Here is a 559,830-nt window from a genome sequence, read left to right on the forward strand (position 1 = left end):
TCCTTATTTGGGTTGAAACTCAAAAAATAAATTTTTCTCAGGACTTTTTGTGGTCTTCCCTACTACAGGACACCATAAGGAACAAAAAACGTTTATATTGTGTTGGGCTATTCCCAACAGGGCAAGAGTTATGGGCTACTCTTCAAAAAAATTCACACTGGCATCTCCACCCATCTCCACCCATGTCCACCCATCCTTATTTGGGTTGAAACTCAAAAAATAAATCTTTCTCAGGACTTTTTGTGGTCTTCCCTACTACAGGACACCATAAGGAACAAAAAACGTTAATATTGTGTTGGGCTATTCTCAACAGGGCAAGAGTTATGGGCTACTCTTCAGAAAAATTCACACTGGCATCTCCACCCATGTCCACCCATCCTTATTTGGGTTGAAACTCAAAAAATAAATTTTTCTCAGGTCTTTTTGTGGTTTTTTCTACTACAGGACACCATAAGGAACAAAAAACGTTAATATTGTGTTGGGCTATTCCCAACAGGGCAAGAGTTATAGGCTACTCTTCAAAAAAATTCACACTGGCATCTCCACCTATCTCCACCCATCCTTATTTGGGTTGAAACTCAAAAAATAAATTTTTCTCAGGTCTTTTTGTGGTTTTTTCTACTACAGGACACCATAAGGAACAAAAAACGTTAATATTGTGTTGGGCTATTCCCAACAGGGCAAGAGTTATGGGCTACTCTTCAAAAAAATTCATACTGGCATCTCCACCCATCTCCACCCATGTCCACCCATCCTTATTTGGGTTGAAACTCAAAAAATAAATTTTTCTCAGGTCTTTTTGTGGTTTTTTCTACTACAGGACACCATATGAACAAAAAACGTTAATATTGTGTTGGGCTATTCCCAACAGGGCAAGAGTTATGGGCTACTCTTCAAAAAAATTCATACTGGCATCTCCACCCATCTCCACCCATGTCCACCCATCCTTATTTGGGTTGAAACTCAAAAAATAAATTTTTCTCAGGTCTTTTTGTGGTTTTTTCTACTACAGGACACCATAAGGAACAAAAAACGTTAATATTGTGTTGGGCTATTCCCAACAGGGCAAGAGTTATGGGCTACTCTTCAATAAAATTCACACTGGCATCTCCACCCATCTCCACCCATGTCCACCCATCCTTATTTGGGTTGAAACTCAAAAAATAAATTTTTCTCAGGACTTTTTGTGGTCTTCCCTACTACAGGACACCATAAGGAACAAAAAACGTTAATATTGTGTTGGGCTATTCCCAACAGGGCAAGAGTTATGGGCTACTCTTCAAAAAAATTCACACTGGCATCTCCACCCATCTCCACCCATGTCCACCCATCCTTATTTGGGTTGAAACTCAAAAAATAAATTTTTCTCAGGTCTTTTTGTGGTTTTTTCTACTACAGGACACCTTAAGGAACAAAAAACGTTAATATTGTGTTAGGCTATTCCCAACAGGGCAAGAGTTATGGGCTACTCTTCAAAAAAATTCACACTGGCATCTCCACCCATCTCCAGCCATGTCCACCCATCCTTATTTGGGTTGAAACTCAAAAAATAAATTTTTCTCAGGACTTTTTGTGGTCTTCCCTACTACAGGACACCATAAGGAACAAAAAACGTTAATATTGTGTTGGGCTATTCCCAACAGGGCAAGATTTATGGGCTACTCTTCAAAAAAATTCATACTGGCATCTCCACCCATCTCCACCCATGTCCACCCATCCTTATTTGGGTTGAAACTCAAAAAATAAATTTTTCTCAGGTCTTTTTGTGGTTTTTTCTACTACAGGACACCATAAGGAACAAAAAACGTTAATATTGTATTGGGCTATTCGCAACAGGGCAAGAGTTATGGGCTACTCTTCAAAAAAATTCATACTGGCATCTCCACCCATCTCCACCCATGTCCACCCATCCTTATTTGGGTTGAAACTCAAAAAATAAATTTTTCTCAGGTCTTTTTGTGGTTTTTTCTACTACAGGACACCATAAGGAACAAAAAACGTTAATATTGTGTTGGGCTATTCCCAACAGGGCAAGAGTTATGGGCTACTCTTCAAAAAAATTCACACTGTCATCTCCACCCATCTCCACCCATGTCCACCCATCCTTATTTGGGTTGAAACTCAAAAAATAAATTTTTCTCAGGTCTTTTTGTGGTTTTTTCTACTACAGGACACCATAAGGAACAAAAAACGTTAATATTGTGTTGGGCTATTTCCAACAGGGCAAGAGTTATGGGCTACTCTTCAAAAAAATTCACACTGTCATCTCCACCCATCTCCACCCATGTCCACCCATCCTTATTTGGGTTGAAACTCAAAAAATAAATTTTTCTCAGGTCTTTTTGTGGTTTTTTCTACTACAGGACACCATAAGGAACAAAAAACGTTAATATTGTGTTGGGCTATTCCCAACAGGGCAAGAGTTATGGGCTACTCTTCAAAAAAATTCACACTGGCATCTCCACCCATCTCCACCCATGTCCACCCATCCTTATTTGGGTTGAAACTCAAAAAATAAATTTTTCTCAGGTCTTTTTGTGGTTTTTTCTACTACAGGACACCATAAGGAACAAAAAACGTTAATATTGTGTTGGGCTATTCCCAACAGGGCAAGAGTTATGGGCTACTCTTCAAAAAAATTCACACTGTCATCTCCACCCATCTCCACCCATGTCCACCCATCCTTATTTGGGTTGAAACTCAAAAAATAAATTTTTCTCAGGTCTTTTTGTGGTTTTTTCTACTACAGGACACCATAAGGAACAAAAAACGTTAATATTGTGTTGGGCTATTCCCAACAGGGCAAGAGTTATGGGCTACTCTTCAAAAAAATTCACACTGGCATCTCCACCCATCTCCACCCATGTCCACCCATCCTTATTTGGGTTGAAACTCAAAAAATAAATTTTTCTTGGGCCTTTTCAGAGTCTTCTCTACTACAGGACACCATAAGGAACAAAAAACGTTAATATTGTGTTGGGCTATTCCCAACAGGGCAAGAGTTATAGGCCACTCTTCAAAAAAATTCACACTGGCATCTCCACCCATCTCCACCCATCCTTATTTGGGTTGAAACTCAAAAAATAAATTTTTCTCAGGTCTTTTTGTGGTTTTTTCTACTACAAGACACCATAAGGAACAAAAAACGTTAATATTGTGTTGGGCTATTCCCAACAGGGCAAGAGTTATGGGCCACTCTTCAAAAAAATTCACACTGGCATCTCCACCCATCTCCACCCATCCTTATTTGGGTTGAAACTCAAAAAATAAATTTTTCTCAGGACTTTTTGTGGTCTTCCCTACTACAGGACACCATAAGGAACAAAAAACGTTCATATTGTGTTGGGCTATTCCCAACAGGGCAAGAGTTATGGGCTACTCTTCAAAAAAATTCACACTGGCATCTCCACCCATCTCCACCCATGTCCACCCATCCTTATTTGGGTTGAAACTCAAAAAATAAATTTTTCTCAGGTCTTTTTGTGGTTTTTTCTACTACAGGACACCATAAGGAACAAAAAACGTTAATATTGTGTTGGGCTATTCCCAACAGGGCAAGAGTTATGGGCTACTCTTCAAAAAAAATCACACTGGCATCTCCACCCATCTCCACCCATGTCCACCCATCCTTATTTGGGTTGAAACTCAAAAAATAAATTTTTCTCAGGTCTTTTTGTGGTTTTTTCTACTACAGGACACCATAAGGAACAAAAAACGTTAATATTGTGTTGGGCTATTCCCAACAGGGCAAGAGTTATGGGCTACTCAAAAAAAATTCACACTGGCATCTCCACCCATCTCCACCCATGTCCACCCATCCTTATTTGGGTTGAAACTCAAAAAATAAATTTTTCTCAGGACTTTTTGTGGTCTTTCCTACTACAGGACACCATAAGGAACAAAAAACGTTAATATTGTGTTGGGCTATTTCCAACAGGGCAAGAGTTATGGGCTACTCTTCAAAAAAATTCACACTGGCATCTCCACCCATCTCCACCCATGTCCACCCATCCTTATTTGGGTTGAAACTCAAAAAATAAATTTTTCTCAGGACTTTTTGTGGTCTTCCCTACTACAGGACACCATAAGGAACAAAAAACGTTAATATTGTGTTGGGCTATTCCCAACAGGGCAAGAGTTATGGGCTACTCTTCAAAAAAATTCATACTGGCATCTCCACCCATCTCCACCCATGTCCACCCATCCTTATTTGGGTTGAAACTCAAAAAATAAATTTTTCTCAGGTCTTTTTGTGGTTTTTTCTACTACAGGACACCATAAGGAACAAAAAACGTTAATATTGTGTTGGGCTATTCCCAACAGGGCAAGAGTTATGGGCTACTCTTCAAAAAAATTCACACTGGCATCTCCACCCATCTCCACCCATGTCCACCCATCCTTATTTGGGTTGAAACTCAAAAAATAAATTTTTCTCAGGTCTTTTTGTGGTTTTTTCTACTACAGGACACCATAAGGAACAAAAAACGTTAATATTGTGTTGGGCTATTCCCAACAGGGCAAGAGTTATGGGCTACTCTTCAAAAAAATTCATACTGGCATCTCCACCTATCTCCACCCATCCTTATTTGGGTTGAAACTCAAAAAATAAATTTTTCTCAGGTCTTTTTGTGGTCTTCCCTACTACAGGACACCATAAGGAACAAAAAACGTTAATATTGTGTTGAGCTATTCCCAACAGGGCAAGAGTTATGGGCTACTCTTCAAAAAAATTCATACTGGCATCTCCACCCATCTCCACCCATGTCCACCCATCCTTATTTGGGTTGAAACTCAAAAAATAAATTTTTCTCAGGTCTTTTTGTGGTTTTTTCTACTACAGGACACCATAAGGAACAAAAAACGTTAATATTGTGTTGGGCTATTCCCAACAGGGCAAGAGTTATAGGCTACTCTTCAAAAAAATTCACACTGGCATCTCCACCTATCTCCACCCATCCTTATTTGGGTTGAAACTCAAAAAATAAATTTTTCTCAGGTCTTTTTGTGGTTTTTTCTACTACAGGACACCATAAGGAACAAAAAACGTTAATATTGTGTTGGGCTATTCCCAACAGGGCAAGAGTTATGGGCTACTCTTCAATAAAATTCACACTGGCATCTCCACCCATCTCCACCCATGTCCACCCATCCTTATTTGGGTTGAAACTCAAAAAATAAATTTTTCTCAGGACTTTTTGTGGTCTTCCCTACTACAGGACACCATAAGGAACAAAAAACGTTAATATTGTGTTGGGCTATTCCCAACAGGGCAAGAGTTATGGGCTACTCTTCAAAAAAATTCACACTGGCATCTCCACCCATCTCCACCCATGTCCACCCATCCTTATTTGGGTTGAAACTCAAAAAATAAATTTTTCTCAGGACTTTTTGTGGTCTTCCCTACTACAGGACACCATAAGGAACAAAAAACGTTAATATTGTGTTGGGCTATTCCCAACAGGGCAAGAGTTATGGGCTACTCTTCAAAAAAATTCACACTGGCATCTCCACCCATCTCCACCCATGTCCACCCATCCTTATTTGGGTTGAAACTCAAAAAATAAATCTTTCTCAGGACTTTTTGTGGTCTTCCCTACTACAGGACACCATAAGGAACAAAAAACGTTAATATTGTGTTGGGCTATTCTCAACAGGGCAAGAGTTATGGGCTACTCTTCAAAAAAATTCACACTGGCATCTCCACCCATGTCCACCCATCCTTATTTGGGTTGAAACTCAAAAAATAAATTTTTCTCAGGTCTTTTTGTGGTTTTTTCTACTACAGGACACCATAAGGAACAAAAAACGTTAATATTGTGTTGGGCTATTCCCAACAGGGCAAGAGTTATAGGCTACTCTTCAAAAAAATTCACACTGGCATCTCCACCTATCTCCACCCATCCTTATTTGGGTTGAAACTCAAAAAATAAATTTTTCTCAGGTCTTTTTGTGGTTTTTTCTACTACAGGACACCATAAGGAACAAAAAACGTTAATATTGTGTTGGGCTATTCCCAACAGGGCAAGAGTTATGGGCTACTCTTCAAAAAAATTCATACTGGCATCTCCACCCATCTCCACCCATGTCCACCCATCCTTATTTGGGTTGAAACTCAAAAAATAAATTTTTCTCAGGTCTTTTTGTGGTTTTTTCTACTACAGGACACCATATGAACAAAAAACGTTAATATTGTGTTGGGCTATTCCCAACAGGGCAAGAGTTATGGGCTACTCTTCAAAAAAATTCACACTGTCATCTCCACCCATCTCCACCCATGTCCACCCATCCTTATTTGGGTTGAAACTCAAAAAATAAATTTTTCTCAGGTCTTTTTGTGGTTTTTTCTACTACAGGACACCATAAGGAACAAAAAACGTTAATATTGTGTTGGGCTATTCCCAACAGGGCAAGAGTTATGGGCTACTCTTCAAAAAAATTCACACTGGCATCTCCACCCATCTCCACCCATGTCCACCCATCCTTATTTGGGTTGAAACTCAAAAAATAAATTTTTCTCAGGTCTTTTTGTGGTTTTTTCTACTACAGGACACCATAAGGAACAAAAAACGTTAATATTGTGTTGGGCTATTCCCAACAGGGCAAGAGTTATGGGCTACTCTTCAAAAAAATTCACACTGTCATCTCCACCCATCTCCACCCATGTCCACCCATCCTAATTTGGGTTGAAACTCAAAAAATAAATTTTTCTCAGGTCTTTTTGTGGTTTTTTCTACTACAGGACACCATAAGGAACAAAAAACGTTAATATTGTGTTGGGCTATTCCCAACAGGGCAAGAGTTATGGGCTACTCTTCAAAAAAATTCACACTGGCATCTCCACCCATCTCCACCCATGTCCACCCATCCTTATTTGGGTTGAAACTCAAAAAATAAATTTTTCTTGGGCCTTTTCAGAGTCTTCTCTACTACAGGACACCATAAGGAACAAAAAACGTTAATATTGTGTCGGGCTATTCCCAACAGGGCAAGAGTTATGGGCCACTCTTCAAAAAAATTCACACTGGCATCTCCACCCATCTCCACCCATCCTTATTTGGGTTGAAACTCAAAAAATAAATTTTTCTCAGGTCTTTTTGTGGTTTTTTCTACTACAAGACACCATAAGGAACAAAAAACGTTAATATTGTGTTGGGCTATTCCCAACAGGGCAAGAGTCATGGGCCACTCTTCAAAAAAATTCACACTGGCATCTCCACCCATCTCCACCCATCCTTATTTGGGTTGAAACTCAAAAAATAAATTTTTCTCAGGACTTTTTGTGGTCTTCCCTACTACAGGACACCATAAGGAACAAAAAACGTTCATATTGTGTTGGGCTATTCCCAACAGGGCAAGAGTTATGGGCTACTCTTCAAAAAAATTCACACTGGCATCTCCACCCATCTCCACCCATGTCCACCCATCCTTATTTGGGTTGAAACTCAAAAAATAAATTTTTCTCAGGTCTTTTTGTGGTTTTTTCTACTACAGGACACCATAAGGAACAAAAAACGTTAATATTGTGTTGGGCTATTCCCAACAGGGCAAGAGTTATGGGCTACTCTTCAAAAAAATTCACACTGGCATCTCCACCCATCTCCACCCATGTCCACCCATCCTTATTTGGGTTGAAACTCAAAAAATAAATTTTTCTCAGGTCTTTTTGTGGTTTTTTCTACTACAGGACACCATAAGGAACAAAAAACGTTAATATTGTGTTGGGCTATTCCCAACAGGGCAAGAGTTATGGGCTACTCAAAAAAAATTCACACTGGCATCTCCACCCATCTCCACCCATGTCCACCCATCCTTATTTGGGTTGAAACTCAAAAAATAAATTTTTCTCAGGACTTTTTGTGGTCTTTCCTACTACAGGACACCATAAGGAACAAAAAACGTTAATATTGTGTTGGGCTATTTCCAACAGGGCAAGAGTTATGGGCTACTCTTCAAAAAAATTCACACTGGCATCTCCACCCATCTCCACCCATGTCCACCCATCCTTATTTGGGTTGAAACTCAAAAAATAAATTTTTCTCAGGACTTTTTGTGGTCTTCCCTACTACAGGACACCATAAGGAACAAAAAACGTTAATATTGTGTTGGGCTATTCCCAACAGGGCAAGAGTTATGGGCTACTCTTCAAAAAAATTCATACTGGCATCTCCACCCATCTCCACCCATGTCCACCCATCCTTATTTGGGTTGAAACTCAAAAAATAAATTTTTCTCAGGTCTTTTTGTGGTTTTTTCTACTACAGGACACCATAAGGAACAAAAAACGTTAATATTGTGTTGGGCTATTCCCAACAGGGCAAGAGTTATGGGCTACTCTTCAAAAAAATTCACACTGGCATCTCCACCCATCTCCACCCATGTCCACCCATCCTTATTTGGGTTGAAACTCAAAAAATAAATTTTTCTCAGGTCTTTTTGTGGTTTTTTCTACTACTGGACACCATAAGGAACAAAAAACGTTAATATTGTGTTGGGCTATTCCCAACAGGGCAAGAGTTATGGGCTACTCTTCAAAAAAATTCATACTGGCATCTCCACCTATCTCCACCCATCCTTATTTGGGTTGAAACTCAAAAAATAAATTTTTCTCAGGTCTTTTTGTGGTCTTCCCTACTACAGGACACCATAAGGAACAAAAAACGTTAGTATTGTGTTGGGCTATTCCCAACAGGGCAAGAGTTATGGGCTACTCTTCAAAAAAATTCATACTGGCATCTCCACCCATCTCCACCCATGTCCACCCATCCTTATTTGGGTTGAAACTCAAAAAATAAATTTTTCTCAGGTCTTTTTGTGGTTTTTTCTACTACAGGACACCATAAGGACCAAAAAACGTTAATATTGTGTTGGGCTATTCCCAACAGGGCAAGAGTTATAGGCTACTCTTCAAAAAAATTCACACTGGCATCTCCACCTATCTCCACCCATCCTTATTTGGGTTGAAACTCAAAAAATAAATTTATCTCAGGTCTTTTTGTGGTTTTTTCTACTACAGGACACCATAAGGAACAAAAAACGTTAATATTGTGTTGGGCTATTCCCAACAGGGCAAGAGTTATGGGCTACTCTTCAATAAAATTCACACTGGCATCTCCACCCATCTCCACCCATGTCCACCCATCCTTATTTGGGTTGAAACTCAAAAAATAAATTTTTCTCAGGACTTTTTGTGGTCTTCCCTACTACAGGACACCATAAGGAACAAAAAACGTTAATATTGTGTTGGGCTATTCCCAACAGGGCAAGAGTTATGGGCTACTCTTCAAAAAAATTCACACTGGCATCTCCATCCATCTCCACCCATGTCCACCCATCCTTATTTGGGTTGAAACTCAAAAAATAAATTTTTCTCAGGTCTTTTTGTGGTTTTTTCTACTACAGGACACCTTAAGGAACAAAAAACGTTAATATTGTGTTGGGCTATTCCCAACAGGGCAAGAGTTATGGGCTACTCTTCAAAAAAATTCACACTGGCATCTCCACCCATCTCCAGCCATGTCCACCCATCCTTATTTGGGTTGAAACTCAAAAAATAAATTTTTCTCAGGACTTTTTGTGGTCTTCCCTACTACAGGACACCATAAGGAACAAAAAACGTTTATATTGTGTTGGGCTATTCCCAACAGGGCAAGAGTTATGGGCTACTCTTCAAAAAAATTCACACTGGCATCTCCACCCATCTCCACCCATGTCCACCCATCCTTATTTGGGTTGAAACTCAAAAAATAAATCTTTCTCAGGACTTTTTGTGGTCTTCCCTACTACAGGACACCATAAGGAACAAAAAACGTTAATATTGTGTTGGGCTATTCTCAACAGGGCAAGAGTTATGGGCTACTCTTCAGAAAAATTCACACTGGCATCTCCACCCATGTCCACCCATCCTTATTTGGGTTGAAACTCAAAAAATAAATTTTTCTCAGGTCTTTTTGTGGTTTTTTCTACTACAGGACACCATAAGGAACAAAAAACGTTAATATTGTGTTGGGCTATTCCCAACAGGGCAAGAGTTATAGGCTACTCTTCAAAAAAATTCACACTGGCATCTCCACCTATCTCCACCCATCCTTATTTGGGTTGAAACTCAAAAAATAAATTTTTCTCAGGTCTTTTTGTGGTTTTTTCTACTACAGGACACCATAAGGAACAAAAAACGTTAATATTGTGTTGGGCTATTCCCAACAGGGCAAGAGTTATGGGCTACTCTTCAAAAAAATTCATACTGGCATCTCCACCCATCTCCACCCATGTCCACCCATCCTTATTTGGGTTGAAACTCAAAAAATAAATTTTTCTCAGGTCTTTTTGTGGTTTTTTCTACTACAGGACACCATATGAACAAAAAACGTTAATATTGTGTTGGGCTATTCCCAACAGGGCAAGAGTTATGGGCTACTCTTCAAAAAAATTCATACTGGCATCTCCACCCATCTCCACCCATGTCCACCCATCCTTATTTGGGTTGAAACTCAAAAAATAAATTTTTCTCAGGTCTTTTTGTGGTTTTTTCTACTACAGGACACCATAAGGAACAAAAAACGTTAATATTGTGTTGGGCTATTCCCAACAGGGCAAGAGTTATGGGCTACTCTTCAATAAAATTCACACTGGCATCTCCACCCATCTCCACCCATGTCCACCCATCCTTATTTGGGTTGAAACTCAAAAAATAAATTTTTCTCAGGACTTTTTGTGGTCTTCCCTACTACAGGACACCATAAGGAACAAAAAACGTTAATATTGTGTTGGGCTATTCCCAACAGGGCAAGAGTTATGGGCTACTCTTCAAAAAAATTCACACTGGCATCTCCACCCATCTCCACCCATGTCCACCCATCCTTATTTGGGTTGAAACTCAAAAAATAAATTTTTCTCAGGTCTTTTTGTGGTTTTTTCTACTACAGGACACCTTAAGGAACAAAAAACGTTAATATTGTGTTGGGCTATTCCCAACAGGGCAAGAGTTATGGGCTACTCTTCAAAAAAATTCACACTGGCATCTCCACCCATCTCCAGCCATGTCCACCCATCCTTATTTGGGTTGAAACTCAAAAAATAAATTTTTCTCAGGACTTTTTGTGGTCTTCCCTACTACAGGACACCATAAGGAACAAAAAACGTTAATATTGTGTTGGGCTATTCCCAACAGGGCAAGAGTTATGGGCTACTCTTCAAAAAAATTCACACTGGCATCTCCACCCATCTCCACCCATGTCCACCCATCCTTATTCGGGTTGAAACTCAAAAAATAAATTTTTCTCAGGTCTTTTTGTGGTCTTCCCTAGTACAAGACACCATAAGGAACAAAAAACGTTAATATTGTGTTGGGCTATTCCCAACAGGGCAAGAGTTATGGGCCACTCTTCAAAAAAATTCACACTGGCATCTCCACCCATCTCCACCCATCCTTATTTGGGTTGAAACTCAAAAAATAAATTTTTCTCAGGACTTTTTGTGGTCTTCCCTACTACAGGACACCATAAGGAACAAAAAACGTTAATATTGTGTTGGGCTATTCCCAACAGGGCAAGAGTTATGGGCTACTCTTCAAAAAAATTCACACTGGCATCTCCACCCATCTCCACCCATGTCCACCCATCCTTATTTGGGTTGAAACTCAAAAAATAAATCTTTCTCAGGACTTTTTGTGGTCTTCCCTACTACAGGACACCATAAGGAACAAAAAACGTTAATATTGTGTTGGGCTATTCTCAACAGGGCAAGAGTTATGGGCTACTCTTCAGAAAAATTCACACTGGCATCTCCACCCATGTCCACCCATCCTTATTTGGGTTGAAACTCAAAAAATAAATTTTTCTCAGGTCTTTTTGTGGTTTTTTCTACTACAGGACACCATAAGGAACAAAAAACGTTAATATTGTGTTGGGCTATTCCCAACAGGGCAAGAGTTATAGGCTACTCTTCAAAAAAATTCACACTGGCATCTCCACCTATCTCCACCCATCCTTATTTGGGTTGAAACTCAAAAAATAAATTTTTCTCAGGTCTTTTTGTGGTTTTTTCTACTACAGGACACCATAAGGAACAAAAAACGTTAATATTGTGTTGGGCTATTCCCAACAGGGCAAGAGTTATGGGCTACTCTTCAAAAAAGTTCATACTGGCATCTCCACCCATCTCCACCCATGTCCACCCATCCTTATTTGGGTTGAAACTCAAAAAATAAATTTTTCTCAGGTCTTTTTGTGGTTTTTTCTACTACAGGACACCATATGAACAAAAAACGTTAATATTGTGTTGGGCTATTCCCAACAGGGCAAGAGTTATGGGCTACTCTTCAAAAAAATTCACACTGGCATCTCCACCCATCTCCACCCATGTCCACCCATCCTTATTTGGGTTGAAACTCAAAAAATAAATTTTTCTTGGGCCTTTTCAGAGTCTTCTCTACTACAGGACACCATAAGGAACAAAAAACGTTAATATTGTGTTGGGCTATTCCCAACAGGGCAAGAGTTATGGGCTACTCTTCAAAAAAATTCATACTGGCATCTCCACCCATCTCCACCCATGTCCACCCATCCTTATTTGGGTTGAAACTCAAAAAATAAATTTTTCTCAGGTCTTTTTGTGGTTTTTTCTACTACAGGACACCATATGAACAAAAAACGTTAATATTGTGTTGGGCTATTCCCAACAGGGCAAGAGTTATGGGCTACTCTTCAAAAAAATTCATACTGGCATCTCCACCCATCTCCACCCATGTCCACCCATCCTTATTTGGGTTGAAACTCAAAAAATAAATTTTTCTCAGGTCTTTTTGTGGTTTTTTCTACTACAGGACACCATAAGGAACAAAAAACGTTAATATTGTGTTGGGCTATTCCCAACAGGGCAAGAGTTATGGGCTACTCTTCAATAAAATTCACACTGGCATCTCCACCCATCTCCACCCATGTCCACCCATCCTTATTTGGGTTAAAACTCAAAAAATTAATTTTTCTCAGGACTTTTTGTGGTCTTCCCTACTACAGGACACCATAAGGAACAAAAAACGTTAATATTGTGTTGGGCTATTCCCAACAGGGCAAGAGTTATGGGCTACTCTTCAAACAAATTCACACTGGCATCTCCACCCATCTCCACCCATGTCCACCCATCCTTATTTGGGTTGAAACTCAAAAAATAAATTTTTCTCAGGACTTTTTGTGGTCTTCCCTACTACAGGACACCATAAGGAACAAAAAACGTTAATATTGTGTTGGGCTATTCCCAACAGGGCAAGAGTTATGGGCTACTCTTCAAAAAAATTCACACTGGCATCTCCACCCATCTCCACCCATGTCCACCCATCCTTATTTGGGTTGAAACTCAAAAAATAAATCTTTCTCAGGACTTTTTGTGGTCTTCCCTACTACAGGACACCATAAGGAACAAAAAACGTTAATATTGTGTTGGGCTATTCTCAACAGGGCAAGAGTTATGGGCTACTCTTCAGAAAAATTCACACTGGCATCTCCACCCATGTCCACCCATCCTTATTTGGGTTGAAACTCAAAAAATAAATTTTTCTCAGGTCTTTTTGTGGTTTTTTCTACTACAGGACACCATAAGGAACAAAAAACGTTAATATTGTGTTGGGCTATTCCCAACAGGGCAAGAGTTATAGGCTACTCTTCAAAAAAATTCACACTGGCATCTCCACCTATCTCCACCCATCCTTATTTGGGTTGAAACTCAAAAAATAAATTTTTCTCAGGTCTTTTTGTGGTTTTTTCTACTACAGGACACCATATGAACAAAAAACGTTAATATTGTGTTGGGCTATTCCCAACAGGGCAAGAGTTATGGGCTACTCTTCAAAAAAATTCACACTGGCATCTCCACCCATCTCCACCCATGTCCACCCATCCTTATTTGGGTTGAAACTCAAAAAATAAATTTTTCTTGGGCCTTTTCAGAGTCTTCTCTACTACAGGACACCATAAGGAACAAAAAACGTTAATATTGTGTTGGGCTATTCCCAACAGGGCAAGAGTTATGGGCCACTCTTCAAAAAAATTCACACTGGCATCTCCACCCATCTCCACCCATCCTTATTTGGGTTGAAACTCAAAAAATAAATTTTTCTCAGGTCTTTTTGTGGTTTTTTCTACTACAAGACACCATAAGGAACAAAAAACGTTAATATTGTGTTGGGCTATTCCCAACAGGGCAAGAGTTATGGGCCACTCTTCAAAAAAATTCACACTGGCATCTCCACTCATCTCCACCCATCCTTATTTGGGTTGAAACTCAAAAAATAAATTTTTCTCAGGACTTTTTGTGGTCTTCCCTACTACAGGACACCATAAGGAACAAAAAACGTTCATATTGTGTTGGGCTATTCCCAACAGGGCAAGAGTTATGGGCTACTCTTCAAAAAAATTCACACTGGCATCTCCACCCATCTCCACCCATGTCCACCCATCCTTATTTGGGTTGAAACTCAAAAAATAAATTTTTCTCAGGTCTTTTTGTGGTTTTTTCTACTACAGGACACCATAAGGAACAAAAAACGTTACTATTGTGTTGGGCTATTCCCAACAGGGCAAGAGTTATGGGCTACTCTTCAAAAAAATTCACACTGGCATCTCCACCCATCTCCACCCATGTTCACCCATCCTTATTTGGGTTGAAACTCAAAAAATAAATTTTTCTCAGGTCTTTTTGTGGTTTTTTCTACTACAGGACACCATAAGGAACAAAAAACGTTAATATTGTGTTGGGCTATTCCCAACAGGGCAAGAGTTATGGGCTACTCAAAAAAAATTCACACTGGCATCTCCACCCATCTCCACCCATGTCCACCCATCCTTATTTGGGTTGAAACTCAAAAAATAAATTTTTCTCAGGACTTTTTGTGGTCTTCCCTACTACAGGACACCATAAGGAACAAAAAACGTTAATATTGTGTTGGGCTATTTCCAACAGGGCAAGAGTTATGGGCTACTCTTCAAAAAAATTCACACTGGCATCTCCACCCATCTCCACCCATGTCCACCCATCCTTATTTGGGTTGAAACTCAAAAAATAAATTTTTCTCAGGACTTTTTGTGGTCTTCCCTACTACAGGACACCATAAGGAACAAAAAACGTTACTATTGTGTTGGGCTATTCCCAACAGGGCAAGAGTTATGGGCTACTCTTCAAAAAAATTCACACTGGCATCTCCACCCATTTCCACCCATGTCCACCCATCCTTATTTGGGTTGAAACTCAAAAAATAAATTTTTCTTGGGCCTTTTCAGAGTCTTCTCTACTACAGGACACCATAAGGAACAAAAAACGTTAATATTGTGTTGGGCTATTCCCAACAGGGCAAGAGTTATGGGCCACTCTTCAAAAAAATTCACACTGGCATCTCCACCCATCTCCACCCATGTCCACCCATCCTTATTTGGGTTGAAACTCAAAAAATAAATTTTTCTCAGGTCTTTTTGTGGTCTTCCCTAGTACAAGACACCATAAGGAACAAAAAACGTTAATATTGTGTTGGGCTATTCCCAACAGGGCAAGAGTTATGGGCCACTCTTCAAAAAAATTCACACTGGCATCTCCACCCATGTCCACCCATCCTTATTTGGGTTGAAACTCAAAAAATAAATTTTTCTCAGGTCTTTTTGTGGTTTTTTCTACTACAGGACACCATAAGGAACAAAAAACGTTAATATTGTGTTGGGCTATTCCCAACAGGGCAAGAGTTATGGGCTACTCAAAAAAAATTCACACTGGCATCTCCACCCATCTCCACCCATGTCCACCCATCCTTATTTGGGTTGAAACTCAAAAAATAAATTTTTCTCAGGACTTTTTGTGGTCTTCCCTACTACAGGACACCATAAGGAACAAAAAACGTTAATATTGTGTTGGGCTATTTCCAACAGGGCAAGAGTTATGGGCTACTCTTCAAAAAAATTCACACTGGCATCTCCACCCATCTCCACCCATGTCCACCCATCCTTATTTGGGTTGAAACTCAAAAAATAAATTTTTCTCAGGTCTTTTTGTGGTCTTCCCTAGTACAAGACACCATAAGGAACAAAAAACGTTAATATTGTGTTGGGCTATTACCAACAGGGCAAGAGTTATGGGCCACTCTTCAAAAAAATTCACACTGGCATCTCCACCCATCTCCACCCATCCTTATTTGGGTTGAAACTCAAAAAATAAATTTTTCTCAGGACTTTTTGTGGTCTTCCCTACTACAGGACACCATAAGGAACAAAAAACGTTCATATTGTGTTGGGCTATTCCCAACAGGGCAAGAGTTATGGGCTACTCTTCAAAAAAATTCACACTGGCATCTCCACCCATCTCCACCCATGTCCACCCATCCTTATTTGGGTTGAAACTCAAAAAATAAATTTTTCTCAGGTCTTTTTGTGGTTTTTTCTACTACAGGACACCATAAGGAACAAAAAACGTTAGTATTGTGTTGGGCTATTCCCAACAGGGCAAGAGTTATGGGCTACTCAAAAAAAATTCACACTGGCATCTCCACCCATCTCCACCCATGTCCACCCATCCTTATTTGGGTTGAAACTCAAAAAATAAATTTTTCTCAGGACTTTTTGTGGTCTTCCCTACTACAGGACACCATAAGGAACAAAAAACGTTAATATTGTGTTGGGCTATTTCCAACAGGGCAAGAGTTATGGGCTACTCTTCAAAAAAATTCACACTGGCATCTCCACCCATCTCCACCCATGTCCACCCATCCTTATTTGGGTTGAAACTCAAAAAATAAATTTTTCTCAGGACTTTTTGTGGTCTTCCCTACTACAGGACACCATAAGGAACAAAAAACGTTACTATTGTTTTGGGCTATTCCCAACAGGGCAAGAGTTATGGGCTACTCTTCAAAAAAATTCACACTGGCATCTCCACCCATCTCCACCCATGTCCACCCATCCTTATTTGGGTTGAAACTCAAAAAATAAATTTTTCTTGGGCCTTTTCAGAGTCTTCTCTACTACAGGACACCATAAGGAACAAAAAACGTTAATATTGTGTTGGGCTATTCCCAACAGGGCAAGAGTTATGGGCTACTCTTCAAAAAAATTCACACTGGCATCTCCACCCATCTCCACCCATGTCCGGCCATCCTTATTTGGGTTGAAACTCAAAAAATAAATTTTTCTCAGGTCTTTTTGTGGTCTTCCCTAGTACAGGACACCATAAGGAACAAAAAACGTTAATATTGTGTTGGGCTATTCCCAACAGGGCAAGAGTTATGGGCCACTCTTCAAAAAAATTCACACTGGCATCTCCACCCATCTCCACCCATCCTTATTTGGGTTGAAACTCAAAAAATAAATTTTTCTCAGGACTTTTTGTGGTCTTCCCTACTACAGGACACCATAAGGAACAAAAAACGTTAATATTGTGTTGGGCTATTCCCAACAGGGCAAGAGTTATGGGCCACTCTTCAAAAAAATTCACACTGGCATCTCCACCCATCTCCACCCATCCTTATTTGGGTTGAAACTCAAAAAATAAATTTTTCTCAGGTCTTTTTGTGGTTTTTTCTACTACAGGACACCATAAGGAACAAAAAACGTTAATATTGTGTTGGGCTATTCCTAACAGGGCAAGAGTTATAGGCTACTCTTCAAAAAAATTCACACTGGCATCTCCACCGATCTCCACCCATCCTTATTTGGGTTGAAACTCAAAAAATAAATTTTTCTCAGGTCTTTTTGTGGTTTTTTCTACTACAGGACACCATAAGGAACAAAAAACGTTAATATTGTGTTGGGCTATTCCCAACAGGGCAAGAGTTATGGGCTACTCTTCAAAAAAATTCACACTGGCATCTCCACCCATCTCCACCCATGTCCACCCATCCTTATTTGGGTTGAAACTCAAAAAATAAATTTTTCTCAGGTCTTTTTGTGGTTTTTTCTACTACAGGACACCTTAAGGAACAAAAAACGTTAATATTGTGTTGGGCTATTCCCAACAGGGCAAGAGTTATGGGCTACTCTTCAAAAAAATTCACACTGGCATCTCCACCCATCTCCACCCATGTCCACCCATCCTTATTTGGGTTGAAACTCAAAAAATAAATTTTTCTCAGGTCTTTTTGTGGTCTTCCCTACTACAGGACACCATAAGGAACAAAAAACGTTAATATTGTGTTGGGCTATTCCCAACAGGGCAAGAGTTATGGGCTACTCTTCAAAAAAATTCATACTGGCATCTCCACCCATCTCCACCCATGTCCACCCATCCTTATTTGGGTTGAAACTCAAAAAATAAATTTTTCTCAGGTCTTTTTGTGGTTTTTTCTACTACAGGACACCTTAAGGAACAAAAAACGTTAATATTGTGTTGGGCTATTCCCAACAGGGCAAGAGTTATGGGCTACTCTTCAAAAAAATTCACACTGGCATCTCCACCCATCTCCACCCATGTCCACCCATCCTTATTTGGGTTGAAACTCAAAAAATAAATTTTTCTCAGGTCTTTTTGTGGTCATCCCTACTACAGGACACCATAAGGAACAAAAAACGTTAATATTGTGTTGGGCTATTCCCAACAGGGCAAGAGTTATGGGCTACTCTTCAAAAAAATTCATACTGGCATCTCCACCCATCTCCACCCATGTCCACCCATCCTTATTTGGGTTGAAACTCAAAAAATAAATTTTTCTCAGGTCTTTTTGTGGTTTTTTCTACTACAGGACACCATAAGGAACAAAAAACGTTAATATTGTGTTGGGCTATTCTCAACAGGGCAAGAGTTATGGGCTACTCTTTAAAAAAATTCATACTGGCATCTTCACCCATCTCCACCCATGTCCACCCATCCTTATTTGGGTTGAAACTCAAAAAATAAATTTTTCTCAGGTCTTTTTGTGGTTTTTTCTACTACAGGACACCATAAGGAACAAAAAACGTTAATATTGTGTTGGGCTATTCCCAACAGGGCAAGAGTTATGGGCTACTCTTCAAAAAAATTCACACTGGCATCTCCACCCATCTCCACCCATGTCCACCCATCCTTATTTGGGTTGAAACTCAAAAAATAAATTTTTCTCAGGTCTTTTTGTGGTTTTTTCTACTACAGGACACCATAAGGAACAAAAAACGTTAATATTGTGTTGGGCTATTCCCAACAGGGCAAGAGTTATGGGCTACTCTTCAAAAAAATTCACACTGGCATCTCCACCCATCTCCACCCATGTCCACCCATCCTTATTTGGGTTGAAACTCAAGAATAAATTTTTCTCAGGTCTTTTTGTGGTTTTTTCTACTACAGGACACCATAAGGAACAAAAAACGTTAATATTGTGTTGGGCTATTCCCAACAGGGCAAGAGTTATGGGCTACTCTTCAAAAAAATTCACACTGTCATCTCCACCCATCTCCACCCATGTCCACCCATCCTTATTTGGGTTGAAACTCAAAAAATAAATTTTTCTCAGGTCTTTTTGTGGTTTTTTCTACTACAGGACACCATAAGGAACAAAAAACGTTAATATTGTGTTGGGCTATTCCCAACAGGGCAAGAGTTATGGGCTACTCTTCAAAAAAATTCACACTGGCATCTCCACCCATCTCCACCCATGTCCACCCATCCTTATTTGGGTTGAAACTCAAAAAATAAATTTTTCTTGGGCCTTTTCAGAGTCTTCTCTACTACAGGACACCATAAGGAACAAAAAACGTTAATATTGTGTTGGGCTATTCCCAACAGGGCAAGAGTTATGGGCCACTCTTCAAAAAAATTCACACTGGCATCTCCACCCATCTCCACCCATCCTTATTTGGGTTGAAACTCAAAAAATAAATTTTTCTCAGGTCTTTTTGTGGTTTTTTCTACTACAAGACACCATAAGGAACAAAAAACGTTAATATTGTGTTGGGCTATTCCCAACAGGGCAAGAGTTATGGGCCACTCTTCAAAAAAATTCACACTGGCATCTCCACTCATCTCCACCCATCCTTATTTGGGTTGAAACTCAAAAAATAAATTTTTCTCAGGACTTTTTGTGGTCTTCCCTACTACAGGACACCATAAGGAACAAAAAACGTTCATATTGTGTTGGGCTATTCCCAACAGGGCAAGAGTTATGGGCTACTCTTCAAAAAAATTCACACTGGCATCTCCACCCATCTCCACCCATGTCCACCCATCCTTATTTGGGTTGAAACTCAAAAAATAAATTTTTCTCAGGTCTTTTTGTGGTTTTTTCTACTACAGGACACCATAAGGAACAAAAAACGTTACTATTGTGTTGGGCTATTCCCAACAGGGCAAGAGTTATGGGCTACTCTTCAAAAAAATTCACACTGGCATCTCCACCCATCTCCACCCATGTTCACCCATCCTTATTTGGGTTGAAACTCAAAAAATAAATTTTTCTCAGGTCTTTTTGTGGTTTTTTCTACTACAGGACACCATAAGGAACAAAAAACGTTAATATTGTGTTGGGCTATTCCCAACAGGGCAAGAGTTATGGGCCACTCTTCAAAAAAATTCACACTGGCATCTCCACCCATCTCCACCCATCCTTATTTGGGTTGAAACTCAAAAAATAAATTTTTCTCAGGACTTTTTGTGGTCTTCCCTACTACAGGACACCATAAGGAACAAAAAACGTTAATATTGTGTTGGGCTATTCCCAACAGGGCAAGAGTTATGGGCCACTCTTCAAAAAAATTCACACTGGCATCTCCACCCATCTCCACCCATCCTTATTTGGGTTGAAACTCAAAAAATAAATTTTTCTCAGGTCTTTTTGTGGTTTTTTCTACTACAGGACACCATAAGGAACAAAAAACGTTAATATTGTGTTGGGCTATTCCTAACAGGGCAAGAGTTATAGGCTACTCTTCAAAAAAATTCACACTGGCATCTCCACCGATCTCCACCCATCCTTATTTGGGTTGAAACTCAAAAAATAAATTTTTCTCAGGTCTTTTTGTGGTTTTTTCTACTACAGGACACCATAAGGAACAAAAAACGTTAATATTGTGTTGGGCTATTCCCAACAGGGCAAGAGTTATGGGCTACTCTTCAAAAAAATTCACACTGGCATCTCCACCCATCTCCACCCATGTCCACCCATCCTTATTTGGGTTGAAACTCAAAAAATAAATTTTTCTCAGGTCTTTTTGTGGTTTTTTCTACTACAGGACACCTTAAGGAACAAAAAACGTTAATATTGTGTTGGGCTATTCCCAACAGGGCAAGAGTTATGGGCTACTCTTCAAAAAAATTCACACTGGCATCTCCACCCATCTCCACCCATGTCCACCCATCCTTATTTGGGTTGAAACTCAAAAAATAAATTTTTCTCAGGTCTTTTTGTGGTCTTCCCTACTACAGGACACCATAAGGAACAAAAAACGTTAATATTGTGTTGGGCTATTCCCAACAGGGCAAGAGTTATGGGCTACTCTTCAAAAAAATTCATACTGGCATCTCCACCCATCTCCACCCATGTCCACCCATCCTTATTTGGGTTGAAACTCAAAAAATAAATTTTTCTCAGGTCTTTTTGTGGTTTTTTCTACTACAGGACACCTTAAGGAACAAAAAACGTTAATATTGTGTTGGGCTATTCCCAACAGGGCAAGAGTTATGGGCTACTCTTCAAAAAAATTCACACTGGCATCTCCACCCATCTCCACCCATGTCCACCCATCCTTATTTGGGTTGAAACTCAAAAAATAAATTTTTCTCAGGTCTTTTTGTGGTCATCCCTACTACAGGACACCATAAGGAACAAAAAACGTTAATATTGTGTTGGGCTATTCCCAACAGGGCAAGAGTTATGGGCTACTCTTCAAAAAAATTCATACTGGCATCTCCACCCATCTCCACCCATGTCCACCCATCCTTATTTGGGTTGAAACTCAAAAAATAAATTTTTCTCAGGTCTTTTTGTGGTTTTTTCTACTACAGGACACCATAAGGAACAAAAAACGTTAATATTGTGTTGGGCTATTCTCAACAGGGCAAGAGTTATGGGCTACTCTGTAAAAAAATTCATACTGGCATCTTCACCCATCTCCACCCATGTCCACCCATCCTTATTTGGGTTGAAACTCAAAAAATAAATTTTTCTCAGGTCTTTTTGTGGTTTTTTCTACTACAGGACACCATAAGGAACAAAAAACGTTAATATTGTGTTGGGCTATTCCCAACAGGGCAAGAGTTATGGGCCACTCTTCAAAAAAATTCACACTGGCATCTCCACCCATCTCCACCCATCCTTATTTGGGTTGAAACTCAAAAAATAAATTTTTCTCAGGTCTTTTTGTGGTTTTTTCTACTACAGGACACCATAAGGAACAAAAAACGTTAATATTGTGTTGGGCTATTCCTAACAGGGCAAGAGTTATAGGCTACTCTTCAAAAAAATTCACACTGGCATCTCCACCGATCTCCACCCATCCTTATTTGGGTTGAAACTCAAAAAATAAATTTTTCTCAGGTCTTTTTGTGGTTTTTTCTACTACAGGACACCATAAGGAACAAAAAACGTTAATATTGTGTTGGGCTATTCCCAACAGGGCAAGAGTTATGGGCTACTCTTCAAAAAAATTCACACTGGCATCTCCACCCATCTCCACCCATGTCCACCCATCCTTATTTGGGTTGAAACTCAAAAAATAAATTTTTCTCAGGTCTTTTTGTGGTTTTTTCTACTACAGGACACCTTAAGGAACAAAAAACGTTAATATTGTGTTGGGCTATTCCCAACAGGGCAAGAGTTATGGGCTACTCTTCAAAAAAATTCACACTGGCATCTCCACCCATCTCCACCCATGTCCACCCATCCTTATTTGGGTTGAAACTCAAAAAATAAATTTTTCTCAGGTCTTTTTGTGGTCTTCCCTACTACAGGACACCATAAGGAACAAAAAACGTTAATATTGTGTTGGGCTATTCCCAACAGGGCAAGAGTTATGGGCTACTCTTCAAAAAAATTCATACTGGCATCTCCACCCATCTCCACCCATGTCCACCCATCCTTATTTGGGTTGAAACTCAAAAAATAAATTTTTCTCAGGTCTTTTTGTGGTTTTTTCTACTACAGGACACCTTAAGGAACAAAAAACGTTAATATTGTGTTGGGCTATTCCCAACAGGGCAAGAGTTATGGGCTACTCTTCAAAAAAATTCACACTGGCATCTCCACCCATCTCCACCCATGTCCACCCATCCTTATTTGGGTTGAAACTCAAAAAATAAATTTTTCTCAGGTCTTTTTGTGGTCATCCCTACTACAGGACACCATAAGGAACAAAAAACGTTAATATTGTGTTGGGCTATTCCCAACAGGGCAAGAGTTATGGGCTACTCTTCAAAAAAATTCATACTGGCATCTCCACCCATCTCCACCCATGTCCACCCATCCTTATTTGGGTTGAAACTCAAAAAATAAATTTTTCTCAGGTCTTTTTGTGGTTTTTTCTACTACAGGACACCATAAGGAACAAAAAACGTTAATATTGTGTTGGGCTATTCTCAACAGGGCAAGAGTTATGGGCTACTCTTTAAAAAAATTCATACTGGCATCTTCACCCATCTCCACCCATGTCCACCCATCCTTATTTGGGTTGAAACTCAAAAAATAAATTTTTCTCAGGTCTTTTTGTGGTTTTTTCTACTACAGGACACCATAAGGAACAAAAAACGTTAATATTGTGTTGGGCTATTCCCAACAGGGCAAGAGTTATGGGCTACTCTTCAAAAAAATTCACACTGGCATCTCCACCCATCTCCACCCATGTCCACCCATCCTTATTTGGGTTGAAACTCAAAAAATAAATTTTTCTCAGGTCTTTTTGTGGTTTTTTCTACTACAGGACACCATAAGGAACAAAAAACGTTAATATTGTGTTGGGCTATTCCCAACAGGGCAAGAGTTATGGGCTACTCTTCAAAAAAATTCACACTGGCATCTCCACCCATCTCCACCCATGTCCACCCATCCTTATTTGGGTTGAAACTCAAGAATAAATTTTTCTCAGGTCTTTTTGTGGTTTTTTCTACTACAGGACACCATAAGGAACAAAAAACGTTAATATTGTGTTGGGCTATTCCCAACAGGGCAAGAGTTATGGGCTACTCTTCAAAAAAATTCACACTGTCATCTCCACCCATCTCCACCCATGTCCACCCATCCTTATTTGGGTTGAAACTCAAAAAATAAATTTTTCTCAGGTCTTTTTGTGGTTTTTTCTACTACAGGACACCATAAGGAACAAAAAACGTTAATATTGTGTTGGGCTATTCCCAACAGGGCAAGAGTTATGGGCTACTCTTCAAAAAAATTCACACTGGCATCTCCACCCATCTCCACCCATGTCCACCCATCCTTATTTGGGTTGAAACTCAAAAAATAAATTTTTCTTGGGCCTTTTCAGAGTCTTCTCTACTACAGGACACCATAAGGAACAAAAAACGTTAATATTGTGTTGGGCTATTCCCAACAGGGCAAGAGTTATGGGCCACTCTTCAAAAAAATTCACACTGGCATCTCCACCCATCTCCACCCATCCTTATTTGGGTTGAAACTCAAAAAATAAATTTTTCTCAGGTCTTTTTGTGGTTTTTTCTACTACAAGACACCATAAGGAACAAAAAACGTTAATATTGTGTTGGGCTATTCCCAACAGGGCAAGAGTTATGGGCCACTCTTCAAAAAAATTCACACTGGCATCTCCACTCATCTCCACCCATCCTTATTTGGGTTGAAACTCAAAAAATAAATTTTTCTCAGGACTTTTTGTGGTCTTCCCTACTACAGGACACCATAAGGAACAAAAAACGTTCATATTGTGTTGGGCTATTCCCAACAGGGCAAGAGTTATGGGCTACTCTTCAAAAAAATTCACACTGGCATCTCCACCCATCTCCACCCATGTCCACCCATCCTTATTTGGGTTGAAACTCAAAAAATAAATTTTTCTCAGGTCTTTTTGTGGTTTTTTCTACTACAGGACACCATAAGGAACAAAAAACGTTACTATTGTGTTGGGCTATTCCCAACAGGGCAAGAGTTATGGGCTACTCTTCAAAAAAATTCACACTGGCATCTCCACCCATCTCCACCCATGTTCACCCATCCTTATTTGGGTTGAAACTCAAAAAATAAATTTTTCTCAGGTCTTTTTGTGGTTTTTTCTACTACAGGACACCATAAGGAACAAAAAACGTTAATATTGTGTTGGGCTATTCCCAACAGGGCAAGAGTTATGGGCTACTCAAAAAAAATTCACACTGGCATCTCCACCGATCTCCACCCATGTCCACCCATCCTTATTTGGGTTGAAACTCAAAAAATAAATTTTTCTCAGGACTTTTTGTGGTCTTCCCTACTACAGGACACCATAAGGAACAAAAAACGTTAATATTGTGTTGGGCTATTTACAACAGGGCAAGAGTTATGGGCTACTCTTCAAAAAAATTCACACTGGCATCTCCACCCATCTCCACCCATGTCCACCCATCCTTATTTGGGTTGAAACTCAAAAAATAAATTTTTCTCAGGACTTTTTGTGGTCTTCCCTACTACAGGACACCATAAGGAACAAAAAACGTTACTATTGTGTTGGGCTATTCCCAACAGGGCAAGAGTTATGGGCTACTCTTCAAAAAAATTCACACTGGCATCTCCACCCATCTCCACCCATGTCCACCCATCCTTATTTGGGTTGAAACTCAAAAAATAAATTTTTCTTGGGCCTTTTCAGAGTCTTCTCTACTACAGGACACCATAAGGAACAAAAAACGTTAATATTGTGTTGGGCTATTCCCAACAGGGCAAGAGTTATGGGCCACTCTTCAAAAAAATTCACACTGGCATCTCCACCCATCTCCACCCATGTCCACCCATCCTTATTTGGGTTGAAACTCAAAAAATAAATTTTTCTCAGGTCTTTTTGTGGTCTTCCCTAGTACAAGACACCATAAGGAACAAAAAACGTTAATATTGTGTTGGGCTATTCCCAACAGGGCAAGAGTTATGGGCCACTCTTCAAAAAAATTCACACTGGCATCTCCACCCATGTCCACCCATCCTTATTTGGGTTGAAACTCAAAAAATAAATTTTTCTCAGGTCTTTTTGTGGTTTTTTCTACTACAGGACACCATAAGGAACAAAAAACGTTAATATTGTGTTGGGCTATTCCCAACAGGGCAAGAGTTATGGGCTACTCAAAAAAAATTCACACTGGCATCTCCACCCATCTCCACCCATGTCCACCCATCCTTATTTGGGTTGAAACTCAAAAAATAAATTTTTCTCAGGACTTTTTGTGGTCTTCCCTACTACAGGACACCATAAGGAACAATAAACGTTAATATTGTGTTGGGCTATTTCCAACAGGGCAAGAGTTATGGGCTACTCTTCAAAAAAATTCACACTGGCATCTCCACCCATCTCCACCCATGTCCACCCATCCTTATTTGGGTTGAAACTCAAAAAATAAATTTTTCTCAGGTCTTTTTGTGGTCTTCCCTAGTACAAGACACCATAAGGAACAAAAAACGTTAATATTGTGTTGGGCTATTACCAACAGGGCAAGAGTTATGGGCCACTCTTCAAAAAAATTCACACTGGCATCTCCACCCATCTCCACCCATCCTTATTTGGGTTGAAACTCAAAAAATAAATTTTTCTCAGGACTTTTTGTGGTCTTCCCTACTACAGGACACCATAAGGAACAAAAAACGTTCATATTGTGTTGGGCTATTCCCAACAGGGCAAGAGTTATGGGCTACTCTTCAAAAAAATTCACACTGGCATCTCCACCCATCTCCACCCATGTCCACCCATCCTTATTTGGGTTGAAACTCAAAAAATAAATTTTTCTCAGGTCTTTTTGTGGTTTTTTCTACTACAGGACACCATAAGGAACAAAAAACGTTAATATTGTGTTGGGCTATTCCCAACAGGGCAAGAGTTATGGGCTACTCAAAAAAAATTCACACTGGCATCTCCACCCATCTCCACCCATGTCCACCCATCCTTATTTGGGTTGAAACTCAAAAAATAAATTTTTCTCAGGTCTTTTTGTGGTTTTTTCTACTACAGGACACCATAAGGAACAAAAAACGTTGATATTGTGTTGGGCTATTCCCAACAGGGCAAGAGTTATGGGCTACTCTTCAAAAAAATTCACACTGTCATCTCCACCCATCTCCACCCATGTCCACCCATCCTTATTTGGGTTGAAACTCAAAAAATAAATTTTTCTCAGGTCTTTTTGTGGTTTTTTCTACTACAGGACACCATAAGGGACAAAAAACGTTAATATTGTGTTGGGCTATTCCCAACAGGGCAAGAGTTATGGGCTACTCTTCAAAAAAATTCACACTGGCATCTCCACCCATCTCCACCCATGTCCACCCATCCTTATTTGGGTTGAAACTCAAAAAATGAATTTTTCTTGGGCCTTTTCAGAGTCTTCTCTACTACAGGACTCCATAAGGAACAAAAAACGTTAATATTGTGTTGGGCTATTCCCAACAGGGCAAGAGTTATGGGCCACTCTTCAAAAAAATTCACACTGGCATCTCCACCCATCTCCACCCATCCTTATTTGGGTTGAAACTCAAAAAATAAATTTTTCTCAGGTCTTTTCGTGGTTTTTTCTACTACAAGACACCATAAGGAACAAAAAACGTTAATATTGTGTTGGGCTATTCCCAACAGGGCAAGAGTTATGGGCCACTCTTCAAAAAAATTCACACTGGCATCTCCACCCATCTCCACCCATCCTTATTTGGGTTGAAACTCAAAAAATAAATTTTTCTCAGGACTTTTTGTGGTCTTCCCTACTACAGGACACCATAAGGAACAAAAAACGTTCATATTGTGTTGGGCTATTCCCAACAGGGCAAGAGTTATGGGCTACTCTTCAAAAAAATTCACACTGGCATCTCCACCCATCTCCACCCATGTCCACCCATCCTTATTTGGGTTGAAACTCAAAAAATAAATTTTTCTCAGGTCTTTTTGTGGTTTTTTCTACTACAGGACACCATAAGGAACAAAAAACGTTAATATTGTGTTGGGCTATTCCCAACAGGGCAAGAGTTATGGGCTACTCTTTAAAAAAATTCATACTGGCATCTCCACCCATCTCCACCCATGTCCACCCATCCTTATTTGGGTTGAAACTCAAAAAATAAATTTTTCTCAGGTCTTTTTGTGGTTTTTTCTACTACAGGACACCATAAGGAACAAAAAACGTTAATATTGTGTTGGGCTATTCCCAACAGGGCAAGAGTTATGGGCTACTCTTCAAAAAAATTCACACTGGCATCTCCACCCATCTCCACCCATGTCCACCCATCCTTATTTGGGTTGAAACTCAAAAAATAAATTTTTCTCAGGTCTTTTTGTGGTTTTTTCTACTACAGGACACCATAAGGAACAAAAAACGTCAATATTGTGTTGGGCTATTCCCAACAGGGCAAGAGTTATGGGCTACTCTTCAAAAAAATTCACACTGGCATCTCCACCCATCTCCACCCATGTCCACCCATCCTTATTTGGGTTGAAACTCAAAAAATAAATTTTTCTCAGGTCTTTTTGTGGTTTTTTCTACTACAGGACACCATAAGGAACAAAAAACGTTAATATTGTGTTGGGCTATTCCCAACAGGGCAAGAGTTATGGGCTACTCTTCAAAAAAATTCACACTGTCATCTCCACCCATCTCCACCCATGTCCACCCATCCTTATTTGGGTTGAAACTCAAAAAATAAATTTTTCTCAGGTCTTTTTGTGGTTTTTTTTACTACAGGACACCATAAGGAACAAAAAACGTTAATATTGTGTTGGGCTATTCCCAACAGGGCAAGAGTTATGGGCTACTCTTCAAAAAAATTCACACTGGCATCTCCACCCATCTCCACCCATGTCCACCCATCCTTATTTGGGTTGAAACTCAAAAAATAAATTTTTCTTGGGCCTTTTCAGAGTCTTCTCTACTACAGGACACCATAAGGAACAAAAAACGTTAATATTGTGTTGGGCTATTCCCAACAGGGCAAGAGTTATGGGCCACTCTTCAAAAAAATTCACACTGGCATCTCCACCCATCTCCACCCATCCTTATTTGGGTTGAAACTCAAAAAATAAATTTATCTCAGGTCTTTTTGTGGTTTTTTCTACTACAAGACACCATAAGGAACAAAAAACGTTAATATTGTGTTGGGCTATTCCCAACAGGGCAAGAGTTATGGGCCACTCTTCAAAAAAATTCACACTGGCATCTCCACCCATCTCCACCCATCCTTATTTGGGTTGAAACTCAAAAAATAAATTTTTCTCAGGACTTTTTGTGGTCTTCCCTACTACAGGACACCATAAGGAACAAAAAACGTTCATATTGTGTTGGGCTATTCCCAACAGGGCAAGAGTTATGGGCTACTCTTCAAAAAAATTCACACTGGCATCTCCACCCATCTCCACCCATGTCCACCCATCCTTATTTGGGTTGAAACTCAAAAAATAAATTTTTCTCAGGTCTTTTTGTGGTTTTTTCTACTACAGGACACCATAAGGAACAAAAAACGTTAATATTGTGTTGGGCTATTCCCAACAGGGCAAGAGTTATGGGCTACTCTTCAAAAAAATTCACACTGGCATCTCCACCCATCTCCACCCATGTCCACCCATCCTTATTTGGGTTGAAACTCAAAAAATAAATTTTTCTCAGGTCTTTTTGTGGTTTTTTCTACTACAGGACACCATAAGGAACGAAAAACGTTAATATTGTGTTGGGCTATTCCCAACAGGGCAAGAGTTATGAGCTACTCAAAAAAAATTCACACTGGCATCTCCACCCATCTCCACCCATGTCCACCCATCCTTATTTGGGTTGAAACTCAAAAAATAAATTTTTCTCAGGACTTTTTGTGGTCTTCCCTACTACAGGACACCATAAGGAACAAAAAACGTTAATATTGTGTTGGGCTATTTCCAACAGGGCAAGAGTTATGGGCTACTCTTCAAAAAAATTCACACTGGCATCTCCACCCATCTCCACCCATGTCCACCCATCCTTATTTGGGTTGAAACTCAAAAAATAAATTTTTTTCAGGACTTTTTGTGGTCTTCCCTACTACAGGACACCATAAGGAACAAAAAACGTTACTATTGTGTTGGGCTATTCCCAACAGGGCAAGAGTTATGGGCTACTCTTCAAAAAAATTCACACTGGCATCTCCACCCATCTCCAGCCATGTCCACCCATCCTTATTTGGGTTGAAACTCAAAAAATAAATTTTTCTTGGGCCTTTTCAGAGTCTTCTCTACTACAGGACACCATAAGGAACAAAAAACGTTAATATTGTGTTGGGCTATTCCCAACAGGGCAAGAGTTATGGGCTACTCTTCAAAAAAATTCACACTGGCATCTCCACCCATCTCCACCCATGTCCACCCATCCTTATTTGGGTTGAAACTCAAAAAATAAATTTTTCTCAGGTCTTTTTGTGGTCTTCCCTACTACAGGACACCATAAGGAACAAAAAACGTTAATATTGTGTTGGGCTATTCCCAACAGGGCAAGAGTTATGGGCTACTCTTCAAAAAAATTCATACTGGCATCTCCACCCATCTCCACCCATGTCCACCCATCCTTATTTGGGTTGAAACTCAAAAAATAAATTTTTCTCAGGTCTTTTTGTGGTTTTTTCTACTACAGGACACCATAAGGAACAAAAAACGTTAATATTGTGTTGGGCTATTCCCAACAGGGCAAGAGTTATGGGCTACTCTTTAAAAAAATTCATACTGGCATCTCCACCCATCTCCACCCATGTCCACCCATCCTTATTTGGGTTGAAACTCAAAAAATAAATTTTTCTCAGGTCTTTTTGTGGTTTTTTCTACTACAGGACACCATAAGGAACAAAAAACGTTAATATTGTGTTGGGCTATTCCCAACAGGGCAAGAGTTATGGGCTACTCTTCAAAAAAATTCACACTGGCATCTCCACCCATCTCCACCCATGTCCACCCATCCTTATTTGGGTTGAAACTCAAAAAATAAATTTTTCTCAGGTCTTTTTGTGGTTTTTTCTACTACAGGACACCATAAGGAACAAAAAACGTTAATATTGTGTTGGGCTATTCCCAACAGGGCAAGAGTTATGGGCTACTCTTCAAAAAAATTCACACTGGCATCTCCACCCATCTCCACCCATGTCCACCCATCCTTATTTGGGTTGAAACTCAAAAAATAAATTTTTCTCAGGTCTTTTTGTGGTTTTTTCTACTACAGGACACCATAAGGAACAAAAAACGTTAATATTGTGTTGGGCTATTCCCAACAGGGCAAGAGTTATGGGCTACTCTTCAAAAAAATTCACACTGTCATCTCCACCCATCTCCACCCATGTCCACCCATCCTTATTTGGGTTGAAACTCAAAAAATAAATTTTTCTCAGGTCTTTTTGTGGTTTTTTCTACTACAGGACACCATAAGGAACAAAAAACGTTAATATTGTGTTGGGCTATTTCCAACAGGGCAAGAGTTATGGGCTACTCTTCAAAAAAATTCACACTGGCATCTCCACCCATCTCCACCCATGTCCACCCATCCTTATTTGGGTTGAAACTCAAAAAATAAATTTTTCTCAGGACTTTTTGTGGTCTTCCCTACTACAGGACACCATAAGGAACAAAAAACGTTACTATTGTGTTGGGCTATTCCCAACAGGGCAAGAGTTATGGGCTACTCTTCAAAAAAATTCACACTGGCATCTCCACCCATCTCCACCCATGTCCACCCATCCTTATTTGGGTTGAAACTCAAAAAATAAATTTTTCTTGGGCCTTTTCAGAGTCTTCTCTACTACAGGACACCATAAGGAACAAAAAACGTTAATATTGTGTTGGGCTATTCCCAACAGGGCAAGAGTTATGGGCTACTCTTCAAAAAAATTCACACTGGCATCTCCACCCATCTCCACCCATGTCCACCCATCCTTATTTGGGTTGAAACTCAAAAAATAAATTTTTCTCAGGTCTTTTTGTGGTCTTCCCTACTACAGGACACCATAAGGAACAAAAAACGTTAATATTGTGTTGGGCTATTCCCAACAGGGCAAGAGTTATGGGCTACTCTTCAAAAAAATTCATACTGGCATCTCCACCCATCTCCACCCATGTCCACCCATCCTTATTTGGGTTGAAACTCAAAAAATAAATTTTTCTCAGGTCTTTTTGTGGTTTTTTCTACTACAGGACACCATAAGGAACAAAAAACGTTAATATTGTGTTGGGCTATTCCCAACAGGGCAAGAGTTATGAGCTACTCTTTAAAAAAATTCATACTGGCATCTCCACCCATCTCCACCCATGTCCACCCATCCTTATTTGGGTTGAAACTCAAAAAATAAATTTTTCTCAGGTCTTTTTGTGGTTTTTTCTACTACAGGACACCATAAGGAACAAAAAACGTTAATATTGTGTTGGGCTATTCCCAACAGGGCAAGAGTTATGGGCTACTCTTCAAAAAAATTCACACTGGCATCTCCACCCATCTCCACCCATGTCCACCCATCCTTATTTGGGTTGAAACTCAAAAAATAAATTTTTCTCAGGTCTTTTTGTGGTTTTTTCTACTACAGGACACCATAAGGAACAAAAAACGTTAATATTGTGTTGGGCTATTCCCAACAGGGCAAGAGTTATGGGCTACTCTTCAAAAAAATTCACACTGGCATCTCCACCCATCTCCACCCATGTCCACCCATCCTTATTTGGGTTGAAACTCAAAAAATAAATTTTTCTCAGGTCTTTTTGTGGTTTTTTCTACTACAGGACACCATAAGGAACAAAAAACGTTAATATTGTGTTGGGCTATTCCCAACAGGGCAAGAGTTATGGGCTACTCTTCAAAAAAATTCACACTGTCATCTCCACCCATCTCCACCCATGTCCACCCATCCTTATTTGGGTTGAAACTCAAAAAATAAATTTTTCTCAGGTCTTTTTGTGGTTTTTTCTACTACAGGACACCATAAGGAACAAAAAACGTTAATATTGTGTTGGGCTATTCCCAACAGGGCAAGAGTTATGGGCTACTCTTCAAAAAAATTCACACTGGCATCTCCACCCATCTCCACCCATGTCCACCCATCCTTATTTGGGTTGAAACTCAAAAAATAAATTTTTCTTGGGCCTTTTCAGAGTCTTCTCTACTACAGGACACCATAAGGAACAAAAAACGTTAATATTGTGTTGGGCTATTCCCAACAGGGCAAGAGTTATGGGCCACTCTTCAAAAAAATTCACACTGGCATCTCCACCCATCTCCACCCATCCTTATTTGGGTTGAAACTCAAAAAATAAATTTTTCTCAGGTCTTTTTGTGGTTTTTTCTACTACAAGACACCATAAGGAACAAAAAACGTTAATATTGTGTTGGGCTATTCCCAACAGGGCAAGAGTTATGGGCCACTCTTCAAAAAAATTCACACTGGCACCTCCACCCATCTCCACCCATCCTTATTTGGGTTGAAACTCAAAAAATAAATTTTTCTCAGGACTTTTTGTGGTCTTCCCTACTACAGGACACCATAAGGAACAAAAAACGTTCATATTGTGTTGGGCTATTCCCAACAGGGCAAGAGTTATGGGCTACTCTTCAAAAAAATTCACACTGGCATCTCCACCCATCTCCACCCATCCTTATTTGGGTTGAAACTCAAAAAATAAATTTTTCTCAGGTCTTTTTGTGGTTTTTTCTACTACAGGACACCATAAGGAACAAAAAACGTTAATATTGTGTTGGGCTATTCCCAACAGGGCAAGAGTTATGGGCTACTCTTCAAAAAAATTCACACTGGCATCTCCACCCATCTCCACCCATGTCCACCCATCCTTATTTGGGTTGAAACTCAAAAAATAAATTTTTCTCAGGTCTTTTTGTGGTTTTTTCTACTACAGGACACCATAAGGAACAAAAAACGTTAATATTGTGTTGGGCTATTCCCAACAGGGCAAGAGTTATGAGCTACTCAAAAAAAATTCACACTGGCATCTCCACCCATCTCCACCCATGTCCACCCATCCTTATTTGGGTTGAAACTCAAAAAATAAATTTTTCTCAGGACTTTTTGTGGTCTTCCCTACTACAGGACACCATAAGGAACAAAAAACGTTGATATTGTGTTGGGCTATTTCCAACAGGGCAAGAGTTATAGGCTACTCTTCAAAAAAATTCACACTGGCATCTCCACCCATCTCCACCCATGTCCACCCATCCTTATTTGGGTTGAAACTCAAAAAATAAATTTTTCTTGGGCCTTTTCAGAGTCTTCTCTACTACAGGACACCATAAGGAACAAAAAACGTTAATATTGTGTTGGGCTATTCCCAACAGGGCAAGAGTTATGGGCTACTCTTCAAAAAAATTCACACTGGCATCTCCACCCATCTCCACCCATGTCCACCCATCCTTATTTGGGTTGAAACTCAAAAAATAAATTTTTCTCAGGTCTTTTTGTGGTTTTTTCTACTACAGGACACCATAAGGAACAAAAAACGTTAATATTGTGTTGGGCTATTCCCAACAGGGCAAGAGTTATGGGCTACTCTTCAAAAAAATTCATACTGGCATCTCCACCCATCTCCACCCATGTCCACCCATCCTTATTTGGGTTGAAACTCAAAAAATAAATTTTTCTCAGGTCTTTTTGTGGTTTTTTCTACTACAGGACACCATAAGGAACAAAAAACGTTAATATTGTGTTGGGCTATTCCCAACAGGGCAAGAGTTGTGGGCTACTCTTTAAAAAAATTCATACTGGCATCTCCACCCATCTCCACCCATGTCCACCCATCCTTATTTGGGTTGAAACTCAAAAAATAAATTTTTCTCAGGTCTTTTTGTGGTTTTTTCTACTACAGGACACCATAAGGAACAAAAAACGTTAATATTGTGTTGGGCTATTCCCAACAGGGCAAGAGTTATGGGCTACTCTTCAAAAAAATTCACACTGGCATCTCCACCCATCTCCACCCATGTCCACCCATCCTTATTTGGGTTGAAACTCAAAAAATAAATTTTTCTCAGGTCTTTTTGTGGTTTTTTCTACTACAGGACACCATAAGGAACAAAAAACGTTAATATTGTGTTGGGCTATTCCCAACAGGGCAAGAGTTATGGGCTACTCTTCAAAAAAATTCACACTGGCATCTCCACCCATCTCCACCCATGTCCACCCATCCTTATTTGGGTTGAAACTCAAAAAATAAATTTTTCTCAGGTCTTTTTGTGGTTTTTTCTACTACAGGACACCATAAGGAACAAAAAACGTTAATATTGTGTTGGGCTATTCCCAACAGGGCAAGAGTTATGGGCTACTCTTCAAAAAAATTCACACGGTCATCTCCACCCATCTCCACCCATGTCCACCCATCCTTATTTGGGTTGAAACTCAAAAAATAAATTTTTCTCAGGTCTTTTTGTGGTTTTTTCTACTACAGGACACCATAAGGAACAAAAAACGTTAATATTGTGTTGGGCTATTTCCAACAGGGCAAGAGTTATGGGCTACTCTTCAAAAAAATTCACACTGGCATCTCCACCCATCTCCACCCATGTCCACCCATCCTTATTTGGGTTGAAACTCAAAAAATAAATTTTTCTCAGGACTTTTTGTGGTCTTCCCTACTACAGGACACCATAAGGAACAAAAAACGTTACTATTGTGTTGGGCTATTCCCAACAGGGCAAGAGTTATGGGCTACTCTTCAAAAAAATTCACACTGGCATCTCCACCCATCTCCACCCATGTCCACCCATCCTTATTTGGGTTGAAACTCAAAAAATAAATTTTTCTTGGGCCTTTTCAGAGTCTTCTCTACTACAGGACACCATAAGGAACAAAAAACGTTGATATTGTGTTGGGCTATTCCCAACAGGGCAAGAGTTATGGGCTACTCTTCAAAAAAATTCACACTGGCATCTCCACCCATCTCCACCCATGTCCACCCATCCTTATTTGGGTTGAAACTCAAAAAATAAATTTTTCTCAGGTCTTTTTGTGGTCTTCCCTACTACAGGACACCATAAGGAACAAAAAACGTTAATATTGTGTTGGGCTATTCCCAACAGGGCAAGAGTTATGGGCTACTCTTCAAAAAAATTCATACTGGCATCTCCACCCATCTCCACCCATGTCCACCCATCCTTATTTGGGTTGAAACTCAAAAAATAAATTTTTCTCAGGTCTTTTTGTGGTTTTTTCTACTACAGGACACCATAAGGAACAAAAAACGTTAATATTGTGTTGGGCTATTCCCAACAGGGCAAGAGTTATGGGCTACTCTTTAAAAAAATTCATACTGGCATCTCCACCCATCTCCACCCATGTCCACCCATCCTTATTTGGGTTGAAACTCAAAAAATCAATTTTTCTCAGGTCTTTTTGTGGTTTTTTCTACTACAGGACACCATAAGGAACAAAAAACGTTAATATTGTGTTGGGCTATTCCCAACAGGGCAAGAGTTATGGGCTACTCTTCAAAAAAATTCACACTGGCATCTCCACCCATCTCCACCCATGTCCACCCATCCTTATTTGGGTTGAAACTCAAAAAATAAATTTTTCTCAGGTCTTTTTGTGGTTTTTTCTACTACAGGACACCATAAGGAACAAAAAACGTTAATATTGTGTTGGGCTATTCCCAACAGGGCAAGAGTTATGGGCTACTCTTCAAAAAAATTCACACTGGCATCTCCACCCATCTCCACCCATGTCCACCCATCCTTATTTGGGTTGAAACTCAAAAAATAAATTTTTCTCAGGTCTTTTTGTGGTTTTTTCTACTACAGGACACCATAAGGAACAAAAAACGTTAATATTGTGTTGGGCTATTCCCAACAGGGCAAGAGTTATGGGCTACTCTTCAAAAAAATTCACACTGTCATCTCCACCCATCTCCACCCATGTCCACCCATCCTTATTTGGGTTGAAACTCAAAAAATAAATTTTTCTCAGGTCTTTTTGTGGTTTTTTCTACTACAGGACACCATAAGGAACAAAAAACGTTAATATTGTGTTGGGCTATTCCCAACAGGGCAAGAGTTATGGGCTACTCTTCAAAAAAATTCACACTGGCATCTCCACCCATCTCCACCCATGTCCACCCATCCTTATTTGGGTTGAAACTCAAAAAATAAATTTTTCTTGGGCCTTTTCAGAGTCTTCTCTACTACAGGACACCATAAGGAACAAAAAACGTTAGTATTGTGTTGGGCTATTCCCAACAGGGCAAGAGTTATGGGCCACTCTTCAAAAAAATTCACACTGGCATCTCCACCCATCTCCACCCATCCTTATTTGGGTTGAAACTCAAAAAATAAATTTGTCTCAGGTCTTTTTGTGGTTTTTTCTACTACAAGACACCATAAGGAACAAAAAACGTTAATATTGTGTTGGGCTATTCCCAACAGGGCAAGAGTTATGGGCCACTCTTCAAAAAAATTCACACTGGCATCTCCACCCATCTCCACCCATCCTTATTTGGGTTGAAACTCAAAAAATAAATTTTTCTCAGGACTTTTTGTGGTCTTCCCTACTACAGGACACCATAAGGAACAAAAAACGTTAATATTGTGTTGGGCTATTCCCAACAGAGCAAGAGTTATGGGCTACTCTTCAAAAAAATTCACACTGGCATCTCCACCCATCTCCACCCATGTCCACCCATCCTTATTTGGGTTGAAACTCAAAAAATAAATTTTTCTCAGGTCTTTTTGTGGTTTTTTCTACTACAGGACACCATAAGGAACAAAAAACGTTAATATTGTGTTGGGCTATTCCCAACAGGGCAAGAGTTATGGGCTACTCAAAAAAAATTCACACTGGCATCTCCACCCATCTCCACCCATGTCCACCCATCCTTATTTGGGTTGAAACTCAAAAAATAAATTTTTCTCAGGACTTTTTGTGGTCTTCCCTACTACAGGACACCATAAGGAACAAAAAACGTTAATATTGTGTTGGGCTATTTCCAACAGGGCAAGAGTTATGGGCTACTCTTCAAAAAAATTCACACTGGCATCTCCACCCATCTCCACCCATGTCCACCCATCCTTATTTGGGTTGAAACTCAAAAAATAAATTTTTCTCAGGACTTTTTGTGGTCTTCCCTACTACAGGACACCATAAGGAACAAAAAACGTTACTATTGTGTTGGGCTATTCCCAACAGGGCAAGAGTTATGGGCTACTCTTCAAAAAAATTCACACTGGCATCTCCACCCATCTCCACCCATGTCCACCCATCCTTATTTGGGTTGAAACTCAAAAAATAAATTTTTCTTGGGCCTTTTCAGAGTCTTCTCTACTACAGGACACCATAAGGAACAAAAAACGTTAATATTGTGTTGGGCTATTCCCAACAGGGCAAGAGTTATGGGCTACTCTTCAAAAAAATTCACACTGGCATCTCCACCCATCTCCACCCATGTCCACCCATCCTTATTTGGGTTGAAACTCAAAAAATAAATTTTTCTCAGGACTTTTTGTGGTCTTCCCTACTACAGGACACCATAAGGAACAAAAAACGTTACTATTGTGTTGGGCTATTCCCAACAGGGCAAGAGTTATGGGCTACTCTTCAAAAAAATTCACACTGGCATCTCCACCCATCTCCACCCATGTCCACCCATCCTTATTTGGGTTGAAACTCAAAAAATAAATTTTTCTCAGGTCTTTTTGTGGTTTTTTCTACTACAGGACACCATAAGGAACAAAAAACGTTAATATTGTGTTGGGCTATTCCCAACAGGGCAAGAGTTATGGGCTACTCTTCAAAAAAATTCACACTGGCATCTCCACCCATCTCCACCCATGTCCACCCATCCTTATTTGGGTTGAAACTCAAAAAATAAATTTTTCTTGGGCCTTTTCAGAGTCTTCTCTACTACAGGACACCATAAGGAACAAAAAACGTTAATATTGTGTTGGGCTATTCCCAACAGGGCAAGAGTTATGGGCCACTCTTCAAAAAAATTCACACTGGCATCTCCACCCATCTCCACCCATCCTTATTTGGGTTGAAACTCAAAAAATAAATTTTTCTCAGGTCTTTTTGTGGTTTTTTCTACTACAAGACACCATAAGGAACAAAAAACGTTAATGTTGTGTTGGGCTATTCCCAACAGGGCAAGAGTTATGGGCCACTCTTCAAAAAAATTCGCACTGGCATCTCCACCCATCTCCACCCATCCTTATTTGGGTTGAAACTCAAAAAATAAATTTTTCTCAGGACTTTTTGTGGTCTTCCCTACTACAGGACACCATAAGGAACAAAAAACGTTCATATTGTGTTGGGCTATTCCCAACAGGGCAAGAGTTATGGGCTACTCTTCAAAAAAATTCACACTGGCATCTCCACCCATCTCCACCCATGTCCACCCATCCTTATTTGGGTTGAAACTCAAAAAATAAATTTTTCTCAGGTCTTTTTGTGGTTTTTTCTACTACAGGACACCATAAGGAACAAAAAACGTTAATATTGTGTTGGGCTATTCCCAACAGGGCAAGAGTTATGGGCTACTCTTCAAAAAAATTCACACTGGCATCTCCACCCATCTCCACCCATGTCCACCCATCCTTATTTGGGTTGAAACTCAAAAAATAAATTTTTCTCAGGTCTTTTTGTGGTTTTTTCTACTACAGGACACCATAAGGAACAAAAAACGTTAATATTGTGTTGGGCTATTCCCAACAGGGCAAGAGTTATGGGCTACTCAAAAAAAATTCACACTGGCATCTCCACCCATCTCCACCCATGTCCACCCATCCTTATTTGGGTTGAAACTCAAAAAATAAATTTTTCTCAGGTCTTTTTGTGGTTTTTTCTACTACAGGACACCATAAGGAACAAAAAACGTTAATATTGTGTTGGGCTATTCCCAACAGGGCAAGAGTTATAGGCTACTCTTCAAAAAAATTCACACTGGCATCTCCACCTATCTCCACCCATCCTTATTTGGGTTGAAACTCAAAAAATAAATTTTTCTCAGGTCTTTTTGTGGTTTTTTCTACTACAGGACACCATAAGGAACAAAAAACGTTAATATTGTGTTGGGCTATTCCCAACAGGGCAAGAGTTATGGGCTACTCTTCAATAAAATTCACACTGGCATCTCCACCCATCTCCACCCATGTCCACCCATCCTTATTTGGGTTGAAACTCAAAAAATAAATTTTTCTCAGGACTTTTTGTGGTCTTCCCTACTACAGGACACCATAAGGAACAAAAAACGTTAATATTGTGTTGGGCTATTCCCAACAGGGCAAGAGTTATGGGCTACTCTTCAAAAAAATTCACACTGGCATCTCCACCCATCTCCACCCATGTCCACCCATCCTTATTTGGGTTGAAACTCAAAAAATAAATTTTTCTCAGGTCTTTTTGTGGTTTTTTCTACTACAGGACACCTTAAGGAACAAAAAACGTTAATATTGTGTTGGGCTATTCCCAACAGGGCAAGAGTTATGGGCTACTCTTCAAAAAAATTCACACTGGCATCTCCACCCATCTCCAGCCATGTCCACCCATCCTTATTTGGGTTGAAACTCAAAAAATAAATTTTTCTCAGGACTTTTTGTGGTCTTCCCTACTACAGGACACCATAAGGAACAAAAAACGTTAATATTGTGTTGGGCTATTCCCAACAGGGCAAGAGTTATGGGCTATTCTTCAAAAAAATTCACACTGGCATCTCCACCCATCTCCACCCATGTCCACCCATCCTTATTTGGGTTGAAACTCAAAAAATAAATCTTTCTCAGGACTTTTTGTGGTCTTCCCTACTACAGGACACCATAAGGAACAAAAAACGTTAATATTGTGTTGGGCTATTCTCAACAGGGCAAGAGTTATGGGCTACTCTTCAAAAAAATTCACACTGGCATCTCCACCCATGTCCACCCATCCTTATTTGGGTTGAAACTCAAAAAATAAATTTTTCTCAGGTCTTTTTGTGGTTTTTTCTACTACAGGACACCATAAGGAACAAAAAACGTTAATATTGTGTTGGGCTATTCCCAACAGGGCAAGAGTTATAGGCTACTCTTCAAAAAAATTCACACTGGCATCTCCACCTATCTCCACCCATCCTTATTTGGGTTGAAACTCAAAAAATAAATTTTTCTCAGGTCTTTTTGTGGTTTTTTCTACTACAGGACACCATAAGGAACAAAAAACGTTAATATTGTGTTGGGCTATTCCCAACAGGGCAAGAGTTATGGGCTACTCTTCAAAAAAATTCACACTGGCATCTCCACCCATCTCCACCCATGTCCACCCATCCTTATTTGGGTTGAAACTCAAAAAATAAATTTTTCTCAGGTCTTTTTGTGGTTTTTTCTACTACAGGACACCTTAAGGAACAAAAAACGTTAATATTGTGTTGGGCTATTCCCAACAGGGCAAGAGTTATGGGCTACTCTTCAAAAAAATTCACACTGGCATCTCCACCCATCTCCACCCATGTCCACCCATCCTTATTTGGGTTGAAACTCAAAAAATAAATTTTTCTCAGGACTTTTTGTGGTCTTCCCTACTACAGGACACCATAAGGAACAAAAAACGTTAATATTGTGTCGGGCTATTCCCAACAGGGCAAGAGTTATGGGCTACTCTTCAAAAAAATTCATACTGGCATCTCCACCCATCTCCACCCATGTCCACCCATCCTTATTTGGGTTGAAACTCAAAAAATAAATTTTTCTCAGGTCTTTTTGTGGTTTTTTCTACTACAGGACACCATATGAACAAAAAACGTTAATATTGTGTTGGGCTATTCCCAACAGGGCAAGAGTTATGGGCTACTCTTCAAAAAAATTCATACTGGCATCTCCACCCATCTCCACCCATGTCCACCCATCCTTATTTGGGTTGAAACTCAAAAAATAAATTTTTCTCAGGTCTTTTTGTGGTTTTTTCTACTACAGGACACCATAAGGAACAAAAAACGTTAATATTGTGTTGGGCTATTCCCAACAGGGCAAGAGTTATGGGCTACTCTTCAATAAAATTCACACTGGCATCTCCACCCATCTCCACCCATGTCCACCCATCCTTATTTGGGTTGAAACTCAAAAAATAAATTTTTCTCAGGACTTTTTGTGGTCTTCCCTACTACAGGACACCATAAGGAACAAAAAACGTTAATATTGTGTTGGGCTATTCCCAACAGGGCAAGAGTTATGGGCTACTCTTTAAAAAAATTCACACTGGCATCTCCACCCATCTCCACCCATGTCCACCCATCCTTATTTGGGTTGAAACTCAAAAAATAAATTTTTCTCAGGTCTTTTTGTGGTTTTTTCTACTACAGGACACCATAAGGAACAAAAAACGTTAATATTGTGTTGGGCTATTCCCAACAGGGCAAGAGTTATGGGCTACTCTTCAATAAAATTCACACTGGCATCTCCACCCATCTCCACCCATGTCCACCCATCCTTATTTGGGTTGAAACTCAAAAAATAAATTTTTCTCAGGACTTTTTGTGGTCTTCCCTACTACAGGACACCATAAGGAACAAAAAACGTTAATATTGTGTTGGGCTATTCCCAACAGGGCAAGAGTTATGGGCTACTCTTCAAAAAAATTCACACTGGCATCTCCACCTATCTCCACCCATCCTTATTTGGGTTGAAACTCAAAAAATAAATTTTTCTCAGGTCTTTTTGTGGTTTTTTCTACTACAGGACACCATAAGGAACAAAAAACGTTAATATTGTGTTGGGCTATTCCCAACAGGGCAAGAGTTATGGGCTACTCTTCAAAAAAATTCATACTGGCATCTCCACCCATCTCCACCCATGTCCACCCATCCTTATTTGGGTTGAAACTCAAAAAATAAATTTTTCTCAGGTCTTTTTGTGGTTTTTTCTACTACAGGACACCATATGAACAAAAAACGTTAATATTGTGTTGGGCTATTCCCAACAGGGCAAGAGTTATGGGCTACTCTTCAAAAAAATTCACACTGGCATCTCCACCCATCTCCACCCATGTCCACCCATCCTTATTTGGGTTGAAACTCAAAAAATAAATTTTTCTTGGGCCTTTTCAGAGTCTTCTCTACTACAGGACACCATAAGGAACAAAAAACGTTAATATTGTGTTGGGCTATTCCCAACAGGGCAAGAGTTATGGGCTACTCTTCAAAAAAATTCATACTGGCATCTCCACCCATCTCCACCCATGTCCACCCATCCTTATTTGGGTTGAAACTCAAAAAATAAATTTTTCTCAGGTCTTTTTGTGGTTTTTTCTACTACAGGACACCATATGAACAAAAAACGTTAATATTGTGTTGGGCTATTCCCAACAGGGCAAGAGTTATGGGCTACTCTTCAAAAAAATTCATACTGGCATCTCCACCCATCTCCACCCATGTCCACCCATCCTTATTTGGGTTGAAACTCAAAAAATAAATTTTTCTCAGGTCTTTTTGTGGTTTTTTCTACTACAGGACATCATAAGGAACAAAAAACGTTAATATTGTGTTGGGCTATTCCCAACAGGGCAAGAGTTATGGGCTACTCTTCAATAAAATTCACACTGGCATCTCCACCCATCTCCACCCATGTCCACCCATCCTTATTTGGGTTGAAACTCAAAAAATAAATTTTTCTCAGGACTTTTTGTGGTCTTCCCTACTACAGGACACCATAAGGAACAAAAAACGTTAATATTGTGTTGGGTTATTCCCAACAGGGCAAGAGTTATGGGCTACTCTTCAAAAAAATTCACACTGGCATCTCCACCCATCTCCACCCATGTCCACCCATCCTTATTTGGGTTGAAACTCAAAAAATAAATTTTTTTCAGGACTTTTTGTGGTCTTCCCTACTACAGGACACCATAAGGAACAAAAAACGTTAATATTGTGTTGGGCTATTCCCAACAGGGCAAGAGTTATGGGCTACTCTTCAAAAAAATTCACACTGGCATCTCCACCCATCTCCACCCATGTCCACCCATCCTTATTTGGGTTGAAACTCAAAAAATAAATTTTTCTCAGGTCTTTTTGTGGTCTTCCCTAGTACAAGACACCATAAGGAACAAAAAACGTTAATATTGTGTTGGGCTATTCCCAACAGGGCAAGAGTTATGGGCCACTCTTCAAAAAAATTCACACTGGCATCTCCACCCATCTCCACCCATCCTTATTTGGGTTGAAACTCAAAAAATAAATTTTTCTCAGGACTTTTTGTGGTCTTCCCTACTACAGGACACCATAAGGAACAAAAAACGTTAATATTGTGTTGGGCTATTCCCAACAGGGCAAGAGTTATGGGCCACTCTTCAAAAAAATTCACACTGGCATCTCCACCCATCTCCACCCATCCTTATTTGGGTTGAAACTCAAAAAATAAATTTTTCTCAGGTCTTTTTGTGGTTTTTTCTACTACAGGACACCATAAGGAACAAAAAACGTTAATATTGTGTTGGGCTATTCCCAACAGGGCAAGAGTTATAGGCTACTCTTCAAAAAAATTCACACTGGCATCTCCACCTATCTCCACCCATCCTTATTTGGGTTGAAACTCAAAAAATAAATTTTTCTCAGGTCTTTTTGTGGTTTTTTCTACTACAGGACACCATAAGGAACAAAAAACGTTAATATTGTGTTGGGCTATTCCCAACAGGGCAAGAGTTATGGGCTACTCTTCAAAAAAATTCACACTGGCATCTCCACCCATCTCCACCCATGTCCACCCATCCTTATTTGGGTTGAAACTCAAAAAATAAATTTTTCTCAGGTCTTTTTGTGGTTTTTTCTACTACAGGACACCTTAAGGAACAAAAAACGTTAATATTGTGTTGGGCTATTCCCAACAGGGCAAGATTTATGGGCTACTCTTCAAAAAAATTCACACTGGCATCTCCACCCATCTCCACCCATGTCCACCCATCCTTATTTGGGTTGAAACTCAAAAAATAAATTTTTCTCAGGTCTTTTTGTGGTCTTCCCTACTACAGGACACCATAAGGAACAAAAAACGTTAATATTGTGTTGGGCTATTCCCAACAGGGCAAGAGTTATGGGCTACTCTTCAAAAAAATTCATACTGGCATCTCCACCCATCTCCACCCATGTCCACCCATCCTTATTTGGGTTGAAACTCAAAAAATAAATTTTTCTCAGGTCTTTTTGTGGTTTTTTCTACTACAGGACACCTTAAGGAACAAAAAACGTTAATATTGTGTTGGGCTATTCCCAACAGGGCAAGAGTTATGGGCTACTCTTCAAAAAAATTCACACTGGCATCTCCACCCATCTCCACCCATGTCCACCCATCCTTATTTGGGTTGAAACTCAAAAAATAAATTTTTCTCAGGTCTTTTTGTGGTCTTCCCTACTACAGGACACCATAAGGAACAAAAAACGTTAATATTGTGTTGGGCTATTCCCAACAGGGCAAGAGTTATGGGCTACTCTTCAAAAAAATTCATACTGGCATCTCCACCCATCTCCACCCATGTCCACCCATCCTTATTTGGGTTGAAACTCAAAAAATAAATTTTTCTCAGGTCTTTTTGTGGTTTTTTCTACTACAGGACACCATAAGGAACAAAAAACGTTAATATTGTGTTGGGCTATTCTCAACAGGGCAAGAGTTATGGGCTACTCTTTAAAAAAATTCATACTGGCATCTTCACCCATCTCCACCCATGTCCACCCATCCTTATTTGGGTTGAAACTCAAAAAATAAATTTTTCTCAGGTCTTTTTGTGGTTTTTTCTACTACAGGACACCATAAGGAACAAAAAACGTTAATATTGTGTTGGGCTATTCCCAACAGGGCAAGAGTTATGGGCTACTCTTCAAAAAAATTCACACTGGCATCTCCACCCATCTCCACCCATGTCCACCCATCCTTATTTGGGTTGAAACTCAAAAAATAAATTTTTCTCAGGTCTTTTTGTGGTTTTTTCTACTACAGGACACCATAAGGAACAAAAAACGTTAATATTGTGTTGGGCTATTCCCAACAGGGCAAGAGTTATGGGCTACTCTTCAAAAAAATTCACACTGGCATCTCCACCCATCTCCACCCATGTCCACCCATCCTTATTTGGGTTGAAACTCAAAAAATAAATTTTTCTCAGGTCTTTTTGTGGTTTTTTCTACTACAGGACACCATAAGGAACAAAAAACGTTAATATTGTGTTGGGCTATTCCCAACAGGGCAAGAGTTATGGGCTACTCTTCAAAAAAATTCACACTGTCATCTCCACCCATCTCCACCCATGTCCACCCATCCTTATTTGGGTTGAAACTCAAAAAATAAATTTTTCTCAGGTCTTTTTGTGGTTTTTTCTACTACAGGACACCATAAGGAACAAAAAACGTTAATATTGTGTTGGGCTATTCCCAACAGGGCAAGAGTTATGGGCTACTCTTCAAAAAAATTCACACTGGCATCTCCACCCATCTCCACCCATGTCCACCCATCCTTATTTGGGTTGAAACTCAAAAAATAAATTTTTCTTGGGCCTTTCCAGAGTCTTCTCTACTACAGGACACCATAAGGAACAAAAAACGTTAATATTGTGTTGGGCTATTCCCAACAGGGCAAGAGTTATGGGCCACTCTTCAAAAAAATTCACACTGGCATCTCCACCCATCTCCACCCATCCTTATTTGGGTTGAAACTCAAAAAATAAATTTTTCTCAGGTCTTTTTGTGGTTTTTTCTACTACAAGACACCATAAGGAACAAAAAACGTTAATATTGTGTTGGGCTATTCCCAACAGGGCAAGAGTTATGGGCCACTCTTCAAAAAAATTCACACTGGCATCTCCACCCATCTCCACCCATGTCCACCCATCCTTATTTGGGTTGAAACTCAAAAAATAAATTTTTCTCAGGTCTTTTTGTGGTTTTTTTTACTACAGGACACCATAAGGAACAAAAAACGTTAATATTGTGTTGGGCTATTCCCAACAGGGCAAGAGTTATGGGCTACTCTTCAAAAAAATTCACACTGTCATCTCCACCCATCTCCACCCATGTCCACCCATCCTTATTTGGGTTGAAACTCAAAAAATAAATTTTTCTCAGGTCTTTTTGTGGTTTTTTTTACTACAGGACACCATAAGGAACAAAAAACGTTAATATTGTGTTGGGCTATTCCCAACAGGGCAAGAGTTATGGGCTACTCTTCAGAAAAATTCACACTGGCATCTCCACCCATCTCCACCCATGTCCACCCATCCTTATTTGGGTTGAAACTCAAAAAATAAATTTTTCTTGGGCCTTTTCAGAGTCTTCTCTACTACAGGACACCATAAGGAACAAAAAACGTTAATATTGTGTTGGGCTATTCCCAACAGGGCAAGAGTTATGGGCCACTCTTCAAAAAAATTCACACTGGCATCTCCACCCATCTCCACCCATCCTTATTTGGGTTGAAACTCAAAAAATAAATTTTTCTCAGGACTTTTTGTGGTCTTCCCTACTACAGGACACCATAAGGAACAAAAAACGTTCATATTGTGTTGGGCTATTCCCAACAGGGCAAGAGTTATGGGCTACTCTTCAAAAAAATTCACACTGGCATCTCCACCCATCTCCACCCATCCTTATTTGGGTTGAAACTCAAAAAATAAATTTTTCTCAGGACTTTTTGTGGTCTTCCCTACTACAGGACACCATAAGGAACAAAAAACGTTCATATTGTGTTGGGCTATTCCCAACAGGGCAAGAGTTATGGGCTACTCTTCAAAAAAATTCACACTGGCATCTCCACCCATCTCCACCCATGTCCACCCATCCTTATTTGGGTTGAAACTCAAAAAATAAATTTTTCTCAGGTCTTTTTGTGGTTTTTTCTACTACAGGACACCATAAGGAACAAAAAACGTTAATATTGTGTTGGGCTATTCTCAACAGGGCAAGAGTTATGGGCTACTCTTTAAAAAAATTCATACTGGCATCTTCACCCATCTCCACCCATGTCCACCCATCCTTATTTGGGTTGAAACTCAAAAAATAAATTTTTCTCAGGTCTTTTTGTGGTTTTTTCTACTACAGGACACCATAAGGAACAAAAAACGTTAATATTGTGTTGGGCTATTCCCAACAGGGCAAGAGTTATGGGCTACTCTTCAAAAAAATTCACACTGGCATCTCCACCCATCTCCACCCATGTCCACCCATCCTTATTTGGGTTGAAACTCAAAAAATAAATTTTTCTCAGGTCTTTTTGTGGTTTTTTCTACTACAGGACACCATAAGGAACAAAAAACGTTAATATTGTGTTGGGCTATTCCCAACAGGGCAAGAGTTATGGGCTACTCTTCAAAAAAATTCACACTGGCATCTCCACCTATCTCCACCCATGTCCACCCATCCTTATTTGGGTTGAAACTCAAAAAATAAATTTTTCTCAGGTCTTTTTGTGGTTTTTTCTACTACAGGACACCATAAGGAACAAAAAACGTTAATATTGTGTTGGGCTATTCCCAACAGGGCAAGAGTTATGGGCTACTCTTCAAAAAAATTCACACTGTCATCTCCACCCATCTCCACCCATGTCCACCCATCCTTATTTGGGTTGAAACTCAAAAAATAAATTTTTCTCAGGTCTTTTTGTGGTTTTTTCTACTACAGGACACCATAAGGAACAAAAAACGTTAATATTGTGTTGGGCTATTCCCAACAGGGCAAGAGTTATGGGCTACTCTTCAAAAAAATTCACACTGGCATCTCCACCCATCTCCACCCATGTCCACCCATCCTTATTTGGGTTGAAACTCAAAAAATAAATTTTTCTTGGGCCTTTTCAGAGTCTTCTCTACTACAGGACACCATAAGGAACAAAAAACGTTAATATTGTGTTGGGCTATTCCCAACAGGGCAAGAGTTATGGGCCACTCTTCAAAAAAATTCACACTGGCATCTCCACCCATCTCCACCCATCCTTATTTGGGTTGAAACTCAAAAAATAAATTTTTCTCAGGTCTTTTTGTGGTTTTTTCTACTACAAGACACCATAAGGAACAAAAAACGTTAATATTGTGTTGGGCTATTCCCAACAGGGCAAGAGTTATGGGCCACTCTTCAAAAAAATTCACACTGGCATCTCCACCCATCTCCACCCATGTCCACCCATCCTTATTTGGGTTGAAACTCAAAAAATAAATTTTTCTCAGGTCTTTTTGTGGTTTTTTTTACTACAGGACACCATAAGGAACAAAAAACGTTAATATTGTGTTGGGCTATTCCCAACAGGGCAAGAGTTATGGGCTACTCTTCAAAAAAATTCACACTGTCATCTCCACCCATCTCCACCCATGTCCACCCATCCTTATTTGGGTTGAAACTCAAAAAATAAATTTTTCTCAGGTCTTTTTGTGGTTTTTTTTACTACAGGACACCATAAGGAACAAAAAACGTTAATATTGTGTTGGGCTATTCCCAACAGGGCAAGAGTTATGGGCTACTCTTCAAAAAAATTCACACTGGCATCTCCACCCATCTCCACCCATGTCCACCCATCCTTATTTGGGTTGAAACTCAAAAAATAAATTTTTCTTGGGCCTTTTCAGAGTCTTCTCTACTACAGGACACCATAAGGAACAAAAAACGTTAATATTGTGTTGGGCTATTCCCAACAGGGCAAGAGTTATGGGCCACTCTTCAAAAAAATTCACACTGGCATCTCCACCCATCTCCACCCATCCTTATTTGGGTTGAAACTCAAAAAATAAATTTTTCTCAGGACTTTTTGTGGTCTTCCCTACTACAGGACACCATAAGGAACAAAAAACGTTCATATTGTGTTGGGCTATTCCCAACAGGGCAAGAGTTATGGGCTACTCTTCAAAAAAATTCACACTGGCATCTCCACCCATCTCCACCCATCCTTATTTGGGTTGAAACTCAAAAAATAAATTTTTCTCAGGACTTTTTGTGGTCTTCCCTACTACAGGACACCATAAGGAACAAAAAACGTTCATATTGTGTTGGGCTATTCCCAACAGGGCAAGAGTTATGGGCTACTCTTCAAAAAAATTCACACTGGCATCTCCACCCATCTCCACCCATGTCCACCCATCTTTATTTGGGTTGAAACTCAAAAAATAAATTTTTCTCAGGTCTTTTTGTGGTTTTTTCTACTACAGGACACCATAAGGAACAAAAAACGTTAATATTGTGTTGGGCTATTCCCAACAGGGCAAGAGTTATGGGCTACTCTTCAAAAAAATTCACACTGGCATCTCCACCCATCTCCACCCATGTCCACCCATCCTTATTTGGGTTGAAACTCAAAAAATAAATTTTTCTTGGGCCTTTTCAGAGTCTTCTCTACTACAGGACACCATAAGGAACAAAAAACGTTAATATTGTGTTGGGCTATTCCCAACAGGGCAAGAGTTATGGGCCACTCTTCAAAAAAATTCACACTGGCATCTCCACCCATCTCCACCCATGTCCACCCATCCTTATTTGGGTTGAAACTCAAAAAATAAATTTTTCTCAGGTCTTTTTGTGGTTTTTTCTACTACAAGACACCATAAGGAACAAAAAACGTTAATATTGTGTTGGGCTATTCCCAACAGGGCAAGAGTTATGGGCCACTCTTCAAAAAAATTCACACTGGCATCTCCACCCATCTCCACCCATGTCCACCCATCCTTATTTGGGTTGAAACTCAAAAAATAAATTTTTCTCAGGTCTTTTTGTGGTTTTTTCTACTACAAGACACCATAAGGAACAAAAAACGTTAATATTGTGTTGGGCTATTCCCAACAGGGCAAGAGTTATGGGCCACTCTTCAAAAAAATTCACACTGGCATCTCCACCCATCTCCACCCATCCTTATTTGGGTTGAAACTCAAAAAATAAATTTTTCTCAGGACTTTTTGTGGTCTTCCCTACTACAGGACACCATAAGGAACAAAAAACGTTAATATTGTGTTGGGCTATTCCCAACAGGGCAAGAGTTATGGGCTACTCTTCAAAAAAATTCACACTGGCATCTCCACCCATCTCCACCCATGTCCACCCATCCTTATTTGGGTTGAAACTCAAAAAATAAATTTTTCTCAGGTCTTTTTGTGGTTTTTTCTACTACAGGACACCATAAGGAACAAAAAACGTTAATATTGTGTTGGGCTATTCCCAACAGGGCAAGAGTTACGGGCTACTCAAAAAAAATTCACACTGGCATCTCCACCCATCTCCACCCATGTCCACCCATCCTTATTTGGGTTGAAACTCAAAAAATAAATTTTTCTCAGGACTTTTTGTGGTCTTCTCTACTACAGGACACCATAAGGAACAAAAAACGTTAATATTGTGTTGGGCTATTTCCAACAGGGCAAGAGTTATGGGCTACTCTTCAAAAAAATTCACACTGGCATCTCCACCCATCTCCACCCATGTCCACCCATCCTTATTTGGGTTGAAACTCAAAAAATAAATTTTTCTCAGGACTTTTTGTGGTCTTCCCTACTACAGGACACCATAAGGAACAAAAAACGTTACTATTGTGTTGGGCTATTCCCAACAGGGCAAGAGTTATGGGCTACTCTTCAAAAAAATTCACACTGGCATCTCCACCCATCTCCACCCATGTCCACCCATCCTTATTTGGGTTGAAACTCAAAAAATAAATTTTTCTTGGGCCTTTTCAGAGTCTTCTCTACTACAGGACACCATAAGGAACAAAAAACGTTAATATTGTGTTGGGCTATTCCCAACAGGGCAAGAGTTATGGGCTACTCTTCAAAAAAATTCACACTGGCATCTCCACCCATCTCCACCCATGTCCACCCATCCTTATTTGGGTTGAAACTCAAAAAATAAATTTTTCTCAGGACTTTTTGTGGTCTTCCCTACTACAGGACACCATAAGGAACAAAAAACGTTACTATTGTGTTGGGCTATTCCCAACAGGGCAAGAGTTATGGGCTACTCTTCAAAAAAATTCACACTGGCATCTCCACCCATCTCCACCCATGTCCACCCATCCTTATTTGGGTTGAAACTCAAAAAATAAATTTTTCTTGGGCCTTTTTAGAGTCTTCTCTACTACAGGACACCATAAGGAACAAAAAACGTTAATATTGTGTTGGGCTATTCCCAACAGGGCAAGAGTTATGGGCTACTCTTCAAAAAAATTCACACTGGCATCTCCACCCATCTCCACCCATGTCCACCCATCCTTATTTGGGTTGAAACTCAAAAAATAAATTTTTCTCAGGACTTTTTGTGGTCTTCCCTACTACAGGACACCATAAGGAACAAAAAACGTTACTATTGTGTTGGGCTATTCCCAACAGGGCAAGAGTTATGGGCTACTCTTCAAAAAAATTCACACTGGCATCTCCACCCATCTCCACCCATGTCCACCCATCCTTATTTGGGTTGAAACTCAAAAAATAAATTTTTCTTGGGCCTTTTCAGAGTCTTCTCTACTACAGGACACCATAAGGAACAAAAAACGTTAATATTGTGTTGGGCTATTCCCAACAGGGCAAGAGTTATGGGCTACTCTTCAAAAAAATTCACACTGGCATCTCCACCCATCTCCACCCATGTCCACCCATCCTTATTTGGGTTGAAACTCAAAAAATAAATTTTTCTCAGGACTTTTTGTGGTCTTCCCTACTACAGGACACCATAAGGAACAAAAAACGTTACTATTGTGTTGGGCTATTCCCAACAGGGCAAGAGTTATGGGCTACTCTTCAAAAAAATTCACACTGGCATCTCCACCCATCTCCACCCATGTCCACCCATCCTTATTTGGGTTGAAACTCAAAAAATAAATTTTTCTTGGGCCTTTTTAGAGTCTTCTCTACTACAGGACACCATAAGGAACAAAAAACGTTAATATTGTGTTGGGCTATTCCCAACAGGGCAAGAGTTATGGGCTACTCTTCAAAAAAATTCACACTGGCATCTCCACCCATCTCCACCCATGTCCACCCATCCTTATTTGGGTTGAAACTCAAAAAATAAATTTTTCTCAGGACTTTTTGTGGTCTTCCCTACTACAGGACACCATAAGGAACAAAAAACGTTACTATTGTGTTGGGCTATTCCCAACAGGGCAAGAGTTATGGGCTACTCTTCAAAAAAATTCACACTGGCATCTCCACCCATCTCCACCCATGTCCACCCATCCTTATTTGGGTTGAAACTCAAAAAATAAATTTTTCTTGGGCCTTTTCAGAGTCTTCTCTACTACAGGACACCATAAGGAACAAAAAACGTTAATATTGTGTTGGGCTATTCCCAACAGGGCAAGAGTTATGGGCTACTCTTCAAAAAAATTCACACTGGCATCTCCACCCATCTCCACCCATGTCCACCCATCCTTATTTGGGTTGAAACTCAAAAAATAAATTTTTCTCAGGACTTTTTGTGGTCTTCCCTACTACAGGACACCATAAGGAACAAAAAACGTTACTATTGTGTTGGGCTATTCCCAACAGGGCAAGAGTTATGGGCTACTCTTCAAAAAAATTCACACTGGCATCTCCACCCATCTCCACCCATGTCCACCCATCCTTATTTGGGTTGAAACTCAAAAAATAAATTTTTCTTGGGCCTTTTTAGAGTCTTCTCTACTACAGGACACCATAAGGAACAAAAAACGTTAATATTGTGTTGGGCTATTCCCAACAGGGCAAGAGTTATGGGCTACTCTTCAAAAAAATTCACACTGGCATCTCCACCCATCTCCACCCATGTCCACCCATCCTTATTTGGGTTGAAACTCAAAAAATAAATTTTTCTCAGGACTTTTTGTGGTCTTCCCTACTACAGGACACCATAAGGAACAAAAAACGTTACTATTGTGTTGGGCTATTCCCAACAGGGCAAGAGTTATGGGCTACTCTTCAAAAAAATTCACACTGGCATCTCCACCCATCTCCACCCATGTCCACCCATCCTTATTTGGGTTGAAACTCAAAAAATAAATTTATCTTGGGCCTTTTCAGAGTCTTCTCTACTACAGGACACCATAAGGAACAAAAAACGTTAATATTGTGTTGGGCTATTCCCAACAGGGCAAGAGTTATGGGCTACTCTTCAAAAAAATTCACACTGGCATCTCCACCCATCTCCACCCATGTCCACCCATCCTTATTTGGGTTGAAACTCAAAAAATAAATTTTTCTCAGGACTTTTTGTGGTCTTCCCTACTACAGGACACCATAAGGAACAAAAAACGTTACTATTGTGTTGGGCTATTCCCAACAGGGCAAGAGTTATGGGCTACTCTTCAAAAAAATTCACACTGGCATCTCCACCCATCTCCACCCATGTCCACCCATCCTTATTTGGGTTGAAACTCAAAAAATAAATTTTTCTTGGGCCTTTTTAGAGTCTTCTCTACTACAGGACACCATAAGGAACAAAAAACGTTAATATTGTGTTGGGCTATTCCCAACAGGGCAAGAGTTATGGGCTACTCTTCAAAAAAATTCACACTGGCATCTCCACCCATCTCCACCCATGTCCACCCATCCTTATTTGGGTTGAAACTCAAAAAATAAATTTTTCTCAGGACTTTTTGTGGTCTTCCCTACTACAGGACACCATAAGGAACAAAAAACGTTACTATTGTGTTGGGCTATTCCCAACAGGGCAAGAGTTATGGGCTACTCTTCAAAAAAATTCACACTGGCATCTCCACCCATCTCCACCCATGTCCACCCATCCTTATTTGGGTTGAAACTCAAAAAATAAATTTTTCTTGGGCCTTTTTAGAGTCTTCTCTACTACAGGACACCATAAGGAACAAAAAACGTTAATATTGTGTTGGGCTATTCCCAACAGGGCAAGAGTTATGGGCTACTCTTCAAAAAAATTCACACTGGCATCTCCACCCATCTCCACCCATGTCCACCCATCCTTATTTGGGTTGAAACTCAAAAAATAAATTTTTCTCAGGACTTTTTGTGGTCTTCCCTACTACAGGACACCATAAGGAACAAAAAACGTTACTATTGTGTTGGGCTATTCCCAACAGGGCAAGAGTTATGGGCTACTCTTCAAAAAAATTCACACTGGCATCTCCACCCATCTCCACCCATGTCCACCCATCCTTATTTGGGTTGAAACTTAAAAAATAAATTTTTCTTGGGCCTTTTCAGAGTCTTCTCTACTACAGGACACCATAAGGAACAAAAAACGTTAATATTGTGTTGGGCTATTCCCAACAGGGCAAGAGTTATGGGCTACTCTTCAAAAAAATTCACACTGGCATCTCCACCCATCTCCACCCATGTCCACCCATCCTTATTTGGGTTGAAACTCAAAAAATAAATTTTTCTCAGGACTTTTTGTGGTCTTCCCTACTACAGGACACCATAAGGAACAAAAAACGTTACTATTGTGTTGGGCTATTCCCAACAGGGCAAGAGTTATGGGCTACTCTTCAAAAAAATTCACACTGGCATCTCCACCCATCTCCACCCATGTCCACCCATCCTTATTTGGGTTGAAACTCAAAAAATAAATTTTTCTTGGGCCTTTTTAGAGTCTTCTCTACTACAGGACACCATAAGGAACAAAAAACGTTAATATTGTGTTGGGCTATTCCCAACAGGGCAAGAGTTATGGGCTACTCTTCAAAAAAATTCACACTGGCATCTCCACCCATCTCCACCCATGTCCACCCATCCTTATTTGGGTTGAAACTCAAAAAATAAATTTTTCTCAGGACTTTTTGTGGTCTTCCCTACTACAGGACACCATAAGGAACAAAAAACGTTACTATTGTGTTGGGCTATTCCCAACAGGGCAAGAGTTATGGGCTACTCTTCAAAAAAATTCACACTGGCATCTCCACCCATCTCCACCCATGTCCACCCATCCTTATTTGGGTTGAAACTCAAAAAATAAATTTTTCTTGGGCCTTTTCAGAGTCTTCTCTACTACAGGACACCATAAGGAACAAAAAACGTTAATATTGTGTTGGGCTATTCCCAACAGGGCAAGAGTTATGGGCTACTCTTCAAAAAAATTCACACTGGCATCTCCACCCATCTCCACCCATGTCCACCCATCCTTATTTGGGTTGAAACTCAAAAAATAAATTTTTCTCAGGACTTTTTGTGGTCTTCCCTACTACAGGACACCATAAGGAACAAAAAACGTTACTATTGTGTTGGGCTATTCCCAACAGGGCAAGAGTTATGGGCTACTCTTCAAAAAAATTCACACTGGCATCTCCACCCATCTCCACCCATGTCCACCCATCCTTATTTGGGTTGAAACTCAAAAAATAAATTTTTCTTGGGCCTTTTTAGAGTCTTCTCTACTACAGGACACCATAAGGAACAAAAAACGTTAATATTGTGTTGGGCTATTCCCAACAGGGCAAGAGTTATGGGCTACTCTTCAAAAAAATTCACACTGGCATCTCCACCCATCTCCACCCATGTCCACCCATCCTTATTTGGGTTGAAACTCAAAAAATAAATTTTTCTCAGGACTTTTTGTGGTCTTCCCTACTACAGGACACCATAAGGAACAAAAAACGTTACTATTGTGTTGGGCTATTCCCAACAGGGCAAGAGTTATGGGCTACTCTTCAAAAAAATTCACACTGGCATCTCCACCCATCTCCACCCATGTCCACCCATCCTTATTTGGGTTGAAACTCAAAAAATAAATTTTTCTTGGGCCTTTTCAGAGTCTTCTCTACTACAGGACACCATAAGGAACAAAAAACGTTAATATTGTGTTGGGCTATTCCCAACAGGGCAAGAGTTATGGGCTACTCTTCAAAAAAATTCACACTGGCATCTCCACCCATCTCCACCCATGTCCACCCATCCTTATTTGGGTTGAAACTCAAAAAATAAATTTTTCTCAGGACTTTTTGTGGTCTTCCCTACTACAGGACACCATAAGGAACAAAAAACGTTACTATTGTGTTGGGCTATTCCCAACAGGGCAAGAGTTATGGGCTACTCTTCAAAAAAATTCACACTGGCATCTCCACCCATCTCCACCCATGTCCACCCATCCTTATTTGGGTTGAAACTCAAAAAATAAATTTTTCTTGGGCCTTTTTAGAGTCTTCTCTACTACAGGACACCATAAGGAACAAAAAACGTTAATATTGTGTTGGGCTATTCCCAACAGGGCAAGAGTTATGGGCTACTCTTCAAAAAAATTCACACTGGCATCTCCACCCATCTCCACCCATGTCCACCCATCCTTATTTGGGTTGAAACTCAAAAAATAAATTTTTCTCAGGACTTTTTGTGGTCTTCCCTACTACAGGACACCATAAGGAACAAAAAACGTTACTATTGTGTTGGGCTATTCCCAACAGGGCAAGAGTTATGGGCTACTCTTCAAAAAAATTCACACTGGCATCTCCACCCATCTCCACCCATGTCCACCCATCCTTATTTGGGTTGAAACTCAAAAAATAAATTTTTCTTGGGCCTTTTTAGAGTCTTCTCTACTACAGGACACCATAAGGAACAAAAAACGTTAATATTGTGTTGGGCTATTCCCAACAGGGCAAGAGTTATGGGCTACTCTTCAAAAAAATTCACACTGGCATCTCCACCCATCTCCACCCATGTCCACCCATCCTTATTTGGGTTGAAACTCAAAAAATAAATTTTTCTCAGGACTTTTTGTGGTCTTCCCTACTACAGGACACCATAAGGAACAAAAAACGTTACTATTGTGTTGGGCTATTCCCAACAGGGCAAGAGTTATGGGCTACTCTTCAAAAAAATTCACACTGGCATCTCCACCCATCTCCACCCATGTCCACCCATCCTTATTTGGGTTGAAACTCAAAAAATAAATTTTTCTCAGGTCTTTTTGTGGTTTTTTCTACTACAGGACACCATAAGGAACAAAAAACGTTAATATTGTGTTGGGCTATTCCCAACAGGGCAAGAGTTATGGGCTACTCTTCAAAAAAATTCACACTGTCATCTCCACCCATCTCCACCCATGTCCACCCATCCTTATTTGGGTTGAAACTCAAAAAATAAATTTTTCTCAGGTCTTTTTGTGGTTTTTTTTACTACAGGACACCATAAGGAACAAAAAACGTTAATATTGTGTTGGGCTATTCCCAACAGGGCAAGAGTTATGGGCTACTCTTCAAAAAAATTCACACTGGCATCTCCACCCATCTCCACCCATGTCCACCCATCCTTATTTGGGTTGAAACTCAAAAAATAAATTTTTCTTGGGCCTTTTCAGAGTCTTCTCTACTACAGGACACCATAAGGAACAAAAAACGTTAATATTGTGTTGGGCTATTCCCAACAGGGCAAGAGTTATGGGCCACTCTTCAAAAAAATTCACACTGGCATCTCCACCCATCTCCACCCATCCTTATTTGGGTTGAAACTCAAAAAATAAATTTTTCTCAGGTCTTTTTGTGGTTTTTTCTACTACAAGACACCATAAGGAACAAAAAACGTTAATATTGTGTTGGGCTATTCCCAACAGGGCAAGAGTTATGGGCCACTCTTCAAAAAAATTCACACTGGCATCTCCACCCATCTCCACCCATCCTTATTTGGGTTGAAACTCAAAAAATAAATTTTTCTCAGGACTTTTTGTGGTCTTCCCTACTACAGGACACCATAAGGAACAAAAAACGTTCATATTGTGTTGGGCTATTCCCAACAGGGCAAGAGTTATGGGCTACTCTTCAAAAAAATTCACACTGGCATCTCCACCCATCTCCACCCATGTCCACCCATCCTTATTTGGGTTGAAACTCAAAAAATAAATTTTTCTCAGGTCTTTTTGTGGTTTTTTCTACTACAGGACACCATAAGGAACAAAAAACGTTAATATTGTGTTGGGCTATTCCCAACAGGGCAAGAGTTATGGGCTACTCTTCAAAAAAATTCACACTGGCATCTCCACCCATCTCCACCCATGTCCACCCATCCTTATTTGGGTTGAAACTCAAAAAATAAATTTTTCTCAGGACTTTTTGTGGTCTTCCCTACTACAGGACACCATAAGGAACAAAAAACGTTACTATTGTGTTGGGCTATTCCCAACAGGGCAAGAGTTATGGGCTACTCTTCAAAAAAATTCACACTGGCATCTCCACCCATCTCCACCCATGTCCACCCATCCTTATTTGGGTTGAAACTCAAAAAATAAATTTTTCTTGGGCCTTTTCAGAGTCTTCTCTACTACAGGACACCATAAGGAACAAAAAACGTTAATATTGTGTTGGGCTATTCCCAACAGGGCAAGAGTTATGGGCTACTCTTCAAAAAAATTCACACTGGCATCTCCACCCATCTCCACCCATGTCCACCCATCCTTATTTGGGTTGAAACTCAAAAAATAAATTTTTCTCAGGACTTTTTGTGGTCTTCCCTACTACAGGACACCATAAGGAACAAAAAACGTTACTATTGTGTTGGGCTATTCCCAACAGGGCAAGAGTTATGGGCTACTCTTCAAAAAAATTCACACTGGCATCTCCACCCATCTCCACCCATGTCCACCCATCCTTATTTGGGTTGAAACTCAAAAAATAAATTTTTCTTGGGCCTTTTTAGAGTCTTCTCTACTACAGGACACCATAAGGAACAAAAAACGTTAATATTGTGTTGGGCTATTCCCAACAGGGCAAGAGTTATGGGCTACTCTTCAAAAAAATTCACACTGGCATCTCCACCCATCTCCACCCATGTCCACCCATCCTTATTTGGGTTGAAACTCAAAAAATAAATTTTTCTCAGGACTTTTTGTGGTCTTCCCTACTACAGGACACCATAAGGAACAAAAAACGTTACTATTGTGTTGGGCTATTCCCAACAGGGCAAGAGTTATGGGCTACTCTTCAAAAAAATTCACACTGGCATCTCCACCCATCTCCACCCATGTCCACCCATCCTTATTTGGGTTGAAACTCAAAAAATAAATTTTTCTTGGGCCTTTTCAGAGTCTTCTCTACTACAGGACACCATAAGGAACAAAAAACGTTAATATTGTGTTGGGCTATTCCCAACAGGGCAAGAGTTATGGGCTACTCTTCAAAAAAATTCACACTGGCATCTCCACCCATCTCCACCCATGTCCACCCATCCTTATTTGGGTTGAAACTCAAAAAATAAATTTTTCTCAGGACTTTTTGTGGTCTTCCCTACTACAGGACACCATAAGGAACAAAAAACGTTACTATTGTGTTGGGCTATTCCCAACAGGGCAAGAGTTATGGGCTACTCTTCAAAAAAATTCACACTGGCATCTCCACCCATCTCCACCCATGTCCACCCATCCTTATTTGGGTTGAAACTCAAAAAATAAATTTTTCTTGGGCCTTTTTAGAGTCTTCTCTACTACAGGACACCATAAGGAACAAAAAACGTTAATATTGTGTTGGGCTATTCCCAACAGGGCAAGAGTTATGGGCTACTCTTCAAAAAAATTCACACTGGCATCTCCACCCATCTCCACCCATGTCCACCCATCCTTATTTGGGTTGAAACTCAAAAAATAAATTTTTCTCAGGACTTTTTGTGGTCTTCCCTACTACAGGACACCATAAGGAACAAAAAACGTTACTATTGTGTTGGGCTATTCCCAACAGGGCAAGAGTTATGGGCTACTCTTCAAAAAAATTCACACTGGCATCTCCACCCATCTCCACCCATGTCCACCCATCCTTATTTGGGTTGAAACTCAAAAAATAAATTTTTCTTGGGCCTTTTTAGAGTCTTCTCTACTACAGGACACCATAAGGAACAAAAAACGTTAATATTGTGTTGGGCTATTCCCAACAGGGCAAGAGTTATGGGCTACTCTTTAAAAAAATTCACACTGGCATCTCCACCCATCTCCACCCATGTCCACCCATCCTTATTTGGGTTGAAACTCAAAAAATAAATTTTTCTCAGGACTTTTTGTGGTCTTCCCTACTACAGGACACCATAAGGAACAAAAAACGTTACTATTGTGTTGGGCTATTCCCAACAGGGCAAGAGTTATGGGCTACTCTTCAAAAAAATTCACACTGGCATCTCCACCCATCTCCACCCATGTCCACCCATCCTTATTTGGGTTGAAACTCAAAAAATAAATTTTTCTCAGGTCTTTTTGTGGTTTTTTCTACTACAGGACACCATAAGGAACAAAAAACGTTAATATTGTGTTGGGCTATTCCCAACAGGGCAAGAGTTATGGGCTACTCTTCAAAAAAATTCACACTGTCATCTCCACCCATCTCCACCCATGTCCACCCATCCTTATTTGGGTTGAAACTCAAAAAATAAATTTTTCTCAGGTCTTTTTGTGGTTTTTTTTACTACAGGACACCATAAGGAACAAAAAACGTTAATATTGTGTTGGGCTATTCCCAACAGGGCAAGAGTTATGGGCTACTCTTCAAAAAAATTCACACTGGCATCTCCACCCATCTCCACCCATGTCCACCCATCCTTATTTGGGTTGAAACTCAAAAAATAAATTTTTCTTGGGCCTTTTCAGAGTCTTCTCTACTACAGGACACCATAAGGAACAAAAAACGTTAATATTGTGTTGGGCTATTCCCAACAGGGCAAGAGTTATGGGCCACTCTTCAAAAAAATTCACACTGGCATCTCCACCCATCTCCACCCATCCTTATTTGGGTTGAAACTCAAAAAATAAATTTTTCTCAGGTCTTTTTGTGGTTTTTTCTACTACAAGACACCATAAGGAACAAAAAACGTTAATATTGTGTTGGGCTATTCCCAACAGGGCAAGAGTTATGGGCCACTCTTCAAAAAAATTCACACTGGCATCTCCACCCATCTCCACCCATCCTTATTTGGGTTGAAACTCAAAAAATAAATTTTTCTCAGGACTTTTTGTGGTCTTCCCTACTACAGGACACCATAAGGAACAAAAAACGTTCATATTGTGTTGGGCTATTCCCAACAGGGCAAGAGTTATGGGCTACTCTTCAAAAAAATTCACACTGGCATCTCCACCCATCTCCACCCATGTCCACCCATCCTTATTTGGGTTGAAACTCAAAAAATAAATTTTTCTCAGGTCTTTTTGTGGTTTTTTCTACTACAGGACACCATAAGGAACAAAAAACGTTAATATTGTGTTGGGCTATTCCCAACAGGGCAAGAGTTATGGGCTACTCTTCGAAAAAATTCACACTGGCATCTCCACCCATCTCCACCCATGTCCACCCATCCTTATTTGGGTTGAAACTCAAAAAATAAATTTTTCTCAGGTCTTTTTGTGGTTTTTTCTACTACAGGACACCATAAGGAACGAAAAACGTTAATATTGTGTTGGGCGATTCCCAACAGGGCAAGAGTTATGAGCTACTCAAAAAAAATTCACACTGGCATCTCCACCCATCTCCACCCATGTCCACCCATCCTTATTTGGGTTGAAACTCAAAAAATAAATTTTTCTCAGGACTTTTTGTGGTCTTCCCTACTACAGGACACCATAAGGAACAAAAAACGTTAATATTGTGTTGGGCTATTTCCAACAGGGCAAGAGTTATGGGCTACTCTTCAAAAAAATTCACACTGGCATCTCCACCCATCTCCACCCATGTCCACCCATCCTTATTTGGGTTGAAACTCAAAAAATAAATTTTTCTCAGGACTTTTTGTGGTCTTCCCTACTACAGGACACCATAAGGAACAAAAAACGTTACTATTGTGTTGGGCTATTCCCAACAGGGCAAGAGTTATGGGCTACTCTTCAAAAAAATTCACACTGGCATCTCCACCCATCTCCACCCATGTCCACCCATCCTTATTTGGGTTGAAACTCAAAAAATAAATTTTTCTTGGGCCTTTTCAGAGTCTTCTCTACTACAGGACACCATAAGGAACAAAAAACGTTAATATTGTGTTGGGCTATTCCCAACAGGGCAAGAGTTATGGGCTACTCTTCAAAAAAATTCACACTGGCATCTCCACCCATCTCCACCCATGTCCACCCATCCTTATTTGGGTTGAAACTCAAAAAATAAATTTTTCTCAGGTCTTTTTGTGGTCTTCCCTACTACAGGACACCATAAGGAACAAAAAACGTTAATATTGTGTTGGGCTATTCCCAACAGGGCAAGAGTTATGGGCTACTCTTCAAAAAAATTCATACTGGCATCTCCACCCATCTCCACCCATGTCCACCCATCCTTATTTGGGTTGAAACTCAAAAAATAAATTTTTCTCAGGTCTTTTTGTGGTTTTTTCTACTACAGGACACCATAAGGAACAAAAAACGTTAATATTGTGTTGGGCTATTCCCAACAGGGCAAGAGTTATGGGCTACTCTTTAAAAAAATTCATACTGGCATCTCCACCCATCTCCACCCATGTCCACCCATCCTTATTTGGGTTGAAACTCAAAAAATAAATTTTTCTCAGGTCTTTTTGTGGTTTTTTCTACTACAGGACACCATAAGGAACAAAAAACGTTAATATTGTGTTGGGCTATTCCCAACAGGGCAAGAGTTATGGGCTACTCTTCAAAAAAATTCACACTGGCATCTCCACCCATCTCCACCCATGTCCACCCATCCTTATTTGGGTTGAAACTCAAAAAATAAATTTTTCTCAGGTCTTTTTGTGGTTTTTTCTACTACAGGACACCATAAGGAACAAAAAACGTTAATATTGTGTTGGGCTATTCCCAACAGGGCAAGAGTTATGGGCTACTCTTCAAAAAAATTCACACTGGCATCTCCACCCATCTCCACCCATGTCCACCCATCCTTATTTGGGTTGAAACTCAAAAAATAAATTTTTCTCAGGTCTTTTTGTGGTTTTTTCTACTACAGGACACCATAAGGAACAAAAAACGTTAATATTGTGTTGGGCTATTCCCAACAGGGCAAGAGTTATGGGCTACTCTTTAAAAAAATTCATACTGGCATCTCCACCCATCTCCACCCATGTCCACCCATCCTTATTTGGGTTGAAACTCAAAAAATAAATTTTTCTCAGGTCTTTTTGTGGTTTTTTCTACTACAGGACACCATAAGGAACAAAAAACGTTAATATTGTGTTGGGCTATTCCCAACAGGGCAAGAGTTATGGGCTACTCTTCAAAAAAATTCACACTGGCATCTCCACCCATCTCCACCCATGTCCACCCATCCTTATTTGGGTTGAAACTCAAAAAATAAATTTTTCTCAGGTCTTTTTGTGGTTTTTTCTACTACAGGACACCATAAGGAACAAAAAACGTTAATATTGTGTTGGGCTATTCCCAACAGGGCAAGAGTTATGGGCTACTCTTCAAAAAAATTCACACTGGCATCTCCACCCATCTCCACCCATGTCCACCCATCCTTATTTGGGTTGAAACTCAAAAAATAAATTTTTCTCAGGTCTTTTCGTGGTTTTTTCTACTACAGGACACCATAAGGAACAAAAAACGTTAATATTGTGTTGGGCTATTCCCAACAGGGCAAGAGTTATGGGCTACTCTTCAAAAAAATTCACACTGTCATCTCCACCCATCTCCACCCATGTCCACCCATCCTTATTTGGGTTGAAACTCAAAAAATAAATTTTTCTCAGGTCTTTTTGTGGTTTTTTCTACTACAGGACACCATAAGGAACAAAAAACGTTAATATTGTGTTGGGCTATTTCCAACAGGGCAAGAGTTATGGGCTACTCTTCAAAAAAATTCACACTGGCATCTCCACCCATCTCCACCCATGTCCACCCATCCTTATTTGGGTTGAAACTCAAAAAATAAATTTTTCTCAGGACTTTTTGTGGTCTTCCCTACTACAGGACACCATAAGGAACAAAAAACGTTACTATTGTGTTGGGCTATTCCCAACAGGGCGAGAGTTATGGGCTACTCTTCAAAAAAATTCACACTGGCATCTCCACCCATCTCCACCCATGTCCACCCATCCTTATTTGGGTTGAAACTCAAAAAATAAATTTTTCTTGGGCCTTTTCAGAGTCTTCTCTACTACAGGACACCATAAGGAACAAAAAACGTTAATATTGTGTTGGGCTATTCCCAACAGGGCAAGAGTTATGGGCTACTCTTCAAAAAAATTCACACTGGCATCTCCACCCATCTCCACCCATGTCCACCCATCCTTATTTGGGTTGAAACTCAAAAAATAAATTTTTCTCAGGTCTTTTTGTGGTCTTCCCTACTACAGGACACCATAAGGAACAAAAAACGTTAATATTGTGTTGGGCTATTCCCAACAGGGCAAGAGTTATGGGCTACTCTTCAAAAAAATTCATACTGGCATCTCCACCCATCTCCACCCATGTCCACCCATCCTTATTTGGGTTGAAACTCAAAAAATAAATTTTTCTCAGGTCTTTTTGTGGTTTTTTCTACTACAGGACACCATAAGGAACAAAAAACGTTAATATTGTGTTGGGCTATTCCCAACAGGGCAAGAGTTATGAGCTACTCTTTAAAAAAATTCATACTGGCATCTCCACCCATCTCCACCCATGTCCACCCATCCTTATTTGGGTTGAAACTCAAAAAATAAATTTTTCTCAGGTCTTTTTGTGGTTTTTTCTACTACAGGACACCATAAGGAACAAAAAACGTTAATATTGTGTTGGGCTATTCCCAACAGGGCAAGAGTTATGGGCTACTCTTCAAAAAAATTCACACTGGCATCTCCACCCATCTCCACCCATGTCCACCCATCCTTATTTGGGTTGAAACTCAAAAAATAAATTTTTCTCAGGTCTTTTTGTGGTTTTTTCTACTACAGGACACCATAAGGAACAAAAAACGTTAATATTGTGTTGGGCTATTCCCAACAGGGCAAGAGTTATGGGCTACTCTTCAAAAAAATTCACACTGGCATCTCCACCCATCTCCACCCATGTCCACCCATCCTTATTTGGGTTGAAACTCAAAAAATAAATTTTTCTCAGGTCTTTTTGTGGTTTTTTCTACTACAGGACACCATAAGGAACAAAAAACGTTAATATTGTGTTGGGCTATTCCCAACAGGGCAAGAGTTATGGGCTACTCTTCAAAAAAATTCACACTGTCATCTCCACCCATCTCCACCCATGTCCACCCATCCTTATTTGGGTTGAAACTCAAAAAAAAAATTTTCTCAGGTCTTTTTGTGGTTTTTTCTACTACAGGACACCATAAGGAACAAAAAACGTTAATATTGTGTTGGGCTATTCCCAACAGGGCAAGAGTTATGGGCTACTCTTCAAAAAAATTCACACTGGCATCTCCACCCATCTCCACCCATGTCCACCCATCCTTATTTGGGTTGAAACTCAAAAAATAAATTTTTCTTGGGCCTTTTCAGAGTCTTCTCTACTACAGGACACCATAAGGAACAAAAAACGTTAATATTGTGTTGGGCTATTCCCAACAGGGCAAGAGTTATGGGCCACTCTTCAAAAAAATTCACACTGGCATCTCCACCCATCTCCACCCATCCTTATTTGGGTTGAAACTCAAAAAATAAATTTTTCTCAGGTCTTTTTGTGGTTTTTTCTACTACAAGACACCATAAGGAACAAAAAACGTTAATATTGTGTTGGGCTATTCCCAACAGGGCAAGAGTTATGGGCCACTCTTCAAAAAAATTCACACTGGCACCTCCACCCATCTCCACCCATCCTTATTTGGGTTGAAACTCAAAAAATAAATTTTTCTCAGGACTTTTTGTGGTCTTCCCTACTACAGGACACCATAAGGAACAAAAAACGTTCATATTGTGTTGGGCTATTCCCAACAGGGCAAGAGTTATGGGCTACTCTTCAAAAAAATTCACACTGGCATCTCCACCCATCTCCACCCATCCTTATTTGGGTTGAAACTCAAAAAATAAATTTTTCTCAGGTCTTTTTGTGGTTTTTTCTACTACAGGACACCATAAGGAACAAAAAACGTTAATATTGTGTTGGGCTATTCCCAACAGGGCAAGAGTTATGGGCTACTCTTCAAAAAAATTCACACTGGCATCTCCACCCATCTCCACCCATGTCCACCCATCCTTATTTGGGTTGAAACTCAAAAAATAAATTTTTCTCAGGTCTTTTTGTGGTTTTTTCTACTACAGGACACCATAAGGAACAAAAAACGTTAATATTGTGTTGGGCTATTCCCAACAGGGCAAGAGTTATGAGCTACTCAAAAAAAATTCACACTGGCATCTCCACCCATCTCCACCCATGTCCACCCATCCTTATTTGGGTTGAAACTCAAAAAATAAATTTTTCTCAGGACTTTTTGTGGTCTTCCCTACTACAGGACACCATAAGGAACAAAAAACGTTGATATTGTGTTGGGCTATTTCCAACAGGGCAAGAGTTATAGGCTACTCTTCAAAAAAATTCACACTGGCATCTCCACCCATCTCCACCCATGTCCACCCATCCTTATTTGGGTTGAAACTCAAAAAATAAATTTTTCTCAGGACTTTTTGTGGTCTTCCCTACTACAGGACACCATAAGGAACAAAAAACGTTACTATTGTGTTGGGCTATTCCCAACAGGGCAAGAGTTATGGGCTACTCTTCAAAAAAATTCACACTGGCATCTCCACCCATCTCCACCCATGTCCACCCATCCTTATTTGGGTTGAAACTCAAAAAATAAATTTTTCTTGGGCCTTTTCAGAGTCTTCTCTACTACAGGACACCATAAGGAACAAAAAACGTTAATATTGTGTTGGGCTATTCCCAACAGGGCAAGAGTTATGGGCTACTCTTCAAAAAAATTCACACTGGCATCTCCACCCATCTCCACCCATGTCCACCCATCCTTATTTGGGTTGAAACTCAAAAAATAAATTTTTCTCAGGTCTTTTTGTGGTTTTTTCTACTACAGGACACCAAAGGAACAAAAAACGTTAATATTGTGTTGGGCTATTCCCAACAGGGCAAGAGTTATGGGCTACTCTTCAAAAAAATTCATACTGGCATCTCCACCCATCTCCACCCATGTCCACCCATCCTTATTTGGGTTGAAACTCAAAAAATAAATTTTTCTCAGGTCTTTTTGTGGTTTTTTCTACTACAGGACACCATAAGGAACAAAAAACGTTAATATTGTGTTGGGCTATTCCCAACAGGGCAAGAGTTATGGGCTACTCTTTAAAAAAATTCATACTGGCATCTCCACCCATCTCCACCCATGTCCACCCATCCTTATTTGGGTTGAAACTCAAAAAATAAATTTTTCTCAGGTCTTTTTGTGGTTTTTTCTACTACAGGACACCATAAGGAACAAAAAACGTTAATATTGTGTTGGGCTATTCCCAACAGGGCAAGAGTTATGGGCTACTCTTCAAAAAAATTCACACTGGCATCTCCACCCATCTCCACCCATGTCCACCCATCCTTATTTGGGTTGAAACTCAAAAAATAAATTTTTCTCAGGTCTTTTTGTGGTTTTTTCTACTACAGGACACCATAAGGAACAAAAAACGTTAATATTGTGTTGGGCTATTCCCAACAGGGCAAGAGTTATGGGCTACTCTTCAAAAAAATTCACACTGGCATCTCCACCCATCTCCACCCATGTCCACCCATCCTTATTTGGGTTGAAACTCAAAAAATAAATTTTTCTCAGGTCTTTTTGTGGTTTTTTCTACTACAGGACACCATAAGGAACAAAAAACGTTAATATTGTGTTGGGCTATTCCCAACAGGGCAAGAGTTATGGGCTACTCTTCAAAAAAATTCACACGGTCATCTCCACCCATCTCCACCCATGTCCACCCATCCTTATTTGGGTTGAAACTCAAAAAATAAATTTTTCTCAGGTCTTTTTGTGGTTTTTTCTACTACAGGACACCATAAGGAACAAAAAACGTTAATATTGTGTTGGGCTATTTCCAACAGGGCAAGAGTTATGGGCTACTCTTCAAAAAAATTCACACTGGCATCTCCACCCATCTCCACCCATGTCCACCCATCCTTATTTGGGTTGAAACTCAAAAAATAAATTTTTCTCAGGACTTTTTGTGGTCTTCCCTACTACAGGACACCATAAGGAACAAAAAACGTTACTATTGTGTTGGGCTATTCCCAACAGGGCAAGAGTTATGGGCTACTCTTCAAAAAAATTCACACTGGCATCTCCACCCATCTCCACCCATGTCCACCCATCCTTATTTGGGTTGAAACTCAAAAAATAAATTTTTCTTGGGCCTTTTCAGAGTCTTCTCTACTACAGGACACCATAAGGAACAAAAAACGTTAATATTGTGTTGGGCTATTCCCAACAGGGCAAGAGTTATGGGCTACTCTTCAAAAAAATTCACACTGGCATCTCCACCCATCTCCACCCATGTCCACCCATCCTTATTTGGGTTGAAACTCAAAAAATAAATTTTTCTCAGGTCTTTTTGTGGTCTTCCCTACTACAGGACACCATAAGGAACAAAAAACGTTAATATTGTGTTGGGCTATTCCCAACAGGGCAAGAGTTATGGGCTACTCTTCAAAAAAATTCATACTGGCATCTCCACCCATCTCCACCCATGTCCACCCATCCTTATTTGGGTTGAAACTCAAAAAATAAATTTTTCTCAGGTCTTTTTGTGGTTTTTTCTACTACAGGACACCATAAGGAACAAAAAACGTTAATATTGTGTTGGGCTATTCCCAACAGGGCAAGAGTTATGGGCTACTCTTTAAAAAAATTCATACTGGCATCTCCACCCATCTCCACCCATGTCCACCCATCCTTATTTGGGTTGAAACTCAAAAAATAAATTTTTCTCAGGTCTTTTTGTGGTTTTTTCTACTACAGGACACCATAAGGAACAAAAAACGTTAATATTGTGTTGGGCTATTCCCAACAGGGCAAGAGTTATGGGCTACTCTTCAAAAAAATTCACACTGGCATCTCCACCCATCTCCACCCATGTCCACCCATCCTTATTTGGGTTGAAACTCAAAAAATAAATTTTTCTTGGGCCTTTTCAGAGTCTTCTCTACTACAGGACACCATAAGGAACAAAAAACGTTAATATTGTGTTGGGCTATTCCCAACAGGGCAAGAGTTATGGGCCACTCTTCAAAAAAATTCACACTGGCATCTCCACCCATCTCCACCCATCCTTATTTGGGTTGAAACTCAAAAAATAAATTTTTCTCAGGTCTTTTTGTGGTTTTTTCTACTACAAGACACCATAAGGAACAAAAAACGTTAATATTGTGTTGGGCTATTCCCAACAGGGCAAGAGTTATGGGCCACTCTTCAAAAAAATTCACACTGGCATCTCCACCCATCTCCACCCATCCTTATTTGGGTTGAAACTCAAAAAATAAATTTTTCTCAGGACTTTTTGTGGTCTTCCCTACTACAGGACACCATAAGGAACAAAAAACGTTAATATTGTGTTGGGCTATTCCCAACAGGGCAAGAGTTATGGGCTACTCTTCAAAAAAATTCACACTGGCATCTCCACCCATCTCCACCCATGTCCACCCATCCTTATTTGGGTTGAAACTCAAAAAATAAATTTTTCTCAGGTCTTTTTGTGGTTTTTTCTACTACAGGACACCATAAGGAACAAAAAACGTTAATATTGTGTTGGGCTATTCCCAACAGGGCAAGAGTTATGGGCTACTCAAAAAAAATTCACACTGGCATCTCCACCCATCTCCACCCATGTCCACCCATCCTTATTTGGGTTGAAACTCAAAAAATAAATTTTTCTCAGGACTTTTTGTGGTCTTCCCTACTACAGGACACCATAAGGAACAAAAAACGTTAATATTGTGTTGGGCTATTTCCAACAGGGCAAGAGTTATGGGCTACTCTTCAAAAAAATTCACACTGGCATCTCCACCCATCTCCACCCATGTCCACCCATCCTTATTTGGGTTGAAACTCAAAAAATAAATTTTTCTCAGGACTTTTTGTGGTCTTCCCTACTACAGGACACCATAAGGAACAAAAAACGTTACTATTGTGTTGGGCTATTCCCAACAGGGCAAGAGTTATGGGCTACTCTTCAAAAAAATTCACACTGGCATCTCCACCCATCTCCACCCATGTCCACCCATCCTTATTTGGGTTGAAACTCAAAAAATAAATTTTTCTTGGGCCTTTTCAGAGTCTTCTCTACTACAGGACACCATAAGGAACAAAAAACGTTAATATTGTGTTGGGCTATTCCCAACAGGGCAAGAGTTATGGGCTACTCTTCAAAAAAATTCACACTGGCATCTCCACCCATCTCCACCCATGTCCACCCATCCTTATTTGGGTTGAAACTCAAAAAATAAATTTTTCTCAGGACTTTTTGTGGTCTTCCCTACTACAGGACACCATAAGGAACAAAAAACGTTACTATTGTGTTGGGCTATTCCCAACAGGGCAAGAGTTATGGGCTACTCTTCAAAAAAATTCACACTGGCATCTCCACCCATCTCCACCCATGTCCACCCATCCTTATTTGGGTTGAAACTCAAAAAATAAATTTTTCTCAGGTCTTTTTGTGGTTTTTTCTACTACAGGACACCATAAGGAACAAAAAACGTTAATATTGTGTTGGGCTATTCCCAACAGGGCAAGAGTTATGGGCTACTCTTCAAAAAAATTCACACTGGCATCTCCACCCATCTCCACCCATGTCCACCCATCCTTATTTGGGTTGAAACTCAAAAAATAAATTTTTCTTGGGCCTTTTCAGAGTCTTCTCTACTACAGGACACCATAAGGAACAAAAAACGTTAATATTGTGTTGGGCTATTCCCAACAGGGCAAGAGTTATGGGCCACTCTTCAAAAAAATTCACACTGGCATCTCCACCCATCTCCACCCATCCTTATTTGGGTTGAAACTCAAAAATAAATTTTTCTCAGGTCTTTTTGTGGTTTTTTCTACTACAAGACACCATAAGGAACAAAAAACGTTAATGTTGTGTTGGGCTATTCCCAACAGGGCAAGAGTTATGGGCCACTCTTCAAAAAAATTCGCACTGGCATCTCCACCCATCTCCACCCATCCTTATTTGGGTTGAAACTCAAAAAATAAATTTTTCTCAGGACTTTTTGTGGTCTTCCCTACTACAGGACACCATAAGGAACAAAAAACGTTAATATTGTGTTGGGCTATTCCCAACAGGGCAAGAGTTATGGGCTACTCTTCAAAAAAATTCACACTGGCATCTCCACCCATCTCCACCCATCCTTATTTGGGTTGAAACTCAAAAAATAAATTTTTCTCAGGACTTTTTGTGGTCTTCCCTACTATAGGACACCATAAGGAACAAAAAACGTTCATATTGTGTTGGGCTATTCCCAACAGGGCAAGAGTTATGGGCTACTCTTCAAAAAAATTCACACTGGCATCTCCACCCATCTCCACCCATGTCCACCCATCCTTATTTGGGTTGAAACTCAAAAAATAAATTTTTCTCAGGTCTTTTTGTGGTTTTTTCTACTACAGGACACCATAAGGAACAAAAAACGTTAATATTGTGTTGGGCTATTCTCAACAGGGCAAGAGTTATGGGCTACTCTTTAAAAAAATTCATACTGGCATCTTCACCCATCTCCACCCATGTCCACCCATCCTTATTTGGGTTGAAACTCAAAAAATAAATTTTTCTCAGGTCTTTTTGTGGTTTTTTCTACTACAGGACACCATAAGGAACAAAAAACGTTAATATTGTGTTGGGCTATTCCCAACAGGGCAAGAGTTATGGGCTACTCTTCAAAAAAATTCACACTGGCATCTCCACCCATCTCCACCCATGTCCACCCATCCTTATTTGGGTTGAAACTCAAAAAATAAATTTTTCTCAGGTCTTTTTGTGGTTTTTTCTACTACAGGACACCTTAAGGAACAAAAAACGTTAATATTGTGTTGGGCTATTCCCAACAGGGCAAGAGTTATGGGCTACTCTTCAAAAAAATTCACACTGGCATCTCCACCCATCTCCACCCATGTCCACCCATCCTTATTTGGGTTGAAACTCAAAAAATAAATTTTTCTCAGGACTTTTTGTGGTCTTCCCTACTACAGGACACCATAAGGAACAAAAAACGTTAATATTGTGTCGGGCTATTCCCAACAGGGCAAGAGTTATGGGCTACTCTTCAAAAAAATTCATACTGGCATCTCCACCCATCTCCACCCATGTCCACCCATCCTTATTTGGGTTGAAACTCAAAAAATAAATTTTTCTCAGGTCTTTTTGTGGTTTTTTCTACTACAGGACACCATATGAACAAAAAACGTTAATATTGTGTTGGGCTATTCCCAACAGGGCAAGAGTTATGGGCTACTCTTCAAAAAAATTCATACTGGCATCTCCACCCATCTCCACCCATGTCCACCCATCCTTATTTGGGTTGAAACTCAAAAAATAAATTTTTCTTAGGTCTTTTTGTGGTTTTTTCTACTACAGGACACCATAAGGAACAAAAAACGTTAATATTGTGTTGGGCTATTCCCAACAGGGCAAGAGTTATGGGCTACTCTTCAATAAAATTCACACTGGCATCTCCACCCATCTCCACCCATGTCCACCCATCCTTATTTGGGTTGAAACTCAAAAAATAAATTTTTCTCAGGACTTTTTGTGGTCTTCCCTACTACAGGACACCATAAGGAACAAAAAACGTTAATATTGTGTTGGGCTATTCCCAACAGGGCAAGAGTTATGGGCTACTCTTCAAAAAAATTCACACTGGCATCTCCACCCATCTCCACCCATGTCCACCCATCCTTATTTGGGTTGAAACTCAAAAAATAAATTTTTCTCAGGTCTTTTTGTGGTTTTTTCTACTACAGGACACCATAAGGAACAAAAAACGTTAATATTGTGTTGGGCTATTCCCAACAGGGCAAGAGTTATGGGCTACTCTTCAATAAAATTCACACTGGCATCTCCACCCATCTCCACCCATGTCCACCCATCCTTATTTGGGTTGAAACTCAAAAAATAAATTTTTCTCAGGACTTTTTGTGGTCTTCCCTACTACAGGACACCATAAGGAACAAAAAACGTTAATATTGTGTTGGGCTATTCCCAACAGGGCAAGAGTTATGGGCTACTCTTCAAAAAAATTCACACTGGCATCTCCACCTATCTCCACCCATCCTTATTTGGGTTGAAACTCAAAAAATAAATTTTTCTCAGGTCTTTTTGTGGTTTTTTTTACTACAGGACACCATAAGGAACAAAAAACGTTAATATTGTGTTGGGCTATTCCCAACAGGGCAAGAGTTATGGGCTACTCTTCAAAAAAATTCATACTGGCATCTCCACCCATCTCCACCCATGTCCACCCATCCTTATTTGGGTTGAAACTCAAAAAATAAATTTTTCTCAGGTCTTTTTGTGGTTTTTTCTACTACAGGACACCATATGAACAAAAAACGTTAATATTGTGTTGGGCTATTCCCAACAGGGCAAGAGTTATGGGCTACTCTTCAAAAAAATTCACACTGGCATCTCCACCCATCTCCACCCATGTCCACCCATCCTTATTTGGGTTGAAACTCAAAAAATAAATTTTTCTTGGGCCTTTTCAGAGTCTTCTCTACTACAGGACACCATAAGGAACAAAAAACGTTAATATTGTGTTGGGCTATTCCCAACAGGGCAAGAGTTATGGGCTACTCTTCAAAAAAATTCATACTGGCATCTCCACCCATCTCCACCCATGTCCACCCATCCTTATTTGGGTTGAAACTCAAAAAATAAATTTTTCTCAGGTCTTTTTGTGGTTTTTTCTACTACAGGACACCATATGAACAAAAAACGTTAATATTGTGTTGGGCTATTCCCAACAGGGCAAGAGTTATGGGCTACTCTTCAAAAAAATTCATACTGGCATCTCCACCCATCTCCACCCATGTCCACCCATCCTTATTTGGGTTGAAACTCAAAAAATAAATTTTTCTCAGGTCTTTTTGTGGTTTTTTCTACTACAGGACATCATAAGGAACAAAAAACGTTAATATTGTGTTGGGCTATTCCCAACAGGGCAAGAGTTATGGGCTACTCTTCAATAAAATTCACACTGGCATCTCCACCCATCTCCACCCATGTCCACCCATCCTTATTTGGGTTGAAACTCAAAAAATAAATTTTTCTCAGGACTTTTTGTGGTCTTCCCTACTACAGGACACCATAAGGAACAAAAAACGTTAATATTGTGTTGGGTTATTCCCAACAGGGCAAGAGTTATGGGCTACTCTTCAAAAAAATTCACACTGGCATCTCCACCCATCTCCACCCATGTCCACCCATCCTTATTTGGGTTGAAACTCAAAAAATAAATTTTTTTCAGGACTTTTTGTGGTCTTCCCTACTACAGGACACCATAAGGAACAAAAAACGTTAATATTGTGTTGGGCTATTCCCAACAGGGCAAGAGTTATGGGCTACTCTTCAAAAAAATTCACACTGGCATCTCCACCCATCTCCACCCATGTCCACCCATCCTTATTTGGGTTGAAACTCAAAAAATAAATTTTTCTCAGGTCTTTTTGTGGTCTTCCCTAGTACAAGACACCATAAGGAACAAAAAACGTTAATATTGTGTTGGGCTATTCCCAACAGGGCAAGAGTTATGGGCCACTCTTCAAAAAAATTCACACTGGCATCTCCACCCATCTCCACCCATCCTTATTTGGGTTGAAACTCAAAAAATAAATTTTTCTCAGGACTTTTTGTGGTCTTCCCTACTACAGGACACCATAAGGAACAAAAAACGTTAATATTGTGTTGGGCTATTCCCAACAGGGCAAGAGTTATGGGCCACTCTTCAAAAAAATTCACACTGGCATCTCCACCCATCTCCACCCATCCTTATTTGGGTTGAAACTCAAAAAATAAATTTTTCTCAGGTCTTTTTGTGGTTTTTTCTACTACAGGACACCATAAGGAACAAAAAACGTTAATATTGTGTTGGGCTATTCCCAACAGGGCAAGAGATATAGGCTACTCTTCAAAAAAATTCACACTGGCATCTCCACCTATCTCCACCCATCCTTATTTGGGTTGAAACTCAAAAAATAAATTTTTCTCAGGTCTTTTTGTGGTTTTTTCTACTACAGGACACCATAAGGAACAAAAAACGTTGATATTGTGTTGGGCTATTCCCAACAGGGCAAGAGTTATGGGCTACTCTTCAAAAAAATTCACACTGGCATCTCCACCCATCTCCACCCATGTCCACCCATCCTTATTTGGGTTGAAACTCAAAAAATAAATTTTTCTCAGGTCTTTTTGTGGTTTTTTCTACTACAGGACACCTTAAGGAACAAAAAACGTTAATATTGTGTTGGGCTATTCCCAACAGGGCAAGATTTATGGGCTACTCTTCAAAAAAATTCACACTGGCATCTCCACCCATCTCCACCCATGTCCACCCATCCTTATTTGGGTTGAAACTCAAAAAATAAATTTTTCTCAGGTCTTTTTGTGGTCTTCCCTACTACAGGACACCATAAGGAACAAAAAACGTTAATATTGTGTTGGGCTATTCCCAACAGGGCAAGAGTTATGGGCTACTCTTCAAAAAAATTCATACTGGCATCTCCACCCATCTCCACCCATGTCCACCCATCCTTATTTGGGTTGAAACTCAAAAAATAAATTTTTCTCAGGTCTTTTTGTGGTTTTTTCTACTACAGGACACCTTAAGGAACAAAAAACGTTAATATTGTGTTGGGCTATTCCCAACAGGGCAAGAGTTATGGGCTACTCTTCAAAAAAATTCACACTGGCATCTCCACCCATCTCCACCCATGTCCACCCATCCTTATTTGGGTTGAAACTCAAAAAATAAATTTTTCTCAGGTCTTTTTGTGGTCTTCCCTACTACAGGACACCATAAGGAACAAAAAACGTTAATATTGTGTTGGGCTATTCCCAACAGGGCAAGAGTTATGGGCTACTCTTCAAAAAAATTCATACTGGCATCTCCACCCATCTCCACCCATGTCCACCCATCCTTATTTGGGTTGAAACTCAAAAAATAAATTTTTCTCAGGTCTTTTTGTGGTTTTTTCTACTACAGGACACCATAAGGAACAAAAAACGTTAATATTGTGTTGGGCTATTCCCAACAGGGCAAGATTTATGGGCTACTCTTCAAAAAAATTCACACTGGCATCTCCACCCATCTCCACCCATGTCCACCCATCCTTATTTGGGTTGAAACTCAAAAAATAAATTTTTCTCAGGTCTTTTTGTGGTCTTCCCTACTACAGGACACCATAAGGAACAAAAAACGTTAATATTGTGTTGGGCTATTCCCAACAGGGCAAGAGTTATGGGCTACTCTTCAAAAAAATTCATACTGGCATCTCCACCCATCTCCACCCATGTCCACCCATCCTTATTTGGGTTGAAACTCAAAAAATAAATTTTTCTCAGGTCTTTTTGTGGTTTTTTCTACTACAGGACACCTTAAGGAACAAAAAACGTTAATATTGTGTTGGGCTATTCCCAACAGGGCAAGAGTTATGGGCTACTCTTCAAAAAAATTCACACTGGCATCTCCACCCATCTCCACCCATGTCCACCCATCCTTATTTGGGTTGAAACTCAAAAAATAAATTTTTCTCAGGTCTTTTTGTGGTCTTCCCTACTACAGGACACCATAAGGAACAAAAAACGTTAATATTGTGTTGGGCTATTCCCAACAGGGCAAGAGTTATGGGCTACTCTTCAAAAAAATTCATACTGGCATCTCCACCCATCTCCACCCATGTCCACCCATCCTTATTTGGGTTGAAACTCAAAAAATAAATTTTTCTCAGGTCTTTTTGTGGTTTTTTCTACTACAGGACACCATAAGGAACAAAAAACGTTAATATTGTGTTGGGCTATTCTCAACAGGGCAAGAGTTATGGGCTACTCTTTAAAAAAATTCATACTGGCATCTTCACCCATCTCCACCCATGTCCACCCATCCTTATTTGGGTTGAAACTCAAAAAATAAATTTTTCTCAGGTCTTTTTGTGGTTTTTTCTACTACAGGACACCATAAGGAACAAAAAACGTTAATATTGTGTTGGGCTATTCCCAACAGGGCAAGAGTTATGGGCTACTCTTCAAAAAAATTCACACTGGCATCTCCACCCATCTCCACCCATGTCCACCCATCCTTATTTGGGTTGAAACTCAAAAAATAAATTTTTCTCAGGTCTTTTTGTGGTTTTTTCTACTACAGGACACCATAAGGAACAAAAAACGTTAATATTGTGTTGGGCTATTCCCAACAGGGCAAGAGTTATGGGCTACTCTTCAAAAAAATTCACACTGGCATCTCCACCCATCTCCACCCATGTCCACCCATCCTTATTTGGGTTGAAACGCAAAAAATAAATTTTTCTCAGGTCTTTTTGTGGTTTTTTCTACTACAGGACACCATAAGGAACAAAAAACGTTAATATTGTGTTGGGCTATTCCCAACAGGGCAAGAGTTATGGGCTACTCTTCAAAAAAATTCACACTGTCATCTCCACCCATCTCCACCCATGTCCACCCATCCTTATTTGGGTTGAAACTCAAAAAATAAATTTTTCTCAGGTCTTTTTGTGGTTTTTTCTACTACAGGACACCATAAGGAACAAAAAACGTTAATATTGTGTTGGGCTATTCCCAACAGGGCAAGAGTTATGGGCTACTCTTCAAAAAAATTCACACTGGCATCTCCACCCATCTCCACCCATGTCCACCCATCCTTATTTGGGTTGAAACTCAAAAAATAAATTTTTCTTGGGCCTTTTCAGAGTCTTCTCTACTACAGGACACCATAAGGAACAAAAAACGTTAATATTGTGTTGGGCTATTCCCAACAGGGCAAGAGTTATGGGCCACTCTTCAAAAAAATTCACACTGGCATCTCCACCCATCTCCACCCATCCTTATTTGGGTTGAAACTCAAAAAATAAATTTTTCTCAGGTCTTTTTGTGGTTTTTTCTACTACAAGACACCATAAGGAACAAAAAACGTTAATATTGTGTTGGGCTATTCCCAACAGGGCAAGAGTTATGGGCCACTCTTCAAAAAAATTCACACTGGCATCTCCACCCATCTCCACCCATGTCCACCCATCCTTATTTGGGTTGAAACTCAAAAAATAAATTTTTCTCAGGTCTTTTTGTGGTTTTTTTTACTACAGGACACCATAAGGAACAAAAAACGTTAATATTGTGTTGGGCTATTCCCAACAGGGCAAGAGTTATGGGCTACTCTTCAAAAAAATTCACACTGTCATCTCCACCCATCTCCACCCATGTCCACCCATCCTTATTTGGGTTGAAACTCAAAAAATAAATTTTTCTCAGGTCTTTTTGTGGTTTTTTTTACTACAGGACACCATAAGGAACAAAAAACGTTAATATTGTGTTGGGCTATTCCCAACAGGGCAAGAGTTATGGGCTACTCTTCAAAAAAATTCACACTGGCATCTCCACCCATCTCCACCCATGTCCACCCATCCTTATTTGGGTTGAAACTCAAAAAATAAATTTTTCTTGGGCCTTTTCAGAGTCTTCTCTACTACAGGACACCATAAGGAACAAAAAACGTTAATATTGTGTTGGGCTATTCCCAACAGGGCAAGAGTTATGGGCCACTCTTCAAAAAAATTCACACTGGCATCTCCACCCATCTCCACCCATCCTTATTTGGGTTGAAACTCAAAAAATAAATTTTTCTCAGGACTTTTTGTGGTCTTCCCTACTACAGGACACCATAAGGAACAAAAAACGTTCATATTGTGTTGGGCTATTCCCAACAGGGCAAGAGTTATGGGCTACTCTTCAAAAAAATTCACACTGGCATCTCCACCCATCTCCACCCATCCTTATTTGGGTTGAAACTCAAAAAATAAATTTTTCTCAGGACTTTTTGTGGTCTTCCCTACTATAGGACACCATAAGGAACAAAAAACGTTCATATTGTGTTGGGCTATTCCCAACAGGGCAAGAGTTATGGGCTACTCTTCAAAAAAATTCACACTGGCATCTCCACCCATCTCCACCCATGTCCACCCATCCTTATTTGGGTTGAAACTCAAAAAATAAATTTTTCTCAGGTCTTTTTGTGGTTTTTTCTACTACAGGACACCATAAGGAACAAAAAACGTTAATATTGTGTTGGGCTATTCTCAACAGGGCAAGAGTTATGGGCTACTCTTTAAAAAAATTCATACTGGCATCTTCACCCATCTCCACCCATGTCCACCCATCCTTATTTGGGTTGAAACTCAAAAAATAAATTTTTCTCAGGTCTTTTTGTGGTTTTTTCTACTACAGGACACCATAAGGAACAAAAAACGTTAATATTGTGTTGGGCTATTCCCAACAGGGCAAGAGTTATGGGCTACTCTTCAAAAAAATTCACACTGGCATCTCCACCCATCTCCACCCATGTCCACCCATCCTTATTTGGGTTGAAACTCAAAAAATAAATTTTTCTCAGGTCTTTTTGTGGTTTTTTCTACTACAGGACACCATAAGGAACAAAAAACGTTAATATTGTGTTGGGCTATTCCCAACAGGGCAAGAGTTATGGGCTACTCTTCAAAAAAATTCACACTGGCATCTCCACCCATCTCCACCCATGTCCACCCATCCTTATTTGGGTTGAAACTCAAAAAATAAATTTTTCTCAGGTCTTTTTGTGGTTTTTTCTACTACAGGACACCATAAGGAACAAAAAACGTTAATATTGTGTTGGGCTATTCCCAACAGGGCAAGAGTTATGGGCTACTCTTCAAAAAAATTCACACTGTCATCTCCACCCATCTCCACCCATGTCCACCCATCCTTATTTGGGTTGAAACTCAAAAAATAAATTTTTCTCAGGTCTTTTTGTGGTTTTTTCTACTACAGGACACCATAAGGAACAAAAAACGTTAATATTGTGTTGGGCTATTCCCAACAGGGCAAGAGTTATGGGCTACTCTTCAAAAAAATTCACACTGGCATCTCCACCCATCTCCACCCATGTCCACCCATCCTTATTTGGGTTGAAACTCAAAAAATAAATTTTTCTTGGGCCTTTTCAGAGTCTTCTCTACTACAGGACACCATAAGGAACAAAAAACGTTAATATTGTGTTGGGCTATTCCCAACAGGGCAAGAGTTATGGGCCACTCTTCAAAAAAATTCACACTGGCATCTCCACCCATCTCCACCCATCCTTATTTGGGTTGAAACTCAAAAAATAAATTTTTCTCAGGTCTTTTTGTGGTTTTTTCTACTACAAGACACCATAAGGAACAAAAAACGTTAATATTGTGTTGGGCTTTTCCCAACAGGGCAAGAGTTATGGGCCACTCTTCAAAAAAATTCACACTGGCATCTCCACCCATCTCCACCCATGTCCACCCATCCTTATTTGGGTTGAAACTCAAAAAATAAATTTTTCTCAGGTCTTTTTGTGGTTTTTTTTACTACAGGACACCATAAGGAACAAAAAACGTTAATATTGTGTTGGGCTATTCCCAACAGGGCAAGAGTTATGGGCTACTCTTCAAAAAAATTCACACTGTCATCTCCACCCATCTCCACCCATGTCCACCCATCCTTATTTGGGTTGAAACTCAAAAAATAAATTTTTCTCAGGTCTTTTTGTGGTTTTTTTTACTACAGGACACCATAAGGAACAAAAAACGTTAATATTGTGTTGGGCTATTCCCAACAGGGCAAGAGTTATGGGCTACTCTTCAAAAAAATTCACACTGGCATCTCCACCCATCTCCACCCATGTCCACCCATCCTTATTTGGGTTGAAACTCAAAAAATAAATTTTTCTTGGGCCTTTTCAGAGTCTTCTCTACTACAGGACACCATAAGGAACAAAAAACGTTAATATTGTGTTGGGCTATTCCCAACAGGGCAAGAGTTATGGGCCACTCTTCAAAAAAATTCACACTGGCATCTCCACCCATCTCCACCCATCCTTATTTGGGTTGAAACTCAAAAAATAAATTTTTCTCAGGACTTTTTGTGGTCTTCCCTACTACAGGACACCATAAGGAACAAAAAACGTTCATATTGTGTTGGGCTATTCCCAACAGGGCAAGAGTTATGGGCTACTCTTCAAAAAAATTCACACTGGCATCTCCACCCATCTCCACCCATCCTTATTTGGGTTGAAACTCAAAAAATAAATTTTTCTCAGGACTTTTTGTGGTCTTCCCTACTACAGGACACCATAAGGAACAAAAAACGTTACTATTGTTTTGGGCTATTCCCAACAGGGCAAGAGTTATGGGCTACTCTTCAAAAAAATTCACACTGGCATCTCCACCCATCTCCACCCATGTCCACCCATCCTTATTTGGGTTGAAACTCAAAAAATAAATTTTTCTTGGGCCTTTTCAGAGTCTTCTCTACTACAGGACACCATAAGGAACAAAAAACGTTAATATTGTGTTGGGCTATTCCCAACAGGGCAAGAGTTATGGGCTACTCTTCAAAAAAATTCACACTGGCTTCTCCACCCATCTCCACCCATGTCCACCCATCCTTATTTGGGTTGAAACTCAAAAAATAAATTTTTCTTGGGCCTTTTCAGAGTCTTCTCTACTACAGGACACCATAAGGAACAAAAAACGTTAATATTGTGTTGGGCTATTCCCAACAGGGCAAGAGTTATGGGCCACTCTTCAAAAAAATTCACACTGGCATCTCCACCCATCTCCACCCATGTCCACCCATCCTTATTTGGGTTGAAACTCAAAAAATAAATTTTTCTCAGGTCTTTTTGTGGTTTTTTCTACTACAAGACACCATAAGGAACAAAAAACGTTAATATTGTGTTGGGCTATTCCCAACAGGGCAAGAGTTATGGGCCACTCTTCAAAAAAATTCACACTGGCATCTCCACCCATCTCCACCCATGTCCACCCATCCTTATTTGGGTTGAAACTCAAAAAATAAATTTTTCTCAGGTCTTTTTGTGGTTTTTTCTACTACAAGACACCATAAGGAACAAAAAACGTTAATATTGTGTTGGGCTATTCCCAACAGGGCAAGAGTTATGGGCCACTCTTCAAAAAAATTCACACTGGCATCTCCACCCATCTCCACCCATCCTTATTTGGGTTGAAACTCAAAAAATAAATTTTTCTCAGGACTTTTTGTGGTCTTCCCTACTACAGGACACCATAAGGAACAAAAAACGTTAATATTGTGTTGGGCTATTCCCAACAGGGCAAGAGTTATGGGCTACTCTTCAAAAAAATTCACACTGGCATCTCCACCCATCTCCACCCATGTCCACCCATCCTTATTTGGGTTGAAACTCAAAAAATAAATTTTTCTCAGGTCTTTTTGTGGTTTTTTCTACTACAGGACACCATAAGGAACAAAAAACGTTAATATTGTGTTGGGCTATTCCCAACAGGGCAAGAGTTACGGGCTACTCAAAAAAAATTCACACTGGCATCTCCACCCATCTCCACCCATGTCCACCCATCCTTATTTGGGTTGAAACTCAAAAAATAAATTCTTCTCAGGACTTTTTGTGGTCTTCTCTACTACAGGACACCATAAGGAACAAAAAACGTTAATATTGTGTTGGGCTATTTCCAACAGGGCAAGAGTTATGGGCTACTCTTCAAAAAAATTCACACTGGCATCTCCACCCATCTCCACCCATGTCCACCCATCCTTATTTGGGTTGAAACTCAAAAAATAAATTTTTCTCAGGACTTTTTGTGGTCTTCCCTACTACAGGACACCATAAGGAACAAAAAACGTTACTATTGTGTTGGGCTATTCCCAACAGGGCAAGAGTTATGGGCTACTCTTCAAAAAAATTCACACTGGCATCTCCACCCATCTCCACCCATGTCCACCCATCCTTATTTGGGTTGAAACTCAAAAAATAAATTTTTCTTGGGCCTTTTCAGAGTCTTCTCTACTACAGGACACCATAAGGAACAAAAAACGTTAATATTGTGTTGGGCTATTCCCAACAGGGCAAGAGTTATGGGCTACTCTTCAAAAAAATTCACACTGGCATCTCCACCCATCTCCACCCATGTCCACCCATCCTTATTTGGGTTGAAACTCAAAAAATAAATTTTTCTCAGGACTTTTTGTGGTCTTCCCTACTACAGGACACCATAAGGAACAAAAAACGTTACTATTGTGTTGGGCTATTCCCAACAGGGCAAGAGTTATGGGCTACTCATCAAAAAAATTCACACTGGCATCTCCACCCATCTCCACCCATGTCCACCCATCCTTATTTGGGTTGAAACTCAAAAAATAAATTTTTCTTGGGCCTTTTTAGAGTCTTCTCTACTACAGGACACCATAAGGAACAAAAAACGTTAATATTGTGTTGGGCTATTCCCAACAGGGCAAGAGTTATGGGCTACTCTTCAAAAAAATTCACACTGGCATCTCCACCCATCTCCACCCATGTCCACCCATCCTTATTTGGGTTGAAACTCAAAAAATAAATTTTTCTCAGGACTTTTTGTGGTCTTCCCTACTACAGGACACCATAAGGAACAAAAAACGTTACTATTGTGTTGGGCTATTCCCAACAGGGCAAGAGTTATGGGCTACTCTTCAAAAAAATTCACACTGGCATCTCCACCCATCTCCACCCATGTCCACCCATCCTTATTTGGGTTGAAACTCAAAAAATAAATTTTTCTTGGGCCTTTTCAGAGTCTTCTCTACTACAGGACACCATAAGGAACAAAAAACGTTAATATTGTGTTGGGCTATTCCCAACAGGGCAAGAGTTATGGGCTACTCTTCAAAAAAATTCACACTGGCATCTCCACCCATCTCCACCCATGTCCACCCATCCTTATTTGGGTTGAAACTCAAAAAATAAATTTTTCTCAGGACTTTTTGTGGTCTTCCCTACTACAGGACACCATAAGGAACAAAAAACGTTACTATTGTGTTGGGCTATTCCCAACAGGGCAAGAGTTATGGGCTACTCTTCAAAAAAATTCACACTGGCATCTCCACCCATCTCCACCCATGTCCACCCATCCTTATTTGGGTTGAAACTCAAAAAATAAATTTTTCTTGGGCCTTTTTAGAGTCTTCTCTACTACAGGACACCATAAGGAACAAAAAACGTTAATATTGTGTTGGGCTATTCCCAACAGGGCAAGAGTTATGGGCTACTCTTCAAAAAAATTCACACTGGCATCTCCACCCATCTCCACCCATGTCCACCCATCCTTATTTGGGTTGAAACTCAAAAAATAAATTTTTCTCAGGACTTTTTGTGGTCTTCCCTACTACAGGACACCATAAGGAACAAAAAACGTTACTATTGTGTTGGGCTATTCCCAACAGGGCAAGAGTTATGGGCTACTCTTCAAAAAAATTCACACTGGCATCTCCACCCATCTCCACCCATGTCCACCCATCCTTATTTGGGTTGAAACTCAAAAAATAAATTTTTCTTGGGCCTTTTCAGAGTCTTCTCTACTACAGGACACCATAAGGAACAAAAAACGTTAATATTGTGTTGGGCTATTCCCAACAGGGCAAGAGTTATGGGCTACTCTTCAAAAAAATTCACACTGGCATCTCCACCCATCTCCACCCATGTCCACCCATCCTTATTTGGGTTGAAACTCAAAAAATAAATTTTTCTCAGGACTTTTTGTGGTCTTCCCTACTACAGGACACCATAAGGAACAAAAAACGTTACTATTGTGTTGGGCTATTCCCAACAGGGCAAGAGTTATGGGCTACTCTTCAAAAAAATTCACACTGGCATCTCCACCCATCTCCACCCATGTCCACCCATCCTTATTTGGGTTGAAACTCAAAAAATAAATTTTTCTTGGGCCTTTTTAGAGTCTTCTCTACTACAGGACACCATAAGGAACAAAAAACGTTAATATTGTGTTGGGCTATTCCCAACAGGGCAAGAGTTATGGGCTACTCTTCAAAAAAATTCACACTGGCATCTCCACCCATCTCCACCCATGTCCACCCATCCTTATTTGGGTTGAAACTCAAAAAATAAATTTTTCTCAGGACTTTTTGTGGTCTTCCCTACTACAGGACACCATAAGGAACAAAAAACGTTACTATTGTGTTGGGCTATTCCCAACAGGGCAAGAGTTATGGGCTACTCTTCAAAAAAATTCACACTGGCATCTCCACCCATCTCCACCCATGTCCACCCATCCTTATTTGGGTTGAAACTCAAAAAATAAATTTTTCTTGGGCCTTTTCAGAGTCTTCTCTACTACAGGACACCATAAGGAACAAAAAACGTTAATATTGTGTTGGGCTATTCCCAACAGGGCAAGAGTTATGGGCTACTCTTCAAAAAAATTCACACTGGCATCTCCACCCATCTCCACCCATGTCCACCCATCCTTATTTGGGTTGAAACTCAAAAAATAAATTTTTCTCAGGACTTTTTGTGGTCTTCCCTACTACAGGACACCATAAGGAACAAAAAACGTTACTATTGTGTTGGGCTATTCCCAACAGGGCAAGAGTTATGGGCTACTCTTCAAAAAAATTCACACTGGCATCTCCACCCATCTCCACCCATGTCCACCCATCCTTATTTGGGTTGAAACTCAAAAAATAAATTTTTCTTGGGCCTTTTTAGAGTCTTCTCTACTACAGGACACCATAAGGAACAAAAAACGTTAATATTGTGTTGGGCTATTCCCAACAGGGCAAGAGTTATGGGCCACTCTTCAAAAAAATTCACACTGGCATCTCCACCCATCTCCACCCATGTCCACCCATCCTTATTTGGGTTGAAACTCAAAAAATAAATTTTTCTCAGGTCTTTTTGTGGTTTTTTTTACTACAGGACACCATAAGGAACAAAAAACGTTAATATTGTGTTGGGCTATTCCCAACAGGGCAAGAGTTATGGGCTACTCTTCAAAAAAATTCACACTGTCATCTCCACCCATCTCCACCCATGTCCACCCATCCTTATTTGGGTTGAAACTCAAAAAATAAATTTTTCTCAGGTCTTTTTGTGGTTTTTTTTACTACAGGACACCATAAGGAACAAAAAACGTTAATATTGTGTTGGGCTATTCCCAACAGGGCAAGAGTTATGGGCTACTCTTCAAAAAAATTCACACTGGCATCTCCACCCATCTCCACCCATGTCCACCCATCCTTATTTGGGTTGAAACTCAAAAAATAAATTTTTCTTGGGCCTTTTCAGAGTCTTCTCTACTACAGGACACCATAAGGAACAAAAAACGTTAATATTGTGTTGGGCTATTCCCAACAGGGCAAGAGTTATGGGCCACTCTTCAAAAAAATTCACACTGGCATCTCCACCCATCTCCACCCATCCTTATTTGGGTTGAAACTCAAAAAATAAATTTTTCTCAGGACTTTTTGTGGTCTTCCCTACTACAGGACACCATAAGGAACAAAAAACGTTCATATTGTGTTGGGCTATTCCCAACAGGGCAAGAGTTATGGGCTACTCTTCAAAAAAATTCACACTGGCATCTCCACCCATCTCCACCCATCCTTATTTGGGTTGAAACTCAAAAAATAAATTTTTCTCAGGACTTTTTGTGGTCTTCCCTACTACAGGACACCATAAGGAACAAAAAACGTTACTATTGTGTTGGGCTATTCCCAACAGGGCAAGAGTTATGGGCTACTCTTCAAAAAAATTCACACTGGCATCTCCACCCATCTCCACCCATGTCCACCCATCCTTATTTGGGTTGAAACTCAAAAAATAAATTTTTCTTGGGCCTTTTCAGAGTCTTCTCTACTACAGGACACCATAAGGAACAAAAAACGTTAATATTGTGTTGGGCTATTCCCAACAGGGCAAGAGTTATGGGCTACTCTTCAAAAAAATTCACACTGGCTTCTCCACCCATCTCCACCCATGTCCACCCATCCTTATTTGGGTTGAAACTCAAAAAATAAATTTTTCTTGGGCCTTTTCAGAGTCTTCTCTACTACAGGACACCATAAGGAACAAAAAACGTTAATATTGTGTTGGGCTATTCCCAACAGGGCAAGAGTTATGGGCCACTCTTCAAAAAAATTCACACTGGCATCTCCACCCATCTCCACCCATGTCCACCCATCCTTATTTGGGTTGAAACTCAAAAAATAAATTTTTCTCAGGTCTTTTTGTGGTTTTTTCTACTACAAGACACCATAAGGAACAAAAAACGTTAATATTGTGTTGGGCTATTCCCAACAGGGCAAGAGTTATGGGCCACTCTTCAAAAAAATTCACACTGGCATCTCCACCCATCTCCACCCATGTCCACCCATCCTTATTTGGGTTGAAACTCAAAAAATAAATTTTTCTCAGGTCTTTTTGTGGTTTTTTCTACTACAAGACACCATAAGGAACAAAAAACGTTAATATTGTGTTGGGCTATTCCCAACAGGGCAAGAGTTATGGGCCACTCTTCAAAAAAATTCACACTGGCATCTCCACCCATCTCCACCCATCCTTATTTGGGTTGAAACTCAAAAAATAAATTTTTCTCAGGACTTTTTGTGGTCTTCCCTACTACAGGACACCATAAGGAACAAAAAACGTTAATATTGTGTTGGGCTATTCCCAACAGGGCAAGAGTTATGGGCTACTCTTCAAAAAAATTCACACTGGCATCTCCACCCATCTCCACCCATGTCCACCCATCCTTATTTGGGTTGAAACTCAAAAAATAAATTTTTCTCAGGTCTTTTTGTGGTTTTTTCTACTACAGGACACCATAAGGAACAAAAAACGTTAATATTGTGTTGGGCTATTCCCAACAGGGCAAGAGTTACGGGCTACTCAAAAAAAATTCACACTGGCATCTCCACCCATCTCCACCCATGTCCACCCATCCTTATTTGGGTTGAAACTCAAAAAATAAATTCTTCTCAGGACTTTTTGTGGTCTTCTCTACTACAGGACACCATAAGGAACAAAAAACGTTAATATTGTGTTGGGCTATTTCCAACAGGGCAAGAGTTATGGGCTACTCTTCAAAAAAATTCACACTGGCATCTCCACCCATCTCCACCCATGTCCACCCATCCTTATTTGGGTTGAAACTCAAAAAATAAATTTTTCTTGGGCCTTTTCAGAGTCTTCTCTACTACAGGACACCATAAGGAACAAAAAACGTTAATATTGTGTTGGGCTATTCCCAACAGGGCAAGAGTTATGGGCCACTCTTCAAAAAAATTCACACTGGCATCTCCACCCATCTCCACCCATCCTTATTTGGGTTGAAACTCAAAAAATAAATTTTTCTCAGGACTTTTTGTGGTCTTCCCTACTACAGGACACCATAAGGAACAAAAAACGTTCATATTGTGTTGGGCTATTCCCAACAGGGCAAGAGTTATGGGCTACTCTTCAAAAAAATTCACACTGGCATCTCCACCCATCTCCACCCATCCTTATTTGGGTTGAAACTCAAAAAATAAATTTTTCTCAGGACTTTTTGTGGTCTTCCCTACTACAGGACACCATAAGGAACAAAAAACGTTACTATTGTGTTGGGCTATTCCCAACAGGGCAAGAGTTATGGGCTACTCTTCAAAAAAATTCACACTGGCATCTCCACCCATCTCCACCCATGTCCACCCATCCTTATTTGGGTTGAAACTCAAAAAATAAATTTTTCTTGGGCCTTTTCAGAGTCTTCTCTACTACAGGACACCATAAGGAACAAAAAACGTTAATATTGTGTTGGGCTATTCCCAACAGGGCAAGAGTTATGGGCTACTCTTCAAAAAAATTCACACTGGCTTCTCCACCCATCTCCACCCATGTCCACCCATCCTTATTTGGGTTGAAACTCAAAAAATAAATTTTTCTTGGGCCTTTTCAGAGTCTTCTCTACTACAGGACACCATAAGGAACAAAAAACGTTAATATTGTGTTGGGCTATTCCCAACAGGGCAAGAGTTATGGGCCACTCTTCAAAAAAATTCACACTGGCATCTCCACCCATCTCCACCCATGTCCACCCATCCTTATTTGGGTTGAAACTCAAAAAATAAATTTTTCTCAGGTCTTTTTGTGGTTTTTTCTACTACAAGACACCATAAGGAACAAAAAACGTTAATATTGTGTTGGGCTATTCCCAACAGGGCAAGAGTTATGGGCCACTCTTCAAAAAAATTCACACTGGCATCTCCACCCATCTCCACCCATGTCCACCCATCCTTATTTGGGTTGAAACTCAAAAAATAAATTTTTCTCAGGTCTTTTTGTGGTTTTTTCTACTACAAGACACCATAAGGAACAAAAAACGTTAATATTGTGTTGGGCTATTCCCAACAGGGCAAGAGTTATGGGCCACTCTTCAAAAAAATTCACACTGGCATCTCCACCCATCTCCACCCATCCTTATTTGGGTTGAAACTCAAAAAATAAATTTTTCTCAGGACTTTTTGTGGTCTTCCCTACTACAGGACACCATAAGGAACAAAAAACGTTAATATTGTGTTGGGCTATTCCCAACAGGGCAAGAGTTATGGGCTACTCTTCAAAAAAATTCACACTGGCATCTCCACCCATCTCCACCCATGTCCACCCATCCTTATTTGGGTTGAAACTCAAAAAATAAATTTTTCTCAGGTCTTTTTGTGGTTTTTTCTACTACAGGACACCATAAGGAACAAAAAACGTTAATATTGTGTTGGGCTATTCCCAACAGGGCAAGAGTTACGGGCTACTCAAAAAAAATTCACACTGGCATCTCCACCCATCTCCACCCATGTCCACCCATCCTTATTTGGGTTGAAACTCAAAAAATAAATTCTTCTCAGGACTTTTTGTGGTCTTCTCTACTACAGGACACCATAAGGAACAAAAAACGTTAATATTGTGTTGGGCTATTTCCAACAGGGCAAGAGTTATGGGCTACTCTTCAAAAAAATTCACACTGGCATCTCCACCCATCTCCACCCATGTCCACCCATCCTTATTTGGGTTGAAACTCAAAAAATAAATTTTTCTCAGGACTTTTTGTGGTCTTCCCTACTACAGGACACCATAAGGAACAAAAAACGTTACTATTGTGTTGGGCTATTCCCAACAGGGCAAGAGTTATGGGCTACTCTTCAAAAAAATTCACACTGGCATCTCCACCCATCTCCACCCATGTCCACCCATCCTTATTTGGGTTGAAACTCAAAAAATAAATTTTTCTTGGGCCTTTTCAGAGTCTTCTCTACTACAGGACACCATAAGGAACAAAAAACGTTAATATTGTGTTGGGCTATTCCCAACAGGGCAAGAGTTATGGGCTACTCTTCAAAAAAATTCACACTGGCATCTCCACCCATCTCCACCCATGTCCACCCATCCTTATTTGGGTTGAAACTCAAAAAATAAATTTTTCTCAGGACTTTTTGTGGTCTTCCCTACTACAGGACACCATAAGGAACAAAAAACGTTACTATTGTGTTGGGCTATTCCCAACAGGGCAAGAGTTATGGGCTACTCTTCAAAAAAATTCACACTGGCATCTCCACCCATCTCCACCCATGTCCACCCATCCTTATTTGGGTTGAAACTCAAAAAATAAATTTTTCTTGGGCCTTTTTAGAGTCTTCTCTACTACAGGACACCATAAGGAACAAAAAACGTTAATATTGTGTTGGGCTATTCCCAACAGGGCAAGAGTTATGGGCTACTCTTCAAAAAAATTCACACTGGCATCTCCACCCATCTCCACCCATGTCCACCCATCCTTATTTGGGTTGAAACTCAAAAAATAAATTTTTCTCAGGACTTTTTGTGGTCTTCCCTACTACAGGACACCATAAGGAACAAAAAACGTTACTATTGTGTTGGGCTATTCCCAACAGGGCAAGAGTTATGGGCTACTCTTCAAAAAAATTCACACTGGCATCTCCACCCATCTCCACCCATGTCCACCCATCCTTATTTGGGTTGAAACTCAAAAAATAAATTTTTCTTGGGCCTTTTCAGAGTCTTCTCTACTACAGGACACCATAAGGAACAAAAAACGTTAATATTGTGTTGGGCTATTCCCAACAGGGCAAGAGTTATGGGCTACTCTTCAAAAAAATTCACACTGGCATCTCCACCCATCTCCACCCATGTCCACCCATCCTTATTTGGGTTGAAACTCAAAAAATAAATTTTTCTCAGGACTTTTTGTGGTCTTCCCTACTACAGGACACCATAAGGAACAAAAAACGTTACTATTGTGTTGGGCTATTCCCAACAGGGCAAGAGTTATGGGCTACTCTTCAAAAAAATTCACACTGGCATCTCCACCCATCTCCACCCATGTCCACCCATCCTTATTTGGGTTGAAACTCAAAAAATAAATTTTTCTTGGGCCTTTTTAGAGTCTTCTCTACTACAGGACACCATAAGGAACAAAAAACGTTAATATTGTGTTGGGCTATTCCCAACAGGGCAAGAGTTATGGGCTACTCTTCAAAAAAATTCACACTGGCATCTCCACCCATCTCCACCCATGTCCACCCATCCTTATTTGGGTTGAAACTCAAAAAATAAATTTTTCTCAGGACTTTTTGTGGTCTTCCCTACTACAGGACACCATAAGGAACAAAAAACGTTACTATTGTGTTGGGCTATTCCCAACAGGGCAAGAGTTATGGGCTACTCTTCAAAAAAATTCACACTGGCATCTCCACCCATCTCCACCCATGTCCACCCATCCTTATTTGGGTTGAAACTCAAAAAATAAATTTTTCTTGGGCCTTTTCAGAGTCTTCTCTACTACAGGACACCATAAGGAACAAAAAACGTTAATATTGTGTTGGGCTATTCCCAACAGGGCAAGAGTTATGGGCTACTCTTCAAAAAAATTCACACTGGCATCTCCACCCATCTCCACCCATGTCCACCCATCCTTATTTGGGTTGAAACTCAAAAAATAAATTTTTCTCAGGACTTTTTGTGGTCTTCCCTACTACAGGACACCATAAGGAACAAAAAACGTTACTATTGTGTTGGGCTATTCCCAACAGGGCAAGAGTTATGGGCTACTCTTCAAAAAAATTCATACTGGCATCTCTACCCATCTCCACCCACGTTCACCGATCCTTATATCGTTCTGAACTTAAACAAATAAAAAATTTTCCAAAAAACGAAGAAAAAAAAATCCCTGAGTAAAACGTAAAGAAAAGAAGTAATAAAATTCTTCTTTTATCTCGTTTTTGAAAAATTTTTTTTTTTTTCCGCGCCTTGTAGACATTAAAAACAAAACCACAAAATTTATAAAAATTTTGTTTCGACCTTTTTCTTTTGATTTCGCAAAAACTGTGGCTCAAAAAAATATTTTGCTGGAAAATTTTTAAACTAGAGATTTCAAGCTTTAATTTTTTTTTTTTGTTTTCTGGATACGATTATTTTTTACGAAAATACAGCCTCCCAAAAATCACTAATCTATTTATGAAATTTTTTTGTTCCTTTAATTCTTTGGATAAGTGTATAATAAAAATACTATCATAATTAAAAAAAAACATTACAAATTTTAATAAAAGAAAATTGTATATATTCTAAATTTATTCGTGCTTCCCGCCATTATTCAATTATCATTCTATTATTTCCTAATAAATGAGCATTATGAGTCGCGCACTTTTGGATTTTTCAAATTTTTTTATATTCTGCCTACGCGGAGAGAAATTTACGGTAACCGTTTCTGGTATGTTTATTAAACATCATACCATACCGTTATGGTAATAATTCCTTGGTATTATAGGATTTAGGCTCATACTTTATGTTTAAGTTTCTTATCTCTATGTAATGTCGATGGGCATCATCATTCTACATTATTTTTCAAATTTTTTCTATGTAAAATAATGAAAAATGTTTAAAAAAAAATTTTTGGTCTCAGGAGCATTCACAAAGACATTTGTCTGGGCATTCCGCTGTTCTTCAGACCCATATGAGGATAAATTGAGATAAATTAGAATGGCGCTGTCCTGTCATTTTTATGAAGCGTGGCCCGTTACTTTGCTATTGTTATCGCAAAGCTTGGATTTGATTATTATGCACACGTACCTACTGCAAATAGTCAAAATAACATATAGAACGGGAAACCACAAGTGTTTTTTTTTTTCAAATCAGATTACTAAATGTATGGAATAATAAAATTTTTGCATGATGCATTTTCAGAGACATTTGCTGCCATCGGCGTTATTATGTCATGCCCAAATTTGCTTAGGAATAACAAAATCTGCGCGACCAATGGCAACTTTAACTCATAATGACGTTTTTATTCGATGTGAAGACTACGCTCAAGTCTGGGAATCAAGCAATTTATTATTATAGTTATCTGTCAAGATTTTTTTCATTAGTTTCCTATTGTAACTTATATGTATTAAATTTTTTTTCCTTTACATCAAAATTAAGTAAATATTTAAACAATGTTAGTAGATAATAATAAATAATAACAATTGAAATAATAGACAAGGCTATAATTTTATTAACCTCGATACACACACACTTTCACCAATTATATTCAAATTTTAAATGTGTATACAGTAATATTATATAATATTGGTAGAAAATGACAAAAAAAAGTGAGGTTGTTTAATTATTTATGGAATATTTGCAAGATAATCCTTGACATGAGACGGATCAAGTCGTCTAAATCCATTAGCATCACATATTCCTACTTCAATATTATCAGCAGTCATTTGTCCTTCAAATCCTTCTTTTAATGTTAAAATAGCAGTGTGAACAGCGTCATCTAACTCTAGATCCTCACTGTATCGTTTTTCCAAAAAAGTTTTACCATTTATAAAATTTTTACCCATGGCAGTAGCACGCCATGCAAAATAAGCGCCTGATGGATCACACTGAAATAAATAGGGTTTACCATTGTCCCATCCACAAATCAAAAGTGATACTCCAAATGGTCTAACACCTCTGTAAAAAAATATTAATATTTAATTTAATAATAATAATAATAATGATGATTATTATTACTATTGCAATAATTACCCTGATTGAGTGTATTCTTGCATAAGCATAGCAACTCTTTGTACCAATTGAGCAGTAGGAATTGGCTCACGATAAATCAAAAAATATTGCTGAGCCATTTTTCTAGCTTGTTTAACAAGTAGACGATAGTCTGGGCCCATTCCACTATAAACCATTCCAATGTGCTTGGTAATCATTTCAACTTTACAAAGACTATGTTCATCATATAAAATTGATTTATGTTTATTTTCAGTTGCAAGTACAACACCATTGCAGGCTTTTATCCCAACACTAGGCGCACCAGCAGCCACTGCAGCAAGAGCATATTCTATCTGAACCAATTTACCCGAAGGACTGAAAATATTATAATAATAATTATTTTTTTTTTTTTTTTACATCCTATTTCCATCATTACAATTAATTCTATATTTATTTTATTTCATTGATTATATTTAAAATTTTATTATCAAGTTGAGGTTAGTTTACCAAAACTATCAAGTTAAAATTATCTAATTAACGTTAAATAAAATATAAATAATACTGACAACAATAATGAAAATTAATTTATATAATTATAAATAATAATTACCTAAAAGTTGTTAAAGAAAAACTGTATCTCTCAGACGCCATGACAATCACTTTTTCGATTCAATCATAAATTTTTGTTGTTTGATGTTTGATGTGAAGCGGCTTGGCATGTGTGTGTTTGTCTGTATTAATATGGATAAACTATCAATAGAGAGCAGCACTACTGAATTAAAAGAGGTTGAAAAAGAGAGAGAGGGTAATATTAAACAATTACCAACCAACCAAACTAAATAAAATCATTTTGATGTGTATAGATTGTGTGTTGTGTATTTGGTAAGCCTGACTTTAAACCGGCGTCCATCTGTTCTGGCGTCTGGCTGGCTAAGTACATTACATATTTAACATTTTTACATATCTAACTTTATTCGTATATCGTGTAAAATCGTGTGCTTGGTGTGTAAGCTGAAAACTGTGAGGGTGAGGCGTATTTGGCTGTATCGTAAACCGTGTTGTAAGTATTAAATCTCATTCAATTGCAAGACATCAACTACACCAACTACACTATCAACTTAACCAACACAATTCTATTTTTTAAGTTTATTGACTTTTTTTTAATTTTTATATTTTATATTAAATAATAATCCAGAAGTAATTTTATAATTAAACTTATTATGGTATTTTTTTTTTTTTTTTTTTTTTAAGTACGGCTTTAACTAAATATATTATGTTGTAGTTGACACTATAGATACATATGTATATTGATTTTTATATTTACAGTATAGTATAGTTATGTTTATGGATAGATTTATTTTTTTATTATTATTATTATAAGAAATCGCAACATACTAATGTAGGTATTTCTATTTAATATATTTTAAATACTTTGTGTTTTTATATATTTTATAGATAAAATCAAAAAGAAATAAAATGGTTAGAGGAAGAGGTGGAATTATCCGAGGCCGAGGTGGAATTGGTCGTGGAATGGGATTTATAAGAAAACAATTTATATTACGGCATTTATTTGATTATACTCTTTGTGAAGCAGCATTTCCTCCAGTAAAACCTATGCCTGATGAATCCGATTTTACTATGGCATTATTGAAAAAAAATTCCGACATGTGCCCGACTCCTAAAGAGCAAACTGCTATTCTAGATCTTACTGTTAAATTACAAAGTGTATTGGATAATTTAATTGTTGCTCCGGGAACTTTTGAAGCTTGTGTGAGTATTTCTAACAATAATAATAATAATAATAATAATAATAATATTAATATTAATATTAATATTAATTACAGCAACTCGAAGAAGTAAGAAAAGTAGGAAGTTTTAAAAAAGGTACAATGATTAAGGGCCACAATATTGCTGATATTGTTGTTATTTTAAAAACTCTACCAACAAAAACAGCAGTTGAAGCTCTTGGCAATAAAGTTTATTTAGATTTAAAAACAGTTAATCCAAAAGATACATTTAAATTAACTCAAACTGAACGTGGTTTTGATATTTCTAATAATGAAGCAACAGTTAAAGTTTTAATAACAACACTACATCAAAATTTACGTAAACTTGAATCTGATCAGCATATTGATGTTAAAATTTGCCAAGGTCATTTAGCTGCTATAAGACATTCACGTTGGTTTGAAGAAAATGCTCATCATTCTAGTATTAAAATTTTAATTAGATTGCTTAGAGATTTGAGAAGCCGATTTGAAGGTTTTGAACCTCTTTCACCATGGATGCTTGATCTTTTGGCTCATAATGCTATTATGAATAATCCTGGTAGACAAGCATTACCAATAAATCAAGCTTATCGACGAGTTCTTCAACTTTTATCATCTGGACTTTTTTTACCAGGTTCAGCAGGTAAATTCAAATTATATTTTATATTATTATTATTATTATTATTAATAATATATTTTAATTTTTAATTTATCAAGGTATCTCAGATCCATGCGAAAGTGGAAATATTAGAGTACACACAGCAATGACTCTTGAGCAACAAGATTTAGTATGTTTGACAGCTCAAACTTTATTACGAGTATTAGCTCACGGTGGTTATCGTCCTCTATTAGAAGGTGCAAATAAATTAGCTGTTGAAATGAGTGTTTGGCCAGGGGGTGTTGTCGCTAGTCCATTGGACAAAGCATACGAGCCACCAACTGATCAAGAACAACAAGAAGACATGGATGAAAGCAATGAAGAAATGATGACTGACACTACATAAATTAATTTTTTTTTTGTTTTTTTTTTTTTTATTTTTTAAATACAATAATAATAACGATGCGTCAATAAATATGTCATTTCTATACTCTCTAAATTATACATATATATGCATTAAATCATTATAAATATTCAATCGATCAATTAATTTTTTTTTCAACCCATATGACTTTATTTATAAAGTTGCTTATTAAAATAATAATAATAATAAAATTATAAACAAGGATTATGGTCAGATGACATACTGACTCGAGCACAATTAACTCTTACGTTACCAGGTGGAACTTGAATCCTAAAAAGTTTACCTTCGGGCATACAAACACAAACTTTATATTGTGATAAACTAGATGCATCATTACTACTACTGGTTGACATAAAACCTTGTACGATAGGAATTTTTTTAGTGTCTAAATAAACACCTTTTGCTGCATTTAGTACAATAGTATCATTACTTTTAAGTCGTACTTGATTATCAGCCATCCATATTATTTTTTTACTATCCATAACAAGATTTTCAGCTCCATGCATTGTAACTTCTCGATTAGAATCAATATTTAAAGTTTCATTAATTGGTGCAATAATCCGGTGAGTTTGTGCTACTCTAACATTTATTCTTCCAACACCACTAGGTAATCCAAAATTTGGAAAATCAGTTGAAAAAAATGCATCTCCAGTTCTATAATCTTTTATCTCAAATGATTCAATTTGTGATACAGTTGTACCATTTTGTAGAATCCACAAATTACCTCGAGAATGATCATGACGTCGATTTTTCACACTTAAATGTATACCCGAATCATCACCAGACAATTCCATTGGCTCATCTCCATACCCTTGACATACACCTTCATCAATGCAAACCTTAATTATTAAATAAATAAATAATTATTAATATTACCAACAACAATAATAATAATAATAATAATAATATAGTTTTTACCCGATCAAGATCTGTTTTTCCATAAAATTTAACAAGATTTTCATTTGGAATTATTTCAAGAGATTCCATTCCCTGAGACACTCTTAGAACAGAAATAATTGTTATACTGAGAAGGAGATTACTAAAACCTATCATTGCAAGAATTAATGTTAATGCCCAAAGACAATAGCGTTTTTTATCATTATCAAATGACCTGGAAGATGAAGAAAGATCTTGAGATACAGAATGTGATGGAGATTTTGAACGTTTATTAAATGTTGTTATATCCGTACTAAAAAAATAAAAAGCAATAGTTTTTTTTTCTCCTTGTTAATCATTATTTTAATTAAAATTTTACCTGGAAGATGTATGATTACGTCCAATATTTTTTTTTAAAAGTGGGCCTTCACTATTTGACAGATTATCCTCAGTTTTTGACATTGATGGTGACCCAGCATCACAAGGCTCCAAAAAACTCGACATTATATTTAATTTAAATAATATTATAACTTTTTAATTTTTATAATTATAAAGTTAAAAAATTATTATTATCTGTAAAAGTGTGTGTCAGTATAATTTTATTTATAATTCAAATAGATAACAGTATACCTACCACCATCATCTATAGAAGAGAACAGAACCAAGAAAGCTTTAAAGCTTTGTTGTAATATTAGCGCTTGCGCTGTTAGTTCTAGTTATCGAGCTTTCATTTTATACATCCCACTCTTTTACTCTCTTTTTTTCAAAACTTTAGATAGAAATTTATTGAAATTCATATGGACAACGGTAGTCGAAATTATTCCCGCGTATATTAAAAAAAAAACTCATCTAAATTACCAACAATTGTTAAAACCACATTTAAAAAAAAAAAAAACTACATATGTTGTATACTTTTACTCCACTAGTGTGTTGTCGTTGTATAAAACATATTATTATTATTATTATTATTATTATTGACTTAAAAAATTTAATGCAAAATTCTGTTAATATCAATAAATTTAAATATTTTTAATAATAATGTATTTAAAATTTAAGAGATATAAGTACATATATTGTTGTAGGTTATAAGTTGTAAGTTTAGTTGTGTAGGCAAGCAAATGGCTGCTGATGAACATATATAGATATAGGCCATAGGGTATAAGGGGTATAAGGGAGTATAGTGAGTATAGGTACAGCTTTTTTATCTAAACCTTTAGCTCTTGAGTTAGTACAGTGCAAGTGTGGTGCGGTGAGTTGCGTTGAGTGCTGAATGCTGAATGTGTTGATAATGCAAATGGCGTTATTTTTCAGACTCTAAAAATTAATTTTAACGCTTAACGATTATATTATTTTTATTTATTTATTTATTTTTTTTTTATTAAAATAAAATTAATAGTTTAAATATTATTTTAATAAATTTAAATAATTGTATATAGTTACATAAAAACAAAGTTATATTTACATGGTGTTGTTGATTGACAAATGGACATGATAATAATTATTATTTGATATGAGGTTAGTATAATTGTATACATATTTTATTGTATCATTTCGAAATTTATATATTTTTTTAAAAATATTATTTACAATATTGATATGTCAAAAAGTAATATATAAGTTTAAATTTATAGATGAATAAAATTTAGACAAAGGATGTCATCGGAAAATAATAAAGCACAAAAACCTTGTGTTTTTTGCAATGATCCTGAAAATAATGAGATAAAATATGGTAAAATTTATCAACACAATGACATCATCACTCATTATTATTGTCTGGTAATTATTTTATAATAACAATAATAAATAATAAATAAAATAATATAATATTTATTATTATTTAGTTATTGTCATCAAATATGGAGCAAAACGGAAAAGATGAACAAGGTATACTTGGTTTTTTGCCAGATGATATTCATCGTGAATTAAATCGAGGAAGAAAGCTGTCATGTTCGTTTTGTAAAAAAAAAGGTGCAACATTGGGTTGCGTTGAAAAAAAATGTAAAAAAGTATTTCATTTACCGTGTGGACTTGAAAATAATACACTTCATCAATTTTTTGATCAATTCAAGTCTTTTTGTAAAACTCATCGACCCAAACAAAAAATTGATATAAATGTACGTAATTCAACACCTGAATGTACAATGTGTTATATTTGTTATGATGTTGTATCACGCGAAGATATATATAAAACATTATGGGCACCTTGTTGCAAAAAAAATGCATGGTTTCATCGTGATTGTGTTCAACAGTTGGCATTAAGTGCTGGTTATTTTTTTAAATGTCCATTATGTAATAACAAAAAAGAATTTCAAACTGCCATGCAAGAATCTGGTATATTTGTTCCAAGTCAAGATGCATCATGGGAATTAGTACCAAATGCATTTCATGAATTACTTTATCGACATAATAGATGTGATGCTATTGAATGTAAATGTCCTTTGGGTAGAGATCACATTAGTACCAATAACCCTGAATGGGAATTAATTCTTTGTCGTACTTGCGGTTCACAAGGTACCCATGTTACTTGTGGCAAACTCAAATGGGCTAAAATTTCATGGGATTGTAATGATTGTCTTTCAATACTTTCGAAAAATTTTAACGAAACAACAAGTAATAATGCCACTACTACTACTACTACTACTACTACTACCACTGTAACTACTATTGATTCTGATAACGACGTTGATATTGATGAGGATGATATCGATGACGATGACGATGACGATGATGATGATGATGATGAAGATGATGATGATGAAAATGGTGATTCAGAATCAGATATTTCACTTGGCCATAACTCAGCATGTAATTTAATTAATAAAATAAATATTTCATCGATAAATTTAAAACCAGGGCCTAGATCTGCAAAGCTCAAACAACTTCAACAATTAAATAATATCTTAGATGAACAACAAGCTAATAATTATTTTCAACCAAATGTTTCAATATCTAAAAATCAATCAAACAACACAATAAATAATTTAAAACATAGTCAAAATTATCAAAAAGAAATAAAAGAAACTGAAATAAATAATGAAAAAGAAAAAAAAAAGGTAGTGGAGGAAGAAGAAGAGGAAGAGGAAGTATCTATTTTAGAAGTTAAAAAAATAGAAAAACCTCTTTCAAGATTAACAACAATAACTAAAAAAACAACATCCGATGTTCTAAATTATACTGAAAATGCTAATATAGTTGATGAAATATCCTTTAACTCATCTGTTAATAAATATCCAGAGTTATCTATTGAACGAACTAAAAAATTAGGTTCAGAAACAACTTTAAGCCAACAACAATCGCGATCAGATAACGATAATGTTTCGTCAATTTTACCATCTACTACTACTGCTGTTTCTAATATCGATATTACTACCCATCAAATACCAACTTCACCAAGTGCACTTGAAAATAATAATAATAATAATAATAATAATAATAACAGAGTAGTTGAAGATGTTATAATAGTCGAAAGTGACGATGAAAATGATCAATTATTATTAACATCATCACCATCATTGCAGGTTCCAGTAGTTACTGTAGAAAATACTTTATCATCATTAGTAAATAAACAAGTTGATAATCAACTTGACCAATTTTCAATACAATCGAAATTAGTTACAGCAACACAATCACCTAAAATAAATAATCATGTTATTATAAACTCCGAAGATTCTTTAATGAATATTAAAATAACAGGTGTAACTTCACTGCCTCCAGAAGTATTCGCTCAAGTACCAGATATTTCAAACAACACAACAAATAAATTTAATTCTAATGATTCGACAACTTTAAATCTTACAGAAAATTTAATAAGTTGTTCTTCTTCTCCTCCTTCCACTTTTTCTTCATCTTCTTCTGCTTCTTCTTCTGCTTTATTCAATGTAAATAATCATTTTACTAGCACTGTCTTAACGGATGTACCAGTAGCATCTATATTTAACAAAAGAAAAGCTGATTCTCCATCAGTAGTATCAAGATTAGTAGATAAAGTTAATGATGTTATTGATAAAAACAATAAAGAATTAATGAATGTATCGTGTCCAAAAAAACTAAGACAAGATTTATCATCCCAAAGATATTATACTACTGCTATAACTACTACCATTATTACTACTACTCCTCTTACTACAAATACTTTTACAACTTGTAAATCTTCAAATTCATCAAATGTTGTACCAGATATTACTACTACCACCACAAAATCGCAACAAAATTATTTTAAAAATTATTCAAAATCAATGAATTCTGATATTTCTACGCCAAATCAATACAGAAATGGTATATCTTTAGCTAATTCAGCGGTAATTAAAGTCTATAATCAGCAATATATTATTCCACTTGGTGAAACAACAGATGATAGTACACCTACAATGTCAATAACACCTGAACAAACGATAATGAGTCTCAATGATATTTCATCACAATTATCTGGACAACAAATTAATGTAAGTATACAAATATTTTATTTATTTTTTAAATTATTATTAGATTTTTTTTCTTTTTTATATTCATGATTTTATCATTATAAACAAAAAAAATAATAATTAATAAAAAATAAAAAGTTAAAAATATAATTATAATTAATAAAATGATAAAGTTGTGAATTTATTATTATTATTGAGAATAATTTGCTAGGGAACATTGATTTATCATTGTTCCTCATGCATTTTCTCCTGTGTATAACTTGCAATTCTAACAGTCCGACGGGGATGCAGGCTCCAAACCTGCTGGTGAACTCATTGTATCTCCAACCACACCAACGACAACAACACCATCATCACTACCATCATCATCACCACCACCAACATCAACAAGAACAACAAGAACAACAACAACAACAGCAACGGATATCATCGTCAAATCCATACCAGAGTTACATTCATCAGCAACAGGGGCAATCAGTACCACTGAGACATCAACAGCAACGACAACAGCAACAACAACAACATCAACAACAACAGCAACAACAACAGCCACAGCAACAGAATCAGCTTTATTCTCCTCCATCGAGTTATTACAAAAATTACCAGGCCTGCCAAAGATATCAACAAAATCCCCAGACGATGATCCAGGTGCAGCCAGAACAAGAATTACGATTCCACGAACAAGAAAACATGATCACACAATCTCCGATCAAACGTAAGTACAATTGATACATAAATTATTATTGTAAATGATATAATATATCAATTAAAATCAATTAATTTATTTAATTAGCAATGACAACACCAGAAGTAATAGACTTGGATTAATAAAACAGAAAGTATCATTACGTGATTTAAAATTTCGTGTATGTTCTGGTAATTCCATTGAGGTAAGTTTTTTTTTTTTTTCTCTCAATTGTATTTGAAAACAAATTTATATTATGGCTAATTTTTTTTTCTTTGTTAATTTACAGATAACTATGTATGATAATTATAGAATGAATGTAAATTTAGATACAGCGATAAAATCTTCGATTAATGGTCAACGTTTACGTTCAGGGCGTAGTGGTGTGTGTCTTGTCAAGCCAAGGTCTTCGCGGGTTCGTGGACCTAAATCAAAACGTAAAAGTCATGAAGATTGTTTAAATTATAATTCAACAACTAATAAAGATGATACTCCCACTGCAGTTAATAATAGTTTAACATTAAGTAAAAATGATGGTAGTGCTTCCGATGAAGAAATAAGAGACAGTAATAATATTTTATTATCATTAAATTCAACAACAACATCAGTACCAGCAGCATCTTATTCTGCGAGTAACAATAATGAATGCAATTTAGTAAATAATATAAATTATAACAATCAAAGTCATCAGAGAGACACAGCTAAAGAGAATCTCGTACCTGATAAATTTTATCAACAATTCAATAATACTAGTGATTCTCTGGCAAAACACGATAATAATAATGTTAATATTAAAAAAAGTCACGTTGAATTCATTCGACGTAAATTACGATCATCAAAACATCTTAGTGACATTGATGAAAATTTTACAGACACATCTTATAATATTAATAATAATAATTCTAATAATAATAATAATAATAATAATAATAATAATAATAATAATAATAATAATAATAATAATGATAACGATGATGATGATGGTATACGTTGCCATGTTAGTATTGATTTAAATCGTATTAAATCGCTGATTGATTCAAAACCAAATCTTTTTATAAAAAAAACACGTAGTTGGGATAAACTAATAAATTTAAATGACAATGAATTAAATTCTAAATTTAATAATACATTCAGTGAAAGAAACAGAGGTTTAAAACGTAGTTATAGTTTTGATAATATTCCATCATCAAATCATTATAAATTGATAACTACTGCTAATAATACTGTTACAACACCAACACCAACAACAACAACAACAACAACGACAATGACAATGACTAATTTAAGTGATAATAATACGTTTTCATCAGAAATGATGTTTAATCCCCAACAAAGTATAAAAATAAAAAAACGACGACGAAGTTTTAAAAAAAGTAACCGAGTTAGGTAAATAAATAGATAGTACTATTATTATTATTATTATTATTATTATTATAATGTATATAATAAATATTTCATTTAAACGTAAAAAAACACAATGTATTCTAACGTTATTTATTCAAATTTCTACTTTTGACGCTTTTTTTTTTAATTTTAAAATTTTTTTATCATTATGGTGCCGTATCGGTAATATAGAAAACTACAACAATAACAATGATGATGATATAGTATAAGTATAATCGAACTGAAAACATTCGAGATGTGAAATGTTCGAGATTTTATGATCATAAGTATAAACAGTGTAAATATTAAAAATGGCCGACTATGTCAATAAATAAATTTCATCATTTATACGTATAATAATAATATAAATTGTTATTTTTATTTATTTATTGGATATAGAAATATATATATAATAATTATGAGTAAAAAGAGACATGGATTATCGGTAAGTATATTTATAATAAAATAAAATAAAATAAATGTATATTTTTATTTAAATATTTATTGTTGTTTAGAAAGAAGAAATTGCTAAGCAATTTATGCTACCAGAAAGAAAAAGTAAAATAGCAACGTTATTAAAACAAGATGGACAAGCTTATTGTATTTGCCGCAGCTCAGATAGTTCACGATTTATGATGTAAATAATAATAATAATAATAATAGTAACAATAATTATCAATTAATTAATTAATTAATTTTTAGTGGTTGTGATGCTTGTGAAGAGTGGTATCATGGAGATTGTATTAATATAACAGAGAAAGATGCCAAATATATAAAACAATTTTTTTGTGTTGTACGTACTTGATTTTAAACAAAATAATAACTTATACATATATATAATAATAATATTTATTGTTTTAATAATAAAATAGCGATGCAGAGAAGAGGATTCAACATTAATAACAAGATACAAACCTCGTAAAACAGATCAAGAAGATCGTAGATTTAAAAAATATCGTGATAAAGATGGTCGAAGTGGTGGAAATAGTAGTAGTGCTGCTGCTACTGGTAGTAGTACTGGTCCTGGTGCTGCTGGTGGTCGTCGTTATGAGTATGATGAACCGTGGGTTGGAGATTCATTGATAGTTAAAAAATCATCACAATCATCAAAACGTTGTGGTGAATGTAATGGTTGTTTGAGAAATGAAAATTGTGGTAAATGTGATCCTTGCAGGCATCTTAAAAAATTTGGACCATCAGTAAGACTTAAATTACGTTGTATACAGCGTACATGCCGTTCTATTGGAGCAATACCATTAAAACCTTCAAAAAGTTTAGATAAAAATAGATTTGATAAACCAATTAAAAAACGTAAACGTGATTCAAGTAATGAAAGAACAGAACAGTTGTTGTATAATTTATTAGATACTCCAAGACAATGTTATGGTCCAACATGTATAAGACAATCACGAGTTGGTAGTAAATATTGTTCAGATGAGTGTGGATTAAAACTTGCAACTAATAGAATATATCAGGTATTACCACAAAGAATTCAAGAATGGTCATTGACATCTTGTGTTGCTGAACAAAATAATCAACATGCATTAGAGTCTGTAAGAAAACAACAGCAAGATGTTAAAATTATTTTACAAGAATTAGATAAACGTCATGCTGAATTAGATCGTATTGTTGAGAGAGCTAAAAATGCAACTATTGATCCTAATTATGAAATAGATGATAATGATGATACTGAAATGAGTATGTATTGTATAACTTGTGGACATGAAATACATTCACGTACTGCCATTAAACATATGGAAAAATGTTTCAATAAGGTAATATTTAACAAAATAAATAATATATTAATAACTTAAATCATTTTAATTATTATTATTGTTACAGTATGAATCTCAAGCGTCTTTTGGTTCTATTTTTAAAACTCGTATTGAGGGTCAAGTTATGTTTTGTGATTTTTTTAATCCGATAAATCGTACCTACTGTAAACGTTTACGTGTTCTTTGTCCTGAGCATTGTAAAGATCCAAAAATAAATGATACTCAAGTATGTGGTTGTCCATTGGTAACAAATGTATTTGATATGACGGGTGAATTTTGTCGAGCACCGAAAAAAAGTTGTGTTAAACATTATGTATGGGAAAAATTACGTAGAGCTGAAATAGATATGGAACGTGTTAGACAATGGTTAAAAATTGATGAATTAGTTGAACAAGAACGTCAAATTCGTTCAAATATGGCAACACGTGCTGGTGTCTTGGCATTGATGCTACACTCAACTTATAATCATGAATTAATGGAACAAATGACTCAAGAGCAAAATCGCGAGCAATTAAAAGCAATGGAAGAAGAACTCGAAAGAAGATACAGTCAATTTCATCAACGCAAACTTAAAAATACTGACTAATTATTTATTTTTTATTTTTTTTTTCTTTAACATCATTTTTATAAGGTAACTTACTTCTTTACTTGCATTTATAATAATAATATAAAAATTACAACAAATCAATTTTTTTTTTCTTTAATAAAAATTAAAATTTTTTAAATCATTTTATTGTTTATTATATTATAGATATAGAAAAATTACATAGGACGGAAAAATTTCAAGTACTTGTGAAACTTAAATAAAAAATTAATTTTACATAATCTTTCATAAGTATTATTATTATTATTTTTTAATATTAACGTGTGAAACGATTTGATATTTTGTTGCTGCTGTTGGTGTTTTTTTTGAAATCCAATGTTTTTATAAAACCTAAAAACATTATTATATTGTTGTGATAGTTTTTTAAATATTTAATTTTAAATTAATTAACAAAAAATATTATATAAAAAAATATATATGTACGTATATATGTACATCTTACGAATTATTGAGTTCGTTAAATTTATCAGAAAAAATATTTTTTAACAATTCAACAGGTTTATTTCTCATCCAACCAATTGGATTATCATCGACTTGTTGTTGAGTCAATGTATTTCCTTCATAAATATATTCTGCAAAATCTGAGACAATTGGATCACTTCCTACACTACTCATAGCAATAACTTTACCATCTTTTATATAATAAGCAAAGAATTTAAAATTATCCAGTGATCCATAAATTTTAATGCTTGTTGCACGTCCATGACCTGTGGAAAAAAAAAAACAATTTTATTATTATTATTATTATTATTTTTTTTTTTTTTTTAAATTTTAGTTTACCTGCATAACGGTAACTTTTGCCAAACAAGGTAGTCCAAAAAAAAGGCACAACTCTCAAAGGTTTTTCTTTATTACAAATATTTAAAGCTGCAATTTTACCATGATATTGTGCTAGTGAATAATGACCTATAGATGCTGGATTATTATCAGACACAAATACTGGAGCATAAGCAATATCACCACCAGCATATACATTATTAATATTAGTTTTTAAATAATTATCAACAATAATAGTACCATCATCACGTAAATTAACGTTTGAATTTTTTAACCAATCTGTATAAGGAGTAGATCCTATTCCAATAATAACAATATCAGCTTTTAACGTACTTCCATCAGTTAATTCAACAGAACTAACATCTTTTTTATTATTTTCATTATCAATTGATTGATGATTATTAAATTTAACAATGTTTGTATTAAATATAAATTTAACACCTTTTGATTGATATTCATTGAGAATTATTTTTCCAATATCATCACCAAAAACATTTGAAAGAGGAATATTATTTTTTCCAACAACAGTTACAGATGCACATTTACCAAGACAGTAAGCAGCAGCTTCCATTCCAATAAAACTTTGACCAAGAATAACAACATGTTTATCTAATGATAATTTATTATTTATTCCAACAGAATCTGAATAATTTCTCATAAAGTAAATATTATTTAATTCAATTCCTGGTATATTCGGTGAACGAGGTTTACTTCCAGTAGCTATAAACACATAATTATAATTAATAATATCATTATTATTTAATTTAACACAATTATTATTTGTATCCAATTCAATGGCTTGAGTATTTAATTTTGTTATAATATTATTTTCATCATAATAATTTTGTGAACGTAATAAAACTTTGTTAATATCAAAATCCATTATTTTCGAAACTTTAACTCTATCATATGGTAATACTGATTCTTTACAAATCATTATTATATTTCCATTAAAACCTTGTTGACGAAGAGTATCAGCACACGTTGCTCCAGCTGGTCCACCACCAATTATAACAACTGTTGAACAATTATTATCATTTAATTCTCGTGGTAATGATGAAAAAGATTTTAAAATACGTCTATTATTTTCTAAATCTTTCATACGTGCTTTAACAATAACTTGTCCATTATTATTAACAGTAACATTATAACATGGCAATGAATCTAAACCAGGATAATCTTCAATATCACCTGTTTTAATATTAAAACAAGCTCCATGCCAAGGACAACGAATTCTACCATCTCCAAGTGCACCAGTATGTAATAAAGCACCATAATGAGTGCATTTAGTACCAATAGCATTTAGCTGACCTTTTTGTTTAATTAATAATATTTTTCCTCCTTTACTACTATCATTTTCTGATTTTAATTCCAACAGTTTCATTTCGTTATCTTCAATATCATTTTCGTTACACACAATACCCTCTACATAATCATTATCGTTATCTCCAGATGCTGCTGCTGCTGCTGGTGATGATGATGACAATGATGATGGTGATGTAATAGTTAAAGTTGATTTATTATTATCACTATTTTTATTCTTCATGGAATATGATTTACAATTTTTACCACCCATATTTTTATTTTTTAATAATTATATTAACTATTAATGACACTGCTGAGCGTTAATAATATATATAATAATAATAATAAAATATATATAAAACAATAAAAAATATTGATATATACTTACATATAAAATAAAATAATATAAGTAATGATGAATTCTTTATAAACTATAGAACGCCAGTGAAATTATTAATTTGATTATAAATGAACGTAACAAGTGATGTTGATCATTTATTTATTTACTCAAAAGTGAAAGTAGATCAAGTATTTAACCTTGTAATTGTGAAATACATAATATGACAACTCCCATAAGTTTCTACAGTTTCTAATCCAGATTCCGGAGAGACGATAACGATTGACGATATAGTATATTCTATAGTAGTTATCTTCTCGCGCCAAACTCCAAAGTAAGTACATACATACACACACGTTCAAACATATGTGTATGTTTAGTATTGCGCGCTGCTCATGTCATAAACGAGTGAACGAGCAAACGACGGCCCCTAGCTCCTTCAATTTGACGGCAAATATACGTCAACTTCTGTTGTTCAGTTTTCTTACTAAATTGACTGAAAATTTACCGCAACGCTTGCTATTCAACACTTGTTGGCATTTTATTGCCGTCTGTTACTGCCCACAGATTTCAATCAAAGTTGAGTTTATAAATTGACAACAATTTATAAAAATGATATTATCGATTGATATTACGATCGTATCAATACAATCATACTATTTAAATGTAAATATGTCTGATTGCTGTGAACAAAAGAAATAAAATCCGTCGAATTGGATAGTAGAGAAATAAAGGAAAAGATCGAGGAAATCGCAGACGAAGCTTTCCGAGGTTTCCGAGCTTTCAGAGCTGCATAGTTTGCAATTTTAATACCAGAATTACGAAAGTCCTCACTGGCCTCTCATATCATCTTTCCTCTTCATTGTTTTTTTTTTTTTTTTTTTTCTCTCATTTTCAATAATACTTTTTCACTTCCTCATCATGTTTATGTCTCGTCTTTATACCAGTAAATTCACTGAATTTCCATCCCCATTCCCTTTAAATTTTTTTTTATTTTTTTTTTTTTTCTACTGTAGCAGTGGTGATGGTGATGGTGGTTATAGCGGTTATAGTGAATGCTCAGATGTCGCTTATTAAAAATTCTGAAAAGCTATCGAGTCAATCCTTGCATACCCTCATACTACTTTATGTACTGTACTCTTTATTCTATATATATTCTCGTCTCGTTCACTCTCGTTACCACTCGGAATTGTTGTAGTTTTTGTAATCTATCTTGATGTTTGTTTCGATTATCGTCGAAACAATATTTTTTTTTAACATGAGAATATATATGTATATATATAAATCACAGAGAAAATAAAAAAAAAAAGTTACGCATCTCGCATAAAATATTAGAATATTTTTTTATGTACTGATAAACGATAATTGGTAAAATATACATACATATATACATGTACGTGAAAATTTTAATATTTTTCGAGTATTGTTAGAGGTAGTGAAAAAAAAAAAAAATCGGTCTGTCAGTTGACCCTGCGGGCCAGCCCCAAAACTTCCCGCTGTTTCCGAGCTCGCTGAGCTCGAAAACATTATTGTGAATATATTTTCGAGCTCTTCGAGCTCGCAATTACTTTTGTATGCCATTGTTTTGTAAAAAACCATTTTTTAGCATTTCTTTCTTCCACGATATCTCGCGAACGAATTAACCGATTTTGATGGTTGAGGTGGCAATCGACGCGTTTTATCAAGTTCTAAAGCTGGTCGAATTTTGAAATTGATTTATTCAGCCGTTTTTGAGAAATTTCAAAAAAACCAAGGAAAAAATTTTTTTTGAATTCTTTCGTCAACGGTTTCTCTTGAACGAATGAACCGATTTTGATGGTTGAGGTGGCATTCGACGCGGCTTATAGAGTTTTAGAGCTGATTAGATTTTGGAATAAATCCATCGAGCAAATTAAAAGTTATCCAAATAAAACCTTTTCGAAAAAATTTTATTTTTGAAATATCTCTGAACGCACCCTACCGATTAAGTTCAAATTTATACGGCCTCAAGACATTAACAAGCCGCGTCGAATGACACCTCAACGATCAAAATCGGTTCATCCGTTCAAGAGTTATGAATATTTACATACATACATACGTACGTACGTACGTACACACATACATACACTCGGACATCATCGTGAAATTAGTCAGGATAGCTTCCTAGGACCTCGAAACGTCGACATCTGATGGAAATTCGATTTTCGTAAATCGGACCGAAACCAATAACTTCCCGAATTTTTGAAAATTTACAATTTTCTTAGCGGGAAGTTAAAAAAGGAAGGTAATATTTATTTATAGAAAATAACTGATACACTAAACTATGTTATATGTACATAGTAAAATTGTTTAAGAATTAAAAAATTTGATAAGCATATACATGCATGTAAATCTATATTAGGTAAACTGTAATTACGGCGGATTAATAATGTTAATAAAATGTAAAAATTTAAATACTAAAGGAGACTGAGTGCAAGAATTAGGGGATCAGAAAGAGAAAAATAAAGTAAATGTGGTTAATTGTATAATAATATAAGTATATGCGGTATCACATCACATGAGTTAAAGGATTAAATTGGATTACATAAAACGAGTAGGAAAATTCATAGCCAAGTAGATCGTAAAATTGTTTAAATTACCAGGTTCCCGTCAAAAGGAGAGATAGTTAGCAACGGTAGCAACTATAGACACTGACGCTGTAGATCTTGTAGACTACATAGTCTGAAGTGATCTGAAGTAGTCTGAAATGGTCTGAAAGACGAATGACGCGAATGACCAAGTAGAGAAACGAGCAAGTCTTCCGAAGAGATTTAACACTGTCGTGTTCATTTCACAGAAAACTCCTAATGCTTTTACTGTCTGTCGTGAATAAAAAAAAAAAAAAAAAAAAAAATTAAATTAAATTAAATTAAATAAAGTTGAATCAAGTTTAACTTTCGTCATTTAGTTGAAATTATTTAGAACCTCCTTTATGAGGTACCTTTTTATCTCATGAAATAAATCACTGCGTCAGTATTCTGTTGTATATACAACCATCTCGAAGACATGTAGTAAAATTAATTGAAAGAAAAAAAAATTTACAATGTAGTAAAAAAAAATGAAAAAGTCGATTAGGATATTTAGGGTAGACAAAGTCATTGTATTTCCCGACAAAGTTTTTTTTATTTTTTTTTTTAACATTTTTTTATCGCGGTGGCTTCACTTAAGGGGTTATATCCACTTGCGAGGCAGAAAAAACGCGTTTTTTTGTGAATTTTTTTCCAAGAGGCATTTTATTTTATACATTAATGGAAAAAATGTACTTAAACAGAATTTAATGTACTTTAACAATCAGCGGTTTATTTAAAAAAATATTGGATCCCCTAGCTCCTGTAGATGATCTGCGGAGAGACCTCCAAAAAAAGGTGCTTGGCGGTGAGCAAGATATCTCTGGTCCAAATTATCTGAAAACCAAAAACCAAAAATATTTAGTTTTGTAATAAATAAATACAGGTAATGATCGAAGGTCTAGTCAAAATTTTGATTTTTGACAAAATGGCGGCTGTTCAAAAAAAAAATTCAATTTTTCATGAAAATTTTTCACTTCGAAGTGGCTTAAAAAATCGAAATTATTGTCCAAAACCTTATTCCTTCGATCATTACCTGAAAAATATATCTGAGTAAGTCGTGTAAAAATTTCAAACCGATCGGTTTAGCGGTTTCGGAGAAATTTTGCTCACCGACTCTGAAAACACGGTTTTGAGATAAACGCGTTTAAAGTTTCGGGAACGATTTACACTAAATTAAAATTTTTTTTTTTCAACTTACATCGTGTCATCTATTCCAGCATCATAAGAGGAACCCTCTGCTTTGTCGTTTGCCTCCAAAATGTTTAATTGTTGTTGTCTACGAGCCATTCTCCCCTCGCGCGTCGACCCTTGCGCTATTGCGTCCGAAATTGAGATGCGCTCTGCGTCGTCTTTACTCGCGTAGGAATGAGCATTGGGTCCAAGTGATAATCCCATAGCACTCAAATAACATTTACTTGAATTAATTGAACTTTACACACTGAGAAATACACAAACTGAGCACAAACACAACTTGTCTACGTGGAAATCACTTTTAACTGATGAATTCACATATTTTTAACTTAAAATTCCTCAACATAGGTTTCAAGTATAAACTAGACCTTTTGTATTATTATTTTAGGGTCCCAAACACAATATAAGTCGAGAACAAAAGTATAGCGGCTACGAGAAATAGCTGCTACTCCGGCTCGCGCTCTGCCTACTTTCGAACGCTCGGAGACGTCCTTACTAATACGCTCATATCTCCGAAACTAATTGTCGGATCGATTTGAAATTTTCAGAGAATATTCTTGAATATATGTACATTCAAAAAATGACAAAAAAAAAAATTCGATTTTTTGAAAATCACAAGTGGATATAACCCCTTAATTTACTCTATTTCTTGAGTACTTATAAAATCAACTCCTCTCGTTAAGATCATTATTTCCTTTGCCTTTGTCGCCAGACATCAGCCTTTGGGAATCACCACTTTCTTAAATTATTATGTTTTTTTGTTTTTATCATCATAAATATATAATTACAATGTTTAGCAGTAAAAAATTAAAAAATTACGAGAAAAGATAAATTTGAAATCCGGTCCAATAGTTTGTTATTACTTATTATTATGGTATAGTAACATAAAATAATATTATTGAAAAGGAGTAAAGTCGATATGCACAAGCGCTTGAACAATCAAAGCCTCTGGTACCTACATATACTACATATACTACATATACTATATCTCATATGAAAAGGTTTAACGCTTGACGCGTTAGGGCATCCCAACGTGTCACAAGCTCCGATGAACATACTCCTTTCTCCTTTACTAGTGATGCTGCCGATACTGCCGATACTGCCGATGCTGCTATTACTGCTGCTGTTGTTGTTGCTGATACTGGTACTGGTGCTGATGCTGATGCTTCTCACTTTATCGAGACAACTACACTTGTACCCATACCAGCCTACAGCCCACACGTTATGTTGACAAGCGGCAGTGTAAATTATTAGTTTTACCTTTTTATTATAACTAATACACATACATCACACAATCACTATACCCGTTATATATTCTTACCTGTATAAATTCAATGTGTGTGTTTATTATATATATATATATATATTCGTGTACATTGAGTATTAACTGTTATTGGTGCTACAAAAATAGATCTTTGATGTATTATACGTATAAGTACACTTGACCGATTTTGTTTTATTATCATTATTATTATTACTGTTTTAATAATAAACAATAAAAATTATTAATAGTGGCCTAAAATTTTGAAAAATAATGTGTTGAAAATAAAAAATCTAATAACAACAAAATATTATTATTAATATTGTTGTTGATAATGTATATGCAGTTGACAAATATGTATAGCAATCTAAATCACAGTTGAATGAATATCAAGTAAAAATTTTTTTTTTTTGCAAAAGCATTGAGAGAGAGGCTTTGCCCAAGCGTGACGATAAACGTTTCATATTGTTCCAACTTGTGTATGCGAGACGAGTGAAATAATAGGAAAAAATAAAAAAGTGAAACGGGGTAATATACTCCGTGGTAGGAATTCTGATTGCGCAAACTGAAAACATTCTAGATGACTTAAAATTCCATTAAAAAATAAATAACGACATACACATATATATATATATATATATATATATATTCACGTGCACGAAAAACAATAAAAAATAAATGTTTCCACCAAAAGCAGATTCTCTGTAAAAAATTCGCGCCAAATACACGTTCAATATTTATTTTCTTGTAAATGATACTCAATTCTTTTTCCAAAAAAATTTTTTCTTAATTTTCAAAAATTTCCGTTACTTGGTGTGTCTTGTGATTTCAGTATTATTTTGTAAAAAAAATTGAGTATCATTTACAAGAAAATAAATATTGAATGTGTACGTGGCGCGAATTTTTTGCAGAGAATCTGTTTTTGGTGGATTTCTCTTTTTTTTTTAAAGAAATGAATTTCTCGCGAAATCGAATTGAAATCGCTCTCAAAGTAATAGGAAGACCACGGGGACGTTTTACCGTGTTTCCCGTGACCTTGGTGAACCCTAACTCCACCGTCCTTCTTACGGTATGAAATAAATTAATCTTTTTCAAAATATGTATGCATATGTGTTTGAACGTGTACTTGGCGCGAGACACGACCGTGTCTCTGGATTTAATGCAGCAAAAAATAAAAAAAGGAGATAAAAACGGATGAAAAACGATTAGAATATACGTGAAAGAAGAAGAATATTCAATTTAATTCACGAAAAAGTCCTCAGAGACATTTTAATGTTCTGAGATTAAATAACGAGAGCCTTCTCTTCCTCGTTGGATAAATTATCGAGGCTCTAATGGACCGGAAATTATTGGATTTTCCTCGTTAGAATTTACACAAATGGCTTTGTCATTTTATTCGTTTTAATCTTTTTTTTTTTTTTTCTTTTAATCCCAGTGTAGTTCATGAATTAAATATTTTACAAAGTAGTTATATATATATAGCCTTTAATAGAGTAATTAAATTAATTACATAAAATTAACTTATTATTATTATTATATATCTCAATTGTTAATAAATTTATATTATACATCTGTAATTCTTATGTCTTTTACTTTTATATACTTGTGTGAGAATGTGTGTTGATTGGACATAAATAAATCAGTATGACGAATGACTCTAGACTCTAGACTCCTTGGCAGTATAGCCGTTTAATTTGACAGACCCCAGCGTTAGCTTAATTACATTCCATACTATTCTCATTGTTATACATATCTTCAGTCCAAAGTTATAAATGCTGCTTCTGTCTGTGGTAATTTTATTCTCAATTATTGAATTAAGTGTGATTAAATATTATGTACAAATTGTTAAATTTGAAAAAATAAAAAAAAGCAAAAAAGCACAAAAGGAATAAAAACAAAAAGCCCATATTTATATTTTTAAAATATTATCTAATAATATTAAGAGCAGACATATTTCTTGACATTAATGGTGAATGAGTTTACTGAAATATATTGTTAAATATGGAATAATAATATTTATAAGTGAATTTGAATAATTGTAGTTGTTGGTCAAAGTCTAAACTCAAGGGAGATTGCACGTATACATAAGGGAATATCAGTTTCGAACGCGTATACGCGAGGGCTTTTCTGTTGGCGTTGGTTTGAGTTTGTTGGTGCCATATATATACATAATATACCATAATAAGAGAAAAGTATATAGTGTGTGAGTGAGAAAGTTAAATCGCGAACCCAGGACTATTGCCAAAGTTTTGAGATATACGAATACTTGTTTTTGTAAAATTGTGCGCAGTGCAGAGTACAGTAGTATCCTACACTCGTTCACTTTACAAACTACATAAAACGTTAAATTCAATGTTACGTAGGTTTTATAATATGTACGCCGAGCATTGATAAACGTTTGTTCATCGTAAGGTACAAAGGATTTAGATCACCTGAGCCTTATATATTATTTATACAGATATATATTTTATTTTCCCTTTTAAGTTTTATTTTTTTTTTTCAGTAATTGTTTTTGTTGTTACTATTATTTATATGTTTTGAATTTATAAATTGTTGGATTTACGATAAATGTGAAAATTGTTATCTTGAATTAGCTGTAATCTATATATAGGATATTATATGATGACAACTAAACACATTATATAATACATTGAGCAGAGAGTGTATACTCTGTATAGGATTGTGAATATTTAAGGATATTTCTTGGTGGAAATGAAGCAGCAGGCGAGTACTTTAGTATACAAGTAGCTAAATGTATACATGAAGCAGCATGAAGTAGCATGAAGCAGCAATAGCAGGCAAATTTAAACGTGAGTAGAGCCGATTAGTTCCAGAGCTTTATCGTTTAACGCGAGTTTACTGCCACCCATGATGACGTGCCGGTTAAGGGTAACTATTCCCTCGAGTTACTCTGATAGTAAAACCCACCTGTCGCCGTACACTCGAGAGTAGAGCTGCTAGCCTTCTAGCCTTTAAACCCCAAAATCACCTCATTTTTATACCACTATTCATTATATATAATATTTATCTATTTATATCAACACTAGAATTTTTATACCTGATAAACTTAATATTTTATTAACTGTTAAGTCATTGATTTTTAAGCTTTGATTATATATCAACAACAATAATAATAATAATTATGATAATTTTAGTAATTCAGTATTATACTATTTTCCGATATAAACACACGCTTGATTCTTAGACAATGGTTAAATCCCAAAATAATAAGACAATGAATAGCCTTACTTGGAAAAGTTCGGTGATGCATATATTACTGCTAGATCTTAGTCTTTCGTTTATAATTATTCGTGCATAAATTATTTATCTAAATAAATGTTGTATTTGGAATGATAAGTTGCTAAGACAAAATGATTAAGAGAATTATTCCATAATAAAATATACAACACAATAGCTTGCTTTTATAATAAAAATTAAATTATTATTATTATTATTTTAATTAATGAAATAAAAAAACATTTTGTACTATTTATATGTATACAAAGAGAGAAAGAGATAAAAAATAAATTGAGTGTACAGAAATTGGTTAAAGCACGGATAGTGTCACGGAAAAACAGCAGGTCGATAAGATTAATCCGAAAAACGTCAACATTTTTTTTTTGGACATCTCGACGAATTGGACGATACTGAAGCTACAATTCAGAAGATTGACGACCTAATGGAGGATGAGAAGTTAAGTGAAGCTCTTCAAGATTACCTATTTGTCTTTTTCTATTTTACCATTTGACTGATGAAAATATATATCATGATTTTTCGTTATAGACCAGAAAGCAATTCCGTTCCAGATTAGCAAAAGAAAATAATAATAATAATAACAACTTGCAATATTTTTCACAGGAAAAAATAATTTTTTTAACGATTAACATCGTCAATGGTAATAACGAATTTATTTGAGATTTATAGGATTAGTTTTTTGAAATATTTCATAATGATTTTGCAAGGATTAGGATCGTCAATAATGACCAGTAAGCTTAGAGATAATTACCCAAGAGTTTAGTATGTTTTGGCTTTGAAGAAGAAAGTACCAGGGTACCGAAGGTCTTGTCGTCGTCATTGTAGTTGAATAGAATGCGTGTAAAAGAGAAGGAAAGATAAAATTCATGGTAAAAATTTCATCGAGTTTGTGCTAGCTGGCTTTTCCATTCTCTATCTCTTTAATTCTCATATAGCATTTGGTTTATATATCCCTTTGTATGACGAATGGACGGTAGTCCCCTTGTGACCTCTGTTTGTGAAGTTTATCGCCGCCCTTTTCATGTTCAAAGTCGCTTAAAATGGTGCAAAAAATTATATATTATATTACTTTTATTAGAAAAGCTAGAAAAATTAATAAATCAACTTACTCAAGTTTGAGCCGGTTGTTATATAATAGTACAGATTGTATCTGAGCTGTGATAATATATGTTGCTACGATCAATATGATTTTTATTTATTAAAATTTAAAAAAAATCTCAAGCAATTGGTTTTATTTCTCTTTGTTTACTTATATTCGATGATATAATTTATTTTGGTAGTTATTGGCGTGGATAGAGAACGGAAATTTAATATATACTGATAGTGAGATTCACCGAGAAACGCATATTATATCACAGAGAAATATAGGTGGGTGCATGAGTAACTTTGTTGGCAAGTTTTCAGCAAGCTTCAGAATTTTAGTAATACAGAGAATAATAGCAAGTCTCAGATGGCGGGTGACAGGTACACATCAACTTTTTAAAACAATGACGGCTATTGTCTGTTCTGGATTAAAGACGTCCAAATTTTAACGTCGTAGTACAACATATTAGTATATGTATATATACTTATAAAAAATTGAGATAATATGTATTGAAGGTTAGGTAAATAAATTTCTAGAATTACGTTAAGGCCTCACATAAAAAAAAATAAATAAATAAATAAAAATATATAAACTATATATAATATATTTTTTTGTAAATAAAATTTGCTTGTAATGCGATTTATCGTAATATTTAAGTGACAAGAGACAAGTCCTTGTATTAGCATAGTCCTGACTAAGCATAAATACTCCCCAGTCCCCATTGCAGATACTTCAATATAATACAACATACTTGTATATTCTTTGTACTGGAAATAATATATTAAATATGTATTAAAATGTGTTATAGTAATAGATGAAATAAATAGTAGATTTAATTTATACTGATATAATATTTATACTTAGTATTATAATGAATAAACATTGTGATGATATACACACTTACAATACAATATAACTGCTTATTAGAACACGAAATCGTGTTGTATCGGGCTGCGTTGGGCACATCGAGATACTGTTAAACTGACATCTGATTGGTTTAAGATTTAAAAAGTACCCAATAAAATAATTTTTTTATTAAACCAGCTGACGTTTTATAAGCCAATGAAAATTAATCATTTTGAACGGTCTCTAGTGTCTTCTGGGTAAATTAAAAAAAAATTATTAAGGGCAAGTTAGTTTTTATCACAACTCAGACTCGGTATCATTGTTCATTTTTTTATTAAATTTATTACAATAAAAGACATAATTAATTTAATTATTGAGTGAATCGTGTTAATGTAATAATAGTTAAATGAGTGAATAAGTAAAGTTGATAAAAGTGGAAAGTTAGAAAAAAAAAAAAAAAAAAAAAAAAGTTTGAAAGTGTTATGTGTATTATTTTAAACAAGTGAATAGTTGAAGTAATTAAATCCTCATTGTATAGATTACAATGTAAAATCTACTATATATATGAGGTAAGTCACTATTATTTAATCGTCAAGTAAATAAAAAATAATAATCATTGGGTCAATTAGTTGGGTTTCTCATAAGTTATTATTGTATTTATATATAAACATTTGCAGATTCTAATATCATTGATATAATATATAAAAAATCAATATTAGGTTAAATACATATTATTTATCTGAAATAACCTGACTAACTAATAAAAATATTGAAATATCAGTGGAATTGTTAAGTTTTAATAATTAAAATAATTTTTGGCAAACATCTTGATAGTCTTTGTAACTGTTACATAGACCACTATATATGTTATTTAATATTCCAAGCTTATTATAAAAATGTTTATGCAGTCGTTATGAGAATTTCCTTGTTAAATTTATTTAACTTATAAAATGTGTCCAACTGACAAAATTAAAATACTTGTTTCAATTAAAACGTACGTGTCCTACTCCTACTGGAGTTTATTGCTAAAATGCTAAAGCTGGACGGGACGTGGCAGTGGTGCCAGCGACACAGTAGTGGATGACTAAACTCTATATACTTTTCTGTTACTACTACTACTACTACTCCGCCTTATGTTGCTACTTATTTCTTCTCTTTCTCTTTTACTGAAACTTTAATGGAATTGCATTTACTTAAAATTTAAAGCTCCGGCAACCCGCGTTCCCGCGTGCGTCTACTTGATCATCATATATATAATATATACCTTATCGCCGTTGCTATTGCCGGCGCCGTTCTATGATGATGCCAAAAAAACATGCCAAAGACATGCAAACTTAACAAAAGTTAATGAAAAAGACGATTTTCAAAATTTTTTTTCATTTCAAATTTAAATAACTTTATTGTCCAAGTTTATATACATCTATATATATAAATTTAAATACTAACATTATTGAGTTAAAACTTTTAAATAATTTTAATTCGACGATAAAAGCAGATTTATGTGAGCTAATCTTGTATGCATGTCCCGAATATCTCATTTATTCTCATTGACCCGGTATACGAATGTCATATCTTATACGTGTGTCTTATGCTCAATATAATGTTATGTATATCATTAGTTATATAATTTTACATGAAATTTTAAACTTTTAGTATATACATAATATTTTATGAATTATTATAATTATCACTATTTATTTTTAATTATTATTAATTTAATGGATAAATTATTTTCGAACGATCAGTCAGCAGCAGCAACAGCAGTATAGCAATTTAAATAAAACGATGATAGTTAATAATCTGTGGTATAGTAGTATCTTTCTAGTTGAATAAACTAAGAGGTTTTTAGGCAGCAAGAACACTATAGTCTATTAAAACAAATGAGTTATTAAATAGATGATTTAACGCTTAAATTCAATCATGCGTAGAGATATGATGCGGTTATTATATATATCCTTTAAAAGACTCCGTCATCTGGTCACCCTTGTCGTTTTTATATATCCAACACCAGTATATACACACACATATATATATATATATAATGATACATCCCTCCTCCTTTTGCTCTTTTACAACCAGTTATTTACCGACTCCTTCTCATTATCCTCCCTCGAGAGATATACTCCTTCAATCTGTATACTAATGAGGGTTTTCACTCAAGTTTCTAACATAAAGAAAGAAAAACATACTTTTATCATAATATACAAAATTTTTTTTAACTCATTTTCTATCACGATAAGAAATATAACTATTCTACCAGTAATAAACTTTAAATATATATATATAAAATGAATCCTTCAACAAATTTTTCAGAAACAGCTGCGAAAAACATTCAAATATCGAAAAATTTCAATCAATTCGCTAATGCAGCTCCAATATCAAACTATATACACTTATTTACATTTGCCATATATATCTTATTTTTGAGTGGTTTGTTGTTAAAAAAAAAAAAAAAAATAAAACCAAGATAGTAAACAGAAAAATAAAATGATGAATGTTTAGAACATAAATTTAAAAAATGCATATAAGGAGACACTTTTACAACCAACTTTTATATTAGAGTTATATCAAAGACATTTTGCCGTGAATGATATTGTCTTTATTCGTTTCTTTTTGTATAGTGTATGTATTTTTTTTCTTCTTCTCTGAGAGGGTAGTGTTTATTGAAAAGTCAATAAGACAATAACCTTGATTATATTTTTTATTTTCGTTTTTTACCGTTCTCATGATTTTTTTATATACATTTGTTATTTATTTATTTTTTTTTTTTTCTAAATAAAAGTGTTTTTTATTTTATTACAAGAAAAATAATTCTCACTTACTCTATGATATGAGTGAATAATAATAAACAAGTATTTTTACAATCTGTTATTGTATAAAGCAAAATAGGGGTAGCAGGTATTTCTAAGTAAAATAGCACTATCTTGGTAACACATCTGTCCAAGGGTTATACATACTTTGACTGCGTCACAATAGGTCACAGGAAGAGTTATCTCTTTGTTTAAAGTTGTCTAGACTACATATATATATATATATATATATATATAGATAGAAAAAGAGAGAATACGGACCATATAGATGTACATAAGAATGATGAGGTATAGTATGAGGAAGAATAATGATGATGATGATGAGGGAGCTAAAGTGAAAACTACTGCAGACGTCTTAGCATAGTTCGAAACCTAGTCCTCCGTTCGTTCTATTACATCTAATAAGTTCCTTCGACCAAGTTTCTAACAACATACTCACTTGCACCACAATCTCTAAATCTTTATCTCTTTCTCACTTTAATGTTGTGTAAATACATTTTGATTGCTGTTGGGTGTCATCATTGTTGTGGTAGTTGTCATCAAGTATTTTCGAGTGATAAAATTGTAAATTTTACCAATTTTCTCAAACACTTTATCAATGAATTATATAAAATGCTGATTTAAATACTACTGGATATGCACACATACCGAGATCAGTATACAGGTTGGCATACACGGGAGATTAAGTCTTATATAATATACACAACATAACTAAAAATGTAGTTTGTCGATGAGACTTAATATCTTAAGATAATTAGCTCTATAAATTAAAATAATAGGAAAACTAGCACATATATACGATATGTACGATTGTATTTTATATGAATAGAATCTAAGCCGATAGTATACATAAAAAATACATTGTAATTATAAACTTTATAACCTCAAGTTTTTAGAATTGTAGTTGCTACTTTTGATTCATATAATTTAGCTGCTACTCCTATTATATAAGTCTAATGTATAATTGAGTAATTGCAATAACTCATGAGTTATCTATCCAGCGACTATTAATAAACTCTTTGTTTTAAAATGCTAATTAGCATAATTATTTAACTATCAATTTTATTCATCTATTATTAAAAAAAATATCATTGTGTTATAGAGATTATGATTATATTCACTGTTTTTGAATAAATTTAAAAAAAAAAATATACACTAACCTCTGAACTTTAGACTATGATTATTGAATATTTGCTAATGGATATTATATCAATTTTGTGGATGTGCACGGAGCGAAAGTGCTATGTGCGGTTCAGTGATTATGGATTACCTCTACCAACCTGGTAGACGAAAATCAGCGCAAGAGATAACACGTTTCAGTGTTTATATACCAACGGTATAGTGTACAGTAACATATTAGAAGTAAATTCGAATAACAATAATATTTTTTGTTCATTATGATGTCCTCCAGCAGGAGAAACTCCAAAATGTATGAGAATAAATGAGGATGACACTATCTTTGCATTTTTATGAAAAATGCCCCGTAACTTTTGTTCTCAAAAGTTTCCCTGGCTAAATTTTAAGTTCATTTCATTCTCCATTTTGATAATTTCTATAATATCCTGTCCAAAAACATTAAATTTATCAAGCACACTCGTGAGGAAAACTTTAAAAGACGATCTTTATCGACTATTTTCCATTTCTCTATTCTCGAAGAGAAATACGAGATTCAAAAAATTATAACATATATCGACAATAAAGTTTTCGAGCTTCTTGAGCTTGAAAACAGCGGCAAGTTCAGGGCTGGCGCGCAGGGTCACCGGTTTCCAGATTTTTTTTCTTCATTCTATTTCCTTTATTATCATTGAAAGTATATATTTTATTATTTTTAATTTTCGCACGGTTATTTAATTATTAAATTACAATATATATTTATAAAAAAAAATAAAATTTTTAGTAACACACGATAAAAAAATTTTGTTAAAATTTTTACAACTAAACTACTTACGTTTATCATATACGTGACTAATATAAAAACCATACGTTGCGGAAATTCCGTCGTCGTCGTTGTTGAACTCATCGTGGTGACATATACCATAATATATAATATATCGACTCGTCCCGTCATCTCCAGTCTACTGACAACTTTTTTCTTTCTCGTTTTTATTAATTTTTTTTTTTTTTTTCGCATTCTCGGTGGTTTCTTGTGAATCAAGTCCACTGAGAAAAATATCTCGGTTGCGAATTAATCGGCCGTACAATACGTCAACGCCAGAAAATAAGTGGTTCGTACACGAAAAATCCGACAAAATTTTTCGAGCAGTAGTTGGAAGAGATGGACGAAAGACGCGCTTAGAATAACTTAACTTTATGTATTATGTGTATATTCAATATTCAATAGATGTTGAATGACAGTTATTTAATTTTTTAAAAAAATTCCAAATTTTAAAATGATTTTCAACAGGATGTAACTCGTAGAAAAATAGTCGTACATGAAAATAATGCATGCATATATGAACTTGAAAATTTTTTTTACGCACGACTCCGTAGTATTCTTAAGAAAACCACAGAAATAAATTTTCTGAATTTTTGCTTGTCTTAAGAACGGTCTACGGGCTTCAATACATTTTTTTTTTGAGAATTTTAGTTATACTTCATTCAGTTATACTATAGTTTATAAATATATGTGTAGATGAATTTTATTTTTTTTTTTTTATTAAAAAAAAAAATATTTTTTTCATTGTACAAACGTTTTAAACTTCAGGTATATATAAATATTTTAAATTTTACATATGTAGGTATATACACGTATATAATACGTATATGTATCATCGATATTAGTTGATTGGTCGAAATTGATAGGAATTGACAGGAAAATTTTACCATCGTCATTATCAAAATGTTTAGTTCAAGTAGAGTCGTTTTGGTGTATTTTCGCGGCTCCGTAACTGGAAATGATTAAATACCATCTGCATCTGCTCATCTTTACCATTTTTCGTTATTACTCATTTTCTAACCACTGGCTATTATATGTCTATACTATACTGGTATACTCCTACTGGATGGTTCCATATAAACTTAACCCACGTACACATGGATGGATTCTCGACTAGTGATGCAAGTGATACTTCCGGTTTTGACGGATTGCAAAATCTCACTTATTCAACAGTGTGGCTATCCAGGTGACTATAAATACTAGACCGAGCGACCGCCTACCCGCCCAAATGCATCATGGGTGAAATTTGAAATATTGCCGATGCAAACTGGGGTGGCAGGTGTTACCGGAGTTACCCTAATTGCGCGTACGATGTCTTCTGGAAATTGATGAGCTACGACACTTATTTTTGGGATCATGGAAATGCGCCTCAGAACAAGTATGCTTTCCCGGTCGTCAACCAATATACACACTTATATATATATATATGTCATATACATGCCGTTGGCTAACATACAAAATTTATAAGTATTGCCGTCAAGATAATTTTTACCAAAGGTTTTTATTTCTTTTTACGTTAATCCAAAACAATTTTATACGGTTGTCAGGTACATACTTTTAACTTGGCTGTAAGTAACGTCACTTTTTGTATTAAAAAAAAAAAAACTACTCAACGAAGAAATAATACCATCGTCGTTTGCTCGTTTAGCGCAGTAGTTTAAGAAATCGAGGATGGAGACGTGGTCAGTGATGGAAATAATAGACCGTGTGCTGCGACTGCTGTGCGACTATATTATAATACCATCAATAACGAAATCATTGAAGGCTAATGAAATATATATATATAGTTGAAATTGTCGTTGAATATCCCCGATAAAATGAGATTATTTGCAGAAATTTATTTCTCAAACTGTGCTGTATGAAAAAGAAAAAACAACCCGTAGCAGAAGTTAGTGCAAGCAGTAGACGTGAAATCGGATTACTCGGTTTGTGGTTTGTTCCAGTAGTAGGCTTCCAGGCTTCTACTTTACTTTTACAAACTCCATACAGATCTATGTATAATACCTATTAGTATACTTGCTGTGGACTTTATTTTCGAAATCTTTCTAAAACTTTTAGAAAATATAATATATACATACCATTACACTGTACTAAATTTTTCACTATATATTGTCAATAAATGTAAATAACAAAAATACAAATTATTATAATACTTGATTAACATTCTTCTTGACATTTTAATTATTTTATTTAAAAATTGAGAAAATATAGGATTCACATCTGTTGTTGGTCGTGAGATGCATTACGAAATTAAAGATAGGTATATAATATATATATACATATACATGGGCGACCTTTTCTAAATACATACAAAGAATAAAAGAAAGAGATGTAAAGTAAAAAAATAATAAATAAATAAAGCAGACATGGTAGTTGTAGCTTAATTCGTGGAAACCGCGTCCTCTCACCGTAAACCAAAGAAATGAGAGTTTTAAATGAAAGCAACAAAACTCTTTTTGCCCAGCGTTCCGCTTCCGCAATTTCTTCTTATTCTTTTCGTGATATAAAAATATATATATAACTTTTTAAAGAAAAGACAACATTTGATATTATATAGATATATATATAAATGATAAAAGTTTTGGATAATATAATTACTTTTTTCATAATATAAATATTATATTTTTTTTTTCTGTGTATAATATAATCAAGAATTATGAATATAATTAGGGTAAACCCTTTCCCTAATAGCTCATCAGGATCATATACGAGCGACTTTTATGTTTTGGTCATTACTGCCATTACCACCCGCATGGAAATATATATATGCGGAAAATATATGCAAAAATATATGTGACATATATTTAACATATATAAAAATATATTTCAAATATATGGTACATATATGTAGACATATTTTTTTTTTGCGCGAAAATATTTATCGATTATATTTACACATGTATGTTACAACTAATGTCAACTATATGTGTGCATATAAGTATAATTATATTAATACGTATAATCTCGCATATATGCACGCATTTATGTACAAATATAAGTTTGCCTATATGCACACATATGATCTCGCATATATGCACGCATTTATGTACAAATATAAGTTTGCCTATATGCACGCATTTAAATAGACATATCGGTGTACGTATATGTTCACATTTAAGTACGCATATAAGTTCGCATATATGCACGCATTCAAATGGACATATATGCGAACTTATATGTTCACATTTAAGTACGCATATAATCTTGCCTATTGGCTAGCATATAAGTGCACCTTTAATTTTGCATAAAAGCACGCATTGAAATACATACATAAACTTACATATAGTGTAGATATAAATAGGTATGTCTATATATATAAATTAATGACTGTTAGCATTTTAACTTATATTATTAGTTAAATAATTTTTAATTTATATTTAAACTTTAATAATAGTAATTTTATTTATTTTGTTATTTTTTACTTAAAATACAAAGAAAAGTAACATATTATTAATAAGATATAGTATTATATAAGTAAAGTATCTGTTTATCAAAAGTGTTAAAATTGCAGCAATTAAAATTATAAAATATTCTGAATTTAAAATAATAAGTTTCGAGCTTCAAAATCATCAATATCATTTGTTTATGATATTTTGAATATCTTTCATCCAAAAAGTTTTAATTTTGAGCATTCTCGTTTCTTGGCTTCATTTTTCGTCTTAATGAGCTCATTTTAACATTCAAAGCCGTATTGATTTTTGTGTCGTCATAGTTTTTTTTAAATTTTTTTCTCACAGTATCTGTAAAAATAATTTTTTATACTACATTACATTTTTCTTATGTTAAATTGAAAAATTAATTAATATTACATTTGATGGCTTCGAGAATTGCAGGATCTAAACCTTGATGTTGAGTCGGATTATTAGGATCCTTGCTGATTCTTGCTTTTCCTCCTTTTAGATTACTTCGCAACAGTGTATCCATTGGCACGATCGCAGTAAGCAAAACAACTGCCATTGCAGTGCAGCGACCTTGAGATTGGGCACATTCCCATTGCTCTTCAGTAATTTTGATACCACTACCACGTCTTCCAACTTCAACCTACAAATTCCGTAGAAATAATATATATTTCAAATTTGAATGCTTTTTTAATAATTAATATAAACTTTTTGTTTCAATTAGTAAGACGAACCATTTTTGGGTTGTTTTCATCATCAGTATCAGACTGATTTTGACGTTGACTTTGAATGATATCATTTCTCATATTTTTAAGCTCCGCTAATATTTGTAAAGCGACATCATTTTGATCTACAATTGAAATAGAATATATTACAATATTTTGTAATCAGATTATCAACTTTTAATTTGACTATAATTTTAAATAACTCTTTCAAGATAACACAGAAAATGTTCAATTATTAATTTGTTGAGTCAAAAGAAGTTTATTTATTTGAAATTTTTCTGATAATTTTAGATTTATATATTATTTTTTGTTTTGTCAATTAATATATTTAAATATATAATTGCAAATTTTTTAAATAGAAAACGAAAAATAATTAATAATACTTAAAAACTTTTAATTGAGTATCCCAGTACCCAATGACAAAACAAGGGAACCAATATTAGATTAATAATATCAATACATAGCCCCGTTACATGGTTACTAAAAACTGTATTTATGAAAAGATAAACAATTTTTCCATATTTTTTTATTTACATTTATAAGTATTAATTCCACTGAAAATAAATATTACTAAAACATTTTTGAACCCAATAATTAATGTAATTAAATTATTAAATTTAATTCTTTTATACGAAAAATCAAATACAATTATTATTGATATAATTTACCTTCTAATATTATGTACATTTCAACAAAAATTGACTAATTATCAACTATTACCAATAAATAAAAACTTTTTTGCCATATTTAAATTTCCATCATAACTGAAGCAGTTATTAACATATGAAAACAAAATTTGAATGAAAAAAAATAAAATGTGTATAAAAATTATAGTCAATCCAGAAATAATCCATATAAAAATACACTTTAATTCAATGTTTATCTTGCTTGGAAATATACTGAAAAAATTTTATTTTACCATTACGTGAACCGAATAAAGTTCTAGGCCGTGATACATCCGCATTATCCATTCCATGTACCGGTGTCTTTTCAGATCTTTGATCGCTATCGTCTGAACTTGGATATTCGTCACCCGAAGACCTTACATTTCCTTTTTTAGACTGATAAATAAAAATATATTTTACGTTTCATTGAAATATTTTTTTTTTAAATAATATAAATTTGTTGTTTTTAAACGGTTATTCTTAATAATTAAATTTATGGGAAAATTTAAGAGTCGAGACGCAAATACCAGTATATTACACACTAAGGGAGGACAGAACAACATTCCGACCCGCGTGGATGACTGCCTACCCGAGCCGAGGGCGATTGGGATTGGGATGCCATACTGTCCTCCCTAGGTATGTATACGATTTTTCACCAAATCTGCACCTGGAAGTTTAAATTTTCGCCTCAGTTTGTTAGAAGAATGACACATGCGCTAATTTTTATCATTTATTTGCTCATAAAAGAAAGAAAAGACTTTCTTTCCTCTAAACAGGGCAGGAATTTAAACTTTCGGTGCAGGTATGGTGAAAATAAATATTTCGATGTTCTACTTTTATATTAATATATAATACAAATTATATTGTTGAAGTGATAATTATTATAATTGATACATACTTTGCTGTTACTTGGAACATTTTCATTACTTTGTTGAAAAGTTAAGTTTGATGCACGAGCAGTACTGTCATCGGGGAGGATTAAATCATCATTTTCTTTATTTGAAAATTGTTTTTCATTTGATCCATTTATATTTTTTGGCGATTGGATGCCATTATAATAGGTAGAAAATTTTTTTTCTAGCACAGCGATACTACCTATTTGAATAAATTAATGTAAATTTAAATTAGATCAAAAATTAAGGGTTTGAATTTTTAACTGTTGTTCTGAAAGTTAATAATTCCAGAAATTTAATTTCTCATCAATGAATAATACTTACTAGATACTTCTGTAACCAGACCGTCATAGCATTCCCAACCACCAGCTGGCATTTTTTTACCTTTTCGCCATTCAATGACATAGCTTTCTGCAGGATTACACTTTTCATTTTTAAAATCTTCATAATTGAAGTTAATAATCCATTCAGTCGGTATTCCGACAGTGTATTTGTCTTTATCTTCACCACTTACCCATTTTACTAATGCAAACAATTGCGTCATCCTACGGAAAAAAACCATATTATGAGGGTTAGTACAAATCACATAAAAATTATTAATGCGATTTCTTTAGTTTAATAATAAATTAATGTACTTCAATCATACACAATGAAATAAAAAATTAAAAATACCAGCATACAAAAAGTCATATATTTATTTATATAAAGAAAACAAGATATTTAAATTTTTAATACTTACTTTCGTTGCTGCTTATATTTATGTTATATTATCATTGATAAATTTAAACGAATAAAATATAAATGAAAATAAATAATAAAACACAACGCAATACCAGACTTTATAAAAATATTTAATCGTCGAGAAATTCCTGTAATGTCTTTTCCTGCCAAGTACTTAGGCTTGATACTCAACCGACGCTACAGCATTTAGTCAGTTTAGAGGTTAATAATCATATCTATATATAAGTAACACTATTATTCAAATTGTTTTTTTTTATAAAAAAAGATAAATAAAATTTTTCTCTATAATGATTAAAATTAATACTGTAAATTATCAGCTCGATTATTATAATTTTCAAAATTATTGTGACAATAATTTTGACTTCATGAGTACTTCCATTGGTTGACATTCGAGATTTAAAGTTGATCGTGGATATATATAACCTTTCGTTAGTTAAAAACAACGTGGATTTTGATACACTGTATAAGTAACGTGATAAATATAAAGTGATTAGAATGGATCTCAATAAGAATTCCGAAGAGGAAAAATTGACAAAAAAAAGAGGAATGTATAAAAAATATTGTTATATGGATAATGTTTCACATATACCATCAAGGACAAAACAGTATTGGGCAGCGAAAAAAAAAAAAGAAAAGAGGTAATTTAAAAAACTATTAGTATTTATTTGTGAATAAATATATAAATTTATTTATAAAAATTAAACTTGAAGTTTTATATTATATATATTTTTTTAGCATCGATGACAATAACCTCCAATATGAAACTCCAAATTCTAGTGGATCTCAAAATATTGAGTCGCAAAGTGTAAGATCTATTTTAATTGTTATTTTAATATATTAATTATAATAAAAATAGATCATGACTGTATATCAATCGTATTTTTCCAGCTTTTTCAAAAAAGTTTGATTGAAGAAACAAAACAAAATGATAGTTTGTGTTTCAACGATGCGAACAAATCGATTTCTTGCGTAAGCGACAGCAAAAATCCTGAGAAATCGACTGAAATAAATTCTTTACAAATTTGTAATTTGGTTGAAGTGCAGAATTCATCTGATAATTTAAATTCACCGCTTTGTTCTTCTACCGAACCAAGAGATAATACTAAAACACTTCAAAAAAATGTATTTTCTATTGACGATTCGATAGCGGCATTAATTTTTTTAACTATTAAATTACGTCATAACTTAACATATGTTGCTACTCAAGACTTTGTTCGTGGTATGTCAGTTTTGAATGATTCAACAGTAGTTAAAGCAACTAAATATCATTGGAAAAAAATCGTGGATAGTTTTTCTGACCCCATAACTATTCATCACCTTTGTCCAACCTGTGGGTCTTACTTAGGAGAGCAAAAATATGTAAATTATGGTCAATTAAATTTAACCAAAGAAGTCTCAAGCCGAATCGATAATAACAGCACGGAAGAGAACATTGAAACATTCCATTGCAATAATTGTAATAAAGACATTAACATCGAATCTAATTATCAATCTGGGAATATATTCTCCTATTTTTCATTGGGTTACCAGCTCAAAGAATTATTTGAAAATTCAACTTTTCACAAAGATTTAAAACATCCTCTAGAAAAAAAAAATAAGTACGCATTTGAAGACATTATTGATGGTAATTTGTATAAAAAAATTGTAGACTGCGATATGATAAGTATTACATTTAACACAGACGGTGTCCCTGTGTTTGATAGTTCTAACTGTACTGCATATCCAATACTATGTTCAATTAATGAGTTACATCCGTTAAAACGCAAAAAAAAAGTCCTTCTTGTAGCTCTTTGGGTTGGAACTGGAAAACCTCAATCTCTTCAAGAATTTTTTAAACCTTTTGTTTCTGAAGCAGAAATTTTATATCAGAAAGGATTTAATTATAATTATGAAGGACAAACATATACAAAAAAATGTTGTGTCGTGTTAAGTATTAACGATGCATTAGTTCGCCCAAAACTTCGTAATTCAATGCAGTTTAATGGTCAGTATGGATGTGGGCTGTGTCTAAATGCTGGAAAACGAATAGATAAAGGCCGAGGCAATGTAAATATTTATCCAATTGAAGCAAATAACGCTTATGGTGAAGGTTTGAGAACATATGCCGAGACTATCAGACATGCTGCACAAAGAAAGAAAGGTATCAAAGGTGATTCAGTGTTATCATACATCCCGAGATTCGATATCATATTAGGCATTGATGTTGATTGGATGCACTGCGTTGGGCTAGGGGTGTGCCGTCAGTTTGCAAAACTATGGTTCGACTCTGCAAACAGTGATGAAGATTTTTATTTGGGCTTAGCTATTGAAATAGTCGACGATCTTCTATTATCGTATAAACCAACTTCAGATATGTCCAGAACAACTCGTAAGATGTCTGAACGTAGTTACTGGAAAGCTCACGAGTGGATCGCTTTTTTACTGTTTTACAGTCTTCCTGTGCTGCAAGTTGTTGCTGAAAAAAAATATTTGAATCATTGGGCACTCCTCATAGATGGCATATCTCTTTTAATACAAACATCTGTTATGCCTTCAGATATCCATTATGCTCATAACAGTTTAATTGGATTTATAAATGGTGTGAATGACTTATACGGAGAAAAAGAACTATCTTTCAATGTTCATTCATTATCTCATTTAGCTCAAAGTGTCAAAAATTGGGGTCCACTTTGGGCACATGATTGTTTTACGTTTGAAAATTTCAATCAAGAAATTTTAGAATCCATACAAAGTTCCAATGGAGTAGCTCACCAAATTTATGATCGATTCCGCACTAAATGTGTTGTTACGAAATTAAATAATATTCTCTCAGAAGATTTATCACATCAACAAAAACAATTTATTGACGAACTATTAGGAAATGAAAAAAAATTGAATTACACACAAATAATCGATAATGTTAAATTATTAGGCCAACCTCGTGTTCTTCAGCTAACTCGAGAGCAGTTTCTTGCTTTCCAACGACGCCGAATATGTATTGAAGAAAAAAGTATTGTTCAACATTACGATCGTGCAGTAATAGATCATCAAGTAATTCATAGTAATTTATATGAAAGATGCAAGAAGAGAAATAACCGTTGTGTCAAACTTTCAAATGATGAAATATTTGAGATTGAATCATTTGTGTTGACAACATTAGAAAATAAAACAAGTTGCTATGCTGTTGGTTGGTATTTTGAAAAAATAAATGAACCTTTTATTGTGGACAGAAAATTGCAACATATGCACAAATTAAGAGACAGGCTTAATTGCTTGGGCATTGCTTATCCATCCGAGATTGTTGAAAGAGTAACATTACTTCCAATTCACAATACATCGGACTATGTAGCATGTGTGCATCCCAATCGCTTTCATTTAATCAATTGACTTATTTCCATAGTTACTATAAATAATTTAATAAGTATAAAATAAAAGTATCAATAGCTTCGATGATTATTCTGAATACTTAGTACCTATCACAAGTATTTACTTATTCGTATTTCAATTTATTTTTTAGAAATAATTTTGTTTTTTACTTAATTGTTAATCTATGTTTGTAAATAATAATAAAACAATAAAACAAATTTTATTTCATTAATTACCATATTTTTCAAAATTCGTGTATTTTTTAAAATTCATATATTTTTTAAAATTAGTATATTTTTTAAAATTCGTATATTTTTTAAAATTCGTATATTTATTAAAATTCGTATATTTTTTAAAATTAGTATATTTTTTAAAATGAATGCCATTATATTGTTTTTACAACCATTGAATCTTTTTTACAGTAGTTAATTAAATTTCAACAGCAAATGATATAAATAACTTAAACCAATATTTTTGAAAAAAAAAATTCACGGTCTATATTTATATTCAACTATTTTTATTTTTTTATTAAAAATCATAATTATTTGTAATCGAAAATTTTATTATTTTAACGCGTATAAAATTATATAAGAAATCAAAGTTTTTAAAAATTCGTGAATAATTTAGGATCAGATTTCATAATATATTTAACACTTTATTTGGTGGACAATTTTCTATATATGTGTCTATAAGTGTAAATCTATGCCGACATACAGGCTCAAATATATGTTAATATATATGCTCACACATATGTAAACATATATAGTAATATAGATGTAGACATATATGTGAGATATATGTTAACAAAAATGTGTACATATGTGTAAGCATATATGTTGACATATATGTTTAAATATATGTAGACATATATGTTTAAATATATGTAGACATATATGTTTAAATATATGTAGACATATATGTTTGAATATATGTAGACATATATGTCAACATATATGTCAACACATATATCAACATATATATCAACATATATGCTTGCATATATGCAAGCATATATGTCTACGTGTATGCTTACATATATGTTGACATTTATTTCCGAATTTATAATAAAATATATTTGAAATATAGATTTGATATTTTTACAATATATGTTAGCGACTATGTGATCTTTTATGTTTACTTTTATTTAAACATATATATAAAAATATTTTTTTTTTGCGCACATATATGTCATATATGTGACATATATGTCACATATAATTTTGACATATATATTTTTCCATGCGGGCACTACAGTCTTCTATACTTATATATTATATGAGTAGGTTGAGATACTTGTATAATTACCCAACACGCTGCTACTGCTGTTGCTACTGCTGCTGCTACTGCTACTGTTATCAGGGTTCTTACGTGTTTAGTTTTCAACACACTATATGTATATACAGTAACTATGTACTGGTAGAGGTGGTAAAGTTTTAGCTGATGATATTACCATTTACTACTACATATCTAAGGATATCGTTGCTGATAGTTGTAGTAATGGTGGTGGTATAGTAATAGTCTATTTTGTTGTTTTTGTTCCTTTTTTATTTGTATATATCTATCCCTATTACATGTTTTATTGTATAGTCTGACAAAAGACAGAAGTAGGAGCCATTACTGGCATAAGAGAAACTAGGAGTAAATGATGAGAATGTTAAATAATAAATATACTGATAGACTATCATATGTAAGATTATAATTTTGAAATACATGTAATTAAAACACTCACATACAGTACTACACCCAACATTACCTGAAAACTAGAACATAAGTTATGTATATATAATGTATATTTTGATAAATTTATTTGTTGTAATACAAGTATCAGTTAAATATAAACCTGTGGCTTTTGCCGAATCAATTGCCAGTTCTATCATATAATACATGATAAATAATAACATATATCATATCAATTTTGTCACAGGAGTTATATTAAACTTGTCTTTGATGATTACTTATTAAGTATATAGATATTCCAGAACATAATATCCATCATAAAATTATTATGTAATATATAAAAGCATAATTAATTGAATTTAAATGATTTTCTGATTCTATATTATATAAATAATAATAATAAATAGTAATTTACGTTTTTATTTTATTACTATTAAAAGTTGTTATTTTTAGTGAAATCTCGTCTGGTTTTTACGTGGTGTATTGTATATGTATGTGTATAAGATAGTCTAGTCGAGTTTTAGGTCTTTTTGTTTTGTTTTCTATACTATACTATACTAGATATAGAGCCATGTTTCACGTAGATGCATGTTTATTGCTGCATTAGTCGAAGCGCTACCCGGGGGATAAGCCGTCGGCTTGGATTTTCCTGGTTTACAGCTGGATTTCTACGATGCTGAAATATCCAACGAGCCACGCGACCATTGGGAACTATCAACATGTTGCTATGGCGACAATAATACTTTTTTCTTTTTCGATTTTATTTTTTTTAAATAAAAATAACATTGGATGCTGAAATATTTTTAAAAATAAATAATTTTTTATTATTGAAGCTGTGCATTAATCCGTAATGGCAAAACGATTAGTCAAATCTTTGGTAAAGTTGACATTTTAATATGTGTGTGTGTGTGTGTGTGTGTGTGTGCATCATCAAGCCTGGCTGCTGTGAAAATGTATAAACGCAAGTGTGTGACGGAGCTTGTGTACTGACAGTCACACGCGGGACCTGCTAGTGATTAATAATCATCGTTGTTACCACACCGGTATCAGTCGTCTTCCGGTTACCGGTTTAGTGTCCTACTCTATAATAATAATAATCATAATCATTATTAGCATTGTATTCAAAAATTAAATATATATTTTTTTGTTTATTTATTCATTTATAACGAAATAAAGTAAATAATGCTAAAAATTATAATCATAATAGATAATTATTTATCGACACTTTGGATATAGTATGGAATTTTAAAGTTATATAAAGCCATCGCGGTGATATGCTCAAAAAGCAGTATAGTATTTTTAGCTCACACTCTGATGATTGTCGACAAGAAAGAAAGAGAGAGCGTGAAGAATAGATGGGCGTATATATATATATATATATATAGAGTATGAGCTACAGAGTAGAGGTGCAGCAGTCGGGGGCGAGGTTGGATCACAGGGATGAATTATTCGGTGTCTCCTGCACTCTGCACCCCGAACGGTACTGACGCTGACGGTGGTGTTGGTACTGGTACTGCTACAGCTAGAACTACGCGTCGTTGTCTGCTGACTCCTCTTCGACCCTCTGTCGTTGACAATGTCATCCATAATGTTCGTCCGGTTCGTGTCACCACACCACCACTACTCACAACCCTCACAACCAACATATTTTTTTACTACCTGCTCGAGACATCCGCCAGTTTTCTCCTACTATTTTATATCATTTATATTTTCCGTATAAATACATTTAATTATTAATATATAAAACTAAATATATGACACGGGAAAACAAAAAATATAAAAAGTATATTGATTATTATTTAATATTTTAATAATAATAATAATAATGTTAAATTCCAACAAACTTGGTCAATGGTCTGGACCGTATATAGCAAGTAGGGAAACCATGATGGTGGTTCGCACGCGAATTAATTGGCTCGTAAATTAGCTGATGGTATCCACGAATGAATTCCTGAGCTTCTGCTGCTGGAATATCATCGCGCGGCAGCAGAGTTTGAGGATGCCCTTTAGCGACATAAGAATATTTATTTGATCTACGAGGTATTTCGGGACTATTGAGTTCGAGACCTTCTTTTATAATATATATGTACATAACGTGGAGATGATCTATCACACCGAAGATACATCATTTTTTTAGCATTTTTAATTATATTATAAAAAGTATATTTTATTATAGAGATTGTAATAATATATGATCTATATTCGAGGCGACAAACTATCATCATATAATGAGATCGTTATAGAGTATATGTACTAATACAGTACTACTTATTCTGATTCTGACGGACCAAATACGCCCGTGGCTTCGTTTTCGTTTCTCAATCTTTCTCCTTTTCTACTCTTCTTTAACTACTAGTAGTACGACTCAAGACAGAAAAATCTTAAGTTTAAATTTTCTTTACACCTGTTGCTGTCCCAGAGAGTACATGTCTAAAAGACTTTTTTATTTTCTTCTTCAAATTTATATACATATATAATATTTGCTTAAACTAATTAACGAAATATAATATAATACTTTTATTATACAATTAATTGTAGATATTAATTTTTAATCATTATGTATTATTTAAATTTTAATATATATGTTTACGTATAAGATTATAAAAAAGTTTACGGCTACAACTGGTGGTGTAGTTTGTCATGGACAATGACATATATAAGTATAGAGGGCATATCACACGTAGTAGATGATGTTGTTTTGTTATCAGGTTTCCACGCAATAACACTCACATACAATACAGTACAAGTGTGATATGTTCTAAACGCTAAACGGCTTATCTGTCAGCCAATGATTCTATTTACTACATACCACTATCATAATCATCCACCATCCACTATCCACTATATTTACTATCCCTGTTCGTAGAGCATCCTTCATTCATCATCCTTAGCTTCTCTTATAAGTAAATAAATAAATATTTATTTATTTATTTGTTAATTAATAGTAATAATTGACAATAGCCGCAATCTAGCTCGCTTATTATTATACAAGGCTTACATTGCTTAAAATATTTTGGAATATCATCCTTGTGTTTTTGCAAGCGTATACGTATATATACTTTCTTATTATATGAATATATGTAGGCGCCAATCTAACTTTAACTGCAACGACGTATTTTTTCCAGCTGATGCTGACATTATTTTTATTTTAAAACAGTAATCTCTGGATGTATATATATATATATAATCATTTCTTTTAATATTTAATAGTAGTACGAACGAGTTGAGAGTTATAGGAATAACATAGCCAGAGCATAGCAAAAACGCACTCAAGTGGCGTTGTAGTTGTAGTAGTAGGCGGTAAAGAAAAAAGGCTAGAAAAGATATTGAACGGGAGAACAATGCCGCGTGGCCTGAATTTTGAATTGAAAAAAATAAAATAATAATAATAATAATAATAATAATATAGGAGACGAAATGCAAAGTTTTGAAGTAAAAAATAAAATGAGAGAGCGAGAAAGAGAAAAATACGAAGAAGAAGAAGAAGAAGAAGTTAGTATATCATTGAAAAAAATATTCCGCAACAATGGATACGGGTATTTGGAGTAAGAGGACAAGTACAGGATTTTCTCGCGATTATAGTGAAAAAAAATATAAAGGAACACAATAAATCAGTACATATACATAGCCGGAAAAAATATACATATAATAGCACCAGAATAAAAAGACTTATGAAAAATTCATTTTTTTTTTTTCAACATTATAATTCTATTATTCATTTGGTAAAGTATTGATTTGAATAATTATTGAAACACTCATTAAATAAATATTTAATGAGAAAAAATAATATCTGTGTGCTGCATCTAGTTTTGAAGTGTATATATATATATATTTTTTTTTTCTTATTTTTTCTTTTAAACTGAGATGCTCGAGGCTTTTTCTAGAGGGATCTTCATTCAAGTTTTGAACGAAAACGCATCGTTAAAGCTGGTAGGGCCGGAAAAGCTTGCAACGCCGGTCATTGTCTGGCCATTAGCGTGTTCCTCTGCGTCTCTCACCCTCATCATCAGCATCACCACCACCCTGTATATATATATATATATATATATATACATACTGCTTCTGATGTTGCTGTTCTTTTTCATCCCCTCTTATTCCCCTATCGCAAAAGTTTTTTGCTCGTTTCCCAGTATCCCAGTGTGCAATACGCGAGGAAATAACGATTCCGAGAATATCCGTATCGTTGAGATAAGGGTCGCTCAATCGCTGCTGGAATATACCAGTAGCATATACCTATTATTATCATCATCTATCTCTCTCTCTTTATTTTCTTTTATACTTTTTCATTACTCCTCTTCACTCATTCATTCACTTGTTTTTTTTTCTCTCTCTTTCATCAGATGAACAAAATCATTGCTCAAGTATATCGGTCTTTTATATCTATATACTGCATGTGTAAATATTCCGTTCGATACATTCATTGTAACTGAATGCAATTATATTAAATCACTTACAAAAAAAAAAAAAAAAAAAAAAAAAAAATTGTGTGTTTTTAATTGCATTAAAAATAGATATACAAAAATCAAAGGAAAAAAAATGAATTTTGGTTTTACGAATAAAAAAATATAAAAAATTGAATATAATGCCGTAAAATAAATCTAAATACGAATATGAAAATGAAATATATAGTCCACCACCGGTTGCTGGGACACAATTGCATATCCTATGGATGTGCGCATGCGTACATAACAGAAAGGAGAGAAAATATCGTAATATCAGAACGTCCCTGTTACACCCCCGCACAATTCACGTGCTGCCCTCTTGGCACCCTCTCTGAACGTACTTGATATTTTGTCTCTGTTACTCGTATGGTTATTGCTATCGTACTTTCGTAGTTGCTCTCAACGCCTAGCCTAGTCGTGTTTAGTTGTATTCGGGCTTCGGGCTTCGGGCTTCCCCGCGAGTTATATCAACCAACTCGTTCTGTCTTCTGTCGTTCAGTGGTTCAGTTACTCTGCTCGAGCGCGACGTGAAACACACACGCGTTATTATACTATATACATCCATACATACATACATTAATACATATATATACATATATAGATATATATTACTCAATCATCGTGAGTTGTAATACTTATTATAAAAACAACAATACTTAAAATTAATATTCTTTTTTTATTACAACTAATAAGTCTTTAAAGTATACAGAGACATTATTTAAATTAAACCTTAATTTGAATTTGTGTTGATAATAATAAAAGTTTAAATTTAAGTGACATTCACCCACGTGGAAACAGTAAATAAATAAATAATAAATTTATCGTTCATTAAATTTTTTTTTTTGCAATAACAACTAAAATTAAATTTTATTAATTAAAAAGTGCGCGTGTGTGTACGTGTGTGTGCTTGTGCGTTTGCGTCTGCGTATGTCTGTGTCTTACACAATTGTTGATATTTTTTTTAATTATGAAAACTTTATTGTGACCACATGTGAAATAACATTTTAAATAAAAGTTATTATTTTAATATTTAGATACATATCAATAATACCAGCAAATATCATCATTTTTTAAAATTAAAACTGTATAAATATTTTTTTTTTTAAATTAAAAAATAAAAAAAAATACCGAGTATTGTGAATTGGAATTTCCGCATTGTAATACTTGGCCCTCAGTTTTTTTTTTTTTTTTTTTCTCTCCAACGTTCGTATTACATTATGATGCCAACCGTTAACGTCACGCAATCATACAAAAGTGATAACTCAGTGTTGTGAAAGAACAAAAACAACAGTATTCAAAATTATTATTGATTTTGAATTTCAGGTATGATTAAAACTACTTGATTTTTATAACCACTTAACTTAATTTTAATTATTATTATTTTTATGATAAGAGTGAGAGCATGAATAATATAAAAATGAGAAACATAGGTATATATAATATACAAGGAAAAAAATAAATTAAAAGTACGTGTATAATTTTCTAAGAGCGTCAAGGTAAATGGAGGTTTTCAGCGAAGTTGACGTTAAAGACGAGCAAACAGCACGTAAACCACCACTTAAATCATTCACAAGAGTATACTCATCTTTCACATCTTTCACATCAGCCACCTCATCGAAGCTCCTTTTACCTACTCACTACTTTTACTCTCTTAATATGCATCATACAATTTCCAATTGTTATAATATATATATATACTCTATCTAACCCAACCTTTTAAAACTTAGGGTAGTCTCATCATATATATACATAATCTTTTTTTAAATGTATTTAATTTGATATATATATATCTTAAATGTTGATTATCACGGAAATGTTTAGTAGCTTCGAGTCATGTATGGTTAAAGGTAAAAAAAGTAAAATAAGAATAAATTTAGCTGGTGGAGATAGACGTTGAGACAGAGAATGATTAGGGTGCTTTCTCGCGACGACGACACTCGTTCCCGAGAGATCAACTCGTATCTCTTAACTTGTGGAAAGACGAATCGGTGGATTGGACGCAATGAGTATATATATATTAAATTTGTATTGGTCTGATGGTTGTGCGTATATAGACGTACGGTACAGATTTAGCCGACATCTGGTTCAGTCCATTCGTCCGTCGAGCTGCACTACAATCATCTCATCAAGTATACATTTATAAATATTATATATATATATATATATATATATATATATATATATATATATATACTAATTTAGAAAAATTTTCTGTTACTATCTATAACAAGAATTTAAAATTATTTTAAAGTGATATGATGGAGAATGGAGAATACAAAATGATATGTCAGTTTAGTTTTACCGAGCAGATAAAGAGTATTAGGGTAAAAAAGCCACCAAGAGGCAATTGCATTGAGTAATTTTTTCAATAAAATTCTTTATTTACCTACACTACGAAGGTTAAGCCACTTTAGCTTTACATTCAATGTTGATCTGTTACAGGAGAGGATTTTAATTTAAATTCTTTCACTCTTATCCCATCTAAACTCTTGTTTATTTATTTATTTTTTATATACCATCATTTTATTTTCATTATTTTTATATTTATGTCTTTTGGTTTATTATTGTTCTGTATGTATTTTTTCAAAGAAATTCAAAATGCTGCCAAAAGAATTTCTCCGATTTTAAAAGAGAGAAAGAAGTTTAATATACTGAGAAAACAATAAAAGAGAGAGAGAGAGAGACCAAAGAGAAAGAAATTAAATATATATAGTAGAAAACAAGAGCGCGTGCGTCGACTAATCGAACTAATCGAATATAAAGACGCATAGAGTATAGAATACATATATCGGGTAAAAGTTGGTCCTCAAGGGGAAAATTTAAGTCCTGATATAGTAAGGGTACGCATAGTTTCGATGAGCGAAAACTATAGACCTGTCGAGATGTGAATTAATTACTGGGCGAAAACTTTTTCACGGCTGAGAAATTTTTTCCCAGTTATTAACTGCTCTTGACTAGCCTGCAATTTTTTTTTATGTATTTTTTTTAGCTCGATAATTAACGAAAAAAAAAAAAAAAAAAAAAAAGCTAATTTTTATTTATTTTTTTATCAAATTACCTATGTATTGCGAGAAATATAATAATATTGTTTCCTAGAGGGTTTTCCATCTCGTGAGAACATATATAATATATATGTAGAATGCGAGGGAGGTAGTATTGTAATGAATTTTAAAATGGGAAAAAAATTTTCATAGACAAATGCTGGATTTATTATTTACTTAAACTTTATCATATAAAAATAAAATAGTAAATCATTTAAAACTAATATGTACATTGTACAGTATATCTGATAATATATGGTCTAATATAATGATATATAAATAACTGTATAGTATATTTATTAAAAATATTTTTTAAACATTATTCTATTTGCATCTTTGGATATGCGGTGAGCGGACGTTTATCGAAATTCGATAGTCAGTAGAGTTGATAATAATCGAGTACCGAGTGTTCACGGGGTAAGGCTGACGATTTCATTCCTCTGGCTGCGGGTCGTTAATCGCGACACGTCCCACATCATCAAATTGTCATTTTATATCGATAGCTATATATATAGATAATATACACACAATAAATACATATATTTCTCTTTCACCCCCAGATATCTTAAATTTTTTTTTTACTTATATAAAATAAAATAAATTTATATCAGTGGATGTATAGATCAATTTAGAGAAAAAAAATCTGTCTATCGGTTGACCCTGCGGGCCAGCCCTAAAACTTGCCGCTGTTTTCGAGCTAATTGTTGTGAATAAATTTCCGAGTTCTTCGAGCTCGAAAAAACTTTTGTATGCCATTGTTTTAGAAAAAAACCGTATTTTAGCATTTCTTTCTCCCACGATATCTCACGAACGAATATTAACCGATTTTTATGGTTGAGGCGGCAATCGACGTGTTTTATTGAGTTATAGAGCTGATTAGATTTTGGAGTCGATCGTTTAAGTCGTTTCTGAGAAATCAATAAAAAACTAAAAAAAAAAAAAAAAATTTTTTTTTTCGGAATTCGCCAATATTTTCGAGTCTACTTGATCAAATGATCTGAAATATCAGAAAAGTTTATGGCCAACAAGCTCTTTCGATTGCCGCCTAAACCATCCAAATCAGTTCATTATTAGTTAAAAAGTTACAAAGAGTTTACACACACACATACTGACACTCGGACATTAATCTGAAAATAGTCAGAATAGCTTCCTAGGATCTCAAAACGTCTACATCTGATGAAAACTTGATTTTCGAAAATCGGGGTGAAAACAATAACTTACCGAATTTTTTTTAAATCATCGATTTTCTTAGCGAGAAGTTAAAAATTGTTTAGCAATATATTGATAATAATAATAATAATAATAACTACTTCTCTACCAGTATAAATGAGTATATGCTAACATTGTTATTTTGACATGAGCATTCTTTTCAGCCGTTGTCACATTATTATTGTGGTTAGACGACTAATATAAATAAAAATACGTAATAATAAATATTATATATATCTGCAGAAAAGCTAAATTTTGATTGGTACATTCATTATTATTAGGACATATATTATTATATCTATTTGTATATATGTATACAGTGAGGGTAGTTTACAAAACGATATCGTTGTCGGTACTAGAGGGATTCTTATGCCGACAATACATTTCTATGTGGTGGTTAATATGGTGTAGTGGTGGTAGTATTACTATATACGCTATGTACTACTATATTACTAGTATACTGCTAGTAGTAACTATAGTATATATAGTATAGGTACGATATTGCTGTAGGATAATAATAGTTAAATAGGAAATGTAGTAGGGACAAAAAAGGCTATCAGTGTGTTATGTGTATTACTATATACTAATTCTGTAACATGCTAGTAAACTTGTAGATTAAATCAATCGTACAACTCAATGGAAAAATCTGCGTTACTCTATTTCACATATCAACTAATAAATTTATCATATTTTAATTGTATTTCATCAATATTTATATTAAGATGACCCTTTTATTGTTAATATCGTTTTTATTTGCATTTATAAACTTATAAGTATAAAATAAACAAAATAGTTATTTTTTATATAGTATATATGCAGGACAGTATAGTATAAAAAATTAAGGTATCTATGTATATTATGCGTATAGTCGGCTATACTCATTATCATGATTGCTGTTTTCTCTCCAATGTTCTATGACAATGGACGACACATTTTTCGTTCACCAGGTTTCTTTTTTAAAACTTTTATATTTTGTTTGTGTTTGTTGTTGTAAAAACTTTTTGCTGTATAAAAATATTTAAAAAAATATATATTTTTAAAAAATGTTTTTATGACCTTCTATTTCTATAAAAACGGAAAGCGGGCAGGGAGAGAGGGGATTTTTTTATTAATGAGTATAATAGTAATGATGGTGATTGAGTGTGACCATGGTGGTTGAATGAGAATCTTAGAGTGTAAAAGTGAGAATAAAATAAAGAGGTAAAGTAAATTGCGTTAAACCTCTGGCATTATGTACACCGGGAAGTTGTTGAGACCAAAGGCTGCTACTGGTACGAACTGATGGTGTTAGTAGTGCTAGGAGTGCTAGGAGTGCTAGGAGTGCTAGGAGTGCTAGTATAGTGCTGTCGGTGCTGTCTCATCCCCTTGAGATTTTTTTTCGTCGTATATACTCTTCTTCATAGTCCTCTTGTTTTATCTCCACAGTAGCACGACCCTTGTTCTTTTTTCAAGAGTACCGATATTTCCCTCTTGTATTTTGTTGACAATTCGTCTTTTATATATTCCTTTTATTTTTACTTTAGCTTTGGTTTATATACCACTCCCATCAATACACATATGTATCTATATATGTGTGCAGATATAACTAAATACGATTAAAAATATTCCCTGATGATCAACTATTTTTTACGGGAATATTATATATAGACCTCCTTCATCCTTGGAATCTTCTGCTTTAGTGCCTTTTAATTTTTTCATTCTTCTTCGTGTCCATCTTTTACCTGACCTCATCATTTTCATAACATCTCTTTTACTTTTCTCACACTTTTTGTACCCTATATACTAATGCTTTTATTTATGAAACGACGTCGATTTTCATCGCTATTTAATTTTGGTCTTTGAGTCAAAGTTTACTTGTGGCGTACCCTAACCATCAGGTAAATTATATATATATATATATATATATATATATATATATATATATATATATATATATATATTCAGAAGAGAGGGTGCTACAATTTCAGAGAAAATTTAACGTCATTGGTGATGCCAACGGCTATAAGAAAGTGCACGCGAATCACTCTACCATCTTGTCATTTTTTTTTTTATACTTGTCAAGTCAAATTACATTCTGGGGTTTATCTCGGAAATGAAAGAAAAAAAAAATATCTATAACACAAGGAAGAAGGGTGTAGTAGTTTTATGGATAACGTCGACGTCTCAAGAGTCTTTTATGTATGTTACCATTAAAATGCTCTCAATTATATAATATATACATCATCATTCAAAGTTTTTATTTTAATTCGTGTAAAAAAAAACATCTTTAAAAACTACGAAAGAAAAAAATTGATTTTTTTATAATTTTTTTTTTTTGTTTTATTCCAACTCTCAATTAAATTTTTTTTTCTTCTTCGGATTTTCCATCGAGCTGTTAATCCAATTAGCATCAACAACCGTAAGATACTTGATGGGAAAACCCATTAAGCTTTCCGACTTAATCGTTCCCGCGGGCCGTTTGTCTATTCAAGTCCATATCCTGAGTGAGAGTATATATATATATATATATATATATATATATATAGTATAGAGTATATTGGGTATAGAGTAAAAAGGATCAGGAAGCCGTGTGGTTGTGGTCGACAATCTCATAGTTACTAGTTACTAATAGTTACTAGTCAGTAGTGGTGGTAGTTGTATATAGTTGAGGTGCTCACCCATTGGATGATGATAAAATCTATTAATTCTATATATATATATAGTGCTATTACGAGCAGACTCAATTGTCAACAGTAGAAACACACGTACGTATGCTGATTTGAAGACTATGTATGTAATAAAGATATATATATATTAATCTACATCACAGTACGCATATAGATAATTTAATTCAATTTGGATGATCAAATAAGCCGTCGAAACAGTGTATACATAGTAAAGCTACACAACAATACCAGCATCGGCTAAACTCATCATATGCTACTGCTGTTAATCATCAATCACTGTTTCTGGTTAAAGAAAAAAAAAGTAAATACATAATTCTTATCCAGGAAATAATAAGTTTGTTGTTATACTTACAATAAGATTTATGTGACTACATATACTTGTTTTTGTATAAGTCATTGATTCTATCATTTAAATAAAATTTATCTGATTTATTGGTTTATATTTACGTTTAAATGTTATATACTACTATCATTAAACATTAAACGTAAATTCAAATGAATAAAAAGTATAATGTGATAGAGTAAAAATAAAAATAAAATAATAGTGAAAAGAAAAGACGACTTTTATATTCTCTCATCTCTGGGAATTTGTCTTCTCGCTTTTGCTGTAGTTTATTCATTCTCGTCTACTACCACTTATTAAAGTTACGACTCGACGACTAAACGTCACAGGGTTAATTCTCGTGTGCTTCTTGAGGGATAGACTTGATCCTTTCGAATATTTATTTCAAAATAGTCGTCTCAAGAATTTTAATCGTCATAAATTTTAGTATTAAAATTATAATTGTAATTATAATCGTGTATTAATTTTTATAGTTTCCTAATTAGATTGTTTTTTGATTAATTATAATTTCTCTTTCGATTTGAATTATATTATATATATAATGGTGAAAAATTAATAAGAACGTAATCGTCAAGAAGGAAGAAAAATGTGCGATTGAATAAGTATATAAATTGGTGAAACAAGCAACAAGCAAGAAGGAACGATACGTACTTCTCCTTTTCTTTAAACTTAAACTTTATTCAGAGCTCCTCCACTTGTCGTCCGCGTCTATGTACGGTTTATTCTCAGTTATAGTCGGGAGAAGTGTTGAACCAAAGTTCAAAGTTGGAATAATGCTTTGAATAACAGTATGTGACGCAACACTAATACGTTTTCACATCCATATATATATATATTGAGTATTTGAACTATCACCCATTGTTCTGAATACAATGTCGGCAAACTTAACAGTGAAATATTTCCATTCATTAAATTTCAATTGTTTATCCAGGTTTTATATATAAAAATTATAACATTTTTATTATGATCATCATTATTAACAATATTTTTATACATCCGATGTAATTAAAATATTTTATTATAAAATTTCTAGATTTTATTATACATGCCCCCCCCCCCAAATTAATAATTGATACTTATATCATTATCGACGTTTCGTAGTAGAAAAAAAACGGACTTAAACCAATAAATTTCCTTTTTTGAAAATTTTTAATTTTCATAGCGGGAAATTGAAAAAAAGAAAAAAAAATCATAAAAAATTGAATTGGCAAATTGGCCAACTGCAAAAGTCTCTTGAGCTTTCATTTATTCTCTGATATATATTTTAATTTTTGAGTTTGACCGCCATGAAATGGATACAATAGTGATCGCCAATGTATATTATGTATTATATATGGATTTCAACGTTACTGCAGCCCCTTATCCTTTTAAAGTTATATATGCTAGCAGAGTATTAGTAATAGGAGCGACATATATATTGCTTAACATGTCCGTATCTTTGTCTAGCATGTAGGTATTGCATGAATTACGTCGCTGCATCGAGTTTGTTGCCAAATGGACCGCGAATAAATTCATCGATCCTTGTCGTCTCATTCGGCCTCGTCGAGAGATACCGCCAGGAAAAATCCCTACACTAGTCGTATCAGAGTGTGCCAGTATTGCGACGACGAGGGGATGAATATCTAATAAAGAAAAAAGTTATAAAAAATCAGTGTGAAAAAAAGAACAACCAGAACCGAGATTGTATCGTACGTAAATTGAAGTTTTGCTGAAGCTTTAAAAAATATGACTATTTCCATAATGGCGTTTCTTGTTGAAAAGGGGTACCGATGATGCAAATTTCCCTCCAGACTTGTTCGTATAGTCACAGTCATTACCGAATAGAAATGGTAAGGCGCCTTGCTGATGGCAGATCTTTTTCTTCTTCTTCTTCTTCTTTTTCTTCTTCGTAGTTGCAGTCATCGTTGTCATCTCTATAGACTTATTCTTGTTCGTTTTATTATTCTACTTTTTACTTGACATATCACCCCACCAACATCTTTCGGTTGGTAACCTTCCAAACGAACTTTTGGTTCTTCTTGGAAACGTTTCAAACTGCTGTCAGGGCCATCGATTCTCTTTCTGGTATACTTATTACCTTCAACTTAATTGTCACTTAACATTTCAAACTTTTTAACTTCCCGCTAAGAAAATTGTAAATTTTCAAAAATTCGGGAAGTTATTGGTTTCGGTCCGATTTACGAAAATCGAATTTCCATCAGATGTCGACGTTTCGAGGTCCTAGGAAGCTATCCTGACTAATTTCACGATGATGTCCGAGTGTATGTATGTGTGTACGTACGTACGTACGTACGTTCGTACGTACGTACGTATGTATGTATGTAAATATTCATAACTCTTGAACGGATGAACCGATTTTGATCGTTGAGGTGTCATTCGACGCGGCTTATTAATGTCTTGAAGCCGTAAAAATTTGAACTTAATCGGTAGGGTGCGTTCAGAGATATTTCAAAAATAAAATTTTTCCGAAAATGTTTTATTTGGATAACTTTTAATTTGCTCGATGGATTTATTCCAAAATCTAATCAGCTCTAAAACTCTATAAGCCGCGTCGAATGCCACCTCAACCATCAAAATCGGTTCATTCGTTCAAGAGAAACCGTTGACGAAAGAATTCAAAAAAAAATTTTTTTTTGGTTTTTTCGAAATTTCTCAAAAACGACTCGATAAATCGATTTCAAAATTTGATCAGCTTTAGAACTTGATAAAACACGTCGATTGCCGCCTCAACCATCAAAATCGGTTAATTCGTTCGCGAGATATCGTGGGAGAAAGAAATGCTAAAAAATGGTTTTTTACAAAACAATGGCATACAAAAGTATTTGCGAGCTCGAAGAGCTCGAAAATGTATTCACAATAATGTTTTCGAGCTCAACGAGCTCGAAAACAGCGGGAAGTTTTGGGGCTGGCCCGCAGGGTCATCTGACAGACCGATTTTTTTACCTGCTTCTTACTGTTAAGTATTAATATAATTACAATTATTAACTTGCCACTAAGGAAATTATTTATAAAAAAAAAAAAAAGAAAATGATTATAATTTTAATACATATATGTATGTATAGGAAAACAATGATAACAATAGCATATATGAGTAAAGTTTAGATGTAATTTTAAGTTTGAATTTGAATGAATCGATAATAATGAAGTTGTCGGTTTGTTCTAGCGGTGAAAACTGGCGAAAACCGGAAGTGAGGGCGCTAACAAAATTGCGCCGCGACCACCGATGGCGGCGGCGAGCTTTCCACCCAACTTTTCCAACGTCGGCGTAATCGAGAACTGGTGAGTCCTCTCTTTTTGTTGTATATATATATCCAAGTTTTTTTTTTTTTTTTCTTTTTTAAATACAATTTGTATATTTAACGATAAATTATTTTTACATACCTATTATTATATATTATTAAGCCTTTGATATTTATTAATGTTCCATTTTTGTTTTTACTATGTCTGAGTCTATTTTAATGCTTCGAAAGTAATATATTTAAATAATAATTAACTAAGTAGCATAGCGTGTCTCGAATCAATAAATAACAGGTGGCACTTTAACTTTTTTTTTTTTTTATTTAAAATTGTGTTTACATGGTAGTATTATTTTATATACATATATATTCAATAAGTATTATATAAAATGAAAAGGCATGCGATTTCTAATAAAAATTCGAACAATAATGATGACAGTGAGAACGATACACGAGAGAGAATATTAATTGTCTCATTTAAAAAATTTATTTACAAGTCATATCGAGATTCTAAAATAGTAGATATTTATGTCTTTTATTTTTACATTAATAAGAGCAAACAAACGTGAGTGCACTTGAGTTTAATCGACATTTATAACGTACACACATATAGTTTATATAGTTATGTACAGATATAAGCGCCGGCGCACTTTATTTTATAAATTTTCATCGAGTATATATCTTTGGATAAAGTATATAGATTTATAAAATGAATGGTTGTATTTATAACAGAATTATAGACATCGTTATAGCTAAATGATTTTATTTAAATAAAATAACAATATTAACGATATAAAAAAGATTATTATAATTGAAATTTAAAAAAAATTATTTGAATAGTTTAAAGCAAATCTGTAGTGCACACAAAAAATATTTAGGGTTATTATCGCAACGGTAATATTCTAAATTCCATACACGCTTAAAGCTTTTCCACAGTACGAGCAGTGTGCACCAAGAGATAAGCTTCTCTTATTTTCATCTGAATTCTCGGGGAATTCCCGAGCTCATGAGCAATTTCAAATTTTCATTCACAACTTACACCATAACTCCTAATCTTTTTTGTTTTTATTCATATTTTTGTGATTATTATTATTATTATTCCGTTAAAAAAATTTATGAGAAAGTAGGACAACATGAAAGAGATATGGAGCTTTAACAATTTTTAAATTAATAATTTTTTTTTCCTTTTACATAAATTTTATGATTAAATTGACCTGATAAAAAAAATTACGTGTTATGCATATACAACTTTTTTGTATAATAAAAAAAAAAAGAAAGCCTGCGATGTAGTTTCTTTTTTGATAGAGCTTACTCCTCACAAATGAAAAATAGGTCCTTTTTAGTTTTTCTGATTAAAGCTTTCGCTTTTATGGAATTTTTTTGCACTGCTTGCGATGTGATTCTCCTATACTTCATCCTCTTACTAAGAGGGTATGAACGGTTTCTTTTCTTCTTTCAGACTAATTCTAGAAACTCTCGCCCTTTGTAACTCTTTTTTTTTTTTTTTCTTTCTTTCTTTTTAATACTATACGTTATTATTATAAACTCATCCTTTCTACTATCGTGACCACGAGAAATATTACAACAGCAGCGAGAGTTATTAAAAATAAAAATTATTATAGTATATATAATATAAATAGTGAGCTTGGCAGTGACAGTGACGGTGACAGTGACAGTAATGTTGAGATAATTTAGGCGCATCATCACTGAGAGTAGAGAAGCGATAAACTGCCCGCTAGTGTATATATGATGGAAGTATTTTAGTATTAACAAGAAATGATGATGACTTAGTTAGTATATTATTTAGAGATGGAGTGTCGTAGAAATATTAATGTAATTTGTCAGTTTTTTTAGATTTATTTTTATAAATAATACAGTATATATGTATAATAGCTAATGCCTAATTAAAAATATTTTTTAGTTTATTTATATCGTTATAATTAAACAACGTTAAATTAAAAACTAATGCATAATCTACTGTGATATGATTTTAACTGAATGAAATATAAATATGTTAGAATAAAGGTAATTAAAATTCACTGTCGCAACTTATTCAAACGTATTTGTTTATTTATTATTTATTTATTGTTATTGTATAATATAGGAATTGTATGATATGTGTGATGGTGATGGTAATAGCAATAGTAATAGTTCTCTGATAATGGTAGTTGGCATTCACTAATATAATGCCGAAGATTACCCGAGTTAAATTCTCTGCGATCCAAAATTCCAGATTTCCAACAATATTCCTACCCCTTCTATAAATCTAATTATAATCTTATTATATTGTTTCTATCTATAATAACTTTTTACTTTCATTATTTATTAATTTATTATTGTTATTATTTTTTTACATTCTCTTTTTTTCTTTCTTTTTCCTTGTTGTACTTATATTTTTTTAACCCCTAAAATTACTCTTTCTCTGTGGTCTACATTATCCGGCGTGAATTAAATTCTATCATCCGGTCGCACGAATCTCGAAACTAGCCAAGTATCCAGCAGTTTGCACGTGTTGTTGATTTTTCCAGCATGGTTGCATGGGATATTACTCTTACCATCACCAGAGCTCTTCATTGCCATCTGAAATCTCTATTAATATTTATTGCATATATTAAGTTTTTATATATTGATGTTAATTATAAATACTACTGGGATCAGTCTTTAAGGCATAATAATAATAATAATCTAAATTAACTTAGTGGTATTATTTTACCGTTAAAAAACATGAGTTATTTATAACGAAAAATCGTTATAAATAGTTTATAGGTACTTAAAAGATAGGGTTTAAATGTATATACAAGAAATAAATGATCTAAAGCCAGACGCCGTGGCCTATCATTGTTATCAACACCTTAAATCTTCAGCAACAGATTTCGACACGCACCAGTCCCTGTATATACTTAAACTATTATAAAACTAGTGTACCAGAACCATCAGAGTTGTGTACAACACTCTCTGAAGTATTCCGATCTAAATACCTATTACTTATCCTCTTTATATATTGATATTTAATATTTATAGTAACAGTTTAAATATAAAACTATATGATTAGGTAGCATATATAGTTATAATGATTGTTATTGTTGTTGTAATATTAGCCATCGCACTTGCCGAGTACATGCGTTGTATTTGTATGTTTGGTTACAAATATTACTAATAGTGACGCGATACATAGTCCATCGGTCGTTATTACATAAACTCCAGGAGGTAGAGAATTAAGAGAAAAAAAACAAAAATGAGAAAACTAATGTTAATAGTACACTACTTCATTGGATGATTACGACGAATACGGTGGTAGTGGACTTTACTCACGACCAGAGAGCACAATCAAGTTGTTACTTGCTACTAGTAGAACACTAAAGGGTAGAAATGTCATCATCTTCGTCATCGTCGTTGTCGTCGTTGTCGTCGTCGACGTTGTATGTATCTTTTTCTGGTTTCTGGTAGTAATAGTAGTAGTATATATATCCTATACTTGTATATGTCTGAAGCAATTGGTCGCCATTGCTGAGCTGTAACAACATCCGTTCGTGGTTTTAGCGATACTATAACGGACCCTATTCCCTTGTCCTTTCCTCTTTATGCATGCTAACCTCGAAAATCGATACTAATTAACAATAATGATTAATTGTCACTATCCGCATCTGTTTATCTATTAATATAAAATAATAGTAAAATCACTTGTATATATGTATATATTTTTTGTTTTTCAACGATATTAAAATAAAATATCCATTAATGTACATTATTTAAGAAAAACAAGGGAAAAAAAGCTAGTACGTTATTCTTGAGAGAGTTTATGGATAATCTGTGATTAAACCTGGCTGATAACGTCCTGTTTCCAAGACTCCAGTGACTTGTCAGTCGACCTCTCTAGCCGATTACATTCCTTGCTCTAACTCTATCTCCTGAAACGTAAAAAGCAAAAAGAAAATAAAGAAGAAAAAAAAAAATTTATAATAAAAAAATAAACTCAACATTTTTCCAATAATCCGACAAATTTTCAACGCTGGCATTATAGAAAAAAATTTTAAAAATAAATTCTCTCAGTCAGTTTTATATTTTAATAATTAAAAAATTATACGTATTAAAATTTAGTGCAAGTATATATTGTATTACTGTTGACGTAAAAACCAATAAATTACTGTAGTGAAATAAAATAAGGAGGTGAAGGAAGTGAAGGAAGTGAAGGAGTAAAAAAGAATGAGATAAAGGAATATTATAGATAAAAGAGAATAAGGGGAGTATGCAAAACATGCATTAAGTGGTAAACAGCAAATCGTAAACGTCGTTCAATAAGATTTAAATCTCTTTTGGACACGCATTCCGTCATCACGCAGGGCGCACTGCTTGGTACCAATGTCTGACGTGAATCAGTATTTACTACTACACTACGTTAGACTATACAATACAATACAATACAATACAATACAGTACAATACTATACTCAATTTATTATTATATTTTTTCCATTACTTATATTACACATATTATAATTTATTATGTACTTGTTACATTTAGTAGTATTCCATCTCTTTTTCATTGTCGCTGACAAAAAAGCCTCCAATTGAGATTATCATGAGCTTTAAAAAATAAAAGCTCAAAATACTTTTTTTTTAATACAGTAAAAATAGAATTGAATATAAAAAATAAAGCGGTTTTAACGACCGTCAGTTAGTTCCACATTCATCTGAAATTCTCTCTAGTCCACTTGATTCACCCCATTCTCATATAGAATCTTTATTCTTTTTACTCTATTAAAAACCGAAAAATATAAAAAATAAAAAATGGTAGTAAAAGGATTTAGTTTACACTCGCAGCGACGATTTATGTTGGTCGAAATTTATAGATTCAATTTCCGTAATATTAAAAACATCATCAATAGGTATATATACATTATTATCGTTATTGTTCTATATTCTCTATGAATAATTAAATACCTAAAAAATAGCCTCGTGATGATGAATGCATTAAAAGGATATAATGAAAAAAATAACGTAGAAATTAAAAGAATGATTAGAAGAATACAGCAAGTGTAAGGTTGTGGGCTTATGGCGTGTGTTTCTATTGTTTTCTATCGTTACTACATATAAAGGGTGCATCATGCAGTGTAACATCGAGTTACGAAACATACTTTTAATTTAATGTAGTTCAACCTGAGAAAAACGCTATACATTATTTAATACACATAATATGTATTAATTTATAATTATTGAGTAAATCAAAGTTTAAGTTTATGATCATCCGAGTAAAAAAACAAATTCTAGTTTAGCCCTCAAAAGCCTCGATTCCTTTGATGTTTTATTTGCCGCCCAAAAAGTAACTCTATTTTAGTACTAAAAATCCTCAATGAGAACTATGAGGTCTAAATGCAAATAATTTATCGACTTTAAATTATAACTAAGGCCTCAAAATCCTCAACGAATGAAAAGTTATAGTTCGGACATTTAAAAATTTTAGATAGAAAAGGGAGGGGAGAGAAAACATCGAATGAGACTTTTGAGGTTCCTATGCGGATAAAATTATTCCTGTATGTTTTGAGTATTTTGAGGCTCTAATTCAGATTATGTTATTCCAGTTTAATCCTCAAAGTGGTAAAATGGGTCGTATATAACTACTTCTCTGAGGACTAAACTATTAGGATATCTTTCTAAACCGTTGTCAATCTTACAATTCTAAATTGATCCTCAAAAACCTCATTGAGAACTTTGAGACTTGAATCCGAATTTGTTTTTTGACTTGGGGCAACAGTATGTTAAAAATTTTTTTTTTTTAATTATTAGTTGTGTATATGTTTCATTTTTATCATTTTTTGTTGGCTTTGTTTAAATTATAATTTAAAATATTTACGTTAAAACAGGTTTCATCGTAACTCGAAGCACCACAAATGTCGGGCATTAAAAATAAAAAAAGTAATCATAAGAATCCTATTCGCACACTCGTCTCTTTTTTCTCAAGGGTGGTTTAAGTTACATACAATTTTTTTTTGCTTTTGTCAATCAACGTGGAAAATTTTATGTTTAAAAAAAAATAAATAATAAAACGGTATCTAATATATGTTGTAAAAATCGTTTGTCTCTTCGATATTAAAAATCTAAAATAAAAATAATAGATTTTATATTACATTCTATACCTAATAATATATGTTATAGACTAGTGGTAAAAAAATATGAAAAAAAAAATTAAATGCACTCGACAAACCGGCTTTCTGCATTCAGACAACTTTTCTGTCTCTTTTTCTTCTCTTATTCTTGTTATTTCTCTGTTTCTTTACTCATTCGCGAAACCGGACGATAAACGTGTGCGGACACAAAAGGACGTGGGCTAGACAAGACAGACACGATGACTGTAAATAAAACCAAAGTACCAAGTAAAGAGAGTTTTTCAAGGATATATATAAATATATATATATATATACACAGAGATGTATAGATTAATAGTACATAATAAATATAATATGCACTAATAAACTTGTATATACATATAGACATTTGCTGTTATCTTTTGTTGACCCAATTGTTTTATTGAATGCTTATTTTTTTTTTTTCTAAACCCGGAAGTTTATTTACAATTTGTCAGTTCTTGGATTAAATTTACCATTATGTACTTTTCAATAAATTAAAGTAATAATAATAATAATAATAATATTTATTTTTCTTCTCGTACAAAACAATGATTAATAAAATGAATCAAAGGTATACCATATTTTTATATAAAAAGTAATAAAATGAGAATCCCTGTAAGGACGAATGGTAGCACCAAAGGGTACAGATTAGTACAGTTAAATATCGTTAGTGTCGCTGGAGTCACATGCTCCTCTTTCTCCTCCACTTCCTTATCATCGTCTGCCCTCATCCTTGTTTTTCACGTTCTCTGTTCGTCCTTCTAAATAGTATATTCTATATTGTAGTCAGTTTGTTGGCTGCTGCCATCGTACTACTACTACTACTACTACTACCACCTATACTAGCAGCATTTGATCGTTTGACGTTGTCGTATCGGTCCATCTCCTTCTTAAACGTCGCGCTCTCAATTTCCCCTCTACCTCACACTCTTTCCATTCTACTCATTTGTTTTACATCCCATCCATATACATATACATAATATTCTCTACCTAGCTCTTTTTTAACCATTGTATTATATCTTTTCTCTTCTTTTTTTCTCTTTCTTGATCCCGACCCCGTTACACCAGGTTGAGTACTATACACGTACTTTGTATATAGGTATATATATTGGATTGGTATGGAGTTTGAGGGCTGAATAGTCACAGCTGCCATACACACATACAATTGATCGAGCACACCGACAGTTAGACACTACATAGAGATATACTAGACAGATATACTAGTATAACCACGAGTAGAGACCTAAGACCTAAGACCACTAAACGCACTATACTAACTAAATCGAGACAAGACGAGACCGACGAGACGGACGAGACCAAAGACACTTATATTATCATACTCTCTGATACACTCTGATACACTCTGACACACTCTGACACACTCTGACACACTCTGACACTCTCGACATCAGCAATGACAGTATATAAGTAAAGCATATATATAGATAATATCAGAACTGGACAGTGTACATGTCCGCGCTATGCCATATGCAACATTATTCCATATTATACTTACTGTTTAGTTGGAATTTTCATTATTAAACAACAGCAATAAATTAATTAAATTAATAAACTATTTAGAGTTATTTTATGATATATTAATAATAACATTAGTCCTTTGTTTTAACTAGTTGCGCGAAAAAGAAGAAGGAAAAGGAAGCCCAAGGATCGCATGCGCGTTGTCACTCAGTTTAGTTTGTTGGTTGCTCACCCCTCCTTCTCCTCCTTCTCTTTCTCCTCCTGCTATCGTTGCTGCTGCTGTTGGTGGTGGTGGTGGTGGTGGTGGTGGTGGTATGGTGGTGGTGCTGAAACTGAAAGAATATAATAATCAGTGTGCATCAGCAGTAGTGTGTTGGCCCACCGGCCACAGAAAGCATCAATTTATTACGCTAGTTACATTGTTGTTATTGTTGTTGTTGTTGTTTTTCTAGTTGTTGCTGTTAATAAGATCGTGTTGTAAATTGTTGTTGCTCTTAAAAACGATTTCGTGTGTATACTTACTATATACATGTATATGTATATGTATATGTTTATAGAAGTGGAGCTGAGTGAGTAACCTTGAACCTGCGTGCATGACCCGGAATACAAGGATACTTAAATATTTATTATACATTGGATTATTACTATCATTGTTGTAAATATATAAATATACTTATATCTAATTGTTTAATGTGCGTGTCATATGTGTTTTACTTTTCATTTCATTAATATTCATTTAACATAAGTGTTATTATTTTTTTTTTCTAATTTTTTTTTTTTGTGTGCGTTGTGCGTGCGATCATCTGATTTTGATCTGACTTTTTAGGGAAACATGTTTCCCTATACAACATTTCCGGCTGTTGGGTAAGCTATTCAATTTTCGTTTTATTTATTTTTTTCGCACGATTATTAACTATTTTTCCGAATACAATAATGCATGCCTAATTTTATTTCTAACAACAACAACAAAACTATACATTATAATTATTAGAGAAGGATTAAAAAAGGACGAGTTGTATAGTCCCCAGTACAGTCCGTGTCCATGGCAACGAAACAACCGTACATACATATATATACATATATACATATACTCTCTCGTCTCGTTCTCATATTATATGATATCGGTTAAGTCTTCTTATTTTATAATTATACAAATTAATATTAATATGCAGTATTTATAATCGGGTCTGTATCAGTAACAGTAACAACAACCAAAAAATTGAGATTATGAGGTTCTGAGAATAACAAAAATTATTTAAATTAATTAAAAGATGACTTAATTACTTATACGCGGTTTGTTGGTTGCTTAGTAACAACTTTAGCGTCTCTCTCTTTTTCATTCTTTATAATACTTAAAACTTGTTTAATTTATATCCGTTCTTGATCGTTCTGACATTCTAACATGTGTGTGTGCATGCGTGTGTGAAAGAGAGATAGAACGTAAGAGTCTTTTTCATATAAAAGAATAAAAAAGATTGGTTGGAGAAGGAGAGTGGTTTTGCTTTGCGAAAAAGAAAGAGAATGGAAGGGCGGACTCTCAGCAAGACTCGTTAGGTTAAGTTAGGTTAGGATGGGATAGGTTTTGTTTTGTTTTGTTTTGTTTTACTCCGTATTTTAAGTAAAGAAAGCAATGTACGCACTATGCTACTATTGTCTTTTATATTTGGTTAAATTAACTTACTCCATTTGCACTAGTTGCTAGTGTTGTTACTTTGCTCAACACAAGTTGTTTTATTTACCAATACCAGTACTTTTATTACAATTTACACATACATTAATTAATAAATAAATCCATTAATATTGTTAATACATATATCGTCATTACGTATGTGAATAAAAAACACGTTATTTCTTAGCTCTACTTATTGTCTTTAAAATAAAATGCTGACTTTCAATGACACGTACTGTTCATTGTTCGAATAAGCAAATTTTATTATTATTATTTTTTGTTTAGTCAGAATAAATTGCTTAGAATATTATATGTGATTGGGGAAATTAAATACTATAAATAACAATGAGTTTTTGGATTTATTATATCGATTCATGTACGTAACAAATTTGACATTTGCGTGAGATTTAAAAATTTTCGTGTTACGTTTTATTTTGTTGTTTACATGTATACAGAAAGTAACAAAATTTATTTAAAGTTATTTTAAATTTAATTTCTGTTTGCTGTTGGTACATATTAGTATTATTATTTTCATTAGATTTCATGTAAAATCAATAATTATTTAAGTATATAAAATAATGTAAGAGAGAAATATAATGATATGATTAATATACTCTTAAAATTTTCCTCTTGTTCTTGTTTATGTGTAGTATTTATACTAATAGTATATATTTGCTGTTTGACTACATTACGAGTCATTCACCTCGTCTCTGAGTAATTAGTTTCAATACCTAAACTTACTGTTATGTGTAGTATTCTTAATAATAATATTAAGAATTGATTTGTTGAGAAATAAAATCCCATGACTCGGCTGTATTATTTTTCTTATACTATTCTCATCATCAATTATTTATACTTAAAATAAATTTCCAGAGTGAAAGTAATAGGAAAAAAAAAAAAAAATTAAAACAATATAATAAAGTACTACAATATTCATTGCTTACTTGTTGGAGATATAATTTAAAAGACAAAGTGGAGCAATGTGAAACCTCTTGGAAAAATTTTCTCGCGGTTCACAACCAATTGTATTATTTATCTTTTGCGACTTCCGCGTCTTTTTAGTTTTCAACACAAGAAAAAGAGTAAAAAGAGAAAAAAATAAAAAAAAATAAATTCTGAAAGAGAGAAAGATCGTCGTCACGCTTGGTCGATGCACGTGGTATGGTGGTTGGTCGGTCGGTCGGTCGGTCTGACAGTTATCCCACTCGCTCTTTTTAACGATCACCGATCTCTCATGTTGGGCGCGGTAAGACTTTTATTTTTTTTATTTTTTTTTTCCTTTGTCTCTCCCACCTACCTTCGTTTTCTCTGATTCAGTTCCACGTTATAATTTTTTTTATTTTCGCTAACTAACGTAAATGTTTATTACAAAACTATTGAAATACGATATTGACAGAGTATATAGGATATTATTACTTTAGATCATTTACAATACAACTGTTTTATTTTTATGGTATTCTGTATACATACGCATATTATAAAATTCATCCGTTTTTGTTCTTTGGACCCTGAAGCGTCAAAAGAGAGCAAATTAAAGATCAGAGGCCGCTGAAGAAATATATATCGGTGGCCGTGGATTTCAGAAAGTTGAGCCAAGGCCGCTTTACCATTCGTTTACCTTCGCTTTATTTTTTTTCTTTTCTTCTCCCCCGCCGCCAGATCACATACTTATTATCTTATTTTTTTCTTCATCTTTCTTCCTTGTTAATACTGTTTAAATTAAAGTCAGTTATATTAATAAATTTAAAAACTCAAGATGAAAATAAAAAATAATTCTGTTGCAAAGATTTTAAATTTCCCCATCAATTGGTATGGTAGTTAACAAACAAAAAATGCTGCCAGGTGGGTCGAACAGCTGCAAATGATTGCAAATGGTCGTTCTGCTCATACTAGTTTTATATCTCTCTCTCTCTCTCTCTTTTTTTTTTTTTTTTTTTTTTTTTCGTTATTGTCGAACCCCAAAAATTAGGGTTTTACAGATCGTTAGGTTAATTTTTTGGCACGAGCACACATCGATCTTGATTGCCACGTGCGATACTTTTTTTTTTCACCGTTAGTAAAGGAGTTGAATAGCCAAAGATACTTATACTCTGGATAGTCTAGTACTCCAGAAATAGATGAGAACATAGCAAGATGTATGTAATGACTTCTCGTTGCTTTCACTTGAATCACGTACTGAGAATTATTTGTGTACATATATTTTGTTGTTATTTGATTGTTTTTAATTAATAATAATACATATACTTAAAGATTATCATAATACTTTATATAGCAGAGATATTTATGACCTTATATATTGACCGCAATAAAATTGAAGAAAAAATAAATAAAAAAAAAAACGGTAGACGTATTAGTTGTAGTTAATTTAGAATTGTGGGAACTATTGGATCTCATATCATGAATTTCCTGTATTGCTATTATATATCACGTTGTCTCTTGGGCGCAGCAGCTCTGGCGAGTACAGACTTTTACAACAACTTAAGTATGTACTGTACTTTCGTATTGCATAACGGTATACTATGAGAGCAATATGTATATTATGTACAATCCAAACCAACATGCTTGTCCACATTTTTAAATCTTTTAATTATATTTTCAAATAAATATCATATAAAATCGTTAAATATTCAAGTACTTGAAGCTAGTCATTGGTACGTCTATGTAAGAAATATATTATACAGAATATTATTATGAGTGAATAGAGCAAATTTCTTATACTTTTAGTGATATTACTTTTTTCGTCTCGTTAGGATTGGTTTGTTGTTAATATAAAGCCAATGGGTAAAGTGATCAAGGAGTTATAATCACGTCCTCTTTTATCTTTTTTTATATTCAAATAATTTTTCACTCTCTCTCTCTCTTTCTTCTTTATCTACAAGGATATATATTACATACATAAGTTTGTGTGTGTGTGTTTGTATTGTACTGTCCCTTTTACAAACTACTTTTTACTGATACACACGTATGTTGTTTTTCTTCTTTTTTTCTTTCTCTCTCTGTATATGTACCAAACGAGTATGTACTTAGACCATTCGGCCAGCTGTTAGGATCATTTTCACTACGTCTAACACCTGGTATATCCACCCGAATATAATCTTCATCATGTTTTTTTTTTCTTTTTTTTTTTTTTAAACTTTGTATTAATAATGGCAGATATATAGATTAAATACATTTTGGTATGGAATTAAATAAAAGTAAAAAAATTTGAGAACCACTAAAATAGAGGATGAAAATAAGAGGTAGGAATTGAATTGCACCGGAGATAAGAATATTCGATTACCCGAGACGTTCTTAACAGGTGTCTGAGTCTGTATCTGTGTCTGTGTTGTAGAATAGCGTTGTTCTCGTTGACTGCTTATGCTACTACTACTGTTGTAGTGACAGCAGCTTATACAGACTTACTTTGGTTAATATAATGCTTCTGTTCGGTTGAGTGGTAGAGTGGTATTGGTACTGGTACTGGTAGTGGTAGTGATATACGTTTGACTTGTCATTATTTAAAAGGAAATAGGCCATATCAATCGAAATATTTAAATACCAATGTAAAAAATTTCTTTTTTCTTTCTTCCAAAGTTATTACTTTTAAATTTTACTAAACTTTTATATTATACATATATATATTATAATTTATCAACTTTAAAGAATAGAGCATGATGTTTACGAAACAGATTGATAGACTTACGCATGCTTAAATCATTTCTCAAACAAGAAGCTCTTTGTTTAACAAGAAGAAATAATAATCTTGCTAGTAGAAGCATCGTAAGCAGTAGTATACGACTTGATTAAATATCATGTCTCTCATTCTTTATTTTCATCTTCATATACTTTTATTTTATCTTAATAAAAAATTTTTAATACAGTTTGTTGCTTTTATCAATTTTATGTTTTTCAATAAATTTATCGAGAGATTCTATTTGAGAATCATTTTTTTATTTACTTATTTATTGGGTTTTCTTGTGCATCCAGCAACTGTTCGTAACGCATTTAACAGTTACGATTATCAAGATCAATCACCGGTTCTGGTTTATTACAGCATATAAGCTTTACAACTTAAATACATAAGTAAAAAATTAATCTAATTTATTTAATTATTTTTAAATTTATGATGTAAATAGAAAAAATAGTTAAAATTAGTATGCTCTTTATAATTATTAGATATGTTTATATATTTCATTAGATTATTATTCTGTAGTTTGTTCTTTTTACCACCATGAGACGTTATGACGTGAGAAAAATAGTAACAAGTACAATATGTATGTGCAAATGCAGACTAAACTATATATATACTGAGATGAGAACATATATGAGGTATGGCGCTTATGCGTAAGTGCCGGATTTTATCGATTCATTTTCTGTCCTACAGCAATCTTATTTTTTTTTTCTTTTCTTTTTTCGTTATTTCATTCTTTACTTATACTAGTACATTTAAAGCCCCAGAGCTTTTTCAAGTTTTGTCCGTATAGTAGAATAAAATCAATTCTCGGATCAATATTAATGTGGGGTAATGGCGTAGTTAAAAAAGCTTTTTGAGTTTTATTATTATTATTATTATTATTATTATTATTATTATTATTATTATACATGCATATATAACGTTGTACATAGTGTATACTTATACATATATGATGTATAGAAAATAATAAAAGCTTCAAAGAGACTTGTTGATAGGTAAAAAAATTTTTTTTTTTTTTTTTTTTTTTATTTTTAATTTTATAAAAATAGGATATTTTTCTCTCGACGAGTTTGACGTCAACGTATAGTTAAAATTGACGCTCCTGACGTTAGGCAACATGCAACCCTCTGTAAGCCGCTTACTAGAATTCCCAAGTCCCTGCTTTTCACCCCCTCTATTATATATACATATATAGATTTGAGATACTCTACTCTTGTACTACTACTACTACTACTACTATACTGGTGCTATTGCTACAATCTACTAGTACTCAGAGTGGAAAATACTTTTATTTTTTTATTTGTTTCCATAGTTATATATTGATGCATCAAATCGATTCCAGTCCTTGTCATATAATCTCAGTAAATTTTAAACTGATTATTAACTGAAACCGAAATACCTACATGTATATTATTATCAGTATGTAAAAAAAAATTGAAATATTTCTAAGATCTACTAGCCTATCAAGCTTTAAATAAACTAGTATAGTGATTTTTTAATTATATATATATATATATATTTTCTCTCTTGACGTTTTTTCTACTCGAGTCCACTTTTATATAGGTATTTTTTATGTATGTTATTATTGGGAGAAAAATTAAAATTACCACGATGAATAAAAATTTTTTTATTCGCTCGAAATTTATCAATTTGACTATAAATATAAAAATTAATAAAAAAAAAAATAATGTCAAGTTGTATACAAAGAGTTTATAAGTTTCGCAGTATGCATAGCAAGATAATACAATAAACTCAGTACAGGGAGTCGAGAAACACGAAACACTCAAAATTGAATTATATCATTAGAAGCCGCAGGACAAGAAAGACGACACGAGGAAAGCCCACAAGTGAAAGCTGAGGCTTGAAAAAAAAAAAAAAATAATAAATAAAAAAAAATCTTATACACACATATTCTAGTAGGGATTGTGTCTTTGTGCAAATTAAGCTTAAAAAACTATGACCTCCATATTAATCCCTGTAGGTCTTCTCATTTTTTTTTTTTATAAAAACTTAAATAGGTTTCTTTGAAAATAATAATAATTCTTTAACAGAATTATATTTTAACAAGTTAGGTTGGATTATTTAGAGTTTATTAATTAATTTAAAGTTATCGGGAAATAATTTATAGATTCTTTAATGTCTACTGTCAAAGTTAGTTAATGAGTCAAACATTACGGAGAACTAGTATAGTCGTCGGCTTGAGGGCGAATATCCTATCGATTTTTCTAGTATACAAGGGCGAGAGTTTCCTGTTAACTTTGAAGGAGCTTTGGTTATACGCAGACGGAAAATAGGAGATAGCAAAAAAGATGGGAAAAAAAAAAAAGAAACTATAAAGAAAGAAAAAAGAAAAAAAAAAATAACAAGAAAAGAAAGGGTGGAAGCGAGAAAAAAAATGCCTCTGGATATGTTCTCGCACTCCCTGCAGGCTCCATCGTCTGCTCGTGGTGAGTATTGATCCGGGGGGATCATTTTTAAGACAAAGTTCCCGTGAACTAGTACAGATGGCTCCACATAACAACAGTAAACCCACCCCCCTGAATTGCAACCCCCTGTTTTCAGGGCCGTAATTCATAAATATCGTTGTTATAATTTTTAACTTTTATGTTAAAAATAACCATTTTTTATTTTTACTTTTTTCATTATTAATTAATTAAAATTTTTCAATCAGTATTTTAATATATTTTTTTTCTTTTCTTTTTTTTTTTTAATTAAAAAAAATAAGTTTTGTTTACTGGGATTGAAATGAATAGATAAATAATAATTATTATTATAATAATAATAATAGAATATAAAGATATATTGTAAAGGTATATTGAATTTGGGTAAATATCCTTGGGCTCGAGTACTTTGTATGACACGCCTGGTGGATAGAAGAATGCCTCGAACGACTCGAAGCCCAGATCGCAATTCGCTACGTCGCTACGTGCCAAAGCTTTTTAGACCCGATGCTAGAATTATTATATGGTAGTATTCTGCAGGTTTTATCATTGTATTCTATCTACATTTATGTATATTATCGGTCTAAAAAATAATCAATTCAATATTGCTTTTCTTATATTCTTTAACTAGCATTATAATTTCAGTGAATTAAATAGATATTAGGTATTACCTCTGAGGAATTGTAGAAATTTTATAAATAATAAAAAAATATGTAAAGCAAAGAAAGAGGTTGGTAACTTGTAGTCTGTCTGTGTGTTGTATATGTAATAGTAGTAGTAACACCAGTTGTATGGTGTATGTGGTAGAGAATATTAAGGAGGTAGAAGAAGAAGAAGAAGAAGAAGAAGAAGAGGTTGAATACATTTAAGTGATGGTATGGTTAGGGTGCTGTGCTGTGGTGTGGTGTGGTGTAGTCTGGTGGCATAGCATGGTGTATATATAGAAAGGATTGCAGCCAGTAGTATAGATAGATATATAGAGGGATGAAACAGTTGAGTGTGGAACCAGTAGGGTGGTATGGAAGGTATGGGATCAGACACTTCCTCCTCGGCAGGTGGTTCTCAAACTTATTTCACAGTCAACTCGATTCAAACAGTTTGACGTTAAGTAAATTTCCGTAATCGAGTCCGGTTGAGTAGTTGTACATCATTTTATAATTTCATTTCTTTATATTATTATTATTATTACTATACATGCATCTTTATAATTAATTAAATAAAGATCGTGTTAATAATTAGTAACGCTTGTTATCTACACTTAACTTTTAAACGTGTGACATATACGTATATATATATCGTGTTACCTTATCGAAACAATTAATCGTTGGCGATTTTGCGGCTAGTTATACAAATGTTTACAAACCCTGTTGACACTTTTATCTTGCTCTTTTTTTTTTATTCTATTATTATTTTATTTTGTTTTGTTTTGTTTATTTATCATGTAATCCATCGGTTACTCCTGTGAGTCGTTATTCCCGACGGATTAAAACACTGTTATATATATACAAAAATGTGTAGGTTTGATTTTTAGATTGCAAGTTGATTCAAAAATATTGTAATTAAATTTAAAGTTTATCTTTGTGTTTAGCTTTTATTTATTAATTTAATCGTGTAGAGTAATTGATTTTTTATTTGTTATTAGCATATTACTCATTATAGGTATGTTATTATTACAATTATTATTATTTATAAAGACTAAAAATAAAAAACTCTTGAAAGATCAATTTCATTATATAATGTGTGCAATTCAATATATATTATGTTATTGTTGTTACAAATCCTCTATTCATTTTTTATTTGTTCGTCCTCAAATACAACAACTGTTATTGTGTAGCTGGTTATTTTTTTATTTTTTTATTTTTTATTTGTATTTATTTTACTGTCTCTTAATCTCTAATAGAGCACGTAGAGTGTATAAGAATACGTGGTCAGCATTTATTTGTAGATACATCGGAATTCATACGTTTTCGAGATTGTTTCATTCATGTATGAACTGAACAATGATGATAATAATAATAATAATAATATGGAAATTATTAATAGAATATATTTAGAAGTTGAGTGTAAATTTTCTATAAAGCATCTATGCAGAAGTATATTTAAAAGCACCGTAGAATATTATATATATATACATATACATGTTTTAAATTAATGAAATTGACTAATTTATATTAATGAATCATTTAATTAATCAGTCCGGTAGATTTTGATTGGTTTATCGCAATAAGCATTAATTTATGAACCTTGATTTTACAGAAAACCAACTTTCCACGGCAGATAAATATGTTTTTATTCAATTACTGCGTTGTATACAAATATGTATATTTTTTACGTCTTTTTTTTTATTATTATAAATGTACGTTGTCCTGTATAGAAAAAAAAAATCTCTTTTCAAGGATGCAGGACACGCAGCAAAAGGTGCAATCGTGGTGGAGCAACGTCAAATCATCTAATCCTAAACCGCGTATAATAGCTCAGGTAATCACGAAAAGAAAAAAGTAAAAGATTATCATTCGGATGTAATAAATTTAAATAAATATCAGTATGAGAAATTTTTTAAATTTCGTAGCTCGTTTATTATTTCGTTCTATTAATAGAAAGTTTAGTTGGCTTTTCCACGATAACATTTTGAATAATAATTTATACTAATATGATCATTAATAACAACAATAAGTCGATGTATTTAATTAAACCAGTAGATTTCATAAATATTTTCTTTCAATCATTAATTATAATTGGATAATAAATAATTTAATTGATAGTTTCAAAAGGGATAATTGAATATTACAATCTACAACCTGTAGATAGAGCATCAATATTTAATTTATTATGTAGATAAGCGCAGGAGAATTACGAGACTATATTAATAATAAATATATTAATAACTATACGTGTTTAAACTCTTTTATTTTTTATTGTAGCATTAGGAAACGTTTACATCACAATGTAAAAATAAAAAATAAAAAATAAATATATACAATAAGAATTAAGAGGGATGTTAGTCACCGACAGGGACAGATAAATAAGATTGTGGGCGAGGGCTGAATGAACTAAAATTTGTAGACACGAAGTCTGTTTGTAAACGAGAACGATGGTCGCGATAAGTCAGGCTCTTCGTTGGCTCGACTTATTGTTAGCGAGTATCGTACCACCGAGATTTCTGATTGGGCATACGCCATCATTCCCTTATATATAAATCGATATTGCATAAATTTTATACTTATTCATTTAATTAAAAAAACAATTTCTTTAAGAAATAAACAAATAAAAAATGTAAATTTTGTATACATGAATACATAATATTTTTATTTTCGAGAACAAAAGCTTCCTACCACTGCTGTTACTATTACTATTACTATTACTATTACTACAATCTACACTGATATTATTCACGTCAAAATTTACCCTCGAGCAGTCTGGTCTACCTAGTCTACCTAGTCTACCTAGTCTACATTAATATTCAACGTCTCTACACCGAAACGTTGAATGTCCGTTTGAAGCTGTACATCTATGTACACATTATTGTACTTAATGTAAATTCTATATATATATTCACTATCTTGGATTAATTAAATACTCAAAGTTATTTATATATTTTTGAGATTAGTTATGAGATAAGATTTTCAGGTTGTCATTTCGGAAGAAACATTTGAAAATGGCTGAAGAAGGAAGGAACAGTATACGACATAATTATTTATATTGTTAATAATGATGACAATGGAGTCTATCCAAGTGGAAACAATAATTCAGGCAAGAATTAGTAGCGAAAAAAATTATAACCAGTAATTATTACAGTTGGCATGATTTTTAATTAAAAAAAAAAAACAAACAAACAAAAAAATCCGAATAATTTATGTAGAGACAGTTTAGTATATTATGGATATATCAATTTACAGGTAATGGTAAATTTAAAAAAAATTAATAATTTCCTAGCTAATTAGTTATTTACTTTTAAAAGTAATTACCTTTACTTATTATCGAAAATCTATTAATAAAAAATTTGAAATAATCAATTGATTAATATATATAGAACCTGTATATTGAAAATTAGTTTAATGATTTTTAGTTGTATTATAATATACAAATATACGAATTTAAAAAAGGAGTAGGTATATTTATATTTAGATATTATCTGTAGCTGGTTATTAATAACATAATATAATATCAATAGAAGGTCATATATAATTAATGTGATAAATAGAACTACATCACAAACTATTCCCTCGTGTACTTATTGGAAACCGCAAATCGTGGAATTTACTGGTACACGACCAAATTCCATGTTTATGGAATTCCCAAATGCCTTCGATTCTAGTAATTGCATGTAATTGCAGTTAAATTCAAATACATATACGTATAAATCTACATTTACATCCACATTCATGCTCATACTCTCCCAATTCCCTATGATATTGATTTAGGTGTTAACGGTCGGTAGATAAAATAAATCGCGAGTGGTAAAACAGATTTCTATTTCACTTGTATATTTTTTCATCGTTTTTCTTCTACTTTTCCTTTGTTATCGATCATAAATGCTCGTGGTTATACCACTAGATGGCGTATAATTCTGTAGTCAGGGATTTTTTCTTTTATAGAAAATCTCATTATTATTATTATTATTATTATCACTATATTTAATCGAATGTTAAAATCCATTGTCTTTTCTATAGTAATGTTATTATAATTATTTATTGTTTTTTATAACTAGGGAACTCGATAAAGTTATCGTTAACTATTTAAGGGAAATAGGAGATGAGAGAACAAGTATAATGGAAGTGTAGATAATAATCAAGATAATGGACTGTTTTGATAAACTTTACAGAGTTTGTAATTATAATTACAACTATTGATAGTTGTATACATATATATACCGTTTTACTTCATCTTTACTCAATGATAAGGGTGAGAAGAAAATCAATATTGCTGTTATGCAGTAGATAAATATATTCCACAGTATAATTTAAAATTATGTTTAGCTGATAATTAAATAAAAATATTATTAAAAATATAATAATGATAATTGTGTAGGCGTAGTTTGTACATTGAGATGAGGGTTACCAGGGCATGGTGTATATTTTATTATTCTGTTGGCCATCTGTCTATGAGGGTGGAACCCCCGTAGATTAATTGGAGCCCCTTGTATTGATCCAATACCGTTGCCGCGGGATAAAAATAGAGGGAGAATAATAGTTTAATGGATGTACAAATAAATACTAAATAAACCCTCGGCATTGATTATAAATACATACAAATACATTTTTAATTTAAAGACTCTAATTTTAATTCGTCAACTCAAATCCAATCGTTTGTTTTTTTTTTTTTTTTTTCTCCGATAGTCTTTCAAGCCTTTTTTCCATTTTCCGTTAAAGTCCAGAAATTGAATAAAGTACTTGGAATTCAATTCCGCGACAATAATCCCCTTTACGCTCAGTTGAAACTCCCTTTTCCGTTCTCTCAAGCGATAAAAAGGTCACTAAAGTATTTTTTATAAAAAAGTTAAGAAAAAAAAATAGCAGTTGAATGACCTCGTGTCTGGCTATAACGAGATTTTCTACTTATTTCATTACGGTAACATATTACGACGATACGACTAATTTTCAGGGTTTTAATTTTAATTTAAAACCAATAACATCGGGCAAATTAAATAATATATTTTAATTTAAAATTTTGATAATATTAATTAATATAAAAATGTATGAAAAAATTGATTTAACCATTTTTTTTTCTTTTTTGAAACTATTTGATTACTTTGATATATTAATTTATTCAAGCACTTATCAAGTCAATTGTTTTGCATGATAAATAAATTAATCTAGTATATGTACTGATCTACACTATATAAAGAATAAATATTGATCTACGTATAAACGAGCCGCAAGTCAACGAAAAGAGGCACACAAATAATTTCAAAGAGCCTTAATTTAAATGTGATGAAACTATTTTTTAAATATTAATTACAAGTAAAGTGCTGATAATAAAAAAAAAGAAAAAAAAATGAAAAACAAAACAATAATAAAAATAAAAATCTACATGATTAACAACACAATTTAATTATTTTATTTATTTATCTTTCAACTACTCTACAATTAAATAAGACATGTATTACATCTAAAGTATTTCTCTATACAGAAATAAGTCTCTCACGTCTTAAAAGAGTTTTCATTCCATGAATGTCGTGTTGCATCATGATTTATAAAATCCACTTGAAGAAAATGAATAATATTATTGTTTTCACTGAAAAATAATCTTTTTCCACGTTAATGTGATGGAGCCATCTGGTGGTGGTGCCCTCAACCAACGACCAAGGGTTTGCTGCTTCCACTCCTATCCCGTGCTGTTACTTCACCCTCTCGACCCTCTCCACCATCGACAAATTTTCTTTCTCTTTCTCTCTTTAGCAAACAACCCCTTTTCTAAATCCTCCAACAACCATCAGGAGCCTCGCCCGTTTATCCACGGCTAATCAATTTTTTATTTTTTATTTACTATTTATTTATCATTAATATATTTAATCACTTTATCATCACTTTGTATTTTTCGCTATATATTCCTTTTTATTTATTCATTAACAAAGTCAATTACATAAAACAAATAAGTATATACATAATATATGTCATCTGATTTATAAATCTCACAGTCCGCAAATATTATTATTATTATTATTATATAAAATAAATTATAATAGCAACAATAGTAATAATAATAATAATAAGGGAGCGGCGCACCCATATATCGACCGGAAGTTTGTTTGCTACACCTTTATCGACCGTTAAAATATTTTGACAAAACATAAAAAAATAAAAATGGGACTTTGGTAGAAATATAAGTATACCATACCTCCTACTTGATGGTAACAACTCACGAAAAAAATTCCTCATTAGCAACCCCCTTTTCACAACTCAGAATACTACTTTCTTTTGCCTTCTTTTGCTTTCCCTTGCTTTTGCTAGCTCTCATATCACTATTATTCCATCCATCCATCCATTTAATTTACGTGGGTGGAGCGCGTGCTCGGTTAAAGTCGTACTTTTCCGTTGGGGTGGTGGCGCAAGGGATTTTTCTTCTATACAACATATATCATTCTCTCATTTTCTCACTTACTCTCATCCATACTTTTATTACAACCAACTCGTTAAATAAACATTTTTTTTATTTTTTCTTTTTTTTTTTTCAATAGAAAAACTTGATAATTATTATTATTTTATTTTATTTATTATTATGATTGTTAACTTATTTTTGTTTGTATATACCATCACTACTAATATACAGATATATATCACTCCTGTTTATGCATTAAACTATGTATACAATATATCGTATGTATGATGATTTGTTGAAGATAAGATGATTGGCAATGGATCCAGGACAATGTCCCATCACACCAGTAACTTATTAAATGCGTACTGCTGTGACAGGACAATATTCTAGACACCATCACACATTTATGATAACAATAATAATTAACAATTTTGTTAATGAACTGTTAGTGAACAAGTTATATTTTTCCAGCTGAACTTTGTTAGCAAGTAACTGACTAACCAACCAACCAACCAACCAAGATGTCGCTTAATAAAGTGTACATTCAATTCTACTTCGCGATTATTTCAACGCTATCCGGTTGAGCGTCCCGACGGCACTGCGTCGCTCGGTGGTGACGGAGCCCCTGCGCACCCTCACGTCTCGTATTTTCCTCCCACTTTGATAACCACTACCACTACCCAGTACCTACTACTACTACTATCACAACAGTACATACAATATATAGTAGTAGTAGTAGCAGCAGCAGCAGCAGTAACAGCAGCTTATTCAAGGATGTCCTGGCAACGCAAAGGGAGCGCCACTGGCTGCTACGTTAACTAGGGGTTTGTCGGGTAGGAACGGCAGAGGGTTGAAACGGTACGCGACACCCCCAAGCGACCAACGAGCCACTACTACTTCTACTACCACTACTACTTCCACTACTACCATTACTACTATCGAGGAGACTAGAAAGAGAAATAAATAGTTAAGCTTTCAGATGAGGGTATATTGGAGGGAAAGAGGGTGCTATTGATCCACCAGCTGCGCGCTCTCTCACCCTCTCCGTACAACACCAGCACTAGCATCAGCACCAGTACCAGTACCAGCACTAGTACCACCAACAACATATACATACTACATACTACTACTGTTAAACTACGAGCTGCCGCAACTACTTGGTTAGACCTTCGGCCTTATTCATTCCTACAAGAAGCTTTTTCATGACTTTGTTAGACACTTTCTTCTTCTTCTTCTCCTTCTTCTTCTTCGTTTTCTTTTCTATATTTCACTAGAGAATCGATTTATTTTAGACGGTCTATCTTTACCTTATACACTTTCAATCTCCATGACAAGCGTTATTATTTTATACAAATAATAATGTAAATAAATTATGAAATAGGAGAAAAGGTTTAAAATTAATAAAAAATTTTTCACTTGTCATAATCATGTGAAACATATGTTAGATGTCCGATTATTCGTTGAGAAGACACTGACTCTCTAGTGGCGTGATTTCATTACTATCTTTACCTCTTTATTAAACTTTAAGTTTTTTTTAAAGCAATTGAAATTTATACTACACATATATATATACATAATACATGAATATATATAAAATAATTGAGACGTCGTGGATTTCTTAAATCGATGAATGCTGGCTCTGATTTAATTTGAAATTGTTTATTGTTGTAACTCAACTTGTGTTATTCATTACTATGGTGATTATTTACTGAGCGTCAAAACGTAAATAGTAGTGAGAAATATTGTATGATAAATGATGTAGATAAATATTCCACTGAGGACACCAAATTTAATGATAATTAATGGGCATACCTTAAACAACGACAAATAATATATATATTTAGTTTTATTTTTTATTTATTGTTAAGTATTTAGTTTAATTATAATTTATAATAATAAACAATATATATTTTATTAAATTTATCTAATAACTTTCCTCTAGGAGTATTAGATTATTAATATTGTTATTATTTTAAGTGGATCTGGGTTTGCTTGGATTTGGTCTCACAGTAAAAAATAGTGCACCTAAATAATATAAAAAATATATTTTTTACATAAATTTTAAAAATAAAGAAAATTTTTTTTTTTTTTTTTTTTCTATGTTTTAGCGCTGGCATGGAGGCTGCAAATGGTGCGATAGATCATGATTTTCATAATACTTTAGTACCAATAAATGGCAGTCATTCTGGTAGTTCTGGTAGAAGTACACCCAATAGTGGAGACCCAGCACCAGGTAAATTATTTGTCGGTGGACTTTCATGGCAAACGAGTAGTGAAAAACTTCGAGAGTATTTTGGAATGTTTGGTACTGTCACAGATGTATTAATAATGAAGGATCCCGTCACTCAGGTTTATATTATTATTATTTTTAAAATAAATAAATAATATTTTTATTTAATATTTATTTATTTAATGTTACAGCGAAGCCGTGGATTTGGATTTATAACGTTTGCTGAACCTGGAAGTGTAGACAAAGTATTAAAATGTCCAATTCACACTTTAGATGGTAAAAAAATAGATCCAAAACATGCAACTCCAAAAAATCGAGCTAAACAAGCAAATCGAACTAAAAAAATATTTGTTGGTGGTGTAAGTCAAGATACAAGCAGTGATGAAGTTAAAGCCTACTTTAATCAATTCGGTAAAGTTGAAGAAACGGTAATGTTGATGGATCAACAAACAAAACGACATCGTGGATTTGGATTTGTAACATTTGAAAATGAAGATGTTGTTGATCGAGTATGTGAAATTCATTTTCATACAATTAAAAATAAAAAAGTTGAATGTAAAAAAGCCCAACCTAAAGAAGCTGTACAACAAAGTGCATTGGCATTGGGTAAAAGAGTTGTATTGGGCGCATTAGGTGTACGTTTAGCGCCACAACCACAACTTCAAGTAGCAACAGCATCACAAATTGTTGCAGCACAAGCACAGGCTCAAGTACAGGCAGCAGCTGCCGCAGCAGCCGCTGCTCAAGTACAAAATGCTGTTGCTGGTTATGGTAAATTATTTGCAAGCAGTTATCCAGCATTATCGGCTTATCGATATGCACCATATCCAATTCCTGCAGCAGCTGTTGCTGCACCACCACAACCTCCAGCACCACCACAAGCTGGAGCAACTGCCCCACAACAAACTGCTGCCGCTCCTGGAAATCCATATCAAGGATATTCACTTACAAATGTTGACATGTCTAGTTTTCAGGGCGTTGATTGGGGATCTATGTATGGTATGGGTATGTACGTCTAAACCCAACAACATTATCAGTAATTCTTCTCATCTTGATTGACCCATTGAGTTTCGGGCCAATTACTAAAACCAGTCATTGTCATCAAGTCATCATCAACCTCGATGTCGTCAATCATCTCAGATCAACAAAATACTGACATCCATCACTGGATTTATCTAAAGCTGCAAGTCTGATTTTTAGTTTCTTTTTCTTTTTCTTTTTAAATTAACTTATTCTTTATAAATTTATTTTTTTATTATTTGAAAATTTATTATTCTGGTCTGAGTCACAATTTTTATTTATTTATTATTATTATTATAATTATTTTTAACATTTGGCGATACTTAATTAATTTAACGATTCGATATCTAGTTTAAAAAACGAATTAACTTTTTTTTTTCGTCTATATCTATAAATATTTATTATTTAATATTAAAACATAAAAGTGAGATATTCAAGTAATAATAATTAATACTGAAATAAATAATGAATCTCAGTATAATAATAATAATATAGTAAGCTTTCTTGAGCAAAAAAAGTTGTTTCAAGGGGCAAAAGCAATACTCTTTGATGACTTCCTTTAACCAGTCGTGATTTTTTTTTCCGTAGGAAGTTAAATAAAAAGAATAAGGGAGTGATAAAGTGAATTATGAAAAAGAAAAAAAAAAGTAATAATAATAATAATAATAATAACAAACAAATAATGAATGGAGTAGTAAGGACTGTCAATACCTACGTAATAAGTAATAATAACAATAATAATATACGTATATAAGTAAGACAATTGTTGTTATTATTATTACTTTTTTTATTTTTTCCGAAAAAATACAAGACAATATTTTTCAGCTCTCCATCGTGTATAAGCGTTTTTAAACAGTTAATTAATAATAATAATAATTGAAATCTTGTACGCGATAAATTAAAAAAAAAAAAAAATTAAATACAATCGTAAGGTATTAAAAGAAAATAAAAAAAAAAAAAGTGGGCGGCGGGTCGCGCGCTAATCAATTTAATGGATTGATAGAAACTAAGAATACTCGATAATTACTTAAGCGATGATAGATAATAAAATAATAATAATAATATTACTGTAAGACAAGATATAAACATTTGAGAATAGCTCATGTTGTTTTTATAAAACTGCTGACAATTAAACCTGCGTCTATTTATTTGCTTTATATTTTTTTTTTCTCAATGAAGAAAATAAAATAGCCGCAGGTATTGTTTACTAATCGAATGTAAGAAATTTTGAGCAATAAGTTAATTCAGCTATTTAGTTATTATTATTATTATTATTATTATTATTATCATTAATAAATAATTACTGTAATACTACTATATTTATGGTAGCTAATTAATGAAAATAATTTAATTTATATTAAAAAAAAAAAAAATACGATGAAAAATAATAAGATTTCACTTTTCCAAAACAATAAGTAATATCTTAATAGTGATATATAAATTAGCAAGAAAGAAAAAAATAAATAATAATTAGTTATTAAATAAATAAAAATAAAAACGTTCGAGTGATAGATATGAAGAGAAGAAAAAAAAATCGTAAGATACAATTAATATAATTAATGAATTAATTATTTATAATAATTACAATAACATTATTGTAACTCGCAACTTTACGAGTATTATTAATTTATAACAATAATAATTATAGTTTTACGTATGTATATATATATATATATATATATATATATACATATAAATTATTCTTAAAAATTATCATTAAACGAAACGTACTTACGGTCTTTCAATAATTGTGTCAGACCAAGCATGAGTGAGAATTTATTAAAAAAGAAACAAAGAAAATAAAAAAAAATTGGTATGTCAGGATGATAAAAAAAAAAAAAAACTAAAAACCAATCAACAAGTTTGTAAGCATGAGTGTGTTGATTAACGTACTGTGTGATCATCAGATCGTATTAGACTTTTAAATTTTAAGGATTGAAAACAGATGATCGTACTTAATCTTGTTGTTATTATTATTCAATCCAATTATCATCGATACAATAGTTACGATAACAAAAACCACAAACAAAAACATACAAACAATACATGAACATGACGGATACATAGGGTACTTCCTAGTAGTCTAGATTAGCCTTCCATTTTATTTCTTTCTTTATCCTCATTGATCTCCTTCTTTATGTATGAAAACAAAAAACGAAAAAACAAGAAAAAAAAAAAAATATAAAAACAATTTTCGTTTTTTATTTTTATTATTATTATTATTATTTTTTTTTGTATCTTGAGGTACAATATCAGTGAATGTCAACAGTAATGTGTAGATTAGATTTTGTCGCTAACAATAGTTGGGTATGAATATTATTATTATTATTATAATTATTATATATATATATCATAATATTTATATTAAATTGTTTATAATAGGTGAAGCATGCTGGTTGATTATCAATTTAATTTTTTCCTTCTTTACTTTTATTATTCATCCTCAGCACTATTATTATTATGATATTTTTTTTTTCAACTATATTATTTTAATTATTAAATTAAAAGAAGAAATCAGTTCAATCCGTAATTTTTTTTTGTCGGTGTGAAATATTATTTTTACATTTATTAATAACTATTATTATTATTATTCCAATAATCCTGCATTCCTGCAATTTACCGTCAATTCGAATATAATAACAATAATAAAATCTATTATTATTATTATTATTATTATTATTATTATTATTATAATTATTGTCACGATGTAACTAAACTGCCTAGATACTGTTGTAATTCTCTACATAGATACTAGTATTATTATTATTAATTATTACATATGATTGTGCATCAAGCATCGTAATTAATATTGTCATATTAATCTTTATTATTATTGTTATAGTAAGAAACATATAAATTATGCATAAATAACATGTACACAAGACATTGACGTTATAATATACAAATTCACACCGACAAAAAAATACCGACTACGTTAAAATGACGGTAGAATTTTCACGTGCAGGAATAAAGATAAGGAAAATATGTTATGGATAGAGATGAGGTGAGATGAGGTGAGATGAGGTGATGTGGTCCTGCACGTATAAAAAAGAAAACGAACCGAGCATTTATGTACACACAAGAAAACACACGTTCTCAAGGCAAGATGAGCCCTCAGGCTAGATGGGCTAGATGGGCTGGATATGGAAGAGTGTTGGGAGGTTAAACTTTTGATCCTTGTTCTTTTTTTCTCAACATTTATATATCTCCTCTATTTTATTTTCTATCTCTTTTTCTCTCTGTTATACTCATTGGTGGTACGATCGATCGTAACCAGAAAGGCCAGAGGGGCCAGAGAGTAAAAAGGGGGATGGTTTGAGCATCCTCGATTCCTGCGCGCGTCGAGTTTCTTCAGGACTCAGGATATTCAAAGGATCGAACAAAACCAACACTCCTCCACATTATTATTCTTATTCGTGCTTCCAACCACCATATCTTCCTACTTATATCTATACATATTACATTTCCTTACACTATTTATTTATTTATATACATACATCTTTTTTTTTTCTCAGCCTATACAGCGAGGCTCTGCTATTATACACTACTTGAGAACGTGAGTTTAACATACAGACCAGCATTATCATACATCATATGTATAATATACTTAATACACCACCAACTCGTATAATATACAAGGACAGTAATTTAGAAAAAAAAAAAAAAAAGGAATTAATAAAATAAATAATAATAATTAGTTTAAATGCCTAGTAAAATTGCCAATAAAGTAGTTAAAAATTTAGTAGCTAACTTTTCTGTGTATCATATATCCCTGTATCATCATCTTTACATATATCCTCAATACATTTTATGCCTTCTTAAATAATTTTACATTATTTATTATTATCATTATTATTATTATTATTATATCTCTGTATTATTAGTATTTTTAGATTTAACTCTATTATTATTAGTATTAGTATTAGTATTATTATTATTATATATTATATATATTTTTTTTTTAATTAGAAGCGAGTATTTATTATCATTTCCTAACTCATTTATTATTATTTTTCTGGGTGCTGTATTTGTGACATTGGCCTGTGTGTTTTACCAATGCCAAGTAGACTATTGCAGGATTAACTTGTTAACTGGCTTATTATACTATCATTAATATATGTGCAGTAAGTCCGTTAACTTGTTAACTTGTTCCTATTCTTAAAACTGTCTTCTAATCTATGTCTTTTTCGTTTATTTCAGTATTATAATCAGCAAGTCATTAACTAATTTTTTAGTTTATTTTTAAATTTCATTAAATTGAACAATAACTGAAAAGATATAGATAGAATGTGCCAATTAATTATTTGTTAAATTATTATTATCTTAAAAAAAAAACAACAAGTGCGGTTAAAGTTGCGTATAAGGCCAGCAGGAATTGTGTAGAGCATGCATTAGACTCTAGCACCTCTAACCAGCAACAAAATATTTTTTTTCGATTTTTATTTTTCGACTCCTTACAACGACCTTCAAACAACTCCAAAGTTTCCCTTGTAAATACATAACATATCCAAGCTGTGTAAGGAGAATAATGAAGAGGGAGTGCAAACTATATACATACATAGTTTATCATATGAATGTGTGTGTGTGTGGGTAAGAAAAAGAAAAAAAAAAGAGAGAGAAAATAAACGTGCAAATGTGTGTATAATCTAGATGCTCTACAAAAGCTTTTGGAGGTAACATAGTAGGCAGAAAGCTCTTTAGTAAGTTGATAAACTTGTTTTATTCTTTATGTCTTTGTTGGACACACTACCCGAGTGCCTTAACTATTCTTTTACTCAATTTTTTTTCCTGTTAAAAATAATTAAAAAAAAAAAAAAATTGGATATCATCTTAAAGGATAACAAAAAAATAAATATCAAAAGCATCATCAGGCTGCCAAGGGAATTTGTTATTTAATTAAGGTAAGAAAAATAATTATTTCAGTTTAGTCATACTGCTGTAGCTGTTGTAACAATAGTACTAATAATAATTAGTATTATTAATATTATTGTGTAGAAAAAAAATTTGTTTAATTAATTAGAAGTAATGATGAGTTTTTGTGTCTTGTTTATTCCTAATCTACAGTGATGTGTATCTGTGCTATTGAAACTAAAAGTGGAAAAGCTCCGAGCAGAGTTATGCCAACGTCTGAGAACTTGATATCGATTACTGTGGATGGATTCGACGAGATTACAAGATCATTTAATAACCTTCAGAATATCAAAAATAAAAAAAAAGTTAAAAGACTAACAACGATAATATTAAAAAAAAGTAGAGTAAGAAAAATAAAGGAGTGGACTAAATTCCTACCTGTTGGCACACATGTCAACACTTTACCTTCAAACTATACTTACACTCGTTATTCACTTGGTAATATCATGTAAATTACACAGATGCATGCACACATACACGTTTTGATTTACTGAATTAAATGTGATAACTTGGGACAAAAAAATCGCAAAAGACAAATTTATTTCCATTATACGCTCTGATCACCATCTCATACATATAGATAGCTACAAAAACTCCCATTAACACTAATACTAATATCAAGAGGATGACTAGTCGCACTTTGCATGCATTAAAGGAACGTTGCACTACACTAATAATATCAAAAATCCTTTTCTCCTGCCTGATAGTAACTCATTTTTGGTACTTAACAGCATGCGATAATAATAATAATAATAATTAATAATATATTAATTAAAACTGTGAAGGAATTTATAAGTAATTTGTCTAGACTACTATTTATCCAGACTGCATAATCAATTGGGTTGTGGATCTAATTGAGGAAAACTTTACGGTTTAGTAAAAAAATCATTTTTTTACTTGTTTTAAACATTATGATGATTAAACCGTAAAGTAAACTTTATTTGTCCTATCATCCCATATCATTGTCTCTAATTTATTGACAAGAGTGAGAATATATTCGGGTTATAATTATAATAATAATAATAAAAATAATATCAATTAGAAAAAAAATAATAATAAAACAATACAGAGACGTGTACGCAAGCCTTTACAGAAAATAATAATAATAATAAATAAATAATTATGTGACTTTTGATGTAACTTTGGACATGGGACCTACACGTATTCTAGTATTAAAGTTTCTATACAAACTCATCAGAGAAACAAAATATAAGATAAAATTACTAATAGTAATAACCGGTAATACAACCGGGTCTTGTTCTTCCAACATTATTATATATTAAAAAAAAAAAAAAAAAAAGAAAAAAAAGAAAAAGATAAAAAAAATAAATATTTAAAACTAAGAAAATAAATAAATAATAAAATCTTAATAACGGGTTTAACGATTTAGTAATTAAGAAGTTATTATTCTCAATGGTGCGTGTCTAAATTCATCGGATTTTGTGTGATGTATGAAACAATAATAATAATAATAATGATAATAATAACAATATATAATGGCAATAATGCACCGAAAATAAATAAAAAAAAACAGTGTAATATTTGAGGTAACATTTCAATTAAATGTCAATTAAATTAACTTTGGAGTAGATGATAATTTTTGGCATTATGTAGATAAATTATTATATTTTTTTTTTTTTTTATTATTATTGACGAGTATGAAAAAAATAATGAATGAGAAGTAATATAATGGTGCGTATATAATACCTCCGTTACACAGATCCGCTGTTTTTAAAAAGCATCATCTGCTCTAATAAATCCCTATATAATAATAAAATTTTCAATCACTTTATACTCTTTACATATTTGTAAATATATATTTCACATGAGCGTTTGTATCTGTATCAAATGAATTTAAAAAAAAAGAAAAAGAAATTAATAATTTATAGATATCCGTGTGTCTTACAGTAACAATAATAAGAATAATAATAATAATAATAATAATAAAAATCTAGTCAAAAAGCTTGAATACATTCCAGACATCGGATTCTATAAATAACTTGTTTTAATTCAATTTGTATGACTGTAAATAATGTCAACGTAAAATTTGGCGATTATTATGATATCAATAAGACATATAATATTAATAATAATAATATATATTTTTACAATCTTATCCAAATGCTCGTTGAGGCTCCTTTTAATTTTATTTTAAGTGATTAATAAAAAAAAATTAAATTTTTTTTATTCAATAATAATCTTCCATACCTTCTCCTTTTGTTTTCCCATGTGCCTAGGAGCATTAATAAATTTATTTATGTAAATAATTATGTATGAGTAGGCTTAGTAATATATTTTAGTGGATCCTAGTAAAAAAAAAAAAATAAATAAATAAAAAAAAAAATTAATAATAATTATAAATTATTAAGTAAAGGCAACTTTTTAAAAATAAAAAAAATTACTTAGGCTGTTTTTGATGTCGCACTTAGACGAGATCTTGAGAGTTATAACAAGTTTTGTGTTTAAATATAAAAAAAGTAAAATAAAAGTTTTTTGTAAAACTAAAGTGATCACAAGACTTGTCAAAATCTCAATTATGTCATAGACTGTAGTAAGTAGAAGCGTTATAGCTTACGTGATAAAATAACTAATAATAATAATAATAATAATTATTATTATTATTATTATTAATATATCATTAGCTTGTATTCGTAAATAATAAGTCACAGTAGTATTATCACTTTTTAGTTAAATGATGTGCCATTATTATTCCTTAGAAAATTATCCAGTCTTTATATTATAAAATAAATAATAATAACATTAATTCTAGTCATTGACGTAATAATAATTATTATTTACGTTAAAAAAAACATTTTAACAAATTCAAGTACTATTATTATAATTAAAAAAGCCTGGAAAATTTTCTCTTATGTAGTCACGTAATTTATTATTATTTATTATTATTATTATTAAATAAAAACACTGAATTAGTAAACTGTGTAAAAGGTTGTATTATATGTTATTTGTCTGTGTGGAAAAAAAAAAGCAAAAAAAAAAAAATGTTAAAAAAAAAAGCTTAAATTTTAGCACACACCAAGCTCGCCTTGCAAATGCATTAACCACGAGCAACGACTCAGCAACATTAATTTAAATAATTATTTATGTCTAAATGTGATAATAATAATTATTATTATTATTTAAAATAATTTTTCTTATATTTAAAATATAACCGTTGCTCAGTGGTCAATATTGAGTTTTGCAAACAGCTAGTCAGTCAAATTAAGTAGTAAAATACTCTGTAGTCATTAAATATACGTAATTTTTGTAATTTATTTTATGAGTTAAATAATACAGTAATTAATTAATTATAGTAAAAAAGCTAGAATAATAATAATAATTATAACAATTTCTATGGTGGTTGGTGGGTATGTCGGCAGTAAATATATAAAAGGCAAAACAAAAAAAAAACAGAACGAAACAGTGAAAAGAAATTTAAAAAAAAAAATATTGAGGACGAAAGTCGAGACCACCGAGTATTTACTACAGGTAAACTGGTTTTTATTGTACCTGTTGTTGTTGAAGACATATATATTAAAAAAATACTCTTATTCCACGCTAATCATTGCTTAATTTTCATAATCTACCAACTCAAAACCTATTTTTTTTATTTCAAAATAAGCTTTTAATTCCTTGTATTTTTTTTTCTTTTTTTTTCATCTATACATTATATATTATTATGATAACTTTATTTTTTTGAAATTTATTATTTAAGATCCATGTTTAAATTAAATTTAGATTGGCTTTTATATAGATACATTACCAAGATAGTCCTTTCTACTTAGAAAAAAAAAAAAAATTACTAAAATAAATTGAGAGTTAAAACTTAAATATTAATATAAAATAATTTATTTGTTTATATTTAATTAATGACCAAAGGATTATCTTGTTTATTTGAGGTAGTGATTGACACACGTAGGTTTTAATTATAATTAGCAGCCACGTTATTTTCACCTTTATTATTATTATTATATTTTTTTGGTAGCTCGATGGCCATTGTGGCTTGTTGATGTATATTTTTTTATATTTATTAAATTAATAACTAGAGACTTGGATGTGTAGCAGAAAGAAGAGAAAATCCTGTATGATGATGATAATCCTGACAACAATATTTCCAAGGACAAGGACTAAAATATATATATATATGACATTTAAAAGGTCATCTTTTGAAAAATGGTAATGGTTTTAACTTTACTCTTTTCTAGATACTTTATTCTGCTGATATTTGTATCGTAATTTTATTTTATTGTTATTATCGTATTATTAGAAAATATCATTATAGAAACCTATTATTCCAAATCCTAGATTTAAAAATAAAAATAATAAAATATTTCCAACGAATTACAACGATAAACTTTAGTAATAAAAAATAAATAAATATTATTCATTTTTTTTGTGACATGATAAAAAAATCTAATTAAAGACTTATTTTAATACGTCAAATAAAATAGGAATTGCTAGTTGAAAAAAATTTAATAAAATTAGTTAAAAAGTGATGAAAATCAAAATAAGATTGACTAAATATTATTATTAAAATATAAATATATGTATAAATAAATAATTATATATATATATATTAAAAATATGTATTTATTATTAAGCAGTATAAAAAAAAAAAAGAAAAAAAAAATCTGGCGATTAAGTGCTTTTATAACTATTTAACAAGTACAAATTGTACATAAAAGTAAATACATATTATATATATAGTATATTATATATATAATATTATTGAATACCATAAAATAAATAAAATAAAATTTAATTAGTTAACTAACTCCCATTACCAATAATATAAAGTAGATCAATAATAATAATAATAATAATAGCTATATATTGATTTAATGGTAATTGTAAATTTAGTATTTAGTTGGTAGTGAAAGTTTAGTATCTATATGTCAACTGACTATCATAAGTCTGACCAGTTCAAGATTGATCTGGCTGTACAAAAGTTATTATAAATCCAATTGGCTTAGTTATAGAAAAAGAGTATAAAGGAATAATATAAAAAGGTTGATTGGGTGATGATATATATATAAAGTTGAATGATGGTGAGTTGGTAAGCAATAGTGGGTGTGACAATGATGATGATAGAGAACCACCCGAGAAATAATACCAGGGTGACTCGACAGGGGGCGACGAATATAAGGGGATCGATATTGTGAACCCCCGCGGGGCACCGATCCCAACTCTCCAAGGATTCAAACCAGCCACCGCCATAGCCATCGCCATCGCTATCACCCTTACTCCTATACCTCCTATATAATATAACTTATCCTCCTTTTATTTTATTATTTTAGTCTTATTCGTCGTCTAGCTATAACATAATAATATTATACCAGATGGCCGCGGTTCCCACCAATGACGCTCGTCATTACCACAACTATTTTCCATCATTTTTAATTTTATTATTATTACTCAGTTGCTGGTTATTATATCATCTCAACTTTATACCTCGATTAAATAATATCCCAGAGCATCAGTTATCTGTTAATTATTATCACCAATATCTTAATAATAACAAACCTAAATAATGTTAAGATCAAAGGTAAGTTTAATTAATCTATTTTTCATTCCCTCAACATTTATATATATTTTTTTTTCATATATGTATCATGTAGTACTACTCGACTCTTAACGACGAAATGTCACGAATATCAGCCAAGTTTACTCCCTCGAGCAATCCTATCTCTCATATTTATAAACCTATCCATAAACAGCAGAAAACTTTTCAAGATATTTTATATATTTATATTTTAGTCACAACTAAATATAATTTTAACAATAAAATATATATTATTATTTTTATAAAAAAAAATAAATTTTATCATGAATTTTTTTCAAGGAACACGAAAGTTTGTATAAAATTATGTGAATGGCGTGATCGAAGAGCATCTAAACGATATTTTATATCCATGCTTCGGTTATATATATATACAGAGTTACAGTTATGGTTAAAAAAAAATAAATAAAATAATAATAAAAAGCAACGGATATGATGTGATAGAAATACGCTTGGATTTATTATATTCTCAGACAAAAAGTAACTTTATTTTATCCATCACCTGCTGTCTACACAAAATGTTTCCTTAAATTTAATTATTTAACATCAAAAACATATTTTCATATTAAATTATTATTATTTTTTTTTATAATAAGTAATAGGTGATTCGAAAGGTTGAAAATCGATATAATTTTTAGCATGTCATGTACACTCTGGTCAAGTCCCAGGTGACATGTAAGTACTTTGACCTAGATAAACCAACACACATAATTCTATTCACTAGTCATTTTATTTTACCTAATATAGTAATAAAAAAATAATAATAATAATAATGGAATAAAGATTAAAAGAGAATTTAATTAAGAAGTAGCTTTTAAGAAGTTTCCTTAGCTTTTGATCCATGGATTTTTTTTTTTTTTCATTTTTTTTTTTTGTTGTACGCTGAATAAGTTACTTGGAATGCGAGGAGTACTTTACCGGCGTCTCAACTTTTTCCACTTCACCCTGTTCAGCGCAACCCTCACCAATACTTATTTCTCTCTCTTTTATATATATATATATATATGTATGTACATATAAAATACTCAGCAGTAACCACTACCACTACCGTCGACGATGCTGTTATACGCGTAGAGGTCCAAGTAGTTACATAATGCAGTTGGGCGTATTGAATATTTTCTCCAGCAGTATTTCCAAGTAAAGTGATAAAGAAATCCTCTGGAATAAACTTTAATGCTCAACGTTTTTATAATTTTATATCAACATATACAACAATTTTTATAAATTTTTTATGATGAGACTAAAAAAAAATGTATTATTTTTTAGTATCCGCTAGTGAATCTGTCTTTTGGTATTTAAAATTTAACATTCTGTCTTGGCCAGACAGGTTATAAAATTGCATTCGCCACAGGGAGTGGACCAGGCATGCAACTTTCATCCCTTGAGTATATAGATATATATGTCCAGCTAAATAAAATATCGTCTGCGTAAACCGTCTGTACTTTTTTATCTCCACTACAAATTACTTTTATCATTTTAAAAACCAAACTCCTTTTCCAGATCCTACTATTTAGTATTAATCTTAAATATTTTTTATTTTATCAATACAAGTATCTACATAAATAAAGTTAATGCCCTTCACCTTTGAAAAATATAAATGTACTACACGCAAGGCCATCACATTAAACCAATGTCAGGGGTGTGGTTTCTAAACAACAAAAAAACTAAAAAACTAACGATAATTGTACGTATTGTAATTATTAAATATCTGATAAAATTAAAAGATTGAAATAAAAGTAGTGAATATGTGATGAAATTGGTCAGCCAGAACAAGGGAATGACCTCCAAGTGATTTAATCGACCGGTGGTACAATTCTATATCGTATATCGTATATATGTTGGGTGTAGTCTCTGACCCCTTTGACCCTATACAAAACCAGGACAATGAGTAGCAGAAAAGCAACAGCAGGGGAGTTACGAGGGTTACGAGGGTTACGAGGGTTACGAGTAACCGATTGCGACCTCACGCGGTTTCAAAGCCCAAAAATTCTGGTTACAAGTCTGGAGAACAGAAGGCTTGAGAAGGAGGCCAACAGCTTAAAATATATATATATTTTTATCTATAGAATTATTACAACAGCTCCTGTAAATTCTGCTTACCGAATAGTGGTGCGTTGCGATTGGGTTTCATCCTAAACGATTAAACTCCTTCAAACAGTTTATCTTTTAATAAATATATACCTAAACTTATAGATTTTAGCTTCATTTATTGAAATTCATTTTCCCCATTATTCACATATATATGTATACATCTATCATAATAATTAAGTAAATTGTTTTATTTTTTTGTTAATAAACGCGGGCTCGAGTGAACAAACGATAAATATTTCTACCAGTTCCTGTTATCCCAATACCAAAACGCGCCACCGAGATTTCTTCGCGACGAAACTCACAATTATTTCCTTTAGATCCACCTTTAAATTTTTTTATATTTTCTTACAATTATACCTAATCTCAATCCCTTCGTCTTTATATTTATAAAAAAAAATATATTTATTATTATTTTATTTGTTTTTTAACCGTTGAAATAAAAATAAAAAAAAGAAACAACTCAATTGTTACCTTTTTTTTCATCTTTTTTCTCATCGATATTAATTTTATCGGGATAAAAATTCATCGATGTAGTAGTAGAACCCAATGCTTTATAAATTTTTTTATATGATATAGAATGTGTGTATGTGTCTGACATATTCGATCACTTGTACTACTGGTAAAAAGTATAACTGCCTGTATAGATTTATATTACTTACCGACAATTTTTTTTTTCAACCTCTTCGAGATGAATAAATTATCTTTTAATCCTTACACGAAATTTTTTCATAATATTTTAATATATCTTATAAATTTTTCATTTTTTTTTTAATTTAAAATTTTCATTTTACAAAAAACAAAAGTCGAAAATTTTTTAACTGTCACATGTTGATGTTTTTTTTTTTAATACATATAAAATCAATCAAGAACATTTTGATGATATTTATAGTAAAAAAAAACTTTTTATTTTATCAGGAGACCAGAAACATGTTAATGTAAATATTTAGGTATATATTTGTATATATATAAATTGTATACAAAAAGTAAAAATAATTAAAGTTAACATTATAATTAAACTATAAAAAGTTGAATAGTAAATTAGATAAACATAAAAATTATTACTTACCATAATTAAAATATTTTTGTATTTAAATAATTTCTATTTAATTTTTTTAAATATTACCGCGTAATTTTCTAGTTCTCCCGCCGGCCACATTTGAATTCAAAAGAGCGCTGATGATGTTTAAAAAAAAAAAAAAATATTTCAAGTAACGATAGAAGAGACGAGAGAAAAAGGGGTCAACGGAGAAGACCCACCAACACCAACACCAACCAACACCAACCAACACCAAGTCACCAAGTAGTCTCACCGCCATCCGGTTCAGTTATTTTTAACTTAACAACATTTCATAAGGTAATGAAATAATTATTTTAAATTTTAATTATAACTATTTTAAATAAAATATATATGTTGTATATTTAAAAAAGTACAAAATAATTTTATCAAATTATTGAATAGTTAGTATATGATCCATTTGATTGTCAAAAGTCTTTTAAATGCTCCGATAAACCGCCAAGAAAATAAAGTTGTCATGCTGCTCTGTTGTGACAGTTGATCCCGACAGATTTATACTTTTTAATTATTTTTATTTTTAATTATACAAACAACAATAATTCATTTTTACTCGATTTTTGTATAATTATTTACAAGAATAAAAGATAAAAAAGAAAAATTGAAATTGTAAGACAATAAATAATGAAGGTGTAGCATAACCTATGAAATAATGTCATTAAGATAATAACTAATTGTGATATAATAATAATAATAATGAATATTATAGTCTTGAGAAATAAATTTTTTTTTTAAATATTTTATATAAGGTATTGAGTAATTATCATGATTAGATAAAATATAAAAATTTCTAGATCAGCTGATTACTGTCAATCATCTTCAGGAACTTGTTTTAATGATAAATAATGGAGTCTTGTAAAGAAGGAAAAGATAATTTTGAATATGAATCAAGTAAAAAAAATAAAAAAAGTTGGTCAGAATTACGGGGTGTTGTGAGTGAATTTAGAAGAAAATTATCTGGAGTATCGGATGGTTCAGTACCAGATCATATTACATTTAGATCGCTTCCAGATGGACGGTAATTAATTACAATTTTTTTATTTTTTAATTTTGTTAAATAAATAAAAATTTTTATTTAATTTATAGAACGAGAATATATTTTTTGGGTACACCGAGCAATGGATGGGAAACAACTCTTTTATTTGTTGATATCGGACAATATGAACAATTTAATGGTTGTAAATTACACTGGCAACCTGTTATTGAAGCTAATTTTCAGAGGTAATTAAATAGTAATAAATAATAATAATAATAGTTTTAATGAATAATTATTTTTTTGTCTAGTGTTTCAAGTGCTAATAGACTTTCGAGAGAGGAACAATTGCTGTGGGAGAGAAAAAGACTGACAACTTGGGGAATAACTAGTTATGAAATTCATTTAGAAAGTGGAAAATTAGTATTTCCAGCAGCAAGTAGTCTTTATCAATGTATTGACAGTGGTTTTTTGCCTGGACCATTATTTCCATCAGAATTACGAATTTCAGCTCCAGGTGCAAAACTTTGTCCTCAAATATGCCCTTGGAATAGTTCATTGGTAGCTCATACTTGTTCAGGTGATTTATATTTATCTCACAGTATAACTGGTTGTTCAGTTCGATTAACTTATGCAAGAAAAGGTGGTAAAAATTTAAGTCAAGATCCATTAACTGTTGGTACACCATCATACGTTATGCAAGAAGAATTTACACGTTATATTGGTTATTGGTGGCAGCCAAAATCAATAGATGGTATCTATAGAATTGTTTATGAAGAAGTTGATGAAAGTGATGTTAAAATATTTTGTTTTCCATCATCAACATTGAATTCTGGTGAAGTTGATGAATTTAGATTTCCACGTGCTGGTTCATCAAATGCTAAAAGTAATTTAAAAATGTTACAATTTCGTTTAACGGACACACAACAAATTGTTGATATTGAAACACTTGAATTGCAATATCCACTTCATATAATGTTTCCATGGTTTGAATATTTAGTACGTGTTGGTTGGACACCAGATGCCAAAAATATATGGATACAATTATTAGATAGAAAACAACAACGTCTTGAATTAGTTTTATTATCAATTGATAATTTTTGTGAACCACCACCAAATGTTTATAATTCTGATAATAATTTTACACCATCATCAGCAAGTGTACAAGTTATTTATTCTGAATCAAGTTCAATATGGATAAATGTTAATGATTTATTATATTTTTTGCCATCTGATGATCCTACGGAAATTAAATTTTTATGGGCAAGCGAAGAATCTAAATATATGCATTTATATTTAATAACATCAAGTATATCTGGTTTAACAAATGGAATTAAAGAACCACTAGATCGTTTGGATACTGTTTATTTTCAACCTCGAGTTATTTCTAAAATAGCAATAACTCAAGGTGATTGGCCAGTATTGGGTAAAAAAATATGGGTAGATACTGTTAATTCAATTGTTTATTTTGTTGGTCTAAAAGAAGGACCATTGGAACAACATGCATATGCAGTATCTCTAAGACGTCCATTGGAAATAAGATTACTTACAAGACCTGGTTACAGTTATAATAACATATATTTCAATAAAGAATGTACAATGATGGTTACGGTTTATAGTTCTATTAAAACATTGCCTACTTGTCAGGTATTTAGAATATCACTAACAGATTGGACTGTTGAAAGTATAACTCTTACACCTGTTGGTTATTTATTAGAACCAACAAATTCTGAAATTGATTTATTGGCACCAATTATTCATGCTCATAAAATATTATCTGGTGATACCATTTATTCAATGGTATTTAAACCTCATAATTTTAAACCTGGTGTTAAATATCCAACAATTCTTCAAGTTTATGGTGGTCCTGAAGTTCAATTAGTCTCAAATACATTCAAAGTATACAACACTAATTATTATTATTATCATAATAAATATATATATTAATTTTTTATTGTTTTTATTAGGGTATGCGTCATTTGAGAATGCACATGCTGGCATCCCAAGGGTACTGTGTTGTTTTGATAGACAATCGTGGATCTCATTATCGTGGTCTTATGTTTGAAAGTCATTTGAAACGACGAATGGGAACTGTAGAATTGAGTGATCAAGTTGAAGTACTAAATTTGTTGTCTGAAAAACTTGGATATTTGGATTTAAATCGTGTTGCTCTTCATGGATGGTCTTACGGTGGATATTTAAGTTTAATGGGATTAATTCAATATCCCGAAGTATTTAAGGTAAATTATTATTATTATTGATTTATTTATTTAGTTATATTAATGAAATGAATTAATTAGTTGGCTATTGCTGGAGCACCAGTTACTTGTTGGAACCTATACGACACAGGCTACACTGAACGATACATGGATCATCCGGATAATAATTATCACGGTTATATTAACAGTTCAGTACTGACTTATGTTAATAAATTTCCCGATCAAGAAAATCGTTTGTTGATAATTCACGGGTTGATTGATGAAAATGTACATTTTTTTCACACAAGTGAATTAATTAACGCGTTAGTTAAAACAGGTAAACCATATCAATTACAAGTTTATCCAACAGAGAGGCACAGCTTGAGAAGTTTAGACGCGACGAGGCATTATGAGACAACACTACTGTCCTTTTTACAAAATCATTTATAAATTTCGATAAAATTAATCAATTTAAAAAAAAAAAAAAATAACAATAAAAACTGTACTGCCACATTATATTTTAAAATGTACATAAAACTAAATTGGAACTCTTCCATTTTAGACTTTTTTTTTTTTTTTTTTTTTTTTTTTTTTTTTTTTATACTCATCTCTTTAACCCCCTAATATTTCGTATATTATTTTATATTTTCATAATTTTATTTTACTTTTCACGCTTTATATTGAAAATCAAATCATGATATATAAATAAATATATATATATTGATGCTCCGAAGACAGTATTACTGATCAGCTGAGACATTTGTTGCCATAATAAAAAAAAAAAAAAAAGCCTCGAATTAAAAATATTAATTAGAAAAAAAAAATATTTTTTAATCTGCCCGTTAAATTTTGGGCGTAGTTTTGTTGTAATTATAATAATAAATCCATAAAATTATAGGAATTTCAATTACATTGTATATTAATATTAATAATAATAATAAATTGGACGCAAGTGATTTTGTTGTAAGTGTCCGTAAAATTGTTTTACAATCATTGGAAATTTATTAAGTGATACTCATGGTTAATTACCATTATTAGGAGAAAATTTTATTTTCTTTAAAATTTATTATTTTATTATTTGTACTTATATTTTACTTTTTTTTTTGCAATATAATTTTTTTTTTTTGTTACTGCGTGATATTTTTTCTACATTTATGTACATACGTTCGTGCAGTAATTTTTTTTTTTTTTTAAATAATTAGCAAAGACTAATATGATAATATTAACTACAATACAAGAATTTATTATCGATAAATATACAAATTCAATATTTTATATTCTAAATTATTGTAATTAAATTGGAAAAAAAGAAAAAAAAAAACAAAGTATTAATGACATTATACATTATTTTATAGTAGTTTAATTGATAATAATAATAATGATAACAATAATAATAAAAGTAAATTAAAATACTTTATTTCTTGTTTTTGTATTAAGAAATCTATGTAAAAATTTAATTTGTTTTTTGATACTTTTCCATCTTGTTGGTCTAGCAAATGGAAAAATTCCTTTAGACCAAATTTTTTCTTTTCTCAGCAATACTTGAAATTCATTTCCGTTTACACCTCTCAGCCAAGACGGTACATTGTATAGAATCCTAGTGGGATGAAGATCATCATCACCCAAAATGTCAATGTAATCATTTTGTCCAAACAAAGCTCTTTTCTCTGACCAATGATCTTTTGGACGATACACTGGCAGTGTCCTCACTCTTTCTTCACTTTCTCGTGGTAACAATCCACGTGCATTTATTGGATCAGAATATCCATAACGTCTAACTAGACGACCCTTGGCACGTTTCTCCGAATGATAAAGCTCAAGATTACGTACTTGAGTAACTTGCGGCATCCAGGGTGTAAATGATGTCCAAATTTTTCTACTTATCCACGACATCCTGAACAACATTTATTATAATTATTATTATATTTTTATTACAGTTATTATTCATTACTTACTTTTATTTTTTATTTATTTATCTTTTAAAACTCAATTTTAAATAATATCAATAAAATTTCACCAGGTTATGTTTTATTCCTATGTACCAAGATCACCATTAATGCGCATGCCCAAACGGAGTAGCCTCCCTCCGTTCTCACAATTTATCGCTATGCTGACCCTTACAAAAATAATAATAATAATAATAATAATATACAGCGAATAATAATTATAAGGCTAATACGCGGGCATTCATTGGACTCGCGATGCGATTTCTACCCGGCGAGGTATCAGGAGCCCAGAAAATCCCAGAAGTTTTTTCCTCTCTTTTCTCTTTCACTTTTCACTAGTGAGACCGGGTCCAATATTATTGTCGTGCGCTACTAGTAATTTCTAATTTATAAAATTAAATAAAAAGGTTATGGTCTGCGTATGTACGCGCATTTTCGCGGATTATATTTTTTAACCTAATTTACATTAAAAACGATAAAAAGTTTCGTGGGTCGTGGGTTTATGTATTCTATCTATTTTATAAATAAATGGCAATAAGTACAATTTTATTTAAAAAATTAATAAATAAGTCATTTAGTGATAAAAATATATTATCAAGAAACATAATGACAAGTTCAATGAAAGCTAAAAAATTTTTAGAAAACTTGAAAGGAAATCCTTACTTTGATAAATATGCTGGAGCCATTGCTAAATTACAGCAAACAAATCCAGATGAATTTTTATCAAAGATTCAAGAAACTGAGAATAAAAAAAATCAAAGTAAGAATTATTATAAATGATAATGAAATAAATTTTATATTTTATTTTAAATTATAGAATCCAAGGAGCCAGGAACATTTAAACGTGGAGCAAACGCTAAGCCATCACTAACATCTGACTTTAAACAACATAACAAGGCACTTTTGTCAGATGTTATGAAATTGGAGTTACTGGAGGATAAAGGCAAGCAGGAAATAACAGATATATGGTTAAATTATCATAAACAAAAGGATTGTATTTGTGGGGTAATGGAACCGGAAATTTTTGATGTTATGTTTGAAAAAGGAACAGAGTATCCAACTTTTGTTTTGCCATTGCCACGTGAAAATGGCTATGAATTTATTTTAAGTCAATTTTCGGGTACTGAAGTTCATATGACACCTTTGATATGGTATCAAACTCATCAAGAAAACGCCCCCGAGTGTTTAAAAATAATTCATTACACTGATTTACGTGAATCTAAGGGATTAATATTAATGAAAGGGGAATTTGACACAAAGTCTCTTGATGTACAAGAAGCTCAATGTCTTGCTAATGAATTGCAATTATATTACACTAAAAATAATCCTGATAGATTAAAATTACTTGAAACATTTACTAAACGACCTGATGAATTTAAGCATATGGATTTAATTGCACAATTAGAAACAATAACATTATTAAATGATATCACTGATACTAAAAAATAAATAAACTAAACTAAACCATCAGTTATTATCATTATAAATAAATAAATAATTAGTCATGTGTATAAATTAAATAAAACAAACAATAAATCAATAAATATATATTTTATTCATTATAATTTATATTCCTTTGCAGTAATTAAATTAAAAACGCCTTTGCGCTACATATGTTGTCATCGTCATCAAATAAAATCATGGAGTAATAAAATATTTACCAGGACATACGTTGATTATCAGCCAAAAAATGTTTATATTACAACGCCTATATTTTACGTCAATGCTGGTAGTTTAATATTTATTTTTAAACAATAATACAATTATTTTACATTGTTACTTATTATTATTATTGATGATGATAAAAGGACCACATATTGGACATCTTTATACGGCTGCTCTTGCTGATGCATTCAATCGTTACAATATAATGTTGGGAAATCAAGTATTTTTAAGTACTGGCACTGATGAACATGGTACTAAAGTTCGTGATGCTGCAATAGCTAATAATTTATCACCACAAATATATACTGACAAAATATCTGGATTATTCAAAGACATGTGTGATAATTTTGATATTGGCTATTCAAATTTTATACGAACTACTGACATAAGACATCACGAGGCTGTTAATCATTTTTGGGTACAGTATAATTTATTTTTTTAATAATTACAAATAATTATTAATTTTTTTTTTATTGTAGACGACACTTGAAGACAGTGGGCATTTATATTTAGGAAAATATTCAGGATGGTATTGTATATCAGATGAAGCATTTGTTCCAGAATCAGAGTTGGAGGAAAAAAAATTGTTAAATGGTGACACTATTAAAGTTTCAGCGTCATCTGGTAATAAAGTTCAATGGATGGAAGAAGAAAATTACAAATTTAAATTAAGTTCAATGCAAGATGATTTAAAGTACTGGTTAAAAAATGGTAATTCATTAAATATTATTTTTAATTTATTTAATAATAATATATTAATTTATTATTTATAATTGAATAGTTAAAGTCGTTCAACCTTTAAAATTTCACAAAATTTTGAGTTGTTGGATTGAAGAAGGAAGTTGTTTAGAAGATTTAAGTGTATCACGACCAATATCACGAGCACCCTGGGGTATTAAAGTACCCAATGATAATTCTCATACCATTTATGTATGGCTAGATGCATTAGTTAATTATTTAACATCACTTGGATATCCTAAAAATCGTGAATTTGCTAAATTTTGGCCACCAACAGTTCAAGTTATAGGAAAGGATATTTTAAAATTTCATGGTGTGTATTGGCCTGCATTCAGTATGGCCGCTGGTCTAGATCCACCGACAACTCTATTGTGTCACTCACACTGGACTGTTGATGATGAAAAAATGTCGAAATCTAAGGGAAATGTCGTATCTCCTTCAGAAGCTGCTAAATTATTTACCGCAGACGGTTTAAGATATTTTCTTTTACGTGAAGCAGTACCATACAGTGACGCAAGTACGTTTATTATTTAAAAATAAATAAATAACTTTAACTAATTAATTTTTTCATTTTTCAGATTATAATGAAGAAAAAATAAGAAGAATATTAAATGCAGAATTAGCTGATACATTGGGAAATTTAGTAAGTAGATGTATGGGAAAAGCATTAAATCCGGATAAAATAATTCCCGAGCCTTGTAAGAGTCATTCAGATATATTAAATTCTAATGAAGCACTAAAACTAGTAGAGAGTCTTGAATCAGTAACTTTGGCGGCTCAAAATCATTATAATGATTTTAATTTGCATCATGTTGTTAATGTCGTGATGCAAACACTATTTGCAGCAAACAAAATGATTGATTACCACAAACCTTGGGCATTAGCTAAAGAAACTGATAATTTAGAAGCTCAACAAAAACTAAAAGCCGTATTAGCTCTTGGTCTTGAATCTGCTAGAGTGGGTTCATTAATTTTGATGCCAATTATTCCGAGATTAACTTGTCACCTTCTTGACTTTCTCAATGTACCTTCTAATTCACGTACCTGGAATAACTCCAAGTACTTAAATACTGGTCGTAATGATACTATTACGCCAAAGCAACAAGATTTTTCATTCTTTAAAAAATTACGATAATTTATTGTTAATATTTTTATAATTATTATTTAGCTAGTCATTAATAATATTTTTTAATATTTTTCAATCAATTTATTTTAATAATTATTTATCAAGTTTACGATTTATCCCAAGTTATCAAATTTCCTATTTGCTGTTTTCGATATTTCCTATCTTTCATTCTCTTCTCTTTCTCTTTCTCTTTTAATAAGATCGCGTGACATTGATAGTAAAATATATCTGTCTATCTATATATTTTAGCTATTGAATTATAAATTAATCCGAGTCGACGGTAGGATTTTCAGATGAATAAACTTTATTTTTTAACTGAGTTAAGCTTACTGGAATATCAATATTGATAATGCTTTGAGTATCATCTTGTAAATCCTTTTGCTCAGTGGATTTTCTTGTTGATCTATACAATGGATTTTCAAAGCGTTTACCTCCTCCTTCTCCTACACTACTACCACCAGCACTATTGTCTTGTTCATCTTCATTGTCTGAAATATTTGGTCCAGATAGCTGTACATCACCCTCAAGTAAATTTTCAAACCGCGCAAATCCATCGTCTGGTCGTATTCCATCACGTACTGACCCATACGCTTCTCGCCAAATTGATAAAACTCTGTAACAATTAAATAAAACAATGTACAATTAAAGGTAACTTATAATTAAAGGCCGAGTTTGGATAATTTTAGTAGTTGTAGAGGAAAAAATAAGTAAAGAGAGATGTAATTGTAGAAAATTGAAAGCTTACTTTAATTATTAGTTCCAATGAAAATTCATTTAAAGGATAATGCGTCAGTATTTTAAATTTTAATAGTTAAAAAAAAAAATAAGTAATAATGTTTCAGTGGTGGGTGGATGTAATGTGAATTTTCTGTTTGACAAGAGCTAAATGCGAAATGGGAAATGCGACAGGTGTTTGGTTTGACCACCACCAGTACCAGCTTTTCATTTTATATGTTTGCGTAATTACTTTGCCGTTGGGATTTACTCGATAGTCTTTTTAGTAAAATACAACACACATTTAAGAGCACATGCGTCGATATGATGATTATCACTACTAGTACTAGGATAAAATATAAAGAGAATGAGAGAATGTTAATCTTGGCAAGTAAGGGAAAATTATTATACAAGTACCAGCTGTTGTTAAAATTTGTAATGAAATTACGAGTCGAGCGCGAGAATAAGTACATTTAGGAATAAAATTAAATACAAAACTTTGTTCATATATATGTACAAATGTAATTTTATTTTAAAACAATATACTTACTGGGTGTATGAGTATCCAAAGTACGGAAGTGCAAGAAAAATAATTATTAAAATAACTATTGGAATTCCAAACATTGGTCCCAGTGTATTTGCAAATGCTGAACCTGTTAATGGTGCTCCAGTACCCATTGCTTTTACCACTGGGATTCCTTTAACTGTATCGATTAAAAAAATAATAATAAATTAATATCCATTTGAATTGAAATTAAAAAAGTGACGATAAAAAAAAAGAAAAAGAAAAATAAATAAAAGCAACCCATCAAGAGTCCAACGAGCTTATCAATGGCTTCTTGGCTTTTTATTCCCGAATAAATTCCCCTCTCAGCAAGAAGAATCTCAACCTCTTTACTATTTAGAGTTAGTCGAGCATGCCAATAAATTTCTTTATTATTTTTGAATGCCTCCTGTGCTATTTCTCCAAGTTTTGATATGGAAATTTTTTTACTGGAGACTGAAACTCGACCCCCGCAGTAATCACAGCAGTGATCTTCTAACTGAACTCAATAATTTATATTATTTTTTATAAAACAAATATAATAATAATTATTAGTTTGTTAAAAAAAAAAAATACCGGTAATGGAAATTCACATGCACGCTTTTCACATCTCGGGGTTTCAATTATGCAAATTTCATTCAATAGTTCTTCAGCATTGTCTGGTTTACAAATACATTCTGTTTCACAATATTGCAAGCCGCTATAACTAAAAAATCATAAAAATGATATATTATAGTAAATTAATTTAGTCTATATAAAAATAATTTACCCAACAGTGTGTGGACTATTTTGAAACTCTCTGCCACTCATCAATGTGTGCCAACGCCATTCATCAATTGTCTCATCATCGGATGTTTTAATTTCCTTAACTTTGACATTAACATTGGGAAATCTTATACTTAATGAATGATTTATATCTGGCAATACAACAGTATCCATTGAACAAGGAACTCTTTCAAAATGTGGTATCGCTTTATTTGAATTACTCCAATTATCAGGATCAACCCAATAAAATGGCCCTTTTAATTTCCATGTTGAAATTTTATTATCTTTATTATTTTTTTCACTGACACTTAACTGTAGTATTAATTAAAATAAATAATTATTTATTATTTATAAATATATTATTAAATTTTACCTCTAAATTACCGTTGCGGGAAAGTAAAATAGATCCATCGCGCGGTAATTCAATGCCCGCAAGCTGTAAAAGTGAATTTGACGGAAGTCCAACTGAGTGATGAATCTCTAAAGGAAATACAACTCGACTATTTACATCTGGTTTAATATCATTCACCCAATTGCTTGGTGTTGCCCAATCCAAGTTCGGAAGCCAGTATTTTATTTCACCTACGCGCCAACAAAAACTTTTTTCGGTTAAATAAAAAATTATACTCAAGCAAATAAATAATTTCATTGCTATTAATTATATTTAAGTACACGGTCAAACCACTAAAAGAAACTGAAGAATTATTATTATATATATATTTTTTTAGGGCGTATTGAGTATTAATCTCATGAGAATAGTTATCTATAATTTATAGTACTCTGCAGTATATTTATTATATTTTCTTCGATAAAACTTACAATCAGTGTATATGATAAATTAACAGTTGACTAAATTTTTTCATTTTAATTACATTGATTGTTATTTCAAGCTAACATATTTATTAATTAATATATTGATAGATTTTTATTTAGTTTACATTATAAATAGTCATATATTTATATTTATTTTAACTTGCCGATTCCATTATAATATCGAGTGAGATTAAGCTACAAGAGGACACATATATATTTTACATAACGGATAAACTAAATAATAAAATATAATATTATTATTTAATTCTGTTCCCAAATTTGGGATTTAATATTATCTTGATTTTTATCAATATCATCAATATGTTGTTGTTGTTGTTGTTGTTGTTGTTGGATTGATGAAAAAATATTGTTGCGTTTTCCAACTCCAAAATCATAAGAACGTGCAGGTACAGCTCGTTTGTTTTCTTCTTGATCAGGAATAACATCATTTGCATTTACTGGATAATTACCATTGTCAATAGATAAATAGTCAGAGAAAAAACGAAAGGGATGTAATTTATTTTCCATTTGATAACGTTTACCGATTCCGAATGAATATGGAGTATTTCTCTGTAGAAAATTATAAACAAAAAAATATTGTTAGTCTAATAAAATGATTAACGGCAATTGAAAGTTTGTCTATAGTTGATAAAAATAACCAGAGAACAAAGAGAGAAAAATGAATACGGATATATTGAAAGATAGGTAGATATATATATATAATATTTAAAGCTTGTCAGTAAGCTCTACTGTCTCATCAATGTCATTGTTTGGATAAATCCCGGGGGTTGTGAAGATTTCGTTTTCATTCCGCAATCACTTTCTATCAAGTTTCTCTCCCCCGGTGTCAATAACAACTCTTATTTGATACAAGGAATTAACCCAGCTTTCAATATATGTGTGTATAATAATATAATATAAAAAAAAGTACCTTTGAGTCATCGTACCATCGCTTGCCAATACCAAAACTATAACGATATTCAGGAAATCGTTTGTATTCAGTGACATAGCGATGCTCAGGTAGACGTTTGTATTCAGTTATAAAATCATAATCTTTTTTAGCAGCACACAGTGGCCGTTGATTACTATTTATTTCACGTCCTGATCTATCAATAACACTTGTTGAGTCTTCCATTAATCCAGTAACATAATTAATACACGAGCATATCACTAGGATTGTTACGATAAATAATTTTCTTTTGCTCATTTTTATATTTTAGATTTTTTTTTTTATCTGGAAATATAATAATAATTTAATAGTTGATGAGATAGAACAGAATAAAACCACACAGTGGGATAGATAGGAAATTATTTAATTGAGTTTCGTCGTCTTACGGAACTCATAAATTTCATTAACAAACTATACATCTAAATTATTATTATTATTTATTTTGATTAAAGGCAATATTTATAAATTAATTATAATAAAAAGAATCAATTGAGTTTTAAAATACAGAATTAAATAATGGAATTAAAATTTATTTAAAATTAAGGCTTTAGGAGCTTACCCCTGGCAATTAACGAGATCTTGGTTTCGAGAGCTCGCTAAAATAATATATAAAAGGGTTCCTTACAACATTAATACCTTATACTTTATACACAACAGGTACTTAAGAACCCGCGGATAACTCCCGCGTATTCTCTCATCGGCTTAACAGCTTCGATTGTCTTTATAAACTTTGAAACTTAATTTTCCTGAGGGAAATTAATACTTTTTTAAAAGTATAATACATAATACAATAAATGGCCTTTTAATATTTTATAATCTTAGCATTGACATTGATTTTTATTACGCGAATATATTCCAGGACTAAAAATATAAATTAAGAAAAAAAAAAAAAATCTCCGTCGGATATCCTTATTTGAAATTTAAATAAATTATCAACTATAAGTCACGTTAGATTTATAATCAACGATATTTTTCATCTTTTTTATTAATATTTTTCTCATCATTTTACGGATATGAAATTAACGTCACTTCAATATTCCGTCACACTTGCGCTTCACGATTTGTAATTTTTTATAGATCACTAGAAAAAAAAGAAAAAAAAAAATAGATGAAAAATAACTAGATAGCTTGAATTTTTCTATCAATGTTATAATCACAAGTGAAACATAAATTAAAATTTATTTATAAATAAATATCTTATGAATAGTATTAAAATAATAAACATTTTTATTATTCTATTTGTATTGTAATTTCCCGTGTGCTTAAGATTTTATAATGACTTGTAAAATTGTAATTTTAAATTTCAATTTATTCGCAGGAAATCATTATCTTTTTTTTGATAAAAACGAAATACTATAATTACTTGGTGACTTTGTTGTTAAATTTTTAAAAATAACGGGGGAAAATTTATTAATAAGATATATATGTGTACATAATAAGCAAAGATACTTTAGGGAATAACTTTTTTTACCTTATCTACTTTAAAAAATAAAAATATTCATGTCATTTTTATGCAAATTTTAATATCTTCTTTTTTTTTTTTTTTTTTTTTCTTGTTAGTTTGAAAAGACAAAAAACCAGAGTTTATATCAAGCATGAAAGTAATTAAAATATAGAATCAAAAATTGAACATGAATATTTTTAAAACTAATAAAAAATATAAAAATGTTAAGTAAAAATAGCTCTCACCTGTTGCTAGACGTTGGTGGGATATCTTATATATTTGTTGAATTTATCTTATAATATAATATATAACACGTTAAATAAATATGATAAAAAATAAATTCACAGATTAAAATATATATAATTATTGTTAATAATAATATTATTATTGTAAGTGGTGCAAATGACAAGAGCAAGATATTCTTCCGCGCGTAAATGAGAGAATGAGGATAAAGGGGCTTGATTCAGCTTTTCTATATAACAGAACACCCACTGGCGCCGTCTCTTCATCCCCATCGTACCCCAATCGTCGCCAAACATCGAGATATCCCGACGATCCTGACGCATGACGTTACTCCTGCTGATACCTCCCTTGCTCACCAACAAATTTACTCAATCATCTCATTTTTTTTTTTTTATTTTTATTTTTATTCCAATTACTAAAAAATAAAAAATAAATTATAATCACAATATAAATTAATTATAAATTATATTTCATTATCATAAAAAAAAAGTTTTTTTTTTTTACTTTACTTAAAAGAAAATAAAAAAATAGGATAGATATTAAAGCCCATCAACATTTGTAGGTGGTATTATCACTGATTATTATCACATTATCACCCGCTAGTGGTATTCATATACGGGTGGATAATATGTGATGATAATGATAATTAACGATTACTTGGATCAGTTGATTTCCTAATGAACTTATAATACCAAATAAATGCCGGTGTTTTTTCCTACACGATGGAAATTTCTATCCATTTTATTATCACCAATAATAATAACAATAAAATATATACATTTATTTTTTTTATTATAAATAAAAAGTAGAAAATAGTCGCTGCGTAATATTGCATGAGTATCGGGTGCACTAATTGATAATAAAAAATCTCAACAAGTCATTTTACTTGAATTTATATTTTCTTTCGTTGAAAAAAAAAACTGTAATTTCAAAATAAGTTAGATATTTTAGTACTAAAGTAATGTAATATATTATTATTATTATATATGACCAAAAACAATAAGAGTTAGAAAATTCGCATGTATAATAAATAAAGGAAATTCCCAATTGACACTGATACTATATGAGAAGGATCATGAATTTGTGAATATATATCTAAAAGTTAGTATCATATCATCTCCATTGAATAACAAAAAGATCAATATATATAAAAATAATAAAAACTTTTTGAGATTGCGACTGATGACTTTTATTTTTCTTTTGCTTATATTTTCACCAGTAACACATGATTCTCATAAAAATTTATTACTTCAATATATATATATAAAAAATAAAATAAAAAAAAGAAGAAGAAAAATAAATAATGTCTATTAATATAAGATATATGATAATATATCATCGTGCGTGATTTTCCGACAGAATAATTGTGCTAACAATACAAGCCATGACGTAATCGCGCTTTATAGAACAAGTGTTTAATTCTCACAGGGATTTCATAGACAAGGATTTAATGATATACAGAAATTTTCACACTTGTTGACAATAATGAATCTTTAATAATTTTAATAATTATTACAATTAAAATCTTATTATTATTTTTATCCTTTTTTATGTTCCCATTTTTTTCCATCTTCATGTTCACCTTTCTTGCCATACTTTTTACCATGTTTATGATGTCCTTTTTCTCCTTTTTCTTTTTTCCACTTTTCTTCATCATGGTGATGACTACCGTGTTTATGTTTCTTTTCTTTACCGTACTTGTCTTCATGATGTCCACTTTTGTGATGTCCCTTCTTCTTTTTACCCCCGTGTCCTTTTTTATGCTCATGATGATAACCACCGTGTTTTTCATGCTCCTCGTGCGAGTGATCCTCATCGAAAAAGTCTACATTTTTTTCATAGTCATCCTAGTAAACAAGTCAATTCCATATTTTAATTTAATTCATTTTTAATTATTTATTTATTATCAAACCTTTTTATGAATAACATGTTTTCCATGGGTACTGTGTCCTTTTTTATAATCTTCTTTATCTTCATACGAGGATCCTTTTTCTCCTTTTTCATCTGTATGATATTCTTTGTAGTATCCGTCATCGTGATGGTGTTTTTTTTTTTCTCCACTTTTTTCTCCGTAATGTTTTTTGTGTTCATCTTCATCATGATGCCCCTTTTTACCTTTTTCTTCTTCAAACCATTTTTTAAATCCCTATAAATATTTTAATCCCTATTAGCAATAATTAAATAAATAAATAATTTTATTTGTACATTACCTTGTCTCCTTTTTCTCCTTTAGATTCATGATCTTCTTCGTGATGTTCACCACCATGCCCTTGTTCATGTGACTCTTCATAATGTTCTTCATGATGTTTTGATTCAGCGGGTACTTGATGATCATAATTATCATTATTTCCATAGTCAGCATACTCATTTGATTCCTCTTCATTGCCATAATTATCCTGACGTTTATTTATTTTACCAGCTGGTTTATTATTATTTTTATTTTTCAATACAATGTATTTCTTAGGATAAGCCGACGGCTGAGCGTAATATAAAACTTGTGGTTTTTTAATATATTTAACAACAGGTTGTACTTGTGGATAAACTGGTAGCAGTTTATCCTGGATCTGATGATTATTATGGTAATTTATTGTTGGCTCATTATTACTACCAGCTTGTTCTAATTGTTCTGGTTTTATTGGCTGTGTTGGTAATTCAGCAACAACAATTGGTAATTTATTTGAAAAATTAACAGATGCTGCAATTGATGACTGTATCTATAATATAAAATAGTAAATAAATAAAATTATATAAAAAATGTAAATTAATAAACAAGAAAAAAATACCATAAATAATATGCATATTAATAGTGGATTGACAGACATAAGTCTGTATGATGTATCCATGATGACTGGACACTGTAAGACTGAGTGTAATCTAAAAGTCGATGACAATTATATCATTCCCCCGTTATAGCTTACTGATTTTTATTGCTAACTTATACTGATCAAATAGTTTACCAAGTAATCTGTTTCAATGCTTCCTCCTTTCTCTTAAAACAATTGCTGCAACTACATAATTTACAAGCAAACTTTTTGACCCCCGAATAACATCGATTATTAGGTAATTTATTTTTATCAAGGACACTTGATTATGAGTAATATAATATTAAGTAACTTTATAATAAAACAAAAACTGTTTTCTCCTTTTTTTTTTTTTTTTTTTATTGATCAATATATTTTTAATACCGAAGATTTTGTTATTGAACAAGATACTGAAGCTCATAATTAAATATGTAATAAATAATGTTTTAGGTGGTCGATAAATTTATAAAATACAATAAAACTAAAAGTAAATGTAGAACATGGTGTGTCATCAAGTGTGACCAATTTAACGCTAGGTTTTCACTTTTCACAATTAATTGAAATAAAAACAAGTCAACTAGTAAATATAAAAGTCTCAATCGATTGCACATCATTGTGATTATTGTTATTGATAATAATTTAAATTTATGAATTAATGGATAAATATTGAGAACAATCAAGCTTTGCCAGAACGTGACCATTGTTTCTTTCGTGCTTTTCCAGCTCTTTTTCCATGTTTGTAATGAGATTTATGATGATGATCATTACCCTCACCAGATTTATGATTTTTTTTATTATGATGATGTTTGGCTTTATGGTGATCATGTTTTTTGCCATGATGACCCTTGAGAAAATAAAAACAATTACAATCAACAAGTAACTTTTTTATATAATATATATAATAAGTAGAGCTTATACCTTTTGATGAGCATAATCACGATGACCTTTTTTATCAAATCCACCTTTTTTATTTTCGTGTGAGTGTTTGAATCCACCTTGCTGTTCATGTCCGTCTTCATCATGAAATTCATCATAGAAATCATGTTTTTTCTCATACTCATCTTTCTTGTAAACATTGTGTTGACCCTTAGTGCTGTGTCCCTTTTGGTGTTTACCCTCTTCATCGAACTCGGCAAACTTTTCACGTTTCTCACCCTCCAGATACTCGTCATAATGTCCAGCTTCGTCTTTGTGCTTTTTCTCGACACCATTTGACTCCTCATAACTTTTATTATGATCCTCATGATCGTGATGTCCTTCCTCACCTTTATCTAACTCGTGTTTCTTTTCATAGCTCTGTTAAAAATATTAAATTATATATATAATCTTATTTTTTTTAATACAATGTCATGCATTTTTTTAAACTCTAAAAGATCAATAGCATACATTTTGTATATACTGTCACTTTTTAGACACCTGAGTATTTATCATACAATTGATGTCCAATTCAAGGGTAAAAATAAAATTATTTTTATTTTACGATCGTGTCATATATCACTGGATAATTTTAATAAGTTATAATATATGTTATACCTCGTCTCCTTTTTTTCCATCAGTTTTATGATATTCCGATGCTGCATGTCCACCAGCTTCTTTTTCTGCATTTTTACCACCATCTATTATTATGAGAAATCAAATTAAATAATATAATTATTAATAAAGAAAAATGTAAATTACCATCATTTGTCGAAGCAACAGCTAAATCATCATTTTTTTCAGCAAAAATATTTTTAAAAATTATAAAAATTATAAATAATAAATATATTTGTTTACTCATTACTTAATAATAATTATCAACTAGATTAAAATCTTTATTACTCTGAATGAAATCTAAATATATCCGCGATTTATATACAATCAACAATTAGTTTCGAGTGATTTTTTTAAATGTTTTCTCTGGATTAAAAGAAACCGGTGAAATTATATTTATTATGTCTAATAAAAGATGTCCATAGAATAAAATTATTAAATACTTTCTCAAACTTTTCATTTTGTTTTTTTAAATATTAATTAATTGCCAGCAAAATCCTATCTCTTAGGAATTAAGAGTATAGAGAATGGACATAATCTATAAACGAGAAACGATGAGTGTATCAAACAAGTGAGCTGAAGGATAAACATTTTGATCCTTTCATTAAAAATATATCGTTTTTTTTTTATATATTTATCAGTTAAATAGTTTGACATACAGAATTTTGTCTTAAAAATTTATTATTTGAAAAATACTAACAAGATATTGTCTAAGTTAATTTATATTAAATGTGTGTGGTAGAAATACTTGACAGAAGAAAAAAAAAACTTTTATGTTTTTAAAATAAACAGGGTCTGGGTTAATCTCAATAATTAAATTACTATGATCCTATAAATAATGTTAGTGTATAAATGTAGTATACATTTGTTTTGTTGGATCATATTCAACTGTGACCTGACCCAGGTATTACATATGCTCTACTGTAGTTTCAATGTGCATTACTGTCAGTGTCTACTATTTTATTTATTGTTAAAGTGTTAATTTATAAAAATATATATTTAAATAATGAGTGAAAAAAAGGTATCGGAAATCGAGGCACCTTCACTGGATAATGATCTAAAGTATAGTTTACATTTACCTAGATCGTTGAATATTGATGAGAAAAAATATTTACTTGCGGTAGAAAGAGGAGATCTCGCTAATGTACGTCGGATGCTACAGCTTGCCCATAAAATTCAAAATGTAATTATTTTTTTAATAATTATATTAATTAGTTTTGTTTTTATTTATAAAAAAATTAATTATTTGGTAGAAAAAATTGATTGACATCAATTGCGTTGATAGTCTTGGCCGGGGTGCATTGACTTTGGCAATTGAATCTGAAAATCTTGAAATGTTGGAGCTTTTGGTGGTAATGGGAGTTGAAACACGTGATTCATTGCTGTATGCTATTGATCAGGAGTTTGTTGAAGCCGTCGAATTACTATTGGAGCATGAAGAACTTGTCAGAACTCAAGAACTCAATAGCGATAATCGTATAAGCAGAATTTAAAATTTTATTTATTTTTTAATTTATTTATTTTGCTTATTAAATTTATTATTTTAGCACCTAAAGAAATAACACACAGTTGGCAAATGATTGATCCTGCAACAGCTCGGTATCCACCTGAAATGACACCTCTGGTAGTTGCGGCCCAAAGAAATAATTACGAGATACTTAAACTTTTACTTGATCGCGGTGCAACTTTGCCGATGCCTCACGATATTCGTTGTGGCTGTGATGATTGTCTTCGTTCATCAACCGGTGATCCTTTGCGATTATCATCATCAAGAATATCTGAATATAAAGCACTAGCAAGTCCAAGTCTTATTGCTTTGAGTTCACCTGATCCAATAATGACCGCGTTTCAACTCAGTTGGGAATTAAGACAGCTGGCGATATCTGAACCCGAGAGTAGTTTTGAATACATTAAACTACGAAGACAAGTTGAAAAGTTAATATCTTATTTTTATTATTAATAACTTAAAAATAATATATTTATTTATTGATAGATTTGCTGTTGATTTATTACAACAATCAAGAACTACCTCTGAATTAAATACTATTTTAAATCATGATCCTGAGGCAGATGTCAATCATTATCCAATAAAACCATTAGCTCGTCTTGAAGCTGCTATTCAGTATAAACAAAAAAAATTTGTTTCTCATTCGCATGTTCAGCAGCTTTTAGCATCAATTTGGTAATAAATATTTTCCATAATAATTTAAAAATAATAATAATTAAAAATCATATTTATTAATAAGGTATGAAGGTGTACCGGGATTCAGAAGAATGACAGCACTAAAAAGATTTGGAATAATAATAAAAACAGCGATACTTTTTCCTCTTTACTCAATGATTTATTATTTTGCCCCAAATTCAAAGAATGGACAACTTTTACGTCGACCTTTTATGAAATTTTTAATTCACGCATCTTCGTATTTATTTTTTCTTTGTAAGTATTATTATATTATATTTTTATAGATATATATATATGTTTTATTTTTTATTGTGCTAGTGATTCTAATGCTGGTATCGCTGCGAGCAGAGTTTCAAGCGATAATGATATTTGGTACAGAAACAATGAAACAACAATTGGAACAAGATTTACAAAAACAGCGTGGATCTGTACCAACATATCTTGAATGTATTGTCGTAATTTATGTATTTGGATTTATTTGGGAGGAAACACGTCAAGTATTTTGCGACGGTTTGAAAGCTTATCTCAGAGATATGTGGAACTTTATTGATTTTACCCGTAATTCGCTTTATGTAGCGACTGGTATTTTACGTATTGCTGCTTATGTACAGCAAAGAGCTGAAATAAATGAGGATTCTTCAGCGGCATATGTCCCACGTGAAAGATGGAGTGATTTTGACCCTCAATTAATTGCAGAAGGACTTTTTTCAGCAGCAAATGTCTTTAGTGCATTGAAAATAATTCATTTATTTAGTATTAATCAAAATCTTGGGCCTCTGCAAGTAATTATCAATAAATATTTAAAATAAGATGATTTTTATAATCAAAATTTAATGAGTATTATTTTAAAAAAAATTTAGATTTCATTGGGAAGAATGGTCATCGATATCGTTAAATTTTTTTTCATTTATACTTTAGTATTGTTTGCGTTTGCCTGTGGATTAAATCAGCTGCTGTGGTATTTTGCAGAATTAGAAAAAATAAAATGTTATTCAGAAATGGATAATTCATCTTGGGATCCAACAAGTGATTCCTGTTTAAGATGGAGAAGATTTAGTAGTTTATTTGAATCTTGTCAAAGTCTTTTCTGGGCAAGTTTTGGAGGTGTGGGAATCGATAGCTTTGATTTAACTGGAATTAAATCGTATACGCGATTCTGGGGATTACTCATGTTTGGCTCATACTCGGTTATCAATGTTATTGTTTTGCTTAATCTACTTATTGCTATGATGAGCAACAGTTATGCCATTATTGAGGTAATTCATTTATTTAAGATAAATAATAACAACAACTAATTTTAATTAATTAAAATAATTAGAAACACTCGGACGTTGAATGGAAATTTGCAAGAACTAAGTTATGGATGAGTTATTTTGATGATACGGGGACATTACCTCCGCCATTTAATATTTTTCCAGCTCCTAAATTCTTTTTAAGACTCATTGGGCTTCAAAAAAAATCAAATGAATATCGTAGTAGCGGAAGACGTAAAGCTCGTGAACACAAGTATTCATTACTATTATTATCATAATAATAATAATAATAATAATAATAATAATAATTACTGTTGTTGTTGTTGTTGTTGTTGTAGATACTGTGCAGTTATGCAGGCATTAATTTGGCGTTATGTCGTAAATGCTCATAATGAACATGAAATGTCTCCAGTAACTGAAGATGATATTCATGAAGTTAAATCTGATATTTCGAGTTGGCGTTGTGAACTTTTAGAAGTACTTCGTAGAAATGGAATGGATATTACTGGAGCTAATGCGAAAGAACAAAGTAATTAATTTAAAACTTAAAAAAAAAAAAACTTATTTTAATTAAATTAAAAAATTTAGCTGTTTTAGGTAAAAAAATGAGAGTTTGGGAAAGAAGATTGATGAAAGATTTTTCAGTTTCTGGACCAATGAATCTAGACGACTGTTCTAGTAGTGAATTAGAACAACCACCTGAAGGTGAAGATAATATTGAAAGATGGAAACGTGTTGCTAAACTTGCAGTACTTAAATCTGCAGACCGTAAATGGGGTCAAGTAGTATCATCTGCTGTTAAAAGTTCACAAATTGGACGATCTAATAACAGAGTATCATTACAAAGTCAGCAGAGTTTAAAAAAAGCAATGGATGAAGCGCGTAAAATGTGCGACAAACCTCTACTACCAGAACTTACTCCTGTAAAACTTCCAGAAGAACCGACAGCTAATATTTTACACGTAATAAAAGGAACCAATACACCAACGACTCCTCGTTCTTGCTCTCCAGAATCTACAGAGAGAAAAGTTGAGATAGAAACAAATGTTTTTCCGACGACTGTCGGATATGAAAATGAGAAAACTAAAAAAAATAATTGTCAGTTTACTGATAGACGTTCATCACCACCAAAAATTATAAAACGTAAACCTGCGCCTTCAAGTCCATCAAATTTAAATAATAATAAATTTGAAAAGTCACCTGGTAAAATTATACCAACTACTTCACCAAATAAAAATATTAATAATACCTCAGGTTCACATTTGACAACAGACATTGTTAGACCGCGACCAAGACCCGTGAGTCCGCGGAAAATTCCTGATGTTACAATTATACCAAATACACCAGAGTTGAATCGTTCAAGACAAAGGGATAATGAGTCTAATGATCGATCACCGCGAATAAATATTCCCAGAAAAAACAACTGGATTTAATTATATTTTTTATTTATAAGATAATATTAAATTTTCATATTAATTACATACGTTGTATATTTTTTAAAAAATTCATTCACTCTCAGATATTCATATGTAATCAATTGAAAAAAAATATATATATAATATGTATATTTAATACTCAACGTAATTTTTTTTTTTTTTTATTAATTATGTTGATTAATAATAATAATAATAATAATAATAGTAGTCTAATTAATTTCTATTGTTCAGTTAAAAAATTAAAGTAGTAAAAGCCAAAGATATTAAAATATATATGTTTTAAGCAGCTTGAATGACTTTAGTTTGTATAACTTTTTGTGCAAAATTAATTTTATCACCAAGTGATAGCGCCATTCCTTGGCTTTTAGCACGAATACGAATATGCCCAACAACAGGTGCATCTGGTTTATATAGGGGTTTTTCAAGTGATAAATTAGCCAGCGCGTCTTCTCCAAATATTGATTTTGCGTACATATTTGCAGCCATAAATCCGCACTGTCCCGATAATGCCTAAAAAAAAAAAAAAATCAATTATTTGTTTGTTATAATAAAAATAATTTATAAAATTTATAAAAAAAAAATTTTACCTTTTCTGGAGTAAGACAACGCATATTTGTAGACTTTAATAGATGCGCAAGATATTCACGAAGATCAGCAAGCGTGGTATTAACTGAAACTTTATTTTCCCATTCAAATTCAGCCCACATCTGACGGAATTCAGTATCTGTGCACGTAGCTGGTACAATATAATCCATTATATCAATATGAATATCATTAAGAACAACAACACTTCGATCAGAGCCAGCACCCGACACATCATAAACAATGTTACCAAATATTATACCATTTTCAGTTGATGCAACTTTAACATTAGCCTTTATACTTGCAAAGTCACGAGGCGCTAATACAATTGGCTGTGGTCTTTCTACTAATTTCAAATCACCCATTGTCGCTAATTCCAATGTACAATTTTGTAAAGTATCTTCTGTTTGATTAACAATCAAAACATCAAGTACAATATCATATTGATTAACATGAACAAGTGCTTCTGCATAAACAGGATCTGAGAAACCAGTAAGTTGGGTTACTTTACTCAATGCACTGGTAGGAGTTGGTGTATCTCCAGTTGTTCCAGGTCGTCCAGCAACAGCTGCACTGAGACTTTGTTCAAATACATCACCATGTCCACCAGTCAAATCACTGTTACGATTTAATTGTAAAAATTGTATTGCATCATCAACTTGGACAATATTACTGGGTTTTTCTTTAGCTTTTTGGGTCTGTGAGTCTTCTTCAGCTTTAGCAGTTAGCATACGTCCAAGTGCTTCACGACAGCCCTCTGTGAAAACAGATTGTGTAAGTGGGGTAGGACAAGCAAGTGCTCTAAGACAAACGGAAATTCTTTCAGCGTCATCGTGAGTTATTGGTTTTGATGGTAAACCAGAACGTCCTAATTGAAGTAAACTTGACATTATCAGCATTGCTTCAGCTTGCATACGATTAGATTTTTGTAAATTATTTTCAAGTTCTTTATAACGTAATGACAATTTAGCAAGAGTTGATGCCAAAGATGCTCCAATAAAAAAATCACCTTCCATCATATATTGAACCAATGGCGGACGTTTTTCTTCTTTTTTACCAGTTGAAGTTGAACTAAATGCACTTTGTGTTGCATAAGTACCATCTGAAGTTACCAATTGACTTGGTTGTGATTGACCTTGAGTATTATTATCATCACTAGGTTTTTCACCAGTTTGACGTTTATTTTCAGCTTCAACAAGCGGCAATTCACCCAAAGCAACTCTTATACGACTCATAAGACTTTCAATATCTTCCTTTGAAGTTGCGTATTCACCAAGTATCCACATAGCTCCCCGATGAACACGAACCGCACGAATATCTGGAAATACTTGAAGTAATTTTTCAATAATTAATGGCCTTAAATTATCAAATCTCTGTATAGCTTCACGTATAAAATCAAGAACATCTGTTGCAGCAGCTTCATTATTTTCAGCTAAAAAGTCAACAAGAACAGGAATAACTGTACCAGCAACATCAGGAAATTTAATAGAACATGTATGGAGAGTTTTAACAAGTAACTGACGATATTTTCCAGCATCTTCATGTTCACCACCAGCAGTTCTTATAACTTCTTTCTTTAATAATTGTACCATTTCTTCAATAATACGTGTTGTTACTAAATCAATAGCCAAAGCAAGAGTTTTAGTTCGTACTTCAAGTGCTGGTGAACCTAAAACTCGTAATATGTCCATCACAAGCTCTTGAAGTACTCTTTCATGAGATGGACTTTCTTTCATGGCAATAAGACGATCCAATACAATTAATTTAACATTATTGTCACTTTCTTTTACAACAAGCTCAATGTAACATGAAGCTGCAGCTTTTATTGCCGTTGGAGCATTTGACAGTGTAACCAAAGTACCAGCAGCTTCATAACGTACTGCTGCACTTGGTGAATTTAATAAACTGTAAATACAACGTATAAATCGTGCTCTCTCTGATGGATTTGCTAAACAAACTTTGTAAATTAATTCGACGATAACCAATTGCAGTATATCACCAAATGTTGGTACCAAATCAAGACAAGCTGCTAGATATGCCAATGCACGGCTTTGATCGGCATGAAGTAGCATTAAAAATGCATTTCTACGGCATGACATGTCTTGTTCACCTTCCAAATACTTGGCAATAAGTTCTGGCGCGTCAGGAATTAAAAATTCAAAATTACGATAAATTGTAAAAATAGCTAATACAGCATTACGACGAACGTAAGAGTGACGATGCTCCAAACAAGCGATTATTGCTGGCATAAGTGGCTCCAATAATTCTGGTTCTTTCAATTTACACAAAAATCTCAATGTTGATCCACGAACAAATTCATTTGGATGCTGTAAATCTTTTCTGTATGCATCACATACCAAAATCATTTCTTGAAGCAACTTTCCATCTGGTGATGTCTTTGGTACAATTTCCCAAAAAATAAGAAGCATTTTTTTAATTGTATGATCTTGTAATGGCAAAACAAACCTTATTATCGTCATTAATAATCCAGGAACACGTTCTCCATTGAGAATCATATAAATTGTCTTTTTTAGTGCCTCTATCTTAACCGGTAGGTCACCTTTTTCTAGATCCATCTTCATCGAGAGCTCGTTTATCGGCTCCGATTCCGTTGGAATATTTATCAATGTATAACATGATTGCTCTACAACGCTACTCATTTTTTTAAATTTATTATTTTTTAAACCCAGCAGCAATTTTCTGCAAAACAAAAAAAATATTTAATTTTTCTAAAAGTGACAATTGGGGTTAGACATCGAATTATTAACTCACTAATTTAATTATTCTAATTCTTACCTATCAGATTTTAATTTATTTAATAATTTAATAAAATAATTTAAATATTTATTTTATCGAATTATTTTAATAACAAACATTTTAATTAACAAATAATTAAACAGTCACAGCAGCTTACGTGTCAGCCACATCCACTTGCTTCAGTCACTGTCACTCATTCCAACTAGAGTGCGCCACTCTCTAATTCAAATTTTTTTTAATTGTTTCCCGCGCAAATACTTCAAGTTTAAATTACGTAAAAATTATTATTGTTGAAAAAAAAAATTTTAATTACTGAGTCAGCATTTTAATAAAATATTTTTAATTAATCACAATAATAAATTTAAAAGTGGGTTAAGGTGATTTACTTTTATTGACTAATTTCAAGTTGTTTACTTAAAATATTTATTAATTGTTATTAAACATTAATTGTGTCACGTATACCGGATACAGAAAATTATTAAAAGGAACGCGATTTAAAATATTATTACAATTGTGAATTGGCAGTAAAAGTTAATAATGATGAAATTAAAATTATGCATTTTTATACTATTAATAGTAATGTCACAGACATATATTGGAAATTCATTGCCAATTGAATTTAATTATCAAAATCAATGTAGCAAAAGTGTTGTGATGGAAAAGTGTGAGGATAAAAGGAGTAAACGAAGTACTGATCAAATATCAGGTATAGATATATATGTTGTTAAAATTAAAACGAGTTTTCTTTATTTTAATTGTCAATTATTATTTAAAAAGATTCAAGACGAATTGGAGGAATCGTGACCGGAATAGTTGTGCCAATTATTGACATAATAAGAAATGTTTTACAAACTAGTAGTTTGTATGCTACAGAGGAGTATACAGTGGAACCGGTAAGTAGAGGAATTTAATAAACTTTCTGGTGAGATATGATTTTTATACTTTTTATTACGTGTTGCAGATGGTACGCAACAGAAATCCATTCCGCAGAACAAGGAATTATTGAATCAGTGTAATTTAAGATGTAAATAAGAATAAAAAGAAAAATGTCATTTTAAATTATAATATCAAATACAAAAAAAAAATTCCAACATTAAATTAGATGACTATAAAATCTCTAGGGATATAACAAAAACAGTTGCTTCTCTCAGAGAGAACCAGTAAAGATCAGGGAGAATTCTGTTCATGGGTTTCTATGAATAGTAGCCCGTAACTTTACTCCTGTTGGGAATATCTCTGCATAATATAAACGTTTTTTGTTCATTCTGATGTCCTTTAGTAGAAAACACCCCGAAAAGTCCTGAGAAAAACTTTTAGCTGTTGATGTGTAATAAATTAAAAGAAAAGGGTAAAAACAAATAATTTTTTGTACGTGCTTATTATTATCCGAAAAAAAGTTACAAATCAAAAGGCAAAAAAATATTATCTATTTGTTTAAATATTATTATTCTATACTATTTATATTTATTACTATAATCACTAATTAATATATTAATTGGAATTGATATAAAAGAAAATCATTTATACTTTGATATAATATTAATATTAATACGAAATAATCTGTTGTTAATGTTAATTTTCTTTTATATAAATTCGAAAAATATTTATTAATAAAAATTTATTCTTGTTCTTTCAATTATTTTTTTTTTTCTTTTTTAAATTTTTTCATCACACTTGAGTTTTTTTTTAATGACTATTTCATAACATAACAACGCTAGAAGCATTTGATTTCTATTTTATTAATTAAAAAAAAAAAAACAAAAAAGGCTGTAAATTTATAAAAAATAGACGAGTTTTAAAAGTCGAAAATTACAATTCATCGAATCATGCAAATTTATTAAAAAAAAAAAAAAAATGACAAGAAAAATTTTTAGAAATTAAATAAATAGAAAAAAAATATTTTAATAAATATTACTGTTAACTCGTCAATAGTTTTAATGCTCAAGTCTTTTAATTTATTAATTACTCAATAATCGGCACACAAAAAAAAAAAAAAAAAAAAAAATTATGCCTGATTCAACAACAAAAAAAATATCGCACGTAATTATTGGAAATTATAATTATAATTTTGTTTTTATAAATAATACTATGACTATTACTTTTAATTAAACATTAATTTTAAGTATTTTTTCACATTCTCTTAATAGAAAATAGATTTGTTCCCTTTTAAATTTGAATTTCAAGTTTCCCAAAATTTTTAAATTATTTATAATTGTTATTATCAAAAAATATACAACAAAGTGATTTTAAAAAAGTAACATATACTTTTAATTACAGTTACAAAATATATTTAATAAGTTGCCGGGAAATTTAAAGTCATAAAAATGTTTTTATATTAAAATTACGGCTAAACTACAGGCGTTTTTATTTTTTTATTTTGTAACTGTTACCAAAAAATGTTATTTTTTTTTAGCACTCCAATATACGTATCAATATAGAAAAGAAAAAAAATCATCTTATTTATGGTTTTGATTTACGAATTAGTAAAATAATTATTTTTACAATTAAAATTAATACGTATATATTTATAGTAATTTAAATATCAATGAGAAATTACTTTACTAAAAATTTATCATCAACTCGAAATTTTTTTTTCACCTCATTTATTAAATGCATCAATTACTATTAAAAATACTAACAAACAATTTTTACTATGTATTTTTTTTTTTTTTTCCATAGAATAAAAAAAAAAATGAAATAAAAATACCGATAATTGATAGAGTAGCTGACCAGTCTTGGATAAATTAAAAAAAAAAAAAATAATAATATTAATTCCCTCCAAAGACATTGAGGTTCGTTAGTACATCAATTTAACTGTTTAATTAATTAACCAATTAATTATTAAAAAATAACTCAGCTACTAATAATTAATAATCAAGCACTTTCAGAATCATCATCATCGTAAGCTAATACCTCAGTACTACGTGGTAATAATAGTGCAACATGAGCATATTTACTGCTTTTATATTTTTCTTGTATCGCTTGTTGTTGAATATTACCGGCATTATTAAATGTCTCTGTTAAGTATTTAATACATTTTTTTAAATCACTCAAACTATAACCTGTTGCTAATTCTAATTCATGTGGCCATGCTTCTTCTTGTAATGTATGACGAGCGACAGCAACTGCCGATGATGCTAAATGACTTGGTAAAAATTGTAAATACGGATCTGCTTCCAACATTGATAGTTCACATAAGTACTGTAACAATTTTAATTTAATTTTTTTTAATAGCAAATTTGATTGTTAAGTTGCCGTCAATTTACTGCTCTAAATTGACGCCAGCTTGATAGTAAGTTTTTTTATAAAAACTCTTGGTATTATAATTTTTTAATAGTAATAATAATATGCTTACCATAGCAAGATATAAAATTTTATCAGACAAATTATTACTGATACATAAATCACGTATAAAAGCTAATGGGGTTGGTACCGTTAAATCAAAAGACAATACCCTCAAAATTAAATGCTCCATTCTCAATACTTGTTTTTTAGTATACGTGTCATCAGTAATGTAAACAAATTCACCAACATCTGGTGGATAAATTTCTTCATATTTAGCAGCAATAAACATTGCTGCAGTACCAACTAATTGTAATTTAGCACGTACTACCGACATATAAGATAAAAATCTGTCAATGTATGATACAGCTAAATAAAGAGTTTCTGATTGTAAACGATACTCTTCAGCAACTTCAACCAACCAGTCAACGAGGATTGAACGCATTGCGTACGTTATGTCTGGTTGTTTTTTCATGTAACCTGGTTTTGGTCGATGATGTGTCTAAAAAAAAATAAAAATAAACAGTAAAATTTATACATAAAAAAAGATTAAAATAATAAATTGATTAATTACCTCAGCGATACGCAAATAATTGTAAATATCAGCTCGATATTCATCAACATCATAAAAATTATTTTTTAATGCCTTAGCACTGTCACGTTTATTTCTCAATTCTTTTTTAGCTGACTCAATAGACATCAATGAGGCTATTGATTTGTCCAATGACATCGGACTTGCCGGATGATAATCATCGTTGGTGCGTTTACATAATTCAATAGTAGGATCAATTATTTCCTGTAAAACTGGACGATATGCTGGTACAATACTGACTGGATTAACTTCCAATACTGGACGACGTTCATTATCTTTTATAGATACTGTTGATGTTGATGTTGTTGTTGATGATGAAGTTACTTCTGTTATACGTTTTACCTGTACTTGAGTTTCATGATCACGTAATAATAATGTTTTTTGCTGGTGGTGTTGTTGTTGTTGTTTTTCTTCAACTTTTTCTTCGTATACTTTGAATGGCGCGTCACGCTTGTCATCAAAAACTTTAAATTCCAATTGTGGTGGTATATAAGCTTTTGTTTTGCTAAATTTATCATCCTTTGTAATTTCCTAATTAATAAAAGTATTTATTTAATATAATAACAACTATCTTACTGGATTAGAATAAATTTTAAGGAATTTTTATTAAATCCTGTGATTGTATTGATTATTAAATACTTGTAATTTATAGATTTAGTTTAGATAAATCGGAGCTTGTATGTATTTTTATACTTAATATTAAATATGAATGATACAAATAAAATATTGTCTGGTTTTATTTACTATCATGAGTAAATAAATAATGTTAGTTAATTTAAAAAATGATATTTCTAGGCTAGAAAAGGCGGGATACTTACAGGTTTATTCCTATGGCAGTTGTTATGAAGGACGCCCAATACCGCACGTTTTTGCTGTTGTAATCCCGGTTGTCCTTGTTGATTATGATCCTTCAATACTAAATTATTATCTTTATTACGTCTAGTATCAGTAATTCGATTTTCTTGATCTTCATAAATCCGTATCGTGGCCATTTTTTAAATTATTTATATTAATAATAATTAAATCTAAAAAAATAATAAAATCGTCGGTGAATTAAAAACTCGTGCTCACAAAATTGTGGAAAAAAAAAAAAGTTTTTTTCCAACGGTTATACGACGCCACACAAATCGATTATCGAATTGCGATAACTTTAAATACGTTATTTAAGTTAAATTAAATTTATAATAAAACATTAAAAATATATTATCGCATGATTGTTTATTTATATTTTTGATATATTATTTAATTAAACGGTTTTATATTTACGTGTTTTGTAAAAGTTTCTTTTTTTTTTTTTTCCGAGTTGAGGCTAGAATCTGAAAGACAGCCGAGCCGACCGGAACGAGGGATCACAACAGCCTGCCGGGTTTTATCTTCTTTCTTGTTGACTCACTTTAGCGGAAGCGCCCTCTCACTTGCTCTTGTGACGTTAAAGATAAATTTAAATAAACGGACAACAGCTGTCGTTACAGTTCACTCGTTCCCTTTGAATATTTGCCAATTGAAAGTTTTGATTCTGTTGATAAATGAAAACGACCAATAGTGACCTGGCATTTGTTTTTAGAGAGGGGATTTTTATTTTTTCATTGGATGAATTTTATTCGGAGGTAAAACAGATTCAAATGAGCGCGCCATCTTGTTTTACCGTGTAGCGAAACAAAATCTTCTTTATCATTTAAATAATGACAAGCTAACAAATAAAATATATGAGTACCGGCATATTTTTTACTGACAATATTGGCCAGATTGTTTTAATCTGTCAATTGTAGGTACAAAGCACATTAGAATAAACATTTACAATTACAATTAAAAAAAAAGATAAATAGTATAAAAAAGTAATTTTACCTGAATTTTAATATTTATATTTTCCCGCGTCGTTTTGTTGACAAAAATTTATAATAAAAAATGTGTAAATACATATTATAGTAATTTTATAATCGAAATGAATATTCTGGGGATTCGCAATAAATTAATATGATTATTTATAGTAAAAAAATTTTTTCGTTAATTGTTGATGAAGAAAATATTTAATGAAATGTGATCAAATAAGAAAGTTGCTATTAATTGGCCGTAAGTTTATTTATTTTATTAAATCTATATAAAATATGTCGAGGTTATGGATAAACAATTTTTTTTACTGCATGAGATTATAATTTTCAAAAAATATGCATTTCAAAATTCAAATATTTATGAAAAAAAAAAAAAAAGTATTTGAATTAGTAATTACGGAGCCTTGATTATAATTAAGATAATGATTAAATAATTAGACATAAAATTTATTTATAGAGAGAGGCCCTCACTTTTAATCCAAAAAATTGACCTCAACAATGAGGATTATTTTTTTGATCCTTTGTCTGTCAATTGGAGCTTCAATAAATTCAATACATGGACATACATGTCCAGCTCCATGTGATTGTAAACATGTTGGACCACAAGCAGAACGACTTAAAGTTAAATGTAACAAAGGATCTGACATACAAGACATAAAGGATATAAATATTGATGTTGTCAGTATTGAATTATATCATCTTGATTTGAGTAAAAATAATATAAATTTTATCAGTAATGGAATTTTTAAAAATTTAACAAATTTGAAACGTCTTGATTTGTCAGCAAATAAAATAATTAATTTAAATGAGGGCTCATTTGATGGTTTGGAAAATTTAGAACGTTTGGATTTAAGTAAAAATGAAATTTCTTCAATTGACCCATTGGCTTTTAGACCATTAACTGGTTTAAAAAAACTGTAAGTCATACCCACTTTTAAACAAATAAATTTTATTTTTTCGTTGCAATTCAATTTTTTTATTTGTTTTTATTTTTTTCCGCTTAGTGATTTGTCATTTAACAAATTAAGCACGTTGGACTCGACTTTGTTTCATGATTTAACGTCAATAGAACGCTTGTAAGTATTTTTTATTTTTTTTTTTATAGCTTATTAAAATTATTAATTTTTTTATCATCGAGCCAAGAAATAACAACGCGATTGTAGAAATGAAAGTAAAAAAAAAATTTTAATTCTAGGAAACTCAATAATAATGCACTAAAAACATTAACAGAAGGGACATTTTACGGTTTAAAATCATTAAGACAATTGTAAGTAAAAATTGACGCTCTTATAGTTTATATAATTGTATTAAAACAATAATTTATATTTATTTATCAGAGATTTATCAAATAATCCATGGGAATGCGATTGTTATCTTTATTGGCTGAGTAATTGGAAAAACACATCAGTATTTAAATTAAAGTAAGTTATTTAATAAATAAATAAATAAATAAATAAACTTAATATGATATTAAATAATTATTTTCAGTCCTGTGCCAACATGTAATTCACCCGGTAATTTTCACGGTAAACCAATACCTGATCTCAAATACTCAAATGATTTTCAATGTGACTGGATATCGCCGACCCTTGAGATATTTCCCTCACAAAATCAGGTTGTATTTTCTGGTGACTCAATTTCTCTTAAATGTTCAGCCCCGAGTATAACAGACGATCGTACAGCAAAATTACTCTGGCAATGGACACCAAGTTTACTAACTCTGACTCCTCTCGCAGATCCAGTGGATACGTTGTCTAATATTAAAGTTGACAATCGTTATTTGGCTGACAGTGGAATAATTGACAGTTCATTGAGTATCTTTCCGGTAACAAAAGAACACAATGGTCAGTGGAATTGTTTTTTAATATCAATATACGGCAACAAATCAAAAGCAATTAATATAATTGTTATTTCAAATGATACACGTTACTGTCCACTTGCAATAACACGAACTAATAAAGGTGTGTATGCTTGGCCCAGGACAATAGTAGGCTGGAAAGTTGAGCTTCCATGTGAGGGAATAAGTTTATCCAGTTTGATATCATTATCTCGTGCTACATATCAATGTAACTCAACAGGCCATTGGACAAACTTAGACACTGAATCATGTCCTTTTATTTCTCCTGTTACTCGTGCACTTCAGCAGTACGCCAATATGAATCTTTCTTTGGCCGACAATCTCATGGAGACCTTTAAGAGATTTGCAAATTACACTCATCCCTATCAATTGGCTGATCCTATTGATCTGGATTTTATTGCGAAAACCCTAGAAAATTATTTAAACTTCCTTACTCATGACAAAGATCTTCCATTATTTATAATAGCTGCTATCACATCACTACTAAAATGTCAAAAAGATTTGATTCAACGCGCGGAAGTAGATTACAAAGCTGCAAGTCGTCTGATATCAATTGTAGAATCAGTGACAAAAGCTACACCAGCTTTACAGATTCACGAAAAAACTCTTGCGTTAGAAGAATTTCGTGTAAATACAGAGAGTTTTGTTGGGTTATCGTGTACCTGGTATTCTAGTACTCTTCCAGAAGATTTAGACACCCGGTTCTTACATTGTGCTACTAGTAATCGAACGGCTATTCTTAATATTAAGGATAAAGTTATTGAGGCGTCAATTCGATTACCATCATCACTTCTTTCTCAACAGCAGCATCTTGAACAAGATATGTCACTGATGGTGAGCATGTACAGTGATAGTCGTCTTTTTCCATCACCCGCAACCAGAGTCGTAAACTCTGCGGTTATTGGCAGCCGGGTAATTGATCTAGATGTAAATTTAACAGAACCGGTAATCGTTATGTTAAAATCATCACATTCACATCCAATTCCTGTGATATGGAGCTCTGAGATATCAGTAAATGGTTCGCGTTGGACACGTGAAGGTTGTCATTTTGCAAACTTTATTAACAATCTAGTTGTTTTCCATTGCAATCGTCTGGGTTACTACGGATTACTGGAAGATTTATCATACCGTTCGGCAACAAATAAAACTGGAGCACTTTTCCGTTATTCACATCCAGCAATTTATGTGGGAACATTTGTACTTATCGTATGTCTTACAAGCACATCAGTGACATACATAATTTGCTATGCATCTATTTCCATGCCTAAACGTGCTAAGCATAGTGTCATAAATACCTGGATCTCTATAACACTTTTGAGTTTTCTTTATACAATTGGAATTCAGCAAACTGAAAATGTTGAAATATGTCAAAGTGTTGGACTAATTTTACACTACCTGTCATTATGTTCATTACTATGGATGGCCGTTAGCGCAAGTAATATGTACAAGAGACTGGCTAAAAATACCCAAGAACTTGTCTCTGATGATGAGATTCCTGAGCAACCAATTCAGAAACCTCTTTTAGGTCTTTATCTAGTAGGCTGGGGTATTGCCTTGATAGTCTGTGGTATCAGTGGTGCTGTAAATTTACGTGAATATGCTGGCTACTCTTATTGTTTTCTTACAAAAGCACCAGCACTCTCTGCACTCTTTGTACCAGCAGTAATTTTGATAATCTATCTCTTGATATTTTATTTGCTAGTGCGATGTACGATTCGTAGTGTTGACCACAATGGTCAGTTGAGTGAAGGAACTCAGGCTACGGAAAATATGGATTTAGAATTATTGGAACCTCATGAAAATCGTGATCAAGCAAGTATGAGTGTCACAGTATCATCTGAAATTGATGATTTGGAGTATTCACAAATAACTCAATTAAAAGGTCACATTATTCTTTTAATTCTCTATATATTAACTTGGATATCAGCTGCTGCTTCAACTATTTCTCAGGTATTTATTCATTTTCCATACGCCGAGACAATTTTTTCCATTGGCTACGCGCTGTCTTCCTCAGCTCTCGGCTGTTTTGTTCTTCTATTTTACGGACTTGCACGTAATGATGTAAGATCTCAATGGGCACTAATGAGATGTTGGCTTAGACGAAAAAAAAATAATTGCTGTCGTACCCGCAGTGTCTCAGATGCACGTCCAGCTCTTCCAACACAATCATTGGTTCAAAATTTGCCTATTATCAATCACCCAACTCATTTATCAGATTCAAATTCCGTGAGTTCCAGGCATACTAGTGTGTCACCTATGGCAATAGCTCATGTGCTAAAGACACCAGAACGTGAATCACCAAATAAAAAAACAAATGTTAATCTTGTGGTTCTCCATCGTCAACAGTATCGTTCTAATAATTCTGTTAAAACTTATACGGAATCAGCGCCCGTTAGCGTTGAAATGTTTTACAATCCCCATCAAAGTGGTGTAGCTAGAAAATTTTTTAAAAAACAACGTCGTCATAAGCACAATAATTTAGGACCACGAAAACAGGGTGACGGTGGGGCTACAAGTGATGGCGGAAGTTGTATTTCAATTCCACGTCCTGCTGTATCGGGAGATGGCCGCGAAAGAATAGAAACTATTTTTGGTAGTAGTGCTAAAGTTAATAACACAAATATTCATGTTGAAATGAATCCTGTAGCTGACGCTAAAAATGTCAATATGCTTTCAGACAGTGGAAGTATGTCTGAAGGTGTACGTTATATAATTGGACAGGAAATAGTACGTCAGGGAAGTAAAAAAGTAAATAATGATAATCCTGAACGTCGTAGAATTGAACGAATAGAATTAGCTGGTGGATTAAGTCCTCCTGAATCAGATGAAACACGAACAGATGAAGAAAAACATTTGCGTAATGTTTCACAACAGTGTAGTTTAGAGTATAGTTCAGAAGTTGAATTAACAGCTGCAATGACAAGTGAACGTAGTGATCATAATTTACCTGAAATTGGTGAGACTCCAGAGACTCCTGAAAAAATATCCGATAATTTTCGTTACTCTAGTTGTGGAGAAATAAATTCACAGGATCATCAAGATGATGACAAAAATTTTAATGCTGTGGATCCAAGATTTCGAGACCTAAAAACCTGTGAAAGACACTCGAGTTTATATGATTTAGATTTAGAATGTCGTAGATTGGATCTTGATAAGCATGAAGCAACTTCTGTAAGTGGAAGTTCATCAAGATCAAGACAGAGACAAAATTCAAGGCATTCTGATGCTGATGGCAGTTTTAAAGAACTATTCAGTGGTTCGCTGACAGACGTAAGAATTCCGACAGGTTTTGGTAAAGATTTCAGTTCTTTAACAGATTTAGCAGCAATTGATGTTACGCTGGGAGCGACAAGGCATTTAGATATGAATGCAAGCATTGGAGTTGACTATGAGGATACTAATTACAGTACGTCTCATTATACAGATGATGCTGCCCTTGATGAAGAAATGTTATTGGATAATCCAATTAAGAAAGAAACTAGTGTTTAGATTGTTTTATTGTAGTGTATTTGATAAGTGATGAATAAGTATTAATAGCCCTAAGGTGATAGAAATTTTTTTTCTTTTTCAATCGAACAATTTTATTATAATCTACTTTGATTTTTTTTATTTTTATTAAGTACTTGAGTGTTTGCTTGATATCTATAAGAAAATAGTTTCTACAAATTTTTAGACTGCGACGTTCTCGATACAACAAAATCATGAAAACAATATGATGTCTATTGCGGTAGCACTGCCATGATAAATACGCCTGGTTTCCGATAAATAAAAAAATAGTCTTTCATAAATTTTTAATAAAAAATAAAATTTCTTATCATACCAGGGTGTTAAAAAAAAAAAAAAGATTTCAAAGATCTTCCATTTAATTGTATATTTTTAATTTTCGTGCCAAGTGATTTGATCTTTGATTGGCCATAATTTTTTAAAATTTATCACATTTTCGAGTAATTGATTTTTTATAATTTAATGTATATAATCTAGCTACGAACAAATAGTTATAATGATAATAATAATAAATAGTTATTAAAATAAGGATAATACGCTTTCGTGCTCGCTTTGGCAATTAAATTGTATGCGATAATAATCATGTTTTTTATTTTAAGCAAAATTCATTTTTTTTATTACAAAAATTTTATGATTTATTGCCCGTTATTGGGATTTATATTTTTTTTTATCGATCAATTAATTTAATTAGTTGAACAATTTTGATAACCAGTTATTTTTTTATTATTTTTTATATTAATTTTTTTGATTACAATTATTAAGACTGAAGAGATGAAATTTTTTTACAACGAAATTATACAATAGAATTGATAGACAAATTGACTAATGTTTAATAAATAAATGTTTACTATATAAATATATATATAAAAAGATATGTATACATTATATAAAAAAAAACTATGTAAATAATTTGTACTTTGAAGAAAGAAAATAAATAAAATTTATGTTAATTGTATATTTATTTAGGTAAATTGCGTAGATATATCTAGGTATTGTATTTGTCTTCATTGTGGAATTTTCATAAAAGTTTATTGTGTTAAATTATTGTTAAGTAAAAATATGTAATAATTTGTGTGGAAGAAAGAAAAAAATTGGCTCCTGTGGGGATCGAACCCACGACCTTCGCGTTATTAGCACGACGCTCTAAACCAACTGAGCTAAGGAGCCTTTGTGGAGCGGCCTACCCAGGAACAATATAAGCCAACACAATATTTACTATTTCTATAAACTTACAATTAACAAAAATTTATTAGCGAATCGATGATTTATAAAAAAAAAATAAAAATTTTCTCCCTGCATCGACTAAGGTAGCGAATATTGTTAAATATACTAGAGATTTTAAATAATCTGCTTTACCCGCTGTCACTTACGCTCGTTCTAAATTTAATTTGAATAGTAAACTAGAAAATTTTCAACAATCGAACAAACTCGTATTTTTAAAAATTTTAAATTTTTTAGCGGCAAAAAAAAATAATAAGCATTCAATAATACAATGGCATAAATTATGACTCTTAACTATTATGACAAAATAGAATGTAGCATATTATCTATGAAAGCATATCAGAGAGTAAAGATTATCACAGTCACTATATAGTAACAATGAGTTATTCATGGTCACATTTAGATTGTAAAATTGTAAAATCGCAACAAATCTCAATTAGTCTTATTGCGATTTAAAACACTTCAACTGTACAACATTTACATTTAAGAAAATATGTTACAGTCTATACTGTTTATACTTATAATTATAAATTCATGATGAATAATTTTGTTTCAATGGAATCAAATCATGACAGAAGAATAATAATTGTCGGTGCTGGTGCCTCAGGTATTGCAGCAGCATCGAAGTTATTTCAAAATGGTTTTAAAAATATTAAATTAATTGAAGCTGAAAATCGAATCGGTGGTCGCCTTTATGCTGTCAAAATAGGTAATTATTTTTATATTCAAAGTTTATTAGACCTTGAAGGCGATTCTATCGAGTTATATCATATATCTATGATCTGCTTATTTAAATTGATAAAGATATTTTAATCAGTTGCTATATTTGTTCTTTTATATAAAATCGGTGACATTTTGACCTAAACTGAGTTTAATTATAAATTAGTATTAAATTATTTTTTTATTTAATTGTTTTCTATAGGTGATTATATGATAGATATGGGCGGTCAGTGGGTGCATAGCGAAAAAAATAATGTCGTATTTGAATTAGCTTGGCCACTAGGTCTCGTTGAACGATTTAATGTGACAATGAAATGGACATTTAAAATATATAAATCTGATGGTTCATCATTATCGGAAGAATTAAGCACGAGTTTGAATAATTATTATCGCAATGTCATGGAGAATACAGATGATATTGATGATTCAAAAACTTTATCTTACGGGGAACATGCGCAAGCAAAGTATATTATTATTGTTTTTATTCACGGATATTTATTATGTATGTTTTATTGTATTGATAAAATTATTTTTTTAAGATTGGAAGAATTCTTCAAAACTCATCCGGAGATAACAGATGATCTGAAGAAACCACTCCTGCATTTCTTTAATTTAGTACAGGGAGCAGCTGATGGTTCAGATGATTGGAATAAAGTTTCAGTAAAGAGTTTAAAAAATAATGTTGAATCTGAAGGTGATCAATCTATTAATTGGAAAGAACGAACTTATTCAACGATACTAGATATATTAATGGTACTAATTTATTTTTATTACCCACGTAAAAATATTTCACCGAAATCTATTCTTCAGGAAGGGCAAATAAGGTTTCACACTTTCGAAAAATCTTTTTTTTTTTGTCTTTTCTTATAATTAAACATTTCAAGAATATGATCCCAAAATTTCAAGTCAATCAGAGCAACCCTTGCCCCAACCTCCCAAAGTTAAAAAAATATAAAATTTTTTTACAATTTTTACTTCTTAAACTTAAAAAGCGTTTTTCTCGAAACTACTTTTTCAAAGTCCGTGATCACTGCCATTTGAAAACTACATGATCGATTATTTTTGAACTAGGTACACATTTTCTACATATAAAATACCTCGACAGAATTGAGTTTTAAAAAAAAAATAATTCTATTTAACAGAAAAAATATCCAAATCCTGAAGAGGAACTGCCAATCATAAATAATACTATTTTAAATTCAAAAGTTGTTAAAATAAATTTGGATACAGCAGATGCACCGGTCCAAGTAATTACTCAAGACGGTAAAACATATTTGGCTGATCACGTTATCGTAACATCGTCTTTGGGAGTATTAAAAGCTGATTATGATAAATTATTTAACCCGCCGCTACCGGATAATAAAATTAACGCTATTCAAGTACGTGCCATTTAATTATCATTTAAATCAATTAATTAATAATTAATTTAAATTTAAAGAATATTGAAATGGGGCATGTAGCTAAAATATTTTTATTCTACGATAACCCATGGTGGCATGATGGTATTTATTGCAAATCTTTGTTATGGACTGAACAAGACAAAAAAAAAATAGAGAACGATGTAAGTTTAAGTTATTAATTTAATTAATTAATTAATTATTTAAGTATTTGGTAAAAAAAAATATTCAAGCCGGAGACAAGATGGTTATCTGGAGTTCATGAAGTAATTAGTGTAGAGCATAAACCGAAAATAATGTGCCTATGGATGACTGGTCCATATGTCACAGAAATGGAACAAGTACCGGAAGACAAATTCCGTAGTCAAATACTCGAACTATTAAATCAATTTTTTGGACATTCTTTTAATTTAACGCAACCTTCTGAAATAGTGAGGTACTGAATATAAATGTTATTTAATTATTAATCAAAATAATAAATTAATTTATAATTTTTAGATCTATGTGGAATACAAATGATAATTTCCGTGGAACATATAGTTGGCGTAGCGTTAACTCGGATTTAAAAAATGCGCGTAATGAAGATTTGGCCGAGCCAATTATGAAAAATGATAAACCTGTGATATTATTTGCGGGTGAAGCTACAGATGAACGCTATTCGACTGTTCATGGTGCAATTAATTCAGGATGGCGTGAAGCTGATCGATTAATTAATTTATATTGATCAGTCATTGTAATTAAATGACATTACAGTCAAACTCCAATAACTCGGAACTTCTCCTCAATTTTAACTCCCACTACGAGCTACGCGGTCTCCCACCCGATACTGTACATTTGTACATATATTAATATAATTTTTAATTAGTCAGTAATATATTATTAAGTGCTATAATATACTATATATCAGATAATTCACTTTGTAATTTATTACAACAATAAAAAAACTATCTACATATTCAATTTTACTCATATTTTATTCATTTATTATTTATAAAATATATGAAATTAATTTTAGTACGATTTTATAGACCTTTACTATGTATATAGATTTTATAGAATTTATAAAAAAAAAATTCCGCTCTAAATCAAATAAGGTGGCGAATATTTTTAAATATACTAGAGATTTTAAATAATCTGCTTTACCCGCTATCACTTACGCTCGTTCTAAATTTAATTTGAATAGTAAACTGTAAAATTTTCAACAACCGAGCAACAGACAATAATACAATAATAAAATGTCATAAATTATGACCCTTAACTTTTATGACATAAAATAGAACACAGCATATTATCTGAGAGCATTTCAGGGAGTAAAGATTATCATAGTTACTATATAATAACAATAAGTAGTAATTCATGGTCACATTTAGATTATAAAATTGTAAAATCGCAGCAAATCACAGCTAGTCTTATTGCGATTTAAATCACTTCAACTGTACAACATTTACATTTATAAAAATATGTTACAGTCTATACTGTTGATATTTATAATTATAAATTCAATAATAAATAATTTTGTTTCAACAGAATCAAATCATGACAGAAGAATAATAATTGTCGGCACTGGTGCCTCAGGTATTGCAGCAGCATCGAAGTTATTTCAAAATGATTTCAAAAATATTAAATTAATTGAAGCTGAAAATCGAATCGGTGGTCGCCTTTGGGCTATCAAAATAGGTAATTATTTTTATATTCAAAGTTTATTAGACCTTGAAGGCGATTCTATCGAGTTATATCATATATCTATGATCTGCTTATTTAGAATGATACAAATATTTTTTATCAGTTGCTGTAATTCTTATTTTATATAATATCAGTGACATTTTGACCCAAAAGGAGTTGAATAATAAATTAAGAATATTTCAGCTAATTTGTAATCAATTATTTTTTTATTGAATTATTTTCTATAGGTGACTATATGCTAGATATGGGTGGTCAGTGGGTGCATGGTGAAAAAAATAATGTTGCATTTGAATTAGCTTGGCCACTAGGTCTTATTGAACCATTTAATGTAACAATGAAATGGACATCAAAAATATATAAATCTGATGGTTCATCATTATCTGAAGAATTAAGCACGAGTTTGAGTATTTATTATCACAATGTCATGGAGAATACAGATGATATTGATGATTCAAAAGCTGTATCTTACGGGGAACATGCGCAAGCAAAGTATATTATTATTATCATTTTTTTTATTCACGGAAACTTATCATATAAGTTTTATTGTATTTATAAAATTATTTTTTTAAGATTGGAAGAATTCTTCAAAACTCACCCAGAGATAACAGATGATCTGAAGAAACCACTCCTGCATTACTTTAATTTAATACAGGGAGCATCTGATGGTTCAGATGATTGGAATAAAATTTCAGCAAAGAGTTATAAAAGTTATCTTGAATGTGAAGGCGATCAATCTATTAATTGGAAAGAACGTACTTATTCAACGATATTAGATATATTAATGGTAATAAATTATTTTCATTACCCGGGTAAAAATATTTAGCCGAAATCTATTCTTAATAAAAAGGCCCAAAACTTGCGTATAAATTGATTCGTTTTATTTTTGGCCATAACATTTTTTTTCACTACCCTGGGTTTTCTCTTGGTCACTTTTCGGCTGAGATTAAAATTTTATTATTTTTTTGGCTTGAAATTTTTTTACTTGAGTCAACATCACATAATAATTAAGTTTACAAACTAAAAATAATAAATTTAACAGAAAAAATATCCAAATCCTGAGGAGGAACTGCCAATCATAAATAATACTATTATAAATTCAAAAGTTGTTAAAATAAATTTGGATACAGCAGATGCACCGGTTCAAGTAATTACTCAAGACGGTAAAACTTATTTAGCTGATCACGTTATCGTAACATCGTCTTTGGGAGTATTAAAAGCTGATTATGATAAATTATTTAACCCGCCGCTACCGGATAATAAAATAAACGCTATTCAAGTACGTGCCATTTAATTATCATTTAAAACAATTAATTAATAATTAATTTTAATTTATAGAATATTGAAATGGGGCATGTAGCTAAAATATTTTTATTTTATGATAATCCATGGTGGCTCGATGGTATTTATGTCAAATCTTTAATATGGACTGAACAAGATAAAAACAAGATAGAGAACAATGTAAGTTTAAATTATTAATTAAATTAATTAATAAATTATTTATTTATTTTTAAAAAATATTCAAGCCGGAGACAAAATGGTTATCTGGAGTTTATGCTGTGGCTAGTGTAGAGCATAAACCAAAAATAATGTGCCTATGGATGACTGGTCCATATGTCACAGAAATGGAACAAGTACCGGAAGATAAATTCCGTAGTCAAATACTTGAACTATTAAATCAATTTTTAGGACACTCTTATAATATAACGCAACCTTCTGAAATAGTGAGGTACTGAATATAAATATTATTTAATTTTTAATCAAAATAATAAATTAATTTATAATTTTCAGATCTATGTGGAATACAAATGATAATTTCCGTGGTACATACAGTTGGCGTAGCGTTAACTCGGATTTAAAAAATGCGCGTAATGAAGATTTGGCCGAGCCAATTATGAGAAATGATAAACCTGTGATATTATTTGCGGGTGAAGCTACAGATGAACGCTATTCGACTGTTCATGGTGCAATTAATTCAGGGTGGCGTGAAGCTGATCGATTAATTAATTTATATTGATCAGTCATTGTAATTGAATGACATTACAGTCAAACTCTGATAACTCGGAACTTCTCCTCAATTTTAACTCCCACTACGAGCTACGCGGTCTCCCACCCGATACTATACATTTGTACATATATTAATTTTATTTTTAATTAACCAGTAATATATTATTAAGTGCAATAATATATTATATATCAGATAATTCACTTTGTAATTTATTACAACAATAAAAAAACTATCTATTTAGTTTTACTCATATTTTATTCATTTATTATTTATAAAATATATGAAATTAATTTTAGTACGATTTTATAGACCTTTATTATGTGTATAGATTTTATAGAATTTATAAAAAAAAAAAAAAAAAAAAAAAAAAAATTCCTCCCTAAATCGAATAAGGTGGCGAATATTTTTAAATATACTGGAGATTTTTAATAATCTGCTTTACCCGCTATCACTTACGCTCGATCTAAATTTAATTTGAAAAGTAAACTGAAAAATTTTCAACAATCGAACAACAGACAATAATACAATAATAAAATGTCATAAATTATGAACCTTAACTTTTATGACATTAAATAGAATACAGCATATTATCTGAGAGCATTTCAGGGAGTAAAGATTATCATAGTTACTATATAATAACAATAAGTAGTAATTCATGGTCACATTTAGATTATAAAATTGTAAAATCGCAGCAAATCACAGCTAGTCTTATTGCGATTTAAATCACTTCAACTGTACAACATTTACATTTATAAAAATATGTTACAGTCTATACTGTTTATATTTATAATTATAAATTCAATGATAAATAATTTTGTTTTAACGGAATCAAATCATGACAGAAGAATAATAATTGTCGGCACTGGTGCCTCAGGTATTGCAGCAGCATCAAAGTTATTTCAAAATGGTTTTGAAAATATTAAATTAATTGAAGCTGAAAATCGAATCGGTGGTCGCCTTTATGCTGTCAAAATAGGTAATTATTTTTACATTCAAAATTAGTTAGACCTTGAATGAGATTCTATTGAGTTATATCATAAATATATGATCTGCTTATTTGAAACGATCAAAATATTTTTTATCAGTTGCTATATTTCTTCTATTTTATAAATTCATTGACATTTTGACCCAAACAGAGTTGAATAATAAATAATAGTTACTTCAGTTAATTAGTAATCAATTATTTTTTATTTTAATTATTTTCTATAGGTGATTATATGCTAGATATGGGTGGTCAGTGGGTGCATGGTGAAAAAAATAATGTTGCATTTGAATTAGCCTGGCCACTAGGTCTTATTGAACCATTTAATGTAACAATGAAATGGTCATCTAGAATATATAAGTCTGATGGTCAATCACTATCCGAAGAATTAAGCACAAGCTTGAGTGAATACTATTTTAGGGTCATAACCAATGTAGATGGTATTGATGATTCAAAAACTGTATCCTACGGGGAACATGCGCAAGCAAAGTATATTATTATTATTTTTATTTACTGAAATTGATTCTGTATGTTTTATTGTATTGATAAAATTATTTTTTTAAGAATGGAAGAGTTTTTTAAAACTCATCCGGAGATAACAGATGATCTGAAGAAACCACTCTTGCATTTATTCAAGTTAGCACATGGATCGTCTGATGGTTCAGATGATTGGAATAAAGTTTCAGCAAAAAGTTTTAAAAGTTATCTTGAATGTGAAGGCGATCAATCTATTAATTGGAAAGAACGCACTTATTCAACGATATTAGATATATTAATGGTATTAAATCATTTTCATTACCCGGGTAAAAGGTATTTAGCCGAAATCAACCCGAAATTTGTTATTCGTAATAAAAAGGCCTGAAATTTAATAGAAAAGAAAATTTTCAAGTTTTCGGCAAAATTTCGGCTGTGATATAAATTTAATTATTTTTTATGCTTGAAATTTATTTACTTGAGCCAACATCATATATAATTAAGTTTAAAAATAATAATAATATATTTAACAGAAAAAATATCCAAATCCTGAGGAGGAACTGCCAATCATAAATAATACTATTTTGAATTCAAAAGTTGTTAAAATAAATTTGGATACAGCAGATGCACCGGTCCAAGTAATTACTCAAGACGGTAAAACTTATTTGGCTGATCACGTTATCGTAACATCATCTTTGGGAGTATTAAAAGCTGATTATGATAAATTATTTAACCCGCAGCTACCGGATAATAAAATAAATGCTATTCAAGTACGTGCCATTTAATTATCATTTAAATCAATTAATCAATAATTAATTTTAATTTATAGAATATTGAAATGGGGCATGTAGCTAAAATATTTTTATTTTATGATAACCCATGGTGGCATGATGGTATTCACTTCAAATCTTTATTATGGACCGAAGAAGACAAAGAAAAACTAGAGAACGATGTAAGTTAAAATTATTCATTAAATTAATAAATTAATTTTTTAAGTATTTGGTAAAAAAAAATATTCAAGCCGGAGACAAGATGGTTATCTGGAGTTTATGCTGTAATTAGTGTAGAGCATAAACCAAAAATAATGTGCCTATGGATGACTGGTCCATATGTCACAGAAATGGAACAAGTACCGGAAGATAAATTCCGTAGTCAAACACTTGAGCTATTAAATCAATTTTTTGGACACTCTTATAATATAACGCAACCTTCTGAAATAGTGAGGTACTGAATATAAATATTATTTAATTATTATTAAAATAATTAATTAATTTATAATTTTTAGATCCATGTGGAATACAAATGATAATTTCCGTGGTACATACAGTTGGCGTAGCGTTAACTCGGATTTAAAAAATGCGCGTAATGAAGATTTAGCCGAGCCAATTATGAGAAATGATAAACCTGTGATATTATTTGCGGGTGAAGCTACAGATGAACGCTATTCGACTGTTCATGGTGCAATTAATTCAGGATGGCGTGAAGCTGATCGATTAATTAATTTATATTAATCAGTCATTTTACAATTAAATGACATATTAATTCAATTTTTAATTTACCAATAAAAATTAATTAAGTGCTATTATATGTTTAAAATAATTCGCTTTGTAATTTATCACAACAATATAAAAAAGTACCTATTCAATTTTACTACTTTTTTATTCATTTGTTATTTATAAAATATATAAAATTAATTTTAGTTTAAAAAATCTGTATTAATTTATAACAATGAAAATTTTTGTTTTCTTACAATAATGAATTTATTTGTACATCAATCCGTGGAAGATCTTGATTTATTTTTACAATCGTGAATTGATTTGCCTGAAATAAAAATTAAAAAAATTAAATAATTATAATTAAAATATTATTTACGATTAATTACCTGTAGTAATCAATTAAACGTTTAGCTTCACGTTCCCCTGATTCAATTGCGCCGTGTACTGTTGAAAAATAATGCTCATGTGTCGCTTCTCCAGCAAACATAATAATCTTTAATACAAAATAAAAAAAAAATTATTTAATTAAATAATTAAATCCAGGAAAAGAAACTATGGTTGTGTTTTTCTTACCGGGTTCCCATTTTTTCCACCAATTGGCTCAGCTAATTTACTCGCAGTGGCATTTAGTTGCTCTGATTTTAAACTACGGAATGAGTAACAACCCATAACATGTTCATCAGTTGTCCACTGAGATCTAAGAAAAAAAAATTAACTTATTTAAAATTCAAACTATAATTAATTTCAAAAAATTACCTTAAAATATTTTTTGGTCGTGGAATATCATAAGTATTTCCCAAAAATTTATTTAATAATTTATATAAATTTTCTTCGATATCTTTATCACTCAATTTTTCAATATAACGAGAACTTGACCCAATTATCCAGCCGCAAAGTACTCGTGGTTGATAATCGACAGTCAAAAATTCAAATACATCAGTTAGCCATTCACTTCCCTTTAAAAATTAAAAATTTAAATACAAATTTATAGCCTTATTATACATTTCAATTACCTCATTCATTGACAAAAAATTTTTTTTATCTTGATCTTGCCAAATAAATCCAAAGCCAGCTGAATTTTCGGGCCACCAACGATACGGAAATTCGATAAATATTTTATTAACAGATCCAAAGTTTAATCCTTCAATTGTCTGTTGTTTAATGGTAGGTAACAAAGGATTAAATAAACTACTGTGTTTATTTTTTAAAACACCAAGTGACGTTGTTACAATGACATTTGATGCCGTATAATTATTACCGTCAGTTGTCGTCACTATTATTTTATTAGGGTCAGTGTAATTTATATTCTCAACTTGTTGGGATAATTTTATTTTATCTTCAATGTTTACAGATGATTTTTTTTTAATATCATCCTGTAATAAAATTGAACAATTAATTAACTTTGAATTTATCATTAAATGTGTATTTAAATATTTACCATTAATAATTTTAATATCATTCGATATCCGTTATTTTTCCAGTTCAATAGTGAATCGCCTTCACACGACCAGTACTCAAGGATACCGCGTGTTGATACATCAAACCAGGTATCACTTCCTTGTATACTATCATCAAAACGTTCCATCCATCCTAAGATTTCTTTAGCTCTTTCTTCACTTGTAAATTTATTTTTTTCATACGCTTTGTAGTACCTGCCGATATACATTTACATATTTTATTTAAATTCACTTAAAATGTCAATTTATTTTAAATAAATTTAAATCTTCCCGCCAATAATTCAAATATAATTATTGACCTTGAATTAAAATTTATTCATTATTATTATTTACAATCATATTAATGTCGCTTATGACGTCATATTATGTTTAATATCGCGATAAATATAAAACAACATTTTTTAGCCTCGAAAAATAATCTGCAATTATTAAAATCAATTTAAAATATCACTGCAGAGGTAAATATTTTATAAATTAAATTTCAAATAAATTATTAATTAATAAAATATATCTACGTCTTATTAGAATGAATTTAGAGGATAAAATACCAGGAGCACCAAATTTAGATACGACGATAATAAAATTAATTAAAAATACATCAAATATTCATGTAGGATTTATGTTTGATGGTGATCAGCAATTATTGCAATTATTATGTTTATTATTGAGTTCAACGCCAGCTGGTAAATTATATAAAGGATGGCAAGATTTTGGTAATGAGTTAAAATTGACAAGAGAACAATTACAGTGCATTGAATATAATTTTAAAGGACTACAAGATCCAACTTTTTATGTTTTATTGACTTTTTCACAATTATCTGAATCAACGATCGATAAATTATTGATTGCTTGTCAAAATATAAAACGTTTTGATATTATTAATAGAATTATTTCTCCTTTAAATATTTTTATTGATAATTTATCTGTCGATCCTCATTTTCCAGGTACTTATTTTTTTTATTTTTTATTTGTAATGATTTGTAACTTTTTTGATTTTTTTTTTTTTTTTTAGGAATTTTAAGACCGAAGACTTTACCAAGAGTTCCATTAGTTTTAAAGCCACTAATTGCTGAAAATACTTGTCTAAGTAACTTACCAGCAAATAATAATTTAAATAATAACAATAAAAATAATTATGGACGTACCAGTGATGATAAAAAAAATTACGGGAGTATTGTAATGTTGACATTTACAAAAGACGGTGAAAATATATCAAAAAATATATGTAAAATATTACGAGAACAAAATCCTAAAATAGGTGTCGTTATATTGCAAGAACAAGAAAAATTTGTTTTTTCAAGATCTGAGGAATTTATTGATGATTGTTTCAAACAAGTTAATTATATTATACCGATATTAACTTCCGGTTATATTAAACATATTAATAATTTAAATAATGATGATGAATATAATTTATTCAATAATTTAGATTATAAGTATGTTAAATATTTATACTCATTAATGCGCTTTGAATATTTTAAAAATAATTGTAAAAACAATCGTATCAGGTAATTGTTACATGATCCTGAAGTTAGCCGACGTCTAATAATTTTTGGATTTTTTTTTAGACGGTAAATTTAAAAAAAAGAAATATTTTAAAAAATTGCACCTGTAGTTTTTTAAATTTTCTACATGTGCATATTTTTAGTTTTTATTTTTTTTGTAAATGTTTTGATTAAAAAAAATCCGAAAATTTTGAATTGTCTGCTAACTTCAGGATCATATTGTTATTTTGTTTTTGTTTTTTTAAACTAGTAAAGTAATTGTTATAAATTATTTTTAGGTGTATTGTGCCCAATGAAGAATTATTGTCAATTATAAAAACGGACTTACATCCTTGTTTGCAAGCTTGGTTCAAATATTCCGAAATAGAATTATTTACGAAAAATATTTTGTTAAAAAAATTTTAAATTTTACAAATTACTTACTCACTAATAAAGTAATCACCGTAGGATTTAAATTTTTCTTCATTTCCTTTCAAATTTGTATCAACTTGATCACTTATCAAGTAAAATAATTTCCAAATTTCAGCGGATTCTTTAGTTGGAACAATTTGACCATCGGATGTTGCAAAAATATGATTTTCGTAATTATTCAATTTACTTGATGATTCTATCAGTCTATGAGGTTGTGCCAATTTATAAACGACATTTCCTTTTTCTCCATGAACCCATTGTGCACCTAAATCTACTACATTGTCACCTAAAATAAATATTTAATTTTAATTTTATTATCAGTCTACTAAATTTAAATTTAAAAATTAATTATCTGTTTTTACCAAATTCAGTTGTAAAAATACGTCCACCGATACGATTCTTAGCTTCTAAAATAATTAAGTCATTGAAATTGTTTTTAATTAAATGACAGCCAGCTGATATACCGGACGCTCCAGCACCAATAATTATAACTTTTGTAGAAATATTCATTTCTAAATCTTTCACTCGATTAATACCTTCAACATTTACAAAATACTCTTTTAATATCAAAATTATATATATTTTTACATAAATAGTTATCAATTTTATCATATTTTTTTATAGAACGTACGTTTTTTTTTTACTTTCGTCGTACTCGTCGTACTTAACCTTTTTTTTTGTTTTTATTTATTTACTTTTTTTCGGTTGGTGATTTTAAATTTTCGGCGGCAAAATTTGATTTTTTTAATAAATGAGAAACTTAAATTTAATTTAACTAAATAAATTATAAAAATAATAATAAATTGTTATGTCACATTGACATATAGTTGAATTAGCGAGACTTTGGGTTTCGAATATTTTCGGTTTTATACCCCCACCATCGAAATTTAATGCCTAAGACATGCGCCTTGATGGTGGGAGTAAAAAACCGAAAATATCCGAAGTGTAAAGTCTCGCTTATACGATTATAAAATTTAAAACCGGGACAATGACACACTGACGTAAATTAAACGTCAGTCAGCCATATTTTGCCTCTGAAAATCTCCGATTGTATCAGGATACCAGGAATGGGTTGTAGTTATCAAGTCAACAAAGATGTAAAAATAAATCTTACTTTCTTTTATGGTATCCTAATACTATCAGGATAACATGAGTTTAACAGAGTAGAGTTTTACCCACAGAATGTCGAAATTTAAATATTTACTTTACTAATATAGCGGGAATAATTGCCCAGGATATTTCAAAATTTTCATTTTAAATAATTTTAAGGCTACGCATGCCGAAAATTTGAAATTTAATTAATTTAAATGATGGGCATAATTTATAAACTCGAGGGTTTGTGAGCCGTAAATAATTTTTTAAACTCCTAGGTCGTAAAACTAGTTTGATATATCAATTTTTTAACCATCATACATTCAGTAGAGATTAGTATCGACTATAGTTTTTTTTTATCATATCGAGGGATGAAAAAAATCTTTGGAATGTGACAGGTCCAGTCCTAGAAACTGCTGTCCCATCTATTGCCGCTCTGCGGGAGTACTATTTAAATTTAATTTTAAAATATCTCTACTGATGTGTTAGTAATTATTTACAAAAATAAATAAAAATTTCGTCTTGTTGATAATTATATTAAATTTTATAAAAAAAAATAAGTCAGCAGATTTTTTTTTTTCTTTATTTAACAATTTATAACGATATCAATTTGTCATTACAAATATATATATTTATATATTTTAATTATAGTTATTAGCACACTTAATAAATAATTATTATTTTTCTCTATTTTTAAATATATATATATTTTTTATAAACAATATATTTTATTTATCTAATGGAATATTTTTAATGTTACAATTATCAATTCATTTATTTTATTTACAAAAATTTAAAATCCTATAAATAAGTTTCTTAAGTCAAACGAAAAAAAAAAAAATAAAAATAGTAATGGAATAAATGCGATGGTAATAAACAAATGCATTATTTACATTTTAATGTTATTGTTTTTTTTTTTTTTTTTTTTTATGGAAAACAAATTGTCGTAACTTAATATTTAAATTTTAATAATTAATTGTTTATTCAACTAATTCGTCATATATTTAAATTATTTATTATCGCTTGTTAAAATAATAATTAATTTAATTATGAGATTGTTTATTAAGTAACAAATTAATTAATATTATAATATTAATTGCACATTCTTAATTAATGCACAAACCCAATTTTATTTATCTTAAAATAAAAAAATTACTTATTTAAATTAATCAGCCTCTAGACTTTATTTTATAAGAGAATTTTTTAAGTAATTAAATTTTTTATACTAAAAGAAAATCCAATTGAAAAAAAATTATGTACAAAATTTAAATCTACTATAAGATTAGGCACGACTTGAATTTATTTTGAAAAAATGATCTTTTCTCAATAGTGAATTTAAAAAAATTTTCATCTTGAGAAAAATTTAGATGGGTCCTTAGTCTAGTTAGTTTCTAATAGACATCATAGACACTTTAGATCTAAAAAAGATAAAAGTTATTTATAGAAAAAAAGTTATAACATTTTTTTATCTTTTTTGTACCTGCTACTCTTTTGTATTTTCTTTTAGATATTGACCGACAGTTAAAATTATCTTTAATGTATTTTTAATGTTACGATTACAAGCTTTTTTTTTCTGTAACATTTTTTAACAAAGTAAATTATTTTCGTAACTTTTTTAAATTTTTATTTTATTCTCATTTATTATTTTTTTTCTTCTTATACCAAAAAAAAAAACGTTGATAAAAAATATATTTCTCTATTACTTAAAAAAAAATAATTATATACTTAAATATATTTTTTATCAACGTTTTTTTTTATCATATTTATTGTTATTTCTACTATCAGTACTTATCTATCATTATTTCTGTCGGAATTCAATTTCAATTGTCTATTATTTTTTATTTCAAAAAATATATTTTATTTTTTTAAATTTTATTACACGCATCAATAATAATAATTATTGTAAAAAAAAATTTATTATATTGTTATATAACTTTTCTATTATGTATTAAGACACTAATTATATTTTTAAATCATTATTTGTACAATCGTTCAGTGTCATTTATTATTAATTTATTAATTAATTAATTAACTATATGAATAATTTTTCTATAAATTTCATTACAAAAAAAAACATTATCACTTAACAAAATTATTTGTTATACAAAATAATAAAAATAATAAATTTGTATAAATGTTTATTATTATTATTTTTTTTTTAATTTTTATTTAATAGTCGCATAAACTGCTGGGTCATAAGCGACTACAAGAAAAATTGATAACAAAAAATAAAGATAATTAATTATACATATTATATATTATTGAACAGTTTTAGTTTCTTCAGTAGGGTTATAATTTTGACCATGTTGTCCTTGCTATTGAGGCAGCTTGATAAGTCTGTTGGTAGATCCTTCCTGAGGTCGGTGGTTTTGGGCCAGTTGATTACAAGGCGGTTGACGGTGATATTTGAGTTACAATTGGGGCATTTGTTGGGTGGCTCATGAGATATGAGGTGACTGTGTGACACTTTGGTATGACCAATTCTTAGGCGAGTTTGGATACATTGGTGTTTACGGTCTGTGAATGGTGGCTGGACTTCCCAAACGTGTTGCCGGACTTGATGAAGTTTAGATGTTGAGTTTTTCCATAGGACGTTCCATTTTGCCCATATGAAGTCGTTGATGATGACTTTGAATTCTTCGGCAGTGGCAGGCTCTTGTGTTATGGGTATACTGTCAGTTGTGGCTTTTTTGACGGCAGCATCAGCTCTTTCGTTACCCTTGATACCAAGTTGGGAGGGTATCCAAGCAAGCACTATATTAATATTCTTTGCTCTCGACTGGTGGAGCGTCTGTTGGATTTTTCGTAATCTGAGGTCGGTGTTTGTTCGGTTTACTATGGCATCTAGTGCCGATTTTGAGTCTGTTAATATCATAGCGTTTAGTAGATTATTTTGATGGATTAAATCTATTGCTTTGTAGATTGCGTAAACTTCGCATGAGAAAGTATTGAAGAATATCGGTAATTTGAACTGGTAGTCATTGTCTTCGTATATAATTGCACATCCCTTATTTCCTTCTTTCAATGAACCGTCTGTGTATATCCTGGTGTAATCGTGGTATTTATCTAGCATTTCTGATATGAGACTTTTGTATGTTGATTCAGTGTTATACTCTTTGCCAAATGAGTTGTTGAGGACATGAAAGTCTACTGAGAATTCTTCTTGATTCCACGGTGGGATTGGATGGATCTGTCGTTTGTAGACTGTGGTTTCGTTTAGCAATGGATCTTTTAGGATTTTTTTCACTCTGTATAGTATAGGTTGGGGTAGGTGTTGATGTTTGTGGAATTTATCCTCTGAGGGTTGATGTTTATTATTAAAATAATTAATTAAACTATTTTTTTTTTAATTATATTATGGACGAATCATGATAAATATTTTAATATTTTATTTTTTCAATAGTTTTTGGAAGTTAAGACTCTTGCACTAAAAAAATTGACCTGTTACAATGTCAATTGACAGACTAGTCACGGAATTTATTTATTTATCTATTACTTTAAGTTAAAAAAAAATGTGATTACTATCTGAGATTACAGGAAGACTCGTTGTAATATAAAAGGAGATTCTAGTGTTGGTATTTAAAAAATTGAATGTACATATTTTTAAAAGAAACCTTGTGATGATTTAATAAAAATTTTATTCAATTTTTTTTACTCAACTAGAATCTCCCAAAAAATAAAAAAATTCATTTCTATCTTGATTACGATTTTTTTTTAAACAAAATCAGTCGTACTAACTTTGGCTTACGATAAAAACTTAATTTATTTATTCTTCAACTAATTTAATAAATTAATATATTTTTAATAATTAAAAAAAAAAAAAATTGCAATGGTTCATTCAATTATTTGAATATTTAAAACTAAGATTTTTGACGAGCGACAAGGGCTTGAAGATGTTCCAGTTCTTTCATTAATTCTCGATTTGTCTGCTCAAGTGTACTGACACGATTGCGATAATTTAAATTTTCATTTGACAAAATGCTTACTTTTCTTTCTAAACCATCCATATATTCTTTTTTCTTTCGTCGTGATTCTTGTGCTGATATTTTATTTTTTATTTTTCTACGTACTTTTTTTAATGATTTTTCTTCTTGTTTTGTTAATGGTAATTTTGTTGGTACTGGATAACCTTCGGCTATTAATGTACGTTTTTCTTCTTCAGTAAGAATCAATGTACCTGTTGATCCCTTCTAAAAAATAAACAAAAAACGAAAAATGTACAAATAATTACTTAATTGGTCAATAAATAATAATTACTACGGCAGAATAGTCTATTTTTTTGTTCTTTAAATTATTAAAGAAAAAATGTGGCTGGAAACATGTAAGGAAGTAGGCGACGACCATAACAAAAATAATAAACAATGCGGACCCAGGCGACGTATAAAGCAGAGTAGAGAAAAACCTGAAAACAAAACTGGAAGTTGAAATACAAGGACACTAGGATAGAATCGACAGCTAAAAATACCATGGGATGGACAAAAAAATAAAACAGGAAAAAGGGAGGAAAGTTACTGAAGAGATAAAAATTTAGAAGGAGGAATTAAAGAACAGTGGGCAAATATAAGATGCGGTAATATTGTCAGATCAAAAATCAAAGGATTTACAGAAACAAACTGCAGAACGTAGACGTCAAGTGTCATTGAAAAAAAAAAAAAAAAAAAACACCAAGTGGGAATATTAATTATCAAGTTATAAATAATAATATACAGACTGTAAAAAACTGGAAAGTTGTACAAATGGGAAAATAAATAAAATAAAAATTACCGGTTGACATGATATCAATGATGTATGAATAGGTTGTCTTGTTGTATGTCCATTAGTTACATATAAACGTGGTCCATAAATACCACGTATATTTTGTACAGTACATATATTGTTATTATCAAGACGTCTTATTGGTGAACATGATGCTGATACTCCGCCATTACTACCACTTTCACTGTCTGAATTATTACTACTAGGTGGTGTTGGTGGTAAACTTTGCGATGATGTTTGTGTATCATCATTACAACAACTATTACTGCTACTTATTAGTTGTGATGATACATGATATTCACCTAAATTCATATCTTCATAATCTTCATCATCAGCTTCACTGTCGCTTGTATGTTGTTGCTGTTGCTCCTGCTGCTGATGATGATTATGATTATGTTGCTGTTGCTGTTGTTGAACTTGTCCATCTAAATGTAATCGATTTGGTGAAATCATTTCAATAAGATTTTTATCGTCAATATCAATATTTATTTCAACATCATCATTATTATTGTCAATTAAATGTAATGGCTCTTCTTTTATTTCCATACACTCTTCTACAACATCAAGAATATTTGATGGTGTTATTGGTGATGAATCCGTTGGTGATGTACGTCCATGACTGGAGGCTTTTTTCATTGATATTGCGGGAAAACATTCTTCTTCCATATCTATAAGTATGAGGAAAAAAAAAATATGTATATATATATTTATTTTATTTATTTATTTGGCTATGAAGTTTATACTTCTTGCAGCCATCCAAATACATAATACATTACAATACAGTATAGTATAAATTATTAAATTATCATCTAATATCATTCATTACAATATCATCTAATACAAATTAGCTTGTTGTACTTAAAAAATGTTCAAAACACGATACACAAAACTTTTGAAATGTTAATTTATTTGTGCAATTTACTGGTAGGTTATTCTATGCCCTTATTGCACATACGATTAACGATTTATCATATTTAGCACCACGACAATTTGGTAGTGCTAATAAATCTTGTCGTATATATATATATATTTATTGTAAATATTATTTATTTAAAAAAAAATTTTCTATGTTACGACTCTGAATTTTCCGTCGTAGGTCATAGACGCTAACTGTAAAAGTAATTTTCCGCAACAATATTTTAAAACGAATAAGTAAATTTTAATAAAAAAGAATAATCAAATAAGATCAGAGATAATTTTTATAAAAATAAAATTAATTAATGAGAAATCAAGATAATAAATTTGTTGTTAAAAACCTCTTAATAAAAAAATAATCTTCACCCTAATTCTTCCAAATAAGTCTGATTGATTGTCTGTTGATTGAGGAAAAAAAGAAAAAGAAAAAGAAAAATAAAAAAATTTACCATCAATTTTGGTGGCTATTCTTATACGTCCTTCAATGTCAATTTCACGTTTACTTGAAGCTACATTAACCGTTGCGGGTGATGGTGAACGACAATTAGTTGTAGCTGGTGATGCTGGTGGACTATAAGCTAATAAACTGTAGCTGTGTTCAGTTTTAATGGGTCTTGTACCACCTAGAGCTGCGTCAGTCATCAAACGGTCACGTAAAACAACTTCGAGAGTTTTATCTTTAACTCCCAGTATATTCCAGTCCTCATCTTTGCCGATTAGAAGATCGTTCCCAAGCATCTGTAATTAAATAATAAAAAATAATTTAATTAATAATCAATAACAAAAATAAATACATACATACATTTGATGATAAATAATTTATGACAAGTAATTTTAAGCATAAAATTATTTTAAAAAATTTTTTTAACCTTTCGTAAGATAAATATCTAGTCTAGACTAGTCTAGATATTAAATGGGTATTTTGAACTTGTTTTTAAAAATAGATTTTATTACATCACTAGTGTAGCATGAGTTAAGTGAAAGGGCTGCGGTCAAGTTGAAGGCTAACATTTAAATTATAATTTATAAATATTTATATTAATTATTACGTTCATTATTATATGTTTTTTAAGGTATTAAGTTGTTATTATTATTATTATTAATAAATAAAAAATTAATTTAAAAATATAATAAAAAAAAATAAGTAAGTAAGTAAGTTGATAAATTGAAGGGAAAGAAAAGAGTTTTTTTATGCTCCAACTATGCGGAACTCTGTTATATTTCAAGGTTAACTACACTTTAGTGTACTTTTATTTTTATTTAACCGTATTTCCGTCATATTTTATATTTATTTTGTTTTTCTTTCAGGATTTTCAAATTTTTTATATTCCCGCCATTTGTCATATTTTTCTGAAAAATTTAATTGAATTTACATTAAAATTATATTGTAGATATAAAATTATAAAAAAAAAAGTATGAGATCGTGAATATTTTAAAAACCGCAAGACAATAAATTTGCTAACCTTAACAATTTACCGTAAATTATTTTCGCACTAAGCATTTTCATTATTATTATTTAAGTTTATTTGATATTTAATACCGTCACGAATTCTATTGAATTTATATTTATAAATTACATTTTTTTTTTATATATTAAATTATTTAAATTTAAAACGAAAAGTTTTTAAAAACTTAAATATCTAGGAGTAAATAATGCAGGTAAAAAAAAAAAAAATGATGCATGGATTTCTTATTTCTTATGTATAAGATATTTTTTTTTTCCTTTAAATTTAAAGGAAAAGAATCCTAACTGGTCTGGAATAAGGTGTAAAGGTTGCTTACCGGTTTCAGTGACTCGGCCAAGCAGTCCCGATACAAGTACAAGTTAAGTCACGAAAAAAGGTGAATGTCCTCAGGTAGGACAGGAGCTGGAATGAAGACTCACCTCCATTTCTATCCTTTCTTAATTCACGCAAGCAACCAAGATAAAAATACCAAGAGACGGTGAGTGATAAAACGAGACAGGGATAGATAAAAAAAAAAAATATATATATATCTACATATATATAAAATCAGAGTCTGAGTGAGAGTCAAGTCTCGTATTGGACAACTCTACACTTAAATATACTAACAGGTATACGTTTTTTTTTTACTTGATAATCTACAGTCATCTGCTTCGATATATACATATAAATTATACTATTCCCTACTATTAAGTCCGTTTGAAAAAATATATATTTTTTTATTCTTCATTAGTAAACTTTTACACTCATACAGAAAATTTAAAATCAAATGAAAATCAATTAATTCTATAAATTTTGATCTTAATTAAAATATATCCGCCCTATTAAATATTTTAAAAACAATTGTTAGTTAAGTGAATAATTATTATATAAATATGTTATTATAAAAAAATAAATAATTTTATGTATTTTGTTAGTTAGTTTTATTTTTTTTTTATTTTTTATTTTCTGTATTTAACGATACCATAGCACGATGTAATGTTGATAGGATTGAAGTCAAGGCGATACTCTAACTCTTTTGTACGAGTTAATGTTAAAATGATATCGATAACTGATAAGAATTGTGTTATAACTTTAGCACTAGGAATACTTAACAAATATATGTATACATATGCATATCAATGAAACTTTTGCAATAGGCAAACTACCTTTTTTTTTATTTTTTAAATATAAATATTATTTTTTTTTATTATTAATAATTAATAATAATAATGAAATTAATAAATATGTAAAAAGTAAAACTTGCTATAACTGTTTCCGGTTCACGCGCGAGTTTGTATCAACACTTCCGGTGCCCTATACGAACATCAGTAGACCATGAATTTAAATCCTAATATGAGCTTCAATCTTATGATTTTGTTTGTTTTTAAGTAACAACTGATTGAAATACAATTAATTTAATAATTTTAAATCAGCGGTTATAAGATTTAAAATTTTTGATTAAATTTTTGTATATAATTTTTTGGTAGGGTTGGAAATTAAAAAAAAAATTTAAGAAAGTATAGAAATTGTAGTTGACAGTTATAGGACCTTGAGCGACCGAAATATCGCCAGTAGAAAACATTCAAACGTTTTTGCAGAAGCTAAAAAAAAAATCAAAATCATTTTTTTTGTCCCTGATAAAAATATCTAAGCATTCACTGGACAAAAAAAATTTTGTTTGACTCGAAATTTTATTTAAAATATTTTAATAATTGTAATTGATAATTATTATTACTATAATTAATAGCAAAAGCCTTGAACAATTTATATAAATTATGTGATCGTCTGAACTATGATCTCAGTCCAGGGTTAAAAATAAATAAGTAGGCAATTTATACATAAATAAATAAATAAAAAATAGGAAAAAAAAAAAGAGGGTAAGTATGTAATTTACTTGTGTTCTAATTAGATTAGATAGATGATCAACAACACAATAGGAGGGACACTTTCATAATTTCGATTATTACTATTTATTTATTTATTTATTTATTATTATTATTTTTATATTTTATTTATAATTACTATTAAAGCCATGACATTTTTTTAAATTTATTATCTATATCTTATTATTGATCAATAATATTTATGTAATATAAAATTTATGAATAATTTAATAATTGAATATTTATTAAATTGTCTAATTGTCAATCGTAGTAATAAAAATATTTATTTTATATACTTGTAAATGAATAAACTTGTTATGTAATTATAATTATAATTATATTTTAACATAAATTTTATGTTAATCAAATAATAATGCAATGAAATTTAATTGTAATAAAGAATTGATATTTTAAAAACTTAAAATATTTTTAAACATTAATAAGACTAAAGAATATTATTTTATTATTTACATTAAAAAGTTTACACAATTGCTAATTACTCAAGTGTTCTTAAAATGTCATCATTAATATATGTTACATATAATTAATTTTTTTTTTTATTCGTATACTTAATGTTTGAACTTGCAATTAAGTAAAAGAAAAAAAAAATATTATTGCACTAAATTGTTTTAAATAAAAATAATTATTTAAAAATGAATTATTATCATTTATTGATAAGAGGAAATTCATTGGATACTTTGATAAAATAATTTTTTGTAATAAAAACAAAAAATACTGTGAGAGGGATTCGAAGCTGTGACTTTTAAGTGGAACGTTTTATGACAAGTGTCAGAAAAATTAATCAGTAAAAAGGTTTTTTTTTGTCCTGTTCACAGGACATTTATTGTGGTAATACACTCACTACGCCAAATAGTTTTAGGAGTCACCACTATGCGGCGAATGAGCGCACAGACTTTTCTCCTTCAGACACATGTCATCAACCTTTTAACATTTCAAATGAACAGGTTTTTGATTTTTTTTTTTTTTTCATTCAAACAATCACTGTTAACATGTGCACAAATTGTGTCATGAACTGCCAACTATTATGCTATACTTTGTTAATGGTGAATTAATCAGGGGTCTGGGCATATCTACTTACGTAAGTATGCGACAGATATCATGTTAATTGTGATATTTGTTGTGGATTTATCTATCGAGGGCCTGTATTTGTCATGAGCGGGCTAGACAAACTTACGGACTCATTCCGTAATACAGTAATGGATTAATCAGTAAAAAGGGCCTAGTTCGGGCTGTCTATATTTTTCTCAATTTATCTATAAATTGTCTTATTGAAAAGGTTAATTGTAAATTTAGGTTTCACTATATTTAAAAATTGGTCGGACGACGTAAATGTAAAATATATATGTCGTTATAAATTTAAGAGTCAACAATTCATCAATTTTGAATTCAATCTTTAACTATCGCATTTATGGAGTAATAATTTCGAATTACATAGTAATATTGAATTTTTTCGCGTTTAAATTAATAAAAATTTTCATTTATTATTCAATTCCGCTTAAGAAAATCTATTAGTTAATTAATTTAATGAGTAATGAGTAGAATAATTTTTTTAAAACTCTTATCGAGTTCATTAGTTGAAAGCCAAGTGATAAACGTACAATATATATATATATATATATATATATATATATATATATTAATATAAATTTAATTGTATATAAGTTTAAGAGTCGTTAACATTTATATTGTACTTGATTCGTGATAAAGATCATGGCAATTAGGGCCAAGTATTATCTCGAGCTTCCCGGAAATGAACCAAAGTCTGTTTACACATTCAACCACATCAATTTATTATTTGGCTTTTTTTTGTAAATATTTGAAACGATTGATCGGCGTCAATATCGATGTATATATTGTATAAGTATGTTATGTAAATCTATTGCACTTAAATTTAAAGTCGTGTTAAAAAGAATAAAAATGTATATTTCGTTGTTAAAAATTTGAACAGGTGATAGCATGCAATTGATTAAATTTAATATTTATATTTATAGATTGCCGGACAGTTGAAGCATAAAAAAAACATGTGGTATTGTATGATGGGTGTGAAAAATTTATATTTTTTTTTTTTCAACTTACCGGCTCACCCAAATACGATTCCCATAGATCCCTCAGGTCACTTCCCATGTCGTACAAATCCATTATTATTATTATTATTATTCAAGTTTTTTTTGTACCCTCACGAATTCTTCCCCTTGGCTATGGTGATTTATTGATGACTTTAGAAAATCATTTTCCTGGGAAAAAAAAATATTATTATTATTATTTCCCTTTTCGGAGCTTGTAAACGAATAGTTCTTTTATTATTTTATAACTTTGCTTTTTAGGAAAAAATAATTTTTGAAAAATTAAAAGTAATATTTATTTTACAATAAGAAATTATAAATAATTTATGATTAATGTACATTGATTACGAAATAATACATTAAATGTTGCTAAGTATGTAAATATATATGATAAAATTGTAAGCATGTATGAAAAATTATTATTGTTATGGTTATAATCAAAGCATCGTATTTTTACACGTGATTGTGATCACATATGGTTATACATATATATGATTGATGTATAATGCAAATCAAGATTTTATAACGATTATGTCGCAATGTAATCAATAAAAGTTACATCAATAAATTAATTCATTTATTTAAAAATTTTTTAAATTTAAAAAAATTTGAACCGCAATAATTTCTAAAACTTTAGAACTTGCAAAAAAAAATTTTTAAATCTATCAAAATAAAAAGATAGTAAATTTTATAAATATTTCATAGTTCAAAAATTTCGAGTTATTTTTTTTAGAAAAGAATTTCGAATATAAAACATTTTATACTTAAGAATATTAAGAATAACTCCAAAATAATTAATAAAATTATTTAAATTTAAATAAATTGAATTTCCCGCGTGATTAAAAAATCTACCATATTGAACTCACCTGTCCAGATTGTCGCAATGTTTAATTATTAAAAACTTTAAAAAAGTGTCAAAAAATCCATTGATCCGTAAAAATCCATTAAATTCACAATAAACATTTAAAAATGCACAGAAAAAAATTTGTAACAGTAAATATAAATAAATCAATATCAGCCAACACCCGCACCGGCACGGGTTCGACACTCGACAGATGTACAGACAAAATATCACTATTTTTATTTACTTGTAACTTAAAACATCACATCAACACACACTTTAATCACTTAAAATTCATATTTACTTTATTTGTTTATAAATATAAGTATGTATGTTACTAACAATATAAATATATATATATATATTTAATTATATTATTTATGGTTATGATCACATGTAAACAGTTTAAATAAACACACGGAAAACAATACGGAAGAAAAAGTAAAATAGTCTTGATTCTCAATAGCGTGGTTGTGGTTGTGTCTGTTTAAATATAAGTAGAAAGAGATGGAGAGAAAAAAAAGGAGTTAGAGAGCGAGTGAGTGAGAGGAAGAGGGAGAGAGAAAGAGTAAGAGGGGAGTAAAAAAAAGTCGGACGAAAACTAACACTGTACGCGTCGTTGTTGAAAAGCATCTAAAGCACGAATGCCGATTGTAATAACAACGAGTCAACGAGAGAAGTTATGCACGTGGTACCCCGGCAGCCCCGGCAATACTCAAAATGTTATCGAATCAGCCAACCACGATGAACCACCTGTTACTGTGTCGTGCTTATCTCCTCTACAAATGCGCGCGCACATGGACTCGAAATTCCGATATGTCTATAAACTTTTTAGCTATAAAAAAAAAAAATTATATTATTCGTTTATTAAAACGCGGTTATTTTTTATTATTCAAAATAAAACTAAAAAAATTTTTCATTCATCGAGATTTAAAAAACGAAAAAAAAAAAAAAATTTTACATGCGCGGAGTAGAACGGAGGTGCGCAAAGTCGATAATGTGCGTGGTAAGATAGGAAGGGGATGCGCAGTACTTTAAAAAGTAGCTTTTGGATAAAGAGTGGGTGTGCGCAGTAAAGAGAAAAGAGGTTATGCGCATGGCGGGATAATGCGCAGATAAATGAATGCGCAATAAGCCGGGCGTAGTCTTTTTTTTTATTTTTTTATCCGTATGTTAACTTAATAATAATTCATGAATATATGGTTTTTTAATTTGTTTGTAATTAGGTTATTAATTATGTAATTTAATTGAAATTAATTTATAGTATATGGTTTTGAATTTTAATAACGCTCGTTAGAATAAATGTTATCTGCTGATATCAGTTCTTTACAGAGGATAAGATTATTTTTTTTTTTTTTTAGAATGTTATGATTTAGAAAATGTATATAAATAGATATATATAGATATATATTTATTTGCTTGAAATTACTTTTTATTTTTTTTATTATATGTTTGTTTTTTAAATATTTGTTTAGTAATTATTATAAACTTTATTTGATTATTTTATGATTTATTTATTTAGGGCTATGATTATTATTATTATTATTTTTGTAGATGATTCTAATTTAAATTGGAGCTTAAATGCGGGTGTGAAGCTATCAATTGATGCGGGTTATCGATTTTTTGACAGAATTGAATAATTTCCTTCAATTTTCAAGGAAAATAGTAAATTTCAATAATTAAATTTTTTTTCAGTCATCTTTTAATTTTCGAATCGATCAATTAGTTTTTGAAAAAAGTAAAATCAATTTTTAATAGTATATTATACACCTAGGGTAGTAAAGTAAGAAATGTCTCAGATCACATGTAATCTGACATTTCTTACTTTACTACCCTAGGTGTGTAATATACTATTAAAAATTGATTTTACTTTTTTCAAAAACTAATTGATCGATTCGAAAATTAAAAGATGACTGAAAAAAATTTAGTTATTGAAATGTCTATTTTCGAAGAATTTGAAAAAAATTTTTTTCGGTCAAAGAGTAAATAATTTAGGTTTAATTATGCGTAATGAAATTTTTATGTTCGGAAATATTAGTATTTATGACTAATGAACGCAATGCCGACACATTATCGTTGACGAATTCTAGATATTTTTTAAATTTTTAAAAACTGTTAATTTTTTCCATTACTACGCATTACAAGCGATAGAATCTAATGTATTTTTAATAACAGTTCAAAAAGTCTTTGTCGTATTTTCGGGGGTATTACCGAAATTACTGATAGGTATAATTAACTCGAGGTGATTTGACAATGTCATTAACGCACGTACTAAATGTTAAGATAACGTTTATTTTGTTAGGATATAAAAGAACAAATAGAGTTAGAAATTCAATAACTAAATTTATTTTTTTTTAATTAAAACATAAAAATGTAATGAATAAATAATGCGTTTGCTATCAGATTTTGAATATTAGTTTTTACTAATACCTTGTTGTCACAAGGAGTTACGACTTCATGCCTAGTAAACGATAAATAATTTATGACATGACCTCTTCTTCGGGACAGTTTTATGTTGTCAGTTGCTGTGATTCGTTTCAGGCCGTGTAAAAATTATTTTTCTCAACTAATTGCATTAATTTCACTAATTTTCATCCCTATGGATTCGTTTCGTACGAATAATTTAAAATTTTATTATTCATTGTTTGGCTTAAACAACAGTCGATATTTAACATTTCACTTTTATCATTTCTAGATGGCATTCAAATCACTCCACATCCACGTGTACTCGACAAAAAAAAAACTTGTGTCAAACCATCTGTTTACGTGACAAGTGCTCTCTCTATAAATAAAATATAATAAAAGTTTATAAAATAAATAAAATAATGGAAAGTGTCGAAGAATTGAAACTAAAAATCCAACATCTTGAGCAAGAATTATCGCAAGAACGTAATAAAAATGTGATATCGCGTAAAAAAATAGATACTCTGTCAGCAGAAGTTGTTGACACAAATCCTTACAGTCGTCTGATGGCCCTAAAACGTATGGGAATAGTTGACAATTATGAAAAAATTCGTACACTGACAGTAGCAATAGTTGGTGTCGGTGGTGTCGGAAGCGTAACTGCCGAAATGTTGACCCGTTGTGGTATCGGCAAGCTCGTACTCTTTGATTACGACAAAGTTGAACTAGCAAATATGAATCGTTTATTTTTTCAACCTCACCAAGTTGGTCTCAGTAAAGTTGACGCTGCTGCTCGAACTCTGACATCAATAAACCCAGATGTTGATATCGAGACCCACAATTATAACATAACAACTGTTGATCATTTCGATGAATTCATGACAGCTATAAGTAAATCAAGTTTAAATAACGGGCAAGTTGATTTATTGCTCAGCTGCGTTGATAATTTTGAAGCACGTATGGCAATAAATACTGCCTGCAATGAATTAAATTGCAAGTGGTTCGAAAGCGGGGTTTCAGAAAATGCAGTATCAGGTCATATACAATTTATAGTACCTGGGGAATCAGCTTGCTTTGCTTGCGCACCACCCCTGGTTGTTGCATCAAAAATAGACGAGAAGACATTGAAGAAAGAAGGCGTTTGCGCAGCATCATTGCCCACAACAATGGGCATCGTTGCTGGTTTTTTAACCCAAAATGCTTTGAAATATTTGTTAAATTTCGGTAACACTTCATTTTATCTTGGATACAACGCGATGGATGATTTTTTTCCTTCGATGGTACTGCGTCCTAATCCTAATTGCGATGATCAGTATTGTCGTCAGAGGCAGCTGGAGTATCAGGCTCAGCCTAAGGAAGAAATTGCTGTTGAGGCTGTCGAAGAACCGCCGATTCATGAAGATAACGACTGGGGTATTTCGCTTATTGATGAGACCGCTGCTGTTGCTGAAGAAGAAAACATCAAAGGATTGTGTCAAGGTGTCAGACAAGCTTACGTGCTGCCAGATCCTGTCGTTGACAATGAAAATGTCGTCGATGCCAGTGCTCTGAGTCTTGAAGAACTGATGGCTACTATGAAAAATATTTAAATTTAATAATTATATTTATTATTGAGCTGGTGTATAGAGATTTTTTATTATTTTTGCTGTAATTATTTTAAAAATTTATAATTAATTTTTTTTTTAAATAAAAAAAAATTAGCTTTGATAAATTTTCATTGATTTTTAATAAAAATTTATAAAATATTAATAATTTGTTATTTTTGAATATCAAAAAATTTCCCGCGTAAATATTTAAACGCATGCGCTCAAGTTTTTGTGGCGGTTGCGTTGATTTTTAAACTTCCCAAGAATCAAAATGGCGTCGCACAAATATATCACGTTAATATAACGATTGTTTATACTTTTACCGGCATGTTTGTACATAAATTATGTATTTAAAATAAATAAATTAATAATTTTAAATTAATTAAGAAAATTTAATTAAAAGAAAAAAGAATTTTATTAAATTATAAAAATATTCAAATAAGTGTAGCGGTAAGTACTGATTTAAATTTATTGAGGTTATAATTTTATAAACAAACGTAAAAATAATATTACAGATAAAAAAAAAATGACAATGTCTGACGACGAAGACCTGGTCTACGTTCGTAAATCAAAGACAGTTCACTATGGATCACTTGAAGAAGGAGAACGTGCTAGACTGGCAGCAGAGTCATCAGATGACCACAATGATCCAGTTGATGGATCGGGTCCAGCACCAGCTGCACCCGCTCCAACACCGGCAGCAAATATCCACGTGTCAAATGAATACATGGAGCTGGAGGATGAGATGTCCAAAGATAAACAAGCATTGCTTGAGGAATTTGAAAGGAGAAAGAAGGCACGTCAAATAAATGTATCAACAGATGATTCAGAGGTACGTAAAACTTTACGAGTACTAGGTGAGCCAATTTGTCTGTTTGGTGAAGGTCCAGCAGACAGACGAACTCGATTGCGTGAATTATTAGCCAGTCGTGGTGAGGATGTTATTAAAAAGAAGCATGACGATGATGATAAACATGTTCGTCCTCTGGAACGTGAAATGGAGACGACCTGGTACCATGAAGGTCCAGATTCGTTGCAAATAGCGCGCGCTTGGATTGCTGAATACTCATTAAAACGTGCTGGTGCACGATTACAACGTGCACGTCAAGATTTAGCTCTACCTGGTGCTACTCGGACAGCTCATCAGCAAGAATTACTTCGAAAGCTACAAAGTTTGTCAACTTATTGCTCCCAAGTTGGTGATACTCGTCCTATTTCTTCGTGTCAATTTAGTCCTGATTCTAAAATTCTCGCAACTTCATCTTGGTCAGGAATATGCAAACTTTGGTCTGTACCAGACTGCGAACTATTAAGAACATTGAATGGACATACCAGGCTCGCTGGATGCATTGTTTTTCATCCTAAAGCAACGATAACTGAACCAGTTGTTGGACCAACTGCTGGATCAACATGTGTATTGGCTAGTTGTGATGCCGATGGTAAAGTTAAACTCTGGGCCGGTGGTTCTGGTGATGAACCGATTGCTGATCTCGAGGGTCATGATAAACGTGTTTCCCGTATTGCTTTTCATCCATCGGGAAGATTTCTTGGTACTTGTTGCCACGACGCATCTTGGAGACTCTGGGATTTGGAGCAGAAAGAAGAAGTGCTGCATCAGGAAGGTCATGCCAAAGCTGTTCACTGTATCAGTTTCCAGGTTGATGGAAGTGTTGCTGCTACTGGTGGTCATGATGCCTTTGGACGTGTCTGGGATTTACGTACAGGTCGGTGTATAATGTTTATGGACGGTCATTCAAAATCTATTTTTGGTATTGATTTTTCGCCAAATGGGTTCCAAATAGTTACAGCAAGTGATGATAACACTTGTAAAATTTGGGATTTGCGTAAACGAACATGTTTATATTCAATACCAGCGCATACTAATTTATTGTCTGATGTTAAATATCAACGGGGGGATGGTCATTATTTGGTTACCGCTTCGTATGATAATACCGCTAAAATATGGTCTAATAAAACATGGCAACCTCTAAAGACACTACAGGGACATGATGGAAAAGTAATGGCCGTTGATGTGTCACCAGATCATAAATATATCGCTACTAGTTCTTATGACCGCACGTTTAAGTTGTGGTCACCTGAGAATATGTAAATTAATTGTCGACTAGGTTTAATTAATTTGTTTAATAAATTTAATTTAAAATAAGTATTTACATTTATTATTTTATATATGAGATGGGTTTAGTTTATGGGAAGAGGTTGATGGATGTAAGTCATTGGTCCATTTTCATTAAAATCCTGGACTGTATGTCCGTGCCCTCGGAGAATCCATTTGGTTGTCAGAAGACCATCGACTCCAACCGGTCCACGTGCATGAATTCTTGAGGTTGATATTCCGACCTATGTAATTTATTTTTTAATTAATAATTATTATTTTTACGTATAAAAAAAATTTACCTCAGCTCCAAGTCCAAATCTGTAACCATCAGCAAATCTCGTGCTCGCATTATGAAAAACACAAGCGCTGTCAACTTCTCTTTGAAAACATTCAGCATTTGATTCATTTTCCGTGACAATAACATCAGTATGAGCACTTCCATGCTTGTGAATATGATTAATAGCTTCATTAATACTTGGTACAACTTCAATAGTACACTCGAGTGCGCCGTATTCAGTTCTCATACTTTTAGCAGCCGGAGGACTGAATGTCAATTGCTCTCTCAACCTTGGCCCGGCATTAATTTTCACCTGAAATAAAAAATATCACGACCAAAATTATACCCCAAACTTTGAATAGTCCTCGATAAACTCTCCATTAACTAGTGATGTAAAGTAGAGAAATTGTCTGACAATTGACGTCAATTGACCAGGGATAATTATTTTGTAAAAAATTAACTGAATCATTTTTGATGTCAATTCTGAAAATTTCTCGTGATCTGACCGAATGTAAAAAACTCTAGATCAACTTACTCCTTCTTTCCGAAGCATATTGCAAACATCCGTAAAAAAATTACCCCTCATAAGATCTTCATGAATAAGAAGAGTTTCCATGGCATTACAAGCTGCTGGATAATCGCACTTTGAATCTCTAATAATAGCTTTGGCTTTTTCCGTATCGGCGTCCTTGTCAACGTACACGTGACAAATTCCCTCGGCATGACCCAAAACCGGAATATGTTTTGACTGTTCTTGTATTGTTTTTACCAGTTCGGAACTACCTCTCGGTATAATAAGATCAATATGTTTGTCCATCAATAACAAATCACTGACTTCTTCACGCGTTGAAACCAAAGAAATTGCATTTTCAGCTCCCACAGTTCTCAGCGCTTCTTGCACTAATTCCATAAGACATTTGTTACTAAACGCGGCTTCTTTCCCGCCTTTCAAAAGTAATCCATTGGCGCTGGATATCGCAAGTGCTGCTACCTGCGGTAAACTATCCGGTCGTGATTCAAAAATAACCAACAGGACACCAATCGGTACTGTAATTTGTTTTAATTCTAATCCCTCAGAAATTTGTGTTCTTCTCAAAACTTTACCAACATTTGTCAAGGATTCATCAGCAATTTGACGTAATCCTGAACTGAGTGATTTTAATTTTGATGGGCTCAGTGATAAACGTAATAATAGAGGTTTAGCTAAACCAGATTTAGTAGCTTCTTCAAGATCTTTAGCATTTGCTGATAAAATATCATTTTGACGTGTTTCTAATAAATCTGCTAGGACATTTATACAAGACGCGCGTTCTTCTGGTTTCAATGCTTGAAGCAAACGACTTCCCAATCTTGCATTCTCTGTAACTATTTCAATTGGGGTTGATGCTGACGGTGTCTCTGTAAAAAATGTACCTATTTTACGACCACTCAAAATATTTTTAATAGCTTTCTCTTGTGCCCCATTACAAATAACAACAGAGACACCACGATCTAATGCCCATAAAGCAGCGGTTACTTTTGAATCCATACCACCAGTGCCCACTTTAGATTTCTCTCCATACTTGATAGTTTCTCGTAAATCAGAACTAAATGTATGGAGCATTTTAGCGCCGTCTTGCCAAGGTGGTAAATTATAAATTCCATCAACGTCGCTCATTAAAATAAGTAAATCAGCTTGTACTTCTGCTGCTAGCATTGCAGCCAATGAATCATTGTCTTTAATAGATATACCCCTTCGTCCTTGAGTACCGGCAACTTCCTCATCAACTTGAGGGGGAGGTGATACCGCATCATTTGTATTTATTATTGGTACAATATTCAGACTTATTAATTCACTTAAAGTACTAAATAAATTTTTACGTGTTTCTTCATTATAAAAATCGGGTTTTGTTACCAATACTTGTGCAAGTTTAACGCCGTACTGTGCAAACATTGCGTCATATAATGACATAAGACCAGATTGCCCTACTGCTGCTGCTGCTCGTGGTTCCAATAGATTTCCTGCAATAATAAAATATATATTTCTTATCAAATCATAAAAGGTTTTGCTGATTAAATTCGAGTATCAGATAGTGCGAGATCAAAGATTAATTTATTATCGTTATTATTCTTACCTACATGCTCGCGGGTGTGATCAAGTGGACTGAGAGTTTCGCGCATTGATAATGACATCAACAATTCCTGAGTTAGTTTTTGTTTACCAAAAGCAACTGCGCCACTTGTTACCATGATACATTCCCGTCCTTCTATCTGACACTCGGCCACCTGTTCAACGATTGACGCCAATCGTCCAAGTGCCAAACCTTGTTCATCTTCCCGAGTTATTATGGCACTTCCTAATTTAACTACAAGACGTCTAGCGTATTTGAATTGATTTCGATCTGTAAATGTTGTTCGACGAGGTCGTTCTGCTGTTTGGGCCAGCCGTCGTAGATCTGTACGATGCGCCTAATTAACAAATATTACAATTATTTAAACTATTCCATTGCTGCTGGTAAACTTTTGGTGACAATAAAATGTCTGGTTTCAAGCTCCAAGTGATTGAAGGCTAGTAGAGTCACGGGGGTTCATATTTTATCGATTAGACAGGATGCCGCATGAACAAGCGTGTTGTCACAGAAAAATCTGACAGGAAAAAAATTCAAAATTTGCTTACCGGTTTGTTATGAGGCAGCCAAACCCAATTTGATGCACTAGCAGACTGATAACAGGTTTTTATTTTTTGAGATTTTGTTAGTAATTTTGTATACATTTCTACACTAAATATAAAAATATATCTTTATATGTATATATTCCAAAGGATATTGATAAACTAATGAGTAACTGGACGAAAAAAAAAAAAAATATACCCGACGATCGAACAATAATCTACTGAAGCTGCGACATTGCCAGCAAACGCTTACTCCGCTGTATGGGGAGACCTCCTTATCGGTATCAATAAATAAAGATTGCAAAGTAAAGTACAAATGGTTTATTATTTATTTATTTTTAATTATTTATCAATTGATTATTTTATAATCTAATTACGATGTAAGTCACTGACCCATAAATTATTAATAAATTTTAATCTTTTGGCCGTGTAAGGAATAACGGAAGCTCAACAAAGAAATCATTTAGTTTTTAATTAAATTATTGATTGATAAATTTTAATGTAAATAAAAATATTTTTTTATTCCTTTAGGATTTAAATTTATTTTATATAAATATGCTTTGATTACTCAACTATTGATTTACTGGTTTGAGCTGTTTGCTTTTACAGAGGTTTCAATTTTACTACAAATATATAATGTGCTAATATGTAAAGTATGATTTTCCTTTGAGGAAATATAAATCAAAGGATAAGCGAAATTTTTTTTTATTAAATTTTATTAAAAACAGAAATGATTCAAATTCCCAATGAGCTGGGCTCAGATTTCTTCGATTAAGAAAATGATTTTGAATGAAATCTTCAAATTTTTTCCCTAAAAATCTATAAAATTTAAAATTTCCTATAGCCCGTGTAAAAAAAATTCGTTCCAAAAAGATTCCAAAAAAGTTCCGCATGTGGAACTTCTAAAAATGAGACAGATTAGAACTTCGAATGGAACTTTTTTGGAATATTAGTAATTTTGATAGTAAAAAAAAAGTTTTGATGAGCAAATTTAGAGTGAAAAAAGGACGTTTTTGGAATTTCATATGGACTTTCCAAATAAGCTCCAGAATCACCACTTTTGACTTTTTTATGGACTAAAAAAGGCGTTCCAAAAACATTCCAAAATCACTACATTTGCATCGTTTGAAGACTAAAGACATTCTAGAAACATTCCAAAATAGTTCAAAAATCACAACTTTTGAATTTTTTATAGAACAAAAAAAAATCCATGATAACTTCCAAAAAATTTCCAAGAACGTCCTTTTTTGACTCTAAATTTGCTCATAAAAACTTTTTTTTTATCATCAAAATTACTAACGTTCCAAAAAAGTTCTATTCGAAGTTCTAACCTGTCTCACTTTTAGAAGTTCCACGTGCGGAACTTTTTTGGAATCTTTTTGGAACGAATTTTTTTTACACGGGAGCGTATTGTCTTGTAAGAATAAAATGAAATATTTTTTCCTTATTGGATAATGGAGTAGATCTAAAAACTATTTACTGTATTATCACCGTTTCGTGATAACCGACCATTTGTCGAATGGTTTAATGAAATTAGAGAGGATGATCGCGTGATTAACTTGACGCAGTTATCAGTTAATGAATACGTCACACGTAGTATGTGTGTATATGTATGTGTATGTGTGTGTGTGTAAATGGATGAGGGGTTTTATATAAAGACTACTGAATGAACAGAGAGATGGAGGGTTGCCTGAATAGGGTGTTAGAAATCCTTGTAAATGAGCTTTCAAAATGATCAATTTTATTGCTGCGCATACAATTCCACAGTTGATCTATGAATCTGATACTAAAAATATAATAGAATCGTGTGTAATTAATCAATGTTGAGCCTTTTAAAAGGCAATTACCGATACTGAAAACTCAGCAATTATGTAGTATTACTATTACGGAATGTTTTTCATTGAGAATCTTTAATAAGTTTTAGTTTTTGCAAACCGCAAAAAATTACCTAAATTAGTTTTCGAGAAATACTCATTATCATTAAGCTATTTTTTTTATTATGCTTAATGATAACATTATTATTATTGATGGGACAAAAACTATCTAGTCAGTAAAAAGTTTTAAATGCTTTAATTACAATGCAAGTAATAAAAATGATAATTTTAATGAGGAATAAACTATTCAAAACACGATAGTCTGTGGCAATAAATAATTTTTCACGAGTACGAGTACTTATATACATCTTGATAAAAATAATAACCATAATTGGACTAAATAAAATTCAATTTATCATCCAATAGTATTTAATTGAAATATAAAACCCTGTAATTGTAAAAAAACACTCGGTGGAAAAATAATTGAGAGAATTTATATTGATGGTCAATAGAGCGATTTTTTAAATTTAAGTTGTAATTTTCTACACAGAAAAAAATCATTTTTGACGATAAATTTCGTCTTATCATAAAAAAATTTATGTTTTTAGTTCATAGTTGAAAAAATTTCTTGAGATGATAAATTTTTTTTTCCTGTAAAAATTAAATTACAAATAACAAATTCTTTGTTTTATAACAGCAGTGAAATCCGTAAAATTTTATTACCGTAACGTAAACTAGGACTTTTCAGATTCCGAATAATTCGACTAAAAGAATAAAATTATTCTTACTGTCAATAATAATTTAAAAAATTAATTAACAAGCAATTACGTCAATGAAATTCATCTTTTTAGTTTTTGTCAAAGTGAACTATAATTGATAAAATTCAAAAAGTTTAAAAAGTTCTTGAAAGAAAAGGTATTTTTCTTGCTTACGTGGATCTTTACATCATTTGATACTAGCATGGGTTTAAAAGTTATTTTTTAAAATATTTTATTTTTAATAAAAAAATAAAAAAGCATTTTACTAAAAAGAAAAACTATAAATGCGCTTGCGTATCATGACTTTTCGACATCGGCGTCGACGCGACCCTTGCCTCGTTTTGTTGGCGCATCTTGCGATTGTATTAGTAATTCTAATAGTATATATATATATCTCTAATGAGAAATTTCCAACCCAAAAAGGGGTAAGTTGGTTATCGTTGACAGTAGAACTAGTGTACGTCCAACGACGAGGACGACGGGGTTACTACACGACGGTGGTAACGACACCATGCCGTCGTTTATTATCACACATAATCAACATCAGGTAAATTATACTTAAAAGTGATTTATTTCATTAGTTTTCACATACAAATTCAAAAAATATCTATGTATATATATATATTATCATTCACTTATCATTAAATGTGCACCGCTGTGATACCCGCTATCTTTGATCTCTCCATTAGTGGATTTAAGTGACGGACAATTTATCCAGAATAATATTTTTTTTTTCTAAAAACTAAATCAATATGGCGGGAAAATTGGGCCTTTTATTGCTGCTTTTTTTTTTTCAAAAAGGCTTCGAAATTAGTGATTTTTTTTTAATCATTCAAAAGAGTGATCTCCAAATCAGTATTTAGGAAAATGACTTTTTGATTATAGTTGTTATTGTTTTGAGTGATTAATTCGCTTTTGCGAACCGATTGACTCATTAAATCATCCTGCTTGAGTGATCAACCGTAACTGGTAGTGCTTGGTCGCGTTATATATATTTATATATACATATATATAATGAAATACAAGGATAAATTGATAGATGTCTATGTGTATGTATATTATAGAAAAGGGCTTATCTCAGAGGCTGTATATACGAAACAAGAGAACCGATTATCGATTATCGCAAATCACTATAAATAAATCTCTCTTGGAAAGCTCAACTTTCTCTCTCTCTCTCTTTATAGTAAACGTAAATGTCGTGATATATATTTTATATACTTAGTATATTGCTATTAATACGGTTATTGTGTTATTTTATTAAAAATACATAATTACATTTAAATATAATAATAGTAATTGTGAGTAGATTATTTATTGACGAGAATTATTATTCGCTGAGATATTAATTAATTTAAACTCCATTTATATTATGTATAACATTTATAATAAAGTTTTACATTGAGGTAAAACAATTTTATTATTACTAGGATGCGTGTGTGTGAGTGTGTGTGTTTGTGTGTAAGTCTACTTACATATTAGAGAGTTTCGTGATAAGTTAAATGCTTTCAACACTCACGATGTGCAACATCACGCCAAGGTCATGTCTTTGAGCTTTCAACATTAAATTATAATATAATTCGTTAGTCAAAAGAAAGTTGTCTTATTATTAATTAAAAATTTTTTAATTTAATTGATAATCGCGTTTGAGAACTTTAATTATTAATAAATTTAATTTTTTTCATATAATTTTGATATAATTTATTATATTGAATGAAGAGATTTGATAGAATATTGACGTGTAAGTCAATAAAGATGAGTACAATGTAGTTAATGCAAGCAATTGGTGCATAATTAATGCAACAATAGTCGAACATAAGTAGAATTTAATAATTAATAGAGTATTTAGTTATCGATAAATTGATTATTTTCAAGGGTTAACGATTGGGTGAGTTCATAAAAGGATTAGTTTGATTATCTTTACAAAAATAACAACTAGGAAGTAATTGAAGATAATTTAGTAGATAGGGGTGAAATTGTTGGATAGATATGTAGAAATCTGGGCATGTATTTTTTGAAAGTTGGAATTAAATTGATACAGTGAAGTTGTATATATTGGAACATAACTGCAATTACGGAATATTTACTTTGGAAATTGAATAGTACGTCGTAAAAAGTGATATACGTTAGTGCTGTAATAGAAATACTAATTAAAATTTATAAAAAAATACTGACGAAAGAAAAATGTCATTCAATTTAATTTAAGTCTCTGAGTAAACTATTCGCAATTAAAATGCAAGTTCTGGCACCTAGAGTTTGAATTCACATTTATCGTATGTAAGACGTGTGAATATGAAACATTAAATAATACGCAATTATATACGTATGTGTGCTAATACAAGAACGCATGTTAAACTATTTTTAATACCATATTTAGTTTAATTTGCATTCACTTAAAATTTAAGTCAAAATATAGTTTGCACTCATTCGTTTCTAAAAGTCGAAAAATTTTTCTTTTGCTGAACTTCAAGTAGTGACGCACTTATATGACTTATTAAAATCTTGTAGGATTCAGCTGATGTGTTTTAGCTGTCTACAGCTTTATAAACTAAATCTTGCTACAGACTTAATGTCCCAAAGACTTTTTATTTTTTATCTAAAAAATTGTGTAAGCCAACACATGGCTCGTTGGTAAAATTCCTTACACATTTCTTGAGCAAAACTTGCGCCAGAAATCAATTAAAATGCAACAATATCTTGTGGAAAAAATTGAAGTCAATTTATTGCATCTTTGAAAAAATATTGTATAAATGTATATTTCAACTAACACAGTTCATTTATAGATGCACTATACTACTGTATCATAAATAAAGTAGATCGGTAACAAGTGCATCATTATTTTTCACCAACATAACACCACTATGTTACAATTTTGCCAAATTAAATTTATTATCACAACTATATCAGATAACATCTGTAGCATTATTTGTTTTTACAATGAAGCCTTGTAGCAATTTATATTTCTATCATATACAACTGTGCCAAATACTGTTATAACTTATAACACACAATATTAATGGGAAACAGTACTTTTACTACGAACAAACTATCTCTACTTTATAGCCAACTACAAAATTTATAATTATTTTAAACGACACATTTTTGGCAATTAATTTGAATTTCAAAACTAAAACCATTTCATTGAATTAAATGATATTTTTTAGTTTGTGATTAAAAACTTTAAGAAATCCATACAGAAATAATAGACGAAAGTGCGGAAATCCACAGAAATCCGTCCAAATACATCATAAGAATTCATGGGAATTCATAGTAATCTCTATGGATGCTTGTATGGAATTTTTAGTTAGGAACGACTCTCATTATTATAGAAACGTTTCTTATGTTAAATTATCATCGAATAATGGTAATAGTTTCAATGTTACGTATGAATAGTTTCCATGATTTTATCCAGAAAGTATTTTGAAAAATATTTATTCTCATGATATTCTGTAGGAATAAAATCGCTAAAATGTTGTATCTATTTCTTGAAATTTATCTTGGTTTACATTGTATAATATTGTGTTATCGGTAAACTGAGGTTAAACTGGACTTGCATCCAACGAAGTTAATTCTATCCAATTATTCAAAGGTAAACATAGAGTGTTCATTTAGCCATTCATAACTTGTAGTGATATTGTACGTAGACTATTTCAATTGAGATTTTAAGCTTAAACTGATTTTAACAAAATTATTTTAATTAGTCTATAGTTATCGTTATATATATATATATACTATTATTATAGTTATTTAATGCAGTTAAAATAATTATTGCAAGGCAGCAAATATGGAGAATATTGTGCAGTTGCGTTAGTTAAATTTGTACAGGCACAAGACTTAATTACTTGATTTCTGCAATAATTATGAGCTTGTCATACTAAAATATTGCAGTTGGTATGACTGTAAGAGTTAATATTTTTAAACGGGTGTTAATATAAGCACGCGTTCCAAAAATTTAAAAATAACTAGATTATCCCAATTCATTAATTAGGAAAAATTCCGAAATATCTAAAAATGATAATACGGAAAATTATACTGACAGTATTTGCCGTTTTAAAATAAATTTTTAAGTTATTATTTTTATATCACGGAATATATTTTACAGGTCGAGTAAAAAAATAACCGACTTATTCTTAGCAATTTAATTAAGCGAACTTGTGAGTCATTTTATAAAAAAATTGTGACAGTTTAATTAAATAATTTTATAAAGTTTCGAGAAAATTAACTAATACATCAGCTTCACATTTCATTATGTTTTTTTTTTTTAAATTTTAAAATAAAGAAAAAAATAATATGCTCATTTGAGTTCCGTCTGACTAGACTTAAACTTGTTTAATTGAATAACTGGTTGAAAAGTTTAAAGCTTCGAATGATATGTTAATTATAGCTGGGGCAGGTTGATATCAAAACTAAAATTACCAAATTACGTTTAACTAAAATAAACAAGTATAAAAATATTTATTATACACAAACATGTTAGCTTTCTGAAATAAATATGAGCAAGTTACTTTTTCATTAAAAATAACAATAAAAAAAAAAATATTTTCGACACTTACTAATTGTCTTTTATGTAAACTATGTTAATTATTAAAATAATAAAAAAAACATAATCTAAATTTTATTACAGTTTATAATACATAATATATCTATTGTAATACGGATGATACTTTTAAGATTCTCTTATAATTTTTTTATTCACGGCCAGGGCCATTAACTCAACGAAAATTTTAATACTTACCGCGTGATTTTCTTTTTTTATACATTATAGAGAACAGCTTATTATTTTTTTTTTTTTATTTTTATTTTAACACTTTATAGAAAACTTTAAATTAAATTACAAGCTGACAGACTTTCGTTACAAAGAAAAGAAAGTTACGTCACACACATTTTTTATTTTACTGCGGAAGAAATGAAATAAAAAAAATTACAGTTTCAATAAATAATTTAAGAGTTTTATTAAAAGCTTAGTCAAAAGTACATTTTAAATTGTAAAACTTACTACACTGTAAAAAATTCGCGGAGTGAATGCGGATTAAATTCGGAGTGAATGCGGAGTGAATGAATTTTTAATTATTCACTCCCCTCGGAGTGAAATTCATTCCGCAGGGGAGTTTTCGCGGAGTAGATAATTTTTTATTAATTTAATCCCTCCGGAGTGAAATTCACTCCGGAGCGGAGTTTTGAAAATATTATTAATAAAATATAACTCCACATAATAAAATCGAAGTAAAAATTCGCGTATTACATTATTGATCAGCTGATATGCACACACATACACACGCACACATTTGCACACACCTAAACACACACATGCACGCAAACACACACTCGCACACACACACACACATTGTTTAGCAGTTTAATATAAATTAATATAAATTTATTTAAGTATTAAAACTCCGGACCGGAGTGAATTGGGAGTGAAATAAAATCCGCGTCACTCCGAGATCACTCCGCTAAAAAAAAACTCCCAATTCATTCCGCATGCGGAGTGATTTTTTTAAAACTCCGGATCTCCGAGTGGCGGAGTGAATCCGGAGTGAATTCAGATTTTATTTCACTCCCAATTCACTCCGGATTTTTTACAGTGTACTGAGAATCTTACATATTTAATATAATTATTATTTTAAAGTGTAATTTTTACTGTTTTATTTTTTGTGATTAGAAAACTAATACAAAGTACCACCTGGCAGCCCGAGTAAAAAGTAAATTCCTTGAAATTAATTGAGGTAAAAAATAATTATCGCATCTTTTTCTTGCCTACTTCAGTTCACTCTTTGAATTTGATCCTTCTTTGTTTCGCGCATTTGATTGTTTTTGTTTTTGTCGAACTTGAGGCACTTAGATAAATGTTTTTATACGAGTGTCTTTTGTTACTGTAGCGAAAAACAAAAACAAAACTACCAATTAATTAATTCCTCATTTAACTTGATTTATTTTACCAAACAAATCCATTTACTCTATTTCAGATATATCGTTCTATTGTTAACGATTGGCATTAGAAACAAAAAAAAACAAAATAGAAAATAAATAAAAACCTGGTGTTTTAAAACGAGATACAGTTGACCTGAAAAACCCAATATTCTGTAGAGAAAAATTGTACCCAGTTTTTTTCGTTGTTTCCGATACGACACTCAGCCATTTTTTATCTTACGTCTCTTACATCTCTGTCGAAAGTTGCCCAATTACATTTACCAATAAAGTCGAAAAGTAATTAAAGACTGATATTATTCAGGATAATTGTAGAAAGTATTATAAATCGGGATTAGATAAGATGGTAATTTTTTTTCAGTGTCAAATTAATAACTCGATTAAAAATTTTAAGTAACACAATGATGGCAAACGTCGTCTCAACACGGACGGTTTTTTAACACAGTTTCAAAAAAAATTTAGTTAACTGTGTAAATGAAATAATAAATTAAAGTTATCAAAGGCTTCTCCGTATTATTTGCGGGGTATTACACAGAACTGGATAAATTTCATTAATTAAATTAAACTGAATGTTTCCACGGTAATAAATTGTTTGGATAATTCACGTCGTAGATATGAAAAGATTTAAAAAAATTTGAAATAATGGAATTTTTTCCGTTTATTTGAACGAATGAAACAAGAAATTGCAGCAGCGAAAAGAAAAATTATTTGCTTTTGTTTTATGTGAAAAAATGAATAAAACAAAAAGTTGATGAATTTTTTATAATGTGACCTGCTAAATTGACCTTCTTTTAAAAAGTATACGATTTCCTGGACTTGTGTGAGCTTTTATACTAGATTATAGTATTGGTGACGAATAGTCTTCGAGTTTCAGCTCCCGTTTTTACTTGTTAATAAAACATTTGAATTCTATACTGCATACCAATTCGAAACCAATACTGTAATAGCTGAAAAAAGTATTTAAACAGTATCATAAATATTTTTTACATCTCACGTATAATCCATTAACCTAACGGTCATTTATATCCGAGAGCATTAATAATTCTGTGGCGTTACGATAGCCAAGGAGCCAAAACTCATAAAGACTCAATTTTTCCAGTAGAGTTCATTGGGAATCTTGGCTATTGCAGATCATCTTATAATCGGATTTTCAAAAAATTATGCGGCATAATTTTTAGAGAAAACCAGGACACGATTACTAATCTATTTCACGGAGAAAAAAGTATAGTAAAAATTACAATACTATAGTAAAATTTACTAACAGATATCAAAAAATACATTCTGTATTGTAATTATTACTAAACGTTTAGTAAAATTTACTAGTTAGTAATAATTACATAATAAGATATTAAAAATTACTATGCGTAATGTATTTTTTGCTAAAACGATTATATTTTTTACTATTTGTAAAGTAAATTTTCTAATACAATATAGGATTTGTTACTATACAAAATATTAAAAATTACTATACGCAATGGATTTTTTGCTAACACGATTATATTTTTTTACTATTTGTATAGTAAATTCTACTATGTATAGATAAAATTAAAAGTTGGTGGGGATAGCATATACAAAAATGTATTACAAGTTCTGAAACTTTTGTTCAAAGGACACATCGGGTCGTCAGACATTGGAAAGGACTCGCGCGCGGGAGATCAGGGTTCGAATCTCGGTTGAATCCAGTGATTTTTTAAAAAACAAAAATACACACCAACACCAATACAGATGACAGAAATAATAGTAATAATAATAAAAAGTTAAAAAACTATTAAATATTTAATTTAATTTTTTTCCATTCTAATATAGTAAAATTTACTAAACGGGATAGTAAAATTTACTAAACGACTTGTAAAATATGCTAATCTGTTTATGAATTTTTCATATAAATCATAAGCGTTTCAAGATTACTATCCAAATTTAGTAATTTTTCTCATTTTTTTCTCCGTGTGTAGTTTATAAAAATAACTCATTGATAAAATGACAACTTTGGTTCTTACTAGCCCACAAAAGTTTAAATTATTTTTAAAAATATTCACTCGAACAAGTAAATTCATCATGAATGTATGGATGCTGTATACTAAAAATAAAGTTATAAAGTAAGAAGTGCATAAAATTTTTTTACTTCTTTATAGTTCGAAAATACGTGAAGAAAACTCTCAACGATTTTTTACATTACAACAACTTTAATTAATTTTTTTTTTTTTTTCTTACTTTATTCTGTAATGTATTTAAATATATACATATCGTGTCGTTTTTATCCCCTTTAAAGGTTGTTTGCCCTACAGGCTAGTTAAACGCTTGAAAAAAAAAAAAAAAAGAAAAATCTCGTACGATAACGAGGACAGTTGTTACGTTTCAAGATATAAGTACTTAAGTGCATTGTATTCATTTCTTTATATATATTTATACGTAAATGTCATGACGTAAATAGAGATTTTGACAATTATGCAGGGTAAGTTTGTGAATACAAAAGCTAATACTTAGAATTAAACCGCGTTTAATTTTAAAATAAATGTTTCTATTGAGAAGTATAAATTTATATGCTATTTCATAATATAAATGTAAGTAGATAATAATGATAATAATAATAATAAACTTTTGAAATTGTTAATTCTATTATCATGACAACTAAAATTAACGATTAAATATTAAATGTTACGTGATGTGGAAGAACAATAAGGTTTATGCTTGGTTGAGTTTATTGTAGGGGTGAGTAAAGGGTGCAAGAGAATATACAAAGTTTAGTTTAGTTTCCTAGAAAGGGTATTCAGTTTATCGAAAGGTATTTGAGGGTGTCATGGTATTTTCATGAACGTCAAAATAGCTTATAAACTTTTTAAAAGGGTATTGACTATCGTACATCGTCTATATTTATTAATCATGTAATTTTGTCACCTAAAATAATTTCATTAAGCATAGAGTGTTAAGTTTACAATTAACTTTATAATAGTTTTACGTAGATAAATTTTTAAAAAACAACTTTAAGACAAAGTATAATTTTCTACAAGAAAATATTTGCTGAAAATGTATTATTTCACCAACTGAGAAGTTACTTTTTTATTTTTATTAACCCTCCTATCGTGGGGATGAAGGATTTTCTAACAGAACATTACTCAGCCTCAATATATATAGACATGCTAGCGCTAAAGTGAAATGCTCCAATAAAATATCCAGTAAAATCAATTTCAAAATATATAGATTAGGGTGGGTTGAAAAAAAACTTTTTTTTTGTTTTTCTTAGCATGGGGGTAGAATTTGTACCTTATAAAAAAAAAAATTTTCCAAGAAAAAAAAAATTTTTTTACTCAACATTTTGAGGTGGCCCACTCGTTTTTTAAATAAATAATTGATTAAACGGGGTAGTTCCAACGAAAAAATTTTTTTTTTGTCCAAAATCGTTGAAAACATCTTATAATTGTCGAATGTGATTTTTTCTTACTTCACTTTCGTTTTAATTCAAAAGAAAATGCTTTTCATTTTTTGATTTTTTACTTAAATTACAAAAATAATAGGAAAAAAATTTTTTCAACTTCTGACTTTTAATTAGCTTTCAAGGGGACACCCTACAGATTCTAGAACACCATGTAATTTTTTTCGTTGCGACTACTCCGTTTGATCAATTATTTATTTTAAAAACGAGTGGGCCACCTCAAAATGTTGAGTAAAAAAATTTTTTTTTCTTGGAAAATTTTTTTTTTTATAAGGTACAAATTCTACCCCCATGCTAAGAAAAACAAAAAAAAAGTTTTTTTTCAACCCACCCTAATATAGATATTCTTTGTATATAATTTACATAATTTGAGTCTGACAATAAATTATAAAAAAAAAATCTAAATTTATTTGAGTTTTCAATATCAGCCTATAATATGCTTGTGAGTTATTTAGCCCAAAAGAGTAAAGTACTAAAGGGAAAAGGGTAGAGAGAGAGAGAGAGAGAGAGAGAGAGAGAGAGAGAGAGAGAGAGAAATGGATAGTATTTGAAGTTGGTGTATAGAATTGCTTGTGAACTCGGTAACTAGTCCAGTCACTTTACAAGGTATCAAAGTGGAATCAAGGGTGGTTCGTATCCCCGGGGATTGAAAAACGTGAAATGGACTCGCGAGTGCCCACGAAACACGATTGCCAGGGATAGAGAAATTCATGTTGCGGTTGGACGTGATCCTCCATCGGGAATTATACATATATACGCTATTTCACTAGGATCAAATACGCCTATGTATATATATGTATAGATATCGGAATTTGTGAATTAGGAAAGGGAATAATCTACTGTCCCTGGTTACTATTTCCCTACATAATAATTTCATGAAACTTTAATTTCCCTATTTAAATTTTATTTGACCCAGTTATAAATAAATAATTTCGTTTTTTGATATTGACAATTTGAAGACATGTAGGAAAGAAAAATAAGATCAGTGAATTTGAATTTACGAAAATCCATTATTTACTTAGTGTCTAAAAAATGCGATAACGCATCGCTTGCAATCCATCTTTTGATAAATAATAAGCGTAGTTTTTTAAATTTATCCAATAAATTTTAAAATATTCATTTTTCATTAAAACTTTTCTGTCATCATTAATCATTCGAATCCGTACTTGAGAATTTCTATCCATGTCATAATATTCAATATAATATGAGGAAAAATTGGCACAAGAAAATCTCTTTATCACGATCTAAGTAATACTTTAAACTTAAAAACAACGATCGTCATCACTTTTATCTAGAATTTAAATGAAGGAAATAAAAAAATAATTAAAAAATTATTAACATTATCGTGAAATAACTGACTACGGTTAAAGTTACGTCAGATAAAAAACTTGAATAATAATATTTAAGAATATTGTAAGCGCTGAAAAAAAGTCGCATAATTTAGACTCATAAATTCGATAGTTTAAAAGTACGGGCATTAAAAAAATTTAATAAAAAGATTAAGTCTCATTTAATGATGATAAGTAATTGAAATTATTTTTAGACAATGACTAACTTGTAAAGTTTTCGCCGAAGTTGACTTAACTTGACAGTACCTACAATATTAAATATTATAAAATATAAGAAATATAAATTTGAATATTGTCAAAGTTTTTAATGAGTTTAATGAATATTATTACAGTCGACTACCCGATTTGATCCTCTTCCTCTCAATCGGCATTTATTGAGTCCAAACAGCTTCCCCTATTTAACCTTTCCATTGAGTTTCGTTACAGACAGAGTTTAGTGTGACAAAACATACATATATATTAGACTGATTCAAAAAAATCGACTAATTTTTTTTTCTTCATTATATCGAAAACATTGTAGGAAATGACGAAAAAAAAATACTGTGAAAGTTTGAGCTCTTAATATTAATATTAACAACTGCCGCATCGCGATTTTCTATTTCCCGTTTAAATAACATGGGAAAATTTATTTTTTAAGCTTTGGAATTTTGTAGCTCATGGTGGGACCAATACTTTTGAATGTTCAAGACTTATTCTTATGGGAAATTTGACGCTCTACAAAAAAAGTCTCTTATAATTTTTCGATATTTTTATTTCTTCGAAAGTAATTCGAAGTTAAAGTTAGATTGACGATAAATTTTCACATTTTTAAAATTTTTTGACGCAACCATCAACTTTATCCGAAAATTTTAGAGGACATTTTTTGTAGAGCATTTTATTTCCTACAACTTATCTCAGAGAAAATTTTCGATATTTCACTTAGATCGTATGTTATTTGCAATTAACTGAACATTTTCTTAAATAATCTAAATTTTGTTACTTAAAATAAATTATATTTAATTTCCAGTTAATTGCGAATAACTTACGACTTATGAGAAATATCGAAAATTTTCTCCGAGATAAGTTGTAGGAAATAAAATGCTCTACAAAAAATGTCCTCTAAAATTTTCGGATAAAGTTGATGGTTGCGTCAAAAAATTTTAAAAATGTGAAAATTTATCGTCAATCTAACTTTAACTTCGAATTACTTTCGAAGAAATAAAAATATCGAAAAATTATAAGAGACTTTTTTTGTAGAGCGTCAAATTTCCCATAAGATCATGTCTTGAACATTCAAAAGTATTGGTCCCACCATGAGCTACAAAATTCCAAAGCTTAAAAAATAAATTTTCCCATGTTATTTAAACGGGAAATAGAAAATCGCGATGCGGCAGTCGTTAATATTAATATTAAGAGCTCAAACTTTCACAGTATTTTTTTTTCGTCATTTCCTACAATATTTTCGATATAATGAAGAAAAAAAAAATTAGTCGATTTTTTTGAATCAGTCTAATATATATAATAGGTATATTACTTAGTATTAAAAGTTATTATTTAAATATGATGTAATTTTTTCAGAATAAAATAAGACAAGTATGAATGCAAGTGGTGAATCTGGCGGGACAATGTCCGGCGATGATTATACTGAAAGTTGCACAAGCAGTGAAGAAGATACTGGTGCTAATTTACCATCATGGGAAGCAGCAGCAGCATCATTAACTCTTGGTTTTTTAGTATTAGCAACAGTATTAGGGAATGCCTTAGTAATATTGTCAGTGTTTACATACCGGCCATTACGTATAGTTCAAAATTTTTTTATAGTATCACTGGCAGTTGCTGATTTGGCAGTAGCAATACTGGTAATGCCATTTAATGTTGCATATTTATTATTGGGTAAATGGATATTTGGTATTCATTTATGTAAATTATGGTTAACATGTGATGTATTGTGTTGTACAGCAAGTATACTTAATTTGTGTGCCATAGCCCTTGATCGTTATTGGGCAATAACAGATCCAATAAATTACGCACAAAAACGTACATTAAAACGTGTATTAGGAACAATTGCCGGTGTATGGATATTATCTGGTGCAATAAGTTCACCACCATTGGCCGGATGGAATGATTGGCCTGAAGAAATAGAACCCGGTACACCATGTCAATTGACCCAACGTCAGGGTTATGTTATTTATTCATCACTAGGTTCATTTTTTATTCCCCTATTGCTAATGAGTCTCGTTTATTTAGAAATATTTTTAGCAACACGTCGACGTTTACGTGAACGTGCACGTCAAAGTCGTTTTGGTATTGTTTCATCAACGCGTAATCGTGGTGGCGCTGGTGGTAATGCTGGAACTGGTGGTAATGGTGGTCGGGGGGGTCCTGGTGGCAGTCATGATCCAGATGACGCTGAAGAATCTGTTAGTAGTGAAACAAATCACAATGAACGTACGATTACAACACGTGTACACGGTAAACCAAGTTTAGTTGTTGTTGAAGATGATGCTGCTACTGAAGTAACACTAAATCCAACTCCATCACGAATTGGTAAACGTTCGGGTAATAGTGAGAAAAATAATCAAACTCCAACAGTTACTACAACAAATCCAAATGCTACAACTACAACTACAACCACAACAACCGTTTATCAATTTATTGAAGAACGTCAGAGAATTTCGTTATCTAAAGAACGACGTGCTGCACGTACACTTGGTGTTATAATGGGTGTTTTTGTTGTATGTTGGTTACCATTTTTCCTCATGTATGTTATTGTACCATTTTGTCCGGCATGTTGTCCATCTGACCGTATGGTTTATTTTATAACGTGGCTTGGTTACATCAATAGCGCACTTAATCCACTTATTTATACAATATTTAATCTTGATTATAGACGCGCATTTCGTCGGCTATTACATCTCGGTTGATATTATATTATTTTATCGGTTAAATTATTTATTATTTTATCTTAATAAGGAATTGCCACCTTTTCAAATTTTTTCTCTCTTTACTACATTTATATTTTAAAAGTAAGTTATTTTATTACGACTATAAACATCAGATGCAGTCCGAAAATTATCTGTTTTAATCTTACGGTACATTTTTCTCGAAATCCAATATCCGTTAGTTATTTGTTGCAGTGAAATTAAATAAACTCACAAATATTATAGTAAAACATCAAAACCGTTTTTCTATCAAAAAGTTTCTATTAAAATTGAATATCGTAGTAAAAAAAAAAATATACTGACAACCTGGTTGTGGTACAGTCGGTCACTCTATTAATTACTTCCCCTTCGCTAACTGATGTCGGCTTTTTAATTTCTACATAACAACAAAACAACGAAAATTTCATAAATTTTAAATATTAAAATTTTTTTTAGTTTATGAGAAAAATGTATCAAAAGGGCGTTAATTACTTTTGTAAAAAAACAATTTGAAAGTTGGCAGTTCCAAAAAAATTAAATAAAAATAAATATAAATTTTGTCGTACTAAGCCAATATCCCGTAAATTGAGATTTTTCTCAATAAATTCTATAATTTTTGGGTGAATCCAAATAACTGGAATATAATTTTTCCAACCCAAAATTATAGATTTAAGGTTGTATCGATTAAATATAATGAAAAAAAAAATTTTTCTACGAAATTGACCAAGACTTCAATTTAGATTAGTGAATAAAAAAAAAAAATAATAACAATAATAAATAAAAAGGTTGTAATTGTATTTAAATAATATTCCTGAATCAGGAATTTGTAATAATTTTTTTTTTTTTTATAAACGTATGTCTGCATTTTCCCTCAATTTTATTTTCTTTACAAGACGCACATATTTTATTCTCTCGTCGATAAGTGTCTTGGATCCTACGGCAAATCGAGAAAAATGGAAAAAATTTAATGTAAATTGAGCGAAGGCTGCGTCATGTAAAAATAAAGAAAATAACTTTAGTATTGATAAAAAAAAATCGGCAGATAAACGTTTAAAAATTTCTTTTTTTTCGTCAAAAAAAGTAACATTATACTTATCATTATTAAAATAATATATCGAAAATAACTTTTTAGCAACGACGAAGACTTGTGTAGAATCGGTAGTGAACCTCTACCAATCGTTATTATATTATACTAATTCCAAGTATTAAGGTTGTGAGTATTATTAAAAAAAACAGAAAAAAATTATAACTAAAAAAAAAAAATCAAGAAACAAAAAAATCTATATAAGAACAATGAACATTTAAAAATAATAATAAAAACAATAAAAATAAAATGAAAATTCTTACGTAAGTCGTACAGCATATCGACTTAGCCATTATGCGATAACGTTTTAATGAAAAAAAAAAAATAATAATAATAATAAGTAAGAATTTTAACTAAATGTCCGATATGCACTCGGAATATTATTATTATAACTCTAATAAGGTTGTGATAAGGTTGTGAGATATACAATTATATATATTAATTCTTAGCCGTGCTTTGAATGGAAAACTTAATAATTTAAATAAAAAAATATGATATTCATATTATTATAATTATTATTGTGATTATAATTATTATTAGAGGTGAAGAATTCATTACTTTCCTGGATAATTGAAAGTTTTGAGACATTTCTACGTGCTCTGTTGTTTGAGAATAATCGATAGACTACCGAGTTGTGACATTATATATATCTAAGTAAAGTATCACATCCCTATATCTAAAACCAGGTACAGGAACAAAACCGCCATCGAGTATTGCACGATATGAACTTTGTTTATGAGACTCGGAGGTTTTATGTTTCTACAACTTTAAATTGTTTTACTATAACACTACATCTAGTATAGTCATGTCTAGATGTCTAGTCTACAGTTATATATGACTTTAATATTGTTCACTATTAGAATCGGATGCATATAGTGTCAAATTTCATTGCTATTGTAAATTCAATTTTGAACTTTGATTAATTGCTGTCGGTATGCAATAGAAAACAATTTTTCACCGAACCTGCACCGAGAGTTTAAATTCCTGAGCTTAGAGGGAAGAAAGTCATATTTTTCTCTTATGGAAATAAATAATAAAAATTAGAGCATGCGCCATTTTTCAAACAGATTAAAATTTAAACTTTCAGGTGCAAATCTGGTGAAAAATCTTATGCACACCACAGAAGAGGTAGGACGTCCCATCTGCATGATTGCCATTATACATGCGGCTTGGAAAATCCTAATTTCCGCTCCTGGTGTGTAATAGGGTGGGTTGAAAAAAAACTTTTTTTTTGTTTTTCTTAGCATGGGGGTAGAATTTGTACCTTATAAAAAAAAAAATTTTCCAAGAAAAAAAAAATTTTTTTACTCAACATTTTGAGGTGGCCCACTCGTTTTTAAAATAAATAATTGATCAAACGGGGTAGTCCCAACGAAAAAAATTACATGGTGTTCTAGAATCTGTAGGGTGTCCCCTTGAAAGCTAATTAAAAGTCAGAAGTTGAAAAAAATTTTTTCCTATTATTTTTGTAATTTAAGTAAAAAATCAAAAAATGAAAAGCATTTTCTTTTGAATTAAAACGAAAGTGAAGTAAGAAAAAATCACATTCGACAATTATTAGATGTTTTCCACAATTTTGGACAAAAAAAAATTTTTTCGTTGGAACTACCCCGTTTAATCAATTATTTATTTAAAAAACGAGTGGGCCACCTCAAAATGTTGAGTAAAAAAATTTTTTTTTTTTATAAGGTACAAATTCTACCCCCATGCTAAGAAAAACGAAAAAAGTTTTTTTTCAACCCACCCTAGTGTGTAATATACTATTAGATCACGGGAGTAAATTAAAACAATAGATTCATTTTTTATAAATATTAAATTTTTTTTTTTTCAATAGTCACTACTCGGTTGCCTTGAAAAAAAATCTTGAGATGGTACATAGATGTATGATAAGCCGATTCTCCTTGAGCTACTCTTAAATATGTATATATATATATCGTGAATTTTAGTCTCTTCTTTCTTCTAGCCTTTCATTTTTATCTTTACTTAACTCTTTTAAGATACATTATTGTCTTATTATGTTTAAGTGAGTAAAAAGATAGTCAAGGGATTTAATCTTTTGTTTAAAGTGTACTAGAATATTCTATTGAAATATGATAGGATCTTTATATTGAAACAATTACGCTTTATTTTATTAATTAATATTCTTATTTGTAAATAATATAACATAAATATTTTTTTTATATTTTTAGTGAAAATTAAATTGAATTTAAATAAATGAGCTCTATAGCAAAAGTGGTTGTTGTTAAGAAAAAAAAAGTTGACTAAAAATAGCATGAAGAAAAAAAAAAAGGAAATAACTAAAGAGAATGAAAAAGCACTACTTCTCGAGAGTGTTTACTTGGTCAAATAACTCTTCGTGCTGTTGTTAAAAAAAGGCTACTCATGCGGCTTTCAAGTCATTTTCATTTCTCGTAAAAAGGGAAATAAAAAAGTAAATCATAAAAAATAGCTAAGAATTATTAATGGCTATAAACACGAAAAATACTTCAAAGTAATTATGAGTTTGAGGGTTAAAATTATATTTATTTTATGAGCTTTAATTAATTTTAAAATACTGCTCTAATTCACAAACATAAAATACATTTTTTTAACAATTCTAAAAAATCTATAATTAAAAACTTTTAAAGTTTCTTTATGTTTATTTATTTTTTAAGTGTACGCACTGCTCTACCAACTGAACTATCCAAGATTCTAGTTTATAAGTTACATTAATTTATTTTTTAAGTGTACGCACTGCTCTACCAACTGAACTATCCAAGATTTTAGTTTATAAGTTACATTAATTTATTTTTTAAGTGTACACACTGCTCTACCAACTGAACTATCCAAGATTCTAGTTTATAAGTTACATTAATTTATTTTTATACAAATACCTCCAACATTGATGCCTTCCCTTTATTGTAGTTTTTAAATATCTTGTTTAAAATAATTTACACAAAGAATATCTCAAGGAGAATATTAGGGCCTGGTTGCCCATGACGTAATCTTTACATTATCTAAAGAAAAAAAAAATAATTATAGGTATATATATATATATATATATTTATGTAATTTACGCATACGAGTGAATAATAAATAAAATTAATCACTCATATTCGTACTTTACCGTATAGATAAATAATAAATTTAAGTGATAAAATAAAAAAAAATACTCAGTTGGTTGTGATTTATAAGTATAGCAATATACAGGAAGCCGGTGGGAGTTAAGTCATTTTGGTGAAATTTTATGCCTGAATGTGTTCTTAATAGAAAATGGAATAATAATAAAAATGATATGTTTTGTCAAACAGATAAAGAGAAAAGATATTACTTATTTTAAAATTATCTCAATGTTTAAATCCACGTATATTTGAATTTAATGAATTTAAATCTTATGAATACATAAAATATGTGCAAGTAAATAAGGACGTATTATACTTAATAATGATGAATTAAAAAATATAAAGGATAAATTACTTATGGTAATTTATTAAAGATTTAAAAAAAAAATTTAGAGTGAAAACGAAATAAAAGTTAAAGAATAAGAATTTAAAAAAAAAAGACATAACTCCTCTGGCATTTTTTCGACTGCGTGTAAATAATTCTCCCTGAATAACAAAAAAAGATCAGTCGATTAATTGAAATATAAAAAAATAATAATAATAATGTTACCACATGAGTAATTATTAAAATAAAAATGAAAATTTATTTACAAAAAGAAATTTATTAATTATAAGTGAAATATTAATTAGCTTTAATTTATTGTTATTTATTTATTATTTTTAATAAATTTTAATTATTAAATCCAGTAGTTATTTCATTATCACAAGCAATAAATAACAGTAATTATTTTTAAATTAAATTTCAAGGGAATATGGGACAAAATCAAATCATTTTTTTTTTTTTTTTGCCTCAATAATAGTATCCAATTTTGACCCGAAAATTTACCGAAAATATCGTGTCTCATTTTGCCCCGGATCCCTCCATTTAATAAAATTATCAACCGCAATAAAAATATATATAACTAACGAAACAATAAATGGTTTAATTATTGGATTTAATAATAAATAAATAAATATTGTACAAAATAATAAAATAATTTATATAATTTTTACCTTTCGTCCTTGCGTAAAATAAAATATATAAAAAAAAAAATTAAATTAATATAAATAAAATTGTGTATTTGATTTTACAAAGTTATTTATAATTTATAAATGAATAAATAAAAAAATAATTAAAAAAATGATCAAGCTATGTTGATAATTAGCGTTTATTTTATATAGTTTTATAAAGATAAAAAAAAATATTAATAATAATAATAAAGTTTAAAGCTATTTCAAGAAATGGATTGAGTAGAGGGTGATTTTTTAAGTACGCAGGCGTGGAAAATAGTCGATATATGTGCCGGTAAAGCTTGCCTGAGCCCCAGGACTCACCTGACGTGTCCGATAACATAGAATAGTGCACTAGTATATATATAAATATATATATATAGGCCAAAGACTAAATAATCCATTTATTCTTCTTTTCTATACGTAAATTCTTACACCTTTTGAATTCTAATAACAAGAGGGTTGCTACCCTATTTTCATAGTTTTCATATATTATTCATTTGTAACATTAATTTTTTTTTTTCCATTGTTTTTCATTTGACGAAAAATATCTAAAAACTTTTTTAATATAAATTTATTTTTGGTATCAAAATAATTTGAATTATTATTCAAAAAAATTGCTAACTTATATATAAAGTTAATCAGTTTTTTTTATGTCTGAAACTTTGTTATCGTTGATGACAAAAAAAAACGTTAAGTTATTGGTAAAAAAAATAACGTAAAATTTTATTAAAGTAAAAAATAAAAATTATATGATGGGAAAATTAAGAATCTTATAAAACTTTATAAGTCGGAAATCATGTCGGTACTTAAAAAATTCATTAAATACTCAAAGCCCCTAGGGCTTTATTCTTTATTTTTATTTATCTAGTTTTCTTGTTCGTTAAAACTTTATTTTAAACAAAAAAAGTAAATTCTTAGATGAAAGTATTTACTAATTTTTAATAAATTGTAGATTTTTAGGGGAGGGGGTGAATTGTAAAATTTATGAAAAATTATATAGAGTTATATGAATTTATTTTTTACTTTTTAATAAATATCATAATGCATGAATGACTTTTAATCTTACAATATTTTCATTTTTTCACATTTACCGTCACCTTTTAACATGAGGATCCTATTTATTCTTACCCGGAAATTTCAATTTTCTAGACAAAAGCATACATTGAAATATAAAAAAATCTAAAAGTAGGACAATGATGATAAGAAAAAAATAAAATGTTTCCTGCGTATTTAGCGGGTGAGCTACGTGTCGTTTAATAATACGTTAATAAAATAGCAATTGTTGGGTAAATATGAGAGTAGTAATGGACACGTCAGCTGAAGGACTAATGCTGATAGGCTTGGAAAATAAAGGTAGCAAGGAAAAAACGGAAAAAAAGGGTACGTGGTAAATTGATTGGGTCATCCCCGCGGCAACCGATGGACAAACACGATCAGCCTGGACATCCTGTCAGCAGGGACACTACTTTCCGATCCTCAGTCATTCCGAGTATTTCAATGAGCATCAAGCTCATGTCTCTTGACAATCATGGGCATAATGGGTAATTGGTTTTGGTGGAATTATATTTTTTTAACTAATTTTTTAACTGTATTTGCCCAACAAAATCAACAACCAACTGCTATTAGGCCAGTTAATTTATGTAAGTTCATTTTTATTTAATTGTTTATTATTTTTTATTTTATTGATTTTTTTTCATTTGTCGTTCGTGTGCGAGCTTACTTCAATTCAAGGTCTAATTCATTTTATTTAATTGATTTTTTTAATTATTTTATTATTTTAACTTCCGCCTACAATTGATACCTACTTAGAATTAAATTGATTCACGGTATAAATTGAATAAATTGATTTATTTCGATCTGTAGACTTGAATTTAAATTTTATTATTCAGTTAGATTTAAATATTTAAAAATTCAACACAAATTGATTTAATTTATTTGAATTGTAAATTTTTCTAAACTTTCAGTTATAATCAACGATGAGGAAAATAGTTTAGCCAACAATAGTGTAAAAAATGCACTTATGGGTATAAAAGATAAAACGGTATTGGGTAACGTAATTGTTGTCCAAATAAATGGATCCGACCCCAAAGGAAGTTTAGACAAAGTTTGTGCTGCATGGGATCCAGCGGTTCGTGATGGTGGTCCGGGAGTACCGGATTTAGTTCTTGATACAACACGCAGTGGTTTTGGTGCCGAAGCAATTAATTCCTTTACAGCTTCTATTGGAGTTCCAACTTTTTCTTCCCAATTTGGTCAAAAAAATGATTTAAGACCCTGGAATGATTTAACACCCGATCAAAAAAATTATCTTGTTCAAATAATGCCACCCGCTGATCTAATTCCTGACGCTATTCGTCAACTCTGTTCCCAAATGAATATCACAAATGCTGCGATTATTTTCGACAAAGGTTTCGTTATGGACCATAAATATAAAAGTCTTCTTCTTAATATTCCAACCCGACATGTTATCGTTCAGTCTAAAATAGATACCAATGAAATTTTAAATCAACTACAGCGATTACGTGATCTTGATATTGTTAACTTTTTTGTTTTGGGTGAAGAAGTAACATTAAAAAGTTACTTAGATGCTGCCGAAATGAAAAATTTTACCGGACGTAAATACGGGTGGTATGCATTTACGATGAATGAAAAATTAGATTTAAAATGTGATTGTCGAAATATGTCTGTCGTATTTTTCAAACCGATGTTAACAACGTCAAATCAAAAAAATTTGAATACACTAACAAACCAAGGTCTATTGCCAACACCCTGGTTAGCATCTGCATTTTACTATGACTTTGTACGCGTCGGAGTTGAAGCAATCAGATCAGCAATTAAAAATAATAAATGGCCAAATGAACCCTATCACATAACTTGTGATGAATTCAATGGAACAAATACACCAGTACGTAATTTAGACTTACTACCACATTTACGAGAGGCTACAACAAATGGATTTGAACCGACTTTTGCTGGATTTTATTGGGGTAACAGTAACGGTGAACATCATGCTGAATTTGATATGCTTATACAAATGGTAGTTATTGAAAATGGTAATGTTGTATCGGCTGATAATTTGGGTACCTGGAAAGCAGACATTGAATCACCTTTAAACGTAAGTGATGATTATAAAGTTATTGAGAAAGTTAATGCTGTTGAAGTTTATCATCTAAATTTAAACATCCAAGCACTTGTTAAAAAAATAATAAGACAGGTGTTAATTATAAACCAATTGATTCCAATTACATTTGGAGCCAATTATACAGATTATTTTTAAGGTAAGTTTTAGGTTTATTCAAGACTTTATTACACTGTAAAAAATCACCGGGGTAAGTCCAAGCGGTGTAGGTGTTAAAATCAGCGGTGTTAAATTTCAACACCGAAAGCGGTGTGAAAATAACGCCGCTGCCGGTGTAAATATTCTAGACCGGTGTTAAAATATTTTTACTTACTCGATCACTATACTTGTTAATAAATGATATTCTTTATTAATTGCACGCCTCGGAAGCGAAGCGGAGAGGTTGTGCTTTATAACCAACCTGTCAAGGTCACACGATTTCCACTCATTACAGTGCATATATTTTTTTTCTATTACTCTTACACATTATGGAAAACACATCAATATAAAGCTGAAACACTAATAAATAATCCTGATACTTTTTTTAATTTGTCTAATATGTATTAATATAAAAAAAAGTTCATTAAAAAAAATTTATCGTGGACGTCCATTAGTCTGTGGTTCAAAAAAACGGCGTAGTACGGATATCTCGAGAACGACTTGACGAAACTACTTAATTTTTTTTTCAAAATTTTCAGAATTAAGCAAAGAAGGTTCCTTTCGAAAATCACTACTGTAGGCCTTCTCGTTTTTTTAAAAATAAATCATTACGGTTAAAACCGGCAATCTTACATGTAAACAAACACACACTGCCGCCATTTTTCATTAGAAATGTTCTCCTTATTTATTTTTTTTTTTTACTTTTATTACCGTATATTTACCATGGAAATTTCTATGGGAAAAGAGCGGGATATTCAATTTTATTCGAAATTTAACTTTTAAAAAAAAACATAACATGAGCTTTCGAGGCGTGCACTTTTGGATTTTCCAAATTTTTTCATAAAGAACTGACATTTTTTGTGTTTTCTTTAAAGTTAATACTCCGAGCGGACGCAGTTTATCCTGCTTTTACACCGGTATTACTCCGTTTTTACACCGGTTGCACCGCTTTTACACCGATTTTACTCCGGTTACCCCGATTTAACACCGGTATTTTTAACACCGGTCAATTACTCCTTTTACACCGGTGTAATTTTATTTTAACACCGGGCGGAGTTAAAATGAGTCCATTTTTAACACCGCTCTTTTTACAGTGTAGAAGCAGCTGTGAATTGATTAATAATTACGGTCGTTATTACTATTATTATTATTATTATTACTATTTATTAATTATTTGTCTACAGAGTCAAGACTCCTTGCGACCTTCCGAGCACCTAAAATACACAATATTATATATAGTACATATATTCCATTCACCATCTTAATTATAAATCATTCGATTTACGATATAATCATAGCATGATTTTAAAATTTCGATAAATATATAGAATGCTGCATGTAAGCACTTGCGGTAATTCATTCCATATGCATCCATTGCACTAATTAAGAATGATTTGTTATATTGCATGCTGTGGAAATTTGGTCGCATAAAATAATCTTGACGTATATCACCTCTGCGAAGACGATACTCCAATACAACACACATAAGTTTTTTAAAAATAGTGTCTTCTGATTTAAATAATATATTTAATAAACAAACCAATATTACATCGATTATTTTTTTTTGAATAATGTGTTATTGGAATCAATTGTAATATTATATGCATGTTATATATTTATATTTATTAATTCCATATAACATCTAGCTTACAGACAGTGAATCAAAAGTTGCGAAACACACGGCGGTAACAAGTTTTCGTATTGTAACAGTACGTATTGCACCATTCATTGATATTAATGCAACAGGACATTGGGAAGGTTATTGTATCGATTTAATAAACGAAGTTCAAAAAATAATGAATTTTGAATACGAAATTTACGAGTCACCTGATAATAATTTTGGAACGATGGATGAAAATGGTAAATGGGACGGGATGATTAAGGAATTAATAGACAAACGTGCTGATATTGCATTGGGTACATTATCTGTTATGGCTGAACGTGAAAATGTTGTTGATTTTACTGTACCGTATTATGATCTAGTCGGTATATCAATTCTTATGAAGAAAAAGAAAGAAGAAACTTCGTTATTTAATTTTTTGACGGTATTAAATCAAACTGTATGGTTGTGTATATTAGGCGCATACTTCTTCACAAGTTTGTTGATGTGGATATTTGATCGTTGGTCACCGTACAGTTATCAAAATAATAAAGAAAAATATAAAGATGATGAAGAAAAACGTGTGTTCCATTTAAAAGAATGCTTGTGGTTTTGCATGACTTCATTGACACCTCAAGGCGGAGGGGAAGCGCCAAAAAATCTTTCCGGACGATTAGTTGCTGCTACCTGGTGGCTATTTGGATTTATCATTATTGCATCATACACAGCTAATTTAGCGGCTTATTTGACTGTTGCACGATTGGAGCAACCTATTGAATCCCTTGATGATTTGAGTAAACAGTATAAAGTACAGTACAGTCCGATAAATCCGTCTGAGGCCTACACTTATTTCAAACGAATGGCTGATATTGAGGAAAGATTTTATGAGTAAGTTATTATTTATATTTTTTCTTAAATTACCCGTTACACGGAAAGAAAATTATGGGAAGTTTTGCTATGCATTATGGGAATGGTTCCCATAATGGTATGGGAATAGTACCTATACTACTATAGGGATGGTTCCCATATATTATGGGAACCATCCCCATAATAGTATGAGAATAGTTCCCATACCATTATGGGAATGGTTCCCATAATGATATGGGAATGGTTCCCATAATGTTATGGGAACCATCCCTATAATATCATAAAATTTTTTTTTTGCACAGTAGTGTAGAAATTTCCCAAAATTTGAATTTTCTTGAATGTTTTGTGCTGACAAACAATTCTTGTTAAAAATTTTAATGTTTTTTAGCCAAATACGATTTTTTTTTTCAATGTTTGAATTTTTGTTTTTATGTTTAATAATATTTCTGTGTATTGTAGAAGTGATTACCACACTTCTTTAAATTAATATTTTCATGATAATATGGGAACTATTCCCATAATATTATAGGAATGGTTCCTATAATAGTATGGGAATAGTTCCCATACTATTATAGGAACCATTCCCATAAATTATAGGAATGATTCCCATAATATTATAGAAAATATTCCTATAAATTATAGGAACCATTCCTATAGTGTTATGGGTATCATTCCCATAACACTATAGGAACTATTCCTATAATTATGGGAAACATTCCTATAATTATAGGAACCGCTCCTATAATTTATGGTCGTAATTCCTATGATGGTATAGGAAAAAATTTCACAAAATTATGGGAACCGCTGCCATAATTTTCTCTCCGTGTAGTTTTAATATAAATTCATAGAAATAATTTCCAGATCTGGAATTACGGCTGGATAAATTAGACCATAACTAAATTGTGTATATATTTATTACAGAATATGGAAAGATATGAGTTTAGATGACAGTATGTCAGAAATAGAACGTGCTAAGTTAGCGGTTTGGGATTATCCAGTAAGTGATAAATTTACAAAAATGTTTCAACAAATGCAAGAAGCCGGATTTCCGAAAAATCGAGAAGAAGCCATTGGACGTGTTCGTAAAGAAATTCCAGCATATAATAACACTGATTTTGCATTTATCGGTGATGCCACTGAAATACGTTATTTAGAAATGACAACATGTGATTTAATTATGATTGGCGATGAATTTTCACGTAAACCATATGCTATGGCTGTGCAACAAGGATCACCTTTAAAAGATCAACTGAATAATGCGTAATTATTTTATTTATTATTAAATTCAAATAAGTCGATGGAGGAGCGGGAAATTCAGAGTTATTGAAATTCGACAGTATTTTAATAATAATTATATTTATGTTTTACAGGATATTAAAACTACTTAATCAACGTAAGCTGGAAACATTTAAGAGTAAATGGTGGAGCAGGAACCCATACAGAGTTGATTGCACGAAAAAGGACAGTCAAAGTGACGGTATAAGTATTCAAAATATTGGAGGAGCTTTTATTGTTATATTTGTCGGTATTTTACTTGCTTGTTGTACTTTAGCTTTCGAGTACTGGTACTATCGTTACAGACCACGTGCTCAAGCTAAAAAACTTAAAAAATTAAATAGTAAAAATGGTGGTGGAAATAAAATATCATCACAGCGTGTTAAGCCAACGAGATTTAATTTGAAACCAGCGCGAAAAGCTTTCGAAGATTCAGGAACGGAATTTCGTGCGAGATTTTAAATAATCTAAATTTTTTTATTTTAAAATAGATATTGTGCCTTAATATCAAAATGACGGGTACGAAGTTTCGTGATTACGGGATCAATTGTTATCAGGGAAGAAAATATTTTTATTTTTCAAAAATAATTACTTTCATAATAGAAAATTACCGCAAAGAAAATGAAACCTGATATTTTTATAAAATTATTGCGCAGAAAATTGGAATTGAAAAATATATTTATATACTCATATAATAAATATATATCTGCTGATAATTAATATAAGAATTTTATTGTTAAATTTTTTGCACTTGATTGTGTGAAAAAATTTACATGTGACTTTGAAATGCACAATAAATTTATTTTTAAAAAATGTTTAAAATTTCTTTATCAATAAAGAATTTATATCATAGATGTTTTAATGAAATAATATATAAATTTTTAAATTTTACTTGAATCTGATAACGTCGCCCGCCTTGTGTGTGGGCTAGAACATTGAATGGCAACCGTAAGGTCAAGGGTTCGAGTCCAAGATTCGGTACTCTACCATTTTTTCTGAAGCACGAATAAAAATAAAAATAAAATGAGTGAAATTTTAACGCACGTAAGAAATGCACGAATTTTGAAGGTTGAAATTAAAAAAAAAAAATTGTCATTATTAAGAAAATTTTCAGAATATTTTCTAAAAATTTTTTATTCCATTGTCGTCTATATTTAATTAAATTTACATGCATTAATATATCCGACTTTTAATTTTTACTTTAATTAAAAGATTATTCGACGGAAAAAAATAAAATTCTGTTTCAAAAAAAAAAAAAAAAAAAATAAAATAAAGTTTTTCTACTTTTCTAAAAACTGAATTATTTCTGTGTTATTTAATTAAATTACTGCTGATATTTAATTTTTCGATAGAATGCTGCACGTATATTTTTTAAATGTATTTTAATAAATAAATATTTTTAAAGCCGGCATATAATTTTCCGTTATACATAAAAAAAAATGTATAGAAAAGATAATCCGGTTTAATTAGAGAAATAATACCGGCTTATGGATTTATGAAAGATATTTTTTAATTAGGTCGAATAATATATAAATTTGGAGCTAATTACTAAAATAATGTTGGTGAAAGTCTTTTAATTTTTAATTTAGTTTATTTATTGTAATTATAATTAAATGAGATAATTAATATATAAATAAGCTGGACTTTTATCATTATGAGTTCATTTTTTTTATTAAATGTTAATATTTAAGAAATTATTATTAAAATATTTTTAAAAAATGTACTTGTGTATTATCTAGTTGTTGATTAATAAATCTGTATTTTTGTGTAAAGTGTGATAATAACATGTCATGAAAATTGTTGAAGTTTAAATAAATAATTTTAAAATAAAATAAAACATTATAATTTTTTTCCTGTGAATGCGCAAAATTCTTTTCGTCCGGGCTAGAAATTTTTTTCACAGATCGACTGACTGCCAAACGACTTTACAATTCCCGTAACATCGAAGATAAATTGAATCGACCGTTTTGCAGTTGAAAAAATTTCTCAGCCTGTTCTCCTGCTGAGACTTGACGGCTCCATTTAATTGCTGTTACCTTTTTTCTAGTGCAGGAGGTCGCCCTTAACGCACCTGTGCAGTTGTTGCCCTAAAACTTCATATTTTGATATTTTTTTCTCGATTTTTCCACAATGGCTAGAATCGGCATTTTTTCCCATTTTCTCTCTTATCAAACTCTTATTTTTTTTGTGGAGCTACAAAACATAGGTCACTAGAATGCTGCGAAATTTATTTTCCGCGGAATGATTCATCCTAGGCAATTATTTTTACAAAAATTAAATGAGTCAACAAAGTCTATATCGAAATCATTCTGTGAGTGTCATCTGTTAATAAAATTATAAACTTCCTGGTATTTTTTATGTATTGAGGATAAAAGTATTGTTCTGTATTTTAGTATTTTCACTCATACCATCACTTCATAAACGTTCAAGTAATCGGTTATCGATATAAATATTGTCGTTTTCCGCGGGGAAAAATCAAAAATCTGTTTCGCCGCCTATGAATGATTGTTTGGACGCAATCCAGTTCCGGATCCATTGAAATTTGCAGTACATTTTCTGAGGAAGAAGTCAGTGTAGTTTTCTTCCACTATCGAACCTTTCGTTCCACGGGAAACGAACGATTTTCTTGCCTATAATTAATTTTTTTGAGCGAAATTCTCAAGTGAATTCTATAATTCAAATATATAAATAACCCAATATTTTATGCTTAAAAAATTCTCATCAAAATTTATATAAAAAAATTATTTTTATTGATTTAGCGACAATCAGTCTCATGACAAATAAACAAAAAACCTTGAAAACCTATAATTTTTCTCCCTACTTTTCTATTCGCAGTTTTATGCCGCATAGCTCTCAGAAAAAAGGCTTACGTGTCGTTCAATAATGCGTTAAAGTAATAACAATAGCAATTACCGGGTAAGTAATAAGAGGCGCAATGGACACGTCAGCCGAAGGACTATTGCTGATAGGCCCAGGAAAAATAAAATGTTGCCCGGGAAAAGGAAAACAGGGAATGTGGTGGATCTGTTGGGTCATCCCCACGGCAACCGATGTGCAAATACGATTTCCCCGGGCCTCCGGTCTGCCAGGATTCAAGTCATCGTTATTCAGTATCTCCGAATACTTCAAGCTAGTTCCTGATGGTCTTCCTGATCTTCAATCGTCATGAATTGGCGGAATATTCTGGCTTTTATTTTAACACAATGCTTAATTGTAACTCTGCAAAAAAATCAACCACAAAATACTGTTAGATCAGTTAATTTGTGTACGTAATGTATTTTTATAAATAATTTTATTGATTTGTTTGACGTTTGTGTGCAATTTCATTGATATTTAAAGTCAAAAATTTTGATATCCAATTAATTTAAATCTGACAGTTTTTAAAAGTCATCTAAATACCAAATTTTTTAAAAATTTTTTTATACGCGCTCATGTTCCCGGGGTTTGTTTGAATTTTTTATACTCGTTTTATATCAATTTTTGCTCTTGTTAATAATTAAAGTTTCAATTGATGTTTATTGCAAAGATTTTCAAATTTTTAGTTATAATCAATGATGAGGAAAACAATATAGCAAACAACAGTCTCAACAATGCATTGACAAATATCAAAGATAAGGATCCAACAGTCCTAGGTAATGTAATTGTCGTCCAGATAAATGGATCCGACCCGAAACCGGCTTTAGAAAAAGTTTGCGCTGTCTGGGATCCGATAGTTCGTAAGGGAGGTCCTGGTGTACCGGATTTAGTTATCGACACAACGCGCAGTTACTTTGGTACCAAAACCGTAAATATATTCACATCATCCCTTGGGATACCGAAAATTTCCGGGCGATATGGTCAGCAGAGTGACATCCAACACTGGGGAAATTTGACAGCTGACCAAAAAAATTATCTCATCCAGATAATGCCACCAGTTAATCTTATACCCAAAGCATTTCGTCAATTGGAGTGTGAGATAAACGCGAGCAATGCTGCGATAATTATCGACAACAATTACGTGAGGGATCCCGTGTATAAGAGTCTTCAGCAAAACATTTCAACGCGGCATGTTATTGTCCAAGCTGAAATCAATAACGACGATATTGACAAACAGTTAAACCGCATTCATGATCTTGACATCGTAAATTACTTTGTACTTGGCAAGGAAAACACTCTGACTAATTACCTTGATGTTGCTGATGATAAAAATTTGACTGGGCGTAAATACGGTTAGTATACACGGAAAGAAAATTATGGGAAGTTTTGCTATGCATTATGGGAATGGTTCCTATAATGGTATGGGAATAGTACCTATACTACTATAGGGATGGTTCCCATATATTATGGGAACCAATCCCATAATAGTATGAGAATAGTTCCCATACCATTATGGGAATGGTTCCCATAATGATATGGGAATGGTTCCCATAATGGTATGGGAATAGTACCTATACTACTATAGGGATGGTTCCCATATATTATGGGAACCAATCCCATAATAGTATGAGAATAGTTCCCATACTATTATGGGAATGGTTCCCATATTGGTATAGGAACTATTCCTATAATATTATGGGAACTATTCCCATAATGTTATGGAAACCATCCCTATAATATCATAAAATTTTTTTTTTGCACAATAGTGTAGAAATTTCCCCAAATTTGAATTTTCTTGAATGTTTTGTGCTGACAAAAAATTCTTGTTAAAAATTTTAATGTTTTTTTGCCAAATACGATTTTTTTTTTCAATGTTTGAATTTTTGTTTTTATGTTTAATAATATTTCTGTGTATTGTAGAAGTGATTACCACACTTCTTTAAAATAATTTTTTCATGATAATATGGGAACCATTCCCATAATATTATAGGAATGGTTCCTATAATAGTATGGGAACTATTCCCATAATATTATGGGAATGGTTCCTATAATTCATGGGAATGGTTCCTATAAATTATAGGAACCATTCCCATAAATTATAGGAATGATTCCCATAATATTATAGGAAGTATTCCTATAAATTATAGGAATCATTCCCATAATTATAGTAACTATTCCTATAATTATGAGAAACATTCCTATAATTATAGGAACCGCTCCCATAATTTATGGTCGTAATTCCTATGATGGTATAGGAAAAAATTTCACAAAATTATGGGAACCTCTGCCATAATTTTCTTTCCGTGTACTTATTTTTTTCATTTGAAAAATAGTTATAGAAAAAACATTCTATTTTATTTTATAAAATTTAAGGAATAGCATCAAACCAACAATATCTTCGTAAACTTACTGCTCAAAATCTCCTACCAGCGCCCTGGTTGGCATCAATATTTTACTACGACTTTGTTTATATCAGCGTTGAAGCCATGAGATCAGCAATTGAAGGTAATCTTTGGCCAAAGGAACCCCAATACTTAACATGTGATGAATACAACGGTACTAACACACCAATGCGTAATTTTGACTTACTATCACAATTACGCAACGCTACGACAAACGGAATTAAACCAACATTCACTAGATTTCATTGGGGTAAAAATAATGGCGAACATCATGCGGAATTTCATAGGCGTGTCAGCATGGTGGTTATTGGAGACGGAAATTCCATTTACTCGGACGATTTGGGTCTCTGGAATTCGGAAATTCGTTCACCATTCAATGTAAGTTATTTATATTTTAATATTAAAGTTATTGTAACAATTTTCATTAAGGCCATTCTCTGACAGTGCCCCCCACTTTTTAAAAATTTTGAATGACTTTCAACTGTTATAAGCGTATCAAATTTTTATCAATTAATTAAAAAAAAATTAAAGCATTAATTGAAAAAAGGACAACGTAGTCGTAATTTCGCCGATATATAGATTGAAAAAAAATTATTTACACTTGATATCAATTAGGAATTAAACAAAATTAATTAAATAAATTTCCGAATAAAATTGTCTTGTCAATTTTATAATGAGAATTTTTAAATTTTGTTGGCTAAAATTTATTCAACAAATTTCGTTTAACTCCCAATTGATATTAATTGTAAGCAATTTTTTCTAAATTTTATATCGCAACGAAATTACGACTACGTTGTCCTTTTTTCAATTGAAATTTTAATTTTTTTTTAATTGATTAAGGGCATTCTTAGACAATGCCCCCCACTTCTGAAAAATATGCAATGACTTTCAACTGTCATAACCGTATTAAAATTTTATTAATTAATTAAAAAAAAATTAAAACCTTAATTGAAAAAAGGACAGCGTAGTCGAAATTTCGTTAAGATAAAGAATTTTTAAAAAATTACTTACAATTGATTTCAATCGAGAGCTAAACGAAATTCGTTGAATAAATTTTAGCCGCCAAAATTTAAAAATTCAAATTATAAAATTGACATGACGATTTTACTGAAATTTATTTAACGAATTTTGTTCAACTCCTAATTGATATCAAATGTAAATAATTTTTTTTAAAATCTATATATCGCCAAAATTACGACTACGTTGTCCTCTTTTCAATTAATGCTTTAATTTTTTTTTTAATTAATTGATAAAAATTTGATACGCTTATGACAGTTGAAAGTCATTGAAAATTTTTAAAAAGTGGGGGGCACTGTCTGAGAATGCCCTTAATCACGGTCAGACAAATTATAGTTCAATTTCGTTATGAGACTAAATCAGGATTACTGAGAAAATTTCACTTGATGATACCGCTCTTAGGGGGTTTGCACTTTTTTCTTTTTCGCTTAATTAAGGGGGGTGTTGAAAGTTAAAAAAATTTAATTGTTTTATGAAAAAGAGTTGAGAGATCAGTTGACGCAGAACCCTTTGAATTAACAATAAAATTTAGCTTACAGGAAATATCGACACAGGGCTTGCTCACTATGAGAGTATACCAATTTATCGTATTGTCACCGTACGTAGACCGCCATTTATTGATATTAATAACGAAACAAATGAGTGGGAAGGTATTTGCATCGACATGCTAAAAGAAATGCAAAAATTTATGAGATTTGAATATAAAATATACGAATCACCTGATGATAAATTTGGAACGATGGATGCAAATGGTAGTTGGGACGGAATGATTAGAGAATTAATGTTAGACAAAGCCGATATCGCATTGGGTACAATATCTGTTACAGCAGCCCGTGAATATGTTATTGATTTCACGATACCGTTTTATGAACCTGTTGGTTATTCAGTAATAACTAAACGTTGGTTAGACAGAACAAGATTATTTAGTTTCGTAGGATCATTGAGTATAAAAGTATGGTCAAGTGCGATTGTTGGTTTTTTGACATCAAGTATATTAATTTGGGTTTTTGATCGTTGGTCACCATACAGTTATCGTAATGATCCTGATGGCCGTTTCAGTCAAAATTACGTACGTAAATTTCGTTTGATAGACAGCTTTTGGTTTGTATTGTCATCATTGTCACCACAAGGCGGCGGTATACCGCCAAAAAATTTATCTGGACAAATGGTCGCTGGTGTCTGGTGGTTATTTGGCTTTATAACTCTTGCTGCTTATTCAGCAAATTTGGCAGCTTATTTGACAGTCTCCCGGTTACAACCAATTCTCAAATCATGGGACGATCTTAAAGAACAATTTGACATTGAATATAGTCCTGCTAAACCATCCGACGCTTACACTTATTTCGAACGATTGAAAGACATTGAGGAAAGTTTTTATTAGTAAGTTTTACATCTACATCATTTATTTTTTATTAATATTGCTGGTAATTTTTCTACCCTATCAAAAAAATCCGTATGGAAATCCAACTTAGTCCTACATGAATCTGTCGTTTCCTGTATGGATTTCTATGGATTTCCATGTAATTCTAGACCCTGATTAAACAACTGAATTCGAGCGAATTAAAAATTTTAATTCTGTTATATTCTGTCGAATTCTGCAAAACAGAATTCAACTGAATTAAAAATTTGAATTTGAATTAAACAGAATAAAACCGATTTAAAAATTTCAAATTTGTTTTAATTCAGTTTAATTCGGATTCAGAACCAGAAATTGGAGAATTATTTTCGAATTAATCAGAATTAAACCGAATAGAATTATTTTAATTCGTTTTAATTTGGACAAATTCTGGTTTTCCTGCCGAATTAGACAGAATTCATTATTAAGTTAGGTACCGAATTAAAAGAATTTATCTGAATTAAAAAGAATTAAAAATTTAATTCTGTTCAATTCTGCCGAATTCTGCAAAACAGAATTTAACTGAATTAAAAATTTGAATTTGAATTAAACAGAATAAAACCGATTTAAAAATTTCAAATTCGTTTTAATTCAGTTTAATTCGGATTCAGAACCAGAAATTGGAGAATTATTTTCGAATTAATCAGAATTAAACCGAATAGAATTATTTAAATTCGTTTTAATTTTGACAAATTCTGGTTTTCCTGCCGAATTAGACAGAATTCATTTTTAAGTTAGGTACCGAATTAATAGAATTTACCTGAATTAAATAGAATTAAAAATTTAATTCTGTTCAATTCTGTCAAATTCTGCCAAACAGAATTCAACTGAATTGAAAATTTGAATTTGAATTAAACAGAATAAAACCGATTTAAAAATTTCAAATTCGTTTTAATTCAGTTTAATTCGGATTCAGAACCAGAAATTGGAGAATTAATCAGAATTAAACCGAATAGAATTATTCAAATTCGTTTTAATTTGGACAAATTCGGGTTTTCCTGACGAATTAAACAGAATTCATTTTTAAGTTAGGTACCGAATTAACAGAATTTATCTGAATTAAAAATTTAATTCTGTTCAATTCGATCGAATTCAGTTGTTTAATCCATCGATGGATTTTTTTTAATAGAGTACTTGCTAATAATTTTAAAATAAAAATAAATTTATTTCAATAGTGTTTGGAAAAACATAAGTTTGAATGAGAGTCTAACAGATAGAGAACGTGCTGCATTAGCCATTTGGGAATATCCAGTGGATGATGAGCACACAAGATTATTAGGACAAATGGATGAATATGGATATCCATCTTCAACAGAAGACGGAATTAATAGAATTTTAGGGTTACCACCATATCCAAATGATTCAAGTTATGCATTGATTGCTGAAGCTACAACAGTACGTTATTTAGCCATGACAGATTGTAGATTTTTTCTACTCGAGGGTGAATTTTCACGGAAGCCATACGCCATTGCCGTACAACAAGACTCGCCACTTAAGGAATTATTCGACGAGGCGTAATTATTTTATTTATTATTAATTTTTTTTTTTTCACATAAATAATAAATAATTTTTTTTTATGCAATTTTAGGATACTGAGATTACTGACGGAAGACAAAATATCGGATTTGAAAAAAAAATGGTGGGACAACAATCCGAAAAGACAGCCTTGGTGTCCTCAGCCAATAAATAAAAGCGACGGTATTGATATTAGAAATCTTGGGGGTATTTTTATTGTTTTATGGGTCGGTATTGCAAGTGCTATTGTCACCCTGGCAGTACAATACTGGTGGTACCGTTATAGATCACGCATGCGTTTAACGAAAGACTTAGAGAATGGCGGGTCATTGGATGACGTTGAGCCGAAAAAATTTAAAGTCAAACCGGCTTTAAGAAGAATTTCGAAAGTTACCGGTAATTAAAATACATAACGGGATTTTTAACTGATTACTGACCATGGCTATTAATTTTTCAAGTGTATGATTAAATTTTAAATAGCAAAATTACTTTGAGTACTTCCTTTTGAGCAATCGTGTGATTTTTGACAGTCAAAATTTGTTGAGAATTAATTCAAATAAATCATGAACCAGAAGTTAACAGACAATTAACAATCTTTGGATTTTTTTTTAACGATTAAATTACGGAAAAAAAAAATAAAAAAATGCACGTGTAGAAAATTTTGAAAACTACAGATGCAATTTTTTGGAAAATTTTTTTTTTAATAATTTGTCGTTTAAAAAAAAATCAAAAAATTATTAGACGTCAGCTAACTTCAGTTTCGTAATAAATCACTTGTGTGAAATTTTTCTGTAGCAATAAAACTATTAAAATTAATCTGAACAAAAGTTTAAATTTACGGTAACAAAATAGTAGATTGAAATATTTCACGTTTTTTGTGACAATAATATCTGTGATTAAAATAAATATCCAGTATTATAAAATTTACCATCCAGTATTAACTTATTTGTGGATTATAAAAAATATTATCGTGTTATCAATAGAAGAATTAAATATGATCCTGAACATAGCAGACATTTAAAAATTTTTGAATTTTCGTTTTTCAATAAATCAACTGCAAAAAAATAATATAAAAATATGCACATGTAGAAAATTTAAAAAACTACAGGTGCAATTTTTTCAAATTTTTTTTTTTCAAGTTTACGATCTAAAAAAAAAATCCAAAAATAATTAGACGTCTGTTAACTTCAGTATCATAATTAAATTCATAAAATAAAAATGATATTTTTTGTGGATTTTTGAAATTTGTGTAATGAATTTTATCAATAAAGATTAAAAAAAAATTCTGTAATTGTAAAAAAATTAATTTTCCCTAAACCTGTTCGAGTTGATGTAAAATTAAAAAACTTATTATTCGTTCTCATCATTTTATTTCACAAGTTTCATACATTGAATCCATTTAATAATTTATTTTTGTTTTTTGTCAATTGAATTTAATTAAAATAATTCATTCCATCGGTCTATTTATTTAAATAAATTCCATCGGTTTTACTCATTCATTTCCATTCAATTGTTCTTTTAACATAAAACTTTTATTATTTCATTCGATTATTTAATTGTTTTAATCACTCATTTAGTAATCACTCATCAATTTATTTATTATTCATCTTGCGTGCTTGTAATTCATTTTTTTAATTTTTTTTTTTTAATTTTTTTCGCAAACAAGAAGAAACTTTCAAATAAATAAAACACAAAAAACAACAAAATAATAATTATAATATTAATAATAATAATAAACATGATCTACCTTTTTTTTTATTTTCATTATCGTGTCTAGTTCTCATCAATTTTCTCTATATATTACTCTCTCTTTATTTATTACTCTTTTTTTTAAAAGGTATCAGTTGTCTGGGAGTTTATTATTAATTAATTAATTGCTGACTTTATTGTTGCAAACACTTTTTATTGTCTACTTTATAGATTATTACTGTTCAGTGATCCATTAGGATTAATTGCTCACAAAATTTTTTTTTACTCAATTATTAAATAAAAAAAAAATCATTTTCTCAAAGCAAACAAAATTCCCTTTAAAATGAATACCAACATCGATATATTTGAATAAACTCATGAATTCGTTAGCTGTCTACGAGTCGTCCGCGAATTAACCGCGAGTTGATTGTCACCACTGACTTGTTTTAAAAATATTGATGTGGGTACTCAATCAACAGGAAATTTCATCACAAATTCAACTGTAATGACATTTTTTTTTTTTTTTACAAAAGAAATTAGTAAGTAATTTGTCGATTGATAATAAAAATATAGACAACTGATATCTTTCCCTGTTTTCACTCACTTTTAAATAAATAATCGACATAATTACGAGTACATTTTAAAATTTTAATTTTTTTAAATGAAATAATTTTTTTTTGACTGGATCAGGAAAATGACTTTTTTTTTTTATTTTTAATTATTAAATTTTTTTTTCCATTTTGTTTTTTATTAAGGGTTTCAGAAAAGGCTGTAAGGTGATTAGGAATGTGTTAATAATTTATTTTTTGACTACGAAGGTATTAATTAATAAATTAATTAATAAGACTCTTATTAATTTTTTTAATTCTATCAATTAATTAATTTGATGATTAATTTATTAGTTGGGGCTTTAAATTATGATATTTTTATTATTATGATAATAATTAATAACCAACTATCGATTAATTAATTTGGTTTTATTAATTATTAATAAGGCGATATTGTTATTAATAATTAATTAAACTATTAACCCTTTAACGATATATAGAGATATAGATATATATATTTATTATTTTAAATATTAAAACGATAAATTTATAATTCAATTACTAAAGTATATTTTTAATTAATAAGGCAAAATTAATATTTTAATCAACTCAACTATTTTAATAAATCGTTAAAGGGTAACTACATGATAAATTAAACAAAAAAAAACATTCAAAATTATAAAGAAAAAAACAGTCTTGTTGGTTTTTTTTCCTTATAATTTTTACTATTTATTTTTTTCTATTTCATTATTATATTAATTACGATTAATCATTATTTACTTATTAATGATTAATTTATAATTTCATTATATGTACGATAAAAGAAAAAAAACATAAAATTTTTTTTTACTTAAAAAATTTTAATTATTAACCTTCTGTTTATTTTCTTTTTTTTTTTCTTAAGTCCGTTCTGCTAGAATTCTATTAATTTAATTAACAACAGAAAGTTAATAATTAAAAACAAAAAATTTAAAAATTCCGACGAAATTTAATATTTTTTAATTTAGCTCGTTAATTATTTATTTAAATCTTTAATTAATTTTTTAAATCAGCATTATTATTAAAGAATAAAATTCAACAAAATAATTTAAAATTGACTTATTGATATTTTAAAAATTAATAATTAATCATAAAACGTTAATTATTCATTGATTAATATTTAAACTTAAAAAAAAAAAATTAACTAGACGATAACATAAACACTCGAAAAAAAATCCACATCTCAAATAGTCACCTCATTATTTATATATTTAATATATTATTCAACTATGTTTTATTATTTCCGACGAAAAAAAATATTGAGGTGAGGTCGCATATATATTTCTTTGTTTATTATTCAATATGTTTTTTTTTTATTTTTTCATTATTTTATTTTTTTTTTTTTTATTTTCTTGTTATTAACGCATATCGTTGTTTAAAAAAATTTGTTTTCTCGCCTACGGACGGAAAGAGGCAACTTGCGGACCGCTGCCCTAAACGAAGTTGCAACTTTCCGACTCCGTCGAGCAGAAAAATAGTATCCGCACCTTGGCCAGTAAAAAAGAAAACCTCAGACCACAATTACATGTGATCTGAGACTTTTCTTATTTTACTGACCTAGGGATGTATTATACTATTTTATTTAAGGGCTCACTAATAATGATTAAATTAATAATAATAATAATAATAATTAATAATCGGAATAATATTAATAACTTTTTTTACTGTCTCATTATTTTATTCAAAAGGTATTTTCAAATATTTGATCTTCCCGCCTTTTAAATAAATAATTAATTAATTAAATAATTGTCAATTAATTAATTAATAAAAAAAAATTATTTAGTTAATTATTACAAGCTCTCAAATAATTTATTAATAAATAATTTCTAATCTAACAATTACGTTATTGGCAATTAATTAATTCATTCAATTTTTCCTCTATCACTATGACGTTTAAAGCTTTTTTTTATTTTCATTAATTAATTAATTGATTTTTCTTACGTGATATTTAATTAATTAATCAGAGACAGTTGTATTTTTTTTTTGTTTTAAATTAATTTAGTTAATTATGCAAGGGAGCTAGCTGTGCCTCCTTTCATGCATAACAAATTCCACATGCCAAGAGGACTCCCTTACTATGCTTTAATTTTATTAATTTTTTTTTTTTAAATTATTAATTGATTAGTTAATTAACTATTTCAATCGATTGATCATTAGATGACCACTAGATCGATTGATCATACTACATTGTATTGATAAATAATATTTATGTAGACTTTTGCGGTACTTATCTTTATGCTGTTGTTTAAAGTATTGATTAATTATTTTTTTTTATTCATGTTAATTAATATTTGGGTTCAAATATAATTATCCTCCACGTGATTTAATTAAGCTGATGGTTTAATCCATTTGCTGTTGATTTTTTTTTAAAGTGTCAATGGGCGTAAAGCAGCCAATGGACGACAATTGAAACTACTGCTGTGTCTCCTGAAAAAAAAAATTTTTATTCATTTATTTCTGATATCGGGATTGATTTAAATTTCATACTAACCGTTTCCTATCGTTAAGAATTGATAAACTTGGTTGGATCCAATGCTTCCGGTCTAACATAAAAGAATCTTTCTCAGTATCATAAGATTCTTTTGTTAATATATTATCATTATCATCATCATTATTATCAGTATTATTATCATCATCTTCTTCGTCTTCATCATCATCATCATCACCATCATCACCATCATCATCATCATCGTCGTGATCATGTATCAATTTACTATAATAAAAATGATGATTAGTCTCAGCAATAATCCGACGTTTAACTGGTGATCTAATGGGATCTGTTTGTATTGATTTATCACACTGTTTAACACGAAATTTTAATGTAAAAGTTTTAATTGCTGTTTCTTTATCTCCATCAGTGGTACCAGTTGCTGCTGATGATGATACTGATGGTGTTATTATTGTTTCATGATATTCCATGTATGGATTATCATCATTTGGTAGATATAATATATTACCAGATGATGAACGACGATAATTAACTAATTCATAATTATTATTGACAGGAAATGTTGTACCATCAGCCCAATTACCGTCATCTTTTATTGGACGAAAATGAGTACGCGCTGATGTCAATAAATCTTCTTCTTCTTCTTGCTCTTCTTCTTTAACTTTTTCTATTTTACCAGCATCATCTTTACTTTTAATATCAATTCCTAATTGTTCTTTATCTCCAATAACTTCAATTACTTTATTATCATTGTCAACTTTTTGTTTTTGTTCTTGCTCATTATTTATTTTCAAATCCTCAATGTTACGACCACCAGCATCATTATTGACAACAGCGACAATATTATTAGCGTCATTATTAATTTTAGTATCGATATCAATTTCATTTTTTAAATTATTTAATTTTTCTTTGTAATCATATTGTTGATGCTGCTGTTGTTGTTGTTGTTGTTGCCGTTGTTGTTTTATTATTAAATTAATATCATCGTGCGGAGATGAATAGAATGAATTTATTTTAGGATTATCAATTGTTATCAAATTATTGCCAAGATCTTTCCAATTCCATGGTCCATCGCCTCCATAATCAGACCAATTTAAATTATAATCTAAAAAATAAAATTATTATTTATTTCAACAGCCACTTGGTTGCAAATTTACGTCAATTTAAAAGTACAAATTTTTGCTATCAAATTAACATCAAGTTGCCTCATAGCTTTACATTTGACAAAAAAAAATTTTCAATTAAAACTTGATAGCCAAATTGATGTCAATTTTTAAAATATTAAAAAAACTTACCAATTTTATCTTTAGAATCATCAATAAATTTACTAACACCAATAATACCAATGTCCCATGGAATAATAGTTTCATCAACAACTGTATTATCATCATCATTATTATGATGATGATGATAATTATTGTCGTAATAATATGATGTATTATTACAACTATCAATTATTTTTTTGCAACTCATAATACTATTGTTATCATGATGATCAGCAATACCATTATCATCATCGTCATCATCATTGATAATGGGTAAAATCAATAATTCTGTTGGATCAACGGGCCACAATGGACCCGATGGTATTGATAATGATGGAGCTGCCCATATTGACGCAGTATCACCAGCATTACCCGGTCCACTATCCCAAAGTGCCTCAAGACTTTCATCAAATTTAGCTTGCAGCTGTGCCAATTTTATTTTATCCATTTCTAATTCACGTTCCTTATCACGTTCACGTTCCATTGATTTTGCGAATCCAAATGTTTCTTTATCTTCTTTACGATCAATTGTTCTCTGTAATATTAAAATTATCATTCATTAGAGATAATTATTTCAAAATAAACAAATGCGAAACTTACAATGGACATTTTAGGTTTCCTTTTCTTTTCGTTCTTTTTATTTTTATTGTTGAAATTTTTTTTATTCAAATTATTAATCGTATTGGTGGCACTGTAGGTCTTATCTTTCTTGTGGTTATTATTGTTATTTTTATTATTATTATTGTTATTAATATTATTATTATTATGATTATAATTATTACTATTATTACTATTATTATTATTATTATTATTATTATTATTATTATTTTTCTTTGGGGTGGCAGGCTGTAAGGCTGGAAAAGCTGCGTAATATCTTAACGCTTTATCACGAGGTGTTAAGGTCTCAAATTTAATATTATTAACACTTTCTAAATTTTTTCTTTTACTTTCTTCTTTTTCAGTGTCACTAGTATCATTTGTAGACCCACTGCTACCTTCGAGATTGCGTAATTTTGCACACAATTCATCAACCAATGGTTCAACTCCACATTTCTGAAAAAAAACATTTTTTCAATTAAAAAAAAAAAAAAAATGGAAAAGAGAGAGGGGGTGAAATGATTCGAGTAGTTGAATAGATGATGAAATTTCCTGTCGATTGAATACCCACATGGATATGTTTAAAAAATGATAAAATTACCTGATCAGCAGCATTTGTAAGACATTGAACAACAGCACGTCGCTGATCACGATCACCAGATATCCGGGCCCTTGGTCTGACACGATAATTTAAATGTCGACGTGCTCCAGTACTACTTCCTCCGCCAGCAGTAGCACGATTATTTACGACAGCAAAGTCAATGTCTTCGTCGAGAGGACTCAGGGCCGAGTCGGGGGGGCGACGTAGTAGGCTAAGTACAAAACGCGAGTACGCAACCGGGTCTATACCCAATGCATCCAAGCGTGATTCAAGCCAATGTCGCAACTCCTCCTCGGCCCGTGTGCCAAATACGCCGCCACCACTTGGTGACGTCGTAAGCCCGACTAAACGTAGGCCCGGATTCCTCATTCCCTGAGCACCAATCTACACCATGAACCTTTTAATTTTGATAACTCCACTGCCTCCGGGGTGATCATCTCTCTAAAAAATAATATAAAAAAAAAACAATTTTTTTTTTTGTAATTCGTTAATAAAAATGATTATTTAATTAAAATAAAGACGGGCGGAAGATTAAAAATAAATTCATGTAAATATAGATGTCTTTTTTTTTTTTTATTCGCAGACATATGTTTTAATTATTCATGTGTAGTAATAATTGAAATTGAAATAATTTAAAAAATAAATTAACTCATTAAAAATATGAATATTTTTAGTATTTAATAATAATAATTCTATCATTTAGATAAATAATAAATGTATGAAGCAATATTTAATATAATTACAATTCATAATATTAACACTTGTCTACAAGCATAATTACTAATTATATAAATATTCATTTATTGTACTTGTAATTGTCTGGTCTGAATAATAATTTTAAATATCAATTTAAATTAGTGATAAGACATTGCCGTCATTTTTATGTTCAGGATCACAAGAAATTGACTGACAATTGATGTCAAAAATTTTTCCGCAAATTTATTTCCAATCGAGATTTGAATTAATGAACGACCGATGATGAATTTTTTGCTGGTAAATTGACGTTAATTGTCAGACAATTTCTCTGCTATACATTACTAGGGTAAATAAAATTTTTTCCAAGTAAATAAACTCACCTATTAGTTTTTGAATTGAATTTATTGTCCGTCCTCAATTGTGACAAAGGTAAACCACCACCCCGTAATTACCTTAAACTTTTGTTTATTTAATTTTTTATCACTTTTATTATTTAAATCACGCTTTGCTGTTTGATCTTGATGATTAATGATGGAGCCTTTAAATATATTTTTCCTGATTCTTTAAGTTTTTTTTTGTTAAATATATAGATTCAGTAGGAGATTTTTAATTTTTTTATTTCTTTAGTTTATGTAATTATTGTATTTTATTAAAATTAGTTCTTAGATGTTGATGTTTTGTTTTGTTTTGTTTTATTTATCAAGTTACTGTAGTTCCGTTTGTGGTACCTGGGTGGAGGTTCCGTTGTCGTTGATGGGATGGCATGTCTTAGTGAAGGAAAAATTATATCTCCTTCCCATTTTGACGCTAAAATTATTTTAAATAAATTTTCATTATTTATTTTTTCTTACAAATTCAAAATTGCGCGCCTTTTGTCAGCAGTTTAAAATATTTAAATTGTGACATTAGCGTGCGTAAAAGTATTATTTTTAGCCCATGGTTTATATTTTCATGGTTTTACTATACGGAAAAATCGCGAGCGTGCGTAAAAATGGAGAATTGAGTCACTGCGTCATCTGGTGGGAGAATTTCAATGCGCTTTTGATATTTTGACGATTACGGGCGATCATTGGTGTACTTTTCGAGTATTTTTTACAAAAATTTAAGTACAGATCGAGTAAATTTTGATATGAAATGTTTGTGTTAATTTTTTTCGTCAAAAATAGACAGAGCCAAAATTTAAATGATTAAAAGAAATTTCAAATTTTTCAAAATTTGGATTAATCATTTTCGTTACATTTAAATTTAAAGTGTTCAATTTATTTATTTTGCAGTAAAAGAAAAAGAAAATTAAAGTTCTGCGTAAAAAAGTTCAATGTACTTGAATTAAGGATAAAAAAAAAAAATTCTGCGTAGTTCAATTTTTTGTAATTGAAAGTCAATGACATTAAATTCAAAAAAAATAATTTTTTATAAAAATAAAATAATTGACCTAAAAAGAAAATATCAATAAAAAATAAAAAAAAAAATGGCACACAACAAATAACGTTAAGAAAACGTACAGTGAAATAATCCCGCGCAAAGGTTAAAAGGGCATGAAATAAAAAAGTGATTAATTAATAATTAATAACGAAGTAAAAATAATAATGGTAACGTAAAAAAGTATAGTACGCTAATAATAAAAAAAGTAGACAAATAATGGACATAAAATGATGCAATCTCTATGACTAACGCAATATTATAATTGTAAAAATAAATATATAATTAAAATATCGGATGAAAACAAACTGGTAAGATACTCAGCTGTCATTTAAATTTGACGTTTAAAAATGACAAGAGCATATCAATAACCCATAGACTTGTTGTGATAACACACGAAAATACTTGAAATAATTAGTAAATAACCTTGTCGTGTAGACTACGCGTTTGGTATGTACGTGACTCATAACGACACGGACTGCAATTTAACTTAATGACGTTGCTTTATATTTTTAATATTTAAATATTTGAATGTAAATAATTGTGTTAATTATGTTTATATATTTATTATGTATGTGTTGATTGATCAGAAAGGGTTTAATAAATACCTGCATATCCTGAGAGATGATTTTTTCACCCCGGCCTTCTAAACACCCCACTTGGTGAAAAACATGGCGGCCACTAGCAATGGCCGCCACTCCCTTCTTTTCTCTTTCATTTTCGCAGTAGCGGATTTCATTTTTAAAAAACCCCGCTCTTATTTTATTATTATTAATAATAACAATTTTTAATTTTAATTTTAATTAATATTAATCAAGATATTGGCGATAAAATTTAAATTTTAAAAAAGGCGGGAATTTTTAAATTTTTAAATAAAATAATTTAGGTTTAAAAATAAATTGTAATAAAGACATTTATATTTATTGGATTAATTACTATTTATTAATAATAATAATAATAATAATAATAATACATTTTATTTATAACAATTGTACAATTATCTCGATTGAGATTTCAGTGCGTAACTTGTTCCGTTATTAATTTTAATTTAAATTTTAAATTTCTATGGCATTTAAATTTTTTTAGCGTAACAAAAAATGACATTAAAAATGCTCTTATTTATTTATATTAATAATTAAGTAATGAAATTAAATTAAATAGTGAATTATTTTAATTGGTTTTATAAAAATTTTTAAACTGTTATATTACGGAATGATAACGATCCCATGTAATTTTTTATTATTTTATTGATTTAATTAAAAAAAAAATTATTTATAAAATAAGATAAATTTTTACCTTTTTATTATTTTCCATAACTTGAAAAAATAATAAAATTAAATCCAATTTAATCCATTATGACCACGTATCAATATTTTAATCTGGTAAAAAAAATATTTTGTTTTGTTTTCGTTTTACTAAGCATTTAAAATATTAAATTATTTATTATCAAAGTATTTTTTATTATTTAATCATAGTTGTTTAGAACCTTTTATTTTTTTAGCTGGTTTCGGTGGCGGTACTGTCGATGTTACGGGCGGTGTTGATGATAATGTTTTATGATCAAGTGAATCTTTAATTATTGGCGCTGGGTCTTTAAGTTCTTCTGGATCACTTAATTTATTTGTTGTGGGTTTATTTTTAACTGACTGTGATGACTCGATATCACTGGCAACATCTGTCGCTTTTACTGAAATCTTGGGTATTTCATTAACAAATTCTTCGGATGGCAATTTGTCTGGTTTAGTTACTGGTGTCGCTGGTACAGTTGATTGACTACTGCTACTAATCTTTTCCTTTAATTCTTTACTTTCTTTAAGTAGAGCTTTTTGTATTTGATCTTCGAGTTCAAGTACTTCTTCTTTTTCCATAAGATTTATTATTTCATTCAATTGTTTTTTGTTCAGTTTAACGTCTTCTTTACCAATTAGTTCAATTACCTGTAATTAAATTTAAAATTTTTATTAGTTATTATAATAAGTAAATAAGTAAATAAATTTTAAAAAAATATACTGACCTTGAGGACATCCTCAATCTTAATAGCACCATCTCTGTCAACATCAATCTCTCCCAAAATTTCCTGCATCCTATTCAACTTCTCTTCATCTGGGACACTCTGAATCTTCTTTATTGCCCCAATAAGTTCATCAATCTGGACCAGTTCCTCTTCTACATCACCTTGAATTTTATCCTCACTCTGTTTCATACCCTCAATCTTTTGCTTAACTTGTTTCTCTTCAACCTCCAATTCTTCCAACACCTTGTCCATTTTGCTAATCATTTTATTGACCTTCTTGTACAATCTATTAGCACCCTTGGAGACCTTCAAATCCTCAATTTCACTGCCACCATCTTTCATAGCCTCCGCTTTCATGTCATTCAATTCCTGGATGTCCTCAACATACTCAGCCATTTCTTCCTTCAATTCCTTCAACTCTTCTTTCTCGACGGCCATTTTTTTCTCTTGGCCAATAGAATCTAGAGCTTGCTCCAGTACTTTAACATCAGTGGTCGTTATCTCATCAACCTTCTCAACAACAACAGGTTCCGGTGTTTCCTTAGCTTTTTGTTCCTGTCTTTCTTCTTCGATTTTCTTCTCTTCGAGTTTTATAATTTCAATGTTGGTTTTATGATCAACTTTACCCTCTTTATCACCAATAGCACCTTTGGTTCTTGCAAGGACATCATCAGGTAATGCTGAAATAGTTGCTTTGAGTTTATCAGACATAGGCATGGTGTCCGGTATATAGAGAGCTCTTGAAAGCAACAGCAATGACGGTGGTACTTTTTGATGAATACTTAAATCTAACCATTGATTTAATTGTTCACGTAATTTGTTTTCTGGCATTCCGTATGCTCTCATACCACGTGCACGGCATGCTTGTTGCAATTCGGCTCTTGTTAAAGTTTCAACACCTTCTTTCTCAATAACTCTATCATCAGCAGCTAAATTTCTTAATTTCATTCTCAATAAAAATCGTAAAAAGTTACTGGTACCTAACGTTTGAAGATCTAAAAGACGACACAGTGCAACTAATTGTTCACGTGATAATGAATCAAGTGTTATTTCATCTTCAAATAATTTTGAAAATTTTAATATATCATGATTTGATGCAACACCACCAGTAGAACGTAATTTATTGAAAAATTCTGAAAATTCTTTAGCTTTAACTGAACGATGATCGGATGATTGTACGGCCATTTCATCAAGAGTTTTTTGTAAAAATTTAGCCATTTCTATTTTAACTTTCAATGATTGTTTAAGTTTATTTTCTTTATGGTCGGCTGTTTGAAATGTTGATGGCAACATACCAGGAAAAAATTTTATAAAAAATGGTAATAAAAATTCCATAAATGGGACAATTAAAAAAACGGAAAATGGAATCAATCTAAACACATCACCGGTTGTTTTAACAAGAAGACGATGTTCACGTCGCGTTAATTCATGACCTGTCAATAAACGCACGACTAATTTACTAGCTATTTTAATATCAAGACCAAGAAGACGAAACCCATGATAATAATGAATTGCTTCAGCTTTTACTTTTTGCCAGAGAGTACGTTTTTGAATAACCGATTTATCTGCCTCAGTAGCTGCAAGTGATTTTTCTTTGGCTTCTTGATCTTCTTTAAGACTTTTAACTGTTTCTTCAACCTTCGACGAGGGTTCTTGAGCACCGAGAGGTGAAAACAGATGGAAATCACGGATCTGGAGGGTGTTCAAGGAGAAAGGAAGAGAAGCTGGTGGATTTTGTAAATTGTATGTCGACGAGGGGGGAGGGAAAGTACACGTGTAAGGTAATTTTGTTATCGAAGGGTGAAGAAGTTTGCGATTTAGATACCTGTGCTCTGTACGGTAACATCCTGAAATTTTTTTTTTAAAAAAGTTTATTATTTTTAAAATTACTAGTAAAAAAAAAAATCAGAAGTCAAAATATCTGCTTGCAATGTTTTTTCGCGGATTTTTTTTAAATTTTTGACCACAAAAATCGGCGGAAAATTTATTTTTCCATGAAATCTTTTACTGATATTTTATTTGCAGGAGTATAAATTACTTGTAACCAATTACCGGTATTCGTTTTATTTTATTATTATTACTCATACAATTAAAGTAATTAATCAATAATTATGTACAAAAAAAAGTAAATTTTATATAATTTTTACTTTCAACTCCTAAGCTCCTGATATAAATTTTTATAAATAAATTTAATAATTAATTGAATTATTAATAAACAAAAAAATATTTGAATTAATTAATTGTAAAAATATTTAATTAATTTAATTTTTATGAAAATAATTAAAAAAAAAAATATGACGCAATAATAAAAAAAATTGATAATTCAACAAAAAAAAAAAAAAAAAATTATTTTTATGAATAAGAGATAAAGGTAATTAACTCAACTACTCATTATGAAAATTTATATTATTTATAAAAAAAAATAAAAAAAAAATGTGGCACGACAATAAAAAGTTAACGTATTGTTAAAAAATATATAAAACTTATTGATTAATAATATAATTAAATAAATAAATGAATGAATAAGTAATAATTATAAGTGTTATATAAATAAATATGTAAATGATGTCATGGAAAAATAATAACCAACAAAATATAGCAATAAATATATGTATAAATAAATATGAAACTTACGTCGTATGAGGTTAGAATTAACTGCATTTATAGTTTTATTATATACGATGGTATTCATGTTGACATAAATATTTATATTTATAATAACTTTTAATTTCAATAAATAATATAAAAAAGTTAATATATATCTATTTATTATTACTCGTGTTTATTAATTCGTTACTCGTGTTTTCGACACATATATAATACATCACATGTAACAGCAGACATTTGTATTGGAAATCATACGATAATTTTTTTTTCGGATCGAACACTCGGGTGTCATCTGAAGTACTCTCAAGAAAATGAAATTTAAATATTTTACCGCTTTTTTTTCGGTCTCGGTAAAAATGTATATGAATAATTAATTAAATAAATTAACAAATGAAAATACAATTTCTAAAGAAAATCTATTAAAAATTTCGAATACCAGATTTTATTTTTGATTTGGTTTTTAATAGACATCCGTCCGATACGCATCTTACGGCGCACGCGCACGAATAACAAAAAATTTTCAAAAAGAACGCGCGTAATACTGCCAACTTTATTGTGGGCATGCGCAGTTTCTTAACTAAAGATGTCACTAGTAGTAATTATTTTACGCGGTAATTTAAAAAATTTGAAAGATAAATACCCTGATTTTTTATCAATCAATTATTACTACTATTAATGAATTACGATATCTTTTATTGATAATTTTTAATTACATTTCAAAATCACCGCGAAAAATTGCCGCTAAAGTTTAAAATTTAAATTCTCCATAATTTACCGCCACTGCAATACCGACGCAAAAAAAAGTAATTGACATAAATTTAATATCAATTTCTACTCTATATTTTTTTTAACATATACTATATCATACGTACACTGTACATGCAGTAATTAATCCTTCAATTGATTCATTTCAACTAACGTTAAAAAAATAATAAAAAATTAAATAACTCCATAATAAAAAAAAAAAAAACAATAATAATAATAATAAAGATAATAAGTGTAACAGCAACTTTCACTTAAATTGAACAATGTCTAGAATAATGTCAGTATATTTTATAAAAAATCTAAATTAAATAATTAAAAATAAAAGCAAAGTATTTAAAAATTTAAAAATGATTTTATATTAAACGTCACAATAAATTAAATAAAAATGATAAATTTATGAAAATAAATAATTGTGTTGATAAATAATTAAAATAAATATAAAAAATGCTTCAGGCAGTACGATTATTAACAGAATTAGCACGACCAGTTGATTATCGTCGTGATAATAGTGATATGGATCCACGTCAACAATTACAGCAAAATAATAATCAGCAACAGCAGCAGCCTCATCATCAGCAAGTAGTAGGACCTGAAAATTCAATATTATTTCGAGAAATATATAAAAATGGTTGGTTAAGAAAAACAATTAAAACAGATAATAAAGAAACAAATCGTTATTGGGTTGCATTTTGTGTTCATGATGATGTTGAGCCGAGGTTAGAAGGTTTTATTGATCAGAAACAAGCAACAACTCATTCCCCTGTTTGGGCAAATTCATTGAGAAATATTCAACATTTATCACCAACACTTTGTGCTACATCAAGACATGACTATGAATTTTGTATTAATTTTTCTGATGACCGGGTACTGAGACTCGCAGCCCCAACTTACTCGGCAATGCTAGAATGGGTACAAATAATTACAAGGAAACTTACGGATATGAAAATACTAAAGCCTAAAGAAAATCTTTATTCGAGAGGTCCTGAAAGAATCGCCACCAGGGATCCTACTAGTCCGTTGCCGCCACCACCTTTGCCTTCTGGGTAAAATTTATTTTAAATATTTTTTTTTTATCTTTCAAACCGGGATTGAGTATAATGCTGCTGGTACTCATCCCAGGTTAATTTAAATTTAAAATCAACCCTAGGTCCAGAAACATCCAGGAAATTTTACTAAACACTCAGTTTTTAAAAAAAGTGTAAGATATCTTTTTTGTAGAGAATTTCAAACCCTACAAAAAAGGTTTCTTATATTTTTTCATATAACTCAATATTTACAAAGATATTCTTAAAAAACCAATCACACTTTGCTTATATTTTCTGATACTGAAATTAGCCGACGTCCGATAATTTTTGGATTTTTTTTAAACAGTAAATTATTAAGAAAAAAATATTTGAAAAAATTGCACCGATAGTTTATTAAATTTTCTACATGTGCATATTTTTATTTTTATTTTTTTTTTAAATTGAGTCGTTGAAACAAAAATTCAAAAATTTTTAACCTGCTAACTTCAGGATCATTATATTTTGGTAACTTTAAAAATTTTGATGAAAAATTTGTAATTTTACTGAAATAAAATAATTTTTTTTTTTGAAAACTTTCTAGATCATGGATATCTCAATCTACGAATGATCCTCCCTCAGTGCCAAGTATTTCAAGCACAAGTACCCCATCATCCTCCTCATCAGTGTTATCTGTCGATCAACAAAATTCATCAATATTCACTTTCGAGGACATAAGTCTCGACGATCGTCGATCGCGCCCAAGTCAATCACGTCTAAGATCTCTGAGCTCAAGTCCTCACGTAATTCCAACACCTGCACCAGCACCAACTCCTGCATCAAGTATCGACGAAGACACCAGCTACGAAAATATATTCATGGCCTCATCATATCCATTACCAACCAACATAACCGAAGAATCACGTACCAATGAAATATCTGTGCCAACAATCCAAAGTAATGTCTCTCAAGAGCCATCGACTGACCAATACGCAGCATTGATAGAGTGCCGTAGCTCAGGAACACCAGAGCCACATCTTCCAAGTGTCTCAAGTCTATCAAGTATCTCAGCATCAGCAGGAATTTCTTCAGCGTCATCATCTTCATCATCATCAAGTTCATCTAGCACAAGAACTGTACAAAGATCAACACCTGGATCAACTTCATTGGCTTCATTAGCAGCTGGGCCAAGTTCATTAGCTTCATCATCACCTGGACCAAGTTCATTAGCTTCATTATCACCTGGACCAAGTTTACTGGCTTCAACTTCATCATCTGGATCAAGTCTCTTAGCTTCTACATCACCTGGACCAAGTCTCCTACCCCCAGCATCATCCGGACCAAGTCTCATAGCTTCAACATCATCTGGACCAAGTATATTAGTTTCTAAATCACCTGTACCCAGTATTCCATCATCAAATCCAACACGACAATTAACACTACGCGAAAAACAAATAGCTCAACTAAAACGTGAAATGACACATCGAGCTGGTGTACGACTACAACTAGGAAGACGTGATTGTAAAGACAGTATTGCTTTTGTTGATACTTTTGGATCCATCTGGTAAGTCTTATCATTGTTAATTTATCCAAGAAAGGCTAAAAATACGGAGACTTTAATAATTTATTTAATTTTTGTAGGGTCGCCGGATGGAAATGTCGTGAGCATCCATTACTTTATAATGTTCTACATGTTGGTGACATGGTAATAAGTGTAGCTGGAGTTGTACCAAATAGCGCAAGTGCTATCCGAGATATTCTTAAGGGCATCACAACACCTAGAGTAAGTAAATTAAAATATATATAGTCGCATTACAGAACACAAAATGGCGGAGTATCGTCGGCCATTTTGTCAACCAGATGAAAAAAGATTTTATACAATTGTATAAAATTATATACAAAAAATGGCCCGATCCAATTGTATATAACTGTATAGAAATTGTATACGATTCTACACAAATTGTATACAAGTCTATATAATTATATACAATTTTATACAAATTATATACAATTCTATATAATTATATACAATTCTATATAATTGCAATATATAGAATTTTTATATAGTGGAAACCTAAACATGCAAACCTCAATAAGACAATTTATAGATAAATTGAGAAAAATATAGATAGCCCGAACTGGGAATCAAACCCATTGTATATAATTATATAGAATTGTATACAATTTCTATACAAATTGTATACAATTGGATCGGGCCATTTTTTCTATCCAATTATATATAGTCTATATATAATTATATATAGTCCATATATAATTGATATATAATTTTATACAATTGTAAAAAATCTTTTTTCATCGGGAATCTGCAACGCGATATCTATTTAATTAAATTGATATAATTATTATTAAGTAATTAAAATTTGATGTAAGGTTGAAGTGATAGTCCGTCGTCTACCTTACGCCCGCGCAATGATACTAACTAAGCGTACGGACAATGAGGATTTTGGTTTAGAGGTTAATGGTAATGAATTATCTGGAGTTAGTGGGGTTGCAATAAATGCCGGACTGTCACCTCTTGCTGATGCAACAGATCCTACAGCAACAACTGGATCTAATACGACCTGGACAATAACAGAGGTTAATAATCGTCCATTAAATATGTTTGATAGCTGTGCTAGTGATCGGCTCAAAGCTATCGGTAGAGATATTTCTATTGTTGTACAACCTACTGATCTTATTGCGTCATTACGCAATAAATTACGTGCAATGCGTAGCTATAAGAGTTTTATTTTACAGTGATATATTTTTTTAGGCAAAGATTTTTATTCTTTAAATTTTTGTTTGACCCTTCAGTGCTATTGCGATTTTTACGCACGCGCATGCGTACAATAAAGAATTAAAAAGTTTAGGTTAAACATAATTTATTTTAAACTGTGACGTAACGCGACGTACGGAAGGACTCGAGTCGAGCCGAACAGACCCGATCATGAAAATTTTAACTCTGCTAGTGAAAAATTTTTTCAGTAATTTTCCTCTGAAGGGTTGAATGTTTTTCTTTATTTTTAATTATTGTTTATTAGTCCAAACGAATAATTAAATTTTTTTTAATTAGAGAAATCAGTAGCTTTTAATTATCTAATTTATTTGAACTTTAAAATTAAATATTTAATTATTTAGTACAAAATTGTCCAATAATTGGGACAAACCGGGTATTTAAAATTGCATTCTGCTATTGGCATTTTTTTTTGTTTTTAATTGAAATTATAAATTAAATTTAATTAGTTATTATTATTATTATAATAATTATCAATATATAAATAGAGTAGCGCATTCATTAATTACTTGTCAATTATTTTTAATTAAAAACAATTAGAGTAATAATTAAATGTGCGTAACATAATAAAAATAATAATAATATTAATAATAATAATAATAATAATAAGCGTATCCTGTGATAATTTATACGAACATAATTATTAAAATTATATAATTATGGGTGAAAAAAAAGTTATTATCGATTATAATAAATTATTGATAGTTAATAAAAATAAAAAAATATATAACATTATTAACAATATAATTATAATTACAATAATAATTATTATTATTACTTTATTGAGGAATATACATATATATTGTAATGTTTTATTTACATTAAAAAAAAAAATAAACAATATTGTTATTAATTAATATCATTAATAATTAACAGCGTCAGTCTCATGTGAAAAAAAAAAAATAAAAATATTATTATTAAATATTAGAAAAAAAAACATTTTGTCTATAAATCGTCTTAATTATTGAGCATTAAAAATTTCAAATCTGAATTTAAATTTAACAATTTTATTTTTCTAAAAATTTTTTTTTATATCGAAATTTGAAAAGAGTAAATATTAATTAAAAATTAGCTAAGTAATCAGTTAAATTATTAAATTACCAATCTAATGATTGGACTGATTGATAAGTCGGACTATTGTCAGTATAAAAATTAGAGTACCATTTTCTATATGAAGATATAGTTTGATCTTCTCTAACAAGTTTTGGATTTTTTTGATATTTTTTATTATTCCATACCGCAATATCACGTTCAAACATAAAACATTCACCTAAAAATACTATTTTAGCATATGGACTTAATAATAATGGTGAATATATATAATGTGTAACACGTTGTAATAATGGCTCTAATGGTGTAACTGTTTGTATTACATACATCGGACCAAATGTTGTATCTACAAATAATTCAACATAACCTGGTCCTATTTGTTCCACATTTATGTTCAAATTTATAATTGACCATTTATTAAAAAATATTAAATTGTGACATAAATTTATTGTCGCACGATGTTTTTTACTATTGCTACTGTTATTATTATTATTATCATTATTATTAATGTGTAATTTAACGTTAACTGTTTGCTGGTTATCATTGTCATTATTCAAAACATCAGTGCACTTTGAAGATTGATAAGATCGCCATCCACTTCCGGTCCATGAATGACGAACAATATTTGACGGAATCATTTGGACTATTTTAGCTGGACCGTGTACTGCACTCAGATGGGCCCAATCCGCGCCATTTTCTGGTATTTCCTGTTTATAAACAAACATTTTTTTATCTTTGATGAAATTCATGTACATGGACAAAGTATTATACATCGCTTCGCGTTTGAGGTGTGTAAAACAATAATTATTGATGTGCGGAACAGTAATTTAGTCAATACAATATACGGAACAAAGAAAATTAAGGATAATTCCGACAATAGCAGTAGTCGGGTTTTTTTTTTCTTATTGACCATCGTCCCATAAAGGCCACGTGCCAAACCCAGAGAGAATTTAGAACTTGATTTGCTCCATTAATCCTCTCGGATAAAACAACTGAATTCGAGCGAATTAAAAATTTTAATTCTGTTATATTCTGTCGAATTCTGCAAAACAGAATTCAACTGAATTGAAAATTTGAATTTGAATTAAAAAGAATAAAATCGATTTCAAAATTTCAAATTCGTTTTAATTCGGATTCAGAACCAGAAATTGAAGAATTATTTTAGAATTAAACTGAATAGGATTATTTAAATTCTTTTTAATTTGGAGAAATTCTGGTTTTTTTGCTGAATTAGACAGAATTCATTTTTAAGTTAGGTACCGAATTAACAGAATTTATCTAAATTAAATAGAATTAAAAATTTAATTCTGTTTAATTCTGCCGAACTCTGCAAAACAGAATTCAACTGAATTAAAAGTGTGAATTAAACAGAATAAAACCGATTTAAAAATTTCAAATTCGTTTCAATTCAGTTTAATTCGGATTCAGAACTAGAAATTGGAGAATTATTTCCGAATTAATCAGAATTAAACCGAATAGAATTATTTAAATTCTTTTTAATTTGAACAAATTCTGGTTTTCCTGCCGAATTAGACAGAATTCATTTTTAAGTTAGGTACCGAATTAACAGAATTTATCTGAATTAAAAATATAATTCTGTTTAATTCGATCGAATTCAGTTGTTTAATCAGGGCTTCTCTCTCCATTATAAATTCAAAAATTACATTCTGCGCATGCGCAAATCCAAATATTGCGACAGTGGGAATAAATATGGTAGCGTAAAATCTAAAATTCTCTATAAGCTGGCTACAATCCGTAACATTAGCGAAAATTTCAATATTTTATTATAAAAAAATGAATAATAATTACTTGAATATGACAATTGACATAAAATTCATTTCGTCCTTGAAATCGCCAAGATTCATCAGTAATTTCTTTAACTGGTTCCAATTCCCATTCGGGATCAGCTAATTCAGCATGATACCAAACAAAAATAATTTTGTTTACTTCACAGGATTTCCATGACTTTGTCTCCATTTTAGAGGGATCTAAAAATTTTATTCGATCAATAAATAATTAAATTAAACAAAATTTATATAAAGTCGTCACAGAGAGTCTGTCGGTTTTTACCCCCAGCCTTAGAAAATTAGTCTGATTTACGACAATTCTTAACAGCGACTTACTCTTTTGAAAGACTTTATATAATAGATGAATATTATTGTCTATCAAATAAATAACCTGTTTTCGAGTAAGGAATACTTGTACATTTTCCATCCCCATTAAATTTCCAACTATGAAATGGGCATTCAATACAATCGTCTATAACTTTGCCTCCTTCTGCTAAATTAGCCCCCAAATGTGGACAATATGCATCAACAATATGAACATTTCCTTTTTGTGTTCTATGTAAAATATTAATTTATTAATTTATTAATTTTCTGTAATTATTACCCTGCTGTAAAAAATTTTCGGATAAAATACGGAGTGAATTCGAAGTAGATGGGAAATAATTTCCCCAAAATAAAATTAACTCCGAAGGGGAATTTATTTTAACATGAAAACTCCTCTTCGGAGTGAATTCGAAATCACTCCGTTAAAAAAAATATAAAATACCTAAATACTGCAAAATTTTCACCAAGTGCACAAACATGTTTAACTTGTCCTTTAGTTAATTGCGCACTTTCAAGTAACGCAAACCATCCATTTGGATAAACTGGCGGTAAATCACCAATTTTACGATTTTTTAAATATTTTCGCCTCTCATTTATATTTTTCAAGTCCTAAAATATATTTTTAAAATTATTTATGACCAAATAAAACAAGACGGAGCTTTTATAAATTTCAGAAAAGTAAAATAAAATAAAAAAAATTTAATAATCTCAATACTAGAATTTTCTTTTACGCAAAATTGAGTGACTCCGTCTTTTATTAACTTACAAAATATGTAAATAAAATGTCTTACCTGTACATAATTTATTTTGTAAATAAATAAAATATAAACGAAACATCCGATTAACACATAAATTAACCATTCAATCATTTTGCTTCTGTAATAATAATAATAATAATAAAATAATTAATTATTGAGGCGGACAAAAATAAATTTAAAACGAGCGGTCATAAAAAAAACGTGTTGGCAATACAAGGAGCTTACGTTTAACTAAACTGATTTTGAGTCTCCGTTGTCTTTTATACTCAACAGAAGCTCGTACATGTGTTCTAGTAAATTTTACCTCAATGTTATTCTGTAACAAAATGTCTCCATTAAAAAAAAAGAGCAGGTAGGAAACCTCGAGGCAAAATGAGAAATTATTTTTTAGATAAAGAATTTTTTTTTTCATTTTTAAATTCTCAGTTACAGTTCGTAATAAAATACGGGGTAAGTTGGTCAGAAATGCGGGTAATTAAAAATTTGAAAAAAAATATTTTTTTTATTTGTCCCATTAAAAAAAAATTTTTGTTTTACTCCGTATATAAATACATATGTATGAATCCGGGGCAAAATGGGGCACTCCCGTATGAAAATAACATATATGGTCAAAATATATGATAAATATCAGAAAATGTATGTGGCGAATTTAACTATATTTTCTGATATATTTTTTTTTATATTAAAAAATATAATACTCATCATATACGAGTCCGTATATGTTTAGCATGTATAAAATATATATGTCAATCATATACGAAAAGTATATTTTTATCATACATAAAAATATGTATTTCTATCATATACGAAAAATATATTCTGATCATATATAAAAACATATATTTATGTTGTGTATGGAAATATACTCTTTAAATTGCAGTTAAAATTTTCAATATTAGTTCATTTTATGCGAATATGCATACCCATATACATATATATACACCGAATAAAATATATGCATAACAAAGAAAATATATGGTGCCATATATAATATAAATTATATACTACCATATATTTCATTTCATATAAAAGTTTTATATTTTTTAAATATAAAAGGAAATATATCAATAAAATATATTATAAGGTAAATGTAAATGTATATATAGCTTAATATAAAAAACATATATGAATACATATATTTACTACTGTATATAATTTTATATTAAATCGGCGAAAATCTCTATATAACTTTTTATAATATATCATATATTTTTTTGTTGCAAACATATATGATTTTATATATTTTAACTATATATTGTTTTTTCATACGGGCTATTATGGATTAAAAATAAAACATATATATCTAGTGTACGTGATCGTTAACACGTAAGTATGTAAAACGTTCTTGTAAATATATTATGTAGGCACGGACATTTCTTGTAAAAATATATCCTTATATATTGACGATATACGTCACGGATCCCTATCCTATTTAGTTAAATATATTTTAGTATCCATAATGCATGCGCCGGACACGAATCCATGTATTATCAATTTCTTTAGACATCGTCTCTGTCATCTCATCTCTAGACCGATCTCTTAGCTGACCATTACACCAGATCCATACATTTTAATTTACATTTATCTTGGTATTGCTATCTAGCACTCTATCTTTAGTGAATTCGACGAAAAAATTTTTGAACAAAACTAAAACACTGTATTTATAAATAATTGCTGTCTATTTAATTTTCGGAAGTTGATAACAATTTATTGCTGTATTCTCTTCTGATAATAACAAAAAAAAAAAAAAAATGATATTAAACTCTTTTTTTAGTTTTAACCTTGGAGATTAATACTAATTACAAGTTTTATTAACTGATTAGTTAATTATATTTATAAACAATTTTTGGTAATTGAGAAATTTAAAAAAATAAAATTTATAAATATTTTTGAGGGACGTGAAAAAAATTTATTTATTTTCAAAATTTTTCAAACGTATAAAATTTCAATTTTTTAAAAAATATAAACCGGTAATATATTAAAAATATGAAAATTAAATGGCTTAAAAATACTATTAATATAATAAATTTATGTGCAAACTTACCCACGTGTGGAATAAAAAAAAAACTAAATAAATAAATTTAAGAGTTGAATTTGTTGGTCACTCTCCTGCTGACTTAAAAATACTGAGGATATGAAAGAATACTTGTATGTTTGGTAGCTTGTTCTTTCCTCTGGTTTAAATTCTCAATGTATTTATTATGATTATATTTATTTTTAATCCTTGTTTTAATTTAAATTTATTTTTTATTTTATTTCACTTTCATTATCCATCGTTCTCTTTTACTCCTTTACACTATTAAATATTTATATCCCGATTGACAAGTTATCGTCTGGTCTTCTTTCTTAGTCTGTTCCGTGTACAAGAATATTAAATAAATATAAAAAAAAGTATAAAATCATGAAGAAGATGATTTAAAATATAAAAAAAACCCTTTTCTTTGAGAAGTTGACAAACATGTATTACAGCAGGTGGATAACATGTTACCAAAAATATAATTATATTGTATAATAATAAAAAAAATTTATATATGGAAGTTAATTGTAATTTATATGCAATTGTATATTAGAAAAAAAATTTTGCCGGGTGTCCAACTTATCCCGATATTTTTTGGTAAGAAATTCCCAAGCGCCGTCATTATTTAATTAAAATATTACTAGATAATCCTAGTTTTTTTATTAAAAATATCTAGTGATTTTTATAAAGGCCGTCAAAGTTTTTCTAAAAAAAATCACTAGAACATCCTAAGCGGAGGCCCGACTTACCCCTAAAAATTCGTTTTTTTTTTTCATTTTTGAGTAGGCCATCATACCTCCCCCTTCTTTTTTTTAATTGAAAATTTTGTGATTATCTGGATAATTGACTAAATAAATTTTTAAGGAGGCTGTCTTACCCCCACTTGATATAAATCCTAGTGGCAAAAAAAAAATTGATCTTTGAATTAATCATATATACGAATTGTTATATAAAATAAATAATAATAAAAGTTATATAGTTACATAACTTAGTTAGCTAATATTAAAATTGTCTAACTTGATCTTTCTCAATATTATTTTTAATCTCGTCTTCCATCAGACTTATTATCTTCAAGGATTCTTCTTCGTTTGCTCATTCTCTGCTTTCTTCGTTTTTTAACATGCATGACAACTTTTTTTTACGACACTGACCATTAGTTTTGAATATCTCGATCAATGTGTCAATCACACACACAACTAATTTATGCCTTATTAATATTTATTTTAAAAAAAGAAAAAAAAAACAAATAATATTTACACAAGCAGACGAGTCCTTTTATAAGGAATTTTTTTTATATTTTTATTAAATAAAAGATCGTTTATATTTTACACATAACATGAAAACAAAATTAACAAAATCGATACACAAGTCGTAGAATTTTTATATTAAACTTTTTCATTAGAAATAGTAGAAACTCCAGCCGTAGACTTTTGGGTTTAAGCTTTAGCTGCAAATCAGAAGGTCTAGTGTTCGAATCCGGGACTCAGCGTCTGACTTAAATGACTAGGAAATTCGTGATCAAGTAAATTAATAATAAACTTGTACCTGTAAGAGTGAATATCATAATAATAATAAATAAATAATTTATTTTGGTCCTCGACCTTTGACATGAAAATTTGAAGGATTCAGGAAAAGGTAATTTATTAATAATAATAATAAATAAATAAATAAAGACAAAAACGACAATTGTTTAACATTATTTATTTTTATTATGTTAATTATTTTTTTTTTCATTCATCAGATTTTAGAACTAAATAACATATACGCATTGTTCATTATTATTCCATTATTATTTTTTTTTTATTAGTATCGTTATGATTAGTTCTGTTTTTTTTTTCTCATTATTATAATATTTTTCCACTTCTATGTAACTATTGATAATTTTATTGTTTATTAAAATACATGACCCTGAAATATTGTATTTTAATTATCAATTAAAGTAAAAAGCACAAGTTAAGATAATTTTTTGGTCAGCCTCAGATAAATTATTCCCTCTACTTTTACCTAAACAATTAATTTATTAAAAATTAATATTAATTTCTCATTAATTCAGGGCCCATTAAATTAATTTTTATTTCCTTTCAATTTTCAAGTTTTTTAATATTGTAGTAATTGTTTCTTTTTTTTTTGTTCGGTAATATCATATCTATATAATATAACTAACAACAATATATAATATTATTATCGTTACTTAATCAATTTTTTCAATTAATATTTTTTTGGTTTGGGTTTTTTTTTTATTTTATTACTTAAAATTACATTTAACAACAAACTTCGCTCGTATTCCAGCGTTCAACTTCTAAGCCAACTATTTATATATATAATATATATTTTTTTTTATATTCTTTATACAAGATTTGTTTTTTTTTTTTTTTTTTTTTTTTATTACTTTATATATTTTTAACTCAATAAAATAAAATTTTTTTTTTTAACTACTTGATGACGTCAATTATAAATATAAAAAAAATAAATAAAATAAAATAATTTTCCCCAGCAAATTTCGTGCGATTTTTTTGTACAAAAAAATTTTATTTAAATTTAAAATTTTTAGTTTAATTATTTTGTGGTTCAATTTTTTAAATTCAGATTATTATTGAATAATAATTTTTTTTTTTTTTACTTTTATTTACTCATTTACTTTTTTTTTATTCGTGTAAAGAATAATAAATATAGGCATCAATAGTATTGCTTCTTGTTTATAATTATTTAATAATTTTATCTTTTTTTTTTCGATTAATTAATTTTAATAAAAAAAAATCATATTAATAATAATGATTTTTTGAACGAAAAAATCGCTGAAATTCGCTGTAGGTAAAAAATTTATTTATAAATTCATACATTTAGATATTCAATATCATTATTTTGGATAACAATATATACCAAATAATATGGCAGTTAAAAAATGATTTACTCAATTTTGTTAATTTTTGTTGTTGTTGTCCATATATAGGGCACTTAAATTACTGCTTTTGTTTTTGTTGTTTATTTAAATTATTATTATTATTATTTAAAAATTCAACTGTTTTATAATTTTATTCATCATTCACACACGTACAAAGCTAAAGCCTAAACATCATATTATTTTTCAACGTCGAATCTTAATTAGTTAATCGATAACCAAACTCACTCCACTATTTATTTATATTATTAATTAATACTTTAATACTAATTAATAAGTACATTTTTTAATAATCATCACCACTCATTATTCATGTAATTTAGATTTCTTTTTTTTTATTTTTATTTAATCCAATATTTAGTTCATTAAATATTTGATTATCGGTAAGGTATCATTTACTTTTCATTTTAATTACCGATTCATAAATTTCTCGGACTACTTCCGGTCAAATAAAGAAATTTTCTTATAGTAGGTAAAATTCCCTTTAAAATGAGTACCAACATCACTACATTTGAATAAAGTCATAAATTTGTTAATAATTCGCGAGTCCGCGAATTAACCACGAATTGATCGTCTACAATGACTTGGTCGAAATATATTGATGTGGGTACTCAAACAACAGGAAATCTTCTCACCAATTCAACTGTAATGATTTTTTTCTAATTGCAGTAAAATAAAAAAAAAGTAGTAATTTTTTTAATGAAAATTTAAAAAAGACGATTGATGAATCGGTATTAAAACGTTAGGCAACAGATACCTTCCTAAATAATTTATCAATAATATTATCAATGCAATAAATATAATTAATATAATGCTGATTACGTTTTTATTAACTTTGTTATTTTATTTGCTTTAATTATTACTTATTTAATAATGCGTTGTGTCGTTGTCTCTGAATAGTCATTATCTTTTTATTTTTATTTTAAGCTGCTTCTAATATTTATTAATCAACAAATAAAAATTTATTTTAAATTATAAGACCACTCAATGAAAAAAAAATTTATACTTTAGAATTCGGCGTTTTTCAAAAAAAAATATTAATTATCAATTAAAAAAAAATTGTTTTTATTCTAAACATGATGAGAATATTAACATCTTATTTTCATCTAAATTACATTATTTTATTATTAAATCAATTAATTATTATTATTATTTTTATTTTTATATTTTTTTTTTTAAGAATCATTTTGCAGAATTTTTTTTATGAAATACGAATCATAAGTAACAAGTTGTAGAATTTTTTTTTTATTAAATTTAATATTTTTTTATATCACGTGCCACATTGCTTTGTAAGAGCTGAGGGTGGCTTTTTTTTAATTATTATTAAAGATTTTTTTTTTATTTTATTTTTTATTTTTTTATTGAGAAAGAGAAACAATTTTCAACAGGAATATTTTTTATTAATTTGAAAATTCAGTAGAAAGGGTTGTATAATTATAATAAGTTGGGCCATTTTAATTTTAAATTACGTAGATTTAGATTTTAAGAATTTCAACAATTACTTTTTTTTTTGTATTTTTATTTGGATTAATAATAATAATTATATAATAATAATAATAGTTGGTAATATAGTTGGCTATTAGGCCACAACAATGGTTCAAACGGACTGACAAACTCGAATCGTAGCGTCTTGTCATTTTTTTTTATATATTTTCTTTATTAGTAATAATAGTGTTTAACTCCTTTTTTTATATTATATTTATAGCTTTCACAGCAATGCACTTTAAATAATAAATTTTTCAAAAAATTGTTTATTCAGAAAAAAAGTCACTAGATAATTTACTAAGAATTTTTTTTGTTAAGAAATGACTAGAGTTTGAATTTTAAACCCCAGAGGTTCTAGTGATTTTTTATGAATTAAATCACTAGACTATTTTAATTTTTGAATCTAGTTATTTTTTATGATCCCAGAACTGTCTAGTAAAATTACAAGATTTGAAAAAAGTCACTAGATAATTTACTAAGAATTTTTTTTGTTAAGAAGTGACTAGAGTTTGAATTTTGAACCCCAGAGGTTCTAGTGATTTTTTATAAATTAAATCACTAGACAATTTTAATTTTTGAATCTAGTTATTTTTTTATGATCCCAGAACTGTCTAGTAAAATTACAAGATTTGAAAAAAGTCACTAGATAATTTACTAAGAATTTTTTTTGTTAAGAAGTGACTAGAGTTTGAATTGTAAACCCCAGAGGTTCTAGTGATTTTTTATGAATTAAATCACTAGACAATTTTAATTTTTGAATCTAGTTATTTTTTTATGATCCCAGAACTGTCTAGTAAAATTACAAGATTTGAAAAAAGTCACTAGATAATTAACTAAGAATTTTTTTGTCAAGAAGTGACTAGAGTTCGAATTTTAAACCCCAGAGGTTCTAGTGATTTTTTATGAATGAAATCACTAGACTATTTAATTTTTGAATCTAGTTATTTTTTATGATCCCAGAACTGTCTAGTAAAATTACAAGATTTGAAAAAAGTCACTAGATAATTTACTAAGAATTTTTTTTGTTAAGAAGTGACTAGAGTTTGAATTTTGAACCCCAGAGGTTCTAGTGATTTTTTATGAATGAAATCACTAGACTATTTTAATTTTTAAATCTAGTTATTTTTTATGATCCCAGAACTGTCTAGTAAAATTACGAGATTTAAAAAAATCCTTAGAAAACTGGAATAACTTTTGTTATGACTAATATCCCTAGAATATTCTAGTACTTTTCAAGTGAAAAATTCTTCAGAATGTCCTAGTAATTTTGTACTCAAAAAATCACTAGAAATAGGATATTTTTTTAATGACCAGAAATTTTCTAGAGATAAAATTTATATTCTAGTGACTTTTTTTGATAAAATAAACAATTTTTTGATGATAAAAAAACCTGAATATTAAAAACATTGACAAAATTTTGAATATCGAGAAACAACAACGACATACGGCATTACCCAGCATTATAACAATAGCATTAGCAACACTGCAATTAATAACAATAATAATAATAATGATAATAAATTTATCGAGCGCTTGTTAAGATAAAGATTAAATAGACATCATCTAATAAATATTTTTTTTTAGATTTAATAATTTTAACGACGAATACACGAGTTATTTTTTTTTTTAATATATATATGACTAAAGAATTTCATCTACTTTTTTTTTATAAATTTCAATATTAATATAATTAATTTTGAAATTTTTTTTTTTTTTTTATATTTTATCAAGATAGACATTGAAACATGCATGAATTCGAGTTAAGTGTAAGAGTATGTAGATAAATTGTTGTTTTTTTCTAAGTATGATATTACGTTTGTTTTTATTTTTTTTTATTAACTAATTTTTTTCTTTTTAATTTAATAGGAAAATTAAGGGAAAAAAATAATTTATTTGCTATAAAAATAATTAGATTTCATTTTTAATTATTTATGATATTTTGTTTTTTTATATTGGCAGAATATAATTTTTTTTAAACAAAAACAAAAAGTTTAATTACTTTAATTTAAAGAAAACAAAAAAAAATAATTTTATTTTTACAATTCCTTTTTTTTTATATTAAAATATATTTTGTTTATTTTTTTCAATAATTGACTTTAGTAATATTATTTAATTAAATAATTGTTTTATAAAAAAAATTTAAATAGCAATAAATAAAATAAATAAATAATTAGTTTGAATTTTTGGTGTTGAATTTGTTTAGCAGACAATGAGCAGAGCGACATTGACAAGCGTCATGCAATTTTATTATTTTAGAAAGAGAGAGAGAAAGAGAAAGAAGAATTTTATAAAAAAATAGAGAAAGAGAGAGAGAATATATATAATTAGAAAATTAAATACAAAAAGCATTTTTATTTATAGAAAATTTTTTAATTAAAAAAAAAAAAAAAAAAGTGTATATATCTCTAACGGACCAAAATTACGGTAAATTACGGTAAACCCACCGTAAATTACGGTTATCCACCGTGAAATACCCATTTACCGTAAATTACGATGGATTTTCCGTAATTTACGGAAATACGGTAATCCACCGTAAATTACGGTAATTCGGTAATCCACCCGAATTTTTTACGGTAGATTTATCGTATTCGACGGTAAATTTACGGTATACCCGCCGTAATTTACGGTAGTCCACCGTAAAGTACTGATTTACCGTAAATTACGGTAAATTTACCGTAATTTACGGCGGATTTTCCGTAATTTATCGTGGAGTTACCGTAAAATACGGAAATACGGTAATCCACCGTAAATTACGGTAATTCAGTAATCCACCCGAATTTTTTTACGGTAGATTTATCGTATTCGACGGTAAATTTACGGTATACCCGCCGTAATTTACGGTAATCCACCGTAAAGTACCAATTTACCGTAAATTACGGCGAATTTACCGTAATTTACGGTGGATTTACCGTAATTTACGGTAAATCTACGGTAGATTTACGGTAAAAATACCGTAAATTTACGGTAACTCAGGTCTGCTAGGGATATATCTTACGGATGTGCAAATAATTTGATGAGATATGAGCAGAATTTAAATTTTCGAATTTAGGATCAATCGATCCTATTCATATATTATTTGCACACCCGATATATAAATATATGACTAGTATAATCATTCCAGGGACGCATCGATTCGAGGATACAGTTTTCCGTTGAAACTAGATAACATGTCTCTCATGTAAAAAATAAATAAATACTAATTGTTAATTATTAATTATCAATAATAACTAACAATATACGATTAATTAATAATAATTAATTATTAAGTACTAATAGATAATAACTAACAACTAATGACATCTTAAATATAAATAAAAAGCGTGCGATAATCTAGCATTGTTTATATCAACTATAACAATATATATATTAAACATAATTATCAATTATAAAAAAATTTCAATTAATAAATTAATGACATTTATACATACAATCTCTCATCTCTCTCCATCTTTACAATCATTTACACTTTTTTTTTCTAAATTTCACGGACTTGCCAAACATTCAAAACTCGGGTCAATTTTATATTTTTTGAATTCTCAATAATTATCATTATTTTAAAATAATAATAACAATAGCTTTTTTTTTTATTATTTGTAGAATATATAAGGCATGCATCCGCTCGGTGAGTTTTCTTCCATTTAAATAAATAAATAAATTTATTAATTAATAATAAAAATAATAATAATATTAATCACCGGAAGATAATGCTCACCTATCAACACTATAATTTATTTTTTTTTTTTCATTATTATTAATTATTAATTAATAACTTTAACAAGTGCCTCGACATGCGTGTCAGCTAAAAATACAGGCAACAAAAAATTCACCTAAAACATTTTACACATTTTTTTTTTGTGCAAAAGCCTGTTAATAATTTTTTTTTTTTTTTTTTTTTTTTTTTTTTTTTTTTATATGGGGAATAGGAAAAAAGGGGAATAGGAAATTTTTATCAGATTTTTAATTCTCATCAATGGCCCTGTGTCCCTACCTAATAAATTATTTATATTATCACTAATTTTTTTTTTTTGAAATTTTTTTTTTTTTTGTTCAAATATTCAAACAGCCGTTGAACGGTTCAACAACTACATAACTTGCTAAATATTTAATGGGTACTAATTTATTATTATTATTATTTTTTTTTGTAATTATTAAAAACTCAAATTGTTGTTATTATTATTAATTAATAATAATTATTATTTATTAATTAATTAATCCTCGTTGTTTAATAATACGAGGAAAATGAGTCCCTTCGATGCTTAAATTATTATTATTATTAATTTTTTTTATATTTATCAATCGTCAAATTTAAAAAATAATTATTGAAAGCATGTCAATGTCATTAAATTTAAAAAATGAGTAAATTATAATTTTTTTATGTCTGCTGAAACAATTAACGTTTTTTTATTAATCGATAGAAATTTTAAACTCCTTTCTTTTTTCGTTCTTATCCTCATTTCTTCTATTATTAATTTCCTCTTTTTTTTATATATATATGTAGTAATATATTTAAATCTCAAAGCCCTTTGTTATACTTTACTTAAGTTCTTTAGCTTCTTTCATCTCCTTAAATTTTTTTATATTTTTATTTTTATTCATTATTACTTTCTTAAAGTTTCCTTTTTTTGTCTCTATAATACGCTTTTTACGATCCCTTTGAAATAATTTTAATCTTCTTTAATACGAATTAATACCATAGCGTAATTATTATTATTATTTTTAATAAACTTATAAAATTATTTTATTACTTCATTATTAGTTGTAATAAAAAATTAATCTACAATTATTTAATTATATAAAAAATATTTTTTTAATTTATCTAGGGATTTTTTTACTCCAATATTACTAGATCCTAAAAATTTATTAGGGTCACTTAGTCCTGAAAAATATTTCCATTTAAATTCACTCCAAATATTCCTAGATAATATAGAGACTTTTTTTGTCTAGTTATTTTTCAAAATTAGACTAGTAACTTTTTAAATAAAATTTTTAGTGATTTTCTAGTATCCCTAGATTATAAAAAAAATTTGACTTTCTGGTACGAAAAAAAATCTAGTAACTTTTGTTTAAAATTAAAAGTCGCGGAATTTTTTAAATAAATAAATAAAACATCGAATTTTTGACGATTGTTTTAGTTTTTTTTTTTTTGTCTTTTTTTTTTATTTGAACCGAAATTAATCGAGCGTACGAGTACTCCTGTATCTCATCTCTATTGGCTGCTGGAGATGATACTATTTAATTAATTACCAGTGATTAATAAAATTATTAACTCTTTATTATTTGGTTTGTTGACTAGATAATAATTTTTTTTTTTTTAATAACAATCACTAGATTTTAATTGGTTACTCATTGCAAGCTACATTTATTTTCAAGTTGTGATTTTATCTCCGTAACGTGTGTCTCCAATGTTTGTTTTAATTCTAAAAAATAGTTCAACATTTATACAATTTATATATAAATTTATATATTTTATAAAAAAAAAATCTTACTTGTAAACTCATCTTGTTCTTCAGCTTCTGCTTCCGCTGCTAATTCCTCTGGTGTTTTTTTCTTACGCATCAGAGGATTTGGTTCTTCTTGCGTTATTTCTTGGATTTCTTCACGTTTTTTTATATTATACTGCAATTACAATTTTTTTATACATTAATATATATAAATATCAAAATTTACTTTTAGTCGCAGTCGCGTTAAATTTTTAATTAAAAACCGAATTTTTTTTTCAAATTTTATTTTTTAGTTGAAAGTTATTCAAGCAAAGAAAGGAAAAATAAAAAAAAAAAGTTGAAATAATTTTTTAGATAAAAATAAAATAAGAGTTTAATTGAATTGAGGATTTTAATTGGAAAAGAGAGTAAACCACAAATAATTGATTTTTACAATACGAGAGGTCATTTAGCTTTGAAATCACAGCTCCAAAACATGTGTATATATATACATATATATTGTTAACTACAGGTTTCAAGAGTATTTTAGTATTGACTTTCACAAGTAGTAATTAACGTCAGATTCAGTACCGCCACCTTTGACGTATCCACGAGGTTCGACCTCATTTACACTAGTACCATTTGTCTTACTCATGTATGATCGGTTTTGTATATACATATAATCAAGGGTTTGTTTAAAATAGATCAATTATATACCTCTGTAAAATAAAATCTATCATGTTTATTTTTATTTTTTTTTTTCAGTCTAGTTCCGAGGCCGGGACTCGAACACTAGACCTCTCGCGGCTCAAACCTTTCAATGCTCTAGCCCCTACGGCTACATCGGGTATATATTTATATATAAGTGCCTACTAGTGATGCTTTCATCCGCTTATTTATTCACCGTCAGTTTAAATTATATATTGCCATTTTCAAAATTTTTTTGCACGCCTCGGAAGCGAAGCGGAGAGGTTGTGCTTTATAACCGACCTGTCAAGGTCACACGATTTCCACTCATTAAAGTGCATATATTTTTTTTCTATTACTCTTACACATTATGAAAAACACATCAATATAAACCTGAAACACTAATAAATAATCCTGATACTTTTTTTAATTTGTCTAATATGTATTAATATAAAAAAAAGTTCATTAAAAAAAAATTATCGTGGACGTCCATTAGTCTGTGGTTCAAAAAACCGGCGTGGTACGGATATCTCGAGAACGACTTGACGAAACTACTTAATTTTTTTTTCAAAATTTTCAGAAATAAGCAAAGAAGGTTCCTTTCGAAAATCACTACTGTAGGCCTTCTCGTTTTTTTTAAAATAAATCATTACGGTTAAAACCGGCAATCTTACATGTAAACAAACACACACTGCCGCCATTTTTCATTAGAAATGTTCTCCTTATTTATTTTTTTTTTACTTTTATTACCGTATATTTACCATGGAAATTTCTATGGGAAAAGAGCGGGATATTCAATTTTATTCGAAATTTAACTTTTAAAAAAAAACATAACATGAGCTTTCGAGGCGTGCACTTTTGGATTTTCCAAATTTTTTTTTTTATAATTCTTATAATACCACATTTTTTAACTTCTTATAAAATTAATATATAAATATATGAGTATAAAAAAACAATTTGTTTTCAACTTGTGTTTATTAAAATTAATATTTAAATACATAAAAGTGATGAATTAGGATAAAAGTAGAGTAATAATGAGAATATAAATATAAAAATTACAAATTTTAGCCTCTACTTTTTCCTTTACATACATAAAAATACAGTAATAATTGAATAAATAAATAAATCAAAGACTTAATTAAGTAATAATTGGTGAGCGTCTTAAAAGGAGTCAGCCTGACTCTATTAGGAAGTCGCCATATTGAATGCAGGGACTCCCTACTAGAGTCAATTTGACCCCAGTTAAGTTTACTTATTTTTTCTTTCCACTTTATTATTATTATTCTTGATAATTTTATTATTTTCATCATCGTGTTTTTATTTAATTATTTTTCGTTTCCTCTTCTTTGGTCCCATGTCTCCAATTTCGCTCATTAATCCTTAATAATTATTTTACGTAACACGAAATAAAAAAAAAATAATGGAATATTTTTTTTACTCAATTGTGGTATTAAAAGAATTTATTAAAAAAAAAATATTAAATTTCTTTATGAAATACAAACACTTGTCTTTTGTGTTAAAAAAAAAATATAAAAACATTCTTGAGTTTTAAATCCTGACGGAATAATTCCGTTGAAAAAAAATAAAGTTTTTTTTTAATGTTTGTATGAGTGTATAACGTACGTTACGCCGCACTGCGGACATCATCCCCTCTTAACTTTATTCACCAAATGTGTTCTATTTGTGTGAGTATACAATGGGTGAAAGATATAGAGTGAAAAAGAGAGAAAGTTTAAACAATGAGCAAAAAGCTTTTTGTTTGTTTTACTTTTATTTAAATTAAATATTATTTTTTAATTTTATAAATTAATATTTCACGATTTATTTATTTCATAATAATAATAATCATTAGTATGTATTCATGTTCACATAAATATTCAGTGGTTTGTAAGAGACAATTAATTTTTTTTTTTTCATTAAATTCTTGTTTCAAAAATCTGAAAATTCTTCAGTCAAAAATTTAACTCTTGAATTGAGGGGTAGAAATATTTATTTCTACACAATCATATTCTTCGTTCGAAATATTGTTGTTTCGATTCAAGAAATTCAAATTTTATTGAAAAATGAAATTAGCAACCGAAGCCGGGATTCGAACCCAGGCCGTTTCAGTATCTAGTCAAGCGTTTTCCCGATGCGCTACCATGGATTAATTCAACTCGACCCGTCTCTCCCACGAAAATTTACACATAATTATTTTACAGCCGGAAATCAATTTTCCAACGAATGTATTTATATATAAATTTAAAAATTTTTCTTCTAAAATAAAATTACGCGATAATAAAAATTTCCTGAACGACGTAGATCACCAATGGAGGGTTAAAATAATAAACCTTTACGATGAAATAATAAAGATGGATATCTATTTTCCTGAGACATTGAACGATCCTAGCTGTTTATAGTGAAAATTTATTGTTTGCTGTCATAAAAAATTTACGATTATGTTGTAATATAAAGAATAAAAATGAATATCAAACATGTAAATAATAAAACGAAGTACTGGGAAATGAAACAAATTAAGAGAGTATTAAAAGCATGTAATTATGCTTTATTTTTATTATACCAAACATTAAATAGGAATGAAAAATGATAAAATTTAGTGAAAGCGTAATAATAATTACTGCAATAAATTTTATAAGTTATTGTCACAATAAATATAACTATCATACATATTATATAACATGAATACGGAATAGACTGGGGCACAATGGGCCATTTCTACCTAATTTCGAGTTTGTTTTAAATTTAAAAGCAAACTATCGTATTGGGGTAAAATGGACATTCTACAAAATTTGAGTATTCAAAAAATTATGATGTTTTATAAAATAATATCAATTGTTTGGATCTACAATATATTTAAAGTAATCGAAAGTGTACTTAGCACTTGATACTAGAAAAAAAAATTTTTTTTATCAACTATCGATTGAAACTCGATAAGTGTCATCAGAGAATATGGATGAAAAAAATTTATAACAAACAAAAATAATGAAACACGAGTTTTTAATTAGCCTAAGAGCACTATTGTTTAATTAAATAAATCTATATAGGGTAGAATATATATATCACATAATCTATGACCGAAAGAAAGCACTTCTCATCTTATATTTTTAAATATAAATAACTTTCCTAATTAATCCCGCGGGTATTGACTAATCAGAAATCGCGAGGTAGTAAAACATAATAATAATAATCTGATGAAAAAATAATAGTATCATCGCGTATACAATGAAAATGAACACAAAAGATTCGTAAAAAATTAACAAAGATGGCGGTTTTTTAATTAGTGCTTTGTTTATTTGTTCACTCATTTTTCTTTATCTCTGTTTACGAATAGGCTGAAAATGACGTCAGGAATTTTTCAATAGAAATTTTTTATATTGTTTTTCATATATAATATTATGATTCATTGTAAGATAATGAATCATATATGCGAGGTTCAAGTGGTGACACAAAATGGAAACTTCCTTGGAAAAATGAGTCATTTATTCCCACATAAGGAGCAGATATAAAAATGAGGCCATATATGAAGCGTATATAGATTATATATGATCAATTTTCATATTTGGCTGTATATAAGTCATTTTTCGGAGAACGAAATCAATTTTTTTTTTACTTTCATTACTATTTTATCATTGACCGGAAAAATGAATCAGATAAACTCATATAAGGGCATCCCTGATTAAACAACTGAATTCGATCGAATTAAATTTTTAATTCTATTTAATTCAGATAAATTCTGTTAATTCGGTACCTAACTTAAAAATGATTTCTGTCTAATTCGGCAGGAAAACCAGATTTTGTCCAAATTAAAACGAATTTAAATAATTCTATTCGGTTTAATTCTGAGTAATTCTCCAATTTCTGGTTCTGAATCCGAATTAAACTGAATTAAAACGAATTTGAAATTTTTAAATCGGTTTTATTCTGTTTAATTCAAATTCAAATTTTCAATTCAGTTGAATTCTGTTTTGCAGAATTCGACAGAATTAAATAGAATTAAACTTTTAATTCTATTTAATTCAGATAAATTCTGTTAATTCGGTACCTAACTTAAAAATGAATTCTGTCCAATTCGACAGGAAAACCAGAATTTGTCCGAATTAAAACGAATTCAAATAATTCTATTCGGTTTAATTCTGATTAATTCGAAAATAATTCTCCAATTTCTGGCTCTGAATTCGAATTAAACTGAATAAAAACGAATTTGAAATTTTTAAATCGGTTTTGTTCTGTTTAATTCAAATTCTAATTTTCAATTCAGTTGAATTCTGTTTTGCAGAATTCGACAGAATATAACAGAATTAAAATTTTTAATTCGCTCGAATTCAGTTGTTTAATCAGGGATATATGATTCATTTTTTACGGAAGTAACCAATTTTGAAAATAATTTAACCGAATCCAACAAATTACAATTGAAAATTTCCATCTATTGCTATCGAATATCGAATATCTAAGTTTAGTAATAATCGATATACGTATAATTTAAAGCATTTCGATAATTGAATTTGATTGGTAGTGGTTAAATTTGATGAAGACGTATTAAAAAGGCGTTAGACAAAATTAACTTGAACCTAAATTAGTTTGAGCATGTGAATATCAAGTGTACATACTTAAGCCCTAACCCAAATTACATACATACATTTATATGATATATCGAGCTTTTATGTAGATATATAATATATATGTATTGGTAATGGTAAAGTATATACTTTATGGAAAATGTCAAAGAAACTTTTGATGCGAATTTAGTTAAATGCTGAGGGTAAAACTGTCAAAGGGGCATAGCACATGCCTCAGGATATTAATGGTCATACTATATATCGCAATATATATATAGATATTTTGTATTCTCATCTCTCTTTTGATGTTTTTTTAACCTCTTTTACTTTTTCACTGCTCTAGTAATTAAACTTTCATGAGCTAGTGAAATTTCATGAAATTCGTCTACATTATATGCATATATATATAATGTAATAATTGTATGTAGTATATAAATTTAAAAAGTAAGAAATATAATTAAGTATTTATTTACTTTACCTTATCTCGAATTTCTTGTCGCATTTTTTCTCTCTCTTCTTCCATCTTGCGATGTTTTTCCTTACGCCTGTCTTCGGCTTCCTTAATTGCCTCAAGCCGTTCTCTCTCGGCCTCTTCTTCCTTTTCCTTGTCATCGTCATCGCCACCCTCACCGCCAACCGCCCCTATAAAAAATTACCCAAACAACAAAACATGAGTAATGGAATTTTATTTTTTATTAATCTTCGATTACCATCACAAATAAAATCATCGTTAAAAACTAGCCCTTCATTTTTTTTTCATTACTTTTTTAAACCTTTTCAAAATGTTACCCTATAAAAAAAAATCCATGTAGGAATCCAGCATAGATTCCTATATAAATTCTTCACAGAAGTTTCCTAATCCCTACGTGTATTTTCCTATGTTGATCCCCATTCTGATTAAACAACTGAATTCGATCAAATTAAACAGAATTAAATTTTCAATTCTATTTAATTCAGATAAATTCTGTTAATACGGTACCTAACTTAAAAATGAATTCTGTCTAATTCGACAGGAAAACCAGAATTTGTCCAAATTAAAACGAATTGAAATAATTCTATTCAGTTTAATTCTGATTAATTCGAAAATAATTCTCCAATTTCTGGTTCTGAATCCGAATTAAAACGAATTTGAAATTTTTAAATCGGTTTTATTCTGTTTAATTCAAATTCAAATTTTCAATTCAGTTGAATTCTGTGTTGCAGAATTTGACAGAATTAAATTTTTAATTCTATTTAATTCAGATAAATTCTGTTAATACGGTACCTAACTTAAAAATGAATTCTGTCTAATTCGGCAGGAAAACCAGAATTTCTCCAAATTAAAACGAATTGAAATAATTCTATTCGGTTTAATTCTGATTAATTCGAAAATAATTCTCCAATTTCTGGTTCTGAATCCGAATTAAACTGAATTAAAACGAATTTGAAATTTTTAAATCGGTTTTATTCTGTTTAATTCAAATTGAATTTTCAATTCAGTTGAATTCTGTTTTGCAGAATTTGACAGAATTAAATTTTTAATTCTATTTAATTCAGATAAATTCTGTTAATACGGTACCTAACTTAAAAATGAATTCTGTCTAATTCGGCAGGAAAACCAGAATTTCTCCAAATTAAAACGAATTGAAATAATTCTATTCGGTTTAATTCTGATTAATTCGAAAATAATTCTCCAATTTCTGGTTCTGAATCCGAATTAAACTGAATTAAAACGAATTTGAAATTTTTAAATCGGTTTTATTCTGTTTAATTCAAATTGAATTTTCAATTCAGTTGAATTCTGTGTTGCAGAATTTGACAGAATTAAATTTTTAATTCTATTTAATTCAGATAAATTCTGTTAATACGGTACCTAACTTAAAAATGAATTCTGTCTAATTCGACAGGAAAACCAGAATTTGTCCAAATTAAAACGAATTTAAATAATTCTATTCAGTTTAATTCTGATTAATTCGAAAATAATTCTCCAATTTCTGGTTCTGAATCCGAATTAAACTGAATTAAAACGAATTTGAAATTTTTAAATCGGTTTTATTCTGTTTAATTCAAATTGAATTTTCAATTCAGTTGAATTCTGTTTTGCAGAATTTGACAGAATTAAATTTTTAATTCTATTTAATTCAGATAAATTCTGTTAATACGGTACCTAACTTAAAAATGAATTCTGTCTAATTCGGCAGGAAAACCAGAATTTCTCCAAATTAAAACGAATTGAAATAATTCTATTCGGTTTAATTCTGATTAATTCGAAAATAATTCTCCAATTTCTGGTTCTGAATCCGAATTAAACTGAATTAAAACGAATGTGAAATTTTGAAATCGGTTTTATTCTGTTTAATTCAAATTCAAATTTTCAATTCAGTTGAATTCTGTTTTGCAGAATTTGACAGAATTAAATTTTTAATTCTATTTAATTCAGATAAATTCTGTTAATACGGTACCTAACTTAAAAATAAATTCTGTCTAATTCGGCAGGAAAACCAGAATTTCTCCAAATTAAAAAGAATTTAAATAATTCTATTCGGTTTAATTCTGATCAATTCGAAAATAATTCTCCAATTTCGGGTTCTGAATCCGAATTGAACTGAATTAAAATGAATTTGAAATTTTTGAATCGGTTTTATTCTGTTTAATTCAAATTCAAATTTTCAATTTAGTTGAATTCTGTTTTGCAGAATTTGACAGAATTAAAATTTTTAATTCGGTCGAATTCGGTTGTTTAATCAGAGCATGGGTTTTCAGGTAAATCCATAGTTTCCTACATGAGTTATTATGGATTCCCATATAATCCCGCATGGATTTTTTTAATAGGGTACGAAATTTTTTATATTAAAAATAAAAAATTGAAAAATGTGGTAACCCAAAATTAATTAATAAAAATCTAAAATTTACCATTATTATTATTATTATTATTAAAATATATAATTAAAATCAATCTCTTGTTAATTCTAATTATACGTACCTTATATTAAATGATTAAATATATTGAGATAATTGTACGTAAATGCGTGTATACGGGAATGTTATTAGGACACGCGGTGTCATTTAGGGCCCGATGATAGTAAGACGTCAATATCTGAGAGGAGAAATTCGGCAAGCGCGTGTAAGCTTCTGTTAATGGATGTCACCCGCGAGGATTGACCCAGTAACGACCTTGCTCAACGCAAACCTTGCTCCTCGACCTCGTTTGTTCGATGACCTCCAAATTAGTCCCAGAGTATCCCAGATGAATGTTTGGCCCTTAAGGGATTTACCGTCAAGCTTATTTTATTCATTCATTCATTCACTTTTTTTTTGCATTCAAAATAATAAATTTTTCTCATTTTTTAAAACCCCGGAAAAAAAATAATTTAAAATTAATAGTAGTATTTTTTTTTTAATCAGCAGAGCATACGATAAAAATGTCAGATTGTCACAGGCAGAGTAGATAGAGTGTTTTTTTTTTTTTTTTTATATTGATCCCAAAGCCCGATATATTCCTCGAGAAAACATTGAAAAAAGAATAGAATAGAAGGGATTGGAACAACAGTTTTATCGACTGCATACATATATATGTGTGTGTGTGTGTATATTTTTGTATTTTTTGCACTAGATCTACTGTACAATTGAAAAACAACGTTGACAAATGATTCCCATCAGCTAACCTACGACATTTTTCTTTTATCGATACAGCAGAAAAAAAAATGCTAACCTAAATTTAATGGGATTCAAATTTTTTATTTATACTAAGATTTTTTTTATTATGTCCTGAGGATTTATGAACATAAATATGATTGATAAACGCTCTGGGTAGAAATTTATCAACTATGAGGAGAAAAAAAATACTTATATATTTTTTTTATAATAGTGCGCTTTGAAACAATGGAAAAATAGGCCGATTTGAGGTTTTCTTAGACAATATTCCCTCCCAAGGATCAGTAAAAAACGAATCATATATGCCTATTTATCGAAATTTGTCATATCTAATTCATATGTGCCCCACCCGTGTAAAAAAAATTCGTTCCAAAAAGATTCCAAAACAGTTCCGCATGCGGAACTTCTAAATATGAGACAGATTAGAACTTCGAATGTAACTTTTTTGGAATGTTAGTAATTTTGATGTTAAAAAAAGTTTTTATGAGCAAATTTAGAGTCAAAAAGGACGTTTTTGGAATTTTATATAGACATTCCAAAAAAGTTTCAGTTAAAAAATCACGACTTTTGAATTTTTTATAGACCAAAAAAAAGCGTCCATAAAAAATTCCAAAAAAGTTCCAAAAACGTCCTTTTTCGACTCTAAATTTGCTTATAAAAACTTTTTTTTTACTATCAAAATTACTAACGTTCCAAAAAAGTTCCATTCTTAGTTCTAATCTGTCTCATTTTTAGAAGTTCCACATGCGGAATTTTTTCGGAATCTTTTTGGAATGAATTTTTTTTTCACGGGCATATGCAGCCAATTTTCATATATGTCCTTGATATGAGTATAGATGATTCATTTTTTACGGGTATAAATTTTTAAAAAAATGACTTACAGTTGTTTCAAATTAGCTGACTAACGAAATTTGTTAAGTAAATTTTGGTCTAAAAAATTTGAAATTAGAATTTCTTTGTTAAAAAATTTCATCTCGTAGAACGGACAATTTTTGAGAGACATTTGAATGAATAAATGTTACTAGATATTATTTTTACTTTCAAGGACATGAATATAAAATTATGTAGTTAATTGAGAAACTGAAGAAAATTCTAATTATAAAGGGAGTTATTTTTAAAAATAATTAAAATTTTATCATTTTCTTTATTTCCAGTTTTAAAAAAGAGGTTTGTATTGATCAAATGTTACTAGGCATTATTTTTAGTCATCAAGGACAGGGGACTCGGAGATTGAATAAAAATTGCCCGGTTATTTTAAAAAATCAAAGACGGCCTATTTATAAAAATACTTATTTTTTGCACCTTCATGAAAATTTTCCGATATCGTTTTTACTGACATCCAACATATTTTCAAATTTTCAATACACAAATCATCAGATTGAAATCGAAAAAATTTCTTACTTCGCGAAAGTTTCATTAAATTATGGGATTAATTTCCCGAAGTACAGAAAATATTTTCATATTTTTTTTTTCTTACTAAATAAACTTTTATCGATGTCTAGATTTAAAAAAATTTATTGGGCATTAAATTAAAAAAAAAAATGTTTTATTTACGTCGACTTATTTTCTACAACGAAAATGTTTCAAAGCGACTTTCCAACCGCTAATTTACACATTTACTAAAAAAAAAATTTTTTCTTCTTCACAACTTCTTATACGACTGTAGAAATTTATTATCACTGTAATTTACATTTCCACTGATAAAACACGATAAAAACTTTTCTCATTTATATAAATATTGAGCAATTTATTAGAACGACTTATTTTTGCAAAAAGTATATATATACATTTTACTTTCTTCAATTTTTTCGTTTTTTTTTTTAAATCACAAATTTATTCATGATCATATTATACCAATTTTTAATATATATATTAGGGTGACGCAAAAAAACCGACTATTTTTTTTTTTCGATCTCGCATGGAAATTTGTTGGTTTACGATGTTTTGAGAAGCCTCTCCAAAAATCAGCTCGATAAAAAATTTTCAAGAGGTCGCTCACGAATTTTGAAAATATCAAAAATGATGGAAATTCGGATTTTTATTTCTAAATTTTTTTCTTTCTCGTGGCAGCAATAGTTTATATTTGTAAAATCATGACTATGCTGAAAATTTCAGCCCAAAATTTAAATATTTGAACGGCGCTCAAGAATTTTGAATATTAACTGATAATATGTAACTAATAGTTTGATTTAGTTTTTATATTTTTTTATAACTCAATTATTGTCATTTCACTTAACTATAACTTTTGCATAACCAAAAATATACAGGACAGTCTTAAACAATAAAATTTGGCAAATTTTGAATAAGCGAAAAAACCTACAAATTGAATTAAAAAATAAAAAAGTATGTAAATAACTTATTATTTATATTTCTCGGGTTATATTTTCATTCATTGTCATGCAAATTGATGGTGAAAAAATCGAGAAGCTTTATTATTAATATTTAAGGGTCGCTCAAAAACGTCCAAAAGACAGCACTCGGAAACATTCAAAATTCTTGAGCGAGGTTCAAATATTTAAATTTTGGGCTGAAATTCTCAGCGTAGTCGTGATTTCACAAATATAAACTATTTCTGCCACGAGAAAGAAAAAAATTTAGAAATAAAAATCCGAATTTCAATTATTTTTGATATTTTCAAAATTCGTGAGCGACCTCTTGAAAATTTTTTATCGAGCTGATTTTTGGAGAGGCTTCTCAAAACGTCTTAAATTAACAAATTTTCATGTGAGATCAAAAAAAAAAAAATAGTTAATTTTTTTGCGCCACCCTAATATATATGTATATAAATTTAAAAAAGATTGAAATAGAGATTTAGCTTCTTATTCTGTAATCGACATTTCGCTTGGATAACGATCGTATCCCTACTTTTTAATGCCTTTACTTCTATATCCGTCTTGTCGCGAGTTGGTTACTTGACCCAGATAAAAAAAAAAAAAAGGAAAAATATAACAAGAAAGCCTATTAACTTTTCTTGTCTAACTATTTTTTATCATTCTATTCTGTTCCTCCATTGCCCTGTTCTTTTATTATATATAATGATACTTTTTTCTTACATATATATTAGGGGTGTGCAAATAGTATGAACTTGCGAATTATTATTATCGAATCGAACTATTAGATTCGACTCCTGAACCGAATAATTCGAAAATTTTCGAATCGAATAGTTCGATTCAATTCGCACGCCCTAATCTATATATTTTATCACTATTGGATAAAAAATAACTTTTAAACTTTTCCAACAAATTTATAAATGAAATTTTTTTTTTTACCCGTATGTGGTATCAGGGAGGCTGCCTAGTGCAATAAGAAAAGTAATATGGTACTTTGCGCCAACTTTTAAAATTTTCTATCTAAATTATGTCATTTTTTTTATTAAAGTTCGCGGTACTCTTCAGTTAATTTATTTTTATTTCTAGTTAAATTTTTTTTTGCAAATAAATCGTAAATCAAATTTTGTTTAAAATTATTTAGTTGATTTTTATTTTTATTTAAAAAATGAATCCTGTTAATTTAAATCTCCATTATCGCTTGGGTAGGCAACCAAGTTTTAGTTAACTACCAAATAGTTTCCGAAGATATTTAATATTTTTATATTATAAGTTTACAAGCCACATTCTCAGAGTTAACTTCCCTAGTTGAGTTAAAACTTTTTTTTTAAATTTTTGAATAAAAATTCAAATGTCGCTTTATATTCTCAAAAATTTATCAGAAAAAATAAAAAGTTTTTGTGGCAAATTTGTGATAAATTTTTTCGAGATAAAAATAAACTTGCACTTGAAGCTCCAAAGCCACAGAAAATAATTAGCGAACGCTCCCTTATTTCATAAAAAAAAAAAATTTAATTCTTTGATCTGCGGTTTGTATAAAATTTAAAATGTTTATTAAATTTAAAAAATAAAAAGGAAATTGAAGTTAAATTAAATGACAAACTTTTAATAAACTAGTCTGTTAGGAAATACTCTCTCAGGTGCAAGCAGTGCAAGTTATCAGAATTGGTGATTGGATAGTTAAAATGTCCGTTCAATTTCACTTTTTTTTCTTCTTTCTCTTTAACATCCCCCTTTCTCTTTACTTTTTTTTCTGCTAGATTTTCTCTTTTATTTTCTCATCATCCGCGTTTTTATTTTACACACCTGACTCATTCTTACAGAGTTTAAATGCAGATTAAATTCCCACAAACCGATTTTCCAGCTGCCAGTCTCAATAATTTCATCAATTTCCCATAAACTTAAGAATTTAAATTTTACATTTTTTTAATCAAATTTTGAATTTTATCACAAAGTTAAATCCGGGAAAATGCCATCAAAATTTTTACCAAAAAAATTGAATGTCGATACTACGTTACTGTTAAAAAAAAAAAATTGGGTAAGTTGGTCCTTGACAGCGCGGCCTCTCAAAAATAAAAAAACTAAAAATATTAATAAATAGTTGATAATTAAATTAAATCGTTAATGTAATTTCAATGGCGTCGCGGTAGTAGTCATAGAAATCGATCGCATCGCTGCTGCAGCAACGGTAATATAAAATGACGTTGCCCGTGGACTTGCGCGGATGATGCTGTCAAGAGGCTTCATCTTGTTCGAACAAGTAAAAAAAAAAAATAATAATAATAATACAATATTTGTCTCTTATCTTTCTCTTAACTTTCCATAAACGATGACAAAAAAAAATTGATACAAACCCTCACAAGAAAATAAATAAAAATATAAAGTTTCCTTTATAAAGTATTTTATTTAAGTTTATTTTTCATAAGCGGATATAACTCTATTTATATATATATATATTCTATATACATCGACAAACTTTGTTGGAGATACTTCGACAAGTGTAATCAAGATCTATTCATTTCCTATTTATGTATACAAACTTTTTATATACAATATCGTCTTATATATTACTCAATTACATATATATACCCCCTTATTATTATTATTAATAGACGGTAAATAATCAACGCATAGTCAGTAATTATGAGTTATATTCCTTGTAAACAAGACAAGATATTAAACTAATTACTAGAATTAATTAACACTTTCTTGTCACTCTATCATCAAATTTTATTCCCTATATAAATCTGTATAATTATATATTTTTTTTTTCTTATGAAAAAAACTTTAACGCTTGTGAAAAAAAATTTATATATATATTTGTATTTAATAAATATGTGAAGATTAAGAAAGATAAAGAAGTATTTAAATAGTAGGGATAAGAAAGCATTTAGCAAGCAGCCGTAAGCATCGTCAAATAAAAAAAAAAATTTCAAATAAAATTAAAAGTTAAAATAGTTACGCGTTAAAACATACCCAGAATATCCATGGCAATAGTGTGCCTGCGGTCGTGTTGGTGCCGACAGTAGTACTGCCGTGATAACAGTCAGACATAAACCACCGGCACGATACAAATAAATTTACTACGCATGTCGCACTGCGCATCTTATCCCCCCACTTTTGGTTCAGTCGCGACGAACCCACTTTCGGGATTTCCATCCCTACTCTTTGCGTTTTTTATCCCTACTACTAAACACCTTATCCCCACTTACGAGTTTTAAATCCCTACTCTTGAGAATTTTCCCCCCACTATACCGAGCGTTACTTCCTTCGCGTAACATAGCCCCCCCTTGAAAATTTTTTATCCCCTCTATTAATTCTTAGCCTTATTCATTAAATGAATTTTTTATTCGTCTAGATTTTTATTAGTTTTGTAATTAAAATATTTATTATTTAATAAATAAATTATTATTGATTTTTAATTTTATTTTTCTTTTATATTAATTACAGACGGGGAGTAAATAATAAATTATAAATAGTTGTGGTTATCTCGTTTTTTTTCATTAGTTTCTTTATTTTTTCCTTACGTATTCACCAGAGGGTTGATAAATATAACCGAGCGTTGAATAATGCAGCTCATGTATTATATACATATACATGAACGAATGAAAGAAGACATGAACGAATAACACGAGCTAAGTAATCTTGAAAAACACTACCAACAATCTTGTGTCACTGATTTTCTTTAAATTTTATATTTTGTTGCTTTTAAATCTAGGCCATTTTATAAATAGACAAATTTTTTTATTCAATTCATTAATTTTTTTATATATTTTCAAAATAAGACTTACATGTACAGAAAAATGTATTATATATGATCCTAACATAAAAATTGGCCATGTATGAACTATATATGACAATTTTGGTCATATATGCGATATTTATGATTCATATATGACACTTTTGACCATATGAGCTATATGTATGATCCAAATATGAAAATTGGCCGTATATTTTATATATATGAATCATATATGACATTTTTGGCCATAAATGCGATATATATGATTCATATATGACACTTTTGACCATATAGGCTATGTGTATAATCCAAATACGAAAATTGGCCGTATATTCTATGTATATGAATCATATATGATATTTTTGGCCATAAATGCGATATATATGATTCATATATGACACTTTTGACCATATAGGCTATATATATGATCCAAATATGAAAATTGGCCGTATATTTTATATATATAAATCATATATGACATCTTTGGCCATAAATGCGATATATATGATTCATATATGACACTTTTGACCATATAGGCTATATATATGATCCATATATAAAAATTGGCCATATATTAGATGTATATAGATCATATACGAAGTTTTGATCATGTATGCGATATATATGAACCACATGGGTTATATATATGATCATACGATTTAAATTGCGATAAATATTTAAAATGAAAAAATAATAATTACATTAAATAAGTAGATTAGTTATAGGTTACGGATATATTATGTGAACCATATATTTATTATTCGACAACAAATTGGTTAATAGCCGAGATAAAACCAATAGAATGAATGAAAAAATAATTTTAAAAATCTAATCCAGCGAATTAATTGTCTGCCTGATTACACATATTTTTATTATTATGTACAATAATACAGAGCTTTATGTATGATTGTACATAGGTAAGATAAGGACACTATATATAATAATTATAAAGTACATAATAAAGTCGGAACTATTATAATGTACAGCGTATGACGCATTGGTGCATCAATAATCTGTGTAATCTAAAATTATCGTTTAATTATGTAATACTCAACATCATACATTGTGATGTAACAGTGTACAGTAAATATGTTTAATTAAATTATTTTTCAATATCCATATAAACTTTATCGAATATTGTAAATCTCAATATTCATTAAATTAATATGCGTTGAATATTAAATTAAAATCTATTTAAATTTTCAGTGAAACCTTTTTTTGAATTCAAATTCTCAACAAAAAAATCCAGTTACCATTAAAAAAAAAAAATATTTAGTGACCTTTGTCCAGTCTGCCCAGCTTCTCATTTTTACTCCAAATGTTTACCAGAAAATACGACCCATTTTGCCCCAATGAAATTTTTTTTATAAAAAACCATAAATTTAAAATCTCAGACGAATGTCAAAATTTTGATTTAAGTGATAAAAGTAAACGTTTAATCGGGCCTCAGTATAGTCTTGTATTACATCCCTATGAAAAAAAAATCATGTAGGATTCTATGCACGGAAAAAAATTAATCGTGAATGCAACATGATGCAGTCTTGGTAAATAAACATGATGAAATCATGTTGCATTCACATGATTTGTCATGTTTCGGTTACATGATAGTCATGTTGCAGTAACATGAGAAAATCATGTGAATACAACATGATTTGTCATGTTTCGGCTACATGACAATATGTGGCAGCAACATGATTATCATGTAGCCGAAACATGACAAATCATGTGAATGCAACATGATTTTCTCATGTTACCCCAACATGATTATCATGTAGCCGAAACATGACAAATCATGTGAATGCAACATGATTTTCTCATGTTACCCCAACATGATTATCATGTAGCCGAAACATGACAAATCATGTGAATGCAACATGATTTTCTCATGTTACTGCAACATGATTATCATGTAGCCGAAACATGATTATCATGTTATCGCAACATGATTATCATGCAGCCGAAACATGACAAATCATGTGAATGCAACATGATTTTCTATGTTACCGCAACATGATTATCATGTTACCGCAACATGATTATCATGCAGCCGAAACATGACAAATCATGCGAATGCAACATGATTTTCTCATGTTACCGCAACATGATTATTTCCATGGAAAATAATTGTAAAAATCCATATGTAGATTGAGGATGCTGTGGGTTTCCATGGGAATTCACGAAAGAATTTATATAAGAATTTTTATGGGAATCTAAGCTGGATTCCCACGTGAATTTTTTTCATAGAAATTCAATAAAATTCGTAGATAAAATATCTATTTTTATGACATTATGGAATAAAACATCTCTATATATATAAGATTGTACAAGTTTTTTTTAAAAATATATGTATGACACTTTGTAATATCCATATTACAGTAGTTGTTAAAATGTTCAATATAAATGTCTTTATATATATATATTTGAGCGTTTTTAACGTGTATGTTTTGTATAAAGAGTGTGATTTCTCACTTGTATCCGACTTTTTCGCTGGATAGCTTTTCGCGTATCGTCTTATCTCAAGGGGATTTACGCCAAAGGAATTTATAGAGCAACCTGATGATAACAACTACGATCCATCTTTATTATAAATATTTTTCGTTTAAATCAAAATAAATTATTTAAAAAATATACATTTTTTTTTCTTTACACTCCAAGTACATAATTTTATCGTAGTTTAACAGCTGCACAATTATCTTTCGCTACATTTATTCAAGCTCCGTTAACTTATGCTTGTATTATGATACATATATTTATATATATATATATATATAAAGGATGAGCTTATATATATGTTATATATCCACAAGCCTTCGTTACGTTCAAACCTGCGGAAACGCGATATGCAATGGATGACAAGTTTAGTGGACGGTATACTTGTATATATGTTATATATATATTGAAAAATGTCGAGTGTATTTTACACTTGAGTGAAATTCAATTTTCAACTTTCATTGTTTTTTTTTTGCTTATTATTTAATTTTCAAAAGCTGTCAATTTTAATTCGGGAAAATCGATATTATTTTTGGAAAAATGTTCGATGGTTGAATGAAAATTGGAAAAAAAATGATAAATTCTCCTTATGTAGTTGAGTTTTTAATTCCAAAAGTACAAATAGGAAGAAGAATAATAGGAAAGTGAAGGATGAAAATAAAAAATAAATAGGAATCAGAAGAATGAGTTAGAAAATGAGATAAAGTAAGAAAGTTACCGTTGACTATTTCCTAAAGAGTCTACGATCGAACGAAGCCACTCAGTCAATTGGAACCCTGTAGCACTTGACTTTTAAGAGCATTCTGCGATTTCCAATTTTTCACCTCACAGAACTCACGAGACATGGACTAGACTCTTATGTGATGAAAAGACTATATATATATATATATATATATATATATATATGAGAAAGTGTTGACGGTAATTCTTTCCGAGTGCTCTTTAATCGCTTAAGCCAACTTCTAAACTAATGTCAAAATAAATAGATAATTTCATTTTCTTTTAATTATTTTTACACCACAACTTTTTTCAAAATTTTGTTACATGAATTATTTAAAAGTCCAAGGTAAGATGGGCCACTATAGATTTTTTTACTGGCCCATTTTACCTCAGACTCGGATCTTAAAAATTTGGAGCTGGCCAATTTTTTTTTTCAAACGTAAATTGGGAATTTAAAAAATGTCTCATTTTGGCGCTTAAATTTGAATTTTTATCCTTAGATATTTTATTTGAAGGAGAATTAATTAAATTAATGTATTTATTTAGTGTATTTACATGGAATTGTGTGTGTGGTGGGTCACATGTTTGCTTAGGTCTTGAAATATCTACAAGATGACAATTAATTAGCAAATACGTAGTATTTACTTGGGATTATTACTCGTCATACATACTAACAATCTTGATATATTCATCGATTCTTTGACAATTCAGTATCATTGACTTTCAATGTTTTTACATATTTTTTTACTTTAACTAATTAATTATCCAGTGATGGAGATTGGGATAATTAATAAGAATTTATATCATAAGATTTTAATAAAAATACCATTAAATAACAATGGCTTTATCAATTTATAAATATATATTGCTATTTTCTATTGGTATATATATTTTAATTTATGATGTATACACATATATATATATATATATATATATATATACAATATGAGTCGATATAAAAATACTAGAAGCCCATTAATCATATTCTCTATTCTCGGCATCTTCGTATAAGCGCTTTTGTGTAGTCTTGAAACAAATGACCTTTTTCCATCATTCTTCATTTCATTAGAGCTACATTTAATTTTCACGCAAAGAAGCTTTAGCTTTCATTTTCACTTTTTTTTTATTAATAAAAAAAATAATAAATTTATTTTATTTTGTTCATACAAAAAAAATAAAAATGTATTCGCTGATATGAACATTTAAATGGAATCAAATATGAAAAATCATCCTATCTGATCATTTTTGTTCATAAATACTCATATATGGTCATGTATGTAATCATATATGCCCGAGTCGAAATTTAGAGCCTATATAGGTCCCTATAGCCCTAAATAGATCCGATTTAGAGCCCTGTAGTCCCGTAGCTCCGATTTTGAACCCGGAGGTCCTAACATTCACTGAGAGGTCCGATTTTGAGCCTTCAAGTCCGACAATATTAGTTCCGTAATAAATTTGGATTCATTATAATTGAATAATTTATGATGATTATCATTACAATAAACCAGGGCTTATAGGCCCTAAATCGGACCTAATTTTAATTTTCATCAGGTCCTAGATTGAGCCCGCAAGTGCCGAAAACGGAAATTTGTAGCACCTCAGGGATCAAAATCGGACCTAATTTAACATAGAAACAGACTCTATTTAGAGCATCCAAGTCCGAAATAGGTCCGACTTTAAAAGGCTCTAAATGGGCTCTAAATTTCGACTCGGGTGATCATATAGAATCATTTCTCGTAACATTGAACAATTATAAGTATCTGTAAATTTAAAAATATGATCCTACTTGATTATATATGATCAAATTTAAATATACGTGATCATATAAACTCACAAATGATCATATATGGTCGAATCCCTCTATTTTTCACAGGTATGCCGGTTATTAAAAATTCTTTTTTGTCGATTTCTATTGGCGCTAAAGTCATGAATAAAAAAAATTGTCTTGAACATTTTAAATCACTTGGCTTATGTTAATTCAAAAGAAAATTTTTTTTTTCGCGGGCAAATAAATAAGATACTAAGTAAATAATAAATTAATCGAGTACAAAGGAGACTTAAATGTCCCGTAATTTGCCGAGCTTAATCATTGTAAGTGAAAATGTAAATTTAGTAAGTAAGAGTAACACGACAAATAAGAGAGTAAAGAATTAAATAAAGAGATGAAAAAAAAAAATAAAACAGAGTAATAGAATAGAATAGAATAATAATTTAACAATGAAAGAGACAGGGAAATAATAATAAGAAAAGAAAAGGTAAAATGTAGTGTAGTAGTGAGGGAGTGAAAAAAAAATTACAATTTCAAATGTAATTTCTTTTCGGATGTTAAAGATCATGAAGGTTGACACCATAAAATCACTACAACATCTCGTATATTTTTCAAAAACTTTTTCCGCAAGGTCTTTTCTTCTTTCCTGCTCTATTTTTTATCCTTCACTTTTTTTCTCTTACGCTATTGTATTATCGGGATTAAATGACTTGGAAAGAAGATCGACAAGTTTTCGAACTTCTTTTTTTTTTTTTTCTATTTAACAAAAGGATATTATTAAATTAATTAAATCTTTCTAAGTCATTTCTTCAATCCAAAATTATTTTTTATTCTAAATTTAATTATCACATTTTTTTTACGGATTTCCTTAACGGGCATTGAACACGGGAATGAAATTTGAATTTAGATAACGATGAATTTTTAAATTAATTTTCTGTTTAATTATTAACCAGTATCGTGTTTCAGTTGACAGCCGCGATGTCCCAACTAAATAAATACTTAATATATATATGATGTGTATTATTAACTGATTAGTAGAATGTAAAATATCGACAGTTTAAATTTTCGTGCCAGACACTCCGCGATTGAGAAAAAAAATAAAAGTTTATCGATTCGGACATCCCCCATGAAAAAAATTTGTAAAAAAAATATATTAAAAATACATAAAAAAATATATAAATATATATAAAATATGTATGAAAAATATATTTTAAATAGCTAACTTTTGGCCGATTTTTGTATATATTAAAAATATATAAAAGATACATGTATAAAAATATACGAAAAATATATTTTTCTTATATTTAAAAATATAAAAAAAATATATTAGTAATATATTTTAAATCTATAAAAAATATAATTATGAAAATATATTTTTTATATCATTTTTGTATATTTTTAAATATAAAGAAAATATATTTTTTGTATATTTTCATACATGTATATTTTATATATTCTAAGATATATATTTAATATATTTAAAATATATACGAAAATCGGCCAAAAGTTAGCTATTTGAAATATATTTTTTATACATATTATATATATATTTATATATTTTTTATGTATGGAAAATATATTTTTTTTATAAATTTTTTTCATGGGGGATGACAGCAAAAAATTTTAAATTGAAATTCCCGCTACAGAAATTTAAAAAAATGCCTACGGATGCTCGACTTGTCCAAAAATTACTCGAACGATATATGCAATTTTGGGCTGTTATTTGAGAGTTGATCCCGTGCAAATAAAATTTTTAAAAGTTTAAAAAAATTTAAACTTGAAATTATCGAAATAGTCACAAATTTCGAGCTTCTGCATGTCGACTTTTTTTCTTAATCATTTCTTTTTTTCCTTTTACAAACTTAATTATGCTCTTACTTATTTATTATAATTATACTTTCTTACTGAACGTTAACGTTTTTCGAACACGGATCTTAAAAATTTAGGGCTAATTTAATCGTTGTTCTAGATCTTGTCATGAATTTATTATTTTTATCTTTTTCTACAAATCTTCTTTAATTATTTAATCGATACTAATAAAAAGAAAAAAAAAATTATTAAATAAAATAATTCACTCGTCGCCTCTTAATAATTCCAATTAATATAAAAGTATGTTCATCATATATTTATTTATTAATTATTATATCCAATTAAATAAATAAATAATAACAGCAACATATATCTGATATAAATAAATTTATTAATGTATCGATTTTAATGTCTGCTATATATTGTGGCAATATTTCATTGACATTTATAGAACGAGGACAGTAAGAAATATAAAACTATATATATGTCAGTATAAAATTTTTATATATTTAATATTAATATTTATATCGTAAATTTTATATTTTTTATAATTATTTATTTTTTTTGCGTAACTCAGTTTTTTTTTTGCACCCTCAAGAAATTTTTTTTCTCGACTATATCGCGGGTAAAATAAATTGTCAACTTTACAATGAAGAAAAGTGGTTATACTACTGTCGAGTCACGTAATCTTCGATAGATAATATATATCACAAATCATGATATAAATTATTGTGAAAAAAAATCTTATATATTTTTTTTCTCATTAAAAAAAAATTTTTAGATGCTTATGCAAAATTTCTCTCTCCCTAATTTCGATTTCAAAAATTTTAAATAAAAAAATTCATCGTATCATTTTTTTTTTTTTTTTTTTTTCATTTCACTAGTCGGTACACGGAAAGAAAATTATGACAGCGGTTCCCATAATTTCGTGAAATTTTTTCCTATACCATCATAGGAATTACGACCATAAATTATGAGAGCGGTTCCTATAATTATAGAAATGTTTCCCATAATTATAGGAATAGTTCCTATAATTATGGGAATGATACCCATAACACTATAGGAATGGTTCCTATAATTATAGGAATGGTTCCTATAATTTATAGGAATACTTTCTATAATATTATGGGAATCATTTCTATAATTTATGGGAATGGTTCCTATAATTATAGGAATGGTTCCTATAATTTATAGGAATACTTTCTATAATATTATGGGAATCATTCCTATAATTTATGAGAATGGTTCCTATAATTTATAGGAACCATTCCCATAATATTATGGGAATGGTTCCCATATTATCATGAAAAAATTATTTTAAAGAAGTGTGGTAATCACTTCTACAATACGCAGAAATATTATTAAACATAAAAACAAAAATTCAAACATTGAAAAAAAAAATCGTATTTGGCAAAAAAACATTAAAATTTTTAACAAGAATTTTTTGTCAGCACAAAACATTCAAGAAAATTCAAATTTTGGGAAATTTCTACACTATTGTGAAAAAAAAAAATTTTATGATATTATAGGGATGGTTCCCATAACATTATGGGAATAGTTCCCATAATATTATAGGAATAGTTCCTATACCAATAGAGGAACCATTCCCATAATGGTATGGGAACTATTCTCATACTATTATGGGGATGGTTCCCATAATATATGGGAACCATTCCTATAGTAGTATAGGTACTATTCCCATACCATTATGGGAACCATTCCCATAATGCATAGGAAAACTTCCCATAATTTTCTTTCCGTGTAGAATATTTAAGTGATGAAAAAAATGTTTAATTAAAGACTTTTAAATATCGAATGAAAATAAATGAAATTCTTATGATGAAAAAATGTTTAATTAAAAATAAGTAAATAATAAAATGTATGAGAAAGAATGTTAATAAATATAGTAATTAGAATATTCAGTTAATATAAATAGTGTTTTTTATTAATTCCTTAAATGGTGATGATGAATAGCGTTTTATAGTATTATACGAAAAAGGTAAATATCTATTTGAGCGCATGCCTGAACGCGTAATTTAACGTTAGCGGGTCGGTAGGAATGTCATTTTCACCCTCATTCACAAGACTATATTAAGGATTCCACCTCGTCGGACGTTCCACAAGGTTCACCTAGGCCACATAAAAGGGGAAACAAAACTGGGGTGGGTTTGAAAAAGCCAAGGGATATAAAAGCCCGTAAGAATGAGTGAAAATAAGTATATAGAGATAGAAAAATAGAGAAAATTTATAACTACAGATCGTTCAGAAACTATTCTATAGGTATATGACTCTGTTCTTGCTCTGGTAAATGAGCATTCAAAGCATTTCAATTCCTTCTTTTATATTATGTCGTCTACAACACCCTTCTCTCTGATATACCACTTAGCTTCAGGCGAAAAAGGGAGTCACGACCAAAAGAGAAAGAAAGAAAGAATATATTAGAGGAACTGAAAAATCCTCAACACGCTCTGTATATGACGCAGGTTATTAACTTTCAATTGACGTGACCGTTTTTATATTTTTCTCTGACAGCAGCGAGTTCGTTTTATAATTTTTTTTTTTTTTTTTTTCATTTTTACCGACAAATAAGAAAAAAATAAATTACGGAATTGTGAATTCGAATGGCAAAAGTATGTTTAATATATAAATGAGGATATTCATTTTTAATAGATTTTTTCTTAACCTCGAGAGCTTTTTGCTGTTTAATTAACAAAATTTAAATGGTTTATAAATTTTGCACACCTCGAAAGCGAAGCGAACAACCTAGTGCTCTACTGTCACCGAATTTAAAAATTTCTTTAGATGATTCGGAAAATACTTAGCGAAATAGAGTACACGGAAAGAAAATTATGGAAAGTTTTCCTATGCATTATGGGAATGATTCCCATAATGGTATAGGAACTATTCCTATAATATTATGGGAACTATTCCGATAATGTTATGGGAACCATCCCTATAATATCATAAAATTTTTTTTTTGCCCAATAGTGTAGAAATTTCCCAAAATTTGAATTTTCTTGAATGTTTTGTGCTGACAAAAAATTCTTGTTAAAAATTTTAATGTTTTTTTGCCAAATACGATTTTTTTTTTCAATGTTTGAATTTTTGTTTTTATGTTTAATGATATTTCTGTGTATTGTAGAAGTGATTACCACACTTCTTTAAAATAATTTTTTCATGATAATATGGGAACCATTCCCATAATATTATGGGAATGGTTCCTATAAAAGTATGGGAACTATTCCCATAATATTATGGGAATGATTCCCATAATGGTGTAGGAACTATTCCAATTGCATTATGGGAATTATTCCCATAATATTATGGGAATGGTTCCTATAATGTATGGGAATGGTTCCTATAAATTATAGGAACCATTCCCATAAATTATAGGAATGATTCCCATAATATTATAGAAAGTATTCCTATAAATTATAGGAACCATTCCAATAAATTATAGGAATGATTCCCATAATATTATAGAAAGTATTCCTATAAATTATAGGAACCATTCCAATAAATTATAGGAATGATTCCCATAATATTATAGAAAGTATTCCTATAAATTATAGGAACCATTCCTATAGTGTTATGGGTATCATTACCATAATTATAGGAACTATTCCTATAATTATGGGAAACATTCCTATAATTATAGGAACCGCTCCCATAATTTATGGTCGTAATTCCTATGATGGTATAGGAAAAAATTTCACAAAATTATGGGAACCGCCGCCATAATTTTCTTTCCGTGTAGAGGTACCGTTTTAGGGGCAGTTCTGGACACTTGAAAAATTTATTTATAATTTATCATCTATTAAAATAAAGTATCAAATGGCCAAAACTAGAACAGTGCCGACAAATGATACTTCTACCCTAGAAAGAACAACATTATAATAATGATCTATATACATTTAGACATATAGCGCTTTTTCATATAAATATCTATTGTAAGCTCCGAATCTTTATAAAATTAATCTCAGATCCTAGCTCACTCCATCAAATGAATCCCCCAAATATATACCTAATGCAAAGTACTCTCGGATAAAAAATATAAACCGTAGAGTCTCAGAAAAAAATCACTCTATCAAATGACAGATTCGATAAATAATTCCGTCGTAGAAATCCACAAAGCAATTAAGCATCCATTAGTTTTTCATCAATTCATTAATTATTTGTTCTCTTAAAAGTAAAAAAATATATTCCGACATCTCAACATGGACAATACATAAAATATAACTATTTAGCCGCTGGATTATCGGGAAACATTTTTATTCATATTTTATCCAGAGCTTGAAGATTTAAAAAACAAATCCATGAATCTGAGAATTGTAAAAAAAAGCTTGAATGACCATTCGCGAATTATTAATCCGATTAGTCAAAAAAAGGTTATTTAGTCTTTTTAAATTATCGAATAAATCTCTTGGGGTGTGCACAAGCTTCTCTTCTGTCAATCCTCCTCTCATCGCGTCTTTATTACATATATATGTATGTTTAACGGAATTAACAGAAGCGGTTTATTAAAATCTCTCTCAATTACAATTGACGTACGTAACAGTTTACTATGATCATTATTGTCATCATCTTAGAATTTAAAAAAAAAGTACTTACCCTTAACGGCATTCAATTTATTTCCAACCATCTGCTTTGCCACAAAAGCCGCCATTTTTTCTTCTTTTTATACTTTTTCTTGTTAACTTGTTAAAAACTTATTTATTTAATAGTTAACACCCCGTGTTACCTGAAATCATAAATTTTAACAATAATTAGTCATTTTATTTTTATTTTTAATATTCATTTTATTAATATATAACCCTGATTAAACAACTGAATTCGATCGAATTGAACAGAATTAAATTTTTAATTCTTTTTAATTCAGTTAAATTCTGTTAATTCGGTACCTAACTTAAAAATGAATTCTGTCTAATTCGGCAGGAAAACCAGAATTTATCCAAATTAAAACGAATTTGAATAATTCTATTCGGTTTAATTCTGATTAATTCGAAAAAAATTCTCCAATTTCTGGTTCTGAATCCGAATTAAACTGAATTAAAACGAATTTGAAATTTTTGAATCGGTTTTATTCTGTTTAATTCAAATTCAAATTTTCAATTCAGTTGAATTCTGTTTCGCAGAATTTGACAGAATTGAACAGAATTAAATTTTTAATTCTTTTTAATTCAGATAAATTCTGTTAATTCGGTACCTAACTTAAAAATGAATTCTGTCTAATTCGGCAGAAAAACCAGAATTTGTCCAAATTAAAACGAATTTGAATAATTCTATTCGGTTTAATTCTGATTAATTAGAAAATAATTCTCCAATTTCTGGTTCTGAATCCGAATTAAACTGAATTAAAACAAATTTGAAATTTTTAAATCGGTTTTATTCTGTTTAATTAAAATTCAAATTTTCAATTCATTTGAATTCTGTTTTGCAGAATTCGACAGAATATAACAGAATTAAAATTTTTAATTCGCTCGAATTCAGTTGTTTAATCAGGGAAGATATCTTTCTTGAAATTTTAATCTCACTTTCATTTCTTGTGAAAAATGAATCATATATGGCCAATTTTAATATCTGAAGCATATATTGAGAATATCTGGTGATAAATGACTCATTTTTATCGAATTTTTTATACTGTTATCTATAGTAATGTGTGCTGATAAATTTTTTATGTTAAAAATACCGAAAAATTGTCATAGTACACAAGGATCCAATAGTACGGAAAAAGTTTCTCAACAAAGAAATAAAATATAAAGAAAGAGGATTGACAAACAAAGTCATTGGGGAAAAATTCTCAGTGGGATTGGATGTCAGAGAAAGAAAAAAAAATACCAGAAAAAAAAACCATACTATTGGATATAGAAACAAGAGAAATACAGAATGTTAGAGATCGATAAAGAAACTATATAAACCAAAGAGTCTCAAGTCCAAGCTAAATCATATATATATATATATATATAAAAAGAGAGAACTATATTGACGCCAGAGTTTCCACTTTCTAACATTAAGACGTCGCGACATCCAAGATATATATATATATATGGTTATCAGTGAAAGCTTGATTTTCCAACACAACGTATGTCAACATCAACCCCTATTTTCTCTCTCTTGCAGCTTCAATACTCTCTAGCCCATTTAGACCCTTGAGTAATCAAGCACTAACCAAAGGGAAAATTGTTAAAATTGCCTATCTTTCTCTTTATTATTATTTTTATTTTTTTCCACTAGGCATTTATTTATTTTGTTCTACTACGGGCGATCGGTAATCAACGATCGATATAACATTTTTTTCGCATGCTTTCATAAACGAGAATATTAAAGCTTATGCTTCATATAGAACTAAATATCCTAGTAGCTATATACATACATAAACTTTTTTTTATATATTTGTGGATGTGTAAAGTATAAGTATATGTGTAGTGGGTATATCTAATAATATCGAGAAAATCGATACGGCTTTATACTTGCTATTCACGTTATTGTGTGCGGTAAATTTTAACCTCGAGTTTAATATTTTATTAATTTTTTTTTATTTATCTATCTATTTTTTTATCTCTAAATATAGAGCACAAAATATCATATTTTTACTTAAGATATTTTTATTACTTTTTTTATAGACCCAAGATATTGAATTTTTCAGCATCAAATTTTCAGGTTCAATAAAATTCTTACAATTTGAATTTTTCATGTCGTGGAATTATTAAAATTTTTTATTGCGACCATTAAAAATTTTGAGTTACTCTAGGGGAGAGTGAGGCAAAACGGACACCATTTTTTGACAAGAAAATTTTTCCGGATCAAAAAAATTCATGTAGAATTTTATGGGAATTTCTAGAAATCTATATAGGAACCCATGGGGATTTCGCACAGGAAACTTTGCGTACTTAGATTCCCGTACAAAAAAAACATATGCACGGAAAAAAATTAATCGTGAATGCAACATGATGCAGTCTTGGTAAATAAACATGATGAAATCATGTTGCATTCACATGATTTGTCATGTTTCGGCTACATGATAATCATGTTGCGGTAACATGAGAAAAATCATGTTGCATTCACATGATTTGTCATGTTGCATTCACATGATAATCATGTTGCGGTAACATGAGAAAATCATGTAAATGCAACATGATTTGTCATGTTTCGGCTACATGACAATATGTGACAACAACATGATTTTCATGTAGCCGAAACATGACAAATCATGTGAATGCAACATGATTTTCTCATGTTACCACAACATGATTATCATGTAGCCGAAACATGACAAATCATGTGAATGCAACATGATTTTCTCATGTTACCGCAACATGATTATCATGTTACCGCAACATGATTATCATGTTACCGCAACATGATTATCATGTAGCCGAAACATGACAAATCATGTGAATGCAACATGATTTCATCATGTTTATTTACCAAGACTGCATCATGTTACATTCACGATTAATTTTTTTCCGTGTGGATCTAGGATGCTGTGGATTTCTATAGGAAACCATATGGTCATCCACCCGAAAACGATATGTGTAAATCTTAGGTGGATTTTTTTGATAGGGTATTTGTAGTATAAAAAAAATGAAAAATAGCTGATTGATAAGTGACTTTGATTGTTCATTAGATGTAGATAACCTTTCGATTAAACTATATAAAGTTAATAAACTAAAGTTTGTTTTCGTCCAATGAACAAACTTATAACTTATAACTTGTAAGTTTGTGATGAAATTATTAGTTTCGAAACTGTCATCGTATCAAAGGTACATAAACAAGGCAAAGACGAATATGATGATGAACGGGGTTAAAAGTAAAGAATTATCAATTAAATTCACTTTATCATGCTATTAAATTAGTATCATAAATTTCATTTCAATTAACTCTATATTGTCTGATACAATATAGCGACATCTGTTCCTAAAGATATATATATATATAGATATAGATGTAAAAATAGTAGTTAGAAATTAGTGTATTTGACACTTGAGTGTTATCTAATATGATAACATTCTGTTGGCTGACATCAAAAGCTGTCAAGAGTATTCCGGAGATATATAATATTATATGTAAACGTTGGGTTGCTAACATAGAGAATAGGTTATGTAAAACGTTTCTTTGTCTATTGTCTAGTTAATTAAATGGATAAAGTAGCATTCTGTTACTTCAGACATTTTGTCTTTCTGACAGTGGAATATGAACATATTATTTTTCCTTTGTGTTAATTTTTAACATTATCCATTTTATGTCTCGGCTCTATTTCATTTTATTCAATTTTACTCATTTACAAACAATGTGTTGGTAAACATTGTTTCATATGTATTTCGAGACATGTTAACGGTAAAAATAGAAAATAGTTTCGGATTAAACCAATAAACAGAAGTTTGTTTGACATAAAACGCTCATTTTTTTTTTTTTATTTCAGTTTGTATGCAAACAAAGTATTGATTGATTTCAAATCGAAATGTTTCATTAAATTTTATTACAAACTTTTTTAGATACAGTTCAACTGTAAATTATTTTTATTCATTCGCATTCACGATCTTACTGAAATCTTACGCAAGTCTGGTCATTAGTGATCTAGTCTACGTCTTCATTGGCTAAATCTTGCTGCAGACACGGGAAGAGTTAAAAATCTTGTGCAAGATTTGCCAAAGACTGTTATTTTGTATCTAAAAAATTGTGTGAGCCAACACACAGCTCGTTGATGAAATTCCTTACATATTTCTTGAGCAAAACCCGCGACAGAAATTCAAAGAAGAAATGTCTTTCATAAATTTCTGCAGCAAGTTTTGCCCAAGAAATGTGTAAGGAAGTTTATCAACAATCCATGTGTAAGATTTCTGCAACATTGTTTCGTACAATATCATGTCTTGCAGAAATCTTGCATTAATATCTTGTGCCAAACAGGTAAAAGACCAGACATAACCTTTTTTGAATGAAAATCAATATTTAACATAATTCTAAACCTCATTGTCCTTGACGGTAATAATGAAACTAATTGTTTAAGCAATATATTAATTATACACGATTAATAATTAACATGACGAATTTGATAATACACAATATAGCCAACGTGTTAATAATATTCCTGACAACGTACAAGAGAATTAATATTTCTATTAATTAATTCAAATTTGCATTGTGCAAATACTGGTACCCTCCAAGTCCAGCCTCAGTGTTTGCTCTTTAAACAATACATTTAAATACCAAATCAATTATTCCCAGTGATAATTCAAGAATTCATTATTAGCATAAACAATTCTTACCAACAATTGACCATACGGTTAAAATGTTTCAAAATTTTATTGTCCAAAGACTAGCAACGCTCTATTGTAAATAAATGAGGATACTAATTCACTATTAGAGTCTAAAAGTAGAAGAAAATGGAACTTTTTCCTATTGTTGAAGAATTAGGGTCTTCAATTTAAACTTATGTTAAAAAAACGATAAATAAATATTGGTAATTTAAATTCATGTCCGAAGCTTTGTTAGCAGCAGCTAGCATCTCTTTAATTAAATCGAGCTTTGTATTCTTCGAAAAATTTAATCAACGACTTTGTTTGCCTGCAGAACAAACTATTTAAATAAAAACATTTCGTTAATATATTCCAGCTTCGTTAGTAACTGCGGTATCTTTTTTATTAAATCCAACTTTGTATTCATCGAAAAAATAAATCAATTTCAATGTATTGTTTGTTTGCAAAACAATATATTTATGTCGACGGACATGGTTCACCATGTATAGAAAATTTCCACATAGAAATCCAGATAATACCCACTCTCTTAAAATGAACCAGTGAAATTTCACTGATTCTCCAGTGAAATCCACTGGTTCAACCAGTGAATTGAGCGATCACTGATTCAACCAGTGAAATCCACTGATTCACCAGTGAAATCCACTAGTTGAACCAGTGAATTAAGCGATCACTGATTCAACTAGTGAAATCCACTGGTTCAACCAGTGAATTGAGCGATCACTGATTCAACCAGTGAAATCCACTGGTTCAATCAGTGAATTGAGCGATCACTGATTCAACTAGTGAAATCCACTGGTTCAACCAGTGAATTGAGCGATCACTGATTCAACCAGTGAAATCCACTGATTCACCAGTGAAATCCACTGGTTGAACCAGTGAATTACGCGATCACTGATTCTCCAGTGAAATCCACTGGTTCAACCAGTGAATTGAGCGATCACTGATTCAACCAGTGAAATCCACTGATTCAACCAGTGGACTAAGATGATCGCTTGGCTCACTGGTTGAACCAGTGATACGCCGGTGTACTACATAAATATAAACAAAATAGTTTAGATTAATTTTATTTTATTATAAACGTTTATTTAAAAACAAAGTGAACTAAAAAAATCTTAATAACAATTATATTTAATTAAAAGTTACTTAGTAATAAAATACATAATATTGATTAGGATTTATAAAAATTTAATTTGTTTCTATGTTCAATGGGCTTTTTATATTGTTTAATTTAAAATTGTCATTCATTTTTGAGGTTAGCTCCAAGCTATTGAAATTACTCCAAAGTTATTTATTTTTAAACTCTGTAAAAATTGTGTCATAATTATTATTGTTATATAAAAGTTAGTTGAAATATCACATGAAGATAATCAATAAATATTATTCACTTATTGACACAATAAAACACTTAAATATACTCATGTACAGAATGCTGCTGTACCCGCGCGCTTACATATTTTTAGTTCACTGGTTGAAACCAGTGAGCGTGGCGTTCACTGATTCAACCAGTGAACTTTTAGTCACTGGTTAAGTCAGTGAATTTCACTGATTGAATCAGTGAAATTTCACTGGTTCACTTTAAGAGAGAATACTTTCCTACATGGATTCCTATATGAATTTTTGAGACAATATTTTCTTAAGCCTGATTGTTTCTCAGTTAAAACAATAAAGTCTTTGACTTAATAAAATATTAAGTGTAAGATCTGATGGTTGTATCTCATACCCTAACCCTACTTGCCGTAGTTTGTTTGCAATAAATATGACCAAGTGGTAATATACCGTTAGCCTAGTGTGTAATATTGCGAGAACTCAAGTTTGTACGCTCGTGTGAAGAACTAGATACGCTTGTATGCACTAAGGCTTTGTATGAACATGCATGAATGCCTCTACTGCTTTTTATCACATACACATACATATACATATACATATATATATATATATATATATATATATATGTATACTTATTCTCCCTTAGACCTCCCACTTTACGCTCGCTCCTACTACTTACCCCTATCCCTCACCCTCACCACCCACATAAACCCATATGTCTCGTAAAAAAAAAAATTACGCCATTTTTTTTTCTTATTTTTTATCCTCAAGATTAAATGTATTCATAATTCATAACGAGATTTTTGCATATTAAGCTTACATTTTTTTAGTAAGATTTTTTTCATCCTCTGTTTTACGGTACTTTAAAGATTGTTTGACGATAGCCCATCCAAAAGTCACCGAACATAAAAAAAAAACTTTTATTATAAAACTTTTTTTATTCCATTTCTCACTCGTTTTTTCCCATGCCCTTTAAAACAAAAAACTTTGAATATATTTCTTGTACTTTTTATTTTGTCAATCGCTTAAAAGTCATCTCTCTTCTTATTTTCTTCATTAAAAATTAAAAAAAAATTAATTGAAATAAAAAAAAAGTTTTAATAAATAAATTATAATTTTAATAGCTTCGATCTATACTCTTATCTAATAGAGACCTGAGACATAACTTCATTAACTGTAGTCACCAATTCAATTAAAAATCCATCAACATTTTCTTTACAATCGATTATTAATTTTTTAGTTTTTTTTAAATTAAATGATAAATAAATATTGATCGTTCAAAAAAAATTATCAGGTCAAATCATGTACATACATATATAAAAATACATATATATATATATATTTTTTTTTGGACATATATATAAAGGTACTTACCGTTATTGTTAGCAAGAAATGGCGTAACAGACACGGGTAAAAAAAAATTTATAATAATAATTTATTAACAATAATGTAATTAAAAAAAACTTAAATAAATAATAATTATAGCGCCTTGTAAAAATAAAGGCGAAAAAAAGGGAATGAAAGTCTCGTAGCAAATAACGGTCTAGTCGTAGACTGAATCCGAGTTGAAACTGAAGAGACAAAGTGTAAAAACGGACGACAGTGGCGCCATTGCGGGCATAATCTACGACGAGTAACGCCAGTCTCGAATCGATCGCCGCCATGTTATAAAAGAAGACGAACAAGTACTCACTCGTGTTGGGGTGTAGGGGGTGTAGTAGTAGTTGTGACCGAGTAGTAGGGTTGCTTTTGGCATTAACCAATGTGCCACTAATTTTTAGGGTAGTTGTGACTACACATATATTTATCTATACATGTGTGTATAGAAGATTTAACATTTGTTTGTATGATTGTTTGGTAGGTTATATGATTTTAGGCAATGCTAGGGGGTTGTTTTAGGGATGTGTGTGTGCGCCAGTGTGCGTCAGTGTGCGCTAAGGGAGCCGTGGGGTAGCCGGAAGAAGACCAAGCGACGAAAGAGGGTGAGTATACTGAGTATGGGTATGTGAGGGTGAGATAGAATTCGAGCTTGACGACTCGACTTTAGCTTCGGTTTCTGTTCGCTGAGGGCGGGGCAACCCCTTGTGCATTGCTCTTTTTATCAAGTCGATGTCTTACTTTCCAATATCCTTCTCTTTATTTTTAAACTCTACTGACTCTAGTTGCAGTTCCGCGGAACTTGTTCATGCTTTTTTATTCTCTCATGATCAAGTAGTACTTGGATTCTGACTTAAACCCTTGATGATAATTGTTTTTGTACGAAATTTGACTTTTTTTCTATTCCTGAGAGATTTTATTTTTTTGAGAGTTTTTCGATTATTTATTTTTATTAGTTTTCTTTTTGATTTGTTGAATATCATTATTTTTTCTAAGAGTTTTATATTTATTGCCCTATTAAATCCCCGTAGTAATTAAACTTTATTTTTTTGCTATTAATTACTTTTCTTAAAAAGTATTGTTTTATTAGATATTATTTAATGATTAATTGAGTTATCGATATTTACATTGAGATATTAATTGATATTTTACCATCACATATTTATATAAATATATGTGTATCAAATGGATAATTATTCGAGTCAGATATAATTGTAAAGAGTGCGAATTTCCACTTTCTTGTGGTAAAAAATTTTTTTTATACGATTTTTTATTAAATATAAGTTTTGACACATGTTCAAATTTCCCGCGAAAGTGTACTAAATTATAACCGAAGAAACCTTTACAAACCCCAAGCCGGGAATCGAACCCATGTTCTAGGGGATCAAAGTTACGAAGGGTACAGAAGCAAAAACTTTATCGTCATGATTCATCGGTTTTTTTTTTATTTTTTTTTGAGATAAAGAATGACGGGACATTTTCAAAATAATTATAGTTTTCATGTACTAGTTAATTAATTGAACAAGAATTTCCTAAAATAAAAGTGTTATCTCTAGATTACTTAGATTTGAAAAAATAAAAAATTCATTGATTATCGATTATCGGAACAGATGTCGAGGCTCTGAGGTATGGGATAGCAAGCGTTCCTGATTATTTTGAGGATAATGTTTAAGTGTGCGTGAGTAAATATTAAACCTTTCTACCACCTCAGCCAATTTACACGACTTGTGTGTTAATTACAAAAGTATCACTTAATTTGAAAAGTTTTTTTAGATCAATTGGTAAAAAATCTTGAGGCGTTTTAACAAAAAAAATTTCAAGATAAATTTCATGCCTTTTTTTAGTTCAAATGTAAAAATTGATGTGAAAAAAAGTATGTGGACATTAGGGTGGCGCAAAAAAACCGACTATTTTTTTTTGCGATCTCGCATGGAAATTTGTTGGTTTACGATGTTTTGAGAAGCCTCTCCAAAAATCAGCTCGATAAAAAATTTTCAAGAGGTCGCTCACGAATTTTGAAAATATCAAAAATGATGGAAATTCGGATTTTTATTTATAAATTGTTTTCTTTCTCGTGGCAGCAATAGTTTATATTTGTAAAATCATGACTATGCTGGAAATTTCAGCCCAAAATTTAAATATTTGAACGGCGCTCAAGAATTTTGAATATTAACTGATGATATGTAACTAATAGCTTGAATTAGTTTTTATATTTTTTTATAACTCGACTATTGTCATTTCACTTAAATATAACTTTTGCATAACCAAAAATATACAGGTCAGTCTTAAACAATAAAATTTGGCAAGTTTTGAAAAAGCGTAAAAACCTACAAATTGAATTAAAAAATAAAAAAGTATGTAATTAACTTATTATTTCTATTTCTCGGGTTATATTTTCATTCATTGTCATGCAAATTGATGGTGAAAAAATCGAGAAGCTTTATTATTAATATTTAAGGGTCGCTCAAAAACGTCCAGAAGACAGCACTCGGAAACATTCAAAATTCTTGAGCGAGGTTCAAATATTCAAATTTTGGGCTGAAATTCTCAGCGTAGTCATGATTTCACAAATATGAACTATTGCTGCCACGAGAAAGAAAAAAATTTAGAAATAAAAATCCGAATTTCGATTATTTTTGATATTTTCAAAATTCGTGAGCGACCCCTTGAAAATTTTTTATCGAGCTGATTTTTGGAGAGGCTTCTCAAAACATCGTAAACCAACAAATTTTCATGCGAGATCGAAAAAAAAAAATAGTCGGTTTTTTTGCGCCACCCTAGTGGACATGTAGAAATTTTTTTTGAAATATTGCGATTCGAAAAATAAAAAAAATTACGGGTCTATATACTTTTAGAAAATTTTTTCTAGCCCAAAACTAGTTTCTCATTTTGCTCGACTTTCCCTCGAAAAAAAAAAGTGAAATAAATTACTGGCATTTATTAATGAAAGATTTTAATGAATAATTTATTAGAGTGAATTGTATATATTTGAGTGATGTATGATAGACTTTGGGGATACTGCTGCTGCTGCTGCTGCTGAATTATTGTTGATATTATTATTATTATTATCATCAGATGGTATTATTTTGATTATTTTTATATATTGTATGAGAATAAGAATAAGTGTTAGGGACGAGCGAGACTGAAGTGAGGGACGTGTGGTTGAGGATCGAGGACACGGTGAGGAAGGAAGTAAAGTAAAGATTCGTGTAAGCAACCTAGAGCACTACTCCATCAACAGCTAAGTATTATTATACTGTGACCGTAATAAGCGTGATAAGCATACATAGTACAGACTTGAGTGGTTTTAGATTTAAGTAAAAAAAAAATATTAAAAAAATACAATAAAATAGAATTGTTATTATTTTTATAGGTAATAGGAGGAAGTGTTTATTGGTCGATTGGTCGTGGATGGTTAGATGATTGGGTGGATGGAGGAAGTATGGAAGGATGGATGAAAAAGTGAAGCTAAGAGTTTGAGGATGTCGAGAGGAATAAAATATTATTTTTTTTTTTAATATTTTTTATTGGGGAGATTAGTCGAGTTCTGCGGGAATTAATTCCCATGATATGTTATTGATGAGATGGTTTTTCGAAGGAAAATAAAACTCGTTTAGTTTGATGAAATGAACAGATAAAAAAATTAGCAGAGAAGAGAAAAAAATTGAGTTCAACTAAATATTTGCTTAGCTAAAGAAAAATTATGGAGAAAGAATTTTTGGTAACCCGTAAAATTTAACCTGTTAGAAATAACTCCACATAATATAAACGTTTTTTGTTCATTACGATGCCCCCTAGTAGAAAAAGCGCCTCAAAGCCCTGAGAAAAATTTATTTTTTGAATCTAGACCCATATCACGATAAGTGAGGATGTCATTGTCCATGGGTTTTTTTGGACGTAGTCCTGTAACTTCCTGTAATCCTGTTGGGAATAAGTCCGCATAGTATAAACATTTTCTGTTCATTACGATGTTGCCTAGTAGAAAAAACGCCTTAAAGTCCTGAGAAAAATTTATTTTTTGAATTTAGATCCATATCAGGATACATTAGGATAAATTAGGATGACACTTTCCATGCCTTTCGACGAAGAGTGGCCCGTAACTTTGCTCCTGTTGGGAATAACCCATCACAATATAAACGTTTTTTGTTCATTATGATGTCTTCGAGTAGGAGACACCTTAAAAAGTCCTAGGAGAACATTTGTTTTTCAGTAATTGACATCGGGCAGATACGGTCAGATGACACTCTCTATAGCTTTTTATGGAGAGTGGCCCGTAACTTTGCTCCTGTTGGGAATAACCCATCACAATATAAACGTTTTTTGTTCGTTATGGTGTCCTCTAGTAGGAGAAACTCAAAAAAGTCGCGAGAAAAATTTACTTTTCGAGTCCAGGTCCATATTAGGATAAATGAAGATAAATCAGGATAAATGAAGATGCTTTTCTATGAAGAGTAGCCCGTAACTTTTTCCATGTTTGGAATAACTCGGCACAATATAAACGTTTTTTGTTCATTACGATGCCCCCTAGTAGAAAAAGCGCCTAAAAGTCCTGAGAAAAATTTATTTTTTGAATCTAGACCCATATTAGGATAAATTAGGATGACACTTTCCATGCTTTTCGACGAAGAGTGGCCCGTAACTTTGCTCCTGTTGGGAATAACCCATCACAATATAAACGTTTTTCATTCATTATGATGGCCTCTAGTAGGAGAAGCCCAAAAAAGTCTTGAGAAAAATTTATTTTCCGAGTTCAGACCTATATGAGAGTGGGTGCAGATGGCTGTAGATGATTTTCCATGAAGAGTGGCCCGTAACTTTGCTGCTGTTGGGAATAAGTCTGCATAATATAAACATTTTCTGTTCATTACGATGTTGCCTAGTCGAAAAAATGCCTTAAAGTCCTGAGAAAAATTTATTTTTTGAATCTAGACCCATATCAGCATTATTGAGGATGTTACTGTCCGTGGGTTTTTTGGACGTAGTCCTGTAACTTTGCTGCTGTTGGGAATACCTGCGCATAATATGAACGTTTTTTGTTGATGACGATGTCCTCTAGTAGAAATCGTCAGAAAGTCCTGAGAGTAATTTTTTTTTTGTCATCTCTTGGCAACAGGCACAACAGGACACTGGTTATTTTTTAATTCTATTGACCACAATAAATCCGATATTGAAATGCTTTCATAGCCGTTTTAAATCCCGGCTGCACTCAATCAAAAATATTTTTTAGCCTCAATACCTGACTGTGTTTACAAACAATATTTCCAAACATTTTTTTAATGCCACTCAACTAACCCAGATCTCATCATAAGCCTCTGGCACAAGAATCATACCCACGGACAATGTAAAAAATCTAAATTAATTTCATAACATCAACCATAATCTCAATTACTAAAATCTCATTTAATAATTTGCAGCATTGAGCAACAATCTCATCACAATTTTCTCTTACATCTTTACATCACAATTACAAAAAAAAAGTTAATTATTATTCCGTCATAATAATCAACATATCCCACAACCTAAAAACAGCTAAATTGAATAATTTCAAAGCAGTTATTAATAATTGACAAAAAAATATAAAAATTAATATTAAATTTAAATAAAATAATAAGTTATTTTCTCTTATTACAAAAGTATTATATCGCGTGTTAAAAAAGGCCGTTACCCGCGGGAGTGAAAGAGTGCGGCAAGAGAAAATTTCTTTATGTAAAAAGATGTGGAGAGTAGAGAGTAGCAACAACACTGATATGCAACATATCTATATATATATATACCTCATTTCGTGATGATATATTTTTATAATTACCATATATATAATAAAGATTTATAATAAATTTTTTTTATATAAAAATTTATAAATACTTGCATATAGAAATGTTTATATATATATATAGAAGAGAATATATATGAGGCGAAATGAAACTTCGGGGTAAACTGGGCCGCTATTTTTTAAAATGAAATTTTTTTTAGAGGTTGAGTTATAATTTTTCGAAAGTAATAACGTAAGTTGGCCATTTTTTAATTTTCATTAAAAAAAAAAATGTTACTTAGTGTTTGTTGTTACTTTTTATTGTCAAGTACAAATTTTTGTACCGTAAATTTCATGATCCTGAAGTTAGCAGATATTTGAAAATTTTTGAATTTTTGTTTTTCAAAAAATAAATTGCAAAAAAATAAAATGAAATTATGCACATGTAGAAAATTTTAAGAACTACAGGTGCAATTTTTTAAAATATTTTTTTTTATCGTTTATCGTCTGAAAAAAAATTCAAAAATAACTAGACGTCTGCTAACTTCAGTATCATTAAATTTCACCTTTTGGGAAAAATTAATTTCATTCTGCAAATCGCAATTTTTTAAATTTCCAATAGAATTTTTTTCAAATAAATTTCAAAATTTTTATTTGGCGGTCGAGCCGACCAACTCGCCCACTTAAAAAAAAACTAATAATTCAAAAATAGATTTTTTTTTTATTCAAAATTATGTGAATTTCGTATCGGGTTTTGGTATAAATGTACATGTTGAATGTATGTGCATTAGTGTCTCAAAAAATCGACTTTTTTTTTTTTTCTTGAAGAAAATTGAAAAATCGACAGAGTATCTCTAGACAAAGACCCTGTTAAAATATGAGACCTTAATATTAATATTTAAAGGTGGCGATTCACGATTTTATATTTTCCATTTAAATAACATGGTAAAAAAAAATTTTAATTTTGGAATTTTATACCTCGGCGATGGCTTATTGAACAGATAAGTTCAGGATATATTTTTGTAGGGAATTGAACGCTCTACAAAAAAAGTCTCTTATCATTTTTTGATAAATCCATCTGTTCAAAAGTTATTGGAGCTCGAAGTGAAGTTAGAGTAAATTTCGAAATCTTTTTACTTTTCCGGCGAAATTATCGGACTTATCATAAAATGTCATGAGATCTTTTTTGTAGACAATTTTATTTTCTACAAATTATTATTGATAAATTTTTTTCAAATTCTGCATTTTTTTCTAGTTATTTTCATTTTAATGCCAAACGCTTAAAATCGATTAGAACACTACTTTTTTAGAAGCTTGGCATTAAAATGGAAATAACTAGAAAAAAATGCAGGATTCGAAAAAAATTTATCAATAATAATTTGTAGAAAATAAAATTGTCTACAAAAAAGATCTCATAACATTTTATGATAAGTCCGATAGTTTCGCCGGAAAAGTAAAAAGATTTCGAAATTTACTCTAACTTGACTTCGAGCTCCAATAACTTTTGAACAGATGGATTTATCAAAAAATGATAAGAGACTTTTTTTGTAGAGCGTTCAATTCCCTACAAAAATATATCCTGAACTTATCTGTTCAATAAACCATCGCCGAGGTATAAAATTCCAAAATTAAAATTTTTTTTTTCCCATGTTATTTAAGCGGAAAATAGAAAATCGTGAATCGCCACCTTTAAATATTAATATTAAGGTCTCATATTTTAACAGGGTCTTTGTCTAGAGATACTCTGTCGATTTTTCAATGTTCTTCAAGAAAAAAAAAAAAAGTCGATTTTTTGAGACACTCTAATGTGCATGTAGTTGAACTTAAATATGTAAAAAGAGAGAGGTAATGTATTGTCAGCAAAGTTGGGTATCTTATAATGTAACTAGTCGTTGTAACTGGTTGCCTGACTCCTGTCGGCTCCACGTCGCGGGTCTACTCTTTTTAATTTTATTTATTATTTTACTCTTACTTTGTAATGACGATGATGAAGTTGATGATGTGATGTGTTGGGTGATGTTCGTTGGTGTATGTTATTAAAGAGTTAAGAGAGTGGGATCGAGGACCAAGTACTGGCAAAACGTACGATTAAAAAAAAAAAGAAAATAAAAGAAAGAGATAAAAAAAAATCCATTTGCTGAGAGATCTGGTGAACACTTTCGACAACGCAGTTTACATCAAGACATCATGAAGACACGTTACTATTTATCAACGTACAAATATTTATTATTTTTAGTTTTTTTAATTACACGTAAGTTTTTTTTTATTTTTATTTTTATTCCTAATAAGAATTTTTACGAAAATTTTTTTTTTAATTTAAATCATCACAATTTTTTTATTCGAATTTATTTTCAAACTTTCAGTCACGTGCTTTTAGTTTTTTTTTTAATTCTATTTCAAAAAATAATCAAATTAAATTTTCATTACTTTGTTTTTTTTTTAGATCATTTTTAAAAAATATGAATAATCATATTAATGAATGAGGTGTTAGAAATTTTCTTTGCTCTGTTTATTCAATAAATTACAAATTATTTAACATGAAATTAATTTCTCGCTAATTAACATCCGATCTAATTTAAATTCAAATTTTTTAAACACGAAATATTTGAAAAAAAAAAATTATCATAAATTATTATACTGAACAAAAATTAATTTATATAAAATTATAATTATACAAGATCATTAATATTAAATATATATAAATATATAGACATATATAAATAAAAATGATCTTTGGAGAGTAAATAGAGGGGATATAAATATGATTGAATATTGAAGATATAGAATAGATGAAAGTAATGTATATACATTTATAATATAAAGAAATATATAAATATATATATACATATATATATTTTCGTTACGACATACGTTTATTTACCAATCCAGACATTTGTCTTGCTTTCTCCTCTTGTAAATGTCAGACGATCACAATATAAATATATATATATATATATATTTCTATAAAGTACATCTACCTGTATTCGATACCTTGACTCTTATATTTATAATAATTATTTATCTATTATTATCTTTTGATTACTTTCGTTTCTATTATTACTGACAGCATCTTAAGTAATTTTTTTTTTAAATAATTATAATTATAAAATAAATTTTTTTACAATAGGAAATAAAAGTTACGTAAAAATATATAAAGATATTTGAGAAATAAAAAAATATTAAATAAATTATAATTATTATTATTATTATTTTCCGACCTTATTTTTATTTTCGTACAAAAAAAAAAATAAGAACGTGTGAAATAGTATAAAAAGGCGTGCTTACATATTCAGCAATAATACTAAAAAAAAAGAGGAGAAAAATTCACATGAACTAGGGAGACTTTTAAAAACGATGAAAGTCGTTTACTTATATATATGTATATATAAATGAAGAGTCAGCAAAACGTTTCAGCAAGTTACCTCGCGTACCAAACGTGAGTTAAAATGAGAATAAACGTGAGTTATAAATCCCGAGAATCGTAAATTTAAATCTTCTAAACAAAAAAGTTAATTAAAAAAATATACAAATGTTAAAATAGCAATAACTCATTAAATATTAATAATATGAAAATTTAATAAAATATTAAATTTGTAGGAAATTAAATTCTCTACAAAAAAGGTCTTTGTGCATTTGTACGTATTTTGAATATTTAACGAGTTACCGGCAAAAAAATCGACTCCTAATTTCCCAAATCGTTACCATTATCTCAGTAGCGACCAACAAACATTAAGACATCAAAAACTCCTTAAATATCAATTACACAAAAAATTTATAAGATATCAAATTTATAGGAAATTAAATTCTCTACAAAAAAGGTCCTTGTAAATTTGTACGTATTTCTCATATTTAAGGAGTTACCGGCAGAAAAATCGGCTCCTAATTTTCCGAAAGCGTTACCATTAGCTCAGTAGCGACCAACAAACATTAAAACATCAATAACTCTCTAAATATCAACAACACGAAAAATTTACATGACATCAAATTTATAGGAAATTAAATTCTCTACAAAAAAGGTCCTTGTAGATTTGTACGTATTTCCTATATTTAAGGAGTTACCGGCAGAAAAATCGACTCCTAGTTTTCCGAAATCGTTAGAATCATCTCAATAACGGCTAACAAATATTTAGTATAAATGATTCTCAGTATACAAGAATAAATGGTTTAAGCTCAATACATATATGTATATAGGATGTATACTGTAGCATAATAAATATCAATTGTAAGGCAAACTAAACGAGACTTGGTTGGTCTTGTTAAAGAGAGAATGCGCAGATCCATGGATGTCGTTAAAATCGATTCGACGGTTAACGGTACGACAGAGATAGAGCTTAGACTACTAGACTACAGACTAAACTACTACAAATACAACTAAACAGTATACATCCTATAGAATAATATATATAGATAAAATTGATGCATAAAAAATTCAAAGCGCAAGAAGACTGTGTGTAAAGTACGATGTTACGTTATGTTATTTAAATTCAATTCTATTCACTAGTCTATTTATTTTATAACAAGCCCATAAGTCTAACGTTATTTTAAAAAGATCACATATGTTAACATTTAATCTATTTTATTTAACTCTGTTATTCTTATTAGACTGACATTTAACGATCAGAGGAATATTTATTACATTTTTTATTTTTTTTCCTTAAATAGATTATTGCCATGCGGAAGATTATTATGGCAAATTAATTGGTAAATTATCCGAGTTACATCATGGACTGAGCGGTGAAGTTTATGCGGTCGATGCCAGGACACTGTTTATCAAAGATTTTACTTATGATGGTGAAGGTCCTGGTAAGTATTTTATTTAAAAAAAAAATGAATTTGTTATTTTTCAATACTTTCAAAATTATGGGCAGAGAAAAATATTTGAATCAATTAATTTTATTTCATAAAATGAATTTATTTTTTGAGTTCTATGATAAATTTCCTTTGAAATGAGTACCCACATCAATATATTAAAATTTTCAAAAAAATTTTCAAAAATCATATTTTTGAGTCCTCTGTCAAATTTCCTCTCGATTGAGTACCCACATCGATATATTTAGATTAAAAAAAAAAATTATATCCTTTTGGATGAAAAGAAAATGTTTTTATTTAAAGCTGCGTATTTTTACGCCGGAAATTCGCGAGCGCCGATAATAAATGGATTTAGAATCCGAGATGAAAAAGGTAACACAGGGCCATTGAAACAGTACCGGAAAAAAAAAATAACTCTGACGCTACCGGAAGGAAAGACTCTGAAAGACATAAGATGGTTCTCAGTTTATTGTGACGCCTACTCAGTAAGTATATATTTATATAAACTTTTGTATATCTGAAGCATCTTCATTGCACAGATATACATATATATGGCGATGATGGGACTTTCACGCATATTTCTTGCTCCGTTATTCAATGACAAAGTAGAGCGTCGAGCATAAAATGCCAGTTAGTCTCGGTCTCAATGCCATTTGTTATATATTACACCAACTTTCATTCACTTAAATGCCTTTCAGCAAGAAAATAAAAGTCTCTATTTACTAAAGATATAATTTAATACTTTAAGAAATTAAATAATTACAATACATAACCAATTTGTTGCTTTTAAATCCAAGGACGGATTTAATAACTTTATGTCCTAAGTATTCACTTAAAAAATTTACATTTTCGATGATAAATTTCTTTTAATAATAATTGCCATTGACTATATTATGTAATTTCCGGTAGAAAGAGTACCGGCATCGTTACATTCAAATTTTATAATATTTTGCTACAAGTAAAGAAATATTTTTTTTAAATTCAAATTTTTTTTAACGAAAAATTTTTTAAAAATTAAATGAATTCCTGTACACGGAAAGAAAATTATGGCAGCGGTTCCCATAATTTTGTGAAATTTTTTTCTATACCATCATAGGAATTACGACCATAAATTATAGGAGCGGTTCCTATAATTATAGGAATGATTCCCATAATTATAGGAATAGTTCCTATAATTATGGTAATGATACCCATAACACTATAGGAATGGTTCCTATAATTTATAGGAATACTTTCTATAATATTATGGGAATCATTCCTATAATTTATTGGAATGGTTCCTATAATTTATAGGAACCATTCCCATAAATTATAGGAACCATTCCCATAAATTATAGGAACCATTCCCATAATATTATAGGAACCATTCCCATAATATTATGGGAATGGTTCCTATAATAGTATGGGAACTATCCCCATAATATTATGGGAATGATTCCCATAATGCAATTGGAATGGTTCGTATACCATTATGGGAATCATTCCCATAATATTATGGGGATAGTTCCCATACTATTATAGGAACCATTCCTATAATATTATGGAAATGGTTCCTATAAATTATAGGAACCATTCCAATAAATTATAGGAATGATTCCCATAATATTATAGAAAGTATTCCTATAAATTATAGGAACCATTCCTATAATTATAGGAACCATTCCCATAAATTATAGGAACCATTCCCATAATATTATGGGAATGGTTCCTATAATAGTATGGGAACTATTCCCATAATATTATGGGAATGATTCCCATAATGCAATTGGAATGGTTCGTATACCATTATGGGAATCATTCCCATAATATTATGGGGATAGTTCCCATACTATTATAGGAACCATTCCTATAATATTATGGAAATGGTTCCTATAAATTATAGGAACCATTCCAATAAATTATAGGAATGATTCCCATAATATTATAGAAAGTATTCCTATAAATTATAGGAACCATTCCTATAATTATAGGAACCATTCCCATAAATTATAGGAACCATTCCCATAATATTATGGGAATGGTTCCTATAATAGTATGGGAACTATTCCCATAATATTATGGGAATGATTCCCATAATGCAATTGGAATGGTTCGTATACCATTATGGGAATCATTCCCATAATATTATGGGGATAGTTCCCATACTATTATAGGAACCATTCCTATAATATTATGGAAATGGTTCCTATAAATTATAGGAACCATTCCAATAAATTATAGGAATGATTCCCATAATATTATAGAAAGTATTCCTATAAATTATAGGAACCATTCCTATAATTATAGGAACCATTCCCATAAATTATAGGAACCATTCCCATAATATTATGGGAATGGTTCCTATAATAGTATGGGAACTATTCCCATAATATTATGGGAATGATTCCCATAATGCAATTGGAATGGTTCGTATACCATTATGGGAATCATTCCCATAATATTATGGGGATAGTTCCCATACTATTATAGGAACCATTCCTATAATATTATGGAAATGGTTCCTATAAATTATAGGAACCATTCCAATAAATTATAGGAATGATTCCCATAATATTATAGAAAGTATTCCTATAAATTATAGGAACCATTCCTATAATTATAGGAACCATTCCCATAAATTATAGGAACCATTCCCATAATATTATGGGAATGGTTCCTATAATAGTATGGGAACTATTCCCATAATATTATGGGAATGATTCCCATAATGCAATTGGAATGGTTCGTATACCATTATGGGAATCATTCCCATAATATTATGGGAATAGTTCCCATACTATTATAGGAACCATTCCTATAATATTATGGGAATGGTTCCCATATTATCATGAAAAAATTAATTTAAAGAAGTGTGGTAATCACTTCTACAATACACAGAAATATTATTAAACATAAAAACAAAAATTCAAACATTGAAAAAAAAAATCGTATTTGGCAAAAAAACATTAAAATTTTTAATAAGAATTTTTTGTCAGCACAAAACATTCAAGAAAATTTAAATTTTGGGAAATTTCTACACTATTGTGCAAAAAAAAAATTTTATGATATTATAGGGATGGTTCCCATAACATTATGGGAATAGTTCCCATAATATTATAGGAATAGTTCCTATACCAATATGGGAACCATTCCCATAATGGTATGGGAACTATTCTCATACTATTATGGGGGTGATTCCCATAATATATGGGAACCATCCCTATAGTAGTATAGGTACTATTCCCATACCATTATGGGAACCATTCCCATAATGCATAGGAAAACTTCCTATAATTTTCTTTCCGTGTACTGTGTAAATTACCCAATTTCCGGTCGATAGAGTACCCACATCGATATATTTCGAAAAAAATTTTATCCTACCCCAATTTATTGTTAATTAAATAATTAAAGGTTAATTTCGGGGATGTAAAAATACCCCGAGGTTTTGATGCTCCAAAACCACAGAAGCTCGCAGGATTAAATGGCGTCCATGGAGTCCACTCTGAGCCCGTGGTCGTCGTCGACGCCCAGACACTATTAGTACCCTCATTCTCGTACGACGGAGAAGCACCAGGTAAGTGAAAATAATATTTCCAAGATATAAATGATGTTTCAGATACTAAATAAAAAAAAATAAAAAAAATCGGTTAGATGCGAAATTCTGGGTTGGTTCCAGAGCACATCCATCATCCAACGGCATTAGATTACCCGATGAAAATGGGATAGAAAGACCATTACGTGCTTATGATCGTAAAACAATAGTACTAACTCTACCCGGTGATATTACTATTCATCAATTGGGCCATTTTGGTATTTGGTGTGAGGCCTTCACCGTAGACTTCGGTCATATACAAATTCCATCCAACCTCAATGTACCTCCGTCACTCAAAATGCTTGGCATTTCACCTCAGGTACATATATATATTAATATATAACTATATATATTTGAATACTTCATGATATTAAACGTCCACGAGTTCCTTTATTATTATCGACTACAAAATATAAAACATTTTTATTATTTCAAATTTATTGTTTGTAGAAAAAGTGGGGGCAAGTCGGCCTGAGTCAATAAATCGAACAAAAAAAATTTTTGAAAATCAAAAGTGCACCTCAATCGCTCATAATTATAATTATTAATTTTTAAAATTTTTTCTTTCCCTTGAATTTAAATTTTCCAAAATATCCCGCCTTTTTTTAAATCTCTTTTTCTTTTTAAATTTCACTGCCGCGCATGGATTTTTTGATAGGACGGACACAGCGCGTCGCGCTTGAGGTGTGCAAAAAAAAAAAATGATTATTGTGATAAAAAGAAGGCGTTAAAAGGAAATTACAAAATGACTTTGAGGATAATTAAATTTAAAATGCAATTGCGATGAAAAAAACGCACTATCGGTAAACTGTCTCTGTCCTGTTACAGAATTTAGAACAGGTGCAGGGTCAGATTGGACCGTATAATCAACCAATAGAGCAGTATTTGACGCAATCTTCTTCTTCTTCTGCCTCTTCTGCTTCTTCTGCTTCCATTTATTCTGATTCTGATTCTACTACTTCCTCACACACTACTTCTTTGCTGATAAATGAGTTTCAACGTCCAACGACCTATCGTCCTCCTACTATTCTACTATCGAATAATCGTCATCCTCACGTCCAAATAATTAACAACCAACACAACCGCCAATCGATTGATCGAACCCCGGGAAAAAATTATGACTTATCAAACACTCAATCTGCTATACCCTCGTCGGGATTTCAACACATACATAATAATAATAATAATAATAATAATAATAATAATAATAATAATAATAATAACAATAATAATAATAATCAAAGAGGATCTTATGCACGTTTAAGAAAAATTCATGGTGACCAGCGACATGACTCATATACTTCTTATTCTTCATAATTAATTTACCCTCAAAGGGTCACACTTCCGGCGAGGATCAAAAATCTATAATTTATTATTTTCATATTTTTTTATAAAAGTTAAAAATTTTTGACAAAATTATAAGTTACCAAAAATTGAAAAAGTGCGATTGGTTTTTTGTAAATATCTTCGTAAATATTTAATTTTTCAAAAAAGTATAGGAAACCTTTTTTGTAGCTCTTTAAATTTTCTACAAAAAAGGTATCTTACACTTTTCAAAAAAACTCAATAGCTATTGAGATATTTTGAGTTTAAAATAACCCAGTGTATTCTGGCGCCCATGTGACCGTCAAGGGTGAACTAATTAACTAAATTTTTAATTACTAATTTATATATTTTTTTATAAATAAAAAAATTTTATCTCTCTGTTACAAAATAAAAATTTTATTTGATGTTACTGCGTGTAATTAATGCAAATAAAAATATAAAAAGAAAACGAATATATATATAATTTTATTTTTTGAATAATTTATTTTTTCAGTCGAAATTAAATTGTGAGGTACTCGATGATAATTTAACATTTGAGGTAAGATGGGCTGTTGCTGGTGAGAGTATTGTTATACAACTTGTTTCACGTTTAGGTAATTATTATTTTTACCTCAATAATATTTAATATAAAAATATTTTATCGTGTTATTGATAAATTTATTTCTCTAGATGATAATAATTACATGGCGTTTGGGTTGTCAGCTAATCCGGAGCGTAGTTTGATGGTGGGCGGTGATGTTGTAGTAGCTTGGGTTGACAAAGAGACATTGCAAGGATACGCGATTGATTATATACTCGATGGTAAATCACAGTGTTCGGGTAAACGTGGTAGTTGTCCAGATACTCGTATACAGGTATTTACTTTTTTTTTTTATACTAAAATACTTGTATCGATTATTGAATTTTTTTTTTTTTATATATATTTGATGTAAAGAGTACGTTGAGTGATTGCCACTGAACAAGTACTCATATCCATATATTTAGAGCAGATAAAAAATTTTCAGTTACAAAAAAACGCTAAAACAATTTTTTTGAAAATTTTTTTTTTACACTTACTTCTTGTTTAAAATTAAATTTCCTCTGGAAAGAGTACCCACATCCATATATTTAGAGCAGATAAAAAATTTTCAGTTACAAAAAAACATTTAAAACAATTTCTTTGAAATTTTATTTTCTAATACTTATTTGATGTTTAAAATTAAATTTCCTCTGGAATGAGTACCCACATCCATATATTTAGAGCAGATAAAAAATTTTCAGTTACAAAAAAACATTTGAAACAATTTTTTTGAAATTTCATTTTTTAATACTTATTTGATGTTTAAAATTAAATTTCCTCTGGAAAGAGTACCCACATCAATATATTTAGAGCAGATAAAAAATTTTCAGTTACAAAAAAACATTTAAAACAATTTTTTTGAAAATTTTTTTTTTAACACTTATCTGATGATTAAAATTAAATGTCCTCTGGAAAGAGTACCCACATCAATATATTTAGAGTAAATTTTTAAATGATTATATATAAAAATTCAAAATTGATTTTTTCCAATTTAATACTCGGACGAGATCTAAAATTGAATTTCCTCTCGAAAGAGTACCCACATCACTATATTTAAATAAACTTTTTCAAAATTCGGTATAAAAGTCAAAATCAATTAAATATTAGATAAATTTTCATAATCAAATTTCCTCTGGGAAGAGTACCCACACCACGAACTTCACAGTAAATGAACATTTTAAAAAGTAAAAAAAACTCCAAATTGACTTTTGAAAAAAAAAAAAAAAAAAAAACTTTACCTACTGAATTCCACAAGTTATTTTATGCTCTGAATCAAGGGTATCAACATCCCATAGATTTAAAAATAATTTATTTAAATCGTAGAAAAATCCCCATAATCCGTCGTTAAAAAAATAAAAGAAAAAACGTGACTCAATTAATTTACCGTTTAAAGGACTCAACGAATTCAATACGTTTGCTAAATGCTGCAATGGTAAATGGCTACAGCATTATAACATACCAAAGACCATTAAAAGCCTCCGATGAATTGGATCTCGAGATAAAAACAAACCGTTCGCAAGCAATTATTTGGGGTATTGGTCCATTAAATGAAAGAAATGAGGTCAGCTTCCACACTCACTATCTCAAGAGCGACAAATTAATTGAATTTGGACGACCCGCCGCTTGGAATTGCCCAATGCCTCAGACTGATGACGATCAATATGAAGAAGAAACTTTAAACAACAGTCCAACTACTCCTAAAAACAATATCAATAATAATAATAATAATAATAATAATAATAATAATAATAATAATAATGACAGTCAAAAGAACAACAATAATAAAAATACGAACAATAACTACAGTTTCACTAACAATACCAATAATAATAATAATAATAATCAAAATATCAATGAAGAAATTTCAGTTAAGCCTACAACTCGTCGACCAACATCACGTTCTAGACCTTATACTGCAACACCAGCACCCGCATCAACAGCTAATGCATGGGAAATACCACCAATTCAATGTTATGAACCAGATGATGGGACATTTTACGCACAACTTGGTCCCACTGGTGGTAAACATGGATATCCTGCGATAACGGGTAATTATTTTATGTTTTTTTATACCAAGAATTCATCCCTGACAGCAAATCTGACAAAAAGCGACGACTTACTGCTGCAACTTGACGCAAAGTTGAACGCAATAACTTGGGAGTCCCATAAGTTGCCTTTAATTTTCTTATAAGTTAGCGACAGGTGAAAATTAACAACATTTGGTAGTCAACAGTTACAGAGGCTAAAGTTGTCGTCAACTTGATCGCAACTGACACCATCTTTCTGACCAGAAAATCTGATAAAAACTTATGGGATTCCCAAGTTATTGCGTTAAACTTGACAATATATTGACGTCAACTTGACTATCAGAAGACTGAAATTTTACAAATAAGGTTGGGGGGAAGAGGGGTTTGAATTAAAAATTTTATGTACAGTGGGTCGATAAACTTAAGTTGAGTTGAATAAATTATTATGTTATAAAAAAAATGTTAATGTCCAGCATTAATTAAATATTTGTTATTTAAAAGGTCACGTTGGTTGGGGAATATCCTGGTACATAAATGGTTTATTGATACCTGAAATTAACGTTGTACGTGGCCGTCAATATTCATTTATCGTTGAAGCCGGTGACGATCCAAGTATACCGGCAAAATATCATCCATTTTATATAACTGATGATCCAGTTGGTGGTTACATGCATAAAACCCCTGAAGAACGTGCTCAAGTTAAAATATTTGCTGGTGTGAAACGCAGCCAAGATTCAAATAATTTAATACCGACTGGTGTCGGTCGTTTTTGCCGTTGGAACCATGACCAAAATGCACCTGATGCCGATAGTTATGCGTCATTTGGTGCATTCCAACGATCTTTGGAACTCGTTTGTGAACCCGGTGTTCCGGGTATTGTCACATGGACACCCGATAAAAATACTCCCGATACCGTTTATTATCAAGTGAGTAAAGTGGATTTTATTTTTTTACCACGTGGATAATGTTTAAATTTTTTAATTAATTATTTCTTTTAGTGTTTTACCCATCGCTATCTTGGCTGGAAGATAAATGTCTTGGACAGTTGTCAAGAACCTGAAGGATCAGCATCTGACACTCATCATTCTTATGTATTACCTGATTCCCAAGTTGACTCAAGTATTCCAACACCTGCCAAGGTAATATCAACTACTACTTATCAATCTCCTAAATTAAAACCTCATAAAGTTTCATCCCAATCCTATCAACCTCAATCTCAACCTCAAACTTATCAATATCAATATCATCAACATCAACCTCATCAACATAAATCTCAATCTCATGAAACTCAACCTCATCAACATGAAAATCAATCTTATCAACATGAAACTCAACCTTATAAATATGAAAGTCAACTTCATAAATATCAAACTCCACCCCATCAACATGAAAATCAATTTCATCAATCTCATCAACATGAAAGTCAACTTCATCAACATGAAAGTCAACATAAAACTCTTCTCCATCAACACGAAAATCAACTAAATCAACACGAAAGTAAACTTCATAATCATGAAAGTCAACTTCATCAACATGAAAGTCAACATAAAACTCTTCTCTATCAACACGAAAATCAACACGAAAGTAAACTTCATAATCATGAAAGTCAACTTAATCAACATGAAAGTCAACATAAAACTCTTCTCCATCAACACGAAAATCAACTAAATCAACACGAAAGTAAACTTCATAATCATGAAAGTAAACTTCATCAACATGAAAATAAACTTCATCAACTTTATCAACATGAAACAGGAAATCAACGTTATCCTATAACTTCTAACCTCAATTCAATTAATCATGACATGATCACCAATAACAACATAAATCAAAATAATCCAATAGAAATGCCTCTAAAATCCTCACAATTTAAAACATATCCAGGATTTACGCCCTATCAAAATAACTATCAGCAACACTATACAAAACAACTAGCCTATTATCAACCCCAACAATCTTATCAACATCAACATAACCAACAATACCCTCAACCCCATCATCAAGCATACCATAATTTAAATCAATATCAACATTATCATCAATCACCGCGTCCATATCGTCATGATATTCCATTGCGCTGGCAATCACCATTAATACCATCATCATCATCATCATCATCATCATCATCATCATCATTACCGTTACAACAATACAATAATTATCAAGATGATGAATTACAGCATCAACAGCAACAGCAATTAATTAAAATGTCTAGTAAATTAATAAAAAGTCAACCTCAACATAATCCGTATCAATTAATTACAGATACACGTGGTGGGATCTATAACCAAAATTTAAAATTAACATTACCCAGAAATCAAAATCAACTGTACAAACAACACATTAATAATAATAATTATGATTATTATAATAATAACAATAACAATAATAATAATAATATCAATAAAAAATATTACTATGAAAAGTATCAAGACAAGAGACGTCAAGATAATATTAATGATGATTTAATTAATAGAAAAGGTTTTAATCCAGACTCAATTATTATTGAAGGCGGCTTCAAGCCAATTATCAAAGAAAATAATAATAATAATAATAATAATAATAAACAAAATAAAAATTTGAATTTAAAAAAAATGCCGCCATTTGTTGATAATACAGTTAATGGGATTTCCCCTTCTCAGCAGCGTAATAAATTTAAAGGCTATGGCAATAATAATTTAAATCATTTACGTATACAGAGATCAGTTGATAACAATAATCACAGTAATTATTATATTAATAGTAATGATAATGATAAAACAATATCAAGTACTGGTGAAATGGTCGTTACTAATTTACAGTATGTTATTTTAACAATTATTGTTTATTTCGCCATTTGAAAATATAGTTTTTTTTCACATGGTTTTTTTTACATTTCCCTGATTAAACAACTGAATTCGATCGAATTAAACAGAATTAAATTTTTAATTCTATTTAATTCAGTTAAATTCTGTTAATTCGGTACCTAACTTAAAAATGAATTCTGTCTAATTCGGCAGGAAAACCAGAATTTGTCCGAATTAAAACGAATTTAAATAATTCTATTCGGTTAAATTCAGATTAATTCGAAAATAATTCTCCAATTTCTGGTTCTGAATCCGAATTAAAACGAATTTGAAATTTTTAAATCGGTTTTATTCTGTTTAATTAAAATTCAAATTTTCAATTCAGTTGAATTCTGTTTTGCAGAATTTGACAGAATTAAATTTTTAATTCTATTTAATTCAGATAAATTCTGTTAATTCGGTACCTAACTTAAAAATGAATTCTGTCTAATTCGGCAGGAAAACAAGAATTTGTCCAAATTAAAACGAATTTAAATAATTCTATTCGGTTTAATTCTGATTAATTTGAAAATAATTCTCCAATTTCGGGTTCTGAATCCGAATTAAACTGAATTAAAACGAATTTGAAATTTTTAATTTGGTTTTATTCTGTTTAATTCAAATTTAAATTTTCAATTCAGTTGAATTCTGTTTTGCAGAATTCGACAGAATTAAATTTTTAATTTTTTTTAATTCAGATAAATTCTGTTAATTCGGTACCTAACTTAAAAATGAATTCTGTCTAATTCGGCAGGAAAGCCAGAATTTGTCTAAATTAAAACGAATTTAAATAATTCTATTCGGTTTAATTTTGATTAATTCGAAAATAATTCTCCAATTTCTGGTTCTGAATCCGAATTAAACTGAATTAAAACGAATTTGAAATTTTTAAATCGGTTTTATTCTGTTTAATTCAAATTCAAATTTTTAATTCAGTCAAATTCTGTTTTGCAGAATTCGACAGAATATAACAGAATTAAAATTTTTAATTCGGTCGAAATCAGTTGTTTAATCAGGGTTATTATTATTATTATTATTATTTATTTATTTATTCATCAATTAGATTAATTGATTACTGCTCAATTGTTAGTGTCTGCAATTAAAAATTTATTAGTGGACATAAATATTTTTCGTATTATTATTGTTGTTGTTGTTATTAAAAGTGTTAGCAATAATTAATCATTTTATAATTAAATGTAATAAATTTTTGTAAATAAAATAAAACAATTGTTTAAAATTTTAATTTTCAATTTTTATAAATAAATTTAACAAAGGAAAGAAAATTAATGAAAATTACTATTAATTATTTTATCTATCAATTCCTGATTAGGCAAATCGGTCATAATTATAACTAAATAAATGACAGGATTATGATAATAATTCGCCATTTTCGAATTTATTTCATGAATTTTCATTGATCGTGATTCTGAATACGCAGGATTTTCAAATAAAGATAACTCTGAGTTAGAAGTAAATATTGATAAATCTAAACTTGTCAAATAATTAATAAAACATGATTGATATTGATGATAAGGATTAAACATATCATCAAAATTTTTTTTTATTAGCGCCCATCTGCTCTCCACTTCCATAAGGCCTCCAGCTTCCCAGTGGTTTTGGATGTCACATGCTAGCCAAGTTGTACAATCAACAAAATAACCTCCGTCATATTGACCCAATAAAACATGGCCGCGATGTTCTCCAATATAGTCATCTAATAATGACCAATTTTTGACCAGCTGCAGACCATGATTTTTCCATTCCTTGACATAATTATTCAGTACATTACATTGTTTTGATTTTGAAACGTTGAAACTATTGTCGTACTCAATTCTCATCAACATGATGATAAATTCACCTGGATTTTTTTTCATAAATTCAAGTACTTGTTCCAGTACATGATTAAATGTCACGTTCAAAGAAACAGGACCATAGTACATGACCAATTCATCTCCATTTAAATTAACGCACATATCTAACACACGAATACCGGATTCCAATTGTTGTTTTATCGTCAAATTTTGAATGTGGCTGAATAATTTATTTTCTCCTGACGCTGAATTATGGGTACCGACTAATCCTAAATTCCGAATTAAAAGTGTATCAGGCAACTTTGATATAAATTCACTATGATCTTTAAAATTATCGGGTGAAATTATTGAGCAATGCGTTTTTTCAAAAATAAATTCAATTAATAACAATAATACTATTTTTTTAAACATTTTAAACTTTGGCTTTGTCATTTATTGGGATCTGGAAGTATCAAAATTTCGGTTAAAATAATAAATGGATAAAAAATACGTACAAAGAAAAAAAGAATTTTTCGGCGCAAGAAATATTTTGTATTATGAATTGAAGACAAAAATTTTTCTTGGCTCAAGAATTTTTTTCTCGCCTAAAAAATTTTTTTCTCGTTCCAAGAAAATTTTATCTTACCCCAAGAAAAGTTTTGTTTTCACTTTATAATAAAAAAAATTTCTTGGGTCAAGTAAAATGTTCTTAGAACAAGAAAAAATTTTTTGCGCCAAGAAATCCTTTTTTTCTGTGTAGCTGTGATTTAAATTATTAACCATAAAATTAAACTTGTTCTTGGTCTGTATGAATAATCACTTTGTTTAAAATATTATTCCGCGATTAAAGTCATGTATTTATTAAATGGATGTAATTTGTCACTAAACGTAATTTATTTAAAAAATTTTCCCAGCCTGAAGATGTAACTCGGGTATTTTTGAATTTTACCCCCACTCTAAGTGTTATACATACGAACTATTCTCCCACTTTCCTTACGCATGCGCAGTTTGAAAATGACCGGTAGTGGGAGTGACTTCTGAAGTTCATTGTCTCTCAAGGACAAGTTTAACTTCTTACTGACGCGCAATAAGTTTATTTTTATTATCGATCGAAGTTATTACTTTGAGTCGTAAAATAAAACTAAGCGATAAATTTTAATTTTTTTAAACATATATATAATTTAGTTTACAATAAATACTTATTAAAAAAAAAAATTAAAGGAATTTTTTGAATAAAAAAAAAAATAATTATTTATTAAACTTGAATTTTTTTTACAATTATTTTTAATCTCTAACACTAATTACAAAAAACGATAATAATTATATCTTCAGGTGTATAGTGAATGGTAATTAATATCTCATTATCGAAATTTCATTATTTTACTTACATCCCTTGTGGAAATATTTCTCTGAAAAATCTCTGAAAAAGTCTTCAGAACTCTTAATAAGACTTTTTGAAAGCCTTACTTTTTCTGAAAAACACAGAAAAAGTCTTATCACAAGTGAATAACTCTGAAAAATGCTGAGAAACTCTGAAAAAGTCAAATATTGTCTGAAATTTCGGAATTTTCAGAAGAGTTGTGAAGTCTTACTAAGATTTATTCAGATTTACTATATGCTTCAACTTCAGCTCTACAGAAAGACTTTTTCAGAGTTTTTTTATAAATTAAAAGACTTCTCAAGTAAAATTTATTCAATTAATTAAAAAGATTCAAGTAAAAAATTACACCGCTACAATGTGGTAAATTGAAAAGAAGGTAAATTTTTTATATAGTATATTTTTATTAATCACCAAAATATTATTTTTTAAATATTTTTTTTTCAGTGACATCGAGTTACAATATTTTTATATTATTATTAATATCTATAAACTTTAGATTTATTATGTGAACTTTGCCGCTTTGAAAGATAGAGAAAATAAGTAAAAACAATAGAAATAGAAAGAAAAATCGAAAAAAAAATGGAAAACTAGCTCAAAATGTCAGAGTTTGATGTGACAAACAGAAATAAGTCGAAAATAGTAATCATTAAGAAATTTTAAACCTGTTTCAATAATCTAAAAATAAACGATGAAAATTAGTTTTAATTTTTTTTTTTTAATTTGAAAATTATATTTTGAAATAAGAAACTTAAAAAGAAAACCATTCTAATAAGTTAAATCTTAAAAACTTATAGCTATTAGAAAAAAAAATATTTTATCTCTATAAATCAAAAATTTTTTTTGTGGTGCATAAAAATTAGTGGAAATTTTAGATAATACTTTTGATAGGGTACAAGACGGATGAACAAGTTTAATCCAAATCGAATAGAGTTGAGTTTAAAAGCAATAGATTTGGTGTGAAATGCAGAATATGTAAGCTATGCTTCAGGTAATGATCGTCGAACTGTTTTTTTAGCACTCTGAATTGCTCGGTCTAAATATCTATTCATAGCTCGTAACTGCAAAACAAAAACTCCCTCAGAATAATTACGCTGTTTTAAAAAATGTTGATAGTGTATAGATAGCAATTCTAATCTCCTAGCATCTAATTCTTCGCGGTTTCCAGTGTTTTTTTGTTTACGAACTACGAGCTTTGAAATGTTATTTACACCCCAAATTGCGTGTGACATTATTTTTATGAATTTGGGCGGATCTGTTGCGTCAAATGCCTTACGGGATTCTGTACTGCGAATGTAAATATTGTCTCCAACATGAAATTCGTCATGTTCAAGATAGTAGTAAGGATTATAACGATCCTGATGTTGTGGTTGCTGCTGTTGTTGTCGTTGGTGTTGTCGTTGTGGTTGTTGTTGTGGTTGTTGTTGTAGTTCTTGTTGTGGTTCTTGTTGTTGTTGCTGCTGTAGTCTCTGCAGGTTTTGGTGATAAGAAGCTACTTTTACTCGATATTCTTGATTCTGGCGTTTTAAATTCTTTATTTCATCATCTTTTTTACGGCTGTCTTGCATTAATCGCATTGTCAACTGTTTAGGCTCAAAATTCTGAAAACGAAATGTATTAAACGATACTATTGAGTGAATTTAATTAAATAAAATTTAATGTAAAAATTAAAAACATTTAGCCTACCGTTATATTTTTTAGAGCTCGTCGATTGCCATTTTGATCTTGATCTGATAATATAATGTTCGGAACCTGTAAAAATGTGATATTATTTAACTAGGTGTAATTTTCTATTTTTGTTTCGAAGAGTAAATTACAATTGAAAAGAAAGGAATTAAAGTCTTTGTTTTTTTTGACTAATGTAAATTTTACAGAAGAATTAATAATTTCTTTTGTGTATTTTTAATAATAAAATTGACAATTAAATAAATTCATTGAATTTATGAACTATTAATGCTACAATTATTTTTTATAAGCCTGTAATGTAAGCAGGTTTATGATCTGAAATATTATTAATAAAACTATAAATTCATATTTACTTGAAATAACATCTTAAGTTTCACCATAAATAACTCTGTTCAAGTGAACTTTAATAACTAAATGCTATTTCGAATTTATTTGTACGATTTATTGTCCTGATTAAGAAATCTAATTTGGAATGATTTGAGATTACGTAACTCTTAATTATTTTAAATCATTTCAAATCGACTCAATTATTTTACTTTCGAGGATAAATTTGGGAACGAATCATTTAAAATCATATTGAATTAAAAAATAACAAAATATCCTTCTATGATTTAAAATTATTTGAAATAATTCTAACTCTCGATTTTTGAAAATCGGGGTGAAACCAATTTTCAAAACTCAATTTCCAACTTCCCGAATTTTTTTAAAATCGTCAATTTTCTCAGCGGGATATTACTATCATTCCAGATCGCACTCCCTTCTCATAGAGTTTTGAAATGATAAGTTTGATTTTCGTAAAGGTTTTTACATAACCGAGACACAATTAATTTTGGTTACCTAAGAATTGCTGGGAAATTTTAAATTTTAATATTTTTAAAATTAAAATAAATAATTTTCAATTTCTGTCTCGCTTGTCTTCGAAAATTGATTAGATTTTTTCATTTTAATTTCAAGTATTTAATATTAATTTTAAACCAGCATCCATTTTTGGTTTCCTGACAATTGCTGGAAAATTTTTAAATTGAATATTCTAAAACTAAAAACATATAATTTCTAATTTAGCCTCTGATGTTTTTGAAAATGAATTCCAAGTATTGAATTTTAATTAGGAATCTAAGAAAAGATGCTTGCTCTAAATTAAAATGAGATACTACAAATAATTTTCAGAGAGATGAGAGACTGAAATTGAAAAATATTTATTTTAATTTCTGATATTTTAATTTAAAATGTGCCAGCAAATTCAAGGAATAGATGTTGGTTTAAAATAAAAACTAACAACTTGTGATAAACTTTTGAAAAAATTAGACTAAATTTGGAAATTATTTTTTATTTTTATTTTTAAAATCTTAAAAATAAAAATTTTCCAGCTGTTCTTAGGAATCTAAGAATAGATGATGGTTTAAAATATACATTGAATACTTGCATTCCATTTTTAAAAACATCAGAGACTGAGTTTGGAAACTATTTATTTTTATTTTGAAACTATTAAAATTGTAATTTTTTTAAAATATAAATCAATAATTTCCGAATTCCGTCTGATGTAAAAACAATGAATTACAAGTATTTAATTCTAATTATAAAACAAGCATTTATTCTTAGTTCTCTAAGAACTACTGGAGAATTTTATAATTAAAGATTTTAAAAATAAAAATAATTTCAAATTAAGTCATACTTTTTTAAAATCAATTACAAGTATTTAGTTCTGATTTTAAACCAACATCTATTTTCAGTTTCCTTAAATCTGCTGGCAAATTTAAAATTTAATTATCAATAGTAAAATTAAGTCATTTTCAATTTCAGTCTCCCATGTTTTAAAAATTTATTAGAGTATCTCATTTTAATTTCGAGCGATCATCTACTCTCAATTTCCTAAAAACTGCAGAAAAGTTTTTTAATCTTGTATTCTAATAATACAAATGAATAATTTCTAATTCACTCTCTCATGTTTCTGAAAACAAATTTTAAGTATTTAATTTTAATTAGAAATCTAAAAAGGAATGCCGATGGTATAAAATAAAAATTAAACACTTTGAATTAATTTTCTGGGACATGTGAAACTGAAATTGAAAATTATTCATTTTAATTTTTGACATTTAAATTTAAAATGTGCCAGCAGATTCAAGGAAACCGAGAATAGATGATGGTTCAAATCGAAATTAATTCTAAAAAATATCTGAGAATCAATTTGAAAATATTTATTTTGATTTTTAAAATGTTTCATTTGAAAAATTTCCAGCAGTTCTTAGGAATCTAAGAATAGATGCTGGTTTAAAATTAAAATTAAATACTTGGATTTCATTTTCAAAAACATCAGAGACTGAATTCAGAAATTATTCATCTTTATTTTCAAATTATTTAAATTCAAATTTTTAAAAAATTCAGTACAAGTATTCAATTTTTATTATTAGCCAGCATCTATTCTTAGTTCCCTAAGAACTGCCGGTAAATTTTTAAATTAAATATTCTAATAATAAAAATAAATGATTTCTAATTCAGTCACTCATGTTTTTGAAAATGAATTTCAAGTATTAAATTTTATTTTGGAATCTAAGAGTTGGTGCTGGTATTAAATAAAAATTAAACTCTTCGAATTAATTATCGAAAATATCACGGACTAAAATTGAAAATTATTTATTTTTATTTTTAAATGATTTAAATTTAAAATTTCCCAGCAGTTTTTAGGAAACTAAGAATAGATTCGCTCTCGGAATTAATATGAGATACTATAATAAATTTTCGAATACATGAGTGACTGAAATTGAAAATTATTCATTATAATTATTGACATTTAAATATATAGTTTGCCAGCAGTTTTTAGGAAACTAAAAATAGATGCCGGTACAAAATCAAAATTAATTACTTGTAATAAATTTTTAAAAATTTCAGACAGACTGAAAATTATTCATTTTAATTTTGAAAACATTTGAATTTTAATTTTTTAATCATAGATGTAAATAATTACCGAAACCAATCTGATATTTTTTTGCAATTAATTCCAAGTATTTTATTCCAATTTTCAACCAGCATCAATTCTTGATTTTGTAAGAACTGCTGGAGTATTTTAAAATTTAATGTTTAAGAAAGTAAATAAATCAATTCAAATTCAGTCTCTGATATTTTTTTAAATTAATTCCGTATTCAATTTTAATTCTGAGCCAGAATCTATTTTTAGTTGCCTTAAACCTGTTGGGGAATTTGAAATTTCATATTCTAAAAATCAAAAATAATATTTTCAAATTAAGTCTTACTTTTTTAAAATTAATTCCAAGTATTTAATTTTTATTTTAAATTAGCACCTATTCTTAGTTTCCTAAGAACTGCTAGGAAATTTTAAATTCTAATATTTTAAAAATAAAAATAAGTAATTTCCAAGTTCAGTCTGATATATTTTCAATTTTATTACGAATACTAAATTTTGATTTTATACCAACATGTATTCTCCTTTCCCAAAGAACTGTTGGAACATTTTTAATTTTAATAATATAAAAATCGAAATACCTAACTTTTAAATTCAGTCCCTGATGTTTTTGAAAATTAATTTAAAGTATTCAATTTTAATTTTGAGCCAGCATCAATTCTTAGTTCCCTAAGAACTACTGGGGAATTTTAAATTTTACTATTTTAGAAATAATAATAAACAATTCCCAAATTAAGTCTGTTTTTTTTTTTTTTAAATAAATTTTAAGTATTCGAGTTTAATTCTGATCCAGCATCGATTTTTAGTTTCCTTAAAACTGCTGGCTAATTTAAAATTTAAATATTTTAAAAATAAAAATAAATAATTTTCAAATTCAGTGTGATATTATTTTTAATTTATTACAAGTAGTTAATTTTGATTTTATACCAGCATCTATTCTAAGTTTCCTAAGAATTGCTGGGAAAAAATAAAATTCAATATTTTAAAGATCAAAATAAATGATTTCAAATTCGGTCTCTGTTATTTTTTAAAATTAATTACAAGTATTCAATTCTGATTTTAATCCAACATCTATTTTCAGTTTCCTTAAATCTGCTGGCAAATTTTGAATTTAAATATCAAACGTTAAAATAAGTCATTTTTAATTTCAGTCTCCCATGTTCCGAAAATTAATTAGAGTATCTCATTTTAATTTTAAACCAGCATCTAATCTTTGTTTCCTAAGTACTGCTGGGAAATTTTAAATTTTAAATTTAATCAATAAAAATAAATAATTTCCAAATTAAGTCTGATTTTTTGAAAATTATTTACAAGTAGGTAAATTTAATTTTAATCCAGCATCTATTCGTATTTTCCTAAGAACTGAGAAATTTATTTATTTTAAAAATAAAAATAAATAATTTCGAAATTCAGTCTGACATTCATTAAAATTAATTATAAGCATTTAATTTTCATTTCATACCAGTATCTAAAAATAAAATAATATCGAATTTAAAAAATGTGTATCATAAAAAATTAAGAATCAAAACTTCATTTGGACAATTGTTTTATGTCTTGAATAAAAAATTATTCATTTTAGATAATTTCATAATATTTTATAAAGTTTCTGATGTATTTTCACGAAACAAAACATATTTTTATGAAACTTTCTACAGCATCATGTAATTTTATAAATCTTTATAAGGGAATACTTTTCACTAAATCTTAATTAATTATTTTATGGTTCTATAAGACAATTTTTTACTTTTTTAGAGCTTTAAGAATTTCGTATAATTTTATAAAATTCCCTAATAGCTAAAATTTTTTACATAAAATTCAAAGGGAAGTTAATAACAATTTTGTGACTTTGTTAAAACTTTCATGGAATTCCACAAAGTTATATACAGTTTTATGAAATTATATCTAATCTTTTAATTTTAAATAATTTAATATAATTTTATGAAACTTTTCATTATTTCATTCTGAAAATTCCTTGAAATAATAATAGAAGTTTTATAAAATTTTATCGATTATCAGAACGTTTAGAATTATTTGATATAATTTAATGAAACTTTATGCAATTTTATGGAATTTTAATAATAGAACTTCTAAAAATGTAAAGTAATTTTACAAAAATTCAAATCTTTATTTGGAAATTTTGTAAGTTTCAGAAAAAGAAATTAATGATTTTTTTTTTATTTTAATCTAAAAACTCTAGAAACATGTAAAAAAATTTACCTCATTACTTGCGGGTGGTGCTATGGACTCTGAATAACTAACTTCATTATTGTTAATTATTTTCACGTTTGCCTCAATATGTTTGTGTTGGGGTTCACCAAACATATCATCTTCGCTGTCTGAATCGGGAATAATTGATCGGTTTCTGGTTTGGGAGATGCCATCAAGCTCAGCATGTCTATCTTCTATACTTTCATTGACGAGTATACCAGACGGATCTTCATTGTCTAATAGGCTTTGTTCTTCTATTTGGTCATCATTATTAAATATTTTTTTATTTTTATCATCTGAATTAAGTCCAATAGAAACCTTCAACAAGTTCATTGATAAAATATTTGTCAAAATAATGGGAAAAAACAGGTGCAGGGGTAAATTACTTAACAATCATTTTTAAAATCAATTGAATACTTACTTTTCCTTCGGAACTTTCCCTATTATTTTTATAAGTTGTTATTATGTCTTCGACCTTTTGTTTTTTAGATTTAATTACATTTTGCTTTTGTTCCTAGATACGAAAATAACAATCTTTTAAAAATAATACTTTTATGGGACCTATTATTTTTTAACTTAAGAAATCATATACTTACTTTCCTTGCTGCTTTAAGCCTATTGACTAACGACTGATCTTCTTCGTCATCATCCGAAGACGATGATTCTAATGATGACGGATTAGTAACAACAGGCTCTCGAACGCGAAAATTCGGATTGGCCAGTTTCTCTTTTGAATCTGAAATTTAATTGATCATATGTTAGTTTACAAATAATTAATTATAAGTATAATCATTTTTAAAATCTATAAAATGTAATTAAATAAGTAATCATTAGCCCGTAAAATCCGAAAATCATTACACAATCTCCCAAACATTATCAATGTTGAAGTTCTTTTAAAAATTACTTGCTTTTATATTTTTATTATTACAACACTAATAGAATTTTAGTAATTATATATAACCAACGTAAATAAATATGATATAATTAAAACAATAACAACCAAATAAATGCTCAACCCAGTTCAATTTTTACCACGGCACGTATCACTATTTTAAAATTTATATACGGCATCGAAAGTTTATGTTATTGAAATTAATAAACATTTATACGTTTTTGTTTTGTTTCTTATTTTTTAAAATAGAAAAAAAAATATTTTTAATAAATTGTATTTATAATTTTTCAAATTTTATATATATAAAATTTTCCTTTCGATTTTTTTTTTATATCAATTTTTTAATACAAAAAAGTTTTAATTTGTAAATTTTGCGATAATGACAAGTTATTCTATTTTTATAAAAATTTAATTCTGTTACGCATTACTTAACTAAAAATTCTATTTTACTTTTACTTACTTGAAACATGTAATATTAAGCATCTACATTTTTTTCTACCATCATTGTAACGATATACACAGTTTTTTGTATAAGCGCCGTAATCACTGAATTTTTTTATGTAACAAGTTTCAACTACTGCCCTTTTATCTTCTTTGGGTATTTTTATTAAAGCGTACTTCATTTTATAAATTTTTTACGTTATAATTAATAAATAAAAAATACAACACAGTGATAACTGGCTAGATGCGCTCTACACTACACTTAGACTGCAACGTGAGAAACTAACAAGTGAATCTCTTTGTGTCGTTGAACTAAATACTTAAGCAAACAACCAAGTTGCCCCACTACTATAGTGGCACGTGCCGTAGGCACGCGTCGAGACTCAACCTACCACAAATTTAAAATCGCTGCAATGAATCCAGTCGATGCGCACGAAAAAATGGTCAAAGATCGTTTTCTCGGTAGGTAAAGACAGATTGAAGTTTTGACAACATTATTTATAACAAAATGAGCAATGAGAAATCATGGAAAAGAGAATTTCAGTCGTTGGAGATGAAAAAAAAAAAAAAAAGATCATAATCTGCCTGTGGGGATATGCACAGACGTAATTCTTTAGAGAAAGACACTACACGTCTTTTGCCCACTTTCTCTCTCTAGCAATTCCCGAAGATATCCGAAGTCCAATTTTTTCTAAGTCCCGCAGCAAGAAATTTTTTAAATAATTGTTTGGGTCATTGTTCAAACAAAATTATCCATCAGGTCATTTAATTTATTTTTATATTTTTTATTTAACAAAAAGTGATATTTCCTTTTTTTAAATTTAAAATTCGAAAAATTTTTTTGGAAGTTACCAATTTTTTTAAAGTTGATATATGATTTCCTAAGAGAATAAAAAAAAATTTGTCAAAATATCGATTTGCTGCCGAGTTACAGCCTTTTGTTTATATGCGCGCGGAAAATAAATGACGCGCTGTTTCTTTTTTCGCGCTTCAATAATTTTTATCTCAGCAACTATTCGTCGTAGAGACTTCGTTTAATATAAATTTTGTTCTTTATTAAACCCCAAAAAATTTTACATCTAATCTTTTTATAAAAAAAAAAAAAAATGATTACCCTCCAAATTTATGTCAACTTTTTTCCTCATTTTTTTTTTCTAGTATGTATTTTGAAAAAAAAATTATTGACAATCTGTCTTTACCTACCGAGAAAACGATCTTTGACCATTTTTTCGTGCGCATCGACTGGATTCATTGCAGCGATTTTAAATTTGTGGTAGGTTGAGTCTCGACGCGTGCCTACGGCACGTGCCACTATAGTAGTGGGGCAACTTGGTTGTTTGCTTAAGTATTTAGTTCAACGACACAAAGAGATTCACTTGTTAGTTTCTCACGTTGCAGTCTAAGTGTAGTGTAGAGCGCATCTAGCCAGTTATCACTGTGTTGTATTTTTTATTTATTAATTATAACGTAAAAAATTTATAAAATGAAGTACGCTTTAATAAAAATACCCAAAGAAGATAAAAGGGCAGTAGTTGAAACTTGTTACATAAAAAAATTCAGTGATTACGGCGCTTATACAAAAAACTGTGTATATCGTTACAATGATGGTAGAAAAAAATGTAGATGCTTAATATTACATGTTTCAAGTAAGTAAAAGTAAAATAGAATTTTTAGTTAAGTAATGCGTAACAGAATTAAATTTTTATAAAAATAGAATAACTTGTCATTATCGCAAAATTTACAAATTAAAACTTTTTTGTATTAAAAAATTGATATAAAAAAAAAATCGAAAGGAAAATTTTATATATATAAAATTTGAAAAATTATAAATACAATTTATTAAAAATATTTTTTTTTCTATTTTAAAAAATAAGAAACAAAACAAAAACGTATAAATGTTTATTAATTTCAATAACATAAACTTTCGATGCCGTATATAAATTTTAAAATAGTGATACGTGCCGTGGTAAAAATTGAACTGGGTTGAGCATTTATTTGGTTGTTATTGTTTTAATTATATCATATTTATTTACGTTGGTTATATATAATTACTAAAATTCTATTAGTGTTGTAATAATAAAAATATAAAAGCAAGTAATTTTTAAAAGAACTTCAACATTGATAATGTTTGGGAGATTGTGTAATGATTTTCGGATTTTACGGGCTAATGATTACTTATTTAATTACATTTTATAGATTTTAAAAATGATTATACTTATAATTAATTATTTGTAAACTAACATATGATCAATTAAATTTCAGATTCAAAAGAGAAACTGGCCAATCCGAATTTTCGCGTTCGAGAGCCTGTTGTTACTAATCCGTCATCATTAGAATCATCGTCTTCGGATGATGACGAAGAAGATCAGTCGTTAGTCAATAGGCTTAAAGCAGCAAGGAAAGTAAGTATATGATTTCTTAAGTTAAAAAATAATAGGTCCCATAAAAGTATTATTTTTAAAAGATTGTTATTTTCGTATCTAGGAACAAAAGCAAAATGTAATTAAATCTAAAAAACAAAAGGTCGAAGACATAATAACAACTTATAAAAATAATAGGGAAAGTTCCGAAGGAAAAGTAAGTATTCAATTGATTTTAAAAATGATTGTTAAGTAATTTACCCCTGCACCTGTTTTTTCCCATTATTTTGACAAATATTTTATCAATGAACTTGTTGAAGGTTTCTATTGGACTTAATTCAGATGATAAAAATAAAAAAATATTTAATAATGATGACCAAATAGAAGAACAAAGCCTATTAGACAATGAAGATCCGTCTGGTATACTCGTCAATGAAAGTATAGAAGATAGACATGCTGAGCTTGATGGCATCTCCCAAACCAGAAACCGATCAATTATTCCCGATTCAGACAGCGAAGATGATATGTTTGGTGAACCCCAACACAAACATATTGAGGCAAACGTGAAAATAATTAACAATAATGAAGTTAGTTATTCAGAGTCCATAGCACCACCCGCAAGTAATGAGGTAAATTTTTTTACATGTTTCTAGAGTTTTTAGATTAAAATAAAAAAAAAATCATTAATTTCTTTTTCTGAAACTTACAAAATTTCCAAATAAAGATTTGAATTTTTGTAAAATTACTTTACATTTTTAGAAGTTCTATTATTAAAATTCCATAAAATTGCATAAAGTTTCATTAAATTATATCAAATAATTCTAAACGTTCTGATAATCGATAAAATTTTATAAAACTTCTATTATTATTTCAAGGAATTTTCAGAATGAAATAATGAAAAGTTTCATAAAATTATATTAAATTATTTAAAATTAAAAGATTAGATATAATTTCATAAAACTGTATATAACTTTGTGGAATTCCATGAAAGTTTTAACAAAGTCACAAAATTGTTATTAACTTCCCTTTGAATTTTATGTAAAAAATTTTAGCTATTAGGGAATTTTATAAAATTATACGAAATTCTTAAAGCTCTAAAAAAGTAAAAAATTGTCTTATAGAACCATAAAATAATTAATTAAGATTTAGTGAAAAGTATTCCCTTATAAAGATTTATAAAATTACATGATGCTGTAGAAAGTTTCATAAAAATATGTTTTGTTTCGTGAAAATACATCAGAAACTTTATAAAATATTATGAAATTATCTAAAATGAATAATTTTTTATTCAAGACATAAAACAATTGTCCAAATGAAGTTTTGATTCTTAATTTTTTATGATACACATTTTTTAAATTCGATATTATTTTATTTTTAGATACTGGTATGAAATGAAAATTAAATGCTTATAATTAATTTTAATGAATGTCAGACTGAATTTCGAAATTATTTATTTTTATTTTTAAAATAAATAAATTTCTCAGTTCTTAGGAAAATACGAATAGATGCTGGATTAAAATTAAATTTACCTACTTGTAAATAATTTTCAAAAAATCAGACTTAATTTGGAAATTATTTATTTTTATTGATTAAATTTAAAATTTAAAATTTCCCAGCAGTACTTAGGAAACAAAGATTAGATGCTGGTTTAAAATTAAAATGAGATACTCTAATTAATTTTCGGAACATGGGAGACTGAAATTAAAAATGACTTATTTTAACGTTTGATATTTAAATTCAAAATTTGCCAGCAGATTTAAGGAAACTGAAAATAGATGTTGGATTAAAATCAGAATTGAATACTTGTAATTAATTTTAAAAAATAACAGAGACCGAATTTGAAATCATTTATTTTGATCTTTAAAATATTGAATTTTATTTTTTCCCAGCAATTCTTAGGAAACTTAGAATAGATGCTGGTATAAAATCAAAATTAACTACTTGTAATAAATTAAAAATAATATCACACTGAATTTGAAAATTATTTATTTTTATTTTTAAAATATTTAAATTTTAAATTAGCCAGCAGTTTTAAGGAAACTAAAAATCGATGCTGGATCAGAATTAAACTCGAATACTTAAAATTTATTTAAAAAAAAAAAAAACAGACTTAATTTGGGAATTGTTTATTATTATTTCTAAAATAGTAAAATTTAAAATTCCCCAGTAGTTCTTAGGGAACTAAGAATTGATGCTGGCTCAAAATTAAAATTGAATACTTTAAATTAATTTTCAAAAACATCAGGGACTGAATTTAAAAGTTAGGTATTTCGATTTTTATATTATTAAAATTAAAAATGTTCCAACAGTTCTTTGGGAAAGGAGAATACATGTTGGTATAAAATCAAAATTTAGTATTCGTAATAAAATTGAAAATATATCAGACTGAACTTGGAAATTACTTATTTTTATTTTTAAAATATTAGAATTTAAAATTTCCTAGCAGTTCTTAGGAAACTAAGAATAGGTGCTAATTTAAAATAAAAATTAAATACTTGGAATTAATTTTAAAAAAGTAAGACTTAATTTGAAAATATTATTTTTGATTTTTAGAATATGAAATTTCAAATTCCCCAACAGGTTTAAGGCAACTAAAAATAGATTCTGGCTCAGAATTAAAATTGAATACGGAATTAATTTAAAAAAATATCAGAGACTGAATTTGAATTGATTTATTTACTTTCTTAAACATTAAATTTTAAAATACTCCAGCAGTTCTTACAAAATCAAGAATTGATGCTGGTTGAAAATTGGAATAAAATACTTGGAATTAATTGCAAAAAAATATCAGATTGGTTTCGGTAATTATTTACATCTATGATTAAAAAATTAAAATTCAAATGTTTTCAAAATTAAAATGAATAATTTTCAGTCTGTCTGAAATTTTTAAAAATTTATTACAAGTAATTAATTTTGATTTTGTACCGGCATCTATTTTTAGTTTCCTAAAAACTGCTGGCAAACTATATATTTAAATGTCAATAATTATAATGAATAATTTTCAATTTCAGTCACTCATGTATTCGAAAATTTATTATAGTATCTCATATTAATTCCGAGAGCGAATCTATTCTTAGTTTCCTAAAAACTGCTGGGAAATTTTAAATTTAAATCATTTAAAAATAAAAATAAATAATTTTCAATTTTAGTCCGTGATATTTTCGATAATTAATTCGAAGAGTTTAATTTTTATTTAATACCAGCACCAACTCTTAGATTCCAAAATAAAATTTAATACTTGAAATTCATTTTCAAAAACATGAGTGACTGAATTAGAAATCATTTATTTTTATTATTAGAATATTTAATTTAAAAATTTACCGGCAGTTCTTAGGGAACTAAGAATAGATGCTGGCTAATAATAAAAATTGAATACTTGTACTGAATTTTTTAAAAATTTGAATTTAAATAATTTGAAAATAAAGATGAATAATTTCTGAATTCAGTCTCTGATGTTTTTGAAAATGAAATCCAAGTATTTAATTTTAATTTTAAACCAGCATCTATTCTTAGATTCCTAAGAACTGCTGGAAATTTTTCAAATGAAACATTTTAAAAATCAAAATAAATATTTTCAAATTGATTCTCAGATATTTTTTAGAATTAATTTCGATTTGAACCATCATCTATTCTCGGTTTCCTTGAATCTGCTGGCACATTTTAAATTTAAATGTCAAAAATTAAAATGAATAATTTTCAATTTCAGTTTCACATGTCCCAGAAAATTAATTCAAAGTGTTTAATTTTTATTTTATACCATCGGCATTCCTTTTTAGATTTCTAATTAAAATTAAATACTTAAAATTTGTTTTCAGAAACATGAGAGAGTGAATTAGAAATTATTCATTTGTATTATTAGAATACAAGATTAAAAAACTTTTCTGCAGTTTTTAGGAAATTGAGAGTAGATGATCGCTCGAAATTAAAATGAGATACTCTAATAAATTTTTAAAACATGGGAGACTGAAATTGAAAATGACTTAATTTTACTATTGATAATTAAATTTTAAATTTGCCAGCAGATTTAAGGAAACTGAAAATAGATGTTGGTTTAAAATCAGAACTAAATACTTGTAATTGATTTTAAAAAAGTATGACTTAATTTGAAATTATTTTTATTTTTAAAATCTTTAATTATAAAATTCTCCAGTAGTTCTTAGAGAACTAAGAATAAATGCTTGTTTTATAATTAGAATTAAATACTTGTAATTCATTGTTTTTACATCAGACGGAATTCGGAAATTATTGATTTATATTTTAAAAAAATTACAATTTTAATAGTTTCAAAATAAAAATAAATAGTTTCCAAACTCAGTCTCTGATGTTTTTAAAAATGGAATGCAAGTATTCAATGTATATTTTAAACCATCATCTATTCTTAGATTCCTAAGAACAGCTGGAAAATTTTTATTTTTAAGATTTTAAAAATAAAAATAAAAAATAATTTCCAAATTTAGTCTAATTTTTTCAAAAGTTTATCACAAGTTGTTAGTTTTTATTTTAAACCAACATCTATTCCTTGAATTTGCTGGCACATTTTAAATTAAAATATCAGAAATTAAAATAAATATTTTTCAATTTCAGTCTCTCATCTCTCTGAAAATTATTTGTAGTATCTCATTTTAATTTAGAGCAAGCATCTTTTCTTAGATTCCTAATTAAAATTCAATACTTGGAATTCATTTTCAAAAACATCAGAGGCTAAATTAGAAATTATATGTTTTTAGTTTTAGAATATTCAATTTAAAAATTTTCCAGCAATTGTCAGGAAACCAAAAATGGATGCTGGTTTAAAATTAATATTAAATACTTGAAATTAAAATGAAAAAATCTAATCAATTTTCGAAGACAAGCGAGACAGAAATTGAAAATTATTTATTTTAATTTTAAAAATATTAAAATTTAAAATTTCCCAGCAATTCTTAGGTAACCAAAATTAATTGTGTCTCGGTTATGTAAAAACCTTTACGAAAATCAAACTTATCATTTCAAAACTCTATGAGAAGGGAGTGCGATCTGGAATGATAGTAATATCCCGCTGAGAAAATTGACGATTTTAAAAAAATTCGGGAAGTTGGAAATTGAGTTTTGAAAATTGGTTTCACCCCGATTTTCAAAAATCGAGAGTTAGAATTATTTCAAATAATTTTAAATCATAGAAGGATATTTTGTTATTTTTTAATTCAATATGATTTTAAATGATTCGTTCCCAAATTTATCCTCGAAAGTAAAATAATTGAGTCGATTTGAAATGATTTAAAATAATTAAGAGTTACGTAATCTCAAATCATTCCAAATTAGATTTCTTAATCAGGACAATAAATCGTACAAATAAATTCGAAATAGCATTTAGTTATTAAAGTTCACTTGAACAGAGTTATTTATGGTGAAACTTAAGATGTTATTTCAAGTAAATATGAATTTATAGTTTTATTAATAATATTTCAGATCATAAACCTGCTTACATTACAGGCTTATAAAAAATAATTGTAGCATTAATAGTTCATAAATTCAATGAATTTATTTAATTGTCAATTTTATTATTAAAAATACACAAAAGAAATTATTAATTCTTCTGTAAAATTTACATTAGTCAAAAAAAACAAAGACTTTAATTCCTTTCTTTTCAATTGTAATTTACTCTTCGAAACAAAAATAGAAAATTACACCTAGTTAAATAATATCACATTTTTACAGGTTCCGAACATTATATTATCAGATCAAGATCAAAATGGCAATCGACGAGCTCTAAAAAATATAACGGTAGGCTAAATGTTTTTAATTTTTACATTAAATTTTATTTAATTAAATTCACTCAATAGTATCGTTTAATACATTTCGTTTTCAGAATTTTGAGCCTAAACAGTTGACAATGCGATTAATGCAAGACAGCCGTAAAAAAGATGATGAAATAAAGAATTTAAAACGCCAGAATCAAGAATATCGAGTAAAAGTAGCTTCTTATCACCAAAACCTGCAGAGACTACAGCAGCAACAACAACAAGAACCACAACAAGAACTACAACAACAACCACAACAACAACCACAACGACAACACCAACGACAACAACAGCAGCAACCACAACATCAGGATCGTTATAATCCTTACTACTATCTTGAACATGACGAATTTCATGTTGGAGACAATATTTACATTCGCAGTACAGAATCCCGTAAGGCATTTGACGCAACAGATCCGCCCAAATTCATAAAAATAATGTCACACGCAATTTGGGGTGTAAATAACATTTCAAAGCTCGTAGTTCGTAAACAAAAAAACACTGGAAACCGCGAAGAATTAGATGCTAGGAGATTAGAATTGCTATCTATACACTATCAACATTTTTTAAAACAGCGTAATTATTCTGAGGGAGTTTTTGTTTTGCAGTTACGAGCTATGAATAGATATTTAGACCGAGCAATTCAGAGTGCTAAAAAAACAGTTCGACGATCATTACCTGAAGCATAGCTTACATATTCTGCATTTCACACCAAATCTATTGCTTTTAAACTCAACTCTATTCGATTTGGATTAAACTTGTTCATCCGTCTTGTACCCTATCAAAAGTATTATCTAAAATTTCCACTAATTTTTATGCACCACAAAAAAAATTTTTGATTTATAGAGATAAAATATTTTTTTTTCTAATAGCTATAAGTTTTTAAGATTTAACTTATTAGAATGGTTTTCTTTTTAAGTTTCTTATTTCAAAATATAATTTTCAAATTAAAAAAAAAAAATTAAAACTAATTTTCATCGTTTATTTTTAGATTATTGAAACAGGTTTAAAATTTCTTAATGATTACTATTTTCGACTTATTTCTGTTTGTCACATCAAACTCTGACATTTTGAGCTAGTTTTCCATTTTTTTTTCGATTTTTCTTTCTATTTCTATTGTTTTTACTTATTTTCTCTATCTTTCAAAGCGGCAAAGTTCACATAATAAATCTAAAGTTTATAGATATTAATAATAATATAAAAATATTGTAACTCGATGTCACTGAAAAAAAAATATTTAAAAAATAATATTTTGGTGATTAATAAAAATATACTATATAAAAAATTTACCTTCTTTTCAATTTACCACATTGTAGCGGTGTAATTTTTTACTTGAATCTTTTTAATTAATTGAATAAATTTTACTTGAGAAGTCTTTTAATTTATAAAAAAACTCTGAAAAAGTCTTTCTGTAGAGCTGAAGTTGAAGCATATAGTAAATCTGAATAAATCTTAGTAAGACTTCACAACTCTTCTGAAAATTCCGAAATTTCAGACAATATTTGACTTTTTCAGAGTTTCTCAGCATTTTTCAGAGTTATTCACTTGTGATAAGACTTTTTCTGTGTTTTTCAGAAAAAGTAAGGCTTTCAAAAAGTCTTATTAAGAGTTCTGAAGACTTTTTCAGAGATTTTTCAGAGAAATATTTCCACAAGGGATGGAATTTTTTTTTTTTTTTTTTTTAATATACCTATTACTCTAAGTGATAAATGTACTACAAATTTATTACGAAACTCATTAAATTTATATCTTATCTAAAAAAAAGTCATTACGGAACTAGAACAGGATGTTATTTTTTTAAATATTTAAAATTTTGAAATACGCGGGAATTAAAAATTATTTTTGAATTTGAAATCTTTGCCGACATCACGAGATCTATTTAGATCAATTTTACAAAGATCCAAATCTGTAGAGATCTAAAAATTTTATAAGATCACGAAATCTCGTCCAATTTTGCCCGAAGCTGATTCCAATTGGAGCATGTGGGCGCCATATACGCGCTTCTTAATTAATTTAATCCGATTGACTTTCAATTGTAGTTTTAAATATATATAAATTATATGACTACCCTGGTGGAAATTTTTCGTAATTTTCTCTGAAAAACTCAGTTCTAAAGTTCTAAAGACTTTTTCAAAATTCCAAAGACTTTTTCAGAGTTATTCAGAGAAAATTCCGAAAAATTTCCACTAGGGTAAACATAATTTTCTTCAAAGATGAATAAAAAATATCAGTAGAAATTACTCTTAATAATATTGTTAATTAATTCTTGAGTGGGAAAGTCAGTCATAATCATAACCAAAGTAACGATAGGGTTTCGAAAATAATTAGCCATTAAACAATTAATATTTTCGGTTGCTTCTAACCTCTTTTCAAAATTGTCGCTGTTATTATAACGGATTAATGTGTAATTATTAAAGAACACAGGATTGTCAGAGCATAAATAATTAACATAACATGAATGATAGGGGTAATACGGGTTAAACATTTTATTATGATTATCTTTTATGAGCTGCCACTTTTTTTCTGAATTAGTATCCCAGGTATTTTGTAATTCGCAGGGTAAATATGTTGTACATCCAACAAAATTATCATCATAATGTCCCAACAAAACATGGCCGCGGTGTTCTCCGATATAGTCATCCAACAATGACCAGTTTTTGATCATTATTAATTTTTTTCGCTTCCATCTTTCAACATAAATATCTAATACCTCACAATAATTTGAATTAGATGGTAAATTATTACCATAATGGTCTATTTTCATCAACAATATTATTAATTCACCGGAATTTTTAATCATAAACTCATTTATTTCTCGTAATATATCATCAAACATATAAATTAAAAATGCGTCACCATAAACCATTATAAATTCTTGACCAACAAGACTTAGACGTATGTCTAGCACACGTATTCCTGATTCTAATTGTTTTTTTACGGTTAAATATTGTGTACGAAGAGAATTTATTTCTCTATTTGCCGCTGAATTGTGACTACCAATTAATGCTAAATTACGCACAAGTCGAGTATCGGGTAGGTTAGAGATAAATTTACTGTGATCTGTGTATCTAGTTTCATTTAGTATTTTGCAGTACAGTGAATTGTATGAAAATATTGTCATTGTATACAAAAATAGCAAAATCTTGATAAACATTTTCTTTATATTGAAATCTGAAATACAAAAAATTTTTTTTATTCTCAGTGACATTCTATAAAATTAAATATATTTTAAACAGTAGAAATTTCCGCACGAGCTTATAATATTTATATGAGCAATGTTTGAAAAAATTTACCTTACTGTCAATGTCGATGCTCTTCTCGATTTAAAATTGTCGCGTTATTGTTTATGTTTTAAACTGTCAATCGTTGAAAAAAATAAGTAAAATGAATATTAAAAATTCCTGATGGTTTTATACTTACAAGTCTATCTTATCTTGAGAAATAAAAATAAAAAAAACATTAATAAGCTATTACGGGGAATTGAAATGTTGACAAGCTACAATGCAATATGTTTTAATATTGTTTATTAGACTGATTCAAAAAAATCGACTATTTTTTTTTTCTTCATTATATCGAAAATATTGTTGGAAATGACGAAAAAAAAATACTGTGAAAGTTTGAGCTCTTAATATTAATATTAACAACCCTGATTAAAAAAGTGAATTGAAAAGTATTGAAAAAGATGAGAAATGAATCCTTTCGAATACTTTCTATACCCCAAGGTATTCATTTTGACATAAAATGAATACTTTTCAATCCCAAAATAATAAAAGAATTTCTGAACATCCGAGGAATTGAAAAAGATTCAAATGAATTGATATTTTTAATCTTTCTGAATTCTTCTCAATACCTAAATAATCCGACATTTCGGATCAAGTGTGGGATTGAAAAAGATTGAAATGAATTGAAATTTTTGAATCTTTCTGAATCCTTCTCAATTCTCAATTCTTTTCAATACTTTCGAATTCCACTTTGGAATTGGAAAGTATTCAAACGATCGAAATTTCAATTCCATTCAATACTTTCCAAAACCACCGAGGGATTGAAAAGAATTGAAATAATTTTCAATACTTTTCAATTCACTTTTTTAATCAGTTAACTGCCGCATCGCGATTTTCTATTTCCCGTTTAAATAACATGAGAAAATTTATTTTTTAAGCTTTGGAATTTTGTAGCTCACGGTGGGACCAATACTTTTGAATGTTCAAGACTTATTCTTATGGGAAATTTGACGCTCTACAAAAAAGGTCTCTTATAATTTTTCGATATTTTTATTTCTTCAAAAGTAATTCGAAGTTGAAGTTAAATTGACGATAAATTTTTACATTTTTCAAATTTTTTGACGCAACCATCAACTTGATCGGAAAATTTTACAGGACATTTTTTGTAGAGCATTTTATTTCCTATAACTTATCTCAGAGAGAATTTTCGATATTTTTCACAAATCGTAAGTTATTTGCAATTAACTGAAAATTTAATTATAATTAATTTTGAGCAACAAAATTTAGATTATTTAAAAAAATTTTCAGTTAATTGCAAATAACTTACGATTTGTGAAAAATATCGAAAATTCTCTCTGAGATAAATTATAGGAAATAAAATGCTCTACAAAAAATGTCCTATAAAATTTTTCGATAAAGATGATGGTTGCGTCAAAAAATTTGAAAAATGTATAAATTTATCGTCAATCTAACTTCAAGTTCGAGTAACTTTTGAAGAAATAAAAATATCGAAAAATTATAAGAGACCTTTTTTGTAGGGCGTCAAATTTCCCATAAGATTATGTCTTGAATATTTAAAAGTATTAGTTCCATCGTAAGCTACAAAATTCCAAAGCTTAAAAAATAAATTTTCCCATGTTATTTAAACGGGAAATAGAAAATTGCGATGCGGCAGCTGTTAATATTAATATTAAGAGCTCAAACTTTCACAGTATTTTTTTTCGTCATTTTCAACAATATTTTCGATATAATGAAGAAAATAAAAAATAGTCGATTTTTTTTAATCAGTCTATTGTTCATTATACCCAGGTAAAAAATTTAAAGCCAAAAAGTAATAAAATTTCTTCTCGTAGTGAAACTTTGAATAAAATTTCACGTCTCGAGAGTGAATTTTATCATAGAATAAATTATCAACTACAAAACTATAAACTACTTTTTTACTATCGCAGCACCTTCACCTGACTATTTTATATAAATTGTAATTCTAAAGTCATATACTACACTGAGAAAAAAAACGTCTTCTGCAAACTAAATTTAGTTCCCTTATCCGCCGTTGGCTCAACAACGCCAAATAGTTGGGAGTAAAACGGTAATTCCCAGCATATAATTTATTTCTTAGTACAAACTACAAAAATAAAATACAATTTTTAAAAAACTTGTGGTTAAATTGACCTCAATTAACAAATAAAGATAATTAATTAAAATTGCTATCAATAATTTTTTCAATCAACAGTTGACTCGGAAAGTCTGTCACAATCATAACGAGAGTATAATGTGGGTTACGAAAATAATTAGCCATTCTGCTGTTAATTTTTTCAATTCTATTTAGTCCTACGTCTAAATAATCCGTCGGATCATCTAATGAAGTTGATGAATCAATAAACAGCAAGGGATTAAGGCTGGATAAATAATTAATAAAACAGGAATGAATGACCGAGTATCCATTGAACATTTCTTCCTCGTTGTCTTCAATGAGTCGCCATTTTTTTTCTACGTCCGTAACATCCCAATTGTTTTGTACAACGCAGGGTAAGTAAGTTGTGCAGTCATCAAAATTATTTCTATCAACATGACTCAGCAACACGTGGCCGCGGTGTTCCCCGATATAGTCTTCCAATAGTGACCATTTTCCAATTAATGACAATCCACGTCTTTGCCATATTTTTATATAATTTTCTAACACATTACACTCTTTGAACTCCGTTAATAAATGATCAAATTCTACTTTCATTAACATTATTATTAATTCCCGTGGATTTTGTATCATAAACTCGTTAATTTCTGATAATATATCATCAAATGTATAAGATAAATATGTAGGTCCATAATATAGTTTAAATTTTTCATCAACAAGCCGGAAATGGACGTCCAGTACACGTAATCCTGCTTCCAATTGTTCTGTTATCGTTAAATTTTCTGTACGCAGATATTTTATAGGTCTTACGGAAGCTGATTGATAAGAGCCGATTAATGCTAAATTACGAATTAGTGTAGAGTCAGGTAATTTTGAAATAAATTTACTATTATCTCGTAAATTAATCGCATTAATTGACGAGCAGTAAGACGAGTTTTGAAAAAATCCGATAGTCATTAATGACAGTAACAATTTTATCATCATTTTTAATCTGAAAATAAATTAATTAGTTAATTAATCGACAATATTCAGCAACCGTGAGAATTAAATTAAAAAATTTCTTAAAAATTATTAACTTCCGGTTGTTTTTAGAAATTAATCACCGCACAATTTATTTAAAAATTAATGTATTAACTTACCGTTAAATGTTCACTGGGTCTCTGGTTCAATGTAATGACGTATTAATTTTTTTTAACTCTTACAAAAAATGCGTTATAAAATTTATGAAATTTAATGATCACTATTTATAAATTTATAATCAAGTTGTTTTTCTAAATACTTGGGTTTATTTCTTATGAGCGATTGCATCAAGTCATTAAAAGAAATTAAATTTTATAAGTTTTTCATTAATGAGCCTCATAAAAATATCTTATCTTAAAATGAAGTAATTTTTATTTTTAGAATATTAATTTTAATTAGACTTGTAATTGGATTCTTATCAGTTATTAGAAATGAAATATATATTAAAAAAAAAAATGATAGTAAATAATGATAATAATTTATTAACAAATTTCGTTAATAATTAATACAAAAATATGTACATTAAAGATAATATAAGTAATGAAATTGTTCATAATATATTTATTAGGGTGCTTCATTTCAGAGCAACATTTTTTTTTTTTAAGTGCTTGTGGAAAAAATCATAGTTCAACACAAAAAAAAATTTTCGCGCAAGAAAAAAAATTCTATGTCGATTACTGACCTAGTTCATCGAAAAATTCGATTTTCCCATTTAAATAACACGGGAAAAATTTTTTTTTTAGCTTTAAGTATTTTTAACCTCGTTAACAAATCAATAGATCGAATAGACTAATACATATTTTTTCAGGAAATTGAACGCTCTACAAAAAAGGTCTCTTATCATTTTTCGATAAATCCATCTGTTCAAAAGTTATTAGAGCTCGAAGTAAAGTTGGAGATCTTTTTACTTTTTCGGCGAAACTATCGTTCAATTTCCTGCAAAAATATGTATTAGTCTATTCGATCTATTGATTTGTTAACGAGGTTAAAAATACTTAAAGCTAAAAAAAAAATTTTTCCCGTGTTATTTAAATGGGAAAATCAAATTTTTCGATGAGCTAGGTCTGTAATCGACATAGAATTTTTTTTAACTATGATTTTTTCCACAAGCACTTAAAAAAAAAAATGTTGCTCTGAAATGAAGCACCCTAATATTTGTAATTAATGATACATTATTTGATCACTGAACGTGATTAATTAAATTTAAATAAAAAAAAAAAGTTCTAATTTTTATGTTCAAACAGTCGCTTAGTTCATTTTGTAACCAATAATTACGGGGTTATAGTTATAGTTGTTCCAAAAAGAAAATGGAGTTCAAGTTTCACTCGTCATAAATTTTCAGAAGCGCATGCGCTCACTTTTCAAATACAAAACCGTAAAAAGCCGATGACACCCGAACTTGATTCTCTTGTTAAAACAATAAAAACTCGAACCATTAAAATAAATTATTGTTTATCTGACTATTGTTTAATTGTACGGAAAATAAAATTTCAAAATTCATTATAAATAAGTCATAATTAAGTAAAAGTTATTGTTATTTAATTAATTAAAATTATATCATTAATTTGTCATTAATTCCTATAACCTTTAAATCGTTGGTGTGGCATCAAGATACTGTTACTCTGCTAATTTTAAATACCAGCGAATATCCCCATAAGAATCCATAGTTTGCGCGCGAAACTTCAAATTTCATTTATCAAAATTTTTGCTACACATAATTGGAAGTTTTGCGTGTAAGCCGAATTAAAATACAAGACCCGATTGGGACAGTGCCGGCACCGACCACAAAATGGCGTCGACCCAACGGACCAATCATAAATATAATTATAATTTCGTAGACATACTTGAATATTTAAAAATAAAGGATACATTATTACCGTATGTGAGATTTAAATTGTCGACTACTTAAAGATTAAAAAAAAAAAAATTTTAAATAACAGGTTGATGCCAAACAATTTTACCACTCAAACATCCAGATACTAGCAAACAATGTTTTGGTGAAAATTTAGTACTAAGAACAATGTCCGTATGACTAAGAGTAGTAGCTAATTCACACAATTGTCTCGGTCGGTCCATATCGGGTACACACGCCGACAATTCCTGGCACTCATTAGAAAATCCAAGTAGTCTTATACCAAAACCAAATGGGGAACATATCAGTCGTCCATCTGCCGAAAAACACAACTCCTTTATGTAACCCAGTCCAACATTTGGCTCCTGAATGTAATTAATCAGTCGGGGTACATTCTGATGAATTTTATGATTTCTCGGTATCGCAAATGCCGCCTGTGTTGTTGATAAACTTGAATTATTAGCAGAACTTCTGTCACCCAGTATAAAAACAGTATGGGAACGATCATCACGCAAAGGTCGTCTTAACATCCAATGACGTGGATTATTTGCTTGGTTATGATTATTATTATTTATTATTTGTTCAAGTTCACGCTCCCGTCTTGATCTATTTTCGCGTACTGCAACCAATGCTTCCCAAACATCAGTTGAGCTGACATGCAGCTCCATATTAGCTGCTGAAAAATTACCATTATTGTAAACATGATGATGATTACGACGATCCTGCTGTGATTGTTGTTGCTGTTGCTGGTGCTGCTGTGAATTACCAGGAACACGTGGGTCGTTATTTGAATTAACATTAGATCTTATGGCGACGACTTCAAAATTACTGGGAATACGATTATCTGGTCGTAATTCAGATAATCGTGAGTTCTGATTATCGATAACAAATGAATAACGTATTGATGATTGATCAGAGTCATTTGGCCCAGTAGTAGCAGTTTGATTACTTGGATTAGCAGGAGTACTTGTTCCAGTTGTATTAAGATTATAGAGACCACTCAAGTCAGCACTCGATGATCCGTAATCACGTTTATTATCATCATCATCATCAACAACTGGAACTTGATAGTCTTGGATGTCATGAACGCAAGTATACTCGGATTTTTCTTCATTTCCGACGTTACGTGACAAAACACACCAACCTTGTGGGTGGACTTGAAGACTTGAAATAAATTCAGCGTCATTGCCTTGGGGAAAATCGGTTATAAATTCAACCCGATTGTATTTACGTGATTGTGAAAATAAATGAGTATAACTAGCGGCTACTGGTAATGTTGTTTGGGACACTTGCATCAAACGGTAGACATTTGGCTTGAAACCATCAAGATCTTGGGCTAAAGTACTTAAACGTAAATTATGAATAATAATTAAGTATCCAGAAGTTGTACTGACTAGGATTTTTTTAGCGTCGGGCGTTAAACGGGTACGCATTAAACCATTTGTATGAAATACTTGAGTGAACAGAAGACTATTTTCAGTAGCGCTATTGATGTCCCAGGAATAAATACTGCCGTCAAAACCGCTGGTAAGAAGAAGCTGGTCTTGGGGGCTGTATTCAATACTTTTTACCCACTTTGTATGACCAAGAAGTGAACGAATTTTGTATTTAAGATTACGCGCATCCCACAGTGCTACAGAATTATCATCAGAGCAGGTTGCAAACATGCGGTGATCAAGAAATTTAACGCAATTAACGCAGTCATTGTGAGCATTATCCAAAGCTTTTATCAGACGGCGACCCAGGGGATCGAACATTAGGATACTTTTTTTTTCACATGCTGCCACCAGTAGCGAGCTGAAATTTTTAAAAATAAACCAGTAATTAAATTAACTAAAATTTACACTATTTTTTAAATTATAAAAAGTTCTATTCCTACAGTAATTTCAAAATTTTTTAAAATTCTCCCGCTACAAGTGCACAGAAAAAAAAAATTCTCGACTAAAGGTAAATATTCTTGATTCAAGAAAATTTTTTTGGAAACCTAAATTTTCTCAGATAAAGTAAAAATTTTCTCCGATCAAGAATAATTTTTTTTAACCAAAACAAATTCTCTTGACTCAAGAAAATCTTGATTTGGTTCCCGAAAACGTTTGTCTTCCAAAATATTTTCTTGACTCAAGAAAATTTTTTTGGAAACCGAAATTTTCTCAGATAAAGTAAAAATTTTCTCCGATCAAGAATAATTTTTTTTAACTAAAACAAATTCTCTTGACTCAAGAAAATCTTGACTTGGTTCCCGAAAACGTTTGTCTTCCAAAATGTTTTCTTGACTCAAGAAAATTTTTTTGGAAACCGAAATTTTCTCAGATAAAGTAAAAATTTTCTCCGATCAAGAATATTTTTTTTCAACTGAAACAAATTCTCTTGACTCAAGAAAATCTTGATTTGGTTCCCAAAAACGTTTGTCTTCCAAAATGTTTTCTTGACTCAAGAAAATTGTTTTGGAAACCTAAATTTTCTCAGATAAAGTAAAAATTTTCTCCGATCAAGAATATTTTTTTTCAACTGAAACAAATTCTCTTGACTCAAGAAAATCTTGATTTGGTTCCCAAAAACGTTTGTCTTCCAAAATGTTTTCTTGACTCAAGAAAATTGTTTTGGAAACCTAAATTTTCTCAGATAAAGTAAAAATTTTCTCCGATCAAGAATAATTTTTTTTAACCAAAACAAATTCTCTTCCCTGGTGGAAATTTTTCGTAATTTTCTCTGAAAAACTCAGTTCTAAAGTTCTAAAGACTTTTTCAAAATTCTAAAGACTTTTTCAGAGTTATTCAGAGAAAATTCCGAAAAATTTCCACTAGGGTTGACTCAAGAAAATCTTGACTTGGTTCCCGAAAACGTTTGTCTTCCAAAATGTTTTCTTGACTCAAGATAACTTTTTTTTCTGTGTGCGTGGTAGTGAACTAGGTGACAGTTTTCAAGTGACATGACTCTAGCTGTTTAACAGACTAATTATTTAAAGATAAAATAAATAAATAATTTGCTTACCCATCAGGTGAAAATTCAAGATTAAAAACTCCACCATGGATTGCATTATTTAAATTATTACCATGGTCCCATGATGTTACTGGTTGGATTGATGAATATAATGTTTTATAAAAACGATCACCATAACCTACTGGTGAATTTAAACCTACTTCGCGTTGACGTAACCACCATAAACTACTACCCGGTGAATCAAGTTTTTTTATTTTTGGCATTTCACTGTACTTATTATTATTATTATTTAAATAATTAATATATAGTACTATAATATCAACAAATAACACAACACTAATAAATAAACTACATTTATATTTTATTTATCATTTTTAAATTTTATTTTTATTATTGTACTCACTGTAACTTCATTTTTTTTTTTTTATATAAATATATATACATATATATATGTATATATATGTTCATTCATCGTAAGGTTAGGACATTTTTACACAGCCATTTGTTGTTTGTATGTTTAGCAATAAATATATAAACTTTTTTTTTTTTATATATTTTGTATACTTACGTGTTAATATATATGAGTTTTAGGCCGCAAGATGGCGCTTTGATTATTGTTTCTAATAGTTATCAACAATTGCTTAATTATCGATTGTCATATATATAAATATGTATTATATATATTACAGGTGTAAGGAAAATTCAAATTATCGTAAAAAAATTTTTATTTTTCAAGTTAAATAAAAATTTCATTTGAAATTTGAATTTCCATTTAAAAATTTATGAAAGAAATCAGCGGACAATTTAAAATTTTGAATTAATATAAAATTATTTTTAAAAATTTGAGCAGCTGTAGCGCAGCGCATTTCGAAATGCACTCTTATTAATTATTTTTATTATTTACGCGGTAAATTTAAATATTTGAAAAATAAATTATTAGAAATTTGCGAAAATTAAAAATCGTGTCAAAATAAAATGGCGGCAGAATATGATAGAAAAATATTTAAAAAATTAAAAAAAAAACACTTGAGTGTTTGAACAAACCTTGGCGGGAAAATAATATGCAGAAGGGTGTCCTAATACACTTGGAGATTTAATTTAAATTGCTCCAAGTGCTGCAGCTAAAAAACGTCACTTGACTGCTATTTCCCACCAGACGATGCCAGATGATTTTGCTCAGGAACTTGAAAGTCATCAGCATCAGCATCACCAACACTTTACACTAACACTGAACACTTAATACTTTACACTAGCACAGACACTTTGCACAACTTAAATTTTACAAACACTACACAATTTAATTAAACAATGACTATAAGAAACAATTTTAATGAATAATTACACGACGTAACTGCGATACTTTTTCAATTTAAACGTAAATAAATATCTGGACTACTACTGCTGTTGTCGAGATGATACTGACTGCCGCTATCGAACCGCCAGTTGATACAAAACAATCGATTTTGCGATCATTCGACTTCAACGCCGAATACAGTGACGCGCAGTAGCGCCAACTTGGCGCGGAATTTCAAAATTGAAATTTAATAATTTTAGTAAAATTTTTTTCAATAATTATATTAATTAGACTAAAAAGTATCCTCGAATTTTTTTATTTTCATCAATAATTTATTAATTATTTTTATTACTTGCGCGGTAAATTTAAATATTTGAAATATAAATTAGCAGAAATTGGAGAAAAATTAAAAATCGTAATTCAAAATAAAATGGCAGCAAAATGTAATAAAAATATTTGAAATATAAAAAAAAAAAACACGTAAGTGTTTCACACAAAAATCGTGCTGCTACTACACTGCACTTGCACTTGGATGCACTCTCATGGCGGAATTTTCAAAATCTCTGTAAATTTTTTTCTATAATTTTAAATAAAATTTTTTGTTTAATTTAAAATTTAAAAAATTTTCAGTTCCCGCTAATTAAACTATCGTGAAAATAAAAAAGTAATTGAATTTATTCTAATAATTAATTGTAAGTAGTCGATAAATAATAAAAATTCTGTACTAACATTGACATCCGGCCATGATCATTAAATGTTGACATTTAAAAATGGCGGCGTCCACAGGTGATTCAGTGGATGACCGAAATAATTATAAAATATGTATTATTGGTGCTGGCATGGCTGGTCTGTCAGCAGCAAATCATTTATTAAAAAACAATTTTAGTGATTTTGTTATAATTGAAGCAAGAAATCGTATCGGTGGACGTATATGTTCTACTAAAATAGGTAACCTAGCTTTTTACTCCACAATAATATTTTTTAAATATTTTATTTCATTAATTAATAATTAATCATCAATATTTTCAAGTTACAAATTTAAAATTTTATTTTTTTATACCGATAATTAATTCAAATAAAAAAACTCATGACATTTTAATTTTTACATCAAATTCTATTCATGTTTCATATATTTCATATATTTATTTATTATTCCATGAAAATTGACAACAAAAAACTGAAATATGAATGAGTGTGAATGCAGCCGACGTCAGACAAATTCAAAATTATAAATAACCAAAAAAAAAATATTTTTAAAAAATACACTCGTTAATTTCAAAATTTTTTAAATGCGCATTTTTTCAAATTTTATTCTATTGATTATTTCCTCGATTTATTAATAATTTAAGAATTGTCTGACGTCTGGTACATTCGCACTCATAAATATGAAAGAAGAAAAAAATAAATAAATAATTTTTTTTAGGTGAAGATAATATTGAATTAGGGGCAAATTGGATCCATGGGGTATTGGGGAACCCAATATTTGAATTAGCGATGGCGAATGGTTTAATAAATATAATAAACTGCCCGAAACCCCACAAAGTTGTTGCAGCAATGGAAGACGGCAAGCAATTGTCATTTCCTATTTTACAAGAAATATATGAAGCATATGTATGTTTTTTACGTCGTTGTGGTGAATATTTTTTAAGTGCATACGTGCCGCCAGATGGTATCAATAGTGTTGGTGAACATATTAAATTAGAGTCAACATTATACTTATCATCATTACCTGAAAATGAACGTAAAATACGACAGTTGTTGTTTGATTGTTTGTTGAAACGTGAAACATGTATTACTGGCTGTGATAGTATGGATCAAGTTGATTTACTTGAAATGGGAAGTTATGCTGAGTTACAAGGTGGGAATATCAGTTTACCTGGTGGTTACAGTAGTATATTGGAACCTGTTACCAAACACATTCCTAAGGATAAAATTTTATTAGGACATCCCGTTACTGAAATCAGGTAATTTTAATTATTAACAGAATGACCATCACTTTGTTACCACTAAATTTAAACGGTAGAATTATCCGATAGCAAAACTTTTTGGTCAGAAAATTGGCATCTATTAGTTGCAATCAAGATGACGACTTCAGCCTTTCTGGGAAAATTCAAGGCAACCCCACCAACTAGTAGATGTCAACTTTTGCCACCAATTTCCTTAAAAAGTTGACGTCTAGATGACACTAAAGTTCGCCGCCGTCTGATAATTTTTGAATTTTTTTACACGACAGATTACAAAAAAAAAGTATTTAAAAAATTGCACCTATAGTTTTTTGAATTTTCTACATGTGCATTTTTTATTTATGTTTTTTTTTTTCAATCAAATTGTGGAAAAAAAATTCAAAAATTGGTAATTGTCTGCTAACTTTAGTATCATGACGTCTAGCTGTCATCATTTTGTGGGATTCCCAGTTGCTTTTAATTTTCACAGAAAGTTGACATCCGATTGCTAAATTTGATCGAAAATTTTATCACGGAATAAAAACTGACAGAACAGGAAAAATTAACATACGAATATAGAGCAGGCATTAAAACTCGTCACTGTTAAAACGGCGGGTATTTTATGTCTCCATTTGAAATTCAATTTTAATTTATTTATTCACATAAAATTTTTATGTACAAGATATTTAAAAGATTAAAAACCGGTCTATGGTCAATTATTGGGTCATTTTTTTCTCAGAGGTTACTAATAATAAATAATTTACAGGTGGCAGTCAGAAGACGACACGGAAGAAGAAAAAAATAAAATTCGCGTCAGCTGTTCAAATGGTAAAATAATAACAGCCGATCAATTAATTTGTACATTACCACTAGGTGTATTAAAAAAAAATAAAGCGATATTTAATCCACCGTTACCACAATACAAATGCGAAGCAATAGATAAATTAATGTTCGGTACCGTGGATAAAATATTTTTGGAATACGATCGTCCATTTTTAAACCCCGGAGTGTCTGAAGTTCTTCTTCTGTGGGACGACAGCGTCATCAGTGATCAAGAAGATTCTTCATCCAGCAAAGACATCAGTAAAACGTGGTACAGAAAAATTTATTCCTTTACAAAACTATCCGAGACATTATTACTTGCATGGATATCAGGCCGCGAAGCCGAGTACATGGAACAATTAACGAGCAAAGAAATATCTGATGCCTGCACAATGATATTGAGAAAATTTTTAAATGATCCGTTTGTTCCTGTGCCGAAAAATTGTTTGAGAACAAGTTGGCACTCGCAGCCGTGGACTTGCGGGTCTTATACCGCGGTTGCGATTGGCTCCAGTCAACTAGACATCGAAGCGCTTGCTGAGCCTCTTGTTAGTGACGACCCAGATGGCAGCAAAAAAATATTAATTGCCTTCGCGGGTGAGCACACGCACTCAAGTTTTTATTCGACTGTTCATGGCGCCTATTTGACTGGTCGCACTGCTGCGGCGAGTATCATTGAGTCGAAAAAATTAAATGATCATTGTAAGCTCGGTAATAATCAAGGTCTTAGTCTTATTTGCGAGGACACTAGTGATCTTAGTTCCTGGATTCAAGGCATTTCGCTTAACTAGTTTAAGTTTTTTTTTATTTTTTAAATTTAAATTTGAGTTTTGTTAATTTACGGGCTGTACTTAAATTACGTAACGCATTTAGACCTCCACCGTTTTCTTCTGCTCCCTATATTGTATGTAATTTTTTTTACGAATGGTTCCACAGATTCAAATTTCGAATTCTCGGGATTCACTGTCTGATGTCGGATTTTTTTTCCCGCGACATTCAAATTTCGAATTCTCGGGATTTACTGTCTGATGTTGGTTTTTTTTTCCCGCGACATTCAAATTTCGAATTCTCGGGATTCACTGTCTGATGTCGGATTTTTTTTCCCGCGAAATTCAAATTTCGAATTTTCGGGATTTACTGTCTGATGTCGGATTTTTTTTCCCGCGACATTCAAATTTGGAGTTCACGGGATTCACTGTCTGATGTCGGATTATTTTTCCCGCGAAATTCAAATTTGAACTTTACGGGATTCCCTGTCCGGTGTTGGTTTTTTTCCACCAGGAATTAAATTAACTACAAATAGTTACCCCTGGCCCTTAAATTTGTTATGTAATTTAAGTACTGACTTTTAGCGGTAATTGAAATATTACAGAAACTTTTGATGTAAAAAAAATATATACGTCAATTTTATTTGTAATTTTTAATTGATGTGAAAAAAAAATTTTGCGTTATTTAATAAATGTATATATTTTTTTTAATATCAAAGACCGAAATTTTAAATAAAAAAAACAGCGTAATTTAAATGAAATGCTTTTTTATGCTAAAAAAATTCTTTGTTTGTAAATATGCAAAGAAATTATAATTAATGATAGTAATTAACGCTTTTGTACATACCAGCAGCCTAATTAAAAATAAATAATTATTTATCTAGTCAAAAAAAATAAAAATAATTGCCACCAATAGTCTGTTAAATTTTTTTTACGATTGCATTAATTAGTGCCATATATCTAGCACTCATTAATTAGTTGTTAATATTAATTACTTTTTTTTATGCACGAAAACCAAAGGACAGAAAAAAGTTCCAAAAAAAACATAATTTTTTTTAATGCACGAATTTATTTTTAAAAAATAAATAAAATGTACAGAAAATAAAATTGTATAATTTAATTAATATCTTAAATTAATTGTCTATAAATATAATTAATTGTAATAATAAATATAAGAATAGAAATTATTGATGTGAATAAAGAAAATGTAAAAAATAATTTCTCATGGGTTTTGTTTCATTTAGGGATTTATTTTTTAATTAAAATTTAAAATAAAAAAATTCATTTATGGAGACCGGTATTTTTTTTTTCTTTTTTTATTTTAAACATAAAAAATACAATGAAATTAATTAACATGCAGATGAAAAAATAAAGAAAAATATTTTTTATTATTATTTATAATAATAATAACTATGGATTAATTAACTTATAAGACATAGTCTGGCACATGAAGTAACGATTTATAAAATTAATCAAAACAATTTTTTTTACATAAAAATTACAGACGCAAAAATTTCTACTTTTTCTGGATTTTTAAATTTGAATTTTTACTTTCTTTCAATTACTGTCATAATTAATTTTTGATTAACATTTTTTTTTACAGGAGGGTAGAAGTTTTAGAAAAAAGATTTGCTGTGAATTTTTTTTGAATTAATAATCAAAATTTGAATTTTAAAATAAATAAATTTGAATTTTGAATTTAAAAAGATCTATAACTTTCGAAATATTTGAATTACGTCAAATGTGATGAGGACCTTTTTTGTCGAGGACAAAATTATCTATGAATTTGTATTGATATATTTTTTTCATATCTTTGATAGTTGAGGCGAAAAAAAAAAAAAATTCTCAACAAATCTATTTTTGACTTAAAAATTCTCAGACAAAATAATTAACATTTTTTTCATTAAAAATTTATATAAAAATCGACGATTGAAAAATCGATTTTATAAAAAACAATTTTTTTTTAGGCGGGTATAAAATACGCAACGCATTGCCGTTATTTTATTAAAAATAAAGATAAACAATAATAAAATTAAATCTTATAGTATTACTTTCTATAATTTAAACTTGACATAATTTAAAAAATAAAAAAAAACAACTAAAGTACAAAAATAAAATATTATCCAAACTGTCCTTCCATAAATTTTTTTCTTTTTTTTTTTTTCATTAAAATTATTACATAGAAAACTACTTGTTTCTATTTAATTATAATGATTACAATTTTTTTTTCAACGATAATAATTATAATTATTTTTTTAAAGCATAATATCAATATAAACCAGCATTCTTTACGATATAAATATCTAATAAAAATTTTCAAATTTTTAAATTTAATAAACAACTCACGTCATATAATTTTTATCTTCTCATATGGAAAAATATTATAATCACTTAATAATATTGATTATAAATAATATGTATGAGCTACACATGATCATTTATAATCATATATGACCTTAAAAATCTATATGTGAGTATATGTGATCATATATGACCTTATATACTCATATATCATCATATGTGATCACATACGCCTTTAGATGAGTATTCATAATTATATTGAAGCCCATGTGTAATTATACTTGACCATATACAGTCATATATATAGCGATATATGACTTTATTACCATATATGATTATATTAAGACACATATAACCATATGACCTTATGTAGTCATATGTGGCCGTATATGATCATATAAGATCATATGTAATCATACTTGACCATATACTGTCATATATATAGCGATATGACTATTCATTACCATATATGATTATATTAAGACACATATAACCATATATGACCATATGTAGTCATATTTGGCAGTATATAATCATGTAAGATCATATGTAATCATACTTGACCATATATAGTAATATATGACATGTGATCATATATGACCTTATATACTCATATACTACCGTATGTGATCATATACGCCTTTAGATAAGTATTCATAATTATATTGAAGCCCATGTGTAATCATACTTGACCATATACAGTCATATATATAGCGATATATGACTATTTATTACCATATATGATTATATTAAGACACATATAACCATATATGACCATATGTAGTCATATTTGGCAGTATATAATCATGTAAGATCATATGTAATCATACTTGACCATATATAGTAATATATGACATGTGATCATAGATGACCTTATATACTCATATATTACCGTATGTGATCATAGATGACCTTATATACTCATATATTACCGTATGTGATCATATACGCCTTTAGATGAGTATTGATAATTATATTGAAGCCCATGTGTAATCATACTTGACCATATACAGTCATATATATAGCGATATATGACTATTTATTACCATACATGATTATATTAAGACACATAACCATATATGACCATATGTAGTCATATTTGGCCGTATATAATCATATAAGATCATATGTAATCGTACTTGACCATATATAGTAAGATATATGTGATCATATATGACAATATATATGTATACATGAACATTTGTTACCATATATGATTACATCTGATCATTTGTGATCATATGTTGACATATCATCAGATATAGTAAAATATAATTTATACATCAATAAAATTTGATTTTTTTTTCTTACTATCATATAAATTAATATAATTATAAATTTAAAATAATCTATAATAATAGACCATATGAATTAATTATTATTATTAATTAAAAAGTGATTATAATATTTTTCCTGAATACAATAACTACCTCACAAAATATATAATTTATTCATTTTAATTACTACTGTAATTATAAGATTTAAAAAAAAAAAATAATAAAAAAAAAAATTATCATAGATGTATAATTAGACGCTTATTAATTAAAAAGCTACCAGAGCTTTAATAGTTACTGAATATATACTCGTTTAAATATGTTATTAAAGTAAAATATTATTTTCTTACCATCTATTTATAAAAAAAAATAGTATATATATTTAATTTGTATAAATATATATATATATTTTTTTTCATCAAGCATATACATACTACGATATTAATATTAATTGTTATTATTATTATAGTTTAAAAATAATTATGCAGGTATAGCGTTTTCTCTGAGGTAGACCAAGTTAGCCAACTATTGTTATTGTTATTAACATAATGTACTTATTACTTCTTAATATCTATTACTTTTTAATAATCATTGATATTTTATGACTATTATTATTATTTTTACTTCAAGAATAGACGAGTTTTTTTTTCTTACACACGATAAAAATATTTTTTTTTTTCTTTTGATTAAAAAAAAAATATAAACTAAGAATAGGCATTTTTGTCGTAATCATAATTGTTGCCGTTGATGATTATAGTGATGACCCAGGATATTATTTATAACTAAAAGTCGTCGATGCCACCGTCCGGGACCCCAGACTTCATTTTATCCAAAACTTTATTAACAAATTCAGTCGAATGGTTTGCGATACGTACTTCTGTAATTAATAATTAAAAATAACTTCGTTACTTAAGTGAAAAATAATCAAATGCATGTAAGAATACTCTGCAAAATTTCTTGTTTTTTTTGTAAATTGGGTCAGTTTTTTAGAATTTTTTCACGCATGCGCGGAAAATTAATTTTTTAAAGAAATTTACCGCTAAGTTTTAAAGGAGAGGGCGCAATTGTAACTATAAAAAATATTATAAAATTTCCTGATAGCAAAACTCGGGTAAGAAAGTTGATGTCAATTAGTTGTAATCAAGTTAACGACAACTTCTTTGACAACAAGTTGCTGCAACTTTCCAACAACTAGTGGATGTCAACTTTTGCCATCAACTTCCTTAGAAAGTTGACATCCAGTCTATTAACTTATGGGATTCCCAAGTCGAGTTCAAGTTGACAACAAGTTGCAGCAGTAAGACAATCGCCGACTTGTTGCCAGATTTGCTATCAGGATTACAGTAAATAAACTTTTTAGTGACAATTGCACCAGATCTTTCCGAAAAAATTTCCATTTAATTTAAACGAATTTTATTTAATAAAAATAAAACTTACTTGTAGCAAATTTACAAATTTTGTCTATTTGTCGTGTCAACTCTTCCTGATTATCAGGACTCGATTCCGTTAATTTAGCCGCCAATATTGATTTCATTTGTGAAATCCCGTTAATGAGACGTTTGTGTTCAACTTCGAGACCATGCAATTTTATTTTATTAGCTTCATGTTGTGCTTTTTTTTTCAAACGGCAAGCACGTGACGCCAACTTATTTTTTTCTTTACGTGTTTTAGGCCTCGCAGGAAATGGCAATTCAGACACTGGTGTCATATCATTTATGACACGCGACAATTTATCCAATTCTTTCCCAATAATACACAATTTACGTGGATTTGGTGTCAAATCATTGCCGTCACCTTTGCGTGCTTTGCCAGAATGTTTTATCCCGCGCAAAGAACAACTTGGACTAAAAACTGGATCTGTTGCTTGGTTAAGAACATGCGGGTCGATTAATCGTTTGTGTGCTATCAGACGTTGTCCTTTAGGTCCCTTAGCTTGGACATTATATTGCCAAAAATATTTTTCTTTCTTGGATAATTTTGATGATCCTGATGACGTTGTTGGATCTCGCATCATTCTAATACTGTTGTGATCCTCGCCATCGCTCCCAGAGTCTTAAATCACAACAAAAATAACAACAATCATCACAATATCCTGTAACAGACATCACTGACTAGAAAAAAAAAAAAAATACGTACCATTATCACTGCTGTAGTCATCGTAATGATCGCTATCATCATCGCTGTCCTCGTAGCCTTCATCGTGACTAAGCGGATCCAAATGTCCAAGTGGATCAACCTGCGGATCGGGACTGAGTGCACCTCCTGTACTTAAACTACTAGTAGATTCAGCTTCTGCGACTCCAATACTCGATGTACTCAACAAATGACGTCGGGGCTCACGTCTAGCCCATATTTGTTCCAATCCATGACTTTGTGTTGGTGCTGATGTTGATAATCTCGATACTTTTATTTTACTACTGCTACCAATGTCCATCGGAATAGGATCCACTCGTTTTATTGGACTTACTGTATTACTATCAACTTTTCTCATCAACAACTCGTGCAATGTTGATGATTGTCCAACGGTCATTGATTTATTATTTACTGATAAATTATTATCAGCAGGAGTATTTACACCACCAGGAATCATGTGCGGTGACGTTGATGAACTTGCCGTTGAACTTCCAATTTCATAGCACGAGTCCATTGATTCTGTTTCAAATAAAAAAATAAAATTGATCAGCTGTTTGATGCAATAGCTTCTGCTAAATTAAAAAAAAAAAAAAGGAAACTTACCGGCAATGTTGCTGGTACTTGGACTGACATAGACAACATCGTTATCAAAGTTTCCAATGAAATTCGTCGAGTAAGTCGTGGTTGGTTTGAATGTTACTGTGCTACTGGGATAACTGGCAGCAAAACCGCTGATGCCACTCAGTAGTCCAACGTGAGAAGCAACGGGAATAGGTGCCGGTGCTATTGTTACTGGTTGCGGAATGACGGTCGGTGGTGACAGCGGCTGCAGTCGTTCTTCGGGTAGCAGTAAATCATCAAAATTCAAATCACCGAGCAAAATATCATCGTTGGCATTCAGCTCAGCCAGTGTAGGACCTTGGATTAGGTCGGCTTTGTCCACTTGGAATATGTCATCATCTTCCATTTTGAATGTTATTCCCAGTTGCTCTGGGTCTATTGAGTAGTCGTCGGTGTCTATTCTGGAGCCCCACATTGATGGTAATGTCAGAGGCGAAGGTGAAAATTGGTCATAAATTCCACGGGCGCCACGATGACTACCGGGTATTGGTACTGATGCCGTTGTTGTTATTTCTAATCCATTGGGTTCTTGTTTTATCGAATTGTCCATTTGATTTGGGGGATTCAGGTCACTCAGTATGAATTCTTGATAATTGTCACCCATTTTTACTTCTGAAAAATTATTTACATCAAAAAGAAATTAATTTTTTGAAATATTGCGCGCGAAAAATTTTAAAAAGTTTTTCCAGATTATTTCTGCAATTGACGTAAAATACAGGGGCATAATTTCAAAGGTTCCAATTAATAAGTTTGAAAATGTAATTAGTATAACTACAGCTTAGGTCTAGTGTAACTACACGGTGTACAAAAATTAATGGTGGCGCTGATGGTTTATTTTGTCGGCCATTTTGTTAAACATGGAAGTTGATGTAAAAGTGTGTGATATTGTCCAGGGGAAAAGTAGTTGGAGTTTTTTAATTACAGAAACTACAAGACCAATTTTTTTATAATGTAGTTACTGAATTTTAACCAGACGTAAAAAAACTACAGGAGGTAAATTTTATAGAGCGTCACTCGTGCCAGAACTGTCAATACGGTGACACAAACTATAGTTTAATTATCTCAGTCTGTAGTTAATTTAATTACATTTTGGGATTTGAATTTTTAATTCAAATTTTACTTTTAATTGAATTGTTTTTAATTCCAGAACTAGGGGTATCAGCTGTTGATAAAAATAAATATTTATGTTGTTATTTTGAAAATTGTTGTTTATTATTAGATACACAACTCGGAGCCCGAATGGTGTGAATAAACTTTTTAATCTTTAATGTTTGAAATTGAGCTGCCAGTCATAACAACTTTGGTGGCGGGGTTGAATTCTGGTATTTGTTGGGAGTTTTTTTTCGTCGATGATTCAATGGGAAGGATTTAAAATCCAGTTTTTTTTTTTTTTAAATACTTTAGTTTTACATTTGATACTATGATGGAGTTATTAATACTTTGATATATTTTGTTAGCAAAATATTTTTGATAGTAAATTTGTGCTGCTCAATGAGAAATTTTGATAAAAAAAAAAATCTAGATGTCAATAATTTAAATTAAAAATTTTTGATTAAAAATTAAAATTTAGAAAATAAATTAATAGTTTTTAAATTTCGCGGGAAAAATATTTTTCTAATTTTCTAGTACAAAAACTTGAAAATTAAAAAAAATAAAACGATCAATTTAAAATTAAAATTAAAATTCTTAATTGCATGTCAATGTTTTTATTGACAAATAATAATAATAATAATAATTATTATTATTATTATTATTTGTTTACTTTTTGAATTTTAAAATGAAAAAATTTAAAATAACCAACAACTAATAGAAAAAAAAACCAAATAAATTTAAAAAATAAATAAATTACATACCTCTGTTTGTTTTTTTTACATAAAATGATGAAATATTAAAATAAATTAGGTTATAAAAACAAAAACGTCAATTACAATAATTTGAATAACAATAAATCCATAAAAAACTAAACCCAACTATCACATAATTGTAGGAATTACTTTCAATTAATATTATTATTATTTTACACAATTATTAAATTTTATAATCACAAGCATGACGAAAATAAAAACAATATTTATCTATTTTAGTCTTGACAATCACTTTTAATTATTTTTACACAAAATCACTTTTTTTAATTTTTATTTTTATTCACTCGTTTACTTTTCGCTTCTCGAATTTTTAAAAATTTTCACTCCTATTGTTTATTTATAACAAATAGACTAAAAAATGTCGAATGAAACTAAACGTGTGTCTTATTTATTAATAATATAAATTATTTACATATATGTATACATATATATACATATATAAAAATATCTATACTTGTATAGGTATATTGTTGTATTAAAAATGAGAGGAAAAGACACGATCAATCACTAAACATATATAATAAAATATATATATATATATATGAATATATATGTGTATGATACTTCACATTTATAAGAACATTAAACCCAGCAGATGTAGTAAACACAAACACTAAAATAAATTTTATCTTTCTTATTATTTATTCGACCAATCAGAAGACAAGATGCCACCTCACGTCACGGGAATTTTTTTTTTTTCTATTCTGTCTACACACAAAGAAAACCACGCGACAAGTATATTTATTATTAATTACTTGTATTATTAATAAAAAACTTTTAAATAATTATTATTAGTTATTACTATTATTTATTATTTGAATTATGATAATAAATTTATAAAATGTCCTATCAATTTGTTTTAATAGATTTATATTTATTATTATTTTTAAGAGACACTTTAACGTGATGTTTACGTTTTCACACTTCGAGAATTTTAATATCGATTACTGGGCTATCGAATTATGTTTTTTTTTCTTATCTGGGATTATCGATTATGTAACTTCGATTGTTACGTCAAGCGCACGCGCTGACAGGATGATAATTTTTCAAATTTTGTTTGCGTTGGCGGCATTGGATTTTTAAAAAAAATTTTTTTTCGCGCGTAACATCAGACAAATTTAAAATTTAAAAAAATGCGCGTTTGAAAAATTCAAAAATTAATAAGTGCATTTTTTATAAATATTATTTATTCAAATTTTGTTTACGTTGGCGGCATTGGATTTTTTGAAAAAATTTTTTTTCGCTCGTAACATCAGACAAATTTAAAATTTTAAAAAATGCGCGTTTGAAAAATTCAAAAATTAATAAGTGCATTTTTTATAAATATTATTTTTTCAAATTTTGTTTACGTTGGCGGCATTGGATTTTGTAAAAAAATTTTTTTTCGCGCGTGACAGACAAATTTAAATTTATAAATAAATGAGTGAATATTTAATAAAATAAAATTTAAAAAAAATGCGCGTTTGAAAAATTCAAAAATTAATAAGTGCATTTTTTATAAATATTTTTTCAAATTTTGTTTGCGTTGGCGGCAGTGGATTTTTAAAAAAATTCTTTTTCGCGCGTAACATCAGACAAATTTAAAATTATAAATAAATGAGTGAATATTTAATGAAATAAAATTCAAAAAAATGCGCGTTTGAAAAATTCAAAAATTAATACGTGCATTTTTTATAAATATTATTTTTTTCAAATTTTGTTTACGTTGGCGGCATTGGATTTTTTGAAAAAATTTTTTTTCGCGCGTGACAGACAAATTTAAAATTATAAATAAATATTTAATAGAATAAAATTTAAAAAAAATGCGCGTTTGAAAAATTCAAAAATTAATAAGTGCATTTTTTATAAATTTAATTTTTTAAATTTGTCTGATGTTTGCACTCACACTGAGTGCGCGCTGTTTCTGCGCAAGAAAAAAATAGTTTAAGGTTAAGGTCCAGGTTCTCGTTACCGTCAAAGCAAAATAAATAAACTGCATGTTCATCGCTACTGACAAGCAACTTCTTCAATTACAAGTGATAAATAAAAATCCATAAATATGATAAAGTTAACAGAAGAAATAAATTTATCCGACTATAAATTAATAATCCCAGCAGTTGCTGTGGGAAATGTCGGTCAACTAGCCCTCGATTTATTAATAACGAGTATGAGTATGCGTAAAATTGGTCATGTTATAAATTCATGTTTTATTCCGATCCTCGGCGCAGATCCTTACGTCAAAAATTCAAGTTCTCTATGCACGAGTTGCGACATTTATTGTCAGCAGACTAAAAAAATAGTCGCGATTCAAATTCGCTCGCCTGTGGTCAAAAATTTGCAGAGTTTTTTTGATGAACTAAAGAAATTTATTGAGGAAAAAAAAATTTCGCAGGTAAAATTAATTAATTAAATTCTATTTATTACAGGTAATTAATTTTTTAAAATTGCAGGTCGCAATTTTAACAAGCGGGTGGTCACATACGAGATCGGACATTCAAATTAGAACGGAGCCGATGCGTTACTTGGCCTCGCCAAGTATCCAGATGACCTCGGGGAAATTATTCGAGTCTTTGGATTGGCTGGAACTTGAATCAACGACAAATGCTGAAGGTACTGAGTGTGTGAGCATCGCTGGCGGCGGATTTGCTTTGAAACTTCATGAGTTTTTGGTACAAAATAAAATTCCCTCTGTTGTAATCCTGAGATTTTGCTCTGAGGGTGACAATGTACCTGATGCTGTTGCTTTTGTTGATTATCTGAACAAGTGGCTGTCATTTGGCTTCGACTCATCGAAGGTCAAGTTCCCTGACTCGTGGGAATTTCTGTTTGGGAATCCTGCGCCTCTAGATATTTATTAAAAAACTTTCGGCGGGTTTCGGAGAAATTTTTGAAAATTTCTTTGAGATTTTTCTATTTTTTATAAATTATTAATTATCTTGTAATAATAAGGGTTATAAATAAAATTACGATTGTATTTTATTGTAAAAAATTTTTAATTCATTTGAAATTCCGAGGGAAAGCTCGAAAGAAATTTTGTTTTTCAAACAGGAATTGTGGCTTAAATATTGGAGTTACGATAAAAATGATGAGAAATGATTTTGTAGGAAATTGAATTCCCCGCAAAAAAGGTCCTTATCAATTATTCCATAAATTCAATAGTTTAATCAATATTTTGATTTAAAGCTTATAGTTTACAGTGACAGGAATTTTTAACAAAAATTTTGAACTCCGTAACTTTAAATTTAATTTTCCAGTAAACTATCATAGATACGAGGAAAAGTAATCGATACAATTTTGTAGGAAATTAAATTTTCTACAAAAAAGGTCCTTATCAATTATTCCCTAAATTCAATAGTTTAATCAATATTTTGATTTGAAGCTTATGGTTCACAGTGACAGGAATTTTTAACAAAAATTTTGAACTCCGTAATTTTAAATTTAATTTTCCAGTAAACTATCAGAGATACGAAAAAAAGTAATCGATACAATTTTGTAGGAAATTAAAATCTCTACAAAAAAGGTCCTTATCAATTTTTTATTTAAACCAATAGTCTGCTGAGAATTCTAATTTTTTCTCAAAATAAATTAATGGGATTAAATTTAAGAAAAATAATTCTTTGTGATTTATAAATGAAGAGAAATAATTAAATCTCAAGTAATTGATTTATTAAAACATTTAAATATTCTAATAATAAAAAAAAATTAAATTAAAATCTAAATACAGTTTTTAAAACTAAGCGAGAAGTTTTGCCTTTGAAGAAAAAGCTGCGTAGGAAACAAGAGCAGCGAGAGCTACGGCCAAGAGTTCTGAGTTTATCCAGGGTCCTTGATATACTCCAGGATTCTTTACAATGACAACAGCCAAGGGCTTGACAGTCGAGGGGTCCTCGTTGTTGCGATGAGCTTTTCTGATCGCGGCGTAACTTTCCTCGTCGTAAAGTTTAACTTCGTAGTTACCTGAGTGAACTTTTTTTATTTCTTCAGTCCAAGAAACCTTTAAATAAATTTTTATTACTTTAAAAACTCGTCTAACTCATGGCTCAATTTCACTTAAAATTTACAAACTTAAAAAATTGAATTTAAACGAAAAAAAAATTGAAATCTTGGAATTTAAAAATTCAAATTTTTAAAAACACGCGCCTTTAAAAAAAAATTGTTTTAGCTCCAAAATTTTAATATTGATAAAAAATATATGAATTTTATAGGTTATGTTACCTGATATTTATTATCAGCACTCAAACGAACAGCTGGTAAAGTTTTTCCTTCACATTCAGCATAAAGAGAAATATCTTTGACTCCATTGCTGCATTTTAATGTAAATTGTGTCGTAAATGCAACATTTGTGAGGACAGTTGCATCTTCAGTTACATATGCCGATGAAGTAACCTCTGGTTTTTCGCATTTCTCACATGTAATTGCACTAATTAAGCAAACAACGACACTCAGTACCACTAGACACTTCATTTTGAATATTTTGTTATTTAAAAAAATAATTTACACGAAAATTTTAACTCAAAAATTCTTAAATTCTCTTTCGTGTTGATATTGAGCTCGTGGATTTTTGAATACACTCTAGTTACTCCAGTGTGTGTAAGTGAATGTTTTTTAAAAGTGATGTGTCAAACTCACGGCCACGTCACTAAAAGACGTGGAACTGATGACACAATTTTTGCACGCGAGTTTCTAGTCTGGGAAACTGATACCCAGAGGCGGTAAATTTCAAATTTCAAATTATAAAAACAATTAATTTATAGTTTTTAAATAAAAATTACTCATTAAATTAATTTAATTTTCTATATTATTTATAATTAATTACTGTAAATAATATATATATAAAAGTACACATATATTTTTAAAGAACGTCACTTCACCGACATTTTGAATTTCGTGCACTTGCGCGGTCGAAACCAGAGCGCGCAAGTGGCTGCTGGTAAAATAAATTTCAAATTTACCGCCAGTGAATATTCAAATTTTTTACGATGAGTTTCCGTGTCTACAGATTTGTTTTTTCATTGGATTGTTATTATTTTGTTCGGGTATGTTCCAGAAGTTATTATTGAGTATAAAAACAAGTGCGTACGTACTTAAATAAATATAACTCCTGGTTATATTTAGACATTTATTCGTAATAAGTGACAAGTGTAATTATTTATTTGTTTAAATTCTATTATTGACAAAATGTCTGACACATCGGATGGTAATTTGGAGGTAATTGTTTTATATATTTATTTTTTGGTTATATTTATTCATTTTTATAATTATTAGTAATTAGTAACTTAAATTTATGAGAAAATAAAATTAATTTATTGAATTTCATAATTTTTTGGGAAGTTTTTATTTTTTTATTTTTTATGAATGAAAATATATGAAAATTTATATCAGAAGTACTTATTAGTAACTAGTAGATTAAGTGAGTAGTATTTTGAATAAAATTTTCAAATTTTTAATCAGAAATTTTAATTTTTAATTATAAAAATTTTTTTGTCAAAATTTCAAATATTTTTTTTCTTTTAAAAAATTATTTTCAAATTTGTGGCTAAACTATTGGGTCTAGAGACAAAATGTATAGAAATGAATTTTTAGAGAATTTAATTCTGTACAAAAAAGTTATGAGTTAAAATTTTTTTAAATCTGATAGTTTAGATGGAATTTTGATTAATAAGAAATTGAAAAATATTTTCCTTGAATTTTTTGTAAAAGTTGATGACTTATTTTCAAAACCCACTAGTTTACCCGCCATAACTTCGTGAAGAAAAATAATAAAACCGAAAACTTATTGCAGTTAAAACCCGTGGTAGTGAGTCCATCTTCCCCCACTCCCGTAAAGTCAACCGCCGTCGTGAAGTACTCGGCCGTAGTGCCAGCGACCTTCGCCCAACTTCAATGCAACACGAACTTGAACCATCCCCCCTCCAACTGGCTCAGCAGCTCCGCAGAAAGCTACGGTCTGCAAAGCGTCCAGCCTCCCAACACAGGATTCTCAAGTTTCCGTATGGCCCACATGTTCCCCGACTGCGTCGGCGAAGTTGACGTCGTCTCCGACGCAGAGAACATTAAAAAACTATTAAAAATGCCTTACAGCCACGGCGTAGTCTCCATGATGGTCCATCGTATAGAAAATACCCTCCTCCTCGACGACTTTGACATCCAAAAATACCTTTTGCGTCAGGCGGAGAATGACTGGAAGTGGCTGAAAGAGTTCATTTACCAGCACGTATTCCACAGCGCCGAAGACAAAGAGAAGCGTCTCTCCCACAAACCCAACAGCCGTAACGCGATCCAGCAAAAAAACTTGACCTCCAAATTCCTCTACCACTCGCTAGTCCCAAATGTCCCCCACCCAAAGCCTTCGGAGCAGCCCCCACTCCCTCTACAGAAACTCGACACCGAGCCCCCTCTGCCCGAGCCCACCAATGAAGAAAAACCCGGGCCCCGGAATCACTTTTCCCGCAACATAGTCTGGACTTTCGAGAACATTCAGATGCTAATTGGGACCAACATGCCCATTTTCGGGGGCCAGACCCATCCCTGCATATCTCTGAGGCTCAGAGACATGAACAAACCGATCAACGTCCTAACAGGAATCGATTACTGGCTAGATAACCTCATGTGCAACGTCCCCGAGGTGATCATGTGCTACCATCTAGACGGAATCGTCCAGAAGTACGAACTGATTAAGACTGAGGACCTCCCGAATCTAGATGACGCTAAATTCAGTCCCAAAGTTATCAGAGACGTGGCCCAAAATATTTTGAGTTTTTTGAAAAACAATGCGACCAAAGCGGGCCACACTTACTGGCTATTCAAAGGCAAAGATGACGATGTTGTAAAACTTTATGACTTGACGTCACTTTGCAGTGACATTTCTGATGACAAAGGACAGAATCCATTTACTGTTCCCGTCGCCATGTTGTTGTACCGAGTTGCCAGAAACATGAAGTATTCTAGCGACGGTCATCAGGGAACTATTAGGATGTTATTGAAAAATTGCATCGATTTGCTTAACATCGAAAAGTATCCGCAAATTGTTACGTCCGCGCATTATATGCTGTCGGATTTGTATGTACCCGCGGATACTGATCCCGCGGCTCCGGTTCTTGTTGACCAGGGGACTGATGATGACGATGATGAGGATCAAAATGAAGAAAGTGGTCCGGTTATGGAAGAGGACAACGTTGAGGAAGGAGCCATTTCAATCCAGTCGCTTACTTTGGCTCATATGAGAGACGAAGAAGAAAATGGCTGCAAGTTTAGGCCACCGGCAATCAGCGGGACTGTTGCAGAAAGATGCTTAGACGGATTGAAACATGTGGCTGAGGGGTTGGAGTGCTTGAAGTACTTTCCGGAAGAGGTTAAGGAAGAGGTTAAAGAGGAAAAGGAAGATGTCCTTAAGATGGCGAAGCCGTTTGAGGCCATTCCGATGCCCTATGAGTCGCTGAAGGACTCGAAGGACGAGAGGGAGGTTAGGGACGGAAGCCCTGGGCTCAGGAAGAAGAAGAAAAAGAAGGGAAAGGAGAAGAGTGATGAGAAAGTTAAGGACAGCAAGGCGTTGTGCAAGAAAATGGAGAATTTGCCGACTTGGCAGGCGCCCAAGAGTGACATTCATGACTGGAAAAATCATTTGAAAATTTTGCTGTACGAAAAGGCGACGCTGATCTTTGCTGTGCTGGGGGAGTATGAGTACACCAACCAGAGGTTCGGGAGATCGCTGAGGTACAGCTTGGCGGTACTGAGGTGTCATAAAATACTGGAGTGGTTTTGTGGAATGAAGAATGATAAGTTGATTAGTTACTTGCTAGGGAGGACTGGGGACTGCTGTTTGATGATTGTTCATGATTGGCAGAATATTGATACTCACAGGAGCGCTTATGAGGAAGCGGATGAGGTGGAGCTCAAGATTCTCAGCGAGTTTTTTGAGATCAGTGGGAATATGAGTAAGTATTGGGGTGTGGGTACTCAAACTAGAGGAAATTAGTTAGTTTGAATAATACCAGTGTTAATTTTGGTGTAAAATCATTTTTTGGAAAATTGATTATTAAAAAAATTTTTAGTTTAAATATATTGATGTGGGTACTTAAACTAACGGAAATAAGTTTGTTTAGCTCACCCCAGTGTCAAATTAAAAAAAAAAATTTTTTTGAAAAAATTGAAAAAAAAAGTACAAAAAAAATTTTGCACCAAAAGTATTGTTGTGGGTACTCAAACTAACGGAAATCAGTTAGTTTAGCTCACCCCAGTGTCAAATTAAAAAAAAAAAATTTTTTGAAAAAATTGAAAAAAAAAAGTACAAAAAAAAATTTTGCACCAAAAGTAGTGTTGTGGGTACTCAAACTAACGGAAATTTACCGTTCTATTGACAAATAATAATGAAATTATTCCAGATGAAGCTGAGCTGCTTCCCGACACACTAACGACCCTGGAGTCAACTTTGGTAGTGTCACTAAAGTGTTACGAGAAAGCGTTAGCTCTAGGTCCGCTGGAATCTGATCGAAATATTTTGATCCGTCGTCTTGGAAACGTCCACAATGAACTAGGAGTCTTGTATATGAACCAAGCGACATCTAAGTACCAGCAAATTGACCAAGATGAGTCAGCTGCAGTCGCTGAGGTGATCGGTCTATTGACCAAATCTCATCAGCATCTCGAGGCAGGAGTTAAAGCTTTCGAGATCAGCCGTGATGATGTTAATCTTGCGTTACTTCACTCAAATACCGGAAGATTAATGAGAACGTGGGCTCACATACCAGATAAAAAACAATCTCAGGAAAAATATTTTTACAATAAAGCTATCACTAGTTATCAAACGGCACTTCTGGTTCTTGGGAACAAAAAAACTAATCCTTTTATTTGGGAAGATGTCACGTGGGAATTGTCGAGTACGCTTTATGCTATGGCGACATTAACACAAGATTTTACTAACAGCAATTATAAGGTATTTTTTTTGTTTTTGATTAAAATTTATTTTTAAGATTTTTAAGTTTACATTTGGGTTCAGGGCATGATTTCCTCTGGAATGAGTACCCACAACCCCATACCCAGCCTTCATAAATTTCCATAAATTTTTAATCATAAGCAGGATTAATAAAAAAAATAATTTTACAGACTGAAGAAGAAGTAACGAGAGAAGTAGTCGAAATATTACAAAAAGCCCTGAAACACTGTGACACAGAGACACCTGGCTCGCGTCAGCCGATCTATCAATTTCGCGCTGCTAATATTGAACACCGTCTCGGCTCACTTTATCACCGGATTTACCGTGAGCTCGATCACGATAACGAGACAACAAAACGTAAAACAAGCTTGCAATTAAGTCGGATGCACTATGAGAGAGCAGCTAAATTATTTATGACACTAGAGCAACCTGTTGAGTTTCTTACAGTGCAGCTGGAACGGGTCGCACTTGCAGAGCACCAGGCGTCTAGTAAGTTTCTTTTTAATTTAATTTTAATCCAAAAAAATATCAGCTACCCGCCATTTCATTACCAGTTGATTACAAATATTTTTTAATAAATACTAAGTAGTCTACAAATAAAATTTTTGATTATTTTTGAAAAAAAAATTTTTTTTGGTAAAATAAATTTCATTTTCTTAAAGTTGATGAAATTTCCTGTAAAATGAGTACCCACATCGATATATTTAAATCAAGTCATTTATTCGTCAATTATCCGCGAGTCATCCGCGAGTTGATGGTTAGCAATGACTTTATCAAAATATATTGATGTGGGTACTCAAATGAGAGGAAATTTCGTCACGAATTCAACTGTCGTAAGCATTTTTTTTTCTTGCCAAAAAAAAAAAAAAATTATTTTAGCAGTTTATTGATCGGTAATAAAACGAAAGGCAACTGATGGCTTGCCAGTGTACAAAATAACTAATTGTTTTTTTTGTTTACAGACTCGCCGTTTAGCAAAAAATTGAAAGCTTATCAATCAGGTTTAGAAATAATTCTACAATGCCCACCGATGCTGGAAGTTATGATTGAAAAATGTAAAGATAATAAAGTAAAATATAAAAATGATGGTGAAAGTAAAGAAAATAATTTTGAGAATAAGAATAAGGAAAATAATACAGATGAAAATGAAGAGAAAATTAATAAAGATAATGATGAAAATATTAACAATGAAAATCTGCTAAATAAAAAACAAGATAAGAAGACAAATGATGATAATAAAAAAATAATAAATAATAGCAGAGAAAATCAACAGGACAGTGAAGAAAATCAGCAGAATGAAAAGGAAGAAAATTTAATTATTTTACTCGAGCAAAGACTACAGTATTTATTGAAATCATTAACTAAATTGTGTTTAGAAAAAAATTCAAATAAAAGAGAGTGAGTATTAAAATTTTTTGAAAAATTATATTCCGAAAAAATGGACACTCCTGTTGTGTTGTACACAAAATTTCCTCTCGAAAGAGTACCCACATCGATATATTTCGAGCAAAAAAAATTTTTTCAAATCTAAATGTCCAATTTTTCTATTTCCTGTTGAAGCAAGACGACTAAAATAAAAAGCTTAATTACAATATTTGTTTTAGGTACGAAAATTTATCCAACACTTACAAAATGTGCTACGGAAAAACTCTGAGACCAGTCAGTAAATCCGGGATCGATTTACTTGAGCATTTAATTAAAGTACTGAGTGAAATCGCTCCGAAATTACGACAGATTCAGGATAATTAATTTTATTTACTCAACGCCTTTAAGTATTTGGCTGTTCAAGAATCAGTTGTTTTGTTACGCAGCTTTATAAGCCTTTGTATCAATATATGTATATATATCCGCAATAAGATATACTATTTAAGTTATTTATGTCATTACAATAAAGTGGGTTTTGATTTTTCTAACAAAAAATTTCTTTTCATCAAAAATTCTGCATGGTCCATTTTACCCCAGTAGCACATTCTGCCCCTTGTGATATTAATTTATAAAAAAATTATACGATACATTTTGTGTTCTCCCTGTCTCCGAGCGCATGCTCATAATTAAAAATGAAATTTTTTTTTTACTGGCAACTAAAATATTAAAATTTTCAAAAATTAATTAATAAAATTTTTATAAACAATAAGTAAAATATAATAATTTTTTTTTTAAACTAGATCGTAAAAAAATTTAAATAAAAAATAAATAAAAGAATTAAATATTTTCGCGTCATAAATTTGTCATATTTATGTCGACTTTTGGACACAAAAATCGACACATTTATCAGGAGAACATAAATTTATACGTTAATCCTCAGCATGTACTATATATATTTCATACACGCATATATTGAGTTATATCTTCGTCTGAACTCGTGAATCCGCGGGATAAAAATTTTACCCGCGAAAGATTTGAATTTAAAATCTTCAAATTTTTTTATCTGTCCATAATTCCTTAACTACTAGACTTAGACAAAAATTCAAAGAGACCTTTTTTGTAGGAAATTTAATTCTCTACAAAATTGGTCTAGATCATTTTTGCTGTAAAGTTGATAGTTTGCTCGTAATATCAACTTTTAGGTAAAAACTGAAAGTATGCAGCGATGGATAAAGAAAACTTTTTTATTGGCCAATTAAAATACTTGAGCGAATGAATGGACGTTAAAAAAATATACTATCTGGGGTTTAATGATCTCCTGGTGTAATACCGACCGAAAACCGTGCCCGTGCGTCAAGTTTGTCCGAACTTTGACGACTTTTGGACACAAAACCCGTGCTCGGGATCAGGAGCGCATGCAATAACAGGAGTTACTTCTTCCACTCATACATATGTACAATATACATGTATATATATCTATATATCAACAAACGAAGAATAGTTCTGTTAATATAGCGGATTATAATGCGAATATTAATATAAATAATTGCACGCCTCGGAAGCGAAGCGGAGAGGTTGTGTTTTATAACCGACCTGTCAAGGTCACACGATTTCCACTCATTAAAGTGCATATATTTTTTTTCTATTACCCTTACACATTATGAAAAGCACATCAATATAAAGCTGAAACACTAATAAATAATCCTGATACTTTTTTTAATATGTCTAATATGTATTAATATAAAAAAAAGTTCATTAAAAAAAATTTATCGTGGACGTCCATTAGTCTGTGGTTCAAAAAAACGACGTGGCACGGATATCTCGAGAACGACTTGACGAAACTACTTAATTTTTTTTTCAAAATTTTCAGAAATAAGCAAAGAAGGTTCCTTTCGAAAATCACTACTGTAGGCCTTCTCGTTTTTTTAAAAATAAATCATTACGGTTAAAACCGGCAATCTTACATGTAAACAAACACACACTGCCGCCATTTTTCATTAGGAATGTTCTCCTTATTTATTTTTTTTTTTACTTTTATTACCGTATATTTACCATGGAAATTTCTATGGGAAAAGAGCGGGATGTTCAATTTTATTCGAAATTTAAAACTTTTAAAAAAAAACATAACATGAGCTTTCGAGGCGTGCACTTTTGGATTTTCAAAATTTTTTTTCCTTATTGAGTCAAATTATAAATTATAAATTGAGGAGCAAAATAGGGTTGCTAGGGTAAACTGGGCCCTATAGAATTTTTTAGGACTTACAGTATCAAGGGTAAAATGACCCTCTACAAATTTTTTTTTTAACTTTATAAAATATACAAACGCAACTCTGACATTGAGTAATTTGGACAATCCAAAATTATTTTGAAATTTTGTAACAACGGGATTTTTTTGTACAGTTCATTTTTTCCAATTTTTATCTATAACTGGATAATATTGACTCCTATAACATATTACCTTGACAACGTAATTGTCTATATATATAAACATATATAAATATGTTTGGTCAATATTGATTGGAATGTATCTGATATCAAAACTATAAGAATTACTAGACATTTTTTATAAAAATTTAATTTCTACAAAATTTTATTTTGATGTTTTTTCAATATTTTACATCGGTGGCCAAAAAATCGCGTACTAAACCAAATCCACCAATAAATTGAATAGAATTATATATTCGAGCCAAAAGTAATAAAATAAAATTAGTATATATACTGGTTATATGACTAAATATATATATGTATGAAGTTTCCTTTAGATTAACTAGCATTAAGTGAACAAGGATCTTGCGGAGGGTGGCTTTTATCTTGTGCTTGGGGTTAATGTCGTACTATAACGGCTCTTTTATGTTCTGTACCAGCAATGCAAGCTTTGTATTATATATTCAATTATATATATATATATATATATATATGAAGTACATAAATACACGTAGTATTGTCATGAGTACCTAGTGTTGGCGTATTAGTACCAACTTGTACTTGTACTTGTAGATATATTCCTACCCCAAAGTACTATTAATTCACTTTCCCTCTTTCTCTCTCTATTTTAACCTCTTACTATTTATAAATACTTGTACTTACTCTTATTTTTATCATTATACTTGTCCCTTTCTCTTCTATACCCGTACGTCATTTTAATTTTTTCAATAAAATTTAAATAGTGAAATACTAGATTTTTTTTTGTTCTATTACTAAAAAATTGAATTTTTTTTTTTGGAGGGTGAATAAAAAAAAATCGTTATTTCAGTTGAATTAGTGATAAAATTCCCTGTAAAATGAGTACCCACATCAATATATTCAAATAAAGTCATTGGTGACGATCAATTCGCGATTGATTCGCGGACGGCTCGCGGATAGTAAACGAATAAATGAGTTTATTGAAATATATTGATGTGGGTACTCATTTTACAGGGAATTGAGTCTACTTCAAGGAAATATAAGTTTTTTTATCATACAAACTAATATCAACATATTTTTATAAATATACTAGGAATTAATTATCAATAATAAATTTATTATAGGAAGGATTTAAAAAAAATGAATTTTATTGAAAATAAAGAACAATGATTAAATTTTTTTTTTATTGTAGATTTTATTATTTAATATAAACCTTATATTATATATATATGTTAAAACATTACTACATGTGTTTTAAAATTTAATAATTTATTTTTTTTCTTAAAATAAATAAATCTAAATCTAAAATGTCCTTAAAAATTACGACGCTGATTTATATATATTATATATCATTCATATATTTTTTTTGTTCGCTTTCTTTGGACTGTGATTCAAAATCTCTTTGGATGTCTTTGGAAAAATTATTTACTGTAATTTTAGAAATTTGGGCAAAATGGATCGCGGAATTTCACACTGACAAATTTATAAATTTCCTAGAGACAAAACTATCAAGTTTACATAAAAATTCAAAGAGACCTCTTTTATAGAGGAGTTAATTTCCTACAAAATCGGTCTCTTATATTTTTATCATAACTCCAGTACTTTGTCCGGAATTTGAATTTGAAATTTCCAACTCTGTTAAATTCTAAAATATGTGACCATTTTACCCCCGAATTTTTATTTATCGTCTGAAATTTTTTTTGTCCATATAAATACTTAAACAATAATTATCAAATATTACACATTACACATTAATTAATTAATTTTTTATTAAAAAAAAATTCTCGTACTTTTTTTTTATTCAATCAATTATTTTTTATTAATAAAAAAATATTTAATTACTCCATCTACCTTTTGTTTATTAATTAATAAATTAATTAATAAATTTATTTAAAAAAAAAATACGAGACTTTTAAAAACGTTTATTTATTATTGATTTTTGTTAGAGCTATTAATTAATTTGTTTATTATTGTTATTATTAATAATCATTATTATATATATATATATATTAATATTTACTGAAAGAATATATAATACATTTATATCTAAGTACCATGATATACATTTTTTATATTTTTTCTTTTGTAAAAATTTTTCTTGTATTTTATCGATAACTGAAAAATTGATTTTTTTTTTTAAATAAAAATTTTGAAAAATTCAAAATTTAATAATATTCATACTAATTTTTTGAAAAAACATCTAGAGCAATAAAAACACAAATGCAATTTTTTTAAATAAAAAAAAAAAATTTAATTAAATGCATTTGTTTGAAATAAATTTGGATTTATTTATAATTATTATTTATTAGTAATAATAATAATTATTTATTTTACCAAGAAAATATATCGACAATAGGTTTATTATTATTATCAGGACAGGGTGTGACACTACCGCACCATTTTGTTTCTTTCAGTGGTGGACAAGCAGCGCCACCACGTCGTGGTTTCACTGTAATTTTACGCACTCGTTGGGTTTCGCCAACGCCACAGCTACGACTGCATGCACTCCATGCTCCCCAGTCTCCAACTTTACAATCTCTTGGAAAACCTGAAAGAAAAGCAAACGATCACTTTGAAACTCCGCCATTTTGAAAAAAATCTTCCACCTCAAAACTTTGACTTTCCTTAACTCTTCAACTAATTACAGTAATTACGTCAACTATTTTTTTTTAGACTCTTTGAATGTGAATTTAAAAAAATAACCCGCCATTTTTCAAAATTATTTACACCAAAATTCCTATCTACTCAAAATAAAAATTTTTGAATTATGAATTTATCATACATTTTTTTAAATAACGGATATCTCATCAGATTTCAAAAAAACGCCTATACTGATAAGAAGCTTTTTTGTAGGGAATTCAATTCTCTACAAAATCTTTTCCTTAAATATTTTCAAAAAAACCAATAGTTTAAAAGTTACAGGCTTCCAAAGTCAAAAAAAAATATCCGCTGATTTTTTCCACTTCACGACTTTGATTTCTCCCCTCTCCTCATCGAATCAACAAAAATAATAAAAAAAAATTTCTTTGCACCCTTCAAAAGTGAATTTAGAAATATCACTACAATTTTAGTCAATTTAATAAACTACTAATTAATAAAAAAATAAATTAGATATTTTATAAAAGTGAGGTTACGCTTTTTTGATATTTTTAATTATGCGAGTGTTAAAGTGTTTAAAGGAAGCTATTGTAAAAAAAAAAAATAATGATAGTAGAAGATTGAGGGTGAATGAAAAAATAAAAATAAAATATAAAAAGCTTGAAAGACGAGCTTTGATCGGTCACGCAGAAAATATGGCTATTGAACGTGCTCTCGTATTACGGAGCATAAATGAAAAACTCCTGGCTCTCATGGGTTTTCTTTCTTTTTTTTCTCGTTCCTACCCCTTGTACTTTATATACCCTAGTGTATATATAGAACCATCGGGGGTAAAATGGGCCAAGCGTGCGAATTAAAAAAAAAATTGAATTATTAAAAAATACTAGGCGGGGAATCGAACCGGGATCGTATTGTTTGAGTTTTATTCATTTTTTTGGTATAAATATTTTACAGAGGATTGTAAGAGATTTAATTTTGAGTTGAAAGAGGCTAAAAGAGGTTAATTGAAATGACTATGTAGCCAATGAGTCAAATGTTTTTAAAAAAACCAACGGATATTCATGCGAGACCGAAAATTAAATGAGTCAAACGTATGTCCGAGGATTTTATTAAATGCCTCAAGGGCTTTTATACTTTTATTTTACCTATTATATGGACATTTTTTATTTGCTCTTCTGTTATTATCTTTTTTTTTTTTAATATTTTTACTTTTCGTTCGCGATTCTCGTTTATACTAAAGGATATTTTTAATTAATAGAGTTATTTAATTGAATTTTTATTACAAGATTGATTGGCTTTAAATAGAAAAACTAATTAAGGGGAGAATGCACGGAGAAAAAAATATAGTAAATTTTACTAAAAAATATGAGAATAATTACTAAATTTGGATAGTAATCTTGACACGCTTATGATTTATATGAAAAATTCATAAACAGATTAGCATATTTTACAAGTCGTTTAGTAAATTTTACTATCCCGTTTAGTAAATTTTACTATATTAGAATGAAAAAAAATTAAATTAAATTTTTAATAGTTTTTTAACTTTTTATTATTATTGATTATTATTATTATTATTTCTGTCATCTGTATTGGTGTTGGTGTGGATTTTAGTTTTTTAAAAAATCACTTGACTCAACCGGGATTCGAACCCTGATCTCCCGCGTGCGAGACCTTTCCAATGTCTGGCGGCCCGATGTGTCCTTTGAACAAAAGTTTCAGAACTTGTAATACATCTTTGTATATGCTATCCCCACCAACTTTTAATTTTATCTATACATAGAAGAATTTACTATACAGATAGTAAAAAAATATAATCGTGTTAGCAAAAAATACATTGCGTATAGTAATTTTTAATATTTTGTATAGTAACAAATCCTATATTGTATTAGAAAATTAACTTTCTTAAATTTGTATTTATTAATAGTACTTGATAGTCAAATTTACTATACAAATAGTAAAAAATATAATCGTCTTAGCAAAAAATACATTGCGTATAGTAATTTTTAATATTTTGTATAGTAACAAATCCTATATTGTATTAGAAAATTAACTTTCTTAAATTTGTATTTATTAATAGTACTTGATAGTCAAATTTACTATACAAATAGTAAAAATATAATCGTCTTAGCAAAAAATACATTACGTATAGTAATTTTTAATATCTTATTATGTAATTATTACTGACTAGTAAATTTTACTAAACGTTTAGTAATAATTACAATACAGAATGTATTTTTTCATATCTGTTAGTAAATTTTACTATATTAGAATGGAAAAAAATTAAATTAAATTTTTAATAGTTTTTCAACTTTTTATTAATATTGATTATTATTATTATTATTTCTGTCATCTGTATTGGTGTTGGTGTGGATTTTTGTTTTTTAAAAAATCACTTGATCCAACCGAGATTCGAACCCTGATCTCCCGCGTGCGAGTTCTTTCCAAAGTCTGACGGCCCGAAGTGTCCTTTGAACAAAAGTTTCAGAACTTGTAATACATCTTTGTATATGCTATCCCCACCAACTTTTAATTTTATCTATACATAGTAGAATTTACTATACAGATAGTAAAAAAATATAATCGTGTTAGCAAAAAATACATTGCGTATAGTAATTTTTAATATTTTGTATAGTAACAAATCCTATATTGTATTAGAAAATTAACTTTCTTAAATTTGTATTTATTAATAGTACTTGATAGTAAAATTTACTATACAAATAGTAAAAAATATAATCGTCTTAGCAAAAAATACATTACGTATAGTAATTTTTAATATCTTATTATGTAATTATTACTAACTAGTAAATTTTACTAAACGTTTAGTAATAATTACAATACAGAATGTATTTTTTCATATCTGTTAGTAAATTTAACTATAGTATTGTAATTTTTACTATACTTTTTTCTCCGTGTGGGGGAAAATGAGACATTTTTTTTGACTTACGTCGACGATAATGTTTTCCTTTCGTAGAGAGTCGGTGTTGTTTCATACGATATTTATGTAAATTATCTTTCGTACTGGTAATAACGTTATTATTATTATCGTAATTACTACGTGTCGTATTAAAATTATTATTATTATCATTATTATTGGTAACATTAGAAATTCTTCTCTGTATATCCTGATAAATTTGTGCTTTTTGTGCTTCCATAAGTGCATCGGCGCTCTTGCGTTGTATAATTTCTTGTCTTGTTCTAGTATCCTGGCTATTGGCCACATTAAAATTCAAACTTCCCGGACTAACGTGATAACGTTGCCCCGGCAAAGATGTCGGAGTCGCAACAGGAAAACGTGACCGTGACAACCCCAAGCCATACGAGGACGCAATGCTATCCATTATCAAAGCTTTATTATCTCCTGGATGATCTGTTACCACAGGATTCGTCGGTCCAGATGTCCAGTACCTGTAACAATCACCCAATCATTTATTTCACCTCCTAATTACCCCAACTCATATATTTTTAATTAATCGATCAATAAAATCCCACATTTCGACCTTTTACTCTTCGCCTGCCAATATCTTCCTAAATATCAAAAATATCATGATTTTTATTCAATACTTTTTTGTAGACAATTAAATTTCCTAAAAAATTTTCCTGATTACTTTTTTCTCTAAAGTCAATATTTCAGAAGTTACAGCGATTTCCAAAAAAAAAATTTTAAGTAATAAAAATATATATATATATATGTTATATGTTTCTCATATTTTGTGATATATTTGTTATATTGTAGTATCATCTGGCATATGACAGTGTAGAGAATAATAAAAATATATAACTGTATAGAAGGTCATATATATTTATACACATTTGCATCTCAATTCTAGAATCCAGATTTTTTTTTTTTTTTTTTCAAATTTATTATTTATTTTTTTTAGTCCTCCAGGCGATGCTGCTCAGTAAATATTTACTACAATTATATATACAACTCATGTTTATCCAAAAAGAAAAAAAAAAAGGATTCAAGTTCTGGAATAAATAAGAAGAAAAAAAAAAAGTGGAAGTAGATTAAGGTAAGATATCTAGTTAAAACGATTACCTGTATCTCTGAGTGTCCATTTCCTTTCGCTCCTCAGCAATCGCTTCGTTCAAGTCACGGTTCGGATCGATTCCCCTAGGAGTTGCTACCGCTGAATTGTACGGTAACTTATCATTGGTTATAAACTCCATTTCTACTTCGTCTTCGTGATAGCTTTCTGTTAATGTGTATTCCTTTAACTGCAATATAAATTTATATATACTTTACATATATATAACCACAAGTTTTATTTTAGATCGAATTATTTTTTACAATTTTATTAATTAAATTTACAGTCGAATAATAGGATTCTTTATATCAACAGTTTCCATAACTGCCATAGTTTACTCTATAAATATGAATTAGTGATTTTTCACTAATTTCAAGTAAATATTCACTAATTGTCAATGCTACAATCGTACCACGCAGAATTAGTGAATATTCACTAATTTCAAGTGAATATTCACTAATTGTCAATGCTACAATCGTACCACGCAGGATTAGTGGATATTCACTAATTTCAAGTGAATATTCACTAATTGTCAATGCTACAATCGTACCACGCAGGATTAGTGAATATTCACTAATTTCAAGTGAATATTCACTAATTTCAAGTGAATATTCACTAATTGTCAATACTACAATTGTACCACACAGGATTAGTGAATATTCACTAATTTCAAGTGAATATTCACTAATTGTCAATGCTACAATAGTACCACGCAGAATTAGTGAATATTCACTAAATGAATATGTGAATATTAGAATTCACTGATTTGATAAGTGAATTTGAAAATCCACTAAATTGAAAAGTGAATATGGGAATCCACTGATTTCATCGGTGAAAAAAAATATTATATTGCGGAAAAAAATATAAGACACTTGTAATTATATCCGAAATGTGATTAATGTATTAGAATCATTACTTAGAGGAAGTAAACATGATTTTGATTCATGAAAAAATCCCGGTGACTGCTGGGCTCGAACCTGCATCCTTCCGATTCAAAGTCTTTGATGCTATCCACTGCGCTGACTTACGCATGTGATCGCGTGAGTGTAAATAGTATGTTCGTTATGATACCAAACAATAACTGATGAAGAAATAAAAAATCCGTGATGTTATGATTGACGTACTCTTCATATAAATATATTATTGTTCTGTACTTCTATTTTTTTTTATTTTGAAAGTTTTTTATTAAAATTTTTTAAAATAGTACCATAATTATTAATTATATTTATGTCTAGTAAAATGTTTAATTATTTGCTAGTTAAAGTTACTAGTGAAATTGTGAAATTCATAAATTAAGAAGTGAATAACAGTTTGACTTGTAGAAATTATGAAAATATCGGTAGTTCACTAGTGAAAATCACTAATTTGCTAGTGAAAATTATAGTACTCAATTTATTAGCGAGAATTCACTAATTTGTTATTTAAATACACTGATTATGAAGTGAATACTGCTTCACTAACGTAATTAATTAAATTTCCACTAATTCATGTTTAGAGAGTACCCCACCACCCATGGCCAACTTACCCCCACTCTTCCACAGACCCTACAACCATTTCCAAAAAAATAACTAATTTTTTTTCTACCAAAAATGTAATTTCCCCCTCCCTAAGTTGAAATATTTTGTCACCCACAGCGTAATTATAAAAATATGATCGAGTTAACTCAAACAAACGTCTTAAATAAACACGTCTAACATGTGGTATCAAATGCAATTAGACATATATAACAACAAGTGAAGCTTTGAATGCGTTAATTAGAGATTGGCCTTAATTAAGCGTCATCCGAGAGTCTCTTGAGTTGAAAATCAAATAGATTTATCCGTATATAGTTTGAGATTATATTGTGCCGAGGTTGTTCGCGTCTCTGTCTATCTCTAGGTACTCGTGTTACTATATATATTACATATATATTTGAATAGAGGGGTGAGATAACTAGAGAGTTATGCAGATCAAATGTAATTCTCGTGGACATTCGACAGTTCTATCGACTGTATTTGATCAATCGATCGTATAATGTTGGGTCTCTTACTCTGTAATTATCCAAAGATCCATTAACTAGTACTTTATCGACCCCAAAATGTCTTTAAGTAATTGGAAATGTACTGAGTGTTAATGAATATTGATGTCACTTTACTTTTATTAACGTTTTATTTTATTTTATTTCTTTTTTTTTTTACACTTTGACTTTATCGAGTTACGTAAATTTTCAGTAGACAAGTACTTAGCACTTACTATTTAATTTGAATAATTTTTTTTTCGCGCGCAAATGGATTTGAAAATTTTTTAATGATTAACGGGCTGTAACTCGAAAACTAATGGATGAATGTGAAAATTTGTAAGGACGTTTTTTGTAGAGCAAAAAATTTTGCAAAAAAAATCTATCTTAGGAAAATTGAAAATTTTCGATTGGTAATGAGATATTTTGGATAAAATATTTTGCGGTGAATTGGACGTTCGAAATTTCGATTTATGAACGTAAATTATGTAAAATTGTGTAAATGTAATTTAAGATTGTTGATTAAAAGGTTTTAATTAAAAGTTGGTACAATAAATCAATGATTGATGGCATTTAAATGTTTAATCGCGATATTTTACTATGCAAATTTATAAACGCTGATATAAATAGAATGAAAAAAAAACTTGCGTTATATCGACGATTGCAAGTGATTAATAGTTATCCACGTCCGCGGGTTACATTCACTACATTTATCATACGTCCAATTTCGATTAATGTTTTTTTTTTTTTTTTTTTTTTCACATTTCGTTTTTACTCCCTCGCATTCATTAAAAAAAATAATTAATTTTTACGTTTTTTCTTTTTCAATCAAATCTTCGCTGTGTAGTAACTACAAAAAATATATATACTATATAAATAGATAAGAGTGGGGCAAAATGAGACAACACTTTTGTACAAAATATTTATTTTAAATTTTAATGAAAATTAATTGTTGATTTTAAATTCATCGTATCTTCGAAACTATCACAGTTACAAAAATTATTAAGGAATACTTTTTTATAGGAAATTTAATTTTCTACAAGAAAGTATTCTTTGAAAATTCTGTTGAAATCAATAGTTTAGAAGTTATAGCTCTATATAGATAGAAATAATAAATAGTTGCGTAATTTCAAATATATATGGATCCCGGAAAAAATAGACTCGGAAAAAATAGACCCGGAAAAAATAGACCGGAAAAAATAGACTTGGAAAAAATAGATCCGGAAAAAATAGCCCCAAAAAAAATAAAAGTAATAAAGACAACCACATACAACAACAACAACATCCAAGCCTATTTTATCCGGGTCTATTTTTTCCGGGTCTATTTTTTCCGGATCTATTTTTTCCGGGTCTATTTTTTCCGGATCTATTTTTCCGGGTCTATTTTTTCCGGATCTATTTTTTCCGGATCTATTTTTTCCAAGTCTATTTTTTCCGATTACCAATATATATATATATATATATATATATATATATATATATATATATATATATATATATATATATATATATATATGTATATCTAATTACTGGAAGGCTAATAACTGTAGGCATGTATACGGTTCAATTGAATGGTACAGAAATGGCCGACTATTGAGACACGTCCATAGGATTTATAGTCTCTGAGAGAATACGTTCTATGTTCCTTGTTTGGGAGGATCGAAAACACGAAACGTTAATGAACATTCGAGTTCCATATATATATGTGTATATATACATATACATATATAATAAATTCAATAGATTCCCAGTGAATTAGGTAGAGGATATTGTCAATTAATTAAAAAGATCTAGTGATTTTTCTAATTTTCCAAAATCATATATCAGCAGATAAAACCAAAAATAATTAGATTTAATTATAAAGCTTTGAGTTATTTATTTTTGAAAAAAAGTTGTTTTAAAATGTAATACGACTCGTAAATATGTAAATTAAAGAATGAAATTGAAGAAATTGCAGACGTCTGGTGAGGATCTAAATGTGAATAAGTAGACTGAGTAATAAGAGACGAAAACGTAAATGGGATTGCAAGTCATTTGAGTAAATCTGTTTCTCTTCTGTCGTCTACTCAAGTATTTTACTTCCAGTTTGTAGTCTTTAGTTTTTAAAGATAATTGTAGACAAGGTGATAGTAAATCTCGTTTTATATATTCTTACTTCAAATAAGATTACGTGATAGTTGAGAATTTTATTTCTACAAAGCCACAATAAAAAAACCCTACAAGTATAGAAGTTTTTACTAAAGCACACCCACGTGCTCTTGGGGTGTGCTAATTCTAAAAACCCAACAAATTCGTAGTTCAAATCCTCGTTTTGCAATAAAAATGTACACTCAGTGTCATGTATTCGTACTATATTCCATAACATGCCGACCATTAAATTCCCGTGATAAAAATTATATGCACACCCTCAATTTTTCAAAAAAATTTCTGCTTTATCAACTTACGACTGTTGCGCGCTCTCGGTAAAATACCAAATTAAAAAATCCAATTCTCGAAGAAAAAAAGAATTTTCTCTTTCAAACGAACCCTTAGATTTTGTACAATCGGGATTTAAGTCCGCGAAATGATCAAAAATAGTCACCCGGACTATCAAATGGCGCCCAATTTTTTTTTTTTTTTTAATATTTTCACAAGTCGGCTTGCAGGCTTCTAGAAAATGAATTTTTAGATCAGAAAAAAATTGCCGCAAGCAAATGAACCCTCGAATCGAGATTTTAGTCCGCGAAATGATCAAAAATAGTCACCCGGACTATGAAATGGCGCCCAATTTTTTTTTTTTTAAATATTTTTACAAGTCGGCTTGCAGGCTCCTAGAAAATTGACTTTTAGATCAAAAAAAAATTGCCGCAAGCAAACTAACCCTCGAATCGAGATTTAAGTCCGCGAAATGATCAAAAATAGTCACCCGGACTATGAAATGGCGCCCAATTTTTTTTTTTTTAATATTTTTAGAAGTCGGCTTGCAGGCTCCTAGGAAATGGATTTTTAGACCAGAAAAAAATTGCCGCAAGCAAATGAACCCTCGAATCGAGATTTAAGTCCGCGAAATGATCAAAAATAGTCACCTGGACTATGAAATGGCGCCCAATTTTTTTTTTTTTAATATTTTTACAAGTCGGCTTGCAGGCTCCTAGAAAATTGTCTTTTAGATCAGAAAAAAATTACCGCAAGCAAATGAACCCTTAGAATCGAGATTTAAGTCCGCGAAATGATAAAAAATGGGGCGAATATAGAGCAGCCTAATTTCGATTGCGCTTGAGGTGTGCAATATAAATATGTATGGTTAAATAACCTTGTGATTGACAATCAAACTAGTAATATAGGGTGTGGAGCATTGAACCAGTAACAGTTAACACGACGATCGCGGGTAAATGATCAGGATCTCGATGTTCAAGGATATTAACTGCAAGATGATGGGGTTCGATTATCGATTACTGATTCAATTATTTAAGTATATTAAATGTAAATGTATAAAGCTTATCATTGATCATTCTCTTAGTCTTTGTCTTTCTGTGAACAAGTTTTATTTTTTTTTCTTTTTCTTATCAGTGTCGTGAGTCGCGTTATCGATCATATCGCCCCTTTATAAATGGGGAAGAAGCTTTTGACCACTTTGAAGCTATGCTATCTCGAGTACTAAACTGCGATCCAATCCTCTTTACTTAGAGATTATTGAGCTCTTCAATTTATTAATTTTCATTCTCAGATAAATCAAGATATACGATATATATACTCTCTTAAAATGAATCAGTGAAATTTCGCCGGTTCATTTTAAGAGAGTAGATTGCCAATCGTATTAGAAATATGAAATTGCTCGAGATTGGGAAGGGGAAATTGTTATTTCATTATTTTTACATTTTTTGAGTACGAAATTTTTTTTATAGTTTAACTGACGTACCATGCGAAGAAAAAAAATTGATAATTTTTTATTTTTGACAAATGGGCTGCTCTCTAAATATGAATTAGTGATTTTTCACTAATTTCAAGTGAATATTCACTAATTGTCAATGCTACAATCGTACCACGCAAAATTAGTGATTTTTCACTAATTTCAAGTGAATATTCACAAATCGTCAATGTTACAATCGTACCACACAGAATTAGTGAATATTCACTAATTGTCAATGCTACAATCGTACCACGCAGAATTAGTGAATATTCACTAATTTCAAGTGAATATTCACTAATTGTCAATGCTACAATCGTACCACGCAGAATTAGTGAATATTCACTAATTGTCAATGCTACAATCGTACCAGGCAGAATTAGTGAAAATTCACTAATTTCAAGTGAATATTCACTAATTGTCAATGCTACAATCGTACCACGCAGAATTAGTGAATATTCACTAATTGTCAATGCTACAATCGTACCAGGCAGAATTAGTGAATATTCACTAATTTCAAGTGAATATTCACTAATTGTCAATGCTACAATCGTACCACGCAGAATTAGTGAATATTCACTAATTGTCAATGCTACAATCGTACCACGCAGAATTAGTGAATATTCACTAAATTAATATGTGAATATTGGAATTCACTGATTTGAAAAGTGAATATGGGAATCCGCTGATTTTTCATCGGTGAAAAAAAATATTATATTGCGAAAAAAAATATAAGACACTTGTGATTAGATCCGAAATGTGATTAGTGTATTAGAATCATTACTTAGAGGAAATATACATGATTTTGATTGATGAAAAAATCCCGGTGACTGCTGGGCTCGAACCTGCATCCTTCCGATTCAAAGTCTTTGATGCTATCCACTGCGCTGACCTACGCATGTGATCGCGTGAGTGTGAATAGTATATTCGTTATGATACCAAACAATAACTGATGAAGAAATAAAAAATCCGTGATGTTATGATTGACGTACTCTTCATATAAATATATTATTGTTCTGTACTTCTATTTTTTTTTATTTTGAAAGTTTTTTATTAAAATTTTTAAAAATAGCACCATAATTATTAATTATATTTATATCTAGTAAAATATTTATTTATTTGCTAGTTAAAGTTACTAGTGAAATTGTGAAATTCATAAATTAAAAAGTGAATAACAGTTTGACTTGTAGAAATTATAAAAATATCGGTAGTTCAGTAGTGAAAATCACTAATTTGCTAATGGAAATTATAGTACTAAATTTATTAGTAAGAATTCACTAATTTGTTATTTAAATACACTGATTCTAAAGTGAATACTGCTTCACTAACGTAATTAATTAAATTTCCACTAATTCATGTTTAGAGAGTGAGTTTTGTGAAAATGAAGCGAAATTACGCCATGGCGCAAAATAAATTTATTTTAATGGTAAAGAAGTTAAAATTATTTTTAAAAAGTGGGCTAATTTCGGTTAAATGGTTCAAAATTACCAAAGGGCCTAATTTTGACTAAATGGTCTAAAATTAACACAAGGTCTAATTTCGGAAAAAAAAAAAGAATTAATTATTTCAAAATAAATATTAGAAACTTATCTAATAGTATTAAATAGACGTAATAGACGTACGATACGAAGCAGGGGCTTAAACGAACAGCCGAGCAAACGAATTTACGTTAAATCCGTTTATTGGCACGGCAGTGATGGTTCGAAGCTTACACTACTAGTTTCATGGCTCTCATGGCTCCTGCGATCGCACGCCTCCGGTCATGGGGTTCCTAAACTCATATATATATATATATATAAGTGAGTATATAGTAGGAATAATAACATGTGGCTAAAACGTTATTGCTCACTAGCCTAATCTTGCAAATCCTCTGCCCTACGGTCGTTCAGCGCGTCAGACTGCGTTTATCTGTTCCGCCGACGGTAATTTAACGTTAACAGTCAACTACCACTACCAACACTATTATCACCCTCACTAACTCACTAACTCATCCTATTACCTTAATTTATTTTATATTAATTAATCTATTTAATACTTTTATTATAATAACATACACTATAAAATTATGGTGACGATATATCGCCTCCCTTATAAATTACGATTAAAAACCTTTTAACTTATATTTTTTTTCAAAATTCAAATAAAAAATAAAAAGAAAGTATAGAAAGATAGAGAATCCCATGCCCTTTAAAATGAGTACCCACAAGACATATTTATTTTAAATATTTTACAACATCTATATATATGTGTTTAGTAAAATATATATAAATCATTTGAAAATTTGAAAATAAATCCATCGTGTGGGTGCTCATTTTGAAGAGCATTGAATTTTTTATATTCCTATGAATCTAAATATATGAAGATATGTATTTAGCAAAATATATATAAATCATTTAAAATTTTGAAAATAAATATGTCTTGTGGGTATTCATTTTAAAGGGCATAGAATTCTCTACCTTTCCATGCACTCATATATATAAATATATATAAGGGTCGCATGAATATTTTTGGTAATTTAATCGACTTTAAAATAGTCTATTTCTATTTGACAATTCAGTTGGGACGTGATGCCAAGTCAGTGTAATTACTTGCTGCTCAGATGACGTAAAATGTATGACTACTAGAGAATATTATATATATCTAGTTGAATTTCCGTTAGGGCTGTAAAGTCAATGGCGTCAAACTGGCACGTGTCCACGTCGAGTTTTGAGGATCGTGCTCGAGGATCCTCACCTCTAATCTCAAGATCTCCATGAAACTCGAGTGCTAACCCGGTTACCATTAGCAATACTCAGAGGGCTCTGAGTCCTCTGCTGTACTTTGATTCGTTATGCTCGTCTAACTATTGAACATGTTAACCAACAGCACTCACCAACAGTTAACTCAACGAGTCCTTCAGAATTGGCTTATATTTGATTCTTTTTTCTTTTAATTTTATTGAATTAAATTTAGTAATTTTTTTTTTTAGATTTAGATAACTCACCTTGGTAAAGGTCAGGGTGGCAATTGGCGGCAGTCGTGGTAGGTTTGGGTAATAGAAACTTCCAGCTGGATGTGCAGGATATCGTGATGTTATTCTGTAAGCAATCCCCTGAGGGTTCGTCGGCCAATTTGCTGCCGTAAAGGTAAAACCGTTGTCTGTCCCACCGTCCAATGGGTCTAGCTGTATAAAATAAAACATTCAACTTTTATCTTACTGTACACTAGTGCAATAGAATAAAAAAATAAAAAAAAAAAAAAAAATAAAAGTTAACTTTACCTCAACAGTTACGGTATCAACCCAATTACCCTCGACGCAAAGTTGAAACGAATCGACCCCGACGAACCAATCGGGACTTGGATTTATTCTCGCCATAATACTGACCAGAGTGTGATTACCATCGAGAAATGCACGTGATACGGTAGTACCCTCACCTTGGGGTATCCCAGGAGATCCAAAGACATCAAGGATATTAGTACTGTCACCCCCAGTGTCTAGACTATCTGTACGGCCTGTTTCAACGTATTGCATTGCTCCGGATGATAATCGCTCTCCTAGACGATATAGCGTATACGTTGAATCGTGCGTTCGGCCTGAAAAAATATTAAAAATATTTTTTTTAATTATCATAACCGAAGACTAGAATTTTTGTTGAGAAATCGATGGTAATCAATTCCGTGTCATTTGATGGCGAATTCTGTCGAAAGTTATGGGTTTAGAGAAAAAAGTGTTGAGACCTTTTTTGAAGGAAATTTTATTCTGGACAAAATTGTTTATGTACATTTTTATCGTATCTTTGATAGTTTAGACAGAATTTACATTTAAACCCAACAGTTTAGAGTAAAAAATCTCTATAAATGAATCAGTGAATATTTACTGATCGTGTCAGTGAATATTCAACAGTCGTATCAGTGATATCCTTGGACTATTTGTGCAGTGAAAATTCACTGACTGGAGTATTTTTCACTGATTAATTTTAAGGCGATCAGTGAAAAATTAAATCACTGAATAAATCAGTGAAATTTTTACTGGTTGATTGTTCAAGAATAATTTAACAGTAACAACTTGAGCCACTAACTGAGTCAGTGAAAATTTCACCGATCAGTGAAATTTTCACTGACTCTTTTTTTAGAAAATTCTGGTTTCTCTGAGACTTTGAATCGCGTAAATATTTTGATCGAAAATTTCTTCATTTAATTTATTTCTAACCCGAGTAATTTATATAATAAATAAGAATATTAATATTATAAATATAAATATAAAATAAAGAGTAGATCTAAAGGGGTCGTTAGTGATTTAGTTATTATTATACACAACATATACAAATGTACTACAGGATGACGTGTATATACTAACTCATATCCTACAAGAGACCGGAAGCTCTATGAGATAGTCAAATTAATGCGGCACCTTGAATTTATGGCCAATTAATGCACCTCTCAACTCTCTACTACTCATCCTCATCCTCATCCTCGTATCTTCAGCCTCATCCTCAAAGCTTCGTAACCACTACCCCTCACTCCTTTCATTCTTTATGAATTTAAAACTTTTTTTTATTTTATTTTACATAATAATTTTTCTCTTCATCTGTATTCAACAATTTTTCTCCCTCTTCGTTTTTTTCCACCCACTCTTTGTTACTCTTTCTCTTAGCGCTCTGTTTTATCCATGTCCTCATTGCTTCAGGACACAAGTAGACGTTATCCACGATAATAATTTCATTTTTAAGAGTCTACATTTTTTTTTGTGACAATAAAAAAATGGAGAAACAAATGACCGCAGAAAATTGGTTCTTTCATACGTCGGTTTGAAATTCAAATTTATTACTCTGTTTAAAAAAAAAATAATAAATAAATAAATTTTTAATGGATATAAAATTAGTTAAGTGACGTCATTGTGTAACATAAATAATAGTGAACGTCATCATGGGCCATTGAACACGAACATACGTCTATATGTCCTTTGTGTCCCTTGTGAATTTTGTGGTCTACCATTATTTGTATTTTCGTCAATTGCTCGGAACACACATAACATTTATTTTCATTTAATTTGTACACCCACTGGCTACTCTGATATAATAAAATTTATTTATATTGTTATGTTATTCAATTAAACTGTAAAAACAAATAATACTTTCTCAAAGGCTGTAGTACCAATTTGCTAGTGAATCAGCAATTTATGGGTATAAATAAATATCTATTAATAATTGTAATTAAAAATGATGTTTTTTTATACAAAAATCCACAGACATCCATAATGACTGATGGAAATATATATAAATCCATAAGAATTTATAGAATCCATGAGTTTTCATATGGAAACTCATAAAAAATATGAAAATTTACAGGGAGAAAAAAGTATAGTAAAAATTACAATCCTATAGTAAAATTTACTAACAGATATGAAAAAATACATTCTGTATTGTAAATATTACTAAACGTTTAGTAAAATTTACTAGTTAGTAATAATTACATAATAAGATATTAAAAATTACTGTACGTAATGTATTTTTTGCTAAGACGATTATATTTTTTACTATTTGTATAGTAAATTTTACTATCAAGTACTATTAATAAATACAAATTTAAGAAAGTAAATTTTCTAATACAATATAGGATTTGTTACTATACAAAATATTAAAAATTACTATACGCAATGTATTTTTTGCTAACACGATTATATTTTTTTACTATCTGTATAGTAAATTCTACTATGTATAGATAAAATTAAAAGTTGGTGGGGATAGTATATACAAAGATGTATTACAAGTTCTGAAACTTTTGTTCAAAGGACACATCGGGCTGTCAGACATTGGAAAGGACTCGCACGCGGGAGATCAGGGTTCGAATCTCGGTTGAATCAAGTGATTTTTTAAAAAACAAAAATCCACACCAACACCAATACAGATGACAGAAATAATAATAATAATAATAATCAATAATAATAAAAAGTTGAAAAACTATTAAAAATCTAATTTTATTTTTTTCCATTCTAATACAGTAAAATTTACTAAACGGGATAGTAAAATTTACTAAACGACTTGTAAAATATGCTAATCTGTTTATGAATTTTTCATATAAATCATAAGCGTTTCAAGATTATTATCCAAATTTAGTAATTATTCTCATATTTTTTAGTAAAATTTACTATATTTTTTTCTCCGTGTATTAATAACCCGAAGACTATTAACTTTTACCCGAAAATTATTCCCTGCCCATATGAGATTGAACTGTTGAATTGCCCTCGGAAATATCGTAATTTGAAAATCTCAACCTCCAACAATAAGAACATAATTTATTATGGCATGAGATCCGTACCGCTCAAAACTGATCTACTTATGAACTTAACGAGTGAGTTAATAATAAACCAATAACTATATTAATGAACATATTTAATCAAGTTACCCAACAAGAATTAGGTCACAGTGGGATAAAACCTACGGAAAAACGTCAGTTCGTGTTGAAAATAGTGTCTAGTGTCGAAATAGACTTAGAGTTAGAAACAAGTTGTTGATGGTCACGCGATAGCTTCCATTCCGCGTACATGTACATAGATCGTAGCTAATAGTTGGGCGCCATGGTTTCTCTAAGCCTCTAAATCCTCGAAAATTTAGACGTTCTAGACTACACCAACTTTTACAGTCTAATGGTCTAATAGTCTAATAGTCTGATAGTTTAGATTGTCGACCCAAACTGCTAATAGATGTATTCTTTCCTTATTTCCCCATTGCCCTGAACTTTTATTTACTTTATTTGGTTTTTACTTAAAATTAAATTAGCAATAGAATTTACCAGTTTTCGTAGTATTCGTTAATTTTTTTACTTTTGTCAGTTCTTGCGTTAGTTAATTTTTACATTATTTTGAAATTTTCGCGGTATTCGAACTATAAATTAGTATTAAATTTTATGAAACCAACTTTCGGCATTTAATATCGTCTTTTTCAAACTTTTTCGTTGTAACAAATAATTACAGTTCATTGAACTGCTAAACTAAGAACATTAACCATAAGCCCTGGCAATTCTCGTTCTAACTAAACCCAAAATTAATTTACCGAAAAAAAGGGCTCGGAATTTTCCAATTCGAAATTAGGTTTTTTTATTCTTTATCTGAAATAATGTAATTTGAATGCTTGAGGCAATAATGATAGGAGATAAAATAATAAAAATAAATGAGATTTGTAGATATGAAAAATCTCATGAGATGGGTTTTAATAGTAACCCCGTTAGGTAAATTATCGCGGTATCTTGTAGCAGTATGACTCCCAGAGTACTCGGTGGTACATGAGGGCGGTTTAATTCACCCTCTGAATCGTTTGCCAGCCGATTACCTAGTTTTAGCAAATATATTGCGTTATCTTGTGTGTTTATCGACGGTTATTTCTATAATCTCATTTAATGTGTTTGCGTATAAAAAAAAATCCCTCGTTATCAAAAAAAATTTTTTTTTTTCTGTTTCACTAGGAATTATTTTGAATTATAAATAGCGATAATAAGGTAAAAATATTTTACCGAAATCACGACGAAATTTTGTTATTCTTAATAAGCAGCCCGAAAATTGGCTGCGATCAATTGCGTCGGCCTTTTTTCGACCGTAGTATTTTTTTTGGCCATTTTTCGGTCTCGAAAAAATTTTATAATATCTTTACTCTCTAAACATGAATTAGTGAAAATTTAATTAATTACGTTAGTGAAGCAGTATTCACTTCATAATCAGTGTATTTAAATAACAAATTAGTGAATTCTCACTAATAAATTTAGTACCATAATTTTCACAAGCAAATTAGTGATTTTCACTACTGAACTACCGATATTTTCATAATTTCTACAAGTCAAACTGTTATTCACTTCTTAATTTATGAATTTCACAATTTCACGAGTAACTTTAACTAGCAAATAATTAAATATTTTACTAGATATAAATATAATTAATAATTATGGTGCTATTTTTAAAAATTTTAATAAAAAACTTTCAAAATAAAAAAAAATAGAAGTACAGAACAATAATATATTTATATGAAGAGTACGTCAATCATAACATCACGGATTTTTTATTTCTTCATCAGTTATTGTTTGGTATCATAACGAATATATTATTTACACTCACGCGATCACATGCGTAGATCAGCGCAGTGGATAGCATCAAAGACTTTGAATCGGAAGGATGCAGGTTCGAGCCCAGCAGTCACCGGGATTTTTTCATCAATCAAAATCATGTATACTTCCTCTAAGTAATGATTCTAATACATTAATCGAATTTCGAATCTAATTACAAGTGTCTTATATTTTTTTTCGCAATATAATATTTTTTTTCACCGATGAAATCAGTGGATTCCCATATGCACTTTTCAATTTAGTGGATTCTCATATTCACTTATTAAATCAGTAAATTCCAATATTCACATATTAATTTAGTGAATATTCACTAATTCTGCGTGGTACGACTGTAGCATTGATAATTAGTGAATATTCACTTTAAATTAGTGAATATTCACTAATTCTGCGTGGTACGATTGTAGCATTGACAATTAGTGAATATTCACTTTAAATTAGTGAATATTTACTAATTCTGCGTGGTACGATTGTAGCATTGACAATTAGTGAATATTCACTTTAAATTAGTGAATATTTACTAATTCTGCGTGGTACGATTGTAGCATTGACAATTAGTGAATATTCACTTTAAATTAGTGAATATTCACTAATTCTGCGTGGTACGATTGTAGCATTGACAATTAGTGAATATTCACTTAAAATTAGTGAAAAATCACTAATTCATATTTAGAGAGTAGACTTAAATTTTTTTACCTGAGTAATTTTCGCACTAGTCGAACTGACCACGTCTAGTAAAAATAAATGAAATGATTTCGAAATAATTATCAAAACGTGAGCTATCTAAAAATAAAAATTCCATAAATGACTTTGTGGCTGATATGGTAGTGAGCTCTCTAAACATTAAAACTAACGTTCATTTCACTAATGACACTCTGTGTGTAACAATATAAATACACATAACGTGTTTGCACATTAAGCTAGTAGTTCATTCGAGGATAGTTTGTTTCTAACGACCTATTTCACCCTACCACCCTCCTCCCCCTGCTCCTAATTCTTCTAACCACGTATTTTTTACTCTAAATCCTTTTATCTCCCATTGCCAACCCACACTAAATAATTTTTATTTTTTTCTCTGAAAAAAAAAATAAAATAAAGTCGATAATTTTTTTACAGAAAAATTATCCACGTTATTTATTATTTATCGTGGATTACTTTATGTTGTGTTACGTTGCATAGCTCAATTGTAAACTAACCGATAATTTAATAATCAAGTTGATAAATATTTTGTTTAAATTACTTGATGTTTTCGCGTAAATATGTTATGGAACTGAGGGTTTCTATTTAATCGCCAAACTCTACATATATATTTATATAGTATATAAATTGGGTGGTAACATTAGCTTTACACACGTATGCGTTAATAATTGTTGTGGGTTTACACAAAATTAATTATTCACTGTAAATTAATTTAATTAGGGTAATTATTATTATTCTTATAATAATCACAATATTGTAATTATTGATATCAATATTTATGTGAAATTTAGTATTGACTTTACTTTAGAGTTAATTGAAAAAAAATTTGAATTAATATTCATTGATTCATTTTGATCAATGAAATGTGTATATTTATAGATTTCAAAATATGTAGGTAGTTTTTTTTTAATAGTTATTACGTATGTATTGCGAGAGGCTATTAACCTATCAGTGTGAGCTGGAAATTCAACAGTTTACTCGTTACTTACCAAAAAAGAGGAGAAAAAAATATATATACATATATATTCGTGGGTTTGTATGTATAGTTAGGTTTGCTGGCGCCATGTATTTATAGACTGACCTAATCTTAAACGTAAAACGCTGAGATACTTTTTTCTTCATTTACTTCTGCGTCTTAAATTTCTAAAGAAAACTTCTTATTCTTACAAAAAATATATATGTCGGAAAGTCATTACAAGCTTGGGCGTTATCCCGAGTATTGGTCTCAATATTAATATCTCTCAATTTTATTTAAAATGTAAACGAATTATAATTATGCAACACAGTGATTTAATATTAAAAGTATTGTTCACAAATAATGATATTTAGACAAGTAATATAATGAAGATAGTGTCTTACAAATATCAAAATACACTAAATACTAATTAATGCAATAATTGATTACACAGGAAATTATAATAATTGTAATACAAGGCAGTCCCATAATATTCAAATAAGACCCGATCGAGAACGAATCCACGGTCGACAGGACAACGAACTCGCACAACGAATGCTCAATCAGAACTGACCGACTCAACTAGTCCAAAAACTCTGTACTCTTCATAAAAAACTTTTTAGTCAAAAACATTCAAAGAAGGACAACAATCACATTATCTTACTACCTTGTCCTCTGTGTCTTACTATACCTATCCTGTGACTGTGGCTACGTTTGGTGAACACACAGAAAAAACAGATATCTTGAGTCAAGAAAATATTTTTGAAGACAAACGATTTTGGGAACCAAGTCAAGATTTTCTTGAGCCAAGAGAATTCGTCTTGGTTGGAGAAGATTTCTACTTTATCTGACAAAATTTAGGTCTCCAAAAAAATTTTCTTGAATCAAGAATATTTACCTTCAGTCGAGAATTTTTTTTTTTTGTGTGCAGATGTCACAGCAAGCCTAAGCCTCCCGCAATAAACATAACCTACTTAAGTTGTAAACAACTAGAGCTTAATTTTTATTTAATTGTTACTGTAAAAACGAGTCTCGACTGTTAGGAATTTCCCGTCCCGTTGGAAAACTCCATTTTATTCTTTCATCTCCGACATATATATGTATTAATGGAGCCAAATCATGGATACTATATAAAATTGTGAATGTCAAATATATTAGGCATGACCTTTTATTCCCCATCATACATTGTTGTGCATGATTTTGTATAAATCATGCACGATCAAACATGACTTCACAGAAACCATGCATGGCTCATGAATGAAGGCATGGAACATGTATAGTGATGTATGGTCATGCAAAGTCATACGCAGTCATGTAGGCTCATGTACGTGATTGAATATGACTTTGCATGAATCATGCGTGACAATTCTTTCTTCTTCATACATTATCGTGCATGACTTTGCATTATCAGGCGTGAATTTGCATGAGCAAGCATGACTGCGCATCATGTCTGATCATGCGAATTTCGTGCATGGTGATTTTTTCATGGGTTGTCATATATTTTTGAATACGAATATAATTATTATTCATATCTAGTAATTTTTTAAGTCATAAAATTATATTGGGTTATAATTAAAACCCGTGGATTAAAAATTAATATCTGGATATTTCTTTTCCCTTTCATACATTTATCACGCAGAATTGATTAGAATGAATGAAATTAATTAGAATAGTTAATAAAAAAATTAGTTCAGAAATTTAATTAAAAAATTAATTAATCAAATTAATAGTAATAATTGAAAGGTATAATTAAAATGAAGCTGTAAAATAGGTTGGTTTGTCTGTCCCATTACGTATATATATGTATAAATGTATAGATGCATGGAGACGACAAGGTTCACTTAACCACGAGGAATTCATACCCTCGGCGATTTCAAAGTACGTTAATCCGCATCCCCTACGGCAATCGATTCGCTCGCTCGTCTGGAATTTATTAGCGGGTTTTCGGATATCCACAACTTCATACACCCCTTCCGCACACCCCCACCACACCTTCCCTTACCTCAACTCCACCCTAACCTACGTTATGTTTGAAATCCTCTGATTCCATTTATATCGACTGACTATCTTCCAATTGCTTCATTTACGTCCATAATATAAACCCAACTCTCAATTATAACCTTCACATTTTTATATTAATTTCATCAGACCAAATATCATATTTTTAATTTTCACGAAATTTTTCTATGTATAAATATACTTATTTATTTCACAATCTTATAGTTGCCAGGGTTTTTATTTTTTTCAAGAGATCTACGAAAATTTGTGGAAATTAACAGAAGTCGTCGAAGATCGCCGACGGCCTCTGTAACCCTAATAAGAAAAACTGAGATCTATAACTTGTCGATCTGCGTAGATCTCCATAAATCTAAATAGATCTTCATTCTTTCTAAATCTGAGTTAGTGATTTTTCACTAATTTCAAGTGAATATTCACTAATTGTCAATACTACAATCGTACCACGCAGAATTAGTAATATTCACAAATTTCAAGTGAATATTCACTAATTGTCAATGCTACAATCGTACCACGCAGAATTAGTGAATATTCACTAAATTAATATGTGAATATTGGAATTCACTGATTTGATAAGTGAATATGAGAATCCACTAAATTGAAAAGTGAATATGGGAATCCACTGATTTCATCGGTGAAAAAAAATGTTATATTGCGAAAAAAAATATAAGACACTTGTAATTAGATCCGAAATGTGATTAATGTATTAGAATCATTACTTAGAGGAAGTATACATGATTTTGATTGATGAAAAAATCCCGGCGACTGCTGGGCTCGAACCTGCATCCTTCCGATTCAAAGTCTTTGATGCTGTCCACTGCGCTGACGTACGCATGTGATCGCGTGAGTGTAAATAGTATATTCGTTATGATACCAAACAATAGCTGATGAAGAAATAAAAAATCCGTGATGTTATGATTGACGTACTCTTCATATAAATATATTATTGTTCTGTACTTCTATTTTTTTTTATTTTGAAAGTTTTTTATTAAAATTTTTAAAAATAGCACCATAATTATTAATTATATTTATATCTAGTAAAATATTTAATTATTTGCTAGTTAAAGTTACTAGTGAAATTGTGAAATTCATAAATTAAGAAGTGAATAACAGTTTGACTTGTAGAAATTATGAAAATATCGCTAGTTCAGTAGTGAAAATCACTAATTTGTTATTTAAATACACTGATTATGAAGTGAATACTGCTTCACTAATGTAATTAATGAAATTTCCACTAATTCATGTTTAGAGAGTTGGTATCATAGTGAAATCTTCAAAGATTTGCTGAGATCATCAGAAATATTTTGAGATCACCATAGATCTAAAAATCATCGAAGATTCGAGATCATTGGAAATCTTGACAGATCTCCTGACACCTTTTTTAAATTTTAGAATTTTAATTATAAAATATTGACTTTTTAATTTCGTTATAAAAAAATTTGGCGATTAGTAAAAACGTCTTCAATATTGAATACTAAGTATGCGGCGACACAAAACAGCACGTTTGGTTGTATATATATGTTGTCTTGATATCGCATACTAAAATGCCGTTTGCAACTCACGAATTTTGAATAATACATCAAAAGATCAGCGACAGGAAGCCAGTGCGCATCCGGAAGACCTAGAGATACCATACAGACTGATAGAAATACCGTCGGAAGTATAAATAAACCGTAAAAAAAATTAACATTTACATCAACAAACATCTTTTATAGAAATAATCCAACCAATTATTATCTGTAGCATCAAAAATTTTTCATTTTTCTATAAATAAATGATAAATTTATTAAAATTTTACCATTCAAATGAATAAAATGTTCAGTTCATGACATCAATATAACAAAATATATACGTTAATAAATATAGGATGTATTAAAAAGCTTTTTTGAATATTATTCGTAAAAAGTCATATATATTTGCGTTACATTGTAGTCAACATGCAGCTTTACTTTATTGAATGTTATTGTTATTATTTTTAATGGCATTAAATTTAATTGAATTTTGTTATCAAAACAGAAATTCATTTTTTTTATGGACCATTTTTTTTTATTCAAATATTGACAGTTTATTTATTATATATTTTTATTTTATGTCTATTCAGATTTATAATTTTGCAGATTTTTATTAATAATGACATTATTCAAAAAAAAAAAAAATAAAAGCTTCAAAATACAGGACAATAATAATTGAGACGGAGTTTTTTAACGGAATATTTTATTCTTATAAATTTTTTGCAAGTTCTTTTATCGAAAAATAAGTGATTGAATGGTAAGAAAAGTGTCACTGACATTATTGAACGTAGTTTTCATCCGTTCTAGTAAAAATCAACCAACGTCCTGAGACAATTTTTCAATTTTTTACTTGTACGTATTCTCTGTCATTTCCATATATTTTATTTATTCATCTTTCATATACATTTACAAACGCACACATTTATTCGCCATGAAGTATACAATATGACAACCATCAGTTGCTTATCATAAATATTTTTTTTCTATCCAATATTCGCATTAAATTTTTTTGGAAAAAAATCAAAAATACGTAAATATCCATTTATGGCTCAACTATCGCGAATACCGCAAAAATGAACGTATACATTTTTGTAGCAAATTTAATTCTCTACAAAAAAGGTCTCTTTGACTTTTTCCGTATTTCTGATAGTTTAGGCGCAATTTTGAAAAAACAAACCGGAGTCAACCTGAAGTATGCGAAAGCTCACAGAATTCTATTCCGTTGGATAATTTATGGATTTGAACGTCAAAACTAAAGTGAAATATCGAAAAAAGTTTGCTCTCACTTTCTACGGAGTCTGTATAGCAAAATTATTTTTTTTATCATGGATTGTATAGAGAATTGAAAGGGTGATTGCGGTTGGAATGTTGAAAAGTTTAAAACGGATGCCCATGAGGAATGGGATGAAAGAAATGGAGATAGGGTTAGAGTAATCGGAAAAAGAGTGAAATGAAAAAGAAAACCAAAGAAAAAAAATAAAAATAAAATTGGAATAGCTTCTTTATTTGCTATATTTTTTACTCTATACACTACTTGACTTTTTTATACTGCACTCTGTACATAACCAGTCGGTTTATTGCTAGAGCTTATTTGCCACAAGAAAAAAATATATAAATATATATTGCGAAGCTAAAAGTTTAAATGAATACATTATGGCTGAAACTTTTTTTTTTCACAAGCAAATATTTAAATTATTATTATATTGATTTTTAATAATATTTTGTTTAATTTGATTAGATGTGCAGAAAGTTCCGACGGGAGTGAGATAATCGGGTTATTTTAAATAAATTAAATTTAGATATTGCAGGGGAGGAATTTTAGATGAAATTTTGTTGGGTAATTAGGTTAACAATTAACAAGTCATGAAGTTTATTTATATTTGACTCTCGTTTATTGGATAGAAGATTTTGAGAGATCGAAGTTAGTGAAACAATTACGGGCGGGATTAACTTTTTATTTCTGAATGTTATTTAATTTCGTGGTATTGAATACTGCTCATGTATTTTTATAGAAAATGGCCCATAGATTTTTTCCTACTCTCTAAACATGAATTAGTAAAAATTTAATGAATTACGTTAGTGAAGCAGTATTCACTTCATAATCAGTGTATTTAAATAACAAATTAGTGAATTCTCACTAATAAATTTAGTACTATAATTTTCACTAGCAAATTAGTGATTTTCACTACTGAACTAGTGATATTTTCATAATTTCTACAAGTCAAACTGTTATTCACTTCTTAATTTATGAATTTCACAATTTCGCTAGTAACTTTAACTAGCAAATAATTAAATATTTTACTACATATAAATATAATTAATAATTATGGTGCTATTTTTAAAAATTTTAATAAAAAACTTTCAAAATAAAAAAAAATAGAAGTACAGAACAATAATATATTTATATGAAGAGTACGTCAGTCATAACATCACGGATTTTTTATTTCTTCATCAGTTATTGTTTGGTATTATAACAAATATACTATTTACACTCTCGCGATCACATGCGTAGGCCAGCGCAGTGGATAGCATCAAAGACTTTGAATCGGAAGGATGCAGGTTCGAGCCCAGCAGACACCGGGATTTTTTCATCAATCAAAATCATGTATACTTCCTCTAAATAATGATTCTAATACATTAATCACATTTCGGATCTAATTACAAGTGTCTTATATTTTTTTTCGCAATGTAATATTTTTTTTCACTGATGAAATCAGTGGATTCCTATATTCACTTTTCAATTTAGTGGATTCTTATATTCACTTATCAAATCAGTGAATTCCAATATTCACATATTAATTTAGTGAATATTCACTAATTCTGCGTGGTACGATTGTAGCATTGACAATTAGTGAATATTCACTTGAAATTAGTGAAAAATCACTAATTCTGCGTGGTACGATTGTAGCATTGACAATTAGTGAATATTCACTTAAAATTAGTGAAAAATCATTAATTCATATTTAGAGAGTATGATGTCTTATAGTAGAAAATCTTACATGAACTTCCAAAATAAATTTGAATATAAATTCATGCCGAAGCTAAAATTTTTTTTACTCTGGCTCGAAAATTAATAATTTGTAATATGAAGCAAAAAAAATCCAGAATTATCATTCCTTGTATCGAATATCAACTAAAATTTTATTTGTTATTTGATTTTTTCATCTACATTCAGTTATTCAGAGAATCTGTTCAATAGATTGTTTTTATTTCCGTGACGTTTTATTGAAGAATGAATAATAGTGATGAGGGTAAGCATTTTTTTCCTTTTTTTTTGGATAAACAAGAAAAATTCAAAGCTCGCCATTTTTTTATGTTTCTTTTTTTATTATTTATTCCTGTTCTTCAGAGTTTGGAAAAGGGTCAGAGATGAAAGATTTAAGAAAGTTTAACCTTATTTGTAGGCTCGATTTGTCTTCAAGATAAATCTATCCTCGGAAAAACTATTATCAAAAAAAATTATCATTTTTAAATTTTCAATCACCGAATTCATTTTTTTCGATCTCGATAATTATTTTCAATTTTTTTTAGTACCGCAGCCTTAACAAAAAAAAAAAAAAAACCATTTCTAAAATACTGTAAGGAAAATTTTCACATGAAAGACTTTTTATTAAATAAAATGTAAAAGTTTCCCAACAAAAAAAAAAACCAAACATTTTCGGTCAGCTGAAGTGTAACCTAAAGGACCAATATAAGATCTGAAAGGGTCTATCGGAAGCATTAAACCGGAAATTCCACTACTTAACTTCATTCTTCTAACATATGAGTCCATTTTTTTTTCGCTAATCCGCGACATAAAAAAATTCTTAATAAAAATTGATCGATCATGTGACAATAAATCATAAATGTCATTGATCAAGTTTTTATCTAAAGTTTGTTAGAAAATGACAAGTGTGTTATATATATATATATATAAGACAAATATCAAATAAATTTTATAAAAAATAAGTGTTTTATCGGGACGAATGAGAACCTCGAGAACTTTATAGGTAAAATCTAAGGAACAGTATTTTGTTCAACTATCACGATTTCGGTTGTAACTTCGATATTAATGACGCAATTCGAGACTGGCTGGTGAATTTATGGGGTTGGTGCTCGAAAAAAAAGAAAAAAAAAACAAGGATGGAAGAAAATAAACTGAGAGGTCGCAAAAATATATCGAGGTAAATTTTAGGTGTAATTCGATGCACTAAATTAGGGAATTTTTAATTGATGAAAAAAGTCTGAAAAACTAATTGGGGAAATTGCGCAAATTTGGCGCCAGTTTTGAAAAAAAACTTTTTTGTCATATCAACCGCGAAAGTTGAATTTTCAAGCAACATGCAGAGGGCGCAAACTATACGATTTCTGGCAATCTATACCCGAGTCGAAAATTAGAGCCCATTTAGAGCCTTCTAAAGTCGGACCTATTTTGGACTTGGAGGCTCTAAATAGAGTCTGTTTCTATGTTAAATTAGGTTCGATTTTGGTCCCTGAGGTGCTTCAAATTTCCCTTTTCGGCACTTGCGGGCTCAATCTAGGACCTGATGAAAATTAAAATTAGGTCCGATTTAGGGCCTGTAAGCCCTGGTTTATTGTAATAATAATCATCATAAATTATTCAATTATAATGAATCCAAATTTATTACGGGACTAATATTGTTGGACTTGAAGGCTCAAAATCGGACCTCTCAGTGAATGTTAGGACCTCCGGGTTCAAAGTCGGAGCTACAGGACTACAGGGCTCTAAATCGGATCTATTTAGGGCTATAGGGACCTATATAGGCTCTAAATTTCGACTCGGGTAGTTTGGTTAACTTTTCTCGAACTTGTATCGAAAAATAACCTCTCTCTCTATCTGTCTCTACATTCCTACACGACTTGAAACATTTTTGACTGTTTCTCTCTCAAATTCAACTTCCGCCGTTGATATGACAAAAAATTTTGTTCAATACTTTATGCTCAAAGGTAGGAACCCTGACGGACTTGAAGTGAAGGCACGCGTTTGAGGTTATGGATACATTCTCATCAAGATCTCGTACTATATCCGGTCTTGATAAGAAAGCGCCCATAGCCTCAAACTCGTGACGTCACTTCAAGTCGTCAGAATTCCTACCATTCCGCATACGTATCGAAAATAACTATTTTCTTCCAGTATTTTCGATTATTTTACATCGATAGAGCTTCAGAAATGATGCCGGATGATAATCTGAAGGTAAAACAAGAAAAGAAAAATGTCTGATGGATACACAGAGCACATTCCTAGATACATATTGCCGTTTTGGGACCAAATTCATTTTTTTTTCAGTATTTCGTACCCGATAAATTGCATTGGTCCGAAATCATCTTGTTGCGACTGGCAAACCAGGCATCGAAACACAGAACAGATGCAGGGGATATGAATCGAAACTTATGTTAATGCGGTATTTATCATTATCATAGCTATTGTTCAATTGTTAATCGACAAAAGTTAATGAGTCATGGTCATGAAGCAAAAAAAGAAAAAGGTATATAGTGCGTGCTCTAAGTACCCACGGTATTACATTCACGTATTTATATATAAACGTGTATTGTATATATATGAGAGTCGTATTTACGATCACGCGTGGATATTTGGTCGGTCTGTTTCACCAACAAATATATTACCAGTTCGTGTTTATGACTGAAACTAAACACCTATATATGTATTTGTATACATGTGGATATATATATTAGAGGAAGATAGAATTATATTGAGGGTTAGAGAGAATTCACTGATACAGGGTAGAGGTTAAATGTGTATTTAGACAAGAGAATAGTAAACTAGTGAATCCTAATTAGTCTGTTTCAAACATTCTAACATAAACACGAGCATTGCTCTATTAATGTTTTATTACTCTTCTGTTAAATAAATTTACTTTATATTTAATTATTACTTTGGAGAATTCACGTTCTAAAATACATTTTATTGACTTATTGTAGTATTCCGATAATTAATTTATATAATTAGACTTCGATATATTTTCAATATTGTCAGTAAAAAACATAAAATTGAAAATTTTTTATTTTCATTAGGGAACATTGGGGAACATTGGTGAACATTGGGGAAAATGGGGGAACATTGGGGAACATTTGTGAACATTGGGGAACATGGGTGAACATGGGGGAACATTGGTGAACATTGGGAACATTGGGGAACATCGGGGAACATTGGGGAACATGGGGGAACATTGGTGAACATGGGGAACATTGGTGAACATTGGGGAACATTGGAGAACATGGGGGAACATTGGTGAACATGGGGAACATGGGGAACATTGGTGAACATTGGGGAACATTGGGAACATTGGGGAACATCGGGGAACATTGGTGAACATTGGGAAACATTGGTGAACATGGGGAACATTGGTGAACATTGGGGAACATTGGGAACATTGGGGAACATCGGGGAACATTGGTGAACATTGGGAAACATTGGTGAACATTGGGAAACATTGGTAAACATGGGGAACATTGGGGAACATGGGGGAACATTGGTGAACATGGGGAACATTGGTGAACATTGGGAACATTGGGGAACATCGGGGAACATTGGAGAACATGGGGGAACATTGGTGAACATGGGGAACATTGGTGAACATTGGGGAACATTGGGAACATTGGGGAACATCGGGGAACATTGGTGAACATTGGGAAACATTGGTGAACATGGGGAACATTGGTGAACATTGGGGAACATTGGGAACATTGGGGAACATCGGGGAACATTGGTGAACATTGGGAAACATTGGTAAACATGGGGAACATTGGGGAACATGGGGGAACATTGGTGAACATGGGGAACATTGGTGAACATTGGGGAACATTGGGAACATTGGGGAACATCGGGGAACATTGGGGAACATGGGGGAACATGGGTGAACATTGGTGAACATGCATGCTCGAAGAACTCGAAAATGTATGCACGACAAAGTTTTCGAGCTCAAGAAGCTCGAAAACAGCGGGAAGTTTTAGGGCTGGCCCGCAGAGTCAACCGATAGACAGATTTTTTTTTCTCAGGATATTTAAATGTTTGATTATGAGAACTATTCAAGGAAATATTGGCAATCAGAAGTGAGATTCTAATAGATTTTGGTTACTCCGAATTAATGAATAAAAAAACAAAAGGTTAATTGCTTAAGACATTGACAGGAAAATAAATGAACATTCGAGTTTAGTGGAGTGAAAAAATACATATATATTTATATATATGTGGAGAGTATAGTGGATATATATAGATCTCGTTTGCGGTTTCACGATGGTCAGTTACTAGTGGTCGTGTATCTCTTGGTAATCCTCAACAGACTCAAGCACACTGGTTCGACAGATTGATGGATAAATAGATAGTCCAGAGGATTGACCTCACAAAAAATATATAAACTAACCGAGAAAAATAGAATAAATAAATATATAAATTTAAATTCTGTCTCGAAATAATTCGCTACTAATTTTCTATCGAGTAAAATTATCGATTCGTGGAAATCCATTTATTTCGAGCTGAAATGCTAGAAATTCTTACAGATTGAATTCAAGATCGATTTTGAAATACCTAGATTTCTTTGGATTTTTATAAATTTTCAAACGAAATTCCATTTTCAATGGATTCTTATAGATTTCCATTGATTTTTTACTAGAATCTAAGAAATCTATTGGAATTTTCCAGACCATTTCCCCATCAAAGTGAATTTTGACGTTTTGCACTAGGTCACAATTTCAAAATAATCTCTTATGAAATCCCATAAACCTCACGAATCTTCACAGATTTCTGTAGATTATCACAAAATTTTCCCTTAAAATTTCTCTATATAAAAAAAAAATTCTACCAAAATCCAAACAATCCCAAGCTTCATAATTTCCATCAAAGCCCGGGATTACTTTACACGAAAAAATTCTAATTTTGGAATTTCAATTCCTGCCAATTTTTTTTTTTCAAATCACTTGTGTCCTAAATTTTTTTTCACTGACTCAGTAAAATAAAATAATAAATTTAACAAATGAGGATTTTATTCATTAATTTTTCATTAAAAAAAAAATCTCATTCTTTTTTTCTGGCCAAGGGAAGCAACCCTTAGTATTTGTTATAAAGAGTAGTATAGTAATAGGAATACGTCGTGGGCTAGTTGGAGTAAAAATAAATATAGAAAAAAAAAAAAAAAAAAAAAAAGTTGGGACACAGCTCGTTAGCTGAACTTCCGGGGCCTCCAACCAGTCATTTATCTCTACCGACAGACTTACTTGTATATATCTACTGGACAGACAGACTTTTCCCACCCTCTTAATCCCTCCTATCCACCTAAACTATCCACCTTTCCTCTTTGCTTTATATATATATATCTAACGTTTAACATTTACTTTTTTACTTCTGTTTACTTTTTTCGAGTCTGCTACACTAGTCCTCGTTTTTGTCTTAACTAGTCTCATTTTTTTAACACTCGTAGAACAAACTATCGTTTAAAGTCAATTGTTCAAATTTACAGTAAACTCTAACAATAAACTAATCCTTCGATATTTTTATCACTTCTAACTCATATTACTTACGAACTATCAGAGTTATGAAAAAAAACTAAGATACCTTTTTTGTAGGAAATTGAATTTCCTATCGATTTGGTCTCATATATATTTTTCATATTTTTGATATTTTAGCCAGAATTTGAATTAGAAGCCAAAAAAATTTTTAAAGAATTTTCTTTTTTTGTTGTGAGTTATTTTTTTACTTTAAATTAAAATTCTGAGTTAATTATTAAATTTTTGATAAAAATGTATTGAATGAAAGTTATGGAGCTTTAAATTTCCTAGAGAAAAGTCAATTGTTCAAATTTACTGTAAACTCTAACAATAAACTAATCCCGCCGATATTTTTATCACTTCTAACTCATATTACTTACGAACTATCAAAGTTATGAAAAAAAACTAAGACATCTTTTTTGTAGGAAATTGAATTCCCTATCGATTTGGTCTCATATATATTTTTCATATTTTTGATATTTTAGCCAGAATTTGAATTAGAAGCCAAAAAAAATTTTGAAGAATTTTCTTTTTTTGTTGTGAGTTATTTTTTTTACTTTAAATTAAAATTCTGAGTTAATTATTGAATTTACGATAAAAATGTATTGAATGAAAGTTATAGAGCATTAAATTTCCTAGAGAAAAGTCAATGGCGAATTTTTACATAAACCCAATAGTTTGAGAATAATTGCGATTTAAAGATGAATTCCAATATAACTCGAGTGAATTTGTGAAATAAACAATAATAAAATTTTATTTGATATTTATTCGAGCAAATATATAAGCTTACAGGTTAATCTATTGAGTTATTGTTATAAATTTTTAAATCGCAAGACTGACTCAATACAAGCTGAAGAGTACTATTATATTTATATTTGTATCGATGAGTAATAATATATGACATATATGTAGTTATATATATATATATAGTTGTATTATATATGAAAAGCTTTCGAGCTTGATGATAGTATGAAAGCGAAGAATTGATACCGGCTTATCGGTAAAAAATATATGAGAAAGTAAAATAGGTCGCAAGAAAAAAATGACAATGAAGGATTTTTTTTTTGAAAATTTTATAGGAACAATTGATATTGTAACAAAAAATATATATATATATGTCTAAATATAAACTGGAATTTTTTTTTCATATTTTTTACTAGAGTATTTTAAATGAATCGATGAGCTGAGACAATTTTTTTTTATGCTCAGAATATAATGATGTGGGTACTCATTACAGAGGAAATTTACCGTTTAGTATAATGACGTCATTAATTTTAACGAAAAAAAATTTTTTTCAAATTTTACGACGCCATTTTTTTATAGGGACCAAAATTTTTAATTTTTGTTACGGATTATAATTAATAATTAATTAAAGTAAACTTCTATGTAATTTCTGGTAGTACAAAAAATGAACTGAAATCACAAATTAACGATGAAAAAAGTCGTTACTAAAAAATTCAAAACTAAATACAAATACATAAACTTTTTCTATGAATATTTAAGCATTCAATATAGTCACAAAAAAAAATTAATTTAATCCGTTACCAAACTTTTGTAGTAAATAACAAAAAATTTTTAATTAACCATTTTATTACATTATGCAGAGTGCAAACTTTATTATTAATTTTTTTTTTTTTTATTAATATTTCACAATGATTCACTAGTAGCTTTAAATTTTTTACGACATAAGAAACTCGTGCCCAAGTTTTTTATAACTTGCTACCTACTCTGTGTAGTGAAAAATCCTGTTTATATATATACATATATAAGAAAATTTTTCAATTTTAAAAACGAAACATTATTTACGAAAAAAAATAAAGAATGTAGTTGCGTTTATGCGCTATAAAGTCATATAATATATATAAATATATATCCGGGACAAAATAATTTAGATCTATGAAGATCTGCACTTGTTGAAGATCTACTCTCTAAATATGAATTAGTGATTTTTCACTAATTTCAAGTGAATATTCACTAATTGTCAATGCTACCATCGTACCACGCAGAATTAGTGAATATTCACTAATTTTAAGTAAATATTCACTAATTGTCAATGCTACAATCGTACCACGCAGAATTAGTGAATATTCACGAATTTTAAGTGAATATTCAGTAATTGTCAATGCTACAATCGTACCACGCAGAATTAGTAATTTTCAATAATTTTAAGTGAATATTCAGTAATTTTGAGTGAATATTCACTAATTTTAAGTGAATATTCACTAATTGTCAATACTACAATCGTAGCACGCAGAATTAGTAATATTCAATAATTTTAAGTGAATATTCAGTAATTTTGAGTGAATATTCACTAATTTTAAGTGAATATTCACTAATTGTCAATACTACAATCGTACCACGCAGAGTTAGTGAATATTCACTAAATTAATATGTGAATATTGGAATTCACTAATTTGATAAGTGAATATGAGAATCCACTAAATTGAAAAGTGAATATGGAAATCCACTGATTTCATCGGTGAAAAAAAATATTATATTGCGAAAAAAAATATAAGATACTTGTAATGAGATCCGAAGTGTGATTAATGTATTAGAATCATTACTTAGAGGAAGTATACATGATTTTGATTGATGAAAAATCCCGGTGACTGCTGGGCTCGAACCTGCATCCTTCCGATTCAAAGTCTTTGACGCTATCCACTGCGCTGACCTACGCATGTGATCGCGTGAGTGTAAATAGTATTCGTTATGATACCAAACAATAAGTGATGAAGAAATAAAAAATCCGTGATGTTATGATTGACGTACTCTTCATATAAATATATTATTGTTCTGTACTTCTATTTTTTTTTATTTTGAACGTTTTTTATTAAAATTTTTAAAAATAGCACCATAATTATTAATTATATTTATATCTAGTAAAATATTTAATTATTTGCTAGTTAAAGTTACTAGTGAAATTGTGAAATTGATAAATTAAGAAGTGAATAACAGTTTGACTTGTAGAAATTATGAAAATATCGGTAGTTCAGTAGTGAAAATCACTAATTTACTTGTGAAAATTATAATACTAAATTTATTAGTGAGAATTCACTAATTTCTTATTTAAATACACTGATTATGAAGTGAATACTGCTTCACTAACGTAATTAATGAAATTTTCACTAATTCATGTTTAGAGAGTACAGAATTCATCAAAGATCTTTTGAGATCTATTCCAAATTTTATATCTGCAGCAGATCTACGATCTGATTCTTCCTAAATTTTTCCATTGATATTTTTAGGAAAATTTTAACGATCTTTTGAAAATTCCATAGATCTGAATTATTCTTTCCGAGGTACATATGTATTTTGTTATTTTTCAATTTATGCGTGCGTTCGTGCGTTAGTTTGTTCAGTCGTGCGTCTATTAATTTGCATTATTTACTTTTCAGTTACATAAAAAATTTATCTATTAGAATTCTACTTCTTTGTAACATTTTCACCCTTCGTACACACCCTCGATCGATTTTAGTCTCGTTTATTTATCCCCTGTATTGCGGAAGCTAACGCATTCTCGAGTGCAATAAATCAACATTTTTATTTTCCTTTCCTCTACTTGCTTTCTTTATTTATTTTATTTTTTATTAATCATTATTTATGCACCAACGTGGCAATGGTAGAGTGCACTTTCATCAGCGACCTTAAAAAAAAAAAAAAAAACGCTTCGCGATCGAAGTGCGCAACAGCCTTAGAAATTCTAATCAAATTTTACCGGTTTCAGTGGCTCTTAAAAAATTTATTTGGGTCTTCGGCTGCTCCCAGTCCGTTAACCCGCGAAATTTTAAAAAATTTCAAACAGTTTTCGTAAAACCAACCCCACTTTTATAAGTTTCCGTAAACTTAAGCATCGAAATGATCGAAATGTAAAAGTTAAGAGGTAGAAATATTGTCGAAGAAAATAAAAATCACGGAGATTTTACAAAGCGCTGAGTGTAGAATAGAGTGAACAATTTCCTGGATTAACTGAAAGGATAATTCATAGATATCTCTTAAGCGTACTGGTGCGTTTATGGATAACGATTCACCCGAACGCTACCTCTTGAGTGCATTTCGATTATCCCCAAAAGAGCTGTTACAAGAGAGTACATTAGATAAAGATAAAGATATATATAGGTTATATATTGACTGCAGTATTAAATTTGATGGTAACGATCGACGGGTTTTGGTCAACTGAACCGTGAACTCAAGACAAGACTTTAGACTTTCCCCTTATTTTTTATGAAATTTAAATCCCTTGTCTTTATAACTCACTTTACATCTTTTACACTTGTGTTATACATCAGCCCTTACTCAGTCATTCACTTACGCCCCTTGAGTCCTATCTACACCTAAGAATTCTCAAATATCCATTTACAGTCCCTATGTTGGAATAATTTGTATGACTGGCTCTCTGCGGAGAATACCAAATTGTTAAGTGAGTTTACTGATCGTGACCCAGTTATCTAACAAACTATTTTATCGCTAGTGGATGCAGATACTGATAACTTTTGTCTGTCTAGAGATTAGCTTTCATGGTACCGTTGTATGTTTGTCAGGTACTTTTAGGGTTATGATTAGAGGTTCACTTTTTTGGCTCAAACTTTTCACTAGTTTTTATTATAGTAGTCTATGAGATTGTCCATTAATTGTTGACTTAATCATTCTGTAGTTGAAATTTTTGAAATTTAAAAAAATTTTAAATACTTCATAACGCGTTAACTTTTTATCTATCAAGTTTATGAAAATTTTTACTGATATCAATTTTGTAGGAAATTTAATTTCCTACAAGATTGATGTCTATAAAATTTTTTGTAAAGTTGAAAGATTCGGAGTTATAACCTTATAAAGTTGGGAAAATTGAATTTCGGGCACGAAATTAGAAAAATTGATTAATCAAGTATTAATTACAATTTATCTCATTAACAATTGAATATACGACGATTAATATGAGGATCTTTTTTGTAGAGGATCAAATTTCCTACAAGATTGATATCCATGAAATTTTTTGTAAAGTTGAAAGATTCGGAGTTGTAACCTTATGAAGTTCGGAAAATTAAAATTTCGGGCAAGAAATTAGAAAAATTGATTAATCGAGTATTAATTACAATGTATCTTATGAATAATTGAAAATACGGTGATTAATGAGAGAACCTTTTTTGTAGAAAATTCAATTTCCTACAAAAATGGTGTCTATAAAAATTTTTGTAGAGATGGAAATTTCGGATTTACAACGTTTCAAAGCTAGTAAAATTAAATTTTGGGCATATGTAAATAGAAAAATTGACTAATCAAGTATTAATCACAATTTATCTTATGAATAATTGAAAATACAGTGATTAATGTAAGAAACTTTTTTGTAGAAAATTAAATTTCCTACAAAAATGGTATCTATAAAAATTTTTGTAAAGTTGAAAATTTCGGATATATAACGTTTCAAAGCTGGTAAAATTAAATTTTGGGCATGAAAATAGAAAAATTGATTAATCAAGTATTAATTACAATGTATCTCATTAGCGATTGAATATACGATGATTAATGTAAGGAACGTTTTTGTAGAAGATCAAATTTCCTACAAGATTGATATCAATAAAAATTTTTGTAGGGTTGAAAGACCAGAAGTTAACGCGTTTTGAATTTAGTAAGTAAATTTCAGAATATTTGAATTATAAAATAAAATCAATGAATTAAAGCTTAAATGAAAAATAAGCATTAAGGAAATAGAGATAAGAAATTTCGGGTAAAATCAATGGCCTGTAAGTTGTAATAAGAAGAAACACACCCGGTTACTCAATAATTTTTTCTTCCAAACAATTTCTTAATGGCAGCCCACATTACAAAAGCTAAGTAAGCAACAAACCCATGGACCCGTGATGCGTAAAGAACAAAGGGAAAAACAGACAAACACTTCCGATGAAGTCAGAATCATCCTCGGGGAAAAAAGTACCAAACAAAGCCAGAAAAGAAACATAAAAAAGTAAAATAAAATAAAAGATAAAGAAATAATAAACGGAAGGCTGTCAGTGACACCAGAAGAGGGTGAAATTCAACCCTCAACGTTTGCAAAACACTTTTCTATGGACATACATAAGACCAGACAGGAACTCAAGGTTACAAAACAACCAGAGACCAAAAACAAAAGACGCAGGACTTAAACTTTTCCTTCGTCTCGAAAAGAATTAAGAGAATCTCCGTTTCTGTTACCAAAATAATTGCGAGGGCAGAAGATTTTAGAGTGAATTTATTTATTAAAATTTATTTATTTATTTTTTTTTCCACTGGTGCTTAGCTCACTTTTATTGTTAATTAGCGAGATAATAACCGAGCAAATAATAGTAAAAAGTAACAGGGATTTAGGGGCTAGAAAATGTTGGTAGTTTCACGCATTACCAATTCCGATGAATAATTCATTTAATTTTCCGGGGATTGCTGAATGTAGAATTCCATTGGCCGTTGACCTAGCAACAAAATTAGTACAAGCACCGTTTTATATATACATACATATATATAGAGTTATACAAACGAATAATAGTAACAGCCAATTTACGATTACGCTGTGAAAATTCATGATCTTGATTGTGTATAATGTATTCTACGATTTCATGATATGTAATCATAGCTAATGGATTCATATATTATTATTCACTTTAATTTATTTAAATAAAAATATGCACACAAAAAAAGGAATTCTTGGGTCAAGAAGAAAATCGTTTCCAAAAATAAATTCTTAAATTAAAATATCCTCTTTTCTTGTTTGAAAAAATTTTCTCTTAGTAAAAAATTTTTTTTTTTTTAATTAGAGTATATAAAGCTCTTCAATAAAGAAATTCAATTTTGATTTAAAAATATAAATTTTTGCTTTAAATGTTTTTAGTTTCTCCGAACAAGAAAACAACTTGGTTGGCTCAAGAAAATTTAGCTCTTGGTTTTAGAAGATACCAACTCATTCTAAAAACATCGTTCTCTCGAATGTAGTCGATATCGATTCATTTCGATACATCGAGTTTTTAAACGGAGGCACATTTAACTTACTCCAAGTAAAAATTAATTTATTTAAAGATTTGATAACATTTAGTTCAATTAAAATGTAGACTTCATCTTAGAACGATTAATTTTAGATTTAAAAAATAAAAAACTCATTTTAAAACTAAATTATACATCAATGTAAATAAAAAATACTTTTATTTTAAAATATAATAAATAAGTTCAATTTCAAATTAATTGTTTTTATTAAAAATTCAATTCTCAGAATATATACAATTAATTATCAAAATAAATTTTGATTCTTTATTACAATAAGAAATTTTTTTTGTTTATGAAAATAAATTAAAGGTTATGTTATTTATCCTGGCTTCATTGACACTATGAACTGCATGATACCACACTAAAAAGGAAACAATTTTATATGAACTTAGGATTAGAAATGAAAACAAACTTGATTATCTGATATATGATTAAAAACAGCATAAATAAAAATTAACTTACTTTTTTCGCGATTGAAACGACACCCTTTAACTTAACTTAAATCAGGAAATAACACCAGATATAATGACTAATAACTACAATAACTCACATTTTTACCGAACACTTCAATTCAAAACAATTTATGTATATGAATTAGTTAATTGTATAATTAATAAACTAATACTATTAGAATATTGGTGTGTAATATATAATTGCACATATACGGCGCCAGCGCTGAACAGACTCGTTTCATTTTTTTGGGATCTTCGGGCGTCTACGTGTATACACAAAGTAGTGTCCGAAGTAGAGAAGCTGCATAGACCCGAGTGCTCCTGTTATCCGAATGCTGCTATGGAAAAAAACCAAGAGCTTGATTTTCTTGACTTGAATTTTTTTTATTTTTGTTTCAAGCAATAGCCACTAGTTGGTTTAAGAAATCTGACTCCTTACGTAGAGAAGTTAAATTTCATAGAATAAAATATTCAATATACATGAATGAAGAAATTCAAAATATTAATTCAAAAAACAATTTACTTTCTTAAAATATTTTTTCTTTTTGAACTAAAATCATATATTTTTAACTTAAAACTTTAACCCATTTGAGTCGAAAAAATAACTTTTTGAATCAAAATAATCAAAATTAAGAAAAAATTTTCTTCAACCAAGATTTATTCCATTTTCCTAAATATTCTCTTGACTCAAGATAATTCTCTTTGAACCAAGATAACCTTTCGGTCAGTGTGCATAAATATATATATGGGGTAATCCATAAATCACAAAAGTCATGAAATCGAATATTTTTAATTTTTATAATTTCGTTAATCGGTTTCAGTTGTATTCATATGGAAAAATTTCTTATGCTGGAAAATATATGACTAGATAAATTCTATATATAGAAAAATTTGTAATTTTTCCGCTTCAACATATTAATATATATTGCAAACAAAATTATGTAATTTTATATGCATCCGAGAAAAATGAACCATCTAAACCCGTATGAAAATTGGTCATATATGAATCATATTTATGAAGTTGATATAAATTATATATTTCATGTGATTCATATATGGATACCTCCCATGAAAAAAATTTATAAAAAAAATATATGTTAAAATATAAAAAAAATATATTTTTCATATATATTTATATATTAAAAATATATAAATATATATAAAATATGTATAAAAAATATATTTTAAATAGCTAACTTTTGGCCGATTTTCGTATATATTTTAGATATTTTAAATATTTTAAAAATATATCTTAGAATGTATAAAAAATACATGTATAAAAATATATTTTTTTTATATTTAAAATATAAAAAAAATATATTAGTAATATATTTTTAAGTTAACCACCAACCTAAAAAATGAAATATAAAAAATTTATATAACAAATATATTTTTTATATAATTTTTTTATATTTTTTTTTACCTAGGTTGTTGTTTGAAATAAAAATATATTTTTAATATTTCATTTTCTATGTTGGTAATTAACTTAAAAATATATTACTAATATATTTTTTTTATATTTTAAATATAAAAAAAATATATTTTTTGTATATTTTTATACATGTATTTTTTATATATTCTAAGATATATTTTTAATATATTTAAAATATATAAAATATATACGAAAATCGGCCAAAAGTTAGCTATTTTAAATATATTTTTTATATATTTATATATTTTTAATATATTTTTTTTATATGAAAAATATATTTTTTTTATAAATTTTTTTCATGGGGGACAAGAAGTATACGTGGAGCATATATGCATTATATAGGGCAAATTTTCACATATGATCATATATGACTCATTTTTCATGTATTGGAAATACTGGGGCAAAATGGAGCGCCAATTTAAAAATTTGAATAAAAATCATCATAATTGAAATCAATTAGAATAATTATATAAAATCACATCAGCGAAAATATTGAACAGTTTTTTACATCTTTTAAAAAAACACTTTTATTGCAAGAGGTAAAATTAAAGTCAACTCCTAATAATTATTATTATCTTTAATTTCACTTTGCATTGGTACCATTTATGATAATTAAGCAAAAAAAAAAATCAATATTACAACTTAGCTTTAGTTTTCAGAATCAATAATTCTCTCTATTACTCTATTCGCACATTTTCCTTTCCAATTATATTTCTCCTCTTCTATATACATTCTACTACATTACCATTCTCACCGTAACACTCTATTTTCCACTATCACCTCTTTTCTACACCATTTTTTTATTTTTTTATTTTTCATTTACGTTTTTTTACCCTTTTTCTTTTACTTTGTTACCATCATGTGCTACGTGACCCACACACGAGAGTCATTCTCACTTAGTTTTCCGTCTATTTCATTTATTTATTTATTTTATTTATTTTTTTTTTTTTACGTCCGCCCTATTTTTCTATTTCTCTCAGTTACGTTTTTAACATTCTAATGCCGCGAGAAATTTAAAAGTTTGTTACGAATCCGATTGAGTGCACTAACAAAAAACTACCTTTTTCTCATCACCCTTTTCCCCCACCCTCTGGGTCTTTTCATTGTTTTTTACTTTCAAAAGCTTCATTGTACTCATGACAGTGTTTAAAAAGCTTTTGCAAGCTTTGTAGAATATTTAAAAGCAACCTTGTAATTTTTAATAAACATTTTGTCTTTTTTATTCTCCTGATAAAATTAACATAAATGTAATAAATTTAATTAATAAAGTAACACTATGGTTTACTTTAATTTATGTACTCGAAAAATAATCACTTACTACAATAGCTAAATTTATGGCCGTCAAAAAAACTTTTTTATATGAAATTTAAACAAACGGTAACGAATCACTCTAAATATGAATTAGTGATTTTTCACTAATTTTAAGTGAATATTCACTAATTGTCAATGCTACAATCGTACCACCCAGAATAAGTGATTTTTCACTAATTTCAAGTGAATATTCACTAATTGTCAATTTTACAGACGTACCACGCAGAATTAGTGGATATTCACTAATTGTCAATGCTACAATCGTACCACGCAGAATTAGTGAATATTCACTAATTTCAAGTGAATATTCACTAATTGTCAATGCTACAATCGTACCACGCAGAATTAGTGAATATTCACTAATTTCAAGTGAATATTCACTAATTGTCAATGCTACAATCGTACCACGCAGAATAAGTGATTTTTCACTGATTTCAAGTGAATATTCACTAATTGTCAATGTTACAGACGTACCACGCAGAATTAGTGAATATTCACTAATTGTCAATGCTACAATCGTACCACCCAGAATAAGTGATTTTTCACTAATTTCAAGTGAATATTCACTAATTGTCAATTTTACAGACGTACCACGCAGAATTAGTGGATATTCACTAATTGTCAATGCTACAATCGTACCACGCAGAATTAGTGAATATTCACTAATTTCAAGTGAATATTCACTAATTGTCAATGCTACAATCGTACCACGCAGAATTAGTGAATATTCACTAATTTCAAGTGAATATTCACTAATTGTCAATGCTACAATCGTACCACGCAGAATAAGTGATTTTTCACTGATTTCAAGTGAATATTCACTAATTGTCAATGTTACAGACGTACCACGCAGAATTAGTGAATATTCACTAATTGTCAATGCTACAATCGTACCACCCAGAATAAGTGATTTTTCACTAATTTCAAGTGAATATTCACTAATTGTCAATGTTACAGACGTACCACGCAGAATTAGTGAATATTCACTAATTGTCAATGCTACAATCGTACCACGCAGAATTAGTGAATATTCACTGAATAAATATGTGAATATTGGAATTCACTGATTTAATAAGTGAAAATGGGAATCCACTGATTTAATCAGTGAAAAAAAATATTATATTGCGAAAAAAAATATAAGACACTTGTAATTAGATCCGAAATGTGATTAATGTATTAGAATCATTATTTAGAGGAAGTATACATGATTTTGATTGATGAAAAAATCCCGGTGACTGCTGGGCTCGAACCTGCATCCTTCCGATTCAAAGTCTTTGATGCTATCCACAGCGCTGACCTACGCATGTGATCGCGTAAGTGTGAATAGTATATTCGTTATGATACCAAACAATAACTGATGAAGAAATAAAAAATCCGTGATGTTATGATTGACGTACTCTTCATATAAATATATTATTGTTCTGTATTTCTACTTTTTTTTATTTTGAAAGTTTTTTATTAAAGTTTTTAAAAATAGCACCATAATTATTAATTATATTCATATCCAGTAAAATATTTAATTATTTGCTAGCTAAAGTTACTAGTGAAATTGTGAAATTGATAAATTAAGAAGTAAATAACAGTTTGACTTGTAGAAATTATGAAAATATCGGTAGTTCAGTAGTGAAAATCACTAATTTGCTAGTGAAAATTATAGTAGTAAATTTATTAGTGAGAATTCACTAATTTGTTATTTAAATACACTGATTATGAAGTGAATATTTCTTCACTAACGTAATTAATGAAATTTTCACTGATTCATGTTAAGAGAGTAACGAATGAAAACCACAAGATTGAGAAAATTATTAATGAAACCTGTGGTAATAATTATATCTGACAGAATATGGCCAGATTTGGTCAAATCTGTTCAGATATTATCATATATATGACGAAATCTGTTTAAATCTGGAGCCGCATCCAGAAAATTTAATCAGATTTGGTCAAATCTGGCCGGATTGCACTCAATATCTGATCAGATACAACTTTATCTGATTAAATCTGACCATATATATTGAAAATATACAAAATTTGAGCCGACTGGACCAAAATTGAAGTTTTCCAAGACTTAAATCTGAAAACTGTTTCATGATATCGAAATAGTCGATTTATCAAGAGCTATTATACCAAAGTACCACATCCGTTTTGTAAGAGTAAGAGTCACGAAACATTTTGTAACAGCACCGAAGCTAATCAATACTGCACCGAACTGAATTCAATATATATCCAGAAACACCGCAAGCAAATCTGTTTATCAAACTCATATTGAGCATCAACTAGCTGGCATTTGTCACCAAATTAATTCCAATTGAAATTTCCAGAAAATGTTTAAAAAAATTCCATTCATTTCTCCATCGATTCATCTTCAGCAAATCCACATTTCGAGCTTTTCATTTCTACAAACATTTTCAGCGTATCCTCGGTTAAATCTGATAAAACTGAACGAAATTTCGGAATAATCATTTTTGAAATTCCGTGGGAAATTTGAAAATAACAAAAAATCTTGAGCCAAGAATAAATAAAAAAAATCATGAATACTGTTGGGAATAATAGCACGTGCAGAGCCGACTTTGATCGCTCTAGTCGTCGAACAGAGTTGTCGCACGTCCATATCTCCCTTACACTCGAACGCAAGTGAATCCTCTCGAATTTATGCGACCAGTTAGTTTCCCAGTGAATTTACAACTATGTCTATACTCTCGTACTTTTACTACACCTTAACCTCTATCTAAACCTCCCCCACCCCTTCTCCTCCTCCTCTTTCTTGTCCTCCTTCACTGAGCCCCAGCTGGATCCTCTTTACACCCTAGCTCTTGTCGTCCTCAAGATTTCCCTATACATACATATATATACCCTTACTAGTTATATGTTATATGTTTCCAAAGTCTCTTATAACACACTATGTAGATAAAAAAACTTTTTATCTACTTATCGTCTTTCATAATATCATATTTTATACATATCAAATTATTCAATTTTTTTTTTCGTCCGGAAAAAAAAATTCAAGTAATCATCCAATTTATTTTAACTTTTATCAAACAATCTTGCACCGACCTTTAAAATCGGCCCCTTCTCTCAAAAAAAAAAAAAAAAATTTTGAATAAAATTACCGTGACGTGGGTTCGACATCACGACCTCAGATTACTGATTTTTTGGAAAAAGTAAGAAAACTCGAAAAGTTATTAACCGATTTAGTTAAACGAGGGCTCATTTTAATGAGGCTCCAATTCTTTATCACCAGAATGACTATGGATCAAAACTGGGGCAATGTGGGTCATTAAAAAAAATTAACAACAGAATAAAAATGTTTTTCTACTAATGTAAAGTTTAGCTTTGGGTAACATGAAAAATGACAACGATATTTAACAAATGTTACGTTGGTATAAAAAAAAGAGTATAAATAATTACGTGATTTATTATATTTTCTCTCTTTTATCAAACAATCTTGCACCGACCTTTATAATCGACCCCTTCTTTCAAAAAAAAAAAAAAAAAAAATTTTGAATAAAATTACCGTGACGTGGGTTCGACATCACGACCTCAGATTACTGATTTTTTGGAAAAAGTAAGAAAACTCGAAAAGTTATTAACCGATTTAGTTAAACGAGGGCTCATTTTAATTAGGCTCCAATTCTTTATCACCAGAATCACTATGGATCAAAACTGGGGCAATGTGGGTCATTAAAAAAAATTAACAACAGAATAAAAATGTGTTTCTACGAATGTAATGTTTAGCTTTGGGTAACATGAAAAATGACAACGATATTTAACAAATGTTACGTTGGTATAAAAAAAAAGAGTACAAATAATTACGTGATTTATTATATTTTCTCTCTTTTATCAAACAATCTTGCACCGACCTTTATAATCGACCCCTTCTTTAAAAAAAAAAAAAAAAAAAATTTTGAATAAAATTACCGTGACGTGGGTTCGACATCACGACCTCAGATTGCTGATTTTTTGGAAAAAGTAAGAAAACTCGAAAAGTTATTAACCGATTTAGTTAAATGAGGGCTCATTTTAATTAGGCTCCAATCCTTTATCACCAGAATGACTATGGATCAAAACTGGGGCAATGTGGGTCATTAAAAAAAATTAACAACAGAATAAAAATGTTTTTCTACTAATGTAAAGTTTAGCTTTGGGTAACATGAAAAATGACAACGATATTTAACAAATGTTACGTTGGTATAAAAAAAAGAGTATAAATAATTACGTGATTTATTATATTTTCTCTCTTTTATCAAAAAATCTTGGCACGAGAATTATATATATAAAAGGCGTCCAAGCACGTCTAACCATTATGGCTTCTGACGTTAGTAACACTAAATCCTCCGAGACTCGAAACTGCCTTCGAAGAACTTATTGCAATTATTACGGAAAATTCATAGCTCCTTTTTTTTTTATAGCACGTGACGTTTTTTTAACGTACATTTATTTAATCCCCTTTTTATCTTTACCTCCAGCAGCCCCACCCTCTGACGACCTTCCAATGTACTATTTTATTTTAAAAGTAGCATTACACTGAATCTACAAGGAATAAAATAGATAAAATGTTATGGAGTACTAGTTATTCTTGACCTAATTTTTTTTTTAATTTTACAAACATCTTTTATTTTTTTCTGATAACAATACACTCAAAATAAGCCATTACATTCATTTTCTATTGAATTTAATCAAAACATCGTTAATAAATCGTGAAAAAGTGACTGTTACATTTATGTCACTTATGTAAAATCGATATAACTCTTCAACTTTCAAATTTTGGAAAAAAATTACAGAGACCTTTTTTGTGGAGAATTTTATTTCCCATAAATTTGCTCTCATATATTTTTTTCGTATCACCAACAGTTCAGTCAGAAAAATGAATCAAAGTTATCAAGACATAAAATTAATGTTTTTCAATTTATACCTCAAATAGTTCAAATCAAAATTGTAGGCTAAATATTGGAGATACAAGAAAAATGCATGAATACAATATTGTAGGAAATTAAATTTCTAACAAGATTGTTTCAGTACAACTTTGTCATAAATCTAATATTTAACCCAGAATCTTAATTTGAAAGAAATAAAGTTTAAAATTTTTTTCTTTTAATAGAGTTGTCACTTTTTGAAGTTAATTATGACTTTTAAATTTACTATTTACTTAAAAGAGTTTTTTTTTTTACCATAATAATCTTCTCTGCAAGTCTATAAGACAAGCTGTAGTCTTTATACTCGCAATTAGCGACGTTCTCATTAAATTTCAAGTAAATCTCTACTCTCCTTTCCACTAACAATTAACAACTAAAAAATATATATCTATATATTTGAGTCAACTCAGCTTACAAAGTTATTTTATTTATGTTAGTAAATAAAAAAAATTTTTTTAAATAAAATCGGAGAAAAAAAAATTAAATTACGATAATAAAAAACTGAACAGAAAATCATTTTTCTAGTTGATTGGAGTTGATTTTTAGTGAAAGAGAAAAATCAAGATTATCGATGGAAATTCAATAATTTCTTACTATACTCGCGCTAAAACCCTCGGCTCGGTTGTTTTGCCCAAACGAATTTCACGGAACGGAATGGATCGCTACGACTAGGCAACGAATAGAACGAACGAACGAACGAACCAAGGGAACAAGAGCGGAAGTTTACACTTGGTGTTTCGAGGGTGGAAAAGCAAATAGATCGTTGCTTCCTGTCAATGTCGACCCCATTAAATTAATTAGCTACGGGAGTTGATACATTCACGGGTTTATAGAATGACAATCAACTTCATTTTTTTTAGATACAACTTTTTACTATTTTCCGTGTCAACAGAACTGCAGGACTTGGTTATTTACTTTTGTTAATTAAATGGCTGTCTATATTTTATGGAAGAAAAGAAAGAATTGAAAAACACCTTTATTTTAACCCGACAGCTTACAATAGCTCTTAGTGCGAGAACCTCCGGTAGGTGGCCGGTCCTAATTTTTTTTCTCGCTTACAGTTCGGCTTGGATTTATAAGGTCCAGTAAATAGTCGCGGTCAATGACATATTAACAGAATTTATTAGGACATTCATTACATCAACTGACTGGGTAAAGTTATGTGGGAACGAGTTGACTGCTTGCCCAAGTTTTAAAATCATAGATCAGTCGTTGTCGCAACTCAGGTTATCCTAAATAAGAAATTCACTAGAAAATCTAGACCAAGCTCTCTAAATATGAATTAGTGATTTTTTACTAATTTTAAGTGAATATTCACTAATTGTCAATGCTACAATCGTACCACACAGAATTAGTGATTTGTCACTAATTTAAAGTGAATATTCACTAATTGGCAATGCTACAATCGTACCACACAGAATTAGTGATTTTTCACTAATTTAAAGTGAATATTCACTAATTGTCAATGCTACAATCGTACCACACAGAATTAGTGATTTTTCACTAATTTAAAGTGAATATTCACTAATTGTCAATGCTACAATCGTACCACACAGAATTAGTGATTTTTCACTAATTTAAAGTGAATATTCACTAATTGTCAATGCTACAATCGTACCACACAGAATTAGTGATTTTTCACTAATTTAAAGTGAATATTCACTAATTGTCAATGCTACAATCGTACCACACAGAATTAGTGATTTTTCACTAAATTAATATGTGAATATTGGAATTCACTGATTTGATAAGTGAATATGAGAATCCACTAAATTGAAAAGTGAATATGGGAATCCACTGATTTCATCGGTGAAAAAAAATATTATATTGCGAAAAAAAATATAAGACACTTGTAATTAGATCCGAAATGTGATTAATCTATTAGAATCATTACTTAGAGGAAGTATACATGATTTTGATTGATGAAAAAATCCCGGTGACTGCTGGGCTCGAACCTGCGTCCTTCCGATTCAAAGTCTTTGATGCTATCCACTGCGCTGACCTACGCATGTGATCGCGTGAGTGTAAATAGTATATTCGTTATGATACCAAACAATAACTGATGAAGAAATAAAAAATCCGTGATGTTATGATTGACGCACTCTTCATATAAATATATTATTGTTCTGTACTTCTATTTTTTTTTATTTTGAAAGTTTTTTATTAAAATTTTCAAAAATAGTACCATAATTATTAATTATATTTATATCTAGTAAAATATTTAATTATTTGCTAGTTAAAGTTACTAGTGAAATTGTGAAATTCATAAATTAAGAAGTGAATAACAGTTTGACTTGTAGAAATTATGAAAATATCGCTAGTTCAGTAGTGAAAATCACTAATTTGCTAGTGAAAATTATAGTACTAAATTTATTAGCGAGAATTCACTAATTTTTTATTTAAATACACTGATTATGAAGTGAATACTGCTTTACTAACGTAATTTATGAAATTTTTTCGAAAAATTTACTTATTTCGCCACCATTTTGACTCCTAGTTCAAGTAAAAAATTGAATTCACAAGAATTTACAAGAGTGGGTCTCAAACGATCAAACAACGGGTACAATGGTCACTCTAGTCGGTTATTAAATATAATGCTGCTGATAAAAGATTTTTGTGAAAAAAAAATGTCAGGACGATTTTTTTTGTCACTTATTATTAGCAAAGCGGTAAGTAAATTAAATTAAAAAAATGAAAAAGAAAATTGACATAAATATATCAAGATGACAATTAGAATAAAAATAATAAAATAAAAAATAAACTCGTTATTTTTATCGATCGTTTAATTAAAACTTTTTATAAAAGACTGAATATATCAAATATTAATAATAAGTGAGACAGTTTTTTTTATTGTCTATTAAAGTATTAATAAATATCGGGGCTTCAATAAAATAAAAAAAATATTTTACTGACGGAAAAAATAAAAAATTTTAAATTTAATTAAAGTGCGGGTGTATTTTTTTTTTTATAAATAATGAAAATTGCAAAATTTATCAGTTTGTTTTACGATATGAAACTGAAAATTTGTCGATTTTATTTTCCTTACAATTTTCCACTCGCTGTCTCATTTTCTCAAAGTACCGAAAACTTTTTTTTTAAGATCACGAGGGTGGAAAATGCTAAGAGACTATAAACATAATAATAAAAAAAAAAATATAACCGAACCTGAGGATAATTCGCCGTTTGACTTTTATCGTAAATTGTATACTCTGATAAAATATGAGTGAAAATTTTTTTCATCAACCTGGGAAATTGAATTACGCGGGAGCTAAAACTAATTATTTATTTAAAATAAATATAACTCTGTAAATATTGAATTTACAGAAAAAATTTTTAACACTTTTTTGTAGGCAATTTTATTCTCTGCAATATTGATTTCATATATTTTTTTCATATTATTGATACTTTCGCCGGAAAATTAAATTGCGCATAAAAAAAATTTCTGTAATTTTTTTTCTTTTATAAAATTAAAACTTTGGATTTAAATTCTGACTAAATTATCAAAAATATGAAAAAAATATATGAATACAAATTTGTAGGAAATTTAATTTTCTATAAAACCATTTCAATAAATTTTCTGAAAATCCTTATGGTTTGAGAGTTATTTGAGTTTGAAGATTAATTGAATTTTCTATCGATTGAAAAAAAAAAAAATAATTTGAATAATTGATTTTATGGACTCATTAATTTAAATTTAAATAAAAGTAAAAATGTTGAAGTTTAAAAAGTTGTTTGAAACCCTGTTAAAACCAATATTATTTAAAAAAACTTGAAAGAGAAAAGTTTCAAGATAAAAATCATGTAATTTTTATTTTATTTATAAATTTTTTTCATTCAGCAACTGGAACTAGAGTGAACGTAATATTTTTTAAATTAAAAATACTTGTTTTATTTTTTATTATTTTTATTTTTTCCATTCGCTTTATCTTGCACTCGACATTTTTAAACTTTTTACGTAGTTCCGAGCAAGAGGGCAGGAGAAAATCTAGTGAAGAGGAAGGATATGAGTAAGATAGAGGAGAGGAAGAGTGCGAAAGAGAGAGATCGAAAGTGGCATCTGCGACCCCTGAGACTTTCGAGTCGCGCGTTCATCCCTTATATACATCTGATGGAAAAAAGGGTGATTCGCATTGGAGTTAAGGAATTTCATTGCAATTTTCAGTTCAACTATTACCTTATTTTCAATTTTCTTATTCACTAAACTTAAAACATAAGAAAATTTCAATATTTCCTTATTTTTTTTCATTTATTAATAAGCATCGGAAAAAAAATCAATTATTTATCCAATTTTATCGCTCGTAAAAAAATATTAATCTCAAACGCCCATATATGATCATATATGAAAATTGGCAATATCTGATTGCATGTCAAGCAGAAATATTTTTATCTTAATCATCTAAACATCATATATATTTATTTGACCATAAATGATTTTATATATGAACATGTACGAGGTATATATTATCATATATGATGCACACATACTCATATATGTTCATGCAGGAATCATATATGATCTCATATGAATCATATATATCTACTTAAGACAGATACTGTCATATGTGCTCATATATGAGACATATATGCTCGTATATGAGGCACATATGCTCGTATATGAGGCATATGTGGTCATATATGTTTCCATAGGGATCATATATAATCATATACCGTCATATATGCTCATATATTCATGCAGGAATCATATATGATCTCATATGAATCATATAAATATCTAGTTAAGACACATATTGTCATATGTGCTCATATATGAGACATATATGCTCGTATATGAGGCATATGTGGTCATATATGTGTCCATAGGGATCATATATAATCATATAGGTCATATATGCTCATATATACCATGCAGGGATCATATATGATCTCATATGAATCATATAAATATCTAGTGAAGACACATATTGTCTTATGTGCTCATATATGAGACATCTGTGCTCGTATATGAGGCATATGTGGCCATATATCTGTCCATAGGGACCATATATAATCATATAGGTCATATATGCTCATATATACTATGTAGGAATTATATATGATCTCATATGAATCATATAAATATCTACTTAAGACACATATTGTCATATGTGCTGATATATGAGGCATATGTGCTCGTACACGAGGCATATGTGGTCATATATGTTTCCATAGGGATCATATATAATCATATAGGTCATATATGCTCATATATATTCATGCAGGAATCACATATGATCTCATGTGAATCATATATAATCATATAGGTCATATATGCTCATATATATTCATGCAGGAATCATATATGATCTCATATGAATCATATATATCTACTTAAGACACATGCTCTCATATGTGCTCATATATTAGGTATACGTGCTCGTATCGAGACATATGTGGTCATATATGTTTCCATAGGGATCATATATAATCATATACGGTCATATATGCTCATATATTCATGCAGGAATCATATCTGATCTCATATGAATCATATAAATATCTAAAGACACATATATTGTCATATATGCTCATATATGAGGCATATGTACTCGTATATGGGACATATACGGTCATATATGAGTTTTTTTCAGGGTATCAATTCCAATATTTTAAATTTATAAACTTTTCTAATAAACGCAATCGTGTAAACTAGATTTAATTAAAATCGTTCTGCGAATTTTTTAATTTAAATCGTGCAAATATTAACATTAATTTAGTATCAGTGTGTTATTAAATATTTCGATATAAAAAGTAAATAAAAATATTTTCAATAAGTTTTTTATTAACAAATTCTATCAATTTTACTTTCCAATAGCATTATTGTAATTTAAATAATGTTATGTCCTCGTGTATATAATAGAGCCGATATTCTGAAAATTGGAATTTACCCTCCGTTTATACTTTAATAAAATATTTTTCTCGTATATTTGTCAATTTTTTTCAGCATTCACGCTTTTTATCAGTACATGGCTCATCGTAATATATTTTTTATCCTTCATCATTCAGCTATTATTACACGCATTTTCGATTTTTGCGAACGCGCCTCACTGCCCGTGATTTTTCTCTTCATCCCTTGTCGTTTAGTTTTTTTTACGACTAGCACTAGAAAGATCGTTAGTTTTTCCACCCCAACATACATTTTTTTTATTAGCTCTCTTTATTATTCTATTACTTCGTTACTTATAGAGAAGAGTGTCGCAAAATGAGACACCATTTTTCAGCAAAAAAATTTTTCTTTTTTAATTTCAATCAAAATTTTTCGTCGACCTTAAAATCAAAATATATACGAAACCATCACATTTAGGAAAAATAACAAAGAATACATTTTTTTAGGAAATTAAATTTTCTACAAAAAAGTATTCTCTAAAAATTGTGATAAAATCGATAGGTTGAGAGTTACAGCTTTTTATAGATTCCAATAATAGAAGTAATTGTGTAACGTCAAAAAAAAGGTCTCATTTTGCCCCTCCCACCCTGTATTCAATTGAAAAAAATAAAAGATAAGAGCACTGGCCTATTTTCTATGAATAATAATAATAATTAATATATATCAGTAGTGGTAGTACCAGTAAGTAGTTATAGAGAGCAGTAGTAAGTTGATCCGAGTAGTTAAAGCCCACTTTGAAAGTCAAATAAACTTTTTAAAGTCTTAAACACTTTATTGCGGTGAGCATTTAAATTTAAATATCATTCGATTACGTTTGAAGAAATGCACTCGAGTAGTCCAAAGCTTCACTCATCATATTTTTATTATTCACTTTATACTCTTTACTCCTACCCTATTTCCTTCTCATCCTTATTCGCATTTCTATAATTTTTTTTTTTTTATTTTATATATTTTTATCTCTATCTTCAACTTGGTACTCTATTTCCGTCTCGCTTGCGTCATTCAATCTTCGCTTTATCCCCACGTGAAAGAGGAACAAAATTTTTTCTCTCTTTCTTTGATTTTTTTTTTTTTCTATATTTAAATCCATTCAAATATATTCGTCGCCCACTTACTTTAGCAACCCTCAGTACTTGTTACAGCCCCTATAATCGACCTCGAATTTACTTTTTCTTATTGTTATTATATAACTCATCCTCGTTATTGACAAGTACTTATCAAGTTCTTTGTTAAAATTTTATTTTTAAATATTCATGGATTTTTATTTTTCTTCGCTACTGATTTTTTTATTGAGATAATTTTACAAAGGGGACGAAAAGGGATAGAGGAAAAATTTAAAGAAAAATTACCGTGATGTAGGTTCGAACCCGCGACTTTAGATTACGGACTCTCTTTGTTTTAAATTTGACTCCAGCTGCCGAGGGCGATAACTCGGACACTAACTGACCGATTTATCTAACCGAGGGCTTATTTTAATCGGCACTCAATTCTTTATCACCAAAATCACTGTCAGAAGAAAGTACAGGTCACTCAGAATTTCAACAAAAATAATAGGATGTAAATAAATCACGTCTTAGAAATTCTAAAATTTTTTTTTTTCAAAATCAATGATACCGCAGAGCATAACAGTAAATTTCCTCTAGAATGAGTACCCACATCATGATATTTAAAAAAAAAAAATTTCTCGTTCGATTTTTTGAAAAAAATTTTTTTTTGTAAAATTAACATCAGTATCATGTAAATAAGACAATTTCCGTTGGATTGAGTACCCACATCGATATATTTCGAGTAGAAAAAATCAAACATATTTTTTAAATATTTATATAAATTAAACAAATTTCATAGAATGCAATAGTAGTCTTATCTCATTTATAATTTTTCCATGAATTTCAACGGATCTATAAGTATTTAATTTTAAAATATTCAAGTCATGGTCATAAATTTCAATAAATTATAATTTAATATAAATATTCCTCTTTGAATACTAATTATACTGCACGATTAAATTAACAGGGTTAAAAATGGAAGCTTTTAATTATAAAGGAAAAAAATTTAATCATAAGATTAACTTATTTTTTTTACGCATACGAGAGCTTAATAAGCCCACAGATGTCCCTAAGTAAATTGACACACGTTATAAAAGTGAAATGAACAAGTAAAAGTACCCAGAATAAAAAAAAAACACATAATAATAATAAGTGAAAAATAATAATAATTATTATTATTAAAAAAAAGTAAAAAAATAAATAACGAGAACTTTGATGTAAAAGGGCGGATAAAAAAAATCTTTCAAAGGATAAAAAGTTGTGTTAGTATTAATTGGAACATTGTTCTCTTCTATACTTTGAATTAAATTTTTTTTTCTATTTTTTAAATTATACAACTTGGTAATTTATTTTATAATTAATAACTTGTTTTTATAAATTTTTAATTTCATTATTTAATTTTACTTTTTTTTATTCATCGAATCTCAAACAATTTTTTTTAGATCTCAAAAAAAACCTGATCGGGATTCGAACCCTCGACTTCAAATTACCGTTCAAATTAGTGCATTTTTAAAATGGACATATTTTATATATTAATGAACTTCCGCTGCCATTTTGCTCTAGGTCATTAACAAAAAAAAGTTAAAAATTTATTTCCAATGTCTAATATGCATATAATTTGTGAAGTTTGTTAATAAAGTGACTTAATAACTTGAAATCTTGATAATTCTATATAAAATTTAAAATATATACTGTATAAAATAATCTGAAATTAAAATAATAATAATAGAAATGGAAATAGAAGTAAAGTTTCATATCTATATATATATATATATGAAAAGAACAAGAGATTGTTATTCTAGGTTGATTTCCCATGGAAACGACAGTAAGTCGGAAAAGAGGGTAAATCCCGAATCCAAGAGTCGTTAAGAAAGTCGTTAGAGTCTTCTCTAAGTGTTAGAATTGTGTAAATTTAAATTCCGTCGCCATTTTGACTTCACAAGTACTCGTGATAAAAAAATTCATTAAGAAAATAAGTTAAAAAAACCGGATTTTTACTAAAACGCATAAAACTTTTTTTGGTTATTTTCATTTGAATGTTTAATGTCTATTGTATCCGAACGAGGTATGCAATGAAAATACCAAAGAATATAAAAATTAGAAAAATATATGAGAAGGGGTGTTAACGACAAGTCGTTTTGCACTCTCGAGAGGCAACAGCTTTTTTAACGTTTCTTTTTTTTATTAAGAGCTTCTAGTCGCCACTGCCAAGTTCCAGTGGCTGGATTGTGGTTTGCTGCAGACTTTATATGCCATTGCGTCATACGGGAGATTGCGCTAAGGGGGTAATAGTGTGCAAGTCTGAGGTTCAAATAAATATAAGGATTTTATTATATATATTGTTATATTTATAACCAGGTGTTACAAGCTATTTCTTCAAGTGTCATAAATTTTTTTTTGTACACATAAATATAAACCCTTTTAGACGGCTTACTCATATGACACTTGACCCCCCCCCCCCTCAGAGTGTCCAAAATACCTCACATCCTTTACAATTTACTGTTTAATGCAATCAAATTACACGATTTTCAACCAGTCGCAGCAATTTAAATTTGGATGTTTCAAACCCCCCCGCTAGGAGTTTGAGGGTCGGATAAATTCTCCCATAGCTTCTGTGAAAAAAATTCCATAATTCCAAACAGCCAGCGCAGGTTACATTACAAAGGAATTTTAAAAAAATTATAGTCCTTTTCAATTGGACAAAAATAAAATATAACCGATTATCCGAGAACGCGGGATATTTGAAAATAAAATTGACAGTGATATCAAATGATGCTGGCCTCGAAGTTACTCGATAAAATTAACGATATAATAATAATAAAGGACGTAGGGTAGATACGAGATTGATGTGTGTATATATAAATATGTGGGTGTATTAGAATATCCTTTGGTGTATTCTGTAGCTGTCGTCGGTGACTATCACAATGATGTGACAGGGGTTGATATATGACACGTTTGACAGTCTGAGTCAGTGTCCGTTATGCGGGGACTACGTGAAATTCCATCATTTGTTGTTATGTTATATATATAATATATATTATATTGTACAACTACTGTCCCTGAGTTGATATCGGCACATGTGTTAGTTGTTATACCTGATATACATGCTTATGCTGGCTATTATTGACACGTGCTGGACATAAATACGTTTACAGGGCATAGCATGTTGTGACATCTTTTGTATACAGTTTCATATTTTTGGATAAATACGACCTGTTACAATCCTCTCATTATTTTTAACGACTTTTTTTATCACTCTCACCATCCCACAGTTTGAATTTAATATTTTCTGCTATGAACCGAATCCACAGTAATCGGTCCGATTGTATAAAATCGTGTTCCCGAGGTTATAATTTCGAAAGTGTAATCTAAAAAGTTTAATGTGCGGATGTAATTCGCAAGAATTGATTGGTTCAAGTGACCTACGGCTGGAGTTGCCTAAAAGCTTATTCGAATTCGTGCCAATAATGCGGTAATGACAGTATCATTGAAGAAATTTTAAGAAATCTTTGAGTCCAATCATATATCATTGGATTATTGTTTGTAATAACTGATAATTAACTGATCTACAACAACTAACTGTCCCTAGCATCATTGTAAATGACGTAGTCGTTAGCTTCTGTAAGTCAGTAAAATATTTAGGTGTTATCTTGCAGGATACACTAAATTGGTCTTCGCGCTCTCTAAATAGGAATTAGTGATTTTTCACTAATTTCAAGTGAATATTCACTAATTGTCAATGCTACAATAGTACCACGCAGAATTAGTGAATATTCACTGATTTGATAAGTGAATATGAGAATCCACTAAATTGAAAAGTGAATATGGGAATCCACTGATTTCATCAGTGAAAAAAAATATTATATTGCGAAAAAAAATATAAGACACTTGTAATTAGATCCGAAATGTGATTAATGTATTAGAATCATTACTTAGAGGAAGTATACATGATTTTGATTGATGAAAAAATCCCGGTGACCGCTGGGCTCGAACCTGCATCCTTCCGATTCAAAGTCTTTGATGCTATCCACTGCGCCGACCTACGCATGTGATCGCGTGAGTGTAAATAGTATATTCGTTATGATACCAAACGATAACTGATGAAGAAATAAAAAATCCGTGATGTTATGATTGACGTACTCTTCATATAAATATATTATTGTTCTGTACTTCTATTTTTTTTATTTTGAAAGTTTTTTATTAAAATTTTTAAAAATAGTACCATAATTATTAATTATATTTATATCTAGTAAAATATTTAATTATTTGCTAGTTAAAGTTACTAGTGAAATTGTGAAATTCATAAATTAAGAAGTGAATAACAGTTTGACTTGTGGAAATTATGAAAATATCGCTAGTTCAGTAGTGAAAATCACTAATTTCCTAGTAAAAATTATAGTACTAAATTTATTAGCGAGAATTTACTAATTTGTTATTCAAATACACTGATTATGAAGTGAATACTGCTTCACTAACGTAATTAATTAAATTTCCACTAATTCATGTTTAGAGAGCAAGTAACAGAGGTTTGTAAAAGCAGTATGAGAGTGCTTGCACAATTGAAAATGAATGGTGATGTCTTTAGATTGCCTATTAGGTGGCGTTTAATAACCACTCTGATCTTACCTATTTTTGACTACTGCGCAGGTCTATACTGACATTACTAGTCAACAGCAAATGAGACTACAAAGAAAACTTAATGCATGTGTCCGGTACATTTTTAAAATCTCTAGATATGAACATGTCACTTATTATTATATTAAGCTTTGATGGCTCACTCTAAGGTCTAGGCGGGAGTTTTTCTTATCTTGTGTTGTTTACAAAGCGTTATATTTAAATCAAAAGCCCCTAATAAGGAAAGACTTGTATATTTTAGAGCCCCGTCTGCGTAGAGGTGATGTCCGTCAGGATTACCTTGTTTTACCGGGATGTCATAGTGCTAAGTATGATAAGTCATTTATTATATCTGCAATAAGAATTTGGAATCAATTGCCTGATTATTGTACAAAAAAGCCTACCTTTGCGGAATTTCGTACTTCGTGTTATGAATATTTTCTAAGTTTTAATTAATGGTAAATGGTATGATTACTGTTAGAATTTATATTTATGTGATGATTTAGTGTGATATTGTTATATTAAATTAATTAATAATGTATTTATTTTTACTCTTATGTAGACTATACTATTGTTATATTATATTGTACCAAGGGATAGCCGCAAGAAGCTTCGACTTCATGGCCAATTAAATAAAAAATAATATTAATAATAATAATAATAATAATAACCACTGATCACACTACTAATGAATACTATTGTAAGCCTGATCAATACCAACCACTACTAATACTCTTGTAATGACCAATGATCAACGCCAATCAGCACTGAAAAGACTTACTAATCACACTATCAGTGAACACTTTTGGGTAATCGACTAAAGAAATCTCAATGGCGTTAATTAGTTCTTTTTCCTGCAGGACATCAGTCTGGATTTCGAAAAAAAAAAACATTGTATTCATTATCCTCCTCATAGATATAAAAATACTGTGTAGATTGGTAGTTTGTCATTGGCGCGTTTTCCATGACCCTTTTAACGTACTGACACAAGTTGGTGTGAGGAAGCAAAGGGGTTATGGGAATGGGTTTCGGGGTAGAGCTGAAGCAGAAGTAGTAGCTGGTGGAGATATTTATGCAGGAAATCCGAGAAATTCCAGTCTACCACCCCATCTGCATTTTCACCCTCATTCCATCCCGTACAACACCACCCTCAATAGCAACCTTTCCAGCTTCCCCGTCCCTTCTATCTCACTTCCTCCAGTACTTATATTATATATATATTTTAAACTTATTCCACTACCTCTAGCTAGTACTTTTGCTGGTATATTTCTCAGTCGTGCCTGAAGTCAACCCTTGTATATACACTCTGGTTTACTCACACCATACCGATCCCCGGATTGTGCCTCCGAGATTTCAAAAAGCCCATGCTTTATAACTATCTAAACTCAAATGATATATCTCCGTATATATATAGATACATATATTCTACCCGAATATTCTATAGAAACCGTATAAAGCCACTTTTCATATCACATGTCACAAATATAAATATGTCCATATAAAAAGTATATAATGTAAAAGGGTAAAATGGACCTTTTTCCTTTTTCTTCCTTATATATTTCTCCCGTCTAGTCCATTTCGCTCCAGATAACGAATCGATCGCTCCCATTTCCGCCCGTTTTTCATTTCATTTTATAGCTTCGGAAAATTTAGTGATATTCGTAATTAGATCTTTCGGGTAAGATAATTATCCTGATTACAAATGAGGAATCATAATATAAGTTGATGATAATAATAATAGTGATCTAAAGCAAACAAATTACATCAAGTATATATTAAAGATGATATAATTAAACTGATGAATAAACAGTGAATAATGAGGTACAAATAGAAAGGGTGAATACCCTCCAGGTGTGTCAGTGCATACAAAATTACGAGCGGGAAGTATTAGAGGAACAGATGTAGAGAGGACGAGTGGAGAGTTTTAGTGTAGATGTATAGAGCTGAAAGCAGAGAGTAGAGAGTAAGTTTTAGTTGAGAATACGTCAGTAGCAGGTTGGTTCTCATCGTTACTTAACTTAGCATAGTGTTGTAATAGTTCCCTATTCGTATACAAGCATGCAAGCAAGCAAACTAGCTGGATGGTTGGTTGGTTGGTTCCTGGGTGGATGGTTGGCTGGCTGGCTTGCTTTAGTTCGGGTTCCCTTTGCTTAAACATGTTCAGTTGCGTTTCAGTTGCCTTTGCCTAAGAGATAACCTAAGTAGCTTGGGATTATATACGTATTTCCTGGGGTTGTAATGCGATGCGGTCAATTAACGTAATCGTTTAACTTTTAATAGCAAAAGTAGATTAACTGCTTTTAACATTCTTTTAATTTGTTTCGTTACTTATTTTTTTACCCGATTTACATGTTTTTCGGGAACGTTGATCGCTGGGTTTTTTACGTTACCGCGTTTTTAGTCGGAATTTTTTTTATCTTTGATCGAAAATCCATTGCAGGGCAATTTAGTCAATGATTGTTTTACAAACTCATTATGATTATTAGAGTCAAATTATACGGAAAAAATCCTGTTGCTGAAACAGAGCTGGGTCCTGTAGTAATTACAGGACTAGTTCTGGGACTGCTATAAAGTCATGTTCTGTTGCAATTACAGGTCTAGTCTAATAGCAGTCCCAGGACTAATCTGATAGCAGCTACACTGAAAAAAATAATCGTTCGCTGCTAGCAATTTTTTTCTTTATCAGCTAGCGATTTTTTCTTTAGCAGCTAGCGATTTTTAATCGTTAGCTGGAAGCGATTTTTTCGCTAGCTGCTAACGATTTTTTCACTAGTAGCTCGGACAGTGTACTTTTAACTCGGTGTGAGTGTTATCTTACACACCGTTCGGTGTTATTAGCTATGGTGTCACGACTAAATATTTGACCCTAAATATCTAACGTCAAAATATCTAAGAAATTAGATCTAATCCAAAAATATCTTGTACCATAATAGAATTAAAACCTGATCTAAAACCAAAAACGATGATCGTTTATTAAAATATTTTGTCATTAGATCTTTTGTCGTCAGATATTTTGAATTAGTTATTTAGTCATGTAACCATTACCTATATATATATATATATATATATATACTCACTTGCTAAATTCTTCGGTTTCGTGAGCTATATTGATGGATGTGTGATGAAATTTATGTTTATGTTAATGTTAATGTTAATGTTAATATTTTTGCTATTTGATTGTATTGTATTTTATACTGAATACTGTATTATAATTTTGTAATTTGTACTTGGATGGCCGCAAGGAGCTTAGACTCCATGGCCAGTGAATAATAAATAATAATAATAATAATAATAATATATAGCGAAAAAATCGTTAGCAGCTAGCGATTATTTTTTTCAGTGTAGATCTGATCATAATTAGGCAGACACTATCAGATCTAGAGAAAGTTATCATTCAAAACTGAAGATTTTCGTTATAATGAGACATATTTGGACAGAAATAGTAAAATCTAAAAAATGTTCAGTATTAAAAAATTTTAATTAAACAACTTCTTAAATATTTTTTTCCAACCCCAATATTTAATGAACACTTTTTCCAATTTCTTAGTCAAAGTTCAGTGAGTTTGAAGTCTTGTACTTTTGCTAATTAAAATCAAAGACTTACTCTGTAAATTTATAACCTACTGTAAGCGACTTTATATATTTAAGAAAAAGGGATCTTAAATATTTTCTTTCATTAGTTAATTGACGGCAACAATAATTTTTAAAAATTAACGAGTGAAATTAATCTCTAAGACTTAAACTATAAACAAAATAAATTAACTTTTGCATTGAATAATTAAATGAGAATAAAAAACGTTATGTTAAAGTACTTTGTCATTAAGTACTTGTTAAGTTCAAAGGGACGGTGTCTTTGTGCGATTTGATGTCGGAATGTGTAGAAATGCCTCGGACTATTGGCAACTCTGTTGGGTAATTAAACTCTCCCTAGTACTGGATAATTATGCTGAGTAACATGAGATGTATATATTGAGACAAGAGGAAATTATTTATCTCTATTACATTTACTCTTCAACTCACACTCACTCACTGATATTACATTGAGAGATTAATCGACCGATCTATTATTAGTTCCTGTAATTATCGCATTACATCATTCGATAATTTGCTGATGTTTATTTTAGAATATCGATTGGAAAGCAAAAACTTTTGTGGAAATTAAGTTAGAATTTATAGGGATCCATAGAAATTTATAAAACATATGAGTGCAAAGTGCCCCCCCCCCCCCCTTTGTAAGGTGACCGTGTACTAACTAAATTTTCTGAGGTCAGCCACATTGCGACTACGGTTGGAGGAAAATCAATGAATAGATTCAATAATTATGACAACCAAACTCGTCCCGTGTAAAAAAAATTCGTTCCAAAAAGATTCCAAAAAAGTTCCGCATATAGAACTTCTAAAAATGAGACAGATTAGAACTTCGAATGGAACTTTTTTGGAACGTTAGTAATTTTGATGGTAGGAAAAAGTTGTTATGAGCAAATTTAGAGTCAAAAAAGGACGTTCTTGGAACTTTTTTGGAATTTTTTATGGACGTTTTTTTTAGTTCTATAAAAAATTCAAAAGTAGTGATTTTTGAATTATTTTGGCATGTTTCTGGAACGTTTTTATTCTACAAAAGATGCAAAGGAAGTGATTTTGGAAAGTTTTTGGAACGCCTTTTTTAGTTCATAAAAAATCAAAAGTGATGATTCTGGAACTTTTTTGAGATGTTTTTGGAACATCTACTTTAGTTCTATAATAGGTTGTAAAGTAACGATTTTTGAACCATTTTTGAATGTTTTTGGAACGTCTTTATTAACTTTCAAAAAAGGCCAAAAGTGGTGATTATGGAACTTTTTTGGAATGTCCATTTAAAATTCCAAAAAATTCTAAGAACCTTCTTTTTTTACTCTAAATTCACTCATAAAAACTTTTTATTTACCATCAAAATGACTAACGTTCCAAAAAAGTTCCATTCGAAGTTCTAATCTGTCTCATGTTTAGAAGTTCCACATGCAGAACTTTTTTGGAATCTTTTTGGAACAAATTTTTTTTACACGGAACAGAACGTTCTGTATGACTCCCATTTCACGATTTTATATAATTATTGATTCGCGTATTATTTTTCAAATAACAAATAACAGTAAAAATAATTATAAAAAAAAACTGCATCGTATGGATTAATCCCTCATCAGAAAACAATAAAAAAATAAATCTAAAATATATAAAAACAAATTGAATAGGACTTATAACGAATTTACGTGACATCTCCCATCCGATAAATAGAATTTTTAAACTTCAACTGTATCAAATAAAAAACACTCGACAGTAAAAACAACAATAACAATCACAAAACTATCTTTTTTCACATGCGCCTTTTTTTTTATTGTTTTAATTTATTATTTCATACTTTTTTGTCTCATCATTACTTTTGTTTATTTCTTTGTTATTTGATACAAAAAAAAATATATATAAAGAAAAGATATCCACATTCACATATACATAAATTTATCGATTGTATATATATATATATATATATATACAAAGATACTATCGTGCGCATTTTCCAAAAAGCTCTTCTCTATTTTCCATACCCTCGGGCATTTTAGCTTTTCAACCATTTTCAGTATATATTGTGTATACCCTTTAGCATCATCCTTTCATATATATATATATATATATATATATATATATATATATATATATATATATATATATATATATATAAATTGATACACAAGGCAACATCTCTTGGCTTCACATCATTGCGAATACTGCGAATGAATTTAAACGCATAACGAAGGACTAGTCGATCTATATATATATGTATATATATATAAATATATACCTATATGTCGGCATAGGCCCGAAAAAAAAAAACAGATGAAAAGAATGGGATTAAAAAAAAAGAGACAGATTTTGAAGCCTCTGGGGATGTTGATAAAAAAAAGTTTTTGATGACAGAAAGACGAAAAAATGTAACGAAAAAAAAGATAAATATGAAAATCTATTTGACGGTTTGTATATCGTTTTAGATATGTATAGAGAAAATAATATTCAGCTGAATTGAAATCCAATTGGTTGTAGTGGATGAATTGGTGATTTTTCGACGGATATTGGGGTGGAAATAAACGGTTATTGTGGAGGATTTTTGAACATAAAATTTTTTTGACGGATTGTTTGGTATTTATATTGACGAAAAAAGCGACTTTATGATTTCAATCGCTGGCGCTATTTGTTAAATTATCATTTCGATGTTTTGATTGATTGCGACATGCGATTGTTGTAACTATCGATTTTTCACCGGGAATTATGATTAAAAGTCATTCGACTCTCAAAACGTGAATTAGTGAAAATTTAATTAATTACGTTAGTGAAGCAGTATTCACTTCATAATCGGTGTATTTAAATAACAAATTAGTGAATTCTCACTAGTAAATTCAGTACTATAATTTTCACTAGTAAATTAGTGATTTTCACTACTGAACTAGTGATATTTTCATAATTTCTACAAGTCAAACTGTTATTCACTTCTTAATTTATGAATTTCACAATTTCACTAGTAACGTTAACTAGCAAATAATTAAATATTTTACTAGATATAAATATAATTAATAATTATGGTGCTATTTTTAAAAATTTTAATAAAAAACTTTCAAAATAAAAAAAAATAGAAGTACAGAACAATAATATATTTATATGAAGAGTACGTCAATCATAACATCACGGATTTTTTATTTCTTCATCAGTTATTGTTTGGTATCATAACGAATATACTATTTACACTCACGCGATCACATGCGTAGGTCAGCGCAGTGGATAGCATCAAAGACTTTGAATCGGAAGGATGCAGGTTCGAGCCCAGCAGTCACCGGGATTTTTTCATCAATCAAAATCATGTATACTTCCTCTAAGTAATGATTCTAATACATTAATCACATTTCGGATCTAATTACAAGTGTCTTATATTTTTTTTCGCAATATAATATTTTTTTTCACCGATGAAATCAGCGGATTCCCATATTCACTTTTCAATTTAGTGGATTCTCATATTCACTTATCAAATCAGTGAATTCCAATATTCACATAGTTATTTAGTGAACATTCACTAATTCTGCGTGGTACGATTGTAGCATTGACAATTAGTGAATATTCACTTTGAATTAGTGAATATTCACTAATTCTGCGTGGTACGATTGTAGTATTGACAATTAGTGAATATTCACTTGAAATTAGTGAATATTCACTAATTCTGCGTGGTATGATTGTAGCATTGACAATTAGTTAATATTCAATTGAAATTAGTGAATATTCACTTGAAATTAGTGAATATTCACTAATTCTGCGTGGTACGATTGTAGCATTAACAATTAGTGAAAATTCACTTAAAATTAGTGAAAAATCACTAATTCATATTTAGAGAGGAGGTAATTTTTAGATGAATTCCGAGATTTAGTCACGAAAAATTCAATCTTTTTTTCTGAAAATTTAAAATTTTCATTTGAAATATTTCATTGGAATAAAATCCAACAGCAAACTCACAACTCACGAGTATTTTCTCTCCCTGAAATTTTTCCATTGATTCCAGGAGCTTTATCTCCGTGCGTGATAGTTTTTCTTCAAAGTTTGTGTACTCTATTGGCTGCTGCTCTCTGTACATACATTCAAAACTATTGCTGTTTTGCTATTGAAGTTGAGTTTAACCGAACAGTGATTTACGATGTGATTTTAAAAAAAGTTGAGGAATTTCCGTCGAATACAAGCGGTTACAGAAAAAAGGCAATTAAACTTAATTGAATTTTTAAACAGTGAAAATTTTCCCGTAAACCTTAAAGTAAAACGAGAAAAGTCCAAATAAAATTATTAAAGAAGAAGATAAAATCTTTCTCTATTTCTATACTCGCAAGATCTGAAGGATTTCGTCGCGTATTTCCTTACCCTTTCACGTGCAGACTGATGCAGTTTGTAACCCCCATGGAAACCGCCCGATCCCACTACTTTTTTACTGTTCATCCTATCTTACCCTCACCTTGAACCCGGTTTTCGTCTCCTTCTCATCCCCTTTTCCTCATCCCCCTCCAACGCTACAATCCCCGTCAGCCCTCTGCTGTTCCTCAAACCCCGGGAGGCTTTTGTTGATTTAATAAACGCAACTCCCGCAGGCTTGAGAGAAACGTGCATACTTTTCATCCCACACTTTGTATGAACATCTCACTACCCCCATCTACTATTCTCTACTTTCCACTTTTACTTTTCTTTTTTCACATTATTTTTTACAAGCTTATTCTTTATTCTTCCTCTATCTTTTTATTTTCCTTTCTCAAATATATTTTTTTTTCATATTCTCTCTTACATATCTTTCTTTAATTTAAACCTTTTATTTATTCATTGTATTTCTCTTACTTTATTTTACTGTGGAAGCGAAATTTAATTTTTTTTTGTCTTTGTTCAACTTCGGCTTCAATTATACCGACATCACTCTTAAGGAATATTGATAATCTCTATGGATTATTTCTGATACAATTTTCTTGTGAAATAACTTCATTTTCTTACCGTCTGTGGTAAATAAATCTAGATCTGATTATATATGGTCTGATAAAATTATATAGAAGTACTCTCTAAATATGAATGAGTGAATTTTTACTAATTTTAAGTGAATATTTACTAATTGTGAATGCTACAATCGTACCACGCAGAATTAGTGAATATTCACTAAATGAATATGTGAATATTGGAATTCACTGATTTGATAAGTGAATATGAGAATCCACTAAATTGAAAAGTGAATATGGGAATCCACTGATTTCATCGGTGAAAAAAAATATAAGACACTTGTAATTAGATCCGAAATGTGATTAATGTATTAGAATCATTACTTAGAGGAAGTATATACATGATTTTGGTTGATGAAAAAATCCCGGTGACTGCTGGGCTCGAACCTGCATCCTTCCGATTCAAAGTCTTTGATGCTATCCACTGCGCTGGTCTACGCATGTGATCGCGTCAGTGTAAATAGTATATTCGTTATGATACCAAACAATAACTGATGAAGAAATAAAAAATCCGTGATGTTATGATTGACGTATTCTTCATATAAATATATTATTGTTCTGTATTTCTATTTTTTTTTATTTTGATAGTTTTTTATTAAAATTTTTAAAAATAGTCCATAATTATTAATTATATTTATGTCTAGTAAAATATTTAATTATTTGCTAGTTAAAGTTACTAGTGAAATTGTGAAATTCATAAATTAAGAAGTGAATAACAGTTTGACTTGTAGAAATTATGAAAATATCGCTAGTTCGGTAGTGAAAATCACTAATTTGCTAGTGAAAACTATAGTACTAAATTTATTAGTGAGAATTCACTAATTTGTTATTCAAATACACTGATTCTGAAGTGAATACTGCTTTACTAACGTAATTAATGAAATTTTCACTAATTCATGTTTAGAGAGTATAATATTAAGATTTGGTCAAATTTGATTATATCTGGGCAGGCGACGTCTAATCTTGTCAGATTTGCATGACCCGATATGTTTGCATCTATATCCGTTCAAATCTGAAATTTTTTTCACGAGTGAAGTAGTTTTGTATATATAATGATATATTTATAGCGCGATATAAATAATTTTCCAGCAATATCACATATGCTCGTCATCAGCATATATATTCACATTTGAAGCCCTTAAAATCAATTTAAAACCAATCAAATCCTCATTCACAGTAAAAAAAAGAATCTAAATATAAAAAGCAAAGTCGTCTGTAATCAATGAGAATTTAATATACGTATAAATGGCAAGAAATGAAATATTAAATACGCATAGCCTTCAATAGCACTATAAACTCAGTAAATTGTAAAATTTTGAATTGCCTCCATAACTGCCTGGTATTGAATATATGAATTGCCGACTAATGATCTCGGTATTATCAGGATCGTATTATCTGCCGCATAAATGATCGTCCGATGGACAGTCGGCATTGCTAAATACATATATATGTCATTATATAGTAATGATAAAGGGTAAAATGCCCGTCAAAAGTGTAATAATATATGAGCTGGGGTAGCGGTATACTGCGGAGTTATAAAAAGGGATGTAAAAGGGAGGTTAGAACCCCCTATGGGGAAAGTTAGCCCACAGGGGTCGGGGTTTTAGTCTCTCGCGACATAAATACAGAGTAGCCATGGCGCCATCAACAATTCATCGCTATTATTACACGAGCTCTAACGGCAACACTCTCGACAAAACGACTCCCCCGAAGGGGTTCAGTGAATTTATATATATGTATATGACTAACACCAATGAATAGTTTCCATTGGTATAGATGAGAGTTCTCGACTCTCTAATCTGCATGACTAACTACTACAGTTTATCCCCCACTCTCAATTCGCTGTTATACTAGTATAGCATACGTGTAAAATATATATAATTTTAGTTCCACAACACGTAAAACTACCCTTATATAACTAATTCTCGGATGTTGAGTGCACGCGCTTTTGTTGAGCTTATACCAGACTCTTTAAAACTCAAGTTGTTTTGTCATGTGGATCACCACTACTATGAATAAAAGGCCAAGAGGATGGGATACTTTATAGTGGATGCTCGGATGAGCGGGCTCTTGTGCCTTGTAGCTAAATCTCATTACCCACGCGTTAAAGGGGTCTCAATTTACAATTTATAATTCAATATCTAAGAAATTAATGGGGTTTCTTTTTAATTTTTCGGTTCCGAGTTCGTTTCGGTGAGAATCAAAAAGGTTTAATTATTCCGAGGACGCGGACCCGAGAAAAATTATTGGATTTGGTGACATAATTGTATCAGTTGATCACTCAAATTTGGATAGTTTATTTTGGACTAATGATTCATGGAAAAATGAGCCACTGCCTAAACCAGTTTGAATTTTACCGTAAAAAAAATCTACATAGGAATCCAGCTTTGATTCCCATATGGGTTTTTTGATGGATTTCTATGTGAATTTTTACGACGATTTTCCATGGGAATCCCGGGAATGCAAAAATCCATATGGACACTTGATTTAAATTCTTATGTGGGCATAGATAGTTCACCATATATAGAAAATTTTTATGGAAAGGTATTCACATTTTTCCATATGGATTTCTTATATAAATCAGTACTTTCTTATATAGATCCTCATGGATTTTTATGTGAATCTATAGTTGGGCTTCCATTTAATCTTAAATGCCCGCATGGAAAAATATATATGTGAAAAATATACTCATAAATATAATCATAAATATACTCATAAATATATGTCAAATATAGAAATATATATTTTTTTTGCATTAAATTATATGTACGCATATATGGTTACATATATGTGTAAATATATGTTTATGTATATGACTGCATATATGTTTGCTTATATTCTCATTTATAAGTCACATATATTTTACATATACGCCAACATATATTTTTACGTATATATTTTCATATATATGTAAAAATATATTTTTACATAAATTTTTACCTATATACTAAATATATTTTGACTTACATATTTGTGTATATACGAGCATATATATGAAAATATATGCAGACATATATTTTTTCATATATGTTTGTATGTATACCCACATATATTCTCTAGACTTTTTCAGAGTTTTTCAGAGTAAAGTCCGAAAAATTTTCACTAGGGATTTCAGGTATTGAAAATAAAAAAAAATTCATGTAAGTTTGTGATATTGTCACAAATATGTTGAAATATATGTCAATATATATTTACATGTATATGAACATATATGTAAATATATAGATTAATATATATGTAAATGTATATATTGAAATATATAATTACATATATGTTGATACATATATTGAGATATATACTTTCGTACATTTTCATATATATGCAGACATATAGATTGACGTATATGAGAAAATATATGTCTGTATATATTTCTTATATATTCCACGTATATCCTGACATCTATGAAATCATACATGCATATATTTATATCAACATATAACTGAAAATATATTTGACGTATATTTTTTTTGCGTACATATATTTTGCATATATCACATATATGTCACGTATATTTTCGACATATATATTTTTTCACGCGGGTGGATTTTTTTGATCGGCTACTAATTGATTTCCAGAGATCACGTGATTACTTTTTTCGGGTAAATTCTTGGTCGCCGAAATATTATTTAATTAATTCTACAGAGAAAAAAAAATAAAAATAGTGATTTAACAGTTTTAAATTTACTTTATGATATTCAAATATGAATATCATAAATTATTCAGTTAAATATTCTCTTTGATTATTTGTGTCAATAACTCTTGTGTTTTTATAATTTGCATCAAATTTTATTTGTTTTCAGTTCATTAAACACCACCTGATACATCATCCGTCATTAATATCCGATAGATTTATTCAGAATAACAATATTATTGACATACTACACTTTTCAACAGCTCTCGATAATCAATTTTTTTTATTTAAACGAATATATTAACACGGATCATTTGGTACAAAGGAAACGGCATAAATCAATACGTAAATATACAAATTAACAAACTAAATATTGAATAGATAAAAGAAAAACTGATCGGTTGATTGAGCCAATAATTGAATATTCAAAAAAAAAACTTACCAACAAGTTTGCCAAATTGCGCAGGAGGTCGCCATTCAGGATAATGCCTGGGAAATCGTGCCCTCGACCAATATGTGCGTAAGATAACTTTGTAAATGGCCAATTTATCTTGACGATCTGTTGATGTACCTGTCCCACATTGTGATGCCACGTTTGTTATATTAATTATCAATAATAGTAAAATATATAACAATGTTGATTTTATTGTACGATTAAAATATATCACACGAAACATCTGGAACAGAAATATAAATATACGATTAATGGTTATTTTATAACGAGATAAAGTCCTTCCGTGGAAAATAGAATTTTTGACCCGTATCTAATATCATTCGATAATAGAACTTGTTATTAAATTTATTTTTTTATTTTTCTTATTTTGGTATTTTCTGATTATTTTTTTTTTTACAAAACATTTGAGTTTTGTAGGAGAATTTTACAAAAAAAACATTAAATTATATATATAATTTTTTTCGTAACATTCTGCGCACGAGAAAAATTTTTGCCATGCGCCACCTAGCGGATTCTCGGTCTACTAAATATTTTTTTCTAAGCGATCGTTGAATATAAAAATTTTGAGTGTAAAACCGTAAAAATAACTCGAGTTTGGAAGATCTGACATCAAAGAAAAAATTTAAAGAAGTGTCGAAAGTAAATTAAAAAATTGACCCGAGTCCAATATCATTCGATAATAGAACTTGTTATTAAATTTATTTTTTTACTTTTCTTATCTTAGAATTTTCTGATTATTTTTTTTACAAAACATTTGTTTTGTTTTATAGGAGAATTTTCCAAAAAAACATTCAATTATATTTATAATTTTTTTTGTAACATTTTGCGCACGAGAAAAATTTTCGCCATGCGCCACCTAGCGGATTCTCGGTCTACTAAATATTTTTTTCTAAGCGATCGTTGAATATAAAAATTTTGAGTGTAAAACCGTAAAAATAACTCGAGTTTGAAAGATCTGACATCAAAGAAAAAATTTAAAATCAAGTGTCAAAAGAAAATTAAAAAATTGACCCGAGTCCAATATCATTTGATACTAGAACTTGTTATCAAATTGATTTTTTTACTTTTCTTATCTTAGAATTTTCTGATTATTCTTTTTACAAAACATTTTTTTCGTTTTATAGGAGAATTTTCCAAAAAAACATTCAATTATATTTATAATTTTTTTTGTAACATTCTGCGCACGAGAAAAATTTTTGCCATGCGCCACCTAGCGGATTCTCGGTCTACTAAATATTTTTTTCTAAGCGATCGTTGAATATAAAAATTTTGAGTGTAAAATCGTAAAAATAACTCGAGTTTGAAAGATCTGACATCAAAGAAAAAATTAAAAGTCAAGTGTCAAAAGAAAATTAAAAAATTTCTAACACTGCTGACATTTAAGATCGAGACCGGAAGTATCTGACTAAATTCGTACAGAGATAGTAAGTATTCAAAGTTTCATATATATCGAATAATTTAATTTGTAACAAAAATAACCCTCACTTAGAATACGTCTGAAAAATAATATTTTTAGTCTAGATAAAAATAATATTTAAAATCTACGTCAGTACAGTACATGTTATATTATGTATGTAACAGTTAAATATGTAACACAGGAAATAAAGAAAATACGGTATAAAAAGCGTATGAAATAAAAAATTTATAACAAAAAAATAAAATAAGATAAGAAATAAAATAAATTGTAAAGGGAAGGATGTTATAACAAGGACATTTGTTTTTAACGAGGTTAAACTAAAAGTACCAGTAATAACTGAGTTTCTGTTGTTATATATGTACATAGTTTTATACAGTACAGTATTAAACAATAACAAATACAAGAAAACAATGCAGAAACTCGTAAAACAACGAAAAACATTACTAAAGTTTACGTCGACGTTACACCGAGTAATGAGCATCGTAAACAAAAAAAAAATACACTACTAATTAAAAAAATTTATTTGTATATATTTCTCTATATATTTTATGTAACATTTCCCCCCACAAAAATTTAAAAAGTTTTAATTGTAAATATCTCGTTAAATTTTGAAAATAGCCTAATTTTGAATGAAAACTTTTTTGTAGGAAATTAAATTTCCTGTAAAAATGGTAAGAGCAAATTTTTCCGTAGGACCGATAGTAAAAAAGTTACAGAGGTTTAAAATAAAAATTTTTGGAGCTAATGAATTAAAATGTTTATATTTATAAATAAAATTAAGAGAAAAATTTGATCCACTTAACAAATGTCTTAACGAGATAGATAAAAAAAAAGCTCGAGTAAAGAGTAGGTATGTGCCAACTCACGTAGATGTTACTCTCGTTGAGCCTGTTTATATCTCGTTCTCGTTTCTATTCTCGTTTCCACGAAAAACGTTATGCGTCAGTGGCCCCTTCAGTACAGTAACAGTAGAGAATATAAGAGTAAGAAGAGAAATTAAGAGAAAAGAGACGCGATAGCAAAAGCTAAAGCTTAAATAAAAATAAAAACAAGAGTTTTGTCGTCTCTAAACTCTAAAGTCCGATGACTTTGCTAAGATTTTTATCTTGTATATTTTCCACCCCCGGCAGATGGTTTAAATTATAAACTTGGCTCTGATTATCTAATGAACTCTTTTCTTTTTTTTTTTGACGAAAATTTATTTATTAAGACGGTAGTTAATCATTAACAAGTCGCAGAAAAGCTCAGATATTAATATGCGCTTCTTTTGCATTTATTTTAAAAAAGCGCGAAAATTTGAATATTTGAATAATTTAATTTCTTTAAAATTTTACGAGTATTTTTAATTTACTATAACTTGGTAAATATTGAAATTAGGGAAATAATCAAAGATACCTTTTTTTTGGAAAATTAAATTTCCCACAAGATTAGTATCAGTAAAATTTTCTATAACTTTCATGGTTTTAAAGTTATAGCGGTTTAAAATTATTTAAAATATTAATTCGATAAGCTGATTTTCTTTTTTGTAAAAATTGTCAATATTTCGTAAACGGTTGGAAATATGAAAATTTTTAATGAGACCTTTTTTGTAGAAAATAAAATTTCCTAAAAAATACTATCAATGAAATTTTCCATAAAATGAATAGTTAAGAAGTTACAGTCGCGAAATTGATAAAAATAATAAAATAAACGAAAATATAAAGTTTTTTTTTTATTTTTGGTTTTAAATTTACAAAAAAAGGGAAAAAAGCCGATAATACTTTGATTGGGGCTCAGTGACCCGGAGCTTTAAATAATGTTTGAATAATAAAGTGTGAATAAAGTTTTTCTTATTCAAATTTACTGCATGTTTCAGAGGAGTCGATAAAAATCTTTAAACTTCAAAGTAATTTAAATAAAAAAAAAAAAATAAACAAAAATTGTGATTTATAAATTTAAACTCACCATTTTAGATCAATTATTTCCAATAAATTTATTTTAATTATTTATTAATTAATAAAAAAAAAATTTTCTTGTTAATCCACGCGTCACATCACCATCGAAAAAAAACGATTGTTTATTCAATATTCCGTGAAATTTTATTTTGTATTTAACAACAATGTGATTTTTACACAACACGTGATCACTAAAAACTCAACACTAATTTTTTTTTTTTTTTAATTGACACGATTATCGACAAAATTTTTTAATTAATTTATGAGTAGATAATTATTTTGAAAAAAAAAAATGAAAAATAGATTACAAAAAAATGAAAGTGACTTGTCTAAATCTTGTAAATATTATGTAGATATATAAATATATACAGTGATATATGTATATATAAATAATAGATAAAGTACCGAACGAGGTGAATATTGCGAGGGCTGTCGCGTAACTGGCATTACTACTAGACGAAATTCATGATGCGTCGACGTATGCGCGCCAAAGTAGACATTAAATGAACAAGTAACGTCATCTGGTGTCATTAGTGCGCATGTCAATTAGTATATTTACATTATTTGGTGCACATTAAAATTAATTGGAAAAGACTTTAACTACTAAGGAGCCGCTAAAAATTACTTTTTAATGGCTGCATTTTTGAATTTTTCAATGGAAATTTTCTTCTATACGTTCGAAAGTTTCTATAAAATATTTATTTTTTTTTTAGACCCAAAAATTGGTTATAATTTAAATTTCTTTCAGACCAATAGAAATCACATTCAAATTTTGAATAGAGGCTCATTCTCTAGTCAGAAAAATTTGAAAAATGATTGACCCTGTGGGCCGGAAATAGTCCGAACTTCCTAGGACCTCAAAATGTCGAAATCTTACGAAAACTCAATTTTGGAAAATCGGACCGATACCAATAACTTCCCTTTTTTTGAAAATTTTCAATTTTCATAGCGGGAATTTTTAAATGTCCCAAGAAATTTATTCGAGTCCTAAAAAAATATTTGTCTTCAAGTCAAAGTGCAAAATTTTTCTTACGCCTTTTTTTCTGTCTATGGTTCATATGCATAAAAAATATATTTTCAAAATCTTTTCATTTTTTTTTTAAGACTTACCCAGATATATATAGACTCCCATTCATCAGATGTTGAAGGCTCAATTATAACAGCAATAATTTATTGCTTCAGCTATACGTTCTCTATATTGATTTTCCAGTTTCTCAAGTTGATTGACTAGTAAGAAACGTATTATAAGATCAATAATTCAAATTTAACGTATTTATGAACGTAGAAACCTCAGAGGGTTCGTCTAAATGACGGAGATATTCTATTAATATACTTCATTAATTTAAAAAAAATACATGCATAGGTTTATATAAATAGATATCAAAGTATATTAATAGGCATTTATAAATATATAAGAATGTATCAGGACTTATTTATAGACATTAAATATATTAGGATGTATACAAAAAAAATATAAAATTTTTCTCATGTCGCGAAAGACTTAACATAAAAATTTGATCATTAAATATGATTCATAAAATTATTTATAGCTCTTATGAAATTGCGTCGTATATTTTAAATGCAACTTCAATTTGCTATAAAATAACCATAATAGCCAAAACTCTAAAATCTATCGTTTTTAAGTTATGGCTAATAAACTTTGTTCTATAAGGACTTTAAGGGCAGAAAAGAGGGGGGAGGGCAACAATGTCACTAGTTTACTATAAAACTAACCGACAAAATTTATCACCATTTAAAAATATAATTTTACGTAATTTATTTGATAAGTCGCGAAAGTTAAGGCGGGGATAAAAGAATTGAAAACTTTTTTCCATGGGTCCAACTTGCCCCATAAAAAAAAACAATTAATTGACCCCCATGAAAAAAATTTTTAAAAAAAATATATGTTAAAATATAAAAAAAATATATTAAAAATACATAAAAAATATATAAAATATGTATAAAAAATATTTTTTTAATAGCTAACTTTTGGCCGATGTTCGTATATATTTTATATATTTTAAATATATTAAAAATATATAAAAAATACATGTACAAAAATATACGAAAAATATATATTTAAAAATATAAAAAATATATATTAGTGATATATTTTAAATCTATAAAAAATAATATTATGAAAATATAAAAAAATTATATAAAAAATACATTTTTTATATAATTTTTATATATTTAAAAATATATTTTTTGTATATTTTTGTACATGTATTATTTATATATTCTAAGATATATTTTTAATATATTTAAAATATATAAAATATATACGAAAATCGGCCAAAAAATAGCTATTTAAAATATATTTTTTATATATTTATATATTTTTAATATATTTTTTTCACATGAAAAATATATTTTTTTTATATCTTAAATATCAAAAAAATATATTTTTTGTATATTTTTATATATGTATTTTTTATATATTCTAAGATATATTTTTAATATATTTAAAATATATAAAATATATACGACAATCGGCCAAAAGTTAGCTATTTAAAATATATTTTTTATACATATTTTATATATATTTATATATTTTTAATATATTTTTTTCACATGAAAAATATATTTTTTTTATATCTTAAATATCAAAAAAATATATTTTTTGTATATTTTTATATATGTATTTTTTATATATTCTAAGATATATTTTTAATATATTTAAAATATATAAAATATATACGACAATCGGCCAAAAGTTAGCTATTTAAAATATATTTTTTATACATATTTTATATATATTTATATATTTTTAATATATTTTTTTCACATGAAAAATATATTTTTTTTATATCTTAAATATCAAAAAAATATATTTTTTGTATATTTTTATATATGTATTTTTTATATATTCTAAGATATATTTTTAATATATTTAAAATATATAAAATATATACGACAATCGGCCAAAAGTTAGCTATTTAAAATATATTTTTTATACATATTTTATATATATTTATATATTTTTAATATATTTTTTTTATATGAAAAATATATCTTTTTTATATTTAACATATATTTTTTTTATAAATTTTTTTCATGGAGAGTGTTAGATTCTGTTTAAATTAAAATGGAATGTCAGGAAAAAAAATTGTTAAACATTCAATGTAATGAGACGAGTAATGACATCATATATGTCTTTATATCTTAATGACCTGATCTTAAATATTTTTTGTTGCAACAATTAGCAAACTTTTCGTGGAAATTAAATAATTATATTTTCTCATCAAACTTAATTATGTGAGCAGACAAAAAAAAATATTTTTAAGTAATTATCTAATTTTTAATTACAATTTAATATTATTGAGGTTAAAAAAAAATTAGTAGTAAATATTTTAGTAACATTAATGTACTCGACATAATTTTTTTTTTTTTTTACATAAAGAAGTAACAACCACCTAACCCTATTCATTTTACAAAAGAGAACTTGAGGCTTTTTTCCTCCCGAGCATTGCTACACGTTTTGTGAGACTAAAAGAAGTGGAATGGAGGTACGAATGAAAAATAAAAGAGAGAATGAAGAAATTATAGAGAAGAAAAATAAAACCCCTTGACATAAATCCTTAATACAAGTCTTTTAGGACAAATGGAAAAAAAAAATATCAAAAGAAATAAAAACCACTGACACTAAAATGTCAACCTAAAACACACGATACTTGACCACACGTAGCGTGATCTCATTCTCAAGTTCTACCTTCAATTATACCTGTGTACGAGTAGGAAAATAAAAAAAATTTTTTTTTAATGATAATCAGGTCAATAAGCTTTTGAGAATAAAAAAAATCCGGGCTATAACTTAAAAAAAATTATTTGTTACTTTTAATATCTCATATTTCGGTTCAGTACATCAAAGTATGTATTAAATCGATATATCGAGCTGTCAAATAGATTAAGTTATTGAATTTGATGCCTCAAATTTTTAATCGATATATTAAAATAGATTAATCCCGGATTAAACAACTGAATTCGAGCGAATTAAAAATTTTAATTCTGTTATATTCTGTCGAATTCTGCAAAACAGAATTTGACTGAATTGAAAATTAGAAATTGAATTAAACAGAATAAAACTGATTTAAAAATTTCAAATTCGTTTTAATTCAGTTTAATTCGGATTCAGAACCAGGTGTTGGAGAATTATTTTCGAATTAATCAGAATTAAATCGAATAGAATTATTTAAATTCGTTTTAATTCGGACAAATTCGGGTTTTCCTGTCGAATTAGACAGAATTCATTTTTAAGTTAGGTACCGAATTAACAGAATTCAACTGAATTAAATAGAGTTAAAAATTTTATTCTGTTTAATTCTGTCGAATTCTGCAAAACAGAATTTAACTGAATTGAAAATTTGAATTAGAATTAAACAGAATCAAACCGATTTAAAAATTTCAAATTCGTTTCAATTCGGATTCAGAACCAGAAATTGGAGAATTATTTTCGAATTAATCAGAATTAAACTGAATAGAATTATTCAAATTCGTTTTAATTTTGACAAATTCTGGTTTTCCTGTCGAATTAGACAGAATGTATCTGAATTAAATAGAATTAAAAATTTAATTCTGTTTAATTCTGTCGAATTCTGCAGAACAGAATTCAACTGAATTAAAAATTTCAAATTCGTTATAATTCAGTTTAATTCGGATTCAGAACCAGAACGGAGAATTAATCAGAATGAAACCAAATAGAATTATTTAAATTCGTTTTAATTCGGACAAATTCGGGTTTTCCTGCCGAATTAGACAGCATTCATTTTTAAGTTAGGTATCGAATTAAAAGAATTTATCTGAATTAAAAAGCATTAAAAATTTAATTCTGTTTAATTCGATCGAATTCAGTTGTTTAATCAGGGATACCTAAATTTCATAAATCGAGATAAAAAATCGATATATTAAATTTAAAATTAAATTTCTAAATTTAAATTTCCAATGATATTATTTTTTAATATTGAGTTTTTTTGATAAAAAAAATTTCTAACATGTTTCATATCACAGCCCGTCATAACAACGTCTTTCGTCTTTTCACAAGACACTGATACATAATAAAAATGTCAGAAAAAGTTTTCCTTGATGCCTGGTTTCTTAAGCTGACCTCACTCTTTAGCCCCGAGCAAAGTCTGATGACATTTTTAAATATGCAAGTGTTTTTTACATCAAGCTTAGAGACCTTTCCTAAAAGAAAAGCTTACAAATTTTTTTTTCCACGGATCAAAACGAAAAAATTCTATATCCATCTATAAATATAAATATTATCTTACTCAACCCATAGCAATAATAATAATAATAATAATAAAAATTTAATAGGAATTTCAGAACAAAGAAAATTGGGTTCAAAAGGATTTATTTTAAAACGAAATTAAAGAATGTGCGGGGGTAAATTTTCAAGGTTAACAAAACAAAGAGACAAAAAGTTTAAATAAAATTGCAAAGGTCCGCAGGAATTCAACGACCGACCGATAAAGCTTTTACGTGAATTTCTTTCACTTTCTACTTTTCCCTTTATTTTATTTTTATTTTCTCTGTATATCTAAAATTTAACAAGTTGGGGGCAAATAATGCCATGCGTGCAGAGTAAGAAGTGAATTGGGACGCATATATATTTATTTATTTATGTATTTCATGAATTTTCTTAATCCGAAAGCCTGAGCTTCCTGCAAGAATCAAGAGATCGAAAAATAAAATTTTTCTGTGATAAATATAAATTTTGCACTAATTTTAGACGGAGAAAAATGAGAAATCGATTGAGGGATATTTTTTGTGTTTCGTTTATTTCTGGTCTCCTGAAAAGTATGGAATGAGTTGGTCACCTTCTTTATTATTTTCCATCAGAAGCGTGGTCATGACTCCATAAAAAAATTTTTTCGAAAAATTTTTTGAGTTTCGCCTGTTCATGATCACTATAATGAACAAAAAACGTTTATATTGTGATGGGTGATTCCTAACAGAAGCAAAGTTAGGGATCACTCTTCACGGAGAATCATCTACACCCATGTCTACCCACTGTCATATGGGTCTGAACTCAAAAAATGAATTTTTCTTAGGACTTTTTAGAGTCTTTTCTGCTAGAGGACATCATAATGATCAAAAAACGTTCATATTGTGATGGGTTATTCTCAACAGGAGCAAAGTTACGGGCCACTTTTCATAGGAAATCATAAACAGCCTCATCCTCATTTATCTTAATTTATCCTAATATGGATCTGAACTCGAAAAATAAATTTTTCTTAGGACTTTTCCGGGTATTTTCTGCTAGAGGGCATCATAATGAACAAAAAACGTTTGTATTGTGATGGGTTATACCCAACAGGAGCAAAGTTACGGGCCACTCTCTACAATACTGCATGCGCAGTGTCATCCTTATTTAATATTATTTATCGTCATTTATCCCCATATTGGTCATAACTTAAGAAAATAATTGTTCTTGGGACTTTTTGGAGTTCTTTCTTCTAGAGGACACTTATAAAATACAAAAAATGTTAGCATTGGGCACAGTTATTTCCGAAATTATTATCCGATACAAATTTTTCAAATTTTCCATCCAAAGCACTGTGTTATTATTATTGCGTAAAATTGTAATTTTCCTGGTTTCTGTTTTCCGCGTTGTCATATGAACAGCTAACTTATCAATTAGTTAATATTACACGAGTAAATAATAACACATAAATCAATCATTAAATGACATGTTTATCATAAAAATATTTAGACAAAATATCTTTATATGGACATTACATCGCAGACATGCGCAAACAATAAACAACAAACAAGATGTTTTGAAAGGTGACCAGTACCCATATATATATATATATATATATATATATATATATATATATATATATATTTACCCCAGAATTTGAAACTGACATTAAATTTTTTATATCTCGCGAGTAGTCGAAAGGAAAATGCTGAGTGCGACAGTTTTTTTCGGGTTGATTGCTGGATCTTTTGCCTTGACTTTGCTCGATGGTAATTGTCCAAAAATAAATCCTAGGCAACAACTGGATCCGTATGGGGTAATTTTCAGTATTTTTTTTAAAAAATACAATTAATTATCATGATTTTTATTTTACACATATAATTGTTTTCCATTTTTCTGCAGATTACCGGAAACTGGTGGTTAGTTGAACGCAACAATGAAAATACGGATCGACAGGGACGCTGTCAAAAATTACATTGGGATCCACCAGCGAATGGCGAAGTAAGATGCGTTACCAGCCGCGTTTCGATAGCGTAATTATTTGTTATTTCTTATGGGCCGAGAAATTATTAGTAAAATTATCTAATTGTTGATCAGTTTTTATTCATTTTAACGCTATTACATCATTCAGAACCAATCTTACCACAGTAGTTGAGGCCCAAGCAACAGTAACTGAACGCAATAGTGTTCTTTTCCGTAACGAAGTCCCCGTTCAGGGCGAATTCGACGAGGAACAATGGGTTCTTGCAATAGATTACGACTCTTATTCAATAGTCTGGAGCTGTACTAATTTCGGAAACACGCGGTAAGTTTTGAATTACACTCGCTCTCCATTTGGGCGCCAATCGAATTTTCTAAAATGCAAAAAAACCCTATCAAAATACACTAAATACACCATTTAAATATAGTGGAAACCTAAACATGCAAACCTCTCAATAAGACAATTTATAGATAAATTGAGAAAAATATAGATAGCCCGAACTGGGAATCGAACCCAGACCAATTCGGTATCGCGCCGAGTGCTCTACCAGTTGAGCTATCCGGCACTATACTATATTCCGTTCAATTTGATCTATAACTTATTGAGCCACACCGTCCTTCGTACGGTAATACACCATTTATATACAGTGGAAACCTAAATTTTTGTATTTCTTGAGTATTAAAATGATATCGATTTATTTAAAGACTAAATTATCAAAAAAAATCAGTTTTTAATTTTTTTCATAATGTTGCACCAAACCGAAAAAATTGAAAAAATTCCTGAGTACAGAAGAGTGTAAAAGACGTCTTCTGACAAAATTTGGTGATTGCAAGTTGTCAAAAACGCAGTCAAAAAAATGATTTTAGTTTTCTTTCCTTTGTTAAAAATCGGCTTTTAACTCGAGGATCATGATAAAAACGTTTTGTTATGGCTTTTACTTGTAAGTATTTAGGAAAAAATCGCCATTGATTAATTTTGAATTTTACTATTGAAAAAAAAATAAAAATCGAAAAATAGGTTTTTTTTCGATAACTCGGAAACCATTTGGGATTAAGAGCTGAAATTTTGACTGAATTTTTTTTATTTGGTACCAAAGTGATCCCCGAAGTGCCGATCGAAAACTCCGTGGGGGCCGATTCGGCATGCTTATCCGGCTATGCCCTTTCACGTGGAAATCCAGCTTAGATTAATTCTAAGTAATGAAGATTAACTCTGAATTCAAAATTTTTTTTTTAGTGCTGAGAAAGCCTTCGTATTCAGACGAAACAGAGAGTTAATGGACACGAACTTTGTTGCGGCAGTATTCAACAGTTACGGCTTAGAATATCCTAATTTCGTTAGAATTGATAACGAAAATTGTGATCCAGCTTTTATTTCCTGAAGTGTAATTTAACTTTCAAATAATCCGACATGTAATTTTTAAATTATTAAATAATGTGATTTATTTATCTGTGAATTATTTGGGTGACATTTTTTTCTGTGTGCAAATATGTCTAATTTACTTGAATTCACTTCGTAACGGCCGATGGAAGAAGACACGGAATAGTTAGTTTTGTACCGAGGGCGCAAAGGGCGAGATTTTCCACTAGCGAGAGTTGCGTTATGACGAGTGCGAATCTAAGGCATGTAAAATTTTTGTATTATTGATAATAATAATTACTGTAATTATTATAATCAATTATACAAATAAATCTGATGTTTGAACAATTGCTTACTTATAATATTTTGTGTCAGCTGTTCAGTGAGACTTCACTAATACGGACACACAAATTCGTAACATCGGTTGGGAGAAAGCGTATCTGGTAGTGGGGTTAAGAATTGAGGGGAAATTGTCACCTGTTGGAAGCTTATTTATCGGAATTTCATTAAAATTACCTCGACTTTCCTTCCACTTAGCGATAGTTGATAAATTGACGATCTACTGTATCTTATTTCAGAAACACGTGACGAAAAGCAAAGGGTCGCACTAAAAGTTGACTTTTGCTACACGGAGAAAAAAATATAGTAAATTTTACTAAAAAATATGAGAATAATTACTAAATTTGGATAGTAATCTTGAAACGCTTATGATTTATATGAAAAATTCATAAACAGATTAGCATATTTTACAAGTCGTTTAATAAATTTTACCATCCCGTTTAGTAAATTTTACTATATTAGAATGGAAAAAAATAAAATAAAATTTTTAATAGTTTTCCAACTTTTTATTACTATTGATTATTATTATTATTATTTCTGTCATCTGTATTGGTGTTGGTGTGGATTTTTGTTTTTTAAAAAATCACTTGATTCAACCGAGATTCGAACCCTGATCTCCCGCGTGCGAATCCTTTCCAATGTCTGACGGCCCGATGTGTCCTTTGAACAAAAGTTTCAGAACTTGTAATACATCTTTGTATATGCTATCCCCACCAACTTTTAATTTTATCTATACATAGTAGAATTTACTATACAGATAGTAAAAAAATATAATCGTGTTAGCAAAAAATACATTGCGTATAGTAATTTTTAATATTTTGTATAGTAACAAATCCTATATTGTATTAGAAAATTTACTTTCTTAAGTTTGTATTTATTAATAGTACTTGATAGTAAAATTTACTTTACCAATAGTAAAAAATATAATCGTCTTAGCAAAAAATACATTACGTATAGTAATTTTTAATATCTTATTATGTAATTATTACTAACTACCCAGGTAGAAAATTGTCTTAGTCGGACAAGTTTGAAACTTCAAAATAGCTTTATTTTAGCTTAACATCTAAGTCTTGTTTTGTAAGCTTTATTCTAGGTTGTTATTAGAATGAATTCTATGACAAGTCTTTAGAGTGTAACTAACCTTCAAATATACCTTGCTGTTAGCTCTTTTTCCACGCGTATGATAAGATTAGTTCTAAGCTTGGATTCTAAACTTAAAACTACCTTGTCTGCTAACATTACTCTAAGCGTACATTGAAAACTGAAGTTTGAGGTTAATTAGGAGTTTGTGTTATTGTTTATAAGTGATAAATAAGTTCAATTTTATTTGCAATATATATAAAGAAAAATATTTACTAAGCAAGTAAGTTTTGATTTTTTTTTAATTTATTGAATCACAAGTTTTTAATGCTCATAATAAAAAAATTTGAATTTTTTAGAACGTCCTGGCTCTCTTAAGTTAAATCAGTAAAAATGTTACTTATTTTTTCAGTAGTTACAAAATTTACTGAAAGATCAGTAGCTTTGAATAAATTTACTGACTAATCAGTGAATTTAGTTTCACGGCAGTAAAGAGTGCCATCTACTTGGAAGCTTGTTTGTTAGACAGAGGTTGATTTCAAGTTATAATCAAAGTTTATTATTTATATTGCACTGTTATTAGGGTAAGTTTAAAATATTTCAACAAACAAAAGTTAATTTATAATTTATATACTAATAAAACTTATATATTTTTCTCTATTGAATGTGACTAGAATAATTCTGAAATGTATTTGTAGTTGATTTACATCTAAGGTAATGCATAACCTCAAATCGTCTTATTAATTATTTTATGTTTTTAAATAAATATAATTATTATTTTCAGATAAATGTTTATAACTATTTTCAATGGAAAATTACTACAATTTAAGAGACAATTACTTGATGATATTGAAATGGAAGACTTATTAAATGAATTTTACTTTCAGTATGTGATTCAGTAAATGAATCAGTAATATTTTACTGATTTGCAATGATATATTTGGGACTATTTACATCAGTAAATATTCACTGATTCAGATTTAGAGAGTACATTACAAGCATAAAACTCATTACGTTATAGATTATATTGTTAAAACGATGAATGAAAACCATAAAAGAACATTTACTGTTTTATATTTCTAAAATATATATAACACTATACATTTAATGCCCAATATCTGATGTTTGTGTACAAAAAAAAAAAATAATAAAAAATTTTTCTCTGTAAACATGTTTTCAAACTTAAATTACCAAATCTATTCTAGCTAAGAATAAGATATATTTTTAACCTTATAGTAAGCTAAATTGTCACTGTTTATGCAAGCTAAAACTGCAAGCTTTATGTTAGCGATCCAAAGCGTTACCAACTAACCTTGTGTTAACCATAGTTTGTTAGCTAATTTTAGGCTAAAACTGATAAAATTAGCTTAATACAAGCTAATTCCATTGATTACTTTCTACCTGGGTAGTAAATTTTACGATAGTATTGTAATTTTTACTATACTTTTTTCTCCGTGTACGTCATGCGTGCAAAATATTCATACGGTATTGCGTCACTTTGCCCTTAAAAATATCTAGAGAATCTAATTTTCGCAGCTGGTGTTGGAAACTTTTTTTTTCCATTCCACAAAAATTATAAGGAAAATTATCTAGAGTTCTCTCTGCAGCTCAACAACCTTCAAAGCTGCAAGTTAATATGCCAATCATAAATTTTCGGTTGTTTTCTTTTTAAATAATATATAAGTATTCGTATTTAGTTAAGACATTATTATCTTTCATAATAATTATTTATAAATATTATTTTCTCGGGAAGTAAATACCAAAAATTTCAAAATATCCGTTAGATTTCTAACGAATGAACGTTCTATGGTGAATTCATGTTCCAAATTTGAATTTTCACTTGATCATACTTCCTGGTAATAGTGATACAAATAAGTAAAAAATAAATTAATCACTATTGGTTAAATAAATATATCGATGTTTAAGTAAATTTTGATAATACTTGTTTTTCAAAAATTTTGATAACAGTATTTTTATATGTAAGTGTTAAAATATTTTATAACCCTGAACTGCAGATGTGAGTAAATAATAAAGAAATTTCCTCGTTTTCTGGGTGGACAACCTCATATATATACTGCCAAATTTATAACCAAGATCAAATTCTTTTAAATTATTGAAGAAGTATTTCAATACTCAAAAATGTTGAGGGTGACAATTTTTTTCGGCTTAATCGCTGGATCTTTTGCTTACTATACACTACTCGATGGTCATTGTCCAAAATTATTTTCTAAGGAACCACATGAAGCCGATAAGGTAATTTAACATTTTTTCAAAAATTTATTATTAATTATTAATACTTTTATTTACATAGACAGATTTTTTTTGCACACCTCAAACGCGAAGTGAACAAGTTTTACTTTCTTCGTAAAGAATACGCCTTTTGATAATTCGCGTGCCAAATGCCAAAAGGGCGTATAAAAGTTATACGCTCTTTTGGCTTTGAAGAACCAAAAGGGCGTATAATTTTTTTGTTTTTGGTGCCAATCGTTTTGTAAACATGTTCTAAGCCTAAAAATCAAAAAAAAATTTCCAAAGCCAAAAGGGCGTATATCTTTAGATACGCCCTTTTGGCGTTAGTAAAATTTTTTTTCTGCAGACCTTTACGTTTCGAGCGATTCTAAAAAGAATGGCAAAAAAAATTTTTTATACGCCCTTTTGGCATGGAACCCTATCTAACTGCTGTAATACGCCCTTTTGGCATTTGGCACGCGAATTAATCAAAGTTAATTCCTTGGTAGCATTGTCTTACGCAAATTTCTTGACGAAAGTCTTTCATCAATTTTCTTACGGAAGTTTTGAACAGGATGGAACCCTATGGATTCTTACATAAATCCATACTTTCTTGCATGGATTCCTATGGGTTCTCGTGCGATCTTACATGGATTTTTTTTTTAGTATATATACGTATATTAAAAGGCCTTGGGCATTCCCAATCTAGCCAATCGAGTCAAATTCATGTACGAATCAAATTCACGCCTCACCCAAATCAAATTCAATTTTTGAAACCAGATCGAATTCATGGATCGGCGACGGGACGAACCTCAGGGCCAAAAGACCTTACACTCTTTGTGTGAAAAATTATTTCGACAACCGCTGGGATTCAAACCCACGCCTGGCCAATGATCAAGTTCGAGAAGCCTAGGTCTTACGCCTAGACCGTTCGGCCATGATCAATGGTTACATGGATTTTTTTGAAAGAGAGTAAGGGCAGCCATCTGCTGGTATCTTGGGCAATTCTGCAGCAAGCCTTACTTAAGAATCTTAGCCAAATATTACAGCAGATTTACTTGAGACATCTTATTGGCTCCGTGCGCTTACGTATATTACTATAGAAGTAAATGTGTATTGTGTATACGTATTGAAGTTCCGATCCTCTTTGTTGGTGGCGCTGTCATTATGCATGTATACGTCTCACACTGATGATTTAATAGTATTAGTATTTTCGTGCACGGACCCGATGAAAAAAGATTTTGTACAATTGTATAGAATTATATATCAATTATATATGGACTATATATAATTATATATAGACTATATATAATTGGATAGAAAAAATGGCCCGATCCAATTGTATAGAAATTGTATACAATTCTATACAAATTTTATACAATTCTATATATTGCAATTATATAGAATTGTATATAATTATATAGAATTGTATATAATTATATAGAATTGTATATAATTTGTATAAAATTGTATATAATTATATAGGCTTGCATACAATTTGTGTAGAATTGTATACAATTTCTATACACTTGTATACAATTGGATCAGGCCATTTTTTGTATATAATTTTATACAATTGTATAGAATTATATATCAATTATATATGGACTATATATAATTATATATAGACTACATATAATTGGATAGAAAAAATGGCCAGATCCAATTGTATACAATTTGTATAGAAATTGTATACAATTCTATATATTGCAATTGTATAGAATTGTATATAATTATATAGAATTGTATATAATTATATAGACTTGCATACAATTTGTGTAGAATTGTATACAATTTCTATACACTTGTATACAATTGGATCGGGCCATTTTTTGTATATAATTTTATACAATTGTATAAAATCTTTTTTCATCGGGGAGCTAATAGGTATTTTGTCCTAGACTTGTCCAAAACTGATCATGAAGACTTGAAATACAGATTTACATAAAAATTTCTACTTAGATTGATTACCAAAAATGTCACCCGAACGTTTGAGGTGTGGACTTTTTAATTTTTAAAAATTTAAATGAATATTTTTGCTTTTAGGTTCCCGGAGACTACTATCTAATTAAGCGCAACGTCGAAAATTGGAATAATCACGGAAAATGTTTGAGATTACATTTTGACCCACCTGTAGATGGCGAAGTGAGATGCCGTACCACTAGCGTTTCTACAAAGTAATTATCTATAATTCATACACAATAAAAACTATTTAATCGAATTATTTTCAAATTTTTTAATTATTTTATTGACATTACATCATTCAGAACCAACGAAACTTCAGTACTGGAGTCCAAAGTAACAATAGATAAGAACTATATTGTACATTTCCGTCACAAACTGCCAATTTGGGGTGATTATGATGAATACCAGGTGGTTCTTAAGTCAGATTATGTAAACTATACTATCGCCGTAGGCTGTCGCAATTTCGGACATAAACAGTAAGTTAAAAATAAATTATCCCAATTATCCCAATGCTTAAATTCCGTAAGCTCATTTTGCTTGAAATTTTTTTAGTATTGAAAACGCCTACGTATTCTCAAGATACAAAGATTTCTGCGACGACGACTTTGTGGACAGAGTGTTTGACAGTTACGGCATCGACTATCCAAATTGGGTTCGAATTGATCAAGAAAACTGTGATGATTGTATAGCATAATTATCAAATTAGGTTCTATGCAATACGATTTGTTTCATTTTTGGAACTGTTAAATTATATAAATTATATACGTTAATATTTGTGTAACATTGTTTTCTGTATATGATCACTATATAAAATAAAGGCCTATATAACACTAAATTATTACGACTTTTTTTTAGACATTTATTACACAGAAAATAGGAATTTTTCACGCAAGAAATTTATTCTGCCCCCGAAAAATCCTTTTTTTCTGTGTATCAAATTGTCTGGCTCCGCATTCTCTGAATCAACTTTAAGATTTGCACGCTGGAAATTAATGATGAAAATAAATACGAAAATTTACCTAACGGTTAAAAAATCTGTAGGAACCCAAGAAAAATATTTATTGTCATTTCTAGTGTCTAATTATTTCTCCCTATTATTATTAATATGTAAATTAGGGTGATTCAAAAAACAAACAAATTTTTTTTTTCTTCCAAACAGGTTTAAAAGTTTCATTTAGATAAAAAAAAGACGCCTGTGAAAATTAGAGCTCTTAATATTAACATTAAGAGGTTCCTCAACGCACTTTTCTATTTCCTATAAGAATAACATGGAAAAAATTTTTATTACGTCTTCTGATTTTTATAAGTAGCTAACGATGCATCATAGGAATAATTGGCAGGCATGTTTTTGTAGGGAATTGAATGCTCTACAAAAAAAGATTCTTATTATTTTTTGATAAATCTATTTATTCAAAAGTTATTTGAGGTTGAAGTCGAATTCATATTAAATTTTGAGATTTTCTTACTTTTTCAGCGAAACTATCAGACTTATTACAAAATATCATTGAATCTTTTTTATAGAAAATTTTATTTCCTAGAAATTATTTCTAACAAAGTTTTTTCTAATTCCGCATTGTTTTCTAGTTATTTTCATTTTAATGTCATGCTCATAAAAAAAATAGTCTTCTGATCGATTTTAAGAGCTTGACATTAAAATAAAAATAACTAGAAAACAATGCGGAATTCGAAAAAACTTTATTAGAAATAATTTCTAGGAAATAAAATTTCCTACAAAAAAGATTCAATAATATTTTGTAATAGGTCTGATAGTTTCGCCGGAAAAGTAAGAAAATCTCAAAATTTAACATGAATTTGACTTCAACCTCAAATAACTTTTGAACAAATAGATTTATCAAAAAATGATAAGAATCTTTTTTTGTAGAGCATTCAATCCCCTACAAAAATATGCCTGCCAATTATTCCTATGACGCATCGTTAGCTACTTATAAAAATCAGAAGACGTAAAAAAAATTTTTTCCATGTTATTCTTATGGGAAATAGAAAAGTGCAATGCGGAAACTCTTAATATTAATATTAAGATCTCTAATTTTCACAGGCATCTTTTTTTATCTAAAAAAACTTTTGAACCTGTTTGGAAGAAAAAAAAATTTGTTTGTTTTTTGAATCACCCTAATATAAATATATATAATATCAGCGCCAAAAACTTCAACGATTTCAAAATCGAAGTATAATTTGATCAGACATTTAAACATATGGTCGCTAATTACTTTTAATTACAACATGAACCAGTGCAAGCAAGCAGATAATTAAGATATCATATGCGAATAATTGATTAATTAATTAATTTTATGAAAATTAAATAATTTATTGGAGTGTGATTAAGTAATTATAGTTTTTCAAAATAACTAATCAAAAATTTCACTTGCTTATAGACTATAAATACCAAAAATCCCAAATAATCTTTTATTTTTTATTGATGAAATTTCCTAGGGACAGCGAAACAAACAATAAAATCATTAATTAATCATTAAATCAATTAATAAAATCATTAATTAAATATATCGATGCCCCAGACAGAAGTTAAATAACTGATGTTTCAAAAAAATTGCGAAATAGAATATTTTTATAAAAATTTATTAATATATTTCACAATAACGTCTCGCAGATGCAAGTAACACATTTAATAAATATGAACGTTTCACAATTGGGTGATTAAAACCCCTATATATGCCGCTAAATTTACGCCTGACATCAAATCTCTTGAGAATATTGAAGACAGACCTAAAACTTTAAGCGAAAATGTTGAGCGTTACAGTTTTTTTCGGTTTGATCGCTGGGTCTTTTGCTTTGACATTCCTTGATGGCAATTGTCCACAAGTAGGTCCTCTGAACCCAGTTGATATTAATGCGGTATGTATTTTTTTTTGAAAAATTTTTAAAATAAGAAATATTTAATTTCATGGACTGATTTATTTTCAGTTGGCTGGAGACTGGTGGTTACTCGAACGCAACGTCGACAATTGGGATAATGTAGGAAAATGTGGAAAAAAACATATCGATCCAGTAGTTAATGGCACCTTACGAGTTGTTACCAGCCGTGTTTCGACAAAGTAACTATTTATTTGTTATTAACGATAAGAAAATTTAAATACTCTTCATAGCTGCTACCAAAAAACCTGTGGCAACTAGCGATCATTGTTTTCCGTTTAATAATCCTATGAAAAAAAACTCATAATACAGCCTACATTCCCACATAGCACTTTCGGATGGATCCCCATACGGATTCTGATAGGGAACCTTTTCAATTGTTGCTAAAACGTTGAATTATTCGTAAATTATTCATTTTATTTCCATTACATTATTTAGAACCAGCGTAACTTCATTGGTTGAGGCCCAAGTAACTGTTAGTGAGGACAATGTAGTGCATTTCCGTATTCAAGTACCAATTTGGGGTGAATTCAACCAAGACCACTGGATTCTTGATACAGATCCTGAAAATTATGCCATAATCTGGAACTGTCAAAATTGGGGAAGACAACAGTAAGTTAACAACAATATTGACAATAATTTCATTTATATCCTAGCAAATCCGAATTACAGTAACTTACCGTAATTTACGGTAGTTACCGTAATTTACGGCAATCGCCGCAATTTACTGTAATTTACGGTATTCTACGGCAAAAATGCGGTATTTTACCGTCATTTACGCTACTCTATCGCAATTTGTGGTATTTTTACCGCAATTTACGGCAAATTACGGCAAACATCGTAATTTACGGTAAATTACGGTAGTTACCACGATTTACGGCAATTTACTGTAATGTACGGTATTCTACGACAAAAATGCGGTATTTTACCGTTATGTACGCTAGTCTATCGTAATTTGTGGTATTTTTACCGTAATTTACGGCAAACATCGTAATTTACGGTAAATTCTGGTAGTTACCGCGATTTACGGCAAGTTACTGTAATTTACGGTATTCTACGGCAAAATGCGGTATTTTACCGTTATTTACGCTAGTCTATCGCAATTTGTGGTATTTTTACCGTAATTTACGACAAACATCGCAATTTACGGTAAATTACGGTAGTTACCGCGATTTACGGCAAGTTACTGTAATTTACGGTATTCTACGGCAAAATGCGGTATTTTACCGTTATTTACGCTAGTCTATCGTAATTTGAGGTATTTTTGCCGTAATTTACGGCAAATGGCGTCAAACATCGTAAATTACGGCAGTTACCGCGATTTACGGCAATTTACTGTAATTTATGGTATTCAACAGCAAAAATGCGGTATTTCACCGTTATGTACGCTAGTCTATCGTAATTTGTGGTATTTTTACCGTAATTTACGGCAAACATCGTAATTTACGGTAAATTCTGGTAGTTACCGCGATTTACGGCAAGTTACTGTAATTTACGGTATTCTACGGCAAAATGCGGTATTTTACCGTTATTTACGCTAGTCTATCGCAATTTGTGGTATTTTTACCGTAATTTACGACAAACATCGTAATTTACGGTAAATTACGGTAGTTACCGCGATTTACGGCAAGTTACTGTAATTTACGGTATTCTACGGCAAAAATCCGGTATTTTACCGTTATTTACGCTACTCTATCGTAATTTGAGGTATTTTTGCCGTAATTTACGGCAAATGGCGTCAAACATCGTAAATTACGGCAGTTACCGAGATTTACGGCAATTTACTGTAATTTACGGTATTCAACAGCAAAAATGCGGTATTTCACCGTCATTTACGCTACTCTATCGTAATTTGTGGTATTTTTCCCGTAATTTACGGCAAATGACGGCAAACACCTTAATTTACGGTAAAACACGGTAGGTTACCATACTTTACCTAAGACGGTAATTCTGCCGGATACCGTAAATTACCGTAATTTACCGTAATTCGGATTTCCTAGGGTAGGCAGATCGAAATTGTGATTGAGATTTTATTTTTCGATTATGAACTGAGTAAATTCCGATTAATGATTAACTCTAAATTGACTTGAAATTTTTTTAGCACCGAAGGCCTCTGGATATTCGGAAGAAACAAATACATATGCGGATTCGACGAAGGATATGTAAGACGAGTACTTGGAAGTTATGGCCTCCGTTATCCGAAGATGATTAGAATTGATAACGAAAATTGTCTTTAATGTAATATAGTTTGTAATCAAGTTTCATAAAATAGATGTAATTTTGGCAATAATAAAAAACTAAATAAAATTTTATAGATCCACGTTTATTGAACGATTAACCGACAAAACTTTTACTTGAATTTTTCCCACATTTTACCCTAATCTGCTATAGAGTTTCGAAATTTTATAAAATTTCAACATTATTTCTTATATTATGATTTCTTCTCACTAATTACTGCTTCCTACGTCAAACCCGTTACGCATCATTGATTTTGAATGAATATTGATATTATAATTACTGTATATTTGATGTGAGGCCGGTGATTTCCTAATCTAAGTATAAATTTGATCAAACATTCAAACTTATAATTACTTTCAATGTCAACATGAACCAGCGCAAGCAGACAGTTAAGAAATTATATGCAAAAAATTATAATTGTTTAATTACTGTGATAAAAATCACATTATTTATTAGCATTTAATTAAGCTGTTATCACTTTTTAAAATAATAACCCGATCAGAAAAATCCGTGTAGTATTACATTGTATGGGAGTGTATAGAAATCCGTATGGAAAACTATGGATTGCGTAAGGATCCATGGAAATCAACATAAGAAAGTACGGATTTAGGAAACCCATGCAGGAAGGTATGAAATTCTCCACGTAAATTACCGTAATACCACAATTCGGATCTACTAGGGATGTATTTCCACATAGGAATCTAACCTAGATTCCCATATGGGTATTTGCAGGCATTGGATTTTCACACAGAGAGAATTTTTTGATGAAAATTAATCTGTAATTTCGAGCAATTCTGGGCTATTCTAAAAAATTGGTATTTTTTATTTTAATTTTTAATATTTTTGTAGAAATAATGAACGTCGCTACTCTAACAGATCCGAATTACGGAAAATTGCCGTAATTTACCGGAAAAATGCGGTATTTTATAGTAACTACGACATTTTACGGCAATATTGCGATATTTTACTGCAAATTTGCGGTAACATTGCGGTATTTTACCGTAAAAAGCGTAATTTGCTCAAGAAACACTTAGAAAAATTACCGTCAACGCGGTAATTTACGGAACATTGCGGTAATTTACTGCATTTTACGGTGAACTTGCTGTAAATTCCGGTATTTTGCGGTAATTTACCGTAATTCGGATCCTTTAGGATAAACTATATTTTACTCTACTAGTGAGTAATTTTTTAACAGCAGATATAAATCAGAATGAATAAGATATGAAGCAGAATATTTCATCTTAATCTACCAATTCTTTCTCTATAGTTGTCCCGATGAAAACTTGGGATTTTTTTCCCATCAGTTTCTTCTCCCACCACTACAATATTAGAATGGGCGCATGCGTCATTAAATGTGCGCATGTGCCAAACCAACTTTTGAAGGGTGGGGGAAGAAATCGTGGTGGGAAAAATTCCCAGGCTTTCATCGGGAAGACTATACATGTATTAATTTTTACTCCCCAGTATACCTTTTTTCAAAACCCATTGATTTTATGATGAAAAATTGCTTATAGCTCGAATAAAATTTCGAATCTATTAAAGTATTTTTCTAAACTGCATATTAATATAATTCAGTAGTAGACGTTAATCTCCGGTTAATTTTGGCTTCTGTTAAATGTTATTTTACTCGCTGCAACTTACATGTTACGCCCACACACGTATGCTTGGAAAAAGAGACGATCTTCTCTCTCTCTCTAGCTCAGTGGTTTCTATAGCAACGCAAGTGATTTTGAACAGACAATGGAAAAATAATTATTTTAATCTTAATGTAAATACAAATTAATATGTATTTTAAAATAAAATAAAAGTTTTTGTTTCTGTTATTTCAGACCAATATGAGTAATTTTTTTCTTTTTTAAATATTTATTTTGTCATTTTAATGCAATGGGATGATTTTAGATTTTTTATAAAAATTTCAACCTATTAATTGTAATTTTTTTCTTACCTTAACATAAATTTCATAAAATGAATCATCAACTTTTATCGTAACCCACGGGTTAAAATTGAATTAAAAAATTTTTAATTAGACAGGCGCTAGGGGTAATTTTGAAAAGTAAAATTTCGTAAGTCAAAAGTCAAAAGTCATAATGGCCCAAGATTACTCGATTTAAAGTAATTTTCAGAATAAAAGACATGCCAATATTTTCATGCAAAAATTCTCCTCATGCATAGGAAATTATTCCAAAAATCCACATATGGATCCATACTAGATTCCCATAGGGATTTAGGATGCTCGGATTCCCATGGAAATCCTCGGAAAAATCTATTCCTATAGAAAACCATCTGGAAATCGATTCGAAAATGCCATATGGGAGTATAAGCTTTCCTCCCACGCAGATTGTTTTGATAAAACTGTTTTTGTATAAACTTGAGTATATTTAAAAATATCACTCCGCAGATGTGAGGGTACATACAATAAACAAATTTCACAATTCGATGACTGGGAGTGATATATAAACCGCGGAATCGGCAGTGAAAATTACGTTCTTTGAGAATATCGGAAAAATATCCAAGACCAAAATGTTGAAAGTCGTAGTTTTTTTCGGGTTAATTGCTGGTTCATTCGCTGTGAATTATATCACTGGAAGTTGCCCAAATGTAACCCCTATGAGTCCGGTTGATCTGAATGAGGTAATTTTTGTGGATTTAAAAAAAAAATTACAACTAATTAGAATAGAATAGAATATCGTATTTATTTGTATCACATATCGTGTTTTACAAAACTGTTTCTTTTTGTTATATTAATTATTTACATTTTTTCTTTTACACTAAATTTTTTACTTATTTACTACATAATTGCACTATCCTTATCATCTTATTTCACCCTTCTACCTCACTTATCACAGTCACGTTACAATAATTTTATACTTTTTTATTCTTTATTTAAACTAGTATCTCTACACTGTAAAAAATTCGCGGAGTGAATGCGGATTAAATCCAAAGTGAACGCGGAGTGAATGAATTTTTAATTATTCACTCCCCTCGGAGTGAAATTCACTCCGCAGGGGAGTTTTCGCGGAGTAGATAATTTTTTATTAATTTAATCCCTCCGGAGTGAAATTCACTCCGGAGCGGAGTTTTGACAATATTATCAATAAAATATAACTTCACATAATAAAATCAAAGTAAAAATTCGCGTATTACATTATTGATCAGCTGATATGCACACACATACACACATACATATTTAGGCACACACGCGCACTCGCACACACACGCACGCACACATTTGCACACACGCATACATTCGAACACACGTACACATTTGTACACACGAACACATTTGCACACTCGCACAAATTTGCACACACGCACACATTTACACACACGCACAAATTTGCACACACGCACACATTTGCACACACGCACAAATTTGCACACACGCACACAAACACCTGCACACACCCAAACACACACATGCACGCAAACACACACACACACACACACACACACACACACACACACATTGTTTAGCAGTTTGATATAAATTTATTTAAGTATTAAAACTCCGGACCGGAGTGAATTGGGAGTGAAATAAAATCCGCGTCACTCCGAGATCACTCCGCTAAAAAAAACTCCCAATTCACTCCGCACGCGGAGTGATTTTTTTCAAAACTCCGGGACTCCGAGTGGCGGAGTGAATCCGGAGTGAATTCGAATTTTATTTCACTCCGGATTTTTTACAGTGTACATGTATTGCGATGTCATCATTTTTTTTGACATTCTATATTGTAACAATCATTTTCCTTAAACAGTTTTTCAATCTCTCCAACATATATACACAGTTCCCTATTTATATCCCCTTTTAACGTTGCAATTAATTTTTCACTTGTTAATTCCCCCTCTAGTTCGTCCCACCATTTGCTTCTTGCTTGTAATTACAACTAATTATTAAAATTTGTATTTTATATCAACTAATTTAAAAAAATTTTCTTTTAGATCGCTGGAGACTGGTGGTCACTTCTTCGGGACGATCATAGTTGGGATCTTGATGCAACTTGTATCTTGGACCATTTCGAGCCACCTGTAAACGGCGTGATCAGAGCTGTTGCCAGTAGTATTTCGATATCGTAATTATTTATATTTTATTTATTACTATAAATAATAAGAGAATGTGAATCCCTATCAAAAAATCGACGTGAAAATTCAGCTGTGTTCGGATTGATTTCCATATGATTTTTTATAAGAATCCCACCGTCCTAAATCCTTAAGGAAATCTATGGATTCCCATACAATTCTGCATGGATTTTTTTGATAGGGTAGTGTTTGAATCGAAATATTCGTTAAGTTTTTATTTATTTTATTGACATTATTTTTTTTAGGACCAACATACTTTCAGTGATGGAATCCAACGTAACTTTGACAGAAGACAATATATTACGTTTTAGTCACCATCGACCAGCTTGGGGTGACTCTGAGCAATACCAGATTGTTCTTGATTCAGTTCCTGATACTTATGCTATAGTCTACAGCTGTAAAAATTATCGAACCACGTAGTAAGTTATTAATTAGTATATTACACACCCAGGGCGAAAAGTAGGACATTTCAACCCGCGTGTCTTTGCCTACCTGAATTCTTATGCAAAATTAACTCGACATTTTTTTTATTTTCTAGCGTTGAGAGATTCTGGGTCTTCGGAAGAAATAGTAATCAATCCGGGTATTTTACCAACGAAAATTATTTGATGCAAGTATTGGACAATTATGGTCTTAAGTATCCAAATTGGGTTAAAGTTAATAACGAAAACTGTTATTGCTCGACTCAACGCGAAGCGTGAGTTGTGCTTTACTCTCACTCTCTCAAGGTCAAGCGATTATTTCGGCTTAAATTGTTTTTATCCGATCCTTTTTGCACTTTGAGTATTAAATGAGTTGACAAATATCAACAATAACACTTTTTTATGACAGTAGATACTTAAAAAAACACTATTTTTGCAAGATAGTAAATAAAAAACCGTTTTGAAAAAATATTTCGGTGGACGTCGGGTTGTCTGTATGTGCGGATGATGTATGTGGTCACGATAACGCCCAAAAAACTTCACTTTTTGAGTCAATTTTTTTTTCATTCACTTCAGTATCATTCTGAGTAATAGCCTATTTCAAATTATCGTCTTATGCAATGTAATTTAATTGAAAAATGAATAAATTCATTAACAGTGAACAGTCTTTCTTGTATATCTATATCTATATATATAGAAAAATTAAAAAATAGTTCAATCTTTGGCCACATATGGACTTAAGTCGCGGAAAAATAAATACTATTCGCGGGAAAATTCAAAAGAAATTTTTTCTTTTATTTTATTTAATACTTTTACGGAGTATTTATATATGCTTGAATATTGAGTAACTGATTAATGATTAATGATTATTTTTGTCATAAAATGAGCGTTGAGACGTGCACTTTTTGATTTTCCAAACTTTTTAATTTTTTTTACGCAATGTCTAAATATACAGAAAAAAACCTGTGTTCGGAATAGCCTACCGCGTGGCACGTTATCGTGTCGCACATTTATCACATATTCTATCCCACCTATTTCTGTACACTTATCCGCGTCGTTTTTTTAAATGTAATTTGTTGTCTGATTAAAAAAAATAAATGAATCTTGTCATATTTGTGTATGATTTTTTTTATGCGTACAATCACTATATAAAATAATCGTATCCCTATAAAACAAAAATCCACATAAGAATCCTGACAAGACTATCGTAGATTTAGGATGCTCTGGATTCCCATCGAAATTCACATGAGTCTACGCTAGATTCCTATAAGATGTCATACGGGTCTCCGTCCGAAAACGCCATATGAGAATTTGAGCTGATTTTCCACGTGGATTTTTTTGACAGGACAGCGATCGTTCGAAACCATGTACCGGATTTTCGAAGTATAAATTTGATCAAACATTCAAACATATGATTACTTTCAATGTCAACACGAACCAGCACAAGCAAGCAGACTGTTAAGAAATCATATGCAAAAAATTATAATTGTTTAATTACTGTGATAAAAATCACATTATTTATTCGCATTTAATTAACCTGTTATCGGCTTTCAAAATAATTACGTGATCAGACAAATTCATGAAGAATTGTATGGAAATCTATATGAGATTTCATATAGGACTCGGATACTTGGGTTTCTATGTAAAACTTCCATCCATGGTGAACCATGTATGTCCACATAAGAATATAACCGAGATTCCCATATGGACATTTGCATGCATTGATTTCCCATGGAAAATCTCGTAGGAATTTATATAGAAATTTATAAAGTTGACAGATTTCTACACGGTGAAAAATTTCCACTAAATTTTACTATGGGCGCATCGTAACGCTGGACTATAAGAAACTGGTACAAAATTTACAAGTGGCCCATAGTAAACGTATGCGCATCGGCCACAATCGTGTAATCTGCGCCTACGTTTACTATGGAACACTTGTAAATTTTGTACCAGTTTTCTTATAGTCCAGCGTTACGATGCACCCATAGTAAAATTTAGTGGAAATTTTTCACCGTGTATAGGCAACCATATGGAAATCGATCTGAAAACGCCATATGGGAATATGAGCTCACATCCCACGTGAACTTTTTTTTTATAAAAAACTGTTTAAATAAAATTGCGTATTTTTAGAATAATTGCTTCGCAGATGTGAATATACGTCAAGTAAAAAACGAGTTTCACAATTCGATGACTCGGAGTGATATATAAACCGCGGAACCGGCAGTCAAAATTACATTATTTGAGAATATCTGAAAAATATAAAAAACTAAAATGTTGAGTGTCACAGTTTTTTTTGGGTTAATCGCTGGTTCTTTTGCTTTGAATTATATCCAAGGTAGTTGCCCAAATATAACTCCTAAGGGTCCGGTAGATCTCAATGAGGTAATTTTTGTGCCCTGATTAAACAAAATGATTTGTTTTTTAATCATTTTAAATACTTTTTGATCCTTCAAATCATTTCTAATCCTGTCTCTTATGGACATTTAACGTGTGAAATCATTTTTAATCATTTTGTTTAATCAGGGTGGATTTAAAAAAAAAATTATAACTAATTAGTAAAATTTGTATTTTATATCACTAATTTAAAAAAAAATTTTGATTTTAGATCGCTGGAGACTGGTGGTCACTTCTACGAGATGACCAAAGTTGGGATCTTGATGCAACTTGTATATTGGACCATTTCGAACCACCCATAAACGGCGTGATCAGAGCTGTTGCCAGTAGTATTTCGATATCGTAATTATTTATACTTCATTTATTACTTATAGATTATAAAAGAATATGAATACCTTATTTTATTGACATTATATATTTTAGGACCAACGTACTTTCAGTGATTGAATCCAACATAACTTTGAGTGCCGACAAAATATTACATTTCAGTCACCATCTACCAGCTTGGGGCGACTCCGACCAAGACCAGATTGTTCTTGATTCAGTTCCTGATACTTATGCTATAGTTTACAGCTGTAAAAATTATCGAACCACCTAGTAAGTTATTAATTAGTATATTACACACCCAGGGCGTAAAGTAGAACATTATCCCGACCCGCGTGTATTTGTCGACCTGACACGAAAGCGACTACGAAAAACACGCGGGTTCAAATGCTCTGCCTTCCTCTGTGTTGTAAAATTTTTCACCATTTGCACAAAATAGCGCATGCGCTGATGTTGATTCTTTGTTTTCACATAAGAGAAAACGTAGTACGACTTTTCTCCCGCGAAACAGGGCAGGAATTTAAATTTTCGGTGCAGATAGAAAAATAGTATATTACACACCTAGAGCAGTAAAGTAGAAAATGTCTCAGATCACATGTAATCTGAGGCTTTCCTATTTACTGCCCAAGGTGTGTAATATACTATTAATTAAACTTTATAACACAAAGTGACTTAATGAATTCGAATGTAAAATTAACTCTACTGTTTTTTCCAAATTGTTTTTAGTGTTGAGAGATTCTGGGTCTTCGGAAGATGTCCAGAACAATACGGGTATTTTACCAACCAGGGCTATTTGAGACAAGTATTAGACAGTTATGGGCTCAGATATCCAAGATGGGTTAAAATTAATAACCAAAACTGTAATTAATTTTTTTTAATTACTGTATTTTGTTGAATGATTAAATAAAATGAATTAATCTTGTAATATTTGCGTATGATTTTTTTTCTGTGTACAATCACTCTATAAAATAAAAAAAATCCCCATAGGAATCCTTACGAGACTCCCATATGGATTAAGGATGCTGTAGATTCCCATGGAAATCGACTAATCGATTACTTAGCTTGTCTATTGTACGCACGATGGCTTATTTGGATTTTTCTTTTAGACATTTATTAGTATTGAGTTGTCAGGCTTCGCACTCTCTGAATATAATTTTTCATAATTGTTAAGTATCGTAAACAAAGATGTTAAATTAGCTGACAATCTATTGTATAAAAATAAATAAAACAAGTATAAAATTTATGAAATAATTTTCGCGCTGTTAATTAATGAAGAAAATTCTTTTCGCTTGGATTGAAAAGTGTAAAATAAGAAAACAGAGTGAAAAGAGATAAGAATAAACTGAGAGAAAATAGTTTGTACATTTTAGAAGTTGATAATAATGTCCGAGACATCCGCAGATTAATTAATTCGAGCTGTAACTGCTGAGTAGATGGAACAAGACAAGGAAAGTAAATTAAAAAACAAGAAATTTATTATAATAGAGAACGAAGACTGACTGTCGTAAAGATACTAATTATGTAATTCCTTACATTTTTAATATAAAATTATTGTTATTATTGACGGAGGTAATCAAGTGAAAGACGATAGTAATATGAAAATATTTTTATTATTTTCCGAGTCATAGAACAAAAAGTTGCTCTACTTTTTACGTTATTTTCACATCTGGTGGATCCAAATTACGGTAATTTGCCGAAACCAACATAACTTCGTAGTAAATTACTGTATTTTACCGTAAAATGTGGAAATTTTTCAAAGAATTCAGAAGATTATCATAAATTACGGATTCTTACCAGAAAATGCGGTAGTCTATTTATAATACAGAATTTTTCAATCAGTTATTCAAGAATTTTACCGTAAGATTTGGCATTTTACCGAAAATTGCGGTAATATTCCGTAATTTTACTGTAGCATAGTGTAATTTACGGTAAAAATCGAAATCAATTCTAGAATTGCAAAACTTTTAGGACATGCTACCGTGAAATTTTTCGCAACACTGAATTTTTACCTATATTACCGAAAAAGTACTGAACTTTTCCGTATCGTACTGTAAAATACTGATTTTTACGGCAATACCGTAAATTATACGAGACCGAAATTACCTCCATGCGGGAACTTGCGGAACCAGTAATTTACTGTTCTGCGGTAATTTACGGTTCATTTTTGTGTAAATCCATACCCAGAGTAATACCATACAAATTACATATAAAATCCATACCCATAGTAATACCATACAAATTACATATAAAATCCATACCCATAGTAATACCATAAAAATTACATATAAAATCCATACCCAGAGTAATACCATACAAATTACATATAAAATCCATACCCATAGTAATACCATAAAAATTACATATAAAATCCATACCCATAGTAATACCATAGAAATTACATATAAAATCCATACCCAGAGTAATACTATACAAATTACATATAAAATCCATACCCATAGTAATACCATAGAAATTACATATAAAATCCATACCCATAGTAATACCATAGAAATTACATATAAAATCCATACCCAGAGTAATACCATACAAATTACATATAAAATCCATACCCAGAGTAATACCATACAAATTACATATAAAATCCATACCCAGAGTAATACCATACAAATTACATATAAAATCCATACCCATAGTAATACCATAGAAATTACATATAAAATCCATACCCATAGTAATACCATAGAAATTACATATAAAATCCATACCCATAGTAATACCATAGAAATTACATATAAAATCCATACCCAGAGTAATACCATACAAATTACATATAAAATCCATACCCATAGTAATACCATAAAAATTACATATAAAATCCATACCCATAGTAATACCATAAAAATTACATATAAAATCCATACCCATAGTAATACCATAGAAATTACATATAAAATCCATACCCAGAGTAATACTATACAAATTACATATAAAATCCATACCCATAGTAACACCATAGAAATTACATATAAAATCCATACCCAGAGTAATACCATACAAATTACATATAAAATCCATACCCAGAGTAATACCATAGAAATTACATATAAAATCCATACCCATAGTAATACCATAGAAATTACATATAAAATCCATACCCATAGTAATACCATAGAAATTACATATAAAATCCATACCCAGAGTAATACCATACAAATTACATATAAAATCCATACCCAGAGTAATACCATACAAATTACATATAAAATCCATACCCATAGTAATACCATACAAATTACATATAAAATCCATACCCATAGTAATACCATACAAATTACATATAAAATCCATACCCATAGTAATACCATAGAAATTACATATAAAATCCATACCCATAGTAATACCATAGAAATTACATATAAAATCCATACCCAGAGTAATACCATACAAATAACATATAAAATCCATACCCATAGTAATACCATAGAAATTACATATAAAATCCATACCCATAGTAATACCATAGAAATTACATATAAAATCCATACCCATAGTAATACCATACAAATTACATATAAAATCCATACCCAGAGTAATACCATACAATTTACATATAAAATCCATACCCATAGTAATACCATAAAAATTACATATAAAATCCATACCCAGAGTAATACCATACAAATTACATATAAAATCCATACCCATAGTAATACCATAGAAATTACATATAAAATCCATACCCAGAGTAATACCATAGAAATTACATATAAAATCCATACCCAGAGTAATACCATAGAAATTACATATAAAATCCATACCCAGAGTAATACCATACAAATTACATATAAAATCCATACCCATAGTAATACCATAAAAATTACATATAAAATCCATACCCAGAGTAATACCATACAAATTACATATAAAATCCATACCCATAGTAATACCATAAAAATTACATATAAAATCCATACCCATAGTAATACCATAGAAATTACATATAAAATCCATACCCAGAGTAATACCATAGAAATTACATATAAAATCCATACCCAGAGTAATACCATAGAAATTACATATAAAATCCATACCCAGAGTAATACCATACAAATTACATATAAAATCCATACCCATAGTAATACCATAAAAATTACATATAAAATCCATACCCAGAGTAATACCATACAAATTACATATAAAATCCATACCCATAGTAATACTATAAAAATTACATATAAAATCCATACCCATAGTAATACCATAGAAATTACATATAAAATCCATACCCAGAGTAATACTATACAAATTACATATAAAATCCATACCCATAGTAATACCATAGAAATTACATATAAAATCCATACCCATAGTAATACCATAGAAATTACATATAAAATCCATACCCAGAGTAATACCATAGAAATTACATATAAAATCCATACCCAGAGTAATACCATAGAAATTACATATAAAATCCATACCCATAGTAATACCATAAAAATTACATATAAAATCCATACCCAGAGTAATACCATACAAATTACATATAAAATCCATACCCATAGTAATACCATAAAAATTACATATAAAATCCATACCCATAGTAATACCATAGAAATTACATATAAAATCCATACCCAGAGTAATACTATACAAATTACATATAAAATCCATACCCATAGTAATACCATAGAAATTACATATAAAATCCATACCCAGAGTAATACCATACAAATTACATATAAAATCCATACCCAGAGTAATACCATACAAATTACATATAAAATCCATACCCAGAGTAATACCATACAAATTACATATAAAATCCATACCCATAGTAATACCATAGAAATTACATATAAAATCCATACCCATAGTAATACCATAGAAATTACATATAAAATCCATACCCATAGTAATACCATAGAAATTACATATAAAATCCATACCCAGAGTAATACCATACAAATTACATATAAAATCCATACCCATAGTAATACCATAAAAATTACATATAAAATCCATACCCATAGTAATACCATAAAAATTACATATAAAATCCATACCCATAGTAATACCATAGAAATTACATATAAAATCCATACCCAGAGTAATACTATACAAATTACATATAAAATCCATACCCATAGTAACACCATAGAAATTACATATAAAATCCATACCCAGAGTAATACCATAGAAATTACATATAAAATCCATACCCAGAGTAATACCATACAAATTACATATAAAATCCATACCCAGAGTAATACCATAGAAATTACATATAAAATCCATACCCATAGTAATACCATAGAAATTACATATAAAATCCATACCCATAGTAATACCATAGAAATTACATATAAAATCCATACCCAGAGTAATACCATACAAATTACATATAAAATCCATACCCAGAGTAATACCATACAAATTACATATAAAATCCATACCCAGAGTAATACCATACAAATTACATATAAAATCCATACCCATAGTAATACCATACAAATTACATATAAAATCCATACCCATAGTAATACCATACAAATTACATATAAAATCCATACCCATAGTAATACCATAGAAATTACATATAAAATCCATACCCATAGTAATACCATAGAAATTACATATAAAAATCCATACCCATAGTAATACCATACAAATTACATATAAAATCCATACCCATAGTAATACCATAGAAATTACATATAAAATCCATACCCATAGTAATACCATAGAAATTACATATAAAATCCATACCCATAGTAATACCATAGAAATTACATATAAAATCCATACCCATAGTAATACCATAGAAATTACATATAAAATCCATACCCATAGTAATACCATAGAAATTACATATAAAATCCATACCCATAGTAATACCATAGAAATTACATATAAAATCCATACCCATAGTAATACCATAGAAATTACATATAAAATCCATACCCATAGTAATACCATAGAAATTACATATAAAATCCATACCCATAGTAATACCATAGAAATTACATATAAAATCCATACCCAGAGTAATACCATAGAAATTACATATAAAATCCATACCCATAGTAATACCATAGAAATTACATATAAAATCCATACCCAGAGTAATACCATACAAATTACATATAAAATCCATACCCATAGTAATACCATAGAAATTACATATAAAATCCATACCCATAGTAATACCATAGAAATTACATATAAAATCCATACCCATAGTAATACCATAGAAATTACATATAAAATCCATACCCATAGTAATACCATAAAAATTACATATAAAATCCATACCCATAGTAATACCATAGAAATTACATATAAAATCCATACCCAGAGTAATACCATACAAATTACATATAAAATCCATACCCATAGTAATACCATAGAAATTACATATAAAATCCATACCCATAGTAATACCATAGAAATTACATATAAAATCCATACCCAGAGTAATACCATACAAATTACATATAAAATCCATACCCATAGTAATACCATAAAAATTACATATAAAATCCATACCCATAGTAATACCATAGAAATTACATATAAAATCCATACCCAGAGTAATACCATACGAAATTACATATAAAATCCATACCCAGAGTAATACCATAGCAAATTACATATAAAATCCATACCCATAGTAATACCATAGAAATTACATATAAAATCCATACCCATAGTAATACCATAGAAATTACATATAAAATCCATACCCATAGTAATACCATAGAAATTACATATAAAATCCATACCCATAGTAATACCATAGAAATTACATATAAAATCCATACCCAGAGTAATACCATAGAAATTACATATAAAATCCATACCCATAGTAATACCATAGAAATTACATATAAAATCCATACCCAGAGTAATACCATACAAATTACATATAAAATCCATACCCATAGTAATACCATAGAAATTACATATAAAATCCATACCCATAGTAATACCATAGAAATTACATATAAAATCCATACCCAGAGTAATACCATAGAAATTACATATAAAATCCATACCCAGAGTAATACCATAGAAATTACATATAAAATCCATACCCATAGTAATACCATAGAAATTACATATAAAATCCATACCCAGAGTAATACCATAGCAAATTACATATAAAATCCATACCCATAGTAATACCATAGAAATTACATATAAAATCCATACCCATAGTAATACCATAGAAATTACATATAAAATCCATACCCAGAGTAATACCATAGAAATTACATATAAAATCCATACCCAGAGTAATACCATACGAAATTACATATAAAATCCATACCCAGAGTAATACCATAGAAATTACATATAAAATCCATACCCATAGTAATACCATAGAAATTACATATAAAATCCATACCCAGAGTAATACCATAGAAATTACATATAAAATCCATACCCAGAGTAATACCATACAAATCACATATAAAATCCATACCCAGAGTAATACCATAGAAATTACATATAAAATCCATACCCATAGTAATACCATAGAAATTACATATAAAATCCATACCCAGAGTAATACCATAGAAATTACATATAAAATCCATACCCATAGTAATACCATAGAAATTACATATAAAATCCATACCCATAGTAATACCATAGAAATTACATATAAAATCCATACCCATAGTAATACCATAGAAATTACATATAAAATCCATACCCATAGTAATACCATACAAATTACATATAAAATCCATACCCAGAGTAATACCATACAAATTACATATAAAATCCATACCCATAGTAATACCATAAAAATTACATATAAAATCCATACCCAGAGTAATACCATACAAATTACATATAAAATCCATACCCATAGTAATACCATAGAAATTACATATAAAATCCATACCCAGAGTAATACCATAGAAATTACATATAAAATCCATACCCAGAGTAATACCATAGAAATTACATATAAAATCCATACCCAGAGTAATACCATACAAATTACATATAAAATCCATACCCATAGTAATACCATAAAAATTACATATAAAATCCATACCCAGAGTAATACCATACAAATTACATATAAAATCCATACCCATAGTAATACCATAAAAATTACATATAAAATCCATACCCATAGTAATACCATAGAAATTACATATAAAATCCATACCCAGAGTAATACCATAGAAATTACATATAAAATCCATACCCAGAGTAATACCATAGAAATTACATATAAAATCCATACCCAGAGTAATACCATACAAATTACATATAAAATCCATACCCATAGTAATACCATAAAAATTACATATAAAATCCATACCCAGAGTAATACCATACAAATTACATATAAAATCCATACCCATAGTAATACCATAAAAATTACATATAAAATCCATACCCATAGTAATACCATAGAAATTACATATAAAATCCATACCCAGAGTAATACTATACAAATTACATATAAAATCCATACCCATAGTAATACCATAGAAATTACATATAAAATCCATACCCATAGTAATACCATAGAAATTACATATAAAATCCATACCCAGAGTAATACCATAGAAATTACATATAAAATCCATACCCAGAGTAATACCATAGAAATTACATATAAAATCCATACCCATAGTAATACCATAAAAATTACATATAAAATCCATACCCAGAGTAATACCATAAAAATTACATATAAAATCCATACCCATAGTAATACCATAAAAATTACATATAAAATCCATACCCATAGTAATACCATAGAAATTACATATAAAATCGATACCCAGAGTAATACTATACAAATTACATATAAAATCCATACCCAGAGTAATACCATACAAATTACATATAAAATCCATACCCATAGTAATACCATAGAAATTACATATAAAATCCATACCCAGAGTAATACCTATACAAATTACATATAAAATCCATACCCATAGTAACACCATAGAAATTACATATAAAATCCATACCCAGAGTAATACCATAGAAATTACATATAAAATCCATACCCAGAGTAATACCATAGCAAATTACATATAAAATCCATACCCAGAGTAATACCATAGAAATTACATATAAAATCCATACCCATAGTAATACCATAGAAATTACATATAAAATCCATACCCATAGTAATACCATAGAAATTACATATAAAATCCATACCCAGAGTAATACCATACAAATTACATATAAAATCCATACCCAGAGTAATACCATACAAATAACATATAAAATCCATACCCATAGTAATACCATACAAATTACATATAAAATCCATACCCATAGTAATACCATACAAATTACATATAAAATCCATACCCATAGTAATACCATACAAATTACATATAAAATCCATACCCATAGTAATACCATAGAAATTACATATAAAATCCATACCCATAGTAATACCATAGAAATTACATATAAAATCCATACCCAGAGTAATACCATAGCAAATAACATATAAAATCCATACCCATAGTAATACCATAGAAATTACATATAAAATCCATACCCATAGTAATACCATAGAAATTACATATAAAATCCATACCCATAGTAATACCATAGAAATTACATATAAAATCCATACCCATAGTAATACCATAGAAAATTACATATAAAATCCATACCCATAGTAATACCATAGAAATTACATATAAAATCCATACCCATAGTAATACCATAGAAATTACATATAAAATCCATACCCATAGTAATACCATAGAAATTACATATAAAATCCATACCCATAGTAATACCATAGAAATTACATATAAAATCCATACCCAGAGTAATACCATAGAAATTACATATAAAATCCATACCCATAGTAATACCATAGAAATTACATATAAAATCCATACCCAGAGTAATACCATAGCAAATTACATATAAAATCCATACCCATAGTAATACCATAGAAATTACATATAAAATCCATACCCATAGTAATACCATAGAAAATTACATATAAAATCCATACCCAGAGTAATACCATAGAAATTACATATAAAATCCATACCCATAGTAATACCATAAAAATTACATATAAAATCCATACCCATAGTAATACCATACGAAATTACATATAAAATCCATACCCAGAGTAATACCATACAAATTACATATAAAATCCAT

The 559,830-nt window shown here is 30.4% G+C and overlaps 54 protein-coding genes, 2 long non-coding RNA genes and 2 other non-coding genes across 91 annotated transcripts; 31 read left to right on the plus strand and 27 right to left on the minus strand.

Moving 5' to 3' along the window:
- Positions 1-94,390: 94,390 nt before the first annotated feature.
- LOC130678153 (proteasome subunit alpha type-2) lies at positions 94,391-95,642 on the minus strand. Its single transcript, XM_057485156.1, has 3 exons — positions 95,503-95,642; positions 94,935-95,267; positions 94,391-94,859 (listed from the first exon to the last, which is right to left on the minus strand). The coding sequence occupies exons 1-3, from the start codon at positions 95,541-95,543 to the stop codon at positions 94,529-94,531; spliced, it is 705 nt and encodes a 234-aa protein (XP_057341139.1). The 5' UTR covers positions 95,544-95,642; the 3' UTR covers positions 94,391-94,528.
- A 130-nt stretch (positions 95,643-95,772) lies between these two features.
- Positions 95,773-97,702, plus strand: LOC130678151 (interleukin enhancer-binding factor 2). Its single transcript, XM_057485152.1, has 4 exons — positions 95,773-95,952; positions 96,348-96,662; positions 96,737-97,301; positions 97,376-97,702. Exons 2-4 carry the CDS (start codon positions 96,369-96,371, stop codon positions 97,660-97,662), a joined length of 1,146 nt encoding a protein of 381 aa, XP_057341135.1. The 5' UTR covers positions 95,773-95,952; positions 96,348-96,368; the 3' UTR covers positions 97,663-97,702.
- Positions 97,682-99,416, minus strand: LOC130678152 (uncharacterized). Of its 2 annotated transcripts, none has more exons than XM_057485155.1 (4): positions 99,191-99,416; positions 98,936-99,129; positions 98,599-98,791; positions 97,682-98,519 (listed from the first exon to the last, which is right to left on the minus strand). In XM_057485155.1, the coding sequence occupies exons 2-4, from the start codon at positions 99,058-99,060 to the stop codon at positions 97,872-97,874; spliced, it is 966 nt and encodes a 321-aa protein (XP_057341138.1). In that variant the 5' UTR covers positions 99,061-99,129; positions 99,191-99,416; the 3' UTR covers positions 97,682-97,871. The 2 variants fall into 2 exon arrangements, with proteins under 2 accessions (XP_057341138.1, XP_057341137.1); XM_057485154.1 differs by having other exon boundaries at positions 98,599-98,869; positions 99,191-99,415.
- A 207-nt stretch (positions 99,417-99,623) lies between these two features.
- Positions 99,624-105,414, plus strand: LOC130678148 (putative uncharacterized protein DDB_G0277255). 2 transcript variants are annotated; one of them, XM_057485145.1, is made up of 6 exons: positions 99,624-100,071; positions 100,188-100,332; positions 100,398-102,998; positions 103,253-103,692; positions 103,771-103,867; positions 103,952-105,414. In XM_057485145.1, the coding sequence occupies exons 2-6, from the start codon at positions 100,210-100,212 to the stop codon at positions 105,050-105,052; spliced, it is 4,362 nt and encodes a 1,453-aa protein (XP_057341128.1). In that variant the 5' UTR covers positions 99,624-100,071; positions 100,188-100,209; the 3' UTR covers positions 105,053-105,414. The 2 variants fall into 2 exon arrangements, with proteins under 2 accessions (XP_057341128.1, XP_057341129.1); XM_057485146.1 differs by lacking the exon at positions 99,624-100,071 and having other exon boundaries at positions 100,175-100,332.
- On the plus strand, positions 105,350-108,403 carry LOC130678150 (CXXC-type zinc finger protein 1-like). 2 transcript variants are annotated; one of them, XM_057485151.1, is made up of 6 exons: positions 105,350-105,490; positions 105,561-105,682; positions 105,748-105,838; positions 105,918-106,820; positions 106,888-107,451; positions 107,572-108,403. In XM_057485151.1, the coding sequence occupies exons 1-5, from the start codon at positions 105,464-105,466 to the stop codon at positions 107,404-107,406; spliced, it is 1,662 nt and encodes a 553-aa protein (XP_057341134.1). In that variant the 5' UTR covers positions 105,350-105,463; the 3' UTR covers positions 107,407-107,451; positions 107,572-108,403. The 2 variants fall into 2 exon arrangements, with proteins under 2 accessions (XP_057341134.1, XP_057341133.1); XM_057485150.1 differs by having other exon boundaries at positions 106,888-108,403.
- Positions 106,991-110,168, minus strand: LOC130678149 (apoptosis-inducing factor 3). 3 transcript variants are annotated; one of them, XM_057485147.1, is made up of 4 exons: positions 109,895-110,168; positions 108,205-109,816; positions 107,867-108,131; positions 106,991-107,754 (listed from the first exon to the last, which is right to left on the minus strand). In XM_057485147.1, exons 2-4 carry the CDS (start codon positions 109,775-109,777, stop codon positions 107,583-107,585), a joined length of 2,010 nt encoding a protein of 669 aa, XP_057341130.1. In that variant the 5' UTR covers positions 109,778-109,816; positions 109,895-110,168; the 3' UTR covers positions 106,991-107,582. The 3 variants fall into 3 exon arrangements, with proteins under 3 accessions (XP_057341130.1, XP_057341131.1, XP_057341132.1); XM_057485148.1 differs by having other exon boundaries at positions 108,205-109,819; XM_057485149.1 differs by having other exon boundaries at positions 107,613-107,754; positions 107,860-108,131; positions 109,895-110,166.
- An 8,217-nt stretch (positions 110,169-118,385) lies between these two features.
- Positions 118,386-120,193, minus strand: LOC130668077 (uncharacterized). 3 transcript variants are annotated; one of them, XR_008989950.1, is made up of 4 exons: positions 120,083-120,127; positions 119,248-119,989; positions 118,890-119,172; positions 118,386-118,559 (listed from the first exon to the last, which is right to left on the minus strand). It is a non-coding gene; the product is annotated as an uncharacterized LOC130668077 (long non-coding RNA). The 3 variants fall into 3 exon arrangements; XR_008989952.1 differs by having other exon boundaries at positions 118,386-119,172; positions 120,127-120,193; XR_008989951.1 differs by having other exon boundaries at positions 118,386-119,172.
- Positions 120,194-128,301: 8,108 nt separating this feature from the next.
- On the minus strand, positions 128,302-131,376 carry LOC130670165 (uncharacterized). Of its 2 annotated transcripts, XM_057473416.1 has the most exons (7): positions 131,235-131,376; positions 130,820-131,040; positions 130,501-130,697; positions 129,857-129,998; positions 128,947-129,062; positions 128,624-128,855; positions 128,302-128,554 (listed from the first exon to the last, which is right to left on the minus strand). In XM_057473416.1, the coding sequence occupies exons 2-7, from the start codon at positions 131,037-131,039 to the stop codon at positions 128,433-128,435; spliced, it is 1,029 nt and encodes a 342-aa protein (XP_057329399.1). In that variant the 5' UTR covers position 131,040; positions 131,235-131,376; the 3' UTR covers positions 128,302-128,432. The 2 variants fall into 2 exon arrangements, with proteins under 2 accessions (XP_057329399.1, XP_057329392.1); XM_057473409.1 differs by lacking the exon at positions 131,235-131,376 and having other exon boundaries at positions 130,820-131,130.
- Positions 131,377-131,731: 355 nt separating this feature from the next.
- Positions 131,732-134,602, plus strand: LOC130676372 (uncharacterized). Its single transcript, XM_057482528.1, has 3 exons — positions 131,732-131,784; positions 131,972-132,041; positions 132,125-134,602. Exons 1-3 carry the CDS (start codon positions 131,732-131,734, stop codon positions 134,600-134,602), a joined length of 2,601 nt encoding a protein of 866 aa, XP_057338511.1.
- A 6,600-nt stretch (positions 134,603-141,202) lies between these two features.
- LOC130675054 (RNA-binding protein Musashi homolog 2-like) lies at positions 141,203-181,731 on the plus strand. 6 transcript variants are annotated; one of them, XM_057480512.1, is made up of 4 exons: positions 141,203-142,023; positions 151,123-151,238; positions 175,728-175,968; positions 176,041-181,731. In XM_057480512.1, exons 2-4 carry the CDS (start codon positions 151,183-151,185, stop codon positions 176,866-176,868), a joined length of 1,125 nt encoding a protein of 374 aa, XP_057336495.1. In that variant the 5' UTR covers positions 141,203-142,023; positions 151,123-151,182; the 3' UTR covers positions 176,869-181,731. The 6 variants fall into 6 exon arrangements, with proteins under 6 accessions (XP_057336495.1, XP_057336529.1, XP_057336504.1 ...); XM_057480546.1 differs by lacking the exons at positions 141,203-142,023; positions 151,123-151,238 and adding exons at positions 159,145-159,662; positions 170,209-170,331; XM_057480521.1 differs by lacking the exons at positions 141,203-142,023; positions 151,123-151,238 and adding exons at positions 159,145-159,490; positions 159,625-159,662.
- On the minus strand, positions 151,377-174,352 carry LOC130675107 (uncharacterized). 3 transcript variants are annotated; one of them, XR_008991219.1, is made up of 3 exons: positions 172,726-174,352; positions 158,836-159,130; positions 151,377-155,103 (listed from the first exon to the last, which is right to left on the minus strand). It is a non-coding gene; the product is annotated as an uncharacterized LOC130675107 (long non-coding RNA). The 3 variants fall into 3 exon arrangements; XR_008991214.1 differs by lacking the exon at positions 172,726-174,352 and adding an exon at positions 161,412-162,127; XR_008991221.1 differs by lacking the exon at positions 172,726-174,352 and adding an exon at positions 160,480-160,739.
- Positions 181,732-190,621: 8,890 nt separating the features above from the next.
- LOC130675032 (dipeptidyl peptidase 9) lies at positions 190,622-194,230 on the plus strand. Of its 2 annotated transcripts, none has more exons than XM_057480488.1 (6): positions 190,622-190,782; positions 191,295-191,518; positions 191,587-191,721; positions 191,785-193,372; positions 193,441-193,713; positions 193,774-194,230. In XM_057480488.1, the coding sequence occupies exons 2-6, from the start codon at positions 191,346-191,348 to the stop codon at positions 194,119-194,121; spliced, it is 2,517 nt and encodes an 838-aa protein (XP_057336471.1). In that variant the 5' UTR covers positions 190,622-190,782; positions 191,295-191,345; the 3' UTR covers positions 194,122-194,230. The 2 variants fall into 2 exon arrangements, with proteins under 2 accessions (XP_057336471.1, XP_057336474.1); XM_057480491.1 differs by having other exon boundaries at positions 190,640-190,782; positions 191,300-191,518.
- A 773-nt stretch (positions 194,231-195,003) lies between these two features.
- Positions 195,004-195,829, minus strand: LOC130675100 (39S ribosomal protein L51, mitochondrial). Its single transcript, XM_057480594.1, has 2 exons — positions 195,627-195,829; positions 195,004-195,565 (listed from the first exon to the last, which is right to left on the minus strand). Exon 2 carries the CDS (start codon positions 195,562-195,564, stop codon positions 195,076-195,078), a length of 489 nt encoding a protein of 162 aa, XP_057336577.1. The 5' UTR covers position 195,565; positions 195,627-195,829; the 3' UTR covers positions 195,004-195,075.
- A 59-nt stretch (positions 195,830-195,888) lies between these two features.
- LOC130675080 (ATP synthase mitochondrial F1 complex assembly factor 1) lies at positions 195,889-197,166 on the plus strand. Its single transcript, XM_057480567.1, has 2 exons — positions 195,889-196,377; positions 196,435-197,166. Exons 1-2 carry the CDS (start codon positions 196,146-196,148, stop codon positions 197,064-197,066), a joined length of 864 nt encoding a protein of 287 aa, XP_057336550.1. The 5' UTR covers positions 195,889-196,145; the 3' UTR covers positions 197,067-197,166.
- Positions 197,167-197,396: 230 nt separating this feature from the next.
- On the plus strand, positions 197,397-199,155 carry LOC130675040 (methionine--tRNA ligase, mitochondrial). The gene is made up of 4 exons (XM_057480497.1): positions 197,397-197,700; positions 197,762-197,993; positions 198,064-198,537; positions 198,599-199,155. The coding sequence occupies exons 1-4, from the start codon at positions 197,413-197,415 to the stop codon at positions 199,153-199,155; spliced, it is 1,551 nt and encodes a 516-aa protein (XP_057336480.1). The 5' UTR covers positions 197,397-197,412.
- Positions 198,656-201,873, minus strand: LOC130675047 (protein amnionless-like). Its single transcript, XM_057480506.1, has 6 exons — positions 201,543-201,873; positions 201,174-201,481; positions 200,981-201,110; positions 200,666-200,903; positions 200,411-200,564; positions 198,656-199,759 (listed from the first exon to the last, which is right to left on the minus strand). Exons 1-6 carry the CDS (start codon positions 201,816-201,818, stop codon positions 199,411-199,413), a joined length of 1,455 nt encoding a protein of 484 aa, XP_057336489.1. The 5' UTR covers positions 201,819-201,873; the 3' UTR covers positions 198,656-199,410.
- An 80-nt stretch (positions 201,874-201,953) lies between these two features.
- Positions 201,954-204,851, minus strand: LOC130675087 (uncharacterized). 2 transcript variants are annotated; one of them, XM_057480577.1, is made up of 3 exons: positions 204,621-204,851; positions 202,914-203,216; positions 201,954-202,552 (listed from the first exon to the last, which is right to left on the minus strand). In XM_057480577.1, the coding sequence occupies exons 2-3, from the start codon at positions 203,187-203,189 to the stop codon at positions 202,244-202,246; spliced, it is 585 nt and encodes a 194-aa protein (XP_057336560.1). In that variant the 5' UTR covers positions 203,190-203,216; positions 204,621-204,851; the 3' UTR covers positions 201,954-202,243. The 2 variants fall into 2 exon arrangements, with proteins under 2 accessions (XP_057336560.1, XP_057336569.1); XM_057480586.1 differs by lacking the exon at positions 204,621-204,851 and adding an exon at positions 203,491-203,633.
- Positions 204,852-206,106: 1,255 nt separating this feature from the next.
- Positions 206,107-207,551, minus strand: LOC130665079 (histidine-rich glycoprotein-like). The gene is made up of 4 exons (XM_057465351.1): positions 207,402-207,551; positions 206,829-207,332; positions 206,531-206,764; positions 206,107-206,465 (listed from the first exon to the last, which is right to left on the minus strand). The coding sequence occupies exons 1-4, from the start codon at positions 207,459-207,461 to the stop codon at positions 206,157-206,159; spliced, it is 1,107 nt and encodes a 368-aa protein (XP_057321334.1). The 5' UTR covers positions 207,462-207,551; the 3' UTR covers positions 206,107-206,156.
- A 275-nt stretch (positions 207,552-207,826) lies between these two features.
- LOC130664427 (putative eggshell protein) lies at positions 207,827-209,233 on the minus strand. The gene is made up of 4 exons (XM_057464293.1): positions 209,097-209,233; positions 208,953-209,035; positions 208,338-208,715; positions 207,827-208,263 (listed from the first exon to the last, which is right to left on the minus strand). The coding sequence occupies exons 1-4, from the start codon at positions 209,194-209,196 to the stop codon at positions 208,096-208,098; spliced, it is 729 nt and encodes a 242-aa protein (XP_057320276.1). The 5' UTR covers positions 209,197-209,233; the 3' UTR covers positions 207,827-208,095.
- A 583-nt stretch (positions 209,234-209,816) lies between these two features.
- On the plus strand, positions 209,817-213,817 carry LOC130664409 (transient-receptor-potential-like protein). 3 transcript variants are annotated; one of them, XM_057464251.1, is made up of 10 exons: positions 209,817-210,132; positions 210,203-210,425; positions 210,497-210,884; positions 210,943-211,131; positions 211,196-211,386; positions 211,450-211,913; positions 211,992-212,387; positions 212,450-212,637; positions 212,723-212,913; positions 212,973-213,817. In XM_057464251.1, the coding sequence occupies exons 1-10, from the start codon at positions 209,956-209,958 to the stop codon at positions 213,815-213,817; spliced, it is 3,252 nt and encodes a 1,083-aa protein (XP_057320234.1). In that variant the 5' UTR covers positions 209,817-209,955. The 3 variants fall into 3 exon arrangements, with proteins under 3 accessions (XP_057320234.1, XP_057320243.1, XP_057320250.1); XM_057464260.1 differs by having other exon boundaries at positions 212,982-213,817; XM_057464267.1 differs by having other exon boundaries at positions 209,947-210,132; positions 210,235-210,425.
- A 282-nt stretch (positions 213,818-214,099) lies between these two features.
- Positions 214,100-217,351, minus strand: LOC130664422 (coatomer subunit beta). Its single transcript, XM_057464280.1, has 3 exons — positions 217,199-217,351; positions 214,408-217,102; positions 214,100-214,330 (listed from the first exon to the last, which is right to left on the minus strand). Exons 2-3 carry the CDS (start codon positions 217,060-217,062, stop codon positions 214,100-214,102), a joined length of 2,886 nt encoding a protein of 961 aa, XP_057320263.1. The 5' UTR covers positions 217,063-217,102; positions 217,199-217,351.
- A 290-nt stretch (positions 217,352-217,641) lies between these two features.
- On the plus strand, positions 217,642-218,713 carry LOC130672779 (uncharacterized). The gene is made up of 3 exons (XM_057477542.1): positions 217,642-217,865; positions 217,937-218,052; positions 218,121-218,713. Exons 1-3 carry the CDS (start codon positions 217,697-217,699, stop codon positions 218,163-218,165), a joined length of 330 nt encoding a protein of 109 aa, XP_057333525.1. The 5' UTR covers positions 217,642-217,696; the 3' UTR covers positions 218,166-218,713.
- An 828-nt stretch (positions 218,714-219,541) lies between these two features.
- On the minus strand, positions 219,542-222,448 carry LOC130672651 (cyclin-A1). 2 transcript variants are annotated; one of them, XM_057477347.1, is made up of 5 exons: positions 222,300-222,448; positions 221,852-222,058; positions 221,016-221,564; positions 220,515-220,943; positions 219,543-220,360 (listed from the first exon to the last, which is right to left on the minus strand). In XM_057477347.1, the coding sequence occupies exons 2-5, from the start codon at positions 222,023-222,025 to the stop codon at positions 220,034-220,036; spliced, it is 1,479 nt and encodes a 492-aa protein (XP_057333330.1). In that variant the 5' UTR covers positions 222,026-222,058; positions 222,300-222,448; the 3' UTR covers positions 219,543-220,033. The 2 variants fall into 2 exon arrangements, with proteins under 2 accessions (XP_057333408.1, XP_057333330.1); XM_057477425.1 differs by having other exon boundaries at positions 219,542-220,360; positions 221,852-222,401.
- Positions 222,449-222,809: 361 nt separating this feature from the next.
- Positions 222,810-228,539, plus strand: LOC130672569 (adhesion G protein-coupled receptor A3). The gene is made up of 6 exons (XM_057477235.1): positions 222,810-223,103; positions 223,320-223,779; positions 223,867-223,938; positions 224,058-224,129; positions 224,200-224,283; positions 224,351-228,539. The coding sequence occupies exons 2-6, from the start codon at positions 223,361-223,363 to the stop codon at positions 228,207-228,209; spliced, it is 4,506 nt and encodes a 1,501-aa protein (XP_057333218.1). The 5' UTR covers positions 222,810-223,103; positions 223,320-223,360; the 3' UTR covers positions 228,210-228,539.
- Positions 228,540-229,316: 777 nt separating this feature from the next.
- Trnai-aau (transfer RNA isoleucine (anticodon AAU)) lies at positions 229,317-229,391 on the minus strand. Its single transcript has one exon. It is a non-coding gene; the product is annotated as a tRNA-Ile (tRNA).
- A 478-nt stretch (positions 229,392-229,869) lies between these two features.
- LOC130672493 (uncharacterized) lies at positions 229,870-238,351 on the plus strand. Its single transcript, XM_057477151.1, has 21 exons — positions 229,870-230,154; positions 230,368-230,629; positions 230,705-230,918; positions 231,308-231,544; positions 231,604-231,726; positions 231,796-231,998; positions 232,061-232,280; positions 233,032-233,239; positions 233,473-233,734; positions 233,816-234,029; positions 234,285-234,521; positions 234,581-234,703; positions 234,769-234,971; positions 235,034-235,222; positions 235,943-236,226; positions 236,460-236,721; positions 236,797-237,010; positions 237,240-237,476; positions 237,536-237,658; positions 237,728-237,930; positions 237,992-238,351. The coding sequence occupies exons 1-21, from the start codon at positions 229,980-229,982 to the stop codon at positions 238,215-238,217; spliced, it is 4,419 nt and encodes a 1,472-aa protein (XP_057333134.1). The 5' UTR covers positions 229,870-229,979; the 3' UTR covers positions 238,218-238,351.
- On the plus strand, positions 232,945-235,482 carry LOC130666903 (spermine oxidase-like). The gene is made up of 7 exons (XM_057468230.1): positions 232,945-233,239; positions 233,473-233,734; positions 233,816-234,029; positions 234,285-234,521; positions 234,581-234,703; positions 234,769-234,971; positions 235,034-235,482. Exons 1-7 carry the CDS (start codon positions 233,023-233,025, stop codon positions 235,257-235,259), a joined length of 1,482 nt encoding a protein of 493 aa, XP_057324213.1. The 5' UTR covers positions 232,945-233,022; the 3' UTR covers positions 235,260-235,482.
- On the minus strand, positions 238,330-242,452 carry LOC130666889 (spermine oxidase-like). 2 transcript variants are annotated; one of them, XM_057468220.1, is made up of 9 exons: positions 242,207-242,452; positions 241,938-242,111; positions 241,588-241,861; positions 239,641-239,854; positions 239,216-239,575; positions 238,959-239,158; positions 238,776-238,899; positions 238,589-238,695; positions 238,330-238,527 (listed from the first exon to the last, which is right to left on the minus strand). In XM_057468220.1, exons 2-9 carry the CDS (start codon positions 242,083-242,085, stop codon positions 238,506-238,508), a joined length of 1,449 nt encoding a protein of 482 aa, XP_057324203.1. In that variant the 5' UTR covers positions 242,086-242,111; positions 242,207-242,452; the 3' UTR covers positions 238,330-238,505. The 2 variants fall into 2 exon arrangements, with proteins under 2 accessions (XP_057324203.1, XP_057324197.1); XM_057468214.1 differs by lacking the exon at positions 242,207-242,452 and having other exon boundaries at positions 241,938-242,199.
- On the plus strand, positions 240,065-241,591 carry LOC130666913 (uncharacterized). The gene is made up of 4 exons (XM_057468241.1): positions 240,065-240,117; positions 240,185-240,603; positions 240,672-241,167; positions 241,443-241,591. Exons 2-4 carry the CDS (start codon positions 240,186-240,188, stop codon positions 241,567-241,569), a joined length of 1,041 nt encoding a protein of 346 aa, XP_057324224.1. The 5' UTR covers positions 240,065-240,117; position 240,185; the 3' UTR covers positions 241,570-241,591.
- A 3,943-nt stretch (positions 242,453-246,395) lies between the features above and the next one.
- On the minus strand, positions 246,396-326,741 carry LOC130678176 (cyclic AMP response element-binding protein A). 4 transcript variants are annotated; one of them, XM_057485222.1, is made up of 5 exons: positions 326,730-326,741; positions 253,763-253,841; positions 248,787-249,075; positions 247,432-248,090; positions 246,396-246,857 (listed from the first exon to the last, which is right to left on the minus strand). In XM_057485222.1, exons 2-5 carry the CDS (start codon positions 253,823-253,825, stop codon positions 246,528-246,530), a joined length of 1,341 nt encoding a protein of 446 aa, XP_057341205.1. In that variant the 5' UTR covers positions 253,826-253,841; positions 326,730-326,741; the 3' UTR covers positions 246,396-246,527. The 4 variants fall into 4 exon arrangements, with proteins under 4 accessions (XP_057341205.1, XP_057341204.1, XP_057341206.1 ...); XM_057485221.1 differs by lacking the exon at positions 326,730-326,741 and adding an exon at positions 254,616-255,332 and having other exon boundaries at positions 253,763-253,920; XM_057485223.1 differs by lacking the exons at positions 253,763-253,841; positions 326,730-326,741 and adding an exon at positions 250,120-250,259.
- LOC130678180 (ubiquitin-like modifier-activating enzyme 5) lies at positions 257,321-259,033 on the plus strand. Its single transcript, XM_057485227.1, has one exon. The coding sequence runs from the start codon at positions 257,416-257,418 to the stop codon at positions 258,580-258,582; it is 1,167 nt and encodes a 388-aa protein (XP_057341210.1). The 5' UTR covers positions 257,321-257,415; the 3' UTR covers positions 258,583-259,033.
- LOC130678175 (U4/U6 small nuclear ribonucleoprotein Prp4) lies at positions 259,106-260,743 on the plus strand. Its single transcript, XM_057485220.1, has one exon. It carries the CDS (start codon positions 259,106-259,108, stop codon positions 260,687-260,689), a length of 1,584 nt encoding a protein of 527 aa, XP_057341203.1. The 3' UTR covers positions 260,690-260,743.
- LOC130678173 (delta-1-pyrroline-5-carboxylate synthase) lies at positions 260,779-263,873 on the minus strand. The gene is made up of 5 exons (XM_057485217.1): positions 263,629-263,873; positions 263,087-263,420; positions 261,508-262,973; positions 260,995-261,285; positions 260,779-260,937 (listed from the first exon to the last, which is right to left on the minus strand). Exons 1-5 carry the CDS (start codon positions 263,722-263,724, stop codon positions 260,779-260,781), a joined length of 2,346 nt encoding a protein of 781 aa, XP_057341200.1. The 5' UTR covers positions 263,725-263,873.
- LOC130678177 (putative tyramine receptor 2) lies at positions 266,381-285,381 on the plus strand. Its single transcript, XM_057485225.1, has 2 exons — positions 266,381-266,741; positions 278,456-285,381. The coding sequence occupies exon 2, from the start codon at positions 278,473-278,475 to the stop codon at positions 279,799-279,801; it is 1,329 nt and encodes a 442-aa protein (XP_057341208.1). The 5' UTR covers positions 266,381-266,741; positions 278,456-278,472; the 3' UTR covers positions 279,802-285,381.
- LOC130678168 (ionotropic receptor 25a) lies at positions 286,046-293,389 on the plus strand. The gene is made up of 5 exons (XM_057485212.1): positions 286,046-286,616; positions 286,941-288,091; positions 289,900-290,741; positions 291,642-291,980; positions 292,091-293,389. The coding sequence occupies exons 1-5, from the start codon at positions 286,505-286,507 to the stop codon at positions 292,455-292,457; spliced, it is 2,811 nt and encodes a 936-aa protein (XP_057341195.1). The 5' UTR covers positions 286,046-286,504; the 3' UTR covers positions 292,458-293,389.
- Positions 294,920-302,213, plus strand: LOC130678169 (ionotropic receptor 25a-like). Its single transcript, XM_057485213.1, has 6 exons — positions 294,920-295,260; positions 295,538-296,203; positions 297,225-297,631; positions 298,803-299,650; positions 300,842-301,180; positions 301,255-302,213. Exons 1-6 carry the CDS (start codon positions 295,161-295,163, stop codon positions 301,583-301,585), a joined length of 2,691 nt encoding a protein of 896 aa, XP_057341196.1. The 5' UTR covers positions 294,920-295,160; the 3' UTR covers positions 301,586-302,213.
- LOC130678353 (small nucleolar RNA SNORA35) lies at positions 296,423-296,558 on the plus strand. Its single transcript, XR_008991800.1, has one exon. It is a non-coding gene; the product is annotated as a small nucleolar RNA SNORA35 (small nucleolar RNA).
- Positions 302,529-311,190, minus strand: LOC130678171 (probable WRKY transcription factor protein 1). 2 transcript variants are annotated; one of them, XM_057485215.1, is made up of 7 exons: positions 311,093-311,190; positions 309,446-309,872; positions 308,370-308,810; positions 307,772-308,224; positions 307,202-307,706; positions 305,949-307,011; positions 302,529-305,884 (listed from the first exon to the last, which is right to left on the minus strand). In XM_057485215.1, exons 3-7 carry the CDS (start codon positions 308,736-308,738, stop codon positions 305,824-305,826), a joined length of 2,451 nt encoding a protein of 816 aa, XP_057341198.1. In that variant the 5' UTR covers positions 308,739-308,810; positions 309,446-309,872; positions 311,093-311,190; the 3' UTR covers positions 302,529-305,823. The 2 variants fall into 2 exon arrangements, with proteins under 2 accessions (XP_057341198.1, XP_057341197.1); XM_057485214.1 differs by lacking the exon at positions 311,093-311,190 and adding an exon at positions 310,911-311,057.
- On the minus strand, positions 311,560-315,431 carry LOC130678172 (mitochondrial proton/calcium exchanger protein). Its single transcript, XM_057485216.1, has 3 exons — positions 315,133-315,431; positions 312,499-314,345; positions 311,560-312,421 (listed from the first exon to the last, which is right to left on the minus strand). The coding sequence occupies exons 1-3, from the start codon at positions 315,188-315,190 to the stop codon at positions 311,954-311,956; spliced, it is 2,373 nt and encodes a 790-aa protein (XP_057341199.1). The 5' UTR covers positions 315,191-315,431; the 3' UTR covers positions 311,560-311,953.
- On the plus strand, positions 316,069-321,186 carry LOC130678174 (uncharacterized). Its single transcript, XM_057485219.1, has 4 exons — positions 316,069-316,913; positions 317,476-318,435; positions 318,513-318,654; positions 319,263-321,186. Exons 1-4 carry the CDS (start codon positions 316,315-316,317, stop codon positions 319,629-319,631), a joined length of 2,070 nt encoding a protein of 689 aa, XP_057341202.1. The 5' UTR covers positions 316,069-316,314; the 3' UTR covers positions 319,632-321,186.
- Positions 320,763-325,913, minus strand: LOC130678178 (cholesterol 7-desaturase nvd 1-like). The gene is made up of 7 exons (XM_057485226.1): positions 325,629-325,913; positions 323,810-323,900; positions 323,618-323,702; positions 323,269-323,435; positions 322,894-323,057; positions 322,525-322,703; positions 320,763-321,422 (listed from the first exon to the last, which is right to left on the minus strand). The coding sequence occupies exons 3-7, from the start codon at positions 323,693-323,695 to the stop codon at positions 320,763-320,765; spliced, it is 1,248 nt and encodes a 415-aa protein (XP_057341209.1). The 5' UTR covers positions 323,696-323,702; positions 323,810-323,900; positions 325,629-325,913.
- A 976-nt stretch (positions 326,742-327,717) lies between the features above and the next one.
- Positions 327,718-369,291, minus strand: LOC130678181 (complexin). Of its 3 annotated transcripts, XM_057485228.1 has the most exons (5): positions 369,095-369,291; positions 361,749-361,878; positions 341,127-341,290; positions 335,472-335,601; positions 327,718-335,402 (listed from the first exon to the last, which is right to left on the minus strand). In XM_057485228.1, exons 2-5 carry the CDS (start codon positions 361,801-361,803, stop codon positions 335,329-335,331), a joined length of 423 nt encoding a protein of 140 aa, XP_057341211.1. In that variant the 5' UTR covers positions 361,804-361,878; positions 369,095-369,291; the 3' UTR covers positions 327,718-335,328. The 3 variants fall into 3 exon arrangements, with proteins under 3 accessions (XP_057341211.1, XP_057341212.1, XP_057341214.1); XM_057485229.1 differs by lacking the exons at positions 361,749-361,878; positions 369,095-369,291 and adding an exon at positions 349,585-349,714; XM_057485231.1 differs by lacking the exons at positions 361,749-361,878; positions 369,095-369,291 and adding an exon at positions 343,611-343,795.
- Positions 369,292-376,733: 7,442 nt separating this feature from the next.
- On the plus strand, positions 376,734-392,400 carry LOC130678167 (protein Skeletor, isoforms B/C). Of its 6 annotated transcripts, none has more exons than XM_057485208.1 (11): positions 376,737-377,097; positions 379,509-379,649; positions 379,959-380,140; positions 383,046-383,208; positions 383,286-383,545; positions 385,046-385,145; positions 385,222-385,406; positions 386,505-387,159; positions 387,640-388,064; positions 388,137-388,277; positions 391,532-392,400. In XM_057485208.1, the coding sequence occupies exons 1-11, from the start codon at positions 377,034-377,036 to the stop codon at positions 391,595-391,597; spliced, it is 2,382 nt and encodes a 793-aa protein (XP_057341191.1). In that variant the 5' UTR covers positions 376,737-377,033; the 3' UTR covers positions 391,598-392,400. The 6 variants fall into 6 exon arrangements, with proteins under 6 accessions (XP_057341189.1, XP_057341193.1, XP_057341191.1 ...); XM_057485209.1 differs by lacking the exon at positions 391,532-392,400 and adding an exon at positions 389,404-389,575 and having other exon boundaries at positions 376,738-377,097; XM_057485206.1 differs by lacking the exon at positions 391,532-392,400 and having other exon boundaries at positions 376,734-377,097; positions 388,137-391,053.
- A 1,390-nt stretch (positions 392,401-393,790) lies between these two features.
- LOC130665509 (probable serine/threonine-protein kinase irlF) lies at positions 393,791-401,603 on the minus strand. The gene is made up of 6 exons (XM_057465940.1): positions 401,295-401,603; positions 400,539-400,678; positions 400,364-400,456; positions 399,952-400,260; positions 394,818-394,883; positions 393,791-394,732 (listed from the first exon to the last, which is right to left on the minus strand). The coding sequence occupies exons 1-6, from the start codon at positions 401,455-401,457 to the stop codon at positions 394,112-394,114; spliced, it is 1,392 nt and encodes a 463-aa protein (XP_057321923.1). The 5' UTR covers positions 401,458-401,603; the 3' UTR covers positions 393,791-394,111.
- A 982-nt stretch (positions 401,604-402,585) lies between these two features.
- LOC130665623 (probable serine/threonine-protein kinase irlF) lies at positions 402,586-410,425 on the plus strand. The gene is made up of 6 exons (XM_057466085.1): positions 402,586-402,921; positions 403,538-403,677; positions 403,760-403,852; positions 403,956-404,264; positions 409,333-409,398; positions 409,484-410,425. Exons 1-6 carry the CDS (start codon positions 402,759-402,761, stop codon positions 410,102-410,104), a joined length of 1,392 nt encoding a protein of 463 aa, XP_057322068.1. The 5' UTR covers positions 402,586-402,758; the 3' UTR covers positions 410,105-410,425.
- Positions 410,426-414,830: 4,405 nt separating this feature from the next.
- LOC130672851 (1-phosphatidylinositol phosphodiesterase-like) lies at positions 414,831-415,754 on the minus strand. The gene has a single exon (XM_057477654.1). It carries the CDS (start codon positions 415,752-415,754, stop codon positions 414,831-414,833), a length of 924 nt encoding a protein of 307 aa, XP_057333637.1.
- A 521-nt stretch (positions 415,755-416,275) lies between these two features.
- LOC130670402 (DDB1- and CUL4-associated factor 10) lies at positions 416,276-421,108 on the minus strand. Its single transcript, XM_057473808.1, has 2 exons — positions 420,634-421,108; positions 416,276-419,439 (listed from the first exon to the last, which is right to left on the minus strand). Exons 1-2 carry the CDS (start codon positions 420,843-420,845, stop codon positions 417,720-417,722), a joined length of 1,932 nt encoding a protein of 643 aa, XP_057329791.1. The 5' UTR covers positions 420,846-421,108; the 3' UTR covers positions 416,276-417,719.
- A 1,508-nt stretch (positions 421,109-422,616) lies between these two features.
- Positions 422,617-426,497, plus strand: LOC130665481 (spermine oxidase). The gene is made up of 3 exons (XM_057465904.1): positions 422,617-422,824; positions 423,300-423,840; positions 424,586-426,497. Exons 1-3 carry the CDS (start codon positions 422,647-422,649, stop codon positions 425,430-425,432), a joined length of 1,566 nt encoding a protein of 521 aa, XP_057321887.1. The 5' UTR covers positions 422,617-422,646; the 3' UTR covers positions 425,433-426,497.
- Positions 426,498-429,220: 2,723 nt separating this feature from the next.
- On the minus strand, positions 429,221-433,855 carry LOC130665474 (protein CREBRF homolog). The gene is made up of 5 exons (XM_057465893.1): positions 433,591-433,855; positions 431,720-432,349; positions 431,120-431,635; positions 430,421-431,035; positions 429,221-429,860 (listed from the first exon to the last, which is right to left on the minus strand). The coding sequence occupies exons 2-5, from the start codon at positions 432,339-432,341 to the stop codon at positions 429,766-429,768; spliced, it is 1,848 nt and encodes a 615-aa protein (XP_057321876.1). The 5' UTR covers positions 432,342-432,349; positions 433,591-433,855; the 3' UTR covers positions 429,221-429,765.
- Positions 433,856-435,518: 1,663 nt separating this feature from the next.
- Positions 435,519-436,553, plus strand: LOC130672368 (proteasome assembly chaperone 2). The gene is made up of 2 exons (XM_057476918.1): positions 435,519-435,973; positions 436,032-436,553. Exons 1-2 carry the CDS (start codon positions 435,641-435,643, stop codon positions 436,437-436,439), a joined length of 741 nt encoding a protein of 246 aa, XP_057332901.1. The 5' UTR covers positions 435,519-435,640; the 3' UTR covers positions 436,440-436,553.
- Positions 436,554-437,225: 672 nt separating this feature from the next.
- LOC130672377 (translocon-associated protein subunit delta) lies at positions 437,226-438,188 on the minus strand. The gene is made up of 2 exons (XM_057476929.1): positions 437,797-438,188; positions 437,226-437,575 (listed from the first exon to the last, which is right to left on the minus strand). The coding sequence occupies exons 1-2, from the start codon at positions 438,043-438,045 to the stop codon at positions 437,315-437,317; spliced, it is 510 nt and encodes a 169-aa protein (XP_057332912.1). The 5' UTR covers positions 438,046-438,188; the 3' UTR covers positions 437,226-437,314.
- Positions 438,189-438,608: 420 nt separating this feature from the next.
- Positions 438,609-444,440, plus strand: LOC130667458 (erythroid differentiation-related factor 1). The gene is made up of 6 exons (XM_057469046.1): positions 438,609-438,789; positions 439,364-441,515; positions 441,963-442,513; positions 442,684-443,002; positions 443,476-443,911; positions 444,118-444,440. Exons 1-6 carry the CDS (start codon positions 438,760-438,762, stop codon positions 444,260-444,262), a joined length of 3,633 nt encoding a protein of 1,210 aa, XP_057325029.1. The 5' UTR covers positions 438,609-438,759; the 3' UTR covers positions 444,263-444,440.
- Positions 444,441-448,344: 3,904 nt separating this feature from the next.
- LOC130671198 (uncharacterized) lies at positions 448,345-523,612 on the minus strand. 2 transcript variants are annotated; one of them, XM_057474933.1, is made up of 7 exons: positions 523,192-523,612; positions 519,819-520,053; positions 462,049-462,362; positions 461,773-461,952; positions 452,919-453,097; positions 451,824-452,284; positions 448,345-448,829 (listed from the first exon to the last, which is right to left on the minus strand). In XM_057474933.1, exons 1-7 carry the CDS (start codon positions 523,192-523,194, stop codon positions 448,612-448,614), a joined length of 1,590 nt encoding a protein of 529 aa, XP_057330916.1. In that variant the 5' UTR covers positions 523,195-523,612; the 3' UTR covers positions 448,345-448,611. The 2 variants fall into 2 exon arrangements, with proteins under 2 accessions (XP_057330916.1, XP_057330921.1); XM_057474938.1 differs by lacking the exon at positions 448,345-448,829 and adding an exon at positions 451,210-451,345.
- A 6,430-nt stretch (positions 523,613-530,042) lies between these two features.
- LOC130675417 (apolipoprotein D-like) lies at positions 530,043-531,824 on the plus strand. Its single transcript, XM_057481098.1, has 4 exons — positions 530,043-530,203; positions 530,290-530,420; positions 530,519-530,692; positions 531,605-531,824. The coding sequence occupies exons 1-4, from the start codon at positions 530,093-530,095 to the stop codon at positions 531,747-531,749; spliced, it is 561 nt and encodes a 186-aa protein (XP_057337081.1). The 5' UTR covers positions 530,043-530,092; the 3' UTR covers positions 531,750-531,824.
- A 3,416-nt stretch (positions 531,825-535,240) lies between these two features.
- LOC130675420 (uncharacterized) lies at positions 535,241-538,175 on the plus strand. The gene is made up of 4 exons (XM_057481111.1): positions 535,241-535,399; positions 537,422-537,552; positions 537,643-537,816; positions 537,893-538,175. The coding sequence occupies exons 1-4, from the start codon at positions 535,286-535,288 to the stop codon at positions 538,032-538,034; spliced, it is 561 nt and encodes a 186-aa protein (XP_057337094.1). The 5' UTR covers positions 535,241-535,285; the 3' UTR covers positions 538,035-538,175.
- An 891-nt stretch (positions 538,176-539,066) lies between these two features.
- Positions 539,067-542,509, plus strand: LOC130670635 (apolipoprotein D-like). Its single transcript, XM_057474076.1, has 4 exons — positions 539,067-540,211; positions 540,281-540,411; positions 540,668-540,841; positions 542,331-542,509. Exons 1-4 carry the CDS (start codon positions 540,101-540,103, stop codon positions 542,464-542,466), a joined length of 552 nt encoding a protein of 183 aa, XP_057330059.1. The 5' UTR covers positions 539,067-540,100; the 3' UTR covers positions 542,467-542,509.
- Positions 542,510-544,937: 2,428 nt separating this feature from the next.
- Positions 544,938-548,078, plus strand: LOC130666125 (apolipoprotein D-like). Its single transcript, XM_057466852.1, has 4 exons — positions 544,938-545,098; positions 546,407-546,537; positions 546,790-546,963; positions 547,083-548,078. Exons 1-4 carry the CDS (start codon positions 544,988-544,990, stop codon positions 547,243-547,245), a joined length of 579 nt encoding a protein of 192 aa, XP_057322835.1. The 5' UTR covers positions 544,938-544,987; the 3' UTR covers positions 547,246-548,078.
- A 771-nt stretch (positions 548,079-548,849) lies between these two features.
- On the plus strand, positions 548,850-550,581 carry LOC130666127 (apolipoprotein D-like). Its single transcript, XM_057466867.1, has 4 exons — positions 548,850-549,348; positions 549,572-549,702; positions 549,784-549,957; positions 550,411-550,581. The coding sequence occupies exons 1-4, from the start codon at positions 549,238-549,240 to the stop codon at positions 550,550-550,552; spliced, it is 558 nt and encodes a 185-aa protein (XP_057322850.1). The 5' UTR covers positions 548,850-549,237; the 3' UTR covers positions 550,553-550,581.
- The last annotated feature ends 9,249 nt before the right edge of the window (positions 550,582-559,830 follow it).

Source organism: Microplitis mediator, chromosome 1 (assembly GCF_029852145.1).
Source record: "Microplitis mediator isolate UGA2020A chromosome 1, iyMicMedi2.1, whole genome shotgun sequence".
NCBI lineage: Eukaryota > Metazoa > Arthropoda > Insecta > Hymenoptera > Braconidae > Microplitis > Microplitis mediator.

Bases quoted from the DNA above. Each gene is read 5' to 3' on its own strand.
- LOC130678153 (XM_057485156.1), bottom strand. From the start codon at position 95,543: ATGGCGTCTGAGAGATACAGTTTTTCTTTAACAACTTTTAG. The intron at 95,268-95,502 runs GTAATTATTATT...TAATATTTTCAG, and splicing joins TTTTCTTTAACAACTTTTAG to TCCTTCGGGTAAATTGGTTC. The intron at 94,860-94,934 runs GTAATTATTGCA...ATTTTTTTACAG, and splicing joins CAAGAATACACTCAATCAGG to AGGTGTTAGACCATTTGGAG.
- LOC130678151 (XM_057485152.1), top strand. From the start codon at position 96,369: ATGGTTAGAGGAAGAGGTGGAATTATCCGAGGCCGAGGTGGAATTGGT. The intron at 96,663-96,736 runs GTGAGTATTTCT...TATTAATTACAG, and splicing joins CGGGAACTTTTGAAGCTTGT to CAACTCGAAGAAGTAAGAAA. The intron at 97,302-97,375 runs GTAAATTCAAAT...TAATTTATCAAG, and splicing joins TTTTTTACCAGGTTCAGCAG to GTATCTCAGATCCATGCGAA.
- LOC130678152 (XM_057485154.1), bottom strand. From the start codon at position 99,060: ATGTCGAGTTTTTTGGAGCCTTGTGATGCTGGGTCACCATCAATGTCA. The intron at 98,870-98,935 runs GTAAAATTTTAA...TTATTTTTTTAG, and splicing joins CGTAATCATACATCTTCCAG to TACGGATATAACAACATTTA. The intron at 98,520-98,598 runs GTAAAAACTATA...TTAATAATTAAG, and splicing joins GAAAAACAGATCTTGATCGG to GTTTGCATTGATGAAGGTGT.
- LOC130678148 (XM_057485145.1), top strand. From the start codon at position 100,210: ATGTCATCGGAAAATAATAAAGCACAAAAACCTTGTGTTTTTTGCAAT. The intron at 102,999-103,252 runs GTAAGTATACAA...CAATTCTAACAG, and splicing joins TATCTGGACAACAAATTAAT to TCCGACGGGGATGCAGGCTC. The intron at 103,693-103,770 runs GTAAGTACAATT...TTATTTAATTAG, and splicing joins CACACAATCTCCGATCAAAC to CAATGACAACACCAGAAGTA.
- LOC130678150 (XM_057485150.1), top strand. From the start codon at position 105,464: ATGAGTAAAAAGAGACATGGATTATCG. The intron at 105,491-105,560 runs GTAAGTATATTT...ATTGTTGTTTAG, and splicing joins AAAAGAGACATGGATTATCG to AAAGAAGAAATTGCTAAGCA. The intron at 106,821-106,887 runs GTAATATTTAAC...TTATTGTTACAG, and splicing joins TGGAAAAATGTTTCAATAAG to TATGAATCTCAAGCGTCTTT.
- LOC130678149 (XM_057485147.1), bottom strand. From the start codon at position 109,777: ATGGGTGGTAAAAATTGTAAATCATATTCCATGAAGAATAAAAATAGT. The intron at 108,132-108,204 runs GTAAACTAAAAT...TTTTTTCCACAG, and splicing joins CAAAAGTTACCGTTATGCAG to GTCATGGACGTGCAACAAGC. The intron at 107,755-107,866 runs GTAAGATGTACA...TAATGTTTTTAG, and splicing joins TTTAACGAACTCAATAATTC to GTTTTATAAAAACATTGGAT.
- LOC130670165 (XM_057473409.1), bottom strand. From the start codon at position 131,057: ATGGTTTTTTTCCGTAGGATGACGCAATTGTTTGCATTAGTAAAATGG. The intron at 129,063-129,856 runs GTAAAATAAAAT...TTTCAATTGTAG, and splicing joins TTTATTCGGTTCACGTAATG to ATCAAAATGATGTCGCTTTA. The intron at 128,555-128,623 runs GTAATATTAATT...TTATTTTTACAG, and splicing joins AATTCTCGAAGCCATCAAAT to ATACTGTGAGAAAAAAATTT.
- LOC130676372 (XM_057482528.1), top strand. From the start codon at position 131,732: ATGGATCTCAATAAGAATTCCGAAGAGGAAAAATTGACAAAAAAAAGA. The intron at 131,785-131,971 runs GTATAAAAAATA...ATATTTTTTTAG, and splicing joins TTGACAAAAAAAAGAGGAAT to CATCGATGACAATAACCTCC. The intron at 132,042-132,124 runs GTAAGATCTATT...GTATTTTTCCAG, and splicing joins AAAATATTGAGTCGCAAAGT to CTTTTTCAAAAAAGTTTGAT.
- LOC130675054 (XM_057480512.1), top strand. From the start codon at position 151,183: ATGGCGGCGGCGAGCTTTCCACCCAACTTTTCCAACGTCGGCGTAATC. The intron at 151,239-175,727 runs GTGAGTCCTCTC...TCTATGTTTTAG, and splicing joins GTCGGCGTAATCGAGAACTG to CGCTGGCATGGAGGCTGCAA. The intron at 175,969-176,040 runs GTTTATATTATT...TTAATGTTACAG, and splicing joins TGAAGGATCCCGTCACTCAG to CGAAGCCGTGGATTTGGATT.
- LOC130675032 (XM_057480488.1), top strand. From the start codon at position 191,346: ATGGAGTCTTGTAAAGAAGGAAAAGATAATTTTGAATATGAATCAAGT. The intron at 193,373-193,440 runs GTATACAACACT...TGTTTTTATTAG, and splicing joins TAGTCTCAAATACATTCAAA to GGTATGCGTCATTTGAGAAT. The intron at 193,714-193,773 runs GTAAATTATTAT...TGAATTAATTAG, and splicing joins AATATCCCGAAGTATTTAAG to TTGGCTATTGCTGGAGCACC.
- LOC130675100 (XM_057480594.1), bottom strand. From the start codon at position 195,564: ATGTCGTGGATAAGTAGAAAAATTTGGACATCATTTACACCCTGGATG.
- LOC130675080 (XM_057480567.1), top strand. From the start codon at position 196,146: ATGGCAATAAGTACAATTTTATTTAAAAAATTAATAAATAAGTCATTT. The intron at 196,378-196,434 runs GTAAGAATTATT...TTTAAATTATAG, and splicing joins TGAGAATAAAAAAAATCAAA to AATCCAAGGAGCCAGGAACA.
- LOC130675040 (XM_057480497.1), top strand. From the start codon at position 197,413: ATGATGATAAAAGGACCACATATTGGACATCTTTATACGGCTGCTCTT. The intron at 197,701-197,761 runs GTACAGTATAAT...TTTTTATTGTAG, and splicing joins AGGCTGTTAATCATTTTTGG to ACGACACTTGAAGACAGTGG. The intron at 198,538-198,598 runs GTACGTTTATTA...TTCATTTTTCAG, and splicing joins AGTACCATACAGTGACGCAA to ATTATAATGAAGAAAAAATA.
- LOC130675047 (XM_057480506.1), bottom strand. From the start codon at position 201,818: ATGAAATTATTTATTTGCTTGAGTATAATTTTTTATTTAACCGAAAAA. The intron at 201,482-201,542 runs GTAAAATTTAAT...TTAATACTACAG, and splicing joins CCCGCAACGGTAATTTAGAG to TTAAGTGTCAGTGAAAAAAA. The intron at 199,760-200,410 runs GTAAGTATATTG...TAATTGTTACAG, and splicing joins TTTGGATACTCATACACCCA to AGTTTTATCAATTTGGCGAG.
- LOC130675087 (XM_057480577.1), bottom strand. From the start codon at position 203,189: ATGAGCAAAAGAAAATTATTTATCGTAACAATCCTAGTGATATGCTCG. The intron at 202,553-202,913 runs GTACTTTTTTTT...AATTTTCTACAG, and splicing joins GATGGTACGATGACTCAAAG to AGAAATACTCCATATTCATT.
- LOC130665079 (XM_057465351.1), bottom strand. From the start codon at position 207,461: ATGGATACATCATACAGACTTATGTCTGTCAATCCACTATTAATATGC. The intron at 207,333-207,401 runs GTATTTTTTTCT...TTTATATTATAG, and splicing joins TAATATGCATATTATTTATG to ATACAGTCATCAATTGCAGC. The intron at 206,765-206,828 runs GTAATGTACAAA...AAATATTTATAG, and splicing joins AAGGAGAAAAAGGAGACAAG to GGATTTAAAAAATGGTTTGA.
- LOC130664427 (XM_057464293.1), bottom strand. From the start codon at position 209,196: ATGAGTAAACAAATATATTTATTATTTATAATTTTTATAATTTTTAAA. The intron at 209,036-209,096 runs GTAATTTACATT...TCATAATAATAG, and splicing joins TGTTGCTTCGACAAATGATG to ATGGTGGTAAAAATGCAGAA. The intron at 208,264-208,337 runs GTATAAGCTCTA...TATTTTCTCAAG, and splicing joins GTGATTATGCTCATCAAAAG to GGTCATCATGGCAAAAAACA.
- LOC130664409 (XM_057464251.1), top strand. From the start codon at position 209,956: ATGAGTGAAAAAAAGGTATCGGAAATCGAGGCACCTTCACTGGATAAT. The intron at 211,387-211,449 runs GTAAGTATTATT...TTATTGTGCTAG, and splicing joins TTCGTATTTATTTTTTCTTT to TGATTCTAATGCTGGTATCG. The intron at 212,638-212,722 runs GTATTCATTACT...TTGTTGTTGTAG, and splicing joins CGTAAAGCTCGTGAACACAA to ATACTGTGCAGTTATGCAGG.
- LOC130664422 (XM_057464280.1), bottom strand. From the start codon at position 217,062: ATGAGTAGCGTTGTAGAGCAATCATGTTATACATTGATAAATATTCCA. The intron at 214,331-214,407 runs GTAAAATTTTTT...TTTTTTTTTTAG, and splicing joins GTTGTCTTACTCCAGAAAAG to GCATTATCGGGACAGTGCGG.
- LOC130672779 (XM_057477542.1), top strand. From the start codon at position 217,697: ATGATGAAATTAAAATTATGCATTTTTATACTATTAATAGTAATGTCA. The intron at 217,866-217,936 runs GTATAGATATAT...TTATTTAAAAAG, and splicing joins AAGTACTGATCAAATATCAG to ATTCAAGACGAATTGGAGGA. The intron at 218,053-218,120 runs GTAAGTAGAGGA...TACGTGTTGCAG, and splicing joins AGGAGTATACAGTGGAACCG to ATGGTACGCAACAGAAATCC.
- LOC130672651 (XM_057477425.1), bottom strand. From the start codon at position 222,025: ATGGCCACGATACGGATTTATGAAGATCAAGAAAATCGAATTACTGAT. The intron at 221,565-221,851 runs GTAAGTATCCCG...TTTATTAATTAG, and splicing joins ACTGCCATAGGAATAAACCT to GAAATTACAAAGGATGATAA. The intron at 220,944-221,015 runs GTAATTAATCAA...ATTTTTTTTTAG, and splicing joins ATTATTTGCGTATCGCTGAG to ACACATCATCGACCAAAACC.
- LOC130672569 (XM_057477235.1), top strand. From the start codon at position 223,361: ATGAGGATTATTTTTTTGATCCTTTGTCTGTCAATTGGAGCTTCAATA. The intron at 223,780-223,866 runs GTAAGTCATACC...TTTTCCGCTTAG, and splicing joins TTAACTGGTTTAAAAAAACT to TGATTTGTCATTTAACAAAT. The intron at 223,939-224,057 runs GTAAGTATTTTT...TTTTAATTCTAG, and splicing joins TTAACGTCAATAGAACGCTT to GAAACTCAATAATAATGCAC.
- LOC130672493 (XM_057477151.1), top strand. From the start codon at position 229,980: ATGATGAATAATTTTGTTTCAATGGAATCAAATCATGACAGAAGAATA. The intron at 230,919-231,307 runs GTACTAATTTAT...TCTATTTAACAG, and splicing joins CGATACTAGATATATTAATG to AAAAAATATCCAAATCCTGA. The intron at 237,011-237,239 runs GTATTAAATCAT...TATATTTAACAG, and splicing joins CGATATTAGATATATTAATG to AAAAAATATCCAAATCCTGA.
- LOC130666903 (XM_057468230.1), top strand. From the start codon at position 233,023: ATGTTACAGTCTATACTGTTGATATTTATAATTATAAATTCAATAATA. The intron at 233,735-233,815 runs GTATATTATTAT...TATTTTTTTAAG, and splicing joins GGGGAACATGCGCAAGCAAA to ATTGGAAGAATTCTTCAAAA. The intron at 234,030-234,284 runs GTAATAAATTAT...TAAATTTAACAG, and splicing joins CGATATTAGATATATTAATG to AAAAAATATCCAAATCCTGA.
- LOC130666913 (XM_057468241.1), top strand. From the start codon at position 240,186: ATGAATTTAGAGGATAAAATACCAGGAGCACCAAATTTAGATACGACG. The intron at 240,604-240,671 runs GTACTTATTTTT...TTTTTTTTTTAG, and splicing joins TGTCGATCCTCATTTTCCAG to GAATTTTAAGACCGAAGACT. The intron at 241,168-241,442 runs GTAATTGTTACA...AATTATTTTTAG, and splicing joins TGTAAAAACAATCGTATCAG to GTGTATTGTGCCCAATGAAG.
- LOC130666889 (XM_057468214.1), bottom strand. From the start codon at position 242,187: ATGATAAAATTGATAACTATTTATGTAAAAATATATATAATTTTGATA. The intron at 241,862-241,937 runs GTAAAAACAGAT...TATTTATTTTAG, and splicing joins TATTTTTACAACTGAATTTG to GTGACAATGTAGTAGATTTA. The intron at 238,528-238,588 runs GTAATTAATCGT...TTTTTATTTCAG, and splicing joins CGTTTAATTGATTACTACAG to GCAAATCAATTCACGATTGT.
- LOC130678176 (XM_057485222.1), bottom strand. From the start codon at position 253,825: ATGGATTTGTACGACATGGGAAGTGACCTGAGGGATCTATGGGAATCG. The intron at 249,076-253,762 runs GTAAGTTGAAAA...ATTTAATTACAG, and splicing joins AATCGTATTTGGGTGAGCCG to ATGCTTGGGAACGATCTTCT. The intron at 246,858-247,431 runs GTAATTTTTATT...TTTATTTTTTAG, and splicing joins CATTGATATCATGTCAACCG to AAGGGATCAACAGGTACATT.
- LOC130678180 (XM_057485227.1), top strand. From the start codon at position 257,416: ATGGAAAGTGTCGAAGAATTGAAACTAAAAATCCAACATCTTGAGCAA.
- LOC130678175 (XM_057485220.1), top strand. From the start codon at position 259,106: ATGACAATGTCTGACGACGAAGACCTGGTCTACGTTCGTAAATCAAAG.
- LOC130678173 (XM_057485217.1), bottom strand. From the start codon at position 263,724: ATGTATACAAAATTACTAACAAAATCTCAAAAAATAAAAACCTGTTAT. The intron at 263,421-263,628 runs GTAAGCAAATTT...TTTGTTAATTAG, and splicing joins GGCTGCCTCATAACAAACCG to GCGCATCGTACAGATCTACG. The intron at 262,974-263,086 runs GTAAGAATAATA...TTATTATTGCAG, and splicing joins TCACACCCGCGAGCATGTAG to GAAATCTATTGGAACCACGA.
- LOC130678177 (XM_057485225.1), top strand. From the start codon at position 278,473: ATGAATGCAAGTGGTGAATCTGGCGGGACAATGTCCGGCGATGATTAT.
- LOC130678168 (XM_057485212.1), top strand. From the start codon at position 286,505: ATGGGCATAATGGGTAATTGGTTTTGGTGGAATTATATTTTTTTAACT. The intron at 286,617-286,940 runs GTAAGTTCATTT...CTAAACTTTCAG, and splicing joins TATTAGGCCAGTTAATTTAT to TTATAATCAACGATGAGGAA. The intron at 291,981-292,090 runs GTAATTATTTTA...TATGTTTTACAG, and splicing joins AAAGATCAACTGAATAATGC to GATATTAAAACTACTTAATC.
- LOC130678169 (XM_057485213.1), top strand. From the start codon at position 295,161: ATGAATTGGCGGAATATTCTGGCTTTTATTTTAACACAATGCTTAATT. The intron at 296,204-297,224 runs GTTAGTATACAC...ATAAAATTTAAG, and splicing joins TTTGACTGGGCGTAAATACG to GAATAGCATCAAACCAACAA. The intron at 301,181-301,254 runs GTAATTATTTTA...ATGCAATTTTAG, and splicing joins AAGGAATTATTCGACGAGGC to GATACTGAGATTACTGACGG.
- LOC130678171 (XM_057485215.1), bottom strand. From the start codon at position 308,738: ATGAGGAATCCGGGCCTACGTTTAGTCGGGCTTACGACGTCACCAAGT. The intron at 307,707-307,771 runs GTAAGTTTCGCA...TTAATATTACAG, and splicing joins GGAAACCTAAAATGTCCATT to AGAACAATTGATCGTAAAGA. The intron at 305,885-305,948 runs GTTAGTATGAAA...TTTTTTTTTCAG, and splicing joins ATTCTTAACGATAGGAAACG to GAGACACAGCAGTAGTTTCA.
- LOC130678172 (XM_057485216.1), bottom strand. From the start codon at position 315,190: ATGAATACCATCGTATATAATAAAACTATAAATGCAGTTAATTCTAAC. The intron at 314,346-315,132 runs GTAAGTTTCATA...AAAAAATTTCAG, and splicing joins TAATTCTAACCTCATACGAC to GATGTTACCGTACAGAGCAC. The intron at 312,422-312,498 runs GTCAGTATATTT...ATTTAATTACAG, and splicing joins AGATTGAGGATGTCCTCAAG to GTAATTGAACTAATTGGTAA.
- LOC130678174 (XM_057485219.1), top strand. From the start codon at position 316,315: ATGCTTCAGGCAGTACGATTATTAACAGAATTAGCACGACCAGTTGAT. The intron at 318,436-318,512 runs GTAAGTCTTATC...TAATTTTTGTAG, and splicing joins GATACTTTTGGATCCATCTG to GGTCGCCGGATGGAAATGTC. The intron at 318,655-319,262 runs GTAAGTAAATTA...ATTTGATGTAAG, and splicing joins AGGGCATCACAACACCTAGA to GTTGAAGTGATAGTCCGTCG.
- LOC130678178 (XM_057485226.1), bottom strand. From the start codon at position 323,695: ATGATTGAATGGTTAATTTATGTGTTAATCGGATGTTTCGTTTATATT. The intron at 323,058-323,268 runs GTATTTTATATT...TATTTTACATAG, and splicing joins GAAAATTTTGCAGTATTTAG to AACACAAAAAGGAAATGTTC. The intron at 322,704-322,893 runs GTTATTTATTTG...TAAAATTTTTAG, and splicing joins TATTCCTTACTCGAAAACAG to ATCCCTCTAAAATGGAGACA.
- LOC130678181 (XM_057485228.1), bottom strand. From the start codon at position 361,803: ATGGCGGCTTTTGTGGCAAAGCAGATGGTTGGAAATAAATTGAATGCC. The intron at 335,602-341,126 runs GTAAAGTAAATA...TTGTAATTGCAG, and splicing joins GACAAGAAATTCGAGATAAG to TATAATATAAAAAAACGTGA. The intron at 335,403-335,471 runs GTAAGATTTTTT...ACTATTTTTTAG, and splicing joins AGAACAAGATGAGTTTACAA to AATTAAAACAAACATTGGAG.
- LOC130678167 (XM_057485206.1), top strand. From the start codon at position 377,034: ATGAAGACACGTTACTATTTATCAACGTACAAATATTTATTATTTTTA. The intron at 385,407-386,504 runs GTATTTACTTTT...TACCGTTTAAAG, and splicing joins GTCCAGATACTCGTATACAG to GACTCAACGAATTCAATACG. The intron at 387,160-387,639 runs GTAATTATTTTA...GTTATTTAAAAG, and splicing joins TGGATATCCTGCGATAACGG to GTCACGTTGGTTGGGGAATA.
- LOC130665509 (XM_057465940.1), bottom strand. From the start codon at position 401,457: ATGAAGTACGCTTTAATAAAAATACCCAAAGAAGATAAAAGGGCAGTA. The intron at 400,457-400,538 runs GTAAGTATATGA...TTTCGTATCTAG, and splicing joins GGCTTAAAGCAGCAAGGAAA to GAACAAAAGCAAAATGTAAT. The intron at 394,733-394,817 runs GTAGGCTAAATG...TTTCGTTTTCAG, and splicing joins GAGCTCTAAAAAATATAACG to AATTTTGAGCCTAAACAGTT.
- LOC130665623 (XM_057466085.1), top strand. From the start codon at position 402,759: ATGAAGTACGCTTTAATAAAAATACCCAAAGAAGATAAAAGGGCAGTA. The intron at 404,265-409,332 runs GTAAATTTTTTT...ACATTTTTACAG, and splicing joins CACCACCCGCAAGTAATGAG to GTTCCGAACATTATATTATC. The intron at 409,399-409,483 runs GTAGGCTAAATG...TTTCGTTTTCAG, and splicing joins GAGCTCTAAAAAATATAACG to AATTTTGAGCCTAAACAGTT.
- LOC130672851 (XM_057477654.1), bottom strand. From the start codon at position 415,754: ATGATGATAAAATTGTTACTGTCATTAATGACTATCGGATTTTTTCAA.
- LOC130670402 (XM_057473808.1), bottom strand. From the start codon at position 420,845: ATGCCAAAAATAAAAAAACTTGATTCACCGGGTAGTAGTTTATGGTGG. The intron at 419,440-420,633 runs GTAAGCAAATTA...TAAAAATTTCAG, and splicing joins CTTGAATTTTCACCTGATGG to CTCGCTACTGGTGGCAGCAT.
- LOC130665481 (XM_057465904.1), top strand. From the start codon at position 422,647: ATGGCGGCGTCCACAGGTGATTCAGTGGATGACCGAAATAATTATAAA. The intron at 422,825-423,299 runs GTAACCTAGCTT...AATTTTTTTTAG, and splicing joins TATATGTTCTACTAAAATAG to GTGAAGATAATATTGAATTA. The intron at 423,841-424,585 runs GTAATTTTAATT...AATAATTTACAG, and splicing joins CATCCCGTTACTGAAATCAG to GTGGCAGTCAGAAGACGACA.
- LOC130665474 (XM_057465893.1), bottom strand. From the start codon at position 432,341: ATGGGTGACAATTATCAAGAATTCATACTGAGTGACCTGAATCCCCCA. The intron at 431,636-431,719 runs GTAAGTTTCCTT...TATTTGAAACAG, and splicing joins AAGTACCAGCAACATTGCCG to AATCAATGGACTCGTGCTAT. The intron at 431,036-431,119 runs GTACGTATTTTT...TTGTGATTTAAG, and splicing joins TGACTACAGCAGTGATAATG to ACTCTGGGAGCGATGGCGAG.
- LOC130672368 (XM_057476918.1), top strand. From the start codon at position 435,641: ATGATAAAGTTAACAGAAGAAATAAATTTATCCGACTATAAATTAATA. The intron at 435,974-436,031 runs GTAAAATTAATT...TTAAAATTGCAG, and splicing joins AGGAAAAAAAAATTTCGCAG to GTCGCAATTTTAACAAGCGG.
- LOC130672377 (XM_057476929.1), bottom strand. From the start codon at position 438,045: ATGAAGTGTCTAGTGGTACTGAGTGTCGTTGTTTGCTTAATTAGTGCA. The intron at 437,576-437,796 runs GTAACATAACCT...ATTTATTTAAAG, and splicing joins GTGCTGATAATAAATATCAG to GTTTCTTGGACTGAAGAAAT.
- LOC130667458 (XM_057469046.1), top strand. From the start codon at position 438,760: ATGTCTGACACATCGGATGGTAATTTGGAG. The intron at 438,790-439,363 runs GTAATTGTTTTA...AACTTATTGCAG, and splicing joins CATCGGATGGTAATTTGGAG to TTAAAACCCGTGGTAGTGAG. The intron at 442,514-442,683 runs GTATTTTTTTTG...ATAATTTTACAG, and splicing joins TTACTAACAGCAATTATAAG to ACTGAAGAAGAAGTAACGAG.
- LOC130671198 (XM_057474933.1), bottom strand. The intron at 453,098-461,772 runs GTGAGTTATCTA...TTTATATTGCAG, and splicing joins CCACCCTGACCTTTACCAAG to TTAAAGGAATACACATTAAC. The intron at 452,285-452,918 runs GTAATCGTTTTA...TGATTGTTACAG, and splicing joins ATGGACACTCAGAGATACAG to GTACTGGACATCTGGACCGA.
- LOC130675417 (XM_057481098.1), top strand. From the start codon at position 530,093: ATGCTGAGTGCGACAGTTTTTTTCGGGTTGATTGCTGGATCTTTTGCC. The intron at 530,421-530,518 runs GTAATTATTTGT...TACATCATTCAG, and splicing joins ACCAGCCGCGTTTCGATAGC to AACCAATCTTACCACAGTAG. The intron at 530,693-531,604 runs GTAAGTTTTGAA...TTTTTTTTTTAG, and splicing joins ACTAATTTCGGAAACACGCG to TGCTGAGAAAGCCTTCGTAT.
- LOC130675420 (XM_057481111.1), top strand. From the start codon at position 535,286: ATGTTGAGGGTGACAATTTTTTTCGGCTTAATCGCTGGATCTTTTGCT. The intron at 535,400-537,421 runs GTAATTTAACAT...TTTTGCTTTTAG, and splicing joins AACCACATGAAGCCGATAAG to GTTCCCGGAGACTACTATCT. The intron at 537,817-537,892 runs GTAAGTTAAAAA...AAATTTTTTTAG, and splicing joins CGCAATTTCGGACATAAACA to TATTGAAAACGCCTACGTAT.
- LOC130670635 (XM_057474076.1), top strand. From the start codon at position 540,101: ATGTTGAGCGTTACAGTTTTTTTCGGTTTGATCGCTGGGTCTTTTGCT. The intron at 540,212-540,280 runs GTATGTATTTTT...ATTTATTTTCAG, and splicing joins ACCCAGTTGATATTAATGCG to TTGGCTGGAGACTGGTGGTT. The intron at 540,412-540,667 runs GTAACTATTTAT...TACATTATTTAG, and splicing joins ACCAGCCGTGTTTCGACAAA to AACCAGCGTAACTTCATTGG.
- LOC130666125 (XM_057466852.1), top strand. From the start codon at position 544,988: ATGTTGAAAGTCGTAGTTTTTTTCGGGTTAATTGCTGGTTCATTCGCT. The intron at 545,099-546,406 runs GTAATTTTTGTG...ATTTTCTTTTAG, and splicing joins GTCCGGTTGATCTGAATGAG to ATCGCTGGAGACTGGTGGTC. The intron at 546,964-547,082 runs GTAAGTTATTAA...TTTATTTTCTAG, and splicing joins AAAAATTATCGAACCACGTA to CGTTGAGAGATTCTGGGTCT.
- LOC130666127 (XM_057466867.1), top strand. From the start codon at position 549,238: ATGTTGAGTGTCACAGTTTTTTTTGGGTTAATCGCTGGTTCTTTTGCT. The intron at 549,349-549,571 runs GTAATTTTTGTG...TTTTGATTTTAG, and splicing joins GTCCGGTAGATCTCAATGAG to ATCGCTGGAGACTGGTGGTC. The intron at 549,958-550,410 runs GTAAGTTATTAA...AATTGTTTTTAG, and splicing joins AAAAATTATCGAACCACCTA to TGTTGAGAGATTCTGGGTCT.